At 36.6% G+C, this 576716-nt stretch overlaps 7 protein-coding genes and 1 long non-coding RNA gene across 10 annotated transcripts; 6 read left to right on the top strand and 2 right to left on the bottom strand.

The window, feature by feature from the left end:
• Positions 1–79885: 79885 nt before the first annotated feature.
• On the top strand, positions 79886–95757 carry KATNBL1 (katanin regulatory subunit B1 like 1). The gene is made up of 10 exons (XM_056346490.1): positions 79886–80042; positions 87972–88099; positions 89605–89645; positions 90025–90307; positions 91676–91794; positions 91970–92020; positions 92104–92193; positions 92748–92837; positions 93242–93335; positions 94849–95757. The coding sequence occupies exons 2-10, from the start codon at positions 87986–87988 to the stop codon at positions 94879–94881; spliced, it is 915 nt and encodes a 304-aa protein (XP_056202465.1). The 5' UTR covers positions 79886–80042; positions 87972–87985; the 3' UTR covers positions 94882–95757.
• Positions 95758–111940: 16183 nt separating this feature from the next.
• Positions 111941–121671, top strand: EMC7 (ER membrane protein complex subunit 7). Its single transcript, XM_056346204.1, has 5 exons — positions 111941–112261; positions 115206–115325; positions 116844–116982; positions 117584–117664; positions 119722–121671. The coding sequence occupies exons 1-5, from the start codon at positions 112026–112028 to the stop codon at positions 119872–119874; spliced, it is 729 nt and encodes a 242-aa protein (XP_056202179.1). The 5' UTR covers positions 111941–112025; the 3' UTR covers positions 119875–121671.
• A 10256-nt stretch (positions 121672–131927) lies between these two features.
• LOC130152522 (fibrinogen-like protein 1-like protein) lies at positions 131928–145673 on the top strand. The gene is made up of 3 exons (XM_056346203.1): positions 131928–131981; positions 140014–140206; positions 143723–145673. Exons 2-3 carry the CDS (start codon positions 140059–140061, stop codon positions 144421–144423), a joined length of 849 nt encoding a protein of 282 aa, XP_056202178.1. The 5' UTR covers positions 131928–131981; positions 140014–140058; the 3' UTR covers positions 144424–145673.
• An 8070-nt stretch (positions 145674–153743) lies between these two features.
• CHRM5 (cholinergic receptor muscarinic 5) lies at positions 153744–201003 on the bottom strand. Its single transcript, XM_056346518.1, has 2 exons — positions 200436–201003; positions 153744–155648 (listed from the first exon to the last, which is right to left on the bottom strand). Exon 2 carries the CDS (start codon positions 155563–155565, stop codon positions 153982–153984), a length of 1584 nt encoding a protein of 527 aa, XP_056202493.1. The 5' UTR covers positions 155566–155648; positions 200436–201003; the 3' UTR covers positions 153744–153981.
• AVEN (apoptosis and caspase activation inhibitor) lies at positions 161482–256234 on the top strand. 3 transcript variants are annotated; one of them, XM_056346519.1, is made up of 6 exons: positions 161482–161798; positions 183876–184056; positions 251618–251688; positions 252231–252326; positions 253851–254211; positions 255406–256234. In XM_056346519.1, the coding sequence occupies exons 1-6, from the start codon at positions 161547–161549 to the stop codon at positions 255522–255524; spliced, it is 1080 nt and encodes a 359-aa protein (XP_056202494.1). In that variant the 5' UTR covers positions 161482–161546; the 3' UTR covers positions 255525–256234. The 3 variants fall into 3 exon arrangements, with proteins under 3 accessions (XP_056202494.1, XP_056202496.1, XP_056202495.1); XM_056346521.1 differs by lacking the exon at positions 161482–161798 and adding an exon at positions 168783–168825; XM_056346520.1 differs by lacking the exon at positions 161482–161798 and adding an exon at positions 181158–181236.
• Positions 256235–256720: 486 nt separating this feature from the next.
• On the bottom strand, positions 256721–489864 carry RYR3 (ryanodine receptor 3). Its single transcript, XM_056346522.1, has 104 exons — positions 489719–489864; positions 440824–440943; positions 433297–433404; positions 430090–430101; positions 429710–429784; positions 428624–428702; positions 427246–427358; positions 426728–426827; positions 423685–423778; positions 423245–423319; positions 422337–422493; positions 416127–416300; positions 412301–412422; positions 408613–408781; positions 407425–407560; positions 405692–405787; positions 404875–404993; positions 402272–402405; positions 401379–401620; positions 397374–397566; positions 394209–394425; positions 393909–394013; positions 392289–392392; positions 391756–391839; positions 389856–390015; positions 389290–389437; positions 388146–388351; positions 387248–387422; positions 385370–385578; positions 383945–384129; positions 383178–383214; positions 382668–382828; positions 381995–382160; positions 378386–378472; positions 377782–378008; positions 375930–376731; positions 375213–375413; positions 374538–374640; positions 370517–370654; positions 360583–360856; positions 358587–358701; positions 354099–354231; positions 352973–353076; positions 349818–349953; positions 345168–345348; positions 344600–344711; positions 343286–343406; positions 340002–340171; positions 339093–339313; positions 337795–337885; positions 336183–336323; positions 333658–333839; positions 332608–332686; positions 328602–328691; positions 327062–327211; positions 324379–324441; positions 323865–323940; positions 323573–323696; positions 320897–321012; positions 320543–320610; positions 319593–319714; positions 317316–317365; positions 316560–316620; positions 315296–315534; positions 314282–314363; positions 310034–310164; positions 309462–309782; positions 307854–308094; positions 306216–306303; positions 306012–306104; positions 298387–298557; positions 297861–297920; positions 296610–296741; positions 295602–295714; positions 292773–292872; positions 289938–290047; positions 289050–289101; positions 288321–288374; positions 286703–286802; positions 286371–286450; positions 286070–286146; positions 284392–284465; positions 284132–284149; positions 283556–283636; positions 283063–283151; positions 282541–282669; positions 282061–282165; positions 280893–280974; positions 279234–280555; positions 276467–276525; positions 273699–273867; positions 272983–273069; positions 270473–270670; positions 269745–269875; positions 266773–266815; positions 266056–266183; positions 265086–265146; positions 263863–264009; positions 261796–261930; positions 260566–260722; positions 259405–259469; positions 259207–259307; positions 257633–257684; positions 256721–256856 (listed from the first exon to the last, which is right to left on the bottom strand). Exons 1-104 carry the CDS (start codon positions 489767–489769, stop codon positions 256761–256763), a joined length of 14637 nt encoding a protein of 4878 aa, XP_056202497.1. The 5' UTR covers positions 489770–489864; the 3' UTR covers positions 256721–256760.
• LOC130152633 (uncharacterized) lies at positions 259465–262880 on the top strand. Its single transcript, XR_008823050.1, has 3 exons — positions 259465–260337; positions 261854–261956; positions 262681–262880. It is a non-coding gene; the product is annotated as an uncharacterized LOC130152633 (long non-coding RNA).
• A 30327-nt stretch (positions 489865–520191) lies between the features above and the next one.
• Positions 520192–536621, top strand: LOC130152696 (formin-1-like). Its single transcript, XM_056346674.1, has 3 exons — positions 520192–520509; positions 534680–535460; positions 536410–536621. Exons 2-3 carry the CDS (start codon positions 534782–534784, stop codon positions 536514–536516), a joined length of 786 nt encoding a protein of 261 aa, XP_056202649.1. The 5' UTR covers positions 520192–520509; positions 534680–534781; the 3' UTR covers positions 536517–536621.
• Positions 536622–576716: the final 40095 nt, after the last annotated feature.

The following is a 576716-nucleotide window of genomic DNA, read 5'->3' as shown; positions in this document are numbered from 1 at the left end:
ATATCCTCATCCAGAAAAGCACTTAAGAACATGTTTAAATGCATGCACATTAGTCTTCTCAATCACAGTCTAAATGAGGCTGCCATCATTTCTCTCTGATGGAGTCTTTCCCCTGCAGTAAGGTAATGTAAAACTATTTTGAAAAGAGACAAAGTACATGTATTGCCGCAATTTAATGTAGGCATTGTTGGGAACCAGTAGCGGAGCAGCTTGAACAGATATCCATCATGTTACAGGAATGGTTCCCCTTATGTCCTGGATAACCAGAGATAAAACATGAAAATAGAGACCATCCAGAAAAAGTCAGTAGTGCTGAATGCATCAAAAGAAGCACACAGGTCACTCAGGATGGGCTATACCACCATCCTTCTACACCCAGTTTCACCAGCGACTACAAATACTGGGGTTTCATGCAGGGGAAGCTGGTTATGCCTTTTACTGTAACTAATCTCATCCATGTCTTGGCTTTCTTAATGGAACATTCTTCTGATCAATATATTGACTGAAATAAGGCATTAAGTTCATATTCATAATTGTGGTATTTTATTCCTCAATTGAAAGCCACCATCAGTAGAATCAAACTGAATTTCTGCCTGTTCTTTTTATTCCTTTTTCCTGCCTGGTCATCTCTTTTATCTTCTCACCCTCCCTTGACTTCCTTCACCTAATATATTACTTTACAGATAATCAGTTGTTTTTCAATATTTGTCAATATGTCAAAGTAGAAGTTTTCCTTTTTCCTTCCCTCCCTCCCTTCCTTCTTGCCTTCCTTGCTTACCCCTTCCTTTCTTCTTTTTCACTTCCTCTTTGCCTTTTGTCTTTTTCTTTTTCCTTTTCTTTTTTCTCTTTCTCTTTCTTTTCTACTTTGATTTGATCATCCACTTCTCATTTTCTTTTTTTCCCTCTCTTCTATGCCATGAACCTTTTCCTCTTTACTATTAAAAAATAATATGTAAGAACATACATACATGTATGAATTAAAAATTCAAAAATGTTATTAACTGAGATCATTTATGAAGGTTTCATCCTTTTATAATTTTTTCTTTTAGCAAATTACAGTTGTCACTCCACAATGATTTAAGAAAGCTGAGTAGAACTAGAAAGATTGTATTAGAAAATATATAGACATGAAGGCTCAAGTTAGCATACAAACACACATACACACTAAATAAAATCCTAGTCTACATCGCTGCAAGTTCAATGTAAATATTTGTACACTCTTCCTGGAGAATAAATAAAATGATAGTTTATGTTCAGCATTGCTGAATCTCTATGTTTCTTTAAATTTGGGCCTTGAAGATATTTATGTTTTGTAAGAAACTTATAAGATTTTCTTTATGTCTTGCACATGTTAACAAGTATCACAGAGAAACTCTGAAGTCAGTTGCTTGAGTATACAAGGCAAAGATGAAAGCTTGGCTACTGAAAAAATACTTCAAAATTGCTATGGTTTAACCCCAGCTGGCAACTAAGTACAGCTCAGTCACTCGCTCACTCCACCACCACCACCCCTTTCCCCTGAGGAATAGGGAGGAGATTCAGGAAAAAAGTAAAACTTGTGGGCTGAGATAAGAACAACTTTATAATTAAAATAAAATATAACAATAATTTCTAATAATAACAACAAAAACACTCATCATGAGACGGAGAGAGAAAGGAATAAAATCCCAAAGGGAAAAAAACAAAACCAAGTGATCCACAATACAACTGCTCACCACCTGCTGACTAATGCCCAGTCAGTCCCTGAGCAGCCATCGGCAGGCTCCAGCCAGCTCCCCCCAGTTTATATACTCAGTGTGGCAGTATGGTATGGAATATCCTCTTAGCTAGTTCAGGTCACCTATCCTGTCTGTGTCCCCTCCCAATTTCTTGTGCCCCTCCAGCCTTCTTGCTGGCATAGCCTAAGAAACTGAAAAGTCCTTGATTTAGTATAAATATTACTTAGCAACAACTAAAACCATCACTGTGTTATCAACATTGTTCTCATACTAAATCTGAAACACAGCATTGTACTAGCTACTGAGATGAAAATTAACTCTATCCCAGCTCAAACCAGGACAAGAACTTATGGTTTTGATACAGGAAAACAACAGAGAAGAAATAAAGTAAAACCCCTTGTAATACATTTTTAGCAAGTGTATAAACTAATCCTCATGCAGAATTGACTTAAAACAGTCTCAGGACACCTGATGCTCATACTGGCAAATTAGACAACACAGTGGCGCACTAGATTTTGCCAGTCCCCAGTCATATTTATTTTAGTTTGAGAGACAATTTGCATACAAACAGTCCTCTGGGTTCTCAGTCCATCTTAAAGAGAAAACATCACATGGTTGTATTTTTAAGCAAACAAGGCATTTTGGTTTCTTTGTATGGCTGAAAATTCTGAAACTTGAGGAGAAAGTAAACCAGCAGTTAGTTATGGTGTGACAGAGTCACTGTTATTTAGATGCTTAAATAGCATCCTGTGGTGGTGCTGGTCAGCAGCAGCCTGTGCTGAACCAAGGTGCCCTCCGAAAAGGGAAGCGTTGTAAGGAGGCACCACCTGTAAAGAGCAAATGTTAGATGAAGACATAAAATTCAGCTCTATTTTCCAAGGAAAAAGTGTTATGTCTGTACTGGAGCACTGCTCATTTGTAAACTTCTATGGCTGCTCAGGAGTGTACAGTCACATTCAACTCAGTGCCATAAGAAATGCAGGAGCAAGCTGACTTAGCTACTCAGTTAAAATAAAAATAATGTAACATCTAATGTGAAATTGAGACATTGCATGAGATGGTTTCATATTGCAGGACTCATTAAAGTGTATTATACATGTTGCTACTGTTCAGTATAACCCATCTGTCACTTTTCTCAAGCATTTTCTCCACAAACTGGATATTTAAAATTAACAAAACCAAAATCCCATCCATTAGCTAGATAATAACCTAAGAACACAAAACTCTTTTACTTAGCGACATGGAGGAGCTAATAACTGCTCTCTCCCATCTGCTGCTCAGACAGAAACTGCAGGATGTGTGCTACAGCTACATTTCTCCTTTAGGACTCCAGTCCTAAATCACTGCAATTTTGTGTTACACTGGCATATTCAGTGACTTCATACAATACTTGCCAGAAGCAAAAGACCAAAATATCAAAAACTGGGGTAGGGGGGAATAGACATCCTTTAATTCATAAATAACAGGAATGCAGTCATGTAAAAGCTATTGCTATCAAACACTATTTCAGTATAGGATCATTCCTTATATCCCTTTGGGGAAAATAATGCTGCTAAAATTTAGAAATTGTCATGGGAATAAGTCCACTCTAAAAGAAACATCACACAAAACCTTCTGAACTTTGTGACTAAGCATTCAAAATGACCCAAGTGATTTTATCCATAACTATGGATATCTTTGCTTATGTTTTTGCAATGTGCAGGTTTACTGAAGTCTGAAGATGAGTCCTCTTACACCAACATATACTAAAAGGCTCAGGGGGAGATTATCAAGCCACCTCTCTGCTTCCTTTGTCCGAGACCAAACCTGTGTCTGGCTAATTTTTCAGTACAAATTTTAACATCCTGAAAGCAGCTCTAATTTGTACCGGTTGGCAGGGTTCCAAAGGAGTCATTTTTGTGGCTGTAGCTGACCATGTGCATCAAGAAAGCATCAGTCATGACTCCATGCTGACACTGGAACTGAGACAGAATACAGCTTTTTCTGGCTCTTTGCTAGAAGGCATCTCACCCACATTTTAGGAAAATATCAGGTATCAGAATGGTGCAAAGTATTCTTGGTGGCAATATTTCTGGAATTTGCTATTTTAATTTGTTTATAAACCTATACAAGTGATTACAGTCCACATTTACTGTGTATTAGATTAACATGGATATAGTTAAAACTACGGTTAAACGATGGCATCTCCTCATATTTCTTTGTTTTATGAAAGCAATGTTTATGTTTCATTAAATGGATCTTCCTTTTTCTATAGACATGTAAATATAAGATACAATTATAGGGCTGTGTCTGTTGAAAACAGTCATATTTTACACCTTTTTTCTTCCTGCCCACTAGGTAGTGATTTTCTTTCATAGCCACAGATTATTCTCTTTCAAATCCATCATTCCCAACCACTCATTTGGTGGAGCACAGCAAGCTTTTTCAATCACTCCTTTTTGCTGACCATGCATATGAGGTTGCAAACTCAGTCTTGTCCTCACAAGAGAATTGTTTTGGTGCAGTTTTGTTGTAAATTTGAAGTAATAGAGTTACAATCTTACATGAGGATGTTCTGATTCCAATACCACAAAACTTTTTAAAGTTTAATTGCATCACATGGAAAGAGTTTAAGCTAAAGCAAGCACTTTAATAAAAGTGTTCATGTAGGAGATTATATCCACGTCACAGTCCAAGTGATTTGTCTCTTGTCAAGACAAAGTCCTAGACACTGACTTGCTCCATGCAGACACATTAAACAACATCCAGATGATAGGTCTCTATGTGGGTTTTCTTCTATAATAGCATGTCTCTATTTTTTGTCAATTTTTAAAAGGCAAAATATACTTCCAGCTGAAATCTTAGTGTAAGTCATTAAGTTGCTAAGAACCCTTCACAAGCTTGTTATAATGGCCTGGGAAGCCCCAGCCTTTCATAAAATTTCTATAGCAAATAATTCCTTGTATTATATTTTCCATATGCATGGCATGCTCTTTGTATTTTCAGACATTTAAGGAACAATAACATCATATGACATGATAAGCAGATGAGGTGAAAGTCCAAGGAGCCACTCATTCATAGACTGCATTGATAGGTACTTGGAGAGGACTTACACATGGTAGAAAATTAAATAAAAGCATCCTAGGGGAAAAGCCAGGTTAGGAAAATAAGATTTTTGCCACCCAACAGGGAGAAAAACCCACTTGTCAGAGAAGGCTACAAATTAACTTTGTTATGTTAATGAATGAGTTTTAGTAATTCAGTGACAGAATTGCAATTCAGTGACAGATTCCTGTAAGTACTCCATGGATAGATTATTTTCATGTACATTGAGGGAATTCTGATTAAAAAAAACCTTTAATTAACGAAGTAGATCTGCAAATATTTGCACTATTTTTGTCTGGTTCATCAAATCCTTGTGTTTTGAACACTCCATTTTCTGCTTTCTATTTCAATGCATTAAACCTGAGGGTGAGCAGTGTTAGCTCATAATTTCAGAAATGCTCATGTTGTCTTTTCTGCAAGGTAGAGGAACATTTCAGATGATAAAGGTTAAAGAACTACTAGAAATGGAATCTTAAGTCCAGAAAAAGGTGGGTAGCTGCTGAATGCTAAGCAAGAAGATAATCATATTTTTTAAGAGTTTACATAAGAATAAAGGCAAACAGGTTTAAACATTAAACAACTTGTCAATTCATAATTTTTTGCTCATCAGACAATCACAAAAGCCTTCTCTTAAAGCTGCCTTTCTCTGAACTTGACCATTTCATGGTCAAATAGAAGTAGCAATTTCATTTTCAGTATGCCTGCAGATCTTCAGAAAGCCTTATTGCTTTTAAATCATACTGCCTCATATAACTGAGTATGTATCAATTAAAAGACTGTTTAGCCTCTTCCTTGTCATGCCTTTATTCTTGATCTATGGAGAACATAAATCCCTCGCTTCCTATGACAGTTCCTGAAAATAAATCTGCTTTCAATTGGATTTGAGCATACATTATACTTTCTATGGTTATTTTTTCCTACACAGGGACACTACAAGCATCTGTCAATTTATAGAAGCAGTTTATAAAAATAAGTGAGAGAGAGAGACAAAAATGAGTAGAGGTAAGGAAATCATTCACCAGGTGACCAGTGAACAGCACTATATCTATTGCACATGACAGCAAACACTGAGAAGGCTATAAACTTGTTTTCAGCAGTCCTAAACTTTTCTCCTGACAGAAGATTGCTAGATAAGGTCCTGGGTAAAGAGGTTTTGTTCTTTTTTTTTTTCTGGAACTACTATATGAGGAATTATTCAATTGACATCTTACTTAAAATACTAACTGGCTCTCTATGTCTGTTTATCTTGCATTCAGTAGACTTCAGTCTAGCTGATTTGCATAGATTCAGATTTCCCCTTCCAGCCAAATTACTTACCCAATCTTACAGTGTTTTTTATTTTTCAATTCTGATATTCAGAAGTCTTAAAGACTGGGTTACATAGTAATTCCTACTTCAGTTTACCCATATTGAGCTCTCATTCATGATGAGGGGACATTTTAGGGCACCGCAAATCTTTCATATTCAGTTAAATAATTTTGAAAGTGATTTGCATCAGCATACTTTCATCACCCCACAGAGGTTCCTCAAAAATCAAAACTTTTAATGCATATTTGTATTTTGCGACATTAAGTGTAAAAAATACAAGAAATACAATTTCTATAGACACAAGCTAATTATTAATGACATGCCATGGGAACAGGATGGAGCCGATGGGAATTGTGTATATTATTGTAATTCTAAACTATCACTTAGTATAGAGGACAGCCTTCAGGATCAAATCCCTTCATTCCACTTAAACAATGCTTTCTATGCTTCCAATGTATTTACCACCTACTACAGACCACTACTGTAACACCTTTCATTAAAGGAAGCATGGAAAACAAACCAGCCCATAGAAACAGCACGGGAGCGCATTGTTCTGACCCCAAAACCATTAATGTTTAATGCCTTGTTTAAACCAAAGTTTACAATCTCAATTTTATTTAAGAAGAGGGAAGAGTAAAAGTCCATGTCTCCTGAAATTCTACTGTAAGAGAACTTCACTAGTATGGAGGAGTTTGGTCCACAGAACTTACAGGATAACAAAGGAGGTTCCCATGTGCAGCTGGGAACAAGAATCAACATCCACAGTCTCAGCTATATCTACGTTCTCCATCTTCCAAGACATAGAATCATAGAATCATGGAATAATTTAGGTTAGAAAAGGCTTTTGAGATCATCAAGGCCAACCATTAACCCAGGACTGACAAGTTCACCACTAAACCTTGCCCCTAAGCACTGCATCTATGTGTTTTTTAAACACCTTCAGGGATGGTGATTCCACCACCTCCCTGGGCAGCCTGTTCCAATGCTTGACCACCCTTTCAATGAAGATTTTTTTCCTAACATCCAAACTAAACCTCCCCTGGCACAACTTGAGGCCTTTTCCTCTTGTCCTGTCACTTGTTACTTGAGAGCAGAGACTGACACCCAGCTGCCTACAGCCTCCTGTCAGGCAGCTGTAGAGAGCAGTAAGGTCTCCCCTGAGCCTCCTCCTCTCCAGGCTGAACAACCCCAGTTCCCTCAGCCACTCCCTCATAAGACTTGTGCTCCAGACCCTTCACCAGCTCCATTGCCCTTCTCTGGAGATACTCCAGCACCTCTACATCCCTCCTGAAGTGAGGGGCTCAAAACTGAACCCAGGATTTAAGGTGCGGCCTCACCAGTGACCGGTACTGGGGGACGATCACTGCCCTTGTCCTGCTGGCCACAATATTTCTGATACAAGCCAGGATGCAGCTGGCCTTCTGGGCCACCTGGGCACACTGCTGGCTCATGTTCAACCAGCTGTGGACCAACACCCCAGCTCCTTTTCCCCCAGGCACTTTCCAGCCGCTCTGCCCCCAGCCCGTAGCGCTGTGTGGGGCTGTTGTGACCCATGTGCAGGACCCGGCACTGAGCCTTGTTGAACCTGGTACAACCGGCCTCGGCCCATGGGTCCAGCCTGTCCAGGTCCCTATCCAGAGCCTGCCTGCCCTCCAGCAGGTCAACACTCCCCCCCATCTTGGTGTCATCTCCAAACTGACTGAGGGTGCACTCGATTCAGGTCATTGATAAAGATATTAAACAGAGCTGGCCCCAGTACTGGGCGCTGTGGAATGCCTGGAGGATGACACATCATTAGGAATTAATGGTACCAGCCCTTTTTCCAGATTTACCCAGAATAGCAGACCCATTTTTTTAAACAAAATGTATCTCTTTATTAATCCTCAAAAATAGCATTTTAATACTCCTTATTTCCGTATCACAGTTATCTTCCATTGAGTAATAAAGTCACTGTATGTTACATAAATGTCATTTTAATATTGGAACCAGATGCATGTATGTAGATGTTTTTCATTAGAAAAATGAGGGATGACAAAGACTTGAGAAAACCAAGAAGAAATTAATAACATGTAAGACAATTGCTTTTAATCTGCTTGTTTCCCCTAATTTATAGTTCCTTTACATCAGGAGAAAGACAAGATAGATATTTGGTGAGCTCAAATTGCATTATGAAGCCATATCTACCTAGAGGGGGAAAGTAATTCACCAAGATGTACACAGAGTCTCCTAGCAGAAGAGACTTCACACACACAGAACTGCTGATGGAATCACTTTAGTGTTTACAGCTAAACATAGCAAGCTGGATTTCATCTCTGCTATAGGGAAGGCTGCCTTTGCCCCATCTTCATGCAAACTGAGTCTGCTCTGACTATAATGCACTGGGAATAGAATAGTATTTATACAAACTGCTATGGTTGCTGAGAATTTTCACTGATACCTGGAATTTATTTCATGTTTAGGGTAAGTATCAAATGGTTTTGGCAGCATTGGCAAATGGATACCTAGATCCGCCAACATTTCTAACTAAGAAAACACTGTATTTCTACCTTTTCCCAAAAGAAGGAAGTGTGTGCTCCTGGAAATAGGTCAGATTTTTCAACATTGCACTTTCTGCTTCTCAAAACAATAAAGAAAAAGCCAGTCTCCTGTATTTGCATAAGCATAACATCTCTTTTAACAGCTGTTCTTTCCTTGTATAGGGTGCCTCTGAGCAAAAATGATCACATAAATAAACTGTACCTCTTTCCCTTCATTGGCCTCTTGCTCCTAAAATGTCTCATTTTTTTTACGTAATTGATCAGAGTTATTTGGATGAATGTGTTTGCACAGCTTTGGCAAGCAAATGTGTAGTTTTTCCTTCTCATGCTGGAAGGAACAGTTTATTTCAAAGAGTTAAACAGCCGCAGGGACCCTTGAGATGTTCTACATCCTCTAGCTGTGGTATGCACTCTGCTAAGCTTTGAACGATACACTATGCAGTAGCCCCTTTGAGGATATGGCTATGTAAACCATCTTACAGACTCTTTTCCTACCTATACTAAAGGCCTAGTGTCTCCAGGAAAAAAAACTAACGATTCCTGTAATTGGAAAAAATTACAGCTAGAAAGAATCAACAACAGGAAAGGACTGAAATGAATAGGTAATCCAAACACGTGCCTGAAATTCCATCATTAATAATATAATAGGCACAAATGCTCTCAACAGTGCTCCACTGTTAGTCACACATACTATTGTTTACATTGTTGTGATGCTTAGGTTAACAGAGATATAACCGTACCTTAAGTACATTTGTGCACATTTATGGCATGACATAAGTCAACCTCCTGTCACACATCCGTTTATTTTGCAGCCTTCTAAAACAGAAAAGAGAGTCAGCAACAAAGATGCAGATCCCATATGTGCTGAAGTCCCAGAGCCACATGGGTTTCTTTTGGAAACTGGGATCATTAAGTGAAAAAAGCTATGAAATAAGCCCTTTACACACAATAGGCAAATTCTTTTCTCAGTCACTAAGTGTAGCTCAGGAATTTTGACTCTTTTTTCAGCTGCCAAATGAAGCCACAGTAGGAGTGGAGACATGGTTGGTTTTATGAAAAAACAAACACATCAGTACTGGTGGAAGTCTTAAATTCACTGAAAGAACCACAAATTATTATTTAGCGAAATTCATTTTTCTCAGAGAACAGAAATTAATAATATGTCCTGTGTCACCATGTGTGATGTCTCTGTGTAACCTAATCTTGTGATCTCTCCCGTTCAGTATATATATATGCAGCCACCTAGCAACAGCAGGACACTTAGCTAAGTGTGTGCAGCAAAGATCTAATTTAGACAAGGTATATTAAACCCCACATTCCCATAATTTACACAGCATTTCACTTCTGAAAATGATGAGCTGTCAGGCCAATCACTCTGCTTCTTCATTTAAAGACAGACAATATTTCATAACCACATTTCACTAGCTACAACATATCAGGAACTTTGCACACACTTCTAAAAGGCTCCACGGGAAGTTATCACCTCTGTCTTGACAGACAAAGGGTATTTTTAAATCTCCCAGTCCAGACCCCTTTCTTAAGTCAGTTGATTCTCTGTTACTATAAATTCTTATAGCGTTTTTTGTTGGTTAGATATGTATTATATCACTGTAATAGAGGGGGACACAGAAAGAGTGTGTCAGGGGGGGAAAACCAATGAAGGATGAAGGTAAATAGCATGGGGAAAAAAAGATTCCTGAAAGGTTTTTCCCTAACAGGAAAGACAGGCATAGGTTGTATGAAGGATATTGAGGATCAAAGAATTGAGCAATCTATCTGCATTGACAGAAGAAAGGATTTCTGAGTATAGGACATTTGCTATTATTGGAAGATGAACAGAAGGGACAGAATACAGAACCTCTGTAAAATGAATAGACCCAAAGGAGACTGAAACAGCATTCCAAATAATTTAGGGAAAAACAACATTGATGGCAAACATTTCCTTTATATAATTTGGCAGGCCAGTGCTAAAAAATGAAATGTGTTTCTCTAGCACTTGGCAACAGCAGATGGCCAAAAAAGGTCCTGTGTGAATAATATGTAAAGCAATTTTGAGTTTTAATCCAGTGTATCACAAAAATTATTAAATGAGAGATTTTCTACTTTGCCAAATTTAAAACTATTTTTCCCATCTGGTTTTTTTTTTCCTTTTTTTGTTACTGAAGTCAAGTCCTTTTAACTTTAATAAATATTACAAATCAAGCACTAACAATTATTTTTCTATTACAAAATATTATTCCAGTGACATAGAATTGATAGCACAATTTGGAAAATGTTCCCAAATGTCTGTTATTAATTTTGTTAGAAGGAAATTTACTGATAGCGAGACAGCCCTGGAACAGCAAGACTTGGAGAAAGTAGTCTATCCATCCATTATTACCAATAAATATGCACATTCCTTGTCACACAGGCAAAGTTCATCCAAATGATATTACTTTTTATCAGTCCACTCAGGTTATCATGCACTTTTTTCCAGATCAAGAAATTTGCTCCGAATGCACTAGCTCACCACCAGCTTTGGAGATAATTCCCTACTAAAGAAAAAGATTCTTTATTTGTGCTGCTTTTCTATGAATTCAAGCTATGATCCTTTTTCCTAGAGAATACATCATTCTAAGGCCAAAACACTAAAGATTTTGAGCAGTGACACGACATTATTGCATGTACCCACGGGTTTTGCTCTAGCTTGAAATACCATGAAATAGAACATTAGATTAGAAATTGGTCTGCCTTAATGCCACTGCTAATAAGAGAAAACATTCTCAGGTTGATAGACAATCAGCAAAGCTACAACTGACTAAACACTGAATCAGATCAATAGAAACTGGGATAACTCACCTAATAAACAAAACCATGTCTGGAAATTGTGGGGAAGAATTCTAGGTAGAACAGATCAAATCCACGACACAGATCCTGTGTTTGACATTGCCTATCCTGAGACTAATCCTACCCTGGACCTTAGCAATGCTTAGCTTCCTAGCTTGTTGTGAGCGTCAGTAATGACTTAGACCTTCAAACAACTACTTAGTTTATTTACTCTTAGTGATGCCAATGCTTTACAAATGACTTGCAAGAACAAAGAACAAAGTCCTTTCAAACCAAGTTTTTCAGAAGAGAAGACAGTGTAGGTTCCCCCAATGCAGAGGGAATGGTCAAGCCTCAGCAGAGAATACGAACAGCTTCACGGTGGACCTGAGGCAGGAGAAGACTAGGTTTTGGGACACATAGATTACCTCTACCCTAAAACAAGAGTTACTTCTTCCCTTTTCAGGAATTTTCTAATCATTTTATGCTATAGAATCTAATTTTGATTTTAAAATATTGTAGTTCTTCTATTATAAATACAATTTCAAAGGCAGGGTAAATCAAAGCATTTTCTCTTTGAGCAGTGGGCAGAGCCTAGTACTAGAATATAATTGCACCATTTAGCCATATTTTATCTGAATGTTCTTTATTTTGCCTTTATAAATTATTATTTTGCCATTTCATCCTCTGTAATATGAACTAGATTTTACACAAAATCAATAAGCTTATGCTATACTGTGAACAGTCATGGCAAAGTTACGTTTTCTGCAGAAAGAGTATATCATGCTATTTTTTTCCTTCATTACATGAAGTTCATAATTTAATGTAAAAAAAACCAAAAAAACCCAACTTAGTAAAGGAAAAAGGTTAGTATTAATATAGAAACTTTAAAGCACGTTTTTAAGGAAATACATTAGTTTCCACCAAAAAGCAACTCAGTAATATGCAATCTCTTCTTTGTTTGGGCCTCTTCTAGTAAAAGAAAAGTCTGTAAAAGGTAAAAAAGATAATTATTTGAGAGATTAACAGAGAAGAAAATAACAAGTCCAAAAGCTTTCTCCATTAGTTGCTGAGCAAATCTCTACCTCCTTTTTTGCCACATTTATTTCTCCAAAATACGCATTTCAATTAGTTTTTAGTTTAGGCAAATAAGCTTTACAAGGCTTCTGATTTTTTTTATAATGAACAGATGTGGAAGAGGGATAGTTCAAAGACACTATTTCTGCCTCTGTTTATTCTGAATGGTCTTTTATTTAAAAGACTTATTTTCAGCTGCAAGAATTACTCAATTATGAAAGAAAAAAGCCCATGGATTTCAACAGAACAAGAAACTGACAGGTTGTATGATACGGGACATGAAGGCTCCTATCACTTTTCATTATAAGATCTAGAAATTTGTCAAGTCCTACCAGGCACAATTTCTTCACCATCCAAAGAAAAAACACTTGTTTAATTTCTTTGTCTTCCCCTTGCCATTTCATAGGCCCATATTATTGCCTTGAAGCTCTTACAATTTGTCAGCTACAGGTAGCAAATCCTGATAAAAGTTAACCCTACTTTGATAGGAAATGATGGCTTTTTCAACTCAAAGGGAAAAAACTCAAAGAACAGAGACTGGAAGGAACTGAAAGTGTGGCAAGTCACCAAAATAAGACCATTTTTAGGACCTATTGATCAGGAAATGATAAGCTTATTTCTGCAGCTTTGCATCAGTTGTGAGGAAAGCCTTGGAAATGCTTGTTAAAAAGCAAATGGAAGAACAGTCTGTAAACCACATCTTGAATCAAGGATAGCCAGCGTGGAAGGGAAGGGCATGCCTCACTTACTTGCTGGAATTGTTTAAGCCTTTGGCTGCCAACACAAACACAGGGAATGCTGTGGATACTGTGCACCTGGATTTTCAGAAAACACTTGCCAGAATTCCTAACTAAGATTACTGTCTAATGTGCAAAGCCATAGCCTAACTCCAAAAGGGCAAAGGGGCCCTCACAGAAATAAAAGGCTGCCCCTTGGGCAGGAAACAAGGCAAGTCCCTGTAAGTTGCAGGGAGGTTTCTGGTGTTAAGAGTTGGTCTTACTAATAAGCTTGTAAATGCTCTGTGAGATGGAATTGATATGTATTTACAGTTGGAGATAGTGAGTTATGATACGTCCAGAGGCACAAATAGAACACTGTGTTATTAAACATGAAGGCAAATTAATAATCAAATTGTAATTTTGCTGATTTTGTAAAAGTCAAGATTAAAGAATCTCAAGGCAAGGGTACAAGTAAAGAATCATTACAAGTACACCTGTAAGCTCACCAATCCCCTACAAAGCTTATTAGAAACATAGGCTTGAAACTCAGCAACACAGTTTTAAGCCTGAGTCTCTGAGAAAAGAGCTAGAGAAACTGTGAAGTTGTAAATAACTAAAATGCCAATATGGCTATGGAACTGAACAGAAACACCCAAACTTAGTTTGATCTGAAATGAAAGTTGAAAAATATTTTAAGGAGAAAAAATATTGAAGATTAGGAAACCAAACTGATTCAATCCTTCCAAAATGTATTTCCAAATACTAGTAAAAAAAGCAAGGCAAAAAAAGCTTTGAAAGAAGAAATAGGCAAAAATTCTTTTTTACCTATTGTGCATTTGAAGTACTCACTCAGAATTCATTAAACACATATCTTGTGCCATTTTCCTAGTCCCCAGGGGTCTGACTTTAACAAAGGCACTATAAATGTGTTTTTTTACTGTTGGATGTATTTGTTCTTATGCTGACACTGTTCTCCCTGAAAAAAGTATTTACATATTCATTTAGTTGGGGAGGTGGGGGAAGTACTTACTAATCAGTAGGGAAACAGTCTAGTCCCTGATTTATTTACTATTTTAGAAGTAAATTTAGTGAATTTGAGGCTGACACCTCCAGGTTGGACTAGACACCTCCCTTCCAACCAGAAAAATCTGAGGGTTCTGTGCAAACCTCCTCAACAGAGAGGATACTCTGTTGTCTGGTGAACATTAACCTTGGAAGCCCCCATCATTTTAAATATCATAAGCACTATTGGATTAAGACAGCTGTCCCCTTCAATCCCAGGCAAATTTGGTGAATCACTTCACAAATTTCATCTATCTGGTTATCACAAAAATCTACTCTCATTCTCCCAGAGCAGAGAATATGAAACACAATATGTAAATTATTAGTATTTTTACAAAGACAGGTCTATAGGTATGCATTTTAATAAGGAATCATAGAAGTCAGAGCTTGTGTTTAATTTCTGCAAAATCACCTAAAACTTTTGCTTTATCAATCCGTAAAAGGAAAAAAAAAAAAAAAGGCTAGTCATGCTAAATTGCCAGGCACGCTTGTAATGATAAATAAAGTCACTTTCATAATGTAAGACTTTTGGAGATCAGTAATGAGATAGTCTTGTACTCATTTTTGTAGGTTAAAATATGTCTGTGATGCATTAATGAAACAAAATTTTAGCTTCATTTTAGTGCTTTCTTAGAAAAAATAAATTGTAATGCCTCATCCTGTATAAATACATAGGAGTAACACAGGGGAAGGCACAGCCCTCACTGGTTTAGGAGGATTATGCTGCCGTCCATTATGACTTCTTTACAAGGGAGAAAGACCTTCACGCCAGATGTCACTACTAATAAGAGAAGAAAGTATCCACATTTCACCAAATCTGCTGCTTGATAGCAAAATACTGCAAAATATCAGTCACAGGAAGGAGCTCTGTGACGGCTGATTCAGAGTTTTGAGAGTGGCATTCCGTAGCAACTCAGTTCTTCCTATTTATACAATGGGACTAAAATAAACAGGAGTTTTATATCAGTGATTCATTTGCACCTCGAAGATTTCCTTGAAACTCTCATCTCTCCTGGTCACACCCAGCCTTTCTATTTCAATGACCATATAAAGAAATAAGGTTATTGCCACAAGAGTTTGTGGCTTACTTCTCAATGCATTTTGTAATAATTCAGTACCACCTTTATTATGCCAAACCCACAAAACTACGATTGGGGTAAATCAGCAGCAGGTATTTAGGAACCAAAAGCACACATCATGTATTTCATCTTCATACTACTACTTTTTTTTTTTTTTTTTTTTTTTTTTCCACATGCAGTCAAGCATCTGGGAATGAAACCTCATGTTAAAATAACTTTTTGCAACACCAGTTTTGTTTTTAGTTTGGGACTTCTGTGTCAAATTACAGTGAAGGGATTAAATGAATGAATGAAGTACAAGTTAATTTTCTATGCACTATAGAAAATGCCAGTAACAATGGAACGGTATTTTGCAGAACAGAGAAACGTACAGTTACACACACATACATCAAAGTGATACAGTGTTTACTATTTCTTCACTGAAAGCTTGTCATAAATCATGGATGAATGTAATTACAGTACTATACTTTAAAAAGGCATGGTACTGTGATAATTTAGAGATTACTTAAGTAGTAAAAACCATGGCAAGCTATATAATTCTAGAGCATCAGGTCAGCAAATGCAAAAATGGCAAAAGATGATTTTAAGAAAAGGTTTTAAAAACCTCAGCGGGACAGCTGTGAATCAAGATTTTATTTAATGCAAACCACTAAAGCCTGAGGAGAGGAGGAGCTCCTCAGGATGGCCCTGGTTTTGGCTCAGTGCTTGCCATTTGAATAACGCACAAGGAATATGTGTTTTCCTAAAACAAAAACTAAATTGGCAATCTTTTTTTTCCAAAAACAGGAGAGAAAAACATACCATATTCAGGGTTTATATCTCAATGGCTGTGATAATGGAATCAGATAAATGATCATTGTTTGAATCCAGTCTTTACAGCACACAGCAAATAGCAAGATACAGACAAATGGCAAGTTAGGGGCAAATCCCCAGGTGATGCCTCCGCTCAAGAGCATTTAGCCTAGCATATTGCATGGTTCTTCTCATTGCTGCATAGACACATACAGTGATAGCCTAGCCTATGTGTTAAGCATCATATATACATTACAGTCATGGGTATTATAATTTAAAGCATGAGGCTGTAATTTCATGAAACAGCTTGTGAAAATGCTACACTATCTCATATAAGATTTAAGATAAAGTTCATAATTAGCAAGCACTATGGCTCTTGCATTGTTTTTTTAGCCCTGTTAAATTGTCACACACAATGGCAGCAGGTATCCTCAAAGAAAAGGGTTATTGTTTAATTGTTTGTAATTAACCAAACACGCAACCTTTATGACCTTCACTAAACTGTAGCCAGTTTCTCATACTTAGTTCAGTATCTTCACAGGACTTTCAATTGCTTGCCCTGCATCTCTTGCCACCCATGAGAGCTCAGAACAACTGCATGCAAACAAATTCTGTTACAGCTCTCAGCCATGCCTTTGTGCAGTGCACGGGTAGTGCCTTGCAGAAGGAAGCCATCAGCACACCCCATGCGGTCACGACATAACCCCTGCTTCCTGCCAGAAGCACCAATATTACAGCCAATGGCATCAGTCAGCGGGTGGTGAGCAGTTGTACTGTGCATCACTTGTTTTTTTTCCTTTTCCCTTCCTTTGGATTTTACCCTTTTTCCCCACCTTTCCATCCTAATTGTTATTATTATTATTATTATTACTGTTGTTCTTATCTCTTCATTCTGTTTAAATTATTAAATTGTTCTTATCTCAACCCTCGAGTTTTACATTCCTTTCTGATTCCTCTACCCACCCCTTCAGATGGGGGGCAGTGAGCAAGTGGCTGCGTGGTATTTGGTTGCCCGTAGTGTTTAGTTGCCAGACAGGGTTAAACCACGATCAGATACTAAATGCAAGTTTCCTGAGAAGATGCAGTGCAGCACTTGCTCACAAATTCTGTTGCTGGAAGTTTATAAAAATTTATAATGAATTAATAATACCAATGCAGAGCATTTGATATGTATCTTGTAGTTTGACAGGATAGAAAAAGGACAAAAATTGGGAAACAAAAAAAAATAGTTTGAAGCACAGATCAACAGACTATAACAAGGCAGAAAACAGCTAGAAATCATCACAAGTACAGCTATTTTGACATGCTTCTTAAAGGCCAGATGCAGGGAGCCAGCAGCCAGCAACAAAACTGCTCTGAGAGGCCGATAGTCCCCAAATGACTCTTTCACCTCAGCACATCCACCAATCTGGCTATGGCCCATCCTTGTTTTCCATTTTATGCAGCAAATGTACCCAGGTCTTACTGTGTATATGGTAGGGAGCATACTACATCCCAAATTATCATCCAAATAGTCATCACCTCTTTGCAAAGAGAACCATTCAACTTCTGAGACAACTGAAACACCCTCAATTACCTTCTCTGCCCACCCCTGACTTCTATGTAAGAAGTAAGTTTGACAAAAAACCCCTCTGATGAACATTAATCCCCCGTTGACAGAACTGTCATATTCAGTCAAGTACATTCCATGTTGATAATTATTTAGGCTTTGTAAAATATCAGTGCTGATAGTTACAATTTTTAGCTGTCACATTATACTCCTCTACTAGCAACCTGTTTTCTACTAAAAATGCTAGCTGGTTCTCTGAATTGTAAGGGGAAAAAAGTGAAACAGGAAGATACCACAGACACAGCTGCAATACAGAGGGTTCTTGTAACAACAAGGTCTGGAGCCTTGCTCTTCTGGTTAATTATGATCCTATCATCCCTTCAATGCACAATGTTTATAGGGCTTTACTTCAGGGCCTATAATTTATTCTATATATTAACATCTATAACTATAACCATGGTGTAACCTAGTCATTGGGAAAGGCCACAAACCCTGCTATGGTAGGACTCAATGCCAGTGATGCAGCTTTGCTGCATCTGAGACAGAATCACAGAAAACCCATGGTTTTTAAAGCTGATCACCAAGGTAAGTCAGGAAAGCACTGCCAATTGGAGGTGCATTGAAGTAACTGACAGCTCTATACTTCTGGTGCTGTGTACTTTAAAGTGTCTGCAAAGGCTGTTAATTAATTAGCCTGTGTCACCTCCACAGCAGGCAAGTCCATCCTACTGGTGATATGTCTCAGTTAAAATATTAAAACGTATGGACTTAAGTTTAGAAGTTAGGTATTGGTTCCAAGCTATTTTTCCCATGTGGATAACCAGAAACAGATGTGGAGTATCTGTTTCTGATTTCTACTGCAGTGTGTAGATCAGGAGGAACTCCACTGAGTAAAGCCAGATTACATCTAAGTGAATTGCCTTGTAAATATTGCGGAGGATGTGGAATTAGAGCCCTGAAACTTGTTTCAGACCACAAGATCTCCCTCTCTCTCTAATGTCTCAATAACAAACCTCTCATATCTCTATTTCCAAAACGGAAGATGGTATTCCCAGTCAGAACTAACCCTGCCCAGATGGAAATAAATATTTTTAAAACTTAAAAAACAAGGTTTTTTCCTCCAAAGCCTCCCATGACTGCATATCAATTATCTGGCATATTGCTAAAGAAAACGGCATTTGAAAGGAAAAGTGTAGTACTGGAAAGCCAAGTTCTCGCATTTGACAGAATGTTTGCTAATAATGCCCCTGAGATTCTTTCACTTCACATCCAAGGTACTGGGAATGCCACATTGTGACTTGCTCTACATTAAAAGCTAGCGACACTTCTAAATAAAATAGTATTTAAAAACCTGCAGCGATAGAAAATATGTTGGAAAAGCTCTCAACACCGATAGAATGCTGTTCATTTACTGGGCATAAGTGAATACCATCATCAGTGGTCTGATGTACGCTTGAAATAAATACATGGATCCACGCAGAAACATTACTGCGCCTGGATCTTCCTGTCAGACTTAAGCACTCATCTTTTTTCTCCTACATTTTGAAATTTACACTTGAAAGATTTTAAAGCTATTGAGGTGGCAGATTCAGGTCAGAGTTTGAAGAGGCGACGTGCGAGCAGCAGCACCGCCTGAGGGAGGCGGGCGTGAGGGCTCTGCCCCCGGGAGCGCGGGCTGCCGGGCTCGGGCGGGGGGCGGGAGGCCCGGCTGGAGCGGAGGGCGGGCGGCCGGGCTCGGGCTTCCCGGGCTCGGGCGGAGCGCGCGCTACCGCCGCGGGCGCGCCGCCAGCAACCAGTTCCCTTCAGGTGTTCCCCGTTTGCTACTTGGGCGGCAAAGTGAAAGGAAAGGCGTCTCGAAACCCGCGTTATATAATTCGTCTTTGGCTTATGGACACTGTAAATTACCGCTGATGGGTTTTCACTGGCGGAATACCCGAGGACGGCTTCAGGCCGTTGTCCGACCGGAACCCACCGCCCGCGCAGCCCCTCAGCGGCCGAAGCTCGCCGGAGGGGCAGCGGGGGTCCCCGGGCTGGCGGGCCAGCCGTGTGCGGCGGCGGTGCGCGGGCGCCCTCTTCCGCCGTCGCAAAATTCCTCCGGCGGCGCGGGAGGAGGCGGGCCGGGGGCGGGAACACGCGGGCGGCGCGAGCCAGGGAGGGCACCCCTGCGGCGCCTCAGGGGAGCCGGGCGGGGGGCTGTGAACACGGGCTGCCAGAAGTTACCGGTGCGTTAAAAGATAAGAGTACGCAATTTTCGCTTCAAAGAAAGGATAACGCTGTGGAAGTGAGGGGTGAGAACGCCACCGCAGTATTAAAAGCATTCATGGGTGCACCGATGTGTGCTGCCTTCGTTCCGATACCTAGTCAGTACCATGGGAGCTGCACCTCAAACCACACAGCTGTACTGGCTTTGTAAGCACAGCGAAAACTGGCCAGTGAGGCGTTGCTCCCTGTTCAGCGACAGGGCCTCCACAGAAGCCGAAGCGGCCAGGCTGGCATCACACCAATGTGGAGCCAAGGGCAGGGTTTGGTCTCCGGTCTCTTACCTTGTAGGTAAGTGCATCAGCCACAAAAAATGAAATTCAAGTGGTAAAAATATTCAAGCAGCCACACGCTCTAGACCTTCTGCTTCTTCTACACCAGCAAATCTGCCTAACAGGATACAAGGTGGGCTATTTCATATTAATCAGAACAAACCCAATCCGATCTAGTAAAAACCGAAACTCTCACGCTCCAAAAACTGTCGGAAAGGTACTGTTTTTCCACTTTTTCATTGGTTTAGCAAAACATCCGGCACAACTGCCAGCACTCAAATTGGTGTATATTGTTGTTGTTGTCATCTTAATCTTGATAAAGGGACCATGCAAACAGAATGATTATGGGAAATGTATTCCTGTTTGTAACATTAGCCAGTTCTGTAAGGCGGAGATAGTGGACAGGCATCCAACACTAAATGAGTATGGAATGAAAATAAACAGACAGTATCAGCCCACGGTGCTTAATCCAGTCTTATGAATAAGTCTTAAAGCAAATTTTTAAAAGGATTTATGACATTAAGCAAAATAAACCAACAGGTCACTTTAGGAAGGCTAAATATCTGGATAGCGAAAATACTGGAACCTTAGAAAAAGACCCAAATTCTTTCATTCGCATCAATTGTCTTAAATAAACAGTGCACTGAGATGAGGCTTCATATTAAATATCATAATTTTAATGGTTTTCAACAGAAGGAAATGGAAAACATTGGTGAAATTAACCTGACAGATGAGGTAGCAGAGCTGCCATTTTAAAGTAATATCCTTCCACAAGATCCAAGAAAAACGAAATAGTCTTGTGTTTTTCTGTAGGCTCCTTATTTTATTTTCTGTTGCTTTGACTGGCAAGCCCGAATATTTTAGCATGAATTTTATTACTGAGGAAAAAAACATGATTATTTCATGAAGATTGCATTGGAGATGCATCTCTTACCTCTAATAGCATATTATTAACTTCAGAAAAAATGTTTGTCCAGCTGTTCCTCTTACTAACAACTCAGTAGATCAACATGACAAGTATAGCTTTGCTTTTCTCCAGTGTTTTTTGAAATTAACATTCACAGAAATTAGCATTTCTGCAAAATATTTTACCTTTGCTAAATCTACAATTTCTGATAAAGATTCCAGTGAAAAATGCAGAGTGGATATCAGTCAGAAAGGTATTCTACTTCTACTATATCTATGTGACTATTTTATCATTTTCCGCATTGATGGTTACTGTGACCTGAAATGTGCTTGGACTCCATGAACTGAACACTGAAGAGAAAAGGAAATTATGGAAATGTGTTTCTGGTTTACTTGGGTTTTTGAAAATATCTTCTTCAATAATTTACTGTATGAATTCACACACTTGTTATTTTACACTCCAAGTGTTACATTTCTTTCTACCAGAAGGAGTGAATTGCAAATTTAGTCAAAACCTTTCAATGACCCTTTTTAAGATACTAATCAGATCTAACCAGTGGCACAGACTTGCCTGAAGGTTGCCATCAAAGATAGCAAATCTCTTGACAAGCCTGTAAGACAAAGTAAGTACTATTTAAGATCCTTCTGATTTGCGTAAAGTTAATGATCATTAGAGCAGTTTCAGGGATAGTTATTCGAGAGGGAAGAGTGAACATTAAAATGATCCTCCTTGCCCCCTGATAGCATTGCCTGGAGTTACGTAAACACCAGAGCGTGGTTGTATCAATAACTTGATTGTCATGGACAAAGTTTTTTTCTTTCCTATATATTTATAACATGGAAAGGACCTTAAACTGATGTGGTCCTTTACACCTACTAAAACTAGCATTACAAATGTTTGCTATGATAGGAAACATGTTACAGGGATTTATTCTAGACAATAGCTGTCCACTTCTAAATGGGCTGAAATAAATTTATTGCAATCCATGTAGACAGCCTTTAATGTTATTCGATATTCTAGTTATAAGGCTGGCTAGTACAGAATTTGATCTGTTAACTAGAAGAGTTAAATGTAACTAGCAGTGCTTTCCCAAGGATAATCAGTAAGGATTTATGCTGAAAAATAAAAGGGGTAGGTGTTGTCTGGCTGGGAAACACAACTGAAAGAAGGTAAGAGGAAATACCTGAACTACAGGTCCCATGTGACAAAAGAGCAACATCACAGGATGTTTTTCTTGGCCCTCACTAAACAGATGCTTTTTTCCAAAAGGTGTTCCCTAATCAGAAGAATTAAATGTAAAATACCAGTATTCCCTTGATTAACAAACCAACCAACCAATTTTCATAATTAATACGGTGCAGACTATCTGTTTTCAGGTTTGAATTCTCTACCTCATGCATGTAGACAATAGGATCCTCTTAATGGGTATTGTAAAGCTCCTTAGCACAGGAGAGTATGGCATCAAATAGCAACTTCAGTAACCTTACAGGCTTTTTGGTCCAAGATTCTGACTGAGGCTGAAGTTTTTTAGTGAAGATTAAAACTTTGTGGACTTTGCACAAAGAGAACAGACATTTTGCATCCCACACACAGGGATTAATGCAAAAATACATAAGGTTATTTTAGACTTCAAAAGGTACAAATACTTCCAGTCTGAGCGTTGGAAAACAGAATGAAATACTTGTGCTCACACTTAAGTTTATCCTTTCAACAGGAAAAGAAGAAATAATCAGTTTACAGGAGGGTCTCTCTGCACCTGCAGTTCAGTTGCTGCAGTCCATCTCCATTACCTTTGGAAGCAGAACATTTAAAAAATGTTAAGCCACACTTATAAAGAACTCTGAATGCTTCCTGTGCCGTCTCCTTGCCTCAGTCTCAACCAGGCTGGAATCTAATAACTCGGAACCAGTGATTTCCTGGCAGAATATTGTATTTCTGCTTGCAGTCATTCTTTCTGGGAATTGAGGCAGTGCTGTGGAGAGCACTGAATCCGTAATTGTGCAGGCTGGATTAGATTTACACTAATCCAATGTTTAAAACCAATATTTACCTTGCTTTAGTGGAATTTTAGCCATTTCCTTTATTACTTTGATAATACTTCAGAGATAGTTCTAAACACAGACAGGAAGAAAGAAAAAAACATTCCAGGGAAAATTACAGAAGTCTATATAAACATGACTTTTCCAACATTCTGATATACGCATACATATATTCATACATAGTTTACATGTGTATATAACACAAAATCTATTATGAAGAAATGGTTTACTACAAATACTTAAATAAAACATGGTTGAGCCAGGGATTGCGTTCTATTTGGCATATATTGTTCTCATTATCAAACTAATATTGGCACTTTTCTATTATACTATAGATACAAAGGCAACCGTAAAGTTGATCTTCCAGGTTTCTAACACTCCAAGTCTCCTTCACAAGAGACAACAGAAAATGCATTCAAATTTTTATATTTTTATAATAGATCTGTGTAGATCTAGCAAGCAACAACTTATTTTAACCAGTACTGAAATTATTTGGCTGGTATCAACCCAGATGCAACTTGGAGATTTATAAATACCACTGTAAGGATCAAAGTTCGTTGTCACCATGTCTGGCTAACACAGGCAATTAAAATGGAGAAAACTATTTGTGCCAGAACTTGGACCTCTTAATAATTCAGAGCTCTATGTTTAGAACAGAACAAGGAGTTACAACACACAGTATTTTGGAGGCTTTATTTCCACTCACTTCATTCCATTCAGGATTTCAAATAGAAATCCTAAGCTGCCACAGGTTTTGGTTTTGTGTGCACAGTTCTTCCACAAACAGGGCAGAAATTACTTTCAGACAGGAGTCATTATTTAAATAACACGATTCCACCCAGTTACAAATACACTGGCTGAGCAAGAAAATTAAATTAGCGGGGAAAAGACTTGGCACATTTTACCAGTTTAAAGGATTATGAAATGCAGAAAAAGTTTTAGAGGATCTGCAAATCCAAAACACCATGAAGGTCTCTTATCCATAGCTATTTATGCTGCTATGTTTAATAACAAGTTTTGTAAGCAAACCATTTGGTAAAGGTTTCGTCATGAAGAAATGAAAATAACAACCATAAAACTTAGTAGTTTATGTAAAGTCATATATGTTTGAAGAAACATATATAAACATTGTGATGGGCTTTTTTCTTAAAAAAATCCTTCTAATTGATACCAAGTGGGAATGAGAGACTACTCAAAGGACTAGGGGTGATTCACGTTCTCACCTTTCTCCAGGGGTAACAAAAAGTTCACATTCACAGTCATTCCTTGAAATCCAGAGGATTATAGAATGAATCTTAGGTCTCTGTCCAATCTGGGATTCATTTGTTCTTGGCCTCTTGTCTTTGGGATGATCACTTCTCTTCTGCAGAAACAGGGAAAATTAGATCCACTTCCATCCCTGTAATGCTTGCTGGCCTGAATCCCCACCTCGTCCCTTTGATCTCACATGTAAAGCCTCTTTGAAGCAGTTCCCAGCCTGTCCATGTATTTCTGTGGGCAGTATTCTTTCATAGCACCTGTTTTTAGCAATCGCCTTGAGTAAAGCTAGGGACATAATTAGGTCTTCCATGGACCCTGATTTGTAGATTTACATACCCTTTCACCAGGATGGAAAAGTAATCCCAAAATTAAAGTATCTGTAGGATTTTGTAAAATGTGGACTTTCCCTAAATTTTCTGTTTGGCCACCATCTTCACAAGAAATTAAATAGCAGTGGGTCCATTAAAAGTGTTTTTATATCTTTTGTATAAAGAGCTGAAGACCTTCAGAAGACCTTTGAAGTGAAAGTAGGAAGACTTATCAAACTTCTTTCCAGTTAGTTAGGAAGTTTATTTCTTATACAGACTTTAGCATTACCAATACTAGAGAGCTCCAGAAGATACAAAAATTAAGGAACACCATCGAGGAGCTAAAGCCATATTTCTCAGCTCTTGCTGATTTGTAATAAATCTTAACAATAGTAAAGCTTCTGGGAAATTATATTTCATTTTCTTTTGTTCACTAGCCTTTTCTTTAAGATTTCATGGAAGGCTATGTGAGACTCATTCTGCCTTTTGGAGACCCAGTCTATCATAAATCCATAAACAGGCACACTGGTCTATTTAATGTACTCCACTACTTTCATTTTTCTTGTGCTTCTGCATTTCCTGATACTGTCTGATACCACAGGTGGAGTGTTGAAATAAAGCAAGAACTTTTACTGATGAGATGGCCAGACAGATATGGTTAAAGACATGTGCCAGCTGCCCATTTCCTAGCTTTGAAGTTCCATTGTTCCAATACCCATCACTGGGGGTTCCATCCAGTTTAACTCATTTTGGCACTTACATTTCATGCTGATTATTTTCCTCACCTCCGTATATTGTGACCTGGGGAAATTTTTAAGAGACAAAAATCCTTTTTTTGAGTACTCAGTAATATTCTATAAAGAAAGAAAAAAAGACCCCAAAGAATTTGAGAAACAAGTTCTAAATTGTTTCGCAATACCTCACCAACATTCCTTTTCCTTTAACTTTTTGGACATCGAGCACTGTCTATTTTAAATTAACTCCATTTAACTAAGCAGCTAACAGTAATAGTAGCCACTTTGTGATCTTCTGTGGTAATTCCCCATAAAAGTGTGGAACAACAGGGTGAAGGAATAGGTCATCTAGCCTTCTTTGATCAAAAGATCATTCCAAGTATTAAAACCCCAGTCCTGAGTCATTTCCTGAAAGACAAAGGAACTTACCACACTTCTGGCGATTGTTAAGATATCCTTAGGGATAGTTGAAGCATTTCTTCCGTTCTTCAGACATTCATGCACATAACAGTGAATGAGGAGGAGGAGTATATATATAGACACTATATACACAAATAATCTTGATTTCACCTTATCTCAGAAAAACCTGCCCAGTTTCACCTCTCGGTAGATGAAGAGTCTGTTCCTTGACTTTACCCTTCTTTCTCGCAGTTCCCATTGCTTCTGTCTTTTCCTAAGTCATAAGGAAAATGAATTGGCTGTGATATTGCAATGTCATTAGTTCCTGGAAATATTCCTTTCTGTTGTGACTGCTGGTGAAGAATTTACCCCAGGAAAGGCATTTAAGAGCTGATCATTTTTTTTGACTAAACTGAATTGGCAGTCAAAGCAGCAAAAGTCCAACCTTATAGCTGGCAATAGTTAAGAGTCTTTCTCAAAACTGAGACTATTGCAGGCAAAATATTATGGATTCAAGGGCAACAACCCACAATTGCAGTGAAAAGGCTGTATTCCTCATGGCAAACAGGGAGGCCTGTTCACGAGACAGGGAGGGGGCAATACCCTGACATACATGTTTTGCAGCTTTGCTTAATTGTGAAAGAACTGCTTCTGCTATGCCACATCTCATCTATGCCAGAATCTATATTCAGAACTGTTCATAGACTGACACAGGAGGTTCATTGGTCCATTTCAGAATGTTTTCCTTCTGGGCAGCCTAAAAATATGGAAATTAAATCTGCACAGCTGCCACAAAGTCCCACCTATGGATGGTTACTTGGTTACCTATGTTATGATGATGGAGAGGAAAGGCTTCTGATATTTTAGGATACTTTATTCACCTGGAAAAAAATAATAAAATAAAAATATCAGATTTCCTAGCACAACTCCTTCATAACAATATCACCAGCTACAGAAAATCTTACCATATGCTTTTTCTTGCTCCACAAGCAAATGCATCTTCTGAAGATGAACGAGGTAAATAAAAGCAGGGCCTAAATTGGAATCTATCACAGCAATTCAAAAAGGACCAAATGAGTTAACAGTTGTACACCCACAGAACATAGTCACCAAGACCTGCATGAGGGCACCAGATTTAAGTGTCACTTTTGACAGGGGAGGCACAGGAGCACCCCAGAATAAAATTTCTAAATTAATATATGCCAGGATGTTTACTCTGAAAGTTCAGGAAAAGAAAACTAACAGGTTAGAAGAGACTTCACAGATTGTCATAAAGTTAAATTTTAATATCTAAAATACAATCTATATTTTTTTCTGTCTCAGGTTTTTCTCTCCTAGTTCCAGTACAAATATGTCTTCCAAATTATGTGGAAGGCTGAGGAACAGCTGACAGTTTTCTTCTGTGCATATATACAATAATTAAGAAAAACTAATTTAGCCTGTTTTCTTTCTTCATGCAAAGCAAAGGTAGATAACCAGCCTTCAAGTATAATTTTGATCACAGAAAAATTCCAGCTGTGTTAGTTTGAAGGTCATCTTTTGAAAGCTATGTGTATTATGTGTCTTGTATGCTTCTATACACAATTATTACTTTCCCTGGATTTGTTAGCATGTCCTAACGATCAACCACAACTCCTGTTTTGTTTGGCAAGCCTCCCAACAGTCAGCAGATGTTTTCACCCTCTTATCTTTTCAGTGAGCAAATGACTTCCAAATTATATACATCTCTCCTTGAACACAGGGTGACTTCTTTTGTCCTGGGGTTCTTTTCTAAGCCCTAGTGTTTAGAAACCTGGTAGATGGAAAGGACCACTTTTCAGAGACTGTGCACACTCTGACTTTTTGTTTACAAAGTTATACTACAGACCACCAAGGCTAATAGACAGTATAGCCAACCAGGCTCACCTCTAAAGTGTTGGAAGACAAGTGCCTTAGATACAAAAATCTGTAATTCAAAATGGGTTTGCACAGCATGCTTCTCTGCCCAATAAAACTGATTCAGTTTACCTGCTTGAAAGCTTTAGATTTGGTGATTTGGTGCTTGCCACATACTGTCTGATGATTGCCAATATGAACTGCTAAGATTCAAAGAAAATGCATAGATCATCTGATGCTACTTCCCTTTGTGCTTTCATAACTGGAGGCAACATAGGGGATGGAAGAAAAATCATGACCTCTCAAACTTGTGCTGAGTTGAAATATTACAGTTAAATTATCTAGCTTTCTCATTCTAAAGGTCTAAAAATAAACCAGACATTTTTCAGAGTTAACATTCTAGACCAGACACAAAAATCCCCAGAAGTATAATCAAGAGAGTATTTTTCAGTTAGTACTTATTAAAGTTAAGGATCCTAGACATCTTTTAAGACTCAGCTGAGCTCTCTTCATTCACCTGGAAATCTCAATTAGTCAAAAATATAACTGTGCAATCTCTGTTTTTGAAATCTGTGTTCAATAAAGTACAGTAGGTATACTTTCAGAAAAAGATATATTTCTCAGCACTTGAAAAGCATAAATTTCAATGTGTATTTAAAAGATAAACTTCTATCAAGTATTTCTCTCTCTCCAAGCAATTTGCAATTCTGAAAATATGATCTGCAAAACTAGCACACACATGAGGAAGGAATTTGTGAAGAAAGAATAATTCTGTGTATCTTACTCTCCTGGTTTTCAGCACAGTTATGACTGTTCAAACCAGAATACTCCATTCTCTAATATAGCCACTTACTTTTCCAGGCATCCTGGTGTTAGCAGGACTTCTTATAACCCTCTCAAAATGGGTCTACCAGTGTGTTACCCTCAGACCCTAATAACTGCACTGTTAGGCACAGACACATAGCCCAAAATGTGGTGTAGGAGGAGCACAGAACGCTTGCTGGTCCCAGCTGAATATTGACCATTTGCCTTAGAGATGCCTTCTGTGTCAACCCAATGGCTGTCCATGGCCTTCCCCATAAAACATGCATCTTCTGGCCTGGAGGTCAATATAAATAATATAAATTTCAATATAAAGCTTTGTAGACCTTAGACCTTGGTGAGAAGTCCTCCTTCAAGGATTCTCTGTTGCCTGACATTTTTTATGATGGTTCCAATACTGCCATTTCAGCTGAGCTGGTGGACTTTTCCTGTCTCAAAAGAGCTGCTGTTTGGTGAATAATCTAGTAAAAATGGTATTATGAGAGAAGAAAGAGATAATCACCCATGAACATAAACAGTGCCATCCAGCACAAAATACAAACCAAGTCTCTTTATGGTACACTCTGTGACACTAAAATTTAGCGATTATATCAGGTTTTGTTTTTAAAACCCTTTACAAACATTGGCAAATCGTAGCCACAGTCTTGTCTGTGATTGACATATTATGAAACCAGAAAAAGGTGCAGAAAAATTCAAAAATTGCTTATCCAGACCACAGAGACAGTGTTTCAAGCTTAAAATAAGAAGCACAAATTCCTGGATCTCAACTGCATAATCAACCACAGATTCTCTTTGCACACATACAACCAGAATACACAGGCAAATATAAACTTTACAAAATGTGCATTATTATTAATGTATCCAATGCATTGGGCATCTGTAAGTTTCAGTTTTTCACAGGGTGATTTTCGGTGTTGGTAAAAATTCAGATCACTGTTCATGCAGATGAAATCCTGTATCTGCAGGAGCAAGTATAAGAATATATGTTACCTGTCAGAGAATCTGCTCTTTGATCATTTTTGGCCTGCATAAACTTATTCATTTCTGAAAACAGGTAAAATTCTGACATATAGGTATGTTCAAGAAGAATCTGATACGAAAGTAAGCTTACTACAGGAAATACTGTGTAATCAGCCAGTGGAGACCTCAGAAGCTGTTAAAGAAATAATGCAGATTTCATCCACTTGATAACTGACTGTATCAGGTCAATACAGGCTTGCTGTAGGCTCAGGCAAAGCAGAAGGTTTTCTAAGGCAGCAGATTATGGAGTGTTAGCGATAACCTTGTCCTGGTTGCTTCCTTTGCCCACACCTGAGGTCTGGAAAACCAGTTTGGCTGCTTCTGAACAGGCATGGGTTTGGCATAGGCTCATTCTGTGGTGTGGACAGGTCCTTTCAAACAGCAGTTGTCAGATCATCCTTCCCATGGCAGTGAGAGCACTAATCCCTGCTCTACAACGTCCTTCTCTATACCTGGCTTCCTGGATGTCTGTCCCCACATTTCCCTGTGGTAGGACCCTCCCCTGAGGCAGCAAAATTAATGTTTTCCTACATTGCTGAGAAGCATGGGGCAAGCTCTGGTTCAGTATCACAGTTTTTAATGACCAGTAAGTGCTTAGTTAAAAAATAATTACTCTTACAAAAGGCCTATGTTTTCAATCCTAAAGATGGACTGGCACCAACACAAGGAAAACTACCAGCTTCCAAGGCTCAGTAGCTAAGAAACTAATCTCCTTCACTGCCTTCCTCCACCTTCCACAAAGTCAGCTGCAATCTTAGACCCTGGCTTTACTGCTATTCAGGGATCTCTGACACATCTTTGAGACCTACGTCAAAAGAGACAATTTATGAACCTGGACCACCCGCACAGAGTTAAACCATTTGAAAATTCTGTACTTCTTCTAAGATGCTGTAGTAAAATCCTTACTGTTAGTATGGTTTAGCTTCTTCCAGATTGGAAATTCTCAATTTTACTTTGCATGTAAAACTTGGAATCAGGGAAGCCATTTTTCACTCTAAGCAATATTTCTTCCATTTTATGTACACCAGGAATCCTCACTTGAGCAAGTTTTTCCCCCATCATTACTTTTTTTCTCCTAACAGAGTTGCTGGATTTGAAACAAAAGTGTGGTTCTCTAACCACAAAAAATCCAACAAGGAGCACAAAGCAACAGAATCCCTAAAAGGCTCCTGGTTTTGGTTTTGATTTTAAAGACTATTAGTAAAGCACTTTTAAAATCAGATATGGCAGAAATCTACATGCAGAGCATCTAATGTAAACTGAACGCAGCCTGAAATTACAAGCCTTCATATGCAGCTACGTTAAAAGTATCATTTTGAACATCAGAAATACAGGGATGAGGAAAAAAGTTGTGCTATGTCCCCATTCCATTTCATCTCCTCTCTGCAAAAAGTGCTAGTGTAACTCTTCAAAGCTTTGGTGTATTCTGAAAAATTTATTACCTTCATATCCATTAAACGAGCTGTGAATTTTACTACAGTTTTGAGCTAATACCTTTAATAAAATATTTGATTTCAATAAAATAAAATTAATATCCTTCTAAGTATATATTATACATTTTATTGAAATTTATGCAGAATTAAAATATAAAACCGCTACACAGTAGTTTTTAAATATGTGTTTAGAGCTCATGTGGTGCTTCCTCAGCTGTTTATTTTGGATATGAACTGCCACGTTTTTCTAATAATGAAGTCACATTTAAATTGCCCTTGTGCTTGATTATGTTCATGTGGCATATGTTTCATTACATTATACTTTAGAAGAAAATACACTATAAAGAAAGACACAATGTTTTCTATAAATGTGTTTGCTGAATGCTTATCGGCAAACCAAATTAAAATCCCATGAGTTTTGATAACATTTTTTCATTCCATGACATTCAAAGATTGTTTTCTAATAATATGACACATTTCAAAAAAAGTGCACAGTCACACAAGTTCATATTTCTGAGTTCACTGACTTTAACAGAACTACACAAAAGAAAACTTTGGCCTATTTTTGCTAATAAAATGCTAGCAGAGAAAAGGAGGTGTCATATAAAGACAAAAAAATCACTGATTCAAACTGTACCCCACAGTCAGAGCTTGTCTTCTGTATTTGTGTGGATTTCCTGAGCAACTGGGCCAATGAATAATGTATGGAATAGTGAAAGACCTGTGGGACAATCATGACTACATCTCAAAAGCCCCATCCCTTCAGAAAATGCATCTCAGTAATATATGAGATCCATGAAGATATCTAGATGTAGAATTTTATATATATAACAAGCACAAATTGTTCTGACAGGGAGTCTTGATAATTGTGATAAAAAAAATTAAATGTATCATTGCTGTTGTGCCAGATACACGCCCCATTTAGTTTTTTCTTAAGCAGAGGTTTTCTCAGTTGCAAGATTTCATTGCCCAGATAACGGCTTTATTTCTTCCAATTTCTGCCTCTCATAGGCTATCTAAAATGCAGAGCAATGGCACTCTGCCATGTGTCTCAGGATATCACTTCCCCATCTGTCCAAATCAAGTATCTCTCCAGACTGACATTAAGCTTTTCTCTGTTGCACTTCTAGATTAAATTCTGAAGGAAGGCCAGGGCTGTGAATGATGGGATGTGCACCTGCATCTGACCCCAACACAGATTCAAAATGCTGCTTGGGCACGCGTCCATGACCAGCTTAATGTGTGGCAGGAAGTCCCAGATCTCTTTCATAGCACCTCTGTAACTGCTGTCTCTTATGGATGCCTCTTACAGAGGTCAGCCAGATCATGTCAGATCCTGTGCTGGAGACCATTTGTCACCTTCCTCTAAAATCTCATAATACAAATTCTATTACCATTCATGGTGCCATTAATGGTTCTGTTTCTTATCAAAACCAAGCATTGAGCTTTCTCTCTGATAGTTAGTCTTGGCCATTGAACAGAGTTCAAGAGTAAATCAGTTCTGAATCATCTTCTACCATGTTCTCACTGCAGACAAATGCTATTCCATGTCTGATTAAGATGCCTAAATTGGACTTTGCTGACTTGACTAGAATTTTTGCAGTGTTTAATATCTTCTATCAGAAATGAATTTGTCATCCTGTTTCTGGATCTAGAATATTTAAGCTTCCAAAGTATTAATAGCTTCCATAATTTAGTTATTAATTATCTGAAAAAACATTTTGGCTTGCTCACAAATGTACTGACAATTTCATTCTGTGCCCCATAGCTCCCAGATTCTGAGATACATAGTAAAAAAATAGTCTGCAGTTAAGAATATAGTACAACCAAACAGCAGCACTCCTGGAATGTCCTAGCTTTTTTTTTTTATTATTAGAAATTTATTTGTTTGTCAATGACATTTGGAACTCACTTGCCTGTACAGTCTGCGCTTGAATCTTGTATTGCTCACATACAGGCTTTGAAATCTCACAAAATGCATCATTTTGTTCTTGATGCCATACCTGACTTTTTTCATAAATAATTCCTCATTTAATGTCATCATCACCAATTTTGCTGGAGAAGCAATTAAGTAAAGTTAGAAGACATTTAAGCAAACAGACCAACATGCACTTTAACTAGCCATTCTACCCCAGGTAAGGAAACAAACGTAGACAATTGCACCTATTCATCTTAGCAACACCAAGAACACCAAAGGACATAAATTGCAGAGTCAGACTTAGGCACAACTTCCTGTGTCTACTCCTGTGCTCAGTCCACATCCATGAGCACCTCCAGGACAGAACTTCAGTGTCTCCAGAAACAATTGCAGATTTGAAAATACCCAATGATATTCTTTACAGCAAAATCACATGGGTAAAGTTCAGGACCAAATGGCTCAGTGTATGAGTCTTATCCAGTCCAAAATGAAATTCGCCTCTATGGCTTAATAATAAATTTACCATAAAGATACTTTTATTTAAGTGAATTTGGCCTCTTTGACACAAATACACACCTATACAGCTGTTCAGGTTATTATCTACCCTCTTTACCCTTCTGCATTTTACAGTTCTAGAACACATTTGAAATTTTGGCAAGCATCTCACTGAATCTGTATATTGTAAACACACTTGAAGAAAATGTAAGGCTTAATTTTATTAGTGCTAGTCAATAGAAAACGTTCAATGTTTAGAACTGGTGCCTAAACTCATGGAATGAAAGTGTAAGAAATTTTCCAGGTGGACCAAAATACCCTACTACTTGCTTAGAGTCTCACAACACAAACACTTCAGGTTGAACCACTGTCAGGATGTGTGTGTTTGTGTATGTGGTGCATGCTCTGTGTGTATCGCCCTCTATGTCTTGCTTTCTCTTTTCCTATTTTCAAGGAGTCTGCTCTCTGGCTTTGCTTTTTTACAGCAGTTTTTGCCAATACAAAATATGTAGACACTAAGTTAAACCACTCATTTTGTTTATGTGGCAACAAGTTCAGACTTCTTGCTGAAAAAATGTTCTTGGCTTTGGACGAAGTAGGCTTTGAGATGCTTCCATCTGTTTTAAATACACCACAAATCATAGTATGGAAACCATTGCCCTCAAGTGGTAGCCAATTTGCCAAATAATCCTATATTAAAAAAAAATAAGAATGATTCAACTGCAGACTATTTTCATATTTTTGTATCATTTAATTTCAAAGGAATTCAGTCCTTTTATGGAAGAACTTTAAATACTTGTGAATTTTTATTACTGGGTACAGAGTCAAGTAAGTATATTAACAAAAACCAGTTCTTTCAAATTCATGATTTGCTATTATCAATGTGCGAAAAAGGTCTAGGCCTCTTATATTCTTATATAGTACCTTTTGTAATGGGACCTAAGCACTATTGTAAAGGTAATCTTTCAATCTTTCAGCAGTTTTACTTCTTTTTAGGTTTTACTACTGCTTGAAAGGAGGCATTTGAATTTGTGAGTCAACACTATATAGAGCCTTGGAAAAAGCAAAATATTCTCTGCTTTGTCTTTGATCTGTTGTGGGAATCTTTTTACTCTTCCTCTTTTCTCACTTCCTTTTTAACTTCCACTGCTAGTTTTGGAAAGGGAGAAGGGTTTCTGTAACAATATGTAGGGGCAGCACCAGCAATAGGAACTCCCAAACAGCGACATCTGTCTTGATGGAAGGGAGAGCTCATGAGAAGTGCTGCATAGCAAGGAGGAGGTTATCCATTTTCTTTCAATTCTTCCTGCTTAAATATTTGGCTTTGGGGACCTGCAGTGGCAGAAACAGCAACTCGGTACTGCCTACCAGCACAGCTGCAGTGAAAACTCTTGAGGGGGCAAGGAGGAACACAGAAGAAACCACAGTCCTGATAGACTTTTTTCCTTACAGTCTCATGCAGACCTTCTCTGAACACAGAGCTGACTCTGAATCTGCTGAGGTCTGGTATTATCTCTGCTTCCTTCATCTTCTCTTTACAAGAATAGTATGACTTGTTGCAGTTCCTGGTCTCCCCACTGATTTGCTCCCTATTTTCTTAATACAATCTAGTCACTTTAATTCATCACTTACACTCCCCAAGCACACTCCACGCTCCTCCCACCCACTCAAGACTCTTCCATGGTGTATCACCATGCCAGAAAATTTTCAGTACCTGCCAGGGAAGCCAGCAAGATATACTACACTTTGCCAAAGAGCAGTGCACCTTCAACTTTTAAGTCTATTTGAATATATAAATATATTGCTTCTCCCAAGGCAAACAAACACTCTTCACAATCTGGACCTTGGAATTATTTTCAAACATAGCTCCTTTGGACTCCAGAAAATTAGAATCATAGAATATCTTAGGTCGGAAGGGGCCCATAAGGATCACCAGCTTCAACTCCCTACTCCTCACAGGGAGTTACATCTTTCAAGATAGTGAATACAACGTGTTATGTACATACTTGTGTATGATTTTACATGAGAATTATAAGACTTACTCAAAAGATCATAGCAGATACTGGAGTAAAAACTTGAGCAACCTGTTCAAATATATCTTGCAGCCCATAGCACAGATATCCACATTATGTTTCTAAAATCAATCATAGTTGGAATGTAGGAATTAGAACATACTATAATTTATCCTACATTATGCAAAAGCAAGTCTTTCTGATACACACTTCTGTCTTGTGTTCCCTTGCAGGCATGGTCTGTTTTCAGATTTGTGACTTTGTGACTTTTGTGGTAAATTGCCTGTGATCAAATCTAATGGCTCATGGCTGAGTTCCAAACTTACTGCAGAAGAACCTGGCTTAGGAGAGCCAATTGTGGCAGAAGGCACCTCATACTGCAGCATCCAGCGGTATTTCTTAGATCTAAACCAAGGTGGATATCATATAAATAATTTAGCTGAGCTTAAGAATGACCTGAAGTGTGACCCTATCAATAGAGGCACAGTCTCACTGCATTGTTGAAAAAATCAAGCCAAAAGCAAAGGCTGATGTGTAAAAGTATATATATATATATATATATATTTAATAAGTACAAATCTTTGCTTTCTGTATGCAAAATATACCAGGAGAAACTCACTGGAGCAATGAACTTAACTGGAGGCTGGCAGTCAGTATCTCAGCTCTGTCAGACTTTATGCCATAATACATTCTTTTACACATAGCCAAACTATGTAATAATTATATCAGGGCTGCATGACTTCAATAATCAGAAAAAAAAATAATCCTGTTCCTTCATTTGAAAACAATTCTTACGTGTCTCAGCTCACATAGATCACTGTTATTCTATGTACTTGTTACAGTTGCAGATGTTGTAGAGTATAACCTACAGATAATATAGAAGTAGTATCTGAAGGTGTGCAAAACCAAATTGAAACGATGATGTGCTAATGTTAACAATTGACCTGTGATGCTAGTTTCCTGTATTATGTTTCTACTTCATCAGGTCTCCTAGTGCTGCCTCAACAAAAGGGATGAGAAGCAAGAGGCAGCTTTGCTCTGCGCCTCAGCTAGAGGTGCTCCTTTCCACAGCAGAGTGCAAGGCAGGACAATGCTGCTGCATGCATGGAACTAGCAGCAATCTGTGTGTACTGTGAGGAGCACAAGATACATGGGGGTCGCATACCCTAAGGTTATAAAGCAGAAAAAAATCTCATTTTGTCTACCATATGGGGGCCAAGATACCCCTGAAAGAACAGACCCATGAAAGGTTAGAGTAAGAATATCAATCCCATTCACAAGCCCCTATCACATCTCTAACCCTTGGCCAAGATATTTGTCAGTATCGCACTAACCTGAACAACACATACATAAACTTTATACAGTTTTAAGCATAGCTCAAATCCTGTTGCCTCTCTTAGGAATGGTACAAAATGACCTTCCATGAGTAACTTCTCAGCATAGTAAAAGCTCTCATGCTATAAGAGCTTTCAAATGACTTCTATGATGCAATTTTCACTTCATCACCTCTGACTACTCAGCAGATATCACTGCTTAAATATTCAGTTAGATATATCAAAGAAGGCATCTTTCCGCTGTATTCCTAACTTCTTATTAGCTTGATGAAATCCTTGGAATGTGTAACTTTACTGAGTCATTGCTCCAGTTTGGCAGAGTCAGATGGATCTAGTACTCTGATCTGGGAGCAGGCTGAAGCTCTGGTGCTTACAATTATGTCCTTATAAGGCATCTTGGTTCACTTTAAATCATTGCTTTTACTATACAGCTTTCATGTTGCAGTGAATTATTTATGCTCAGCAAACTGAGACCTCTCATTGCTGATAGTATCACAATGTTGTTAGGTAAGAAATAATAGCTGGCATCCTGACTTCTATATATCTCCACAAAGTGAGAAATGAAGAAGCTCTCTGTGCTTCCCCATTCGCACATGGCTGGAACCCTAATGACACTATAAACTGAGCACAATTCACAAGGAAACTGTACTGAGCTTTCAGCAGGTTGTCAGCTTGTGCTCACTCTCACCGCACTCCTCCACAGACCTATTTGACACCACATATCCTTCACCCAAACCTGCCAAACATCAGAAGGCAACAGTTTTTCTCTTCTGAAGTTCTGAACTATTATCTAAGTAAGGGAGGGGAAAAACTTGAAAGAAAAAGCCCAGATTAAAAGAGGGGCTGTCCTCCCACCATTAGCACCAGCTGGAGCAGAGCATGCTTTCGCACCAGGTGACACTTGGCACTACCATGGCTGTGCCTTCTCTCCCTTCCCTGTCCAACCAAACCTGCTTCCACAACAGCCTCCTAGCAATCCCTCTAGCCACTTGCTTTTAGATCCCAAATTTAATAAACATGCTTATTTTTATCCCATGCTGTGCTGCTTCTCAGGCACTGCAGCGTTTATCTCAGTACCTCAGTATCTAGGGCAGAGGCTTACAAAATAGGCATCACTTTTTGCTGCACATACCGTATATTTACACAATATATACTGAGTTTCCTCTGACCAGGGTCTGGACCCACTCCAACACAGATGAATAAATATCAGCATATCGGAAAGCTATCTCTAGCTACTAAGTGAACGTGACAAATAGGTACCTAAAGGGACTTTCTGAGCTTTGCCAGCAGTATTCCCTATCTAGACACAAGAGTAAGCAGCACACAATAAATATTTAATATAAACACTATTCTTTGTTCTGATCTGCCTACATCATCAGGTTGCAATTCGTGACAGTTCAGCAGGAGAAGTCGTATATGTCTGTGATTCAGTTGTCATGCAGAGTATCAATGTAAATTTTAGTGAGAGGAGGAAGATTTCATTCTTGCTAGTAATTTTATAATCAGACAAAAAAATGAGAATGCAAAATTTTCTAATTATTTTTAACAAGCAGTTAATCAGAACTAACTGGGAAAGGTCATAATATCAGATCTAAATCACAAAAAGTGCAATCAGTCCTTTTTTAAGTGGTTCTAAGTAAAGCATGCTGGCTGCCCTTTTGCTTCACTAGTGTGCTGGTCCTGTGAATTCAGTTTACTTTGTGTGCTTTGTTCTCTTTTCCTACAGCAACCCCTACTGTTAAAAATAAAACTGGAATTGTCAATTACCAGTCCACAAGGTTATTTTTAAGTAGCCACTAACTAACAGCTCATACTTTCAAAGCAAACCTAATCCTGTTATATAAGGTGTTTTGTTTCCCCAACAACATTTTTAGGGAGCGATCTCCTATCTAAACTGGTCTCTGGGTGCAAAAGACATGAATTAGAGATTTTAAGACTCTCTGTACCTAACTAGGGGAACCTGACTGAAATATCTGAACTGACGTTCCATCCTGTATGGGGTCAGTGGCAAAACTCAGAAGTGGACTAAGATTTTTTTAAATTCAGCACTCAACCTTACTTCTGACTTCAAATAAAAATACCGAAATAAAAAGCAGATTTTCAAAGCAAGACTAATTTATGGAAAAAGAAAGCCATCTTATAAAACTGATTCTGGTTTTACTTTAAGATTTCAGTTTCAGGGGAGTACGATCCCAGGTTTTGGATTCAATTCTACCCTTAATTTTACCTAAGCTTAGATTTATAATTTAGTGTTCATGCTTTGAAGAAAAGTGATACGACACAGAAAATGAAGGGTTACAGAAAGTCCAAGTACTGTGTCAAGTTTGGTAGGCTAAGAAGTTAAGTGAATATTTAGAATGGAATAATAAAAAAACATGCACTTGTGGCTTATTAGGAGATTGTCTTGACAGAAGGCTGGTTCACAGTTTCTGTTCCCAGATTTATAGAAACTGACAGCAAAAGCTACCACTATTTCTTGTTTTGAAAAAAATTATTCTATGTTTTTCTGTGACTAAGGTTACTGTGTGTCATCATGTTCCCTAGAGCATGCTGCAGGCAAAGTTCAGCCTCAAGTAGCCCGTTAGCAGACTGTTTTTCTGAAGTCATGTTCTATGTCTGTCTTTTGTACCTACAAGGATTTAGAACAATTTTATAGACAGAAACACTCTCTATGTTATACTTTGCCTGAATTTGGATTACTTATATATTCAAAAGATAAGCTGTTAAAATGAAACATCCTTTGACTTGAGCTAACTGAAAAAGGATACAATTTCTTATTTTCAAAAGTTCTCACAACAGAATTTTGCTAACCCTTAAAGATGAAAAAAGTCTTCTAAAATCTCACAGATTCTTAGGAAAAGAGAAGCATTTTCCATTGCCCTCCTCAGTCTTCCAAGATCCAGTCCTTTGGATATGAACCTACATTTCTTTATGCATGGCCCTGATATATCACTTGGTACATGCTTGGAGATGAGAATTTCCTGTGGGGACACACAGTGATAAAGCTTGCATAACAGGGTCACTGAATAAATGGTAGCCCAGTACCACCACTAACTGCTTGGGCAGCCAACAGCTCTCACCACTTTTTATTGACTTCACCTGAAGTCTGCACTGCCACAGATTCATTGATCTTAGTATCCAAGCAATCTCTGTTTACCCATTTAGTCATCACAGGGGATATGTATTATGTACACTGGAACAGGTTGCCCAGCGAAGTTGTGGATTCCCCATCCCTGGAAGTATTCAAGGCCAGGTTCAATGGAGCTTTGAGTAACTTGGTCTAACGAAAGATGTTCCTGCCTATGGTAGGGGGATCAGACTGGATAATCTTTAAAGGTCTTTTTCAACCCAAACCATTATATGATTCCATGATTCGTTGACTTACAATGTCAGTCCTCTGCAATCCCATCTAATAATAAAGAACTCACTACTGGAAACTTGGCTTTTGTCATCTTCATGCAGTAAAATACTCATGGCTCAAACTGAAAAAACCCCAGCCTTCCAGGATCACTACAGAGAAATGCAAGAAATATTTGTCACAGGAACCCAACACAAGACTGTTCAGAGACGGCTCTTCATTATCAGCTGAAGTAATTTCCTTGTTCAAATTGCCATCCCAAACCAGACTCCAAAAAAATACAGAGGAGACATAGAAGCTGAACTGCAGGCCATACCGTAACCATTTACATTGCCTACCCTTGTATAGCAGAGCTCCAAAAAATACATCTTTGTGAAAGAAATTGCCACAGGCCCGGTTAATAATCCATATGTCCTTTGAAGCCAAATCAAACCATCCTTTCTAAGGAGGACAATTGGTGCATATTAAGAGGACCCTTCATCTCTATGGAATATTTTAAATATGCATAGTCTTATTTTACTGTGAATGCAGTCATAAGATTTTATCAACAGAAAATGTACAATATTCACCCTGGTTTTACTGCAGCATGATAATGGATAGCCATGTCACAAGGCTGAGTCTAGCACAGCTCACAAACTGCTACAAGCTTATAGGTTAGGGACTTCTTTAATTTAACTGGTAAAGGTGGAGCTAGAACATTGTTCAAAAGTAAGTCTGTTCCAGTCCCTGTGAAAATTGCCAGTGACTTCAATATGCTTTAGTTCAAGATTTTTCAGCTGAGACTCTCCAGTGGAGTTGAACTGATGAAAGCAGCATTTGTATGCCGATGTGATTTGCTATGTAAACATATGATGGGATATGCTTTCTATGGATTCTTTGGCTGGCAACAATGAATCTGGTAAACATTCAGCCCCTTCAGACTGCAGTTTCAGCAACTGGAAGTTTTGTTTTTCTGAGAACTGTGTGAACAGAAGCTAAATTTCATAATAGCTCTCTAAACACTGCTGTCTGGTTTCTGTTAACATTTCCATTGCCACAGCTTCTCAGATGGATTCACAACAATGGTGAATTCTCAAGGAGGCAGTAAGGAAATAAATGGTTTCCCAGTGGGTGCTTTTTACTACACAGCTAAAGTGTCATGGTGGAGATCGATTTTTACAGACTCACCTAGGGAGAGCAGAATCACCTAGGTACCCAAGTCTGGCCAATAAAGCATGCAATAAACTTTCAAGCAGAATGAAAGCTGAATGCATATCTATTGTGGGCAAGAAATGGTCTAGAAAAGATTGTGCATGGCTTATCAGAGAAGAAGTGTTACAAGAACTGGTTTTGGATTTGTGTGCTTGAATTTGCGCAGATGCACACAGATAAGTCTATGTATCTTGTGTTATTGTACCTTGGTAGACACAAGTAAACTGTATAGTGGGACCAAGAAGCTTGATTTTTTTAAATTTTATACACATAAAATATTTTAAAATGCTTCTAATTAGAAAATTATCTGTCATTATTTTCAGACAGTCACTTCAGCAAAGTCTTACAGTTCGTGTATTCTGTAAAAGAATTTCTCTTGCATTTTAGCCAAGATCATCTGGTAAATCTTATTTGCACTCAGTGAAGACATAACACAAGGGCCTGGGGTAGCGTTAAGCTTTCTCTCAAGGATGACTTGGACCTGACCTATCTTTTCTCTGTTGCAAGCAGCCATAGTAGAGGGACATGTATAACAGTAGTTCCACTGATTTTGTGGATGCACTGCCCTTGTACAAGTGAAATGACTTGGAGAAAACTTACCCAATTCATAAATCAGGCTACAAGATGCAACCTGGAAAAGGTTAAAGAATACCTCTTTCATACACACCTAGATAAAGCCAACAAAACAGAGAAAGCTGCCTACAGGGAATGAGTCTGTCCCCTGGCTGATGGACGCGGAGAAAAGCTTCTGATTTAAGCTTTCAGCTTAAATTACTTTCTGTGAATAGAATAGCTATAGGTGAAAATTATATTATTTCACAATAACTGTTCTCCTTCACTGGCACTGACAAGTTCTTCAGTTGGGGCAAAATTTTCCTTTCAGGGACAACAGTAGATAGCAGTTCCAACATCTTGCCTCCCCATTATGCACAGAATTGATCTCAACATCTGACAGAAGCACTATCATCTCTGAAGGAATTAAAAAGCAGAATCTTGAAAGTAAATCTACATGAACCACAGATAATAAATAATGTTGTCCCAAATAAAGAAGAACCTCCAAGATCTTCCACAGACGTATCTGCTCCACAAACATAGTATTGCCAAATGATTTGCATTGCAGTAAGATGTGAAGTGCATATGCCTTCATATGCTGGTTAAGAAATATATGTTATGTGACAGTTTTCCAAGTATAACCTTGTGGTGTTCTCAAAACTGTCTGCTCTGCCTTACTCTACTTCTCTAAACATTGTTAAACATTTTAGTTGTTAAACATGTTAGTGAGGCAGCAATTTCAGCAGACAAGGAGAGGATCTATAATTTGTAATGCATTTTGAGATTTACCATAAGGAGAGATAGTAAATATATTTGCATTATTTATACAAAGATAAAAATACACGTTTGCACACACCCACATACACAAGCACACGTGTATATAAAAACATACACTATATATAAAGCTATCAAAGATTATAACAAATTATCCAGATTAGTAATGACTGAATAATTTGAATATGAGACTAACATACTATTTAAAAATTAAGGCAGCAATATAAGTGCTCTACAGTGATTTGTTTTCATCAACAACTGCGATAAGTTACACTCTTTCCAGAAATTCACAAATGGCCAGTCCATGTCCTTAGGTGACCACGTGGCAAACTGACAAGTACACAAAGATTAGGAAAAGGATATAAATATTTTTTTCATATAGTCTGTCAGAGGAAATATTTTCACTTACTTGAAACACTTCCTATACAGTTGAGTATTTAATATTAGTCAAAACTGCATAAATTAATCCTTATTCTTTCACTGCTGGGGACACTTGAAGGAAGCTTTGAGAACAGTTTCAGACTCTAGGAAGTGAAAAATTCTGCTGCCCAGAACAGGCATAAAAATGCCAGTTTCACAAAATAAACTCTGCTAAAGTGATCAGACTGCAGACTGAAAAATCTAGTTCAGAAGTCAAAAATGTAATACCAAACCAGGCAGTACAGACTAGATATAACATTTTCAGCACTAGACAAAGAGGACAATTGGCTCAGCAGCTGTTGAAGGAAATTCTTGACTGCTCTGTAGTATCTCTGAGCAAAAGGACAAATGCTGGAAAGTGACAAGAGCTTCAGCTGCCTTCCAAAAGGTGTGTTCAGAAGGCCTTATGCCCTGCAAAATCCGCACAAGGAGTGCTGCCAGGGCTATTCTTAGTTTTGCCTTCTTTTGTGTCTTGCTACTTTAGTGGTTCAAATCTCTTTGCTTTTTATTTCTTCCGAATCTTCATCTAAGTTCTCCTCCAGTCTAGGATATTCCTAAAGTTCAGTTTTAAAATACTATGGTTTAAAAACATCAATATTTAAGAAATATAATGAAGATACAAATTTCCTGTCATTTGTTCTAGCATAAGCACAATTTCTCACATATTTCCTTTAAAACATTCTTTGCCAAAATAGTGACCTTGAGGGCCTGAGTCTCATCTATTCATGGAAATGTTTTCTTAACAGAAAACAAGGGTTCTGTGGTTTCATCCTGTATTACAACCTTCCAGCCTAAGACCATCTAAGACAAAACAGAAGGAACAGAAAGTCTTGTTTATCTAAGGCAGCAACTGCTTGTAGGTGAAAAATGAAGGTGAGATCTCCACCCCAATTCGATGGCATGGCTCGTTACAAATTTGACATAGTGAAATATAAACAAATCAATGCACAATTCCTTTTTTTTTGTAGAGACAAGCAAAAAAATATCAGAAACGTAGTATCCTCATCTGGCATTAGTCATAGACTGGCTGGCAGCCTCTGCAGAGAAAACAAGGAATACTAAAATACATTCAAAGGTTCTATTTCCAAGTCATTTACAGATGTGCTGGCCAGGCAATGTGGGAAATGGTCCTTCCACTTGTCTGTGACACCTCTATCAGATTTAGAAGATAAAGTAAAAAGACTAGTGGAATTTCTTCTAAAATGTTTGTTTGTATTAGCACAATTTTTCTCTTACAATCAAGACCTACAGGCTCATTTCCAAAGCTCAAAACGAAGCCTTGCACCATTTTGGATTGTCCTGCAGTGCTAAGCTAGATGTTTCTGCTCTGTCAGACAAGGGTAACAGCAGAAAATAGATACCATCTTCTGCAGCAGTTACAGGAAAGGATACACTGCTCTAAAGCTAAGGCATTTTACTTCATCTAATTCTATACCATGTTTGCAATCCTGTTTCTGCCATTGCTAGTCCCAGTAGAACTGCACTGTAGACATCAAAAGCTTTGAATTTTGTCAGTCTTGAGGGTAGAATAGAAGCTATGGTCTTGCAATTTATCTTTAATGAGTTGTTTACATGGAAATCAAACAGTCATGGAATTTCTTGAAAATAGCTGAGACTCGTTCCTAGCTCCTGTCCAGCACTCTCTCTCTTAAAAACAACTTATGTGGCCATACATCAGCTATCATTGAATGAGATTAAAGGCTGTAGTAAAGCCGTTTACTATTGCACTCTGAACATGGTTTTCTTATTCATGTGCCCTAGCCCATAACTGCTAAAATATATATTATCTGTCATTGCTGTGGCCTGGAATTTATCGTATGCAATAATTTACAAGGAACTTCTCTCGCTTTTATTCCTCTCTCAGGAATAGGCTGGGAATCTCAACACACAGCTTTCTGAACTTGAATCATTTTCAGATAAAAATATTATTTATGCTCTAAAGTTCCTAGGAGCTTCCTAGACAGAGTCCTACATAGTAAAGGTCTGCTTATTTTCACATGTGAGGAAACCAGACAAGATTCATAATAGAGAATTCCAAGCCAGATCTGCATTTAGGTGAACCTGGACCATGCATATGAGCACATAACGTTCAGTTCAGTTAGATGCTTGGGAGGTCATTGGACCTTCAGCATGAGCACTTCAGAAAATGCTGAATGTTCTCGTTGGTTTTGCTGAATCAGTTTATTCCTGTGTTCTAGTTTGTTCCTTTTTCAAACACCTCTTCTTAGTCTATCTGTGCTTTTTCCAAAATTGTGTACTGTTGGTTTGTATTTTGGACATCAAGAATTTTAGCTCAGTTATAAGATACACTGCTCCAAGTTAGCATACTTTGACACTGGATACAATCCATGATGAAATGTATAAAACCTGGGGAGTCACATCAAAGGATACTAAGTAAATTCAGTCCTTTAACCTTATGGCTTTCAGCATTTTTAATTATACTTTATGCATCAGGTTCTTTGTACACTCAGTCTGTAAAGGGATGCTGTATTTGATGTAAGAGCTAATCCTAGTCCTTTAACAGCACTCACACTCTGCTATCAAAGCTCACAGTAGCAGCTGCTAAATTCAAGAGCTTGCTCTGTGTATTCACTCAACTTTGTTAAGGTCTCTAGGATGAAAGGCACTGCAGAAATGCAAAATCCTATCACTATTTATTTAATACCAAGCCAGAAAGCCTAGTAAGACTTATACAGAGTTTAAATTTGACAATGATACCATTTTCTCCTGGTTTGTTTTGAGCTAACATGTGACTGCATAACTCGAGAAGTTATCTTTAACTTGCCAGTCTATGTGTAAAAAGATCTAAGTAGGTTAAATAAAAATTTCTGGTTTATTTTGCTCATAAGAGAAAGCAGAGATATGCAACTGGAACAAGACCCAATGGTATTAAATTACAGTCATACTATATAGTAATATAGTTATAATTATCTAATAATGGCCTATCAGTCAACAATATATTTTCAATGTTTTTAACTGAAAGTTTATTTAGAATAACCTATAGGCTTATAAGCAATGTGAATAAACCTGAAGCCTCTATCACAGACAGACTGGCATTTTACTGGCACTTAAAATGCAAGGCTTCTGTGGCAATAAAAAAGAGATAATTTTGGAACGTAGCTTGTAAGCAGCTGGGTAACAGCAAGAGCCCGATATAGAAGTTAGGTGGAATATTTGTTCAGGCAGACAGGTAGCTCTGGAAGCTTAGCTTCAATTATGTATAAGTGTGATCTTGTTGCATAATCCCATTATGGTTTTATTTTTAAAAAAAATTATTTGAAAAATATGGTTTACTTTGAAAAACTTTAATGTTTAGGTGAGAGACACAAAGCGATACCTACTAATTGTTCACCACTGAAATGCAACTATCATGGAAGAAAACAGGCCATTCTATGCCCCTGGTGATAGGCAATTTTAATGAAAGTCAGTGGTCAGGGTAACATTTTTAGATACAGAGTTCCCAAATTAAAATGAAAGCTTTTTCTAGGATAATGGACAGATCCATATCAAGTAAGCATTGCATAGTAGAAAATAAATGATCTAATATTTGCTAGGCAATTGGACAGAATTTTTGATTTGAAATATCATATAGCTAAATGAAGTCATTTCACTCTGACAGATAAACAAGTCAGAGAATGAAGAGGCAGAAGCCAGTCAGACCTTTTTTCTGGGAAAACTAACAGAAGACAACAAAGCTGTTACGAGTTACTCTGTTTACTTTCAGTAGTAGGAACCAACAAGACTCACAGCTACAAAGCAAAAAAGGATGGGTCTGATTCATGAATCAGAAGGTTCCTTTGAAATATTTTCTATTTTTCTAAAGAAAAGGTTGTCAAAACATGTTTTTAATTACTTTTAGAGATATTTTTCGTGTTTCCCTTAAATGTCTACAGCTGTCCTTGCTCAATCATTTCAAAAAACAGATGAACTCTCCTAAAAAACATTCTGCTCAGAAGCAGGTTTTATATATCACGTATTCCCTGTATTTTTATTCCTTGACAGTTTTAGTCTGTTGAACTTTGGAATGAAAATAGGATGCCTGCTTCATAAAAAAGTTATTTGTTTCTGCCACCTATTTTCCCATCTGCACAATAATTCCTTGGATTTAGAAACATGATTAGGTTTAAGATATTCATAAAAAGTTCTTACTAAAGCAATAACATGATAAAAATATACAACACTGTCAACTGCAAGTGTTCATTCCCCAAAAGAGGCAGCATGGGATAGACTGAACCAGAGGAAGAGCTGTGTTCTGATCTTTGCGTACAGAAATGTATCAACATGTCATCACAGAAGGCAGAATATAAAACTTTGGACTTTCTAACAGCTTGTAACAGGAGCTTGAAGAATCAGTGTAAAGGAAAGGATTCAGGACAAAATTTTCATGAGTATTTTGTATCTCATACTCTTTTCAAAATTCGCTGTGTGCATCCGTCAAGAATCATGTCAGAGAACATACTAGGGGCAATAGAGCTAAAAGCACTCCAGAAGCCATACTGCTCCACAGCTGCTGTAAGCAGAGCCATCTGTACTTCAGTATATATGCAGAGCCATCAGTACCTCATAGCATGTAATGGGAACCAAGCTATTAATATTTGCACCATCTTTGTTGAAGTCTTTAGCTGAAGTACTTCCTGGCTTCTGATTGTAAGTTGAAAATGGGTATCAGGAATATACATTGACATTATTAGGACTTCTACTTCTAAGTATGTGTTTGCATAAGAGCTGGAAGAGTGAAAAAGAGCGGAAGATATGTAGTTTTCAAATACTACTTTCAACTGCCAGAAGCCTCAGTTTCTGTTATTCACATTAACAGAATCCAGTGCAACCTCAACATGAATCAAGCCCACACTAGGCAAGGCCTTGAAAAATAAATAAATAAATGACAACTCTTTAAAAAGCATATAACAAAGAATTCAGTGGTGTTTAAGAGGTATTGGAGTACAATATTATAGATGCATGGACTATCCATGTGTACAGTTTTCTACAGTGATACCTAGAGATTTCTGCTGCTTAATTAAGCTCTAAGAGGTATGGAAATGCCAGGTCTGTAAGAGGCCCACACAGCATTCAATGACAAGCCTCTCTCTTCCTCACTTCTGCAGACGTTACACCAGGCCACAGTTCTCTATCTCTAGCCATGTCACCCACTTTTAGAGGGAGCTCTGTGTGGTCAGTAAACAGGAGCAGCATTGTATGGAGGATGAACAGAGCCTTTGCTTGTTCCTCGCCTCAGTGCATAGACAACCAGAGTTATACCAGAAATCATAGTCTGTAAGAGATAGGGCCATTACAATTCTGAAGGAAGCCAAAAGAAAAGTCACAGCCCTGTGGCTGGCTGGTCCTAGAGAAAATGTGTTTGGGAAGTTGAAAATAATATAGTAATAGCTGACCAGCTCCCTATCTCCCTATGTCAAAATTATAATGCACTAGTCACCTATTTTAAAAATTATATTATTTAGTTACACAACATTTCTAATTTATGGGGTAGATATTCTAGAGGTACAGTTGCAAATCAGATTGTGGCAGTCTTATATGCTTCTTAGAAACTGTCCTGTAAGAGTACTAACAACATGGCGAGTATTTATTGAGAATTTTAGCCAAGAAAAGAATATTGTGTCTAACTGTCAAAAAGTTTGTTTTCTTTGTAATAATTCTCAGGAGGCTGCTCGCTGATCTCTAGGCTGTCTGGCCCATTACTATGCAGGCTAGCATAAAAATGAGCTTTTAAACTATCGATCCTAATGATAGAGACAACAATAGCATTTTACAAGACAGACATTGTTTCTGTCACACTTTTATACAATTTGTGCCTCAAATTCAACTATGGCCCACATTCTGCAGGAGCCTTATTCATCCTTGGAGCACATTCAGCATCACAGAAGTGAGTTGCTGAGGAAAAAAATACTTGCCACTGAAATGGGAGATCAGTAGCAGAAAAGAACCAGAACACTGCACATAAGTTTCTAATTAGGGGCCTAATTCTGCAATAGTCTGAGTATTTCCTGAATGGTTTGGTGCTGAGTACCCTTAACTCACCAAGTGATGTCATCGGTTTACTTTATTCAATAACACATCACTGCAGTAAGAAGAATGAACAGAAGATTGTTTAATAGATGTGTTTCAATTGCTATTCAAAGGCAAAAAATCAAGTGCAGAGAACTGGAACATTTTGGTTGGGAATGCATGCATCCTGTGCCAACCAAGGCGTTAGAGCTCCTCACCTGATGCAGAGGAAAGGCCACTTCATGAATTAAATGGCTGGACAGATGCCCAGCAGCTATGCATACAGAGTGAAAGCCGCAGACTTGCTTTCACACTCAAAGCACCCTCACAGCCCTGAAATAAGTTGTTGCCCAAGCCACAGAGCCTCTCTTCTTGATACTGAGGATAATGTGCCGCTATGTTGGTTGAGCTTGATAACTGTCCAGATTGGCTCCGAGTTTGTTTTGGTTCAACTGCCTAACATGAGAAGAATTCTTCCCTCATAAATCCATATCTTTGAGCATGCTGCTTTATCAAGCATTACGTATTTACCCATGAGGATGAATAAGAGTGTGCTATGTCCTAGAAAGTCCAGATCAACAAGGTTCTATGAACATTGTAACAAACTTGTATGATCATCTAGTTGTATATTAAGGAGGAAAGGAACTAAGAAATCGTAGTGTACAAATTACATCTGTTGAGACGTAAGTTCAGCTTTCAGGAGTTAGACTTTTTCCTCACTGATTTAAATAGGACTAGTAGGGAAAAAAAATGTTATACTTTTAAACTAGGCCTGTGAGTTCTATTAAGGAATTTCCAAACTTTCACACCATTTCCTTGTGTCATGATGGGATTTTTTGATTCAGTGCATCTTTGCTAGAAAGTACTGAAATATAAGTGAGCAAATGGCTCTTTATTTGGGAAAAGTCCATTTAAAAATTTAACAACAAGGAAGGACACAATTTAGTTTTGAAGTCTCACAAGTCTGGAATATCAAGCTTATTTTACAGAATTTAATTATTATAGGAAATAAACTCATAGTATTAGAAGTTAATCATATTCCCACAATGACAAATACAGAGTAGTAAACAAATAATGTTTATCTATTCCCCAATCCTCTATTCATTTTAAAACCTTGAAATCCAGAAACTTGCATTGCAAGCTTGCAACTCTGTTGCCTCTTAAAATCTAATATCAAAGAGTGATTTTATACTTACAACCATTATTGCTCAAAACATCATCTTAACCTAGTATTTCACTTTCCTTTGCTGAAGTGGAATGGCTGGCAATCGCATACAGTTCACCAAACCCTGAGGTCTTTTGAGTCCAAGTGAACCTCCAGATTTTGTACAAGCTGTGAAAACTACAGGATTACCTAACAACAATTTCCATCTACAAAAGGCAATTTTTAGACATGCAAGTGAGTTCACATTTTAAAATGGTGTCAAACCTTCAAAAGGATCTCAGATTTTTACAGCTAGTCAGAGTGAAGAGGACTTACTCACCTGTTCCTCAGAAACATTTTTTTATTTCTTCCTGTCTCAACTGAGTGAGGACTATGCAAATCTACTACACATTCATAAATACTTTATTACATACATTCTGAATTTTAGTTCTCTTGCTGGGTTTCTTCAATTTCAAGGTTTACTTCAAATTACTGTTCATATGAGTTGATATTAAAATAACAATAGATTTACACTGCTAAAAGAAATCAAGTGTTTTATATAAAGAAAATTACAAAATGTAGTATGTCTCCATTATTTTTCAACCATCATTTAAGTTTGGAATGAATAGTGGGGTTGACATTATGCCTCTTTCCTGAGGTTGCCTACTTGGTGTATTTTCTAAGTGACTACAGATAATACCCACAGCCAAGGTAACAACTACCTGTCTAGCCTGGATTATCAACACTCCTCCTTACTAGCCTGAGAATACTGGAAATCACTTTTTTGAGGGTGCAATGAAGAGGTCAGACATTGAATTCTCTCTTCCTCTCCAAAAATCCACATAGTCTCATATGAATCTCACTTCAGTTATTTAATTCTGAAGTTTTTATTACTCTGTGTTGTTAGCAGATGATAGGGAATAGTGGTGAAGTACTGTTGATTTCCTTAAGAATGACATGGCCCCCTATATTATTAAGAAGAAAAGATTGTATTTGTCTTTACTCTCAGTTTCGTATTGTCTATGAAGGCTTTTATAGTCATACTATATAAAATATTTATAAATTATGAGGAAGCATAATGTTTTATATAGTTGAGGAATGGGATATATATATAATGCAATATTCCACTATCCTAAGAATAAATCTGCAATTTTCAGGACAAATCAAACATAGAGATTTGACCAAACCAGAAATACAGGTGTATATACAAGAAGTTCACAACTTACCTAACACTCAAGAAATGTTGTAACAGCTGGCCCTGGAAGTTTGCACTTTCCTAAGACAAACTGCACAATTAAAAAAAAATAAAGGTGTTATTTTTAATTTTTTAGTTCAGAAAGATATTTCCCACTCTGAAATATACTTTCCTTACACATGCCAGGACAAATAACAGCAATTCCAATATTGGTTGATGTACACTGACAAGACCTATGAATTTTAGTTCAAGCTACTTAGAGTATTGAAAATAAGATGAAAATGGCCACGTCTAACTTTGTTAACATTGTCTACATGTATGTGACCAAGTGTAAATATTTATGAATGCACACTAAGCCTTATTAAACAACGTGTAAAACTGGGATACAATCTCTTAATGTGCTTTTCTACCCAGTGCACTGACTTCAAGTAATGGAAGCTGCAGGTTCAGAGTCTATCCTTTGTGTACTTTGTACCCTTGAAAGGTTCCATAAGCAAATGCTCCAGAAGACCTTGATTTCCTTGTGGTCAACTACATAGAAAAGCTATTTGCAAAAGGAAAGTACAGAATTGCCTCACTAATATCTATTTCAAGTGGCCCTGAACACTTAGAACATGAAACATACATGATTATTGATTGGACAAGTGTTTGCTTAAAAGAATACTATGGGAATGCATTGTTATGTGCCTTGCTTAAAAGACTGTCATAGAAATTCACTGTTACGGACCTAAATCAAATAGACCAATATTTCAAGTAGGAGTTGAATCTGTTTGTTTGTTAGGACTTGATTCACATTATTGCAGCCATTACGGTACCTAATGTAAGCTACCAGTTATCACAGGTTTGCTCACCATTCGATCCATACCACTTAAGAATAATCCAGCTTGCTGAAATGTTTTCAAATTGCAATAAACAGAAGTTTTGTTTTCTTTCTCAGATCTGCTCTACTTAAGGTTACACCTTTGCAAGCTTAGAATTGAATACGTAAATAAATTTTAAAGACCATCTGAAAACATCTTGTAACACAATTTCTTAAGCTATGTAGACAATTCAGTACGATGCATATATATATCGATATGTGAAATGGCACATGGTATTAGACAAACAATACACAAAGCAGTGACTTCTCTCTAATAATACCTAGGAAGTTACAAACCCCTACAATTTCTAATAAATTGAATTAAATATTATAATAAAATAAAAATCAAATATTTAGAATCACCAAAAAGGAAATTCCTTCCAGATCTCAGCATTCAATAGCTTTATAACATCAGTACATTTTTCCTTGTATTTTTCCATACTTTCTGTTAAACTCCATGTTCTTGTTAGTTTTGTAACCATCCTATTAATCTCTCAGTGTTGATAACAAACTCTGGCAGTAAGTTTCCGATGCTACATATGTATTTACTTTGTCATTTTCTAATCAGCTAAATTCTAGTGGATTTGTTCTGTTTTTAAAAAATTGTAGTAAGAAGAGGTCAATGGGTTTACCGCATAGTTCTAATTTCAGATTTGTACAACACTCCTTATTCATCTGTTTTTAAACACTAATCCTTTACATATCTCTCTATGTAAAAATCTTTGCATGTCATGGGTCATTTTCTTTTGGCCTTTTTCTGCACAAGTTAAAATCTATGCTCTGAAAACATTTGGTCACTTTTCACTACCTGCTTCCTCACCAAATCCTACTTGTACCCTGTGAAAAGCTTACACTGCACTTGGAGCCACCCCATGCTTGTATGCGCTTCTGCATTTATTAGCAAGTTGGATGAGATGTTTGATTTGTATAAGGGTGAGATGAGGAAGAGCAAAAGGAGCCATACGCTGAACTACAATGAGGTCTGTAAAATCAGGAATGTATTAGACAAGGTGCAAGTCTATTTGATTTGCTCAGATTTCCAAGACCTTCCATTTGACCTAAAGTTAAATTCTATTTAGTCTCCATCAATCACAGCTATGTTAGTTGACATAAACAGATAAGTTACTGCACTTTCAGGGAAACCAAGTTACAAAGTCAACAATTAGAAGAAAAGAATTGCCAGAAGAAGCAATTAGGGAAGAAACAAAACATACTGTGTTCAGCTTATGTCTGTGATCCAGCCTGGTTTATTCCTACATAGCTGGTACCTGGGTACATGCAAATGAATCTGCAGACAGTAAATAGGAAATTAATAGCTTTTTCTCAGTCACATATACTACATTCAAGAGAGAAACAAAAAGATGGTGAAGGTGTTCAGCCATAATTTTTTTCCATAATTTTCAATTAAGTGGCTGTAGTGGAAAACTGTATCTTTCTGTAAATTGCTACAGTAATAGCCTTATACAGAGCAAAATATGTTGTTCTTAGTGCATCCAAAGTAATTCTTGCTCAAATGTTCCTGATATTTTCCACTGTCTAAGATTTGTACACAGAAAAGGGCAAAATGTTTTCATAAGTTTAACTATCATCAGGGGGATCAGAATTTGGCAAGTATCACAGTAGGAAGAAAACACAACAGTAAGACACCTCACATATCTTTCTTTTGAAATCGAGCCCTGTTCTGTGATAATAACATTTCTTTAAGTAACCAGATGTCTGGGAACACTAACTGTGGTATTGGTCGAGATCCCTCAGTGGAGGAAGACCATGTGACATAATAAGAAAAAGATAGCTGACAAGAGAAAAGTCTAAGCTAGAAAGCTCTTTGTTGGGCTATGATTGATGATGTTTTAATAGGTATGTTCCTTACAAGAAAGCAGCAAAACCCCAAGAAACGATCAGCAGAAAATATTTTGCTGGAGTGGAAGAGTTAGAAGTGATAATTTTGTTAAGTCTTCTGCAAAAAACAAGCAGAATTTGTGTAAATAATTCACCAGGAGTTAAAACAGATGTGAGGAGAAGTCTATATTCTTATGGTCTCAGCATTCACTGGCTGTTTCTTGAAAAGGACTTCTATTATTGCTTACTGCTTTTATGCAGCAGATAATGTAAATAGTAAATAATACAATAGTAAATGGTTTGTGACTGTTTTTCAAAATGTTAGTGCAAGTGGCATCTATATCAGTTTCTTTCAAGTTCTGCAAATTAATTAAATATATACGGCCTATACCTATCTCCATAGAGAAGCAGGGAAGTTCTCTAACTAGAAATGCAATTCAAGTGATTAATCAACTCTAAATTTGTCTAAAATTGCCACATAGCACGTCAGTCATTGCTTCTAGAAATGAAACTCAGCTGCATGATATTGAAAGGATAAAAATCACTAGTTTGAATTCCTGCATGAACTGTTTCCCTTCACATTAATGGAGGCAAACAGATATTGAAAAGTTTATTATCCAGACATACATGGACTTAATTTCAGGAAGAGCTAACTTTTGAATGTGGGTAGTTTGACACCACACACACCCCTCACTCCTCACACACCAATCTAAAGGAAAACACAGCCTATTCAGAGACTGAACTTCAGCTGACTTTTTTTTTTTTTCCTGTCATCATCCTCCAAGTGCTTTGATGTTACTAGAGATTACATTGAGGTATGATTAGAAGGGATGCTGGAATTGTGCCCACCTCTCCTCCCAGGATTTTTAAGAGAGATGTGAGTAGAATTTTCAGGCTTTGGCTGAAGATGAAAGACTCTAAAAACATGAAGTGTGGAAATGTGAAGGGCTCACTACACTCTCTGTATCAAGTAGAGCTCTCACAATTTTCTTCAGTGCGGTATCTCACATGAGGATCTCCTCAAAGGAAACAATAGTTTAAAAATACACATTTAGTATCAGGTGTCTAGATCTATTTTGCGAAGAAACCTGACAGTGAAAGTTTTTGCCCACTTCCTCAATTGGGGTTAAAAAAAAAAAAAAAAAGGGAGAACATGTTATTCTAAGGGAGAAATACCTTGAAAAGATAATTTGGGTAAACATTCTAATTTGAAAAGATAATTTGGGTAAACATTCTAATAGAAGAACAGACCTTCCTGGTAAAGATTACTAGGATGCATATATTCGTAAAGGAAAGGGACTACTTGCATTTTTCTCAGTCTCCACTGGTTCATATGTGAGAGAAGTTTGTTTTGGGATGGCTTTTAACAGCCTCCAGCTGGACACCCTACATGTTCCACCAAACTAAGTACACGTTCACTTACACAAGCAGACTGATTTCCTCTTCCTACTCAACCAAAGACTACCTGCATTATCACTGTAACACCAACTAACAAAAATTAATTCCGCTAATTTTTTTAAAGCTATTCAAAACTCAACTCTTCACCAGCTCCTCTCTTTTAGCACACATCCTTTGAAATAAACATAGAGAAAGCAAAATCCCTTTATGGAAGGAACTAGATAGCCAAAAGAAGTAAAGCCTCCAATTCAAACACAGCTACATTTAAGTAGATGGTTACTATACTGTGAAGACTTAAGCACCTCACATAGCAAAGCAAATGGCCTTGAAAGTAGAAACAGCAAAGTAGCCCAGGAACAAGCGTAAGGTACCAGGAAACAGGATGGAAAGATTTTTGTGGCTCAGGGTTGTTAAAAAGGTTATACAGTTTTGGACAACTTTTATTCATTATGTCTTCCCTTTATCTATTTCTTTCTGAGTGAGGGAAATAAAAATTCTTACTGTATTTCAACCTTCTTTTAACAGTATAGACTGCATCATTAGTTGCTCCTCCCAACAAGAATAGCATCATACAGCTTTTCAGCCATTACTGGGATGCCATTCACATCAAAAGGAGGCAGCAATCAAAAGCTGCAATGCCATCTTCTTTTATCCTGAATCCTGCTACTATGTATTAAACAGTAAGGTGAGGAACACATTCAATCCAACCTTTGCCTGCATGGAGCTTGTATTGTCATCCCTGTTTATAAACACTAAAGTTTTGTCCTGCATAAACATTATGTAAAAATAGTAATTTGTACCTTAGAATCTTAGCTTTGCTTTTGCTATCAAATGTCCTCTCACAAAAAAAGCCAGTAAGGACAGCACTTGAAATACAGTACCCTGCAGTATGACAGTATGCATTATTCCTGAGGAGTATGCAGCCTACACTGGATGCCACCTCCTCCAGTACCATTCAGGAGCTGGAACAGAACCTTGTAAGCTGCAGGTCCCACAACCCTATGAAAAGTCTTTCCAGAAAGCTGCTGCTCCCTTAATCTGTACCTGCACCTCATCTCTCATATTCCGCAGTTAACAGAAAAAAAACCCCAAAACATCTGAATGTCCTTTCTTTCAGAGGTGCTTTGTGACCAAACATTGCAACTAGCAATGTAGTTGCTGAACTAAAAATTAGCTAACAAACTGTTAAGTGCAGCAGTTAGGAAGTTATTTTTATATATATATAATGAAAGTGTTAAACGTGAACTTTCCTCAGTCTATCAGAAAATTATGTTTTATCCAATTACTACATGATAAAACTAATTCTAAGGCCTGTTGAGTGAGCAGTGTTAATCCTCCATTTTGATCATCTGCCAATGTAAAAATGTGCTCAGATTAACATTTATTAATACTGTGGGGCCTGTGTGGGGAACAAAATTCAAAACCAGTATCTAATCATGATCATCTATTTTTTCTTCATTTTTTCCAGAACATCAACAATGATAATATGACAACAGAAAATATCTCTTCTTCATGTTTTATGAATGTTACGGGTACGTACAGAGCTGAATATGCTGCCGCATATGGTGCTGCGCTATGATGTGTCAATTATTTCCATGACACACAGTTTTTCCTGTTTGATGCCTCAGCATAAGTCTTAGGCTCATTTCCATACGGATCTTCTCAAATAAGAATCTCAAAGCACTCTGGAGAGAGTAGGGTTTGAGCAAAGGGTTGAGTCAGCTTTCTGAATTTTATATGCAGCTCAACTGGTTAATTTCTGCATGGCTTTGGTCAAGATCACAGGTATACACTCACTAGAGCTTCAAAGGACCATCGAAACTAGAGAAGCAAAGACTAATTAAAGAACAAATGTGCTCTTCTTATTGCCAAGCCAGTGGTATCCTAACTGTGGCTCACAAGTAGCACTTTGGACACAAGAACTGTCACCACTTGTCATACCACAAGCAATAAGAGAGGTAAAGCTGGGGACCCTAGAGAGGTTTTGAGCAGGAGACTGGGTTAGATGACCTCCAGAAGTCTTTCCCAACTCACATAATACTACAAAAAATAGTATATAAAAAAAAATGTTCCAACAGAGTGGTAACTGTTTAGTATTGCTGCTTGTAATTCAGAAGTAATTATAACAATAATTTAAAAAACCAATACAACTACTTCAAACTTCACATTTAGTAAGATTTGGCTTATTCTTCCTTATTAAAATGAGTAGTGTTTTCAAAATTCATGACTTTTTCAAATAGTGAGATTTAGTCTATATTCCTTGAGAAAAAAAAATTACTATCAAATATCTAATATATATGTAGTGCTTCTCAAACTCGTAACTGTTTTCTTTGAATAGTACACAACTCACAGACACTGTAAAGCAAAATACTTGCAAAGAACTAAGTTTGCACATTTCATTATTAGAGTGGGAAATGCTGAAACAAAAGTATTTTGAAGAAGGAACTAAAACAGCTTCCTCACACATCTTAACAGGGGCATTTTAATATGAATTTGGGTACTTTCAGCTGTAAATTAAATAACCTAACTTATATTCCAGAAGCACATAGGAAGCTATGGAAAATCAGTCAGTTACATAAACTGACTTCTGTTCTTGAATGAATGAGAATGAAACAAATACCCCAAGGTTAAGAACACCTCATGAAAAAAGAGTATACCCAAAACCAGCTGCTCCTGAAATGACTGATCACTTGTCTTGACTTTTGGGTGGGCAGATACTGGAATACATGTTACTGTAATAGGTCCTGACTAAATCAGCTGCAGTGAAAACTAGGCTTACAGCAAGAAATGTGTATATTAAATTATTTAGCATTTTCCAGGCACTGTCATCAGTTCCAGGCAATGGGTATCTTATTTTTTACTTCAAGTGAAGAATGACTAAGTTCTGAACTTGACTTACGTAAAGTATGAAAACAACCTTGGGTTTATCACAGATCCAAGGCTGCGCTAACATTTCATTGTTATTCTCACTACAACACTTGGTCTTACTTACTAAGTAACTATAGCTATAGTCACAAGCTCAAACTTTGTTCTTAATAACAGCAGTGAAAATCCAGCCTTTCCTGAAGCCAGGGAACAGAAGCAGATATGCACCTGTGAAATTTCCAGGAAGAGCTTCTAGCAAGAAACATCCATAGATCATCTAAAAGAGACTGTCCCCTCCATCACACTGCATCTGAGCAGAGACTGAATCATCGCAACAGCTCTGGCTCCTGACAGCAAGCACTGACTTTGAAGCAGGACTTTTTCTTGGGCAATGCTTCTCTAAAAATTCTCAGAATGAGGTTTTCCAAGAAAGACAATGTCAATTGGAACCATGATATATTTTTGAGAGATTCTTTAGAAGGCAGTAAGAAAAAATATGCCTTCACACTCCATTTGTCTTTGTCCTACTACAGCTCTGCCTCTTCTGCACCACAGAAAAAATTACAGCCTAATGCACTGAATCCAGTCAAGCATAAGCAAAGATTGCTGTTACCCTGAATTTCTGGAGGAACTCTGCCTTACCACTTTATTCTGAATTTTTGTAGAAAAAATAGTGACATTTGTGTTCCTTCAAAGTGGCAATGTGTTGTGTGACTAGTGCTGGGTGGCCAAATTGCAGTAAGTAGCTCTTTGTGTTACTCTCAGTCTTGTCTGGTTTTGTATTCTCTTTCAGGATACAACAGAAAGCATGCTTTGAATCAGGAATTCTGCAATCACCCATCTCTCAGCTGAGTGGCTCTGAATAATCTCAGCTCATTTTTTGCACAGCTTCTTTAGGAAAGGCAGTGAGTGTCAGGCAGAAATCAGGCCTACTGATCAGGAAATTCTGTTGGATATGGGTGTGAATACCTTCCAGAAAAGTTGAGAATTCAATTCAGAATATGCCCTAGCTAGCACTCTATTCACAGAAGAAAGAATAAGTCTAACTTGCACTTTAGGAAAAAAAAGACATCAGCAACTACCTCCACGAGGTAATTTAGTGCTGCAGATCCTGTGTAAGTGGGTGTATCCCTGTAGACTGAAGGAAATAGCCTGAGAATTGGGATTCCCGGTTGCCCCTCATCTCACTTTAGCTATTGGCCTAGATTTCTTCTTAGCAAATTCCTTCTTTTCTATCACTTCAGACCACTGTTGAGGGACGGTAATAATAAAAACTGGGTTTTGAAGTTTAATCCAGGGGTAAAGTGCCTGAAAACCTAAGTGTTAACTTTACTGAATCTAGTCTTGGATTTCTTTTTTTTTCTCATTACCAAATAAAAACATCAAAGGCAAATTATTGAGATATTGGAAGCAGAGAAATCCAGCTTTATTAATTATTACTTAAATCAGCTGGTGTAGACTCAGATACACTTTCCTTCCTAAGGTGTGCCTTGATTTCTTTAAATAAAAGAAAGAAAATGACCAAAATATTTGGAACAAAAAATATTTAGATAATATTTTTGGAAAAAATGTTTATCTCATAGGTGTAAATTTTGGATTAAAATCAGGTAAAATAAGATAGAAGTCCAAGCATTGAAAAGATTTCACAGTGAAAATTCTGTGGCTGCTCTACCCTGTCCTACATAAATGTTAAAATGAACAGTAGCAGGAAGGCATCTGTGCTCTTAGAACAATTTCTTCTTGTTTACAATTGCAGTAGGCTAAAATGACTCATCATTCTGCACAAAATGAGAACTGTGTGCTCACAAAAAATGTTTTGGTACTATCTTAAAAGTTTCAATAAATTAGAATGTCAAAATGATATATGCAGTTTCTTTGAATATAAATTCGAAAATCATGGTGCCTAGAAGAATGTGAAAAGATACACAGTTTCTTAGAATTCTGTTTCAGGCTGATAAGCCGGGGACAACATCTGTTTTGCTTCTTAACTGTTCAAAGGGCAGGTGTTATAAAACTAAATTAAGACCATTGCAATACTTGTCCCTCTGGAATTTCTAAAATAGAACCATTTCCAGAGTTATAAAAATTATATGTAGCATTTTGGAAAATGTTAAGAACTCTTTACATCACGAGTTTTTCCTTATACACTTAATAAATATAGACGGCTCCTATATTAAAATATAAACTCTAAAGATATAGTTTTCAAAAGTTTCCTATACTGACCATGTCTATGACAGTTTTAGTGATAATTTCAAAGGCAGTAGAATAAGACAAGCACTTTGTGATTGAAAATTAATCCAAAAATTAATTTTAAAGTGTAATTCTGCTCAAATTACAGCTATTTTGGTGACTATTAGAATGTCTATATAAAGAATACATCTATTCTAAGTCTGATAAAAAAGTTTTGCTTTTCTCTTCCCTTTAAAAACTACCATGTATTTCAATAAGTTATCAAATCAATTGGAGAATAATGTATCCAATACACAAACACAAATTCCAATATGAATTACAAAAGATGTACATACACCATGAAGGATTTAATCTATTCTTCAGCCTCAGTGCCAAAACACAAGCTGACTTCACTTGAAAAAAATGAGGTTAAGGGGTCTTAGACAAAGAATGAACCACTCTGGTAGTCTGAAAATGCAGTGAAGTAGATAAAGAGGCTACAATCTTTGTTTCAGGAATGAAAATCAAATGGAAAGAAGACACTTTCCTTCCTGTAAGTATTCTCCATAAAGTGAGCTATTAGAAAGGAAAGATGTCAAGCCCTCTTGGCTACTTAGAAGGAAATGTTCCAGGAAAGAATATTTATGTTTTGTGGTAGAGGAGAATACCAGCATAGGAGAAGAGGGCTTTTGACTTTCTTTGAACATCACAAAGGGACAGAGCAACAAGGATTTTTAAAGAACAATATTCCTCCACATCAAAACCAAGTATCAAAGCACACCACAAAATACACAGGCAAAAGCATTCACAGAAATTTTACCAGTGGTTTCTGTATTGACCCTAAATTTCCACATAAATGAAGACCTAACTAAACGATCATACCAGGCCCACCGTGAAAGCCATTTAGTATGAATGAAAATCTAACCTAGATCTGTGTGAAAGCCCTCTGAAGGTTTTAAAGGTGCTCTCATTTTGCTATGTTTCACACAACAAGAGGAAAAGACATAGGGAAGGAGAACAGTCCTTACCTTTCTAAAAATCAAAATTCAATGTACCCAGGAGCTTTAAAATGGTACTTCCATTCCTCACTGTATAAATATATATAGGGACCTACATAAAGGTACAAATCAGGAAAATGAAAATTAGAGTGGAAAGTTTGAATGGACAGTCATCACAGTCTCCTATTTTCATTAAGAATTATTTAATGAGTAGCAATACATGTATCCCCATAAACTTGTGTAGAATATCATTTTTAAGAAACTGAATGGGGTCAGAAGTGTTGGCTCTTTCCCTTTGTTTGCTGTCTTTTCTCTATGGGTTTGACAGAGAAGTTCATTAAGTTCATAATAGAAATGTTTGCTACTTCACAACACACCTCATTATGAAAGAGATTTATAAAACCCATGCTGATTATAGCCATGGGGGCTTTCTCACAGAAAAAGCAGTAGCTGGACAGGTAAGATTCCTAGAATTTCAGGCAGAGTGTAAATGAGAGCAGAATGGGAAAAGACTCGTTAACTTTTCTGAAGAAAGTACCCTTTTGTCACTTTGACCTGTCACTGCTTGAAAAATGACTTACATCAAAGACTATTTCAGGGGCTTTGCTACAAATTTAGCCTTAAATGAGGTGTTTAAAAATTGAGGCAAGTCACTAGAGTTTATTCAAACTACAAAACATCACTGAAAATAGCCAACTACTTGATACACACAACAAACTTATAATCAAATTGAATTGTTACGAAAACAAAATTGTTTTGGCCACATGGAATCCAAATGAAATCCCATGTGAATTAATGTGTTAAAATAGCCAAGTTTAACAACAGTGTTTATGATTTCATTTCCAAAGGAAATGTCATCAAAACAAACTTTATCATTGCTTTGATTTCTGTGTGAAACAGAAAAGCTCCTTAAGGATTTTGCAGACTTAAAGATGAGAAAAAGTACAAAGTTTAAACAAATTTTAAAATGTTGTGTGCACTTCATTGTATCATAGATATGCATTCTACTTTGCAGAAACATCATAACAAGTTATAAGGGGAGGCGTCAAAGTGCAATTGCTTGGCCGAACACCCCAATAACCCACCTTAAAACATCTGTTAATTTAAAAGGCAAGTTAGAACAAGTCAGCACAAAAGAAACAATAGAGAAGTAAAGCAGATGGAAGACAGAAAGGGAAAAACTAGAAATCTCTAAATTAGATATTAAATTCTTCTCTCATAAAGTGGATTGGATGCATATAACATAACATCCTCCTCAAATAGATGCGTTCCTAACTAAGCATTCAAAAAATCAATGGATCGGTGGTATCTTAATCTCAATATTTATTTATAAAAGGAAAATGGTAATTAAAGCTTTATTCCAAAGAGCTAGCCATGTAAGACAAGTTACGCTGAGAGGTTGTGCAGGCTGAAACTGCAGTATATTCTTTGTAAACTCAAACCCATTTCACAACACCAAAAATATTAAAGATTACGTAAAAAACCTTCATCTCTCTATTCTGTAAACCATACTGTTTCTTGAGAATGTGTGTGTATATGCATTGGGAAATAGGGAAGAAAGGGCGGACTTAAGTACGCAGAAAGACTGTGTAAATATTACTTCTCTGACCACTATATGAAAAGCTCTGTGCTGATTCTTAAATTTTTCCAGAGCACATGTGGTTATGTCCACTTCAGCTTTGTGTTAAGCTGTATGAAGAACTATTGGGAAGAAAAGATGAATGAGTTTACTTGCACATTGTTATAAATCAATATAATATACTTTATATTTTTTTAAGTTTCAGTTGACTTCCCACAATACAGTGTTACACAGTTATCTATTGTAATTCAAAGGCGTACGTGTCATATGGGTTGGACAGGTAATATATAAAACAAAAATTATAAGGAAACGCCCAACTGACCACAAGTATTTCAGGAGTCCTGGGAATTTTCCAACCAATGAATCAAAAAGAAAAGAACAAGCAGCAGACCTAAAAGACTATAGCCTTGTGATGTTTTATATTGTTTGAACAATCTTTCATCTCTACTAATCATTAGGAATGCTTATTCCTCCTGTCGCTCAAAAGAGAGATCTTCCCCAGTACGTTCTGCTTACTTAAAGCCAGCAGAAAGCTAAACTACTGGGGGACGGAGGTAGTGTAAATGCAATGATCAGTCTCATGTTTCTATTACTATCGGACATGCCACAAAACATTTTCCTTTAAGTCGTCGATTTATGCTGGTGTTCTGAGAAAATGGCATTCATAGTCAACCAGATACATCATTACAGAGGAAATACAATATGTAAGGTTTGCAACAATTACAGATGTAGAAATGCTAGTTAGTGGGTTGGTAAAGATGAGATTAGTATGTATAAAATTCAATCAGTAAAAAAAAAATAGGATTAGCAAATGTGATTGCATAGATGAAGGAATTGTTAAAAGTAACAACTTCTTATATCCAGCAATTGTTTGGATTTATTTTTATTATCTGGCAGACATACTTCATTCTGATATGCATGTGGGACACACGGCAAGCCAAGAAGAGTTTCTGCTTTACCATTATCTCTCCTTCATCATAACTATACATCTCTCCATTATCATAACTACAGTAGCACTGTATCCCAAACTAGATACTAAAATTTTTTGTTTATTTTTACCTGATTTTTCTGAATGGTATTCAAACTTCTTAATACAGTGTAAATTCACCAGACTGCTGTGCAATTCATAATACCAAATAGACAGTCTTAGCCTCCTTTTGCTGGCAAAACTGGAAGCCTTGAAGAGCGATTGGCTTAAACCACTAGTTGTTATCTTGAATTGAGGTTGCAGTAGATAGTGTGAACACAGTTCTTTAAATATTTGTTTCCCTTTTGTTAAATAAGGCAAATAATGTCTCTGTCTTTTGCAGAGTTGTGGTGAAAATGAGTATTTTCTGTACACTTCTGAGATATTACTGATGGATGAAATAAAAAGGTGGATGATGGAATTAATCACTTTTTCTGAAAAGCAGAATTTGAATAATGTGAAATATATGTAGTGCTGGACTGTTTTATTCTCACTGAATGAGAATTACTGTTTTTTATCAGGGATTGTAATGAAGTGGGCACTATTTCATGCTATGCTTTACAAGAACTTGTCTTATGTGAAAATTCTCTTAAAAACTGGCCACATTTGCAATTTACTAAAATATATATTGACCACTACAGTAATTAAACTCTTACCCATCACTCATCTACTTACTTACTCATTTTACAGAATTTGGGATTAGCTTCTCTTTTTTTCTGATCTTGCTAAAGTGGAGCTTTTTAAGAATAACTTGTTTGAGAGGCTGAGGTCCTGCAATGGTTGTTCTTTGAGAACCTGCAAACCTGTTTTAGCTTAAACATAATGGCTATTTTAATGTAAACTTAATGTTTAACTTAAACATAATGGTGTCACACAGTGGCACGTATTAATGGCTCATAGCCTTTACACCTTATTGCTATAATACCAAGGCTGACCTCAGAATTCTTAAAACCACAAAGGAAAAGGGAATCTCATCCTCAAATCTTCTTCCATTTAAATCCTCATGATTTAATTTCATATAGATCCTCATGAACTTGATGCAGTTGTTTATGAGTCTGTTTATGTGATAAAGTGATGAGAAGAAACAACGATAAATTACCAAACAAGATTTTAATAGGACTTTACATTGACATAGAATATCTAAATTTATGAAACAAGAGCAATGAAAGATGTCTGTACATAGACTTTTGCACTTTGCAGCAGCTGGTGACCAAACTTCAAAAACATAATATGAAAGACACCAAGTATGAAATCCTAACCTACTATTGAACAATAACAGTGAAAGATTTGTCATTTATTTCACTGTGTAGTGTTTATTCAAGCTCCCAGTGGGATGTAATAACTTGATGGACAAAATTACTATTTAATTTGCTGTGAGTTTATCCTACAAGTACCTGGAAAGAAGGAAGCATGGGGAAGGATCTTGCATGACTGTAGATTTCTTTCCTAAAGAAATGGAACACTTTCATTGTAAGCAGCAAGAGCTAGCTTTGCATCCTGACAAAGACCTTGAGAGAGAACTCTCTCCCTCCTTGAATGTTGCTGTCTTGCATGTAAGTTAGTTTGTGCTTTATTATAATAAAACTATTTACATGCTTGATATGAATATTTACAACCTTTGACTCAGAGTTTTGTCTTTTCTGTTAGACACTACCATGTCCTCCCTTCCAGCTGGAGCTATGGCATGATTCCATGCAGGAAGGAATGTAAGGCTTTCAGGGTAGGAAAACTATCAGGAAAGTGGGAGTTCATCTTGAAGGGGGGGGGGCATTCTATTCTTTGCTCCCATAATCTTTTGATTTGCATTTTAAATGTTAATGCATGCTTACTAGAAATAGCAGAAACATTGATGTAAACAGGGAGTGACACCTTGCAAGTGTCAGAATACTCCCTAAATAATCGTATTTCCTTCTGGGCTTTCTTATTCTATAACAAAGCCTGGAATTTCTTTTTTTTCTTTACAGTCAGATAGTTTCAAAAGAGCAAGAAAGTGCCCTCCAACCAGCGTAGCCAATAATTTGGTGACTAAGACATTTTCTGGGAAAGCAGTAAAGTGGGTTTCAACTGCGTTCAGTTGAGAAGTGCACCAAATCTGCCACTTTCTGGGTGAAAAAAATGCTCTGAACCAGCAGCTATTATAGGGACTTCTTTCAGAAGGGTTTTGAAATAAAATAGTGTAGGATGCTCTATTATTTTAAAATCTAGATGCAAGCAGGGCAAACACTGGGGAAATGCAGAGACAGCTAACAGAGCTTTAGCCCCTACCCAGCCTACCTGTCGGGACATACAGCCCTATCGCAGCAGGGAAGACTGCGTAGTATCAGCCCACTACCACTGTCGCCACTATGGTCACAGTACTCACTCACAGCAGCAGACACAAAACAGAGGTGTGTATGTATGAAGAACTTGCCTGCCACGTGAAGTGTTCTTGCTCCACTTGCTCCACTCTTGCCATCCAAGGCAGAGGATTTTAGGCACATTCATCTACTTACTGTTTCTGAGTCGGCTCCCTATTCAGAGTTAAAAATGTTCAAATTATCTTTTGATGGTTCTAGTGTTCCCGTGCACTGGAGAGGGACCAGGATATATAACACACAGTTCTGGATCTGGAATGCCAGCAACTGGCTACATATAAGGCATAGTGACACCTGCTTTTTGTGGCTTCCAAGTCTTTTAAATTGTCCTTGGCAATTTGCTGTAATGTAATTTCTTAAATGTATTCATTACATTCTTAAATGTATTCATTAACTTACAATTTTATGCTTTCTACTTCATGCTTCATAGATCTTTCTATACACCAAATGAAGGCCATGCAGGCATATCTCTTTATTTACTATTAATGAATACTAATTCAGGGAAACCTCTCATTTACATTCACCTTGATCTTTTGAAAATGCCTTTATACCCTAATTTTTGGGAACTTCCAGGCTTTCTCATACCGGTTCTCTAATATCAATGTACACAAAGAATTAAATATAGTAGCTGTCATGCTTTTAGCTACCTATTTTTTAAAACTCTTCTCTTTTTTTTGTTTCTATCCAAAATTTCCTCTTCTGGGGAAAAAAAACCAAACAAAAAAACCAAAAAAACAAAACAAAAAAAAGAACAGAAAAAAAAACCCAAAAATACAAAACTACCAAGTAATTTTTAGCTTGTATAATGGCTGATCCAGGTCTCCAGTCTCTTCTTATCTATGAAAATCATCATTTTGTTCTTGATAAAGAAAAACTAAAAGATCTCACTGCTTTATAAACAGAAAATATTTGAATTATAATATTAGGTGCAAAGACACAGCTTTCTCAGTAGAAGAGATGACCCATGCACTCTGACACTTCCTCCAGTACCAATGAAAACAGTGGCTACTCTGGCTTTCTAAAGTCTGAGAAGTGTCCGAGAAGCTCATTTCCATCCTACCACAGTCTCAGTAACTAAGACATTCACTGCACCTGATGCCATCACAAAATGGGAGGAGCCTGTGAAGGACTCTGCCTGACTGGATGACTTTTCATATATCATATTATTTTTATATGTCTTACCTCTTTCTGCATGTCTTTGTGTCTCTTTGTCTTTCTGTGTATCATATAGCACCATGTTTTGGGTCCTTACCACAATAATTCACCAGCACGCTAAAAGTAGTATTTGATTTTTCTCCCTAAAGACAGTTTATTTCAGACCTTTGGATTTACAAGTTAGGTTACAAGATGAACCATGCAATCACCGAAGAGTTCAAGTTGAAAGGTGACTCTTGAGATTATCTGGTCTAAACTTCTAGAAGCAGTGATTCAGATTAGGTTATCCAGGGCTCTGCCAAACCAAGTCTTGAGTAATTCCGGTAAGGAATTTCACCACTTCTCTGAGCAACCCACTCCAGGGTTTAGTTTTTCCATAGTGAAGAAAATCTTTCCTATATCCAGAGGGAATTTCCCCTGAAGCAACTTGTACCTTTTACCTCTTGTCTTGTCCTTGTGCATGCCTGACAAGAGACCACCTCCTTCTCCACCACAGCTACCCTTTCAGGTATTGGAAGACCACAACTGCATACCACCAAGCCTTCTCCTCTCCAGGCTGAACAAACTCCACTCGTCTGACCTTTCTTCTAGGGGAATTCTTCACCCACTGCCTTCCATGACCTTACTCAGGAAGCTCACCTACAGCAGCACATTGAACAGCACTGCTTCTGAATGTATTTGGAAAGTAAAGAAGAATGCCTTCAGTGCCTTCAAAAATAAAATCAGCTTCTCCTAACAGCCTTAATGCTCTAAAGCAATTTAAATTTATTCATTTACTAGGTCACTTTCCTTCAGAAAAAAATCTAGCCTTCAAAGTAAACAGCTTTAAATCCTGTAAAGTGCACAAGTGGGTCAGACACGTGATGTGTGTTAATACATATGTGCACAGCAGAGAAGGAAAGAAGAATGAAAGGCTGGATTCGAAGAGAATTGGCTTCCGAATAATTTTTAAGGATTTACAGTCCATGAAGACACCATGTGGAGTGATGCAGAATAACAGGCTTAGAAGTAAACTATGATAAAAACTAGAGTTATAACCAGCTTCTTTTTGACATATCTGTGATCGTTTGGCCCCAGAATTAAACTTTCTACACTTTGAAGGAAGAGAGAAACAAACAGTACCTCACAGGAGAACAGAGTTGGGAGATTGTCAGGGTACAGTACTGCAGATAAAATGACATTTGCTCACCTCGTTCTTTCTTTGCGGGCCTGGATACACATTTGTAGCCTAACAGCTGCATGCTATTTTTTCTCACTGTTGGATGGGGACTGTCTCAACCACAGAATTTTAGGCTGTATTTCACATTTTAATTCCACTGCAGCTTAAATACAGCTTATGTAATCTATTTGCATCTGATTTTGAGAACAGCTGTTTTACTTAAGTTATGACAAATTGTCTCCTATGGAGCCCAGGGCATCAAGTAGATAACCCTGAATGGAGACAAGCCTGGTATCTTTACCAAAGATTGGCAGAAACTATCTGCTTCGGTTCCTTCTGTTTTTAAATAAAGCAGCAAATAACAGAAATAGAAGTCTCCACAAAACTTCTATTCAATCAATTGCCACAGAATTTATGTTTAAAAAACTCTCTAAGAATGACAGCATTGCAAAATGCTATCAAAAATAAAAATGGAGGTATCATCTCAGATCCAGTAATGTGACAGTGTAAGAGTGCTATTGCCATTAAATACACCATAAGACACAATATTAAAATGTGAATGAGGAGGAGTCAACTCTCCGTAATGAGTGCAGAAAGATGCGAAGAATCCCACAGCAACAGACCAAAATAGATGGGTACTACAAGATGCAGACAACATCTGGAAGCTGGCACACAGCTCCTTCACAGCTCTCCCTCCCCTTTTTGCGGGGACAATCTGGGTGGCAGATACATAAGAGCAAGTACAGAGGGGGGAAAAAAAAAAAGATAACAAAAGAGACAGGAAGAAGAATAATTTTCTTCATGGATGTTCCAAATCTATAAATCATGGAAGTGAACCATATAAAGAAAGAATATGTAGCTTACAATGTGAAAATACTAAATCAGATTGCTTGAAGACTTATTGCCCTTACTTAAAGAAAAAAGCTAAGCCTGCAAGTTATCTATACAATTTTTTTGAAACCCAAATTGGAAAATTGCAAAATACAGATACAGAACAGTAAACAGCCACAGAAAGGATAAAAATAGAGTCATATATAAAAGGATAAAAATAGAACTTAGTATCTCCTTACCATTTAGAAAAGTGGCAACATGTTCATCATGTCATAGCCAACACTTGCAGAAACAAGTAAAAGTTTCAAAACTGGACAAATCAAAACTCCCTGCAGAAATACCATTTGTTTTTGTCTTGACAGGCTTCAAAAAAGATAATAAGAAGATGGTAACTAACCAACAAGAAAGAGCTATGAAGACAGGGCTAGGATCTGTACAAGATTAAGCTGTAGAATAAACACAAAGGATTTTGCATGTTAAGGTTACTGTAGCTAACATTTAGTGAAAAGAGGAAAATATCCCAGAACTTGTTGCACACTTAACGAGTTACTCCTGATTAACAGCAAGAAGCAGGCCTAAAATGAAGAAACTAGGACAATGCTTTGTTGGTCTAATTATGGTAGACTTCTGATAGTCATTGTGCTTAATGCCTATTATGATTGTTACTAAAAAGGCTGCAGGGATTCAATAATGCGTACTGTGAACAAGTGTGGCTGGTCCTTAAATTGATTTAATTCACTTAGAGCTTCTCTTCATAGCTGTAATCATGCAAGCAATGGCAAGCTCAAAAATATTGCAGTCTCTGTGAGTTCTCTTACACAGTCAAGCAATGCACTCATCTGGGGTATTTTCAGTAAATCTAGAGTATTTTTATCAACGGTTACAAATGTTAAAGGAAAGAGGAAAATAATGGGTCTGGCAGCAGTATTAAAATGATGCCACTTTTTTCATGTTCCCACCAATTATAATCTTATCCCTTAAATTATCAGTATTTGTAACGTTTTAACTTTAGTCTAACTGAAATCCTGTTCTCATTTATATTATATCACAATTGTATTGTGCTGTATGTCTAAGCAACATCCTGCAGAGTTGAACTCAACTGCTTAGTTTTCTGTGCTGATATAGACATTTGTTTGCTTTGTTCACGTGCACAAAAGTTGTGTGTGTCCCAAAAGCTCTCCATTTTTCCAACAGTATTATTTTGGTCTAAAAAAATATATTATCTCTACCTACACATTTTGGCACAGCATCTGCTTTTTAATTGCTTCTTCATAGTTTCTTTGATCTTCTCACCGTATTTAGGAATACAAGAAATGTATGCTGGGTACTGTGACTTTCTCAATACTCTTCATTAATTAGTAAGCTTTTTCATGGGACAGCTCTGCTCTCATTGTCTTCACTGGGAGGAAATGTGAGCTCACACATCTTCGCAAATTGTATGGTGCGGGTCTTTTTAATGCCTCTTCCCTGGAAATGCCTTTTCTCCCACATCCTGTCTTTTACCCTGTTTGCTCCCCCTTCTGGTACCTACAGTTGGGTCCTTTTTGGGATGGGATGGGATGGGTAAGAGAATTTAGGAGTCTGGTTATTCTAAATACAACAAAAAGTAAAGAGAAAGAGAGAACAGCTGCTTTACAAACCTTTCATTTTCAGTACCTTAGGCTTGGTTACCCAAGCACAGAAAAAATATTATCCCAAGAAATCGTATTGAGAAAATAGTTCCAGGCATTCTGTTGTTTCCAGCTGGGCTTTTTGTGCCTTATAAGGAGAACTCATATTTTCTTAGGCAGAACCTCTCTCAAAGACATGTTGGAAAAGGTAAGGCCATAAATCTGTGTCAGGTCCAGATGTGCAAGACTCTGGTGCCTAAAAGTCAGTTTATTTTTATAAATGCTTCCATGGTTTGTTTAGGCAGTTTAAAGTGATGGATATACATTAGAAGAAAATCACTCAACATGTATCTGGTAAATATGTGATGTATTAACTGTACATAAAAGGCACCGAGTTGAGGACCAGAAGCTGTGGCTCAAACATTTGTTAGAGAATTTTGCTCACAGGTCGTAAAAACAGTAACAAGCACAGTCTCCTGCTATTTGAGCTTATAGGATTCAAGCTGTCTATGTACATCTCTGTATAACCATGTGTACATACCCTCAATGACAGCAGCTGAACACTGAATACAGTGCAGATTTCATGCGTTTTTTATTTATCATTACCCCCCAAAAGAAATATCTCTTTCTCACTACGCAAGATATTCAGAACGGTTTCAAATTTTTCCCTAACATAGATGATTAAAGTTGAAAATCAGATTATTTTTTCTTCAGTTAGAATCATGAAATTTATTACAGCATTTTCAACTACATACAAAATGTATAAACACACATATATACTTCCTTTATTCCTTCAGGCCAATTTGTTTCTGTTACATTCCAGGCATTTGTTTTCCTGTACTTTCACACGCTTAATTTGATACCCCTCTTCTTCGTATCTCTCTGATATCTTTCCAGTCTCCTGCTGTTTCTATATTCTTTTCTCCTCTGTACTTTTTAGACCCTACTATTACCTAACCCCTTAAGATATTAACATCTGCTTTCACCATTGTCAATAAGTCATTTTCTTCCAGTACCATGTCATTAAAATTTTAACTTTTTTCTAAAATTCTGGCCATATCTTTAGTTCCTTTTTCCCCTTAAATAAAATTGTTCTTGATCATATTTTGAAATATCACTTCTATTAACAACATCACTGATTAATTTTAGTCGGAGCCTGGCCTACTCATTATTCTTTTAAAGAAAAAAAAATGTAAAACTTTGACTGCTTCTTTCTAAATATACCTTACATGAAAAAATGTAAGTACCATAAACCAGTGTCCTCACCCTAGTGTTCAGAATTTCCAAGGGAAATTAATACAATGTGTTTATGAAGTGTTTAGAAAAACATTCAGGCAACCCAACATAGTATCATAAAGTGCTGTCATCCTTAAATGCCTGAATTAAACTGGTTGTATGCCTTGCACAGTATTTAAAAAAATACTTGTTGAAGAGACACAGAGAACTTGGGAATCATTACTTGAAATAAAAATCTAGGCTTTGGACTTCTGTTATTCGGGATTACGTCAAGGTCAGCTATAAATTCTGACTAAAGGAAGCAATTGTTCTAATAGTAGAAAGCAGTCACTACAATTTTTACAATGCTCATAGTAATACTGTGACATTGAGCCCTCCTATAAACAGGAGCTATGTGGCATGAAATTTTCCATGAGTATCCTAGGAAAGAAAACGCAGCAGTAAACATCATTAGTCAAGCGAGACCTACACGTCATGAGCAATAGGCAAGAGTCCAGGAAGGCCACAAGGTTAAAATGCTTTGTTTGAGTAATTATAGGATTTGAAGGATTAGGCTGCACCAAGAGATTTAAGGACATGGAAGGATTAAAGGGAGAAATAAATAAATACAATTGAAAAGAATGAAGGTATAGAAGGCAGCACAAAAAGGTATATTACATCCAGTAAGGTTTTTGAAACAAGATTGTTAAATAGTTGCAATTGAAGGCAACATGATTTTGCTGTATTTGTTTGCTCTTCAGTAACTGAATCTGCAGAGACAGGTATTTTCTAAAAAACATCTGTATGTTTCTGAGATGAAAGACCTAACAAAACAAGCACCTATTTGAGGTGAAACATCTTAGCCAACTTCTCTGTATCCCAGAACGCAAATTTAGTACATACTCTGTAACGGCTATGAAAGTGAAAACCCAGCACACAAACCCTGGGTGAGGTGACACCCACCACAGCCTATCCCAGAAACCTGAAGGTTCTTGCCATACACATCCAAAGAGAATTCCAGCCTTCACCTTACACCACCCTGAGTTACACCATTTTACAAAGCTCACCCAGCTTATTTGTTTTAAAAGCCTACTGCCCTTGTAAGCTATTAATAGTGAGAATTAACTCCCTACATTTGTTCTAAAGAAAACCTACAGGCTTTGTTTCTTGAATATGGTGGATGAGAAAAAATTATTCAGGGGATATGATCCCTGGGTGATCCATAGCTCATGGGGTAGGAAGTCGCTGAAGCTAAAACAAGCACAAGATAACCATAGGTATACAACATTAAACATAAATGAATACAGGTGATTATTATTTTATTTTAATGAAACAGTCACAATTGCAAAAGAAATTTCAGCATATCTGTGCAAAGAGAATAAGGTTTGAAAAATAGATACTAGGTTTTATTTGGAGTTACTTCAGCATATCTTAATGACATCTCTTTTCTTCTTTTTTTTTTTTTTATCATCTTTTAAAATAAACAGCATCTGGGCATCTCAGTAAGGATATCTGAGAGAAGTTCAAAAGACTGAGAAAAAGGCTGAAATGATACAGGGGAGCAGGCAGAAGAAAGAATCAGTTACTAAGAAAGAATGAAACGAAAGAAGAGGAAAGTATGTAGATACATGGAGAAACCAGACAAAGGATTCCAAGCACAAAGCTAAGACGAGAGAACAAATGCACAAAATACATATTTTCTGAACGTATGTTTCTCGCTAGTCAAGACTTACACAACCTCAATTAAAACAACCTCTGCGCTGGACAGAACCGTACTGCTTGGCCTAACGCAAGCCTGCTGAACCGCACACCACGGTCCGGTGCGTGATGAGCTGAGCCGGGCTGCGGCTGGGGAGACCGGCTGCGGGGGGACCCGGTTGCGGGGGGACCCGGTTGCGGGGGGACCCCGCTGCGTGCCGACCCCCAGCCGCGCCCGCCGCGCCGGGCCGGGCGGGCCGGTGCGGGGGCGGACGGTGCGCTGGCGCCACCTCCTGGCCAGCGGCTGGAAAGCTGGAAAAACTGCCGGTGGAAACGAACTCTTAACCCACTTGCACCGGGCACGGCACGCAGCAGCATCACGTTTAGGCGAAGACGAATGCATACTGTATTACTATCTCATCCTATTATTAATTACGGCTCTGAAACTATGATAACTGTGATTCAGATGCCTGACTTCAAACAAAAACACATAGTGTTAGCAACCTGGAAAACCAGATCCAAAATTCTTCATACATTTTCTTACATCTCTTTATTAAGGCCTAGGTGTTTAGCTTCTCTTAAAATTATCACCCTAAAAGCAGAGTTTTGCTTCAGGAACATTGAATAAATCCCTGAAGTGGTTAGTATTGGTTTCTGATTTCCACATTAAAATCAAATATTATAGTTACAAATAATAGGTTTTGACGTAACTTTTTTTGGATATTCAGTAGGGTTGGGTTTTGGTTTGGTTTTTTTTCTTTCTTAAGTGGCTATTTAACTGGGGTTTTTTGTTCAGATAGCAAATTTCTTCAGAAGATTATGGAAATTCAGATACCAGCCCAATTCAGAGATTCTGTAATTACATCTGACATTATTTCTAAAACAGGAAATGGATGCAGTGTTCAGAAGTGCTATGTATGCTAAGTACAAAAAATTCCAACTTGGCATACTGATTCATAACTTACTATTCATTGTCAGCCTGAGCTAACCTGTCTCAGTTTGCAATAAGGCAAAAACTTTATACGTTTGAATAGAGCATCTTTTTCAGCTGAGACATTTGAGTATTGCCATCATATACAAACCAGAAATATTATTGATGGATATTTGCATTTTGAAGACCGGTAGGATTCTGGAGGATGTTGACATCTGCTTTTCTGTATCACAGAAAAATCAAGTCACTTTTCTTACAAAGTCTTTCTGCTGTCATTTTCAGCCAAGAATTATCAGTTGTTTGTTTTTAAAAAAACTAGCTTTCTATAAATTGAATATTCCCACTGAAACAACACCTCCCGACAGCCCACACTGACAAATTCTCCTATGCTCCCTTCAGCATGCTGAAGCCTGACCATTATGTGTTTAATGGGGTATTCAGCCCTCATGTTCATTTGCAGCTGTTTGTGGTGCAATCGTTCTCACAGTGGGTTTGTTGGGTATTTTTAATTGTAAAGCTGTTCACCAGTAGCAGGGATGGCTACTGATTTCTCTCATATGGGTCACTGACCAGACACCAGATGGTGGAAATATTCTGTTCCTACTAATCTGGCCCGGAGTTGGCAATTCAGAGGTGAAAAGCTTTATCCCATTACCAGCTGCTTGAGCCATCCTGTCTCCAACCCGCAGGCTAAAGATTAAAACAGTTAATAGCCTTGAAGCAACTACCACCCCCTCAAATACCCCATCTACTACACATCCCAGACATCTACTGGGTATATCTAGGAGGAGATCCATAAATGTGGGTACAATTAATTGAATTTAAATTCTACCTGAAGAGGAATAAAAAAAGAATCCAGGCTGGTAAAATAGCATCATCATTTGGGATAGTACTACAACAGCTGGAGGGAAAAGTTTACTGCAGTTGAAATATCAGAAAAAATAGAAGTAAGCTGCTTGTGAGAAGTGCAATCTGGAAAAAAGAGAGGAAGCATCACAATGAGGAAACACAAACACAAAAAAAAGGCAGAAAATATTGATGCAACTTCTTTTTGCAGGTTTCAGGAAAAAAGTCACAGTATCAATATAACACTACACAGTCATAACATCTCAATCAGTTCCGAACAGTAGAATTAGAAAATTTTTTTAGTAAACTCATCCATCCTATCCTTACAAGTCTCTTTTCTTCTGCACAAGTAATTTGCTTTGCTGCACTTTCAAGCTTTTAATTTTTATACATTAGAATTCTGTGTTGCATACAAAATCACTACCAAAATTTCTCTTTTCCACCATAAATTGCTGGAGGAACTACCGTTACATTTGTAAAGATGGCACCAAACACATAATTTGAAGTTCAAGATAACTGTGAAGGAAACAATTCAAAGAATTCCTGAGCTTCTCTATATCCAGACTCAATCAGTGAAATTCTTTAAAAATCCAAATATGTTTAATATCAATACAAATTTTGAAAATATAAGAGGAAGGAGCTAGTAGGTTATTTTTTATATGTAGATATGTTTAAATTTCTGTACGTTACATCTGCATATATTTGGATCTATGTCTTTTTATTCCTGCAGAAAAACATGATTCAGATTACATATCATGATCTTATAAAATCCTATTATAGTGTAATTATCTTATCTAATTAAACTTTTTTTACCCATCTGGAAGATACGACTGTTCAAACACGCCAAGCAGTGCACAAAGAACTCATTTAAAAGGGAACCATGAAAGGTACTGTAAAAACTCTGCCCTTGACAGAGGGGAAAAGGTAAGCGTAACTTCTTGGTGCTGTCTTAGATGCCTTTGTGTTCATTCCTCACTGCACGTTTCGTACAGCTTCACTTATGGCAGGTACAGAAAGTCGTGCAGTGTATATAAGTGCTTCTTCAGTTTTATTTATGATAACCCGTTCAGTTCGTTTACAACTATGATGTTTCTAAGGACTGAAAATAGCCCATCTTTTGTCCATAAAGCCCTCCTATCATGTCACACTATGTGTCAAAGTAATAGTAGTAAAAAACATTGTTTTAAGGTAGATTACATACACTGGAATCTCTCACACATAATTCTTGTCCTTGAAAATACATAATTAGGTCTTGCCAAAAATGTTAACATATTAAAAATTCCTCAAGTATACACTTTCCTGTATTAGAACGGTAGCTAAAATTATTTGAGGTTTGAGTTTATGGCAAATAATTATTTAAAAAGCATGACATCTTTCCTCAGCTTCCATAATAAGATTAATGTAGCTCTACTGCTCAAATCCCCTGTTCATACCAGTGTAGCAAATTTGGCTCAAGAGGATTAAAATAAGCAATGTTAGAGAACGACCATTTTCTCAATGCAAACTTTAAACATGTTAAAAGTATCCTGTAAGTGTGGTACACTGGCACTCCTCTATTAGCACTGTGCAGAAGCAGCAACATTAGATCTTTCCTTTACCAGTCAAATTTACACAAATTAAAAAACCATGAAAAGGAATGTGGAATTGGAAAGGAAAGTTTCAAAAAAGAATAAGAATTTGCAGTACCTTGGAGTTAATAAAAGAAACTCTGGGGTTTTATTTAATTTAGCGAAGACAGCAGCAAAAAGCAAGTTGAAAGAAAATAGGCTGAGGAAGATATTTAGAAAAGCATATTTATAAGTATGCTTAGCTAAGAGGACTTTTTCAAGGCCCAGATAGCAATGTAAAGCAGCTGGCAGTATGCATCTCAAAAACAGAATCAGAGGAAGATACATAAAAGAAGTGGGAGATCCTACTGGAAATGACTGCAGCTGAGCCCCAGCATGGTTAACCTCTTAATATCAGCAGCTAGATGGGCCGTGGTATTTGCTAAGTAGCCAGGGTACAGCTTGTGTGCTACTGAAAACAGAACTGGGCCCTTGACAGAAATGATATTACTATTACAAAATTTGACCCTTATGTGGACTTACAGAACAGCTTCTTTTCAGAAGAGGTATTTAATAACCAGGCCCAGTAAAAAAAATATTATTCTGTTTGGCAGCCTTGACTGAACAAACCAGTTGTTCTCCCCTTTAAAAGCTCAACATCAGCTCACATCATATAAGAAGCAATTCTGCCATTTCTGCCACTGTCTAGTGTCGACGTTCAGCTTAGCCACATTTAGCTGGCAAAACCATTTGACAACTCTGTGCTCCTGACAGACTTCACAAGAAAGGTCTGTTTCGGAAAGCCCAAGCATTTTTAAGTGTCCACCATCTGATATTTGTCACATTCTCTAAAATAACATATCATCTGTTTCCTTTGATATAATTTTTGTCACCACACGCAGCTCAAAAAAAAATTTTTTAAAAAACACTTATTGACCATATGCACCTTGATATCCATGGCTGAAGTGCTCATATGAGTAAGAGAACCATGTATACCTTAAACACTACGCACACAGGACAGCTTGAACTGAAACTGCAACAGCTGCAAGAATGAAGCTAAAAGTGACATTGGCAAGATTAAACAAACAGAAACGCTGTCCTGCAATAAGAGGCTAAGAGTGTTAGGCTAGCAAAAAGAAATTGATGAGAGAATAAAATGATTCTCTTATGGCAAACAGAAGTGATGGAAGATGAGACCTGTTTACACTATAGGGTAATATTGGTGCTAGAAGAATAAACAGGACATGAATAAATTTAGACTGGAAATCAGAATGAATTCCATAGCATCAGGGCATTTTGGGTCAAAAGGAGAACAACTCCAATGACTTTTAAGATCAATACGGTTATGAAGCTTTTGAGATGGAACATTGCCTGATCTAAGGACTTGATTATATATTTGCAGCTCGTTTTTAATGCTATCAAATGCCTTCTTTGTATAGCAGGTTTGTGTCGTAAGCTGTTATCTTACGGACCACCTTGTTTTAAAGTCGGATGATACTGTAAAATGGAAAGCAGGTCACAAAAAGTAGTAACGGAGCCTCTGATTAAATCCAGTTAGTCTTGGAATTGTTCAGACACTGAGGAAATGCTTTAATAACCAAGTTACAATTTAAATTGCCATGTACAGTTAACTTACTGGAGAAAGGCTGCGATTTGTCAAAGGCTGCCCTCTTGCCCCCCAAAACCAAACATTTCAGCCAAGCCAAAACTTACACACCTATAACGGGGACAGATGAAGTCTCTGTTTTACAGGGATGCTGTGAAGTTGCATAACAAAAAGCACACTTTGGGTCAGAATTTGCAATGGGAAGGAGCAGCAGGGTGAGGCGAGACATGGAATAGGTCTCGCCTTTCCCTCCGTTTATCACTAAAACAAGCCGCTTTTCTCACCGACTGTAGGTACGTTCTGAGATTGTTACACCCGATCAAAAAGAGAATGTTAGTAACGCCCAAGCCTCAGGAATACTAAAGGGTTTTAGGCTCCGCTGCAGCCCGGCGCTGGGATGGATTTCTCGGGCAGTTCGAACACCGCATGTCCGCACCCGCGTGTCAGCAGCAGCAGCCGGCGCACACGACTCCGCGCGGGCTGCGAGGCTCCCGGTAAATGCAAAGACTCGAGGATAACTGCCCATCAGCAAGGCTTCCTTACGCCGAGCAACACCGCGCTGACCCGCAGCTCCGCACGCACAGCACCGGCGTACCGGCAGAGGCTCCCGCAGCTGACGGCCGCGGGCCCGCCGGGCGGGGTGCACCGGGGCAGCCCGGAGGCCGGCGGGGCGGGGCGGGGCGGGGCCGGGCGGGGCCGGGCCGGGCCGGGCGGGGCGAGAAGCAGCCGCCGCCGTGGCGGACACGCCCCCGGCCGCCGGGAGGTGGCAGCGCGGCCGTCAGAGGGCGCCGCGTGCCTGCGCCGCGCGGCGCGGCCGGTGGGGCGTGGCGCGGCGCGGCCCAGCATGCAGCGCGGCGCCGTTTGAATGGCGCAGGCTCCGGGCGCTGGGCCCCGGCGGTAGGTGCCCGTGGCTCCTCCTCCCCCCTCGGCGTGGCCCTGCCCGGTACCATGAGCAGCGGGTGAGTGAGCGGGGATGAAGGCTCCCGGGGCCGTGGCCGAGGAGCTGGCGCTTCGAGCCGGCGGCGGGCGGGGTTCCTAGCGGCCGGGGTGGGAGCTTTCCTGGCCCAGGACTCGTCTCCGGCCGCTGAGGAACCGGGGCCGCGGGAGCCCTCGGCGGGGCCTACCCCCACCCCGCTCGCCGCCCGCTCTGGAGGAGCGCGGTGCGTGGCGCGCCCCGGGCCGTGCTTTGGCTCGCCGGGGCCGGGTGCGGCTCCGAGGCGCCCCTCTCGGCGGGCGGGCGGTGGGGGAGCGGGGCTGCCGCCTCCCCGCTCCCGCGGTGGCCCCCGCCAGGCCTCCCCCGGCCGGCGCCCCTGCGCGTGGGGCGCGCCAATGCGGGGCAGCCCCGCCGGCCTGCGGCACGGCTGCCCGCGGTGCTGGCGGCCCGTAGCGGGCGAGCTCTGGCGGTTGCGCTGTTGGGGGAGCGGCGGTACCAGCCGCGGCTCGCAGCGAGCGTGTGCGCTGGCAGGTAAGTGGAGGGAGGGCAGGGGAGGCTTCGGTGCTGCCGAGAGGGAGGATAACCAGCCGGGTGTGAGGCCTGCTGACGGGATTTATTCGCTGGGTGTGACAGATTCCAGTGGGGAAAAAAAGGACGGGGGTGTGAGGCAGATCTTCAGAAGCCTGAAGATCAGATTCTGCATTAATTACTTTGTTAACCTTCAAAGTTTTTTTTGTCCGCTGTTATGCTGGAGTAGTTTGGCATGTTGTTGAACATAGATACAAAATAAAGATATTCTGAATAGTGACATCTATTGATGAGAGAGACTGGGAGGAAGTTTTAGAAACCTTTGTTGCTCTTTTTGTGTAATATGATGTGCTATAGGGCAAGGTTAAGTCAGTTTGCTTAAAAGCAGCTTTATTCTTTCTCTTCTTGGAATATGTATTCTGCTTTTTCCACTCCCCTGGTTTTTTGTTCCGGTAGTCAGGGAAGGGGGGGGGGGGGGGGGGGGAGATAAGTTACCCAAGTTTACTAGAACTAAAGCATAACAGAAGACAGGTTAGTGCCTCTGGCCTTGCTGATTAGAAATAAATTGTCCTAGTCAAAAGCTGTCAGTTTCATATTATCAGTGCATGTAATTTTGATTAAAATTTATGTACTATGATTTTACTGAACTCAAGTTACCATTGGCTTGAATTCCTAAACTTTATAACTCAGAATTTCATTATAACGTCTTAGGAATTATATCATTAAAGTATTTCATATGTATATATTTTGTAAAAATGTGAGTATAGTGATATGTGTGTGGTGTTATATTAGTGTATATGTATTCTGTCTCTCACCCAGTTTCGAAACGCTTCTTTTCAATATATTTCTATTGGAATCATTTTAATAAGCTTTTTTTTAATTTATTGTAACAGTGTTGTATGTTGGTCTCGGGGTAAGGAGCTTAAGTATGAATTAAGAAGGCTTTTTAAGTACTATAAACAGACCACAGTCAATAATGGAAGTGTATTCGAGGGTAACATAAGTCATGTGATCCCAAGCTATGCGAAGTGTAGTCAGACTGTGTTCAGCTAAGTAGGGATGAGATGTGTACTGATGCTTCCACCAAGTTTGGAGATTGAGGAGTTTTCCAGTAAGTCTTTCTCTAGGTTTGACTTTAAAGTTCTTGTTGCAGTTTTTTTGAAGCTTTTGGGGTTCAGCAATGAGTAGAAAAATACACTGTATTTCATTTTGAGTAGTTTCTTAAATCTTGTGTAAAATATTAATGTAGGAGTGTCGGTGTATTGGAACTTGATTTCCTATGTAGAACTCTCAGATAATGTCACTGACAGCACTTTTCCAACCTTACTCTTCTTAGGGTGTTCATAAGTGAAAATGAACCGGTAAAAGCATCTCTGCATTAGTGAAGGATGATTTTAGAAAGGTCTGAAACACTGACAATACTATGTTATGGCAGCTTAACATATCTGTAAATGGTATCCCCAGATGCAGAAAACTGGGTATTTGTTTGACTTTTTTCTAGAAAATATTTTTTCCAGAATGTGAATAAGGTTCAGTTATTAGACTCTTAAGCTAGCTCCACAAGGAGAGGTAACTCACACCTGGCTTCATCCTCAATAAACTTAACCAAATGCTGACTTGTGGTCATTTTTGGAGGTTAATTATGACTGCTTGTGCCAGTGGGCCATATACAAATTCCATATGTAAGAGTAATAGGAAAATGAGCTTAAACTGTAGGAATAAGCTAACTTACCATAACTAGTTACTCAAATATATTTGCCTTTACTGCAAACTTAATGAAATTCCTGTTACTTCTGTCCACGCATGAAACTTTATATTGAAACAAATGGCCTGACAGGTATAGCACATTTGCAAAAATGTGTCCTGCTGGCATATTAAAAAACTTTCTATAGAGTTGCAGAAAAATTTTGCATTAACATACTTCTTGGAATCTTGAGCTCCACTTTTTTTTTTAAAAGAGAATTCAGTATTTAACACTGTCAGGGCATAAACTACTAAAAGGAGTGGTTTTTTTTTTTAATAAAAACCCCACTCCGTTTCATATTCTAAGCATGTGGAAGCCATCTAAAACTGAGAGACAGATGGATTCTGTAACATTTGTCAGAGTTAAAATGGAAGGAAATTATGCCAAGCTTACAGAATCACTTCTACATCACAAGATAGTGCTGATTTATTTTTGTAGATGGATTACTCTTGCGGAAGTTAACTTGGAATAACCATTTTTGGAAGTTTCTCAGGATCATTTTAAATCTGATAATGACTACAGAAATTGACTGTTACTGGTTCCCTGATGCATACCTATTTTGAATGCTTTCACAGTATGAACTCCCCTCCTTGGGGAGTAACAATTAACCCTTTCATCTGAGTTTAATATTGCCATCCTTGAACTTGCACTTGATTTAATATGGGGCGGGGGAGAGTCACAGAAACGTCTGCAATTGCTAGGGTACATGGAATGCTACAGGAAAAAATAGCTGTTAAGAATTTGGGCACAGAGTAGGACAGGAAGAATGTTTGTTTTAAAGGGTATTGCTGATGACTTAAGGTATCGAGCTATTTTACATTGGCTTTGCTGTCACGCGAAGTACTCCAGTCTGTGTTCTGCAAGAAATTAATGTTATGTTAATACATGTGTAGATTACATAACATGCGAAGAAAAGTTTGTCCCTCTCTGGGGGCTGTGCCCAGAACATAGAACGATGGGAGGGAGTGGCAGAGCTGTTGATACTTGCCTTTGATAGATGTGCACTTGAAAGCCTTTTCGTGCTGTCTTTCGTTGCTTTGATACTGGTATGACTTGAAGAGTTGAAGGGAGAGATCAGAGTTAGAAAATAGCAGTAAGGCCATCAAGAAAACTTTGCATGGATACTGTCTATTGACTGCAGGGTCAAATGTGCTTGCTTATCAGGATGTAGGGCTGCTGTTACTCTGGTCTTGTTTCCTGAAAATTTAGGAGACTAAAAGGAGGAGAAAGGAAGGGTTGGCATCTTCTGTGAGAAGCCATGCATGGGATGGGGGAAACTGGTGGAATGTGAGCCTATCATCTGAATGAAATCTCTGTTCAGATTTGCAGTCTATTTTGTTACAGTTGTAAAACAGTTTAGGCTTGTGTGGTGAAGGGTTAAGGTAGAGATGAAGAGACTTCCATTCTAACCTTAGTTTATTTTTTAAGTTTTGTAAAGCAAAATAGTTGCATTGGACTTAATGAGATGGTATAACAGACTGTTCTGAACAAATACCACTAGCTGTGCCCCTCACAAGGGGATAGTCAAAAATTCAAGACGTAAAGGTGTCTGTTTGATCCTGTACAAATTGGTATCTAATGCCAGTTTTAAAATCCCCTGTATATATTCCAAAATAAGTGTGTGGTAGTATCTAATTAGCTATCCCTACATGATGGTATCTGATAGCAGATAAAATGAAAGTTGTAAAGAGCCCTATGAAGTGTTTTTATCCTCTAGCATTCATCTTTTTAATTACTGGCCAGCTAGCATTTTATCATGTGTTACTAAGCCTTTAGAAGCAGGTTTCTTGATGTGGACTAAGTTTATTATAGCAGTATTGGGTTTGGATGTACCAGATTCTTCTGCTTGTGTTCTGCTTTCTCTGGACTTAATCACTTCAAATGTATTTATTTTTTTATGAATTTACATATGAAGTCTGCACTGGAACCCATGTAAACATTTGGGTCACAGCATCCTGTGACAAGTTCAGCTTGATTATAATTTGCACAAAGAGCCACCCCCTTTCGTTAGTTTTGAACCTACCTTCAGCTAGTGCTTTTTGACCATTCTTATATTAGGCAAGACAGTGAATAATCTCAGTGTAACTTCTCCAAGCCATTCATTTTGTAGGCCTCTGTTTTATTTCCCCTCTCTCGTATAAGTGGCTGCCTCCTCAAACTGAAAAGGGCTCATCTGTTCAGTTACTGATTGTGTGGAAGGTATTCTGGTTTTTTAACTTGTCTGACCTTTTTTTACTTAGGAGTCTTCTGAGTTTTTTGAGGGGAAGAGTCCAAACCTGGGCTCAATATTTGAAACAGTCACTATAGACTGCCACAACAGTGTTCTGTTTATTTTCCTGTTTATTGATCCATATGGAACGCTGAGCAATCGGAATGATCTAAAGTAAACCGTCATATATGCAGATCATGTTGTGGGTGGCAATTAGTAATGCGGAGCCTGTGATTCTATATGGGAGCCCAGAATTTCCTCATGCCTGCAGACACACAGGCTTTGCTTTTTATTAACCTATAGTCATTGCTTCTGTTTATTTTACTTGACGGTCCTTCTCTAATTCATCAGTTAGCCCTCCTCTTCAGTGTCTGGTTTAACTTTGTGTTGTCAATGGTCTTTGTCATTTAATTATTCATCCCCTTTGTGAGGTAATCCATGAATGTATCAAACAGCATAAACAAATGCAGATTTTTATGCAGGATTCCTGTGGTGGCTGCCTTCAGTGAGGGAACCACTTGAACAGTTTAGGACTTAGCTGTTTCTCCATGCAAAAACTTTCACTCTTATCGCTTGGTTGCTTAATTTCCTCAAGAAGTTAAAGTGAGGGACTTCTGGAAACTTTTTGGAATATTCGGCTAGAATCTTGTCATTTAGCTGTCCTTTATCCATGTTGTACTACTTCATAGTCTCAAAGAATTCCATTAATGTGCAGGGCAGGACTTGCCTTCACAAGAACCAGGTTGGATCTTTCACAGTATATTATTGTTTGTGTCCAGTAATTCTGTTCTTGATTACATTATTTACTGATTTGCACAACAGAGGTGTCAGTCTGGATCTTTCTTGAGGCTATCTTTAAATACTGACTGTGTTTTCCACACATGATTTCTTTAGGTGCTTTGTCAGCTCTAAGGGAGAGGTTCTGCACGGTGGTTAACAATGCAGCTATTCCATTACTGTGTGTATGTTCGCTGCTGCTTCTGCATCCTCAGAGACCCTCACAAACCAGGTTAAACTATGGAAACCTTTCTAAACTGTAGGACAGTGAACACTCAATTTTACTTCATTTCATCAGATGTTCCTTTATGTCTGATCATCTGTTAGCCTTTTGGGTTTCTGTTCCCAGTCTTTAAAGAAAGAATTGGCAGTTTTGTCTTTTCTTGTTTCAGCTGTGAGGCTAGAGGGGCATTATGTTCTTGCATCAAATTGCTAGTGTGTGTAATTCTTTTTGTTTTGGACACATTCAGTCTTTTTTTGGGGGGAACTTCCTTCCCTCCAGGATAACCTCTTTCTAGTTAGGTATTTAGAGACGTTATCTTAGACTCTGATGCACTAACTGACTTCACTTGGCAAGACATTTCTTTCTAGCCTTCTAGTTTAACGGTGCTGCTGTCTTGGGTATTGAAGATCAGATTCTTGCTTAGCACGTAGCATGAAAGAGGAGGATGCTTTGGGATCGCTTACTAAACAAGCAAGTAAGGACAGGTAGCTCTTCTGCATGAAGAATTGTAAGCTGTCAGTGTGTCACGGCAGTAGTTGCAATAAATGATTCTTCAGAAACGGAATTTATGGATATTTTTTTTTAGCATTTGACAGGATGATTCTATGGGGTCTAGCTCTGGTGGCTGCAGGTTGTCCTTCATTACTGCTGCCCCCTCAGGAACATTCTCAAACAGGGGATGCAAAAAAAAAAAAAAAAAAATCCTCCTAGCTTTCTGCCTTCATCATTAGCCTCAACAGAAGGTTGGATTTGTTGGGATTTCAGGGTTGTTGGGTTAGACTATTTGTCAAAAGTTCTGTTGTTTGCTTTTGTGTTGTGCTCCAAGTTCAAATTTTAATGTACAGCCCATTTGAGGCCAAACAATGACTTGAACCAGTCTGGTGTGCAGCAAAGTTGCTTCTTCTAAACTTCAGAGGAAAAAATATTTTTTACTACTTATAAGCCTGGTGGATGGAAGCCTTGAAAGTGTGGAGAACTTGTAGGGTGACAACTATTCTATCAGCATTCCATAGTATGCAGGAAAAGTTAACTTAATGAACCAGTTTTAAGCCAGTCTTGTATGTGGAAAAGTATGGGCCACCAACTGTTAAAAGATCTTGCCGTAAATAATGCTGCCATTTGCAGTGCTTGCTGAAGTCATTGGTCTGAGAGCTCTATATTCCCATCTAGGAGTAAGGGTTTCTATCAGTAAAACTTCCTTTTTCTGAGAGAGAGTTCTCCAATCTGATTCTTTAGTACTGATCCTGTTCTAAAGAAAACTGAAGCACTCGAATTTTTTTTGCTTCCGCTGTATCCTAAAATATTGAATGTAATATGCATTATGTGAAGAGTACACCTTATCCTTGGTTTTGAGCCTGCCACCTGTTTGTTTTATTTGATGGCCTTTAGCTACTGCATTGGAAAATCTTCTGTGGCTAACAAGCTGTTTCCCCATCTGGCTTTTTCAGTGCTCAGTGTCTTAGTGTTTTAAATACTGAAGTTCTTAATGTGAGATAAATTTGCTGCATGGAGGAAAAGGGATAGGACTGTTGGTACTGAAAGTGGAGGGGAGAGATTAGGACACTCATGCTGGGACCAGAGTTTTACTGTTTAGAGGAAAACGAATAAAATTAAAGCAAATAGTTGGTTTTTAAAAGGTGGGATGTCTTGCTGAAACATCTTAAGAATAGTGCACCATGGTGATGTAATTCTTGAATCCAGTCTCAAGCAATGAATTTTCTGAATCACTCAGAAAAAATGCAAAACCATGTGTACAACTGTCTCAATCTTGGTTTTGATTCTTTGCATACTTCAAGACAAAGTACTTCAGGCATTTTCTTGCTGGTTAACTGGTATAAATATTTTTTTTAATATGAAGAATAGCCAAATTTATATTCTGAGAAAAATGGGTGGGAGGTGGATTTGCCAGTGATCTAAGGGTGGTCTTTGACTTCCATTTTTTTAACCTTTGCTGTTCGATGAAATTTGCCTCCTTCCTGAAAAACAGGGATTATTTTTATTTTCCTGCTTTTCCTCACTTGAAAATGGTTGTGGGACCAATTATTTTTTTTTCTAGGTGGCAGATGAAATTCCTAGTGTGAGAGGTGGAAAGTCTCATAAATTGCTGCCACCTTTACTTGAATTCTTGTCTGTATGGCACCTTTCAGTGCAGGTGTACTAAGCTGGTCTGAAAACAAGATCTCTGCTTCTGTTTCTTGCAGAGGGGGTGGAGGGGGGTGTCTTGGTTTTATTTTTTTTTTTTTTAAATAAATAGGAATTTTTAAGTGCTCATCAGCATGCTACTAATGATAGGGTCTCCAGCTAACATTTGCTGCTGAAGGATGTCTTGGATTATTTATATGATGGAAGATCTTGTGTATAGTTTAACTCTTTTTAACTGGTTTTGCTGGCTGCATTTGAAGAAAGTTAACTGTTATAGAAAAGATACTTGGTTATTCTTATTTTATATTAAATATATTTCCCTTGAAAACAGGGATTTGAGAGATTATGGCATCTGAAGCCCACAATGTTAGAAAACAGAAAGTATTGCATATTGAAGGTCATCCCATTGATCTCCCTAGAAAAAGAATCTCTTCTTCCACTAAAAAGATCATGAAGGAGGTAAGCTGTGGGGTTTTGGGTTTTTTTTTATTCTTTGATGAAGCTGAAGCAAACATTCAAACAAGTTCATAGTTCTAAGCAGTCTAAAACTGGAGTGCCCTATTGGGCATTTCATGTTTAGATGTGCAAGAACTTTAGCTATTACACAATTATATTATGAAAACTCTGCATTATTATAGACATAAGCAGTGACTGCACAGATACATGTATCATATCATCCACATGAGCAGTAGTTAACGATGGCTTTACTTATGCCTGCTTTGCTGCAGTACAGCCAAGAACTGTTTCAGTAGAGAAATTGTATCATCAAAAAATTCTCTCTTGCCAAGAGAGCTACATGGCACAATTGAGAGGTGGGGTAGGTGAAATACTTGCATTGAAAAGGACCTGTCATCTTAATATCATGCAGGTTGATCTACCCCATTTAGTAACATGTACTTTCACTAGATTCTTGCTAGTCAGAAACATTTTCTCATAACCTCTTACATGTGTTACTGGTAGAAGAGGAAGGCGGTGGAGTATGGAGGTAAACTTCCTGTAAGATCACTTCAAACAGCAGTCAAGATGCCAATATGCTCTATGTCTGTTTGCTTATTGAAACTTACGTATTAAAACCTACATGATTTTATGACTTGGTGTTAACAAAAAACAGTCATAACATTGTTTTGCTGATGTATGCAATGTAAATGTTAATAGTAGTATAAATTTTCAAGTTCAGATGCCTGCAGTATATGGGTATAGTACCTGTTTGTATGAAAATGTATTTCTAACTTTAGCATCTTAGTTCTTTTTTATTATTAATCTGTTTACTAATGAAAAAAGTAGACTAGTATGTCACAATTCAACTCATCTTCATTACATGAAGCTCTAAAACATTGAAGACTACTGTATAAAAAATCATTTAGAAATTAATCTTCAGGTTCTGCTGCTTAATTTTCAAAGGTTTTGCTAATCTGTTTGGCACAACCTTGAATGAATTTTGTGATTCCTTTTGGATATCACTCTTCTATGCAGCCTAATGGTGCAAAAGGGTGCTAATCTATTTCATATGAATGAATTCAAGATAATCAAGCTGGTGTTGTCTACAGTGGTCTTGATTTATTTTTTTTTAAATGCATGTGTGAGACAAGCAATGCAGTTTTGCCATCAGATTCCAGTAGCCTTTTTATGTTCGTCACAGTTGCTAGTAAGTAAAAACTCTCTCCCTGTGATGTCACAGTCCTGCCTCTGGCCAAAGATACCCCAAGCCTACAGCTGACTGTGGTGCTCCAAGGATAGCGATGACAGAGCTAGTCCATCTATAGGTCACCATAAAATACCTGAAGATTATAGGAAGGTTAACATAGCTGTGCTTTAGCTACAGAATAGGAAGAGTGGGTGGAAAGGAGGGAATCCATGTTAAGCTTAGGCAGTGGTAAAGCAGAACTTCCTTTTGACAAACTGTGGGAGTGTTTGAGCCTTTTTAGTAAAAAAACTTGTTTTCTTCTCTGTTCCCTTTCTCCCAGGGTAAGAAATCTCCAAAACAGCTGGCTTCATACACAAACAGGTACGAGGGCTGTGCAGACGCTTGAGTTTGAAGTGAGAGGGAGGCAGGGAGGAAGAAGCTGTTTAAATCTTTTTACAACACTCAAGCAGACACAAATGGAAGATAGCTCTTGATTACTTAATTCTTTACTGACAATACTTGGTTCTTGTGTCCACTTCCATAATAATGAGTCTGCGTTTATAAAAGCAGGAGAAAAATATTGGTGGTAGCTCTTACTTCTGATAACCCAAATGTTGTGAAGATATATTTTGGGGATAAAGTGTCTTTGCTAACCTGCAAGTTGACTGCTGAATTCATAATGATGTATTTTCGCTTACTAACATGAAGAATTGCTTAGATTTAGAGCAACTTTCACTAAAATACTGCTTTATTATTGCAGAATAACAGTTGGAAAAACGGTGACCAGTCCCCTCTCTCTTTTCAAAGTAGTATATTGTAAAAGAAAAGTTCGTTGTTATACTCCAAAGCCTTGCTATAGAAAGAAACAGTTCCCTAAATCTAGGGGCTGTGACATGGCAAATAAAGAAAATGAACTGGCTTGTGCAGGGAATCTGCCAGCAAAACTACACAACGACAGTCGTACGCACTTGTTGAATTCTAGTGACTCTGGCTCATCTCAAACAGAAGGCCCATCATCCAAATATAGTGGATTTTTTTCAGAGGTAAGTAGAGTTTAAAGAAACTTTAGTTTAAAATAGGAGTATTCCTGATAGTTTCTTTGTGTAGTTAGCTGTGAAAGTTTTCAGAGATTCATTTTCTTAACATACAGATTGGCTCCAGTCTTGTGATTTACAATCTCTATCTGTCAGTTTACCGGGGATACAGTTGCCAACAATAGTAGTTCTGCCAGTTTTCCACATGTTTGTCAGCACAGAAGCTCAGATCTGCCAGGCTACTCTGGGTTAAAATTGTACCAACACTAAAGGAAAATGTTTTGACCTGGTTGAGTTTCATGATCTGGCATGATGTATAGCCACATGCGTGCTTATGTGTGAAAGTAAGCTGGTGAGGTAGGACAGGACCATTTTCAATAGCAGTATCAGCTTCATGTGTATGAAATGAACTTAAGTGTTTGTGTAAGACTGTTTCTTGTTAAGATTGCTTGATGAAACACAGTGAATGGCTGTAGGGCTTCCAAAACTGGACAAAGGTCAGATATTTAAATGAAATGGGTTTTATGACGGTGAAGGCCATTTAAGTCCCTTAATGTTGAAGTTTCCATTTCTGTCACCATAGATGTTTGTTACCCTTTGAGGCCTGCAGTTGTTTTAAGTGAGGCATAGCAGGGAAGATAAGATTGAAGATTCTTACCGTGCTGTCTTTTTATGGTACTGGTCTTGTGAAGACAGAGCCCTGAGAGTCCAGTGGGCTGGAGGTACAAGTCTGTGGCACTCTTGCACTCCATTGAGTTTGATCGTTTCAAGGAAGGAGCAGCAGAATAGCTAGAATAAAGATGCTGTGGGAAGAAGAGTAAAGAAATGAAGAGTGGGGGAGGATTCATCCTGTGAGAAACTGAAGACTAGATCACTTGCCACAGATGCCTGTTTAACTGTTTTGAGAGATGTGGGTGGCTCTGCAGTGTTCACCAATGCAAGGTCTATTTTTATTAAAATACCTAAACTTCATTCCAAGAACAAGCTATTTTCAGAAATTAATCTTTTCTGTCAAAGTTCAGAATAATACATGTAATTACTTGGGTCTAAATTGTGTCAAAATTAATAAGCATCTAAGTAAAAAATTCTCAAGAGTTGGTTGAATTACAGGTTTCTCATGAATGCTGTATTTAACTTTTAGATACGTCTTTAGGTGTCTACAGACCTTATTCTTGTAGCTCTTGGGTAAAGTAGTCTTAATCTATTTGTGCCCCCTTCTAAGGGAAATTTGTGGTTTTAAGGCTACTGTGAGCTAAATTTCTGAAACTCGTCAGCATACAGGTAGGATTGTACGTTAACAAATTGCTATATTAGAGCAGCTTATTGTGTTGTTGCTGGCTACTTGTGGTAAATTTCTATATTTTCAAAAATACACAGGTTTCTCAGGACCATGAAACTATGGCTCAAGTTCTTTTCAGCAGGAATCTGAGGCTGAATGTAGCTTTAACCTTTTGGAGAAGGAGAAGTATAAGTGAACTGGTAGCCTACTTAGTGAGGTAAACCTGAGTGTCTCTTTTATATTCTTAAAGTGGTAGCAAATTCAAATATGCTGCAGCATTTTTAGGGGTTCCCTAAATGTTGTAACTTCGTTACGCTTATTCTTTAAGTCATGGTGGAAGCACATACTTCAACCTATGCTCTACTATCTGATTTTATTCTTAATGTTTCTAGGATACAAGATCTTGGAGTAGTAGTAGACTGCCTTCCTGTGCTTACAAACAGGTACAAACAAAAAAGTGGAGGGATAAGAATCTGCTATAGCCCTGATGAAGTTCAAACACTTCTGAAACATCTTGTTTTTTAAGTTTACAGGAAGAAAAACCACATATTTCAGTTGGCTGCTGCGTAGATCTTTTGCCTTTAGTGAAATCATTGCTTAAAAGCAAATACGAAGAGTAAGTATGAGTTTAGGATGTTTTCAAAACGTTATTACTTCCTGGCTATGCAGTGCCCTAGAAGTTAATGGTGTTTAGTCCTCTGACTGTTGTTCCCTCTGCCCCTTCACCCAATGCTGAATTTGAGGGAACGCCAACCTGAAGAGGAGCTTCCCTCTGGACGTTTCTCCTCTAGCAAATCAGTGGCTCAACAACTCGTTTCTGCAAGGTTAAGGACTGGTGGGGACTGGCTTTACTGCTTATGCAGATTTATTTATCCTGAACAGTAAAACAGAATAGCACTGAGGTTTTAGTATGCTTTACGTGAAATCAGGGCAGTTTTCAGGCAAAATACCTGAAGAATTTCTAGTTTTTCAATAAAAGCTTCAGTTAACCACTTTGAAATTGAAAACATAGGCAAGTATTTAAACTTCCCAATTTGTCTAGATTTTTAATTACAGAATAGAAAACATGTTGCTCTAAATTGCTTACCAATTTGTCTTGACACTTTAGCTGACCTGTAGATATTGGAGTGGGGTGAAAAAAAGCATTATGTGTAAAATATGTTGTTGCAGATACGTGATAGTTGGTTTAAACTGGCTTCAGGCTGTCATTAAAAGATGGTGGTCAGAACTGTCTGCACATTCAGAAAAGGCAGAGGATGGGTGAGTATAGTGTTGGGGAAATACTTAAATATATTTATGTAGCTTATTCCATCTCAGTCTGTTTTAACTTTGATCACTAGGAGCATACGTTATCTACAAAATAAAAAGTTATAATTTGAAAGTACTTAAAAGAAGTTGTTCTGTTAATACACAGGTGGTGTTTTGAAACAGACCTAAGGATTGTCATGTCTTTGTTTTCGTGTTTTTGTGGTTTTTTACTGGAGTTTTAATACATGTAGAACATAATATCAGAGGTTATACAAATATTGAGGAAGTTGGATCAATTTTTTCCAATAGTGACAATAACATGTAAACTAAGTCTATATATAGTATTAATAATGTTTCAGTCAGTCTCCTGAAGTGTGGTATATGTATGTTATAAAGTGTTGCTCATTCTTTTTCAGAAATATTCATATTTTAAAACGACAATTAAGTGGTTTGTGGGAACAGGAGAATCATCTTACTCTGGTTCCAGGATATACTGGTAATATAGCTAAGGTAATACAGTTCCAGTTGTGTTTAGTAGTGAATATAATTGTATCACTTGCAGTATTCCTCTCATTTGTGTTTTTTTTATGCAAAACTATTGATGGATAGGAACACTTTTATTTTCCACTGATGCTCAAGTATATCGCACAACTTACACAGAAGTTTGGAGTCCCTATGATAATAGTAATGTGATTTAGAATGCTAACAATGAATTTTTTTATCCTTTTTTCACAGAGAAAGCATCTCCTTAATAGTGAAATGGCTAATAGTAATAAGCCTTAAAATTGATGTAAAAAAGGGCCCAGATGAGTAGGTAGACTGTAAAAGGATAGATGTTTTCTCTAAAATCTGCTGTACCCATTACTGTAAGCATAATGCAGCATGGAGAATCTTAGCCCGGCAATGTTGTTGGCATTTGCACATCAGGTGACTGGGGCAAGTGACAACATGTTAAATTCTAAAGCTTATAGCTGGCTTAATGCTTGGAAAGTTACGAGTTTGTGGAGAGCAGAAAAGTGTCTCCATCTGAAGCAAATCCCGGTTTGCCTTTCTCGGTACGTTGTGGTATCAGTAATACAATGAGGGTGTCTGGTAAATGCATGAGTTGCTGCTCATGACACTCGTCTGTGTAAACAGGGCTTTCTTGAGGTGTGGCACAAAGAGTTACATTGAGTGAGAAACCTCTCCACATGGAGGGACCTGATGAAGGTAGACAGTAAGAGAGGACTTAAAGCAGATACTTGGTTATGTGCAGAATTCAAGCGAACTTCAAAAGAACTTGGAGATTGCATGCTTTACTAGCATCTGAAAGAGCTTTGTGGAATCTATTAATTTGATGGCTGCAGAATTTGTCACTTTGTATCAAATAAGTTTTCTTGTTCTTCTGGGATTGCTGTGCACTTGCGACTTATTTTTTTTTATTTCTACAAGAATATTACAAACTTCTTGCAGAGTTTCAGTCAGTAGGGGTGTAGAACAGTGTTCTAAACTCCCAACTCGTAGAGCAATGGAAGCTTGCAATACAGGCTACCTATTTCTTTTGGTGTGCCAACATAGCAGTTACAGCTAGTGTCAGCTTGTTTCTCTAGGATTCGGGTTCTCTTTCTGTTCATGTGGCTAATTCTTAATGTATATCAGGATAGATTGTGACCAAGGCCACCTGAACAAGTCAGGAGCAAAAAGTGTAGTACAAGAATGTTGGAGGGATGGGCTGAAGGAATGTCACTCTTAATAAACATGTTTCAAATACATGATCTCATGATGATGATTTTGTTTCCTGTGCATGCAGGGAACAGAGGAAAAATAGACTAAATTGATGACTTGGGAAGCTAGTCCCACTGTTCTTGCAGGCTTTCTAGTACATAAAGTAATGCCATTGAAAGTATCTTGAAGATAGCTTGTTCTGAAATTTGGCCTAAACATAATGATTCTTGTATTATGGTCCTGATTGATTACCCTGCCTTAGACATACAGTTGATGTTACAGCCATAAGTAATGTGACACTTTTGTTTCTCCTTTCTAGGATGTAAATGCTTATTTATTACAGCTACACTGACATGATTGGGAAACTATGTATGCTTATGTGGTGAAAGAACCCCGCAAAGTACCCCTGAAATACATACTGTTTCTGAAAGCCTTTTGAGAAATACTGGCAGAAGAGAACTGAACTGTCAAGCTGTTTAACAAAACCACTAATAAAATCCTAACAATCTACTTCACATTGAAGTGGAAAAACATCTAGTAGGAGCAACTTTTACTTCAATGAGGTGAAAGTGCACTATGAAAACTGTATGCCTTTGCTGCATTTGGGATTCACTGAGTTACTAGGTATTCATTTAAATGCTACTGTATTTTACCACAACATCGCATAAAAGAAGATGAATTACTGTCATGAAGACAAAGACAGCAGAACCAGTTAAAAGGAGCCAACAAAAGCAATCGGCATTTAGAGCTTTTAAATGTTTCTTTCACAAGAGAACTCCAGAATGCACCGATATCTTCCAATTGCATTTAAAAAAAAACCACAACAACTTTGGAATATTGAATTCTATGTTTTAATCAAATTATTAAAGACAATTTTTGTTTGCACTATTGAGAAACTGTACATTAAAGTTGCCTTAATTACTAGTGTTTCAAAAAGCCAATGTGTTAAGATGCAAATAGCTATTATGTTCAGATTGTAATGAGAAGCTACAAAAATCAGGGTTTCACATTGTGTAGTTAATGAAACATTGCACATATACAAAGATTCATGTATGAAAAATATTATAAATACCTGAAGTTAAGCTTGGATAAACAGTTATTGCAAATGTCAGCAGAATGGTGAATTTATGTCTAACAAATGTTTTTATATTGTATGTGGATTTCTAACACAGTAATCTTGTTCTGTATCATTTAAACTACATGCAAATAAGTAAATATATAAAATGTATCTACTGTTTTTCTTTTCAAGTTCATAAAATATTTCTAGAGTAATCTCTTCCATGGTACTTTTTATCATAGATATTTATGTCTATTGTTTGAAATGTTTACAGCCAGATGAGGCCATGTTAATCAAATCACACTCTTTTTATACTACCTCTGTTAAACTGACAAAGAGCTTTTGCAAAATTAGTAGGGTTCTAGCCTGATCAGTGATGGCAAATTCATACCAACAATAGTATTGAACATACAGCTAAAACTCTTTTACTGTCCTATTGCTATCCTGAACTATTTTAATTTAAAAGCTATAGCTTAATAGCTCTGAGTCTTGCTTTTAGGATTACAATTGCCTTTTTTATTTTGTGATTAGAAAGCATGTGTTTCCAGGTAAAACTTAAGAAGTGCCAGCTGTTCACTTAAAACAAATATACATGCACAGCATGTATTACCAAATATTCTACTTCCTTAAACTAAGTACTTACAAGGGTTGTTTTCATACTTACCTAGCATTAAGCATATGCACTTCTATTGATGTGCAGGAGAAAACTTTGATAGCCCCAAGTGGTTTTTGCTTTACAGGTGAGGTTAAACGAATTTTGAATTCTGGTAGTGGTCAACAGCTTTAGGCCTCCTGTTGCTTCATTTTAAATTCAATTTACATATTATTGCTGACTTCTGAAGGCCAACTAGAAATCTGTTACCAGAACTTGGTGCTTTTCATTATTTTGAGTATTCTATAAACCACCAAAGGTTTCACACTTTCCAGGGCAAACAGCTACAGGGAAGGGTTTCTGGGACATCCCAAAACTGAGCACTCTGTCGGATAATCTAGAGACAGGCACATAGCCAGATTGTTTTTGCTAGAATTGTTAGGTACCGTTACAGGTATTTCACACTCAAAAGAGTTTGTGATAGAACTTACTGCTTTCCAGATGTTTTTGCTGTCAATTAAAAATTGAAAGGAACTTCAGTATGATAATGTTCTTGTATTACTTCCCTGTTCTGTTCAGCACTTAAATGTAAAAGTGATATAAAGACTAGCTTCATCATTTGGGTAGCAGTTGCTGAAACTCTTAGGCTATTCCTCAAGGAGAATACTGTAAAGGCGATTAGAAACCAGGAATTTTTTTTCCTCTTTTTTTTTTTATGGACAAAATGAAGTAACTCATGGCCATTTATTTCTGATAATACCAGAAGTAATTATTCTAACTGGAGAAAGTTAAATACTCTAGTAGTTAAAAATCTAGCTTGACTGTAGATGTAAATACATTGGTTTATAATGAATTCTGCATATGGCCATAGATTTAGAAAATTAACTGTGGATGGTGCTTTTGTTCTAGTGGCAAGGTAAGATTGACTTGAGGATTGTTACTGAGAAATATCTAATAAAATAATGCATTATTTTTAACAGCCAAAAGTTGTATTTTGACAGCATTGATAATATGGTATTAAACATTAAGCCATTAGTATCTGTGCCTTATTTTCAATAAGTTTTTGTACTGTTTTCAGGCAGCTACTAGACTGTCAGAACAGGATTTTAGTCTCCATTATGAAAAGATTTTTCTGTCATGATCTTAAAGAACTCACTTAAACTGTTCATGCTGACATTGAGGCTCAGCTTGTTGTATGCTCTTTAGTTCTCAAATGATTAGGAATCAGTTTTGCTGTAGTAGAATGTATGTGTATGGTATTTGCTCAGAGGTGACATGAGTAAAATGTCTCAATAGCTGTGTAACTCCATGAAATCCATGTAGCTGTCTCATTGAATCTAAGAATTAAGCTTATGCACAAATGCTAATCCTTGTGATAATTCCTGAAAATGCTGTTTCTAGGATGTCAGAAAATCCAGGCCTAATTAATGCTTTGTCCTGTATGTTCTTGTGATGCAGAAGCATGTATGTACTTGAGGATGAAGGATGCCTCAGCAAAGCTGCTGTTCATGTTATACCACTTGATACAAAATTAATGTATTTAAAAAACAGTACGTCTTTTGCCTCAATGTTCCCTGAGAATACTTGAGGCTGTTTTGCTGAAAGGGTTTTTATTTGAAGTGTGAACAAGAACTTACCCATCCCCTAAACTGAAATTAGAGAAGCCTTCTGGCAAACTGCTTCTTTCCATAGAGCTAAAAGAACCCCAGTATTCTCTTAACATAAGAACTGAAGTTTAGGTATTGCTGATAGCTCGCTAAAGGGTGGAGGCAGGAAAAGCTACTCTGTTAATTAGCTGGGTACAAAGAAGCTAGCATGTCATAATGATTTTCTCTGTAGCTCCATTTTTGAAGGAGTTGCACCTGTTTATTACGAAGAGTACTCTGCAGTGAAACATCTTTGTATCACACAGATACTATAGTTCCAGGCTACTTAATAGTGCTTACAAATTGTTACTGGTTTTTTAAAAAATAAAGTAGCATCAGCCCTCCAGGAGCTTATCTCCTGCAGTGAGATATAATTGGAATGATCTTTGCCTTCCTGTAGGTTGCCTTATTGTTATCAGAGGCTGCAGGTTTAACACTTGGCGTGTAGGAGGGATGGGAGAATAGGAAGGGACAAAAAATGCCCTATGTTGAGTGACATCAGCCCCACTGTATTATACCATATGTATCATAAAAGCAGGCTGTAATTTCATTTTCTCCTATCTGAATAGGCAAGTTTGGAGTTACAGGTCCTCTGCATTTTGCACTGAAGAGATAAAAGTGGGAGACAGATGCTACAGTGCTGATTTGTGGTATGTTCATGTGTGTTTTTTCTTTTCCAAAAGGGTGAACACTTTTGTGTGTAGACACTTGAAAGGATCTTGTGCAAAGCTCACCTTTTGAAACTAGCAATTTCTTTTGCTAGTTCATCTTGCCAGATCTTCCAGTTTTGCAGAAGACTGAATGTCTGTCTCAGTGTGGAGATTTGCCGCTATGTTTTGTGCCCAGTTCTCTGGTACAAGGGGAAACAGGTCGTTCGTAGTCAACTATTTCTGAATACAAAACCATGCAAATCATGTGACTGGTGTGAAGTTATTCCAACTTCTGTACAATGCAAATTCTTTATAAAGCAGTTGGTTCTTTTGTGAGGAACTTTATATTGAACTGATGCTGCATTAGAGGAGGAAAAAAAGATGAAGCAGTTCTTAATAGCCTTGGTGAAAGCCAGACAGCATAGTTTTAATTTTTGTTTTCAGTCTGCCTTCCTACACACAGTAATCCTTGTAGGCTACAGATAAAGATTCACTGAGAGAATAATTGAGCGTGCTTGTATACTTCAAACAATTCATGTTTATTCCATAGTAGTTAAACAGCTTGGTTTATATCTTAAATAAGACTGAATGCAGGTATTCCCCACACACACATTCATTCTTCAACACTTAATAATGATATTTCTTCCTCTTCTGGTCCATATATACTGTGAGTATCTATTGTAAGTGGGGAAGGGAGGATGGAAAGTCTAGATAAGACCCAGGGCTAGCTATTCAACACTATTCATTTTGAAGCAATTGTGAAAATTTTCTGTCTTAAAACTTCACAAAAATATTGTTGATACCTACTAATTAAAGTGGGCACTTAAACTGCAAATTTAAGTTTGAACTTGGTTGGAAAAAATAAAGTGTTTTCACTCTAAATAACCATAGCTTCAGTATTTTACTTCCCCCCCCCCCCCCACACACACACACCCCCCTGAGTGCTGAGCTGGACTCTGATGCTGACCTGCTGCTGTATGGGAGGCAGGAGGTACAGTAGCACTGTCCCTTAACGGGATAGAATAGAAATAATCACACAGACTTCAACTGTTGCAGACCTAGAATATTTTTGTTCTCATACTGATGAGTTTTGTAGTATACTCTTTATGTAGATTGTAGCTGCTGATTATATTACTATACAATAATATCTGCTACTTCCAGGTTGAATGTGGTAGATAGTTTCTGATTCCTACAGATCACTGCTTCAATTCAGTCACTCATTGCTTGGAGCACTAAGAACTAACTATTAGTGTCTCAAACGTGTGCTTTGCTGTAACAAAATACAAGGATGTCATGTTCGCCTTTTCCACCACCACTACCCCGCTCCCCCCACCCCCTCCTTAATTTCAGTACTTAAAGGCATTTGAATTCCCTTTGGGAAGTGATAGCTGCTAAAATGTGATAAAAATGCTTTTATAAATATGTTTGTGACTTGCTTTAATACAGTTCTGTGAGTAGTGTTCTGTGTATTTGGGAAGGAGGATGTTTTCTGTATAGGCTTGAAAGAACTGGTGGATTTAACTGAGATTGCAACTATTTTCTTGATTTATTTTTTTACGGTAAGCACTCTATGTATTGTGAAACAACTAAAACAAATCTAAATATCAAGATAATGTTGCATTCCAAGACTGCCTGCTCTTGTGGGTGTAAGTGTAGGAATACGTACACACCCTAGCATCATCCTTTAAAGGGACCTGCAGACAATTTCAAATAGTTCTAGTAGTTTAGGTTGATGACTCTTTTTCAAGTGATATTTAATCTACTGATCTTCGCTTTCAAAAAGTGTGAATTATGTTTGGATCTTGCAGTTGCCACTCGCTTGTTTCAGGTATTCCCTGGACTGACAGACTTGGTGAGATAGCACAATAAGTATTCCAGCTTCAGAAAAATAGCCAGTCTTTTTTTGTCTTCTGTAACAACAGGCTTTCATTAAATCTCCTCTTCTGCATGAAACAAACTTGTTTTCTGCAAGAGTTAATTTTAGACACACTGCAAGAGGAGGGAGGATTGCCACATCTAGGAAGCTTGTGCCATCTTTAGTTCTAAATGGAGGAGAAGCTGCACAAATACAGTCAGTTGTTAAAAGAATGCGTATTTCATGCTGATGAAACTGCTACAAGGAAGACAGAAAGGAACTATTTGGGGTGTGTTTGTTTTGGAGAGCAGAAATCTCTTAATACTTTGTGTCTGCTAGTACTGCTTTGTCTTGAAGCTAAAAGGTGTTGACTGTTTGCTTAAAATAACAGAGTTCCTGACTGAAAAGGAAAAAAAAAAAACCTTGCTGCATTAGTTAATTTTGGGATGACTGTGCCACCCTGTGTTCCAGCTGGAGAAAAATAAATAAAATTATAAATATGTGAAAAAACATAATTAACAATTATTTCTGACAGCGTGAGGTTCTGGCTATTACTGGTGAAGCAGTCCAGCAAACAGAACCTGCCAGTTATCCTTCAGTTCTGCTTCTCAGTCTTGGGTTCTGGTAAGTTAGCGTGACTTTTTTGATCAACCACAATGAGTGACGAATGACAGAAGCAGTAATTCTGGAGTAATTCCATGCCAACAGCCAGCACTAGTACAAGAAGAATAAGATGGATAGGTGGTTGTGAAGTGAACCCTGCCCACCAGACAGCTGTCTTCTGAAATAAATTTTCTTAGGAAGAGATTTTTGGTACTTCAAGTTAAACTGAATTGGCTTTTTTTTTTTTTTTTTTGAAAGATGCTACAGTTAGGGTGCTTTCTGCTAGGGAGGGAATTGGGAAGATTAAGATTCCTAGATCTGCTCTTTGGATGATGGGGTAGCGCTGCAAGAGGTCCTTCAGAAAACACATACTGGTGCTATCAATAATCTTTAAGGGGGTTGAATCTTCAACACAGGCAAACTCTCATCAGCACTGTGGCTGATGTGCGCCCCTCTGGCTGGCTGTTGATGTAGGAAACTGATTTGTATAAAATGAAAGCTAGGGAAGGGGAAGCATGTGTTTTAGATACACTACAAAAATTCCCATCACCTAAGAAGGGTGCCTGCAGTAGCTGGAGATTCAGGTTTGATCATACAGGAAGTCTTTCCAGTCCCACGTGTCTGATTCCACAACAGTGAGGCACTTCGCAAAAGAAGGCTGGAGATTTGGTGCTTGCAGAACAGTCACGTTTCCTCCCAGTTGCTGCTTTCCCACCCCTCTGACACGTTGGAGCACATCTGCTTGGCTGAGTTCCCAGCTCCACATCAACCTTCTTGCTTACCCAAGTGAGAATAAAATGCCTTAATATTTGGCACACCTGGTTTCCCAAGTGATGTCTTGCACCTCAAGTCTTCCAGGTTCTCACTACAGACCAAGTGATCAGCTTAGTGCTGTTGAACTGTGAAAACTTGGAAGCTTATACCTCTAAAGAGTAACATATGGCAACTATGGATGCTCCCACTTAGTGCACCTCTTAACAATGAAGAAGCAGAATGCTGCATGCCAATGCAGTGGCTATTTCAGTCACCAGGTTTAAGATGAAGTTGTATTAGGATTGTGTGTATGTATATAAATGGGTTTTAAACATAAATATTTTACCCAGTATTTAAAATGCCCACAGTTCTGAGCATTTACAAATGGTGGGCTTGTGATAGTTAGGGAGAAATCCTGCTGCTTAGAGGTGAGTAGTTTTGATTTGGTTTTGTTTTCCCTATTCTTTACCCATCTTGCCTGCCCCTCTGAGTACAAGGGTCTTAAACTTGTTGGTGCCTTCTTGAATTGTCATTATTGCAAGCTTATGCCTTTTAGGGTTTTCTGACCCCACAGAAAACTATCAGGGAGTTGAGCCAAGTGTGGATGTCTTGTTAGCACAATACTGTGTAAACGTGTACACACTCACTGCTGTGCATAAGTATAATTTTTATGCTTCCTTCTGCACTCCAGTGCATTTACACTTACGTTGGTGGCATGTCTCTTAACGTCTGTGAAGGGATTCATTCCATCTCATAATTCTTGATTCAAAAAGCAAATTTGCTTTCTAGCTGAACAAAGAAGCTTGCTACTAAAGCTAAAAAAAGGAAAAAAAAGCCCAACCCCTCCAAAAATGAAAACAAATTAAAAATCCTCAAAAAATAAAATCAACAAACCAACAAAGCCCCCCCCCCCCCCCGCCAAAAAACAAACAAACAAACCCACAACAAATCCACCCAAACAAGCAAAAAAACCTAGAATTTGCTTGTGTCCAGCATGAAGAAGTATTGTGGCCAGATGACAACAAACAGTGCCACCTATTTTTCACTAAAAAAGGGACATAAGAATGCCTTTCTGAGCTATGAGTCTCTGACATTACAGTCTTATTTATTTATTTATTTAGGATTAGTGCATTTTGAATTAGTTTACTTTCTAGATTGTCTGAATATCTGGTACGTGACCTCAGCCACCTGATTGTGAAGGGCTGTAAATAGTGAACGCCCTTGGAGCTGTCTTCACCCCTGACAGCTTGCTAATAGCAGCCTTTGCCTTGGGGACTAGCGAGGCATATTTCAGCGTTTCTGTATGCATGATTTGGTGTACATATTTCTGATATTTGCTTCCTCATTTAATAGTTTTGTGTGAGCTCTGGAAAATGTGAATTTAGTCTCTGGTGGCTCACTCAAGTCTGGTTTGGATGAAAGTTCTTATAGCAGGAATTCTGCTTATGCAAAAGGAACTGCAAGACCTTCTCTCTTCCTCCATAAACTCACCAAATCTAAACCCTGATCATAACAGGCTTCTGTATTGCAAAATCGGTTTATCTACAGTTCTTGGTATCCTTAACACTTTTTTTTCTGACAAAATGGACTGGTCTGTGGTTCCTTTGTAGTATTTGATTATCATTAACCTTATACTATTTTTCTTACCTTATAAAGCTGGTTTTATCTGTTAGCTCTGAGATATATCTCCCAGACACTGCTGCCCACGTTTCCTGGTGTTCAGCATAATAGTTGGATTTTTCAGGTAGTTACTTAAAGTTGTCTTTCAGCCAGGAAACTTATTCAGAGCTTGAACTGATTGTAATGGTCTGGAATAGTATCTTCACAGGTGTGTAGGAGCATTGCATTGTTTGATGAAAGCATCGTTTGTGGTGGCTTTGTGGCATAATTCAACTTGACCGTCTCAACAATGAGATTTGAGTGAGAGGAAGAACAAATTTGAGTCAGATGGCTAAAGCAAGCCCTAAGTTTTTCTCCCATATCCAGAAGTGAGATAAAAGGAAGATAAGAAGTAATTACTCCTTTAGGGAGTATTTGAACCCTACTCCACCCACAGCTACTCCCATATATATTACTTTTTTCCTTATGGCACCAGTCATGCAGAGTTGTGGCATGTGTGGAGCAGCGGCAGCACTGCTCCCTGATCTGCTGCTCTGGGTGAGCTTCAGACACAGCATCACCTCTGCTAAGAAAGTAAGAGATCCTTGCTGAACCCACAGTAGGGTTATCTCCTAGCAGAACCTCCCTTAAGAGATGTTTCAAACTTATATCTAGTTGTGTCCATGATTGTTATAAAAGTACCTGTTTTCCTTTCCTGCTTGTGCCTTTTCTGGTCAAAATGCCAATGCATGCTTTGTGTGCCAGGAGAATCTTCCCATTTTAAATGTACAAGCTCAGGCTTGTTAACTTCCCCGTGTTCTGTCTGCCACAGAGACTGTCCAGCCAGATAACCAGCTGTGTAAAAGCCTGCAGTGGGACTTGCTGGTGGTCCATGTGAGCTTGGGCGCTCTGTGGCCTTGCTGAAGAATCTCTGTTCCATTAATAGGTCCAGTTGCTTTTTCCTGGAGCATCACAGTATTTTATGGAGAAAGAGATACTGTATATAACAGATTATCAGTTTCAGAGAGAAGCAGGTTGGTGGGTTTTATTTAGTTTGTTGTGTGGTTTGGTTTGTTGTTGTGTTTTTTCTTCTTTCCTAAGCAGGTATTACCTGGATGCTCTGTTCATTAAACTCTTTACAAAAATATACATTATGTACTTTATTTCTTCCCCCAACTCTTGCATGAATACAAAGTAGCCCTGACAGTTGTTTAATCTTGCTTCCCCTTTCCAATACTTCTTATTTTGACATGTCAATATTTAAAAGCGTATCTTTACCTTTGCAAAAAATAATTCTAGACACTAGAGTCCCTGTCGCCTAGAGTGAAAACCACTTTTAAGATGCCTTGCTGAATTCTTTAGGCTTGCAGGAGACAGTAAAAGCTTATAAATTAAATCCTGCCGTAATTTTCCTGTGGATCATTGTTTTATTTACCTAAAATAAAAGTTCTAAAAGCAGAATACAAAATTAAATCCAGGACTCCTGCTATGTGTGTCAAGGCTGCTGCTTCCAGTGGGCACTTGATTTCACCAGACATTATACAGGGATTCCTAGAGGAGCCTGCTGTCAAATACATTTATAAATAATGAAAGCAAGTAGCTGGAGGAAGAGGCATTTGAAGGTGACTTATGCTACTATTTTTTCAAAAAATTGATATGAGAAATAAGTTCTGCCCATTCCTACTTAGACCAAAAAATTAAGGAGGAAAAGAAATGTGGGCCAAACCCATGAATTAAATGACAAGTACAAGATTTCATGCTGCAACTGGACAGACTTTACATGATAAAGCTTGTATTATGAATCTGAAAATTGCTTAATTTAACCCTACAGTGTTGATCTGAGAAATGGCAGGTCCTGATTCAGGCTAAACTATTAAAGTTAAAAAAATAAAAAAGACAAATGTAATATTGAAATAATCGCTGTATGAAAGAATCCCATAGGATTCTTTCTCACCTCTAGTCTAAGGTTGACATAGATATATTTTGAGTCAAACAGGAAATACTACTACTTATTGCAAAGCTGCTAATCATGTTGCTTTAATGAAGCTGTTTAACACACTGAATAGCAATGTAACAACGCATAGAAAATTAGCTTGTTTGCCATTGATTAATGACAATGTGTGCAGTTTGCCACAGTGGTTCATTTCAGCAGTTCTCAGTGATGTACTAACTCAGGCTCATCAAGGCATGTCTTTACTTGCACAGTCTGATTCAGCAGAAAAGTCCACATAAATAGGAATGCACTTTAAACTTAAAAACAGGATTCACATTTAACTTTCTTACAGCATAATAGAGGTGTAATGCACCTCGAGATCATTTCATTCAGATAAACAAGGCGAAGATTTAAGGGTAGAAGAACAGAACTTGTTTATTTCAATAATAGCTTGAAAAATAGTTACAGAAGAATCTCAGGCCAATGCAGTGAAACAAGCCAATATGAAAAAGCTATCAGCAGTTTTTCTTCAAAGTGTTAAATTTCAAAGAAGCATCAGCTGGTAAACTCCTTCAGGTATCAGCTGTGCACATGCAAGGTTATATATATCAAATGCCAGTCTTGTACAAGAAAGGTATGTACAGAGGAACTTAACAGTTCTCAGTTTCTCAAGAACAGCCAGAATGTGTTTTAAATTTTTTTTTCTACAGCTACTGCTGAGGATGACAAGCAGTAGGAGTAGCTAAACCTTCAGGGAAAAAAAAAAAGCACTGCAGAAACATTCCTTCATTTCTGAGATAAAGAAATAGCCAACTGAATTCAGAGCCACTGTCATTTTCTATAAATGAGTGAATGAGTTGAAGGTGCAGCTTTGTTTCTTTTGCTTTGTCAAATAATACAAGTGCACAGGTCTTACTATTCTGTATTTAGTTGGAATCCAGATTTGCTAAAAGTACGTGCTGTAATGTTTTTTTGTAAAAACATATTCAATACGCCAAAGAGGATGTTTAATCATCCTCTTTGTGATGTGAAGGATGTGAAGAAAATGCTGCTCCAATTACAATCGCATTGTTATACTTTAAGTCTCACTATAGATTGTGTAAAATAAAGACACACCCCAAAAAGTAAGTAAAGGTGGGCTTTGAAATGGTTCAAATCAATCTTTGGTACCCTTTGGTCACTCACCCCCTTGATAACCAGCATAAAGTTTCATGACAGGGCAGAAATGCCAGAAGGAGGCTCTGTGCAGCTTTTGGCCTTACTTTCTGAAGTTTTTCCTAGTAGAGAAGCAACTGTAGCGTAATTTAAGCAACTGCTTAAGGCAAAGGGCTGCTGGATTTTAGACAGCATGTTGGACAGGGGAATTAGTGGTCTCTGCAGGGCAGACAACTTGCGGACCTGCTCTGACTCTGTGTCACTTGCTTCTTGAACAGAATTCTCTGGGTAGAAAGTCCTACCGAAGCGCCTGCAGCTGCTTTGTGTTGCTCTGACCTCCCATCTGTTGTTAACCAATTCTACACAGCATGTGAACTTACTCTTGAGCTTGAAATACAAAGAAAGGAACCTCATTTTGTGGTGGTCTGTTACCACTTTACTTGCAGTACGGCAAACGATACTCTCACGTGTCATTCTGTAAAGGATGCAATAATGGTGTATTATGTGGAGGCTACCTTGTGGCATTATGAAAGCAGGATCGCGATGTGAAGAAACACAGGATTTAGAATGTGTGCCAACAAATGAGGATTTTAAAACAGCTTCTATTTTTGGAAACCAAATGTCACAGTGATGTGTCATTCTAGCCTGACGTGAATGATTACAGGTGGTGTCCTTACAGGTAACAACACAGGAACCTGAGGTCGTGTGTAGCACCACCTATGTGTCACTGCTTCTTACACAGTCAGTTTAATGGATGCTGTAGTTCTTAAACATGCTGCTTGCATGGTTTATGCACAATTGCTGTTTAACACAGATGTAGGGACAAAATTTACAGTGGGCAGGAGCAGATGAGGACTGCACTCAAAGTACTGTAAAACCAACTTCCAGGTTACCATCATGTTACACCCATTTTTGTTCTGCTTGCAAGGGAGGGAAATCATTACAGCAGGGAAGTTACACTCCTTTTCCATGCACCTAAACTAATAATTAAAATGTCTTCCACCAAAGAATGAAATTTGAGTTTAGTAAAGATCAGTTCAGTCAATTGCAACCAGACAATCTGACAATCTCAATGTCAGCATTTGCTGACTCCTGTAAAGAGTGTACTAAAGCAGTATCCTGTTTATGTTTGTGAGCATATATTGTGAGAAAGGTGGAAACAATTCATCTGGTGGGGGAAAGGGGGGGAGGAAGTCCTGAAGTTGGAGGTGGAAAATGGAGGTAAGGTAAGGTAAGCCTGAAAGAGAAGTTTCAAGTATGATTGCTGTTGGAAAAGGAAGGCAGGATAGCCCTGAACACTAGACCTTCCAGTGCCCGCCCACCCACCCACCAACATCTTCAAGGAAAAGGCAAAGAGGTTAATTCATAAAGCTGTACAGCATAGGAACTGGTAATGCAGAGTGTCAGGGTACAAGAAACCTGTTGCATGACTTAGCTTTTGTTAGATGCTCTTCAACATACTGCAAAACCTTAGGGAAGGCATCTGAATCTCTATGATTTCTAATGAAGTTTATCCAGTCAACTTGAGGTGAAAGCAAACATGGGGGTAGGTGGGGGTTAGCTCTCCGAGACAGAAGAGCCTTCAATTGTACATGCTGACTCCACACTGTGGGGATGGATGTGTTGGAGATGCAGAGATTATTCTGACAGCTACTGAGTTTACAGGGGATTAGGGAATTTTCTGCCCCAACAGTCTGTCAGAGATGGGAGTGTAGGATAATATCCAGAGCACTGATGGGCAATCTTTTTGAAGCAGACTGGAATTCTGGAGCAAGTCAAGATGGCAGCCTGCGGATCCTTCTGCCCCAAGTCAGAAGTAGAGCACTCTCAGAGCATCTTATATTCAGGACAGCACAAAGACTGTCACTGAATCCAGGGTGTGATCCTGATTTGTTCTGTACATGTTTTTATGTTAAACCAAGTGAACATGTCTAGTGTAGCACTGTAAATTACCAGTAGATGGCATAATGATTCCACGCTACAATAAATTTATTAAAAAAAAAAAACAAAACACCTGCAAAATTGTTGTCATTCTGTTTAATTACAGTAAAGCTGCTTGTGAAGGAGGGAGCTCAGTAAAGGAGTTACTTGGCTATGGCCTTTCACAGTACCTTTATGCTGAAGTCTTCCATCTACCTTCAGTTTATGTATTCTCATAGATCTGCTTGCTTGGGTGGGCATTTTGATTTCTTCTTGTCTCTAATTAATTTATCTTTTTTTTAAAAAAAAAAAAGGATGTAGGTATGAGTATTCTGATGCACATCTAATTCTTTTTATTCTTTGTATCAGCCAGGTCTGTGTCTTTGCTTCCACTGAACATTGTGAACCACCGTTGCTCATCTGGTGCCCTGTTACCTATAGTGGGGACTGACTCAGAGACTACAGTAAGATCAGAGGCAGATGGCTGAAGCTGCTCCCTGCGAGTCTGCTGAAAATCAACAGCTCTGCATATTGCTGTCTGAATCACACACAAAACAGATTGTGGGCTGCTGCTGTCTGTGGTCCAGTGTACTAAAGTAAACCAGTATCTACAAAGGGATCATGTCCATTTTCAAAAGCAAATATTTAAATACTAGCCAAGGTGATATCAGATTTATAGAACGAGAAGTTTTCAGAGCAATTGCACTGAAATATTCAAAGGTGAATTAAATGTTTTGCTAGTTGTGAACTTATAAGCAAAAAATGTATATAGCAAGTTTTGCTAACATTTCAACTGTGAAAAGGATTCAGCACAAAAATAAGTTCTGCCGCATTTTCTGTAACCTCCTTTTACCCCCAGGGGACAAAAAAACTCTCTTGCTACTTAAGAGCATCCACCAGTATCCCAGACCACACAATTCTCTGTAAACTGCTATGATGCTCATGGATTTAGATGTTGCATTTGAAGAGCTCACAAGGGTTTAATGGGTCTCCTCTGCTTTTTCGGTTTGTACGTGAAACTACAAGTGACAAGAATCTGGAGATACTGATTTCAGTGTTATCAGTGATGGCATTACATTAGTCTAGACCTCCTCTTTGTTCAACCCATTAGGGACTGTCAGCTGTTATCCATCTGGCTGACAGTTCTGTAGCATTAGTGACAGCTGATGAAGTTAACTCAAAAATGAGAATTTGCCTGTGAGCAGGGTAGGACTTTTAAGAAACTTGGCAGTTTCTACGTAGCTGTTACTCAGGGAGTGAATCCATCAGTGAAAAGACAGCTATAAAACATGGAGATCATCCTTGATTGCACTTTCAGGAGGTTGATGGAATTGTTTGGTGGTTTCAATTGAACTGAAACTGTTGCTTGGCAGTTTTATGTGTCTTCTGATCAGGTATTCACTTGACATCAAGCTGCAGTCACAACTTTGCTAATAGTAAAATTCCTCCCAGAAAAAAACAGGTAGCATCTCCCAGATGATGTACTAAGAAAATGAGTAGTTGGTTATATTTTGATAAATTTATACCTGGACATTTTTATTTCTTTGTTTCCATTTGTACAACTTTTGTTCAGGGACTTGTTCTTTTTACCTAGAAGGCAAACACCCACAGCATGATACCAAAACACACAAATAGCATTGTGCAATCCACTCGAATGAGATGCTGTTACAGTTAGTCTTAATCAAAGAAGGCAAAGGCAGTAATGAGCCAAATTAATTATTTTCTCAGATGTGTACACTTAAAAATATGGTAACCAATGTGTCTGTACGCAATAGAACTATTACTATGTAAAGAAGTTACACAGTGAGAGGAAAAGCGACTGTTTACAAAGGTTGCATGCCAAAACAGTTAATAGAAACTTTGCATCTCTCTCTCTCTCTTTCTTTCTCTCTCTCTTTTTCTCTCTCTTTCTCTTTTTCTCTCTCTTTCTCTTTCTCTCTCTCTTTTTCTCTCTCAGTATATGCTTCTGCAATGAAAGCTGCACCCACCGTCAGGATTTCTACACGATGGGATTCTCGCCAAGAGGCTATTTAAGTAACTTCCCAGTTTGATAGAGGATGATACAGAGAGAGAAGCTTCTTGGTTTAAAGTAAAAGAACAAATGGGGGTTTCTTCTCTTTGGGTTCATGAGGATTTAAACCAAATAACTGTATTGCCTAGGTTATAAATTCTTTCTTTGAGGAAATCCTTAGAACTGGGAAGCATGACCATTCTATGTGGTCTGACAGCACCCTAATACAGTTCCTTGAGGATATTTAAAAAATAGGAGCATTTTTACACTAACTGTATATAAAAACTAGTAACATGGTGTGTCACTATGAAGATGATGTCCTTCTGTAGCGTGGTACGGGAAACAGTACTGTGTCTCTGGCTTTTAATATAAATCCTACTGCTTGGTGATTCTGTTGGTAAGTACTCGCTTCTTCAACAAAACCTGAAAAAAGCAGTGCTCAAAGTTACTCAGTTCGGAGAAGCTACCTTCTATCACTATGCAGTTCTAGCATTCTTAGGTTTCCACCCCCAAAATCTGCTGGAGTTTCTTGCTTTTATGAGGTTATGTGACAGAAGAACCTCATCAATCATGTCTCCCTGGCTGTCTCCAGAGATGGCTCAAAAATACTGCCAGACGCGTAATTCACAGTACCCCACTCACGGCATGGCACATGCTTTCAAAATCGTGCCTAGTACGATATAATGTTTTCATTATCAGCTGATGACCGGGTTCATCACCTCTAATAGAATCGTGCTTAATAATTAATGCTTTCAACGTGTTCCGTAATTAACTCTGACATAAGTTAGGGAGGCAACAAGGAAGCAGGTGTAGCCACAATGTGCCAAGGGACACGTGCGAGGTGACAGGGCGTGCTGCACACAGGGGAAGGAGGGACAGGGCGGGGGGGCACAACGGGCCGCTCGGCTCGCCCCGTGCCCCCGCGGGGGGGCAGCTTCCCGCGCCCGGTGCTGCCAGCGCGAACCACCGGCACGAAGGTGACACTGTAGGCCTCGATCTAACGACCAGTTCTTTTCCTTCTGTAAGCTTTTCTTGTCACTTTTTCCTAGGAAAAGCTCGGCTGTTCTTCGTGTGGTAACTATGGAGGTTTCACCCACAATGTCCCAACTACAAACGGATCCACCCGCCGCCGAGGCAGACGCAGCGGCTCCTAACGCGTTCCCTGCCCCGCCGGTCCGCGTTGGCGCAGCAACCGCCTCCCGCGTTACCCGCGCTCACAGGCCGAGCAGCGCAGCCGGCTCCCGCGCGTCCCTCGTCTGGGGATGCGGCAGCTCGTGCGCGGGGACAGACGCTCCCGCTGGCGCCCGCACAGCGCTCCCCGCCGCCGCGCTGCCTCGGGGGCCACGAGCGCCCGCTGCAGGGCCGGCACGCGCCCCCGGCCGCCAGCCCAGCGCCGCAGCGCGCACACCGGGCCCGGCCGCCGCCCGAGGCGACGCTCTCCGCTGCGCGAGCGGGGGCCCCCCGCCTCCCCACGCCCCCCGCCCCCCGCCTCCGGGCGCTGCCTCCCGCCGGGGCAGCGGCCCCAGCACCCCCGCCCCGCCCGGCCCCGCCCGCGGCGCGGTAGGACACCTGACGGAGCTGCGCGTGCGCCCGGCGCCCGCGCCCCCTCCGCCCGCCCGGCGCGCACGCGCGGCAGGCCCGTGGCCCCGCTCTCCGCGCGCGCCGCCGCCACCCGGCGCGCGCTCGACGCGTGCGCGGAGGCGTTGGCGGCGGCGGGTCGCGATGGCGGCGCGGCGCGGGGCTGCCCCCCTGGCGCTGCTGTGGCTGTTCGCCGCGCCGCTGCTCGGTGGCGCCCGCGGCTCGGAGGCGGCCGGGGCAGCCGACTCGCCGGGCGGCGCGGGCGCCGGGGAGCGGTTTAAGATCGAGGGCCGGGCCGTAGTGCCCGGGGTGAAGCCGCAGGACTGGATCGCGGGGGCCCGGGTGCTGGTGGACGGGGAGGAGCACGTCGGTTTCCTGAAGTGAGCGGCGGGCGGGGCGGGGGGCTCGGTCCCGGCGGGGCAGGGGCCGCTGTCGCCCTGTGCCGCGGGTGCCGCTCGGGGACCCCGCCGCCTCCGCGCCGCTGCCGCGCTTGGCGGCCCTCGGCGGCTGTAAGATGGCGGCCGGCAGCGGCCGAGCGGAGCTGCCGCCGGCGGGATGGCGGCCCTGCCCCAGCCGGCGCCGCGCCCTGGTGGAGCCGGGCACCTCACGGGCGGCTCCGGCTTTACGGGTGCCCCGGCATCCCGCCTTGTAGGGCCGGGCCCGGCATGGGGCTGCGGTGCGGTAGGCACCGCCGTGCCCAGCCGCCTGCTGCCGTAACCGTAGTGAGGAATAAGGCGGCTGGCTTTTTAGCAATCAAAAAATCGGAGCTGAGTATTAATTATAGAAGTCAGGCAGGTTTGCCGTAAATTCTGGAGGATGGTGTTTGTTCTCAGCGTTTGTGGGCGCAAATTCTGTCACTTCTTTAAGACCCTCTTCTTAGCAAGGAGTTTACGTGTTCTGGAGGGGTGTTTGTGTGTGGCAGAAAGCTGCAGCTCTCTATTGCAGTACCTGTGAAAAACTCCACTCTACCAGTGCAAGCCATTTCAGGGGTATGGCCTTACTGCATCACACAAGATCGTGCATCTGCATCCTGCAGCTGTAGAGAATCACTTCAGCTTGTTCGGTCTCCGGGGGTGGTGGGTGCATTCCAATCAGCGAAGGATCTAGCCATGTTAAGACATAAAAAATGTGCTTAGAATCAAGAATTGAACTAATCTCATAGTTTCAGGAGTAGAAGCCAATTCTAAAATGCTCTCAATACAGCATTTTTAAAAGCATTGCTTTTAAAATCATGGAGTAAAATGAGAAAGTTTATATAGAATTAAGATAATCCATCTCGTGAGTACCAATCATTTTTAATTATTCCCTCTGCAGTAAAAGTTGAACTGAACTTTGGCTCTGGGAACTGTCAATAGGTTAACACAATAGGTTTTACTCTGCAGAATCTTGTTAGTGTAGCACCTGATAAACCAGTATAACCAAGTTGTGGGAGCCTGACTTTACATTTAGGAGCTGATTTAATAAATACCATGAAATTGATAAGTTTCCAAATGCTTGCTTGGAATTCAGGTTGTCTGACATAAGAGCAAATAGTCTTAGCTAAGAGCATACTGTATTTATGACAGTATAACCTAGATATCAGGCTCTGTTGATTACATAATTTGATACATCTATTTATAGTTTGATAAACTTATTTGTAGATGTTGCGCTACTATAAGCATGGTATATATTAGCAAAAATACTTTCATGTTGGTTGGGAATTTTGGGGGGGGTCATTTGTAATGAGCATTGTACTGGATGGCAGTATATTTTTGGTAATAACTATTAAAAAAAAAACAGCTTTCTTAAATTAATAGTGGGATTTCAGGCTCAGTAGAAAGATCCTTTCAGTGTCAGATTTAAGTGTATCTGGTATATCAGAAGAAATATTTGTCACCCATCTCTCAGGCAGGGTTTGATTATATATTACATGGATATCATTCCAGTTATCAAAAAGAGAATAGTTACTTGACATAGCAAAGTTGCTTTTTGAGTATCTCAAGTGTCATTCTCTTGTACAAGAATTTTTATAAACTATTATTTTCCCCACTGTAATAAAAATGGAACTCTTTTTTTTCTTCTAAAAAGGCAGTATTGGATACCGGTATATGAAGTGAGGATGTGCTTTGTCATATAAAAAATTCCTTAGAAAAAATTTATAATTGTATTTATCAAAATAATACTGTAAAGAATGAAAAATTAAAAGGAAATTCCTAGGGAAACATCTTTATAGGAGTTCTGACATAAGACAGTGTAAGCATTCTTCTGGGTGCAAATCATCACATAAAGTATTGGTGAAACCCCCTATGCAGCGCTGCTTATATGCTTCTGTCCTCATGATAGAAAGGTCCTTAAGTGATCTATGTCTCTGAGAGAGAGAGAGAACTTGTGTAGAGGGCATAAGGACAAAATCTGGTTTGAGGATTTACTTTTAAGAGGGTTCATTTATTTGTTTTCCTGATTCAAGTTTCTGATACATCAGGTTTAGTAATTCCCCTCCCCCTGCTTTGAACACCTTTTTTGTTTTAACTTTTGAGTCTTATTTTTAGGAGAGATTATCTTCTGTATTAATTTTGAAAGAGTAGAGAACACTGAAGTTTTTCTTCTTGGAAACTTCTGGAAGCTTATAGGAGGAAAACTACAAGCTGCTTCTGTACTGTAATTTAGTGGCAAATGGACCTGAATCTTTCAAGTACCCTTTTACAAATATCTTCATCGAATATTGAAGTTTCATATTTTAAAATACAGGCAATCTCTCTAAAATCCCTTCAGCATATGTGTTTAGAGCTTTGGTTTCCTTATTGTTGTGATAGAGCTTTGCAGCCTGGGCTAGTCCTCAGTGGAGCACATAAAAGTAAAAATCTCTTGTTTACAATGAAGGCGCAAACCACAATTTTTGCGCATTGCAAGTTGTCTCCAGTATCTGCCCACACTATGCAAGGTGCTCATTTTGGGTTTCTTCACTTCCAGTGGAAGTACTGAAGCAAACTTCATTGTATGTATTTTGGAAGGGAGAAGGACGGTGTATGTTGATACTGTCGTCGTTCAAATCCATGAAATCTAATAATTTCAAGTCTTTCTTAGGCTGTTAAATTATTCCTCCAGCAAGACAATAGCTTGAAGGCATGCGAAAATCTTTAATGTAACTGGTAGTTTTTGCTACTGTGGTGGCACACGTTGATGGCCTTAAGGGGCTTGATACTATGAGTGCTTTTGATCATTGTTGTTATATTAAGATTTATAATAGAAAATGATACCATTACAGTTTCTAATTTTAAAAAATATGCCGCTCCCTCTTGTGTTGTGGAGCATATTGAAATATAGTGGAACTTTCTGTTTTTTCAGGACCGATGGAAGTTTTGTGGTTCATGATGTACCTTCAGGATCTTATGTAGTGGAAGTTATATCTCCTGCTCATAAATTTGAGCCTGTGCGAGTTGACATAACTTCAAAAGGCAAAATGAGGTGAGCCTTTCCTGATTTGCTTCTGTATTGATCAATTAAGTATGTCTGGCAGCACAGTATAAGAAGCATTTGAACGGAAATGTAGAGCTGAAGTTCTATTTCAGACCATGTTTGAGCTTCTTTTAACACCACTTCTAGGTGCGTGTTCCTGCAAATCCAAAGTCTGATACCTTCTTTTCATATTTATGATGTTAAAGAAGAACAAATGGATAAAAAGAGTCCTTCTATTGGTTTATTTTGTTGTTTTCTTATGTAGCTATCCTGAGTTAAAATTAGACATAAATAAATAGGTTAACTGCTCTTTTACCAGTACTTCCTCCCCCACCTCCTTTTTATTTTCTTTCTTGGTAAATGTTCTGTCAAGACGTGGTACAATGAAACTCTAATTCATGCTGATTCTAAATTCTAAAGTGTTTCTGTTACACCTCCATAAGATACTCCTTACAATTACTGGCAAACACTACTAGTTGCCAGCCTGCAGTATTTCTGTAGCATTGTTAGCTTGGTATCTGAGGACTAGAGATAACGAATTTGACTTTAGGTAACTTGCTGGGATATGTCTACCGAGCAAAGTACTATTAGGCTGGATATTTCTGCCAGTCAAATGGGTAGAAGCTATGAGGAATACAGCTGGGAGATGCATGAGTGTGTGTGTGTGTGTGTGATACACAGGGAAAATTTCAACTGGGCTTTTCTAAGGGATGTTCTGCCTTAAAAAAACCACTGTAATTCTTGAGGAAACAGCATGTTGATAACAGATGCATTTGGTAAGATCTACTTATCTCAAGGTTTGAAGAAAATAGGTAATCATAGGAGAGAGAGACATTTTCTGAATGAATATTCAGTGAAAAATTCTGAAGTATTAAGTGTTTTCTCTTGTAATGGCTGGAAGTTGTCCCTGGCATTGCACAAGGTATTCATAAATAATGAAAAAGTGAGTGACGAAGTTAGATGATAGTACCAATTCACTATCTAAATACTAGGTCCAAGTGAGGAATACTAGTGAAGAACTATGAAGAGACCTTATAAAGTGATAAAGACCGAGATTGAGCATTGGTACATGCAAAGTAATGCACTTAGTGAAAAGGTAGTAGTAACTTCAGATATATAAGTAAATGCTGCCCTGAGCAAAGTGTTTAAGCTACACTACGCTATTTAAAGCTGTACCTTTTTAAACATTGTAGCTTGCTTGTTATCAAGATGGGAAAAAATGTCTTGCAGAAGTCCCATTTGAACAAATAGTTATGATATTTCTGATCTGCAGGTCTGTTCTTCGTACCAAGTTTTTCAACCTGCTTAATAGTTAGCTTGGAAAAAAGGTGAAGTATCATCTAATTCCAGAAAGTATGCTGCTGAGAGAAATAAGCTTTTGATAAGTGAAGCCAGGCTGACACTGCCCAGCAGATAGTTTTGTTGGTAGTCTATTATTGAAACTTTGTGTGGAATATTATTAAATAATCTTTATTTTTTGTTAAAGATTGTATTTGTATTTTTCATTACTTATATATTGCTCATTAGAGCAAGATACGTGAATTACATCAAACCCTCTGAAGTTGTCAGGCTGCCATACCCACTCCAGATGAAGTCTTCTGGACCTCCTTCATACTTTATAAAGAGAGAATCTTGGGGGTGGACAGATTTCCTCATGAACCCTATGGTACGTACAGGCAACGCACAAAGGTTAAAAGTATGCTAAGGATTGAAATGTAGCTATTCTTCAGAATACCAAGAATTAAATAATTGAGAACGGATGTGCACACACTGCTTATTCTGAGAGGATTGTTTTATTTCTTTGTTTTTCACTGTGTTTTCCTATGATCTCTGCTGTGCCCTCTGGAGATAACCCATAGTCTGCTTCCTTTGACAACATGATGTTGTTCTAGTAGTATAGAGATCAACGTGTTGCAAGATTGTAATTATAATATAAATATAATACATAATTGTAATTATAATAGTGAAAGAGATAACAAGCATTATCTTTAATGGTCCGACTTTGAAATCTGTTATTTAAAACATAGTACTTCCTTATCACATTTCTTTCCTGTCAAGTGGATTACTGTTACTGGGTTACTGACTCAGAATGCAGGAGTTGTAGAATTTGGCTGTTTGGCTAAAAGCTCTATGTCAGTATGTCTAAAAATGTCTGTACTAACAAATAAGAACTGTTAAGTTTTTATTTATATATTAATTATATATATATATAATTATATATGTAAAATTATAAGTAACTGAAGAAGTATTTGCTGTTTTCTGTGTAGGTGATGATGATGGTTCTTCCATTACTGATATTTGTGCTTTTGCCTAAAGTTGTCAACACCAGTGATCCTGATATGAGACGGGTAAGTACATTCAATTGATACAGACAGAGAGAGCAAAGATGATGAGATTTTAAGGTATAAAAAAGGAGTAAAAAAAAAGCTGGACTTCTAAAAGAAGTCTTAATGGGCATCATTTATTCAGTTAATAGAGCGTTGCTATTCTAACAATGAATTCTAAGATTCTCGAGTCATGAATTTGCTATTAAACAGCACAACACAGAATGAATTTCTTTGTCACAGCTTTGAAAGTAATACAGCATGAGTAGTGTTTTCCAGAATTTCTTTAGAGCGATAAATACAATTTCTGGTTTTTCTATAGATTTCCAGTGTATTTCTGTACTGTGTTTAAAACTTACGGTTTGTTTTTAGATGTCATTTTATATGTCAATTGTGTTGTGTGATGTGGGGTTCTCTTGCCCATCAACCTAAACCACGTACTTTGCAAGACTGTTAAATCCAGATATCACGATAGTGTATATGATACTGAGTCTTAATGTAGTCATTAAATTATCTGATTTATTGTCCTTCCATCATGCAAAATGCCGAATAACAGAAGGCTAGGACAAAATGGAGACTCAAGGTGTTTGCTAAATCTTTTCTTATTTTTAGAAGCATTCCTTGTCTTGTCATGGGTGGCTGCTTTTTGAGGGTTTTGTTAACTTAAGCTCCTTTTCCTCTAAATGACCACTGTCTTCAGTAGTACTTTATAGGTGTCTGAGTATTTTTAATTTTTTTTTTACGAAAAGCATATCAGAGCTCTGTAATGCTCTTTTGGCTCTAATTTTCATTAAAACTGAATACGGAGATGTGCTAGATATCCATGGTGTGTTCTTCAAACCGAGCTGAACTTTGAAAGTTGAATTTTTAAAAAATCCTTGCTTTTTTCACTGATCTGACTGTGCTTACAGACAGGCTGTTCTGGTGATTTAGTTCTTATTGGCTGACTGATACAACTTTTTAAGGAGGAATTCTAAGCTGAAAGAATCTTGCTTGTAATTTAAATTAAAGAGTAGGGGAAAGTAGTTTTTAAGAACTCTATTGCAATGGTGTTCTCTAGCTGGCCACGTATTAAATTCTTAAGTGTATATCCAGCTGCAGTTTGCCTGTGGAGGTTATGTAGCTTGTGCTACATTTTTCAAGTTAGCTTGTTTTTTCTTTACAGAATCAGCACAGTACAGGTTTGTATAAAAGTTAATGTGCTTGATGTAGAAGCATTAAGTACAGATGTTGTATAGATTCAGTAGTAACAAAGGCTACCGTAACAGCTGTTGCTTCATTTGTACCTTGAAAACAGGTAAAGCTGTATCATTCTGAATGGTTACTGGAAGAACAAGCTGACAATCCCACATTAAATTGGCAATTGCTATAAGTATTAACACATTGTGGATGTGCAGTTCAGCTGTTTGCATTAAAAGTACTTCAGGGTTGGTTTGTTTTTAAACCATACCACTTCATCTCATAGAGCCATTACACTAAACTCTGAAGTTACATGAAGCTTAGCTGGATATATGCTGTCATTAAAATCCTTCCTTTCATGAAACAAAGAAAACTTAGCTGTTGTACGCTAATAGCTTGATGTTACAAAGTAGGTCAATAAAAATGTCTAATCCCTTCAAAAAACTTCAAAAATTTGAGCGGTTTAACATAAAAATAATTTGAAAATACAAAGTATGTGAAATCTATGAGAACACAGATCTGAAAACCTAAACAAAAGCTTAAGTTTTAAAATGGAGGAAAGAATGCTGAAAATAAGTAATGTTTTTTTGGGATATTTTTTTGGAAATTATTATATTCTTTTTTTATCAGGTGGTTGCCCTGTAAGACTGCTTAAGACATGGTTACCTTTTTCCATATGCCAATGCTTTTAGTTCTGGGGTTTTATGTTTCTGTGTGTAGCTGGGCATTTGGCTGTGGTTGCATAAAAGTATGTAGCAATATGTACGTACCTTGGAGGACTACAAATAGTAAAACAATATTTGGGAAAATTTGACATCTTTCTGATATGATCTTTTAACTGATGCCATAGAAGCAGCCAGAATTTTTATGACCTATTAAGGTTATCTAATCTTTGCATGCAGGAAATGGAGCAGTCAATGAACATGCTGAACTCCAACCATGAGCTGCCAGATGTCTCTGAATTCATGACAAGACTTTTCTCTTCAAAATCTTCCAGCAAGTCTGGTAGTAGCAGCAGTAAAGCAGGGAAAAGTAGTTCTGGAAAAAGGAGGTAGTTAAGTCTTCCTCCTAAGCCTGGGTTTGCACAACTGTTTGTTATGTGGTAGCATGTTTCTTTGTCTTGAAAGATCAAAAAGCCACTACTGTAAACTTCAATCAGGCACAAAATACAGTATGCTACAACTGTGGTGTGTAGCTTTTTTTAGTCTGTATAAGCTGTTTTGTACTTGACGGTAAGCAAAAGGTGACATGTCTTCGATACTCTACCTGTATAAAGTTACTGATGATATGGAATTGACTATATTGTTCTGTAGAGAATTATTATAAATTATATGATGTGCTAAACAGTAATGAACGTCTTAATCATAAGACAATGTGTAAAAAAAAATTTCAAAGATAATAGAAGTGGAATTCAGTCTTAAGATGGCTATATGTTTTATACTTGCTGTTGAGTTCTGAAGTGAACAAATCGTCCTTTCGAAACTGAGTTGTGGTTTTACTAAGTAATTTACTGTATCAGCTTGTCATGTGTTACATATAATTTTATTTTACATTTTTTTGCTGCCTATACACTTTAGTTCAAGGACTTTGCACTTTTTATTGCCGAGTTCTATTCTGATCTACTTTTGGGGGTACAGGGGGAAAGCAAAGTATCCTGCATCAGAAAGTCTTTTAAGCTCTTTAAAGTTAATTTTGAATCCAAAGTATTTATGTAACATGATGTTTATCTTGGATCTCACACTTTTGGTTCTTACTGTTATCTCTCTGCTGTGTGTTCATCTTACCAGTGGTTTGATTTGAAGTAAATACAGAAAGAAATTTTTAAAATGAAAGAAAAAAACCTGAATGTATAGGAGGAGGGTAAATCCCACTGTACTTCTAAAGTATGTCTCGAAGGATATGGCTGTCTCTAGGTATGCTAAGTCACGGGCAAAACATTGTTATTTGAGTGTGCCTGTGTCTGTATTTCAGTATCTTTTCAAGCTACCCAGTAACTTTAGAGAAAAGTTGAGAAAATCAATGGTTTTCCACTAGATGAACATTTGCAAATAAAACTTAAAGCAGTACCTGCCAAACCCCATTAGCAACTGCCTGTAAATTAATATTTGATTATGTTTTTTGTAGCGTAAATGCTGTTCTTTCCCGTTTCTACAATTCCTGAATTCTTAGGTAACAGTATCCATGCAGTATGGGTAATGTATATCTCATTCCAAAAATGGTACTTAACATTCAGCTAAAGTGGATCTGAAGCAAAATAAATTCTAATGCATTTATTTGTTCTGCCAAATACTTAGGAGGGCTATAAATTGTCTTAGAATACATACTTAGAAGTATGCTGTGAAACATAAAAGCTGCAGAAGAGAAAATATTCATTCATACGATTAAGTCAACTTGTAAGATGTTGGAGGAGAAATAAACTAATTTTTTTTTTTTGGACAGTGAAAGATTTCAGTCTTTGCAAAGTAAGCTGCACATTTTTGGTCTGGTTTTTGTTTTGTATACTAAGTAAAATATATCCAATAGAGACAAGAGCCTATTTGGATGGTCTTGCTGGAAGTATTTACTGAAATGGGTGTCATGTTGCCTTTGTAAAAAAGAAAGAAAACCAACCAAACCCAGAAAAAACCAAACACCCAAAAAACTCCTCAAAAAACATAACAAAAAATCAAACAACCCCCCCCTTCTTTTTCAGTAGTGTCTTCCTGAAAAAATAATGGAAAAAAACAGGGAGCAGTTCTTTGAAGATGAAACAGTTAGCTATGTTACTATGCTCTCCTGGAACATACAATCCAATGTACACTTTTATTTAACAGTGATTGCAATGGCAATTAAATTGGATTAATTTGTTCTAATCACAATTTGTTTGGTAATAAATCATGCTGATGCATTTTTCCTTGTTACAAAGGTAACAGCAGCAATATTTCTGCCTTCTTTCATTGTCTCTGTTCACAGTCTTGATCCGTCTTCAAGAAAGAGTGGAGAATTCAGGCCATGAAAAGATGAAAGGCTTTGTTAAGTGTTCAAAGTAAAAAAATTGACAGAAATTGTAAGGATCTTAACAAAACTTTGGAAGGAGCATATGGAATATTCTCTTTTTCTTAGAACTGATACAACTTTTTAAAGTCACTTGGTCACTTAGAAGTTTTAACATGGTCTTGGGCTATCATAAACACCATTGTACAAAGCTTACTTGATAGCTACTATGTATAGGTGTAACGCAAGGTCGTCTTTCTGCAGGAAGTAAATGTTTGCTGTACTTCAGTTTTAATTCCTTATTTACAGATTTTTAGTAATCTGTCTTCTATGTTAGGTCTGATATGTTTGTTTTCCCAAAAAAACATAGCTGCCTTTTAGTGAGGCTGCTTGAGATAACAAGGCAGATGGTACATTGAAGCAGCTGATAACTCAGAACGGAAATTGAAGATGTACAGAATGTGCTTGGACTGTAGACAAGCCAATTTCCTCATTGCCAAAAGGAGGGAAACTTGCTCCTTCAGCTTGGCCTAGGTAATCCTGCTGCCTTCTGCCTACAAGTTCTGGTACTTCTTGGGCTTTGCCGTCTGCTGACTTAAGAGAAATTTGTCCATCTTTCTGCTGAATTTCTGTTACGTTCTAGAGAGTTAAATTAACTTGCAGAAGGGTCAAAGAAAACCAGAGCCAGCAGAAAGTAAGCACCAGAGGCATGCAGTCAGAAGCAAGAGCTCTTCTCTGTTTCTGGCAGTGAGTGTGAGTAATACAAACAGCTCACTGTATCTTAAGGATTTGTAGCCTGAGAGCTCATTTAGCCACGTTTTGAATGAATGGGCACCTCTCAGTTTATGACAGGCTGTGTAGAAGGGAGGGAAGACGTTTTGCTGAAGCCTGTTTCAACTATTAGTTCTTTAAGATGGCCTGGAAGCTGTTTAGAACAGTTTGAAATAATTTCATCAATTACTTCATCAAAGATGCTTCCATTCTTCACATGTAAGGAAGAATTCTAGTGCATAGATGCCTCACCTCACTGTTTTGAACAAAGTATTTGTTGGTGCGTATCTTTTTGATGAAGTAGGGATGATAATGGCTCTGTAAATGAGGTGTGTATTGCTTCAAAGAGAAAGGCTGGCTTGTGGTTAACGATTTTGTATTTGTAAACTCTATAGACAAGTGCCTTGGGTTCTGATGCAACTGTCAGGCTTCATGTAAATTGTTCATGGTTTCTGTTTCAATTTCTTGTGTATGAAGTACGAGAAGCTTGTCTCAGAAGTATTTGGAAGCATAAATTTAGTAATGAATATTGGGTACTCAAATAGTGTTGTGGAAAGAGTGATGCACTTCACTCCTAAGAGAAGTGGCATGTTTACTGACATAAAAGAGCGATGTAAAGAAGTTGATAGCAAATGCAACAGTTTAACAAGATTTGATGGCAAGGTATGCTTAATTATTTACTGCATAAAGGACAGGGTCAGACAAAACTGTCAGGGAGGCCATCCTGTTGTGTCATGAGGTTCAGAAAAGAGCCCCTTGCTTTCTGAACCCCTCAGAGGGTGTGGCTGGATCCAGACTTGGTCAGTTGTTTGTATCTCTAGGATTATATGTGTGCAATCATTGCTTTGTATCACTTGGTTAACATGTTGAAGTTTAGGATGCTATTAATTGCTTACCAGACATCTATTGCAGCAAGGAGTCTCCCAGCCTTGAGTAGTAACCTGGAGAGGCGTCCCTGCTCAAGGGGGGATCCTGGTGTGCAGCCTGCTGCCATACAGGAGAGCTCAACAGGCCCTGGGCTGTCCACTATTTCTGGAATAATGTGATTGACTTATAGTCACATATGCATACTGGCTGTATTTTAGTTGTCGCATGCTCAACTAGCCCTCAGTTGCTGAGCAAGATCTGTGCCCTTTATGTATTGTGTTATTTGTTTCCCAAATTCCAAGTTGAGCCAGATGCAGCCATCGTGACCACCACTTGTGGCTATGGCTTAAGCAGAAAAGAGGGGCAGCGGGTGGGAGGGCACACTGCCACATCCAGTATGGGTATGAGCTTACTGAAGAAAATCTAGTAAGTAATCTTAAAGAGCATGTGTATTAAGCATTTATATGTAGTTCTTTATACATATATATTAAAGCAACCTTTTTAAGTAACCACATTTCAAGATTTCCAAAGCAGTCAGGCAATTTAAATGCATATTCTTTTCCAATTTAATGAAAAGTGTATCAGATCACTAAGATCCATTTAAACATCTCCACATGGGTGTTAATGGACCTTTCATTGCATAAAGGTGGTGTGTGATAAGTAGCTTAGAGGGCAAAGTTTGTTTTATATTTTGATAAAAGGGCCCTGTTTTTACAGGGTAACAGTGATAGCGGTACCTTAAGGTACTAAAAGGATTTCACTTCCATTTTTAAGACATCATGACCTTAATCCTGCTGCTATTGATAGTAGACAGTGATTTTGTATTCCTATGATTTCTTTCATTTGAAAATTACTGCTTTTAGGAAATGACAGTCATTGCAACTACAGAGTCATTGTGGGATAGCTTGCACGGCTGGAGTGCTGTCATGGATGGCTCTGTACTTGTTAGGGAAGACAAGCCAGCAAGGAGAGGTGGTGGAGTTGCTCTTTGTGTGAGGGAGCAATGAGAATGTATCGAGCTGTCCCTTGGGGTGGATGCAGAATGAGTCGAGAGCTTATGGGTAAAGATTAAGGGGCAAGCCAAGACGGGTGACGCTTGTGGGTGTTTGCTACAGGCCACCTGACCAGGCAGAGGGAGCCAATGAGGCCTGCACAGACAGCTGGAGGTAGCCACACAATCACAGGCCCTGGTTCTCATGGACTTCACCCTGGTATCTGCTGGAAAGACAACACAGCTAGGCACACACAGTCCAGGAGGTTCCTGCAGAGCACTGATGATAACTTTTTGATGCAGGTGGTGGAGGAGCCAATGACACGGGGTGTGCTGCTGGACCTTGTGCTAACAAACAAAGAAGGGGTGGTTGGGGATGTGAAGGTTGGGGGCAGCCTTGGCTGCAGTGACCATGAGATGGTGGAGTTCAGGATCCTGCATGGAGGAGGCAGGGCAGTAAGTAGGATTGCAACCCTGGACTTCAGGAGAGCTACCTTTGGCCTCTTCAAGGACCTGCTTGGAGGAATCCCATGTGTTAGAGCTCTGGGAGGTAGGGGGTCCAAGAGGCTGGTATTCAGGCATTGCTTCCTCCAAGCTCATCAAAGATAGATGCATCCCTATGAGTAAGAAATCAAGCAAAGCAGGCAGGAGGCCTGCACGCATGAGAAAGGAGCTTCTGTCAAAACTCAGAAGAAGGAAGTTACAGAATGTGGAAAAAGGGACAGGCTACTTGGGAGGAACATAGCAACATTGTCAGAACATGCAGGGAGGCAATGAGGAAGGCTAAGGTCTGGCTGTAATTAAATCTAGCAAAGAATGTCAAGGACAACAAGATGACCTTCAAGTACATCACTAACAAAAGGATGACTATGGAAAACATGGGCCTGCTGCTGAACAGGGTGGGTGCCCTGGTGACAGAGGATGCAGAGAAGGCAGAGTTACTGATGCTGCCTTTGTCAAGAGGATGGGGCCAGGCTCTTTTCAGTGCTCCTTGGCAATAGGACAAGGGGCAACAGGCACAAACTGCAACACAGGAACTTCTACCTGAATGTGAGGAAAGACTTCTTTACTCTGAGGGTGAAAGAGCCCTGGGACAGGCTGCCAGAGAGGCTGTGGGGTCTTATTCTCTGGGGACATTCAAAACCCACCTGGATGCGACTGTGCAACCTGCAGGTAAGCCTGCTTTAGCAAGGGGTTGGTCCTGATGATTTTCAGAGGTCACTTCCAACACTGACCAGTCCGATTCTGAAAATAACCAATTATGAAATATAAATAATAGTAAATCCTTAGTGGCAATGCATGTTTTTCATTCTGATGTCTCAGAATGAAATATGGATATGTATGGCTATATATTATGCTTATTTAATGAACTGTAGAAGTGTTTACATCCAATGTTGATGGGCTATAAGGAATACAGAATTTAAAATTCTGGACTTCAAATCAGTGGAAAAGCAGGTTTACTAAAGAAAGTATGTTGAAGGGTTAAAAAACTACATACGCACATTTTGTACATTCTTGGGCAGGAAAAGCACAAGATCCATCTGTGGTGCAAGGGGCATTGGGAAGATCCTATTGAATAGGCTTAACTGTGATACGTATCTCCTAGGGCTAGTTACTGAACAGGTAACTGGCACTGAGGCCAGCTTGCCTGGAACAACAACTGTGCATGCTGTGTGCCGAAACAGCGCACATGGATGCTGTATCTCGGGAGTTGTTTCTTGCCCATGCTAACTTCCCTACCATATCCAGGAATTATTGGGAGTAGAGGGAGAGTGTCGTTATTTGGCATGTCCAAAAGTGTGCTGACAACTGTAGCACAAGCTTAATACTGTGAATTGGCAGATTCCCATGTCCGAGGAAGTTCCCTGGCAGTGTTTCATTTATTAAGATTCTTGAAGCTATACATGATTGAAAGGAGAAAAACTTGGATAAAGAACCCCAAGGTAACTTAAAGATTGCTGTCGTGGCAGATTTGACCCAAGTATTAAGATTTACAAAAAATAACTTTAAAAAATTTGTAGACTAAAGATGTTTTCGTGATGTTCTATAGATGTTCTTTTCTAGGTGATTGTAACATTGGCAGTAGTGCTAGCATATGTGGGCAAATGATTATAAGGGAGCAAATGAAGATGTCTGGCCATTTCATGATGCGTATATGTGTGTGTGTGTCATAACTGCAGTCACAGCTTTTAGAAGAGTACGGATTTCTTTATTTGTCTGTTAACCCATTTGAGTGAAGAAAAAGAAGCGACCCCGTGTTTCTTTCCAGCTGGGTAAGATTGCTATACCATTCAAGAAATTGATCTCATCAGTCTTTTCCTTGGTCACTACGTAAAAACCGGACACCCATTTAAGGCTCCTCACTAAATGGTATACTCTAGCCACCCAACCCAGTTTTCCCCCACTATTGGTGTAGGCTTCATTCTCCGTGGCAGTCTGCCAGTGGACTGACTAAACACAAAACACATTATTGCACTTCAAGTGCCAAAAAGCAAGCAGTATCTATCAATTGTTAAAAAAAATAGAATTTCAAGTCTTACTGCTTTCATTTTTTTTAACAGCAAGACCTTTAGATCTTAATGACTATTTTGAACTTGATACTGTTTGTAAAATCTGGTGATTCAGACCATAAAATAGTACAACATTCAGGGAGCTTTTAGACACAAAATTTCTTGTAGGAGTAATACTGAGTTTTGATCTATTTTCAGGTTAAGCTAGTGAAAGCTTCTTGAGGTCACAAATAGATTTGGGTTTTTTTCTTAATTTTATTTCTGTTTCAAAATCCATAAAGAATTATGAACCCTCTGTTATAATAAATATTGATTCTTCAGTAAATCCTACTTTTGAAGTTACAAGGTTATTCCTTCAAATTATGCTGGCAGTGACCCTTGGCTAATACTTTGTTTCCGATAAGGTTATGAAGATTTAATGGCAATGTAATTTTCTGTGCAAGTGGAGCTTAGTTAGTTAGGTCTTCTATTGACGATGCACAAAAACAGATTACAGTTGAGCTCATTTTTATTATGTATTTGGTTCTGCATGGCTGACAGGAATAAAAATTAATTAATGACTGTCATTCAGTCAAGGGCAAATGGTAGTGAATATACGCCAGAAAGAAAATCTTTCATGGCATTTTGTGACCAGCACTGGGTTTTTAACTGATTCTTTATAGCTGAATACAAACATCAAAAAGTAATATTACACATGGTGAAACTCATTTAAAAACAGAGCAAGTAGAAAAGTAAAAAGGTTTTCAAAGGAATATTTTCTGTTTGAAATAGTAGAATGTTCTCCTCAGAAGCTCTCTGGATTCTTTTAAGGATCTTCTTGCTGTCTGGTGCACACAGGTGTACCATTTCCCTTTGTTTCAGAATGGAGAATAAGACACCTGAGCTCATGGTCCGGTGTGCAGGGCACTGGGCTGCTGTTTACCATGCAGATGTGAGAAGAATCCAGTTAAATACTTGAATAATAGTTCCCGTTCCTGGGATCAGAACAGAATAAGACTTTGAACTAATCTTTGGGAGGGGAGAAGAGTGTTTCTTTTCCTACCAGTTCATCTTCTCCATAGATGTGATCCAGATTGCTTGAACTTGGCAGATGGGAAATGTATAAGCTGTATTAGTAATGATTTAATTTCTTGACTGTGGTAGTAGAACACCCTGAAGGAAAAGTGTACCTAAAGAAACTGGAGATCAAGATTAAGCCTTCTGATGAGGCTGTAATTTTGCAGTGCTAAACATTCTCTTAAAAAGAGGAGGCGCTCAGATGAGAGGTGGAGTAGTTACTGAAAGACAAGCTTATAGTGGAGTAAGTCCAGCATCCATCATCATATTTACCAAAAGTGATGAGAATTGTGTTGTTACCAGGTATGTGATTAAAGGATCCAGATGGTCCTTTCATAAAAATAGTTGCTTTGTAAGGGTCCCCTGCATGTTAGGCATGTGACTCTATAGACAGTTGGTAGAGATTCCTTGAGATTGTTTTTGTAATCCTTTCATTTCTGCATTTGAACTGTAGTGTTACGCTTCCTCTTCTGTTTTGGTTTGTTTTCCTGCTAGTTCTATTCACATGATATTTACACAGAGCATTTTTCACTCTGCCCTTCGTTTTTATGAAGACTACAAGGCTCTTGTTGAAATTGCTGCAGCAAAATCTATTCAGCTGGCAGAAATAATTGTATACATCACTTATGCTTTCAGGTGTTTCAGTGGTAGCAACCAATTATTTCTATCACCAGGTAGCTAGCTAATGGTGGAGATGTCATTTGTCCTGGAAAGATCTAATTAAACTCTGTGCTTTCTTTGGAATATGTTTGAGGCCTATTGTATTGTAGATTTCTTTTCAAACCCTTTAAGTACTGTACCCTGAGAAGAATATAGAAAGATTGTACAGAGTCAGCCAGAGTTCACTGGAAATAAAAGTGTTTAACAAAATGCACTGTTTACAGTTTTTTCATGGAGGAAGGAGGTGTGGGTGGAGAATTGAAGAAAATGTCCAGAGGGCTTGGGTAGCTCCTTGTGAAAAATGTCAACTTAAATCCCAGTACCTAACAGTGGAAGACACCTGCTGCTTTCAGCCCACTTCATTAGTATCACATAGGAAAGAAGCACCCTTGAATTCTGCCTCTTTCAATCTTAGTCCATATAACAAAAAACCTGCATGCTCTCCTTCATACATTGTAGCTGTTTATGGACTTTTTATATATGAATGGACTAAACTTGCCCTCTGAAGCTTATTAAGTGCCTTCATAGCTTTGCAGTACCTCGTTAGCCTTTTTATAATATTTTGTACATGGTTCAAATTTGATAGTCTCTTTTTAACTAGAAAAACTTGCACTTTCTCAAATGTGCTTCTTTGTAAGAAGTGATTAGGGCTATAACGACTTAAATTTCTAACTTGATTTAAGCACTGTTGGTTTTTTTTTCTCTTTAAACAGTGCTCATATTGCCTACTGTTCATGTATTTTTAATACTTTACATATAGTTTGTTTTTATGTACTTTTACTGCCTAAAAATTCTTTTGGATTGCAAGTTAGGAATTTGAATAAGGTATTTCTGCAATAACATGTTACTGAGAATATTAATACACTTCATCAACGGAAGTCCAAACCACGAAATGAAACTTGCTTCAGTTAGCTCTTTTATGAACAAATATGGACCAAAATTACCAGTGCAGCCAGGTTATATGAATACCTGTGGAAAAATATGTAAATGCATCTAAAGATCTTGATCTGCTATACACTGTTACTTCTAAAGGGAAGTTTAATATTCTTTCTCCAGCCAATGCAAGGGGTATTTGTCTCAGCTGTTGAACACAGCATTATGGTTATTCCACATATGGCTGCAGTAGTAGATGATGAAAAAGCCCTAGCCTACACTGTAGGAATGTACTTTTTGCGTGTTTATGTACTGCTGTAGCACTTCCAGATAGTCTCTTCTGAGTGACCATGTGTGCCCAAGTATGCCATAACCAGGAGTGCTTAAAATGCAGTAGGTGAGAAAGGTTATTGAGCTAACCAAACTGAAGCAAGCGTAAATAAATGAGAGTTTAAACCATAACCTGTGCATGAACCTCCTCTAATTTCTAAATTCTATAGGTTAAGTTTCAGAATCAGTGTGTTAAAGAGGTATTACAGGTTTTCTAGTCTGTATAGGTTCTTAGCCTATAAGTTCTTAACAACCACAGTTCCTTAAAACAAACACCTTTCAGTAGTCATTGAGCAATGTGATTAATTCTTATGATGTGATCTCAGCCTCTCTCCCGGGGAGAACTATGGGCAGTGAAATGTCTTGTTTGGTAGGTATTTTTCTGCTCCCACCCTATTCAACCCCTGTGTATTATTCACGTTGCTGTCCATTTTCCTTAAACATCAGCAGGATCAAGAAACTAAGTCATGTAGTTAGTGTGAGATGGTGAGATCTGTGATGTGATAACCATCGTTTCCTGGAGGGATTGATTCCACAGCCAGCTGCACGGACACACATAGTGTGGTGAGATATGTGTGTTTTGGGTTGGGTTTTTTGGTTTGTTTTTTCCCTAGGCTCATCAGCAAATTGAGAATTTAATTTGCTTATTTAAAGCCTGCTTTATGTTCTGAAGCATTCTCTGTGATCCTTCCAAGCATTTCTTGTGATGCAATATTGCTCTACATGAAAAGCCCCTCTTTTTTTCTTGGTGTTTTTCTGTGGTTTGGTTTTTTGTTTGTTTAGCACTGCTACTTCAGCTGTGAGGTTGCTAGAGAGCAACAGAAATCACAGAATCTCTCTTTGGAAATGAGATGGTTGCCATGACAATGCTCCCAGCTGCTTCTTGTCCCAGATGATAAAATCATTTTTAGACTCCTATATTATAAGCTTAGGCTACAATTTTTAAACTAAAAAGTACAGCTGATTGATTCAAATCAAAGATCAACATATTGCATGTTAAAAATCTTTGGGCTGATAATCAGCTAAAATTGTTGAATCAAATATTTATGCAGGTACTATCAAATATTTTTATTTGTTTTTGATCAAATACTTGAGGTAGAACTGGTGCATGGAGATGGAAAATATTTTCATCTTACTGATTTTACTAAATGTCTTTTTTTGTAGTAGAAATTCTCCTGAAAGCTGACTGATATTTAGATAAGTAGTGTTTAAAATGTGACTCTGAATCATGTTTTGCAATATGCCAAATCTGGATCAAACCTGAAGTGCTAGATACTTTTAAGTTTCATTATCTCTGAAGTCCAGACAGTTGATTATGGAAGTGTTGGTTGTTTTGGTGGTCTCTTGTCAACTTCACATGGAGCAGGGTTATCACCAACACTAGATCAGTTTAGTTATGCTGTGTCTGGCCAGTGTTAAAAACCTCCAAGCATGGAGGTTTCACAACCCGTCTGGGAAAGCTGTTCCAGTGCTTCACTACTCTCAGTGAACAAGCTTTCCCAAATGTCCAATCTGAACCTCCCAAGTCACAGGTTGTGGTCATTGCACCATGTTATTGTTAGACTATGTGATTAATCATGGTGAAATCAAAAGCCTGGTGAGGTTCAGATGAATATTGACAGATAGAGGAACCCTAGCAAACCTAGTCAATGAAAACTGGAAGACACAGACTTGACAGCTCCTAAGACTACCAAAGGAGACAGATTAGACCATTTTTGCAGGTGTGAAACCCAAAGAAACTCTCCCGGAAGTCATTGCAGAATGAGGTATTGCCTGCAGGGGACTCACTATGGGATGCGGGGGAAGGGCACTTTGGAATTGCTTAAAGGTTATTATTCGATGCTTTTAGCAGGACTGTGGGAACGTGTGAAGCTTTATGGAATGGTTAGAGGAAGGACCAAAGGATGGGGAAAGGTGGGATCTGTGTAGCAGGGAGGAACAAGCCTGATCTGATTTCTTTGTTGACCTGTCTATGCTGGCTGCTTTTCATCACCTTATCAACCCCTGGGTTTTTTCAGTTCTCATTTTCTGAGTTTTTAAATGTAGCTCACTGTTCTTTATTTCTCTTTTTAAAAGACTGGCCTTTACTATGCCCACTGAAGTCCTCTGGGACCTCCATGACTTCTAAAAGGTAAGTGGTTCAGAGAGAACTCCTGCTAGTTCACAAGGTGCCTGTCGGATTTAATCTGTCTTTGCCATTTGAAAATATCTAACTTCTTCAGTGTCTTTGAGATGTTTTTCACCTAATCTGGCCTCTAATCCTACTCATTAAAATCAATTTCATTAAGTATCTGATCGCTGTTTATGAAGTCTGCAACAAAAAAAGACATTGAATCTGTGGCATTTGCCCTCCTTCCTCATTAAATAATAGATTTTTAGTTTTGACTGCTTTTTATTTCCAATTAATTTACAAAACATTTCTCTAATTTTTATGCCCCTTCCTAACGGCAATCTTTTTAATCTTAACCTCTAATTTTTTCCTAGTCTTTTGTTGTGTTATTCTCATATAGTCACTCTTAGGAATTTGTTGTTTTATTCCACCATTTGTTTGCACATCTCCATTTTGACTTTCAAATTTTTACAGAACTCTTGAACCAGAACTTTTAAGCTGTTAATATGGTTCCTGTTTTTCTTCATGAGAAATAGTTTGTCATTTCTCCTTTATTATAGTACCTTTTATTAACTGCCACCCTCCTTGAAGAGACTTTTTCTCTGAGAATCTTAGCAAGAGGGGTTAGAAAACGGTTGCCTAAGTTTCTTGGTCTGCTTTTTCTTTTTCTTTTCTTTTTTTTTTTTAATTAAAATATATTGTCCTTACAATACTGCATATTTCTTTCCTCAGAATCACAAATTCTACCATATTAAGTTATGTGTCACCTAAATTGCATTCCACACAAATACTCTCCAACAGTTTTCACCTGCAATAATTGTATCTGGCAATTTCGGCCACCTTTAAAATAAAAAGTAACTTACAAGACGTGTCCTATCATACTCTTTTCCAAAGCTACCAGAGTAATTTCAGTTTTTCATTGCCACTAGTCCTATCAGCTTAAATTATTTTTCCAGTGTGTCCTATGATGATGGATTTGGATACATTTTTCAAATTAGGTCCTGCTTCAGTGTGTTTTTTGAAAGTGTGCTCTTTTCAATTTAGTTAAGTTTCTATCCCTTTAGAATTTGGTCTATGCTTCAAGAGGAAGACATAATAAATGTGGGTTTAGTGTTTACTTCAGACCTTGGAATATATTTATTAAAAAATCGGAAAGAAAAAAAGTTCTGAACATCTGAAAAGTCAGGTATTTCCAAGAGGGAAGCATTTATTCTGTTTTACTTTCAGTCCAAAATATATGCCTTGGTTCATTTCCTAAATAATGGTTCATCTCACAAATAATGAATGTGTGAAAGGAGATTTAAAAACTGTATTGAAAACAGTCTTATGTGCAATGTGTTTCAGCAGTTAATAACTGCTTTCTGCATTGTCAGACAAAACACACACTTCATGTGCCATTGCCAGCTCAGAAGTTCAAGAACAAGTGAAAACTGTTACAAACATTTTTTTGTTACTGATCCTATACAAAGATACTAAAGTGCATTTAGCCAAGGTTGCAAAGCAATTCAAAGTCACCCAAAGTTGCAGAAATATTTCTATGGCCTGGTTTTGTTGTTTGGTGGTTTGGTTTTTCTCGGGTTTTTTTCCCCAAAGCAATGACTTGTGCTGTGCACTCATAAAACCTTTTTCAGGAAAGATACTCAGTGAGCCGTTTTCTATGTTTTATGTGTTTTGCCTGGCTGGAACTTTGTTGCTTGAGTTCCTTTGTATGCTGAACAAGATTATTGAATGAAATGCAGCATTTTACATGTTTCTGGCAACAACACAGAGCCATAAATCACCCATGTCAAGCCTTTTGAAGACCCTGGGTATGCAAGTTGCTAGCTTGTGTCAAAGCCTTTCCCATAATGATGGAGGACATTTTGGGCACAGAGAGCACAAGATGATAGAGTTTTTAACTCTTGGAGAAGTAAGGAGGGGGGTTAGAAGAACTGCCACCTTTGACTTCTGGAGAGCAGACTTTGGCCTGTTTAGGAGACTGGTTGACAGAGTCCCTAGGCAGGCAGTCCTGAAGGGCCAGGGAGTCCAGGAAGGCTGGGCATTCCTCAAGAAGGAAATCCTAAAGGCACAAGAGCAGGCCATCCCCATGTGCCAAAAGACAAGCTGGCAAAAGAGACCACCAGCCTGGCTGAACAAAGAGCTTTGGCTGGAACTTGGAAGAAAAGACATCTTACAATCTTTGGAAGAAGGGGCAGGCAACTCAGGAGGGCTACAAGTATGGCATGAGGTTTTGCAGGAAGAAAATTAGAAGGACTGAAGCCCAACTAGAACTTAATACGGCTACTGCCATAAAAGACCATAAACCATGTTTCTGTAAATATATTAGCAACAAAAGGAGAGCTACAGAGAATCTCCATCCTTTATTGGACACAGGGGGAAGGAAACATACTGGCAAAGGCTGAAGTACTTAATGCCTTCTTTGCCTCAGTCTTTAATAGTAAGTCCATTTTTTCTCTGGGTACCCAGCCCCCTGAGCTGGAAGACATGGACAGGGAGCAGAATGAATCCAAGGGGGAACGGTTAGTGACCTGCTACACCACTTAGACACACGCAAGTCCATGAGGCCAGATGGAATCCACGCAAGGGTACTGAGGGAGCTGGCAGAAGTGCTCACCAAGCCACTTTCCATCATTTATCAGCAGTCCTGGCTAACAGGGAAGTCCCAGTTGAGTGGGAGTTAGCAAATGTGATGCCCATCTACAAGAATGGCCAGAAGGAGGATATGGGGAGCTGCAGGCCTGTCAGCCTGACCTCTGTGCTGGGGAAGGTTATGGAGCAGATCAGCCTGAGCGCCATCACACAGCACATGCAGGACAGCCATGGGATCAGGCCCAGCCAGCGTGGGTTTATGACAGACAGGTCCTGCTCAACAAACCTGATCTCCCTCTACAACAAGGTGACCCACCTAGTGGGTTAGGGAAAGGCTGTGCATGTTGTGTACCTGGACATCAGTAAAGTCTTTGACACATTCCCACAGCATTCTCTGGGGAAACTGGCTGCTCACGGCTTGGATGGGTGCACTCTGTGCTGGGTAAAAAGCTGCTGGATGGCCGGGCCCAAAGAGTGGTGGTGGATGGAGTTAAAAGCCAGTTGGCAGCTAGTCACAAGTGGTGTTCCCCAGGGCTCAGTGCTGGGGCCAGCTCTGTTTAACATCTTTATCAATGACCTGGACGAGGGGACTGGGTGCACCCTCAGTAAGTCTGAAGACAACACTAAGTTGTGGGGGCGTGTTGACCGGCTGGAGGGCAGGCAGGCTCTGCAGGGGGATCTGGACAGGCTGGACCCGTGGGCCAAGGCCAGTTGTACCAGGTTCAACAAGGCTCAGTGCCGGGTCCTGCGCTTGGGTCACACCAGCCCCACACAGCGCTACGGGCTGGGGGCAGAGCGGCTGGAAAGTGCCTGGGGGAAAAGGGCCTGGGGGTGCTGGCTGACAGCTGGATGAACATGGGCCAGCAGCGTGCCCAGGTGGTCCAGAAGGCCAACAGCATCCTGGCTTGTATCTGAAACAGTGTGTCCCCCTGTACTCGGCACTGGTGAGGCTGCACTTTGAACACTATGTTCAGTTTTGGGCCCCTCACTGCAGGAGGGACATTGAGGTGCTGGAGCATGTCCAGAGATGGAAAATGGAGCCGGTGAAGGGTCTGGAGCATAAGTCTTATGAGGAGCATCTGAGGGAACTGGGCTTGCTTAGCCTGGTGAAGAGGAGGCTCAGGGAAGACATCACTCTACAGCTACCTGACAGGAGGCTGTAGCGAGGGAGGTGCCAGTGTCTGCTCCCAGGTAACAAGTGATAGGACAAGAGAAAACAGTCTCAAGTTACACCAGGGGAGGTTTAGATTGGACATGAGGAAAAATTTCTTCACCAAAAGGGTTGTCAAGCACTAGAACAGGCTGCTCAGGGAAGTGGTTGAGTCACCATCCTTGTTGATATTTAAAAGATGTGTAGATGTGGCACTTTAGGGATATGGTTTAGTGGTGGACTTGGCAGTGCTAGGTTAACGGTTGGATTCAATCTTAAAGGTCTTTTCCAACCTAAATGATTCTATGATTCTATAATATTTACCAGCACTTATTGACATCATTATCCAGACTACTAAGGTTAAATTAACACAACTTTGATCTTGCTAGAACTGATGGCTTCATTATATGGGTTTATCTATGGGCATTTTTCATATCCCTTACACAGAAAGTCTGGTTAGTTGCAATGTAGTAGCCAGGTTGCCATCGCAACTAACTTCAGAGCTTGATGAAATAGTAAGTTAATCAATATCAGTCAAATTCTTCCTTTGCAAGGGTGTCTTAACAAGACCATGACTTGTTAAAATACAGAAAACTTGTGAAGAAACTTTCCACATAGGACAGGCTGCACTGGAAAAATCCAAATGAATGCTTGCCAGTTAAAGCTGAGCAGCGTCAAAGGGATAAGTAAAACCAGCATATCGTGGGGAAGGAATATGTGGTCATTAGGCTGAGAAACTTGAGTAACTTCATTAACATGGCTAACAATGTCATTATAGTGATGCATTATTTTGAAATCTGTAAATTACCAAACCATACCAGTATAAAGTAGTTCTACCTTAAGATCATTATATGATTTATAGGGCTGAAAAATTATTCTCAAAATACTTGATCAAGAACAGAGAGAGAGAGATGTAATGATTTTCATTGTTTTTCAAAGTGTTCACCTACAGAAAGAGACACCTTTCAGAGCACAAGTGAATGAATGCTGTTGCCCTTTCTTCTCTCTTCTAATTTAACACTTCCGACTTCACTTCTGCTCTGCCAGCTCAGATTGAAGTTCGGAATTCAACAAAGAGAAGCAAAAAGCAAGAAAGTAAAGAAAAATTGAAAGGTAGGGGAAGAGATAAACGGTGATGGAAAACGTAGGAATCAAAGGCACAAAACAAAGATATACCCCAATTTATATCAGGGTAACATGAGACCTATCAATAACTAACACTAAAGTCAGTGGTGTTTTCTAGAGCATATCAATATGGACAGAGTGGAAAGGTACCTTCTGCCCTTTCTCAGCATACTATTTCAACAAGATTCCTATCTGTCCAAAGCACTTGTAGTATTTCATAAACTACAATACAGTATTTTCATGCTTTAGCCAAGGTTTATAAAGCTTGGTACCAGCCAGAAATTAGGTATGTCAGACATACAGATATCAGAAATTTCCTGAGCTACATAACACTACAAGCAAAGAGAATGTGTTCTTAAACTTTTCCCTGTAGCTCTGCTACTGGCCAGTGTCAGGGAAAAGATAACTTTCTGACTCCCTGTGGCCATTATAATAGAGTGTTGCTTGTACTTTGAAAATGAAGATAAATATCACCGAGTTTTAAATTTTACAAGCAAATCTTCCTTAAAACATTCATTATGTGTATTTATTTAATTATGCATGAATACAAATCCTCAAATTGTGCTTTTACTGAGGATGAATTACTGAAGCATGGTATAAATCTTCAAGTAGAGCTTGCACAGGTCTTAAATGCTCCATTAGTTTTAATTGTGGCTTGTTTCAGGGATAGAATCTGATTGTAGGGTTGTAGGCTGGATCAAGGAGCACAAAAACTTAAGTGTTCGCTCCTCTTGAAAAGTGTAAATGCTAGATTAGACATCCTATAAAGGCCGTGCAGATAGGCAGTACAGTCTTCAGATATATAGCAACAATTAATTAATTCATTACAGTTTTGACCTGACTTAATGTTAATTGTTAATCTGAATAAATTGAAACAGAAACTTTTTGACCAGCCTGTTCTACTTTTGGTTTTTCCCATTTTTATATCTCAGAAACACCGTTTCTGATTCGTTCACATTAAACCATGAAGTAACAACAAGGTTTATTGTTGGTTTGTTCCCAGTACCTATGAATCAAGTTGTCTCTAGGCAGTTTTAAATGTGACTAGCAGTATAGCAGCTAGTTAATTTACCTATGCAAAATGACACAGTCAGTTTGAGCATCCCCCTGTATATTTAAGCAACGTAAGTAATTTTCTGAACTAAAACCTCTTCGTGGGTCTCCATCACTGTGCTTATTTATTAATCAAGGAAATTTAATTTAGTTACTACATTGTTTTAATCCTTATGGAAGAACTTTGTACTTTACAATTCATACATACTTACTTGCAAGTGTAGTAAGTGAGAGCAAAGTCCACTAGAGTAAGTACACGCTGTGAAATAATGAAGATGCAATTTTGCTTCATCTGAGATAGTGTGTGTTGGAGCTGATTTATTCACTTGGACTTAAGAAGCAGGCAAAGTACAACTGTAAGGAACAAGCTCATTCATTTGTGAGTGGTTTTCTTTGCCAGGCTTCACTTGAAAGAGGTAAGGTGCCTGTCTAGTGTTGTTTTCCAAAGCTGCTTTCTTAATAATTTATAATTCCAACTTCTGAAATTCTAGAATTAAATGGATCTGTAAATCATTTCAATGTGTAATATAAGGGAAGAAAAAAGCCTTATTCACTCAAAAATGCTAAAGAAAAACAAAACAGCCTTTAAAATAACTCCAGATCCAAGTACAGATTTCCTGAAGTTTAGTGATGCTTGTGGATTATATTTTGATTTTAAGTAATTTATAATATAATAATTAATAATAGCAACAATAATGGAAGCTTTCAGGAAACAGGAAAACTTTCATCAAGTCCAACCAGTAATTTTCCGGTTTATTATGATCCCAATGTCAAATGATCAACTTTGCATAAAATAGCAAATTGTGTGTTAATAGCAAATCAGAACTATTACTGAATGGTTTTAGGTAGAATAGAAAACTCTTTTGCTGGTTTTCTTTATGGTGGGTGTAAAAATTAATTCTCAAATCTGAACTTTATTACAGTGATTTATCTTGGACATTTTAAAAAACATGTGCTGAATATTTTTCCACTCTGGAAAACTGTTTGCTGAATCTGCTGCTATGGCATTAGATTTATAAGGAATGTGGCTTTGTTCCAGCATAAACCACTGTGGAGAAGGATATGGATCTCTCTAGACTCTGTGCTGACGCTGGCAGGAAATAATCTCTGACCGAATTGCTGCTTGCTAGATCTATTTTCTGCCTTTGTCAAAGACACTGTGGGGAGCTCAGTCGTTAAAAAAAACCCAAAAAAATAAAAAGAGTTTGGCTAGAGTCTACGTAAATGTGTCCTTTGAGAGTATAGGAAGCATTTGTTATCCTGATTCAGTCTATGCTATCATTGATACAGAAATGCCTCTTCAGTCAACCTAGGATTTGCCTAAGTGAGGACCCCAGGATTTAGTTCAGTAATAATAGTATTATTCATTAATTAAAAACAGTAATAGTTGTAAGGCTTCTTGCCATGTTGGATGGAGGCTTACTAGATTTGTAACCCCCAAAGGAGGACAAAATGGGGCTCAAAACTGTTTTGATTCAACATATTGAACCCTTGTGCGTTTTGAAGAGGCTGAAGAAAAGTTCTTTTTGCTGTGTTTATTGAGCTTTTTTTTTAAAAAAATCTGATTTCAACCTGTGACCTATTACTTAAAGCTGTAGATGGAAGTTCAGAAAAGGCATAGTCCAGATGTGCTGAAGTGAGTTCTCCAGTACACGGAAATATTCCCAGCACTTGGAAAGCCTTGTCTTTCAGTATTGTTGAATTACAGACAGTTAGCAAAGATAGTGTTACTGTTTCTACCAGTCTGACTGTTGGTGCCTCTATTTTACTACAGTTTGGACTCAGGGAATAACTGAAATTCAATTCCGATAAATATAAGGTGTGCTTTTTCTTTTGTCATTACATCACTTTCTATGGCTTTTTGTCACATATAAAATTACATTATGTTTCATTGCCTGGCATGGTAAAAGGTGACAGAAGCATGAGACATTCTAAGTGTTGCAGCACAGTGCTCAGTGTCAGAGGAATGACTAATCAGAAATAGGGAGTGAGACATCAGGGAAAGGAGAGGCCCTTGAAAAATGGGAGAAGCCAGTTTTGGCAGAGGCTCATTATATTGAAGCTAAGTATTTCAATACCTTTCTCCTTCAGAACTTTCATACTAAAGGTCATAAGTCTTTCCATTTTCAATTTCAGTCTGTGTTACAGTTCCGTATTGCTGCAGGAGGACTGAACCAGAAGATGCTGTTGACAAGTTCAGCGGGTTTTATTCTGTTCTTGCTGTCTCACTGCATTGTGTCAGTGAGCACCAAAAAGGCAGTGGTCTTGGCTAATGTCCACCTTCTCCCCCAAAGAGGCTATGAGAGGCTGGGTAACACCAATGAAAAAGGTACTCATGAAGAGAGTGAGTGATTTGGATGCATGCTGTGTTTTACTTTATTGCTTTGCTGTAACATTTTCAGCCAATGTATTTGACAGTTAGCCCTGCAAAAATATTTTGCAATATGAACATGTCCTGCCCTAAAGTCCAGAATCTTTGAAACCCTTGCTCAGCTGCCATCTAATTCAAGAGAAATTAACAGGTTTTTTGAAAAAAAAAAGTTTTGTGGCATTTGAAGACTTATTCTTAGGACAGTCATATCTAGATTACACCTGACACCTCAGTACCTAAATCCCATTGGTACCTATAACTGAGGCATCCCTGAGCCTTTCTGGTTTGCAAGGTCCAGCTTGGTATGTTTTCCAATACATTTACCAGAGCAGATCCCACATAAAATGTACACATAAAGAATAGTGGGATTGATTAATTTTCCTCCTCTGACTGATGGCACTTGAGGGTTTATAAAATTTACTTTCCAAATGAATCCTGTAACAATTAGCCTAAATTATGTTCTCATTAGCTGTCTATAGAAGTTCTATTTTGCATGAATAATATTCACTGAGAAGGGCAAATACAAGTGTCAGTGTATATATTGCTGGCTTGGACATTACTGTATAAATCACTTAATCATTCTATAAAATCATGGGATCACATCTGGAGTCAAGCTGTGTCTGCCAGGTGAATGTTCTAACTGTGGTACAGAGTTGTGTACACAGTTTTGCTCTTTCAGGATATTTAATAATGTCATGCAGATAGTATTGAGATTTAAAGTATTCTAATATTGGCTGTGGATTCTATTAGCCAATGACAGGAATAAAAGTAAGAGCTTCAAAAACCTATATACTCCTGTAAATCTGTCCAGAGTTTCTTAAAAATAACAGTAAACTTCTGAATACCAAATATAAAAGACTATATTTAACACAATGCTGATACTATGAATAATACTATTTAACATGTTTAGTCTATCTGGATATCTAAAAAAAGCCTATGATAAAATACTTAATACAATTTTAAATCAGAGAAGGTTGGGTTACTTTATAATTTCAGTAGAGATTGAGAAGAAAATGGCAATGACTGAAGTAGAAAAGTAAACCATAAAGTCAAGGGGAGAATAGAAGTATTTGCTTACAAATGATCTTTTCAGTATTCTTATTAAGTACAAAATAGGAAAAAAACCCACCTTATTAAGTGCAAAAATAGGAATATGCTGATAAAATTTAATGCTGACATGAAGTAAACAAATGCCAATACAAAAGTCAGAATATTATACAGAAAAAAAATCGTATGTTCTTAAGTAATATGTTTGGGATGAAAAATAAAGTACAAAGTTCTAGGTTTTATTGCAAGGTGAGGACTTTACTAGTTAGAATGATCCAAAGACTAACCTGTAGTTTAAAGGAAACTAAGCAATACAAATGCAATCCTAGAATATATCAACAGGTATGTTTTTAATAAGACTTGGGAAGGATCAGTGGCACTATATAAGGCCATCTGCAATACTGTGTGCAAATTTTACCCATGTTCTAGGAAATTGATTTGCAGTGAAGAGGTTCAGAAAAGCTACTAAGATAATTAAGGAACAAGAGATTTATCTAACACTAAATAATTAAAGAACTTACGTATCCTACAGAATTTACCATAACAAAACAAAGGCTGACTAAAAATATAGCTGTCCTCATGGTACACTGGGGCTTATTACCCAGGAAGAAGCACTATTTAACTAAAGGACAACATGACACAAGAAAGGAAAAGATGGGCAGTGGATATTAATAAAATTAGACTGAGAATCAGATGAGTATTTCTAACAGAGTAGTGACAGTTATTGGTCTACAATGCTTTCCAGTTGGAAGAGAAGGAATTTAATGAATCTGTAAAGAAGACTGGATGATCTAATTCCTTACAGGATCACTAATAGCTAAAACAGTCACTCATGGTCCCTTCCTCTTTCCAGAAAGTTGAGGGGCTTTTTTTGTTTGTTTTTACACTAACCAAACTATTCAGTGTACTTTTGATCTGTTGGTCACGAGACCATACAATGAGAGTGACTCTTTTCAGATTCTGTTCTTCTGTTCAGAAAAAGAAAACCAATGTGTTCAGTAAAAAGGATCAGTAGGGTCTCTCTGGTCAGTGATTTGGGCAGTGAAGAGCTTTTTTTATGAGCTTTTGCTTTCAACTTTTATCTTTGGAAATATTTTTCCTTGTTTTTTGACCTTTTTTTTCTTTAAAAAATTAGGACATCTAGCCATACTTTTCCTGAATTATCCCTTTTTCCCAGAAGAAAAAATTAAGTTCTAAATACAGTATCTAAATTCCTGTCAGTCATTGTCAGGAAAGAACATCAGATTTCTTAGGTCTGAAGAACTGTCATTTTACATCACAGGTGGTTGAATTTTCTGTAGGAATTGTCCTCATAGAGATATTAAAATTGTCAAGTTTTTATTAAATATAAATGACAAATATTCCATAGTACAATGACATAATGACAAGTCTTTCAACTCTGTTGAGAAGTTATTTCAATTCATAAACATATTTTTGAGTAACAGAACATTGAATAACATCCTTCTCTACAAAAGGAATTATCTATATATGAATTCATACATACATAACTGTATATTTAAATAAATTATATTCTTGCTCTTGGAAGCCTCACAATCAATTGTAAAAACCAGAGCATTGTGCCTTAGTCTGAGAGATGCTTGAAACTATACTATAGCAAGAAATTACCTTATAAGCAAGTTAAATTTAAAAACCACAGTGTGTATATATATATATATTTCAGCCCAATATAGAGGGCCATCCCAAGCCTTATATGCTATTTTTATCAACCTCTGAGTCTACTGGATAAGCAATAAAGTGGAAAAGCACTTTCACCTATTTTTCTGATATTGGCAGCACAGCACTGTAGTTCTACCTGCAAATCAGTGGTAAGATTTAGCCTGGAGTTTGAGTGACAAGAACTGTTCCTAAAAAAGTCTAGATGTTTTTAAGTTTTGTATTAGCAAGAAATGTTCTTTAATATCTCCCTTTGATCAATGATCACATGACATACTTATCAGAATTTAATGCAAGGATGTTGCAGATGCCTGAAGTATAAATTGGTTAAAGAGAAATTAGATTTATTTGTTGAGGATAAGGCTAGCTCTAGTAATTAAACGCAATCCTCCAAGACATGGCACCGAGAACTGCAAAGTTGCTGACTACTTAAACTGGAAGAACACAGGAGGAAAAGGAATGGTCTGTACATAACTTTCAGCTTTTCAACCATACTTCTGTCATAAAGGCATAATCACACTCTGTTGGATGGTAGAGTAACAAAACCTTTTTTGAATTTCTGAACATTTCCTGCATGTTCTGCCCTGAAATCTTCCTTCCTCCTGTAACTAAGTAGGCACCCATTACCTGGGGTAAGTCAGTCAGCTTCCAGTCACAAGGCAATCATTCACTTATTCTAAAGGACAGAGTTCATTATCTAAAATTACGATTTGAACAGAAAGTTACTTTAAAACTTCTTTTTTTCCTACTCAGACTATCCAAGGGATTGTTTTGAGATTTTTCAGCGCTCCAAAGGAAATTGCAGAGATGGTCTTTACATCATCCAACCAAAGGAGGAGCCAATTGTTGTCTCTTGTAACATGCAGGATGGTGGCTGGACAGTAATCCAGCACATTACAGCCAATACTACTGTTGACTTTGATAGGACCTGGCAGGATTACAAATATGGATTTGGCTCTGTTCATGACAGCCACTGGTTAGGAAATGAATATATGCATCAGTTAACTAGCAGCTCCGTGCAATATATACTTGGAGTTAAACTTGTAAACCTAAATGCTGAAATCAAATGGGGACAGTACGAACCATTCCTTATTGAAGATGAAGAGTCTCAATACCGAATCAGGGTTGGTCTATACAAAGGCAACGCCACTGATGCTCTGACCCTGGACACAGAAGCTTATCTCCATGACAACCAGAAGTTCACCACCAAGGACAGAGACAATGACAATTACTTTCAGAATTGTGCTAAACTGGAACACAATGGTGTTCCTGGGGGAGGCTGGTGGTATGATGCGTGTGCTGGAGCAAATTTAAATCGTAGGAACATGATATACTGGCAAAAGGACTGCAACAAGCAACGTGTGTGCAAGTTTGCGTGGATGATGATCAAACCTATTGATCACAGGCTGCCATACCCAACCAAGTCCTGTCCATGCCAGAAAGTTGAACTGTAGGTAGGTTATGCATACTTTGAAAGGAGCATGGATTCTTTGTCCAGTGACTGAAGTGAACTCACACTGACTGGATAATCATACTAAGTAATCATGATTGAAAATTTAATTTGGGCCTCTGCAAGGGCTTTATCGTAGCATATTGTCCAGCTACCAACTACACGAGTGAGAAGTCACTGTCAGAAACTGAGGCGTCTATCAGAAAATTAATTTTACAGTATTTTAGCCATAAGAGGAGTCAGGATATGATGTCTTGTCTGTCTTATATGAGATATACATGCATATACGTGGATTTCAGAAGGTCTTGCTCTACTATGAATGTTCACAGTTGATCTCCTGTAATTGCATATCTTCATATATCATGCAGGAAGAAAATTTCCAGTGAAGTACCTACATTTATAAAATGCATATTGGAGAGTGTTGCGTACCATAGGGCAGCATCAGGCCTTTCCTTTTTACCTTTAGTGAAAAATATTTTAATACATAAAATTGGAATTAACCTCATCGCCCATGGCTTCTTTTCCCTTTCATTGACTCTTCTTTTTATCTCTACTTTTTAATGATCCTATACACAATGAAGTATTCAGTATAGTTTTCTTCTTTCTTTCTAGAGTGCCCAGAGCTAATGGGCTCATCAGCCCATTTAAAGCTACTAATCCGAACCTTACAAGTCCTCTGAATTTTTCCCCAAGGAACTCAGTGAACACATTTTTTAAAAGATCAAATCAATTTTGCAATTGTTTACTTATTGCTTCATGTCTTTTCTGAATATTACTCTACTTTGTTTACCATGTTTTGACTGTTGCTTCTCCCTGTTCCATGATATGTTCTCTTTTTTTAATGCCACTGTGAGAAAAGAAGAGCACGTTGGCTTTATTTCACATTTGCTGCCTTCAATTGTTTTGGCACTCAACCCTGACACTATTTAAACAGTGCCTTTTTTCTGATTATAAAATAAAAGGAGAAGCTTTAAATTTCATGACAAATTCATCTGTTTTAAAATAATAAAAGGATTTCTGTTTTGATAACCTTGAAGACCTTGTTTTCTTTACAGCTGTTTGAGTTACTTCACACATTTCTGTATCATTGGAACAGCTGAATGACAACTGAAGAGTTTTTATTGTTGCATTATACAAAATGTCATGATAATAATTAGAATATAGTGTATGTTTTCTTAGATATTTCAGTTACAGAAACTCAACGAACAGATACTGGCAAAATCCTGCTTTTTAATTTAAAAATAGAATCTCATAATTTCCATGAAAAATACTTCACAGAAAATAAATTGTATTAATTTTCAGAAGAGCAAACCTGCCAGGATTACTTAAGAAGAGAAATTAATTGGGAAGTGGAAAAGCCAGGAAAATAATTTTTATCTTTTACAATGCAGTGCAGCATTTTCAGAAAGAGATACAGATATGTTATGTGGGTGAGGCCAATATACCATACATATCTATCTAGCACAATCTGCTCTTTTTTTCTCCCTGAAATTGTATTCAAAGACTGAAGTGTGGTAGGGGAAGAAATGGATAGTAGCTGAATTGAATTTGTCATTGAGTCAATTTAATGTGGTTTCTGCTGTAATTCTCAGGATGCCTCCAAAGTTGTAATGAGGATACAAGAAAATCACCTGAGTGCTGCCAGTCTCCCATAGCTTTTATTCAAATTCTTGGCCATATGGCCAGGTTCTCACACACCTTCCAAAAATGTGTTTTGAATAATCTTGACATGGAAGCCAGCAGGCTCCATCTGATCCTCAAAGGCAAGTAACCTGCTCTGCAGCCCACTCTTGGACTGCTTTGGAGGAAAAGACTGTGCAAATAAGGTGTATGAATAACTGAGGCACCAGCAAGCCCAAACCCAACGGCCCAGTTTTGGAGGCATTCTCTAGTATTAACTTAGAACCCTGCAAATCTATGCTGATACTGAATTCCAGGATGGGAATTAGATTAAAATGTAATAATAGCTCATAACAACTGTCACAGCACTAGCAAAACCAGCCGGCTGCAACAAGGCTTTTATCAGCAAATTCCAGGTTAAATTCAATAAGTAGTTCCCGCACCTTGCCCTAGCACAGCCACCAATCTCCCACAAGGTTTCAACAGTTCATCTACTGTCCGTGCTCTTTCTTCATCCTCTTCAGGCCAGTCCACCCTGCTTCTTGCCTCTGCTGCATCCAGAGCCTTCCTTCTCTGGGCTCCTCTCCCAGCCAGCCTCTCCTCATCCGAGCCCCCTTCTTCTCCCAGGGCCTCTCCTTGTCTCTCCTACATCTGGGGCACGCTCTCTCCTCCCCCTGCTTCTTCCAAGTCTCTCTTCATCCAGTGTTCCTCTTCCGTACCCCTTAGAGTTATTTAACAACTTAGAGCTCCACATTATCCACATCAGCCAACCCACCGCCCCTGAAGCCAGCCCACAGCTGTGTATTATCAATGTTAATTAACCTGCCTTCATTCCTCTACAATTCCTCTACAAACAACAAGTCTTCAAGGAAAAACAAGATGGAAAAATTAATCCAGTTCAAAGAAAGACATTTAAAGGAAGTCAGGGACTGAGGTAGGTTCCACACTTCTAACCAAAGTATGGATAGAAATGGCTACTGGAGCAGGATTTGGGATGAAGTAGTAGATGAAAATAAGAATATTCCAGTACACCCACCAGCACTTCTTTCTAGAGCTCTTAAAGAGAAGGACATGGAGCCTTGAAAAGTGCACTAAATTCTTCCTTAGCAAAGGACTGCCTTGACAGAACAGATTTTTTTTCTGCATCGCTGAACCTCAATCATCAGACACCTAGAACTGAGAGCAGCTGGTCATCAACACTGAATCAGAAAATCACAGTCTGAAACACGGGGTTTTCTATTCTGTCTTGTGCTTTCTTTTCCCTCTCACATTTCTCCTATCCTCTCTCTCTCTCTTAGCCTTTCCTGATTATACTGCCTCCTGCACAGACTTGAAGAAAGGAGGTGGGTCCTTTCGTGGTCTAACCTCAGCCAGCAACTAAGTACCTCACAGCTGCTTGCTCGCTCCCCTGCCCCCCCTCCCCCTGGTGGGATGGGGAGGAGAATCGGAAAAAGGGGAAAACATGTGGGTTGAGATACACGTGGTTTAATGATTGTAATAAATTAGTAGTAGCAATAATAATAACAACAACAATAATTATAATGAAGATAAGAGGGTGAGAGAGGAATAAAATTCAAAGGGGAAAAACAAACAAAAGAAAGCAAGAGATGTGCCATACAACTGCTCGCCACCCGCTGACCGATGCCCAGCCAGTCCCCGAGCAGCAATTGGTGGCTCCCAGCCAACTCCTCCCAGTTTATATACTGAGCATGATGTCAACTGTCAACTGTCCTGGCTCTACTCCCTCTTGGCTTCCTGTGCACCTGCTCACTGGCAGGGCATGGGAGACTGAAAAGTCCTTGATTTAGGGTAAGCACTACTTTGCAACAACTAAATCATCAGTATGTTATTAACATTGTTCTTATAAAAAACCCAAAACACAGCACTACCAGCTACTAGGAATAAAATTAACCCCATCCCAGCCAAAGCCAGGACAACAGGTTTCTTCACCTCTTCACTGCTTTGCATTTCTCCCCGTATTGTTTTCTGAGCTGCAGGAAAGGTAAGCGTATTCTCACATACAGTATCACATTAATCAACTCAGAATTTAGCAGAAGGAAAATTTCTTCCTAAAAAAGTATCAACTGACAAAATAAGAGAGCCTGATGACCTCTTTCTAGCAAAAATGCTCATTTATTATTTGTCTTTCAAAACCATTCAGCTTTCATATGAGAAAGTGCATGCTTTTGTTTCTGATTTTCATATGTGTAACCTAAACAATAAATTCCTAGACTTCCACATAACCTTTTTTTTTTACATGTTAACCATAGAGTTAAAAGTATGACAAATGTTTTTAGGACCAAGCATTGAATATTGTGCATCAATAAATAAACATTACCTGCCTGGGCTCATTTTTTCTTCTATTATCAAAACAGTCCTTTAGTCACTCTCATGTTTTCTGCACTTCAGAAGGCATCAGGACCCAGGCAGAGTGGTGAGGTGCAGAGCTGGATCCAGTCACATTTTGCAGCTGGTATTCTCCACCATACCCTCTCTCCACTCTTCCTTTACTGCTACCTGATGAATTGCACATCTAAGGAGGCCTTATGTATGACATACAGTAAAAGCAACTGTCTGACCTCCACTATGTCTAGATGGCTGCTTCATGTAAGTTGTAAAAGATATTCCAGTTTATATCTTGACATTGTAATCCAGGAATTCAGCAAAAATCCCCACATTTCACAGGTCTATTGAAACAGGAGCCACCAGCAACCAGGGTTTGAAGTATTTGTTGAGAAGAAAATTTTTGAAAGATTTAAAATGTCAAATTATTGGAGGAAGACTGACTTGTTTGATACATCAGCAGATACACGGAGAAACTAATGGCATTTAGTAGCTAATAGCACATGTATTGAGTAAAAGGCAGCAGTTCTACTGAGTGCAATGAAAACTATTATCTGTGAGCTATTAATAAGGATCATAGGCTAACAGAGCCCAGAAGTGCCTATTAAACCTGAAGAAATACAGTTATCAAGATGGAAAAACAACTGCAACACCATCACTTTCCAAAACCACTATTAGTCATCGATTATCTCTATAGTTGTACAACACAATGCTATCATTTTTTTTTAACTAGATATAGATATGGGGTAACTGTGAATAAAATCATAAACAAGTTTATTTGAATGATCAAAATTTAAGGTTTTATGATACCCAGCTGTCAACTGTATGTGGAGGAAAACTTCTCAGTGGGCACAAAAGGCAGAAATGGAGATTTAGGATGACCACATAAGAAAAAAATGGCCTCTTTCTCGTTTGTTAGAAGGAAAGCCAAGTATTTAAGTGAAAAGACAGAGTATCCGTTTTTGGAGTTCATGTTCGGAAGGTTGTTTAAAAATGGAGAACCACTGACTGCCCAGCAGCTGCGGAAGCATTTCAGGAGCTGATGGAGCCCTTGGAGTCCCCAGGGTAAATGCTGTGGGCGAGCCTTTCATAGCGAAGTTCTGACCTGTGATGGTCTGTAGCTCATAAAAGTAATGAATGTGGGCTGTTGGTTTGATTGTTGTTTTTTTAAAAAAAGAAAAACCCTTCTGTAATATCAAAAAGGAGTAAGCAGCATGGATTTTTTTGAGCAGAGTCCTTTCCAACAGAGGGGCACCTAGATGTACAGGTCACAGTAAATGGTAACTCCATCTTGATTGTTATGTACAACTGAGGAAACAGATAATTGTTTCTCACTATGCCCCAGCCATTCCTTCATATTATTTCTATCTCTATAGAAGGGAAAGAAAATGTATCCATTTGTTTGTTTATTTTCCTAGAGCAAGGAATCCAGATAAGACAGAGGTACATATGTCCAATAAGAATTTTAGAGTAACTTTAAAAAAGAAGCACCTAAAAATTCTCCCTCAGTATGAATATTTTGGGAATCCCAAACTATGAAGGGGTGATTTCAAACTGGGTTTCCTACCACAACTAAATAAGCATCTTAAAAAATCCTTTGCAAAATCCAGAATCTGAAAAAAGTCCATAGATATTCGATTCAGTTGCAATCTGGGTATCCAGTTTCATAACAACTGCATTCTATGAGAAAATGGCATCTTCCACATTGATATGGGATTCTTTAATTGTTGTATTGACTTCTCATTTAAATTGTACATACTTACCACATCCCAGTGACATTTTTATTCCTTCAGATATGTGACTATCCTTAGCTACGTTTGCATTAAGATTTATCAGTTAAATTAGTTTGACATGTTCAGGTCAACTATCAAATAGGATGGCAATGTCACAGATTTCTGAGAAAAGCCTTATGGGGGAGATAAAATGATCAGAATAATTAAATTAGAGATGGGGAATTTTCATGAGGCTCAGCTCTAAAACTGGAATAATATATAAAGGATCATAAAGAAGGATAATTAAGGAATTTGCCTTGAAGTGCATCACTGTCTCTGGATCTAGACTCCTCAACTCTATATATCCCAGTTCAAGTCTCATTATGGGTGCAATAGAGATAAGGAACAAAAATCCACATATAAAAATAACTTTCAGCAGTTAATAGCAGTTACTAATTGGCATGCATAGTTGAGTAGGATAAGCATGATTAGCAATCAAATTATATAATTAATTGCAAAGTATGTTCTATCATATTTTACAGATTCTTACAGTATTTTCTCTGTAACCCTCTGATTTCATCCTTCCTCAGTGCAAGAGGATTTTTTCTATAAAGGCATTTCTGTTCTGTCTTGACTTTCTGTCCTTTGCAAAGCTCTTGGCTCTGTGCTAAGTAGTCACAGAAAGTGCACAACTGTAACTAGGTATTCTATACCCATTTAAAAATTCTGGGAACTCTTCCAAGTATTTATCTACAAACATGAACGATATTTACAGCAAATGAATGTTACTTGATAACTTATGGGGATATGGAAGATATAGGGAGGCCAGTATACTTGAAAAGGGAGAGACAAAAATGATACCCCTAGTTTGTGGTAAAATTCAGTATTCAAAGATATTAAAGGTGCAGGGTCTCTGAAAAGTTTAGTTAAGGATATATATTTACGCACCTATATTGGATATACTAAATCCAAAACACAGAACTGTACCAGCTATTAGGAAGAAAATTAACTCTATCCCAGCCCCAAACCAATACATACATACGTATCTCTATATATGTATATGTATGTAATTATGTATAAATAAAGTGTAATTTTACAAAAAAAGATCTTTTCACCAGTCCATGACCATGACAATAATTGATTATAGGATCAGTAAAAAGTTCATTGAAAGGACAGAAATACAGATAACAAGATTGTTCTACATTGTAAAAGTCCCACAACACTTTTTAAAGGTACAAAATATAATTATGTACTAACAGATACTCTGATAAAAATCATTTTTTTCTTTTTGTGATTTTGATTTTTTTAAAGAATAAACATCCCACATAACAATAAAATAACACACACCTCTCTATATAATTCTAGGTATTTACAATGTACCCATGTTTGGCCATGTAATGTCTCACATGGTGAAGCACTAGCAGCATAATTTGAGCACATATTTCACAATTACATTGAACCAACATTGCTGAATCCATCACCATGTATTCTAATACATTTACTGAGCACAGAGTCCATAAACATTTACAGAATACTCTTGTTCAACAGAAGCCAAAACCAACAAAAAAGTCCCATTTAATTTCAGTAGAAGCCAATGCTTTACTTGAGTAACAACACTGCAGCTAGCAGGAACTATTACTACCTCATAAATTTTGCCTTTAACTACAGCTTGTGCCACAGAGGGACACATTCATTCACTATAAATCAAACACAGTTTATTGAATTTCTGATCCAATGTTATATAAAATAAACTCACCATAATAACCAACTTTTACATAGTTACTGTACACAGGAAAAGCTCTGGGTAGTGACAGAGGAAAGCTGATGAAAGGCTCTTTATAAAGACCCATACTTTCCTTTAATAGGCAATCATATGCTAACGCACAAAAAATAATAGGCACAATATGGTGTGTTGCAAAATTGATCATGAGTTTAGAGAATATTTTTACATTACTACACTGCTAATCTTTCACTGACACAATTTTCCCTTCTGGAGATTTGGGATAAAAAATATTAACTACTTGTACTGTGGTTTTTGACATGGAGGAATTATTTACCTGTAGGGAAACATTTTGATGGTATGATAATTGAATAAATTAGAAGAACAACCTCACTGAGAGCAATGGTACGTTCAGGATGACTAACACAATCCTTATAACGTGCAACTGGGTCATGTCACCCCTGCAATGTCCCACTAAAGCACATAGTAGATATAATACAAAGATTGGCCCAAACTAATATTCCAGAGCATCTCACCCTGAATTTTGATAGAAAGGCTAGAACTGAATCTGAACTTTGTGTACATAGAGATCTTTCTCATTTATTCATAAACATTTGTTTATTTTAGGCCTTCATTCCTTATGACCACTTTTGCCATTAACTTTGTTTTCTCATGGCCTTTTCTGAGGCTTCATGTTTGTTCCCACCACAAACAGCCAGGTCACCAGCTGCATTCCAGTGTCCTTCTGCTGAAGGCAGCCCCTCACTCACGCACTCATTTGGCCAGTGCTGCAGGACTCCTGCTAAGCCAACACAGACATCAGACAGGCACATGCAGTTCAACTCTGCCACAGAAGTGTCCTCAGCAGAAACCCAAAGCCCCGGCAAACCTCACCTGGTGGCCAGAGTCTCAGCTCAGTGTAACTGGGCCAGTGCAGCTTAGTCCCAGAAGCCACAGCTGTCAAAGGTGTTGACTCCAGCCCCCAGTACTGCAGCAGATATGGTTCTGCTGGACCAAAAGACAGTGACTGGAGATAACATGTTTCTGAACACCCGATGTCGACTAGTTTGTAAAGCTATTTAAAGGTAAAAAGTGGTATGAAAGTGTAAAGTGTCCTTCATAATTTTATAGAAATATTCAAAAATTACTTATAAAAATATTTTTTTCAGAGGTGCCATTTCTGTCACTGTTTATAATAATTTCATAATATATAGGTAAATGCATAGGGCATGAATACGTATTTTTTCTCTTGTTTTGTATCATTCCATCAGTCATGGAAACTTTTGGGGCAAGGGAAAGCACAAAAAAGAAGATTAAAAATATACTTTAGTGGTGTTGTAAAGTATATAGTCCATGTCCATTATGCTTTACAGTGAGTTCTGATTTGTACCACTGTCACTATTGCATAAAATTTTGAAATTTCCTGCAGAGGCATTGGGAAATGGAAAAATTTGGAGGTACCTGCTAACCATGAAAGTGACTTGCATGATAGAACTGAGACTGGGACTGGCATTTTCCTATATAAAATACATTATCTGTTTCCTTCACTGTAAGCCTTTCCCATGTCTCCATGAAAGTCATCTTTAAAGTGGAATTTTTATCACTATTACATTTTCTTATAACATGTGTGTTCATCCCTAACCATTTAGTATTGGGAATGACAGCATTTCCCCCTTTCCACAGTTCTTGTTTCATTCCAACAGCAGGTGGAAAAGCCTCAAAATAGAAGTAGTATGAGCTCCATTGCTTGGCACACTGAAAACTAAATAGACAATACACTAGAAAGGAAGTATAGGAAGAAACAGTTCTGCACTACCAGGAGATAGATTGGATGACCTGACCTGATAACTGGATGACCATCTCACTCTAATTTCCAGTACTTTGTAATTTACTCTACATATTCTCAAGATGAAAGAAAAGACAGAAGACCCCAAACATAATAACTTTAATGCAGATCTACTGCATAATCAAAAATTCCCTGTGTTCCTCACAGAAACCACTGACTTCTTTATCCCAAGCACACTACCTTCATGCAAAATTTTACTTTTCTGCAGAATATTTTAACCCCTAGACATATAAAGCAACAGCTTTGAAAAGACAGAATTACAGTCAATTTACTAGGTTACATAAATATCTGTTTTCCCCCTTTTCCCTTATACAAGAGTAATTATGGCAGTTTGGTATTGCCCTGCCAGTATAGTTTCTCTTCCACTTTTTTCTTTTTCCACTGGCAGAAAAGCAGCATCTTAAAAGTTTTTCTGAAAGTTTTGTTACAGAGAGCATAACAAATGGGGTTAACAGTGCTGTTCACATAGCATAGCCAATATCCAAGGTGCCACAGTGTCAAGGGAATGCAGTCAGAGCAGAATGTGGAGATCAAAACCATGATATTGTAGGGAGTCCATGTGATGATAAAAGCCAAAAGAATGGCACTTAAAGTTTGTGCTGCTTTGCGTTCCTTTATAAGAACCATCCGTTTCCTTTTGGTGATTTGGTTATTTACATTTGGATCCATGCTTTTGATGGAAGGATCCTTTGACAGAGCAGCAGAACAAGGAGTTATTTTTACTTTACGGCAACCATTGTTGGCTTGCTGGGTGCCATCAGCCTTAACCACCAACCGGAATTTATAGGCCACACATTTTTTATTTTTTTGTATGTGGCCTTTGGCAGGTGACAAAAAGTATTTCTGGTTCTCAAAATCACTTTCTTCAGGTTGGTCTTTTACAACATCTGTACTTTCATGAAACTCTTCTGTCTTACCTTTAGATGGACTTTTGTAAGTTACTTGGAAAACTGAATCAGTGGCAAGTTTATCCTCCTCTTCTGAAGATGCATAGCTGCTGCAGGTGGTTAACTGGTCAGCCTTAGCCCAGTCGTTACAAGTACTTGCTGCCTGAGAGGCTTTCACCGTAGCTGATGTACTTCGACTAGATGAAGACCAGGAAGCCTGACACCTCTCTCTTTTGACTAAGTTTTGTTGCTTGCAACTGAAGCAAGACTTCAGGAGAGCTTTCTGGGGCTTCATCATCTCAAACTCTGCCACAGATTCTGAACCTTGCAGTTCAGCAAGGTCCTTGGTACGTTTCTCTGTCTCTTTATAGATTCGGCAATACAGAATGGTCATCATGGACACTGGAATGTAAAAAGCAGCAATTGCAGTTCCAAAGGTGATAATGGGCTCATATAAAAACTGGATCTGGCACTCATCAGGTGGTACTGTTCGTTCACCCACAAAATACTGCCAGCACAAGATTACAGGGGCCCACAACACGAAGGAAATTAGCCAAGCCAGACCAATCATGATGCCAGCTCTTTTGGGTGTGCGTTTTGCCCTGTAAGTTAAAGGCCTTGTGATGGAAAAATATCTGTCAAAACTGATGACTAGGAGGTTCATCACTGAGGCGTTGCTAGCTACATAGTCCAGTGCTAGCCACAGGTCACAGGCAAGGCTTCCAAGAGACCAATGGCCTATGAGTATATAGGACGTATAAAGGTTCATAGAAAATATTCCAATGATGAGATCTGCACAGGCAAGGCTCAGCAAGTAATAATTGTTGACAGTTTTGAGCTGACTGTTAACCTTGAAGGATATCATTACAAGAATATTTCCCACTATGGTTATCAAGCTTACAATTGCAGTCACAGTGGCAATAGTAATGACTTCCCAGAGGCTATGCCCTTCTAACTGCTTATGGTTGATGGATGAACTGTTTACAAAAGTAGAATTGCTGAATAAATTTACTTCCATTCTTGTTCTTGGTGTATAGTCATCAGGATCTTAGCACTGTTGCATATTGCTTTCTGTACTCAAAAATATTCTTTTGGAGACAACTGTAAAGATCAAGGGGAAAAGAAAGAAAATGAAAGTAGCTCATTAAATAGCACAGACTTCCATTAGAGTTACCATGAAACACTTGTAAAACTATCAAATTATTTGTGCTCTCTTTTTGCATTTTGATTATTGTTTCCACCATTGAACATAACTAAAACACACAAATGTACTATTTAGGACAAGGTATTCTGGCATCTTATGACCTTTCTAAATGTAATCAAAACAGGTATTGTTTCTTAAGACAGTCATGCCAGCTCATGTATTTTGAATACCTGAGGAGACACCTCACATATTCTTAAAGACAGATATTCAAAGTTTTGCAGTGCAATAAGACAGCGAGTCACTGTGTTGTTTCCTACAGTACTATGTAGAAGACGTGTCAGGATTTCAGAAATTATCTTTGGAGAATTTGGAGAAGTCATCAACAGCAGAAAGAAAGTAAGAGGAAACTGAGGATGCATAGGGAGTTAGGAACCAAGGTGGTATGGTGGCAGCAGGAAACAATTAGGTGTTAGAAGTGCTTGAGGCAATAGAAGGGGAGTCTGAGTTAAGGAAGCAGGCAAGGCCAAGAAGATGCTTTTGAAAAAATAAGTTAGGCAGGAAAGACTTTTCCCTATTAGGAGTCTCAGGACAAAGAAGACTGAGTGAGGCATGGAAGTGCAGTTTGGGTAGTTTAGGTGAGTGAATGGTAGGGCTGAGGATTGAAAAGAGTAAACTGAAGAAGCAGCAGCAATGGATGACCACAGTGACAATGCAACAAACAATTTAATACTCGCATAAGCAGTGAAAGGTGGAAATGTCACTGCTGTCACTCTATTAATTCATGCATGCCTCTGATGTCCATCTTTTCCTACATTCTTCACTGCTGTTTTCTTGTCCCAATGAATGCATGCCTGAATTAGGCAATTTGGTTCTTTCACAGATATCCACTGTTGGGTTTTTTTGAGTTATTCCATCACATCAGATGATGCTAATCAGTTGTTTGATGCTTAATCTTGCTAGACTGTGTAATTTTGGATAGTAGTTAGTTTTTAAAGTCAGAAATGAAAGACAAATTATTAACAGTTTGTTTACTGGGCATCTAGCCAGTATAAAACCGGTAAGACAATCCCCTTTTTTTTCAAAGCAGACACAGGTTCAGCTAAAATTATCACATAAATCACCTATTAAAATCCAACTCTTAAGGCTTTAGGATTTTCTCTGCATCAAATCTCTATTATACGGTCCTCCCTATCCATCCACGCCACTTCTCTGTGTTTTCGTCTTCCATCCTAACTCTCAGAACATTATTTTCTTTGGGCTTGGCAAGTGTCTTCTATTAACCGCAAGCTTTCACAGCTTATCCTTTTCCCACATGCCAACATCTATCTTTTGTGTGAAGTAGTTGGGTCCTGTCTTTCAGCTGAATACATCAATATTTTATAGCCACTAGCTGAATTTTCAGAAAAGCATCTTATTTGCTTTCATTGTTCCCTCCCCTTTTGTCCCAGGTCTCCTAAACATCCACAGAAGTATATCATCTTTCTTCTTCAAGCCCTCCCTAATGATTACCTCTTGTGATGAAATTCAATAATGGTGCATCTCCTGGCGTACTGAGACCACTGCCTATCATACTACCTAAAATGGTTCTCCTCCATCTGTGTGTGTCTGTCATCTTCCATCTTATATTTAGATGTTTGTGCATCTGTATTCTGCTTATACACAGCATACACTGAGCCTAACAACAGGATTCTAGTTCAGCTATAGGCCTTGCAGCCTAGCAATAATCGTAATATATGCATACTGACCATCTGTATGCTTGGCGCCCTACAGCCTCCAGAGCCAGTCTAGCAGCCAAGAATAGCTAAAGTGCCACAGCGTTCTAATGAGCCCCATGCAAGGAAAGACATTTCATCCTGCATTCTGCAAAGACTTCTGCCAAGTCAGAGCTGTCCTGATGGCTGGGCGTGCTGCCTTTACAAATCTTTACACAACCTTGAAGAGCAAGAATTCTTTTAATGTGAAACAAAGGTGTGGAGCAGCTGCATGGCCATGATAGGTAGCTGAGCCATAAGAGATGAATTTGTGTGTCTCTGCTACCTCACGTGGCTTATGCTTTTTTTTTTTTTTCCTGCAGACAGTCAGTGCAGTTGTTCTGCATGCCAACAGCTCCATGTGATTAAATTTTTAAGCATAGCAGTGTGGTAATGGGTTTAGTGTGGCAATGTCAGGGGGCAGTGAGGGCTGGCTGCTCTGCAAGGGAAGGTGAGTCATGGGTGGATCATGATACTAAGGCAGGTGGGAGCAGAGACCCCACCAAGAAGCAGGATGTGGAGCAGCACATTTGATTCATGATCAGGGCCAGAGACAGTGGTCAGGGTCATGCAGAGTCCAGCAATTGCACAGCATGTCCATAGTGATGAGGCAGGTCTGAGACCAAGCCAGAGAGTCCAGTCAGAAGGTCCGAGTCAGGATCTTGTTATAGTTGAAATTGAAATAGCTAGAGTCCGAAATAAATTCACTAAGTATTTATTAAGGCAGGAAAGCAAAAACAGCGCTGGGCAGACGGGGAGTCGCAGCTCCATCCAGGCTCGCAAATTCAGACAAGTAACGCAGCCCTTTTATTCTCAACTTCAAGGCCGGTTTAAACAGTTATGCTCTCAGTCCTGTAGCAAGAAGCCGTACATTACAAACTAAACTATTTTTACACTAAAGTCTAGACGAAGACAAAGTTGTCATAGTAACATGAGATTATGGTTTAACATTGGCCTTGAGGAGGTACATCTCCAACCTCATGGTTAACAGTTAACTCTTTTCTCACCAGACAAAACATTCTCAAATCTGTTACAGCAAGATCATTCCTTTTGTTAAAAACCCCTTTGATCAGCAAATTACCCTTAGTTACTTATTACAATCTGAGTCAGGATTGAGGTGGTAGGAGACCAGGTGTAGACGTAGCCACTGCCCAGCTGGGATGTAGCACAGATGAGGGCCAGCAGCACAGTCTCAGCTTAAAAGCAGTTGCAAGGGAAAGGAGAGGGAGTCCCTTGCTTCTAGCATTCTTCGCAACAGGCCTGATCAGCAGAGCAGCTGATGTTGGGCTTAGCCAGGTAAACTAACAGCCAACAGTGCTCCTAGAAGGGGCTTGTGCTCTGGGCCTTGACAGCTAATGTATCTGAAACAGTGCCAAGGTTCACAGCCTTTTTGCAAGTTGCAAGATTTCAGCAAAGGCTAGAGATGGTCTTAAAAAGGCACCAGCTATGAATGTTGGGCACATGGATAAACCTCTACTAACTTCCACATTTGCCTGACACCTGGGGCTGAGCAGCTGCTTAGGATGATTATAGGAGATTGTCTGGACTTTCTGCCTTTTTTTGCCAGAAGATGACACTTTTTCTCAGAAGAAAGGACTAGAGGTTGCCCAGACACTGTGGCTTGTGATGCTTTGTCTTTTGGTCACTTACCTTCCCTAACATTATGGTTTAGGAGGAAAGACTGCTGAAGCTACCCCATGTGGTCTGCAGACTTCAGAGCAAGAGCAGAAGGAGAAACTGTTGTCCTGACAGAATTGTTCTTGGTTTGAACTAACGGGCACGAGGAATGCTGGTAATAAGGTATAGAAACTATTATTAGTTTCTAAATAAAAAGCACTTTCATTCTCATCGTGCAAAGCCTTCCCTCCCTCATGGACTAATTTACTGTGATGCCTATAAAAACTGTGATAGTAGCTAAGCTGCTAGTGTGCAAAGATCTCTTCTTGGCATGTTGACCATTGTCATCATCTCTTCATACTCTATCATCTTTTGTCTCACAGGTCTGTGTTAACACTTCACAGTGTTACGTTTTGTTCTCTATTTGTGTAGCATTCAGAGCAATAGTGCCTGCGAGTAGGACTTCCATGTGCTATGGTAACATAGTTTATGTTAATTGTCTATCATAAGAGATGATAATAATAGGAAGATCAAAATTAAATTACAAAATCAGAATGCACATGTACAGTATCATGACTTTGCTATCTGTCTCATAATTATTGATGCATGAACTTCACGCCTGTGAGCTGTAATGATATTTGCTATTTGTTGCCACATATTAGTGATATTTTTTCAATCTATCAGTAAGTATTAATTAATGTGACTTGTTAAATTTGTACATATAGTCAGCTTACAGTTATCTGCAGGCAGATTGTTCATGTCACAGATTAATTGCACCACAGATGCAGGCACAGCTTGGGTTCACCAGATTTTATTAGCTCTCGCTCAGCACTGAGTCTGCCAGACCTGTGCTGGCTGCACAAGGAATCGTTTAGATGCCTTTGCAATGTGCTTGCCAGTGCTGCTCCCTGCCACTTGATTTATTTGCTTGTGCTGCACTGGAGTCATGCTAAGCTAATTTACTGATTCGCTGCACGCTATGCCCCAGAGCTAAGCAGCCTTCACCACAGGTAGTAGTGCAGAGACACTACGGCCCATGATTTCACAGGACAGGAGTTTTGGTCATGTTTTGCTTTAAGGACTACTAGGTTTAAAAACCAGACTGATATTTTAACACATGTTGTCAAATGACAGCCTGCATGCTCCAGAGAAATTGGGCAAGCTGCTCTGAGGAAACTGGTGAACTTCCCTGAGGACAGCATGGATGCCCACCTAGTTCACGCAGAGCAGGACAAACCAGCCTAGCTGTATGGCACAGGGCTGTTCCCGTGGCTTTGAGTCCTCAGAGCAGGGTGCTCCTCAAGAGGCTGCAGAGTCACTTCATGCACTTTACATGGTGCAACACCCTATCAGCCGGGGCTGGGTTGCTTTTTCCCTCATTTGCTACAGAAAGCTAACTTTGGGTCCTGCACTTGGGCCACAACAGCCCCATGCAGCGCTACAGGCTTGGGGAAGAGCAGCTGGAAAGCTGCCTGGGGAGAAAGGACCTGGGGGTGCTGGTCGGCTGAACATGAGCCAGCAGTGTGCCCAGGTAGCCCAGGCCAACAGCATCCTAACTTGTATCCAAAACTGTGGCCAGCAGGACCAGGGCAGTGATTGTCCCCCTGTACTGGGCACTGGTGAGGCCGCACCTCAAATCCTGTGTTCAGTTTTGGGCCTCTCACTTCAGGAGGGACATTGAGGGGCTGGAACGTGTCCAGAGATGAAAAATGGAGCTGGTGAAGGGTCTGGAGCACAAGTCTTATGAGGACCGTCTGAGGGAGCTGGGGTTGTTTAGTCCAGAGAAAAGGAGTCTCCGGGGAAACCTTATTGTTCCCTAGAACTACCTGACAGGAGGCTGTAGCAAGGGGGGTATCAGTGTCTGCTCCCAGGTAATGAGTGCTAGGACAAGAGAAAACGGTCTCAAGTTGCTGCAGGGGAGGTTTAGATTGGATATTAGGAAAAATTTCTTCACTGAAAGGGTTTGTCAAGCATTGCAACAGGCTGACCAGCAAGGTGGCTGTGTCACCATCCCTGGAGGTGTTTAAAGACTCATAGATGTGGTGCTTAGGGACATGGTTTAGTGGTGGACTCAGCAGTGCTGAGCTAACAGTTGGACTCGATCTCACAGGTCTTTTCCAACCCAAATGATTCTGTGATCTATATGGCTGTAGCTAAGAGCGCTGTTTTCTAACCATTAAACGCATTTCGGTTTGCTTTGAGTACATGTGGAAACCTGTTTGTTACGCCCCCTTGCCCGCTGAGATCTGCGGAGCGCACAGGGCCGGCGCCGCCGCGGCCCCGCCGGGAGGAGCCGGGCAGAGCACGGGCCGCCGCCGCCGGGGAGGCCGGGCCCGCTGCCGAGACCCGCCGCCGCGCTCTGCCGCCGGCGCCGCAGGTAGGGGGAGCTGCTGAGGGCGCGGGCGCCGCCATTTCCCTCAGTCGCCCTCCGCGGGCGGCCTCTTTCCGGGAGTAGGCGGGGACCGGTGGGCACGGGCCGGCCCGGCCATGCAGTGTGAGCGGGGTGGCAGCCGGCCCCGCAGGGAAGGCGGCCGGCACGGCCGGCGGCGGCCAGGCGGCGCGGAGAGGGCGGCCGAAGCGGCGACTGAAGGAAGCGGCAGGGACGGCCACGGGCGCGGAGGAGGCGGGGGCCGGGGAAGAGGCGGCGCTCACGGGCAGCGAAGAGGCGGGGGCCGGGGCAGGCGAGAGCCTCGAGGTCGCGGGGCAGCGCCGCCGCCCGCCGCCCACCAGCACCGGCGGGTAAGCGGGAGGAGCGCCCGCCCTGCGCGGCGGCGGGGGGAGGCGGGGCGCCGTGCGGCCGCCGCGGTGGGGGCGCAGCTCTTCCCTTTCCCCTGCTCCTCCCCTCCGAGGCTGGGCCGGGCCGGCAGCTGCGCCCCGCGGCCGGGAGCTGGAGGTGGCGGGGTGCAGGCGGCGAGGCCGCGGGGTGCAGCGAGGGGGTGGTGGGCCCGGGCCTGCCAGCGTGACCTCCCCGAGCCGCCTCGGCACCTGCACCAGCCCTCTGCCCCTCGCTTCCACCCCGAAACAGCAGCAGCCGGCACCTGCGTGCTCTAGTGGAGAAACAGATGGGGATTTTCTGGCCGAAATACATTTTTATAATTCTGTGCTGAAAACTAGAAGTCTCGTTTGAAAAACGCATCTGAAAAATACATCTCTCTGTGCCAACGGAAATGAAGAATTGCTGAATATTTTTTGGCACAGCTGATGAGAAGTGGAGATTAGCTTGTGTCTTGTCTAGCCTGTGGTGTTAGCAGTGAAGCATTGGTATCTGATTCACTGGAACGCGTATTTGTCATTCATGCAACTTGATGGTTGTGCTTCGACCAATTATAAAGTGTTTTAGCAGATTAAAAGTAGCACAGACATGCCTAAGAGTACCACAACTACACCTTCAGTTTCCTGTGGAGATGTTAAAATGCTTTCTGCAACACACTGTGGTGTGAGATCAATACTGTGCCTTTAAAAACAGTTTCCATTTATAAATGCTTTGACAGGCCTACATTCAGACTGTCTTGCTTTCGTTAGGGTTGTTGCAACATGGAAACCATGGTTGTCCCTGGACTGGCAAAAGATCACAACCCAGTGCTGATTGGTGTTGGCAGCACTGGGAGTCCTAATGGAGATGAACCAGCTGCTCCCCTGTTTTCGGCATCATGTTGATTAGATTCACTTTGACTTTTATGATGCCATGGCTTTGATTTGACCCAGCCAGTGTTTTATCTATATTAGAACTCCCATGGTTGCTGATGGATTTAAAAAATGTAAAATATTCATCCCTCTTGTCATTGTATTTAGATACATTTTTGCACTCCTGGTTTGGGAGATAGAAGATGCAGCTGGATTGGTACTGTTACCTAGAGCACTGGTCAGTAATTTCATTTGTAAGGGATATAAATTGCCAGTTCATACTGATGTGTACAGACAGGTTTGGATTCTGTATGTGAAACAATGGAGGCGGGGGGGGGGGGGGGGGCGGGGAATTCAGCAGGGTTTTCAGAAGGAAACTTATATCCCAAACTGTTTTTTTGTTTTGTTTTTTTGTTTTGTTTTGTTTTTTTTTTGTTTGTTTGTTTTCCCAAGTCATTCAACCACTTCCTACTAAGTTGAAATACATTTATATCTGTGTTCTCTCTGGTACTTTTGACCCAGCAGGACCCACTTCATAATTTAGCAGGTGTACTCAGGAAGGGAATCACGTTGCATGCATATTTTGTCCGGATTGTTGTTTGAAGTATTTCAGGAAGCAGTTGAAAAAATATCTTCTGGGACAATTAACAGTATGTTTTGCCTGATCGCTGTGTTATTGACTGATATGCTCTTCATCGTAGTCTACCACAGTGACTTTATTTTTGGCCAAGGCTAATACGAGTTGGGTCTTTAAATGAGAAGTAATAGCTAAGATTTTCCCAGAATGCCACTAAAGAGTGTTTAAGACTAATGCTTTTCCTGTACTGGAGGCTTCTGGTATTAAGTACCTCATGGTCTCTTAGCACACCTGCCACAAATCTTGTGTTTAGCAGCTTGGACAGGACTGGCTTCCAGCAATCCATCCACATAGCATCAACAGCTGTGCCAGCCTGCAGCTGCTGCTGTCTAGTGTTAAATCTGAGCCAATCTCACAATCTACCCCTTCTGAAACAGGGAGGATCTCCTTTTGCCTCTCCTTTCTTCCATCTGCATGGTCAGGCATGGTTTCCTGTACTGTCTGATGTGTGCTAGACCATATTTTCTGAACAGATTCAGGTCTTACCTGGCAAGAAATTGCCCACTTTTATTCTCATTTCCTTGGTGTTCACTCTGTTCAGCCAAGTGACTTGTTTAACACAAGTGCACCCACTCAGTGAGAGGGTGTTTGGCTCAGAGTAAGTGGTTTGGGTGAGAGGAGACCCTGCTGTCTTTCAGCAACAGAGGTCAGATCTTCTCAAGTGGTGATGTGTGAATTGCAGACCTGGCGAATCATGAAATAATACAGGGAATGTGGGTGGCCTTTCTACATCACTTTCCATATCGTGTGCTGAGAAGCTAGAGTCTTCTCTGAAAATATCTGGTGAGGGTTTTTTTTTGGTTTTGTTGGGTTTTTTTCCCTGTCTTTCTGAAATGAGCCTTAAAGTTCTGTGAAGGGAGGCTAAGGACACTGTTATATTGTTTTGCAATATATAGGATTTCCAAGGGTGATTCTAGCTCTTTTGCTTTCTAGGGTAAAAATTGTGGAGGATTATACTCTGTGTTTCTACGCTGCTGGTGTAAACTTGGCATTTTGGAGGGATTTTCCTACTAGATTTGGATCATTCTAGCATTGTATAATCAGGATGTAGATGACCTGGTATTCTTTCTTGAAAATTATTTTAAGTCTAGGTTCTTCTATAGTTTTAAAGCTATGCTAAATTTATAGTTTTATTTGTTTATACCCCATTTGTTTATAAAACTGTTGCTGCTAAGCTTGATATTTAGGTAATTATTTCTGGAGCTTTTGTTGTTGCTTGAGAAGTTTCTTCTTTATTGTGTCTTCAACTATGAAAAGCTTTATGACAAAATCTACATCAAATTGTATTAAAGTAACCGAGTTTGCATTTGTTGAGCCTGTTATGGACAGAGCAGTAAAATGCAAGTAAAATTATAGGCGAATAGATTCAGTACAGTGTAATAAGGTTGTAAATAAAACCAAACTTCATTAAAACCTCTTGGGAATGCCTAACATTTTTTTACAGTGAAGTAGCAGTTGGCATTAAATTGCATAATATTTCAGAGTATTTCTTAGTCAATTGCATTCATTTAAAACGGCTATTCATCTTCAGTATTTGTGTTTTGGATGTTTTAATTTAGTGGTTCCTAAGCTTGTGTTTGAAGCTACAGGAGGACATTATTTCTGACCTGTACAACAGGGAAAAGTGTAGTGGTGGCATGTTTGCTTCTTGGTCTTTTGTGGTCCAGTGAAGGCTGGACACCACTTTGTGTTTTACACTACTGTAAGTGCACTGTAATCCTTTGTTTTTGGTAATAGGTGATCAGCTGTGCTGCTTGCAAAGCCTGTCAAGACTTAGACTTAGTACTTGCTGAGTCAGTTCTCCCCTCCTCTACTGGGTGCTAATGTAGAAGGAGATCAGGGTGCTATTTCTTAAAAAATAATTATAAATTACTTAAGTCATACCCTGCATGGTAGATCCAGCTGTGGATCAGTCTTAAAGATGAGATTTCATGATTTCTTTTGAGGAAATAGCTCTCTAAGGAACTCCCCAACTCTGCTCTTGAAAGAAGATGCAGGCTGTTTCAAACATGGAATTGTTTTAGAAACTGTGGGAAAAGTGTTCTTATTCCTTGTTCAGAGGAAAAAGGATCTTGCACTCGTTACGTCTTTTTTGTAACTAGTGTGCATGTTGATTTCACTGCCTTGTTTACTGAAGGTTTTGGTCCTCCCTTCAGAAATGAATCTGTGTCTAATTATGACCAGCTGGTTTACCAAATGGCAGATTTCTTTGTAGATCTGTCATCTTGAATAATTTTCTGTTGTTTCTGTCTGCTTTAAGTCATCTATTCTATGCTAAATAGAACACATTTGCAATTATTAATTTTTAGTAATGTGGAATTACAATGCTTAAAGGTCCGATTGACCTTGGCCCAATGCTATCTCCTGCTTTTATTCTAACGCCTCTAACTTACTCAGAATTTTATATACTGTCAGAGTTTTAAAATTGATCCAGTTTATCATTGGGCATGATACTGGGTTTTATTTTCATTGTTCTTGTCCACATCCTTTTATGAGTAGTTTAAGGAAACTTTCTTTTGTCTTTTCTGTTTATTACAGTTGAAATTTACAAAGTATCCTTTTAACTTCCTTTTCAGTGATACACTGAGTGTACATGTGATGCTGCTGTTACTTCAGTGCAGCTGGAATTAGGAAGTCAGTTTCAATGGTCCTTTCCTGGCTTTGCGCACTGGTTGCAGTAAACACTTTACTGTTAATGAATGGAGGTTAATAGGCTGTTTCTAGTGCAGTCTTTCATACTTCTGGTTAGTTTCATGGTGACATCACACTTATTTAGTGTTTATTATATCTTCATTCTTGTGGTCCCTGATCTAAGAGACCATCTAATGCTGTTAGCATCAGATAAAATTTTCCTATTCAGTGTGAGTTAAAGCTTTACAGTCTAAACAACTGTAAAAAGCAACCTGTTCACAGGCATGGTAACAAAAGCTTGGATTTTTCAGACACAGATACATTTGATTTCGTTTAGAACACTAACAGAGCTTGTGCAGATAGAGGAATAGATTTCTGGATCTTGAACACAATAAACCCTTTGATGTTTTATGTTAATGTTCTCAAAAGGAATTAGGAAAAAACTTATTAAATTATTGTACATCAATTTATGAACTGCACTTAATTACTAGTGAGGAGTGAAGAGCTTCCTTTCTCAGGAGTTTCTCTACTGTCATAAGGTGTGAAGAGGCACAAACTGATTGTGAATGAAGTGTGGATTATTTTATTTTGAGTGTATTGATTTAGATTAAGCATCTTGAAAAGTATGTGAACAAGTGTGAACAACAACTTCTTTAGGGTTGGTTCAGTGTCAAACTGGTGTTTGTTAAATGGGATTCTGCAAGGTTTCATTCTGTATGTGCCTATGTTAAGTGTTTCTATTAATAATTCTGATGAAGGACTGAAATATACAGTGTTAAAATTTGCAGACAGTGCTAAACTGGAAGGGTGGGCAGGAGGGTGGAGCACAGAACAGTCTCAACAAATGGGAGAAAAAGCCTGCAGTAAGGTGTAATTCAAGGTCAAATATAACACTACTACGTTTATGTGGGAAAAATGCAGAGGTGTGTGACTGGTTAAGCTGCAATTTTATAGAAGGGAGCTGGCAGTTTAGTGGATGAGGAGGTATCAATTAGCAATGCAGTCACACTGAAGAACTGGTTCTGCTTCTTCAAGGTTTGGACCAGCTGGGGAAAGTTCAGAGGGAGGGAATGAAGAAAGATGTGAAGTCTAGAAGATGTGACCTAGGAAGAGAAGTTGAAGGACCTGGTTCTCTTTTCTCTCTCTCTTCCTGTCCCCCCTGCCCCTTTTCTTTTTTTGTCTGGTGAAGGGGACACTGGTACAGCCTGGATAGCAATGTTTCGTTAAGCAGAAAGGCAAACATGCGTTTTAGGCAGGACAAGAAGAAAAACATTCAGAAGGAGGAGGCTTAATTTGGGCATTAAGGATAAAACTTGAGACTGAAATGGTGGATGGATTGTGTAATGCATTGTGTAGGAAGTACATGGAGATCAGTACAGAAAAATGATGTTAAAGGTTTTAAGAACATGGTGAAGGTTACTGAGCCTACTCAGTAGAGCTGCTGTATAACCACTTGTCACAGCCCTATTTTTTTCTTCTGTTTTTTCAAGGCTGTCTTAGCAATGGAAAATAATAAATGTTTTTTATCCAGCCAAAGTGAATTTATTCTTTTAAGTTTCTAGACATTAGAGAAATCCACTTTTCACAGCTCTGGGGACTGCAATGTTTCATAATAATCCCTGACTCTTTAGCGTGGAATGATTTAGTGATATTTATTATTATTCGTTTATCATATTTTACCAACTTCCCTGCTAATTCAACTTGAAACACTTTTAGTGAAAGCATTCCATTACACAGGTGAACGTGCAGCATCATTGCTGCATAACAGCTTCATGTCTGACTTTGGGTGGGTTTTTTTGGTACCTTCTTTGGAAAGAGCACTTAAATGCTTTTGTTCCTCTATTTTTCCCCCTCTGGTCTCTGGGGCAGTAATTTGGTAACTTTCAAACAGCTTTTTTTATCAGCTCTGTATTTTGTTAATTGTATGAAATCACATCTTTCAATTGTTACCTTATTTAGATATAATTATCCCATAAAATGGAGTGGATTTTGGCCAGAGGAAATGTAAACTGTGTAATACCTTGAATATTGGGGAGGCTTTCCCAAGGACTTCCCATCTTATTTAACTGAACATGTTAGAATTTAGGGAAGAAGTAAAACCTACGGTTTTAAGAAGCCGTCCATCCATCTTAAAATGCGTTTTGGCCACGGTGCAGTGCTGGTGGTGACCAGCAGGTGGCGCAGGTGGCCCGTCGGCCCGCGCCGGCGGCTCCCGGGCTGCTCCGGCACGGCCGGCCGCCCTCGGGCGAGGGGGAGCCCGCGTTGGGGGATGGAGGGTCGGGGTGCCTGCACGTCGTGGCAAGGGAATGTTTTTCTCGTCTGTTTTCTGAACGTATAGCGGAACGTTGGAAAATCACACATCTGTGATTCGCACACACATATATAATTCATTAGGACTCGCTCCTGGATATTTGTGCCAAACACAGTTCTAACGGGCAGTTATTTGTAGGAAGTTAGTAATCCTCAGCTAAAAGAATCATGTTGTGCTACAGGGATGTGTGGCTGGGCCCAGAGAACATCGTATAGGGTTTTATATGGGTACATCAAGTGAGAGATAGTAGGTATTTATGTTGAAGGACAAAATTTGTAGAAGTGATGAAATTTGATCAAAAAATTATTCCACACAGTACTGCTTCTGGTTTCCTCACAAAAGAAACTGGGTAGTTTCGGGAGCCCTGTTATGGATTTCCAGCCAGTCTAATGGTGCTGCACAGCCTTTGTAGCTATCAGGTTTCACTGTATTTTAAAGAAACGAAAAAAATTGCTGATTATTGATTCAGTGGTGATTTAGGGCCTTATAATAAGTAAGAGGAATATTTCTTACAGGTTTGCATAATCAAAGGATTTCAAGCCTGTGTGATTCAGTGTTCTATGGTAAGACATAGCAGGGGGTCCATTTCCCACTGTTCTCTTTCAGGTATGTGATTTCTCTGGTTTTTTATGTGCATGTGAGTTTTCTTTTTCTTTCTTTCTTTCTTTTTCTTTTTTTTTTTTCTTCTTTTTTTTTTTTAATAAGGCTTTAACTTTTCTGCACGTAGACTTACTAATACATCCTGCTGGTAAGACCTGTACATCTACTGGAGTATGTGAGAATCTTGCCTCAAGGTCCTGTTTCTATTCCTGCTTCACTTTTCCCAGAGGATAACCGTACAATTATAGGCTTTACAGACTTTCTCTTTAACCCTGGAATAGCCAGCATCTTTGTCTTGTAGAGAATAGTGATGATTCTGGGCCAGAGCTCTTCCTAGGCTACTGCTCTGTCACTGGCATGTTGTGAGGCCTTCAGCTTTTTCTGATTGCTTGACAAACTATGGGTTTGGGTTTTGGTCGTTAACTTTCTTAATTTTTATTTTTTTACTTTCTGTATTCTGTTTCAGGCTGTACTACTCAGGTAATGCTGCTTTGCTAAGGTCACTGGCTTACTATGTTCCTGTTACTTTACTTCGTAACAGCAACAGAAGCTCAGGTGATCCCATGCTCCTTATTTCTTTTCCTTCCACTTCCCCGTAATTCTTAGCAAGGGTGTTGAAAGATTATTGTCTCAGAGTAAAATTTATTTATAGAGATAACTTAAAAAATGAATTGTGCCAATGAGAGAAGTTAGTTCCTTGAGTATTTTTGGCATGGCTCTTAGTTTGAGTTCCTGTCAAGAATGGGGATTTTGGTGCAAATGTGCTTTGTGGGATACACTTGAGTGTAATATTGGTGGACTCAAAGTGGTTTCCCTCCTGATGGAACCAGAGTTGAAGTTGTCCGCCTGTTGTCCAGACAGTTGAGCATTGTCTGGAGCTCACCGCTGAAAAATGGGTGCAAAGTTCTCCTGCAGTTAGTGTTCTGTATGCACCTAGAGCTGGCAACCAGTACAGACTGTTGCAAGTAAAGATGTGATGTGCACATGAAATCCTGGGATCACAGAGCATCCCAACAACTACAACCCACCCCTCCTTTACGTTGTTGGTAATTTGGATGTGTTTGCACTTCCAGCAAGTTCTAAATGGTTCTTAGAGCTTGTTCACAGTAGTTAACTGTAGGATCAGTCCATCATTGTGCGGTAGCTTTTACTTTTTAGAATTATACTCTAGACCAATGGCAAAATAAAATGACGTTTTAACATCTTGGGTTTTTTAAGTATGGCATTAGGGTGTCGAGGATCTCAGACAATGATTCTTCACTACTTTATGTTGTTGTTGGGTTTAGGGAAGCCCATCCTTTAAGACTATTTAGGAAAGTATCTTTCAGAGGATTCCCCTGCTACCTCCCTCCAAAAGAAAGTTGGTGATGAATGAGGAGGGGGTGTCTGAGGTTTGAGTGCTGATCTCTAAAATGTCTGCACTTGATAGGTTTACATCTGTTTGTGTAGAATTATTTGAGCCTTGTTTAATGACAGACTTTACAGATGTTCTGTCTAGATAGGAGTCATGTTTTTTTCTTCATATCTAAGTAAGTTTGAACATAAGAACTTGTCAGGATCTAGACTACTTCTGTTATTTCAGGTTAGGTTTCTGCAACTGCAATGATGCTTTTGAGGGAGGAAACTTTGGTTAGATTCTTTATCTACAAGTCACATATTGTAGAGGACTATAGTTCACACCAGGTCATAGTCACATACTAATGTTTGAATTACCCATAAAACATTTCAAAAATCAATGGTGAGAAATATCATTTGCTATTGAGGTTAGTATGACATCTTCTAGAACTGTACTTTGCAAGCATTGGAAAAGTAACAGTTTTATGTAAAAACTTCAAGCACAAGTCTCTTTCTAGCTGCATGAGCTGTTTTTCGCTTTGACTGGAGCATCATTCCTGTTATGCACAGGTTTCAGAATAGGATGTCTCTCTTGGCTAATTCTATCTTTAGCTAACCCAAAGTGATGAGTTCCAGTATCCAACATTTATGAAGCAGTCTTAGGATTTCATCCCTCTTTCAAAAATTCTCATCCTGTACGATAAAGACTAAAAGCTTTTTTCTTCATGCTACCTGTTCTCTCAGCTGCCCTCTCTGCTAATTAAGCATCTCTTTAGCTTTGGTAGATCTCTCTAAAGGTCATCAATAGAGCAAACTAGTGAAGAGGATTACAGGGATATTTTTTCTCTTTTCATGAAAGAACCTCTCTTGAGGCTTTTCCTCCCTTATTCTAAAGGGTGGTGGTGGGAAAAAGCACATTAGCCTTTTCCTTTTTGCCTCAAGTTGAGAAAAACCTGTTTATAATAGAAACTTGAACTTGTACTGGAAAAGTTGTGATGTCTAGGTGAGTGATAAGGAAGTAAATTGTTTCTGTTAATGACAAGGAATGCTTAAAAATCATTGGAGGGTCACTACAAATTAATAGGTAAATACGCTAATATCATAGAATCATAGAATGGTTTGAGTTGGAAGGGACTTTGAAGATCATCTAGTTCCAACCCCTGCTGCTACAGGCAGGGACACCTTCCACTAGATTGGTTTGCTGAAAGCTCCATCCAACCTAGCCTTGAATGCTTGCAAAGGTGGGGAATCCACAGCTTCGCTGGGCAGCCTGTTCGAGTGCCTTGCCACTCTTAGTGAAGAATTTCTTCCTAGTATCTAATCAAAATCTGCCCTCTTTCAGCATAAAGCCATTGTCCCTCATCCATTATGGGAAGACTGTGAACATAGAAACATGTGTATGACCTCATCCCTATTAATACTTTTGAAGAAATAATTTAAAACTTACCCTGTAATGGGTGTAACTGTAATGATGGAACAGATTTAGCATTGACAATACTATTTACTCATTAGTACTGTTGAAAAATCATGCAGTGCAGTGCACATAATATTAAATATCTTTTTTTTTTTTTTTTTTTTTTTTTTTTTGTCTTTGCATTTTATTAGGAGTAGTCTGGAAAAAAACCCAAAGCATTAAAGCAAAAGGATTTTCAAATACCTGTACTGACTTGTTGAATCTGGCTGCCAAGAACTGTGATTAAGTGACTTTTACAAATGCTTGTTTTCTGTTGAATAATTGGAAGGGGAAAAAATCTTATCTAAATTATGTGAAACCCTGAAGGAGGATATATAATTAAAAGTGGTTTAATTATTTTCAGTGAGACAGGAAAGCAGATTGATGCGCTTATCCGTAATAATTGTTTATTTTCATGCCTTATTGTATCCTTTGTTAGCCACTGAAAAATGCTGCTTATGATGCAGAAAAAAATGTCTCTTAATGAAGTAATGTATTATTTTTGGATTTCTCAAAATATATAGCAAAATCATCCTTGTGTCTGCCAGTTTACATTAGAATCAGCTTGTGCATAAACTTACAGAGCCATTAGCACTGATGCTGCTTTGTAAAAAGGCAGTCAGTGGACACAGAGCCTGTTTTAGATACAGAGGGTGCATAATGAAAAGGTTTCAGTCTGCAATGGGTAGTGAAGGATCTGGAGAATGTGGAGAAAAGAAACAAGTTCAAACTGTGGTCTGTTTTCTTCCCAATTTCAAATACGAAGTGCAGTCAAGTTTTTTTCACTTCTCAGATAAGTGACCTGCCATCAGACTTTAAATACTTTTTGAACTGAATTTCCCTCCATTCCTTGTTTTCAGTCCCTTTTGTATTTTATGTAAAAACATGATATTGTCATAAAGGTAGAGCAGGGAATGAAAGAAAGAATCATGTGAAGTGTTATGCATTTTTTTCTTTGGTTTTTTTTTTTTTCTTGTGTGTTTGTGGGTGGTGGTTGGGCATCTGCATGGTGCATAGGCCACCAGCTTCTTGAGTTCTGCTGTTAGGAGTGTCCATTTGCTGTACAAAGTAGAATAGGTCTGGCTGAGAAAACAGGCTAGATAACCCATTTCAGAGCATGTAGAGTCACTGTATTCTTGAGGGATGTAGGAGATGCCACTAGAAATGCCTTTGTGCAGAGAAGGGAACTGAATTTATTTACACTTTCTGGATAAAATACTGTAGTTCTGCAGTAGCTGAATAAACATAATTGTATGTATTTACATTCTCTTTGAAATGTTTTGCGGCTTCCCCCTCTCTTATGCCCCAGTCTCCATCTATTCTCAGGTCATTTCAGGTGAAACAGAACTATTTTTGCTGGAGGTTTTATGTTTCTGTCAAAAGTGTACAGCGGTAATGTAGTTGTTAGAGGTTTTTGATAAATTCTTGTATTTCGGTTGCCTGGAGCAGGCAACAGCTTTGAGACCAAGTGCATGCCACACACTGGTTGTATAAAATTCTGCTTCTGACTTACCTGAGTCAGGACAGTGTGATGCCTCTACACCTTTTTTTATCCTTGTTATGTTGATATTTTGATATATACATAGACTCCCCAAACACATTAATCATTAATTCTTGAACTAAAGTATAGCAGTTGGAGGATACAGTGCTCTGACAGCTATTACTATCTTTGAGCTATACTACTAAAAGAGCTTGAAAATGGGGTGTGTGGTGTGTTGCTGGCTTGTCTTTTGGAGGAGCATGGCAGAGACATATTATCCATCGTACAGCTACATTTTGAATTACAGTGCATGTGGATTCAACACAAGCCTACCTCTCTTGGAGACAAACCTACCACAAATCAGATGTTTGGCAGTAACGTGCTGCGTTATGGGACAGCACATTGCATGGTGCCTGAGGGAACTCCAGCTGATTAGTTGCTCTCTCGATGAATTTGTGCTAGGAAGGGGGCTACTGACTTGCATGAGGAAAGCTGGTAATGCAGGGTATGAGTGGCTGCTTTTTTTGCACCAGTTGGGTATACTGTCAGGGAAATCCTGCCTTGATTATGAGGCAGGACTGCAATCTCTAAACTTGGAAGCGTATCATTGGTGAATTACTTTTTTTGCTCATTTCCCCTTTCCTTGTATCACTATGTTGACCGTGTGTTTTACAGCCATCTGTGGAAATGGAAAGGAGAAAAATTTGGCTTCCTCGCTGACCAGGCCATACATTTCTCATGACATTGAAAAAACAAGGAAGAAGAAGGATTTTGGTGTTTGTTTATCAAGTGGGCAGTTAGTACTCTCTTGTACCTCTTCTGTTTTTCCACTGTCTAAAGAAAGAAATTAATTTTAGTATTGGTCTCAGAAATGCTGTTTAAACCCCTGGGAGTTGAGAATAGTATCTTTTTGATGTAGCGTTGCTTTCGTATGTGGTTTTGTCTAGTGTGACTCGACTCTTCTTTTAATCAGTGTCATTCAATATATATTATATATCCTGCTTGCTTGTTCCTTGATATATGGTTTTGCATTCAGCTTTATAGTTGTGTATTTTGTTTGCATGTTAGGCAGTCTGCTTTTTATCCATGGTATCTTTTATATAATTTATTTTTATTGGTTTACTATATGGCTGTGTATTAGTCCTAAAAATTGTCCCTTTTTGACCCCCCTTTCTGAAAATATCATTGAATGAGGCTTTTTGTAACTGAAGTCTTGCTGCTTTGTTGTGCCATACCATAAATATAATAATGCAACTTAATTTCAAAAATGCTCGATAGCTGGATATGCCAGTTTGTTGATAGAAGAGTAGTAGACGTGAGGTTTTTCAGTAGCATGTGAAATTATAATTAGGAAATGGCAGTATATTAGTAATGTAAGATTAAAAATTTAGGGACTATGCTACTGACAGTGTTGCAGATGTAGTGAAAGAAGGGAGGAAAGCAGAATGCTGTCCTCTTGAATTTCTTACGTACAGTACCATTTTAAGGTTTCAAATTAGTAGAGTGTCTCCTTTTACAGCTTTAATTTTTATTATGTGAATATTTCTGTGTTTGCAGTGTGCTGTTACTATGTGATAGTTGATCTGAAAAAGTGACAGATGTTGCGTGTTTTCATTTAAATTCAAGGTGGAATTTCCCACTGTAAGCAAAACATCAATACTTGTATACTGACTAAAACCAGTCTCAAATAAAGCTCATGTTTAAAGTTTGACCAATCGATATATTTGTAGCACAGTATCTTTTTTTTAAATTTTTATTTAAGAAATATGTGAATTTGACCAAGGACACCTGTGTGTCCATGTGTTTTATATGGAACAGGAACACTAATGGAGAATCTGAAAGTCTTTAATGAAAGAGAAAACAAAATTGGCTTTAGAAAAGCAAGCTTAACATTGCAGGAAGTTAAAGCCAAGGATATGGCTTACCAGTACACTTAGCCAATGTAGCGGATAACTGCTGCCAGATAATGAAGGAAGGACCTGCTTCCCAGATCCCATGTTTATGGCACGCTTCCAGCCTATCTAACCATTATTTGTGCTTATCTGATTCTGCTGTGAACTGATGCAAGGAACTTAAGCTGGCAGAACGTTAACAGTAGGAAAGAGAGGAAAACTATTGATTATTTTTCTGCCAGTTTAGGTGTACAATTTCAAAGAATCCTGTTCTGTTTGGTGTCTTTCAGAATGTTTTCTTCTTTAATGCTGTGCCGACTGAAAATGTTAGTGTGGGTGAATATCACTCGTTATTTTCATGTTGTGAAATCCATAGAAAAAAGTCTTACTCTTGCGTGCTTTCTTTTTTACAAAATTAGATGCATTCAAAAAACCCTAAACTTTTAACTTGGTACTAAATGTTATCAAATATTTTTGAATTTAAAGCTAAGAAATAGTTATGTTGTTATTCATATGGAACATAAGTTTTGGAGAACATTCTTATAGCACAGCTGAAATCTTCCAGAAAGTTGGGGGTTTTTGGTGGTGTTTTTCCTTTTTTGTGGCAAAAAAAAATTGCTCTATGGAGAAACTTTGTCACATGTTTTTTCTTGCATGAGAAACCCTGAAGCTTCTTCAGCATGTTAGTTTTGATCTTGGTAGAGAGTTGCTGGTTTTGTTCTAAAACTGTGTGCATGTAGGGGTGTTAAATAAACATTAACTTGTCTGTATAACTGAGATTTTCTCTAAACTTTACTCTTTTGAGCAGACTTTATTAAGGTTATGAAATAACCTTTGTGGGTTAGGATCAAGAGTCAAATTTTTCTGTTCTGCAGACAGATGCTGCTTTGAGTGAGCTTTTTGCATAATTTGTCATACTTTTACTTCATCATTGGTATGGTTGCAGAAGTACAGAGCTTTTCAACACATACAAATTTATAACTGATAGGTTTATTGAAAGAGGCTGTCTTACCCACTGACTCATTAAGACTAGCAAAATAGCAATATTCTTTGAAAAGTCTGTTATTAAACTGTTGAGGCGAATATATACCCTCAATAAACTTTGACTCCGTGATGTTACGGAACTCCTCGTGCGTGTTCTTGACAGATGGTTGTTGAAGTCATTAATACAATTGCTTTTGCAGTTTTAGGAGTGCTAGAATAAAACAACAAAATGAAACACTAAGAATTAGGTATGCTATTGGAAGTTTTCAAACCCTGAGTGGACAAAGCCGAAACCTGCTTGGTCTTGTTTCAGTTTTGACCTTCTTTTGAGTAGGTGGTTGAACAAGATGACCTCTTGCAATCCCTTTTAGCTTGGATTAGTCTATAATACTGTGACATTAAAACAAGAATTGAATCTGTTTCTGAATACAGTCAATCTATAATGCAGGTCAAGATACTTCTATTTAGGAATGGCAGATTTGGTAAGAAGAAATATCTTTCTGTAGAAATTTTCCTTAACCTAACCAGAATAAGTATAATTTGGGTTTAGTATATGACCTACAACATTCACATATGTGGATCCATACGTATGCAATATATAAACCCCCTGACTTTGCTACACATAGCAAATACATAGGAAGGAATGCCACAAACAAACATTGTGGCAATACACTTACTTTGCAAGGTTTTCTTGAAACTTGTTATTTCCGTCAAGACAGAGGCCTCTCTTTTATTTTTAAACTCATATTTTTGACTGAATGTTTGTAAGAAAAACATTCAGCTTTCTTAAGTTACTGTCAATTTGAAGGTAATAGAGCCTGCCAGGTTTTGTTCAGGTCCACGTGACAATTTTGTATAAATTGCTTGATGAGTTTGTGAAGTTGCCAGTAACTTTCATGTCATCATTTCCACTGAATTAAAGAAAAAATACTGTTTTTCTGTTGGTGGAAATGTATTGGCTCAACAAGTTTAAAAAATCAGAAGTCTCTTTATCTATAGCCAGCAGCTGGACAAGCTTTTTACAGGCTCTTTGCTCGCAGCATGGCTCAGCCTTGGGGAAGGGAGGTAAAGGACTGCTTCTACGCAGCTTGTTGATTCTGTACTGTGCTACCCAATTAGTGCACAGTGAGTGCTGAATTTTTAATGGTACCATTCTAACAACATACCCCATCAAACATCCTTCAGTTTGGAGTTTTAATCTAAATGAGTAGGGCTAAATTTTAGATGGTGGTTTTGTAGTTTGGAAAATCCTGTATCTATTGAGTGAAGTCTTGAAATAGGTAGTTTCCAAAATAAATACTTCCTTGACAGGCTTTACCAACTTTCCAACTTTCCTTCTAATGTTAGAGAATAGAGCTTTTGAGACTTTCTTCCTGTGAACATACATTGCATGGCTATTAAGTTTATTTTATCTATGAGTCAACGGTTTTAAAACTGGGTCTGTAGAAGTGCATAGTGGTGGTTCATTCATTTTGCCCCTGTAAGCCACCCATTTGAAGGACCTGCAGCTAATCATGTGCCAGCAGGTTACAGGGGTGTTTCTGAGAGAGTAGTGGAAAACATACATCAGAATTTATGGATTCGTTGAAAGGGAAGATAGTCTGCCATTTAAATCAGTAGTTACAAACGAAAGAACCAAGTTGTTTGCCTGTGGGGCTTCCTCCCCCTCCCCGGCTCAGTGAGTCTAAAGGAGAGGTTTAGCTCCTAACAGAAGCTGTTCCAATTCAGTGAGGTGTAAGATTCGTGCAAAATATGGCTATAGCTTGTGGAAATATTAATAATGATCTGTGAGAAAGATAAATATGGCTTATAGCCTCCTGGCACTTGATCATGTTAGAACTTTACTGAGTGCAAAGAATATTTTGAGGTGGTCTTTTTTTTCAGTTAAACAGTAATGAGAAAATAGTCTCTTTCATTCAAAGTTTTAATCAGTTCCAATTATTTGCATTGCATAGATGAAACAAGCAGGAACTTTGAAGCAAAGTAATTTGGTGGACAAGGTGGTGGTATTTACTTTTTCACTGTTACTGTGGTCAGACTTGTGAATAATGGTGTCTATTGAAAACAATTCAGTATAGGTAAGCTAAAAGCTCAGTTTTTGGCAGGTGTTGCTGAGTATTATGACCAAATATTCTTTTCTGTCTCTGAAAGAGGCTATGGTATCTTATTGTATCACTGCATTAAGAAAATCTTATTTATTAGGGAAATTCACAAGTCTTATCTTTCATTTACTTTTCTAAAATCTGGATTAAGAGCGCTAAATAAGAATAGTTTGTGGGATTGTATTCCACTCTTACTTCATACTGACCTTTTTATATTGTTCAAACTTGCGCTTTTTTTCTCTGTACAGAAATTTATCATTAATATTCCTAGGTAGATAGAACAAAGTGTTTGCATGCTTCATGGGATTTTCCTAGATAGTGGAGTATGTATATAATATACTGACAGACATGTTTACCTTGTTAATTCACTATTGGTATTTTTATTTTGTTTTTATTTTTAAAACTCAATTCCTGTTTGTCTATATCATTGTGAATTGCATTTCAAATTCTCTCATTGGATTTCAGCCATCTGTCTAAGTAAGTTCATGAAGATAATGTTCTGTATTTTTTGTTGTAGGTAAGGACATTTTGATTCTAAACACATACAAACTTGAATGAGTATCAATAAAATTGCAGTTGTACTTTGTCTTTTGTTAAAAATCAAATTAATCTAAGAAATGTGTTTAAATATGTAGGTCTGCTTTTGTTTGCCATAATTCTGAATATATATTCTGATTTTCTTAATATACTTTACAGTTCATATTTTAAAAAGCCCATTACACTTCCACCACAATAAATCAGAAAATGTATTCCTTTGCCAACTTCAGATTTAATGTTAATAAAAGTCTACTTACGAGACAGAGGGACATATATCTAGGGGTTGTAATTAGGTAAATGTGGAAAAATCAGAACAACTTAACTTTTTTGAAGATTGTTATACTATATATAACTATGATAAGGTATAAGCCTATCAATCATTGTGATTGAGAAAATTAAGCTGTCAGGGGATTCTTCTGTATCTTTCTGGATATAAGGTGAAAAAAAGTGCATTTAATGAGCACTGCAACAAAAAACTGAAATCTTTTTGAGATTGTGTTGTATTCATATTGTGCTAAGATAATTCCTGGTGTGATCTCATTGCTCCTGTTTGGCTACACCAGTGATAATTTTGAACCATGAAATTAAAAGCAGGTATGTCTTTCTAAGAGTAATTTAAGTCATTGAAGTGTAACTGTAAGTCTTTCACATTTCCACTTACATCTGCCTAGAGGAACCCCTCAGTAGTTAATATCAGCCAAGCGACCTTACTTCTTGTCACTCATACAAGCCCCTGTGTACAGACTTCTATTCTGCAAAACATTTAAAGTGTAGAGGTTGTGAACTGCTTTGTTGCTTCATTAGATGTTTTTTTGACCCTATGACTTAGAGTTCCGCCTGTGAGAATTTGACTGTAACAACAGATGCTCCTGAAATTGGGATGAAGAGGAGAGGAGAAGTTGTCTGTGCGTAGACACCTTACTATCTTAAACACAAATGAGGAAAAGATATATGCCCTTTCATGATGCAGCTGATAGTCAAGGTCAGGTTCAACCCACAGGATATTTTCATTTTCATTGCTAGCCTGTTCCCCTGATGAGAAGAGAAATTGGGATTGAGACAGATAAGCCTGAATGTCATTGCACTTGGCCACAGCCTTACAGCAGTTTCCAAGAAGGGAAGATGGAATAGTCAAGGAATTAGTATGTGCTGTTGGGAGAGCAGGAAATGTAGGGAGCAGACAGTGATTATCACTGTCCATGAACATGCAAGTATCCGTGCATGACAGTGGCTGTTTATTGTGGACTCCTGTGTGGATATTTAAGATGTCTGAGGTATTGTAGGTAAACGTCCCTAATAAAGAATGGGGAAGATTAAGGAAATGTGTGTATTTTTGAGAGGTGTGACATTCAAAACAGTAATACAGAAGTTACAATAACAAAGGGCAAAAGTAGTGCTTGATCTATATAATTGTAAAGAGTTTTTGAAGATAAAATGGAAAGGTTATTGTATAAATTTGGGAAGACTGCGAAGGAGAGAAATAGCTATGCTTTTTCTAACAGATCAACAAAGAAGCTCAAACTATGTTTTCCTACATTCTGTAAAGTAACATCCTCAGGAAGAGAACTGGGAGAAGTACTACAAAATAAGTAAGAATGGAAGTCTAATAATGCGTGATATCTACATAACAGGGAAGGGCAGGCAGCCCAAAGAAAGGTAAACAACCTATGTTGTTTCTATAGTCCTCCCAGTAACTGTAGAATATTCTAAGTGCTGACCAAGATTAAATGTTTTAGACTTTTCTTACAGTTAATAGAACTCGACAGAAAGAGGGCTATAAGCTTTAACTGCTGTGGCTTCCTAAGGGTAATGAATACAGTTTTAGAAAGTCTTAATGGAAGCTCTGACTTTAATGCACTTTTCGGGGTTTTTTCTTTTTAAGGGCTGTGAGTTCAACAGTTCTTGTTGAGTGTTTGCACACGTGTGCTTGACATGCTAGGACTGACTGCACTTACAGTGAAGAGCAGTTGAGTAATTGAAGCAGGATGTAAGAGGTCACTTGCGTTTTCTCCATTGTGTACTTAGCCTTGGTTTGATCCAAACCACTGGGTTCCAGGGAAGTGCAGAAGGATGACCCCAGGGGAAATGGCCTATTCAGAACAATGTTTACGTCATTTTGACACCTTCATTCCAGTACTGTGTGCATCAACATGTTCTTGTGTAGAAGTCAAACAGAAAGCCTGCTTTCCTATTTTTTTCTCAATACCATCCATCCCCAACCCTGTATGCAAAATTACTGTATAAAGGAGGATGTACTAAAATATCCTTCTGCTGTGGTAGAGACTGTAGATTGGGGTCACATATGCTATGCATTTTGCTTTCCTTCAGAAGGAAAGTGGAATCATCAGCTCTGCTAGAGGATGAAAATACATTCCTTGGTGGAAGACCCCAAATTGTGCAAGCTCCTCTGCAGAGGGGCTTGGCTCTTTCACAGTGGTTTGGACTTTGATGAACTTAGTGTTTAGGCAGAACACTGTGTAAATTTTTTTGCTCTTCTGATATGCAAAACAGTCTGAAAGTTTCCTGGGTTTATTCAGTTGGGCTTTTGCATGCTTTCCCCACTTCCAAAATTTCAATGAAATGTGCAGATGGTAATGGATGTAATACTATCTGAAACAGAGGCACAGCAGATAAAGATTATACCTCCTGTGGTATTGTGGTGCATTATAGCACTGAGTGAGAATGTGTAGATGTAGTTCAGTGCTGTTTAAAAGCTTAAGTTTTTCTCCTTACCTAAGTAATACTGTTTTAAAGGTTATATTTGAGTTGGCTTCTAGAATTTGTTTCAGCTTGTATCATTTGTTATTTGAGGATGGGGCAGGGGGGAAGTTATTTTATTGCACTACACATGGGAGTGACGTTTGTTCTGTACTCATTGAGATTTGTTTTCAGTAAGTTATGATGGCACTGGTAGCAGTATATAGTCTAGCTGAATAGTTAGCTAAGAGGAAAGTAATGAAAATTTATGCTTATGTATTTCTGTTGTTACTTTAGGTGGTAGCTGTCTCGTGAGATGATAGAAGCAAACTATTTTCTGAAGCTTCACTGATCAATTTTTTTTAAATGTATGTGATGATTTTAGTGGTGAAGATGCATCTTTAAGTTGTTTGAATGTTGACTATTCAAATGGGAGTATTCATAGTTTTATCTTGTAGCATAGCAGTGCATCATGCAAAATTTTCTATTAAATATTTATTGGAAATGTAAGCAGGTTTGTATTTGAAGTTTACTTATTGCAAAAGTAAACCTCAGGACAGTACTTGGGGAACCAGACTGCACAACTCCTATTAACACTGGAGGATTTGTGGTTTGTTTATTAAAGTTCAAGTTAACAATTTTACTTCTAAGACATTAAATTTCCTTGAGGTGTGCTGTATAACATAGCTAATAACAGAATGTGAAAAATAATTTAGGTCAGTTTAAGAGAAAATATTTAAATCTGTATTAGTTTATTGGAAGCTTGTTAAAATAAGAAGGTGATACTCCTGTTTTACTTATTTATAATGTAATAGTTGCCTAAGGTGATTCTGATGTTTTCTTAAAAACAAAACCAAAGTACAACACAGATCTATCTCTTTGTAGCACTATACTTGCTTTGACTTATGAATTGTATGAACTCCAAGTTATTTTGCCTTTTGGCCTTTTGCTCTGTTGAAACTATAGCTCTAGATCAGACCCTGGTAATAGTGTGTTGTGACTTCATCCCCTTGCTCGTGCAAATAATCGTTTGTCCACAACAACCATTTTAGTGTATTTATCTGATTAATAGAAAGACAAACGAATTTAACTAAAAATTGCACAGAACCAGTAAGAATGCACAGAATATTTTCCTTTTTGTCAGCTGTTTGCCAGCTGGGAGTGTATTTGTATAATTTTTACAGGTTTGAATCTGGTTTTATGCTCTGATGAATTTACCGTTCCTTCATGCTGTTCCTAGCCAGATCTCTCGGACAATGCTGAAAGAAGCTTGTTTATGAAGATTGGTGGATTATTTTTCTTGGGAGGTCGTTATTCTAGTTCTGATTTTGCTACTTGTATGATATGCTGGGCAGTCATTTTTAAGACATCAAACATGGGAGAATCTAAACTTTCACAGTTGTGTTTGAGGATGCTTTCAGTGGGCATCTGTGTAAAAGCCATGTAACAGGCTTCACTGCTACTTTTGGTCATCTTTATTATATTTTCAGAACTAAGGTGTAGTAATACTCCACTGTCCACAAACTACTGCTTCCTATTTTTTCGTTTGTGTCAGTCTTCTTTTTATGATGATGTACTTGTATATAAATATGGTATTTGGTGTGCAACAGGGACTTATTTGGCATTGATAGAGGTTTTTCTATTGCATAACTGGACACTAAAGGAACGTGAAAATCTCAAACAGTTCGTATTTGTCTAGCTGAGCCAAAATGTAACTACAAATTTTTCTACAGGGTAGTTAAGCCTGCTTCATAATAGAAATCAATCTGGAATATGTGCTGCATTGCTCTATGTCCTTTCTTGATCTATGAAAGTAACTCATCAATTATAAAACAGGTTAATGAAGTGGTGGTGGTTTGTGCCTGATAGTTGCCTTGCGCAGTTGTTCTTTACCAGGTTGTCCAATGTTGTACCAGCACGTACATGTATGTGCTTAAAGAAACCTTAATGTAGTTTCAGAAACACAGTAACATTTCTGTCAAATGGCTTTAATGAAGGAAATTAATTTGGTTAATTATTCCATGTTACTTGAGTCAACACCCTGTAGCTGGTTATAATGGAAATTCTTACATAGATCACCCTTTCCATATGTTTTTCTCCAGTATTCTTTATGTTGTCATTTTCCTCTTGTGCTCTACAAACATCGGTTCTTTCTGCAGTATCACTGCAACACTTGGACAGAGGTACTGTGATTAAATTCTTAGTTCTGCTCCCTGCATGTTGTGCTTAGTTTCAGGAAGGGAGCTGTTCATTATGGGCTTTCAGAACAGAAGGGAAACCCGTGGAACTTGCGTCAGTGTCACCGCGTGACCCCTGTAAGAACTGAAGCTTCACTAGGTGCTTTTAATTAGACAATTGATGAGTTACATACAGTTCAGGAAGATGGTAGCACCTAAAATTGACAGGGGATCCAGGCTGATTTATCATTCTGGGTTTTGATTCCCTGGTTGGAGGGTTGTATGAATGACTGTCTAAATACAGAACAAAATACTGTTGAATTGCAATGGCTTAACTGTCTATTTAAATATCACAGGTAGAGGATGATGATGATACTGAATCACAAGAGGAAGAAGAGAAGGAAAAACTGAAAAGCTATTCAAGAAGAAAGATTTTTTCCAACTGGAGCCGCTATGAGGATACAGAAAAAGAGGGACAGAGTGAACGTGGAGAGTCACAGAGAGGAACAGACTTCCATGTATTGCTTAGCTCAGCAGGTAAGCATTTCTACTTTACAGATAGGGGTTTTGTGTGTGTGTGGGGGGGTTCTTTGTTTTGTTTCGTTGTGGGTTTTTTTTATTTATTTTTAGTTTTGCATTTTTAAATGTTGCTACTTTTCTGACTGTTGTCCTTGATGGTGAAACAGGACACTAGAATATCATTCCTATCTGCCTCAGTAAGTCTGCCATTGATGTATTTGGGAGTGTTCGAAGTCTCCATGGGAGCAGTCTTATCAGCATATAAGCTGCACCGAGCCAAGGTGGCTGGGGAGTAAAAGAGGGCTGCTGCATTTACAGCCTTCTTGTGAAACTCCACGGGTCTGAGTGTGTGCAGTTACTTTGAGCCTATTCTTGCTGTCAATTTCTTACCAATCTTGGTCATTGAGTTGCTTTCCAGAAAAGAAACAAAGTTGCTAGTGTGACTAAACAGCAAAGCAGTTAAGCAGCTGCTTGCTGTTGTTTGTTTTGACAGATTTGTAATCAGCACTGTAGGGATGTGTGCATGAATAGCATTACTCTCCTTGAGAGTAAAGATCAGTTGTTTTCCAGTCTTCAAAGGAGATAATAGAATGAGAAGGTGGAGAGACAGGCTGTACTAGATCCTGTTTTTTTTTTTAACCTATATTATGGGCAGTTGCACAAAAAACAGTTGCCTGAAATTGTTTTAGAAACTCTTGGTGCTATTGTGTTGGCATGTTTCAGTAAAAAGTTGCAAACTATGTATTATGGGGCTTTTTTGAGCAACCTGGAAGTTCTGAAATCTCTTGAATCTAAATAATTGGATTTTTCAGCCACAGCTTGGAGGGGTAAGTTAGCCATTATCTGTGATAAAGAAAAAAGAACCAGAGCTTGCTTTCTCTGTGCCAGAATGAATTTCTGAAGCTGTTCTGCATGACCATTGCAGAATTGGGCTTAAATTGCCAGTTTTAATCATAGGATCATGAGGTGTGTGATGGCTTCTCTGAATGGTGTGTTGCATGGTAGACAGTGTTGGAGTCAAGATGGGCTGGTATGTACCTCAGAGCTGGATAGGCAACATAGCTTGAGGAGCAAAGTAGATATCACAATTTAAAACTTTTGATTTTTTTATTTTATGTTTTGAAATAGCTTCTGAAGATACATACTTTTTTAACCTTTTTGCCTATACTTCCAACTTGTCCCTGCCTCAAGCCAATCTCCAGTTCAGCACTGATTTGTCTTTTCAAGCAAATATTTGGGCTTGACTAGTCCCAGCCTGTCTCTGACTGCATCTTGTCTTTCTACTGTCAGCCTTTGCCTGCCTACTAATTCTTCTCACTGTCCCTTGCTTCAGTTAATTTTTCTTGTCTAGGTTTCTGATTTCTGGTGATGGGTCTCTTCTCAGTTGTTTGTTATAAGCCAGCTCCCTTCCACATATATTCACTAAAATCCAGCTCCGTCAGATACATTCTGTCCCTCGCTCTGTCCAGTCCTGGTCGTTTCCAGTTCTGAGTTGTTCTGCCTGGGATTGCTCATTTGGCTTACTTTTTCTGTCATCCACTACCACATCTTTTTACATTCCTCTTTGTTTCTTTCCTTGACTAGTCAATCCCAGTTTATTCTTTTCTTTTAACCTTCCAGTTCTAGGCTCCACTACAGTTTTCTCAATCTTCCCTTTACATGCTTTTGTCAGTATACCCTAAATCCTACTCAGTTACCCAACAACATGATGTGACGGGTTACTGTTTTCAGCTATGGCAGGGATATTGCATAGTGAGGTTGTGGAAATATGCAAGATGACACTTTTTATTAAGTGTTGTACCTAATGCCTGTTAAATGCAGAGTTCTCTTACAGTGAAAATCTGGCTCTTCACTCCTAACCAGAGGTTAGAGGAAACTTAAGTCAGTTGCCTTGGATGTTGAAGTGACATATGGAAGGTCACTGAGAATGGACTGTTTGGTGATTGTTTGTTAAGTGGCAGCAAATCTTGCAAAAAATATGTGTATAAACTTTGATTTCTAGAAGCTCGGAGCTTGGCTAAATCAGGCCAGACTTTTCACAAAATGAGCAGAATGTACCTCTCTCATACAACAACATTGTCCAGCCTGATTTCAAGTTACTGATTCAGGGCAAGGAAGTACTTACAGTTTTTCAAAGGAAGAGCTTACAAGGGCTTTTTTCCTAGATCCTTTCATGGTAGAAAAATGTTCCAGCCATTCTCTGACTTTTAAAAAAAGGTGGTGGTGAGGAAAAACTACCTGAAGCAGTCAATTGACATGGAAAATTTCAGACTGAATAGTTAAAAAAGCAGCTGAAAATAGTCTTAAGAAAGAACTGCCAGGTGGCTTTGATAACAGCTGATGTCACTAGCCTGACAGAGCTTCTTTGTCAAGGCTTATTATATTTGTGTGTAAAGCAGGGTGAAAACTTTAGTTCTTAAGTCTGTTTCTTTCCTCTTTTTTTTTAGGATTTTATTTTTTTTTATAATTAACCTTGAATATAGCAAAGCAAACTTTTCTGTATTGCTTTTGATGTTTAGCTGATGTAAACTACAAGTCCATTGTGAACCCTTCAGGGAATACATCTTGAATCAATTTAGTAAAAATGCTGTTGAAGCGTAAAGATCAAGAGAAGTGGAAGTGATAGGATAACCTTACTCTGCTAGAAGAATCTTGTGAGGTTTGAAGAACTGTCCTCATTTTTTGGCAGGTGAAGGTTAATTGTTTCAAAATAGATTTAAGTCCTATATTAGGTTTTTGGTTGTGAATAGATCTTTAGGTTTAAAAGTATGCTTTTAAAATGTCATTACGGAGCTGATCAAAATGTATCCAGGGACCTGATCAATTTCCTTTAAATGTGGTAGGCATTACCAGTACAGCAGCCAAAAGCTGCCAGCATGCACACCTAAATGACTGTGCTGTCATGTTGCAGGATGTGATGATTATCAAGATGAAAAAACATATTTTTGGATATAAGTTTTTCCTCTTTTGTTTTTTTGGCAATGGCTGAATAATTCTGATGGCCTTAAAGGGTAAGAGAGTAATGCTGTGTAGTTCAAACAAAACTGTCTCAATGGTTTTGATATTGTAAGAATACATATACATTCTGTAGATATCTAACACTTAAATACAATAGGAAATGTGGAATAAAAGTCAAAAGAACAGTCACTGGAGCATAATAGTAATGAACAGTAAGTACAGGAATTGTGAGGTAGCAGTTACTTTCTGTTTCCTAATAAACTGTTGTTTTGGGTTTTATAACCTCCTGCTTTTGGACTTCTCTGTTTAATTATGATGTGTCTATTGCAATATATTGCTGCATTTTTGTGGCCAGTACATACATGAGAATTAGCAACACAGAGAAACTATTGGCTGTCTTCAAAATACTGAATAGATAAACTTGTGGAGCAAGGCTTATGTTAAAGATAGGTTTTCCTTCAACTTTTCTGTCTTAAGTATATACTGACAGAGATTTGGGGAAGAAAAAAAAAAGGCAGAGTGAGTGAAGAATAAATGAGTTTTCTTCTTTTCAGTGCTAATTCTGCTCAAAGAAAAAGAATGGCAATGGCAGGGCGTGGTTCAGATGCTAAAAAAGAATACTTTGAGTTTTAAAATTCTAGAGAATAGCTGAAAATCAGGTTTCTTTACAGAACTGCCTATCATTTTTACTTGGATTATTGTATACATCAGGGGTATTTGATTGCCGACTTCTACTACTTATGGTTTATGTTTGTTCTGTGAAATTATTTGTCTCCATATGTCTCCACAGAACTCTTGTTTCTGCATCTCTGTTTCTTATACCATTGAGAGATCTAGACTAGTGAAGAACTGGTTTTTATCAGCTCTGAAAGCTCTGCAAAAAGTAGTGGAAAGTATTTTTAAATTCTTCTTTGCGTGTCTTTATAACTGCATGATGAACAGATGTTTTCAACTAGTACAACTTATTCAACAGATGCAAAACTTCATGTCCTTGCTGTTCACGAGGTGGCGTGAGCTCTGTTAGAACATAGAGGTATTGGTTACTCCTTATTACACACCAGCAGCTTTAAGATACTAGTACCAAGTTACCGGTCTTGAAAGAATATTACAATGTTGCAACTAAGGATTGGTAATAGGACACCTCAATATTCCTAGTATATGCGCTCCTGAAATAAACAGGTAAGGGTATGTGCTCCTCCTGCTTCTTTCCTTGCTACCTGATTCCATGAATGTTCTCTGAGCCTCCCTGATGTGCTGTATTCTCCTGCTTCTGCTTGTAGCCTCATTCCAGCACATCAGAAATTTCCTTTCCTTTTTGATGGTGATGTGGCAGATAACATTTCACAGCTGTGGAGGCTCTTTACCAAGTGGTTTCATTTCCACATGCAAAGGTTTTAGTTGTGAGTTACACCCTGGGCAATCTGCAACTTTGGACTTGTTGACAGACCACGAGAGATGATGCTGTTTTATATACCTGTTGATATCTGAAATCAATGGAAGTTCAGCCTCTCCCTCTTTCCTCCCTAGCCAAAGTAACTTTCTCAAACAAACAGAAAAAACCTTCCACAATAAAGATTTGCAGTAAAATCACAGGACTTGGCATCTGTGGAAGCTGGCTCTCCATCTGCTCTGTGCTTCCTCCTGAACTGTTCCTAATGTTACAGAAATTCATCTTTTTTTGTTCTAATCAAATGAGCTGTCCCTTTTTTTTTTTTTTGTGAACTAAAAATAGGAAGTGCCAGATTTTAAATATTAATTACACTTTCTCAATAAATTAATTTTCTTGTAATAGGTAATTCGTGCTCATTATATATGCTTTCATATCTGTTCCCTTCCCCCCCCCCCCAAGTTTTATCTAAAATGTAACCAAAACTGTGTGATTGAAGTATAGAAGTATAATGTGATTCAATGACTTGAATGCATATCAATAACATTTCTTATTTTCATTTTAACATTCTGATATCTTAAAACTATGTGACCATATATCACATGTGACAATATGTGTCAGTGATAGTACTGCAAAACTAATGGTAATGAAAGAAAAATCTGAAAGGTTTCAGTTTTTCAGAGAGATTTGTATGCTTTGTGATTTAGAATCGGATAGAATAAGATTTGTATACTAAAGAGGTTAAATTTTGTTCTCATTAGAATCAGTGTGGTAAGCTTTGTCCCATTCTTTTAATTTTTCACACCTTGTTGTCATGCATTTATTTGTTAAGTTCCAGATTTCTAAATCTAAAGTTTTCTGACCGACATCCTTCTCTAATATTGGGCCTTAATCTTTTGCTGCTACTGTATATTATTGATGGTATCTTTACTGTATATTTATACCATATATTTAGGTATCTTTTGGTTATGAAATCACAAATCTGTAAGTTTAAATATGGAACAATTTGTCCTTATTCCTGTCTTGCTTCTTTCATGTCCACTACTTGAATTTGTGGGTTTGAGAGCTAGCTAAAAATATCTACTCACCTGATTCACTGTTTCTTGTGTTTAGTCATGTCTTTTTTTTTTTTTTTTTTTTTTTTTTAAATGATACCTCTAAACCAGGGATCCTCAAACTTTTTAAACAGGGGCCCGTGCGCGAATGAAGTGGCAGGCAGCCATCTGCGGCTGCTTGGTTTCCGCCCCCCCCCCCCCCCCCCCCCAACCCCTGGCGGGGGGGGTCTGTAAATACCGGGGACCGGATTGAGGACCCTGGGGGGCCGTATCCAGCCCACGGGCCATAGTTTGAGGACCCCTGATCTAAACCCAGTTCTGTCTGACTAGGCCTCCTGTTGGTTATCATTGTTTCTGCCACATCATTGTCTTGGACTTTTCCGCCAGTGAAATCCTCTAAACAAAAATGAATTACTTTGACTCTTGCACTCAAGACATAAATTTAGTCTTCCAGTCTTCATTTTCAAAATTCGGTATCTTATTGCTACTATGCTCCTGTTCCCTTTCTCCTATTTTTACTTTTTTACTTATTTTCTGCCTTTCCTCCTTCCTTTGCATTTTCCTTTTACTCTATGAACTGCGATTTTCCTTGTTGCCATATATTACTTTTGATTGATTTTAGCCTTTTTGTTTGGATTCCTTTTTACACTTGTGATTCTGAACCACTGTTAAATCACCTGAATTAGACTGTAAGCTTTTTAGAGCAGGGACTTTCTTTGCTTGCCTGTAAAGTATTGGTTCTTTTTCAATAATGATGTTAGTAGATATTACTTCTATGGTAATATTAGATGATGTTGATTGATTTGGAGGAGCTGTGTTTGTTTTAATTGTAATATTTTTGTTCCATCTCTCAGCAGCCTACATTAGAGAAAGAAATCAAAAATAGAAATAGAAATTTTGTAAAATTCTATAAAACCAGAATTTTTTGTTTATGGTAAGGATGATAAGAGTATCAGATCGGTTTAATTGCAGAAGCCAGATTTCATTTACTGTTCTGTTTCTCATAAGGATAGATTGATTCCTAATATCAGTTTACAAACAAAATAACTGTGATAGGAATGTTTCCTTGTTCATTGACGGATGCTCCAAAGCAGTGTTGTGATCAGACTACATGTGAACCACCATCAGAAGAGGCTGACAGAACTATACTTCTAGCAGGATTCTCAGAAACTTGTTTGCAGGGAGTATACTGCTGTTGCTAAACGTTGGTTTTGGAGTGAAAGAAGGTCTGTGGAGCAGGCAGTGCTCTAAAAGACACAGAGTGCCTATGTCTTCCTTAAGCTCAGTTGTGGCTCCTCTTTTCTTTTTACCCCATTTTGGTCCTGAAATTCCTCCTCATGTCTGCTGCTGATCGCTTGGGCTCTCCTAGTCCTTCTCTTCCCCTTTTAATACTTTCAGAGTCATACCTATTGATTTTGCCATTGTTCTTTCCCTGATCTCATCCTGTTGCTCAAGAGTTCCCAGTTCCTACATCCAACTTCTAGTTTGCACTTTCTCTTGATCCTTCCCCTGCTCCATGTTTTTATACCTGTCCAAATCACACGTTGGCTTCTCATCTGTTCTGTGTTCTCTTGCCTGTTGTTTACTCCTGGCTCTCCTGGGAGTGGCATCTTTGGCATTTCTAGCTGTTGTATAGGAAGATGGCTCTTCTGAGCACTTAAAAGATTTGTTGTTTTTTTACCCAAAGGGCTTAATTTTTTGTCTAGGTGGGGGTAATTTTCTTGGAAGAATGTCAAAGGTTTATTGAGCCTTGTCAGAGTCTTTGTTTCAAAACCAGAGTTCTGTTAACTGTCTGTTCCACCCTCGAGGGAACTCTTGTTGTCCTTTCATGCAAAGTAAACCCTCTGCGTGTGTAAAATTGTGAACTAGAAACTCTTTTAATGAAAAGCACATTTCAGGGACAGAATAGGGTGCGAGTGGGGAGGAATTATGTTTTCATTGGCTCTGACTCATTTTCAACCTTTACTGGAATGTGAATCAGATGACCTTCCTTTGACAGTACACACTCATCATCTCGGTTTATAAAGCGTGGTATTTCTGAATCTGCTGCAGATAATTTGGATTGTGAAACTGATCATACTCTCTCTATTTCTTTTTAAGCTCTTGATTGAAACCGGCCGGTGATAACGTGGTATTTTCTTGAGTATGTGTGTGTGCTTCAACATGCAGAAAATGTCACTGAGAAGTATGTATCAGTTAGCTACAAAATGTAAGGGGGCAATGTGGAAGAACTAATTCAAGATGGGAGTGCTTTAATAGGATGATATCGTTCCACTGATTTTTGTGTCATAATTTTTTTTGTGTCATAAAGGCTAGAGGCTGTAATTGCAGATATTTATAGCAAAGAAATTTTTATTTGAGAGACTTGGTTAACTTTCTGCTGGGAAAATGCTGGCAGAATGGAGTTATTGGAAAACTATGTATTTAAAATTGATAAAAGACCCTCCAACACCCCCCACCCCACCACCCAACAAGCCCTGCTCTCTGTCACCTTATTTTGTATGCAGGGAGTAAGTTGTAGGTGCTGGTTACTTATTCTAGAAGTCTTTCTTCAGGCCTGGAGCATTCATTCTCTCTCTCTCTTTCCCTTCACCTCTGCCCCACCTCAGGACATGGTTAATTTTTGCACACTTTCCTTTTACTTTCTTATCTTGAAATACTTTTTCTTTTAAGAAAAACAGCAATACATTTGCTATACCTTTTAGGCGCCCTGTTCAGGGCTACTTTACCCCTAGGACAAAAGCTGACAAGGCATTATATCCAGCACTTACCAGTGGTTTTGTTTAACCTGTGTTTGAAAGGGACATGATGTCACTGGCACAACAGTGAGAATGTAAGGTGTGTGCATGTTCCTTTTCATCTTAAGGTGTTATCTGTCACTTCGGATGGGGCTTGGTGCAAAAAATAACTTCTGTATAAGTGGAGAAACTGACTTTTACCCCAAGTAACAAAATACTTTAATGTGCCCAAAAATGGGCTGGCTAACACTGCTTATTCCATCTGGAAAGAGTGGACTCTTATGGGCTTCCCCTGCTCCTGCACATTAAAAGCAGAGAAGAAAGTCTGTAGCTGTTACCAGTTATATTTGTGAATTGGCTTCATTTTATGACTTTTTGGTGTTGAAGTATTTCTATATGTAATTATTAATTGCTTTAGTCATCATGTCAGTCACTACTAAAACATGAATTCTAATGAAAGTGGCTATAATTTATTTTGGATTTTTTCTTCCTTTTGTACATTCTCAGAAGGAACCTAGTGGATATCGGTGTTCTGTTTCTCATATGCCTCTTCTCTTGCTTTTAAGGAGTGCTTGGTTTCGTTGTTTTGTTTGTTCTGCAGCTGTGCAGCTCTTATCAGTAAAAATGTAATGAATTTGAAGTTGCTTTATCTTTTGCTTCTGCTCTTGACAATAAATTAAAATCACCTCCCTTGTTCTGAAGAAATGAGTTTTAAAATCACTTCAGTGATATTATGGATTTGGCCCATCACCAGATATGGATCTAGTTGCCCAATTTGACTGCCTGGATGGTGCAAAAGAGTTGGCAGGAACATGTCATGCAACAGCTGGTGAGCAGTGAAGGATCTTGGGGAATCGGGGAAATACCAGAATTGGTATTGGTAGGGAAGAAGCAAGAGCTTCTTTTTCAGTGGTAGGGTGCATATGTATTGGTTTAAATCCAGATGCCTACTTCTGATTTATCTTGATATACATTTTCAGTACGAATATTGACAGCAAGTAAATTTTTTGATGCATATAAGAGATTATGATCTTTCTGGCTTTAAATTTTTTATTCTGTAACTCCACATGATTCTGTCTGCCCCTTCTTTTACCTTTTTTCTGTTGTTCAATTCACAATGCCTTATTAAGTGTTCGCTTACTCTTATTTTTATACATCCTCTTTCTATCCCACAGACACCTTTATTTCTCGGAATTGTATTTGAATATGAAAAAAGAGGAGGAGGGAGAGAAAGAAGGAGTAGAAATCTCTGAGAACAATCTAGTCACTTAGAGGAAAATTGCCTACAAGTGTGAGATGACTAAATTAACTTGTAGAAATGTAATCTGAATGCATCAGATCTTGTACCTGTAACTTACAAGCACATTTTAGCTTGTCAAAGAAAATTGATCTTTATAAATATCCATCTGTAAAGTAATACTCAAATAGAGACAATGCATTTTAAAGTCTCCAAAGTGTTTGATTTGGTCATGTTATCTTTGTGTTAAAATAAAACCCCAACAACAAAAAATTCCTAGTGATTATTTTAGTGCTTGTACTTCAAAATAGTTTATCTGTGTCTGTTCATCTGAACACTAACAATTTTCTTTTGGCTATTCATTTATTAATAGTAGAGTCCTATAATAGTTCTTGGGAGTTTTCCTTTTGCAAACCTTTCTATTTTAAAGTATTTTAACATGCTACCATTTTCTACTGCTGCATTGATTATAGGAAACTGAGGAAGTGAACAGTGGAACCCCTTTGGAAAGGAAAATTGGAGTATGAATTAAAGACCTGTGTTTGCAAACTTACTTGGTGGAGGGAAAGAGTATGGTCTAAATTTTTACATTAAAAAATTTCATGCTAAAAAGTTGCAGGGAGATAAAATAATTCTTACCTCACAGTTGCAAATGCTTCATGGTTGACAGATGCTATAGACAATGTTTTTTTCCTAGGTCTCCAGAATAAAATATATTGAGCTACATTCCTGAAATCTGTCAATCTCCCAGACTGGTTGTAAATTGAAATTATTTCATTCAAAAAGGACTAGTGAAATAAGTTTGTTCTGTTACAAAAATAGCTCACTGAGCAAGCTATGCTATATGGTAAAAAGCTGCTGTAATGCATTTTTGAAAACCGAAGTAATGAACAGCTACACTGACAGTGTAATTTCATGTGACTAGAATTCATTTAATCGTGAAAGGAAAGCACAGTAGGTTAATCCAGGGAGTATGTAACATGGACAAGGTATATTTTGTTGACAGTGATAACATACACCTACAATATCAGTCAGTAAGAGATGACGTCCACATAATGGCATTAGGGGTGATTTATCTAATTTACATTACAATGGGTAAAAGAATTCTTGAACAGCCTATTAAGGAAAGTATGTATAGGTGTTTAAGAAAATTACTTTTTCTAGACTGTTTTTCTGTGTCTGAATTCTGACAGCTTGGAACTGTTAAACTTAGAAATGGTGCTATTTCATCCTCTCCTTGCAACTTTTTAAAATGTATATAGTTAGGTGGCACAATATTTGCCGTCGTTTGCTTCTAGATGTTAGAGGTAAAACGCTACCAACAAACATCTTTGAATTACAGTTCCTTCATTTTTTAACTTGCAAAATATGTGAATTAGCAAACGTAATTAAAAAAATCAGTTTCAGTAAGGTTTGGGGCAAATTTGAGGAAGTGACACTTGCTGTTGTTTCTTTCCCTAACTCAAATCCCCTGCTGACTTGAGAAGCGGTGGACCAGGTTCTTTCTAGTAAGTGCATGGAAGTCTAACTCCAACATAGCCAGTAAAATTCACAGATTACAAAGCCAAGGAAGTCATTTATGACTGGGTGAACGTCTGTGGGTAACATGAGCAGTCACAACAGAGAAAGTTATGAACTAGTTATTGGTTGAATTAGGGCATGTCTTTTAGTATAGCAACTGTCAAAAACTATTGTCAGTCTTGACTTGAACAATTTCAGTGACAGAACCCCCCAGAGCTCTTGGAAGGTTGTCCCCGCTGGGCTTTTGGATTGATCTGATGTGCTTTTACCTTCACTGTTAAAGGTATGCATCTTAATTCCCCTCTAATTCTGTATAGCCTGAGGACTTCAGAGAGTTGCAGAAAAAAACCACACAAATGACGGATTAAACTCAGTGCAGATGAAGATTGTGACATATATGGTGTGTGTGTGTGGAAACAGTCCTCCGTCACATTTAAAGACATCTGAAGTGATTGTTACAACTCAATAGTTGAAAGCAAATGAACCCTAGAAATTAGAAAACAAACGAGAACAAATCAGAAAACACATGATGGTGTCACTATATAAACCATTGACAGAAGTATATTGTGTAACTCCTTCAGATTCAGGTCCCTGAGGCTTCACGAGGAAACAGTAGTGCTGAAAAGGTACAGCAAAGGGCTGCAGGATGACTCACACTATGGAAGAATTTACACGTGAGGCATGGCTGAGGAAGGTACCAGTAGAGTAGAACCAGAGGTCTTCAGCCTCAAAAAAAGATGACTGAGAACAGTGTGGTGTAGCTGTCCGTAAAATCATGGAAAGATGGATATTGTGAATAAGAAATTATTCTTGTCTCTTCTAGTGCAAGAAGTAGGGAATATTGAATGAAGCGGGCTGGCAGCAAAATCAGAACAAAGAAAGAAGGATTTTTTTGATCTAACTCATAATTAAATATGGAAGATTGTCACAGGATCTTGTGGAAGCTTAGATTTTGTGCAGCTTTAAAAAACAACAGGAAAAGTAACTTCGAAGGTTATCTTATAAATAAGACATCATCTCTGGCTCAAGAAATCCCTGAACTACAAATAGCTAGAGGCTGGCAGAATATTTCTGAGGAAGTGTCCCTGTGTGTGTGCTCAGTTCTCAGGTTTCCGTAGACTTAGGCTGTTGGGCACTGCTGTGCAGGATTTGGGGCTATATGGAGCCTCTTGATTCAGTCTGGTGTGACCTTTCTCTTTCTTCCCTGTTCTTAATGTGCAGAATCAATAAATTAATAATTGAAGTTTGAGGTGGTGTCAGTTAAAGACTGTTGGAAGGTATTGAGGTCCTGTAAAGGATTCATTTTTCTCTAATTTTAATATTTTCAGTGAGCTTGCTGACTTCACCACTGTTTGATAGGGAGGTAACAAGTTGAATTCCTGATAAAGCATCAATACCACTTAATGGGGCAGACTATACACGTGGGTATTTAAATATCTCATAATTGCAGCAATATTGAAGAAGACCAAAGAATGTCTGTCTTGAGTACTGAAAAAATGTTATCAAATGGAATGAGTTAGGTATGTGTGGGCCCGCATGCTTGACATCAGTCCTGGAAAAAAAGAATGGAAAAGCTGGTTAATTAAGATTCAAAGTGTGGAGGTAGGCCTTGCTGGACCTAAAAGCTGATCAAGGACCAGCAACGTCACAAGCAAGAGGGGGATGAGCTCAACAGGTGTAAGTCAAGGCTGTAGGGCTGCAGGTTTTGTGTACTAGGAGCACACAGTTGTACCTGCTGTAACAAAGCTTCCCGATGCAGATGCTGCTTTGCCATGCCAGGCCCCTTGACAAAGCAGTTCCTATCTGCCATAAATACATATAAGCCCTGGTGCTCTCGCTTTAAGTCAGAGTTGTATTGATAGAGGGCTAAACTTCTGTCACTGTGTGTTCTCTCTTGTAGCTGTAAACTGTTTTTACCTGACCCAGTTCTGCCCGTTTGTTCCATGACAAAACGGTATGAATTTAACTAATACTGATCAATTTGGCTTTCTGGAAGATGTCTCTTTACATGTGGTTGGAAATACTGCATGGTATTACCTGCATGTATTTACAGTGTAAATGGTCCTAAAGTGTTGTAGTGCCTTTTTTCTCATTGCAGTAACTGTTGGAGATGAGAGCTTATTTAATGAAGGGACTTGAGAGAGGTGCAAATGGACATGGTGAATTTTTTTGTTGATTCATAATTCAAGGTGAAATGGCTATATTTAACCACTGACTTAGCTATAGGAGCATAAGTTTTGTATTTCAGTCCTTGCTTTCTATTAGGTTATATAAGTTATATCTCTTGACAAAAATATGGACGTGTAAAAGTATCTCATGTTTTACCTGTGACATAATAGTCTTGAGTAGATATGGAAGTGAATGCAGAAGATAGGCCAACAGTTTAGGAATGCATATACCTACAAGTCTACTGCTGCTTGTTGATTTCTTTTAGCTGATAACTACCCAGAAGGGGCAGTTTAGACCTTAGGTCTGTGTCTCATTCACGTAATTTCTAAAAGGCTCCTTAAACCATGCTAGGCCACTTCAGTGTTTGTTATCTGCTAAATCAGTTGGGAAGGGGGTCCCATTTGTATGTATGATGCGTGCTGTTTTGCTGAGCAGATGTACTCTCTTTAGGCAATTGACTGTAGTTATTTTGTGATGTGGTTTACTCATTTCATGTAGACAAGCAACTTAATGCAGAGAGGAAATGAAAAAGATACCCTTGTCAGATGCTTAGTGATCCTTGAACAACTGATTATGATAAAGGTGGAAGATAAATATCAAGTCACTGCTTTCAGGTGAGGTGATTTTACATAATTACACATTTTGGAAAACATTCTGTGATGTATTTATTTCTGGTTGCATAGAGATTTAGGTTATGGAACTTGATTAACTGTTCACTTATATTAATGCATCTGAATTCTTTGAAGATAAGTGTGAGGGATAAGGCACTTAAAATTAAAAATAACATTTGATGACTTAAAAATAGTTAATGAATACATGTAAAAAAATAAAGATCTACCTTTTATTTTAAAAAATTACATAGTTATATACAGTCTTTTAAAAAATACTAGTTTTGACAATTTTCCTTCCTACAAGCAAGCTTTCCACTTGTTCTTAGCCACCTTATATTTTCAACAGGGAGCTTAAAAAGTCTTAACTGCAACTCCAAGTTTAGAAGTTTCTGAAACAGTAAGTTTTGAATAAGCTTTCTGGGAGCTTCATTGAAAAATAAACTGATTTTTCTTAAATAATCATGCTGGCTAGCAGTTATGGGTGAGATAAACAATTCCTTTTAAAAAAGAGGCAAAAACTCACACACAACATCCAAGGTAAGAAGACTTTTCCAGTGCGAGAGCGGTAACTGGAGAATCAAAACTTGAATTACAATTCTCATTTTTCTCTCTCTTTTAATTCTGACTCTGAACCAGATTCAACAGATAGCTGTCTTCTGAGAACAGCTGACAGAAGCTTTATTACATCAGCTGCTGGTTGCAAGTGTTACTGAATTGTAGTAGGCTTTGATGGTTCAAGTTACGGAAATCTTGAACTGGTGCCATTGAAACTTATAGCTATATTGTTTTGGTTTGTATTGTACAGAACCTACTGCTTAGTTGATGATTTTTTTCCTGGTATATTAGAGACAAAAGTATCGGTGCGTGTTGTATAGGAGCAGTGATGAGGCAGGAAGAATTCTTACTGAATTGATGTAATATGTGAAGTGAGGCGTAGGAAAAAAAGATTGAGCTATGTTTGATGGAGCAGTTGTGAAGAGAGCAGTTGGAGCTACTTACAAAAGGAGAGAAATTGGGGATGTTGTAGAGAAGCTGGAACCTGTTGGCAACAAAATGGCTGAATAATAGGTGCAAAAATTCCCGTCAAGTTCTTGTCAAATACAGCAAGTCGGAAAGTGGAAGAGGGTTAGAATAATGGAAACTTTTTTGCCTATATTAAGCAGAAGACTTAGAGAATAGAAAGTGTTCCCCCCGCCCCCCCCCCCCCCCCCCCCCCGACAATCAAGGGTGGGATCTTGTAGGAGGAATTTCAAATAGTCTACAGGAATAAACATGAGATGATGACCCCTCTCCTGCAGAAATTGTTTCACATATCTCTCCTGGTAGGATTTCCATTATTTTGGGAGTATGTTGTTGACTCTTGATATGAGTCAAGGCTCAGCATAGTATGAACTTAAGTTTTTTAATTTCATATTCTATCTTTGGTAAGTCAGTTTAGTCTCCTAGCACTTGGTAGAATTCATAAACCCTTTGTGCATAAGCAAAGGATTCAAAGAGGTGTTTGTGAATGGCAAATTAGTCTGCCTTCAGCAAGCATCAGGCGAGAGAGAGATTGTTTTAGTAAGTTAGAAAAACATGAAAAAAAAAAAAGGAAAAGAGTTGATGGATTAAGAATTAAGGTTTAAATAAGAAAGACGTGTTAAATAGAAATGAGGGAAGTGATACAGAGAGAAGCAAAGGAAAGATATTTTAAACAATGCTGGAAAAAGAAATATTACATCTTTAGTAAATAGAAAGAATGGTGTGAAACCAGTAAAAGACAGTAGAAACAAAGATACAGGTTCTCAAAGCTAGTATTATGTACAAAATTGACAAATGTGATACTATAAAGTGGAGTGTTGAATGGTATGTGACTATGCTTTTTCGCTTTCAAGGGGTGTGGGGTTTTTTTGTGTATGAGCAGTTTTACCTTTGTCCATGACTTGTAAGTGTAGTTTTTTGACTAACAGATGCTGTGTTAATTTTTCAAGACCTATTAGATGTTAGAATCTCTTTCTAAAATGTTTTGCATATTATTTCCATGTGGAATTCATGTCTGTGGCTTATGTAGTGGATGCTGCAAGTAAGTGAAATAACTGGCGACCTGCACCTTCTTTTTTTATAGTTTTACGGGGGCACTGATTTCCAATCTGCTTATTGAAACTCTGTACACAGTACCTTGGGGTGTATTAACATAGTGCTGTTTCCTTACTGTGCTGTAGTTTACCTTTCATAAATAACTAACCAACAGTTCTAGCTTCTTTTAATATCCTTTTATATAAAAAAAGATTAATCCTATAATAAAAGATACCCTTTTAAATTTATTGCTGTGGTGCAAGATGTTTGCTTTGCTAGATGAAACAGATAATGAAGTACAGTACATGTTTTTTGGTGATATTAACAGAAGCGTGGCTTTTTATTAATTTCTTTTTTTCTTAAACAGCCATGCATGGAAATATGTATTAAAATATTTTGCAGGATTTAAATCTTAGGAAATATTTCAGTCTAGTATAAGTCAAGAGAGAAAGCATTTAATAGTTTTCCTTTGAATAACCTTAATATCAAAAGACAGCTGATGTTTGACCAGTATAGGAAATCTAAGAGCATCAGCTGTTTGTCATAGAAGAATTCGAACTTAAGTATCAGTATAAAATATTTCAAATTCATTGAGTTATTGTCCATACATTAAAGTATATATTGATGTGATAAAGAATTAAAGCAGTATATAAAATAAAAACTTACCTAGGAGATACTTGATTGAAGCTTTATCTGTGCTCTTGTCAGAACATACTGAGACTCACTCAGCAGATAGGAAGCTTTTTCTGTTTGAAATGCATTGTGCACTCTCGTCTTGTGATTTCTTTTTCCAGAGCATCTTGTTGTTCATTGCTGCTTCGTCTTGTGGTATTGGTTATTTCCAGTTTATCTCCAGGTATCTCCAATATCAGATTTCTTCCACATTCAGCATTTTTGTTTATTCTGCCCTGATCTTGTAACGGAAAAGAACCTGTGAACTTTGCATCTTCCCCCCCACCCCCAAAAAAGGCACATGCACTGACCCCAGTTAACTGAAATATTCACCCATTTAAAAAAACATTTAAAGATTTAGTATCTAGTAATTTCCATCTGTTTTCTGCAGCTATTCCAACACTGAAAAGTTATTTCCCTACACATTTTGGTAGCCTTCATGTTTTAGATTTTTGCAGGAAATAGGCAGGATCAGCAGACATCAGGTCTTAACTTTTAACCCATGCGACATTATTCTGTGAAGGATGATGGTCTGCGCCTCTCAGCTCCTTATGCTTCTGTCAGACACAGATGTGAAATGCTGCTTTAGAACAGAGGGTGAAAAAAAATCCCAAAGGGGGTAGTGTTTTGTCATCTCTCAGGACAGTGAGCACGCGTGGCATCAATGAGTAGCAGATATGAGCTATTCAATCCAGTCACTGAACTGACAGGATGACGCTTTCATACATAATAGACCCATTAATTATTTCTTCTGATGGACAGCAGTGTCTACTAGGAAAATAAGCAGCAGATGATAATATTAGGTTTGATAGGTGCTCTGTGTTTGAACAGCTTGCCATCAAGAAATGAATCCAGGAAAAAACTGCTATTTTGGAATATAATCAAGTAAAATGAACCAGAGTTGTTTTGACATGGTAGATGTCATGCATAGGGTTAAAAACTCCATTCGGGTTAAGGTGTATTCATAGCTAGCTTTTCATCAAAAAGATATTCTAAAAGATTTGCTTTAAAAATCGTGGTTTGTGTTCTGCTTCATGTAGCCTTTCAATTGGGGAACCTGGCTGTAGTCTTGTGGTTTTTCATTTATAACTTAATGTGCAGATTAAGTCTACACATTGATGAGGGTTTTGTCTTCTCTTTTTTGTTTGCTTTCTTTTTTTCCACTGCAAAAAGAAACCTGAATGTTTTTAAAAAAATGTTTTTCATTTACGAAGGTGATGTTCAAACTTGTTACACACTTTGTATTAAACAAAGACTTTCTGACTCAAATCCATTTCTAATTAATTTAGGAATTTAAATTCTCTCATTTAATGTTAAATAACTACTCTCTTGAGGCTAATATGTAGGAAATAATATATATTGGAAAATGCACTTTAATGTGGCATAAGCCCTTTATAAATCTGTTCTAAAATACAATTGGTGAAATCTTCATTCACTGTACTTATGTTGTTAGGGGCAACGTATGCTGATTGTGGGGAAAATAATGCAACATTTGGAATTTTTCCTTAGAATATGGTTTCATTTTTTTCTCCCCTTGGAACATTATTTACTGTAACTTTTCTTTTTAGTTTCTTGACAAGAAAATGTTTACAATCAGTTTGTTTCTTTTTTTGCCTTCTGTACGTTGAAGGTGAAGAAGAGATAAAATGATAAAATAAGAGAAAGAAAATAGGCTATTTACTTTATAATCAAGGTGAAACATGAAGCATACCAAAAAGATGGTGGGAGAAGGCACTACTTCTATGGGTTTGTACTTGTTGATTATGAGTATGAAGAACCTCTCATAGTTTGCCCTAGTCTTGTTCCATTGAAACAGCAAAATTATCTTCATCTTCCTTGCAATGAATTGATGGAGAGCATCTGGTTAAAGCTTTTTTGGTGTATCCAGTCAGTAATGATGAGCACAGTTATGCCCTTATATCACATCAAGTAACTTTTGGAATACCTTTGGTCTCTAACTTGTATCCTATCTAGCTCCAGATGTAGTAGCAAGGTCCAAGCCCAGTAGCATACAATGGCTGTAACTTTAAATGTAAGCTGTCAATCTTATCTCTTTAGATAAGGAGTTGAGTTGCCAAGGATACAATGGGTACATGATGTAAAGTCCATGCTGAAAGTACTGGAATGAGGCATACTTCCTGAAATAATATTAACACTTTCTGTCTCATGATTTCTGTCTTCAAAAATGAACATCTGGAGTTTGTAGCCTAACCTGAACTGGAAGTGTCCTAAATTTATTAGGGTATTTCCAAAGGTGCTGATTCTCGTGAAACCCTTCCAAGTAGCTGGAATCTGACAAGGCACAATCTTCGTGTGTGTGACAATAATACAACATTTTACAGTTTGTATTCTCAGATAATCTTTCAGGAGACAAAGAACAAACACTAGTCCCGCTTGCAAATCCTAAAACAGAGCACTCGAGTATCTGCTCTGTGATTATCCCCAAAAGAAGTCCTGAAGTGCAAAATAATAGTCTTTTTTTAATACATATATGTGCGTGAGTGCACACATGCATATATATGTATAAAACCCACTCCCTCCCCCCCCTGCCTTCAAAACTACATAAGATGAGCTATTTGTATATTAATATCAAAAGTATTCTGCTGTCTCTAGCCTGGAGTTGAGGATAAGCTTGGACAAAGTGGCATGTTAAAGTTTAGGGGATGACAGTGATCTGACATTGTGATGTGCAATCTGAGTCTAAGATAAGGAGATGATTGGTGTTGAGAATTTTAATGCTGAAGACAAAGCTGGTTAAAATTTTCAGCCTTGAATATATTACAAAGAAGAGAAAAAATTCTGTTTTTAGCATAGTGTTCTGAAAATCTTTTCTGTTTGGTCAGGCTACAACAGGAATAAGCTATATTTATATAACATGCATAAATAAAGGAGGTAAATAATGTATCCAGTGGAGAGGGTTGCTGGTGAGTGAAGTAGCAAAAGCTTAAAGCATGCCCAACTATAAACTCCAAAGGCTCCATATAGTCATTCTTATGTCTGGATGTCTACTTTGTCACAGTTAGTGCTATAGTATGTGATTAATTCTTGCAGGATGTGGTTATCTTGCACTCACAAAGTGGCATGATGAGAGATTCCATGTCCATAAATAACATCAGTTGACATGAGTTTCTCATACCTCTAAACCAATAGCAAGGAATCACAGGGGACTGGCTACACCCCTCTGCTTCATTTCATTTGGTTCACAAGCATGTTGTTTTCTGCATTGCAACTGCAAAAAGTTGATTTATAGTGAGGAAAAAGTCCTGTATTTCTTGGACAGATTTCTGTTCAGTTCCCTTTGGTTTTTGTGAGTGGTGTTATGTCTGTACATGTTAGATCCAAACCCCTCAAAATAACTACTGTGTAGTTTTGGTTAACAATGTATTGCAGCTCTGCACCTGAAAATCAGATCTAGGGGGAATAATGCACTTACCTGTTTTAAGAAGATTGCTTTTTAGAAGTTGCATAAGAAGTAAGCACAGAAGTCAGTTTTCTTTTAGAATGTTCTACATTTTAAGTGTGTGAGTATTTGAGGTGAAAGCTCGCTGAAATTTTATTGCAATCTCAGTGAGATTTGATATTTACAGTATCAAAACTGATAGCTTTGTAAATAATATTAAACCATGTACTACTGTCTGTGTTAGTCCATTTATGATTAATAATTATAGATTCTTCAAGTCTAAAAGGCCAAGTGTTACCACTACTCTGTGGAAGTAATTTGTCAAATAGATTAGGGAAAACATTTTTCTAATAAAGCTGAGTGATCAGTAAAGCCATACCTCAATGAAAAGTTTTTACAAATTATAAATTTGTGTGGTAACCACTAATGTTAGTACTGCAAATAAATTTGAAAAAAAAATAAGATACTGTGTTAGAGAACACTTCTAAGCATTTTCCTTTTTGAGAATTTTATCAAGTATTTATCATTTATCTAACAAACAGCTATGCATATGGAAATCCCATTTTTACCTTTTTTCCTGAATGTTGTCATTCACCTTTTATAGATCTGTATGATTACCTTTTTCAAGCGACTTGATAACTGTAGTGGTCGCTTTTCAGAGAAAAGTGGTGTGTTTATCAGAATTTGTAAATTGCTGAAGAGCTAATGTTCTGAAGAAAATGTCATCGTTATTGCTGCTTCTTTTGTTGCCTGGAAGTAGTTCTTGCTTTTGTGAACAAAATTACTCTCCTACTTATTCTTCAACCTTATTTGTTATTAACTTTTTCTTTGGGGGGTGGCGTGGGGTGTTGTGGCCTATATGAATAATATGAATAATTATTTCTTATTGCAGACTAAATAATTATGTTCTGTCAGTGGAATATGTGATTACCTTCCAGCTAAATTAAATTAATCTGCAAAACTGTAGTTGTCAGTGATCAATATAGAATACATTGTGTGGTTCTTAAAAAAAATAATATCAATAAATGCCTGTATAAATGAAAACAGTCTTTAAAGCTTTAAAATTTTGCAATCAGATAATTAACACTGAGTAATGTTTGACTTAAACTTAAAAATATGACAACCTGAATCTTAAAATTATTTTGAATTTAATAGGCATATCTGGTAGCTCTCAGTGAAAATTCTTTCTCATTACTTAAAATGAGACTGTTCTTTATAAAATCAGACTTACTCATAAAATGTTTTTTCCCTTTAGTCTGAAAACTGGTGTAGAACAGCAAACTCAAAAGAGAAATGGATTGAGATAGCTTAGAAGAAAAGGAGGTTTTGTTACCTAGGAAATAAGTGAGTGTAAGTACTTAGCACAACTCTTATCATGTCAGACATCGAAGGGCTTTTGTGTTTCCTAGATTTTAGTTATGGAAGTCAAGTTTAGATGAGACAAAGTGACTTTAATACGAAATCCTTTGAGAAGAAAGACAAATAATTTGTTTTCCGCTTTTCTAGTGGAACTGTTGCGAGTAGATGTATTTTTGACAGAGTGCTTTAATAAAAATGTATGATAATGATTTAACATTATTTGTAGGACTGTTAGTTGCTACTAACATTTTGTTGGAAATTTTATTCAGTGATACTTTACTGGAGTAATACTTGCAATTAAACTGTAGAATGTTTTTTTGGGAAAGGTAACCAACTTGCTGGTAGAGATTTTAATTAAACTGTTTTATAAATTATACTTTGTGCATTTTTGTGTATTAGAACATGACTGCCTTGCTGTGGTTTTTTCCCATTATTTTAATATTGGAAACACCCAAAGATTTCTGCTTTTGTCTAACACATTATTAGGATGGATAAGTAATGACTGTTTCACAAATATATGAGCTTCAGTTATATTTGCAATCACATTTTAATTAACAGATCAGTATTTGTGAACGTGCTGTCTAATTTAGTCAAATGACAGCAGGGTGCTGTTACTAAACTATTCAGATTGGTTACAAATTATGAAACTATCAAAGATCGAACAGTTTTGCATAACTGTGATTTGTTAACTTGTGATATCTGAATATGTGCTCAGCAGATGCTGTCCAGATATCTTTCAATTGACATTATTTTTGAAGACTATTAATACGTGCATGCTCCAGGTGGATTATGACCTTGAGATTAACTTGTTTTAGATACTAAACTAATATGGAACCTCTTCCCCCCCCCCCCCCCCCCCATCTGTGTTAATGGGAAGTTTTGCAGTTCAGTTTTTTGTTGTAAAGGTAAGGAGTGATAACGCTGTGACCACAATTTTAGAAAAGTTTGTGGGGGGTGCTGTCAAAGATTTTGAAGTTTTGCTTATGCACACTCTTCCTGTTTCTCTCCCAACTTGATCATTCTAGTTGCCATAACAACTTCATAATAGCAGTGCATTTGCTGCTCTAGTTAAGGTTGTGTTAGCACTTCCATTATAAGCTACTGTTTTCAGGAATTTGTAATTTATTCACAGGCTTAAAAATGTCATTCAGTAAACCTATGTAATTGGCTTTTATGTACGGTACCAACTTTTTGAAAGCTGCTGTTGTCTGATCTCTGATGGCATGTATAAAATAGCATGTTCTTTCCAGTGTGTGGTGTGTGGATTTTTTTTTTTACCAAGAAGTAGCAAAATATTTTTAGTCTAAAACTAATTTTGACTGGTTCCCATCTGCCAGAGGTATGAGAATCAACATGTTCTTTTGCTCTACCACAATGCTCCGTCACGCCTGTATCCAGTTATACCCATCTGTTCCTGTTAGTTAAAAGGTTACTGTGAACATGATGCTTTTCTGGGAAGTAAAAAAACTATAACCTTTTCAATAAGAGAATTTCATATCCCTTTAAGAAATAAGAGTTTGACATCTTCAATAGATTTATAATTAATTTTATGTTAAATTACAGCTAGCTATATTATATGGTGGGTGATTTTTGAAATGCAAGAATAGAGGGGGAGTCTATGAACAAAAGCTAGTATTGAAAAAAGTTATTCATTATAGATACAGTTCCTGTTGTATAGTTTTACCAAGGAATTGTGCATAACTTCAATGCAGCTTTCTGAAATCTGGAGATTGTTTAAACTGGAAGACCCATCTAAGCAGTTACATAATTTGCTGATTTAGATCTGCTCTGTGCTCTCAAACAAGTGATTCCACTAGGAGTGTGATAAACGAGTTGTTCAAGGACTTCCCTTCACCCAAATGGATTATGGTTTGTCGTTGTGTTTTGGTTTTGTTTTTTGTTTAAACATAATAGTTTCAGGCAAATTTACAAGGCACAACACCAACTTGCTGCTCTGAATGTTTATGGATTGGATACTTATGAGGATTTGTGGGGGGTTCCCCGCGCCCCCCCCCCCCCCCCCCCCTTTAAAAAAATCCTATATTGCCAAATGTACTGCAAGACACTTGCCCCTAAAATAAAACTATGCCTTTTTGATGTATGACATCATGACATAATGTCATAGTTATACACTATGACAGTATGTTACACAATTTTAGAAACTGCTATGTAGTATCATTACTCATAAATTTCAAGGGAACAAACTTTCTTCTGTTCTTAATCCCTTATTGTTTTTATTTTACTTCAAATTAAAGTCGTCATTTGCATAAAAGCACTTAAACGTGAAGCAAGTGTGTTCTTTTTTTAGTTCATCTATGTCACTTCTTCACTGTAATAACATCTAATTGCAGGTATTTAAACATTTGTTTGTATCACTTCAGTTGACTGATGTTTAAAAAAAAATCAGCAACATGTAACTTTAAAAGAAAGACTCATTTGTTTTGATTTTAATAGTCCGTAGTAAGTGTAGCTATTAGTTTCAAAGGTCAGTATCTTTGCTTTTATTTTTAAAAGAATATCTAGTTTAAACTTTGAATATACTAAATCTAATTAAATTGTCCTACTTAGAAGGTATTTGTTGAAGTGTATCCTACCTGAAGAAAGATTGTGCGTACTTCTCAACTGAAAAATACAGCTTTTTAAAAGCTCGTTGATGCCTTTGGCACAGACTTTCTGTTTGAATCTAGACAGGTGAAATATTCTGCTTGGATTTCTGATGTCCAGATGTTTTACCATTCTTTTATTGCTTTGCTTTTTAATATAATTTCCCCTTTCCCTCCAGGATCTGGTTAATATTTAGCCATTTTCTATTATATTTTGGAAATCATATTCACAAAATTGATTTTGGAGAGTTTCAGAGGTAAAACCTATAAATGTCCCAAGAAAAAACACTTAACTGCTGAATAAAGAAAGTACTTTTAAAAAGATACATCATAATGGTAGTTGCAAATTGCATCTCTTCTCCTAGGTTTTACAGAAGTTTGTGGTGGTTCTCCTATCATGTTCTGTTAGTTTCTACTTTTATTCCCTCCCCACGCCACCTCCTGAATTTACGGAACTTTGGATTTCAGAGAGTCCTTGTTCCTGGAGGATTAATTTAAAACCTTAGCATGAGTAGTTTATTCACCGTAGTTGTTTTATAGGTTCTGTGTTCTGGTTTGATTTTCATTTTAGAAGATTTTGGCCTCTCTCTGGTAAGTAACATGGAAACATCTGCGTCTTTTGCAGATTTCATAGCTATCAGAAATAATAGCATCTCATCTCTGCCACTTCCTTATTTTGTGTAAATATCTGAAGAGAATCCTAGCTTAATATTAGCTTGGTACTGTTCTTCATAGTACACTTCAGGTGAGAGGGAATCTTGAAAGGAATAGTTTAATGTTGCAAGCTGTGGATAGACTATAGTCTGTCTGCATTTATTTGGAAATTTGTTATGCAACTGTGTGGAGCTATTACATTAGTTATAAGGGGTTGCTAGAAATTCTGTGTACCAAAGATCTTTCTCTTCTGTCAATGAAAAATGGGGTAAAAGATGAGGTTTGATGTCAATTGCATTTTGGAACAGCGGTATAGAACTAACAGAACTAATAAAGTCTGCGTTATTGGGCGAAGTTGTTCTAAAAGATCTTACATTTTTTTGAGGGTACATGCTGTGTTGGTCTCTAATGTAGTAGAGATTAGTCAGTGGAAGTATCATATATTTATGAAGGGAAGAATTAAATGGAATTACAGAAATCAGTTTATTTGTGTTTTTTTTAAAGCCCATGCTTCACAAATCATAAACCCAATTATTCATAAATACCTTAGTACAGCTTGTTTCTAGAAAGCAATCAGCTATTAGATTCCTTCTCTTCTTACTTCATGTTTTACCTAATTTTGAAAACGATTCCCTTTAATATTACATCATTGTATGTAGTACATACATTTTATGCCTTTGATTTCTAATAGATAAACATTCATTTCACTGAAATTATATTGTTCAGCTTAGGTTCAAACTTTATGTTTCAGCCTTATTGGAAAGGTTTTCTGTTTTTTTTTTTTTTCCTAGTATCATGAATGTTCTGTGTGAGCCATGTGTGTAGGTCTGATGCAGCAGATACACATCTGAAAACACATACCCATAACTCAGGTGGTTTTATAGTGGTGTTGTGTGGTCCTCATTCTCTGTCTTTGTGATGCAACAAATTCTGCAAATGAGCTGGGTTATCCTGCAAAGGACACAAATAAAATTTGCCAGTTTCCCAGTGAATGATGAATGATTTCTTGAAGTTTTCCATGAGAGGCAGAAAAACAGGTCTTATTCAAGAACCTCTATAATCTTCCTGTTGTATGTCTGTTTTCATATGAGTATTGTGTGGGAAAATGAATCCTTTCTTTCTGCTTTCAGACTCTGTGCAGAATTTTCTAAAGACTCATTTTATAAGCTTGGCAATCTTACAGTGAAATCAGTACACAAAAAAGACAGTTTGGGCTGCCTGATAATTAGGACAGAAACAATTAAAGGACTACTGTATAGTTTAGAATCTAGCTCATTATGCAATTCATAAAATAGTATTAAAATACTGAAATTTTAATTCTTGCTAATTATTTATGTTACTGTACAGTCTGTTAAGTAACTTTTTCTGGTTTATAAATTTTAATCCTATAATTTTGCCAGTTTAAAAACATCTGCTGGAGCCTTTGCAAGAAGTAAGAAGAAAAAGTGAAGTAATGAACTTGCTTTCACAGGCTTTTTAAAAAACAGTGCTAACAACAGATGATAAAAATCTAAACGAGAAAGGAATCCAGTATTGCTGTCATTTGGAAGGGGAATATCAATGAATAAGGGACCATTGAGAGTGCATAATGAAAGACCACAAAATTGGAAAAGATGAGAAACTGTCATATGTCCCTACATCATGATGTACGTTGGCTTGCAGTTTTATATGGGTGAAGAGGTGTTCTTTGTTGATAGCTTGGTTCTATCGCATTTTAGTCAACACTTTAGTATTTGATCAAGGGATCCTGGGAGTTGATCTTTATCATCTTTGCCCTCTTGTGGAGGAGGGACCAGGATTCTTTCGCAGGAGAAGAAAAGGAAAATCACAGAGAAGAGATGCCTATTCTAAGGTAATCCATGAAAATAGGGGTTTGGGTTTATTTTTCTTTTCTCCCCCCCCCCCCCCCCCCCCCACTCCCTCTGTCCTGGAGATTTATTGTTGCAGAGTTGGGAACTGGAGAAAAAACTCACTAGAACTCCTTTATAACCAGTTATGACAGATTCCACATTGTAACTCTCAATTTATGAACTGTTCTAAAATTACTTTAGAATTTTGAGAAAGATTGTATTTCGGTACCACATGTATCTTTATGATTTTAAGGATGCTGTGTTTGTGGGAACTAAGGGAAGGAGGGAAAACCAGATTATAACGGATATTGTTTGCAACATAGTCCATCAAGTAACTGTCTATGCTTCAACATTTGAGTAATCAAAAGGAGGACAAACTAGCTTATATATAATGCATTACTTACCTGCTTACATGCTGGGTATTTTAATTATGCTCAGTTACAATTTTTTGAAGTGTATTTTAAAAAGCTTGTCAGTAAGGTTGTCCTAGGAGAGAAATAGTCTCTTGGTAAGTGATGTTGGTGTAATGCAAATAGCATCCTCAAACACCTATTTGGGCATGCAAGTCTGGTTTTGTCACTGTAACTACAGGTCAAAAAGTGTTCCTTGTACCCTTAACTGTTGATTAGTGGCCAGTGCTCCTTTCTACATCTGGTCTGAGAATGCACAGTAGGAAAGACCAAATAACTTTTAATAATTATCTAGTTATTTAAATGGTACTTGAGTGTAATTCTCTTCCATTTCCGTTCAACTGGGGAATTATGAAAATATTAGACTGTCTTTTTCATTATGTGCTGTTTTGATTGACTCAATGTATGAATGCATTTGTCAGTTGGATTATGCCTTATCGTGCTTTATGCCTTATCTCAGCCTTATTTTTAAGGAATCTTTGTATTTTCTTTCATCTACGCAAGTGTCAAGTATCAGAGGGGAGTGCAAGACTCATGCTTCTTTTATTCATTGCATGATCTCTTTGCATCCTGCATACTGGCAGCAAAAGACCACTATTTCAGTACCCTTCTGTTAGCCCATGTGTGAAGTGTACTTGGGTAGAAAATTAAAGATTTGCAGACTACAGGGGCATGGGCATCACGAGCTGGGTGACAGGCAATAGGGCTGTGCAGAAACACAGAGAAAGCCTCAGGCCACATTTTGTGGTACCTATAGGACAAGGGACATGCCTCTTAAACGAGCTGATAGAGATGTATGCCTGCATTATCACTGGACTGGATTGTCCAGTTCCATTGTTTTGCCTGATGCATGCACTTTCTACGTTTTATTCTAGTGTGCTTCAGAGAACTGCTTTTTGGGAAAGCCTGTTGTCTAGGTTGCCACTTGAAAATAGAGCCGAACACTGAAATTCCAACACTTGCAAAATAATACATCTAATCAGTTAAAATGTGTCTGATGGAGACATGACCGATTGTGTGATGAGAAAAAGCAGGAAGTTAAGCCGTGATTCTTTTCGTCCTGATCCTTCAAGTACCTGCAGGGTTGTCAGGCTTTGCTTCCTGCTGGGTGTTTGAATGGAGAAGGGTTCCATGATGATCTACTCTACCCTTTGATGGAATTGGCTGTGTATGTGGGTGGCCATTTTGTTCTGTCCTTTACCTCTCTAGGAGGTTTCTTTGACCTGCCTTTTCAGGATGGTACGTCCAGTCCCAGTCCCATGTTTTTTACAACTTAAATTAATTTTTTTGGCGTAGCCAAGAGGCTCCCCCCTGCCTCCAACCCTGGGGGGGGGGGGGGGGGGGGGCAGGGCTGGGAGGACTATTACAGTATTGTGAAGCCCAGTTTAAAAGAGACATAAAAATAAGAAATTAAATCTTAGAATATAGAAGTTAACTGTTATATGTGTACTTCAGCTTTTATTGGCTGGCCCAGGAAATGTAAAAGAACCACCTTCTAGAAGCAAATGGGACCTATGAAACAGCTCCATGCTTTTGCAGTACCTTTAGGGGCAGATCAAGGGAATGAGAGCAATTTCATACACTTTTATCAGTTGGTGAGATCCTAAGAATATTTTGAGACTAGTTTGTGTATTAGTTGAGACAATTAACAGACATTTGAGTCGTCGTCTTTTTTTCTTTTTTTTTCTTTTGTTAATATCATTCATTGGATCTATGGAGAGATATTCATGCTTCAGAGATCTCCCTCTCCATCATCCACCTTCCTGTTACCTCAGTAACAAAACCTGCAAAAATAACTTAAGTATATTAATAATATCTTAAGTATTTTATGGCTGACGGTATTTTCTGCCTAGGAGAAAAGAAGTGCTGTTTGCTGAACTAATTAAAGATGACATTTACCTCCAACAGCCTAAGAGATTTTGCTATCTGTAGAAACACCTTGGTGAACAATCTCAGCTTTGAAGGTAGTCCAAATGAGGATGGCTGAGTATAAAACATACCTTCTGTTATAAAGCAAGGTTTCTTTTGATCAGGAGATGATGAATGTACTGTTGGTATAACAGAATATAGTTGTATAATTGGAATGAGAGTCACTGAAAATGTATGTTGAGCATGTTATTTAGACATTTGATTTTCTATGTGTGTGTCAAATCACTGTCATCTTCTCTGTAGACCATGCTGATGGGACAACTTCAATATTTATTGTAGTATTTTGAGATAATCCATAGGACATACATTCAAAAATGTTAAATCAAACCTCAGTTAAAGAGTGGAAACAACATATGGCCATTTAGGAGCCCTTTATTTGATGTTCTGGGAGTAAACAGGCACCTTCACCTGAGAATGATGTTCAGAAAAATGACACTGGAGTAATCAAACATAGAAGGCTTGTCTCAAGTGAGCCTTAATTTTATATTACTTATAGTAACTTTGAAATATTTTTTCATCTGAAACAGGAGTTTCTCATAAATTTTATAATTTATACTTGTATAAGAACTATAACCTTGTAGGGATGCGATGGCTGCTTCTTTAGTGAATAATGATGAGTGATGCCATGTTTTCAATGGAATATAAAGAAGAAATGTCTTGAAAGTTGAAAGTAAATTCTAGCATTTAGCTCTTGTCTTGAAGCTGCGGGTTGGTTTTTTTTTTAAAACTTAAGATTTTAAATAAGTTGGTGTTTTGGGTTTTTTTGCTTTTTTTTTTTTTTTTTTTTTTGTGGCATTCAGTAAGAAAAGCTTTAGATAGAGGCAGAGGTTCAGGAAGGTTGCTGGTGAGAATTCTGTGAATGTGACTGTTAACCAGACAGTGATTATTTATTTCTTTTTATGCTCATATTCTTAAATAGAAAAAATATAGTGATGCCACTAGTGGAATCTTCTAAGGAAATTAGTTTTTTTAAGATAAAGTTAATTTATACTTTTTGTTAATAAAAAAAAGGAATTAAATAATAGGATGCTGCAATATTGAAATTTTCTTGTGTAACTATGACAGGCCTAATTCTTTTCTGGTGTAATTGGTTGCATTTTAACAGCAGTAATTCCCATCTGCTTCTCAGGGTTTCTTGGCAACTTCAGTGCACTAAAAGTTATAAGTGCTTCAAATGATATGGCAAGTTGTATAATTTCAGTTTACTGAAGCCTATATTGGAACACACTGTTCTAACAAACTGTAACTAGGTATAATATGTATTTATTCTTTTTTTGTGAATTTGGTGCTGAGATTTCTCAACATTTATGATTAAATAATAAATATATTGGAAACTTTAGCACTCAACACAAAAGTGGGCTTTTGTAGAATGTATGTATTAGAATGTAAAACATTATTTCACTGTGGTTGTGCCTTTAAAAAGTGGGATGTATTAATTTATTATCCAGGTAGGCACTTATAATTTTATTTATCATGATGAAAAAATCAGATGATGGTTTTGACATAATTATGTTGAGCTTCCCATTTTTGCACTACTGATCTATAACTGTCACTTCAGTGGAAAATCCGGGAAAATAATTTGAGAGAGTGAAAAGTGGAGAAAAATAGAAAATGAAAATGAATACTTTAAAGACCAAAAAAACAAACTTCAGAAACTCTGAATTTGGCTTGGTAAAATGCGATTATGCAGCAGTTTGTAAACGATGTACATAGGGGTTTGATACTTTTGATAGGGGTAGAAGAGAGGAGGTTATGCTGGTGTCATCAAGGAACAGAGCAAGTGTCTGCTGTGGCAAAAAAGTAGAGTGGAAGCATGCAAAGGCTCTAGCATAAGAGTAATTAAAGATTACATTCTTTTCTAATTATGTCTGCTACTAGTTGTGCGGTAGGTTTTTGAACAAATATGAGCAAAGAAAATACAGAAGGAACTGTCCAGCTGCTGAGCAGAGAGGAAAGTTGTCAACAGGTGAAAGCAGGAAAGTCAAAACTCTGAATGTCTTTTTTTTTTTTTTTTTTTAACAAATCCACACTAAGTAGATCCCCTCTGACTGCATAAATAACATCTGTGACAGCACTTGGAAGCCCAGTCAAGTAGAGAATTCTGGTAATGTTGTCATGTTCAGAAGTCCACTTAGTTGAAGTATTAGGGAGGAGTGAGTGTCCTTGTTCTGTTTTTCACTTTGCTCTTGGCAAGTACTTGTGACCATTCGTGGTGGTGAGATACTGTGTGATGGACCATCAGTCTGAGTAAGTACAGTCGTTCTTATTTCGTCAAGGAAAGGAAGATGAATTGGGGGATTTAGTCTTTGTATGTTTGATGGTAGAAGCTGTATGGATGTTATAGGATCATCTTATAATTCAGGTTGGCAGAGTCCTCAGGAGGTCACTAGTCCAGCCTCTTACACAAAGCAAGGTCAGCTGTGGTCAGGTGCGGTTGCCCAGGGCTTTATCCAGTAGGAAACTCAAAGATTGGCAATGGCACAACCTGTTCCACTGCTTGACTCATGATGAAAAGGTTTTCTCTTATACCTAGTTTCAATTTTTATCCCTGTTTTTTCTTGTCCTTCTCCCATGCCCACTGGAAAGGTTGACTCCATCATCCTGATAACCTCCCTGTCGGTACCGGCAGGCTGCTCTCAGGTCCCCCCCAAAGCCATCTCTTGTGCAGGCTGAACAAGCCTTGTTCCCTCAGCCTCTCCTCATAGGGCAAGTGCTACCCCCGAGCCATCTTGGTGGCTCTCTGCCTGAACTCGCTGCAGTTTATTGGTGGCTGTACTGGGGTCCTAAAGCGGAGTGCAGTACTCCCAGCGTGATCTGACAAGCTCTGGGGGAGCACTGCTGGCTCCTGAGCAGCTTGCTGTCTGGCGAGGTCCCAGTTGTCTGGTGAGGTTCCAATTGCAGCCAGTCAGTTGCAGCCTGGACACATCTTCGTGGTGTAGACCAAAAGTAACATAGCAGGTACATTACAGTGAGATAGGTTTTAGGTTAAACATGGGGGAAAAAAACAATTCTTATGTGAGAACAGCAAAACATTTTGAGTAAACTCCCTAAAGACACTGGGGAGTATTTGTCACTGAAGGTTGTCTTCATCTTCTAGAAAAACATCTTCTAGGAATGACATAGGAATAGGTGAGACTGCTTGGGAAGGAGAAAGGTCTAGATGATCACGTGAAGCCTGTTAAAGTCCGGTGAGTTCACAATAGGCTGAACAGGAACACACACCCCCCCCACCCACCCATTTTCTTTCTAAATATTAGTAGCTGTTTAAGTTAACATTGAAATAATTATATTTATATGAGCGAACATAGCCCTATATACCATAAGCTGTAGAAATGAAACCAGAGGAGAATACAGGAAAATGTGTCACCATTTCTCTTCTGCATTCCATTTCAATGTGTACCTTAAACTGGTAAGTTCAGTTCTCATGCAAGGCACGTTTAGCAGTACCCTTTTGTATTTGTCACAGTTAGTGATATTGTTTCTGTCTTTTCTTTGATTATTGTTACATTGTTCTTATATATTCTTTGATTATGGTATATAAAGCGTTACCATATCACTGACAGTTGAAAGAAACAGCTGGTGCCACTGGCAGTCCAGAAATTACCACTTCTTCCCTGTTTCTCTTCATGGTCTGCCTTTTAAAGATTTATTTCAGAATCAGATTGCTTATATTGTCATCTTATTAAATCTTCTTTGAGTTAATAACCTGTAATCCAGTGAGCGTGATTTAAATTGTACGCATGTTTATAATAAAGAGTACTAGTATCATGGTGATCAAATAAAATTAAATTATATACTGGGCTTCTAGATGACGTAATTACTGTGGTTTTTAATTTTGATTACAAAGCAATAACTTTTTTTAGAAATATTTATTAGAAATTAGGAGCAATCCCTCTTGTCATTTGTGTCCATTGAATTGTTAGACTTCAGATTATTTAGCACCAATATTTGTATTAAAAATAGAAATTATGTATGCTATTTAGGAATAATACTTCAACATGGTGTTTGTCTCTGAGGAAGCAGAAATCTGCCCTGGAAAGGCTTTTCTTCCCCCACGTAGCCCCAAGCAAAACCCAACTCTTAAGAGCATCGTCCCATGTGTGTATGTGTTCTGGTGTGTTTGCTAAGGATGTGTTCTGAGTAGTGAGGACCAGGCTTGCTACTGCTTTCAGTGCTTGGTCAACATACATGCATTAGTTTTTGTGTTTTGGTAAATATTAGACAGCAATATCAAAATAATAAAAATGGAACATAATAATAAAAATGTATTTAACACTTCATTCCTTCCTATGCTCCTCAAATAAATAAATCAAGTTAATCAATACAAGATATCAACATCTTGAGAATCTTCTAGTTTGAAGAAACATTGATAGACATTGCTTTTGCTATACCTTGGTTCTTAGAAATGCTTCAGCATGAATATATCTGAATCTTCCTATTTTTCATTTGTATATTTAACAGGGACAAATAAGTTAAAAATGTCATTTCTGCTTTTGGGAATTTAATAAACTTTTGTACTTCACACTGAATCTTAAAAACTTAAATGCTAAAGGTATAACTTTGTAAGTATGCTATGTATTTGAATAATTGTCTTTGCATGAATAATCTTGCTGAATATATATACTACGTATTTATGATTTTTAGTATTATATATGTGTTTACGTGAGTGTTCTTGCATTCATGTTACAGAAAAAGTGATTAATTCACATCCAATACTAATACAGAATCTTATTAAAATACAAAACCAAACCAGTAGGAAGTAAGTTCAGGATGCATTTTGTATTTGTGCATCCATTGATGCAGAATTTAGGCATATTACTTATCTTATTAGGGTAAAATGTGGAATTAAGGCAGCTATTGTGGTGTGGTATTAATCCAATAAAAGCCAGAGAATATTTGTAGTAAAGCAAAATGAAGAGAGGAAAAAAAAAAAAAAAAAAAAGGATGCAATGACTGCTTTCTGCTGCTTTCTGATCCTCTCCTCCGGTATCTATAGCGATGTATAAATGAGAGACACCTAGGACTGTAAATATGCTTTTTCCCTGACATGTTTCCTGCTGGTTGCTTGGTTACCAGTACTTTGCCATGCATACATGCAAGGTACTAGCTTATTCTTCTGTCTTCACATGTTGAGCTTTAATGAGAAGATACATAATCCAAGTTCATGATTTTATTTCTCACGTCTACCTATTAAGGGTTAAATGGCTTATTGTCCTAGAAGATTCAAAACTAAATATGCATAATTTGTTGACTTCATATGAAAGAATAGGATGTTCCATCATATATGTATGAGTCTTTCGGGAGTGGTTGGGGATTTTTGGTTTTGGTTTTTTTTTTTTTTTTTTTTTTTTTTTTAATATAAAAAAAATTTGGAGAAAATCTTAGAGGTGAGGGCTTTTGCATACTATCGCTTCTAGCATTTGTGTTTTTCAGTGGTTCATAAAAATAATAAAATACACTGGGGATGATGAAAGAGTGAAACTAGAAAAAGTCTTAAAACTACTAATATTTATTTTTCCCCACACTTGGACAGTCAAAAGAGAATTCTGTTCTTTCTGATTTTAATCTCACACAGAGTGTGTGTCTTTGTTCTGCATGTGGTTAAATAGCTGAAGGAAATTGGCCCTATCTTCTGAAATATGAATGGTTTATTCATGTTTCTTGTGTGCTTGTTTGAAAAGATATTTCCAGGTTCAGTTGTATCCGTACAAGATGGCTAGACCCTGAGTTACTTTCCCAGTTAGGAATTTTTGTTGGTGTGACAGGTCATTCCCAGAGGGTGTGCATCTGTATTGGACTAATTTCTCATGTGCTAGAGACTTCAAAAACTATCTTGAGCTACATTGAAATTTTGTGCTTTTGGGAATTCTATTGTTTGTAAAGTGTTAACTTTGTTTCTTGTAACTCCTTATGCAGCCTATGCACCCATCTACTTTTTTTTCACCTATAGCCATTCCTTAAAAGTTACAATGAAAGAACCGAATGACTTTACAGTAAACTGTCACTATTACCTTCCCCAGGGATGGTGTGGCCTTTGCCATTTCTCTTCTGATTTATACACAGTATATGTGTCAGGATCACTACAGAATGACATATAGTAATTTAGGGATTTCTGTCATAACTGTCACCATGGTACCTAGTACCTTTCTAGCTTTCAACTAAGTTGAGTAAGAGTTAAGGAATGCAGGTTAATATGTGGTGTTATATTTATTTAACTGCCTGTTTTAATTCCTTCCCCTGTATTTTCCATGGATAGCAGTGGAAGTATGAAATGAAGACAAGCATAGTCATGTCCTCCCATCTTGTCTCCCTCCCATCCTGCCTACCTGCTCCCCCCCCCCCCCCCCAATGAAAAGGATTAACATTTGATTTGTAAATAGTGTTTCTGAGTGAAAGTATAAACAAATTGAGAAAATCCTTTGATGTCATTTGAAGGCATATTGATAGAATGATTGTAACTTGAGAAGTCCAGACTTCTTAAATCAGTCTTCAATGCATTAATCCATTGAATTGTGCTTTGTTAAAATATTTTTTCTGTACATTTTAATATTGGTAGCCATTTTATAATTTCATGACTGTTAACTGATACATGTTACAAATATGCCATTTTCCTGTAATTGTTGTAGTGAGTATGGCTTGGGGTATCAGATGTTGGAAGAGAAATACCCTAGTGATGTTTTCTGAAGTAGATGTTTACTAACAAAAGTTACAGTCAGATAAGATCGCATATTTAACTCCTCATAGTACAGACTTCTTAAAGTCATTTAAAAAAGGCAATGTCAATGTGTATTTTCGTATAAAGGAAAAAGCAGAAGACCTTAATATACCAACCTGTTTTTGACAAGTAATACAAGAGTATTAGTACATCTCTTGTAAAAGTGTATAGAAATCTGTAAATATTTTATCTGCCTTATATGGTTAAATTATATACATGCACATAGTCATATATATAGAAAAAAGTTAAACAACATTTTACTTGCCAAGTTATTAGGCTTGTGATTTTTTTCCAAATTATAAACTTTGAGCTCACTTATTTCATAGCTATCTTCTTTTCAAGGTTTTAATGCAGATGTGTTTATGACATTGCTTTCAAAAATTAGTCACATCTTGAGACTTTCAAAAAAGCCAGTAATTTACTGTTCTTTTCCAAATCTCATTTTCAAAGGTGTGCTCCCCCTCATCTTTCATCCCCTAAATACTTATATACTGAATTAATGGCAGTAGAAAAGTGAATGCAGGAAAAACAACTTTTCAGACTCAAAATATCTTCTTAAAAGGTACACCTCTTGCTAAATCTGCCAGGTGCTTTAATATCTACTACATAGTAAAAAACTCTGCATTTGTAAAGTGCTTTAAAAAAAATGCATGCAAAAGGTCACTAACAGTCTTAGGAGAAACAGGATATGATAAATTCTATTAAGTGCATTTTCTTCACTTTTCCTTCATTTTCATCTTCTTTCTCTCTTAAAAAAAATGTTTCTTCAACAGCTAAAACAATTTGAACTTTTCTTAGCCTAAACTTTATACTGTTACTGTTTTACTTAAAGTTACATGCATTAGCCTAGAACCATAAAAAAGAATCCCTGCTTAGGCCTTCCATAGTGGAAGACAGTTTACCACAAGTATGAAGAAATACTTGCACAGTGGACAAACTTACTTTCTGGGGTTTTCTAGTTAACATTCAGTGAAAAATGGTGTGCTTTTAAGAACCCAAAGCTTTGCAGAAAGCACAACTGGATTAGAATTACAAAGTTTCATTGCTGTAAAGGTTTCATCGCAACATAACAGGTTACCTTTTCTTCTTAAAGTTGATCAGGAAAGTTAGGAAATTCTCTAAAATAAAATAATGCTTGAACTCGCTTCTAGGTTCTTTCCATGATAATGTAGGGTGGTTTTTGGAGAAAAGGAAAGATGGCTCTGTATAAGTGTGGAAAATAGTAATCATACTGTGAATTCCTACTACATTGTTTTAAAAGTTTAAATTGAATAAAAATACTCTTCCCATTACTTATGAGGTAGCAATAATATTCATTGTATTACTACCTCTTCAGCATTTTTAGATGGAGATAATATTTTCAGAAAAAGAGAGTAAATGTAGTAAGTGAGTTTACATACTCAGTGCAGGTCAAGTCTGATTCTGGTTCCTTCTGTATTTTTTCCCCCATTTTTTTAGGCATCCGCTTTAAAGTTACCACTGAAAATGTTAGCACTGAAAAATCTAATGTAGATAAACTTACAGGTTAAAGTTTGAAATGCTTCTTTGTGAGGTAGTTAATTATTTTGTAAAGTGACTTATTTTCCTTTCTAGAACATTATGTGTGTAATAGATGAACTGTGTGTAATCTGGTAACTTCTTTAGGAGCTGCCAGCATCATTCTGATTTTTGGACTATTGCAATTAACTGCCTTAAGGGAGAAAAAAAATTCCTAAATTGAACTACATAATTATTTACTTTATAAATGACATTATGTCTGTGTTTCAGTAAATCCAGTTTAAACTCTCCATTGTGAAGATAACAGAAGTAGTAAAACGCTGAAATGACTTAATTCACATAGTAAGCTTCTTGTATATCATGCAAACTAAACTATATACTGTAAACAAACTGTATACACGTGGAGTGTGTCTACTTACTGTTTCTTAAGAAGCTGTCCATAGTGTCAAATACTGTGAGTTGTTTTCTGATGTGTGAAAATGAAGGGCTCAGAAAAAATGCTGCTGCATTCTTTTTCTAACATGTAAAAACAAAGATGACTGTCCAGTGGGAGAAAATGATTTGCAATAAAATGAAATATTAAATGAAGTGTATTGAAAATTGTGAGGGTATATAAGAGTACTGTTTGTTAGGTTATTCAGCCTCTTCCTAACACTGTTCAGTTTGGGTAAGCGTCTTTGCTCAGGATCTGGCAGTTAAGACTATGGCAGCTGCTGCTTGGTGGTCTGTATGTTGGAGTTATTTGTCTTTTTGTGGATTGCACCAAGACCCTTTGACTTTTTTAAGTATGTGTTCTCATACAAATTAGATGGTGACAGTTGCAAAGTATCTGGTCTTGCATATAGAGTCATAAAAAAAATCTGGAGGGGAAACCCTCACTTTCAAGTTTTAATCCTCTCATCTGCTGGGTCTCTCCACACCAGAGGGTTCCGGCATCCTTACTAGCTTCTGGTGGTTTCTCTAGTAGTCTAAATAAGAAGTTTCCAAACCATGACATGTGTTTGTACACATGTTAAGTGACACAGCAACAGCTTTAAGATGATGTTTAAAAAATAAAAAAATTCAAACTTGCATGTATTTTGCAGTTGGAATGGAAGCTGCGTGGAAGCAGTTCAGGTAGTATGTGCCCTGTCCCATTCTGTGCAGGGCTGAAGAGAAGCCCCGGGCTGCCACTGCAGGTCACCCCAGCAGGAGAAGCAGCAGTGGGGAAGCATCTTCTTTCCCCAGGAGCATGGGCTACTTAAAAATTGTACCCAAAAAGCTATGTAACTTTTAATCTTAAAACATGAATAATCTTTCATTATTCTTTTAAAATCCTTTCCTTCAAGTATTCTCGTACTAAAAAGTCAAATAGTCAAAATGTTCTACAAAAATTGCAAATGTTTCTTCTTACGTCACTTTCAGTAGCCATTAGGGAATGGAAATATGTCTTCACTAATAGACCTGGAGGCAGGTATTGATTTGGAGCTTTATGGCTATCTATATGCGTACGGACATCTGCTGTTCTTTAATTGCTGCTGTTTATTCAATTACAAACAAAATGATTGCTTATGACTAATCGTATCCCAATATACCATTGGTATCCTATTGAATTTTGAGGGGAATTTGCTCAAGAAAATGGTGGCGATTTTCCAAATGAACTAAGCCTATTCAATAAGAGCAATAAGCTAAAAACCCCTCAGAATTAGTAGCTTGAGAATGAATTAAGCTTTTATTTAGTTCCTTACTTTGCAGTTCTAAAAGGTCTCAAAATGCTGTCTCCAGTGGTTTTCAACAGTGAAAGGCAGAATTTTGCTTTAAAAAATGCCAGCTCAGCAGGGTGAAGAGCAGTTAGCCTGAAGGCAGGGGAGAGGCTGAAGTGAATACGAAGTTTCAGTATTGTCATCTGTGTTCAGGTTAACAGTTGACTGAAATTCTGATCTTAATGACATTGGAGAAACAAGAAATTCACATTGAGGTTCTGGTATGAAGTTTTAACGGTAGCTTTATCTTGAAGTTTTTGAACATGTTTGCATGGCTTGTCATGCTTATGAGTGACTGTATCCTAAAGATACACATAAAACAAGCCTTGCCTATGCTGCTCTGTTATTTTAAAAATGTTTCCTGCTCAGTCTGTTTGTATTACCCACACTTGATGTTTTGTACATGTCTAACTGGGTATTAATGAAATTCCCCTGGTATAGGTTTATTTTTCTTTTTCTAAGATGGATTATATATTAGAGGCTCATTTTAAAGACTGAAGTAGGGAGTTTTAAAATTAAATGCTCCCTTCTGCAGTCCTGAATTTCAATGTTAATGATGGTAATAGAGGAAATAATCAGTGTAATTTCCTCTGTCCCCTTTATAAGCTTAAGAAAAATCTATGTCACTAATTTGTTTATAGTTTGCAAAATGCATTATAATTTACTAGATGCAGTAGCAAAAATAATAATTTAGATTAATTTAAATAATAATATAGATTAAAGGACAGATTTTGCCACTTTTATTCATATTAAGTTATGCCCTATATTGCAAGCAATGCTTTTGATTTTAATAGGACCACCATAAGGGCAGAATTCCTCCGAAGTAGAACCTGTTTGTTTCTCTTGGGATTTAGTTATATAGTTTTAAATTAATTGTACCATTTTATGTTCTCTCATATAAGTAGCTTTGTATAATTAATCAATCTGTGAGTTTCTTAGAAAATATAATCATCTCATGTTCTGAGATTGCCTTTCAGCTTGCTTCCGTTGTCTTTCTCCCCAGTAGATACTCTGTTTCTTCATTTACATGTAGAGGAGTAGAATATGTGTGTCAAAAAGCCTTGACAGTAAAATAATCTGAAAGAGGTAAAAGAGGGTTATTAAACAGTCAGGTATGAACCATAAATCAGTCAAGTAAGGCAATAATAGCACATTTTCTAGCCCTCCTCCACATATTTTATTCATTATTTGTTTTATAACAACATCTATATGCTTCACAGTAAGATTCACTGGAAGATAAATTCCTTTCCCGAAGACCTTATAAACTAGGTATTCAGAAATGTAGCATCTTAAAGTTCCTACCAAACTCAGCTTCTCAGTAACCAGGAAACACAATGTATAACAGTTACATTAGAAGGTAAATGGGCATTAAAGTATCAGAAATACTCAATTGGTTTTCTGTGATTTAAAATTTTTGTGAAGGTTATAGCCTTCCGTCTGTCATATATTAATTATTTCATTTTGGAAAGTCATTAACATGAATCAGAGTAAGTGGAAGACTCTGTAGTCAACCCAAGATTTGAGTGTGACAAGGAAATTTTTTAATAAAGTCATGAGATAATACCCTGATAAGAAAAAGGGTCTTCTCTGAAAGCTCTTCTTAAAAATCAGGTTTTCCCATGGGCAAGAGAACTAGTTTATTTTCTTTATAGTTTGTTTGTACATGCTCTTTTCTGTGTTCCTAGTTTATTTTTTTTTCCAGACAATTGTCAGTCCATGCTGTTACTGGTTAGACTTACATATCTGCTGGTTGCCCTGCTGGTTCCTGCCTTTTCTTTTTGAATGAGTAAGAGGATGAGTTTTAAATGTCATTCCTTTGATAAACATATCCAAGGGCTCTTTTTTACCTGATGAGTGTTGATCACAAAACTTGGACCTTCATATATTCCGAAGCTTCACCTGCTGTTACATTTAATTGAAGTTTGCCAAACAGATCAAAAATTACGGGTAGGCAGACAAACGGTATAGGTCATAAACTGTGATTCCTTAAGAATTATTCTGCTAAGTAAGTAAATATGTCCCAAAATATAAATATGCTGGGGTTTCTGTTGTTACTTTTTTGTTTTAAACATGTTGCACGCACATTTTTAATGTGTTTGTCATTTTCCTTTAAAACAATTTCTTGCTGAAAGATCAACATCCTCTGAAAAAAAGACTTTGTACAAATTGGTTACTGCTTATTGAAAGCAGTGTAAATACTTTAAGTAACTAAAACCGTTCCAAAGGTTGTAAGGAAGGAAATGCTCACAAGTATTTTGGGAATAGTAAGAGAGTATGGTCCTAATAATATAATTTCTACAGCAAGATTTTCCTACCCATGGATGCAGTTAATTAGAGCAAAAGATACTTTCATTTTATCTGGGGTTGGTAGAAAGTACTCCCCCTTTCTTTCACATTTTATTTCAGTCCTGTCATAATTTCAACTCTTCTGTTTCTTTTTAAATTCCAAATTGTTTTTGTTCTTTTGTATGAGGATAAACTTAGGAGAATGTCAGTCATATTTATGGACATGTATTTTTCACACTCTTTAGCTAATGTTATCCTAAAAATCATACAGAGTCTTGTGAGTCTGAGAGAAAAGAACCCACCTGTTGTCATTTCTCTGCAAAGATGTAGATACTGAGAACTCCATGTTACGTGAGGCAGCTGCATGCCATAGTCTTGTTCTGTCCAAATGTAGTACTAACATCAAGAAAATGTTATTAAATATATTGTGTAGTTAGTTTGTCCTCCAAGTGCTTAGTTAGATTATTTTTTTTCATTCATTTTTGACTGATCTTGATTCACCCAATGAAGACGTGGGGCTTAGGGGCAGGAAGGGAAGAAAACAAAATATTTTAAAAGACCCCAAAATAATGGTTGTGTTGGAATTTTTCTGTCTGAATTAAAATGCCATTTTGAAGGGTCATCTTTTTATGGTGTAATAGAATAGCATTTATAAATTGCTGAAAGCTTTTGTTTTGTTACTGGAGAAGGGTGAGTATACAGCACTGAGGTATGCTATAATTATTTTCTTTGATAGCACCAGCAACTGAAAATGCTAGATTCTTACCAGCTTTGAATAAACGACTTAATAGGACTTGAGTTTTGGTAGAGGATAGGCATGATACAATAAGCTGGTGGAATATGAAAAAGGGATTGCTCAGTATATTTCTATTTAAAAATACAAACATTTTTTCCAGCTCTAATCCTGTATTTCTGTAAAATAACTGAAAAAAATATTGTTATATATTAATAAATACTGAAATAGTTAATTCTAGATTTTTAATACTCTGTTTTGAGGCTCTTGTAAGTACAACTGAAATGAAAGAGTAAAAAGGTTTGTTTTCCCTACGTTTTCCTCTGCCATTGGATAATAAACTAGATCATTGGTACCTAGTATAAAGATACAGAATGCTGGTATCTAATAAGGCTAGCACAATAGTGCAAATGAAAATGTAAGTATCATGATCCTGATTTGTTTTCAATATAGAGCAATGTTCTTGTCATGTTCAGTTATAATTCGCTTGTTAACTGTCCTTCCAAGTCAGTCATTATATCATTTACAAAAACAGAAGCACTTAGTTACTTTCACTAATTGCTGACCTCGTTTTTGATAGAGTTCTGTTGAGCTTGATTTCTGATTAGCCGTGCAAGAAATAGCAAGGCTGAGGGCTCTTCGGTTCAAATGCAGAAATGATCATGTTTGCCACTATATAGTAAAAACCCCAAAGGCTTGCTTTGTTTTGGTTTGGTTTTTTGTAAGGCATAGAATTTTAATCCTTTTCTCCTACTTAGATTTTGTAGGGTTTTTTTTAAAAAGTATATTTATAGATACACTGATGCATTGACTCTTAGACAGTGGGTGTTTGGGGTTTTTTAAGTAGACTTATATTGGAGAGGAGCATAGACTGCTATCTGCCTTTCAAATTAAGTTGATATTAGACTTTGTGTCCAGTTGTTATGTATTGACAAATAGACACACACATACTTCATTTCTTTGGGAGGCCAGGCTAGCACCTACATCAGTGCAGAGGAAAACACAAAATTATTTCCGTGGTTGAAAATGAAGAAAGCTATTCCAGGGTGAGCACAGTGTTGACAATTGGTGTTTGAGAATGCAATTATAGTGGTAAGGGAACTGCAGAAGAAATCCATGTTACTGTAGCAAAAGTGAGATGTGCTATCTAGGAGTTTAAAAGAGAGCGAAATCTAAAAAGCTGAATTAACAGGTTTATTTAGAAATGGACCGCACATTTTTCACTTTTTTTTTTTTTTTTTAGTGATCAAACAGGAATGTTTGTGATATCTAACCCTCACTGGAGGAAACAAGCTTTAAATCCTTGTTTTGCATTTTTTTGATGAATTTGACTTCAGAGATGATTACTCACCTCCAACCTTTGTTTTGTATGGATTAGAACTCAAAATTAATCCAGTGCTGTGTTGCCAGTTATGACTGATTCCCTTGCTACTGCAGTTGAATAGAGATACTAAATCTCTCCAGAGGTTTTGTTTTGGATGTCAGTCAGTGAACACCTGTTTAATTAATGAAATAATGTCTCAGATTTTCTGACTATGGTCAATGAGGCAACAGGACCTTTAGACATGGAACAAGCTAGAAAAAGGATACAAATCCATATAACTGTCTTTAAATTGTATATGTATATGCACATCACGTGTATTTTGAGAAGAATTACATTCAGGGTAAAATTCAGGGTAAAAGTTAATTTTAAGGGAGAGTCCTGCCACAGGTACAGAAACTCTGCTGTTCTTAGCAAGTATTTTATAGAGCTTCTGGAATTTTGAGAGTTGGTAGGCCTTTTAATAGGCTTCGTAAGTATTAGGGCAAGACTACTGTGTGACAGCAAAAGCATTTTACGGTACTTCCAGTTATAGTTTTATCCGTGCATAGGCTTGTAACTTCTGCAGCACCATAGCTGATATTATGCAATTTAATTTACCTACTAAAGAATGTAATATTTTATAAGGCCTTTGATTTTCCAGGTGTGGAGTATTTGTACTATGGAAGTGGAAAACTTCGGGGTAAAGTGTTGTTAGAATGTGCTTTTCTTTTAGAACAAGTATCTGTGCCAGCCTACACACAGATACTTAGAGCTGTTTAATAATTGCTTTCTCCCATGAGGCTCCTTGGCACTGAAATAAGAACCAGCATGGTTAACCCTCATTAAAACAAAATAGATTAATTTCTTACTAAAATGAAAGACCTCTTTTTAGTCGTTCAGCTTCATGCTATTTAGAAAAATGTTCAATTATTAAAAGGCTGCTGTAATTTAATGGACTAGAAAGACTGGTTTTCATTAAATTGTATGAAATGCCATGTTTTTTTTCTTGATACAAAAATGATTCACCTTATTTCTCAAACTATCTAAGCTTTCATCTTATTGTTGGATGTCAGTTTAAATCTTAAATTTGACCCATAAGCTTTGAAAATGAAAATACTTTCTCTGTAAAGGACTCAAAAATAATGGTTAGTACTTTCATTAGTCTGTCTTGTACCTTCATGAGCAGTGCTTCTTGTGAAATAGAAGTGCAGTCTACTTCATTATTTATGCAAAGTAGGAAACATGTAAACTGTAGGCATCTCAGTAAAACAAGAAGAAAAGCCAGTGTTGGAGATGTTTACTTCTGTGCATGTAGTTGCCCATGGACAGGCTCCAAGTGGTTCAGGTATGAACCAGCTTGCACTCCAGAAGCCATGTGACCAAATGAAATATGTTGACCCCGTGTTCAGTCTAAGTGTCATTATTGCTTTGTTGTCAAGTTTTTTGTCAGTTGACTGCTTCATCTGAATTTTTATTTTAAATAACACTGAATCTAATTGATTCTTTATTTTAATCTGAGGCTTAAATCAGAGGAGTGAGAAATAAAAAATACTAACAGTAAACTAAATGAAACAAATGTTTAGTGATGAGTTTTACTTATTGTCGTTTCAATTTACAGGATAAACCTGCTTTTTGATTCTATGGACAGGATTCATATGATCGCACTATCTTACTGCAGATATGTATAGAAAAAGATGTCTGAGCTGTCTTATTTGCATGCTCTGGATGCATCTATGCTGGTATTTTACTCTGAGTAAAGAAACACAGTTTTTAAGTGACTCTCACAGTCATCCCACCTTACTGTGGTTTGGTTCATACCACACATGATCATTTGGTTAATACAGATTTTATTTACCCTTTAGAAATACTCCCCTACTCACAGAGAGCCCTTCACTGTAGACTTCTGAAGAAAACCTAGTAAAGTTGTTTTGAAAGTTATCAAGCTTTTATTTCCAGTGTGCTTAGCTTAACGGATAAAACTTATTTTGTGAGGAAAATTGGTGTAGGCCAGCTGTTCCCAAATCTGATCTACTTGCTTTTATGTTTCAGGATGTACTAATTTCAACAGTTTTACTGTATTTGTCTACATATCTCAAGAAGTTTGTCCTTTGTTTTGGTTTTATATGAAACTTACTTATAGTTATGTGACTTTTGTTAGTTACCTAGTTGTGTCTTATGCAGAGATATGTTTACTTTCTACAGCTGCCTCATTTTTAAACCAAAGCTGCTTGCCTCTTCCACATGTAGACAATCTGCTAAAATCTATTATTTTTCTAAGAGTGGACTTTCACCTTAGTTGACATCTCAAGCTGTCTTTTTAAAAAAGATTCTCTTTAAAAGACTCTCCTGACTATAATAGGACATCTGCTTGTATAATTTTATTTAATTTCAGGGTGACTGATTGGTAGTTCATTGGTGTATTTTATGCTGGAAAATTCTTATAAATAAAATGAAACAAAAATTAAACAGTTTGGCATCACAGAAATGTATGAGGCATCATAAAGTAATTGCAAGAATACAGACTGATTGATGGAGGATATTTGAAATTATTTACTTGCTATCATAAATTTTCAAGCTTCTTAATAAATGGTGGGTTTAGGTGGTTGTTTTCTCTTTCATTTTAATTCTAAACTGTGTATTAGTGATGTTGCTAACTTTCTGTGCAGGTTCTCCCCATTTTGATATGATGATATTTACTGTGTTTTGAAATGAAAAGATAAGGAATACTGCAGCAATGTTCATTTTTAATACGATAATGATAATAATAAAGTGAGGGTGTTTTAGGTTAATTTAGAAAAAGTATGAGAGAATTGGTTTTTTAATAATTCATTGTTTTGGTTGAGCCACGGAGCTTCTGAAGTTCATTGTCGGGGCAGAAAGCTGTTGAGAAACAAGTTTAATTGAAAAAGGAAAACAGTTTTTGCAGAATGGAGGATTAACAAGCAAAACAAGTTAGATAGCATTCCAGACATTAACTCCATTTACATAAAAGTTCTGTATGTGCTGAAATCAAAAGTTTTATGTGCATTTATCCAAAATTTTCCAGGATAGCAATTTGGTGCAAAGCAAATTTTGCACAGATTAAAGTTTTTTGGTTTTTTTTTTTTTTATCCTTTAAGTTGAAAATTAGCATTAGTGAGACCAAGATAGAGATTTTGTTATTGTTGTTATCTTTCTGTGGGATAAATCTTTCCAGTAGCAAACTGATACCACAGATATGTACATATATCTTTTTGAATATTGTGACTATATACAATCCTAGTTTGCAAAGAAATTAAATGGCTCTACCCAGGGCGACATTTCCTGAGAGTTCTGTTAGTAAAGACATGCTACGTTTTCATGCTATAAAATGCTTGAGTGTCCTTTAAACAAACCAAATGTGTCATCTGAAGACTTTGCATTGTTTAACTTTTCTGTAACTAAAATCTGGTAAGTTGTTTTTGTTAAAATTACTGGGCTGGATTTTTCATTTAATTGCCTTTAATATCTTTAAAACTAATGTGACCTATCTGATATTTTTGTTCTGATTATAGAAGAAAAAAATACCAATATTTATAGTTTGTAGTAAAATATGGTTTGTATAATGCTTTGCTGATGAAAATGGTGCATTTTCTTTAAGCTCAGTAGCTATTCTTGGTAAAACTTTCTGTAACAGTTACTGTGCTCTCCTTGCAGTGTGTTTTGTTTCCTTCTTCCTCCCTTTCATCCCTGAACATATATCAAGGAGTTTTATTTAATGACACAAATTCCAGTTCATGGCTACTCTGCCCCAATTTTGTCAGAATGATATGTTCTGAAATATTTATATCTCTCACTGAGGATTCACAAATGAATGCTCTTCTCTAAGGCTGAGGAGAAAGTGTTTAGTAAGAGAGGAGTGATTGCCAATAGTTCTGCTGACTTCATCACGTGCAGAATATGTGCAAACCCATTTCTTACTTGTACTTTTATATTACATCTTCAACTTTGTAAACATTGTACCTACTTGGAAAAATATTTTCATTCTGAATAATATGCTCAGTTTCAAAGTGAATGGTTTTCTTAATATTAACCATTAATGTTATTTTCAGACATTCATTTCTAAGTAATTGAGCTTGTTGCAGTTTTATTTCTTCAATTTTAGACACATAATTGTAGGGACACATGTAATGCTCTGATCTTGAATGGAGCAAGAGTCCTGCTTTACCCTTGTTTATCATTTCTCTCCGCTGCTCCTGACAGCATGGATCCATTTTTTCTGTTGTGCCAGCTCTGATGCCTCTTGCAGTCTGCTTGCTAAAATGACAAAAGTTTAATTGACAAACAAAAAAGCATTGCTTTTATGATGGTTTAGCAAGGTGAGTCAGCTCAGTAAGGATTCAGCACGAGAGAGGTTGTGCAGCTACACAGCTAGGATCCGAGCAAGAGCAGGTGTGAGTGGAAGAGCCCCCACAGCCAGGGGAAGGGAGAAGGTATATGATTATATAGCTAGGGTGTGGGTGGAAGAAGGGGTGAGTAGGGCAGTCATCTTCCTGACATGACCGAGTGATAGGTTCTGTGCCAGAAGCCCAGTGCTTACAAGTACTACCTGTATGTTAGCCACTGCTCTGCTGAACACTGTAATTTATATACTTAAGTTGTTAAGAGTGACAGCATTGATTAGCATAAAAAGCCCTCTGCCACAAACTTCACACAGTAAATATTTGTGATATGGGAAGTTACCTGGTATTTTTTTTAGAATGGAGAAGTAGGATCATAGGTATGACTTTGTACTTCCTAGAATGAAGTCTGATTTTTTGCTCGTAGCTTGAAGTAAAAAATTGCCTAAATATTTTGTGTTGTCAGATTTCTTCCTTTATATTTTGCTAAACCAAATGTTATTTCCAGTATATCTGCCTAAGAGTGTTATCTAAAGATAATGGAGCTGAGGTGTGCAGGTTGGTCAGAGTACACTTACTGGGGATTTGTTTAGTTGTGGAAATGAAATTTCTGGACTGATGGAACACACTTTCAGTGGAAGTAGAACCTCGTGCATACTTGTGCACTTCTAAATTCACCTGTCTTGCAGAAACATCTCACTAATTTAAAATTAAGATTTGGAAATTGTTTTATACTGTTCCTTAATTGCAATTTCTGAAACAGTCAGTTTTCACTTTTAACTAGTGTGTTAATTTGGAGTGTTACTCTTTTAATTCCAGCTTTTCTTTTGTGTTTCTTTTCACATATGTTTGCCCATCTGGTTTTGTTTGTATTTTAACCTTTTTTAAACTTCCATTGTGTTTCTGCAGCTAAGTGGGTGTTTCAAAAAAATGCAAAAACCTTTTACTAATAAGTTGTCATTTTTATATTAACTTGAGCCAAGTATTGCAAAATATGCAGCTGAGAACAGAGGGGAGGAATGACAAATTCTGGCCCATATTTGACAGTTTTGCTCCCGTCCTTAAGTTCTGGCTACAGAAAATATTTTTGCTTTGTCAGTACTTCATAGGTCTACGGTTATAACTGAATCTTGTTTTAAAGGAACTTCTTATCTAAGGTTCCTTTAAAGCTAAAGCTTAAACCCTGTAATTTTTTCATACGTGTACTATATTACGACCGTTACTTTCCTTTTCTCTGAAAACTTGCAAGGGAAAGTACGTACTTCTTCTGAGAGTAAACATCAGATCACAACAGCTTCTGTTTTGTAAATATCAGAGCACAACAGCTTCTGTTTCAGGATCTTTGGGTTTTTCATTAAGACTAGTTAATGTAATCTTTCATCAGACTATTTACAAAAGGACACTTTTTTTTTAATGCTATTTTCTGAGGAGTGTTGTAGGTTACAGCAGAAAAATGCAAAGAAGAAACATATTGCCAAGTAGTGTAATGTGTACTTATTGATGGTAGATTTGGGTATAAGGGGTTTTAAAATGAGAATGCAGTATACAGCCATTTTTTTTTTGTCAGGCTTTAAAAAAATTGTATTTGCGTTTTGTCTTATGATATTCTAGGTCTTTCTTACAAGATTTTTGAAAATAACCTATGATGTTCTCCATACACAAAAAAACCTTTAGAGCTGCTTAGAGGGTCTGGCCTTAGGAGTTAAGAACTGCTGGCCCACAGTGAGAAGAAATCAAGTGTCACAATAACGTTTTTTGTCATGTTCTCATACTGTGAAGTTCAGATTTCTATTCTGAAAATTAACTTCTCTTTGGCTGTCACTTCAGTGACAACAACATATGAACTAAATTCTCTGATCCCTCATTCATTTTTCATGTTCCTCTCTGAGGACATAGTACCCTGAGATCAAAACCGCCATTTTACCAGGTACACGTTCTCTATGTTATGTCTAGATTTTAGATAAAAAATTACCAATACTTAGGTGCCATGTGCTTCAGAAATAAAAATAGATGCTGTTAAAACTTTGATTCCACTAGGATCTATTTAACAACCAGAAATATTTTTTTTCAGTAAAACAGAGTCTCTACTATTGTTTTTTCAGTAAAGAAGAAGCCACAAATATTACAAGCACTGACTAATTGAATGAAAAATGCTTTGAGAATTTTTACGTAACCCATTGCTCTTTCTCTTTCTGGGTAGCTATCACATCTGTACATTTAGCAGTCTTATTTGGGCTGCTGATGGAATAGAATATTGGCTACTTTTATTAAAGTCTTAAACATAAAATTTGTAGGAAATTTTATAAAACTGCGGTATTTCTTGCTCTTGCATAAATTTATCAGTATCTGTCTAGATAAGCAAATTTAAAATTTATCAGTATAAAATTATCTGATGAACTTTTACTACATGGATATTCATTATCAGATTTTTGGAACTGGGTTCCGTCAGTGTTCAAAACCTACAGAGAAACCCGTGAAGATGACAGCAGATCAATTGACACTGTTTAGTAAGTAAGTACACTTTCTGACTGCATGTTTGATCTTGACCGTATCTGTTCTTCATAATCCTTTAGTCATAAGAAAAGTGCCTCTATTAATTTTTCTTGTAGAGGGCACCAATGTAGATCAAAGAGGTAAACAGTCCATGAAATGCACATGCTCTCTGTTTCCAGCTGTCCTTTTTCTACCCTCAGGAAAGTGTCTCATTGAAAAACTATTCAAAGAGACAGTAATCTCTTATCATCACTGGAGGTGTGGGATTTGTACCTTCTTATCTCAGAGGAGGAGGCTTTATTACTTCCTGCTTCCAAAGAAGAAAGGAGGTGAAGGCAGTTGAGGGTGTTGAATGATTTCAGCTGCTGTGTTGTATTCACATTGATCACTTTTTTATTTCCATTTATTTACCAGATTAAAAGCAATAGCAAAAATTCCTACATCATAAGTATACATGCATCCAGTATAAAGCTTCAGAGAGCCCCACTTGGAATATATTATATTCTTGTACTAAGCACATGTACAGGGTGCTGCTTTGACCTTTCAGTAGTAGGCTGCCAGGCTGGGCGGTTGTTCGTATATGAAGATGTCTGGCTCATGAAAGACGTTTTCATTGAACAAATTCAAGGACTACCAAATGCAGCCATCGGTCTGGTAGATGAATATAAAATGTATCAGAGGAAGCCTGCAAATGGTATGTAGCTAAAGAAGACGGCTTCTTTTTTTCTTTTGAGTAGATTCTTATGAAAGGTACCCCTGAAAAAGTAGACAGTAGACCTTTTTACTGTGTCTGCCCTGTAAAATATATGGCCACAGTTCTGGGCTCACAGAAGCATGAGTAAATGCACGTTTAATGGATGCTGGGCTGCACTGTGAAATCAAGTTTGCAATTTCCAGTATGAACTTGGTCACCTTTTAGGTCATGTGACATCTTAAAGACATGTAGCACCTTGTGCAGTAGCTTTTTTCGTTATTTATTTATAGACATGGAAGCAGCGACATGAATCTACAGTCCAGATAAGTGCATTGTAGAGAAACTGCATAGAGGGTTTTTTTGAGAGAGCAAAAACTTCGTGGAGTTTCAGAAGATAAGCTCAGTATGGGGTCATGGTTTTTATGATTGAATCAGCTTACACATGCTTTTTTACCTTGAGCTGTTACTGTCAAGTAACCTAGAATTACTTTATAACTCAAAGTAGGCCCAACAGTTTTGTCTTTCCAGATTATCTGAAACATGTACAATCTGTATGCTTGACTCGCAGGACACACCTGATGACAAAAACTGGAGGAAGTAATTTACTATACCCAACAATATGTTAATTAGAAAGATTTTATTATACCTTTTAAACTCATCTTCTGTAATTATAGAAAGGAATCATACAAGACATGTTTTCAAATGAAAAGATTTCAATGATAGTGTAATCAGTGTCGCATTTCTCTCTGTACTTAGCATAATCCAATGTATTTGATAATGTTTTCTCCTTGTTGTCAGTGAACCTTTTCCACAGTTTGTCTGCATCTAGCATGTATCTACAGTACTCTCTGGTTGGCAGTCTCTAGACATTTTCATGTTCTCTTACAGCAGCACTGTACAGAGGTTATTACATTTCTCATTATACCAAGTGATATGAGTGATGAATCTGGCTCCTCTCTAATGACATCTCATTCATCTGGAAGCCATGTTCACTTCTACACCTTTTCATGAAAGATACTTTCCTTATAGCCATGAGCAAAAGAGTTTTTCTCAACCACAGTGAACTCACCTATGGAAAGAAATTGGTGTTAATGGAATTATTGGGCTATAGCATTAGATTTTTTCCATACATTCTGTGATGATTACAAAGACATTTTTTTGATAAGGGCCATTATAAGCAGCCACCGCCTCCAGTAGCTCCTGAGGATTCCTTCTGCTCAGCCCAAAGACCCTGAGGTCTTCAGCTCAGGCTGATGGATTTGGCTGCTACTTTCCCATTTGCAGGTTCAACCAATAGTGAGGGTAAGTCTGGATGACTTCTGCATTCTTCTTATTACCCTGCTTGGAAAGTCTCATCGTGAAATGCAGACATGATAAACAGAAAGATTGCTCATGAATTCTGTAGGTGGCATTTTCCAAAATTTCCTGGTGTGTGCATTTTGACAATCATAGAAGGAGCTTGTTTCTAAGATTATCAACTGCCAAACTGTTTTTTATTCTTCTGAACTTAATAAATTCAATTTAGGCTGCAGTGTTTTTCGTAAGTATACTTAAACATCAATCATTTTCTGCTGTTGTGTCTTCATTTTTGTAGAACCAGAGATGCATGGCTTTTTGGTGTTAATGTTTGCATTTATTTACCTTGGGTTTAGGTGAGGTACTGATAAATTACTGATCTTAGATGTTGTCCTACTGTACAATGTAATAAAAAACCATTTCTAAAAGCACAGCTATCTATTTTTTGATCACTAACAACTGATTCTACCTTATTTCCTCCTGACATTAATCCAGGGGTCCTGTGATGAGTTCCCTACCATGACCTTTGAGGGTATAGAGATAGATAAGTTTTAGTTTGAAATGTGTATTTGACTAGAAATAGGTGATCTTCCCGAATTCTCCTTGGTTTTGTTTTTCCCTCCAATGGTTTCTAATTTCTAGTTCTGAGTCATCTGTCAAAACTGGTCTTGCAGTATGTTTCGCTTCTGCAGTGACTCATTATGGATTTGATGTAGGTAAGGAGACTGCAGCTGGCAGGTTAGAGCAGTTCTTTTCTCAAAACTATATGAATAAAGTGCAAGTGAGCTTTGACAGTTAAATTATGTTTTTAATTTGACTTTCAGAGATCCGTAGATGCCCCCATGTGTAATATAAAATGGAATTATTGCAGTAGTTAAACTGACCTGAATAAACTTTACTTTTTTTCTTGCAGACCATTAGTGGGGTTTTTTTTGGTTTTGTGGGGTTTTTTTGGTTGGTTTTTTTTTGGGTTTTTTTTTTTTTTTTTTTTCCCCAGTTGGATCTGCAATCCTTGTGGTGGAAATATCACAGTCTCATGTTCCTTTGGTCACTTTTTATAGGTATCCTGAGTGGTAGTCCATAGGACCTATGATTGAAAACCACTGATACAGTGTTCTCTGAGTAGAGGAATTCAAAATGGCTACTAACATACTTAGTTGAATTGAAACACGACCTTGAAATTTCATTTTTGTTTTCTTAAGCTTAAATCTTATTTTTTATGTATATATATACACTTTGATTGACATGTCATTCTAACCTTTGTTTTGTCAATTTTTGTTAATGAATTGAACTTATGCTGTATTCCAAGTATTTTCTAGTGAGTGTGATGAAGTACTCGCTCCTGAGAAGTTTTCCTGTGTGCGCTGTTTTGTATTCTCAAACTAAAGTATCTGTAGAAGAGTTTGTATGGGAAGTACTTATTTCGCTATCACTTTTGTGACTTTGAAAATACATGCTAAAAAAAGTATTGTGGAAGCAAAATACACGTCAGGGGACTGCTTAGCCTGTAAACCTCTGCATGGTATTACTGGTTGTGTTGAATCTACGAATACTTTGAAGCCTGTCCCTTGAAACTGAAAGGTACTCAATGGGTATGTAATGCTCTGGAAGAATTTCTGTTTTGTCATTCGTTTGAGGATATGATCAATCTCTTAATTCACTTCTGAAAGAGTTAAAAGCCTAGCTTTGCTGTTCAGGCTCAGTTTTGGAAAAATTAGGAACTGTTAGTAGAATGCCTGCATTGTGTATTTGTACTTAAAAAAAGCAAGCTGCGTGATGTGAGAAACACTAGTACAACTGGCTTCCATAGAGAGCTGTGGATTGTAGTAAAGCAGAGATGTTTTTAAAGTTGAGCTCAGTTGCCTGATTTGTTAGAATTTGGGTAGTTCATTAACCTGACTGTCATTCATCTGAGCATTTTATCTCCTTTTTACTTCTGTGGTAGCCGTAATCTTTATTTTTAAAGTGATTTTGAAATTATTACTGAAGTATCAGGCTTCAGCAGGAAGATGCTCTTTTGGTGGCAGTAGACTGGCAACAAATACCGGTGTTAGATCTTGGCATTGTGTGGAGATCTTACAGTGCTTTACAAAGAAGGGTTTCAGTCTGGAAATGGGCTGTATTTTCCAAGTCTGAGAACTGGCACTGTAGTACCATGTATTGTTTTCTTGGTAACCGTGGAAAGAGGTTTTTTTCCCTTGCATCCTCTCCCAGTACATTCCTTCCCAGTTGAGAAGGTTGCTTCCATTTTTGGGTTGACCTTCAGATGTGCTAACTGGAGCCTGTGGAAAAAATTCTCTGGCCCAGAAATAGAGATGATATCTCTGAGGTTGTATATTAGACTGTCAGTGGAATCATGAGTGACCACCTTGTCATCCTAAAACTCTTCGTAGACTCTGATCCTTGTCTAGTCTCTGATGCTTAAAACCAAAATGAAGAAAGGTACTTTTACAAATGTTAATTAAAAAAAAAAAAAAGTGCTGACCAAAACCAGAAAAAGTATGAAAAAAAACCAAATTTGTTTAGAGAAAAAAGGTCATTCATTTTTCATCTGTGGGGAAATGCGCGAGAGCAACATCTTGGTGAAAGCTTTTTTTTCTTATGCTATGAAGACTGTTATTTTTTGCTTTTTACATATATATGGTTAAGATTTATAACTGTTAACTCAAGCATCTTTTATTTGTTCTAAGCAAATTTTCATTGTCTGCTAATTCTTGTTTTTGGATTACTGAATGAGCTTTGATTCTGTGTTATTGTAGGTTTGTGTTGATTCAGTGGGAAAGATGTGTTGTGAAACCTTTCCTGATGTGATTGCTGAAGGAAAGTGAGTCAGCTGATTATTTTGTAGAAGAAAGTCATGATAATCCAAACACTTGCTACAAATCTGTGTCCCTGATACTGCTTTTTAAAATAAATTTTGATTAGATTAAGAATCAGACAATTTAAGCTGCTCAGGAAAATTCTGCCCAAATTACTTTTTCCAATGAAGAATTCATGTTCTGAAAAATTGAAGTTTTTCACGGAGTACTGTGCCTTCATATCTTAAATGCTAAACCGTATTCAAGTTCTGTACTGACTTGTTATATATTACACAGGGACTTCTCCGCTGACATGCTAAACGAGAATCAAAATTAATATGCCCAATAAGGCAAGGCTGACTGAAAGCATTTCCTTAAGATTATAAAATAAAATAACAATATTTCTACTTGATAGTAAAAATACATGTTCAGTACTAGTCTTTTTCTAAGATAAAGAGAAACATTTTGAGATTTCTGTGTAGAAGGGAAAAAAGTCATAACTTTTAGGTTTGAAATACTGTTGTTTTCTCGCCGCATTCAGAATGAAAGCAAGCAATGAGAATAATGTTTGATAGTTGCCTTGCTTATTTCTCTGCACAGTGAAATGTTTACCACAAAGCAATGCAATTTGAAAAGGCAGAGCAGGGAGAGTACTTTGTACTTTCTACATGATTCACAGGTCATGTCCTGCTAAAGTAAAGAATTCATTGATCAGCACCTACCTTACTACAATCCAGGTAGGCTAGAGAGACTTAAAGTACCATAATCCTGGTCATAAATGTGGAAGAATTTATTTAAACAAGGTGAAAAGCTAAAAGAAACCTAATAAACAGGGCTAGAAAAGCAGGGTGATGGATGCATGAATAGGTGGGCAAAGCTTTAGCACACCATTAAAATGCATCATGAAGTAATGTCCTTGCAGGGCAAAGTTGTGCGAGCTACATTTTTTTTTTTTTTTGGACTGTATAGAACTAATCATAGAAAAATGTACAAGTAGACAAGAGAAAGTAACTGTCTAGTCAATAGCTATGATACAGATGATTTTTCATTTTAGCCTTATACTTATTACCAGATATGTCACCGTCTTCAATATTTTACCATGTAGTTTAGTCTGTTTTAGCATTGCAGCTGTTTTTCTTATGTATTCTGTTTTAGCTTTGCAACTATATTGTTTGTTTCAGTGTAGTCACTATCGAGAGATTGCTAACCCCCACCCTGCTTATATAGGAGTCATTTAAACCTTAAGATCGCTGAGGAGACTGTTGTATAGACCTAAGTAATGAAACAAACTTGGTTCAGTGACTGGTTGGCTATCGTTTGAGACCCCTTAGAAGACTCAGAGGTACCTGTAAGGAGTGTGCACAGTGCTTGATTAACATAATACTGCCTCTTGAATGAATATGTATGATTTTTTCCTGGGAAATTTAATGTGTAATCGTAAGTGTGGACTATATAATTTTGTTTGAAGAAAACATATGGCATGCATGAGTGACACTGTGCATCCAGCACTGCAATAAGGGAACGCCTGCTTTTTAATGCTACATTGGTGTTAAGGAGTTTTCTTATTCCCAGTTTTGGTGACAAATATCTTAAGACCTGGATTTTGATATTGCTATGGTGCTATTTACTGGTGTGCCAGTACTGTGATGGAAAATAAGTTCTCCAAATAAATATTTAAAACTGAGCACTAGAGTGCACATTTCAGTTCTGTGCTGTTGGAGTACAGAAGATAATTAAATAAAAATCAATACTTTTGCTTTGTTCAGACCTGCAAAACCCTGTGTATCAACAGTAAATACGTAGCCCAGATGGTGTTTGTCATCCAGAAAACTATAACTCTGCATTCTGTATCATCTCTTCACATTTTTTAGTTTGTGGGAGAGCCGTAGTTCTTAGCATACAAGGAGAACTTGCGTAAGAAGGCTGCAGGATGTGTTGCTAAAGGTATTGTAAGCTATAGAACGTGGAATGCTGAAGTGTGTTCAGCACAAAGGAGCAAGCACAGGGGTCAGCACAGGGGATACTGGTGTTTTCACTTAAGCTAACCCAAGCTTTACTAACTTATGATAAATGTACTAGAAAAGCCCTCAAGTTACCTGATACAAAAGATGAGAAGCTTGCATGTGGTTACGACTTGCTTTTTAATATGATCCAAAGAATTGTAGATAGTAAGTAATTATTTTTCTTCTTTTGACTTCACAGAAGAACTCTTGATTTCTGTTAATACAAGTTTTGAAACTTTGCATTGGCCGGTTCATCTGTAGCAATGGGAAAACTCCACTGCAGATCACAATATTTTAATTTCCTGAAAAATAAAGATGAGCTTCTAGCTCATGGATTATATTTCTTACAAATGTAAATTGGACCAAGAATGTAGTGGCTTTCTAAACCTCTGGTAAGACAAATCCAGTATGCTGCTTTCTTGTGTTTTTGATCTAAAGCAAATACTTACCAATCAACTGCTAATTTTAAGTTGATGTTCAGAACTCTCTGATAAGCCATTACACTACTGTCTTTGGAGAGTTATGAGTAACTTGCATATGCAAAGATATGCTTATCAAGCTTTTGCATGCTTATAGAACTGGAGTTTTATTAGACTTACTCTTTGCTAGTTGTAATCCTTGTCATTAACATATCAGAAGAAAATCCTCCTGTCTTGCTTTCTGAAGCTACTTCTCTTTTCCTATTTCATTCAATTAAACAAAAAAAATTCTTCAAGCTTGTGTCCATACTATGACTTGTTGTATCTTCCAGAAACCTTCTTAAATGCAAGAAAACCAAGCCTCGTACTTACTATATCAAACCACTTGAGTATTTTTAGGTCTGCACCATTAAGTGTTGTTTGTGAATACTTTTGAAAGATAGTCCCATTAACACAGCACCATTTGCATGAATAGTGAATTCTGCTTTAGGGAAGAATGGTACTAATTTGGATGTGACGATACTAAAATTATCCAGCACAGTAGCATAAATAATATTTACTGATTATATAATTGTATTCTTTGCTACAAGTGTTCTATCAAATATAGAGTAAGGAATGAAACTTGCAATAAGAAAAATTTAGAATAGTTTTTTTGGGTTATGAAATTCTAATAATGCAAGGGCTGTCAAATAATGTGTGTGTCATCATAAAAAATTAAGACTGGCTTTAAATGCTTAAAATGGAAGCTTGAATAGTCAACTGTCAAAACTATTGTAAACTTTCATTACTTGTCTCCTATAAAAATTGGGGGGAAGGGGGAGTGAAAAAGGGAAGTTTTCTAGTGTTTGTGTGGCATGTAAGAACTACAGATAGTAGAGCTTCTTCTCTAATTGTGTTAAGTTAGTGGCTGTTATTGGATTAAAAATAGCAAGCTGCTTAAACTATTTCTTAAGTTTGTTCATTTGTTTGCTCTAATATTACTGTCTTTATGGGTTTTTTTTAAGTGGAGATCTTTTGGGTGGAGGTGCAATTGGAATGAAGGAGGCTTATTTTGTATACTCTTGCTGTTCAAGCACAAGTAAGATATTTTATGAATTTTGAAGTTTTCAGACAAAATATTCTGACTCCCTGGTTGGCTGGCTTACAGCAAACAGTGGTTATCCTAGTAAAAATTCATGTAGTGCAACTGCTTGGTTAAGCATGCCAGTTAGATAAAAAGTTTTCTTGGAATGGTGCAAGAATAAACCTGATCTCAGAGGCGAGAATGTCACACAATTCCTTAGATACAATACAGCCATATATTTGCATGCACTGTTTACACAGGAGGTAGAATGAAAAATAATCCCGATGAAGAATAATTAGGAGCAACTTTGCTTAAATAGGACAAGGAAAAGAGCACAGGCCAGTCCGTGCTGTTCTGTGACTTACCTAAATCTACTAACATACCATTTCTGATGTTCTTTCTTGCCGCTAGCATGACATGAAGTATCTAAATGACAGTGGAAGTTTTATTGCATTTTTGAAATACGTATGTTTTACTTAAACTTTAATTGGGAAGAACATTCAGGTTCCTAACAAAATTGAGAAAGAGCCATCTACAAAAAAGCAGTACTTTACTGGTAGAGCACTCTGCCAAGTTTAGACCAGGAACTGAGCTCTGAATCTGAGCTTTCTAACGAGTAATCTAGCTAGCATTTGGCAAAGTTTGAAATCTCATTTAGTTTCTTACAGTAGGATGTTCGTTATATTTGGATTTGGAAACATTGTAGAAGTTGGTCTTTGTGTAATTTGGAAAAAAGGAAAAATTCCTGAATAAAGTGCAGAAGTTCTGTCATCCGTTATGGAATATTTTTTAAACTTCTCACAAAATCAGAGCTCAGAAGTGTCGGATGTTGAATTACTCACAAGCTGTACTGTCTAAGGTATGAATGAAGGGTGCCGTTTCAGCTTTAACCTCAGAGATATTTGTCTCTTTTCTGTTTAAAACTAAACTGTCCATCAAAGCTTCCATTTCTTCTTCAAAGTAGCTGTGTAAACTTAGAGGTACCATCTGCCCCGAGGTCTCAAGGCAGTTTTTTTGCTTAATGCAGTCCACAGGGATGCTTCCTTCTCCCCTCTCCCTCATCCTCTGATGCCCATTCACTGTGGCTGTTGCCCAGCGGATCCTGTCAATAGGCAAGGCAAATCGGGGATCTTTTTGGATGACTGGCTTCCGTTCTGCTTGAACCTCATTCCTCTTGTTTTGGATTCTCTTCTTTTCATTCTGTCTCTTCCTTCCTCACTTACAAGCTACAATCTGACAGGAGTGCCTTGTGCCAGCACATACAAACAGATCACTCTTTTGAGTCCTGCAGTTTGGCGTTATGCAAATCTTCCAGTCTTCCTTTGCGGGTGGGAACCTTGCCATTTCTTCTTAATTTCTTCCAGTGCTGAATTTCAGCTGTGTTTTCTGCTGTGGACACGTGCTATCCTGATATTAACTGCTTACATAGTTTTGGAGAAAATGGAGTTCACGGAGGGCCAGGTCACTGGGTTCCTTAGCCTGTTGGTCTGCAGGGACCAAAGCCTACTGTTAAGCTACTTTTTCCTCTGTTGCATCCAGGCTTCTGAAAATACATGAGTCCTCCCACTTTCACCCAAAGGAGAGTAATCTTCTGCTGTCCTTAGGAAGAATCACAAATTTCATGTCCTGCTATGTCATACTGGTGCTACCAAAAAAAAAAAAAAAAAAAAAGTATTTGGTTTTGAGTATTTATGGATTGAATTATGTTGATTTTGCCTTTTTTTTCCCCCCCAGCCTTCTCTTTATGGCTCAAACCCCAGTATGCTCTATGGATTTTTATACTTTGTCTAATCTAGCAAGGTGGTTGCAGTGACATTTAAAAATCACTAAGTATGTTATAAATTAGTGACCTGAAAAAAATGACACTGGAAAATGTCATAAAGCATCAGGAAAAAAGTAAATATTTAAGGTGACTAGCTTAAACTTAATGAAAGGTTTGAGCTTAACCTATGGGGAATTCGGTAACTTCACACTTAAATATCATTCTATTGTTTATTCAGTAAAAAAGTGAATAATGGAAATGTGGGATAGATACAAATAACCATGTCAGGCTACTGTATTTGGGTGAAATGTTAAATATGCTTCTTTGTTCAATACATTTTTAAAATGTTTTGCATTTTTGCTGCATTTTAAGACATAATAATTAAACATTTAATAAAAACTACATATGGAAAAATAGTGAGACATTTAATAAAATGTGGAAAAATTAATTAGAAAGCGGAGGGAGTCTGCTTGATGCTGTTTATACAAGTTCCCGTATGGTAGTGTTGTCTGCTGCCTCTTTATACACCCTGTAGATGTAAAATGTATGTTGCCTTGAAAGAACTCTTAACTACAGATTAAAAATAAATTTGTGGATCAGCTACTTTTCCTTTCTCTTTTTTCTGCAGAAAGATAGTTAATTAAGGGAAAGGCAGAGCTCTACAGGTAAAAAACCCCAAGCATTTGCCTTAATTTAAGGTTGATTCTGTTGAATTATACATGTCGATGCACTGCTTGGGGATATAATTTAGAGGTGGACTTGGCAGTCCTGGGTTAACAGTTGGACTTGATGATCTTAAAGGTCTTTTCCAACCTGAATGATAGTAAGAATCTATGAATTAGACCCAAGGTCCATCTGGAGACTGCTTTCTTAACCTGCAACAATTTATGTCCCAGGGACTTCCTAAGGCAGATGTGAAATCTTTTTATTTAAAAATAGTTACCTTCTATCCCTCCTTGTATCTGTGGAAACCTGTGACATCTGTGTTATCTGATGGCATGGAGTCCCTGACCTAGCTTCAACTTACAAAGATTTGCCACTTTTTGTTTGTTTTGAGTGCATTCCCTGCTGGCTTCATTTGATGCCTGTAGGTCTTCTGTGAGAAGAGACAATGAGTGGTGAGTCCCTGTCTGCCCTATTTTTGCGTTTCATGGTTTTTAGATCTCTTCTTATGTTCTCTTGGTTCCCATCCTTGGCTTAAGTTACTAAATTGTTTCTCATACAGGAATGGTTCCATGCCTTTTCTAATGCTATTACATTTATTGGGAAAACCAAGACACTGCACAGTATTCAAGATACGTGATACATGATAGGTGTGTAATGATATTCTGGTTTTCACTTTTTGCATTTTTAATAATTCAGAGGGTTTGTTTCTTTGAGCACTGCAGAGCACTGAGATTGTTATTCCAAATGATGTTGGTCAGCTGTGAACTTTGTGTGTGAAGTTAGAATTGCAGCATTTTGCATTACTGGTATTGTGTTTAATCTCCCATTTAAAAATCTACTTTCTCAATCTTGTGAAGTATTTACGTCATTCTCCACACCCTGCCCTGACCCGCACTACCATGAGAAGGGTAGTATCATCAGCAGACTTTGCTACTTAATTTTTCTCCCCTTTTTTTCTCTTCTGAGTTAAGAGGTTAAACAGGTATGACCCCAGAGAACTGTACTGGCGGTTTCTATGTAATGTGAAAATTGACAGTTTAATATTTTTCTTCCTACTTGCAGGAAATTATTTATTCATACAAGCCTCCTCTTTTTACTGCTTTGAAGTCTTGGGTGGGAAAGGGAGTGGGACGTCAGTGAAAGCTTTTGGAAACACATCTAAATTATATGAACTAGATCCTGCTTATGTGCATGATTTTTACTACTTTGAGGAAATTGTCTTAGACTGAGCAGCAGAATTTTCCTTTTTGAATGCCGTGTTGGCTCTTCCCTCAAATATTATGTTTATCCACATATCCATTAAATTTCTTGTAGTTTCTACTAATTTGTCCATCAAACACATGGAGCTGCTATTGCACTGTTCTCCTTAGTCTTCCTTTCACTGCTCCCAGTATTCCCATGTTGTCATTTAGCTTTTTGAAGCTTTGAAGGCTTGAAGGCATTCCAATTTCTTCTTATTTCTTAGTCACCTGGTGTTCATGCAGAAGCATGTGTACTACTGGCTTTTTTTCTTAACTCTTTGAATATAATTTCATTTGTTCTGTTTTCCTGTTTTGACTTTTGTTAACCTCTACTTTAAATAGTAAAAGCGAATTACTTTTTTTAACCATTGTGTTCTTTCGCATTTGTTGGCTTAACCCTGCTCCTCATTTGAAAAACTGGCATCTGACCTTGATTTCAGTAGGCTGCAGTTCCTCTGTGTATTAAATTAGTTTTGTTCTTCCTGAGCAGACACTCTTTGTTCCAGAAGCAGCACTTGTTTCTGAAGATACTTCCTTCTTATTCCTTTGTATGTGACACATTTTAAATTCTGAGGACATCATTTAGCCTTGGTCAGATGATCCTGCTGTTTGATCAAATTCACATATTATTTTTTAAATTGTGACTAGTAGTACTGTGTAGTTGTGCCAGGGAATTAATTTAGTACGTTGTTCTTTTTTAACCTGGTTATAAATATGCGTTATAGTTTGTAGTGCTGGCTACAAATATCCTTGATGTCAATATGTTTGCACAGAGCTCAAGAACTTCTACTGGTAACAGTAGAAGAATGATATTTAAAATATTTTCTTTGAGATATGTGTTCTGCCGGTAGTTAGAATTTTTACACTAAGCTGTTGCATAAGCCTTCTGGAGTCTGTAATACACAGCTGTGCAACCTACTGGTGAGCCACAGAACCAGGGAAAAATGTAGGTTGTGCTGAAGTATTTGTGGTGAAGGCATGTTGTTTGGAAATACCTGTCGTGTTCTGGATAACAGGTAGGCTTGGCAGTGACTTCCAATATTGCTGGTCTTAACAGTATCTGAAGGAGACTAATAGATGTCAAGTTCTTACAGGGTCTTTACCTGTTGTATTATATTCTCACATACTGAAAATTGCTATTGCTCCATCTATGCTCCTGGCAAATTGCATTACTAGCACATTGCAGCCTTAGCCATAGTGAAAGATATTAGTTACAGTGTGTACTCTACCAAAGCAGAGAAATTAAAAAAGCAGAAATAGAAATTAGTGATGGTTTTAAAACTACCATGAAGAATCTGGAAGCTCTGTGTCTTCCAGAAGTCTGTTTCTCGGTATTATATGCTACCTCATTGTGGGAAAATTATTGTATCTGGATGATTAACTGTCTATGGTATCTATAAAATTATTCATATAACACCTTTGCAGAATATACGTTTCGTAGTGTTGGAAGAATATTTATTATGGATTTGTCTATATGTTATTCTCCTTTTGTAGGGGGAAAAAAAGAAAACTATTAGCTGTCCTATAAAAAGAAATCTTCAGTAGTTTTTATCCAAAGAGATTTTTATATAAAATGAGCATTGATTATAGATAGGCAATTAATATATGTAATATATTAAAAATTAGCTATATTTCTATATCATATATATAATATAAAATATCTATCTATCTATATCTAAAATATATCTCTATTTCATATATCTATATAAATATATATATATAGCAGTATGTGGAAAAACTGTGTAACGAGAAGAGACACCTTTTAATTCCAGTGATGTTCCAAAGCACTCGGCATGTGGTTCTTGCTCTTTCCATACCATTTTCAAAATCTTCTGGTTAGAGCACACTGTGGCAGGGATGGATGGGAGTTGTTCCTCATACTATTTCTTCCAGTTTGAGAAAGATTCACTCACACCTAGTTTATCCCAAAAGACTGGTAAGCTTTAGTTTTCTGTTCGTGTTTCTAAGTGTAAGTTAGCTCAAAATTCGTGACTTGGTAGTTGCCCACCTTTTATTTGACCTATAGATTTCTGCCTTCTCTGGGACCTTCTACATTAAGTCTTGCACTATTAAAAGGGAAATGATATGTTGCTTATCTTCCCCCTGACTCCTCAAGAGAGTTGATCAGTCTTATATGAACCGTTGATGCTGGAAAAGATTTCAAGCATCATTTATGCCTAAAGTCTGCAATTCAGATTGTTAGATTGGAGGATCTGGTTCCTTTTTTCACCTTAAAGTTACCATCTGTTCCCTCCTGCATTATTGCAACCGATGAAGAAGACTGGTGGAACAGGACAGTAGCTTGTTTTAATGTTATATCATTCATAGTGATGAACCAGGGATCAATAGAGAGAGAAAGGGATCTCTTACAAGTTAAACTTGTAAAATTGCCTAAAATCTAATCTGAAGATGGGTTTTCTTTGGAGAAAATATTCTCAATTTGGTAACTAAGGAAAAACTTTGACTAGTGTAGTAGATAGAGGCTGCTTTTCCAGATACTTTAAGTCTCATTGTTAATTTCCCAAATGTAGCTAAGTTGTAGTTTTCTGTTGTGGTTTATGTGGTTCAGCTGCATACTGCCATCATAAATTTATCGCATGTTATTTAGCTCACTAAGCAGACTTGTAGACAGAGGCTTGACTTCCCAAAAAAAACCAAATGGGAGATGAACCCAGGTTGGAAAACCCCAAATAGGGTTCTCAAAATCATTGGTGCTTGTTTAGAAGGTAAATTCTGATTTTAAAAAAATGGGTTTAGAGTCTTATATTTGCCTTTGCAGTGCTTCTTTACAGTCATGGCAGTCTTAGAAGGATCCTGTTACTTAGTTTGCTCCCTCCCTCCACTCTGAAACTCTCTAATACTATAGAATATTTTTCTTCTGTCTTCAATAATGTTTTGTGTCTTTTGTTTTGAATGAATTCGTTAAAATGAGCAAAATCATTCCACTGATGTGTCAGTTTCTCTACTGAAAACTGGTTTTCTTCCATTTTTTCAATTTTTAGACTCATAATTTCACAGATTGGAAAATATTTATTACAGACTACAAGTAGGATTTGTTTGATTCTGTTATTCAGTGAATATTTGTATGAAGAGATAATTGGGCTAAAGAGACTATGAAACGTGTTCTATTTAAATCAATTGATTTAGCTTTAAAATATATTAAAATGGTAGGAAAGCACAGTGGTTTAGATCTGCTATTCTTTCATAATAAAATTTAGACAATAAAAAATACTAGAGGCTTATTATGAACATTACCAAAGACAGTGTATGAGGTTTACTTGAATGCATTATTTTTAGCTACTCTGTATTGGAAGGCCAAGTCATATTTGTAAGTAACATAAAAACTATTCACATGAAGAAAAGTGGTGGGGTTTTTTTGTGTTGGAAGGAACTCAGAGTCATTGCAAGACATTTGATTAGTATTCATGGCATAAAAGGAAGTTATTTTCAGGGTAAAGGAATTTGTGAAAAGATAATTGGTTAGACCAACATTCTCATTAACCTAATTTGCATTAAATGTGCTACTGTGAATTGTAGTTATTGCTTTTCCATTTGAAAGGCATGCTTTGTTAACTTATTTAAAGAGCCTAGTTAAACTAGAGTTTAAGTCATACCCTTTAATTCAGCAACACAATATCAAACTGAGAATTTATTATTACCAGCTTTGTGAGTGTGGAGAATCATAAACCAGTCCTTATCCCAGTGGATTTTTCTGATGAAGTAGGTTTGTTTAGCTGCTTTACATCTGGCCATTCCCAGATACTGAAAGCATTCGACTAATCACTTAGTTTAATCAATGGAGAGGAAGGCACCTTTGTCAGCAGTGAGTCAACTGTGAGTGCTCAAGTTAAGTATTAGTATCTGCACGTAGTTACATAAAGACAGGATCTTATTTTTCCATACTGCTGAGCACACGTAGCTGTCATGGAACCTGGTGTTTGTGAATTATATGAACTAAACATGTGTAAAATTAACCGTCGTCTTAGATATCTAAATGTTAATTTCAATGCTTAATTTTAATTATTTGCGCCTGTACCGGTGTCACATTGGTTTTTAAAACAGTAATATCTGGAGGTACTGAATGTAAACCGGAGCCGAGCTGATCAGGCAGGGTTGTGTGTCAGCCCGGTAATGCTGAATGATGTTGGATAAACCCAATGAAAACAGGGAGATGCAGAATCAAGCTGGACATGGCAATGGTCATAAATATCTATGTAAATACTCAGCTGAGAAGGTGACTTTCTTGCTGGCATGGTTTTCAAGATGATGATGAAGGACATGCCGGGTACACAGCGTGATTGGTCTATGAGTATACACTAATGAGTACACATGTGAGCATACTTGAAATGTAACGAATTAGAAATACAATTTAGATACTTTTTTTTTTTTAGGAGGGAAAAAAAAAGCCACAGGCAATAAATTTTACATTCCATCTGGGAGATGGTTAGGTTTCCCTTTTTTTTTATTGTTTGGCAAAGAAATATGCCAATTACTATGCCATTTTGTTGTCTATTCATTCTGTTTGCAAAACAGAAGCTGGCTGATGGTTGCACTATTGAGTAAAATTGCTGAAAGGCTGAACTCCCCTATGGTTTGGGACAGGCAGATAGCAGAAAAGAAGCCAGTTTTGGGGTCAGTACATTATATGTTTGGATTTTGTATACAGGATTAAGGTCTTGGTTTGGGAATTGTCAGAGGTATGAATGGCAGTTAGGATATTGAGAGCCAAATGCAAATTAGATGCTCCGTTGTTTGTAATGCCATTGAAAACTTCCTGTAGCGCATTCATTCGCTATTAGAGGTTGGGAAAGAATAAGCCGCTGCTTCTCAACTAAGTGCTGGACTAAATACTAGTGACTTAAAGGTTATCTGCAATTCTCAGGATCAAATTTCATCTCCTTCACTCAATAATTCAACAGGTTTGGGTTTTTTCCAATAGAGCTCCTGAAACAGCTATTTGTTGTCACACTGCATGGTCTAAGAAGGTCCCACGCTCTGCATTAGCAGCATCTTTGCTTTCCGTTACTATAGACCTTTGGCCATCGTCTTGCAGCCCTAATCTTTCACGTCTCCTCTGTCACAGACCTTATAGATTTTTCTGAGTTCCTGGAATTCTTGTGGGTTTTTTGCAGTGAATAAATTTATAGGACTGTCTTTTCAGAATGCAGCATGGCACTGCAATAGAAATATTGCATCTAAACCAAAATAATAACCCAAGCCCCCTGTAATAAGAGGAAGCTCCTACTGTCTTGGAGGAGTGTGGTAGAGGGTTAGAAGATCCTATATCTAAGGTTACGTATATAGCTTAATTAGCCCTATTTAAGGTTGGTTTTTTTTTTTTAAATTCAGGCCCTTATGCATATGAATTAAAGTCTGGGGTTCAGTGCCTTTTTTTGATGGCATACTAAAGTAGGGACTAGTTCAAAAGAGACGGTTTGGAGGATTTAGCTACCAGACAAGAAGTCATCTTTACTTGGCCTGTACAAACTGATTTTTAAGACATTTATAATCCATGTTAAGAGAGACTCACGTGTTGATAAAAGAAGGTCTCTCAACAGCACTTTCAAAGCTGTTCATTAAAAAAATGCACTCAGTGAATACTGTACATATTCCTAGTATGTTGTCCAAATCAGACTTTTCAACGAAAATCTTGCTTGTTGATATGGCACCTAGCACCTCCTTATTCGGTTTTGATTTTGTTGTGTCTTGAGATTAAAAAAATCTTTCTATAGAACTTTGTCTTTAAAAATTTGATGTTGTGAATGCAAGCAGGATTAAAATAAAATGCAAATTTGTCGAAGATGTGATGTTTATTGATTGAATTTACTCTGTAGGGTTGGGAACTTTGGAGAGAGCTTGTTATTTTTCTAAAAATGTATTTTTTTTTCTTTCTTTTCTGTAGGAGATTCCTTTTCACAGTTCCGACTTGCTGATGAGAAAGAATGGGATAGAGAAAGCATATGCCATGAGCAGGTAACAGAATTACCATTTGAATGAGCTTGTGTGGATTATTGCCTGGCACAGAATGCCTTGGCAGTTGTGCTTTCAGCAACAAATTGTTTAAGACAATAATAACACTCTTTATTCTGTATATTTTTATTAATTTGTCCCTGGTGCTGGAGGCTTTTTCCTCCCCCCTCCCCCCAGTTAGACTAATCAAAGCAGCAGGCTAGGTTTTTAAGGAACTTTGGAAGAAAAGAACAAGGAAATCCATCCATTGAAGGCCAAATATGGGACTGTCACTTTGCTTTACTGACTTATCAAGTCAGCCTTTCTTTTTCAGCTGCATTCAAGTATTCAAGAGAAAATAGTTTGGCTAGTTTTGTTATAGTCCTTTTACTAAACTGCTTTGTAGGTTTGTAAATTAAAACTGTGAATTCCTGTATTGTGTTAGATTGTTCTTTATGTTCCTTGAATGTGTGGAACAGGGGACTGTAATAGACTAAAGTCATTAATAGTTTACATTTTTTTTTTTTTTTTAATACAAGTGTACTGTGTGTTGAATTATATTTCAGCTATCTGTGTTTTCTGTTGACTGCCAGTCTCTGGCCCAGGCCCTTCAGGAATTGCCTCTACATCTGAGGCTGAATGTAGCTGCTGAACTGGTGCAGGTAATGCTGAGAGTTTTCACAAGAAAATGCATATATCGTAAGTGAAACAATTATGCCAGAATGATTGCTGTAAACTTGGTCTTCAAACGTAAGTAAAATGTATTTTATAAGTAAATACATTTCTTGAGCCTGGCATGTCAAATGGCGTGTAATGCAGGATACCCCTCTATCAGACTTCTTATGCTTTATTGACTTAAAACAAAATGCTTTGATGTGCAGCACAGTAGATTTGAAGCAGGTATCGGAATGTTTGACATGGAATGCTTGCACTCGTTTTGTACTTGCTTCTCTTGTTAGCAGCTGTTAAAAGCTTGCACCAAATTTTTGAAAGTGCTTTCACATTATTTTCTGTGAATTATTTTAATTGTGATTTGCTCTTCTACATAGCTATTATCAACATGCGTGCTTATTCCATGAATCAAACTTAATCTGTGTTAGAACAAGTAGAACTGTCAGTCAAACAGGTGAAGAAAATGTCATGCTCTGGTGGAAAAAAAAAGCAACAATAATAGGAAAAAATGTTTCTTCAGACTGTGAAAAATAAAATATTCATGTAAGGGCAAAAGAATGAATGAGATAAATATAAAACCAAAATTCTTATCAAAAAATCCATCTGCTCAAGCAAGGAAAAAAAAATGACCCTTCAGAAAAAATTTTACTTCTGTTTGGAGATGCGTGAAGTGCTTCTGTGACAGACAGAAATGTGCTCTTTCTTAAGGGAGCTCAAATACGTCTGCAGATGTGGTGTCTAAGGAAATCTGCACATAAATGTTACTTTCAAATACAATTTTCTTTTTAAGAGTTCTAGTCACAATCTTTAATTTTTATCAGGGTTATAAAGCGTGTGTTAAGACATTTAATCTTTGCCTTTCCATTCTGACCAGTGATGCGGCCATCAGATACACTGCAGTGTTATTAATGCCAGGGCTTCCTGGTAAAAACAGAATCTGTGTTTCATGATTATATAATGAATTGTCATTTCTTGCTCCACTATTTGATAATGTTTTGTAATTTGATTTAATTTTTCAAAATACACAGCTATATACTATGACTTTTGCTAAATGATTTTCAGCAACCTGTTAGTATGGTTTGTTTTTAGGACTGGAATTTTGAAGGGGAGGCCTAACATGGGATAACGTTTCTAGCCAAATTCAGTCATGCCAAAATTCAGAGTATTGATGGGATTTAATTACAGAAGAATTAAAGAAAAATAACTCTCCAGGAATTATTTGTGAAACAATGGATTGTTGGAAACATTGAAACAATGGAAACTTGCTGATTTAGCATACAATCTCATACTCTGGAATAAGGGATAAAAGGAGTTTGTATTTTGTAGCTGCTTCTCTAAAGGTATCACCAAGATAACTTCAGTACACTTTTACTTCTGAATTAAATTCTACTGAAATTCACTGTCCCTTCTTAAGTGATCAAATGTAGGAAGCTTGAATTACAGTCCAAATTAGATGGAATAGCAAAAGTTGAGTTAATCGTCAGAAAGACTCAGGTTCTGTTTTGTACTCTTAGGCATCAACACCTGCAGAGCTCCCACAGATGAGATCTAAAATTATTGAAGACAGCAAGAGGAGAGAGCTGCTGTTCCGACAGTCTCCGGCTCAGAGTGAGAGAGTGCTGGTCTCCCATCCCACTGGTGGTTCTGTTGCTCCATCAGAGTCTGGAAGTAGAAATGGTCCTAGGGCAAGTGCGGCAGAACCATTTCAGAGAGCCCATCCACTGTCAAAGCAAGTGACTGACCATTTGGATGAAGAACTAGATTTTCTCCTAAATCTAGATGCTCCCGTTGGTACAGAAAACAGACCTGCGTCTGGGGCGTTATCCTACAGCATATCGACTGAGAAAGACTTGAAAATGGATTGTAAGGAAAAAGGTAAGATTTCTTTTCTCCCCAGCATGCCCTTATTTAATTTCCTTTTACTCTGTTTTGGTGATGCTTTTGAGTTCTCTTTTAGCCAGTCAACAGTACTGCTGTCATCGTCTCTGTCATACTGCATTTTGTTTATCTGGGGCTGTGTTATGACCCATTTTTTTCCTTTTCAGTTTTAACTCCACACTGAACTACAGTTTCACCATTGTTAGTTCATTTTAAGAATTAAGAGAAATTCTTCTGTGGAACAGAATTTGTCTTGCAATACAGCAAAATTTTAAACAAAATATTAATGTACTGCTAGAGAATTTTAGTGAGAAGAAGGTAAAACAAACTTTTCATGTAGCGTTATCAGCCCTTCGATCAATGTGCTAACAGTGTACAGAAGAACTGTCAGCTCATTCTGGTGACTTGTTATTTTCGAACTTCACTAGCATTGATTTTAAAAAATTAAATTTAGTATGGAAACAAAACATTTCATTCAAAATTTTTTGTATTTTAGAAAAATTGGCAAACCTTTCATTTTGTTTGCATTCCTGGAAGTTATACTGCTGGCTGTTAGTTTTGATGGAGATTGTTTGCTACTCCTTCCCAGTCCACAGTGCTGTAAAAGTTTTTAACATCTCTGATTTTTTTGTGTATGATTTTCTTGCTATCATATGTTCAACCATCTTGGACTTAATTTTTATAAGACGTTACCACAAGTGATACGGTAAGCCTTGTTACTGAAGGCAATCCTGAAATGCTCTTTCATTTCGTGGTATGTCATGCTTTTCACTCCAAAGAACAGTGTAAATCCCTTAAGAAAACAGTGCCATCAGAACATGGAATCTTAACGTGTTGTAATAATTGTGCAGGGTGATCTGCTGTTGTGGCCTCCTGCTCCTCCTACATTAAAGCAAACTCTGCAGCAGACAGGATTGCAGGAGGGAGTTCACTTACTGTTGGATCAGGCCCTGGCCTCCTTGAATCAGGAGGAAGCCATGCTGCCCTAGTTGAGTTTATTAAGCAGCCTCTTTTGTTGTTTTTTCCCCCCCTCCAAATGTTGCTACTATTTTTGGAATACGACTTGCTATTCTTTAAGAAAGAAAGATTTTGGTTAAATAGTCATTTGTGCATTAAAAAGCAAAATGATCAACAAAGAGCTGGTACGGAATTGTTTCCAGATTTTCAAATCTGTTCTTTTCACTTTTCTAGACCCTTTAAAACTAGATATGCCTGAAGAGAAGAGTACAGCATCACAGCAAATTCAAAGTACTTCTAAAACTCTGACTGAGGAAGAGCTGGAAGAATGGCTGGACAGCATGATTTCCTGAAGCTCACATTTACTTAATGTTTGCTATATTCACTTATTCACATAAGTAGCAAGTTGAATCTTAACCTTTACCTGTTTCACTTTGCTCAGTATGCCAAATGCCTGGTTTCCTTTGCTGGCACCTAAAATTCTGTGCAACCAAAATTCATTTAGATGTGATTGAAAATTGTCTAAGAGTAATATTCTTAAAAAGGTCTAAAATTTGTGATGAAATTAGGATTTTCTTTGCTAAAGATACAGGCTACAGCACACTAAGACAACAGTTATTTCAGCTTGTACTTGCTCTGTGTAGTCTTAAAATAAAGCTGTGGATGACCAATGAATACATGTGGTTTTAGTCCCTCTTTTGTCATGCTACATCTCCATATTGTAGAAAGACGACGGCAAAGGTAATATTGGTTTGTAACACTTTATTGCAGTGGGGTACTTTTTATTACAAGAAGGAAAAAAAAAAAGCATAGTCCTAGCAGTTTCTAATTGCAGGTGACCATAGAGCATTTTTATATTTTGGCCTAAGATTTAAATTGTATTCATTTTGATACAGTGTATGTCTTTGAACAGCAGTGTCTAATGAGCTGTTACTGAAGGTAGTATATAAACCAATTTCAAGTGCCATTTCATACAGAAAGACAGAAAAGCAATACAGTTAATGGATCTGTTCATCTAGAACACTAACATAAATAAAAAGTTTGCATAGCTATGTCTACAGAGGTTTTAAGGCACTTAATGTTTCAAGGTTGACGAAGTGTTCGAAAATGTTTTCTTTTTAACTGCTTAAAGCTTTTCAAGCTGTATTGTAATACATTCACTAGCAAATACTGGGGGTGGGGAATCGGACAGCAGTTAAAAGTATTTTTTCTGAGGCTTGGCCTCTGATGTTCAAGTTCTTAAATGTCAAATGCTGTGCAATTAAGACACCTTTTAGCCCTTTCAACTGTACTGCCAAACACTAGGTTAATGATGTAGTTAAGAAGTTGTTATAATCTCAGACCATATTTGAACTGGAAGGCTTAAATTAATCTGTCGTAGTTTTTTCTAATAAAAATTCCAACAAAAGACCTCTTTCATATGTGGTAGGTACAAAAAGCCTATGAAATAGTGTCAAATATTATGTATGTCTTGGAGTTTAAAGACATATAGAGCAAATATAAGCTGTGAAATTACATCGTGGAAAAAAAAAAGGTTTTTTGTATACTGGATTTTAACAGTTCATGAATAATTAATTTCTTTTGAGATATCAGCCAAGTTGATCCTCATACTGTTTCCGGAAGCAGTCCCCTGCAGGGAAAAAATCCCAGCATCTTTCTTGGTACATCTTCCACACAAACGATTCCTGAAAATGAGAAAGAGCATTTATTTTAACAGACACCTTGCAGTTAGTTCTCTATATAAACTTTTAACAATAGCCAGGCACTGGGCCTATTACCATGGAGTAGAACTGTGAAGACCTTGAAACTCAACAAGAACATCTGTAAAAGTATCGTTCTGCACTTTTCTTGATTCAGTACTACCGGAATTTAAGCCGTATTATAAAAAAAAAAGTGTAAGTGTAAATTGATCAGTCTAGCTGATCAGAGCAAACCTGTGTATATATAATGTGTTTTAGTTTGCATGGAAAGCACGGAAGTGTAAGGTACTTTTGTAGTGTTTGCATAACAGCTGCTTGAGATATTATTAAATCCTATTTATTTTCTAATCTATTTACATTTAGGGCCTAACCACACTAAACATATATATATATATATATATATATATATATATATATATATATATGGGTTTGGACTATAAATATAGTAGCTTAACTGTTTAATCTTCTGGGAATAAACTACAGCTCGTCTATTTCAGGGTTTAATTTCAGAGATAAGATGACTAGTAACTGACTTCTGATAGCATTCCGTGCTGGGTAGGGTAGCACACTGCTGCAGCCCACCTCCTCCCTTTTTTCTAACCCTTCCTTTCACTTGCAGAAGACTCTCAGGGAGGGTGGCATCATATCTTCTCCTTGGTGGTACATCAGTTCCACCTGGTGGTACACAGCTACAAGGCTGGAGAAGATGAAAACATTGAAAAATTATCTTAAGAAAAAAAAAACTTTTATTTTCTACTCACCTGGCCAGTATGCTCAGTTTCATCCTTGTTAATGAGATACATTAAAAAGAACCTGAAAAAAGCACATGAAGCAGGTATTAATGCAGAAAACTTAACATGTCTGCCTAACCTTTCCTAGGCTGGGACATGTGAGGGAGATTATGCCAGCCAGCAAAGTAATGACATTGCTAGGCATCTAAAGTGCTTATGTTAAAGGAGAAAATTCTGCCCTCCAGCACATCTCTCACGGAAGTGCTAACATATAAAATCTGTAAAGGTGGAGAAATGTGCTTTAGCATTTTCTTCATTTCAGTGCTAGGAGCAATACCCAAATTAGGTATGTGTCACCTCCTATACACGTATGCTCCAGCGTCTCACCTTGGTAGAAGTTACCATGGCTATGATACAAGAAGTTAAAAGCGTGGCCTTCCAAACACTCATGCCATACAGCTCCTAGGCTGAGCCTATCTATCTCAGAGAGGTGTGCTCACTCAAATGTAAAGAGCTTGAACTAATTAGGAAGGCTGTAGAGTACTAACAACTGTCTGTATGTCACACAGCTCTTGGTTAGCCACTTCTGATGCAGTGCATTTGGAATTAAACTTGGTATGTGCTCTCACGGTAAAGAAAGTAATATCTACTGACTTTGGTTAGATTGTTCACTATATGTTCTAATATTAAGGAAAGGGCCATTTTCAATTTACTGTGAATGACAGGTCCCCATATACCAGGTAAGCAGTTCAATATAGTAAGAAAATCTTGGATGTTAATGGAAATTTGCCTCACAAAGAAACGTGCATTGATTTTTGCAGTGTCACTTGCTATGCAAGGAATAATGCAGCCTCTGTTCCAGGAGGCACTACTCTTTAAATTTAAAAAAAAAAAAAGTCCAGATGCAGTATTCCAAAGCCAGACCTCTGTAATATACCACCAGTTTGGCTCCTTTGGTTCTGTTGGCACAATGCTTATATAATTATCATTGTTATATGAGTAACTAATGCCACCAAATTAACTTTTTAAATATTCTCTTTGATCACTGCCTTGGGAGTCTGAACAATAGTCTAAACACATACAACTCCCAATTGCTTTGAGGTTTCAGAAAGATGCGCTATCACTAAAGAACTATAGGATCAGACTTGTACATTATTCATTGTAGCTTATCTTTCAGGAATCTTCCAGAAATGCCTTGTTGGCTGGTTGGAGTTTTTTTGTTTTGGGTTTTCTTTTTTCAAATTGAGGGTAATTTTCCATGGTCTCATCAATGTTAACAAGCTCCCAGAAGTCATAATCAAAACTTCCAAACTAAACCAACTTATTAAACTGTTGTTCCCTGTCATTCCACATATGTGAGTTTTCTTCCAGAGGAATAAGGAGTCAGTGTGCCTCCAGGTCTCATTCCACTAAGGCAGCTCATGTGTAAGGTAAGTACTTTAAAAATAACCAGCAGTGTGGACTAGAGGAGGGGAGACCAGAAAGGAAATTAAATATTATAATCCTAAGATAGAATTCTGTAGAACTATCAGCAATGTGTGCACCTAAATTACTCTAGTGCTGAAAGTCTCTCTATTGTAGTTCCAGTAGTAAAATATACTTACAGATAGTTTGCCAAGTTGTGTTCTTGCAAAGTATGTGTTTCAAAGCCATGTGGGGTTGTGTCAAAATAGTCATTGCCAATTCCACAAATAAAACATTTGGTCTGGAAACACAAGTTACAAACAAGCTCAAAGACACTATTGTAACTGGTAACAATCTAGATGAATAAGTAATGAAAAATGTAGTGTGCTTACTCATACCTCCATATCTTCTCTCACTTGTTCTTGCTGGTCTCTTAATTCACCAAAAGCATCAATAATCAGACCTATTCCAAACGGAAAAGCAGCAACACTTTAGTACTAAGCAGTAAGTAATGTCTGTCAGACATCCTCCACTGTCTTTGGAGTTTAGCGTACTTGGGTCTAGGTTGAACAATTCAAGTTACAATCTGTCTATTTCCAGACATCTAACATTTGTTTACACTGCACTCCTAGCAATAAGAATTTCTCTTACACAGAAGTACAATCTTGAGAGCGGGGAAAGGGTTTTCCATACTTATGGTCAAGTCAAGCTTCAATAATCTCATTTCTTTTATTCCCGGGAAAGAATTTAATTTTCATTTTTCATCTGGTGGAATTCTGGTATCCCAGCTTTTGCTCAACAAGATGATGCTGCTCCCACAGCCCCTCAGACAGTTTGTGATGCTGCTTCACATTTGAAGCATTATTCCTTCACTTCCAACATACTGAAATAGAGTTGGATCATTTGGGAACTGTGACATTCATAACTTTTTCCTCAGTATTAGATTTTTTGCTTTGCTACCAGACTGCTTTAAAAAGGTGTTTTTTCCTAACAGCCTCAGGTCAGTTCATATCATGTGTCGAATACTGACAGTCCTTGAAGAGGGGTCTCCTTCTTTGTAATCACAACTGCAAACTAATTAAAACTGCAAATCCTCTTCTAAAGAAAGGAGGAAATGGGTGTCTGGCCACGGCGACATTCTCTGTTTCCCCTTTCCAAGGGGAAGAGTCTCCATTCCCCAGCCAGCTGTGGTGGTTCCAGACTAAATGTGTAAAGAGCGTCTACAGCAAGGCTTTCCATGTTTAAATGTTCATTATAGGAAGAACAGTGATCCTGCACAAGCTGCATCATTGCTGGACAATTGTCAAAGTCTTATGAACACTGCAACCTAGGTAAGTTATGTTTCCTGTGCTTTGTCTTTGCGTAGTACTTGAGACAATACATTGTTTATGAATTAAGTATAAAATTATTACTTTCAGAATTGATTATTTTATCAGCTCAGAAGGAAGTCTTTACAGCAATACTGCTAAATTCACCTCAAACACAAGTATGGTTTAAATACATTGCAGAACATAGGTAAACTAAATTCTAGAAGTCTCTACTAAGGTAAGTGATGGTACCTTGAATAATGGCCAGTAGGATAACAATGACAAAGAAGAAAAATGTGATGTCAAAGACAATTCTGTACATTTCATAAGGGTCTCCAGCAGGATCCTCAATTTCATCTCCAATGCCACCACCAGCTCTTACACCCACATACATGTGGAACAGGTAACACTAAAAAAAAGAGGAAAAATTCAGATATATTTACCATGAATGATTCTGTCTTTATTTTGTTTTATGTGATTCTGCTCTGCTAATTCTCTTCACAAGTTATAGTGACACAGAGCACATAATGTCATTCCTCATATATCACACACACTGCACCAAAAATCTGCTATTGTCTTAAATAACATGATTACGTCTTCAAGTACACTTACAGATGGGGAGTCAGCATCAGCTGTTACCCTCCCCCCACTCCCTAGGTCTTGTAGACTAAGACCATTTGGGGGGCATTCTTATTGTATTTATTACTGTACAACTGTATTCTACCCCTTATATGAATTCCTAAGGTTCTAGCTTGCTCTTAGTAAGCAGAGGATGAAAATCCTTGTAAAACAGTTTAGATACATTGGCAAATATTGCCATAAAATAATTAGTGACATATTCACAGTGGGTAGATCTATCTGTGTTTAGGTGGTTTCTGGATAGTTTCATCTTGCACTACTAGATGTCTGGTTTAGTATACTGTAAATTATTTATGATCTGGGAAACAGCCTGCATTCAATGCATAAGAGATCACTTTACAAAAATGTTGCTGTGTGTCATAGTTTTTGAATGTACAAGTCTTCATGGAAAAATCTTCAAAAATCTGGATATTTAAGTTATGTAAGTATATTTGAAAGGAATCTTCTGCTGGAGCAATATACTACTGATGTTTCTGTATGAATCAGCTACAAAATTTGGTAAACCACCTTCAGGCACACAATGTGGGTTAAAAATAACAGAAATCTCTAAGCCGAGCCATTGTTTTAAAGTATTGCAGCAAATGATACACCACAGTATTTTGGAGAAAAATCCAGACTATATTCCTATACTGGCGTGTGTTGTCTATCTACTGTTGAGTTTAGACCACTGGAGAATGCAGAGGGAATTTCAAGACCATTCCCATTTTTAAAATGACATATAGCAACAAGACAACAGCCATGGATTTAACAAAAATCCATCCCTCCTTGCTTATCATTTTATCTCAAGTATTCATTTAAAAATTCAGGATGAAATTTGAAGCATGCTAATGATGTTTTATTTACCGTCATCATGTCATCACATTTCATGTCTGGTTCATCTTCATCTTCACTTTTGTTGTAGAATTTGCGGAAGAAGTTGAACGCCACAACAGTGTAAAGATAAACTACTACAGCAAGGAGTCCTACAGTAAGCACAAGCTGTGTATGGAGACAACAACATGAAAGTAGGTTTCAATTTCATTCTGTCAGAAGAGATACGCTGTAGCTCAATGCATAGCCTTAAGTGTTGAAAAATGTATCTTATTGTACATTTTCTAACAACGAAACTACAGGTAGCAGTTATGATAGCTTTGAAGTCTCCCTATTGCTCGGATCAGCATAGAGGTGTTACTTTATCCTGCTGTCATATGAAAATCAAGGGAAAAACAGTACAAAGAAAATGAAGTTGTTTCCATCCTTATGAGCTATGTGCATACAAACTATATATCACTGAAACGATGTTTCCACTATTTAATTTAAAATTTAAACTCTAGTAACTTGAAAAACTGGATATACAGTGAAAATTAAATGATAAAAATAAACACCTTTAGTTAATTTGATAAATAATTTCAGCTCACACTTACTATGACTTAGCATAGTCTGTTTTCTGTTATAAAGCTGGTTAGCAAAGCCATCGATAAAGTAAATAGAAAATTTTTTAGATAACCTAAGAGTAGGTTATTTCCAAGTCCTGCTTTTAAGGAAATAAAATCCTTAGGTGAAAAAGTTTAGCAGTTAATGAGACTAGATTATATTGTTTGTTGGAGTTGACATTAGAAGATGCAGCCCTGGAGAGGAGTTACTGAAGGCTACATATTTTTATAAGCGCAACAATTGGTATTACTCTTTTTAAAAGAAATGTAAGAGTATTGAACAATGAGCTGATTGTCAATTTATCACTTTCTGCAGATCTGTAAGGATGCTTGCAAGGTGAACGTTTCAACTGAAAAATCTGCAGCTGTTTTTCAGTGTTCCTGTCTACTAGCAAGAAAAGCAACAGGATTAGAAAAACTAATTTTCACTTTTTATGAATGTATGCTAAAAGCTGCAGTCTTGAGTTAAAACAGTCTTGTCAATTATGCTCAGTTTTAAGTATTAAATTTAGAAATGTATCAGTCATTACATTTAAATTAATATGAATTTGGTCATCCTGGAGGAAAATAAAGGGGGTGGAAAGAGAGATTTCATTTGTTTGTGCAATGATACTGAAAACATTGTCATATGTACTATTTTAGAAACTTCCTTTCCTGATAAGGGAAGAAACTTCCATTGGTGGATTTCTGCTGAAAGAAAGGATTAAGCAAACACAAAGGATCTTTCAGAGTTAAGCTAGGGGGATAATCTTATGCCTTTTCTGAAACGTGGTTTAAAGCGTGTAAGAGTGGGCTTAGAATGTGTGTTACTACATTTAAGAAGTAATGGAATGTGTATGTTTGAAATTAAAAGTTCACTTAGATTTCTTATATGTAAGTTAAAAAGCTTGCTAGTGAAAAGCTTGGTTTTCTTGGTATACTAGCTAGGAACACAGAGCCTTTATAGAGATCAGAGAATTATTCCCTGCATAAGTTTCAAAAATTAGTTTTGGAAGTAGATTTTATTAATCTGATCACTGTATGAAAAGATGACACATAAATATATTCCACAGTGCAGAATGCCCCCACCTGTAAGCATGTTCTTAATAAGCCCATTTTTACAAAGTAAGTATTGAAATCTCAGTGCCCAGATCATCATTACTGCTGTTGCTAAGGAAAGATTGTGAATTCTTATTAGTTATCACCAATCAGTTCATCATTGAGCATAGAGAAGGAGCTGGTTAGGTCATAATTCATACTTCTGTATTTTTCTAGAATTAAGTATTTTTCTGTTGTGTGCAAAATATTTAGCTATTGGCACTCTGTGCATATAGATTATTAGCATTTCATAGGATTTAACATGTCATAAATGTGCTTTAGAGTAACCAATGGGATCTATTCTTTAATCCAATCACGATCAAAACTGATTGCATTTCAATATGTTCTAGGCACCAAAAGATTTTTTCCCAGTACTGCTACAAAACACATTAATTTTCAAAGCTTTGCATGTAGCACTAACCTGTTTGCCGTTGTGAGTGACTGAAGACAAAATGGTTCTCAATGTCTTGAAACCCATAGCGATATCCAGCAGATGAGCAGCAAAGAAGAAGTTGTTGTAGTGCCCAAGGATAGACATAGTTGTGTACCAAGCTAAGTATAAAAATGACTGCAGAGAAAGTGAAAAGTGGCAGAATGTTAGCAGGTGTTAATGTGCATTATTGGATCCAGAATACAGCTTTGGTTTAGTCAGGTTATGAAATAAAATATCATGATCTGATTTGAATGACAATCTGAATGTAATACATGTATTTTACATGTTCAAAAGGACTATCTTACTCTGCCTCTTATTGTCACCACTGTTCATGTGTTTATTGCTTAGTTATGCTAATGAAACCTCTATCTATCTTTACATATTTAAATGCAGCCTTTAGCATATATATTATTAACATCAAAATCCCCTACCTTAAAATTGTTTTGGTTGGGGAGCTTGTTAGACAGTACTTTAAATTTTAATACTGATTCTGGAGGAGAGAAAATGCATTGCATTACTCTTGAGACACTTTACTCTGTTTAAGTCTCAGACAACACCAACCAGGACACCCAGAAAAGCTAAGGCACACAATACAGCTTATTCTTTTAACAAGCAGTGAACCTGAAGCCACTTTGACCTGAAAACCCTTACTGAAGAACAATTGCTCAGTGTGCTTTTAGTGCACAATGAATTTATACATCTTCACTTGATTCACCTTGGCCTTCTTGTTCATTTGGGAATGCATAAGAGGATGCAAAAAGAGAATTCACAAAAAAGGAATTTTAATACAAGCGTGGTCCCTTCAAAGGAGAAGGTAAAAAACAAAAGAATTAACCAACCATATCAAACAGATGATTTGAGAATAAAAAAGGATAACTTTCTGTAGACTGTACTTGATTTCAGAAAAGGCACCTTTGGTTGAGAGATTGATTTCTACAAAATTAAATGAAGGTACCATTAACTTCCAAAATGCTGACATTGTTTTGATGGTTAGGAGGTGCATATCACCCTTTAGAATCAAAAAGAAAATTCTAACATAAATTTAAGCAATTTGCTACAGTACAAGACAGAAAAAAACCTCCTATTTTAAAATGGCTTTTGTAATGCAGTATTATTTGTGTATACTTGTTTAAAATAAAAGCAGATGCTGGAAGACATACAATCATGCTTGGAATAAATCAAAACACATTCTTCTAGGCTAACATACTCACGTTATCAGTGAAAACTACTCCAAGCTTCCAAATGTGGTACTTTGTATCAATGGAACTTAACCTAGGAAATACAGAATTTTTGAAATGCATCAATGTCAAAATTAGGTATTGAATTCTGTAAGTCTAAACAACAAACTAGGTGTGGCACTTCACATTTGTTTGCTGAAGGTGGTGATATACATTAGCTGTTTATATTTTGAGTGATGGAGATGATTCATTTTTCAGAGAGTATTCATTAACTTTGAGGACCCATGCACAGTTTCTAAACCATTGAAACTGGTGGAACAATTTCAGTAGGAGTGATACTGATATATTCCAGACTTACAAAAATGAAAACGTGCATTTAAAAGTGATAAAATGTGGAACCCAAATTGTTTGAATTAAAGAAATAGATGTCCTGGCTGGTGTACAGTGTTGCCAAAATTACCACCAGAAAAGGTAATGCCTTCTGCAAGATTCTAAATTAGCCATTAGATGGCATGCAAATGGAAATCCTTATTCTTGTGTGCCTCAGGTATCAAGGAAACCACTCTTGTAGGAGCGTAGATCATTTGGGACTTTTCCTGTCATCGTCACTGATGGATTAAGTCAGGAAATCATCTCTGAATTTTTTATAGATACCTGGCACCTAGATATTTATTATGCTTTTTCAGTCTTTTGGTTTGTAAACTAGCTCTGTTGTCTCACCTAAAGAACTTCTAAATGCTGCATTGATTATTGTTTAAAATAAGATAGTGCCTAACTGTATCACTCGACATCAACTTGATTTTTTTCTTGCTTTTGTAACACAAGTATGTTTTAGAACAAACAAAAAGCTTTTTAATTTTACTTCCACACTAGGAAGACTTCTCCATTTGAATTTTCCATATAGAAGAAAACATTACTACAACTTCAATATAGAATCTGGTTTTGTCTTTGACAGTGAAGTTATGCCAAAACATAATTTGTCTGTGAAGTTCAGAAGTCATACCATGATACAAGAGATGCCTCTTCTGGTTCGCTCTCTTCCACTGGACTAAAATCGAGGGCACTTTTGTCCAAACCCAACAGTTCTGCTATGCGCTCTGCTCCATATAAGTCTCCATACTTGTTAATAACCTGAAAATGGAAGAAGCTTTTGTTCAGAGAAAGACCTCTGTGACATTCATTCTACTTTCAGCCAGTAGTTGTCAGAAATTTAAAAAACAACAAAACCCAACCCCCCCAAAAAAGTCTTTCACTATTAACACTACTAGAACAGTCAGAACGCCCAGGAAGCCAGGCAGGGGGAGCATAAAAAAGAAAATAGAAGCATTAAAGGCTATTATCTGAAAGCTTATGTATAATTTGCCATCATTTAAGTTGGCATGTTTTTCGTTTTTTAGGGGGATGAGGGGGCTTTGTATCCTAAAGATGACAATGACTGTAAATTAGACCTGCAGGGCTGATTGACAGCACAAAGTTATTTCGAATGCCTGAGTCTAGGAAGTAAACCACAGCCTTCTGTCTTCCTCCCTCCTCCCGCCTACACTGCAGCTGCCTGTTCACCGAGACACTTACCACAACAATGACTTCCATAAAAGAAGTTTCAATTCTGAACTGTTTGTATATTCTTGTGTACAGAAATATGTATTACACGTAGATACCCAAATTAACTGAAGAACAGATTATTGCTATGACTAACATAATAGAAATATAAAAAGCCTACCTTCCGTTTTACAAATTTGTCCCAGTAATTGTTAGGAAAGGACCTACATAGATAAGGCAAAGATATTTCAAGTTATTTAACTTGTTAGTAGAAAGAAAAAAAAAACACCCCCCAAAAAGAAAACACCATGTTCCTTGAGCACTGCAGATTCTGGTACAATTTTATTCACTCACACACTGAACTTTGAATTATGACAACAGTTTCTTTTCATGTTATTAATCATTTGCTGCAATATCATCTTTCCCCCCCCCCCTTTTCTTTTCACGTCCACAAACATGACTGGCTACAAAAGGACAGCAGGCTAGATATTATCACCTAATGACCCTAACAACTCAATAATAGCAGGGTAGTTACTGTAATATCATTCATCTCCTAAATATTGTATTGCTCCTAACTATAAAATCAATATGGACAATGAACTTCAGAGGAAAACAGGAGTCTTGTAGCATAAATAATTTCTAAGTTCACTGGATTACATTTCAAATAGAGACTGAACTCTTGGGAACGAGTGCACAGTTTGCCAAATATAATTTTTTAAAAAAAATACAATAATAATAAAATAAAATAATAATAATACCACCAGAAAATTGCAAAGATAATTCAACAAAAACAGAGGTTAGTGGTAGTCTTGTCCTCAGGTGTGTAATATTGTTGTTACTAGATCTGAAAGCCCAGAACAAGGTAAATAATTCTAAAGCTGCAAGACATTTCCACTAAAAAGCATTTTGCATCATCTGTCTCTGAGCAGTAGATCTTAAATATTGAAGAGGTCTCAGGGTATCTTTTATAGAAATTTCCCTGCTTTTCTTGAGAGTTGTGAGCAACCATGATATTTTATTAAGCAGCTGGTTTTATCCAGGGGAGATCTTAGAACAGACACTAGGAAATACATCAGCTTTGACCTGCAAGAAAAAAAAAAAAGTGTTCTCTCTTATCAGTGATGTTTCCCTGATCTTCAACTTGATCATAAGAAATATGGTTCTTGAACTGTCTTATAAACAGCAGTGCCCAGGAATTCCTGGTTCTGATGGTCTTACTGTATATTATATCAGTTTTGAAGAATGCCAATTAGCAGGAAACACTACAAAATTTAAGGTTTTTCTCTCCCCATTTCCTGGATGTAACATGGAGTTGAGCAAATACACAGGAAGGTAAAAAAGAAAAAGAACTGCTTGAACTACAGGACAGTATTGGTAAAATAAAGCAAATGTTAACATCAGAAGAATGAGATTCCAGAACACTGTTCTCCTGGAATATGAGGCAAACTTTCCAACTACTATTAAGTAAGTGCTTGACTTTTTTATTTTTCTGAATGAAATTACTCCAGATAAAAGCAAATAGTTCCAGTAACTCAGCTGGTACATACTGGTCCAATGCTGTGTATTATTTCTTTCCTGGATTTCTCAGACTTTTAAGCAAAGTATGTCTCTAATGTAGCCAGTTTGTGTCTATCTCTTTTACTACAAACATCTAATGGTGCTACATTTATCAGGGTACCTCTTTTGCCTTTTCAATTACTTCCCCCCACCCCTCCCCCCCACTTATAGAAAGCACTTCAGTATATAAACAGCGCTGGATATCCTCCAGCGGTGGTTATACTGATGGTACAATACCTGCACTAAACCTCAAAAGTCAGTTCACATCAGAGGGAAGGAGCAGTCTGCTTAAATTAGCTTTAATCTTTTATTCAACCTCAGTAGATAGTGCAACATGCTGAGAACAGGCTGTACAGCATGTCATATGGGAAAAGCTAACAATGTATCTCATTAATTCATGCTTGTTTTTGCTGACCATAAACTTACTTGATATCTAGATAGCTTACTATCTGCTACGAACAGTTAAAGAAACAGGTTGGAAATCAAACAAGGTCTCCAGTTTCCCAGTTACCCTCTCTTCTAACTTCAACAAGTTGCTAGTCTGTATTTCTTACTGAAATTAAGGAAAATCCTTAGATTTCAAGTGTAGGAAAAAAAGCATTCAAGAATTTCCAATATTTTAGACATTCTAGTTTCAATGAAAATTACTAAGGGTACTATTTATAACGTACAAAAATTGAGTATCACTGATAAGATAGAAATTTGAGTATTTTGCAGCATATTGTTACTCTGATGCATTTAGTTGATTACTTTTTCTGTCTTGTTTTTATCAAATACTTATTTACACCTGCATACTAGCCACAATTACTTTGTGGCTTTGTAATGATACCATTAGGGAAAGACAGGAATCTAAGCCTAGGCATACTAGTACCAAAACGTGATTCTAGTAGTTTTGAAAGAGTAAATTCTGAAAAATACCCTGTAGACAAACCATTTTTTTCAAGAGAGGAGAGTTGATTTGCTGTATTTCTTAGTGTCACTCTTACAGACTGCCACAGCCTACTGATGTTTTTTTCTGTTTCTTGCCTACACTTGTGTCATTCACTCACAGAACAGCAGGTGAGTCCCCTAGAATCAGTGTATGACTCCTGCAGTTTTTGCTAATGCATACGACCTGACAGCAATTCTTGTCAGATTTACTCAAATTCTGGGATTGCTATTTTACACTGGGTTTGCTTCTCTTGTCATACACAAATTTTGTTAGGAGTGGGATAGAAAAGCAGGAGAATACTGCTATACAATATGAATGTGAAACAGAGTCACTGAAAAGGATGGAAGTTATCTTTCTAAAACTTTCTCAATAGTGACTAATATGTGAAATGTCTTGGAGAGAGCTTGTGAGGTAACACGCACAATCCTTGCAAAGCCTAGAAAAACAAAAAGGAGGTGGAATATACATGTTACGATCATTTTTAGAAAATAGATTATACAGGATTTCACATTAGAATCTAATACTGTAGCATCCAACATAAGGTGAAAAATGCCTTTGTTTTAGACAAACTAGGTGGCAGGTGGGCAGGGAAGGCTCTAGATCAGTGGCTTAATGAACTATAATATTTATGAACAGTTTACATATAATAATTTGATTTTACATACGGAGTATTTATAACCAGGCGATCCCATTGTCCTTTAATATCATCTTCAGATGGCTGTTCAGTTATGTATAGTCCGTCAAATTCTAGCTTTCTAGCTACCTCCTTTTCTCTCTTGAATACAACCAGAGGGACCTATGAAAATGACCATGGACATCTTTGTGATAGTTTATATATTTTTAGAAACCATGATATCCACCTGCAGTGTTAAGTGCTCTTTATAATATATAAGACCAATCATCACACTAGCACCACCCCCAAGCAGATCAATGCCTAGCCAATGTCAGCAATGACCTCCCTGGAAGTCAAGCCCTGCCCCCTCCCTGCCCCAGTTTTTATTGCTGAGCATGACATTAAACGGTATGGAATATCCCTTTGGTCTGTTCAGGTCAGCTGTCATAGCCATGCCCCCTCCCAACGTACTCTCTGGGAGATGCAGAGTAGGCAGAGCAAAGAAAAAGCCTCCACACTTTGCAAGAACTGTTCAGCAATAACCAAAAGTGGGTGTATACCAATACCATTATAACCACAAATCCAAAACACACACAAAGAAGAATGTTAACTCCATCTCTGCAAGAGGAAACATGAGGAAAACATCTACATATTGAATAGTGAGAATTTGTAAGCAACTAGGTACAAATAGGTATTTCAGTATTGCCTCCAAAAATCACTCTGGGACATAGCTGATGTTCGTTAACAAGTAATAGATTAGTAATAAGATGCAGAACTTGCCTTTAGGCAATAGTATCCAATCACACAGACAAAGGAGATGATAGTATGAATAACTGCCAGTGCTCTGAGAGCAGGTGCCATGTAACCTGTGCCTTCTTCTAAAACAAAAAATACCATGCCCTCCTCCTCTTCCTCTTCATCAAAAGAGTTCCAGAGATTAGAGTCGTCTTCTGCTTCATCAAGTGGCTCTTCTGTCACCTAAGAAAATGCAAGCACACTGAAAACACACAATAAACTTAAAAGCTTTTTCTTTACTATAATGACAAATGACAAAGCCTGCTCATGGGAAGATGATACAGCATTAGCTTTGAACAGTAATGTCCTTTTTCACAGCAGAAGTCTCCACATCATCTCATGTCACTGAAGAGGGAATCTAGAAAAAGCAAGTGCACGCATATGACAATTTACAAGTATCTCCTTTAACAGTGCCATAACAAAACCAAAACAAACAATGAAGAAGTTATGCAGAAATGATTTCTTGGAAGATCCAAGCAATGACAGGGTTATCTAATAATATGCCTGAATTTAGGGTTTGTTTTGTAATCTATGTTGTTCCTGATTACTAGAGTCTAGAAAGAAACAATATTCTTAAGATACCAACTTGTACCTTGTCCATAAATTTTTTTTCATGACTTAGTTTACAGCTTACAAATTAATACAGTATTTAATCAGTATTTCAGAAATACCCCAAGCCATAAAGCTGACACACTACCCTAAATTCTTCCAGTGACTTTAAAATAAAAGCCATAAATGCCCTTCTTTTGACAACTTCATCTGAAAGGTGAAGTCCTGTTCAGTCTCCCTGAACAGTCTCCTGTTTGGCTCCCACTGACCTTTTCCTGTCTATGACAGATGGACTTGTACTGATAAACACAAACTTGGCTGATGCACAAGACTCAATGAAAAGCAGAAGAGAGAGGGGAGAAAAGGACTGGCATACACAAATACGTATTGCATATACCTTTGAAGTCCGTCTTCTCTAACCATATGGGATGGAAAGAAAGAGGCAAGAAGGGAGCCTTAAATAGTCCTGATGGTGTTTCTCCTGGAATGGTGCACATACATTCTACCCAGTTTTCAAGAGCCTTTTGTATCTTTACCTGCCCTGTCTCCAAGACTATAACTGTGTTGTAGGTGTTGCTTTTCAAGATACCTGAAATCAGGATTTAGTTACTTCTAGACTGAATGTTCAGCCAGCTGCTTTTGTCTTCTATGAAGTTTTTGTTTGCAAAAAACAAAACTAGAAAATGTACTACTGGAAAACACAAGATTCATCAGCTTATTGCAGCTTGCACCCTATATCTAGAAGGAGAAAATCAAAAGGGCTGGATTCCAGGATAAAGATAAATAAGGACTTTTCTTATGGACTTCAAATCTGTAAGGAAAGGAAAACAAATCAGGCTTGTATGGATGGGAGTTCTCATCAGTGAATTCTACCTTTCACGGATAGAGGTTGTGAAGATTCAGGAGTAAGATTAGTGAAGGCTGCTCAAGATGTTCTACTTTGTTATACACCAGAACCTGAAACAACTCATTAGATGCAGGTAAAATCTTAAGATTAAGTTTAAAGTATGGATGTATAACCTTGATACAAAAAAAAGAACTCTAGCCTACTATGAAAAGGCTTCTCTTGCTTGTTTTTCTTCTGCCTGCTCATATGAATCACTAAAAGTCCCAATCCCAGTATAGAAATACCTTCATCACAACAGCCACTAACAACCATATTGGCAATGACAACAAAGAAAATGGAGCAAAAAAGTATGAAAACTGAATTACACTCTTACATGAAAGCATAGAATGGGAAGAAATATGCATTTGATGTTCATTGGGGATTACTAAATTCATGAAAAGATACAAAAAAAAGAAATCAAATAAAGCAAGCACACATGCCCAAAATGCCAAACCCCAGACCTCAAGGGCATTAAAAAAACCCAACCAAACAACAAAATAAGTACAACTAAAACATACGAGCTCATCTAGTTAAATTGAGACATTAATCTAATTCTGAAATTATGTATAATTTTTTTCCCAGTCAAAATTGAATGTAGTTAGTAGGGTACTTTAGAAAAAGAAGAAATACAATAATTGAGAATAATCAGATGAACTTAAGTCTCTGAGTATCTTTAAAACAAACGAGAGACAAAAAAGCAACAGTTTTGACATTCGAGTTTAGTCAGAGATATTTGCCATGACGAGATTAACAATCCAAACAATAACAGAATAACCTGAGTAAATGAAAAAATGTCTGGAAACAAAAGCTGAACTATAAAGCATGAATGAAACAAATGTTTTTTCATTCAGCCTGAGTAAAATAAAAACCGAATAGGTTTAATATCCAAATTTTAGTAACAAATTCTAAAATACTATTTTAACTACTTCATATCTAAATGCTTTAATTCATGTTTGAAGGGCTTGTAATATACAGGCTTTATTAAACAACCCTTGCAACCATCATCAACTATTCCTCTGAAAATAACAAAAAATATTTAAAGAACAATGCATAATCTTACCTTGTAAAATAGAAGAATAAAGTTGATGGCAAATGCAACAAATAGAGCAAGAAACCTTAAGTTATAAAAATTTCTTGCCAAGTAATGCTGAAAGTAAAAAAAAATATAAGAAAAAGTTAGAGGTGGCTTGTAGCTAATATCAAGGTAAGAATAGTAGCCAGCAAATTTTCTAAGTAAATACATAATTGTGTTGCCTTCATATTTATAATAAGCATAGGCATTTCTTGGCATCCTATTCCCCCATTTCATGATAAGCGGGATTAGAAATGATGGGCTTAAAATTGCAACAGAATATTAAGAAAAACTTTCTAGAAGGAATTCTGGAAAAGAAATGCTCGAATAGTGGAATAAACTGCTTTGGAAATAAACTGTTTCCGAGAGTTCATAACTTGCTATTTTTAAGAACAAAGAAAAATATTACATACAATAGAATTGCAGGTTCTAGAATTTAGATTATGGAAGATAGGGAGCTCCTAACAAGGAATTCAAGTGGTTATTTTCTGTCCTCTTAGACCAAACCAGGAGAAATTACAAACACAAAACACTATTTATATGACTCTGAAGTATTATAAAAATCACAAAAGACTGAATACAGCTAGTCATTTGAAAACTCATGCCAGTATTCCTTTTATGATGACATTTCTCCCTTCAATATCAAGTGTTCTATATTACATAAATAAAAAATTAGTGACTAAAAGAATTTATGAAAAACTTACAAGCATTTTTGTTTGATAAATTTCCAAAGCTTTGAAGAAGTTAGCCATAACAGCCTCTGGTTTCTCAATTTTTTGTCCATGCCTTCGCTTCTTTTTCTTCATTTTTCCCTCTTCTAGCTGCTCAGATTGTACTTCCTTTGCTTTATCTTGTTTCTCACCATCTTCCATGCTAGAAGAAAGGTTATCTAAACAAAAATACCTACCCAAACTTCTGTATTGTAAATGCATTAATTTAAAAGGAATTCTAATTCAGAAAGTTTGGCTTTGAAAGTTAGTTTTGACACGGGGAGAAAAATAACTGTAAGTAGACTTGAGGTAAACAGTAAACCCAGAGTGAAAAAAGTGACCTTAGTTTCAAATGTTATGTGAGAATAGGGTTGTTGAAGGGACATCAAAAGGATAAAAAGCAAAAAAAAAACAGGCAGAAGTTACTGCACCAAGCGTGAAGTTGATAGTTTGCCAAAACCAGTGATGTACATATATACTCAATACAGGCAAAATAATTTTAAGAGTTTACATGTACTTACTTAAGCCTGGGGTTGAAGAAGAGAAATAAAGCTTTTGGGATTTGGTACACAGTACCATTCTTGAATAACAGTATGATAAAATGAATTCATTTTTGTCAAGGCAATCACTGTGGTTACAGGGATGAATAAGTGATAACAAGGAAGTTTGCTTCAGAGGGTCGCAACTTACAACGTATGTAGAAGGTGACAAATCATTCCTTCTGCACCCCTGAACTGCCATTATGAAAATTAAGTATCAAGACTGTATGTAGTAATAGGGGAATCTAGTTACTAAACTAAAAAAGAAAAGCTGAATTTGCATATATGTAAAAGAATGTTCAGGCACTGAGATGGCTGAAAGCTTTAGGTATGAGGATAAAGAAACGCAGTATGTGGTTCACTGTCACACTACTACTGCAGTAGGAATCATATGATGGGTGTCTAAGAATGTGTTTATCTTCTACATAAAAAATGTCCAAGTGTCAGCCTCAGAAACGTAAGCCATTTGAACTCAAATTTTTAAACTGAGGGCAGTTTGAATATGCTGCTAAAGTACCTGAGAGGAGAATTACGCGTGGTAGACAAAAGACAACAGGGAATAGGGAAAATAAGTCCAATAAAATAATATAGGTAGAAAGAGCTCATTTTCATGGAAAATAAAAGGTGAAAAATCCTAAAATAAAAAAAGACTGGCACGGGAGATTTTGGGCAAACTCCTGGGTATGTGTAAATTGCCTCTGAAGCACTGGTGATATGCTAACTAGTGTCAAAATCAGAGGACCAAAATCAGTCAACAAAATAAAAAGCCCAGCAGTGACAAGATTTAGCAAAATTTTTAAGAGGCCATTTGACTAATCACTATGTTAACCAACTAAATAGTAACATGTATATATAATGTATATAACATGTATATAATAATAAACACTGAAACATGGTCTAGATAGAACAACAATTTCTGAAACTGCTTATTTTGGAGTCACTGTCTTCATACTGAGTAACACTCATCAACAGGTTCTTTGGATACATGGTACCAATAAAACCCCCATATATTTTTAATTACCAGAAGTGCTCTAAACAATGAAAATAACATGCTTAACATCCCTGCAGGGATTGTAAAGAGAGAGAAATCATATTGAAACAATTCTGTGGCAATTAAATGCAAGAAGGGGACTTTTTAACTGAAGAAATATGTTAGATACAGCCTGTAAGGTAACAGATAGTAAAAGAAAATATATTGAACCATCATAGCGTTGATGGCATACTTTAATCAGGTAAGATACCCCAGCCCCCCCAAAAACCACATTTAAATGCACACATGTGTAAGCATATGTATGTGTACACATTCTTGTCCATGTAAGACATACATATATACATGTATGCACACATATACACATATAAACATATATATCTACAGATGGGGGAAAAAAGGATGCTTTTCAGACAAGCTATGGAAAGTGTATCTGATCCTAAAATATTGCCCTCAGTGGCACACTGAAAAAACATCAACTTTGGCAGATAAGAGGAGAAAGATTAATGAGGCTAAAGTAAACATTTTAAACATGAAGAAAAATAGAAAAGAAAGAGAAAAATGATGTATAGCTTTTGAATATGTAAGAATAGGTAGGAGATCTTTTGTGTATGTCTACAAATATTTTAAGAGCATTCATCAGGCTGCAAGCCTACAATGTGGCTGCAGGTCCAGAAAGACAGCATACCTCTTAAAAGCAGCATACTGTTAAAGCATGATAAGCATTTTAGAAGTTATTTATAAGGCAGTCGTATGTAGGATGAATGGACAAAGGAATATATCTTCTGTCACGTTCGCAACTTGAGAACAGATAAAACAGCAATAATAAAATTGCTGGGTTAGTCAAATCTTGTGTTTCGTTGATTGACTGTTGTTGCCTGAAAATTACAGTGGGTAGGTAGGGAAAGTGTAAATAGCAGTAACGACAAGTTGCAGAGTTTTTTTCAAAACTGATGCTCATTTGTAAAAGTAGTTATGGGAATTTGTAAAAAGATAATACCCACAGATTTATATATGCAGAATTGTCAAGGGCCACAAAAATCATATTGACATTACGTTGCCCACTGAGATTGTTTGCCACCTCCTAGGGACTGCATTGCTCTTCAAAATACCGATGAGACACAGCGTACATAAAGTGCTTTGCATACTGAGCATTGCTTGGATTCTTTCTGGCCAATTATCTAGCAATAGAAAGTAGCAAGGAATTAAACGGGAACCATGTAAAAATAACTTACTCTGCCTTCTCAGCTTCGGCTTTTCTTTCTGTTTCAGCTTCTTTTGCAATTTCAGATATCTGCAAAAAGGATTTTAACTCTCAAAATGGATCTATTCAAATAAAATTTTGGTAACATTACTTACTGCTTTCTGAGAAACAAATAACATAATTACCACAGTGTATTTTTTATACCACTTTGCACTTTTAAAGTGTTAGATTTTTTAAAATAGACAGCTCAGACTAGATTTCAGCAGTGAAAACTGCATAAATTCTTCTGCTAGCCTTTGTCAGTATAATGTTATCAACACATTAATTAGCCCAGCTACCTAAAAAAACTTAAGTAATTATACATCAGACAGATAATGTGACCAGTTGAGGATGAAGGTAACTACATCCAGTTCATACCCTAATACAAAAGTCACTCACAAAGACTCAGTGCAGTTACTGATTATGTGGAAAATGAGCATCAGTTTGCCTCATGCTAAATATGAAACGAGGAATAATATACCAATAATAGCATCAAAAATCTGAAAAAGTTCTATGTAATTATCAGATATTATAAAACCCAATTACTTTGTCAAGATCAACTGATGCAATTGAAAACAGGCAAATATTTAAATAACTTTTACTTATGCAAAGTTTTCTTCAAACTATTTATTGTAGGTGGGTTGATGGTTCATTAAACCTCCACTGGCATACCTCACAACCATCTAAGTATGTGTTTACAGCATTCCCTTGAGGTAAGGAAGAAAGAATATACAATTTTACAGATGGCTAACTGCAGCAAAAAAGCAAGCGCTGGGATTTCAAACACCTTTAGGCTCAGTGTTGCAAGACCAAATTAAATTCTTTTCAAATGCAGTTTCAGTATCTAAACTTCACTGGAAATCAGAGATGCAGGCTCTGAAGTCCTAGATTCACAAAGGAATCTATAGTGCATAAATTTGTTACCATTGACTTTTGCAAAATCCTGTGTTAGCTCTTTACCCTCTTCTGTATTCTCTCAAGTACTTCAGACCCAAATTGTCTGTCAATGTATTCTCCTACCTTTCTGGTGAATATTTACAGGTATCTAAATTTTCCCCTAATACTCACCTGGATGCCTCTCTCTCACGCATAAGTAGTGAAAGAATTTATGAAAGAATTTACTAAATTGATCTTGTCTTACTTATCTCACCTCTTATCTGTGGAACCTCATCTAGTACAGGTGATGGAAGGAGCTTCATCTAGTACACATGACGGAAGCTTGTGTAACTCTTCCACAAAAAGCTTCCCCTAAGAGCTCAAGCTGGTGGAGAGTAATTCAGAGATCATTTGTTCTCTGCCTAGTTCTTCTAAGGGGTAGGGTGGGGGAAGAAAGAGTAAATCCCCACCCTCTCCATCCCTCTATCATAAGTTTCAGTTGTGTCCTTTCCAGGCTGATGAGCCTTAACCTACTTAATTCCATATGCAAAATTTGTTCTATATTGAGTTTTGATAGTAACTTCCTGAAGGGAATTTTTGTTTCTTGCATTGTTATTTCTGCTTTGAGCTCTACTGAATAGTTATATCCAGTGCTCTAACTGGTTTACTTGAGCCATTCATATAAATAATGTGAATATTAATTTATGTAATATAGAATTAAGCACTATTTTAGCAAATTTCACTAGATATCATATTAAAGGTAAAAGATGGATAAATTGCATAGCTGACCTTACAGTAATGACTCAAAGTATCTGCATTCTTATCAATAGTTACAAATTTGAGAAATTTATAAATCAAAGTGAAGCAAGGAAAATTCTAAAATATTTACACATATCTGCTCAGATCCTTAAATTAAAATAGAACTTTTAAATGCCAACCATAATACATTTATGCTTATGCTAAATGAGACAGGATTTTAAAAGACTGTCATTTTAAAGTATGCACATAAAAATGAATTAATAAATAAAATAAATAAAAGGAAAAATATAATTTCATCTAGGCAATAAACAAATCTTGGAGAAAAACATTGAATGAAGAGGAAATAATGAATTAAGAAGATGTACAATGGAGGTTTATCTTGAAAGTATCTGGAAAACATACCATAAAGATGTGGATTAATGAGGAGAGGAAAGATGTATTTGAATAACAAGCAGAAACAGATCTGAAGTGTAGAGTGAAACGTAACGCCTTCCAAATATGACAAATACATTTGGGTTTTGACATTTAGTTCCATCAATTTTTAAACAGAATGATAAATCATATTTCACTGAGCTGAGTGGAACAATATATCATTCATAAAACAGTATAAAAGTAAAGAATGATTATATGATAACCTTTAAAGTACAAATAAATTCAGGCAAAATTATTTCAAACAATAGGAAAAAACTTATTTTATTGTATGTGATCAGTAAAGCATGTAGAATAAAGACTACAATGCTAAGGCTTTATTATGGAGAAGGTAGATTGTAAAAGTAATTGAAATACACTGTGAAAAAATGGGGTATGCAGAATAAACAGGACTGTAAACCATTTAAAGCAAGAACTGTGCCTAGAAAGCTGCTAGCAATTTTTGTTTTTAATTAAAGTCCAAATGAACAATAACAACAATTTACTGCAGAGAAATCTAAACACACTGGGCTGAATTTTTCTACCACATAAACTCTCCTGTTTGTTTTAAGAGATTAAAATGTATGTTCTCATCGAGAACATTTATTAATCAGGTAACTGGCAAATAAGTCAATTACTAATAGAAAATTCAATAATATATTTGTACTGTAATACTATTATTTTCTGCAAAGAAATACAAATTCTCTTTAACATACCTGTAATCCTTTTTTCTTACGAACTGTGTTTTCCAAAGATGACTGGATATCAGTGCCAAGGATTTCTGCAATATCTCCAAGTCCAGCATCATGACCATGCTTTGAGCCACCTTCTTTCTTTGTATGAATGCCAAAAATGTCTGAGATTATGTCAGTTTCTCCCTTTTCACCCTTCACAAACTGCACAAGTTCAGCTCTGATGCCATGCTCAGCACCTTCAGCTTTTTCTGCTTCCATAACATCATCATGGATTCCAAACTGCGTTGGGTCAGGCATGTCCCCTAATATTTTAGTAACTTTAATGTTTTTGGCTCCTTCAACCAGGCCACCCCCAAATACAGTACTCCAAAGAATCTGGAAAATTCCCCACACTATAGTAAAGAACAGCTGGAACATTCCTACAAATAGGAACCAGAAAAAGGAGAAAAACACTTTCACCATCTCTTTTACTGTCATCTTTCTAATTTTCCTGTATTGTTTCCTTAGGTTCTTCACAGTGACCATTTTAAAAAAGTTGGCAACATTCTTCTTCACTGCAACACAGGCCATTGCAAAAGCCGAAGCAGATTCCAGGGACTTTTCTTCTTCATCATCTCCAATATCCACTATGTAAGAAGGCTCTGCCTCTTCCTCTTCCTCAGGCCTCTCAGATGAATCTGTTTCAGAGATCTGAGATGCTAACTGCATTTCAAATATCGTGTCTTCACAGAAATTCACAAAGAGTTCCATTTTTTCTTGCTCTCCACCTTCATTTACAACATCAAATATGAACTGCCTTTTGGATTCCTTCACCTGTGGCTTCTCCCACTGCGTTCTACTGGATTCACTGATTTCAAAGTAAACTCTTTCTATTTTCTTGGCTCCACCCATTATTTCAATGCGGCCAAGGTATGGTTCAAAGTAATTAAGCACACTTTCTGCAGGTTCAAGTAAGCTCTGAAGGCGTGAATCATTAGGCATGTGCTCTGAAAGGTTTGTTAGCAATACTGCTACATTAAATCCAATGTCTTTGGCAGGTTCGTGGAATCTTTCCACAAAATCAACATAGTTAAACATATCGTTTTCATCAGCTTCTGCACAGGACAACAGGAATTCAATCTCTGACTGTATGTACTGTTTTTGAGCCTCCATTGATTTCTGAAATTCCTTCTTAGAAATGATGCCTTTACCATCTGGGTCATGCTCTTTGAAAGCATCTGAGTTAGTCAGATCTTTTAACTTGAGGAACATATCAAAGAACTTCAAAATCATTTCTACATTGCTAGATGATTCTACAAGCGTGTCTACCATTTGTTTTCCAATAGTTCCATTTACAATGTTACCTAGGTAGTGTGATAAAACAGGAAGTTATCTGGCATTGCCACATTATAAATAAATACATTACACATTTATGCTGAGAACAGAGCAAAAATGTTCTTAAAGCTTTGTAATTTTTCTTTCAACATGCTTTTCTATGAAAAAAATAAATTCTTTTCTGTTTTTCTCTTCTTCATGACTGTGTATATTCCAGAATAATTGTTAAATAAATATGAAATAGTTTTTTTCCTGGCATTAGATAAAGGCTATTAAAAACAATTTAGAAAGCTTAACATAATTATTGTACTTTACATTATCAAGCTGAGATAATCATATTTGACCATAAAGAAAAACAGGTCCAACCTTCAAGCAGTGACAAAAGCATCACTACCATATCCTTTAGCAGATCTAGCAGTTCTTTAAGCAATTCAATCTGAGCAGAGTCCTGAAAAAAAATGGAGTATAAGGTTGTTTTTAATTTGTATTTATCTGGAAAACTAAATAAATTGGGAAGAAAAACAGTATTCAGGGTGGTCATCTAAATGCAGCACATTTCATTGTCATTTTATTATGATTACTATCAGAAGTCTTCTATAATACGAGGGTAACTTGCTACAGCTGAATATTAATACCATAAAGTAAAGATAAGCTATAATGAAGTATTAAGAAGTATCAAAGTGCAAATAAGGGACAACAGTAACTCACAAAATTGGTTACTCCACAGATCTGGCAGTATTGATCTCAGAAAGAAACCATCCTTTCTCATCTCACAGGGAATATTTAATGGCATAATCCATTACAGCTCAAACAGAACTAGCTTAAACTGTTAGGTTTAACTACAGAACATAGTTAGTCTAACATGGATTTGTGACTAACATTAAGGACCTAAAACCTGTTAAGTATCCTCAAAATTTTTATATACTTCCATAAGGTGGGAAGAAATCTTATGAGTAAGTCAGAGAGTAGCAGAGATGCTGAATAAAAGTGAGGAAATGACTCTGCACTGTTGCATGCAGTGACTAGTAGCTTGAGTGTATGGTACATTAAGCAGAAGTTGCAAAGGAACATAGAAGCCTGAAACTGTGAAGAGGGGTAGGACTCCACAATGCCCTGCAAGTTGACCGACTGTCACATTCCTTCCCTCTTTAAATATTCCCCAACTTTTCTCTTGCCCTACTTAGCTGTAGCATGGGAACCATGCTTTTAATGGTGCTTGCACTCTGACAGATCATCAGGTTTTGGCAACAGGGAGGAAGGGACCAAATTGCCAGCTTCATTATCAGAAAGGTATAATTGAGTCGGAAGCAGTGATGTTGATATTAGAAAAGGTGAGTGTACAGTGATGACTAATGCTAAAAGGAGTGATATGAAGATGCTGGTCTTGAGATCCAGTCTTGGACTTCTACATTACAATAGGCCCATGCACAACCAAATTAATATCAGCACATTAACTGCTCTACAGCTTTCAATATTCACTTGACTGTAATTTAAAAACATATGCAAAGACGGATTACTTGACTACTGAACGTACCTGTGAAAGTTTCATCTGCATATTGGCAAAGACATGAAGAAAGCCAACAACTGCATCCCACAGCCTACTGTGAGCCAGACTCTGTTGATTACCTATGCAAGGGCCCTAAAAAATAAAGAAAACCACAGGTTTTATTTATATAAAATAAAATAAACCAAAATAAGTAAACCAGCTTGTTTTCCTAAGATTACTCTCTGAAAAAACAAATAAAAGAAACTTCAGGCTTCCATGAAGCTACCTGAGAAAGCTTCACAAGGTCCCTTTGGTATCTAGTGCATAAATACTAGATCATATCATGTTAAATATGCAGCCATCCACATATTTTAGTATTAACTTTACATAGAATCGCTGACCGAGTGTAACTTTACTAAAATAAAGAGAAATAAAGCCAAAGTATTTATAAATTTATTATAGAACATGATCAGGCCATGTAATCATAGAACTTCACTGTTAGTACCTTATGCAAAACATTTTATTTACCTGGATATATTCTGTAAGGGAATTGAATATTTGTTTGGTGACAGCCAAAGCTTTAGAAAAGTTACGTTGTCCTGATTCATCAATGACATCCTTTCCTGAATAGTACCAATAGAAGTCACTGATTGATTCCTAAGAAAAAAACAACATTATATTTTCTAATTTTGGATTCTGTATGCAGTTACTTACTGCTTCCATTTGTATCACCAAAAACTGAATCATCAGTGGATGAAATTTAGTATTTCTGTGTCAGTCTATTTCTCATGACAAGAACTTTTTGCATTTTTATCTAACTATGCTCCCTGCAGAAGCAAACAGTGAAATAAATTAACCACCATCTGGTTTCACACAGATTTCTGAAAGGTTGCCTATTTTAAAAGGAAAGGTGAAACAAATTATATCAGCATTTTTTGTTGTAGGTATCCCTGAAGAGAGGATTTTTACATTTGGTTGCAATAAACTGTGAATTTATAGAAATGAAGGAAAGGCAACTATGTTATACTCCATTTTCCTGTTTCTTCTCACCTGAAGACGCAAGAGATAGTCAACTGTACTAATGATAATATTCACTGTTGTGGTGTTGCCCATCTGAGTACGTAGGTAATTTTGAAAATCTGAAATAAGAAATGATTTGTACTTGGTTAGTGTATAAAGGAATAAAAAATACAAAGTTATTTTCATGGAGACATGGAGAATACATTCTTTTTAAGTACCTTGTTGAGTACAGATGCTTATTTGGTGGAAATTGAGCTACAATAGATTACAATGTAAATACAATTGAAGAGTTATTATCCACATGACTTGCAGTAGGCTTTACTATTAGTGATTGGCATAAAAAATGAAATTAAATTAAGACAAAAATTGAAATAGAATTCTGCAACTCAAATTGTTAGCATGCCAGTTTCCCCTCAGAAAACAAAATTAATTAGAGGGAAAAAAAATTATTAGAATTGGTTCTATTCAACTCTAAGAACAGACTGATCACACATTTTCCCCAAAGTTAAATCAGTTCACTTACCATTGTTATGCCCTTCGCAGAGCAGTTGTAAAAATCTAAATAGATCTCGAGTAAATTCATCATGTTGCAACACTTTTTCACCTTTAAAATATATAAATACAATGATTATGTGACAACCGTTATGAATAAATATGCTAAACACATAATCTTACAATAACCTTTAAAACTGGAATGCTAATAAAACCCAGTATTATAAAAGCATTAAAGCGATTTAAAGAAATAGACTAATAATGAAAAGAAAAACTGAGACAGAAAAAGCAATGCCAAAATATTTAGCACTCCAATGCATCCATGGTTAAAAAAGAAAAAAATAAGGGGGGGGAGAAAAAAAAAAGAAAGCAACAGGATATATATATCTACTAAGTAAATGGTTAGTCACAACTAAAATCATGCCTTAAATATGAATAACACTTCTTTAGTAAGCATCAAACTGTTTATCCAAACTAAACACACAACCTGCTGCAGACCAGAAAGCTAAACCTAAAGATATCTGGGAAGATGCAATGAAAGACTTCTCTCTGTATTTGCAACACATTTTTGCAACAATAGTATCAAAAACTGTAAACCCAAACATACCACGCTCACGAACGATGACTGTGAATCAAAGAAAAATAACAAGAATACAAGATAAGAATATTGGAAATTACAGTGTTTTTCTTAAAAATTATTGCTAAAGATTTTGCAAATATAAAGCATATTCAGAACTCAAAGGCTATAATTACTTGTAGTAAATTTATCAACAGAAACCCTAAGCCATAGTAAATAGTAGTTCTAGTTAAAGAAGGAAGCACATACAATGTTTTAAGTACTACTGGAATCAATTTAATTGTACTTACGAGTTCCTTCTTCAGTAACCATTCCCAGGCCTTCTGCTTTATTTTGTCTCTCAAACGCATTCAAGTCAAGAACACTTATATTGGGAGAAAAAAACCAAACACAAACAAACAAAAAAACACCAGGAAAAAATACTGTAGTACATCACGGAAAATTATTTTCTTCTAGGAAATCTCTGGAGGGCTTCAACAACCAGTTTTGACCCACTGTGACATGCACTGCCTCATATTTTGTTTAACATGAATGTTAAATAACAGAGTTTGGTATCAATAAGGGTCCAGTGCCCATTTCGGAGCAGAAATGAGTCTCAGATCAGGCCTCTTACCTAACTTAGCTAACTTTACTTCCAGTAACATCATTCATGGTTGCATGCATAAATGAAAATTGGAAAAGGAACCTGAAATACTGCTCTTTATATTGACTTAAACCTGCCTACCAAAAGGACATTACTGCAGTTATTTCTCAGTCACACTGTTTGCCACTGAATTATTACTATTATTTCTATTACATTGTACTGTATATATTATGCACTATAATGCTATTCAGAAGACTTACAGAATCTGTTTCCATATTCAGAAGACATACATGGTATTGATTCTTCTCTTCCAAGGTCAAAATATACTGATATCTGAATTTTCTTTTGCTAACTTGGCATAGCCCAGCACGTGGAATAGCATTCCAAATATAATTCTACAATTATCTGATTTTTTTTTTTTCAGTTAAACAGCAGCGCAGTCACATATTCTACTATCTAGTGACATCATTAAAACCAAAAGCAAATTTTAAAACATCATTTTCATTCTCTTTTCAGTGTTCAAGTCATTTTATCAAAAACTTTTTTAATGAAGTCCCGAATGATATGTATACACAACTGGTACTATCATCACTGCAGGTCCTGTTTGAGCAAGTCCTTCCTAAATTGTTTTACATAAATGGAAAAATTACAAGACAGATGTATTTTAATTAGGTTGAAACAACTCAGCCATAATTTCTGCAGTGCAGGCCTCCATTCCTTCCACATTTTCTCCTGCCTTTATATAGCTTCTCCATTTCTAATTCCAAGTCTACTCCTTCAGAACCCATCTGCTGCTTTATAAGGCTGAGAAATGGTGATTGTTTACTGGAGTAATCAGAAACACCAACAGTTTTCCATGATCTATATGGAAGTCTTTTACCTTAACTGATTTGAACTTCTGTTTTATCAGGTGAATGGACTACTGTAGTCTCACCAGCCGCATGCCATCTCTAAAAAACCTGATACATATCCATAGAATTCAGATGCAGAAACAGAGATTATGCAACTCATCAGAGATGTGCAGAAACTGCAAGCCTAGTAAAGCTCCACTGGCATGTCTCTTCTTCAGTGATGGCTCTTCTCCATCCTTAGAACACCCAGACAGAAAACTTGAGGAATCTGGGACTAGTAAAGAAGCTATTACATTTCACTTTTCTGCCTCTCCAAACTAAGCCTTCAAAGGCATACGTACTTTGCTTTTTTTCTCCTTGGGAAGAATACTCTAAAAGATTAACATACTATTCCTCTGATTCACAAAAATTTCCCACAAGAGTTCTACAGTCTGTGGCTCCTGTAATTTAAATCTAACAAACCCACCTGCACTGAGCAATAAGCCACCAATCTGAATAAAACTGGAACTGTAATAACATGATTTACGCTTTTACCTGCAGGACTGCATCAAGCCAGAGAGACTTTGAAAAAATCCAGCATCCTTTTTCTCCTTCAGGTAGTCTAGCATTTTCTAGAGGACATTTAAAAAAAAATAAATCTGTATTAAAATTATTTGAATTAACAACTTATTGAATTACCATTTGAAATGCAAATCACTGGCAAGCAATAATACTGTTATTGTACAAAAAATACCTTGCTATTTCTTCACTGTTTAGCTTAAAATTAAAAATAAAATAGAAACATGACAGAACACTAAATACTTAAAACTACTTGCCTCCTTTATAAAAGCATTACCTGTTGAACTATGGTATTCCCACCATTCAGAATAGCAATACCAAGTTTTAGTGTTTCAACAACCATGGGTCCTGGATGACCTGTCAAAACAAGAGTACAGTCATCAAAACTTGCAATTATGATCTATTCAATAAGAGAAGCAGTCTGGAAATTTTACTTAGTATCATTGTAACTGACATTTATTTCGCCTTGTTATATATCCTATATGAGTTGGATATGATATACATATCATAGGTGTAATGATATAATACGCTATATATGTGTATAGCTGTGTATAGCTTTATGTACGATATGTATATCATGTATACTTTTAATACTTCACAGAACATTACCTTTGCTTGCACTAATCATCTGAAGAACCATTTCAGCAGCTCCACGATCATGTAAGCGAGCTTGCTGATAGAGAGTTCTCTGTTTTTCCATTTCTTTCTCCTGGGAACAAAAACGAGAACAGAATACAGACTGGAACTGATTGAGGAAAAATAGGAAGATGAGAAATCTGAAGTTGTTGAAGGCCATCTGCCTCCATAATCCATGGGTTTTTTGATTCCAAAAGTTCAAAACACTTCATCTTTCTTTTAAATGAATAACCTAGTAAACTGGCTCAATACACACTTATTCTTGCATTTATTCTAGTACACTGTTAATCTTGCATTTATTCTAGTGGGCATATTTAAAATACTTGCACATTTGTGGTGGTGCATCTCACCCCACCCCCCCAGCCTGGTCTATGATGTCAGGAATTAGGCCTTTATACATTAGGCCTTAGCCTCTGTGTAGTGAGTTGGGTGGTTAGGCATCCTTTGACCATACTAGCAACTTGCACTGCTGAGGTGGGAAACTGCACTGGCTGTACCAGAAACATCCCTTATCTGAATGACAACACCTTGGAGCATTCCTTATCTGGACAGTAACATCCCTAACAAGTCTAGGAACACTCCTTATTATGACTCAGAGTGGTACAATACCACCATCGATGGAATTTTGAGAAAAATTCCATTAATTATTGACTCGTATTGTGGCCAGGATGGAAAATCAGTGGTGATTAAAGCCAATCATCTCTGAACCTATAAAAAGCAGTCCTAAGTGAGGCCCTCTGAACTCTCCTGGGCCACAGAGGGCTGTGAACAGCATCTCCCTCTGAGCAGGACACCTCTCAGAGCTTGTGAACTCACAAGTTTTTAATACTGGGGGACTGTCACCAAAAAATGATGGCAAGGCCTGGGCTGATTTTCCTGCTTCTTGAGGCTCAGCCCTTTGCCCGTTGAGAAATGCAAAGGTATTTGATGTAACTATTTCACTGAACTCAAGAGGAACTTTTAATAGCTAGACCTATTTGTACATAAGTGTCTATACTTCTATTCTTTGTGTCTGTGTGCATGCGTGGATGAATTGATTTAGTAACTTCATAATTAGTATAAATACTACTATTTTGATTCCATAGTTAAGCCACATTTTTAATTTAAGTATCTCCTGTTTGATTCACTTTGTAAATGATAAATTAGTTGATGAGTAGGTGCTGCTAAAATCCTATGATCAACCTTAAACTGTGAATATTCTTTATATCCTGTAAACATAAACCATTGACCAAGTCTGAGACTAGGATTTGATCTAGATGCACCTAAAATCTATTGAGAGTTTAGAAAGCAAGGGGCTTCATTCTGAACCTTGTGACTCAATGGGAGGGTCTCTCTTACCCTTTTATATTTTTAGTCTCTGTGTAAATAATTTTGGCTTAATTTTAGTCTGATTCTTCTTTGTGTGATTTATCTATGTGGTAAATAATAGAGTGAATCTTGCCATCAAACTTTGTGAAGTCACACTCCCAAAATTTCCTATTAAAACTATTTCACTTATACTTTTGATGGTGATTCTTTAAGCAACTTAACCTAAACCACTCGTTCATTACATCATTAGGTGATGAGAAATAAATGTTATCTAAATTCTCACCTCAAATGTCTTTTCCTTTTCTTCTTCTTCTTCTTCTTCTTCTTCTTGACAACTCTTCAATGTTAGAAAGAGAAATCACAAGATTTTGCTTATGAAACAATGCCTAATTTTATTATAGTGTTTCTACAAAAATGACCAAAGGATTTTTTTCAATCAGCTATTAAAGGCATTAAGAAGATTTTAAATCCCTGTAATTGTAAGTAGCTGTGCTCATCCACACTAAGAAGCTGCTATTCCTAATACTTCAGGGTATTCATCCAACTACATATACACCCTGTATGTAGCCTGTATACAGGCTATGTGTTCCTGTTTCATATGTCTATTTACATCCATAATAGTTATCTTCAGTCAAACTCTCCTCATGTCAGCTGTAATCAATATGTTGCAAAAACCGACAGTGAACTTATTTTTTACAAACTTCAAATATTAACTCCAAAATAATTACCCAAAGAACAAAGATAACTAACGTGTTAAGACTGCTCATTAGTTAATCCTGTACAAAAAAAAGTGCCCCAAGTGATATCAACAGAATTGCACCTACTGGAATTCTATAATATTATTTTAATGTAGGAAATGTCTCTGAAAAGCATTTGCTTCATTAAAAATACAGAAATTACAAGTATCAACCAGTCCACATAAGAAACAGAAGGAGAAGGTTTAAAAAGCATCTAATATTAATGGGAAGTACCTGAATAGAGTGAGGGACAGAGCTTGAAATGGTATATTTACCTTTGCCATCATGGCGGAATAGGCAATATATAAAGGATCATCTTCTAGTTTGCTATTAAAAGTAAAAAATATTTTAAATTATTTTATGATGTAGTAATTAAAAGATGTCATACTCCTGCTAAAATTTAATACCATTTTTATTAAAGAGTGTTTTATTAAAGTAGATACAAGTCTACTTGAAATGCTATTACAGTTGAAAACTGTATTATAAATGTATTTTCTTATCTCAAACCAAGTCTCTGTAACGTTTTAATTAAACAATTTAGAGGTATATTTGGACAACCAACTTAGTCATATTGGATAAATAAGGATCACTGATTGTTGCATGTGCAGAAAAGTATTATGGAGATATACATTAGAATAGTTGTAACTGCCAGATGGCAAGATTATGTTAGTCATACAGAAAAAGTCTATAAAGCACTGGAGTACTCTACTCATACAAAATACATATTCTAATAAATAGTCAGAATTCAAAACAGAAACTGGCACTAAAAGAGATTCATGCCAATCATCAACGAAACCTTTTCTGACATACTGAATAACAAGAACACACATCTATTAGCAGCAGAGACCAGGGGAGGGTACTCTGGATGAACCATCAGTTCCTGTATTTTATGTTTATGTATGTTTCTATGAGAATTCATGTTCCGTTATTTCTGTATTGAGTATTTATGAAGTTTTTAAAATGTCAAAAATAATCAGTATTTGTCTCAATATAAAGGTTATACCAAGTTTAAATACATGAAAATTCTAATGAAACGGAGGCAAAAAATATTCACCATGCGCGATACTGAACAGCAGCCATGTTAAATCAGTTCTGCAATGTCACTAGAAGTTCAGTTATGGTGTGCTTTTACTTAATATGCTTTTCAACACAGCTCCTTTTACCTTCTCTCTGTCAGAGCACTGCGACTGAAATAGAGGATAATCTGATGAAGTGGGTCAGGCTGTTTTTTCTCAGTCTCTTCCTCTTCCTCTTCATCTTTTTTTGGAGGTGTCTGTCTCAAGATTTATATCAGAATTTACAAATTAAGCTTCACGAGTAAGAAAAAAATTGAGTAATTAAGCTTAGAAAAGGATTTCAGTAATTTTATTCTGTCTAATTTGTATTAACTTCCAGTATTTATCTTATTCAGCAGCTTACAGCATAACCCGCAGCATTATGTGCCTGTATGACTCAGAAGGAGTTAGGAAGAATATCTGATGATTATTCTTATTTGATAGTAACATTATAAGTTTCTCTTCTGCAAGATACTGAGACAGTGAAAATCTTAGGGAAGTCTTATTCAGCAAAAATTATGTGTTTCCAGTGGACCAGAACTGAAAGAAAGTCCCAGCTCAGTTATTTAGCAGAACTATTGGCAAATGAAACTATTTTTAATAACATCATCAGATACACCCTGTTCAGACTACTGTTTGCTACAACACTTTCATGTATCATTCTAGGTAACCTTGATTCAGCAAATATAAGGACTACTTTTACTTCAAGTTCAAACATTTTCTGGTATTTTGAACTATATCATAGCCAGCACTGGCAGAAGAGCAGAGTATCACCTTTACCTTACTTGTGTTATCACTGCTTCGTAGGGTTTACAATTATTGTAGAATTACTGTAATTATAGTAATAATTGTAATTAAAGAAATTCAATTTACTTCTCTAATAAATCTGAAAGAATTGTAATCACTGTTTTGACTAATAGCCTCATTCCTTCCTTTAGAAAGAAGCAACAAAGTCAAAGACTGTGACCACATAATTGTCCAGAGTATGAGAAGAATATATTAGCTGCAATTTTGAAAAGCCATACAACCTCCTATACTAGCGGGTCTTTAAAAAGCACAATATGAGTGCTTTTGCTCACAATGAATCATCTCCCAATACATCTTCATGTGATCCATGAAGCTATATGTTCATTTTCATGGTGTTTAGATACTATGAAAATAGGCCCCTTGGAAGTATTTTAGACAAAATATGGAGAGGGAAGAGAAAGAGCAGTAGGCTTTCTGAATCTATATTCGGTTAATAAAATGCTGAGGTTTACCAATAACTTTTAACAAGTATACATCATGTAAACTAAATTTTTGTTGAATATGGCTGCATATATTTATTTCTTATGATGTATCAACAAGAAAACAGCAAAATTAATTTGTATCAAAGCTGAAAATGTTAAAATTAAATATTATGTATCAACAAAAATTTTTAAAGGGGAAAAGGATCAATTGTGTCAAGCTTTAAAAAACCATTAAATAAAATATAGGAACATAGGAATTACCATAGTGACAAAAATAGTCTGACAGTTCATCTAATCCATTTCTCTTCTCAGGAATGAGTATCACATGGTTTCTCTGAAGGCATAAACCACCCTAATGCCCTTCAGTGTGCATCACAGGATGAATGTCTTTTTGACCACAGCAGAAAATGACCTTATGCCCTGAAGCATAAGGATTAATATTTTATAAGTTTATGCATATGCATACAGTACACAAAAATTAAATCTAGGTTATAATAGATACATAAAATATACACTAAAGTGGGCACTGAAAAATATGCCCAATTATGTCAGTACTTACAGCCAAATCCTGAACTAGTTTCTCCTCAAATGAATATTCCTCTGTTTCTATCCAATAGTTCTGATAGCCATGGAGGAAGAGGTTAATAGAACGGTGCCTGGGGGGGTTGTGAAAGTGAGATCAAGAGGGGTAACGGAACATAGTATAACAGCTCAGGTGGTTAATGATTAGTAAGGATACATATTTGTACAATTCTGATCCTCTGATTGGTCAGTGAAACAAAATGCAAAGACAGCTAACATTCAGTGACGAATCTGCACGTGCTTTTGAATATTCTTACTGGTTTTTTTGATACGCATGTGTATATATTATTTTTTGTTTTGAAGGCTTTGGGAGTATTAACATACATTATATATGAAACTGCAGGACTGGAACCTTAATGCCGGCATGGAAAAAATACACACTTGAACAGACTGAGAATGAGCGGGTGGGATTTACACCTATGAGATGTAAATCTAGTTTACCAGATTTAGGACATTGAGACAGCAGAAGTTGGCTGTCAACATCAAAATAATTATCAAGTGCTTTCCAGCACATTATCTACAATCATTGCCTTCTTCCACATAGAAACGCCTAACCTCAGCTTCCTTTCTTTCCACTCCGAATCAGGGTAGTATTAATGTGTCCTCAAAGAGGCTGGATTAGAAATACACAAAACCTGGCTCTATAAAAACATCCACTTTTATAAAACTCTTAGGCATATTAATTACTATTATACAGTATTCATTAATTTAGGTTTCCACAGAAAATACAGCTCATGGCAATAAGACTACACATAATAATGGCCAAACCATTCCAAATTTACGTTACATTTGGGGGAAAATTTTGGTTTGAGGTGCACTTACATGAGTTTACAAAGACTGTTCCACAGAGCCTTTTCATTTACTTTAATGCTGCAACACTTAAAAAAGCTAAACAAATTGGCTGTGCATACTACAACTTGTTTAAATATACCGCACACATGATTATTTTATAGTAGAATAGTTATTGAGGCTCTCCTGCTGGCACTGGTGCCATTTTATTGCCAGATTTCAAAAACTGACCAATCAGAATCTCCTCTGAAAATTGTACAAATTCATGTTTTATGATAACATCAAATCATGGCTGGGAAGGAATAGTGCGCATAAGCAAGAGGCTCTCCACAAGTTACATTACCGTTAACTTGAGTATAAGCCTGTCATACTGAGTTTTTTCATGTACTTTTTCCAGCCAAACACGTTGAAAGGTGCTCAGGAAGAAATTGCTAATTTTGTGTCTGAAGAAAAGCATATAGGTTTTCATTGAAGAAAGGCACAAGTTAAATTCAATAGCAGTCAGAACGTATTCGTAAACTGTGTATGAAAAATTGCCATGTACAACTTCACTGTATCTATGTGCATATACAATGACAGACAATAAGACAAAGTTTTTTACAAATTAATTTCCTTAAAACAAATACACACATCTCAGAGAAAACATTTATCATGTAAGACACTTTTTCAAAGCCATGAACATTCATTAAACACAGAACATGAAGAATTAGTATTTCCTAACTTAACTGATGTTTCTTTCCTTGAAAAATAGAAATATTTAAAAATACAACTATTTCCTTTGTATCTCCAGGCACTTCTCACAAAAGGGAATATTTGTAATATTTACGGTAGAAGTTAAAGTAATTTTCCTATGAGTTAACAAAAGCTTGCACCTCAATAGACATTTCAATTTCTGAAATATCTTCTTGGAATTCCTAAAACCGGATACATATAAGAAAGTATTTTGAAGAAAATTAGATTAAAATGTAAGATTAACATTAGACTGCATTGAAAGCCACCTAAATCTCCAGACAATTTTCAAAAGAAAGAGCTCGTTATCCATGGAAGGTTTTAATCTTCTCTAGGATAAATTAAAGAGTTCCACCATCATGCCTGCATACTGCCCTCTAAACTAATTGATTTTAGTGTCAAATTTAGAACTAACACTCCCAATAGAAAGCTGCAACTAAAATGAGAAAATAGACAAGATAGGAAGAGTTGCATTTGAAACTATGGTTCAAAGGGACTTATATAACTCCCAGAATTAATCATACTCCACTTGAAATAATCTCCCTAGGGTTCAGAGTTGTCTTAACACCACCATCATTTTAAATGATGGAGATAGCACATAATAGTGTCATAGCCGTATTTTCCTGTCAGAATCCTATGACATATCTAAAAGAAATTGTGTCTATAAACTAGTGTATTTTAATACTCTGTTCTGCACTAATAAGCTGAGCAATATAGCTAGAAGCCCCTGCTCACTGCAGGGGGGTTGGACTGGATGACCTTTACAGGTGCCTTTCCAGCCCAAACCATTCTATCATTTTATGATTCCAAGTCCAAAGTGTTTTTTCACTCTTGCCTGTTTTCAAGAGCAGACACCACAATTAATTGGCTAAAATAGATTTATGACAGTTCACTTTTAGAATCTGCAAGACAAAATAATTGGACAGATTCACCTCACATTCATATTTAAATTAGGAGTAAACCACCACAAAATCTTCCATAAAGTTTAAGAAGAATCAACCTCAATCTTTTTAACACAAAAATGTTTTTAATGAAAATACAGGTAATGTAAACGTTCTGCTTCAATAAATATTACTCCATATTTTCTTGAAATGAAAATACAGATTCATAACCCATTTTGCCCCTTGGCAAGTGTTCCATCAACCTCAAAGATAAATAAAAGTGGAATTTCTTAAGGCAAAAATAAGATGAACCATTTCTATCATTTGAGTGCTCATATATATTCCAAATATTTTAAGAAGTACTAAATCCAGAATATGGTTGTAAAGAAAAAATGCTCACAAAAATGTTGTACTGAAATGGGTACTCTTCATGGCACTTCCTCTTGTTTTTCCAAACACAGTTCTTGAAGATGCAATGGTTGACGTTAGCTAGTTTGTTCTTATATTGTACTGAAACCTTTTCATTCCTCTGGTTCTTTAAAGATTGCCTTGTGGTTGTGTAACAACTTACAGAAGTTATTATAGTCTAGAATGACTAATTTTTATACAGGAAGGATGTGTGCTTTTTACAGTATAACTGGCTTTTTATTTGTCTTGTGCAAACCTAATATCCTTCCAATATGTTAGCAGCACAGCTACAGACATTTAGCTGACATGTAGATTAGCCAGTAGATTGGCTTTAATAAAAGCATTTAAAAATGTAATCCAACTCCTCTGTTAAATACATTGCAAACAATCTTTAACAAAAACATGAAAAAAGAAGGTGAGAAGCAAACCTAAAGATGTGCTTAGGCTGTATCTGAATAAAATGCAGATTTGTTGAGAAGGAACAGGGGAAAGGAAATTACTCAAATGCTGCATGATCTTAATACTCTGTTTAAAGCAGTGGATGGATCCAGGCACAGGATATACTTTATCTTGGACTTTGTGCTATCTACATTCAACTGGAGAAAGAAGCAGAACAACACAGAAGTCCAAAATATCATTCTGCACTGCTCTTCCCCAACAGCTGCTTTAATGTGCATAACATTCTGATGTAGTAGCTAAAGACGGCCACAGACAAGCTAAAAGGCATGAAGCATTCATGCAATAAGAGAGGAATAGCCATACAAAGTTAAAAAAAAAGAAAAAAAAGATAAAAGAATACAAACACAGGAGAATAAAGAGTAAAACCAGCAACCAATCAGAGGCAAAAAAGGGACAGAAACAGCAACATCAATTTTCACAGATAACTTGAGGAACTAACTATACAGAGTAACAGCTGACAATAATGAAGCATTTCGGTTTTGAAGTAGTGTAATTCCTATGGTCTTTTCCCCCTCTGGTTATTTGTCAGGAGACAAGTATTTTGCTTCTGTGAGGAATTAGCTGTTAACTAACAAACTCTTTTGTCTCTTAAAATTACATAGGCCTAACAATCAACTTATAGGTACACATAATCAATATATGCACTCAGAAATGGAAACAAAAGTTACAAAAAAATAAATCTTTAAGCCATTTACCGTGGCAGGTTGTATAATGGTGCCATTCTGAAACAAGCAACAACGGCCCTTTTGCGTTGTTTTGACAGGAGTTTGTGCCAAACAGCTTTCTTTGATCTCAGTGGTTGTTCAACCTAGGAGAAAATATCTTCTAATACAAACAATGGAAAATCTTCAACTTTTTAAAATAAAATTTCTTTTTAGCTAGTGGTTAATGTAGTTAGCAAATTAGAAAACGTTACAAATGCTCCCCATCATCTGAAAAAAATGTTCTTTGGGGTTTTTTTGGGTTTTTTTTGTTTGTTTTGGGTTTTTTTTGTTTTGTTTTAAGTAAGAAAAAATACTGGAGGGGGCTTACATGTAGTACTTCTCAGTTTATACAGAAAAGCTCAAGATACCAGAGTATCTCATGTGTAGGACTCCTTGGTAAAATTCCACAATAGTTATTTTATCTGTTTCTAACTATACATATTCAATTGTCCATGTGAACAAATTTCTGTGCTATATCACTTTGGAACGAAATGCATTCACTTTACGTGGAAAGACTACAAATGCCTTTTTGTACTTAAATTGTATCATTTCAATGAACAGGCAACCAACTCAAATGTTGTTACAGCATCCTCAGGTGCAGAAATAGGAGACAGGTTAAACCCAGTATATTAAAAATAAGTGTACATGCAAATACCTCTCCTTAAATTTATGGAATTTTCAGCTACTAAATGGTGATGATTTGTATACTACATTTCTTGCAACTGTTCACAAAGATTTGCAGAGGCAAATACAACCTGAATTTTCCCTGAAGCTAAATTGATGCTCTTCAATAGATTACATTAAAAACTTTGCATATATAGACATCTGTATGCACATGTGTGTGCACATGCATGCATGTGCAAAAGTAATTTTTATGTGAAAACTTTAATAATGACACTTATTGAAGTCAAAATAATCTGTACAGCAAAAAAAATCCCTTATACTACTCTAAAGCAAACACAGTGTGTTTTACACTTTACAAGACATTTAGCTTTTTACCTGTTCCAGATGATAGAGAGCAGCTGATATCCTCTGCACACGTTCCACATTTCTCTCAGGGTCAGTAGGTTCATCACTCTTCAAAATGTCTTTGTAGAGATTTAACTGCCATTTCACGGCTGGATCATCAGACTAAAAACCAACATATTTTGTATGTAAGATGCTGTATGAAGATACTGAATTTGACTACCATCACTATAATTTTCATAATAACATAAAGAATGTTCTAGATACTCCCACTTCATCTGTCATCTTTTTGTCAAAATCAACATCTGCCAGCTGCTCAGAAAAATGGCATTAGATTCTGTATATACTGTTGGGTAACTGAACTCAATTCTTAAGCAAGGTCTTGTACTTCTATTTTGTGAAACCAAATAAAGGCCATTGGGACTTTTGTATCCCATTTATCTGAATTAAAAATAAGGAAGGACATTTAGTACTGGGACTGAGATTAACTCCTTGCAGGACTTCTGTACTGATGGTGGAAAGCTTTTTTATGAAGTCTATAAAATCAGCTGGAATTTCAGTAGGTGAAGAGTTGCAGCCAAAGTTTTTTGGGGTTTTTTTGCAAGACAGACATAGAAAAAACACATTAGAATTACTTAGTGTGTCCAATCTAATTTTATGTAAGCACAAATTTATAGCAATCAGATAGTCATCTCCTGTGACAGATAAATGAATTTCTCCTATTAGGTTCAAAGACTGTAGGCAATGATCTAAATTATTTATTATTTAAAGGATGATGAGGACTTCATTTTGGTATCATTTTTGACAGTATATTCAGCGTATAAATAGTAGGAACATAAATGTGCTTGTAAAGGTCTTAAACATTAAGATGACACAAGTTTTTATTATTTTATCATAGCCACTTCAGAATGCATATATGCTTAGAAATACTATTTAATCATTAGTGCAAGTTAAGTTCAAGAAAAGAAGCTGAAATACTAGTTTGTTTTACTTTCATCTTGAATTGAGTTGATTTTAAGTAATTACAGCTTTAAAACTACCAATACCTCAATTCTTTACAACTGTCTCATTCTATAGGACTTCCTGAAATTTGAAAATACCAGCCAAAGCTACAAATAAACCAATTATTGTCAAGAAAAAATTATGAAGAAAAATGTTAAAAAGGCAATTTTTCTAATAGCTTTTCAGATTCTCTTTTGGTTTTTTTTTTACATGTGATAAAAAATTGTGACTTCTGTGTTTTAAAAGTGAACAGCAGCATTTTTAAGACAGTTTTTATATTACCTTTTCCTGCAAATGTAAGTTGTTACGTAAATGTTCTTTGACTTCATCATCAGTGTCCCTCTGTAGAAAGGTAGAAGTATATTTCAATTTAGATTGTGATTCATCTCATAAGAATATGTACAACATTGAACAGCTACTATTTTAATATTGAAACTTAACCTCTTTTGTTTTCAAAATATGTAAATTACCAGAAGGGCATGGGATAAAGGCTTTCTTTAATTTTGACCACAAAACAAGGATTACACTTTGAAGATAATTAAAGCTAACTGATGATATTTCAGTATTTGGTTCAAATTAATATGTATATGTAAAATTGTACATTGTATACAAATAGGAAATGACATGGAAATGATGGCAGCTGTCTATACACACACCACTTTTCCTTGTGAAAGCACAATTAGCAGTTACAATTGCTTACAGTACATTGATATATTTAATTATATTGATTCCTTAGATAACTTGTCTCAAAGTTCAGTTTATAAAGTTCTGCTTTTGCATTAAGAAATACTACAAAGTATACACTTACATGGCTGTATCTAGTCTTAGCCAAAGAGATGAGCTCTTGATCTCCAGGAGTACACATATTCAAACCAATAGGAAGCATCTTTTTAAGTGCAGCTACAATCAAGGACGTTTGTATGGAGTACAAATCACCTCTACGTTTTGATTTCTTTCTCTCTTGATCTTGTCCTCCAGACTATAATTAAAAAATAGAAAAGTAAATGACTGTAATTCTCTGATCACACACTTTTCCAACATGCTTTTCCCCTAATGGTCCAAGGAAACCATGTTCCTGATGTAGTACAATTAATTAAAAATGCTACATTAGAGGAAGGATGTACAGTCTTGAGCAGGAAATGTAAAAGAATATTTTAGATGTGCACCAATGCAGAAATTACAATAACAGTAATACTTCAGTAGCAGTAACATACTTTTATGTGCATTCGTACATACAAATCTAACTATATTTTGTGGATCTTACCTCTCAAATCAGAATCAAACTTAAAATTAAAAGCTGAGTCAGTCTCAGGGGATGCTATTAGTCCTCAATGTTACAGAGGCAAATTCAGGATGTTTACATTTTTGTTAGAAACATAAAAACAGTTATCCAGGATCTGAATGAAAGAATATTATCTGATTTGTCTCAACTGAAAAATACCAGTATCTAAAAGGCTTTAATTCAATGCAATAAAATGCTAATGAATTAGTGCCCCTGAGAAAAGCACTGCTCTGTGGCTTCGGCTAATATAAGTAATTCTGGGATGAAAAATTAAGTCTTTTGCATCTTTGGAGATCATGAGTAATAGGAAAAGGAAAACAAAAAAGAGAAGTAAACATCACAACAGAATAACATCTGCCCTATCTTACAACACACACTGTACAACAGTATTTCACACAAAAGTTTTCATTTATGAGACAATGAACCAAAATCTTTAGAACGGATCCATATATTTAATGAACATATGGTAAACAAGAACAACATAAAAAAAGCCCAGTTCTGAATTCTGTACCTAGATTAAACTCCTACTTCATTCAAGGGGAGTTTTGCCTAAGATAAGATTTCAGGACTAGGCCACCAGGCTTATACAACAATACAAAACAGCAAATGCTTGCATTTAACCCTCCACATCCTTTTCCCTCTGTCAGTTAAGTTTTCTTCATTACTTGTGCAGTTCCACATAAGGATACAGCAGAATCCATTGCAATTCATTATTAACCAATTATTACTACACTATTATCACAGTAATCACTGGAAGAAAAAAAGACAGCCATACACATTCTACTCAGTGGTAAATTTTGGCAAATTCTGTCTTCTGGATGGTGAATCTCTGTGTACGTAGCTGGTGTTGAGCATTTTGCAGGTCAGAGGGAACACACAATGGATGTGGCTTCCTTTCTTAAGGAACTAACAATTGCAAGAGAGTACTTTGCCTCAAAGCTTTGCTTTTGGAAGTGCCTTAGAAATAGCAGTGATGTAATGGCTATAATAATGACATTATTTGTACTCTACATTGACAACAGACAAACAAATTCCACAATGTATCACTGTATTCCAGTGGCGTCACTATGCAACTTAAATAAGGAATAACAAGATATAATATATATATACTAAAAAAAAAAGGTGGTGGTGGGGAAGAAGGAGGCATACTGGTTTACTTTTCTGCATCTTTATGCTTAAGGATGTTTTACACATCCAATTTTCTTTAATTTCATTTCAGATTAATAACTAGGTAGGAACAAGATAGGTGAACCTTAAAACCTGAACATTTTTAAAACATGAAAAGAAGACCCATTCTGCCTTTGCCTTCAAATTCTGTTGTCTGAATTCACAACTCCTGCTGATAAATGTGTAAGTAGAGTCACAGACACCAAAATGACAATAAAATTATGTCTCTTTCAGTGCTAATATGCACCTATATGAGTACATACAATAACTTCATTCCAATGTTTTGTCATTCAATGTAAGGAGCATTAAAATTGAATATATTTTGCCTAAATAATTAACTGTGCTAAAAGGACCTTAACAGGAAGAATGATATAATCTGGTTGCCTAACAGTATAATGACCTTACTTGTCTGAGGATTTAAACACACAAATGGACATTTCTTAAACAAACATACACAGAAAAAGAATTACAGATTCTCCAGTAGGTTTTGTAATAATGTACAATTGAAAAGACGAAAGAATTTATTTATACAAAAAAAAAAAAAAAAAAAATCAGCTAAAACTTGTTAAGGTGATGGAATTAATGTTTCTAGTATTTCCAGCCCTCTTAAAACCTTAAATTCTCTGAGATTACCATGACACCATTCATTAAATCCTACTCTATATACCTGGGGAAGTTTGACAATAGCAAAATGTGAAATCAGGTCTGCTAGTTTAATGCAACTGTTCACTTTTTAACTTATGCCTCCAATTTAATTGATTAAAACTCTTCACAGCATCATGTGTGCTTCTTAGCACACAGGGTGAGGGCAAAGATGAAAGCATTTTATGCTCCATTTTGCTATTCATTCTGCTTCACCAATGAAGAGCACACCATGTCTTGAAAAGTACTCATATATATGTTAGAAATCCATATTTAAAAAAAGATAATATGAATGATGCAAAGGAAGGTGAACTGTGGTTCACTGGAGACAAAGGAAGCTTTGAATGCATTACATAAAAGAAACACGGATTATTCAAAAGCTTTTTCACACCTCACAATTTTAGTAAAGATCATTTTAATTTTGGAAAAAAGTAGGATTTGAACTCTATATCTATTTAAACTTATTCGTTCTAATATAAGCTACTATTCATCTACAGACAATATATAGGTTACAGCACATTTCTCCCCTATATTTTTCTTGTATATCATAAGACAAATGTTTCTGATGACTCTACTTAGGCATTGCTTTCACAACATCTGCTTCAATATATTAACAAAAAAAAAATCAGAATACAGAAAGACAGCAGAGGCAGAATGTACATGTAAAGTAATTACAAAAGGTAACTTTACTACATTTTCACATTAAGCAACATGTGGGAGTGCCAAAGGGAATTTCAGCTGCTCTGGTCAAATACTGCCACTTTAGCTTGGAGAAAATTTATAGTAGGTGGAACCCAGGCCTTCACTTTGTGACGCCACTGCTATGATCAATGGAAAGAATGCTTGGAGCCTGATCATCTCTAAATCTAAAACAAAGACACATCATGCACTTTGACCTGTACCTTTACTTGCATGGCCTGTATGAAAGAAAAATAAAGGGAAAAAAACATAAGTAAAAGCGATGAAAAGATGACAATTTCACAAGTTAGTAATAAACTTACAGCTTTATCAGGACAATAAAAATATAAGTTTGTAGCTAAACCAACAGACTGTAAGTGTATAATCAAATAAGATCTTTGTAAAATTTTTATTCACTTTAATCCTTATTAAGTGATTGAACTTCAGAATTTATCTGTCACTATTCAGCACTACCATTTGTTGCTTCAGCACATAAGGAAGTACATCTAGTAGGCACACACATCAATATACTAATGACTGCACCTTTTCCCAATATTTTTGAAAGGAGGAAGTTGTCTGGAACCCTGGATAGTCCAATAATGAAAAATATTCACATATTTTTCCATATATGTGAAACCAAAACAGTTCTTTCTACCTCTTTTCTCCACCAAAATATGACTGAGAAAAATTATGTTTAAAAACAGAAATTAAACTATCACCGTGAAGATGCAGCATTTCATTTATAGATGTATTTTCTATACATCTATACAAAAGAGATGTATTTTCCCATTGCATAGCTCATTACTGTTTTGAAGACAGTCTGAGAGAACTTAAACTCATATCTCTCAGCAGTACCCATTTTGAGAACACTATTATAAACTCAACTATATCTCTCATACATACGGGTTTTTTCCTGTTTGTTATATTAATACCATAAAACACTTAAATAAACAGGTATTCCATAGTCAATACTATATTATCATTGTGTCAGGCAATCTTAAGAAGATAACAAAAAAACATGTAGTTATAGTAAAATGGCAAAGAAATTCAACTGTTACTCAGAAGAATCCTTGACCAGGCATGGGAAAATACTATAGAAAAAACATTGGTTAAAAATAAACAGAAAAATCATAAACAAAAACAATCTCCTCCTTCTGTGATAGCTCTAATAGCAACTTTGTTTTCTTGTGATACTTGAACTAGCCTCAAAATGTTGAAGCCAAGCTATTATTAAAATCTTTTATACCCTATTGTATTTATATCACATAGTGAAGAAAACCAGCTACAAGTCAAGAAAGACTGAAAGACTAACCATCATTAACCATCTTAGAGTCTTCAATACCTTAATGAGACAAATAGCAAATTTTAATTGAAATTTTCAATTGTGTGATATATGTAGAGGCTGCACAGACATGGCTCAGCAGATATATACTGAGGGTATGTAAAGACAAGATATTTCGTTTATTAAAGTTGACCATAAAAGTAATCCAGTAACGATTTACCATATTATATCTAAAAGAAACATATTCTCTGCAATTGAAATAGTTTGAAAGATGAGATTAAAAATGACTGCAGAAAATACTAACATGACATCCTCTAAGTAATGGTAAAAATGGAAATAATATGTATTACATATTACAAATGGGCACAAAACACAATGTTGTTTCATAATACAAACTCGGATTTTACGACTGCCTCAAACTTCCATAATAGTTCTATCCAAATGATTTTTAAAAACAGACACAAAAAATTAATAATGAGGACCAGTCAATGAAAACTGCAGTAAGATATGCAAGTGTTTACCACCTGAGGTCATATATTCAGCCACACATTCATTTAGGTTACAAAACTTACACAGAAAAATTGCCCGCATATGTATTACACATTTATTATGTACATGTGAATGTATACATTTAATTTATATCAATTAACTGTAAAACACAATAGGACATCATTGCATCTTAAAAAAACCACTATTTTATCAACAAACCTACGAAGGGTTCAAAAATAACAGATTAGTGGAGCTGAATGTGTTTAAATTCTCCATTTCAACGCTTCTATCACAAATCTGTTATTTCAATGCAATCTATGTTACCAGTCTCTCTCAGACTGAAAGTTCTCTAACTTACCATTCCCCTCCGAGCAATCTGCTGCCATTTTTTTAGAAAAGAAAAATTAAAAAACTTGCTCAGCTGTAAATACATTTATTTGAGAAAATATTAACAAAGTTAGTGTTGTATAATCAAAATACAATGGGTACCTAATCAATTTATTGATTGGAATGATGAATCATTTGTTACCATTGCTATTAGCTACTGATAAATAATGTAATCATAATCCTTCATCCTCTGCATATTTTTTTTTCTGCATATGGTATGTAAAGATAAAGAGGAAAGTGTTAATTATTCTGTTAGCATATTACTTTCTGAGCTGAATGTTAATATTAAAGCAAGAAATTATAAAAATAATGTTCCCTAATATCCTCTACTGATTATTCTCTGAGGATATAAATATATATCCAACCTGGTAAGAAACTCGGACATTCAGTTACTTAGAGAATTTCTTGTTTATTCTGAACTATGCATTCTTAAAAAAAATTATTCAGATTTAAATGTATGCTTTAATGAATGCATTAGTTTTATTTCACATTATATATTGTGAAATTGTATCAATTTCATGCTTAGAAACCATATATAGAAAACCAATACAATACTTCTAAAAGATGCCTCATGTATTGTGTCATGGTGTTTAAGTCATAATAAACCAAATTACTATCTACTCCTGCAGATATGAAAATATTAATAAAATATTCAGTAATGAACAATACAATCTTTTATTTCTTCCTATATTAGCAATAACCATGCACAGTGTCTTTTAAGATTTGATGTTAAAGTTTTTAAAAAATAATGTGCATATAAAATAATTTATAACATCCCTGTACTGCATACCCATATGAAGAAACATGCATTTGCATATGCATCTACATCTCTGTTACGTATAAATATATTTATAAAAGTATTTATACATCATGTATCTTTATATTCAAATATACACAACAGTCATTTGAAAATGTAATCTCAAAATGGAATTCTTTCACATTTGGGTCATATAGATTCTTGATTTTAAATTCTGGTGATTCTATCCAAATCAGAGCAGTATGAGGAAAACTATTCTGTATTTTGCAAAGATTTGTTTTGTCATTCCTGCCATGCCAGACTGACTTAAATATGACACTATCAGTTTACATCATATTATCCTATTACCAGTACTGCAGCCAGACACAATTTAGATTAAATATGAGTCACCTGATTCTAATCTATCATGTTTTTAAAAAAGTACATCTAATTCTTGGCTACTCAGGCCAATTCTAATGTATAAATGTTGAAGTATATGTATTAAATGTCTGTATAGTGATTGCCGTATGATGAAAGTACAGATCTATGTTAGACTGGTTTTGTGCAATTGATCATCAAATAGCTTGGACTATGTTCACTACTCATCTCACTAAGGAGGATAAAACAAATGGCTCAATTCTGTCATACAATCTTAAGGAGCTGCATCTTGAAAGCAAGAAAACATATAAAAAAAAATTCCTTTTCTCCAAATAGGAGAGGCTCTATATAGTTTGAATTGCTGCTTAGTGCCAGTTATGAACTCATGATGAGCAGAAAATGTGTTATTGTTGCTTGTAAACTTCCCAATATCAGGATTCGGCTTAAGCAGATCTCAGAGCTTAAAAAAAAAAAAAAGAATAAATAACAGAAAAGAAGCATTTTTTCTTAAAAGAGAATTAAGAAATGTAATGGCACATTTTATCTGATTCTCTATTGTCTAAAGTTGGACTTACAGCAGCTACGTTACAGAGTCAAAATGTAGTGAAATACAAAACAATAAACCCCACCACTTCTCTAGAACACTTTCAAAATAGGATTACTCCAAACACGTTACAAATATGAATAAAATAAAGGGTTCTTTGCTGCACTTAGCAATGCCTATTTGGTATTAGACTTCAACTATCCTGAAGGCAAGCTTCCTCAGCTAATGTCAAAGCGGCATTTTTTTACCTTGACAACATGCATTTTCTCTATTTACAGGTAACAAACGTACTTTCCAGCCACCATGTCGGTATCTTGTCATATTTGAAAATGAGCAAAGAAGAAATTAATGTGATCATTAATAAGAACCAAGCAAAACAGCGCACATGGCATGCTATATGTATGAATAAAGAGGTATACGCAAAGGCAGCGTTCCTCCATCAAAGTTGAGAGAACAATATTGATTGATGTTCACAAGAAAAAGATAAGGCAACCAAAGTTTCTTCACTTGCTTTTATAAAAGCCTACCTTTTTTACCTTTTTTTTTTCTTCTGAAAAAGCAACAACCCATATTGTATATTACAACCCATCTCTTGTACGTGTAACTTTTTCAAATCAAGACCTTTATTTTAATCTTGTGTCTTTGACTGTTTACCAGGTAACTCTCAGGTACGTAGCCTATATTTTGCATAGTAGTTGTCATGTCTATAATTAAGAAGCAAAACTGTATTTTCTTTCTTCTACCAGCACAGCAGTTGCAATCTGAGTAGATTTTTAGAGCCTTCTTACAATATACAAAACACATGCTGAAGATTTAACTGACTGATCCAGATATTTTTATTAACTTACTTTAGACATTTTGCTCTTGGTGTCTCCTGTTAAAAATGCCAAATTGTTGATTTCATTCTGAATCACAAAATTTTGTTCTTCTCTTTTGAAATTCTAAAAAGTGGGGGGGGAAAAAAATCACCAGAAGTTTACTTCACCTGCATGTACCACATTTATGTTTAAAGACAGAATGAAATGGAAGAAAAAGTATACTTCTTGTCTTACATGTGATTTACACCACAGGATAAAAACTTCAGCTACCATTCGAAAGAGTTCATCAGAATCTGCATCTGGTTTCTTCAGCCAATTTGCTCTAAATTCAAAATGAAGAGAAATTGAAGAGAAGACATTTAAAATAGGACAACCAAATATAAGAAGCTCTATTTAATAGATCAGGTTAAATTTGTATAGTTAATCATGGAATTTATTGAGAATCACTTCAATTTTACATGACCATGGTTAGAAAAACCATTGTAATGGCAATTTTACTCATCTCCAACAAAACTTTGAATTTTTGGCTACTCGTTTCTGCCTGCTCCTCCTCTGCACCATGCCAACACATGTTTTTTGTGCCTATTCTGTGAATGTGACTAGAAGACAGACCTGGTTGAAAGGGAAAACTCTGAGTATTTGTCTATTTCTTGCCCCCCCCCCCCCCCCCCCTTAAAACTCTGTTATCAAAGCTTTGTGTTGATCCAAAAGAGAATACTATAATGAGGAGCAGAGGAATAGTATAAGGAAAGGAATCAGTGGATAGAGCTGTAAGGACTGACTGACTGCTTCAATTGGTTTATTACTGCAGCCCAGGAACCAACACAACTTCAGTCTGGGTCTGTCTGCACAAGGGTGCTCAGAAAACTTGGGCAAATTAACTAATTAGATGCAGACCTCTTAAATGTCTCTAAAATGCATTAATATGACCATACATGAAGTGGACATCTGACAGCAGACATGGAAGGAATTATTACATTATAATTTATACTCATGAACTCTTCCTAGCTGGATTTCTCCATATCCCAGTTAAATCTGTGTTTTTTAAAAAATTGAAGCGTTTCCTTGCCAACAAGGTCTGAAATAGCAAAAACTTGAATTCATCTAGAAGAAGCAAATAATTCTTGATGTAAATTGGTTCACAGCATAAATGTTCATGTATCCATTGAAAATTATCCTAACTAGCCCAATATGTACTAACACCTAGAAATATAAGTGGACAATGATTATGTACAGAAGAACAATATTGTTAAGGATAGGATTAAGATACTATAGCTACTGAGGTACTATAGATACTTCAGATGCTCTTCTGAAGAGCGTCTTGGGGTCATGCTATGAGGCAAAGGAAAGGGGAAGTGTAGGCACAGAATAATCCTTCAATAAATGGTTGAGAAAAAACTGGTAATTCCAAAGGCAATACAATGTTGTGCAAACACTTTTTGTTTCCCTCTTGAAAAAACAACGCAAAAGATTAACATCTTTGTGGTATTATCTACAAATAGAATGATTCAATTGAGGCAAAACAGGTTTTCACTCCTTCATTAACGGTTAAGGGGTTTAGCCATTTTTTAATTTTTGAAAGGCATATCCATTTGTAACATCATTGGGCTGCAGTAGCATATATAACAAATTTGGTCAGTATATGGCTTCTCAATGATAATTAGTGCAGTTACAATACAACTAAATAAGTCAAATACCTGTGAGAAAAAGGTGTGAATTCAAGGTACATCATTCTATAAGTTAAGAATCTAAAATACTTAGGATCTGATGCTCAGCATAACATTAAATGCATTGTGTTCTTTCTGATTATGTGATCATGGACTCTAGTACATTAACTAATACATATGAATTTAATTATTAGTTTTTATTTACCTGTTGTTGTCTACATAACGTATCAACATTGGATAGAAGGCATAAAGATCTCTACAAAGAACAGCAAACTCATCAAGAATCAGTAGCTCAGCTTCCTGGGTGTCACTTTTACTATCTGCTTTCAGTTGTTCCTCCTCCATCACGATCTTTATAGCTTTCTTCTTCAGTTTCTCCAGTGTTGGAATAAAGTGAGTTTTCAGCAGATCAGGCCTGGCTTTGCTGATGATGGGTTGAGCATAAACTATACATAAAATACAAATAATCCTATGATTTAAGCACAATTGATGTTTTTCATGGTACTAATATGAGCTATGCAGTTCTAGAAAACATAAAGGTCATACTGCTTCACATATGTCTGGAGCATTGTGAATGTATTAATAAAACTATGAATATAGCTTTGTACAACTGTGTGTATTGAGAGATTAAAAGCTAGTTACTGGGAATTTAGATAAGTATTTCAGTCACGTCAATTAAACTACCGTGGTTTTGGCGAGTCGCGTGTCTCTGAGAACTTAAAGTAGGGATAGAGACACTAAAATCCTTACAAAAATGCTCTTGGGTTTTTTTTGTGTGTGAGGGTTTTTTTTTGTTTGTTTGGTTTTTTTTATATATATACAATTTCAGAAAATAATCAGAAGAATAGTTCTGGAAGAATTCCTTTACCTCTTTTTGCCTTGGGCAAGCTAAAATGCAGAGAATGAATGACTAGTTCAAGATCGTAGATCTATTTTGTACAAGCATTAGTAATAAAATGCAGAACACCTGAGTCAAAAATCCTTTGAAGAACCACACTAGTACATCATCTCCTTACTCAGATAAGCAATAACTACAAAACTGCAAGCAGTGGTCTCTACAATTAAGTAACAGAGTTCTTACTAATTTTAAATGCAATCCTTATTATTATTATTAAAGACTTTCCTGTATTTAAAATAACACTGAAAACCCAGTACCAAAGGGGGATTAAAATTTAGCAGGGAATTATTACCTTTACACATATTTTCTTGAATCACCTTATTGCATATTATACTCTTAATATGCAATATTAAAATCTTTATACGGTTTAAAAGGGATGGTAAAATTTCAAACCCGAGAATTTCAGATAGCTAGCTACTAAATATTACAGGACATTTTGAGAAATTTTCCTGCTCATTTAATAGCCGGTACAGTTACTCCAGCAAAGCGACTGATTCTGAATTTGGGTTACTCCTGGAATTATTTCACTATGTACACTTTTTTCCCTTTTGTCCCAATATTTCATAAACAGAATTCACAGCACTTACACCCTCTGCTATAATACACAGTTCTTAGGTGTTTTGAAAATCAACGGAATTCATCACTCCAAATTAAACACTAAGGCTCTTATACAGCACATGAAGACATTAAGATTTTTAAAATCCATTATGTTGTACAGAAAGCTCTCTGCTTAAGTGATGCTACAATGCATGTATAAAAATAATATATTTTTTTAAAATCTATTATTGTTACTTATCTACTCTTTATCATTCTTTCCTTTTGTTTTTTTTGTTACAATTTATTATTATATCACTGGGTAATATGGTGAAGTGTATCAAAGTAATTAAATATTATAAGGTACAATATTTACCGCACCTGCAATTCTTTTCATCCAAGATGCTTCATCTATTCCCAGATTGTTGTTAATGATTTTCAGAATGTTTCCAAGAATGATGCTCAGATGCTCAGATGTTATCATTGTACAACAAGGCCCAGCACTTTGAGGAACACTCTCAGACCCTCTTTCCCACCAGTAGGATAAATAGTTGCATAGCATGGGTAAGATAACCTCGATTACATGAGGCATTTCAGTGTATCGTGCTCCAGACTCTGCTAAATCATTAATTTCCTTTATTAGTCCATCCAGCTGGGGGATCTCTGGACACATCTCTTCTACTGTATCAGGCATACCTAAAACTGCAAGTGCAGAAAGCAAAAGATTTGTTAACGAAATAAAAGAGAATGTCCAGGTTCATCTATGTTAAAAGCCTAAATGCAAATAACACTGTCACTCAGGGTTTTTTTCTGTCACCATCTTGGGCAGACATAACTATAGTAAGGCTTTGGAGTATGCACAGGTATATATCTCATCTCATCTCATAAATTATATCTTTCTGATGATATGCATATGTTTGTGGGTTATTTTTTGCATGAGGAACAGTACTTACTTGCTCTTTCTCTTGCACTTTTTGTGTTGAAGACAGACAATGGGTTATAATGGTTGAGAGAAGGTTCAAGGAATGCTACTGGAATGGCTGCTGCAAGAGATGCTAAGCATTCACCAAGTGCAGGACGCTGCCTGTATATAAGACACACAAAAAGTTACCTGAGAGGAAAGGGCTTTCAATATCTAGCATGCATTATAAAGCAGCATTAACATTTATTAGTTTATCTTTTTAATACATTAGGAACGACTTGAAAATTAGAATATTACTCACATAAACAGAATTACTGGAAATAACAGTAGTATAAAGAAACAATTTTTTTTAAAAAAACAACCTCCACCAAGTATTGTGTATTAAAGGTAAAGTGCTCCACAGTGCAACTACAGACTATAGAACACATGCCTAGAATATGCACAAAGAATAATTCAGTAACTTATAATTCTTAATTAATCTATATAATTCTTATTATACCTTTGGTTTGCTTAAACAAGTAAATGTATATGATCAACAGGAAATTGTTTAGGCAGTCATACCTTTTTAAAGATTTCACTTATTTTCTGTTTATATATATATTTCTTTTGCTTCATACTTCTTCATACTTTTGCTTCATATTTACGTAGTAAAATTATGAGAAATACTACTGCTACTTATCAAAAATTGATTTAATGACTTTATGGCATTCTGTGTGGCATGTTCTGAAGGGCAAATTTGCATTCCTCCATACAACCTTCCCATGTTCCTATTTGTCTGTTCTGTGCTAGCACTAAAACTCAGATAGCATCTTGATAAGCTGGATGAAGGAACTGGTACAGCTGAAATCAAACTTCACCATAAAAACAAAACTAACCAAGCCAAATCAACAGCAACAAAACATGCTCATCATCTGGCTGCAGATATGCTATTTACCAGCAAAAAGAAATTCACATATTACTCTGTTTCAAGGGTGAATGTTCATTAGTTCTCTGTACAGAATTACGACAGTTTACAGCCATCCACAGAAATGGAAAATGCAGAAATCAATTATCACAAAATTAAAAAGAAACTATGTGTTCCACCTATAGTTCTATGTCATTTTCCTTACATTCTGACCATACATATAGTGTACATTTTGCAACAGAATACATGATACATTGATATCACAGGTAGCAACCACAGAACATCTAATTAAAAAAAAAAACCTGATAATGTTAGAATTCCTACTAAATTAGAGAACAGCAATGTTGTCTTCCAATTTAAATTGTAATTAAGATGCATCATTATATATATGGGAGATTTTATAAATTTTCATAAAAGGGAAACTTTATAACGTCTTTGCCATCTGTTGGATCAAGAGGGAAAAACTTGGTGTATATATATATAATCATATATACACAAACACATATTAAAAAGTAATTTGAAAAGACAACATCAAATGTACTGAGGCTACTCCCATGCATGAGAATGTCATAATGCATATCCATCTTTCTATATGAAAGGAGGATACCAAGGAGCCCAAAGAAGTGAAGATGAACAATTATACAACAAGGCTAAGGAAATTACTGTAACTATACAGATATTTTCTGTCATATGGAAGTCCTAAATATAAGAAACCAAGGGAAAGCCCAAGTTTTGTAATTAGAAAAGATAAAAAGACTATCAGAGCAGATAGTCACTGACATAAAAAGCAAGTAATATAAAATAAATCACTCGGATCCCTGAGTGATTCAATAGAATTAATGGAGTAAATGGCACTTAAAGAAAAGCCAGATTAACCCTTCAGACAATATATGTTAAGAAGACAACTAAATAAAAACATTCACTCCAAAAAATGAGTAACTGTCAGAGCTGATGTGCAAGTCTTGGAGGAAGTGGAAAACACTTGAAATATAATCAAATCAATCTATACTTTGAAAATTTTTTATAATGGACTTTCTTGCATCTTTGGCAGGCTTCATTTTGAGAACCCTCAAAGAGGTCAAATCGAAGTCTTTGAACATCTGGATATGTACCGTATGACAATACAGAAATTAATTTTGTCATATTTATGTATATACATAAAAAGTTCTATAATTTCTTAACATGCAGAAATCTGTATTTCATATTACTGATACAGATATTTCATAATTTGTGCTAAAAATCCTTTGGAAATGTGTTTCTACAAAAAAAAAAACAGGAAAAGACCAAGACACCATAAATGGACATACAACTTTTGGGTACCAGGTATGAAAGGGAGTTTTCAACTGCAAATTTAGGACCTAAATTTCTGATGCAGTTAATAAAAAAGGAATAGGTACCTTGGTATAGAATTCATAGTCAGAATGCCTATAGCAATAATACTGCAACAATACTACAAGTTTTTATATATATATACATACACACACATATATCTCTAATTCTATATATTTTAGAGATAGATATATATATATATATAGCTAGTAGAGCATGGTGGCTGGAAGTAGTCAAGGACTACTGTGTTTTGCATCCAGTCCTCAACATTTATAAACCACATAGGCATTTAGAAAAGAAAGGTCCACAGAGGAATCAGAAACATTTTCAACATACTAAACAAGCTAAATACTCTTTGTACAAAGATAAAACCTTTGACAATTGAAGTTTGTCACAACAAGGCAGCAGCAAGAATCCAGTTTAGCATTAGTCCTGAACCACAGCAGCCAGAAGTCTTGTAGAATCATCTGAACTATTTCAGCCATGAAAAGTGATATTCATCTATGAAAAGTGAACTGTGACTCATCCTGCAATGGAAGGTAAAAATGTCCCTGCCAAATTCACTAGGAAAAACCCTGCACTTTGACCCTAAATCTCAGGATTTTTAAATTTGAGTAACTGTTCAAGTCAACTCAATCATTCACTTCTAAGTTTTGCTGAAACATTGAGCAATTTGTTTGAAGCCCTACCTCTCACCTAGACACTGATGTCCGCCTACTCAGGCTCTTAGTGAGACTAGTGAAAACCAAACTAAATGAAATCCACAGTTGGAAACCTCTCACACAGCCTTAGGAGACTAATTAATTTCTTTGGCTATATCTGATCTGATCATGCTTTCCTTCAAGAAGACAACTGCATTAGGAAAAGGGAACGCTGCTAACGTCAGCGTTTAATGTAATTAACTGTCCAGTGCTTATAGCTTTTGCCAATCAAGCAAAGAGTGTGCTATGAGCTCTTCTCATTGAAAGGCAGCTCAAAAACAATCACATTTTATTTCCTGTGAAAAGATCCTGACTTCTAGTTAGAGTAGGGGCAAGGCTTTTCCTATCAATCTGTGTCAAAGAGTACTTAAAACTTTCAAACACAGAAAAAGAAGAAAGAAAGAGTATAGCTTTGTAATTTAGTGATGGACTAATGACTAAATGACTGAATGTGGACATACACAAGAACGAGCTTGTGCACACATGTACATGCATGTAAAGTGGGAGGAAAGACACTCTGTTCACCAGATTTTGCATGAATTCCTGAATAAACTCTGGAAGGAAGTGGAAACCAGTGTTCCTTATACTATGCAAACCCTCTTCTAACCAGACTAGAGAGCTCTATTTCCTCCAGTTTAGTCTCTCTATTAAGCCCTGTGGATCTTAAACTTTTCATTATAAGAAAAATCATGAAAAGTGCCTAACCTAAAGCCTTCAAAAGCATAAGGAAGGTTATGATTACCTCAGCTCCTGTCTTGTGATAGACCAACAATTAGGGTCCTCTTTTTGGAAGTAGCAGATAGGGATTTGAGTCTCTTTCAATGGAAGAGGATCTAAAAATCCAGGACTTGGAACATATCATAGCAACTAGATGCTGTAAGGAATCGTAGACCCTGCTCTTTTTTAAGTGTAAGTAACTGGTAAAGTGGTTTCCTTTGTAAAGGCTGTCAGAATGCTCTATGTATGCTCAGGACAACTATTTTGAGACCTCTTTACAGACTTAGGTGTGAGACAGACACAGCCTACTTGTGGTACTCCGCCTACTTACCACAGCAACAGTAGCCAAACTTCAGGAACCTTAATGGCAACCCATGGAAAAATTTAGTTTTCCCTATGAGAAAAATAAACTCCCTGCAGATACACTGCCATATCCAGGATGAGTAGTTTGGGTTTTTTTGTGTGTGGAATTGAACTCTCAGGTACAGGCAACCACATTCCAGCTATAGTGTATTTTATACATGTTCATGCTCTTTCAGATTCACCTTCCATTCAAGCTGCTATATTACCTAAACAACACACTTATAAAGAAGAGAAAATTTTACATGCTGAGTTTTTCACTCAATACCTTTCAACATAGATGTTCTTCCCAGTCCCAAGGGAATAAAGGCTACAAAGAATTCTGTAACATGAAACTTGTACATCACCCACTGGAGGAAAATAAGAAGTAGATGATCAGTATTTGTTCAACTAAAAACTACTTTCCAAATATTAAACATCTGTTTTATGCAATCTCAAAAAATGGTGCCTAAAACTTTTAGCATGTGTATCACTGAACATTCTAGGCTGTCAATACTCCACACATGTTATTTATCTTCTATTTCTCTGATACCCCATCTGTCATCTACATTTATTCCAAAACCTAACAGATCATGAGACATTTCAAGAGGTCAGCAGATACTTGCTAACAAGATATTGCAGTTTATCACACTTGCAGAGCACCATTTTAAGATAAACCAAATCAGTCTGTGTGTCTAACCTCTAGGAATATGGTATAAAGGCTCCCCAACTTTTCAAAGAAAGTATTTTTATGGCTATCAATCTTTTAATTATCTTCTGTTTTGCAAATGTGATCACCCAAATATATACACAATGTTTGAACAGCATATTGCTGAATCTCAAGGAGGCATTTCATGAATTTTAAACTAAATAATGCTAAAAATAAAGAAAAATTATATTAAAAGAAATACAGCGGTTTTCAAATGTGAGAAAAAAACACAAGTAATAATGAGTTGCCTTCTTTGATCTAATGAATTAAAAACATGTAACAAAAATAAGCATAATTTAATTTTCTATAGGAAATTAGTCTTACCCACACAGCTGGTAAGAGAGCACTTAAGGGGAAATTTTAATTTCCCTCTGTCAGTGTTTGCAGAAATATTGTACATAATAAACTTGAAACTTACTATTATTTTTAAACACACAATAGAAATAAGGTACTATGCGGCTCATTTCAGATTTCATGTTGGAAATGTGTGTTACTGAAAACAGAATTTCATTCTTTGAATTCATGCAATCATTACTAAAAAGCATTTGCATTATTATAACACAAGGAACTTCAAAAATAAAATAAAAGACTTACAAAGTAAATCAATTCCAAACTGATATTGTGAAATATGTTCAAAAATGGATGTCAGAATCGGTAACAATGCTACTGTAGTATAATTAATATTCTGTGAAACACCCTTGATTTGTGTTCGTGAATGGGTAAATTTTCCAAGTTTAAGATTTTCTGAAGTTTTTTCAAGGTCTTCAGCTGCGTTTTCAAAAAAGGCACGCAGTCCAGCTTTGACAAGCTCAGATCCTGATTTCATAACGGTTCTGAAAAATAATAAAGGAAAAAAAATAACTTTGTCCTGATCATTAGTAGTTGCATAGATATATATGTACATGCTAGTTACATTCTATCAGTCTTTGAATATACACACACATATTAGTGAACTTCACATTATGAATTGAAAGGACAGTTATATCTACTCAGTAGTATAAGTAACAATGAGCTTGGAGTATTTTATACAAAATAATAACAACAAAGAACTTGCATCCTTCAGTCTTGTCTTCCTAGTTTTTGTGATGTTCTTCCAAGTAACATAATGCCTTCTTAGCAAACATCATAGGTGGTAAGAAAGCTCCTCCATATAATATGCTCAAGAAAAATACCTATTAATCCCTAAATGTTTATGGGAGCCACAAGAACTAGGTATGCAAGTCAGGATACATGCTTACCTATTTTTCAAAGCACCCTAAATCTAGAAAATGTGACTGCAATACCAGCATCACAGTCCCATTCCTTAATTTTTTTTGCGCTCTTCTCCAACCCCTTAGTGAAGCTTTTCAGTGTCATTACTCACAACTGTCAGGCTGCTGTATAACATAATCAGGCCAGAAAACAGCTCAAATGAGAAAACGATCTTGGCCTGTTTCGAATTACATAAGCATTTAAATGGCAAAGAGCAAAAGTTAGTAAATGTAACTATGCCCATATATTAATACATTCTGCATACTTCTAATGACATTTTTTCTAATATGCACTAAAGTGTCTCTATAGGTATCAATACCTGCAGTTCCAAAGTTTGTGTCATTTATATCTCCCAATATCTTCAAATGCCCTTGGAAAGGGTGACAAGTTTTCAGTGTTTTAATGGCAGATATTGAACAGAAAAATGTAGATGAAACCCTTTAGATGAAATTTGCTAATATGGAGGTCAGGATCTGAATTATTAATACAACTAATATCATCAATTAGGAATAAAGAATAAAAAAACCCAGAAACAATCCAACTGCTCCTGAAAAGCTCTGTGAAACACATGTGGTTTGCAGCTCTGGTACAAATGTTGCAAACTTACCGTGTGTCAAGAGACTGAGCTAAGATGTGCAGGCAGTTCACCATTGTAGCAGAATCACTACCTGGTTAGAAAGAGATATCATGAGAGCACAATAGTATTGAAAATGTAGGATAATCTAATGATCTAAAACATCATTATTGGAGATGCACAGGTTAAACAAGTCATGATGTGTCTCCCACCTTAGGTCACTGGAGAGAGAGTTAGGTCTGGTTCTAGAATAACTTTCAATTTCTTGAGTCTATACAAGAACTAAAAAGAATAACTAGTGTCTGCTTACGGCTCATTGTCATCACTTGACCCTGCAACATTCTGAACTTTGTACCTTGTAGTACCTACATTTCTTTTATAATTTTCTTACCAATACCTTTTTCTCAGAGGTACGTTGTTTTTCCCTACATGGCCCTTACTTACTGAGAAATTAAACTACTGAAATCAACAGTTCGATGACAGAAATCAAAACAATTAGTGTAAGCTGACTTTTGAAAAGCTAAAAGTAACTGCAGAGGCATGAAATTTTTTTTAAAAGGAGTCTAAAGATCCTAGAAGCTGCTAATTGTCCTGCTTCAACACTTTACATATTCTATTAACTGTTCGCTTCAGAGCCATATTCAAGGCACTCACTAATTGTACTGGAAGTTTATGCATCATTTTATAGAATTTTGGCTATAGCTTGTGAAATGCTTCAGGTAAGACAGAAGCAATGGTTATACATTCTTTATATTTTTAACTTTACGAAGATCTTTCTTAACAACTTACCAAAAAGTGAGATCCTATGTCTAACAAGAGCAGCTAGTTTGCAGAACAGGCTAAAGTAGAAAAGAACAGAAAGAGCAAGACAAGACAAAGATTAAAGATTTATTTAGAATGAGGTAAAGAGTAGTAGGAATAGGAAAGACAAACCACAACATAGTTCCTGGAAAGTGTATTTTGAATCATACATGATGATAACAGTCAGTCAAGTAGCTGCATTAAGCAGAATAACTTTTTGAAGGTTTCGAAGTCTCTCATTTTCTGAGCTTCGCTACTTCAGAGATAACTTGAAATGGGAAACTTTTTTTTCATTACAGTGGTTTCCAACAATTGCATCTTATATGGTTGAGTCATTCTTTATGGCTATTATTTCTGAATAAGAACTTTTTTTGTAAGAACAAAACTGAGTAAAATTTTAGTGGTTTACTTGGCATTCTGCAGGAAATAAAAGTTACAAATTTTCAAACTATTTAAAACAATTTTCAAAGATACCCTTTGTAAATAAATAAATTTGTTTAGCCACTGCTAATAAGATGAATCTTGAAACATATTCAGACTACAAGAGCTTCTCGCAAGTATGTCAGAAACTTGTGTATCTAACCTATCTGTCAAAATAATAAGACAACTAAGAGAAAGGAAAAATTACCAACTCTGTAAAGATTAAAGGGACTACTTTTAACTTCTAAAACCAAAGACAGCTAGGCAGACTTGTTTATCATCTATACTATACTTTACAAATGGAATTTGGACATAACAAAATGAAGAAAATATACCTTAGGAAATGGTATGGTCTGTTACTAAGAACAGATTGTCATTGCTATCTTCACAGTAGTAGGGAAATAATATACCTCCTATAAGATGAAAATAACTGATAGCCATGTTTCTTAATGAAGAATGGGCAAAGAATTATAAGGTATTTCTGAATGTATGAAAGCAGATATGCAGGCTAGACATCTAACTTCCTTCATTTGCCTTTGTAAAGGCATTTTGTACAACCCTAGTAAGCATCTTTCTGGCTTTAATAAGTTGATCTGACTGACTTCAGGGAAGTAATAGGAGTATGCAGAGAGGAAGCATGAAATTGAAATGAAATGAAACTCCATCCTCCTTAACCTAAGCTGACTTCCTTCAGCTATTGGAGGACAACCTTACACATTTGTATATAATATATCTGAAAGCTCAGTAAAACAGAATCTTAGTGATTTAACACTCACTCTTAGAGGCAACCGCTATATAAGGACTACCACCCACCTAGAAGATGGAAAAAGGCAGCCAATAATAATTTAGAGAACTGCAAAAATCACTGGAAGATACACTGAAGAATGGAATCTAGGAAGTTCAGTGCTAGGCTTGATTTTATGTAACAATAAGTAACCTTTAATTTCAAATTTTGACTCTACTATTCTGTTGGAAAAAGTAATCAACTTTGGTTAACATCGTGAAGGAAAGCAAAAGGAATTTGAAAACCTGACAGTTAAAGTAAGAAAGCTTGAGAGTAAAATACAGTTTTGAAAGATTAGGATACAAAATTTCCCAAATAACTGGCAGCACACCTTTAAGGGGGAGAAAAAAGTGGCAACAAATATGATAGATGACAGTCATAGTTAAAGTATACTAAATATTAGTTTTAAAATTTTAATTGCAGAAAAATGAAATTCTTTTGTAAAGGCAACACATTATAAATTAAAAGGCAACTGTCTCTTTTTAATTGAGTTTTCTAGAATAACTTGAAGTCATATGGCTAATTCCAACCAAATCTGAAACAGTACAGACATCTAAGAACTATTAAATTCCAGCAATTTTTGTGCGGGGTAGAAGTAACTTTGTATAGAAGGGACAATCCATAATTACCCCTAAAAAGCTGCATCATGGTATTTTCACATTTTTGATACCTGAAAATTTAAATGTGAGACTATTTATATGACTGAACAGTGGGATAAACTCTAGGCAGAAACCGCCATCAACAAAGAAACACAAACTCATCAGAAACAATTATTAGTTCCATTCCTTGCAGAATCATTTATTAATGTTTCTGATGTTATCATCCAAAATTGTCTATTGTAATATATATATAATTAATATATGTACTTCATTCTTTAATTATATATTAAAGAGTACTAAAATGAGGAATTTATTCATTCACTGCCATTTTGATACAGAATACACTATTCACTTTCTATCTGAGGAAACTGATCTTTTGACCTATCTCTCTCTTTATGCTAAGAAAAGACCTTCAATTATCTATATAGTACCCTCCTGTGTATATCTTAATTTTCTACTTACCTTGCTACCATTTCCTTTTCCTTATTTGATGCATATCCACTGCTACTGAGTGATTTTGTTGGAGAAGACAGGAAGTAGAGGCAGTGATTTGTAAAGTACTGATCAACTAATGGTAAAAGAACCTAAGAAATACAGATACAAAATGTATTTTTCACAGAGCATAATGGTAAACGTAGCAACATCGCTCTGATTGGTCATAGTTCATTCAAAGAATTTTAGAAGTTCTGTAACTGTTGTATTTTCTCATTTAAGACACAAAGTCATATAAATTAAAAACTTAAATGTTACAATTTTACTTAAAAGTTACATAAATAATAAACAGTTACACAGATTATCTGTTTTGGATCTTATATTGCAGCCTTACTCTTCTCACATTCAACAGTGATAAATGTCACTGAACTAAGAGGACCCTTCCTCTCCACTATTTACATAACTGTTTGGTACAGATATAAAGGGAGAGGACTTTTGGGTTTTTTTAAGATCCTAAATTAAAACCTAAATGTTTCTTACTTCAAATCTGATTATTGACATTTTTCTTATTATACACAGATGTGTATGATATTACTATACATAGGAATACTTCCTCTTAATTAGATGATACTGTGCACTTCAGTGATATACTGAGGCAAAATTTTTCAGCAATAATTTATATGCTCATCAAGAGTATTTAATTTCACGTATAAATAAGCTGCCTTTTAATTTCTATGTTCCTTCTCATGTAGGAGCAGATACATTGAAATATTTTAAAATGTTTGAATCCATCACATATATTGAAATATTTTGGAAGATGTTTTCAAATATCTGTTAGCAACATTTAATTGATTACTTACCATGAAAAAAAATGGGAAAGATGTATTTCTTTTACCTGAAAAGCAGCCTACCATTACAAATTTCCATGTTCTGTATAAATGAATGCATATGTACATTACTTGAAATACTAAATCACTCACTTTGGCAAAGAATTTTATTTCTTGGTCATGTGGAGATTTTTCAGTTTTTCCACTGGTTACAATGGCTTCTGCAAGGATACAATCAAGGCAGACATGAATAAGAAGTCTTCTAATAATAAATAACACAACAGCTCTTTGATATAGCCTTGTAAACTTAGCCTCGCTGAAATGCAAATAAGCAGCAGAAACAGTTTAGCAAGTTACAGATGTCAAAGAATTCAACCTGCAAACTAAAACACAGAATTTGTTTCTTAAATGCAATAAAAATATTCATTGCTACAAATTTAAACATATCAGTCTGAATATTTAAATATAAACAATTTTAACTATTTTCAAAATTCAATCTGAGCTTACCCAAATGCGCAATGAACTCTTGAGCAGAATCAACATATTTTAAAATTTTCTTCAGAAACTTAAAGGCAAACCTCTTTTCCATGGATGAAGCATCCAACTCCATGTCATTCACACCCCTGTTTCAGAAAGCATTAAGATAAATAGCATTGATGATGAGAGTAATACAAAGGATGACAGTACTATGAAGTATTCCATTCCTTATTACCTTTTAATTATGGTAAATTCTCATAAAAAGGAGAAAATGACCTTCCATAGCAACTCTTACTTACCAACTACATCCAAGAAATGTTAAAATCAGTTCAAGTTTCTCTAAGGCACTGGATTAATGAAACCTACCTCACTGAAATTCTAAAACTCTTTAGGATCACAGGAAAATGTAGATTGCAAGGAACCTCCAAATGACATGTGATCCAAGACCCATCTCAAAGCAAAGCCAAATCCAAAGTTAGATCAGGTTGCTCAGAACCTCGCCCAATAATGTACTGAGTATCTTCAAGGACTGAAATTTCATAATGACTCTGGAGAGCCAACTATAATGATTGACCACCCTCTCTGTGAAAAAATAAGGGTGACATATTTTCATATATCTAACTGGGATTTCCTTTGTAACAGCTTGTTACATTTGAGGAGACAGTGTTTACCTCATCATCTCTATAATCTTGCATTAAGTAGCTGAAGACAGTGGTAAAATCCCATTGTAGCCTGCTGGTTTAATACTGAAAAAATCTAGCCTCTCCTCAGAGCCTGTCCTGGTACGACATGCAAGCCAATCCTTGAAGCATCTTGGTGGCCCTCCACTTGATTAACTCTTTAGTCAATGTCTTTCTTAACATTGGTGAACCAAAAACTGGACAACACCCTCCTGATAATTTGGTATGTATTAACAGCTATGTATGGTTGACAGACATCTCCTGCTGCCTCACCCTCATAGGGAAAATGCAACTATTTATCTCTATTTTAGTGAGATCATTGTAAATATTGTCTTTTTGTGTTTATAATAAGTCATAGTTGTAAGACATTAGTTACTTTTCTAAATATTCAAAGACATCGGTAGTTGTGTTAAATAACAAAGATGACATAAAAAAAATTTGTAGAGGTTTAAAGATGCTTAACAAAATACCATGTCGTTTCTAACATATACTTGAGTAAGGCCTGAGATTTATCTGTATGTCATGAAAACCCAAAACTTCTTCAAAAGTGTTCACAACAGAGAAAGAGGAGCAAAAATCAAAACAGAAGCAGATGGTATATGTAAAGTACACACACTGTGCCACCTGTACATTTCCAATTATAAAGAATTTCTGTGTTTTAGTGATCAGTGCAACATTTTTAAGAATTACATTCTGGAGATGTGATAATTGCAAGCAGTACTTCAAATGATTTTATACATATATACTTAAAATACACACATACTCATCTGAAGAAAACACTGAAAAGGGGTAATCTTGATTCACCCTGATACAGACGACTACTGCAAACCCTTTGCCCATACCCCATAAAGAGTTTGAACAGGCTTTTTCAAGTTGATTTGCCCCATCAGTTAACACTGAAAACATTGCCTTCACAACCTGAACAGATGCAGCTGCAAAGAGATATTAAAACTACTACTTGAGCAATTCCATTGGTGTTTCAAAGGACCATTCATTTGCAGGAACTAAACTTGCTTTCCTTATTCAACAGCTCTAACACAATTGTGGAGGATATAAAAATGTTTGGTGGCATACCTACATTTTGGTTTCAGGCTGAGAGCTTACATATGGGGCAGGGAGGAATTCTTCTCTGTAGTAATGCAGAAATGTATATTTAGAGCTGCCTTCTAATATCTCAAGAAATGTTATTAATTATTGAAGCCAAGGAAGTTACCTTTGGCAGATTCTAATAATTGATTTGTATAAATTTCTGAGTGTATATTTTCATCAGAGACACAGACATGAAAAGCAGAAATAAATGAAAATAAGTGAGATCTGATTCTATGCAGGTACACAAAAATTTTCCCATGAATACAGTTTAGTTTACAAAAATGCTTAATGCCAGCAAACCTGCAGTTTCCTATGTGCTCAGACATCTCACACACAAAAGAAGATGACAGTTATAGTATAGTAACTCACAATTCCATCATGTAAAGGCAAAAATACAGTATAATAAGTTATTTTAATTTCATTGACAGTTTAGGTCCCCACAGGCCAGCTAGTTCCAGACACAGCAATTCAAGTTAGGGTATACCCAATGAAGTGTGCGCTTCTGCTTGAGCAGAAGTTAAGGGTGAAATGCCTACAAAATTGCCACTTTGCCTTACTGCTTCACAGAACTCAAACTAACATTCTTCTAAAAAACTGGATTAAAAAGTACTTTTATATAGATGTGTTTCAGTATCAGATTTATTTTCCCATGAACCTTACTGGCACTGCTGGCTGCTATTTTAGAAGTTTTGAATCATGTTTGTTACACTATTGTTGCACTTTGTATTTACTATGATCACATACTTATTTAAAATGTTACCTGTCTACACTATTTCAGAAGGGACTTGAACAGAAAAAATTACAAGGATTCTGATTTACAGAAGAGACATCAAATGGTAATTATGTTAATAAATAACAGACTGCAGTGAGATAAGGAGAATCATCATGGTTTATGCACTGAATGTAAGCAAGTATCTCAAAAAAATGTGGAACTTACCGAGATATGACTATACCATTGACTTGAAGGAACTTAAACAGCTCTTGTGCCTTTTCACGGTCCCGTGATTTCTCCTTTGCTGTCAATGTGTCGTAAGGTACCAATAAAGGATGACTACCTCCACCTTTAGTAAATTGAAAGAACTGTAAGTTATTCTACTGTAAGATTTATTTTGCTTCAAGTACAAAAAGAAACTATTCAATTTTGATGGTCTTACACTGCCTTATTACAGCCTGTTCCTTCTCTCCCATTCTCCTTGTCTTTTTTGTGTGGTTAAAGGGTTCTGGCTTACCTTTGCTTTCCAACTCCATTTTCTTCTTTTTGGCCCATATATTATGGTAGTTCTCTGCCATTACCTCAACCATTCCCTACATTACCATCAGAAAAAACAAGACGCAAAATTAAAAGGTGACAAAAATTCTGTAAATCTGCATAATTTTACAGTCTTGAGTAAAGTCTACATTCTTGTGGTAAAGCAACATCACGGTTAAGTGTCATTTCTGCATTCAGCTGTTCTTCGAAGTCAGCACAGGCACAGGATACACAAGTATCGCATGCTGTTCACAGCCCCTTCCCTAGCTTCATGGTAAATTTTTCTAGGAACTCAGGAAGCAGCAGTGAAATAAACAAGAGAAACCTCTTATTTAAATATGTAAATAGTATGGCACGTACCTTTCTACAACAGCAGAACACAACCACAGTCACAAATACATTCAAAAAACCTGAAAAAACTCAACTCAGTAATAATAAAGCCCCAAATCTATTCATTCTTTTCAGCACAGTATATGCAAAACACAAATACAAACCTGAAGCTCCCTAGAAAGCACCACATTAGAGAGATCAAGTGGCGCTGGGCTATACCCATTTCCCTGTGGGGGAAAAAAAAAGAGAATTATTGTCAGATAAAAGAATCAAATATTCAACTACAACATCTCTGTTGTTGAGCAGAGTTACACCATAATCAAGTTGTTGATTAGAGTAACATTTTTAAATTTTCTTGGAGAAACTGTGTTCACATTTTGTTTTGCAATGCACTGAAGACACACCAGATGATTAACAGAATGCACCTGATGATGTGGAAATAAGAAGGCTGCTGCAGACACTTAGATCTCTCTATTCATAACAGATGGTGAACTGCTAAGAACTATGCTTTTCAGCCTACAAGAGGAGACCAATCATGAGGCATACAAGATGTGCCTTGAAAACATGACAGAATAATGTGGCAACAGCCTGAATGAACTATATACTAAAAACAAGACATCACAACAAAAGGTTAAACAGGTTATTGTCTTGAGGAACTTACAGACTAAGGAAAAGGAGGAGTACAATGTATTTATGCATGTATTTAAATGTTTAAAGTGTGAAAGCTCCAGTGCAACAAACATACTAGGCATATGTTGAACATGAACAGTGACATACAAATCAGTGATTTCAATCATGTACTGAAGTTAAACATGTATTGATGTCCTCTACTGAAATCATGTCTTTATTATGCATGTTCTTGGGCAGGAAGGCCCTGCTGCAGAACAGGTTCTACTGGCTGAAAGCAGAGATGCCAGACAGGACTCCCTGTAAGGGAGTGAAGTTTGCTGAAGAGGTAAGAAATGCTAAAGTACCATCTGGTAACAGAGTGCTCAGGGGCTACTTTTGGTAAGCAAAAGTGGTGCTGGGGAATGAACCCAACACAGGTTTAAGGTGCCTGATGTTCACAAGATCAGTACTGGTGCAATTTGTATGTAAGGAATCAGCTTGTGGCACATCTTTGGGCACTCCTTGCAGAACTGCTTATGGTGGTAGGACTCTGCCCAATGCATTGCTCATTAAAACTCACTATATTTAAGCACAATTTAATTCACCTCAAGGGGTACAATAAAAGTTCCCCAACACTTGCCATAGTTTTAAACAGCTTTTTCCGCTCCAAGACACAGAGATATTGAGCAGCAGACTCGATGTGTTATTACAAAAAACTAGAAATGAAAAAAATAGTCTATATCACATCAAAATGCTAGGTGCTATATAATTACCTGCAAATTTTGCCTGTAGATTTAACAAAAAGTATTAAATGCACAATCTTATTTGTCAGTCGTAATTATAATCTTGACAAAAGCTGATAGATCTCGACTCCCTTAACCGAACTAGCAGTAGTTTTGTAGAGGCACAATAGTCAGGCCAAGAACTCCTCCAGAAAATCCACAAAGGAGCGGAGTGACCCAGTAAGCCTCAATGCACCTGAGCTTGGAACAGGATCGTAAAATTAACACATGAATAGAAATTGATCTTTCCAAGACTTATTTATCAAGGAACAAAGAAAGGTGTGGCTACAAGGAGTCTCATGCATACCTTCCTATTGTGGGCAATTTGACTACAAGCCAACCTCATAAATATGACAGCTTAAGTGAGCCACCAAGTGGCTGAACGGTGGTGATCTCCCCCTGAGCTGGGACACCCCTTAAGGTTGCTCCTCAAGGCAGAAACATTTTACCAGCAACAGACCTTTGGATGAGTCCAATTCAAGCTTTCACTAAATTACAATTGGACACCACACCAGTGACTCTCCCTTTGAGTAGGGACATATCTCAAGGTTTGAGATTCCTTACCTGACACCAAGACACCCTTCCTTACCCAAGGTGGATTTGCAACAGCTCCTTGGTAAGTGACTGACAGCATGCTAAATTAATACTAACGAAATCCATGTAGTTAATTCCTTTAGACATAAACCATTGTCCACCTGAGACTAAGACTGGACCTAGCCACACCAAAGCTTGATCAGGAGTTTAGAAAGCACAAGGGTCTACTCTGAACCTCATGACTCAATGGAAGGATTTCCATACTCTTTATTTTTCTTCCATTAGACATAAACCGTTGTCCAAGTCTCAGGTTGGACCTAGCTGGATTTTAAAAAGCAAGGGGGTGTACTCTGAACCTTATGACTCAGCGGGAGGACGTCTCTTAGTCTTTGTGTCTCTGGTCTCTGTGTAAATCATTCTAGCTCTATTTATTTTATATGTTTCATCCACATAGCAAGTGATAGAGTGAATCTTGCCATTGAACTTTGTTAAGTCACACTTCTACTTTATATTCATATTAAAACTACTTTTGCTAATATCTTTAACAGTGATTCTTTGACCGACCCTAAATCACTCCTTTGGAACACCAAAAAAAAAATACTAGATTTATTTATTATAAAATAAAAGGCTATAAATGCTCTTCTATTTTGTCTTTGAATGACTGTATGTAAACTCTCTTCAAGTCTTCTGAGAAAATGAAGAGATACGGTCTATGACAGCCTTATTGTCTTAAAAGTTGTCTTTTTGCAGTCCTTTCTTTGGTGTTACTGCACAATTCTTATTAGTGACATGACTTCCAATCTCAAAACTGTAACATTGAAAGTTCATTAAAAGGAACCTAAATTAACATCATTTGCAATGATTTCTTAGTAAACTAACAAATAAGCCTGTTGCTTTCCAAATTCAAGCAATTGCACATTACCTGGCTAGACTGAGATATGCTGCGGAGCTTTTCATTTTCACGCTGATGTATTATTGCTTCTCCTCCTTCCTTGGTCCTTTCTAGGCTCCACCCCATGGCCAACATGGTTTTCAGTGATTCTCTGGCAGGCCAACGATAAATTTCCTTTTCCTTTGAAGAAAATAATGTAAAATTTATCTGTATTTAGCAAGTAGCAAAACTCAATAAAAATATCCTGTCCTTCCCTATGATTTGCCACATGCCACAGAAGTAAACAAAATTTGTACACTATATCTGAAGACACTTTATAGTTCTTTTAACATTTTTTTTCTTTTATTCTTAGTGGCATTTATTGCTAGGATATGTGTTACAAACTAACAACACTCAAGTGAGCTCTGGAGTAATAATGTAGTTTGTATCTGGAAACTTACTGATTCCTCCAGCCCAAAATAATACAAAATTGCTGGCACTACAAGTGCTATAAAATTAATTAGGCAAGTATATACATCGGAATGCATCAGCCCACATGGCTTTTTTTAGTCTTCCTATATTTTGATCCATTCATGGATACATAACATTACTGATCTATACATCTCTCCATATAAATACAGGTATCGATAAAAAATTAGGGAATGGCCTGCTTTCCAACACTTCTTTGAAAAGTAAAAGTGTTATAGAAAATCTTCAAAGTTGTGGCAAAGGAAATTCTGAGTAAGTCATATCAAGACTTCTCAAATCAGCCAAATAAAAGTATTTTAGTTCTTAACATAAATAAGAATTTTTATGACAGTTACTTCACAAGACAGTTGTTATGGAGAGATCTCATTTCCAGGTTCAAAAGTTCTAATCCGAAACAATTCAGAAAATTATCTTTGAACTACTTTAATAACAACTCAACCAACAATACTTCAGCTCCTCTCCAAAGATATCAAAGCAATTTACAAAGCTTGAGAAATTAAACTTTTTGAATCCCTCTTATTTTTTGTTATCTCCGTTTTCTGAGCAGGAAAAGTGTGGTAAAGGACGACAAATGTCATTGACTTATTTGAGTCACCCTATGAATCACTGCAAAAATATGTCACAGAATTCAAATTTTCACTATTCTGACAACTAGAAGACATTCATGCCTAGGCAAGAAATTAAAATAAAATATGTTTTTCCCCATTTTCAACTGAAGCAACTCCTACCCTTTCTTTAATTTTTTCTACCATCTTTCTTGAAGACAAAATTACCTTCAGATATGGTAAAATACACTCATCTAAAACCCGGGAGTTGCTGCCAGCCATTACTCATCCATGAAGGCCTGAAACCCCTGTGATTGTGTATTGATACTTTGAATACAAATTGGCCCAGGTCTATGAAGACTGCCTAATGGAAGCAAATTATACAGCACTGTGTAAGATTAAGTAAACCAACCACTTCAGCATTTAGATGTGCTATTCCTAACTGTAAGAATTCTAGTTTGTCTCTATTCCTTTTATAGCATATATTTGAAATGGATTTTTAAAAGTTCACAAATCAATCTACTTCGTATTAATGCAGCTGAAATCTCGTCTATTACCTTTTCAGTTAAAGTTTTGAAAGGTCTTATTAATGGATGAGTCTTCATATTTTCATCCAGTGAAACACCGTATTTCCACCCACTATTAGTCTGAAAAAAAAAACAAAAAACTGAGATGAGAACAACATAGATGAGTAACAGCAAATTGGCCAGTTTAGTTCATGTTGAACTGCTAATCTATCCCAACAGCTACTCAGTGCCACAGAAATTTCTGTTAAAAAGGCATGCACCCATCTGTGGATACAACAGAACAAAACATGGCCCAAACAGACTTACACACCATCTATGAGCAGTAAGTCTCACGCAACCAGTTCTGCGCCTCATATACATTGGCCCCTTTCAAATGGAGTCATGCATGAGCCACACTGGCTAATATAAAAAATGTGGCTCTGTTCTGTGGGAGGATAAAGTCTGCCACACAGAGAAGAGAGTGTAACAGATCAAGCACTAAAGAACATAACTTTAATTAATCCTTTGCCTTAAACGATATTAATTGAAACTGATGGTTTTAATGTGTGTATATTTACATATCCATACATACATATATATTTCTCTACAAATTTGCATGCATAGCCCCACACAACATAATTGTTATTTCTATATAAATGTTCTATAAAATTTCTAACAATTTTTTATTATTTTTAATAATAAATTACTTAACCCTAACTCTATCTTTTCCTTGAATGACAGGTTAAAAATTCATACTTGTGTTGAATGAGTTACAGCTAAACACTTCCAACACAGTTATAAAAAATTGCAACAACTCCATCAAACTTAACTCTAAAAGTTATGTTTATTAGCATTAAGATCTATCTGCAAAATGTAATGCTAAAAAGGCCTTTATTAAATGTTTCACTGTAACACTAAGAAGCTATTAAAAAAATCATAAAATCACAGAATAGTTGGAAGGGACCTTTAAAGACCATCTAGTTCCAATCCCCCTGCCACGGGCAGGGACACCTTCCACTAGACCAGGTTGCTCACAGCCCCATCCAGCCTGGCCTTGAACACTTCCAGGGAGGGGGCATCCACAGCTTCTCTGGGCAACCTGTTCCAGTGCCTCACCACCCTCATAGTGAAGAATTTCTTCCTTATATCTAATCTCAATCTACCCTCTTTCAGTTTAAAGCCATTCCCCCTTGTCTTATCACCACATGCCCTTTTTAAAAGTCCCTCTCCAGCTTTCTTGTAGGACCCTTTAGGTACTGAAAGGGTGCTCTAAGGTCTTCCCAGAGTCTTCTCTTCTTCAGGCCAAACAATCCCAACTCTTAGCCTTCCTCCATAGGAGAGGTGCTCCAGCCCTCTGATCATCTTCATGGCCCTCCTGTATACTTGCTCCAGCAGGTCCATGTCCTTCTTATGTTGGGAGCCCCAGAGATGAACGCAGTACTGCAGGTGGGGTCTCACGAGAGCAGAGGGGGAGAATCACCTCTCTCGACCTGCTGGCCATGCTTCTTTTGATGCAGCCCAGGATTCGGTTGGCCTTCTGGGCTGCAAGTGCACATTGCGGGGTCCTGTTGAGCTTCTCATCAACCAACACCCCCAACTCTTTCTCGTCAGGGCTGCTCTCAATCCATTCTCTGTCCAGCCTGTATTTGTGCTTGGAATTGCCTCAGCTCATGTGCAGGACTTTATACTTGACTTTGTTGAACTTTATGACATTTGCATGGGCCCACTTCTTAGGCCTGTCAAGGTCCCTCTGGATGGCATCCCTTCCCTCCAGTACATAGACCGCACCACACAGCTTGCTGTCATCAGCAAACCTACTTAGGGTGCACACACAATCCCACTGTCCATGCTGCCAACAAAGATGTTAAATAGTGCTGGTCCCAATACCAACCCCTGAGGAATGCCATTTATCACTGGTCTCCAAGTGGGACATTGAGCCACTGACCACAGCCATCCATTTGATTGTGACCATCCAGCCAATTCCTTATCCAACAAGTGGTCCACCCATCAAATCCATGTATCTCCTATTTAGAGACAAGTATGTCATGCGGAACAGATGACATCAGTTGCTCTTCCCTTATCCACCGATGCTGTAACCCTGTTGCAGAAGGCCACTGTATTTGTCAGGCATGATTTGCCCTTAGTGAAGCCATGTTGGCTGTCACCAATCACCTCCTTATTTTCCATGTGCCTTAACATAGTTTCCAGGAGGATCTGCTCCATGATCTTGCTGGGCACTGAGGTGAGACTGACCAGCCTGTAGTTTCCCAGGTCTTCCTTATTTCCCCTTTTAAAAATGGGGATTATGTTTCCCCTTTTCCAGGCTGTGGGAACTTCATCACCACCTCCAGGGCTCTGCAATCCTTCTTGAAGCTCCTCAGGCTGCTTCTGGCTGTATATTGGTGCCCACATGAAGCAACAGCAGTGGATAATAGTCAGTGGACTGTATGAGGCTAGGTAGTCTTTTGGTAACGTCTCTGATACGAGACCCCAGTAAGCAGTACACCACCCTAAAGAGCACATCAGGCTGGCTAACGAGGGCCTCTGTACCTCTCAGAAGACAGTTGCCTACCACTATCACCTGTTGTCTTTTCATAATTGTGCTAGTTGTTATATAACAGACGGATTGGGCTGCTTCACTCAGCTCCGGTATCTCTCCTGATGTGATGGGTCTCTCCTCCTCATCTGGCAGAGCAGCAAAGAGGTTCCGCAAGGGCACCTCAGGCTTTGGGGGAAGTCTCTTCCTCCTGCAGGTCCTTGCCATTATGGTCTTCCATTCTTCTGCATTATTGGTTCCCCTCTCTTTTGTGTGCACTGGTGAGGGAGTTTTTGGCTGCTTGCAGTGGGTCCACTACAGAATGTACTCAGAACCAGCTATCTAACACCTTCTCAGCCTCACTGATGTTATGCAGCCTTCTCACGGCCTCCTGCAGCTCAACTACCTGCTGCAGACTGTCTTCCACATGGGCACACCCTTTGCAGGCAGGTCTGCTGCCTGTCCCTGCCCCAGCAGAAAGGTCTAGGCACTGCCTGCAGCCTGAGGTCTGTACCACAGCCTCTCCCTTCAGCAGCTCTGCCAGGGTGGAGGCATCAGCCACCACTGGGGTAGATCATGCAGACCCTGCAGCTGCAGTCTTGGCTCTCAGGTGAGTGCCCACCATTCTGCCATGAGGGTCAGGTAGGATGAGCACCCTTGACCTGTGCAATAGACACAGAGTGGTGGTTGTTGGGTTCTGTAGACTTCAAGTCTGTGCTTGGCCAGTGGAACATCCCTTCTTCAAAGCGGTGCCCTGCCTGCACGCTCCCCCGTGTGAACTGCCGCACTGCACCCTGGCCACTGGTGCCCCCCAGGGCTGCACTTTGTGGAAGCGGGGCTTGTTGCCCTTACTCCTGGCCCTGCTCACACCACCTCAGTTGCTCTCTTGTGAGCTTCCAGCTTGCATGTCACAAGTGGGTCTCAATGCTCCCCTGGGGTCTCCCTGGTGCAGCAAAGTTAGTATATATTGTCATAGCCATTTTGAAGAAGTGAAACAGAAACACAACACAGTGACGGAACACTTGGAAAATTATAGAGGAAATCAATACATAACAGCCTTCTTAAAGCTAAAAAGAAAGAAAAGCTATAACTACATGTTCTGAAATAAGAAAAAAGGACATTAGACTTCCCAGGTACTCTCTTAGATCACAAAGCTGCTGCACTAAAATTGAATCTCTGACTCCCAGCCAAAAAACATCATTACCAGGAAAAATGAAGCTAAGATCTATATATTCTTACTTTATTAACGAAAAGAAAACCCAACCCAACCCAAATGCCCCTTTTGTATTCACCTCAAATCTTTTTACTAATAAATTCTGGCCACTTAGAAAAAGTGACAAAAGTTAATGCATTTTCTTGAGCAAAAGTTTCTTGCACATATACCTAAAGAAATATGCAGAAATTAATACACTCTGAACAAGGGCCTATCAGTGAAACCGTCCAATTTTTGTTTCAATATTCACCCCAGGTATTATTTTCTAGTTCTTTTCTGACAGTTGCCAGTCTTAAAATAATTCCTACCTTATCAAAGGCCCATTTGTCATGGGAGTGTTCAGCATACTTGCTGACAATATACTCCAACTTTTCAGGAAGTACAAGGCTGTAAACAAAGTGGAGTAAGGTCATTCAGTCATAAATTTCTGCAGTCTTATTTATGAAAAAAAATGTCAGTATAAAACAGCACTAATCAAAACACATCACCTCCAGATGAAGGCAAGACATTTGGCTTTGCATTTTCATTTTTGTTAGAAGAAATGCCTCAAAACAAAGCAGAGTTATTATGGCATTTACAGGGAATCTTCAGATACATAACAGTTGCACTTATTAGCCACTGAAATCACAAAAAACAAAACCTGCTTCACCATAACCTATGGGTTTTTCTTGGTAATTCTTAATATAGGATAATGTTACTATGGATGTTTCTCATTGCATAATAACGGAGGGGTAACACTTCAATAGCAAGAATCAACTAGTGATCCTTAAGTTTTGAATATAAAAGTATTAGAAATCTGTATTTTAAAAGCAGAAGATTACTGGGAAGACAAAATCTCTATTAAATGACCACACACGATCTGCTTATTTTGCCATATCAAGTTGCTACAGATCAATTCTCAAAACTAAGTGAATATTTTATAAAATCGGACAATAGACAAATTGAATATGAGATTTTTATGTTCTTGTACCATTTGTCCTAAGCAAAGTATAAATAATGACAGTATCAAACATATTACAGGTGTATATATTCCAAACATTTGAAGTATTAGGTGATAGGGTACATAATAAGTATAGAATTTACTATGCACTCTGCAGATACAACATGGAATTAATCTACTTCTGTGCATTGCTGAGAATATGAGAAGAATATGTTTTATATCTGGCAAACCGGATATGTTGCAGTGAAGGAAGAAAGCAGGTGGAAGCAAAAATCCCTACACTACTTCTGAAAGGAACTAATATCATTAACAAGTCAGTCAACAGCCAACTCTCCCTACAGAGCAGCAAAATAATGTTAATAAGAAACAGCATAAAAATATTTAAGGAAAGGAAATTAATATGATTTATATGACTCACTTTGCTGTGCTGACAGGTTTGGGATCAAAATTTCCTTCTGGATCCACTGAAGTCTGCTTTTCCAAAGTTGACCTACTACGTGTATCTAAATAATCAGGGGGTAAGGCACCAGCTATAGCACTTAGACAAGGCAAAGCCATTCGAAAGAGCTCTGGATCATACTTCTGCAGGAGAGATAGGAACTGGTTGGAAAATCCAACAGAAAAAAACATGCAAAATGTTAGTGAAAACCAAACAGCCATACATACAAATATTAGAAGATGCAAACAAACAGTAAAGCACATTTTAAAATTAGGTGTAGAGCAAAAAGTATTGCTACATGGCATCTATTTTTCTTGATATCAACTTGACACATTTTTAAGACTACTCAAATTAACATAAGAGTATGCTGACACTTGTATAAGTATATACAATACAAGTATGACTCTTAAGCTTTCTTCGGGTCATTAAGGACCACACAGGAAGCATCAGGGGTTGTTTGCCTAGTTACAAAGCAATAACATCTATAACATATAATAAAGTTCTAACTTAGTTATTAGCTCTAAAAAGACTAATTCCTATCTTAACTGCAGAAGCCATTGTAATTTCTTCCTCTTTTCCCCTTATCTATTTCAGTTTAAATCATTCTAGTTAATGGAAACCATGTTTTACTGTAGCAAAGTCAGTTCACTATTTTTCAAAATTTTCCTGCTAAGAGGTGAACTAGCACAGCTGCTCTTCTAAACAGTAACGTTAACTCGGGAAAGAACATTGGAGTATTTGATACATAAAAATATAAGGTGGAGTTACATTTGAGGAATCTAAGTAACTTGCCATGAAACATATTCAAGGTCAATTGTTACATACTGGATTATAAAAAACATGTGCTAGAGGAAGTAGCAGTAGACCACTGTAGGCCACAGTCCTTCTTTCAGCTCTGAAACAACATTCTTATTATGCTTAGGAAAAAAAAACAAACAAAAAACACTTCTCTATCTTTTAGATTCCCCATCTGTAAAATGGGCATAATAATAATGGCTTTTGAAGGCTTTAAGGTCTACTAATAAACACTACAGTGAAAGAGCTTGATGCTGTTATAATTATTTAATAGATTTCTTCTCAGATAGCACAGACCTTAATGTTACAACACAGGCACCAATCAAACATCTATAGAAAAAAAATATCTGCAAAAATATTTCTTTTGCTTGATAATTAGAAATAGAAAGACTGTATGCTTCTATAAATCTGAATGACAACTTTTTGTCAAGAAAATGCTGAATAACAATTTTAAGGTCCATTGAAAATACTTGCTGACAAAATTATATGTTTATATCACTGCAAGCAGAATGCTTACAATTTTGAGGATTTAACTTCCTCTAGTTTCATTTCAACATTCTTTAGTGTGTATGGCACAAACAAAAGAAGTGAGATCACAGGGTAATGCTTCCATTAAACAGCTGGAAACCATGGAAATAACAAACCTATAAATACCTCAGTACAAATGAACAATGGAGAATACTATAGCTCAGCAGATTTACAGAACTCTTCTTTCATTGGACTAACAAACTTTTACAGAAAAATGAAAATGTTATTATAGAGGGCCACCAATATTTGCAGAAACATATCATCTTCATTTGTCTTTAAAAAACTAAGATGCACTAATTGGAAATATTTCATTGTGTCAGGCACTCTTGACAATCTTTGCACTTGTGACAGCAGTAATGACAGAGGTAAATGTCACTAAAATCAAATACAAATAAGGCTTAAAAAGCCATTTTAAAATAATGCAGAGACCACATTCCTTTCCATACTATAAATCAGAATGCCTAGAGAAGCAATCATCTACATCTGTTGATTAGAACTGGAACATAAATTCAGTGAGATGCAATGAAAACATCTGTTATTGTCCCATAGTGAGAACCTGATTTTTGAGCCAAATCAAGTACAAAAAGTGTTTACTCAATAAGGCATTTCTCCTATCAGAAACGTAACATTTTCTTACTTGGAGAAAAAAAAAAAATGAGTAAGTGAAAAAATTCTATTACATTTGGAACAGGAAAATGCAAAAAATATTTATTTTTAAGAATAATCACTTTTTTCTTAAGCTGGGCAACAACCAGAAAACTAACAAATTACAAGTGTATGTTGGAAAATAGACAATGTAAATTTACTGTGCATACATAAACAATTTGACAAGCATATAGAGACATTTCTCACAATTGTTATGGCAGTAAAAAGTATTCTAAAAAGTTTAGTAGATCTAAGATACGAAAGGAGACAACGCTGCCTTGTTAGTGCAGCAAGCAATCTGCCTCATTACCATTGTAAGGCTATATAGGTATATCAGGACAAGGATTTGACATTTCATTAGTTTGGAGAAAATATTCCAAGATTCAGCATTCAATTATTCATTAGAAAGTTACTTCATTAGCAGCATATTAGGTAAAGAATTGTTAAAATAGAAACTTTCTGCATTTGGCTTGGCAAATTGTCATTGTAATCCTTTTATAGACATCCCATACTGTAATGTGAATTACAGTCATTACCTTATGAGACAAGGAATCAAATATTCCCCAGAAAAGTTTTTCAGTTAAATGTAATTCTTCTTCTGCTGCAATTCCATAGCTTCCCATTCCTGAAGGCAGACAATAATATTTCCAGCACTGCTCATAGTGATTTGTCAGAAGCTAGATTTTCAAGAAAATAAAAATGCATGTAAAACATTGGTATTTAACAAAACAACATACTGGTTAGTGAAGTCTGAATTGTCAGTATCTGTTTAAACAGTTACATGAGTATTACTGTTTATTTCTGTCTCTCCATTTCTAATGGCTCATAAAAATGCCTTTTTTTTCTTCTTCTTCTTTTTCTTTTTGGGAGAGCAGCAGAGTCCATGCTGTGAAAGTATAAAGCCTGTATTATCCCCAGTTGCTGTTGAGGGATTCTCAGTGATGACAGAGTAGTGAAATTACAAAATTTCATGATTGTCACCATTTGAGTACAGATTAGCTCACAGGACACAAACAGAGACAATGAAATGGGTATAAACCAGGACATGTCAGATTCTGGCGAAGTTTTACAAATTCAAATTGATTTTATGTCTGTCAGTTGCAGTTGATGGCCTCAGTATTATTTGAAACACTGCAAAAGATGCCTGCAGTACACCCTTTTAAACGTGTCTGCTCATCTCTGGAAAAACCTATGGAAAGAGCTATTTTACAGACAATCTGTAACATACCAGTTAAAGAGTTAGTGTATACAATTATTGGTGCACTTCCCACATATTTTCAAAATTCTACTCATTTTTTCTTCTTTAGAACTAAAAATTCCTATCCCATGGAAAATTCTAAAATTTCTTTTAGCATCAGACTAAAATCTTGACATTTTTATTTTTACTGCAATTTTGTTTAGGAAGGGGAAATAGTAATATAAAAAAAGAAAACACTCCTCTTAACCATGCTCTCACTCTATAATTTCCCAAAATTACTGATGTTCCAGAATATGTCTGTGAATCTGGCAGGTCTGCTTTAAAGTATGACAGAATTTCAATTCTGCCATAAGATGACCTGCAGACCTAAGATCAGACTCTTTCATCGCAATGGGAGCAGGAGGGAAACCTGACAGAAAAATTCAAAATAAAAGTTATCTCTCATCTCACAACTGTAATTCTCTACAGAACAAGCAGATGGCTGAGACTTCAGTTAAAGTTTGCTCAAAAATAAAAGGTGAATTCTGTTCTCTGTATCATATTCTCTGTAGACTTAGGATTTATTCCTGGACTATGCATCCTACCAAGAATTATTACAGTTCATGTAGCAGAGGAAGAAATATCAAGACAACACTAACATTTCATTTGATACTTTCAAATACTCTTTCACTGAAGCAGTGAAAAAGTCAACAATTCACCGAACAAAATCATGTAATCAACTTACTATATACTGTTTGCATTAGGCGAGATTTCACAAAGCCTTTAATCATTATATTAAATGCAAAAAACTTTATAAAAACAGTAACATTCTTTTCAATTCAGAAGTCATTTCACATTGCTTCACCCTGCCTCATGGTGGGGGGTCAAAAACATGTCAAACACATGACAGTGAGAGATTATGGTTAAGTGAGTTTGACACTGAATGCATGTATGGACAGTAAAGTATTTACCTTGAGAGGCATTTTACAGTATTCGTTGAGTAGGGGCACATCAAAAACTAGCCTTCTCAACAGTTGTTGTAGCATAGAGGGACGTAAATGGCTGTAAATTAAAAACAATATAAATTCCTAGTAAAATTCATAGAGTCCAGTGAAAATGAAATAAAAATTAAAATAAATTTGCATATTGGAATTCAAATCACTCATTAGAAGTATTTTGCAAAAACAATCGTAGGTGCTTAATGAATCTCACCATGCCTCATCTACATATGAAAGGACATATCACGGAAAGATGTGCTACTTCTGGACTCCTAAGTGAACAGACAATATGTATGGTTGTACCACATGAAAGCAGATGGAAGGGTGCTAGAAACAGAATATTATCCTAACAGAATGTTTCTGATATGACACTAAAAAGCAACAAAACAGTCCTAACTGAAACTGATCTTGGAAATATATTATGATTATTCTTATAAGAAATATATCTCAGTTGGAAGACTGAATAAGTCACCCATCATTTATTTCTTTTATAGCTATTTAATTTCAGTGATCTATGGACTCAAAATCAATGTAAAAATGCTCCTTTCATATCTCCCTCTCAGTCACCACTTTTTCAGGCTGAAGATTCCTGGTCTACTAAGCTGTTCCAAAGGAGAAAAATTATTTCTTATGTTGATCCCTCGTTAGGCTTTTCCAAAACTTTTCCGTTTCTACTATATCCTCTTTTGGGCAGGGGTCCAGTGCTATGCACAAACTGAAAATGCACACTGCATTAGTAATTTCACAGTCCACTGCACATACAAGTAGCACTACAGTTTATGACAAAGATCAAGAATTACGATTCAGTTGGAAAATCTACATTTCAATTCCCAGTATAACTCCAGTGCTCAGTTCAGTTTTAGGAGGAGTTTTAGGATTCAGAGAGTGGGGATTAGGTTTTCTTTTTTAAACATTGGCCAAGGTTCTTCAAACCACAATCAGAAATACAAACACGTAGATTCCTTAAATCCCCAACACACACACACCCCCCATCAGGCTTGCCAGGACATTTTTGCTAATTACTGAAGTTTCGTTTTTACAAATAATAATTTATCCTGTATCACCATAAAGCTCATATCAACATGACAGCTTGACATGCAGTACTCGTAACAGAAAGAATTAAATTTGGGGGTTTTGTCTAGGAAAAAAAAATCCTGTATTTCATGCAAGAATAAAAAAATCTTAGTTCTATATTATACACAAAGAAAGAAATTATCAAAATACATATACTGCACAAAAGAAATCAACTTGTACACAGGTATCATACATACTGGCAAATTGCAAGCAGGCATTCTTCAATAGTGTCTCTTTGTGCTTTTGTAAGGGAACGTCCCTTGGATAATCTATATATTGTGTGAAGCATGGAGTCAATCAGGGAGGCGTGATGCTCTGTTCCAGAAAAGAGGGGAGCACATCTTTTGAGCAATGGAAACACAGCTGAGCAAATATATCTATTTAGTGCGAGAGCTGCCTCTGTGGTACTTAGAGAAACCTGTATAGGGTAGTAAATGATTGTTAGTATCATGTGGAATAAAGGTTACTAAATATGAAGTCTATAAAGCATAATAATGAAATAGTCCTTAAGTCCCCCTAGCAGCTGGGTGGTAACATGGTATTCCAACATATACATGAGGGCAAAAGCTGTTAGATTTTTTTAAATTGAGAAAACCCAAGTCATCCACTTATCTCCTATCTCTTGCCCCACTACACTCTGACCAAACAGGAGCAAAAAACAATATGCAGCTTTTTTCTTTAAATAGGTTAGCAAAAACTACAGAGCATTAAGTAGCGCTTTTAATCTCAATTTCTTCATACTTACATATATATGAATTTTCAGTGTAATTCTTGGAAGCACATATGAAATAAAAGTAATCATTAGGCCTAATACAGTATATCTAATGTACTTACTGTATAATTAATGTAAGCCCGTATTAGAAGTTTTTAAACTGTATTACACTGTCGCTTCATAAGGTGGTACTGAATGCTTATGATCAGACTTAAGCACTATAAATTAATAGTAACTGAATTATTATGGTGTGTGTTTATAGCAAGCTTATATTACCACTTTGTTTTTGTTTTTTTTTTTTAAAAAGCTGTTTTGACTTGAAATTCTGTTTCTTTACACTTAGAGAGCCACTATATCCAGTCACTGTACCTAAACTCCATAGTGAAATACTTACTGTATCCAAAGAGGCACAGGCTCTTAAATCTGGTAAAAATCCAACTTCCAGTAGGTGAAGGAGGAAGCTTTGGTCGTTAATACCATAGACCCGGTCCAAGAAGAGTACCATAGGTGCTTTATGATCAGGACAGAAATTTGCAGACATGTCTGGCTCATTTACTGTGCCATCTGAACAAATGTATGATGCAATTTTTAATAGTAGATAACTGATAAAACAAAACCCACCAAGAGCATGAAAGATACTATCATTACATTTAATGTGTAATGTTCAATGAAAACTATATTCTTGTTCAGTTTTCTTGTATGCTGAAAAAGAATACTAAGTTTTTATTATTTCAACCCCCCTATTATTTTGCAATTTAGTAATCTTTCGCTCTTAAATGACATCTTAAGAATAAATGGTAAAGTATGTACTTTTTTCATTACTATTACAGAGAATGTTTATATGGTAAAATTAAAGATAAATAATAGAGCAAATATTAAAAAATACATAGTAACTTTCAAGTCAAAGTATTTTTTGTTTCACATAATCTAGACTAGAAAGAACATGGAATACAAGGGAAAGACAACAATAACACAGAAGCTAACTGTGTATCAGATAAACCACCTCTGACTGTAAAGGGGAAAAGATAATTTTTGTGAAACAGAAAGGACAACAGAAATAGGGGAAGGAGGATAAAGTTAATTTTACCCTAGAAGAAAACGACAGGCTGGTAGTTTATAGCCCATGGAAGATGGAGAAATTAATAGGAAACATGGAGATCATGTGCCATAAAAACCTCATCCTCTACTAAGCTTATGCTTTATAGAAAATTTCAGTTTGTATGACTATCTTGGAAGTTATTTTGTAGAAATAAATCCATGCTGGATAACCATGGTGAATGTTCTAGGAAAGAATCAACAGCAGCATAACAAGTGAGAACACCATCATCAATACACCTCTGCACTCTGAACTTGATTTTGAGTTATTTTTGAGTTCCAGAGTGAAGAGGCTGAAAGCTCAAGAGTCTTCACTGACTTCTCTTTAACAGGTAGTGCTAAGAAGGCTATTAGTTCCACTGACAAAAAAACCCTCAATTTCAACCTCAGTGACAGGTAGGGATCCAGGTACAGATAGGGAGCTATGCATTTCGATGCAGACACAGCAGCAGGTCCATGCCATGACCTGGGTTCAGATTGTTCATGTGTACACACCATACACAATATTTGGGTCTTCAGAGTAGTCTTATTCCTCAGAGGTCAGAATGGATGAATCAGAGTAGTAAAAGAAACAGATACATCCTACAGCAACACAGCAGCATAGCCTCAACTCCACAGGGGCAACCTCTGAGGTACTGAGAAGGAGATAAGTCTTGGGGAAGGAGTGTAACTACCTGGGAAAGCAGCATCTAATCTCTTGAGAGAAGAACTACTCCCCCACCCTATGTCAGTATGTCCCACTGCACACAGGATTCTCCAAGGATATGAATAAGCAGGCAGTGGAAGCGGGAGATCATTGTATTAGGCACTAAGCTGGGTGGCTTCATGCTGTGTAAGAGGATTCCATGACAACTTGTCTATGCCTTATGGGAGGCCCTTGTGGGAGCCAGGCAAAGATCTATAGTCTCAAAGGATAAGCAAAATAGTAGTGTAGAGAAATGTGATTTAGTTAGTTTGATTATAAAAGGGGGAATTCTTTTGGGACAAGATGAACAAGTACAGAAATAGACTGCACCTTCATAAAAAAGAAATAATCAGGCTTCTAGGATTGAACATTGGAAGTCAGAATGGAACATTATGCCTAAAAATTGGGGTAGAGGAGCATGTTCTTTCCCCAAGTGAATATGTCTGGTTTTCACTTCCTCTGAAAAGGCCAGGGAAGAAATAAACAGCACAGTTCCAAGAAATGGGAAAGACAATTAAAATACGATACGCCTGTTCAGCGTTTTAAGCAAGGACGAACAGGACTTTATACTGAGTCATTAGTGACCTGGAGAAGGAAGCAAATGAACCTAAAAGTCTATATACAACACCAAATTCTTCTGTATGGTTAAATCATTAACATAACTGAGTGGGCAAAGTAGAGACAGCTGCACTTCAATGCAGGCATCTCTAAGCTAATATATATGCAGAAAAATAACACATGTCTACATGATGCTGAGCTTGGATATGACACTACAAAATGATCCTGAGGTCATCACTGAAATTCTATGAAACCATCAGCTCAACATGTAGCAGCAACCAAATAAGTCAACACGACATTGGGCACCATAAGAAAGGGGCATTCAGAGTATGCAAGGGCATCATTTTGCTGCTATATAAAATAGAAAATTAACACATAAACCAAACCATTGTGTGCCCATGTTATTAGTACAGCCTGCTCATATCTTGTGTACATCACACAGATGTTTTCCATATCCCAGGACTACAGAACAGAGATAGTAAAGGTATACAGAAGGGCAACTAAAAGGGCAGCTAAAATGATCCAAGCGATGGAGCGGTTATGATGAGAAGGGCAACTAAAAGGGCAGCTAAAATGATCCAACCGATGGAGCGGTTATGATGAGAGACAGAAAAGTTGAGATTTTTCCATTTTGAAAAATGAGGAGTGGGAAAGGATATAACTGAATTTTAGAAAATTATTAATGTAGCTGACAAGGTGACTGAAGAGCTGCTATACACCAAATCCCAAAATACTACAATTCAAGAGTGTTAATTAAAATTGGTAGAGTATAAGGTGTTGTGTTTTTTTTTTTAAAAAAAAAAAGAGGAAAAAAAGAAAAGATATACTTAAAATACTTCTTTATGTAGCAAATAGTGAAAATCTGAAAATTAAGAAATTACTGCCACAGGAGTTTATGGGTACAGCCATTATTCCAAAGTGATTAGATACATTCTTGGACACCAAGTCCAGAAACAGCTTTTAATGAAGAGGGAGGTAACACACTAATTTTTCTAAACAATTGATGGGATGATGTGGAAGTACCAAGGGCCCAAGCCTAAGCTTACACTTACTACCTAAAGAGGTAGCATCTCTACAGCCACTGCTGGAGATGAAGTACGGGGATGGATGGCCGATTAGTGTGATCCTGTAAAGTATTTCTTAGTTCTTACATTCTCTGTTCCACAGGAGTAACTGTTCTACTGGAGCAGCTCTAACTGATGTATCTAATTAAAATCTGGAGATGAGTTCTCTCCTTGTATTCAACTCCGACAAAACAGCCCTGTTTAACACCTGAAGGTTTATGTGCCAAAAGATTTTTATAAAAAGATGAACTGGTATAGTAAAAGTACTGAAGTTACCTTTGTTAACTGTTGACAGCTTTAGTGGTATACTTATAATCCCAACCAAATCTTCAGTTGGCACTAAAGATCGAAGGATTGACCTGATTCGAATAGCTTCCCCTTTTCCACTTTGAATAAGCTGTTAGAAAAAGTTTATCAATTAAGAAATGTACTACTGAGAAACATAAAAAAAATAATTCCTCAAAATACTGATATTAATACGATTTTTTTCAAACACTGGGAAAAATGCACAGAAATTCAATTTATCCCAGCACTTTAATGGAGTTGCTGATTTTTAGCGGATACTACTTTTGAATCTGTCCTAATTTTGATATCATATCAATAATTTCACAGTATTATAAATTCCCAATAGCGCAAAAATTCTCCACATGAATAAGATTCCTAAACCAATTGGATAAAGTGATGAAACTGAAAATTTCTGAAAGACTCAGGTTACTTACAGAACCTACAGTGCCAGGTTTTGACCTTGCCTCTTTATACTATGAACAGATGCAAACCTGTCTGATATATCTACACATTTTTCTATTATTTCTGTGCAGTAAATATCTCAAAAGGCATTAACAATGAGGTGACCAATTCCTTTCAACTTCTAGCAGAAATTAAGTATTTACAACCTGTTTGTCTGAAAATCTCTTCCAGTGATTTTTGTAACATGAAACTACTATCTCTGGCAACAGACAGCTACATACAACTAATAAAGTTAATAGTTCTGGTGATAGTAAGTAGGGAGGCTACAAGCCAAATTTCTTGCCTCTTTTTATATTCAGATACATAATGCATCTTCAGCTGGATTTATGCTATAAAGAACTTTAAATACTGACAAGCAAATGTCAATCTAACTAAAACCAAGTCTTGCATGTGTCATGACAGTCAAAACAATTATTTTACATATTTTTCCACGTATTCAACGTGCTATAGATGCAATATTTCATCAATGCACACAAAAGTAGCTCTGTATCACTTTCTTATGAAAATGTTTTTTATGGCTTTCTAAAGAAGATTAAAGGGCCAGTTTCAGAAATTTCACTGACAATGTAAATGTGCAAACTAGTATTTGATCCTTGCTTTGATTCCATAGTCATGTAAAAATTCTCAAAATTTTAGATGAATAAAAAAGCATCAGGAATCAAAAGACCATGAATTTTATAAACATCTTGCAGGGAGCACATCTGCCTAGATACAGCAAGAAATGCAGTAAAGTCCACCTTCTGCAGGGAAGAAGGTTTTAAATAGAGAACAGTCTAGTTAGACATGTACAGTTCTGTTTATAAATATCCTACATTTTCTAAGCAAGTGACAAAATGAACTTACATGCATTTCTGGTGCACAGCGTCCAAGTAAATCTATGAGAGCTGAGTAAAATGACATGATTGCATTGCCCATGTGCACAATCTCCTCCTCCTCTTCCTCCTCCTCCTCTTCACTAAAAGGTAAACAATACCAGTGAGCATTTTTGCTAATGTAAGTTATAGCTTTATGGAGCTAGATCCATGATCCAGAGACTATTTATCAGGTATACTAACTTCCTCTGCCTCTGGATTACAGGATTTTTATCCCTAGAGTAAGCATGCAATTGAACAGTAATAACTGACTTCACATGAACCTTCTATCTTCCTCTTACTTCACCTTAGCTTCATTCCACAACAGCCTTCTCCTTTGCTTTGTTCTTCAGGCTTCTTCTCTTCTGTAACTCTTATTCCACTTTTATCTAGCTCACGCTTTATGAATTCAATATGACAACTGCTTGTGGGATGCTAATCTCTAATGCTCTATGTTTGTATAAAACCTTATACAACAGGACCTATCATCCACATTTGCAAGCATGATTAAACCAGTTATTAAATCATCATTTGCCACAGAAGCATTCACGTTTACTTACCCTTCTCTTTTATATGCCTGGGAGGGAAGGTCGCGAGTAGGATTCTCCGAGATCCTGATAGCTTCCTGCATAGCTGCCAGCAAACCATTTCCTCCTTCTCCCCTAAGGTCTGGTCCAAAGCATTCTGGCCGTCGAATAAGGAGCTTGACAACAACACTTGCATTTTCCTCAACACTTTCACCTGAGGACCAAAAAAACCTATACATACTTTCTCCTGAAAAGTATCCTTAAGTCAGAAGACAACCACATTTCCCCTGAATTTTACAAAATATAAACCAAATCCTCACTCTTATTTTTGAAAGCAAAAATATCTGAAATTGGCAGCATCGGATACACTTTATCAAAAATATACTGAGGTTTAAGTGTGAAAGTGTAGACTTGCCTTGCAAACATTTTACTACACTTGTCTAGAATTGTTCACTTTAGAAGGCTGATTTGCTTTTTAACACAAAGACTACTCTCTGTAGTATAAAGGCTAATAGTCCCAAGTGGCAAGAAGTTTGCTGTTGGGAAGTTTTGGTTCCAGTTAATCCCTCTTCAGCCTCTGGCTCTCTCCCCTGTCCTGCAGGACCAGGAGAAAATGGAAGGTGTGATGAATCACAGATTGAGATAACCACTGCCTAACAGAGAAAGCAAAAGCTATGCATGCAAGCAAAGCAAAAACATTAATTCACTGCTTCCCAGGCAGGTGTTTAGCCAGTTCCAGAAAGCAGGGCCTCAGCACACATAATGTTTGTTTGGGAAGACAAGCGCCATAACCACGGGTGTCCTCTTCTTCCTCCTCCTTTCCCTGGGATTTTATTGCTGAGTGCAATGTCATGGTACGGAAAATGCCTTTGGTCAGTCTGGGTCAGCCGTTCCAGCTGTGTCCCCTCCAACCTCCTGCCCACCCTGAACCTATTCACTACAGCTGGGAAGGGGCAAAGTGGGGAAAAAAAGTAAGAAAGCCTTCATGCTGCACAATGACTGCTCAGCGACATTAAGAACACTGATATGTTATCAACACTGTTTTAGCCATAAATAAAAAGCACAGCACTATACAGGTTGCTATGAAGAAAGTTAAACTCATCCCAGCCAGACCTCGTACCAGTCATAGGAGTTACTCGATTTTTAATGGGCCACCTGAAGCAAGGAATGTTGCTTAACATTATGTCCTTAGTACTTCATCAGTGGAAAACTCATCTAGGAGTTCACGGTTCTCAATATAGATAAAAATAACAAAACTGTACGTAGGTTAAATATAACTAGACTAACATCTGATTCTTTCTATTGCATGTTTGAATATCCGTTAAAACTTCTGCTTGCTCTTTAGAGCCTGAAATTGAATACTTCATCTTTTCTACATACAAAAATCACGTTAAAATCAGTTTTAAAGGTCATGGCTTGCCTGAAACAGCATCATTTATAACAGCTTTGTGTGGAAAAATGATTGTATATTTGAAAAGGCAAAGGAGTGAGTTTAACTATTGTATAAATTCAGTACAGGCAGACAGGTTGTGATCTAGATGTTTGCTGGATAAAAGTCCTTAGGAAAATGAACCTTCACATAAATGAACTCTTTGTATGTAACTGCTTCATGGACTGCAGTTAGTGGCATGTGGAAGCACAATAGGAATAATAATTGGGTCAAAAGCTCATCTTATGGCTATATGCAAGTGTTTAGAAATTCACAGTGGCTAGCTTGTAAGAATACTGATAATCTGTAGGAAGATATGAAATTAGTGGGACATGTAGGAAGAAAAAAATTACAGGAAAAGAAACGGTTCATAGTCACTGAACTTGTGATGCTAGTAGCTTGGATCATCAGTATCTATATTTTACATGCAAGCTACAATACTAAACCAGTACATAAACACAAGCAAGTTTATATTAAACTGAATGCTGCAGCTTCAGCAGCCACCAAAAAAGTAGGATTAGAAACTGTGACTTAGCTGAGAGCAGCAGCGGTGTTATCAGGAATTCAGAGTCAATGGAAGTTAACAGTAGGTGAGATAACTGGGACGGACTGACTCTAGAATGAGCAGCTAAACACTTTAAACACAACAGCCTTGCACTTTTCCCACTTAAAACACCAGTATGATCTTGATATGGAATGTAGGATGAAAGGAAATGGCCTCAAGTTGCACCAGGGGAGGTTTACATTGGATATTAGGAAACATTACTGAAGGGGTGGTTAGGCATTGGAACAGGCTGCCCAGGGAAGTGGCTGAGTCACCATTCCTGAAGGTATTTAAAAAGAGCTATCAATGTGGTGCTTAGGGACACAGTTTACTGATGGACTTGGCAGTGGTAGGTTTATGGTTGCACTAGATGACCTTAAGTGTCTTTTCTAACCTAAACAATTCTATGATTCTATACCTTAAGTACAGACTTTGCACGGATTTTATCTTTTTCTTGCTCCTTTTAATTCCCTTTCTTTTCATACTGCAAGGAAAAAGCAGGTTTTAAAATCCTAGTCAACAATTTTAGTATCACTTGGTTAAATCCTTCTAAGTGAAGATTTTTAATATAATGAATGAAGTAAAATCTAATCTCAAAAAGAATCAGTTCATACCTCTCTACAGAGAGACAAAGAATCATCAAAACACACACTGTTCAGCTACAGTCAGGTACTCCTGAATCCTTGCATGTTTCATGTATCTTTCAAGGAGGCAAATACAAAACCCCCTTAAAAACTCTAAGGGGTTGTTTGAATCCATGTTGCAAATCGGATAGTAAATACAAATACAATTATAAAATGTAATTAATTTTTAGTTTAATAAAATCACTACCAACATTGTTTTGAGTGGCTCATTTCCAATAGTTTAGATCTACATGTTAAAAATTCATCTTAATTAGGGCAGGTTTTGACACACCAGTGATACGCTTTGCAAGGAATGCAATTTGGAGTAAATGGAAGCACATGTCAGCAAAAGAACCTTGCAAGTAATTTTAATCTAGAACTTGCAGGAAAGAAACTTACTTTAAGAACAGAGGTCAAATTAATCTTTATCATTGCTCTACTAAAAATAATAAAATTTTTAGATTAATTAGTCTATAGTTCCAATTTACAATTTCTTGTATACTGCATTTACTAGTATAATCTTATTCTCACCTTCTCTGTGTATATATATCTATAGATATAGATACATATTTTCCATATATCTTCTGATAGGATACCAAACTGCTGAAAGTAGATTTAATATCTTGTAGCCTGCTCTAATATATCTCACAGGTCAAGTTAATGAAGAATTTTGTTTGAAGAAAAAAGTTTTGATTGTTCCAAGGATTCACTGGTCAGAATCCAAATTCATTCATGCGTTTGCAAGTATGTGTTTGTTGCTTTAATCTCAACAACCCAAATATTTTACTAATTTATATTTCTAATTGTCCTCTCAAGCAGAGGGCAAAGATAAAGAGTGTTATCTCAAAACTGTTATAATGAGAAGGTTCAAAACCCCAATTACAACTATTTTTCAGAAAAAAAAGCAGCCGAGACACTTGAAACTAAAACTTAATTCTACTAACTAGCAACCCATCCAGCAAAGTTTACTCTTCATAATAATCTTAGATAAGATCAAATGTATCTTCATCTAATTATACAGAGTACTGTTAACATTTATTTATAAAATAAATACTGAAAACCACACACTTCATTAACTCAACAACTACCTCTTCTACATTTCTTCTGTCATAGCAGTTTGTCAAGTTAGTTTAGCAGCTCAGTCAATAGCTACAGGCTTATCAACTAATGAACATACTTTGGGTATGTTTATTGAACTGAATAGTTAATATGTTTATTGTTTCTCTTTCAGGTATTATGTGCTAATTTCAGACCAATAGTATGTGAATAGAACAGTCAAAATCTAAAATTTAGACTATTTAAAATTATTTCCCTTCTGGCTGTCCCTAGCTGTCCTTTAAAACACTTTCCATATTGGCAGATCAGATAGCGGGTGAACAGACAGATCTTTTGATCTCATCTAATCTCTGATATAGATTACTAGCTTGATGAAAAAAATCCACATGAACTGGAGGATCCTTTTTGTTTAGTGGCATTCAGATAATCTAAATTTAATTTTAGCATATTTTTGTCATGAATTTCCAAAGGAAATTGCCCACAGAAGCAAGTATAAGATGGTTATCAAAGGAGAAGATTTTTTTTTTAAGAATCAGATTTAAGGTACACAGGGTGTTTTACAAACACTGATTCTATGTGAACTATGTCTATTGGAACTATGTGAACACATGTCTATTGGAAATCTGCTTTTTGTAATGCAAAATGGCTTAATTAAAAACCTCTAAATCTCCCAGTGGTATAGTGGCCGAGAAAGGTCTAAAACCAGTGCTCCCAAGTTATATTTATAAACCAGCTTATGTGGTGTATATATAAATACCACAGCTTGCTTACTGAAAGAATTACTAACATCCCTTGCTATCTTAACAAGTTGCTCTATTAAATCATGCAAGTTGCAAAACCAGTAAGGAAATAATGCATCTAACTACGAAGATTTTAAAAATTACGATAAGCAATGCATACCGATAACCTTGTGTTTATAATGAGAACAGTATGTGTTAATCTCTCTTCATGCCTTAGTACGTTTTTATTGTTAGAAAAGTAATTTTAAGGAAACCCTTTATGGAATTTGGATGTCAAGAAATTGTGCTTACTGTTAACAAAAACTGCAAATCTTAAGAATGACAGGTAACGTTCACCCTCGATTGGATTCCACCCAATGTCTGGATATCCTTTAGCCAGCAATACTGGACAGCTCTGCAGGCCACAACCTGCCAGGTAGGTAACAACCTGCAATATAGAAGCAATCAATTATTAATGTGTCTAGGAATAATTTCTAAAAATTAGTATATGAACATAGTCTCTTTTTTTAATAAGAAGGTTTTTCTATACTAGGCGTTTCACCTGAGAAACTACCAATTGCTAATTATTACATCAGTCTTAGTTTCTAGTTCTTGCTTTTGATGATAAAAAAGTCAAGCACTTTATTTCTGAAGTTACCTAATTATATGATGACACAACAATGCAACAACATGAAAAATGTGGAATGTGAAAAGTAAAATAAAATATTGTGGAACTCATATATTTTTTTTACAGTATGCAAAGAAAAGTTTAAATACTATATAACAACTTTAAAAATCACATCAATAACCATGTATGGCTAATTTGCTACAATAGAAAAATAAATAATGCATCAAAAGTTTATTTACTGTAATTCCAATTTTAATAGATATGTGGACAACTACATTTGCCGGAAGACTGATAAATATCACTATACAGTTTTAAGAAACTGAAACCAGAAAGATTACAATATTTGGTAATATGCAAATTCCTAACACAGCATTTCTTATCGAGAGAAATATCATTAACTAAGAGACATTGTTGAGAAATTATGACAGTTTTTATTAATTATAACAAACTGAATTACTGAGAGACATACAGAATGATTCTCAATCATTTAAAAGGAAATTCGCAGATAACTGCACAAACATGATTTTTGTTTTTATTTAAAATACACAAAGGACAATATATGAACATGATTATAGTACTTAAATATATTTTGAAATAGGTAATAAACTTCAAGAACCTTTCATGAACCTGTAAAAAAGATATACAAATTAACATTTCTTGGAATGGAAGGCAGCCAAAAACAGGTGGCAAAAGGGAGATAAGTTTTTCTATTTGGAAAAGGGAGGTATGTTATTCTGCTTAAGCACCCTATAGAAATTCTACCATCCATGAGATCATACTTAGTCATTATCTAATGCCGTAAGAGAGACAGTAGTTATGAATTCAGGAAGAGGAATTATACCTATGCTGATACAGTAAACAAGTTGCCTCCAAAAGGTGGTAACAGAGGAAAAATGGGCTGATATGAAAAATTTGCTTATTATTGTATGCAGTAACGAATTTACTCGGTGCACTCAGTGGAAAAAAATATGCAATTCCTAACAGGACACGATAGCTTCCATTCAGAAGATATAAGTGAATACACACTTGTAGAAGTCTAGAGATGCAGTTCATATAGAATAGGAGAAAACCAGTAGAATAAACATCTTCTCTGTCTCTTCAGATTTTATAATGCTACCACCAAATCCCATAATTTTAATCTATTCAGTTTACTACAGTGTATCATCAGGCCATGGGATGCTTTTGTTGTGCAGTCCTTTACCTGCCACACATTCACACATTTGCAGTAAAAAGATATCAAATCTGCAATGACAAAAGTTCAGAAGTTGTCTGTGTAATTTATCTGTTTTGAACACAGGCTTTATGGTACAAACTTCAGTCACACAGAACAGTGTATCAATCTGATAACTATACAGTATTTTTTTTTCTTTTTATTAAGTATATAGATTTATTTATTGAATAACATCTATATACTGCTCTAGATAAAGTTATTGACTCACCAAAATTAATATAGTACAGCCAGTACATTACCATTCTTACAGCTAAAATGACTGATGATTTTGGGAAGCCCAATCTGAGACACACACAGCCTGATTTTTCAGCATAGAATACTGTGCATGTTACAGCTGATATCTGTTACTTTTTGAACGTGCAGCAGTTGTACAGTGCCTAGTATTTGAAGGTAAGCAATCAGTAAATGAGGAAAACACAGTTAATGATCTACAGTGAAACTCAGTTTAAGTGACATGCCCTGCAGTACTTTCCATGAAAATAGAAGACAGTCACTGGTGGCATTCCAGATGCTAGTGGTGTATCCCAAAGGTCGATATTGAGGCCAATACTGTGTCATAACTTTCTTAATGACAGGACAGATTGCACTCTCAGCAATTTTGCAGGTGATACAAAATTGATAATTGTTCTTAACACTACATTTATATAATTAGTATATTTTTATGCTCTATCACACCTTTCCCATTCATGTTCTTGTCTCTGTCTTCTCCTAGCTATCCCCATGATACGTCCATTTAGTTCCATTTCCCAGCTTTTCCTCTCCCACAATATCTGCTGCTCACAAACACCCCCACAATCAGTTCTGGTGTCATCACAGCATTCTCCCACATTGCACAGAGGCTTTCCCTGTACTAAGCTATCACTTAGGTGCTTAACTGTTTTCCTCCACTTATATTAAACACTGCCTTCTGTTTTCTGTTCCACAATGCTGTGCTAGCACATATCACCCCTTTTGTTGCTTTCCTCCTTTTCTGATTGTGCACCAACTTCCATCTCTTAATCTGTTTTCCTTCCAGAACATACAAAGAACTTTCACACATTTTTGCATCCTTTTACCCACCATTTCTAATTCACCATGCCTCTCCTCACATTCTTCTTTATTTCTAACCATTGCCAATGACCTGAGTGCTGGATTTAGTTTCCTACTGCAACTACCCTTAAAATCCTGTTCCAGTTTCCCTTCTTCAAATACTTGCCCTTTTATTCTTAGCTTTTATGTGCATCCCCATCAATCTCTATGATTTAAGTCAAAAGACCTGCTTCCTTTCTTCACATTTTCCTCTTCATTCTCAGATTTCCTCCTCCCCAAACAATGTTTCTTGATATGTCTTTCTCCTGTTTCATACCCTTTTTCTTCTCATCCTTTCTACCTGATAACAATAGTGAAAGGATGCAGAAGATAGAAACAAAGCTCTTTCGTTGTGATTCCCACTTAAGCATAAAGAAAAATCAGGAAAAATACTGCTCAGTCAATCTTACCTTGAGACAGCACATAGCTAGAGCAAGTATTTCTGAGGACATCATACCCCAAAATTACGATGATCATCTTCCCTTGTAGCACAAGTATACGATTTAATATATAGGTAAACAGGTCAGAATGATCACTTACCTTATCGAGATCTGGCTCCTCCAATGCTAGTGCAAGCTCATTGTTGTCCATTACAGAAGCTGCTGCAACATCTAGTGGTGTCGAACCTCTCATTGAAGGAAATGCTGCAGAAGGTTAACATACAGTAATTAAATGCAATTTGCAGTAACCACAGTCATGCAGCAGAGGGCAGCAATCACACTGGAATCTAGAACATAAGAATTAACGGTACCTTGTATGGCTGTTCCTCAATTAAGAACATGGTTAATGTTTTTCAATAACATTAAAATAAATGCTGATATTTTTTTTTCTAACTTGACATCCGTATCTACAAACATACTCAACCGCACTGGTTTTAATTGCAGACAAAAAAATCTGTATTAACAGCAGCAAATCAGAGGAATGTTATACTATTTCTTCAGCAGAGCAATGTGTTATCTACATAATTCTGTATAACCTTATCAATTCAAGATTTAAAAATATGCCTATATTCAACTAAAAGAGACATTTTCAAGATTCAGTGTTACCTGTTTTCTTTCTTTTACTCTTATCCCATTTTCTGTGTTTAATACAGGCAAACTCAGGCATTGAAATGGTCACCATGAACAGCTAAAGCACTGTGAAATCACATGCTATCTTGTCTTACTATATCTTATTAATAAAGCCATCTATCTAGCCAAGAAAATTTTCCTTGTGTTACAAAATCTAATACACACACATTAAAAAACATACATTCAGTGTTCCAAAGAAAAAAATATGAAATTCACATCAGTGGCCTCAACCTCAGAGGGAAGGGAAATGAAACCAGAGGAAATAGGCAAGCACCATAAAGGGCTAACTTAATCTTACAATTTCCAATCACAACTATTTTGAATGGAAAAAAATTCAAACTGTATGGATTTAATCCTAAATTTTTCAAGGTATTTAAAAACGCAGATTTAATCTATTCTGTTTCTAATATTCACAGACACATAAGGATGAAAGAAAAATGGGAAAAAATAGGAGTTAAATATGAAACCACAAAGTGGTTTAAGCTTCAGAGAGGCTTATTTACATGCTTCAACTTGCTATAGAAATTAGATACTAGTCTTGCAATATCACAGTTCCTCCTGATCTTGCTTTTAGCTGTTACAGCTACATGACATACCCAGTCCAACACTGCTGTTTTCCAGCAAGTAACTAAGATGCTCAAACATGGCCTTTTGGTTTTGACGACTGATTCGACAGAAGTAGCACAGGAATCGACAACAGCTTGCCACCATCTTAGGAAAAATGATCTGCTGAAGAAGAAATTTGACAAAGCAGCGAAATATGTTAATTACCAATCTGTTCCAATTCTTCCTGCACTCCTAACAAGGAAAGTATAGTGAAGTTACGAGGCTGATAAGCAGCTGACAGTTCTTTTGCTTCTAGGTCTAAGAAAGGACCCATGTTTCCTTTTAACTTTTGTATTCATTAGGCCATTAGCTTTAAAATATTGAAAAAAACATTTTGCAGAGGACTATGGGGGACGTATCAGAGGAAAAAATGGAGATATAATTCTCATCAAAGCAATTTGCAGGCTAGCAAATGCAGTTATACAAAACCTCTGTCTTAGCAGCATTACAGTAATAAGCTCAACCACCAGTATTAAGTCACAGCAGAATAAAGAATATTCAAGAACCTTAGTTTGTTCTCCCATATTACAATAAGAACATACCGTTTTCATATAAAACATTTCTACAATATTCCTATGTTTTTCAATGCATAGGCCTGATAAAATAAAACATTAAATTCCATTAACTATCTAATGCTTTTAAAACCAAAACCAAACAAAACTCCCCCAACACTACTTGAAGAACATTATGTGCAAGAATTTCTCTGAAAATAATTTCATCTGTAGTACTCCTGAAAGAATGTTTCACAACTAGTCATAACATCTTCTGAGATTCATAAGTTATGCCATTTTCACATTTTACTGAAAGGAGATGAAAGAACAAGATCAAAAATCATTGGATGATTTCTGATGCTTGTTTAAAAGTTTTTACTAGATTTATCATTATATAGCACTTTTTTATAAGTGTTAAGTTCAGTTGCAGAGCTATGTCCTAAGGATACTCACAAAATTAATGAGAAAATTAATTACCATCAAGGAGTCATCTTTTTTATATAATCTGACTAGCACCCCTTAGGCATAAGCAGGATTATATTCTATACATTACATATATATATTCCATAATATCCAAGGTGATATCTGAGCATTTTAATCACAATATCATGGACTTTTTTTCTTCCTATGACATCCTGCCTCCTTCACTTCATACTTTTCAATTCTAAATAATATTGCTTATACTTTATTATAACAAATTATAACTTTATTATAAAAAGCGTATAAAACAAAAAAATATATATTTAAGAAGTGTAACCTTTTCACTTAATGAGACAACAATCTTGCAAAAGGTAATTATGTAACTAAAAGCTATATATGTATGTATTATCGTTTCAAGACGTCAGGTGCACTTCCTAACTTCCAAAGACTTGCTTAACTGTAGTTTTTTTGATAATATATGTGGCTCATTTGTCTATTTCAGTCGTGAAGGAACTATTATGTACAAGCAGCATTACATATGATTTCTGCTCTTAAATGCAGGAAATGAATGAAAAACATTCATTCATTCATTCATGAAAACATTCAACAAAGTTTCCACTCCCCATATTTACAGGGATTTTAACAGAATGCATGACATAACTTTGTTTAAAGAATTACAGTAACAGCAATACTGTTAAAAGTTGTCATTTTTAGAAATTCCTCATTGTTGACAGGAATACATAAGAATATGGAATTTTAAAATTTTAAATCAGTAAGAAATAATTTTGAAGTAAAATGATTCACTTCTGATAGCCAAAAAGGGTGTTGCTCAGGATTCTCTGAAGATGAATGAACAGCCAACAATAGAAATCAACATGACATTATGATTCCAAAACTATAAGACCTGAAGACACAGTTTTTAAAGTAACTATTTTTGGCATTAAGATACACACTAAAACCTAACTGTGATGGAAATGCCGAAAGCTTGCCCAACTACTTTCTGGGATATACATTTCGGCAATGAAGTATCTTTCCAGTGTTTTGTTAGTCAGTACCAGCAAAGTACTTCTAAGGTACAGAGTTACATTCAGTCACACCATATTCCACAAATCTCATCTCTTTCTGACTCATTTATTAATAGCACAGCTGGAAAGAAGCCTGACATATATTTTCTTCAGTTTGAACTGACAATTTTTTACCTTCTCACCATTCCTTCAGAGAGGTGTGAGCTGTAACACTCAGTACATATCTCAGTACAGCCTCATGATAAAATGACTTAACCAAGAATCTGGAGATCTAGGTTAAACCATCTGCTGCCACAACCAGGGAAAATGCCCAATCCCTAAACCAAAACCAGAGACTACATTGCATGGTTGCTCATTCCATCTCTTCAAGCTACAACACCGAACAGAAAATGTCCATGAAGCTGGAAAGGGAAAACAAAAGGGAACATACTAATAATCTAGCTGTGAGGAACTTCCCTGAAAGCAGGAAAAGCAGTGTTCTGGTGCCTGATGCCACCACAATACTTGAACTGTGTACCAGGAACTCACTGGACAAACCCACAGAGAATTTCAAAAGAGTGTACAAACCCATAGCTGGCCAAATCATGCTCACCATTTCTGGCCCTAGTCTTCATTCAAAAGAATACCTTACCTGGCAGAGTGAAAGATCCACAGCATGCACAAACATATACCTTTACCAGATTACAGACCAGTGGTTCCACCTAGGGTCAACAGCCTTTCAAGGAGATTTCTCTGCCAGATTAGAAGTTAAGCACACTAGCAGAAGATCAACAGACAGCAGATAACAATAGTTTTAATAGCAGTATTTTCTCTCCCTGCAAGACTGCCGTTCTTATGAAGGAAACCTTAAGGCTTGGAACTCAGAAGCAACACTTCTCTGCCTGTACAGCTCCCTGCCAAATGCTTTGTTCTGTGAAATCTCCCCACTGCAACATCTAAAGTTTGTGCTAACGGTGTGCAAAACTCTTTGTTAATAAGCCTTGCTGTGTTATTTCATAACACGACTGTAGCCCTGTGACTCCATAAGAAAATTATGGGTTCTGAATCATGACTATCTGGAAGTTTCCACACCAGGTGAAATGAAGCAGTGGTATGGAATAGATCAAATCCCAAACACACCCTATTTCTTGTCCATATTTCCTCATAAGATTTCTATTCCTACGCCAGTTCCAGTCCAATAGGTGAAGTTTTGGATTCCTTCTGAGAACTTTAACTCTCCCCAGGCATTTCATAAAGAAAGAGACATAAAATAGACATTTTGGGTGGCCAGACACATTAAATGCTGCAACATCAGGTTACCAAGTAATTTTCTAGGTCGGCATTCCCTTTGAAGAGTACCATGGTAAGTCTGTAAATTATTTTTGTAGATCTGTGTTAGTAAAATTTTCTATGAAAACTTTTTCATTAGAATTAGAAGGCATTGTGGGGTTGTTTTGGGTTTGGATTTGGTTTTTTGGTTGTTTGTTGGGTGGGTTTTTTGTCACCTTTGACTATATGTACACATTGTAGTAAAAACAGAGGGTTGTGACACCTATACATTATTAAAGTATTAATCCTCTTATAAATAATTTAGACTTGCCTTGAACTCAAATGTGAGCATATTAAAACAGAATAACTAAAAGCAGTATGTGAATACTTATAACAGTGTGACAGTATAGCCAAACATGATGGATAAGTGTTTTATAGAAGTATATAGCTATGTGACCAAAGAAGCAAAGAAAGGGGGGTGTAGCTGCACATAGAAGGCATTCAAGTTATGAAAAGCTGCCAGACAGAGACAAGGGTAAGCACTGGGTGGTAAAATGGGCTGAAAGTTGTTCCCAATATGTAAGAATGAGTGGCCAGGCAAAACAAAACAAGATAAGCAGTACTGGGATCGGAGAAGACCCTTATTTTTGGGAGGGAGTCAACAAGATAAAAATATCAGGCATAAACAAAGCGAGGAATGAAGACAAGCCCACTTCACTTCTGACTTTTTTCAGCAGCCTAAATACAGTAGCCTGAAGTTAGGCTTTTCAAAATGTGCACCACTCTGCTTTTCAACTAATACATATATATTCAAGCATAACACTAAGAAATTGGAAAATACAACGCTGCAAGAAAATTATCAAGTATTTAAATTTGAGCATTCAAAATTAAAGTAGATTTAGTCTCTTATTATAGTTTATTGCTAATAACATTTCATCTAAGATGAAAAGCTATATTTTCCTAGCAGAGCTATGCCTTCCATAAATGCACTAATGTATATATTTAATTTAAAATAAGAACAAAACCTTTTTAAGTCCTATTAAAAGACAAGTGATACACATATAACCTCCCAGTCACTTTTTAAAAATCAAGTTCTAGAATGCTGGGCTTCTCCCTCTAGTAATGTAAAAGCTGTTCTATTTTTAACAGTAATCGATATTTCAATTCGGACAAGCAAAATTTGTCTTAAATGAGGGGGATTTAATTTTCTTCACATACTTCCTCTTAAACACCCTAGCATACTTTTGGAAACGTTCAAAATGCAAAACACTCAATAAAATTATGGTGAAATTACCTGAGATTTATCTCCTCCAAGCACATTCACCATCACATCCATAACAGTCTCATGCATGCCCAAGACTCTCATTAAGTTAGGATGCTGATAAAACACCTTGTTGTTCATTATATCCCTAAAATGGAAAAAAAGGGAATAATGTGTTTTTAAGAAACACCATTTTAATTTAAAGCAATGACACATTATTATAGATTTCAGAAATAAGCATTCACTATAACATAATATTAAATTCTTAGATTTCAGAATAATACAAAACCACCTGACAACTAAATGCTTTATATTTCAATATGCTGTCATTCCTCTCATTTTCATGAATTCTATATAATAAAAATCCAAACTTTTAAATTATTTCAAAATCACATTTCTTCATCTTTCAATTGCTCTTACCATCTGTTCTGTTTAAAGAAAAAATATATTCCGTGGTGATCTAAGTGAGAAAGGATATATTCTGTTATGTTTTAAGTAGAGAACGGTGATCAAATCTAAATCTAATATTGCCCCTGCAGTAACGCCTCTTAATTAATTTTCTCAGTTCACAAAGTAGAAGACAGTAAATAGACTTAATATTCTAGGTTAGCTGTTAAATGTGTTTCATCAATATTTCCAAAATCAAGACCATCTGTCAGAAGATGTAAAATGGCATGCAATCCCCTTAAACATGAATATTTTAACATTTTCACTCTGCCCACCATCCTCTCAACATGTTCTAGAATTTCCTGTATTGGTTTCATAATCCAGAACACAATTTATGTGTTTCAACTTGAATCCAAGGATTTCTAACGTTTTAGGTCAGCCTGTTAAAAACAAATGGCAAATAATAGACATCATGCATGCTTTAAAGAAATAAAGAAAACTGGGAATGGAATGACTCATAATACAGCACCTCTGGGAAGGGCCTACACGCATGCCAAGTTTAGACAAAACTTACTCTTTATCCCTCCTAGAATTCTCAGCAACTTTACAAACAGCATCAGGGACAAAGGTAATACCGTTGCATACTAATGAATTGTTACATGACTTGCTCAGTTCAACCAAAGAGATTAGTCTTTGCAATTTTTACAAAAGCAATACAATTTTTAAAAAGAAATAGAGTAATGGAAGTTCCTTGCAACTATTGTAGAAGAGAGAAACTGTTCAATGTTCTTGACGAAGGACAAATAAATACAGTTTTTAGGTAATCATACTATCATTTTCTCTCTTTTTAAATACATGATTTTAATTGAAGTAATTAATTTTCTGTGATTTTTTTTTCCCTTCCAACATTAAATAGCCTAATCCAGCAATTATTCACCCAGGAGGTGCAACAGACATGCAGGCATGTACCATAATACTGCTGCTTAACAGTGGTAATTTCATAGCAAAGACAGAAAAAAATATTCTCACATCAGTAGGCATTACATGAAGACGATTTCTTATAATTCTAATGTAATTAAGGATAAAATAATCAGTCTTCCATGTTCAAATACTTTAAGCTGGCACTGATGATGACATAATAATTACTAACCAATCTGAAAATTTTCAGAGCACAACACTTTGCTGGTTCTTAGCTTAACTGCAATCTTAACTGCTTGCACAAACTTTCCAATTGAAAAGACACCAGCAAGTTTATTTACTCATGCATGAAATATAATGTGAGCTTTGAGTTTGGGAAAGATGTGGTATTGACACCAATAAAGATTTAATTTACTTGTTTTCTCCAGAGCTGCCAAAACATGTACTTTGATGAAGCTTTAAGCATTAGGCTTAACTATAGCAAAAGGAGTCAATTTTCTTTAGATAAGAAAATACTTTAGTTCCCAGAAACTTTGACACATTTGATACTGCTAGAGATGAATTGGAGCCATCTGGGAAATATCTAGGCAAATCAAAATTTCTAAAACATATCTGCATTTTAGTACAGTAGTAATTTTCATTGAGGATCTAAAATGAAAAGATTTAATAATATAACAAAAAAGCTCTATACAAACTTAAAAATAAAATTATGTGAATTACATACCCTAATCCATTAATCATTAGCAATTCCTCCTCTTTTCCCATCCTGACACTAAGAAGTGAGCGAATCTGGCCCAGTGCTGCAAGCAGATTAATGGTGTCTTTGACAGAGGCAGCACTAATAGTGTATGCTTTCCTCAGGGCTTGCAGTAGCTCACCAATGCTGTCATATTGCCTACGAAGGAGGGTGTACATAATCCGAACTAATTCTGGATCTTGAATCTGATCTTCCTGGGACCAGCGCACCATAGTCTGGGATATAAGTTCTTTCAGTGTAGCTAAAAGATAAAATACAGAAGAAGTTACTAGCTATTACAACAAAAAAAAAATATGTCAAAAATATGTATAAAAGTAGAATATTAGATAACAGTGGACAATGAGGCAAAAGAACACAAGCAGAGTTAAAAAGATTTTTCAACTGGAAAAATAATTTTTAGGTCTTTCAAGATAAGAAACACCTACTTAGTGTTCAAGTCAATATCAGCAATGAAAACTTAGTTGATCATGACTTTTAAGTTAGATGTTATATTTAAACTTTTGATTTATCCGTAATTTCTAGATCAAGATTATAAAATAGCACTAAGTGCAGCAAAAACACCTTTTCATTAGGAATGACTGAAATCTAATTTTATAATGCCAAAGAAACATCATATTTTGATGATCATCAGCCTAGGTTTTGAATGCAGAAATTGGTAATTAAAATTTCAGTAAACAGTTTATTGACTGGCAAGTATGAGTTCAAATTACAGCAGAAATATTCATGAATGTGTGCTCAGCTTGCCAATCAATTTTGTTGTGGGGGGCACAAGGATGAAGTATGTTCTAAACTTACAAAACTGCCAGAAAGGGGGATGAGATAGCCACCTTTTTAAATCAAATACCCAATTCAGGACCTACCCAGGATGGCTTGAGCCACTTTTGCTGCTTATTCACTTGAAGAATATTTAGCTATATTGTTGTTCAGATAAAGGACCTACACTGTCTTCAAAGTGATGATCTACTTAGAAACATCTCAGAAACATATGATGATGAAAACTCACTAAGGAGTAGGATATGCAAACTGAGTTAGAATAGAATTTACTCTGTATTTCCCATCTGTTTGGGGAAAGTCATTGTCACTTGGAAATACATTTTCTAAAAAAATAATACTGTTTGGAACTACACAGTGCATATTGCTTGAAGCAGTTCTGTTGTACACGTTTCACATTCAATGACCCTGAAAACAATTTTTCTGAGCTCAGAGTTTAGGAAATTCACCTGAAAACTAAACACATATTCCAGTCGTTGTTCCAACAAACGTTGTTGGTTGATAACAAGTAGAACATGAATAATCACCTTCTGTCTTAAAACAATACTACAAGTTTCTTTTCTCTATTTCCAGCAATGTCACCTCCTGACTTTCCCAAAGTTCTTCCAATTTTAAGAACTGCCCCCTCCCAATTTCCAGAACAAAAGTGTTTATAGCTAGTGTGTATCTATTTATTTTTGTGTCTACACTATCCTTTCACTTGCTAACTCTCCTCCCTTACAGTTTACTTGATGTATTTAAAGAAAACCATCATTAATACTCAGATTTTGTTCAATAAACAGGTTCTTTTCTGTGGGGCAGATTCTGTATTTCATTAAGACAGCCCTATTCTTAGAGGCATGTTATAACTGAAAACATAAATAAGCTTAGTTCCAAAACACCATATCACTTTTTACAATTTCTTCTTTCAGTGCAACAAGGCACTCTCCTTTTCTTTGATTCTTGCACTAAACTCTTCTTTCCTAGAATAACTAATAATTTCCTATAACCTTCCAACTCATCAAGTGTCACTGATTTCTGGTTCCAAAAATATAACACACTTCTTACGTCAGAAACTCAATTATCATATTAAAGAACACAATTACTTACTCTGGCTTTCTGATAGGGGTGAAAGGGATAAACATAGGCTAAAGAGCAACCTGAAGTGGTAAACTCCAGAAGGAGTTAAGGTTTCCTCCTGTGAAATGACATTAGGTCTTTGATATCTCAAGTGATGGCTGCCCTTACAAATCTAAAGGACAGACTGTGACAAATTTTTGTCTTTTTGCTCTACAAATCTAGTTCCTCATTTCCTTAGCACTGCCAGAAATAAATATTTTTTGTTGGATTGAAAGGACTATTACTTTCAAAATAATGTCATATTTTTGAATTATTTTTTTTGGTTCAATGAGGGAAAATACCATATGATTCACTCCAAATAGTATTTTCCATGTTGGCTACAAAATATTATTTGAACTTACTAAATTATGAGGGCAATTTTATACATTTAACTGTCAGATATTTATACATGGAACTGAAAACGTATTACAAGTTTTAGTACAAACATAATATTGCACAAGAAACACATTCTCATAAAATAAAGAAGTGAAAACCAAATATTTTCCCTGATATTGAATTGCCTGTGCAGAGTTTTCTATGTGTAAGTGCATCAAAATGGTCTTGTGTATTTTAGAGCTTCTCTCTGGAGTTTTGAAAATGTTTCTCCATAAAAAGTGTTAGTGTTTCTTAGGTTTTAATACCTTTGAAGGTTTTGATTTTTTTTCTTCTGATAAACTTTTAAGTATCATATTGCTATATGTAATTACTTTTAGGTAGTATGGCAAATAGCCTTGGGAAATCAATTAGCCATGTTCTTGCATGAATGAATTTTTGGTCAGAAGATAAGAAATGGAGGGCAGAACTAAATGGTAGTGGTCACAAAGAGGGAGAAACAGAGGTGAAGTTCTGCATATATCCATGCTGTGTTCTGTGATGTTAAGAATCTTCCTTCCCTAAAAGACCTGAAAAGGGGATAAACAGGTGCAAACAAGTTTGATGATAGAAAGTTATGAATGGGTGTAACTGAAAAAAACCCAAAAATAATTAGAACTTAAATGGACAGAACTGGGTAATAAAATGGTGATGAAATTCATGTTAAAAAAAGTAACTATAAATAAAATAGGGTAGGAAAATACAGTCTTCATTTATAAATATAACAATGAGATGTTAACAAAGATAAGATCTGGCAGATAGATCCAAGAAAATCACAGAATCACAGAATAGTTGAGTTTAGAAGGGACCTCTGGAGGTCATATGGTCCAATGCCCATGGTCAAGCAGGGCCACCTTCAGCCAGTTGTCTAGGACTGTGTTCTAGATGGTTTTTGAATATCTCTAAGAGGGAGAGGTCCCTTATCTTATAAAACTAGCTCAATTATCAGTATCAACTAAAATCCACTGACAGTCAAAAAGATCAAATCAAAAGCCATGATATTAAGAAAGCAATGTTTAAAGCAGAATACATTATGCCATTATGTTAATCCACAGTTCAGTCACACCTTTTCATCCCACACAAGACGAGGCCTTCAAATGAAGCACATTCACAAGGCAGGAGCTAAGCCAAAAAGAAAGGTGTGTCTTCATGTAATGGATGACAGAATCCTGAAACTCCCTGCCAAAAATGTAGCAGACGCTAAAAGTTCACATTTGCTCAAATGGAGACTACACAAGTATCTGCCAGAAAGGTACAATGGGGATAGACAAAGATAAACCTCTTCAGAGTCAGGAAATCTCCAGAGCTGAAGATAAATGGAGACTGGGACAGTATTAAAGTGGTAAGTATCATATCTGATTGTTTCATTCTTACTTGTCCCTAGATAACCATTTGTGGTCACTGTTTGAAACAAGGTATTGGGATGGATGGATCTGAATCATTACACCTGTCTTACCCATAATATTCCAAAACTTTAGGGGCTGCTTAGTGTTTCTACCTCCGAGCATATAAAGCTTATGCTCAGTATTAATTTCTTATCTGAATTTTTTTTTTAAATACAGAACTTTGCAGTCTGGTTTCTACTACTTAACGCTAAAGGCTTCTCAAGTTGCCACTCTCAGCCGCTTACACATACTCGCCTACATCTAAGCACAGCAGTACACTCTGAGGACTTCTAACTGAACTCCTGCAAAGAGGAAAGCCAAAAACACTTGCGAAATTTGACAACCACTTTATTAATAAACTTTAAGAGGCATTAGAGTTCAAAAAATTAGGAAATAAGAGAATAATTCCTTCTAGGCTGCTCTTACACCTGTACGTCTTAATTTAGGTTTAGCAGTCTGCTTAGAGTCTCTTTTTGTATTCAGATATCTTGTCACAGGGATCTGCTGTTTCCTTCCCTCTAATCCTTTCTACCTCTTTTGCCCTGTACTGAAACTGAGAAGCTCCTGTGTTTGTTTCACCTGAGAAAAAAAAGATCTCCTTGCAACTCACCCAAAAGATAACAGATGAGAAACAATCAAATGTGATGACTCCAGCATGATCTCAACAATAGACAGAAAAATCTGCTATTCTTTTTGACTGCTAATAAGTAACAAATGTACTGTACTGCAACCAAACATTCTGTAACCAAAATTAAAAAAACAAGCAACAAAAGAAATGGAGCCCACAGCCAGCGTGAAGTCTATTGTAAGTAACAACTACTAAGTTACATTCTGTGGTTTCAGTATAAGTAGCACTCTAAGGAACAAAGTCTCAAAGGACACAAGCAAAGATTTTTCAACTTAACTTTACAATCACATCTTTTTTTTTTTTTTTTTTTCCCCTTGAACATGTAGTGGTTATTATCCAACAGAGACTTAACCTTTTCACATAAACATTCTCATATATACACACTAAGTTCACTTTGAAAGACCCATGGTTTATTGTTTAAACATGGGAACTGAATTAGGGTATTTGTTCAAGCCAGTAAATTCTACTTCCTGATTTCTGTTCTAGGACCAACAATCAAGTATATACCTTCCAAATATATGGTTCTACATGAAAGATTTATATTATAATAGCAGATATCTCCCCTAAGTCAGAAGCACCTGAAAAGCCCTAGTTAAGTGAGCCTGACAGACATAGTTTCTATTCCCAAAATGCATGCACAAAATCATTGATCTCCTTTCATTTCTACCTGCAGAAAAACTAAAGAGTATACATATCACTCACTAGCTTAAATAAAAAGTCTTTCTTTGCCATTTCTTGCGTGTAAGGGTACTACTACTTTTATCACACCACAAGCCTCTGGCATGTGGAGAGAGGTGATGGGCAGGCCAGTACATTTAACCTGTAACAGAAGCTGGAAGCAACGTGAATATTGGGCATGGTGACATTGATAACCAGCTAAAATAGTTGCTAATGTTTTTCCAATTTTTAAGTTTTAACAAGAAATTGCAGTGCCTTAACAATCTTTCAAGACTGTATGATGACTACCCCATATATATGCCTTATATAAATTATGACTTGACAGTTAAAAAAGTCACATTATCATAACTAACATTAATTTATTGCCTCAATGTGTTTATTCTCTGAGTTATAGCTTGTTTTAAAAACAAATTTTACTAATTCATTATTAACACTAGTTTAAATTTCTGGCATTCCTCTCCTAACATAAAAGTCCATTTGTGAGTAGATATGAATGCATGCTTAGAGGAAAGGAAGACTTTTTTATAGACACTAGTTCCTTCCTATGAATATTCAAACGCTGAGTATGTATAACCAGATGCTCAAGGCCAGAGACTTTTAGCCTTGGCAACATGTACACACCATGCTAACCACAACCCATCTTCATGCATACAAGAGGATGGGGGTACCTCAGGCACCCATTTGTTTCACTCTCTGAATTCCAAATTTCCTGGGGCGTACAAGAGAATTGCACATATGGACTACATACCTCACAGTCTCCAGCTACATTCAAGAATATAATATAATAAATATAATTTAATATAATGTAAATATTATATATTTTTTCATTGTCATTTGAATGAGTTCATATACATATTAGTACTATGCATCACTCCAAGGGGAAGCCCAAACCTGAAGAGATTATCTGAAATTTCTAGAATCACTTGTCCAACCTGCATTTCTTGTGACCAAAAACTCCAGTACATGAAATAAATAACCTGCTCTGTTCCAAGGGCCAGATACCATGTGCCCTGAGGCTTTAGGAGTGAATGCTTCCTGATTCATGACAACAGAATTCACATGAAGCCTGAAGAAGAAATGATACTTCCCAGATATTGAGATTTCTCTTTAGAAAGCAGATGCTGACAGATGAGTCACTGGAGAATAAAGCCCAGTCAGCAGACCTATCTTTGTGCAGCACATTAAATTATTATAAGATTTAATGTATTTACAACCTAGTATCAAGCTTAACAGATCCAAAGATGCTTTTAGGACAGGATAAACCCTCTCTGGTGTTTTACAGAACAGGCAGATCATGTAAGAGGTGTCCTGAGTTATAAAATAGCATTGCTGTCTAATGTCACACAAATCCTGATGAAATTATTAAGTCGGAAATGAAATTAACTATTCTAGGTCTGCACAAGGACTGATTGCCAAACTGAGCAAACGGGAATTAGAAGAGGAGGATTTACTACCATTGTTGGTTGGAAGACCAACTTCAGGTCACTTGTACAATTTTGCAAGTGGTATTTGTATGGTGTTATAGAAACTCAGAGCTGGCAAAAGCCAATCTTGATTCACAAAGGCAACAAGAAACCTCAGCAAAACTTTATCTTCTAAAGGAACACCTGGAGGAAATAAGACTTTTTTCCTGCCTTATTCCTCACCATCCACAGTCACTACTAAGGACTGAAAGCTCATAAACAAATGACAGCAAAGACAAAATTTCCGAGATTCACACTATAGATTAATCTCACTGGGGATAATACACGGCAGTGAAAGGCAGGTTTGCTGCTCAGAGGCTCAACAAAATAGTCATGCAGATGGCAGAGGAACTGCAAGCACAGAACCCATCTTGCCTATTTAGAATAAGATCACTCCTCCTGTGTTGGGGTATAGGGTAAGAGAATCTACATGTACAGGAATACTGCTCAGAATAAAACATCTATGATTTCAAGTGTTTTGGGGTGTTTGCATGCATGTATGTACATTTGTGTGTACACATACCCTAAGAAAAGGTAGTATTAAAAAGGAATGTGAACACTTTGGCTACTAGTCTTTCCCTGCTGGTAACAGAAACAGCTACAATAATTTATTAGAGGAATTAGAACCAAAAGAACAATATACCTGCAAAACGCAACATGAAATATTGCAGAGATGAAATAATAATGACAAATTGCTACTCGACTGAAGCAGCCAGAACTTGAGATAACTTCAGGATATGTGTAGGCTTTCCGTCTTCCATTTACAAATAAGCTCAATTTTGCTCTCAAGTAGCAAAGACATTGAACTAACCTCTGTAACAAATGCCACAGGGAGGTATCTGTAACATTTGTTATTTCAGTCCTTCCTTTAATTATAAGTAGTGTATCTTTGAGACACCAATAATACATGCAATAGTCTATTTTCAGCTTTCCATTGCTAAAATGACTCTGTGCAATTATCAATTACTTAATGCATGTGCATTTTTTTCTTAAATTCATTAACTAACTAAATAATATTCTTCAAAGCATTATAAGAAATGACAAGCGGCTATACATAGCATCTCTGTAGCTATGAACATGCTTGCTTTCTCTGAAAATCCAGCGTTTCAAAGAACCAAAAATGGTTCACATACAGTATAGCACTTATTCATAAGTTCTGGCAGTAATCACAAGTTAAAATTGATTGTATGCAGTAAAAAAAAACCTAACCAACAAAAAAACCCCCACTCTTATTTCTCTGTATAAAGGTATATAACAAAACATATACGCTGTAAGTATTCAAATACTTGCTAGATAATGCTTCTGAATCTGGTTGTTAGAATGTGAAGAAAACTTGCTGAAACAAATTCTTAGTCTCCTTTTCTTCCTGATTTATGACATTAGGCGTGGTAACAAGATGACAGATATGAAATACAGCAAGTATATGGCATTTGCGTATAAATAACAATAAATGTTATTTTAATTCACTCTTCTACAGAAAAGACAAACTTCCCATCTTTTTGTATTACAAAAACTATGAATTACAGTGCTGTGTTTATCCATCATTCCTCTACGTGGAAAAACCTTGATTCAACTACATTTATGTTTCTTACAAGAACTAACTGTAATTTAGGTAAAATTTCCATTGATTAACATCTGTCAAGCTTTGCACAGCTTTCTCTAAATGCAATATACAACATGGCTATATATGTTGTCAGCTGATACATATATCCTATGAATCAAGCCCAACAAACCTCCACAGTGCTTTGCAACATGTAATATCAGGCCTTTTTAAGAAAGCTCATCAGCCTACCTGCTCAGCATTAGCCAAGAAAGAGCCTGGACTGTTTGGCTGAGTGAAGAGAAGGCTCAGGGGCACCTTGCCAATGTATATAAATACCTGAGGGAAGGATGTAAAGGAAACAGAGGCTCTTTTCAGAGCCCAGTGATGGGACAAGAGGCAATGGGCACACACTGAAACACAGGAGGGTCCATCTGAGCAGAAGGAGAAACTTTTACTTTGAGAGTGACTGAGCACTGGCACACATTGACCAAGGAGGTTGTGGAGCCTTCATATTTGGAGATATTCACAAGCCATCTCGACGTGGTCCTGGGCAACCTTTTCTAAGTTGCTTTGCTTGAGCAGCAGGGTTGGACCACATGACCTCCAAAGGTCCCTTCCAGCCTCAGCCATACTGTGGTTCTATGAATCACTTGCCACAGGGCATTACAGATCTGAAAACAGTGGCTTACTCTTAAATACCATTACGCTAATTAACATTAAGTAAATTATTGTATTGTTTCAACAGTTACTCTCAGTTCTCTGTGTGCTTATTCAGCTGTTCTAGGCGGAAGGACTGTTTTCAGTGATGTAATATATATTCTCCCATACATATTGTTTCTAGGTCTGTGGCTTAAATTGTCTCTCCTACCTTATTAGTTTCAAAACATATATGCAGACTTTTCAAGTGTTTTGAGTCAAATATTTATATTTTTACGAAATGTTAATAGCTTACTATTACTCAGCAAACACACAGGGATATCCCAGTCTTCTTTCAATATAATATTCTCCTATGGTGTCTGCTCTTTTCATGTATGTTTAAGCAACATCAAATCTCACTGTAAAGGGCAATGAGATTTATAAATATAGAGAAAACTTTCCAGGCAAACTCATGATATCTAGGCGGAATTATTCTCTGCCCTATGGTTTTAGAGACAATTAAAGATCTATAGAAGCAAAGAGCAGGATAAAAACCAGCAATATTAAATTCTGGAAAGTTCTGTTAACTTAAGCATTTATAAATGCAGCATTTGCACTTGTAATTAAGATAATAAAGATGTTTCTTCTGTTTAATTAGTCAAATATGTTGAATTCAGAAATTCTTAAATTCAGAAAGGGTATGGTAAGAGTGAGTATGGTGTGGATATGTGTATGATACGTGAAAATATGTATGAAATGTGCCTGTATGTGATACTTGAGATAAATCAGAACAAGTTATTAGTTTTTAACGAATGTATATATTCACCATCATCAAGTGAAAGAAGTGAAAGCCATCCCTTCTTATACAAAAAAGAACTGTAAAACCATTTTGTCACATATATCTTAGTACTGAGATGCATACAGCTTCTCATGCAGCCAACAAAAATGAAGCTAATCTGTAAAGACATTTTTGCATTTTAAAAAACATCAAGCCATATACATGGAAACTTCTCAAGTTTGGAATTCTTGAGTCTAGATTATGGTGCCATAATTAACTTTTTACATTTCTTTGTAAATATTATGCAAATTTTCAACCTCAAAATTAATGATCTGGATTCAAAACTTCCACCCATTTTAACTTCTTGTTTAACAATGCATGTAAGTTGTTTAGTATGTAGGATAACTGTTCTAAGAGGCAGAAGGAACTTAAACAGGTAGCCTCCTCCTTAAGTCCACTATAAAGTTTTATTAGAAAATATACTCTTGTTGACTGCATACACTTTTAGCACTTGCATCACAGAAGTATTTATGTGGAAAGAAAACTTACTAGGAGATTTCTCTTCTTCCTCCTTAGGTTCTACTTTTGCAGTTTTTGGTGGACCTTTGATTTTGTACATTAATGAACGGAGTTTTCCAGTCAAGGAGGAATCTTCCTCTTCCTCTTCCTCCTCTTCTAGTGGAATACCTTAGCAAATAATAAAACTGGTTAGAAACAAAACTCAACTTTTGAAAATTAACTCTTTCAGTATTTAAACAATACCAAAATACCTACAGGACTTTTTTTTAAACCATCAAATTTCATACAGGAAAAGCAAGGTAGTAAGGCCAGTAGCGTTAATAAGTTAGCTACAGTAACACCCATCAAATTAAGTTTATTTCAGTACACATACTCCTTATATCCATATTTATAGTAACATTTTTCAGTATTATGACCAAAGAGGTGGTATTCTTGGAAGATTCTACTATGGCAATTAATTTTGACTCAGCGTCATATCCGTTTAAATATGTGAGCCTTTATTTCATATTGCAGAATGTAAGCTAAAGAAGGAAACATATGGCTGTATGTCACAGTATAACACAATTTTTCAGTCAAGGTATATAGCACTCATAAACAAATATATTAACTGAATTTAAATCTGTAATAAGGCAGATGTCCAGAGATTACACCAGTAATAGATGTTTTTCAAGAAAATGTGTACGATGAGATGGGATGTCATTTTACAAGATAGTTTAATACAGTTCAGTTCACTGCATTGCTTCACAACCATTCAAAGCATTTAAAAATCTATCACACCTCTTAGTGATGATCACATACCACATGTGTTATGTGCAGAAGCACAGAACATCTAAGCAGGTTCCCTTCAGACCAGAGCTAATTGTGCTGAACTGAAATGTAAGCTTTTGCTGTTTGGCTGCTGGTCAAAGTGAAATTGGGAAAAGGAAAAGATTTCCAGATAGAATACTGAAGAGATACAAGCTGCAGCAGAGGAAATAGGATAATCTGCAGAGGTTAAAACTGGTATTAAAAAAAGAAACTAAAGAAAGGAACGGAAATCTGAAACGTGGTATTAGGTTGGAGAAACTTTGCCACTGCCAGCTACCAAGGGCAAGGAGTTAAAGTTATGACTAGGAGTGACTAAGAAGGACATTCAGAGGTGGCGGGAAAGACTGAAAGAACTAGAAATTGAAATTGGAGACTATGTATGGAATTTAAGGATAGGGTAAATGAGACTGGCAGGGCAAATTAAAAAAAAAGCAAAATGAATGAAGGAAGGCTACAGTCAGTCTGGAAACAGTAAGAACAGGAAGCACAGCCAATAAGGAGAGGAAAGAGAGAGTAGACAAGGCTGATAAAGAATGCAAGAAACTCTGGCGTTGAAAAAAAAGCTAAGCCCTGGAAGCAAGAGACACTGGGAGAACTCTTGGAAGTAGAAATGGGCAGACAAGAAGAAATGCACTGGAATAATGAGGCAAGACTGTTGGACCGGAGGAGATGGAGTCTGTGACTGCTCCAGATGGGGTCTCACTCACTGCTCCATATAATTCTTCATTCATTTTGCATCCTCTTAGAACTGCAATCTATTTGGAAGCCGACCATCTCGTGCTACTGGCTAACCACTTAATTCAAGTGGCAGAGGTCTGTGCACTGGAACAGATGGTTCCAACCCAGATAAGCGTCAATTTGATATTATGCAATAAAATCTGTTGTAAATTTGTTTGTTTTGTTTATAACCAAGAAATTACACACAAAAATTATGATAGAGGACTATTATTTTGCTGAAAAAATTAACCACTCAGAGTTAGGACATGCTAGGATTAAGACTGCCTGAGTAACTTTAATTCAGACTATTTGTGTATATTCATTATGAAGCAGCCTTTAATTACTTGATTGCATACATATTTTTCCACTTAGACTGAAAAGTATACTTAGTATTAAAAAGCTGATTAAATATTCCAAGCACAATTCCTATTCATTTTATCAGCAGCTGTGATTGCTTAGTACTGATCTTCAGGACTAAGTCAGGACACAGATAATGAGAACCATGAGAACCACAGCGACCACCTATGATGATAAATCTGTAAAAGGCAATTAATATGGTTTTGTTTAGAATCCAGAGGATCATTAAACTATTTTAATCATGAGACTGTGCTTTCTTTGTCTTCAGTCTCTCTTTCATTCAACATACACATGTATATTGCAGTAAACAATAATAAAAGTGTACCCCTATAAAGAAAAAAAACACCCCACAATCACTAGGGTTTCACCTCATGAAAAGATGTAGAGTGATCAAGAAATAAGCTAAGTGAATACCAGCAACAAGATGTCAGGGTAAAATAAATATATTGCAGAGTTAAGATATTTCTAAGTTGGGAGTCTTCCATAATCTTCATCCTGGAGTCTCAGAGAACTGTCTAATGCCAAATAGGCATTATCTTTGAAAACCAGAGGTCAAATAAAGCACTAAGTGACTGAATAATGGAGATGACAGTATCTACCTTAATAAAGATGGGGAGAAAGAGTAGCAGCTACAAGGGTATTAAGTACTCGCTTTAACCCCTAAAGAAAAATGCTGGAATGAAAGAAATAGGTTTTGGTAAGCACTTAGAAGCAAGGATGAATAACGATCAACACAGGGTTGTCAAAACCTAATTAGGTTAAACCAAGTAAATTTCCACCTATGATATAGGTAACCTTACAGATACAAATCTTGATTTTAAGAACTAAAACCATCTTATACAATATCCTCAGCAATAAGCTGATGAAACACAACCTAGGTACCCGCTTACTCATCTTTGGCTGAGGCTAACGCTGAGGTACTTGAAAAATGGTAATTGGCTTATCACAAAATCACAGCTTGATGGTTGCTGGAAATTCTAATAGGATACTCAGAAACAGCAGCACAAGATGATAGCAGAAGCCCTAACGATATCTGCACAGAATGGTATGGGAGGCATCACAGCTATCAACAGAAATCACAAACTGTTAATTACAGGTCACTAAAAGAATCCAATTGCATGAACTGGGTAAAACTGGGTTTAGGGATAATCAGTGAAGAAAGAACTAGCAGGCTGTATTAGTTAATATTTAAAAGTGACCTCAAGCAAACAGAAGGAGGCAGAAACTATTAAGATTACCATGCTCTTCCTGGGGATGAACTCGAGGTCTGCCAATTCACTGTAATGACTCAGTCTCCTTCATCTTGGACAAGATGGATGCCATCAACCATAGGACCAAGAAATGCACTGGAAGAGTAACTACCAGTATATCTACCAAGTAGGTAGATAAGAAAATGCTTTGTATACTAGTTTTAACTGCATAGTTATTAAGAATGAGCAGTAATAACTAGATGACTCAGCCTATAAATGTAAGTATCATTATAAATGGACTAAAAATTCCATTTTTCTCTTGATTAGATTAATATCTTAATAGTCTAACAAAAGAATTTTGGCATCATACATAAAATGTGATTTCTTAGCCCACACAAATTGCACAGGCTATCTGACATAGCTCACCCTTGAGGATACCCTAAGGAAATTAAAATTCAATGACTGGGGCAATTCAAGCTGTAATCTGCAGTGTAATAGTGTTTTATAATGATTGACCATCACAGCTGTGTATACACCAGGAAACTAAGCTAAAGCAGTAGTAGCAGCAGCCCTCATACAGTGTTTTTTATTAAATTTTCTCGTTCTCAACTTCACAGCAATAATGCTCTTTCAATATCTTTTATCTTCTTGTACACATACACATGTCTATATAAATCTTTTAAGGTAATTCAGCCTGCTTGTCTGGATAATTTTTATTTTCCCCATTAATTCTAAAATTGCTATACAAATAGAATACTACCCGGTATTAATTTAGTAGATATATAACAATGAAAAACTAAAACCATGCACAGGTTTCCCATATGTTTGTAAATGCATCAGTTTGTCAGAAAAGTCACCACGTAAACAGTAATACATCTAACAAAAAAAACTCATCCTATTTTTTTTTAACTCATTTGTTCTTTTTTCACTTAAAGTGTCAAAAAGACAAGCAAAAAACGTAACAAAACCTTGCCACTCACCACAGTGAATTAGAAGATCATCATGAAATTCATATAACTCATCCCGAATCTCCTCTGGACAGGGACAATCCTCTCCAAGTTGAAAATTCAGCAACATATTAATCTTTAAAGGGAATAAAACAGAGTTAAAAAGCTCAGATAGCCAAATACATATTCTAATATATAGCCATACTTTACCTCTTTATAATCAAATTGACATAAAACATAGATTTCTAATACAGCTTAAAGGAAATAACAAAGCGGTGGTACTTTGTAACCTTTACAATTAACATCAAAATACAGTTACACGCAACAAAGCTGTTACCTGGAGGTATAAAAGACTATTTCCACCATATAGATTTCAGCACAACAATAACTTCATGCTAACTGCTGGCAAGTAAAATTGTCAAATTATCATCATCTTGCAGTACTGGATGAATCTCGGCTCCTCAGTATTGGGCAGTAATGTTCAATTTTTCTACACTGTTGAGAAGCCCTAAGTCAACTGGTTTAGAGCTTGAATTCTGGAGTAAAGGTATAAGGATTCTGACATTCAATATTTTGTGGCATCTTAATAAATTTTATTTCAAATTCAACTTTGCTTCTCTAGCAGTTCCAATGGTAGTTTAGAAGTCAGAACTCTATCATCACAAAGACTTTTTTTACCTTTAGATTCAACTATTTGTTTAATATTACCTGTTCTTGAGGAGGAGACCGAAATTCTTTTGTCTTCTTGGCAGTCAAAGCAGCAGACATGTTCAAGGCTTGCATGAGTTCATTGTACCTATATTTCTGATTATATTGTAATTTTGATACATAACGGTCCGCAAATGATACAATTGCTTCCACTCTATGTTGTAGCTCACAGTCACAGAAGTAATTGAGTAAATGACACATCTAGGATAGAAAAACAGACAAGTTCAACAGTTTAACAGACTGACCGGGGAAGAACTGCAGTGGACACTATAGACTGAAACAGACTGTAAAAATGAGAGGCTTTTTTTCCCCCCCCATATTTTCTTTTAACACTGTAAAGTTGACAAATCTATAAATTTTATTATCTGATTGATAATATTATATTGCATTCACAGTCTTTCACTCCATGAACTCAAAACATGTAGAAATCACAGAATCATAGAACAGTTTGGATTAGAAGGGTCCTTTAAAGATCACCTGGTCCAACCTTCCCTCCTATGAAATAGGTAGGTATTTGCATATCTATTTTGAGCGTCAATAAACATGTAGAAAGAATTGCATCATCATCAGATTTGGTTATTAATGTGAGGTTATAGGGTGAATTGGAATAAAGGTCTTCAGCATTTCAAATTTTACAAACTACGGAACAGACAAAAAGCACTACCTTCCTTTCATCAATAGCAGAACATATGTAATACATTCATATTAAATGGTCACCTGAAGTTTAACAGATTCTGGTAATCTTGTCTGCAATAAGCCCTTTGCAGGTGCTTTTGTTTCTTTTATTGCTTTCTCCCCAGCTTCTACAGCTTTTTCTTCAACTTGTGTAACTTCTTCCTTCTCTGTCCTCTCTTCTGTTTCTTCCTTGTGATCTCCAAACACACTAGGATCAATGAGGAGTAACACCTGCTTCACATCATCATCATCAAAAACCCCCATTATGAGTAATGTTGCTATCAGTTTAAGAACAGGAACAAACTGGAATGCAACCTGTCCTCCAACAGGATCTCGTATATGACTACCACTACACTGTACTGCCTCTGTTAGCATACTTATGGCCTTGGATTTAAGTGTATCAAGGGGTATCTCTGGGCTGGATGTCTGACGTTCTTCACTGGTCGCAATAAAGCATGGAGTAGAAAAATTAAAGCCTGGTTTCAGACAAGTGCTAAGCCCTACTCCAGGTAAACCGTGCTTCTTTGTTTCATCAGGATATAATTTAATAGTTCGAGTTTCATCTGTAACTGGAATGATAAATTCATTGTTCATCATGAGTTTGGCTTGCTTGGCATGCTCCAAATGAATACTAATGAGCAAGTCATAGAATCCAGAACGCAGGAGTCCAGGTAAGTATTGATTATCTATAGTAAAAAATAGCTGAGATATGTCCACATGGCTACAAAGCGCATAGGCAACTCTAGTGTTACCTAGAGCACTAACTGAGCTATAGAGTTTTAAAGTGTGGTAGTGAAACTTCATCAAATCTTCTTGTTCACATAGTTCCAAAATATCAACGCATCTGTCATGAAATAAAGAAACAGAACACCAGTCAATTTCATTAATAATTATTTTGTAAAAGAAAAGTTTTATAATCTCTGCAGATTTTGGTCAGCTCCATTTTAAACCATTAATATTAAGATTGGTACTGACTAATCTTAACATGTGCATCATTAAACCACAGTAAACGGTGGCAATAATTTGATGAGATTATTTACAAGTACTCCTCCATAGGGGAAAAAAAAAAGAAAAAAAAAAAAAAAAGGAAAATTGTAATATAGAGAAGGTTCTTTGCAAGCTATAGTAAAGTAGAGCTTGTTTTTAAAAGAAATATATTTGGAATGCTGAAACTCTGCAGTAATACTGTCACTGAACAGTGCCTTTATAGTTGAGGATCTCCATTTCATTTTTTCCACAAAAGACAGTATTTTTTACTCTTTTCTTGAATTCAGCTTTATTAACAAGAAATAAAAATGCTTACTGAATTATTAAAAGAAGCTGCAAAATAACTGATAAAAGTACAGCAGTTAATTTATCTTTCTGCTATGCTTTTGCTTACAGTTTGCTTTGTCACTGGTTACATTATTTTGTATTTAGATACATCTTTATTATCCTCATTCTGAAGATAAAACCCAAAGAAAATCTAAGAAAGTCAATAAGAACATAAAAACTTAATTCATGTAAATTCAGAGCAGATGAAATAGGAACTGATTACATGTTTTTATTACAGAAAAAAAATCAGCAAAATAGTACTTGCATGTTCTTTATATTGGTTTTCTGGAAGCTGAAAAATCTCTATGTTTAAAGATCTAGAGATTTAAGAGATATTATTTTGTAATTTAAATAAAATAATTTTTTCTCTATGTATGGAAATGTCATCACATGGCATTAAAATTATTCAGCCTCTTGCACCTACTTAAATTTAATGAATATGATATAGCAGATAAGATCAGAGATTCTAAACAACTCTAGTGCAAATATTCTCCAAGGCAGGTTTATCCAATACCCAGATAGCAGCTTTCCAATAGACATTTTGTCCACACCAAGTCACTGTAGTTCCTCCCAAATGTACCTATTTTCTTCTGGGATATGAAGTGCCATCATCTGCAAAGGTTCCAAACACTGCACAATCCAGCCATGACGTTCACTGACACGCTCAGTTTCTACTTTTAGAAAGCTGTTTGGCATCCTGCTCCATAACACAGGTGTAATTGTTTGCACATCAAGGCGAGGGGGACACTGAGGAACAGGATTTCTTTCTTCACTTTTAAAAATTGCTGCTGATAAAGGCATGGTATTCTGAAACAAATAGGCATAGTCAAATTATTTTTCTAACATCTAATTATGAATAAACTTATAATACCAAAAGGAAGTATAACTAACTGATAGCAAAGAACTCACAGAAATATATGTTATTGCAATAAACAAAATCCATTAAAACTCCCCCAACTTTAAAGGTGTTCTCCCCAAATAACTTTAGTTTGTTTTGACAAATGCAGTTCAGATTTGTTGAACAATTAACTTCATTTAATATTTACATTTACAGAAATGTATGTAGAAATCAAATAAGAAGTCATGCCATTAATTCAGTCTTCCTAAACGAATTCAACTGAGCAGGAATTTCCATGGAAATAAACAGATTTAAAAGAGCACCATTGTAGAAAATTGTATTGTACCTTTAATTTACCAAGTTCAAACTGAACCAAGTTAGTGCTCGTAGGCTGTACAAAAGTTGCTGGAAAAAGCTTTGTGTTTGGTTCAACCTAGAAGAGAAATAAGATTAAAAAAATTAAAAATTAACAAAGCAACAAGGATCTCCTGCCAGAACATGACATGATATAAAATAAATACTATATACCTTACACTTCATATACACATCAAATGGCTGCAGTCATTGTATTAAAGTGTTGACTACCTGTAGTTTACCTCTAACACAGTAAATCATTTGCTGAGTTATCTTTATAGGTCAACCTAACTTTCAGGCAGGTATGTCTGCTGCCTTATGTGCTCTCAACACCCATAACAAGAATTTTGGTAACACTATGTGCTGATCCTTCTTACACATATCCAAACCCAACACCTCATTCTAGAGCAGCTCCTTAAAAATCCAGCCACTTTGCAGCTACATAAGTATGCTCTTGTTCTAGGAAAAGCATCTACAACACAGACCAAAGGTAGAATACAGCTTTTTAGACCACCACAAATCTTTTAGAGTTTTTTCACACTTTATGCTGGGCAAAATAATTCACTACCAAAAAAGCTCAAAAAATATTTCTAAGAAAGAGGTAACCAGAGGGGATAATAAGAGGGTGAAAGTGCATTTGATCTGGATAGGGCAAATCTTTATTTCCTATTAAGGTAAATTTCTGTATTGAGTAAATTTCTGATTCATATTCCAAGAAGAATGTATTTTTTTAAAGATCTCAAAGATCTCTTTATTTCCAGGCTCAGCATTTGTCTCCAGTCTTACAAAATTACAGTGAATCACTAAATGACAGTGCTGCAATTTTAAAGTGTCTGGTTGGGTTTGGGATTTCTTCGACAGCTACATTATCCTTATTTCCCCATTATAGCTGCACTCAAAGTACACGTCAGGTAACACTAGTTTATTCTGAAGAATTCTCTACAAGATCACTCGCCCCTACTGCCATGAAAAAAAAAAAAAAAGTTAAAACATACTTATAGGACAGTATATTATTTGAAGGATTTCAGTGCTCCAGGGTAGCTGACAAAAGGTACAGTCTATGCAATCAATTCAAGGTTTTAGGAGTTCAATTAAATATTTTAATCACATTATTATGTACTTTGTGTATTATGCCTATATATTATACACACTAAGTACAATTACAATGTTTATGCTGTTGTGGAGTATAACTCCTAACTTTGAGGATAGCATATTATCAAAAATTGCAAAACAATGAACAGTCACAAAAAAGAAATTAAAAATTTATATTCTTTTAGATGAGAAAACAGCTCCAAAACACAACATAACTTAAACAAAATGTAAAATAATACCATATACAAAAAAATCTGTATACAAAATAAAGTTTTTTCAGAACTATAACTATTGGGATAGACAAAATAATGCAGGGCCAGGAGTGTACATTTTAATCTTTTTTATAAGAAAAAAAAAAACACAACCCCAAATCCAGAAACAAAAGGTATCCTGGACTGAAAGACACTACCCATAAAATGTGTCTTTTATTTCATTAAATCCTGGAAGTAACTGACCAAGACAATATAACTCTTAGTCTCCAACCAAAGATAGACATTTCCTAGTAAAAGTAACTGAATTTGTAAATTCTAATCTTGCTTGAAGGTCAGAAAACCATTACTAACTCAGAATAAAATAAAACACTTTGTAAACCAATATTTAAGATTGGCCTGAAAATTAATGGCATAATCTCAAATATATATGTATACACTATCTTTTGTTTATGTTGCTAATATAGAAAGTGGTTTTTTTCTAAATATCACCATTACATTCAATAGTTAGATTAAGAACTACAGCAAAATTCATTTCTTCTCTTTGATATGTTGACCTGTAGGCCATTTAGAATGAAAACAGCATACAAATATTGTCCCTCTACTTCAGTTAAGAAAACTGAAAAGTGAAAATAGTTACAAGATTAGAGTAATTATCCTGTAGCCTCTAGACCGGACAAATATCAATCATTTGCTGCACTTTGGGTAAGAGGTCTAAGATGTATTATAATATTTTAAAGACTTTATTTTATGGTAAAAATATTCAAGAAATGAAAATGAAAACTACATAAAACTATTTGCACTACTTTAAAAAATAGAGAAAAGAAATTACTTGAAATAAACAAAAGTTGAGAAATATTTCACCCTCACATATAACACTCCTGTTGGAATATACCACTGTATCTTACAGCAAGCACTGGGTGTTCTCATTTTTCAACAGACCAGGTTCTAACAGGTTTACTGAAAAACAATTCCAAAAGCAAATCCAGGTATTTTTTCCGTCGAAAAGACAAGCAACAGAAGAGAAATAATTGTATTTTCTGAGATTATTTTAAATTTTAAATTTACTACAAAGGATGCAGTTACATTAATTGCAAGTCATAAGAGGAAAAACCTGAAAGTGTGTTTTACACTAAAAGCAATAACAGGCATCTTCTACATCTATATTTTCCTAGATTTCTTTGCAAAATTAGAAAAACAGATAAAGGTTGTTCTGTGGAAAAAAAACCAACCCAACAAGCTTCCATGGTTTTGTTCAGAAGCTGTCATATTAATTTGTATCTAGCTAAAAAACAGCAAAGCATGGGGCTTAAGCACTTTCATCTCCTGTGTTCTTTCCCCAGGTGGTTGACATTTAATAACCTCTCAGCATAATACGGAAGTCTGACCACTCATAAAATATACCAAAATCACACCTGCCAGATCATCTCCCACCCCCATTTCACAGGCTGCGTGCAACTCTGCTGCATTCATTTCCAATGGAGTCAGTACACAAAGTTTCATGAAATTTAGTTGAATAACATCTAAGTTTTATCTGTATTACAAATCTGCGGGTTTTTTTTTGACACAAAATAAAGTGATGTATGGTTCCTAACAATGGAGAATCTCTTCCACAGTGGATGCTCTCCCATGGACAACTGATCTAACTAAGAGCAAATGTCATCAATCTGGTGCTGAAAACTTCTGTCAACTACTGATCCATTTGTGTAATGACTCCAGGTTCTGAGAACATTAATTGCATTTAGGAGCCACACCATTTATTTTGGTTTACATATTAACGCATATTTGAATTTTGGGGTTTGAAACTTATCAAATCACAAGATCTCCAAATCATAGCTACCTGCAGAAGGCATAAACCCTGGTAATAATATACTAGATTTATTTTCTCAATCCATTCCAAAAATCACTATATCTGAAGTCTAATTTTGACTTCATTCTAATTTAAATAATTATTTTCCCGGTATCATATATCAGAATTAGTTGACAAAAAATATTTAAAAGAATAATGTTATAAATCAAGATTCTGAACCATGAGAATTAGGAGGTAAAAAAATATTTTTTCTGAACATATCTACCAATAGTCCTTCCTCAACATTTGAAAAAAAAACTAAGAGTTTGGGAAAACGTAGCCTTACATAAGAGAAAGAGAGGGAAAGAAGGATAAAACAGAATAATATGGGGAAACATGTTATTGTCACATGAATAGTGTTCACTTAGATTTCTGAACCAGAAAAAACAATTTTAAAATTTTCATCAAAATGACCAGCTTACTATAAAGCTTCCTGAAAATCTGATAATACCTGATAACAAGTGCCAAGCTCTTTTCCATTGGCTGTGAATGACAACATTCCAGTAGCCAGGTCAACAAAGCATCCAATTTCTAAATCAACATTACTGCGACCTGATCTCTGGGAATTAGCAATTACATCTCCTCCCCAAACCATATAGCAGTTGCTGCGCTTCACACTGAAAGAACAGCAAGAACAAAACAAAACAGGTCACACTGAAGTTGTCTAAGTATTCAGTGAAGATATACTTTTAAATGCAGTAATAGTTAGAGATCCACAAAGGTGCTCGTGCTGCTATTAGTTTTGTTTTCTATTAACAACACTCCTTTTTTAAAATAATGTAAACATCATGAGTAAGGGATCAAACTAAGTGTACCTTTATCTTTTCCCCTTTTTTTCTAATTATGAAAGAAATTCACATGCTCCCATGTGCTTATGTAAGACATATTAAAACAAATAAGATTCACCCACAGTGACCAAATAAGGATGTTAAAAAAAAGAAGCATCAAAAACATTCTTTCAAACAGAACATTAATGATAAATATACTCACTTTAACAAGTCTATGTGAAATACATTCATACATAAATAAGCACAGAACACACAGTATCATCTAGCTTGCAAATAATTCACTTTTGAAAATGGCATTAAAATATAATCTTTAATAAGTGATAAATAAATCCATACCTTTCATGAACCCTGCCTCTCTCATCACCTAAAGTAACTGTCACTGTACAGTTTTTATTTAGGTCAAAATTCTCACTGTAAAAATGATAGTCTGGTGTTACCCAGCCAACCCAGACAGAGGATGGGTCCTGGCCAGCAAATATCCGTAATGAATAAAAATACTGAAAAGAGGAAAAGAACATATTAGTAATAGAAATCTAAATTATTTTATTAAATAATACTCAAATGGTGTTTAAAAAGCCTCCTATATATCAAACTTTAATAATATTAATTCATATTCTATTAGTAAGTAATCTAAAATGCTTAGAAATAAAAAAAAACACCACAGACAAGTGGTTTAAGAGAGTGAGGTTTATATCTCAAGTCATACAACTGTGGGCATTGTTATTTATACAGTGTTATAGCAAATGATTAAAAAGACTTCTTTCAACAGATCAGTTTCTAATAAACATGTTACCACAACTCAATCTACTTAAAGTAAGAACTAAACATCTCAACATATTTACTTACTGTAGTAGAAGGAGCAGCAATTTCTTGACTGTGCTTTCTAAAGACAAAGAAACACCAATAAATCAGGTTTGTTTGTTTTTTTTTAAAAAAGATGTAAAAGCGTACTCATTATTAAATTAAGTGTACTTACAAGCTAATTCATATTTGCTGGTTACTGAGTATGCATGAGTAAACTAAGTATGCAAAGACTGTACAGGATACAAATATACACTCAAAAGTTATTGCAGTTAAGGTGGAGGGGGAGGAAGTGATAAATATACAGCAGTTAACTAAAGATTAAGGCAATGCTGGAAGGTGCTGAACTTAGTAGTACATAGTACCTTTAAAAAAATCTGTCCCACAATCTTTTTCCTTTGAACGGATTAGTCACTTTTCCAATAACAATGAGATACTGAACATGTAGATGAACATTAAACCAGTGGACAAAAGATTCTGAGCTGGTTTTCCAGCTTGGCTGAAGAGCTCTGCAAATTCCAGTGATTTTGAAAGGGTGGCAGCTGCTTAGGAACGAATAACTATAAACCATGTGATGCACCTCTTCAGAAGCAGCTCTCTTGTTTGGATATAGCATTCTGCACCAAAGTTGTGTTATAAATTTATTGAAACCATCAAGAACAAAAAAATCTCAGTAACATGCATCCCATGCTAGTGTGTGTTTAGTGCAAAAAAAGTATGAAAACTTGAGTGTACAATAATAATAAATAATAATAGAACATATTACATTTACATTGAGAGCATGAAATATGACAACTGAAACCAAGCCTAACCGTTTTTGGAAAACATCAGATGAAGCATTTTCCACAACCATGCTGAAGTTGAATGATGAGCGGAACTCAATGGGCATACTCAAACGGCAATATATCATGTCTGAGTTGCTGTTTTGTGTGCCAAATGTTTTGTGAGTAACTTTTAACCGAGGTGGACTCTCAATGGTTCCATCAATTCTCCATATCTAAAACCAACAGAAATAATTTTAAATTAGTACAAGAAAAACACTGCAAACTGTCATTAAACAACTAGAAGATGAAATAAATGAAACAGTAAACTTAAATTTTTCAAGATTAATTCATTTCAAATCTATGCAGCTTTCTTCTTTGACAAGGAATCAAGCCTGAAGAGCAAGAGAAGCAACAGATTCAGTATGTCCTGATTACAGTACATATTTTCAAATTGTTCCACATAGCGTTTTCAAAAAAAAAAAAAAAGTATAATTTTCTTAAATTAATTCACTTTGAGTGCACAAGTCATCAAAATATTGCTTCATAAGCTTTCTACCACAATGAGAAATCTTCAGATTATTGTTACAAAGTCTGAGTCTGATATTATTATTTTCCCTTGTACTGAAAAAGTGTGTATGCTTTTAAACTCAGTGTTAGGAACATTTCAAAAAATTTTAAAGACAGGAATTCAATTCAAATGATCCTGATAAACTGAAAAAAATGCTTAGATCATTTAGTTGGAATGCACTGAAGTCCATTTTGTTTAAGAAGGAAATATTCAAAGACAAGTACTAGGGAATAATTGACTAAAGACCTAAATTAAAGTAAATGGCCTAGGGTTTATAGCAAAAAAGCTGATCAAGAATTCAAACATATATTTGTGGAATATATTAATACGGAATAATTTATAAAAACCACAGGATATATTATTCTGCTTTCAAGTAGATTAGTTAGGTAGTTGTGGAATTCCTATCGCTGGTGCACTGTAAAAATGAATAAAACAGATACCACTCAGTGCCAACACATTTACACTTAAACGTCCCTCAGATTAGCAAAGTAGACTAAGTCAATCTCTTTAGCTCACACTTGTGTTATAAGTGATGCTGAATTCAGCTGAACAATTTTTATATATTTAAGAAAAATGCATAGTAGAGGTCTAAAAAATGCAAGCTCACGTAAGATAGAATATTAAAATGGTTTTAAGAAATCACTATTGACATGTTTTAAGAAGCTAACCACAACAACATAAATTTGTAGGACATATAATAGAACAGATAGGTATATCCATACGAATGGTAATACTACCATAAATGAAGCTGGAGATAGACAAGATCATCTGGCATTATCTAAGTGTGACTTAATAGATTTATATGACAAATTATCTGATGACAGTAAGTATTAGTAAGGGTTTAATGTCTCAGCTTGCTAAACAAACAGTTGATAAACAGGTGTCTCCCTAACATGTAATGTTACCTCAATGTGAGGATGATTTTTTGGCACATTGACAAATGTTGGTAAGCGTTTACTAAACCACATAGCAACCTCTCGGTTCATGTTGACAGCAAAAGGTTCAAAACCTTCTTGAAGGCCGCACATTGTATAATACTTGAATGTACTGGCATCCATTCCAAGGTTCATACGACCAATCTGAGATAGACCCAGTGCACAAATGGGAACAAAACCTAAGAAAATGATACAACAATGACAAGAAAAGAAAAAAAAACCACCAACAGTAATTTATTTGGAGAACACAAGCATTCTATTTTGGATCCATCTAATGAGAACTAAACTTTAGCTCCTACAAGTAATGCACATAAAGTGACAACAGTAGCAAAGTTTTAAAGCCATCTTAAATACTAATGTCTAAGTTCAATATAAATGCTACTAAAGCCCCTCAGGACTTAGGCAATGAATGGACATAAATATTTAAATGAATGGGATACTGTGTATAAACAAATTTAACAATTGTTATTAGTAAGTATTAGTAGATTTGTGTGAAAAACAAAACAAAGTCAAGTCAAGAGGTAGTTTGTGGACTAATTTGAAAAAACCAAGATTTGCTCAAGTCAGTAATTCATTTACTAGAAGAATCAGTTATCTTCATCATTTTTAGACTAATAAACATGCCTTTATAAAATGAGTTGGACACTGAAAGACAATCTTGGCTAGACTAAGTTATTTACAAATGGAAACTATGCCCTCTGAGGGCACTGAAGGTTCAAAAGGACTTTGAGATGAGATTCCAGTATCTCAGTACATCTGTTTAAAATTTAGTAGCTGTAGCCATCAGTAGCTGTAAATTTGTTGCCAACTTTCATCCCTCCATCATTCGTGATGGAAAAATACACACTTCTTTAATGCTGGCAATTTTTATGATCTTTTGGTCATAAATTTTTTTGGTCTCCATATACCCGTATCAGCCAATAGACAGGGATGAAAGGCTGTTGAATTATTATTTCTCCATCCCTCAATAAACAGAACTTGCAGTACCTTCAGGGAAAAGCCAACAGTTCAACCTCTAAAGGAGAAATTTTCTCTCCTACACTTCAACTTTAAGCCTTCAGAAAAGCTTTCTTAAGGCAGTCCAGAGTTCTCTACCATTAGAAAAACTGTATCAATGGTCAGACCAAAAAGGGACAGTGAGCAATTGCGAAGTCTTCTGGCAATTACTAACAGGTATGAAGCTACTACTGATTGCAGGAGATATGCTTCCAAAGAAAATGTCAACTAAAAAATAAAACAAAACAGTTTGAAAATATTCCCTGCCTCCTTCAATATAGTCATGTAGATACTACTGCTCAAAAAAACCAAAGGCCAGAAGCAGAAGAGGAAAAATAGCTCAGGGATAAGTGAAATGCAGATTAGCTATGAATAGGATGGAGGAAAAAAAATTACAAATCAGACTCAATTTATGTTGCAAAGATTTGTTCTTTTGGTGCAGCCTCTTACCACATAGTACTCACTATAACCCTTACAGACAAGAACATAATACGCGTGTGCTCCAGTGAGATAATCAGAGACTACATTATCAGCTTTCAGGAATTTTTCAAGGTGCTTATTATTACCACTTCTTAACGCTGAAGTTAAGCTGTGAGTAAGTAAGCTTGAAAAAAAATTACTCATTCTGATTGTTGAAATCCCATTGATAACTATTTGTGGTTAAAGGAAAAAAAAATTAATCTGTGCCATATAAGCACTCTTAAAATAAATTTTTATGATGGTAGCGTATAGCACATCTGAAGGCTCACATCACTGAAATATGAATTCTCAGCTTACTAAACCATTATGACAGACTAGTTTTTTTCTGGGTTTTGTCTTCTTAAAACCATATAACTATAAAAAGAAAATTACCACTTTCTATTCCAAAGTCAGCAAACGCAAGTTCTGAACCTTTACTGGTTATAAGCAACTCTCCATTCAAAGTAAAGATAATGGATTTGTCATCCAAGTTTATCATACAGCCAACCACGTCTCCTGGTTGCCAGCTTCGTCCAAAGAATCCACTGCCTTGATGCCAACGCTGGCCCTAAACAAAAAAAAAACATGTAAACAAAACCCCACTGTGCTAAAATTAAAAAATTAAACACAAAATAAACAAACCAAACAAATTATTTCATCTTCCAGGATCTCAAAGTAATTTGCAAACAGTACTGATCATGGCTTTCATATAATTAATGTAACTATTATCTTAGTTATTTCATTTAGAGAAAATAAGGCATCCTAACTTCAGTAACATACAAACAGCAATTCAGAACCTGGATGATACTGTTCACTGGATTCCAGTTTTCACATGTTGTGTCATTATCATCCTTCCTGTCCTTTAGGAGTCAAGTATGGGAACAAAGAATGTGCAGAAAGCAGAAAAGAGAAAAGGGAAAACAAAACTGTGGTTCTCTCTTCCAGTCATTGAAGAAAGTTTTTTATTTTTGTATAACACCACTTGTAAAAAAAAATAAATAAATAAATAAAAAAAAAGTGAATGCTCTATTTCGTTTGTGCTTATGACAGACAACTTTACTCATTTGGGTATATCCTAGGAAGATTGATTTCAACTAACACGCCTTTGTTAGCATAATTTCCATGACCAGAATCAAAATGCAGATACTATCCAGCATGAAACAGAGCTCAGAGATATCTTTATATGAACCAAAAATATTCCAGTAGTGGATCTGGAGTATACAGAAGAAATATATACTGTAGCTCTCTGCCTAGCCCATTCATAGGTCAAGAAAGATAAAGATGTACTGACTTTGCTTCCTTCAAATACAAATGCTTGGTCATCAGCTCCCAACTCTACGTCAGGTCGACAGCCTGGCCTAGCCCAGCCAACACGCATATCTCCACCTGTCACAGCCTCAAATTCAAAGTACCACTTTCCAGACTTCACTGCATAAGACCGTTCTGCTCTGAAAAACCGTATCTTGTCAATGCTGACTTTTTCCACTGTTTGGTCAGCTGTAAAAATAGAGAAAAAAATCCACCTTTTATAATTAGATGAAACTATTAATGCCACTGTTTAGCTTTTCATCTGTCCCCAGTATTTTCTATCTCTGGAAATAGCCATTATCTACCATTGCATGTTTAAGAACCTTCATGTAAATGTTAAAAAAGGAGGAACAGTAATCAGCCTACAGAGGCTAACACATTCTAATTCTATACAGGATGAGTGATTATCTGCTATTGAGAATCAGAATATCTCAAAGTATCGCTCAGTGCAGAGCCCCAAATACAAAACTGACTCAAGGAAGTCTCAGGAATGTAAGATTACTACATGTAATGCAATCCAATGCAGTAACGCAGTATTACAATACAACAAAATACTTTCCTACACAAGTCAACACATTTAGAACATTTTAAAGCTGTTATCAAATAAGTTCTATTTTGGTTTGGGTTTTATCAAAAAAAATTACAGTGGTATAGCAAATATGAAGGAAAACTTTTAGAGTTTATGCTTTTGATTTTAATTTAAAAAAATCTGAACTTGGTGCACTTCTTGTACTGCCTTTTAAGAACAGAGTTTGACTTGAAGCAGTCAAACCTAATCTACATACCATGTAAAAAATTCTTTTAAATTAATCCCATATTATTTTCTTTCTTTCATTTCCAAATGAAAACCATGTCCACTCACAATCCAGATTTTCTCCAATCTAAAATCATGGAGATTAGAATTATCATATCATTAACTAAAACCAATCTTTTAAAAAAAATATATATATCTGAGTAATACATAAATAATTTACAAAGTATATTTGTACCTTTCATTAAAGTTCACTGCAAAAATATACTACTACTTAATTCATATTTTATGTTTTCCCTATCTGTTTCAGTATTTTATGTTTTTTTCCCAGCACTGAGGGGAAAAAAAGGCCATGACTCTCATTGAAAGTACATACCTATCTCTTGGTCAGGTGGCTCGATACTATAACCATAGCCCGCAAATGTTCTAACAGCTTCACGGAGGCTATCTCTGTTTGATTTTTTAGTACGTTCATCTAATAATGCATATGGCACTAGCCGAGGATTACGTTTGTTCTTAAGATCCTAAAAAGGGGTTATAAAAAACAAACAAGAAAACTGTTATAACATCACAAAGATTTTATATAACGAGACAGTGTATTCTGAAATAATGTTAACTTTACAGAAGAGAAAAAATATTGAGGAAGAACAGTTCTACAAATGCAAGGCCAAATGTTAATAATATTAAAAACCTAAAGACAAGAATGAAAAAAGAAGTATGAAAATATGTTCTCATACATCCTGCAGCTATAACCATACAGTTCTGACAATCTATTCAGACTTGCATGGGCAAGGCTTCTTTTCCTACTCCCCACCCCCTCTAACTTTTCCAGACATGACATGACATTCAAGAGTTATCCTTTTATTTAATATTCCCAACTGATGTTCTAGAAAACAAAATGTCATGTTCCTTACTTATTCCAAATGCATCTGAAGTCCTTACCTGCTGAATGCCATAGGTCCATCCTTGCTTTATTCTGTCTTTTGCCCAGACATTATGTGCATTTTCTGCTAGCTTGTCAACTAGAAATTCTTGAGAAGGTAATAATTTCACTTCAGAAAGATCAAGAGGAGCAGGTTTATAACCATTTGACATCATATAACTGTAAGCCAGCAAAGGAAAACAGAGAGTCAAGATAACTCACTAATGGTATTTAAAGTTTTCTATGTGGCATTCTTCACTTTCTCTCTCCACTTTTCAATCTCCTACTCTTCCATTTCTTTGCAAAATCCCTGCATTACATTTTGTCATTGACTAGGATATAAATTGTATTCTAGTAGTCTCATTTTCCAGCTACTTACACCCTATGTAAAATTAAATGTGACCCAGATCCATATGTTCATCCATCTAAATAGTTTCTATGAAAAAAACAAATTGTTATTAAATGAGTACTCCTTCTATTTTTTTATATTTGTTATTCAAATCTTTCAAGTACTTCCTATTTTAAAGATCTCCATGATGACTCCTTATGAAATTATATTTTATTCATTATTAAGTATGGTATTTTTTGTATACTAGTCTGTAAAGATTGCATTACCATTTTTCCAACAGAAGAAAACATATTTTAACTATCGTTCTTCCCAATTTTTCATTGAATAAGTAGTTCAGTAGTTTTTTAGTAGCAGATATTACCCTCTCCAAACCTTCCACATAGTATAAAGACTGTTGTTTTAGACACATGCAGACAATGTCTTGCTCAAATGAGAGAGTTTCCATTTGCTAGGATGATTTATGTAGGCAATAGATATTTTAAGAAGAGCCAGAAACTAAGAGTTATTTGTTCTGTTATTGAAGACAATAGTATCAAAACAGAACTATGATATACTGTCTGCAGTGTGAATCTTGGGAAAAGTTGGGTTTTTTTTAATTAATGTCATCAACTGGATCAAGATTACCATCTCTCATATAATAAAACTATTCATTTTACTGCTCTTTTTAAAAAACCTCACTGCTTCTCATGGATAAAGTTGTTTCAGGAAAAAAGACATCTGTGGGTTGATAAACTGATGCAAAATGGCAACTATCCAAATCACTGTTTCTGTCTTCAAGTTTTGTTACAAGACAGAGCTTTAATCTATTCCAGGAGGACTACAGAATTCCCACAGACAATGCTAAAACACAGATGTAATGCCTGATTAATCTTTGCCACCTTTGGGGTGATTACTACTGATGATTTAAAGATGTCTAAATACAAATGATCATTCAACTGTTTTATCTCTGACTATTACAGTTTAGCTACCAAATAAAAAATAAAGCAAAAACCTGACAGTATTTTATGCAATAATCTACATATTTACATTTCCTAGAAATGTGCAACATTGTGAAAACAGCAATTTTCGCTTTTTTCCTCTTCTTTAAAGAAATGCATTAAAAATGTCTCTGGAAATGTCTGCACATTGAACAAACCTTTGTTTGGAGGGGAGGGAAGGAGAGGGTGTAAATCGAAACAGGAGTTATGGGAAAATAGTAAACCCCCTTTCAAGTAGATCAATTTACCATCATATACATATCTTATTCTTTGCTAAGTGGTAGAAAAGCACCGAGATGTTGCTTTTAACTTTGGAGTATCTATTCTAAGATCATGTAATGCAGATATAACTGTATGTGGTTTAAGTATGTGACCATTCGTGTCTCTGTGAATCACTCCACAAGATGATTTAATGCAGCAGTATTCAGTCAAGCATCATCACAGGCAAGGTAAAGGACCAACCATGTGCTCTGTAAGTCTGTATCAGGTATCGGGTTCGTATCAAGAATTTTTTAAAATGACCTTATGATGGTTTTGTGTAATTAATACCCTGTCGTTACTAGTAATATATAATAGCTATCATAAGGTACATACTTTTTAGGAAGTTTGACTTTTGTAAGATCTTCCTCAGCTGCTGGATGAGCATGAACAATGTGACATCCAAGGGCCAAAAGCGTTCTGTCAATATAAAAAAAAGGCAGTAGTGAAACCTTATAGTGCCCACCCATTTTATAAATTTATTTTGGTTTTAGAATAAATACACAGAACTAATAATATTTAAAAACAAAGGAGAAATTCAAAGCAATGGAATTTCAAAACTCAACTGTATAACTTATCAGAAATAACAAATAAAACCTTCAAAGTCTAAAAAATTAAAACCTGTGGATTTAAAATTGTGCCACTTTATTAAAACCAACAGCACTTGGTGGCGTTTTTTTCTTCATATCTCTGTAGACACAAGATATTTCTAAATTGCTCTGAATGTGTTCCTGGAACTCCTAGCAAAGTTAGCAGAACACACTTCGAATGAGATAGTCTAATGTTTTTATATCTTACAGCAGTACAAAGTGCTTGAATAAAAATAATAAAAAAATCCCACTTTATTTTCTTTTAAATTTAAAGCTCACTTGAGGGTTTCAGTTGACATTTGTAGATTATAATTCTTCTCTGTCTCAGGTAATCTTGAGAATTCCACAAGACAAGGATGATGCCTTTTATTATCATCCCGTATCTGTAACAAAGCAACAGAAAAGAGTACTTCCCTGGTACCAGATTCAGGCCAGAATCAAGAGTAAAAAAGCAGTTAATTCTTTGCAATAATAAAGACATTGTAAACAATATCATTTATCTTCTCTCAATGACAGTTACACATCATTACATAAATGAACTTCTCCATGATTCATTTATAATAGACACTGTAAGTACTCCTCCATAACCAACAAAATCAGAAAAAAATACAGCGATTTCATGTGTTCTGCATAAATACATTAAACACAAGAAAGCAGGCCTGTAAACTCAATGAACATTTCTGCTGAATGCTTGAGTAATACATGCTCAATAGAGCACAATCTGATCTATTGTACATGTTCTGATACAAAAGTCTTAATGAATCATTTGGCAATGTTTTCCAAATTCCACTGGAATAACGAAGCAGAGCATTCTTTTTCTGATATTGACATAAGTCTGAATATTTATCTGACTCTTAAACAAGTTCTTTCACTCAAGCGCTTCTATCCTGATGGTAACTAAGCCATGACATTTCACATACAAAAACATTTTCCAATTGCCAAAGCTCAGAAACATTAAAAAGGCTAGTAAAGCTCAGAATTTTAATAGCAATAACATTTTAGCAGATAGTATGATAGAGTTATTGAAGAAAAAGGTAAATCAGATCTGTAAGTAAAACCAGCAGAAGATAAGACAAGGAAAAAGATTCTTCTAAGATAGGATACAGTTGTGATGGGCACATACAGGACTATTCCAGTAAAACTGAATTTGAAAGGAAGCAAGATGAAATAATCTAAATTTAAGACAGAACGGTCTTTAGAATTTTTTATTATTAGGGGAAGGCACCGATTTTAATATAATTGTTTAATTTAATACAATATTCTGAATACAATATTTTTGGCCTACACTTTTAACTGTTTTTCATTTGGTGACATCCGTTGGACAGGGAATGCCTTGTCATACACATTTAAATAATATTGACCAGATGGTCTTACACTCTTCAAGCTGTTGGGTTGTACCACATTATATGGGATCATTATAATGGTAAGTTTTAACTGTAAATAATTAAATAAAACCCCTGAACTCTGAGGAATTTGAACTTTTACAAAAATCACCAAAAGCCTTTCTCCATTATCAACAGAAGCTAATTTCTACACTGGACTTTTTCCTTGTTATCTCTTTGATCCCTAATGTTAGAGTAACCATAGTTGAGGGCACGTATTGGCACGATTTTCAGAGGAATTCCATCTTGGTATAGCTAGTACGTTTCTCAATTAAGGTATTTTTTCAAATAGTTAACTACTTACAGTGCTAAAATATATATACCTTATTTATATTCCAAATTTGCCTTCTAACCCCTGGTTAATATCACTGTCTCCTGCCAGCTTACGTTACCAGCAATAAACGAACAGGTACAGACAACCGTTAAACACTCTGTTCAGCTTCTAAATCCAGGTTTTCTGGTAGAAGACTTAACCTACTGTAGGTGACTGTACCCAGACAGCTCATTCAAAACATACCTTGCCATATGTCCAGCCCAGTTCTATTTTGTTCATTCCCCACAGCTCATGAATATTTTCAGCTAGTTTGTCCCTGATCTTTTCAAGATGAAAAGGAAGAGCAATCTAAGAAAAGAAAATAAGAAAGGGTTCCAGTTACCACACCTTGTAGAATCAAGATCATGTAGTTCAGTTAAATACACCCCAACACACAAATGACGAATTGCTAAGAAAGGGGGCAAGCTATCTTAGATTTTATATTGTGAATTTAAATTGTGTTAAGACACCTTTTATAATCCCGCCATTGCACACTTAACATACCTGACTGGTGTCTATTGGACAAGGGATAAAGGAAGCTTGGGAGAGGAATTGTGTTGTACCCAACAAATCCCTCACTCCATCTGAATCTCTCTTATATTCTTTCACTGGCTCCAGTTTCATCTTCTCTTTTGGAAGTAATGCTTCATAACAGGGAGCATAGCCAGCAGGAGGCAGAAATTTAAACTCTCCATGACGTCCACCCAATAAAAAACGAACTCTGTGCAATTTTCAATGAAGAAATTATACTCTCAAATAGTCAGCATATATTAATAGTATAAATAAATCATTTAGAAACTCAAGCATTTATTCGAATAGCATTTACAAAAATGCAGGTGTATTTATTTCATGCTTTGACAAATACCAGAGTAACCAAGCATACATACTATCGATAACACTATCGCCTACCAACTATTTTTTGAAAACTTTTGGTCAAAGCAAAACTAAATATTCAATACAGTAGCATACTTTCCAAAAAATAAAAGTTTTTTACTTTAAATCAAGTGGTGTAAATTGTGAATTTTTTAATGCATTTGAATGATCTGCAAACACAAATCTAATTTAAACTGGACTGTTACTCTAAAAAAATCCCATAAGGACTATTTATATACCACTTAAAAGGTTTAAATGAACTTCTCAGTGCATTCATGCAGGCAGTTGGCACATGAGGAAAAAAAACCAGAGGATATGGTGAAAAAAGTCCACTATAATCATATCATGTAAATCAAGCATACAAAAATATACCAAATACTACAACTGGGAATGAGTTGCGGAAGTGTACCTAAAATTCCTATTAAACTCCTATAGCTTTCTGTTTCTCCTCAGACATGTAATTTTCATATAAATGTAAAAGATACAAAAGACAGCCAGAAATAATTAAACAGATTGATTTAGTTTAATGACTACTCCTTTTCCTTCATTTTGGAGTTGGGCTGTACATCGGAAACTGTGACTGCCATTCTAGCAATTTGCTAGTAGCTATACTTTGTTTTTGTAGCCTGAATGACAAGACTATGCTAAATAGTCTTTTGCTTACTACGAAGGCTGTCTGTGAAAGACAAGATCCCCATGATAACCGTATTTAATGCACCTTGTTTAATTACTAAAAGCAGCTGGCATTTGCTTTTAAGATGTTGACTTTTCATGTCAACTAATCCAGACCTCCAGCTTCCCTAAAAACATGTTGGAGGGCTCATTTAAAGTTAATCTTGTGTTTCATTTCTTTACCTCTGCATTTACGTACTTTTTGAGAAGACGTTAAATAAATCTGAATAAAAGAAAAGAAAAATAGAAGAAAATAAAATGAATTCTCAATACAGAGCTGCTGTTTAAATTCCTTGTTTATTTGAATGGCTGTATTGTGGTACTATAAGCAGAGTTTATAGCACCATTGGTAGAAGGAGGAAAAAAAGGACAGATAGGGAGAAAATGCCTACAGTAAAACACAGAAAAAGAGATTGTAGGAAAGCAGGTGCTGACCAGGATTTAGAGAGGAAAAAATGATGATAGAATGATAAAGCATACCCAGAACCAGAGACTGAGAAAGACACAGAAAGCAGAGGAAAAGCAGGTAAGCCAAAACAGAAGCAGAAACATAGGAGTTTGTGCCTGGTGCAGAACACTCTTCTCCACTTATGAACTCAGGATTCCCATCTAATAATCTGATATTAACAAACACAGATTACATATAATCTGTTACTGCCATCAACTACTATTAACTACAAGGGAAAATTCTCTCACAAAATACACAAACAGCATCAAATAAGAATGAAGAAAATTGATTACACCAGTTTAGGCAGATTTCTTACAGAAAAATTAATGAACAGTTTCAAAAGCTCTTGTACTAGTGCAGCTACATAGTAGGGTCACTCCCTGAGAACAAATGAAAGTTGATTTATTAAACCCTTCCCAGCCCTGCTTTATTCTGTTTGGTCTCTGTTAGTATTCTTACCTAAGAGGTTCTCTCAAACATGAGATGCTCAAAGTATTTATCTATTGATCACAGAAGGAAAAGCCCATAGAGAACTACTTATCTGATTTACTTCACAGAAACAAAGATTTCTTTTTCCTTAAATTGCTAAATGTATGAACTGTTTATAATCTGAGCCTTCTTTTACTTATGAAAGCTATATACTTCCTATTCTGGCCAAACTGAACCTTCAGTTCTCAAAAATTACCATGTATAAGAGACACCCTCCTTCAAATAACAGCCAGCCCTTTGCATCTTTTCACTCCTCCACCACAATCTCTTTCTCCATTCCTGATTATCTCTTCTAAATTCAGCAGTTTCTGGCAGCTATTGACATCTAGACTGTTAGTATTGTTTTCATAGTGAAAAATGTTCATAACTTATCTATATTTTATGCATAAATCATGCTTGGCCTACAACAGACAGAAAAATCCTAACCTTTCTTATTGAAGAATTCTCCTTAATTGTCTTTTTGTCTTTCCTTCCTAAAATTGTTGCCCGTCAATACCAGCAAAAAAAATGCTCTAAAATGATCTGAACAGAAATTAGTCATGTTATGACAGCAGTGCAAGAGTTAGTCTTTTGTGGTTGCATTGGCTTTGTAATGTTAACACAAGGTTTTTGGCCACTTACGTAGACTGACATTTGCAGGTTTTATGAATAATTTAAAGGTAAGATAACACAAGAAGCCTGAAAATGTCCAAATCTCAGTATTTTAGCTACAAAACAGGTAAGAAATAGGCAATATTAGTAATGAGATTCTAAAACTGCTTCTCATCAGTTCTTTGTATTTCCTACTGTGAATATAGTATCAGTTTTCATGCTGATTTAGGTTTTTTACTTCCTGCTGAGAAAGCCAGTGAGAATTTTAATTAGTGCCAAATGTGTTGCTGTGTTTCTAATGTGCTTTTTTTCACTGATAATTGGAATGAGACAAAATTAATTTCCTCTAAGACACCAAATATCCATAAAATAACAATTTTCAGGCACTGTGACTTGGTTAAATTGTTAACAGGCTCAAATTTCACCCTCAAGTGAAATCATCACTAAACTAAATCAGTACTTTCCTGCCCCCCTACCTCCCAGCTGCTGGTTGGACAGAACTGAAACAACAAAACAGAACAAATCATACATGAATTTGTACAAAATTTTGTGTGACATGACAGCAAAGATGACAATTAAAATTAAGTTTTACTTACTTTACACCTGCTGATAAGCTTACAACAGGGAAGAAAAACCCTTCTGTACTGAAGTTCTCAAACATTCCTTGCACAGGCTGTCCATTAATGCGGAATGAAATGCTGGGTACACCTAGATCCAAGCAGCAGCTAACCACATCATCAGATGCTAATAAATGCTGATTGACAGAGGCTACAGCTCTGGGTACTCGACCTAGGATAAAAGTATTCAGAAGTAATGAGAAGCTTTAAGGAGATTTTCACAGGTTCGACAATGAAATTATTTCCTCAAAAACACCATCAAGTTTTTTGTTCATAGTCATGAAGACATGATCTTGCCTTCATCATTTTTATGAATGGTTCTGCTTTTAGAGAAAGACACTGAGTCAACACTATTCAAACTGACATGTGGCAGAAAAGCACACAAACTGAGCAAATGACTTGAGACCTCTGACGCTGTGTGCAAGACAGAACATGTTCAGCTGAAATCACCCAAGTTCACACTGTAGCCTGATGCAGGAGTGCTGAAGCACAGTAAATGATATCCTTTTTATAAAGCTAACATTGATATATCAATTTTTTTTTCTTTAGTTATTTGCAAAATACTAGATTCACATATCTGTGAATATTCAGTGGTGAGACACTGGAAGTTTCCCCAGCGAAGCTGTGGATGCCCCATCATTGGAACTGTTCGAGGCCAGGCTGCATGGGGCTTTGTGCATCCTGGTCTCGTGGAAGGTGTCCCTGTCCATGGCAGGGGGTTGGACAAGATGATCTTTAAAGGTCGCTTCCAACCCAAACCATCCTATGATTCTATAATTCTACTGTATCTGTGATTATGACCAATATCCAGGTTTACAGTATCAAGAGGCAGAATGGTATACCGAGTTATCAAAAAATGGACCAAGAATTTAACACGCCAGGTTTACTTTATCAACTACAAACATACAGTAAACAGTGGGAGCTTAGTTTTCCCTATCCAGGAAGGTGGAACCTTACGGCCATGCACATGGCTCAGCAATTATAATAACAGTTAACTAGAAATAATATATATGAAGTAATCTAACTACACATATTTACAGATAACTGCAGTTTTTCAATCACACTTGAATATTTTGAGTACATTTTCAGCCAAGGAATCTCTCTTCAGAATTCCTTTCAAAACAATTCCCTTGAAAACATTTTATTTGAACTGTAAAGCAAAACTAATTAAGCAGCTAAGCGCTATTCCAAATTTTTGTGTTTGGAATTTCTTAAGAACAAGTCAAGTCAACTGTTCAGGGCAGCTTAAGTACCCTGAATTTTCCCTTACTGCAGGAGAAGAGATTTAAGAGATTTTCCAGCACTGTATTTCTAAGGTTCTATTAGTGTTTGCTTTAGTATTAATGACTTATTCAGCCATTTCTAATGGAGTATGTTACAGATGTGCCTAGCCTACTCAAAAGAATAACTATTCGTCATTTGAAAATTGTTCAGTAGTGCTGAAAAAAAATATTGAATTATGTGCGAGCACACACAAACAGATATTTTATATACAAAATCCTATGCCAGAACAATGCTAATATAATTGAAAAGTCAAATATACCCATATTAGGAAATGTTAGAATTAAGGCTGTAAAATCAAATTCAGTATATTTATGTACATTGTATTTGCAACACATCTTTTAATTGCATGGCCCCACAGTATCTTTTTCTGAGCAGTTAGAAAACTTAGCTGTATATGGCATTTCAAGGCACTAAGAATTACGGGGAAGTTAATGAATTTGCCTACATGCCTTCAACAGTGTACAGTAAATAAAGCACAAGGCACAAACTGAACAAAATAGAAAATATCCATTGTTTACTATGTATGCAAGGAGATCTGGAAGGAAAAATAACATGCTACTTCATAATTAAAGACTGTACACACAAGGACTGAAATAGTGTCCGTTTTTTTCCTCAAACTTCTGAATGATCATGGACAGCTACATACTCAAGAAACAAAACAGTTAAATTAAGAAAGATCTATAGAGTGTGTTGATAATGATTTTTTTTCTAAGTCTTTTGAACAAATGTAAAAGCTAAATTCCTGGTGAGACATATTGTTACACAATATCCTTTACAACAAAATGTTACATTCGCAACTCAAGGTTTGAGCACTTCAGAGAAAAGGTGGCAGGAATCGTCTAACATTGGAAAAATATGTCCACATGTGATTCCAGAAAAGAAACTCAGTTTTCAATTCAATTCTACCTTGAAGCCTAGTCAATTCTATCTTGAGACCTAGTCAATAACATTCGCTCTCAAATAGTTTATGATTAACAAAGGTATAAGGCAGAGAAAATACAATGTTGGACCATATTAAAATGACATTAATAAAAGGTGATCTTCCAGTTTCATCTGTATTCTTAACAAAATCTTCTATATGGATGAAAGACCTTTACCAATTAAGATAGACTGATACACATTTTAGGTAGAAAACCTAATTGCCAGAGCTCTGTGTTAAATATTTACGTAAACAGAATACATATGTAAAAATCTTCTAGAAATTTTAGCAACTGTTTTGCTTCCTACTGTTTTTCTTTCTCCTTCCATTACTTATTGATAATTTGATTAACGACGTTACAAAGATAGCAGATGATGTAATTAAGGACATACAACTAATTCCTTAAGTAATTTCTTATTTTATAGCCTTATGCATTACTTCCTCTCTGAAACATTCCTTATTTAAAGAGCATGCAGAAACTTCAAGAAAGCAAAAAACAGCCATCAGGATTTCCTGTGTTGCCATTTGAATCTTACAAATAGGCAGCAGCACTTTGCTGGTTGTTTCTATAGGAACTTAAACTGACATGGTCAAAAAGTACTCTGCTATGACAAACCTGTTGGTTTACATAAAGTTTATCCTAGTTCACTTTCCCTGGATATATTGGGGAAGGGATAATCACACAAAAACCCAGGAGCCTTGCTCATAGCTCCAACACCACTTTCCAGCTAACTACATGCCCCAGAGGGCTCTCACTAATCCCTCCAAAGCATCCTAATCAGATTCTTCTGTTGTCTCCTTTTTCCTCAGGGGGTTATTTACAACACACTCATTATTAGAAAAATTATTTGAACTGCAACATTTCAGCTGAGTCCTCCTGTGAACTCCTTTTACTCTTCTAGAGCTCTTACTCAAATCTTCCCAACTGCATAGGCAGTGACTTCCACTTCCACTCAGCCCACTAATATCTTCAATTCTCTTGAACAAAGAATGGCTAATAAACCCACAACTTTACCATCACTGATCCTTAAGTTACCACAAAATACGCATTTGCTGGCATCCATTAACTCCCATTCACATACACATGCAGTATCACTTCACTGCAGTACTGAGTCTCCTAAATTGCTACACACTTAAGTGGCACTCCTAGAAAAACTATTTTTTTCCACTAAGTCTACTTTAAATACTAATATGAAAACTATTTTTTCAAACAGCATAGCAACTACAGGTTTTCAGTTTGAGATTCCAGCACAGACATTTGTGTTTAAAAATAACCAAAGTTGGTAGAAGTGTAGCAATTCTTATTTCTAATTGCCAAAATTACCTTTCATGAAAGTATTTATCAAAATTTAAATTCAATTTATTAAATCTATCAATAGATGTGAGAATAATAATGTCATTTTGCTTCAACTGTAGATACAAAGTGAAAGAATAATGCAAATGTAGATCCATGTACAATTAATTTGTCTGAGATCAATACATCCATTGATTTTGAACCAACAGACAAGTCACTATTGGTCTAGATCTGGAAAATGCCATTTTTTGATCAAAAACATGAAAATAGACGCTATCTGCTAAAAAGCCTAACTGGTATAATTCAATATTGACTAAAATCTCAGACAAGAAGTCTGACCTGAAATTCCAAACAACTTCATGGTATCCTGGAGTTCTGAATGTAGCTTATTATAAAATAGCATGCTATATACACACAGTTACTCAAAGTAAAGGCAGGTAACTCCTAAAGGTAGGTAAGAAAAAGTGAAAGTAAACAAAGTACTTACCAGACCACAGATGAAGGCCATCAAAACCATAAGAGTACAGGTCATCACCAACACCATTGCCTCCCCATCCTTCTCCACCTCCAGGATAGGGGGCATAACCTGAAGTAGAGGCCCATCCAACTCGTAAATGGGTGGGTTCTGCCGTCAAGAATGGATCAACCTGATCAATTATTAACTCAAAGTACCACTTCTTGTATTGTGCAGAACCCTCAGCAACACCTAGGAATATGTTTGGCCTTATGCTAAGAAAGAAAATGTAAGCCAGTTAGTATAAATATAAAATGCGACATATGAATTATATTGCTCTACAATAATCAAATTTTCTTTGCAAGTATGGTAAGAGTGTAGATGTCCACATTTCATTTATAATATTTAAAATAGCAACCCATTTTATGACTTTATAAAGCTGCTGTAGAATCATCTTCCATGGTATAGGTTCCACACTTTGAAAAACTTAATAGTCAAAAGAGGAATAACAACATCATTTCTTAAAATAAAAAAAAACCAAACAAACAGGAGTGAGGCTTCCAGGAAGTCAAATCCCTCTTAAAACACACAAGTACTTCCCAGTATGTTTTACATACTCCATAATAATTATTAGGGAAAGCCATGCTCTGTTTTGAATGAGGAACAAGCAACTTCCACCTTTTCATTTCAGAACAGATCTTACTATTAATTAGTAATTTCTGTTTCTGCACAGTTTCTATTACAAATGCTGTATTGTTAACAAAAATGGGTTTTCCCGAATTTAGCACAGAAACACTTCCTAAAGTGTGTGTTTCAATATTGAAAGCTGTGGAACATCTCTTAGGTTACAGTACTCTCACCAATCAATTATTAAAGACATGCAAGTTCCATTTCTTCTAATATATCAATAACACATGTCACTATACCTTGTCACATCATTAATCAAACGTGTTTGCAAGAGTAAGTCTCTTCTAGGCAGTAGATTGTCACAGATCAAATTTTGATTGGCACGAACTGCAACTCCGTTACAGACACAGAGAGAGCAAAGCACATCGAGTACCTTAAAAAAGAAAAAAAAAAAATCAGAAGAAATTTGGGTAAAGGCAGCTGCATATACTATTATTCAGTTGTTAGCTTAAATTACATTCAGAATAGACCTAAAGGAAGGAATGTAATACACATTATGATTACTGTTTTCTAAATACTTTTCACATATATGGACCACGTGTAGTCTGTACTACTGATAGAGGGTATCAAACATGGAACACAAGTTCAGAACACTGGGTTTGCAAAATGCATCCAAAAAATCTTCCTTTGAGATCTTATTCTCATTTTGATTAGAAAAAAGCAAAGCTACAACAGCTATATGGCAACTCTTTAAATTTTTTTACATTAAATCTTAATAAAAATCTGAAATGTAAAATAAAATTATTTGAGAAATTACTGCAGCTCAAATACCATTCTGAACAAAATTAGTGGACAATTCTCAGCTGTAATTCTCAGACTGCTTATGAATCTGTTCTGAAAGCATGTTTTCAATATAAGAAGTAATCCATTTATTTTTTAAATGAAAAACAAGAACTCATTATAAAGTGAAAGAGAGTTTCAGGAAGATTTTATTCTAAAATTTCAGCTTGCCTTTTTTTTTTTTTTTTTTTTTTGTAACGGTCTGAAAAGTGAAAGAGATTGACATAATTCTCCCATGGATTACCGGAGCAAAAGATTTTGGAAGAGAGACCACAGTAACATAGTGTTGTTTAATGCTGAGGGACAAAGCTGCACACTTTTGCAAAAAAACATAAAAGCTTAAAGATGCACTGGAGCTTTGACAAGCAATCATTGAGCAATGAGCCCAAATGGCGTAGACTCTTACACACCATGTCCAAAACAAAGAACCATCTTCACAGTTGATTAACATTTTAGAAACTGTTGTACAATGCAAGGAGCAGCAGAACGGAACATCTATTTTAGCCACCAAGTTCTCTGCCTAATGGATTAGCACAAACCCACCCTCAACAGCAGTTTAATATACTGTGAACTTTGCTGTGTTCCACCCCATGCATTTTCCTTTCCACCACCTCTGTTACTGGGCAGAAAACACAGCAGAAGAATAGAGGTAGTAACTTAAATAACCACAGAAACTCTGACCAGTACTCAGCTGTAAAGTGTCTTAATAACATTAATGATTAACGATTAACAGTAACTCAGAATTTACATATAAACTGTTTACATAATCTCTGTGTACTCACTGACCATATTTCTGACACAATGTTTTTCATTTTTTAAAAAAAATCATTCAAATCATAATTTCCAGGACAATTTTCATTAATAATATTACTGTTTCTCATTTCCTAAACCACAACAGAATTTTTAATTTAGTGGGAGAACAAGGCATACTGTTTCCAGAGCATCAAATAAATTCATTACTTCACATTATTTCATTAATTACTGATATTTAGTCAAAAACATTACAAATGGAAATCCATAAAGCTGTTACACAGTCTAATTCTTCTCCTGTATACAATAAATACTTTCCTTTACTGCTTTAAATTCTCACTATGAGGTGAGATTAAGATGCCCTGGCTGAAAATCTCTCTTTGCAGGTAACCACCACAATAATCTTGCTAGCAGCTAAAAATAGTAAACTAAACTTACAACTGTCATTTCAACTTTTTTCTTATGCCTGCTTTTATCAGCTCATACTCCTTAACCATGCTTAAAAATACTTCTTTCCTTCTCCATAACTGCAGTTGTTTAGGTTGTCCAAATTACCTTCTGTAAATCAGTAATTTCAGCTTATTAAAACTTTCTTTGATCTTCCTCCAGGTTATCAGTCTTTCAAATAAAATTTTAATTGAGTAAGGAAACTCACATCAGAAAATCACACATAAAACTATATTCTCCTCTGTGTTGTGATGTCATCCTGATCGCAGCCAGAAACTGTTTTCACCTTCTTCTGTCATAATAAATTGCACATTGATGTCTAAATTAATTTCCACCATTACTTCTTCTGGTATAACTCAGGGGTTTTTTCTTTCTTCTGAACACCTGTGTTTTCAGATATTTGGATTATTTTTCTGACTTCTCATTTTACTTTGCTCTTTTCTGCTACTGATAATAATAATAACTCAAGTTAGGAATAACTTTGAAGAATTTAATTCTTTCTTTCTGCGGATACAACAATGGTAGTTCACTGCTTCTGCAGAGCCCTGCATCACAAGCAAGCTACTCTGTCCATGTGCTTACTATCATCAGAATGCTTCATTTTCTCAACAAAACCAAAGTTCTGACTGGTTATCAATATTTTTAAACTATTTGCTTTTCATACATATTTTCTGTATTTGAAACTGAAAAGCAACTATATGTCACACTTCTTTTATCTCAACAAAGCAATTTTGCAGATGTACTTCAAGGTTATTTTATTCATTAAAAGGCACTAGAATCCCATATTTCCATGTAGGCATTTCTCCGTTTTTCTTTCAAAATTACTGTAAGATTATCAATATATCCTTAGATTTCCAAAACATACCTTGTAATTGCGTCCATGTTTATCCAACAATGAAATAATGGATTTGATATGCTCCTCAGCTATTAAATTTAAAGCTTCTGGGCTTTCAATCAAGATGCAGTGCAACACTTCCAAAATACCTGTATGAAGGCCACAGAAATAATGCTGTCATTAAATCACCTGCACAACTGAACACAATCTAAAAGCTCAGTAAATAACAAAATATTTTAGAGATGCAATCTTTTTTCCAGTATAAAAAGAGAATGAGAACACTTTTAATTGATACGACTATGATTTGAACTACACTATACATAAATGCATTACTAAGCTGTTAATTTCTATTTGCTTTTGAAAATGGCCACAATTTTAAAACCATTTGAGAAAAATGCAAGTTTAGCTCCTTTTCAGGGAGAGAGATATAAAGGTTTTGGCAGGGAGTGTTGAACATACCATAATGAAAAAAAAGTATATATATACACACACATGTTATTTGTACTTGTGCCCACAAATAACTCTGGTGTTACTCAACAGCAATCGGACAGCAGTCTTGATACTGTTTGACCAAATCCATTAATTCACTGAAGTCACATTCAACATTCATCGGACCTGGTATTGCACATACCAAGTGTATGGAAACAAAAAATGCCAAAAAAATGTTTGTTTAAATGTAATACTTTGCTCAATTAAAAAAAAAAAAAAACCACACAAAAAACCCAAACAGTGTATTTGTTTTCTAATTCATGCTGTTTTCAAGGAAAACTGCTCTGACATTTATAATTTGAGACAGCTGTGTGTAGTGTATTGATAGCTAACCTACATTTATGAAAGTGAGTCTCACCTGAGGAAGATTCTAATCTGTCCAATTTACTTATTAGCCAATCAAGGTTACTGGAAAACTGGGTACAATTATTTCTGTTGCCACGAATGAGAGCAGCTGGAAAAAAACCCAGAAGGTATAATTTTGTATTAGAAGATTTCTGTTTTAAGTCACCAATGTTAATCATACATATTTTAATACAGTTTTTATAACAACTTCCCAACATAATAAATAAACAAATCCTAAATACATATATGTTACAGTAATAAAGAATTAAGATTTTCATTAATTTGAGTATCAGCAACGGACAATTTCTAAAGGGCATGTAGTTTTTGAAGTTGACAGGGGTCTAATGGATAATCAAGAATTTCAGCAGAAAATAGGTTTTATTTATGTTGTTTTTATTGTTAAATTTAATTAGAAATTATCTATCACTTGTTTGATGCAAATGTCAAGCACTGCCATGATCAAGAGGCTATAATGCCTCTTTTTCTATCTGATCCTACCAATGAGTGGGAGGATCATATGCAGAAGTTTAAGCTCAAGTGCAGGCTGGGTGTACTGCTCTTTATTAATCTTTACTTATGTGCTTTTTCTTGATCTCTGATTAAAACATGTTATAGATTGGATAGTTTTTAGTCTTCAGCAGTGCAGAACACAATGTTATTTGACCACACTTTGAAATTTAATCAGCATTCAAGCATTTCAAGCCATACTGCTTTTTTTCCTTCTTGAAGTTATTACTGACCATAGAAAAACAAACAAGCAGCCTTTTTTATACAATTGTCAAGGATTTTTTATTATGAAGTATTAACTTAATATTTATTATATCACAATAATTGCATTCAAGATATACCTGCAGAAGAAAATCATGACAAAATCTGAGAAAGTCTACATAGCACTGAAGAAGTTTCTTTCATCCTACTTTTGTTTAAACTCATAAGATTGTGGTAAAATACAGGCAACGGTATCTCATTACTTTTTAAAGGAATGAGAAGGCTTCACTGGAAATACCTGCCTGTCTTTGATATGTGAATAACATCATGCTTCAAAGCACTCCCCCTCATTGGTTTTATACTTGTCCTAACTCATGACTTGCGTATTTTACTATGGTTTGGGACTAACTTTCTTTGTTATGGAAGTAGAATGTATTTTAACTCCACCAGAAGACGAGGTTCTCCTATAAAAGGAATTACAGAACTCAGGCAACATATTAGTGACTTAAAGGAATACACATATACATATTTTGGCCTTACAATGCAGAAGCAGTTTGATCTAGAAAGCATTGCACTGAAATTGAAAAAAAAAAATAATTTCTGTTTTATATATTATTTTTATTAACATTTAACTCTAAGTCTCAAATTACAAACATGGATTCAGTAGACCTACAAGTTCTGACTATTGCTTTTGGGCTTCTCTTCAACTTCATATATAAAGACTGTTTTCTAGTTTTTTAATTTTTAAAATAATAATTCACACCTATTTGCATACCACAGGTACATTTAAATAATAATAAAAAATGCATTTGGCATGCTGCACCAGTCTTTTTCCTAGCTGAGATTTCTTTTTCTGCTGCTTCGTTGCTCCGTACACTATCCTCTATAATAAATATCAGTAAGTATATTGAAGAAATCATGTAATTTACATGATAGAATGAATAACACACAAAGTATTCTTTGGTGGTGAAGCAGCAAGCAGAATATAAAGAATACACATCCTGTATTTTTACATAAGTAGATCATTGAAGAACTTACCTAATAATTTATAAAGGAGATTCAAAATTTCTTTCCACGCTGAGCCAAGTTCTTCTCTTGCAATTCCTGCAAAATGAGCTGCACTGTTGTAGTCATTCAAGCGATCAATGCAATTCAAAACTAGTGCCAGCATTCCCTAAATGCATAAGACAGAGAGGAAAGCAAACTCTACATGAAAAAGCATTTGTTGTTTTCCTTTTAAAAGATTATTTCTTGTACACATTCAAAAGTTGCAACATCTTTGAATAAAAAAAACCCAAACTATTATGCTTACTAGATTTGAATGTGTATTTTTCTGTATCAGAAGCATCCATTTAAGAGAACGATTCTCCACTGTTTCTTACTCATTAAGTACATAAAACATAAGGAATAAACAAAGCTGACAATAAAGGCATTTATAATTTTTGTTAATACTCTTTTTTTACATAAAATCTTCCTTGCATAGAAAAAAGCCCCACACTTTAAATTTATATACAAATGAGCTTCTGTTGAATAAAAAAAGGTGGAAATTTTACTATCAAATAATATCTGTAAAACAAACAAGTTCAAAGACCGGAATAGATGCTTATCTTCAGTTTGATTGGAGACTAAAATGCTATTGAAAACCTGTAAGCAGTCCAAACTTGTCTAAAAACATAGTGAAATATATTTCCTATTTATACAGAAGTGTAATAATTCCATTTTCAGAAAAGAACAATTCTACAGTCATGTAATACATATCCTTCTCTAAAACTAGCATTCTTCCAGTATTTCTAGAGATAAAAAGGTGCTGTTTCACACCCTGGTGACAGGAAAGATGTCAGAAATAACATTAACATTGATCCCAAGTTTTATTATTCATTTGGGGTATCCAGAATGTATAACTTCATAGAGAGAAAACAGATTTGTTTCTTTAAAAAAAGAATAATTTCTTTTAAAAAATGACGTCTGTTTAAAGATGCTGAGAAGTATTAGGACTGAATTTTGTAAGAAAGAGCTTGTGGCCTGTGATTAAGTGTGGAAGTGAAAAATACCTAAGAGCAATTTATCATGTGGCATTACAGCCTATATCTATATCCATATATATCAGGTACAGAACTTTACATTATAAATCATATGCATGCATCTATATGCCAATATTTATGTTCTCAATGTTTGTGACACAATACACCTAAAATTTAAGTAGTGCAACAATTCCTCTCTCTGTACCTCCTCTTTGAATAGATTTTGTCTGTTTTTGAGTGACCGAAGCTTGCTTTGCTTATCTTCATGTTCCAAGTCTTCTTCAGGAAGCTGGAAGTAAATAATAAGGTCTTGCAGAGTCTGAGCCATCTCCTCAATAGGCAGGGCAGTGGGTGACAGTGTTCTGTTGTTTCCACTACAGAAAACAACAAGAAAGTCTGGCAGCATTATTCATTTTCTCCGCTGAAATTTACAGTATTACGTAGCAGCCTATTTTCTGTTGGTATCTAAATCAAGTTGTGCTATACATATGATATATGTATATGAGCAACAGCTAATGTGAATTGTAAATCATTCAAACATATTGTTTGGAAGTCCAGATGTCAGGGCTTCCTGAAGTGGAATCATGTTCCCCTTTCTGTGCTGATGTAAAGAGGGAGAGTGATTAAAAACACTTAAAAAATGATCAGAAGAAACAGTATAAGTCAGCAAAAAGTTGAAACTGAGATGAAAGATGTACCAAAGTCCTTTCTTACAGTAAATGATTTTGTTTAGATACTTTAAATCCTGTTAATGATATAGCCATAATGTGCAGATGGACTAAAACAGTAGTAATTATTGAGGCTGTACACCCTCAGACTTCAAGGCAAAGGCCACAAAAATATCAGGAATCCTAACCATTAATTAGGTCTTCTGTATCAACTTTATATAGGAAATAAAGAAGGGTGGGATTTAAAAATACAAAATATTTCAAGGAATCTCAGTTGTCAGTAAAATAGTGTCTCTTTCCTGTTCCAGCATTTGCTCAATCTTGGGTGACAACCTAATTTTTCCAGGTCTGACTCACTTTTATAAACATAGTATAATCTATGAGTAGCCGACTGCTGGCAGAGGTGGCTCTGTTTTTTCTATCCTCAGCACAAGAAATACAAGGGGTTGTTCAGCCTGGAGAAGAGAAGGCTCTGGTGAGACCTTAGAGCAGCCTTCCAGCACCTAAAAAGGCCTACAAGAAAGCTGGAGAGGGACGTTTTAAAAGGGCATGTAGCGATGGGACAAGGGGGAATGGCTTTAAACTGCGGGTAGCTTTACATTAGATGTAAGAAAGAAATTCTTCACTGTGAGGGTGGTGAGGCACTGGCACAAGTTGCCCAGAGAAGCTGTAGATGTCCCATCCCTGAACTGTTCAAAGCCAGGCTGGATGGAGCCTTGAGCAACCTTGGAACTGGATGATCTTTAAGGCCCCTTCCAATCCAAACCATTCTATGATTCCCTTGTGATATTGAAGAAGTAATGTTTTAAACACAGTCTCATATGGTGGTTTCTGTGGAAATAAATTAATTCTAAACTCATTTTTCTTCATTTTTTCATCTATTAGGCATTAATATGAGGATGACCACTTTATCATCATAATTAAAACTTCTGCCAAGCACTATGAAAAATAGTTTCTTCAGTACTACATTCATTCTTACCAATCTAATTGTGTACTTACACATTGATCTCAGCAATTATAAATGAATATGCATTGACCCAGGATTATATTTTACCCTAAAAACCTTCAGACAAAAACATATTGTATGGAAGAGCTATAGTGAAGGAAACATGGAACTTTCACTGAACTGAAGATCTTTGTCTTGCTGCTTGTTAAAGAGCTATTAACATGTAAGTTTAATAATGCAAGATAACTGTCATGAACAATTTACTCTAAAGAATGAGGGAAAGGGAACAAAAGTAACAAAAGAAATAGTATAATAAAATTATACTTTAAAATATTTTAGTTAAGGTATTATCCAAAAAGTCAAGTACAACCACATATGTAAGACAGTTTTCATACTTTTCTTCACTATCTGAATACTAAAGCCCTCATCAGAACAATCCGTTTCCAACTATTTCTGTGTAGTCTCAAACTTATTAGTAACTAAGGTCTGTCAAAATTAAGCTACACCAGTAAGTGACAGAAAACATTCTGAACAGTTTTGTACAAATTGACAAGCCAGATGATAATGCAGTAAATTAAGCCTTTTTAAGCACAACATATACTTCAAGATGACAGGAAAAATTTAAGCTGGAGTGAGTGCACTAATATGATGAAAGCAAGCCAATTTTTAATTCAGAAAATCTATTCCATAAAACACTGTTTACATACAGGCATGATTCCACAAAAGAAAACTAGGGATGAAATGTGATAATTATGGTATCTTTTCATGCTCATTTTGTCAATGGTTCATTAAGATTCAACATGTCCTGAGGATGCAAAGGCTCTTCAGTCATCAACACACAAATTCAGATAAACCGCTTTAAATTATATTCATGTCCAACACATTTGTTCTGCTATTGCCCTAGACTATTTTTCCATTAAAAGAAAGGTATTGTGTTGACACGTGTAGCAAGGATATTAGGCAAGTACTTAACAAGTACAGCTCTCTAGATAACTGTCTCCATAAATCAAGATTATGACAGAGCAAATCTGGTGTCATATTAAATTGTTTAAATTCCCTGAGTTTTTCTACTAGCTGTTGTAGTACTGACTCCATGCTAAGGGTACTCATATATTGGATGCTTCACAATGCCCAGGTGTCCAAGGGCTTTGGTGTCTGGATCTGTGGATATAGCCATCACTGTTTCCACATCAGTTTTTGAGTTCTATTATACAGTTAGTGGATAATTCTTACAGAGATATAATTGCTAACTGTGTTGCCCTCTAGTACAACAAAGATTCGGAAGATAAATACTACTCAGAAGGTAATTCTATTTATTCTATTCTAAAATCTTAGAATCACAACTTGAGTTATTACTTAAAATCAGACATAGTCACTGTGTCTCTGCTGATATGATGTTACTGAATACCCATAAACCCATTCCACTGCAAATAAACATGTTGGTTTAAACAGGAGATTTAGGAATCTCACATAAAATTTAACCGAGAGAGAGGTTAAGAAGTTATTCCTTTTGCCTTCTCAGCTGACAGTTAGCCTTCTACAATAATTGTGACTGCATATAATCTGTTACACAGCACACAGTTCACCAGAAAAATCTGCCTCTCCTCTGATCTTTAAATCTTCCAGATATGATCAGAGGGGTAAGACAGAAGTAGGAGGATCAACAGGATGGGTGATTAAAAGGTACAGGCAAAATGTTTCAGCCCAGATTTTGAAGGCAATAAATTTCTATTCTCCTCCCAGACATCTTTTTACTTCCTTCTACTGTTTATTTGCATGGACGGGGCTACTATGGTTTCCCATCGTAGCTTTGATCTGAACAGTCTTAGGCATCATTATTCCTTTCAGTCAGTCTGAAACTTGAATAGAGTTAGGTATAATATTTGGTCTACCAAGAAAAATAGAAAAATAAGAATCCTTTTATGAATATAATGAAGTTCTAGCTACTGTAGAATAGTTACTAATGGAGTTACACTAAGATCATTTAGCATATTTTCTTCAACCTGGATTATAATCCAATTTGCTTCTGGCTTCAAGGTACTAGATTTCACATAAATAATCTTTTTATTTCATCTATTTATAGCATTACTTCATCTTTTAATAGCATTACTTACCAAAATTACAAAATGAAGTCAGTAAAAATATATTGCTAATAGCTTCTAAATACAAATACTAGAAAGCAGGGAATAAGGATTCTGTTAGAGAAATTCTTCTCATTTCAGAACAGTTCAAAAATCAAGCAAACAAAAAATGATTGTATGTAAGATGGTAACAACTACCTTATAAACTGGCTGAATAAGCTTGTAGTATTGCGAATGATCCGAGCAGCCTGGGATTCCTCATGCTGACATCTTTGTATGGTCAGACCATCATCCATATGGCCTTCTTGGTGTAATATAACCTATTGAAAGTCAGTAATGTAAATATCACAATGATTACTTTAAAAGCCTTTGTGCTTTTCAATATTTTGTAACTTGTTTCATTATTGCATTGAAAACAGTAATTGCATATACTGAGCTACTATTTGTTAATCACTATCTGAACACCTGTTTACTAATTAATTACAAATTTTTCAGTCTCACACAAAAGTTATTTAAAGAAGACATTTTAATGTACCTTTATTCTCCTGCAGTTCATGAAACATATACACTTATCAAATATTTTCCAACTGAAACAAAAAATGTCATTCTTTCTGTATTCTGGCTGTCAGGGAAGGAGGATATTCACTTTCTTAAGTATCATTTACTACACACTCACACGTGAAAAGTCTACTGACAAGTATCAGGATGAGTTACAAAACAAAAAAATGACAATGCAGCTACAGGGGTAACAACGTTTGTGAGTAAATTCTGACTCATTTAACTATTTTTTACACATTATGTTGGATTATTAACAGAAACAGATGTGAACATCATATGAACTTCAAGCAATAACAGAGATCCCTTGGTAGATTTTTAATTTTCCCCTTTAAGTAAATACCCAATTTCTCAAAAAGCAAGCATAATTTTTGGGTACAACAAAAACAAGTCTTGATCAGTTTGAGATAGTAAAATCCTCCAGCACTTGTATAAGAATTAAATGCCAGTTATCCTGCTTCTTTGCTCAAGAGTAACTTACCAAATGCTCCACTGAAAAATGTAATTTTTTAGCTCTGAGATAGTAAAAATTTGCTCCCTAACTTTCCAGTTAGCTGGGTAACTATTCAGTGCCTTCAGAATTAACAAAGAAACTAATAATGTTATACAAGGGGTTACTGCCACAAATGGGAAGGTTATTTACTAACACCTTTTTGTACATAACTGGTATATAGTTACACCGGAAAGTGATGGGTTTTTATATTTGGCAGGCTCCAAAGTACACATGCACTCTGTTCCAGAGTGCTGAGGAAGTGTTTTTAGAAAAGTCAAACATCACCTTATGAGTTTATCTAGACCCCAGAATCCATGGAAAGGTGTTGAAGAAAACTAGAAAGACATTTTTGAATGAGAATATTGATAATATTATCTTAAAGCAGACTGGTTTAGATATTGGTCATTCCTCTTTGTTCAAGTACTTCTTTATGTAGAGTCACACTGTGGGTGACTGTTAGCTTAAATATCACTGCTTCCATAAAGAAGAGTCCTGGGGTCTCTTAACCAAACAATAACTAAAGAACTGTTCTTCCCGTCACAAAACTAGTAAGAAAACATTTGACGATCAGATAATATTTCCTCAGGTCACTGCGTGTAGCTCCAGATTTTGGAGCTACAGGAATGCTACAGGAAATAAAAAAATTTGATAAATAGGATATTAATGCTGCCATTCCTTGCAACGTAATTGCACCTTCACCTCTGTGAGGTAGATATGCACTCTTCTCCCTAAGTATGGAAAAGATGAGGGAAGAGAGAAGTCTTTTAGAAGGATCTAATCTTCCCTGTTTTCTCTGACCAAAAAACCCTCACCTAAAATCATCCAAAACCACTCAACAACAGGAAAGTGCTATTTAGAACTCCACTAAGCAGATCATGGCCAGAAGCATCCAGCACTGCCTACTCCAGCTCCTCAGATAAACCACTTCCCTGTGTATAAAGGGGAATTTGGCACTGCCTTGCATGTTGAGGTACAGCAGAGCGTTGGTTTTGATGAACACCCTGAGCAATGGTTCCCAGAACGTGAATCCACATGTAGCATACGTTTCACTGAGCTCTAGCATTCTGGAACTCTGCAGTTCATAGCTGGCATAGCTGGCAAAGAAGCAAGCTCTCAAACTGAAAAGACAGGCATCCATCATTCATGTGGGATGGTGCAGGGATGCTGAATAGAATTTTGATGTAAACACCATCACTACCTGGCAAAGTCTTGAACTCTTGCTTACCAAGATATCAGAGAGAGATACAACAGATAAAAATTCTGGCAGAAATCATGCAACAGAAGCCTCATAAATTATGCCTTTTTGTGTTTTGTGTCTTGCAAAGACAGCATGATAACTAGATACTAGAAACTACACCACAGCCAAACAATGGAAATTTTTACTTGGCATTTAGAATTTTTTAACGGAACTAATTCCATAGCTGTCTCCTCCTTTCTACAGGTTTGCAGCAACTATCAGTGATAAAAGCTAGGTGATGTGAAAAAAACACCCTTTGCCTCTTGCAAACATAAGCTATTTCTCAATCCTCCTAGAGCTACTGAAGCATGTTACAAAAAGTGCTCAAGAAGGATTACAGTGACTAAAAGGGAAAAGTCTCCTGAGAAAATGATGGTGGAGGATGCATATAAAGCTATAAATTCACTTTCACTTTACAAAATAAATTTGATATGAAATTTAAAGGGATGTATATATCTAAACTTGCTTACAAAACTATAGTCTAATACTGCATTTTGCAGAGGACGTGTTTCTTGCCTCCACAGGAATATCAATTACAGGAAGTGAGAATGTTTGGGTTTGTTTGAAGGCACTTAACAGGAGAGAATTCCCCAGGTTAAGGGGGCAACAACAGATCTGGACTCTTTGAACATGAATGATACAGTTTGAAAGGAGAATAAATCCGACAGGCAGTCATGGAAGTTCCTTTAGTCCCTTGCAGCTGAACAAAAGACTCGGAAAAAAAACAACCTACTTTTCACAGGAAGCTATTGCAAAATTCTTCATTGAATACAGAGGAAGAATCTGCATATTGACTCTTCAAGAAGTAAAACTGGACCCTCTGAGTAAACAGAGTCCCATAGCCAATGCTGGCATGGGAAAGGAAGAGGCCATCATTGTGTGATTAAAACCCTTATCAAGAAAACACTGAATGACTAGCATACAAAGAAGAATTCCTCTGACCAGCCAGGTTGCTGAGAAGTGAAGGGGTTGGGTACACATTTTTTCCTTTTTTTTTGTTCTAATGATAGATTCAAGCTGTAAAAAATCTATAAATACAAAATCAAAGAATTATTTGGTAATGATGCAGTTATGCGAATCTAGTGCTAAACCCCTTAATTCTGAATGAAATATAAACATAATTTGAAAAGATAACAGGTCATATGCCCCTAATGAAGAATATACTCGTACCCTATAATCAAAAGGCCGAAAGATCTTCATGCCGCACCACAATTACATCTAACATTTTGACCGGAATTTTTTTGTTAATAGCCCTTATGAAACTTGAGAAGTTCTTAGGGCCTTCTTAAGTAACAAATTTAATTGCCATTTCATACAATACACTCAATTACAAAAATCTAAAACACCAGTGATGTAAGATAACTTACAAGTTTATACCCTTAAACATTTAAATTTAGATTTTTAAAAAAGTGATTTGACCATTCAGATCAGGTATTTCCATATTTTACTGAAGTGCCAAAAATAAAAACTGAGCCCAAATTATTATTTTCTTCAGGCAAGAAAAACAGCTAAATACATTTTGTAGTGGCAAAATTTTTCTTCAGTTAAATAGTTATGTTAATATCCACAGTTGTTACCATTTTTAGAATGAATCATTCACATAATTTTCAATGAAACAGCACAAACCAATTGAACTCACAATTGCCACATTGCTAGAATGGTAAAAAACAGGACAGACAAAAACTGTTATGCAACTAACATTCATTTTACAAGTATTTAAAAAAACCCTCAAACATTACCTTTCTTTTCAAGGGACCTAAACGTGCTGATTTAGCATCTTGTGCCTTGTAAGTCAGCCATAAGGCACTGGCCACATGTTGGACAAAACAGATTGAATCACCATACTTTATTTCTGGGACTCCCATTCCGTCAATGTCACGTTTAAGACTGGAATCCTGCTTTTCTTTTAGCTCCTAAGAAGATAAAATAAAAGCTGTCATTTAACCTCTGTACTAGATCAGGATAAACCATTGCATTCTGTATTGAAACACATTCTAACACTGAACAATGTTTATGCTACTTATGTTGTTAAGATGCAGCTAAATTTCATTTCACATAATTTCTGTTCTATCCAATTAATTAGTCAGATTCTGATTAAAAATAATTTTAAATGTGAAGCATGATTTCAGAAAAAACAAGCAAAATGCATTACCACGTAAAGATATACAACAAAAAAAGTCTTAAATATTCAACCTAACCTAATCAGTAGTTGAGTCACTGATGTAATTGAAGGTTCAGTTTATTAAAGTATGGAGAACTCAAAATTACTAAAATTTTCAAATTTTATCTTAAGTACAAAAAAGAAAACAGAAACATATTTTGAAGTTTACTTAAAATACTTTCATGCTAGAGAATTTTTTGCTTATAAATAGTATATACAGTTCAAAACTTTACTTGGAATAATGCTTCTGTATTGCAACAACCAGCAAAGAAGAAAATACTAATTTTTAAAACAAGTACAATTTGGCTTTTACATTTATTTTACTTTTACATTTCTAAGGGGTTTTTTACATTAATTTTAATTTTCTATTTATCCTCTTTGTAAGAGGAATTGGATCCTTTCAAATTTATTTTAAAGGCATTGCTCGATGCTTGGCTCGAACACCCAGTACAATTTTTAAGCCCAACCTTTTTCTCCTTTAGCCTTCATTCATAACCAGAGGATTTTAAGTCTCCAGCACAAAAGCCAGTATTTTTTTCTTTAAAATAAAATAGTTTCCCTTTCAAAATTGAATTCAGGAATAAGAACATAATTATGCAATGAATTCTGTAATAGCAAATTATGGATGCATGTGCATGTGTGTGATTACACTAATTCAATTATATCATTTTTGTATGATTTCAAGTGTTGATGGACTTCAGCGTAGATATTTGTTCATTTGTTGCTAAGTAAAAAAAATACATTAAACATTGATACGCAGTTTAAATCATTATATGCATATCAGGTTTTCTTATTTCATTTCAGTTTACTGAATGTTCAACATCTGTGGAGTAAAGAGGAGATCTGTTTTAACTATGCTAATCTATTTTCATTTATATGGAATTTAGCTGTCACATTTCAACAATAATTTTAGTTGAAACAGATAGCATTATAATGTCAAGATGAAGCAGAATGAAATTACAAGGCATTCCTTGGGGATAACATTACAATATCAAGACTAGGGAAATCATGTCACATCATATTGATGTGGACTGCACTATCCTGTACAGATAAAGATGAACTCTTTCAATACACATTTACAGTGAGGCTATTAAATGAAAAATACAGTAAAACAGCACCATTGCATTAACTGTCAGCAATTATTTTGTTTTACAGAGGAACCTGAAGAATAAAAAATTTTTCTCAGTTATTATGTCTGCATCAAGAATCAAGCATCAATGAATATTTCAATGAAAGAAATCATAATGTGTTAACAAGTTATACAAATTAGGTTACTATTTTTGAGAAAAAAAAAAGTGTGAAACATCCTTTTTAACAACACTAAATGTAAAGAAAAACCAAGAATTTTCAAGTCGCAGAAATAAAGCCTTAGAATGATTTTGGGGGACTGAAGGCTGTTCTCACTTTAAGCAATACAGCATAAATTCCTCTTCGTGAAGTTTTGCACTTTGTGCTCTGTCCAGTTTCTCTAGGATTTCAGCCAAGTCATTTGATAGCAGTGTGCAAAGAGAGGGTGTACTTTCTAACAGCTGAAAAGTATAGTCAGATAAAGATTATCAGGGCAAGGGGGGGGCAGACATCTCTTATCTAGATATTCGTACATATGTTAGCAGCAAAATATCCAAACACTTTCTCCTTCAAAATCCTCTGTTCACAACCTATTCTTAGTTTAACACCCTCAGGTCATGAATGAATCAAGTCAAAGAAAACAAATCACATCATGAGTCTGGAAGATGGCAAAGAAAAAAAAAATAACAGTAACAAAAAATAATTTAAAAAAAAGGAATGAACAAAGGAACTTGGGGCAAATCTGTCAAAAAAACCAATTTTCACAAGATATTTAATGTAATAGAAGGGCAAGATTTAGAAAATGAGAGAATTCAGAGTCATAGATTCCTACGTGATAGAGGGAAGGTAAGGAATGGCAATGTGAACAGGACAAATAAACCCAACTGTCTTTACAATGATTTTTCATCTTGACAAGTCATCTTGAAAAAGCATAGTAGAGAAAAAACCTCTTAGGGGTATGTAAAGCTCTTAAGATATCTAAGAATGGTAAGACAACTTAATTGCTGTACTCTTATTAAATCTAACCTATGTGAGGTAATTAAAATTGTATCTTTTGGTGTTGCACACTATTAATGCATTAAAAGTACTGCCGTAGCTACCCTAATTTAACAAAAGAAAAAGATAAAAGGTCTACAAATATAAGACCAGAGGACTGATACATTGAGCTTACCTATCTTGCTAGTGGGCTTACTGTACTCTGTACACTTTGCTGTATACATTTCTGCACCCCAGCAGGCAAGGAAAAAAAAAAAGGAGTTATTTTAATTCTACCTTCTACTTTCTCCTGCCATGTAAAATAAGTAGAAAATATTGCTTAATACTGTATTTGAAATGCAGTGCCTACTGGGAAACAATAATTGTAAAATATGAACTTACAAATAAATACTTGAACTTTTAGAGATAATTGTAGGTAAAGGACTTTGTAATACCTATCATCTTATTTCAAAAAAGAATTAAACTGTATGATTACTACTAAACTATTACGACATCCTAATGCCACGTTGAGCCCCTAAGATAGCTACATGCTGGCAGTAGTATTAAAACTATATCAAATCCCTCTGCATGAGTCATCTGTGACTTTTGAATGTGTCAGAATGTTACCTATTCAGACTACACCAACAACTTCTTCATTGTCAATTGTATATATCATTATGAAAACAAAATCTCATATACTAATTCTGGGCTACAACAATTTTTAAATAAACAAATATTTTTAAATATGCTCTTGCTCTCCACTTTGTTTATTCTCCAAGAAATTCATAAGCAGATTCAAGGTTCTGCTCAGCAGAGTATACTGAGCCAAGTACTGTGCTGGAATGAGAACATCCCATTTCAAAACAGGATTCCATCTGCTGTAGGGAAACTGCGGTCTCTGTGGTCACAAGGCATTACAGAACTGTTGCCTTAAAATATAAAGGATGACATTTTAAAACTTTGTTAAAAGTAAGCCTCATATTAAGCTCAACAAAAGGCACAACTTTGGGGGTTTTCCACCTATTTTTGATGCTTATAAGCTTAGTTTGCAGTATTTTGCAGTAAATACATATTATTGCTTATGCTGTTTTCATTGATATCAGTACCATAATGTTCTTTAGCATTTTTGTTCACTTTTTCAAAAGCTCCCTTCTATTCTTATTTATGTAAGGACATATTAAGGAAAACTCTAATTTGAATTTTATATTTTTAAATATCTGTTTTGATTTCCAGTGTCACCTAGGAAAAGACACCAGAACAGTGAAAGTAAATACATTATGAATGCAATCACAGGTTCTGGAAAGGAAGGAACATACAAGACTGCTGAGGTGGTATGTAACAATACTGAGGATGAAGGTGTGCTTTCCCAACAAGAGGGTCTCTGTAACAACTATTGGAAAAATAAGACTTGAAGTCATGTGTTACAGGCTTCTGGGAAGCCTCGGGGATTTGGTATACTCCACATAGCTCTGTTTACTGGCAAAGATAATCTCTTGTTTCCACAAAATCCCTTTTGCTGGCTTCAAACTGGAAAGAATACCTCAATGGAGAAATGTTTTATTTCCTTTTGGATACTCCACAGCAATGTAAAGGCTGGACTGGACTTCCCAAGGTCCTTTCCAATCAGAATTATTCTATGATTCTAAAGGAATGGAGGCCATAAACAGCCAGGTATTCCAGCACCCTATTTTTAAGGATCTGTACACAGCTGGATAGGAAGGTATCAGACTGTTTCCTTGAAATTTCCCTTAATTCATGCCACACTAATGTCCAGGCAAATGAAAATATTTCTTCATTGAGAAAATGAACAAGAGAAAAAAAAGGTTTACAAATACATATATGTGCAGAAATTAAGATAATCACACTTGCATATATCTAATATGTCTATTAGTTCTACAGTTCTTTTCCCCCTCAATCTGTACGCGATCAGCACTTGGCTTTAAGAGTCCTTTCCTTATTACAGTCCAGATCAATCTCTGGGGTTTATTCACTTCCAAAAACCTCACCTTTCTTTCTTCATGAAGAGTTATCACTGCTTGTTCCCCTCACCTTTGGAAACACTAATGTCTCTACCCATGGGCCAGTGCAGCTCTCACCTGCCCAGACAATAAACAACTATTCTTAATCTTGGCACAGGCAAAAGCAAATTTATAACCTATTGTGAGATAAAAATATTCTTTTCTATATAGGACAGTACAAATCCTAGGATGATGAGACACTGAACTTGTCATATAAAAATATACATTAACAACCACAGTATGTACAAACGCAAAAGAAGGGATAAATGCATTACACAGCCATTATTGACTTTTGCATAATTATTTACTACTGTACTTCACCTTAATCATTTGGGGGATTGTAACAAATTTCAGTAATGTGCCATTGAGGCACACCTCAACAAAAAGAGTAAGACAATAGGGTACGTTTATTCAATGTAACAAAATATTTATGAGTATGCAAACATAAACATAAAATTTATATACTAAAAATTTATACATTTCTATTCATAGATTAAAATATCAAGAAATTACAGGACAGTTGATGTCCAATTAGGCAGTGAGTACATTATAGGAACTGGATCACAATTTTAAACCAGTAACTGCGGCATTCCTGGCATACTTACCATCCTTACCAGTGTGCCACGGTTTACCAAAACCAGGAAAAAATTACAGCTGTAATAAATGCCCCTGCACAATATCATACATACGATCTACACTGCATAGCCTTTACACTGAAGAAAGAACCAGAAACTATTTGGTGAGCATCTAGCAATCTAAGAATATTTCCTTATAGTTTTTTAATTATTTTGGTTGGTTAAAATAAAAATTCTCAGCATACTGTATACAGTCACACTAATAAAATAAACATTGCTACTTTAAACATGCTGAAATTTGCTTTATTATACTAACAGAAGTCTGGCATCTGTCAAGACCCTATATCTAGTTTTAAAGATTCATTTTCACTGCCCTTCAGGGACCATACAGAGTTCAGAATTACATGGAACATGTAACTTCTCATACTTAAAAAAACCTGTATTTTACCAGCTATGACAACTATCTATAAGTAATATCATGAAAGCACATAAAAACTTTTCATCATCTTTGGTGTGAAAACCTTTCACTTTTCCAGAAAAAATCGTTGATTTTGCCTGTCTCCATAATCTTTCCTCATTCTCTGTCACTGGTACTTTTTTTTCTCAGCTGGAAATTATGAAAAGGCTAGTAACATGCCATTAGCATCTCACTAAAGAGCACAGCTTGAAAACTTATGGTTTAGAAATTGCTGACTACAGTTTCCTTGCAGTTCACCTATGAACACACTGCACAAAGAATAGGAAGGGCAAAATTTTGCTCAACTGAACTGAACTCAATTGAATTCAATTGTAACAAACAGAGCTGGAACAAATAAAATCCTAATGAGATTCTGTCCAACTAAAATGTTTCTATAATGATTAAAGCATTCATGGTAAAGCAGTGTATCTCACATAGTATTAGTTTTCAATCTTGTTTTTTTAACCTGTTAACAGTTTAGTCTACCCTAAAATTTGTTCATAAAATCTGTATTTTTCCTCAAAGAAACCTTTGTTACTCTTGACACAGGTTATTTACCTTTGTATTTAAAAGCATAATCCCTATCAATTGCTTCAGTTTAGAAATCACAAATAGCTTATGAAGTCATTGAACCAACTCAGATCTAGTATTTGAGTGCTTCACATTTAAGACAAATTTGTACTGATGTTATTTACCTTTGATGCTCTAAAACAAAAGGCAGTAGATGTTGTGTCCGACTTTTCTCTTTCCAACATTGCAAGTCCTTCATCTTCATTCAGAGCCAAGTACTTTCCTGTTGTAATATGTCGAAGACGGAAAGGTTGTCCCCATCTGATGTGACTTCCACTCCAGCTGAACACATGAGACATCAAAAAATAATTTAGGAAGTAAGCAAATATTTCTATTTCGGGATTTAAGGATGTTCAGAAAATATAATGTGCTACATGTAATCCTTTTTGCTTTTGATTTCAGTTTTATTACGGTGTTACATACAGCATCCATAAAAAAATCCTACACGTTTCTATAAAATACTAAAGTGTAAATTGACTGCTTAAACAAAAGAATTAAAACTAAGCGAGGACTCAACGTTCCAAAGAACTACATCTCTGATAGTTATGAGAGCATTTCATTTGTAATCACAAACACATCAAGAGTAAAACAAACATACTGTTCAGAAGGCCATCAAAGTTAAAACGTATACACCTTTACAGCATGTATTGAAATTTCACTTGCCACAAATTAAGATATCTAAACACCTAGTTAATCACCACAAAATCATGAAGGATAGTACTGTTCTGATTTCCACTCATGCTTCTAAAATTCATAGTGAAAGCTAGGAAAGCATTTTACTTTTGGACAGAAGCAATGTCTCAAGCAGACATATCTCATAGAACACTGCTTTTGATATGGAACATAGACCAAAAAAAGTCTTAAAATACTGTCATCCCCCATATGATTATACTATGGTAGATTATATTTTTGATAATTAACTTATTAACGTACATCATATAGCAGGACAAATATATTACCCATGGTCTGCAACAATGGAATTGATTTTAACATAACAAGAGTTCTAACAAAAAGGTTCAAAAAATATCAGTACCTTATTCGAAGGGGTTCTACTCTCCACAAAGACCTTGCTCGAACACCAGCTCCTCCAGTTTCATAAAGTACTTTCCTACAGAAAAGATTCAGAAGGTCATTCTCTTATGTTTATTTGTGCTACATATTATTTATCACTCACTCCTCTTTAAACTGTGTAGGACTCACTTCTCCCCAGCTACATAGATGGAATTGAATGGACAGAAGTTTCCTGCTTATTAGTGAGAGCACTATACACAATCCAAGCATCCCTGGTAAGTTAGGCTATTTCCATTAAGCTATTCTCTCTAAGGACTTGATAAAAATACTTTGCCTTCAAAGTAGCTGAGAAACTTTTGCAGTCATATAAATATGTAATCCATACAATTCTCAAGAGATCAATCTAAATTACTAATGGTCTTAAGTATAAACAAAAATATATAAAAATGCACCACAACTTACTTATGCTGTGAATCACTCTGATCTGTAGATGGAATTGTTAAGCACTCATCATGGCCATGGAAAAAACGTACTACATGCCCACCAAGAAGATATCCTGTAGAATAGCACACCTACTCATTAGCTTAAACATAAACAATATGAAATGACACTCTCAAAAATAATATTAAAAATTCAAAAGACCTAGGTGAAATCTACTTTCCAAAATTTTCACTAACTGAAATTAAACAAGAAGAACAAATTTAGTATGACAACATATTATTTTTTAGGGTCTTTTTCAGTTAAGAATATTTTTTTTCTGAAAATGAAGACAAAAAGAAACCAATCTCTTAACATTTAAAAACCAAACTAGGATTCTGGGGCAGAAAAGGAAAACAAAAACTTCTGCAACAATTACTGTTTTGAAAACTGAATGTTTTAGGTAAAAGCCAAATCAAATATATAATACCAGAGTTTCCTCCCTCTTAATGCAATTGAAATGTTCTCAATACAAAATGATTTGGTGAATTCATCAGTTTGTTCTGACATTTATAATTTGTGTCAAAATCAAAACTACACAGCAACAGCAGGAGACAGAGGACAGAAAAACACTTAGCGGTTCTGCAGATTAAGTTTAATGGAAGCTAACTTTCCAACCCATTTAACACAAAGACTACAGGTCAAAACCAGGCACTTTGCCTCACAGGAAAAAAAAAAAAGACAAGGAAAAATGGTGTAGGAGTAGAATGATTCATCATACCCTCAGTCCAAACTGTTCTGACCTTGTAAGTGAACTTAATTCCTTTTAAAAGAACACACACACATAGGGGAGGAAAGGTAGAAGGAAACTTTCATACTGTGCAGCCAATTAAATATAAATTTGTAAATAAGGAAAACAGTAACTGGCAATTATCCTGTTGCCATGTAACACAAAGGTCAAAGGAAAGAAGGAATGCAAAAAAAAAAAATACTTTTCTGGTATTTATGTTCTGTCAAAAACACTTCATACGTCACAAAAAGAATGTTGTCTGACTTCCAGACTAATTTTAGACTTGGGAAATCCCACTTTCTCAGCTTGTCCATTCAACTTGTGCTAGGCTTTTAAGTCCTTTGACATATGATCATCCCTCATATAAACCATTCTGAAAAGCATATATACAGATAAACCTAAGCCTAAGTAGCTGGGAAAAAACTGACACACATAAAACCTACTTCTCTGCTTGCCCCACTTTATACTTTTCTTTTTACTTTTATTTTTTTCTTTTAATTACAGAATTTTGGATTATGTGTCCAATTCTGAGCTACACAGTACTAGGGTTCCAACTACAGCAAAGGGTTACTAAGATGATTAAGAGACTGGTGCATCTTACATGAGGAAAAGCTGAGAGAACTGGGACTGCTTGACCTAGAGAAGAGAAGGCTCTGGCAGAATCTTATCAGTGTTAAAGAGTATGAAGTAAGGGTCCCCTTAGTGGTGCCCAGTGTCAGGACCAGAGGCAATGGGCACAAACTGACATACAGGATGGTCTGTCTGAATATCAGGAAACACTTTTTCACAGTGAGGGTGCCTGAGCACTGGCACAGGTTGCCCAGAGAAGCTGTGGAGTCTCCATCCTTGGAGATATTAAAAATCTGTCTTGACATAGGCCTTGGCAACCTGTTCTAGGTGGCCCTGCTTGAGCAGGTGATTGGACCAGGTCCCTTCCAACATCATCCACTCTGTGATTCTGGAAGTATTTAGGAAATTTAGCTGTCAAATCCCTGCTGTTACAGAAATCTAAAATATACTACTGACCTTCCATGATGTCTCTGCATAGCTCATTATGTTTGTCATCTGTTACAAGGTTTTAATTTTACTATAGGATGGCTTTTGTGCTTGCTTCTTGCAGAAGCAATAAGTATAACAAGGAAAATCCATATTCCGTATGCTCTTAAAATGAAAACCTACACACACTCAGATAAGCTTCTTATGGGCCAGTGCACAGAAACACTGTGGGATGCTGATCTAAATCACTTGGGATTAGGAGGACCCAAACGTAGTTCAGATAAGTCTAGTGACTACTAGTCTCTAGCGTCAGGGTAGTCTACTTCTATCAAGACTCAGCATAGCTGATCCCAGGGAAATTCAATATCTCTTTCAGGTCCCTTAGAGTTCCATTTTTTTTCCTATGATCCTGTATATTATTACATCATAAGTGATTAGTTTTAGGGGCAAGTGGTACAAAATGATCCTGATTTAAAGAAAATTTATCATTCATGAATGTGGAGGGCTGATACTTTGAATAGAGAACAGCAAAGGTGAAGTACAATGTCTGTGATGACAGTGTTAATGACAGAGTATGGCGCTGAAATAAGGAGCAATATTGAGTGGATGAGCCTTTCATTACAGAACAAGATATTTCTCAAATGGAATAAGGTGACGTTTCTCAAACATGGTTGCAAAGTGCAGTCAAGTACCTAGAAAGAAATCCTAACCCTGTGGTGTGAGATTTAGGATGATTAAGAGGATGCATTTAGAGAGCTCATTTTCATGGACTATTACAGAGACACAGTAAGGGAGCATGGCTGTGAGATCCAGAAAGGATATTGGGCACATAGCCTTAAAGAAAACAACTAAGAGACTGAAATAGGAACTATGAGAAACTTGCTTTCCATTTTGCATGTACCTTTGTCTCTCTTCTGTTATTTCTGTTACAGGGTGATTGAAAATCCTATGCAAAATTTGTTTACTGGCTTTATTCTGCAGCTCCTACTCCCCAAAATTAAACTGAAGACAACAAACTTATTTGTTGCTCTATCAGTTTTCATTTCTCATGAAGTTTTTTATGATTTGCTACTCTAAAGTTACAGCACTTAGCTTTCTCTCAGTTAAACCAGTTGATATATCTGCATTTCCCTGTTTTCCCTTCCATTATTATTCTCTCCTGTGCTCATTTTCTTTATTTTCATTCAGCTATTTTGTTTCATGCTTTAAGGGTGAGGTTTTTTTTTTCATTTTCACTCTTTATGAAAAACAATACAAAGTAATCTAAAGTATATACATTTCCAAATAAATAAAATTACAAACCTTCTGTAATATTGCTTCCTGAGCATGTAGGATGTACGTTCCAGAGTGTCTGCATAAAGGAGGCATCCACCTGAATACTTCCATTTGACATTGAGAGATGCTGAAATATGATGACAGTAAGAGGAAACAGTGAAATTTATGCACTGAAAAATATTTAGTATATTAATTACTCAAAAAACCACAAGTATACAAATATTCTTTAAAAATTAGTAGTCACTAGCTTTTACAATGTACTTTTTTTCTAGATCTAATCAGCAGACTCCAGCTGCAGCTTAGAAATCTTCCACAGTTACATAAATAAAAACTTCCCAAGATGAAGAATGCTGAAGTACACCTCAGGATAAAGGCATGGAAACAGTCTGGTTCTAGGTGGCAGGAGCCTTTCACTGAGGGGAAAAAAGTGCATTATTTCCCAGATTAGGAAAGATTGAATTCATATGAATCCCAACCGTTTTCCCTCACTCCCCATAGTACTTTGTATTTTCCCACCATGTGTCCACTTACTAAAACAAACCTACCAGGTATCTTTCAGAGGACACACTGACCAGGATAAGATCATCACCTATTCGAACTTTTTCTCCTTCTGACCTTTGTTTAGAAGCAGGGTGTATTGTCCACCAGCATGCCTCACCTAAAGGACAGAGACACTTATCAAAGGTATACAAAACAGGCAATTCCCAAGAAATTTAAGGATATCTTTATACAACATTTAAATATCATAATAAAGAATTGTGTCTTATAAGACATTCATCTTCTAAAACAATGTCATTCCTCTTTTTAATCTTTTAATTTGAATCTTTTCCCTCAAAACTTTTGTCAACCAGTCTTTGCCAAAACTGAAGCTGTTTTTTCTCTGGGTTTTTCTAAGGCAACTAGCCACTTACAAAACACTGCTCAGAACTGCTCTCCCTTCAATGCTCCCACTGCCAGCAAATAGCTGACAGCTACCTCAGTCTTACTTATCAACTTTTGTGTTTTCTTTTGTTTAATGTTCATATTTAATTCACAATATTCTGTATCATTTCCACTCTAAGCTACATTTATGTTGTAGAATGGAGAATTTTGAAACAAATACTCCATAAATTTACACTCCATAAATTTGCTACACTAAAATATCAGTTCCGGCAGCAGTTCCATTAGCACTACATATGAATACAGGATAGCTAAACCTAAGCGTGATAACCACAGAACATTTACTACACATCAAATATAAAATACCAGATTACTTTGCACACACACAGAGAGCCCAATTCTGGGAAGATTACCTAATTCATTCCAAAATTTCACACCCTTCAGGGTTTACTTCAGACCCTGAAGAAAAGTTAAATGCAGCTTTCTCACTGGGCAATGCAAAGGGGGAGAAAATGAAACAAAGACAAAATTGGTAGTATAACAAAACACAAAGATTCTGTTATTGTTTTGCTTCATTTCATACTTTTGTTTTTCTTCAGTTCTTTTATCAATGGGCTCATCACATTTTTTCTGTTTTCCTGCATTAGAAGTTACATACCTCTTTTGTGTCATTGTTACAATGTACATTGTGAATGCACCGATATATGGCTTTTCCATAATGTAATTCTACTGAAAGTGCCAAATCACACGAATAGAAAACAAACACATCAAATTTGTTTTATTCAATAGCATTTTTTTACTTTTTCCATTATCACCAACGTTACTGCAGTTGTGGTAACTGATCATTTGCAAGGCACTCTCACACTCTTACACAAAGTCTGTTAATTTACTGAAAGTCATCAGTATTGACAATCATAGTTTACTTTCTGTCATCTTATTTATAATGAACATATAAGCATGACATTAATGGCCTACAGTGCCATTAATCTTAATGCCTCTTATAAAAGGTGTGATACATTTTCCATCAAAAATAACTTGCCATACCTGCTGCATTTTCTCGTAGTCCCACATCAAATGCAAGTTTATCTGTCTGGGATCTTGAGGATGTTAAACATGTCAAATACTGCAAAACAGTGAAGTTATCGAAAACAAAAACCCAACAGTATCCCTTAATACACATGCCAAATTAATACATTCACATTACTCCATCTTCAAATCAACCTGTGCTTAATTGTTTTAAATTAGTTAAGCATGGTGCTATTTTTATACAAGCTCTTCCTGACTTTAAAAAAATCAAAATCCTTTTCCACTATAGTACATATTTCCCTGCAATTTAGCTCCTACCTTCCAAAGTTTCAAATAGTTCATCAGATAGAAACAGGCAAACATCTTATTACTGCATTACCGTAATAAACTTGCTTCATGAAAGCATAGCAAACACATCAAAAGGCAGTAATCATACTTGCAACTCTGGTATATCAAGGCAACTGCAATTAGTATGGTTCATAAACATAAGTAACAAGAGTTTAAAGACTAATGTAGAATCTTCTAGTACAGGAAAAAGGAGGGAAGATGTTTTCTTGACTTCTCATTTCATCGGCCTTCTATTAGGTATGCTTACATGGTCCCTAATAAGTCAAAGATCCAGAAGAATTAAAATTTTACAGTTGCACAATGTAGTTAAACAAAATTTATACAAGGTAGCCTGAAGATAGCATGTTTGTGGGTATAGTCTCTGGGAACTATGGGATGCTAAAAGGAAAACCTTATCTTTAAAATATGATGGGAAAAACAACGTGTATCACAACAAATGCATTTACAATAGCAGCAACTTGCTAATGGAATTACCATTAAAACGTCTTCCTTAATATCACAGAAATCATCTATGGCTAAGGGAGCTTATCGGCTACATTTCTGAGTGAAATGGATTGAAAAATCTTAGTTTAAAATGTAAGGGCCACTTCCATTGTGTTGAGACACCATAAATTATTCAATTTTAATTTTTTTTTTTAATCTAGTGCAGGAGAGAACTTAGAACATTCTTCCAAACATCTATTTTTTTTATTTTGATAAAAAGATGATTATTTGAGTTTTGTTTTACTCAATCTCTGCAAACACTCTTTCACTTACCATTTCACTGAATGAATGTCGAAGTAGTATAGCATGGCCGTACAGCAGGGTTCTGTGACCACCCCCTTGCGCTGCCTACAGAACATGACAGAGAAAGTCAGAACTCTACTGCACTATGTGGACTATGACCACAATTATATACCAACATGAAGAGCTACTACAGTTCAAGTAATAAGTGCAAATATTCAAGCAAATTACGAAATGTATATGCTGGGCAAAAATCATAATAATGAAGTAGCTACAGCAATAGCCAAATATCTGTCAAGGGAACAAATGTTGGTCTTGGACAGAGACTCTTATTGTGACCTAATTTTTATTACAATTAAGTAAAACCACAGCATTTTCAAATAATGTTTTAAATTAAGTAAGATACTGCTTACCTTTCTTATAAACTTCTCAGAGGCATTAAAAAAGTAATAACAAAATAATACATTATTATATAAACATAATTATGTAAATATGTAATATTATGTGTTATAATATAACAATACATTATAACAATTTATATACACTAAGAGAAATCTGAAAGAGGAAAAGCACACCTATTGCCCAGAATAGTTTAAGCATGTACTAAGGATATCTACTTTCTAGGATTAACATTATCTTAAGCATTTACCAGATTCATTAAAGCAACTGCATTCAAATTTCAACATAGCAGCTAGTAATTTTGAATATGAAAATTTATGACAAGACCAGGGAGAAGCAAAACTGGATTTTCCATATTTTTCCTTTAAAGAATGTAACGCACATCTTTTGAGCTCCTTTTGGTGACCAGAAAAAAAATAAATTCCAAGGGGAGAATCTTAACAAGAAAGTTACCTATGGAATAACAGACAATAAGCTTTATAGTTTCCAGGTCTGCCTCTCTCTCTGGTCAGCCTTTTTCTGCATGTACCATATTATTTCCTAGTTATTTATAGATAACAGGTTATTACCTAGAGCATACAGTCTATTAAAGTTTCAGTAAGCAATCATTGCACAGCCAGTCACAGATAGAGTTACACGTAGATTTCCTGAAAAAAACCAGATTCACTGTTGGGTAACAAATGCTTAAGTAATGCTTTGATGCATCTGATTTACAAATAGATAAAATTGAAAAACCTTTCAATATGGTGAATTGTTGCTCAATAATGAAAAGACTGCAGAATGAATAGCAATTTATAGTTCAAGAGAAAAATATTTAAAAATTATACTATAGCCATTACTATCTTTAGAGAAATTCTGATTTTAAAGGTATTACTTCTGCATAGATGGATATGACATCCAAAAAAAATATTCTCAAGCAAATAAAACACCCTTTTGATTCTCCTTTCTAGGATATTTTCTTAAATCATAAAATTCCCCTCCTCCCACATATTATTCTATTTAATTTTCTAGGATTGTACTAAAAAAGGAAGAAAACACTTAAATGCATGCACAGTATATGAATCCCAGAAAGAAATTAAAAGATATCTCATAATGAAAAAAATCCAGCATAAATTTATATTTGTCCAAAAAAATAAATTATAGTGAAACATTATCTTTAAGTAAATTTCTTTATATAATACTGAGATTACTTGCATTTTTATATTTGGTTTCTTCCTCATTTTTCCTTTTACTTAATGTGACAGTCTTAACTCTGTGTGTAAGTACAATAAAAGAAAAATTACAGCTCTAGACATGAGTTTTCCATTTCTACAAAAAATAATAATGAAAAGTGACAGAATACCTAGCTCTGCAGATTATTTGCATCATAATTAGTTGCCATTTAGTCTTATGAAATAAGCAAAGCCATAGAGTTCTACCATGTTCTGTTTGTAAGAGAGTAAAAGTTCAATTCAATTCAATTCACCTGCAATTGGAGATTTAGACTCAAAGGAAACAAATTAAGCCCACCCAGGCTTTTGGACTATGCTGGGAAATCAATTAAAGCACAGCATCATAAAAGATAATAGTGAGATGATCTGATCAGGCAGCAAAAATCTCAGAGGTATGGTAAGCATCAATTCACTAAGGTTGCATGCCACAAATTCAAGAGTTTAGTCAGCTTTAGGAGACATACATGTGACTACTGCCAAATTTAACTCTAAGTGAGAGTGCAATGCAGAAGATTTTTATTTACAAAGTTTTGTCTTAATATTAATTTGTTAATAATACTTCACCCCATACATTAAAAAGTAATTTCCATTTTATTTTTCCAGATATCAGTTGTTCACTGAATAAAGGAAAACATTGATGGTGACGTCACATTTTATTTTAAAATTCCTAAAACTTATACACATGAAGATAACAGAGCAGTGGCCAACTGAATGGAGACCATAGGTCAATTTCATTTACAACACAAACTCTGCCTAAGTATATAGAACTAGACAGCTTATCTAAATTACTTACAAATGATTCACAGATGCAACAGCAAGTGTAACTTCTAAAACTTGCAGAAGTGTTAGTGTGTAGACGAGAGGTAGATCTGCCCCATCTCAACAACTAGCAATAAGGTTCAGCTTATCATTGAAAAGTGATCATTGTTTATAAGATCATTGAAAATACAGGCAAATCTGTCTCTAGGGTTTGGATTGGGCTTAATTTTTACTTATAACACCATCACCTTTACCAAACAAATAGCTTAGAAGTTGTCTGAAAAATACAGTTCTTTGTCAATGATGAATACTGTATAACAAAGTGCACAGGGTTTTTTTGGTGTCCTGATTGCTCCAGTGTAGAAGTCCTCTTTCAGTCATTCTTAGTGTATCTTAGATTTGAAGTGATAATTCAATTGAAACTATAGTTATGTGAAATGCAAGCATAATTTCAACATGTCACTTTACTGCAAAATCACTTTATACTGTAAGCATTCCAGTAAGTAAGCTTTCTCTAATATAGTCAAAAACCAAGAATCCAAAGAAGAGAATTTTGAAATTATTACTATCCAACAGTTCTTGCTCATTACCAGAGATTAAATAACTTTAAATTATACCTAAACAGTTTAGTTACAAAACTACAAAGCAATATATTTTATTTTTCTATCTGAAATAAAACAGATTTAAATTTTTCACTTTTTTCATTGATAGGACTTAATTTCTAGCTGTTAATTTCATGTGAGGATATATCAAATTAAATCTGAATACCCGAAATACCTTCTTTGCTCAGTTAGAAGGAGATAAAATATTTACATGATGAGAAAACGATTTTGCTTTCCCCATTAGCAAATATCACTATAATACAGTAATGGTTTTATGGCAATGATTTACATTTCAGACAAAACCTATTTCATACACTCTTCTCAGGTTCATAAAAGTCAGACTCAGTTGGAGGGTTCTCTTGCTCCTTTTTCAGTATCCACTTCTGGATTAACAGTAAAAAATGATCTCTGAAGCTGATGTTCCGGGTTTTGTAAATATTTCAAAAGACTAACTACTACAAAGGTGCTCCACAATGCTAAAGAGAAACGAGTATGATTACAGTAGTGGAGCAATAACGTCCCAAGAAAACAGCAAAACTGAAGAATCTGCAATGACATGAGGCCTCCCCTAGAAAATCCTGAAGCAAGGAGAGAAATGAGAACAATCCATATTCAGAAATTTAATATTCTTTGATGTCAATTTACTTACCCCTTCACTAGCATTATCCCCTGTGTTGGCCAGCATTTCTTGAAGGGCTCTGACAGATAAGGACTGTTCAAGGACGAAATTGCAGATGCAAAGGTCTGGAGGAACATACTATAAAAATAAATTAAATGGTGTAAGAACAGATCAGAGCAGGTGAAACAGGATGAAAAGCGTGTTTGAACACACATGTATTTTAATTTTAAAATCCATTCTTAATGTTTACTCATTTGTTTTTCAGATATATGCTACTTCCCTGTATGAAAATAATATAAATCTATTCTTCATAACTTGCCAGTGCAGTAACTTTACTTTTCCTAGAACTCTATTCCTCACAGTAAAAGAAAACATAGGTTCAAAAGCAAAAAGGTTTTATCTACGTATTATTGCTTTCCTATCTTTTAGAATTACACTGTGAACATTGTATTTGTTCTCTAATGTAACTGGCAAAACAGATGAGAAGGTGTATAATCTTACTTGACATATAAGGTTGATGGTCTGAACACATTTATAGCTGTCATCAAATGGCAAAGATTCTGAATCTTACAATATAAAAATATTAACTATTTTAGAATATCTTCTCAATTGTTTTATCAATATGTCTGCTAGTTTTGAAACATGAAACTTAACATTCAATTCAAGAACAGCAGACTGCTTTTTCAGTTTATGGGCATTGATGAGTCCAAAGAAAGATGCGTCCAAGAAAAAAGTCTCAAGGGGAATCATCAATGTATAGAAGTATGTGACTGGAAAGTATGAAGACAGAGCCTCCATGCAATGGCACCCAGTGAAAGGACAAGAGGAAACTGATACAACTTGTAATACAGGAAAGTCTATTTAAACATGAAGAAAAAAACCCTTTTTTACTCTCAAGCATGATAAACACTGGAACAGCTTCCCCAGAGAGGTTGTGGAGTCTCCATCCTTGGAGATATTCAAACCCTGACTGGACAGCATCCTGAGCAATCTGCTCTGGCTGAACCTGCTCTGAGCAGAGGGGTTGGACTTGGTCTCCATAGGCCCTTTCCAACCTCAGCGAGTCTGTGATTTACAATACAGATTGTGGCTATGTATGAGCTTTGAAGTGGATATACCCTTTTTTTGCTTTTTTAAAGCAGTGTTAAAGGAGGGAATAAAATTATTGATACTGATGAGTTTTAAGGTGGTGAAAAGGGAAACGATACAATTAAAGAGATTTCTAAACTTGCTCTGAAGTCTTTATAGCAAGCTAATCAAGTAGTCTTGGAAATCCCACTCTGTACTACAGACTAAGTATTTTTTGTGTGTGTGTTTTTAAACACATTTTGGAAAAGACTTTTAGGCCAAAGACTTGACATGGAAATAGCACACATTAGAGATGTATGTTACATATATTATTGAGGTAAAGTGAATTTTTGCATCTTTCTTACATGACTAATTGTAATAATAATTATAAATAGTATTTTACTGTATATTGCTACTATATTGTACATTACTATAAAATAATTATAAATAATAATTGTAAATAGTATGCAGTTCATAATTTCATTAACTGCAACAGAAATAAACTAAAACTTGTCATCACTCATCTTCACAAAGGGATACTATTTTTTTTTTAGCATTCATCAACTGCATCTGCGTACACACACAGAAAACTGTTATAAACTCATACCATACATATGTATGTTTGTGTGTGCATGTATGTAGGTAGCATTCATATACATGCACGCAGATTGTAACTGGAAGTTTAGTCTTTTAATTGGTTACATCCAAGGCTTCTCATATAATCAGACACAGAAAATATAATTTCTCAGTGAAATGAATTACAGATGAAACTACATTAGAATTTGTTTCTCATATTTGTTAGTAAAGTCTAGAAAGACTTATTTAGAATATTTTATTGCTATGAACATAAAAATCTATATAATGTTAAGTAGTCTCTACTTCCCAATGGACCAGACAGGTAAACAAAACCTCTGAGTAATACTTCATCCATTACTTTACTGCCTTTAATTGCACCTAGCAGTGGCAAAAAAGCCACATCATTATTGAAAAAAACACCAAAATTCAAACAAAGAAAAAAACCCAGATATTTTTTTGTTGTCATCCTGTGGCACTTTCAGATTATGCAGCATGCATTTTATTAAGACATTTTAAGTATGCATTAAACCAGGCTGTTCTTGAAGTACATTTGAATTCATAAAAGAACACAAAACAGAAACAATCTTTATAACATCTTTCTGCTTTCAATATGGAATACAGAAATTAAACTGGAATTTTATCTGGGAAAACATAACACAGCTAGCGATACAGTTTTAACCAGCACCAGACTACTGGCACTTAATCCCACTCCAAACTGAATATGGTATAATCATAAAATAAAAAGTGTGATCCAACACCTATAAACTGAACAAAAGAACTCCCATCTGTTTCACTGATCACTGGTCTTGTGCCACACAGGCTGCAATTTTAGTTGAAATTTGCTGCAGCCCTTACTTTGGTGCTGTATTAATGAAAGACACACCCTAAACCAATGTAGTCCTAGTCACAGTTTTTATAAAACATACATCTGAGGTTAACACAAGTAATTTTTCACTTCTTATTCTTGTTCATAGCCTAGGGAGCATTCAGCTTCATTTAAGAACACTGACACTGAGAATTAGGAAATGAATGATTTTTCCACCCCTGATTTAGAGCAGCTAAGTCCTCTTTCAAACTTTCAGTGTTACACAATAAGCTAACATATGCATGCTATCACATACCTCATTTCTGCGGTTGGATGGCAGCAACTTATTTTTTAAATTCCACTGACCTGACAAAGGTAATTTATGTGGAGGGTACATGACCAAAGTAGCAACTGACCTCCTTAATTGATCTAGATTTTTTTTTTAAAAAAAAAAAAAAAGGAAGCAAAGTTTAAAAATTAACTTTTGAGTCTTCTGTCAAACCTCATTTGTTTTCTGGTCTTTTTGCAAATGATACTGTGTGTGACAGACTATTTTACACTTTTAATAATTACACAGATAAAAAAGGTTTAATAAAACCTTGACCATCTGCTAATATATGTGTTTTCCCCCCCAGCTCTAAGCAATGATGTATTTTAATGGAATCCCACCAAAAAAAGTGCCAGTAAGGGATGTTCAGTAAAACAAGAATACTGTGAGGTGAAAGCTACAGGTAGAGGATGGGGAAATATTCATGTCAGGAATCTTTATGCTGAAATGAAAACCAAAATGTGTTTAGGCACATAAGACAAGGATTTAGATACCTGCTGTAAAGTAACAATATGCATAGGTATTTATCCCCCTTCTGGCTATGAGAAGTTGAAATAAACATGCATAAGTAAGACATCATCAATTTCAAGAATCATCAATAAAGGAAAAAAATTCAAATATTTCATTTTAATGAAAAAAAGTATTTCATTTTATAGGCATTTAAAGATATGCCAAACAAACATTACTGTAAGTGAATTTGTGTAGCTAAGTAGACTGATAAAATATATCATAAAATAAAGCAGGAATTTAGAATAAATAGCTCTTCCAAGTCAGTGAGAGCTTTTGGGAGTTCTCCCAGCACATCTCTGCAGAGCTTTGTCCATGCATACAGAAAGTTAAACTAAAAGACAAATTTGATATGGGAAACCTACACAAATTTGCAAAGTAAATCCAAAGAAACAATTGACAGTTCCACCCTGACAGCTGCTCTTTTTATAAGAAAAAAAATAAATCTTTATTTCTGAGATTATTTCCAAGCAGGTCTTTCACACAGTTATCAGTTTTCCATCAGCACGCTCATCACACTTAATATACCTAATTTCTCTAAATCCAGTCTTCTGGATTCCTCCAAGCACTATCATAACATTAAATTCTTGCAGGCGATATGCTTATTGACCAGAGCTTTGCCCACAGCTTCTGGTCTGCACTGTAAAACCCACTGGCACAGGTCACTGATCTACAAGGTTTACTTTTACCGGACCTGTAAGCTATTACATTCTGTCATTAGGACAGAAAGCGTACCTTAATTAGTTACAGTTTCCTTCAGGCATTTAAGTTTACTCGACAATTTTGCTACTGGAAGAGATGCTAGTATATTGCAATTACTTTTGAGGTGTGTTTTTCGGTGGCAGTGTGCGCGGCGCGCTGCTGGGGCTGAGGGGCTGCAGGGCGCTGGTGCGGCGCGAGGCACCGCGAGCTCTCTGGGAACCGCCAACACGCGGCGGCGCGCGCTGCGGGCGGGAAGGCGGGAGCGGCCCCGCCCCGGGCGGCCGCGCTGGTGCGGCGCTGCGCTGCCCGCGGTGCAGGCGGGCGCGCCCCCACACGTACAAAAGCAGACCCCGGCGAGAACCCCGCAGGGCGCCAGGAGGCGGATGCAGCCCCCCTCAGGGCTCGAGGAGGCGGGCTGCAGCTGCGGCCACTATTCCCCCAGAGGAAACCGAGCCACGGTTCCCACTCTGCCAAACGCCAGTGCCAGACGGCCTGTGGCAGCCTTGAAAGAGCTCCCCTTAAACAGCAGCTGTCCAGGTCACAGCCGCCGGGGGCCTGAGCCGGTCCTGGCTACCGGAGGGTGGCAGAGAGAGCACCTGTGTGAGGAGTGACCAGGGACGATCTGCTGAGAGCTGCAAGGGGAAGCAGAAAGGTTAAGGAGTGTCAGGGAGTGTGAGAGGGACCCAGGCTGCTGGAGCCGCTCTCTGCCACCACTGAGGCAAACACACCACGCAGACACATCATAAAACTTGCCTGTCTGGTACGGCCCTCTGAGTGCTGCCCGATACTGGTCTTCAGAGTGGGCAATGATGAAGCCCAAACGACAAGTCATCTGAGGGAAATCAAGAGAGACCTCAGAGCCTTGGGGAGGCTGGTTGAGGGATCAGGAACACAAGTGGTCTGTCCTGCTGGTTGAGGGAATGATGGGGCATGCATTCAGAAGATCACACAGATCAATACCGGGCTCTGGGCCTGGTGTCAACAGCTGAATTTAATTTTTTTTGATCAGGGGTCAGTTTACACAGCAGCAGGCCTGCTTACAGCAGATGGGATTCACCTGTCTCAAAGGGGGGAAGGATCTTAGGTCAGGAGTTCACAGTGCTCATCGAGAGAGCTTTGAACTAGATTAAAAGGGGGAAGGGAATAAAACCAATTTCGTTAGAGATGAGGATGGGGGTGGCATGCCGAGCTTGGAGGTGAGATTGATAGCACAGCTGAAGTGCATTTGTGCCAGTGCCCAAAGCATGGGCAACAAGCAGGAGGAGCTGGAAGCCAGCATGCAGCAGGAAGACTATGACATAGTCACCATCCCAGAAACACAGCGGGATAACTCGCATGACTGGAGCGCTGCAATGGATGGCCACAAACTCCTCAGAAGGGATAGGCAAGGAGGGAGAGGCAGTGGCATCGCCCTGTATGTCGGTGGGTGTTCTGACTGCCTAGAGCTGAATGATGGTGACAGCAGGGTTGAGTGCTCATGGGTGAGAACCAGGGGAAGGGCCAACAAGGCCGATGTCCTGGTGGGAGTCTGTTACAGACCACCCAACCAGGATGAAGAGGCAGATGAAACATTCTAAAGCAGCTGGGAGAAGCGTCAAGATCACTAGCCCTTGTTCTCATGGGGGACTTCAGCCTACTGGATGTCTGCTGGAAATACAACACAGTGGAGAGGAAACTGTCCAGGAGGTTCCTGGAGCGTGTGGAAGATAATGTTCTGACCCAGCTGGTCAGTGAGCCAGCCAGGGGAGATGCCCCGCTGGAGCTGTTTACACACAGGGAAGGACTGGTGGGCAATGTGGTAGTTGGAGGGCATTTGGGGCATGGCAATCATGAGATGTCAGAGTTTTTGTTTCTCAGAGAAGCAAGGAAGGAGGTCAACAGAACCCTGGACTTCCAGAGGGCCGACTGTTTAAGAGCCTGGTTGACAGAGTCTCTTGGGAGATGGTTCTGAAGGGCCAAGGGGTCCAGGAAGGCTGGACATTCTACAAGAACGAAGTCTTGAAGGCGCAGGAGCAAGCTGGCTCCATGTGCTGAAAGGTGAGCCACTGGGGAGAAGATGAGCCTGGATGAACAGAGAGTTTTGGCTGGAACGCGGCAGGGAAAAAGTAGAGTTTACAACCTCTGGAAGAAGGGGCAGGCAACGCTGGAGGACTATGAGGATGTCATGAGGTTAAGCAGGGAGAAGACTAGAGAAGCAAAAGCCCAGCTGGAACTGGGGCTGGCCACTACCGTAAAAGACCACAAAAAATGTTTTTACAAATCCAATAGAAAGAAAAGGAGGGCCAAGGATAATCTTCATGCTTCATTGGATGCGGCAGGGAATGTTGCCACAAAGGATGAGGAAAAGGCTGAGGTACTTAATGCTTTCTTTGCCTCAGCCTTTAATAGCAAGACCGGTCCCTCTGGGTGCTCAGACCCTGAACTGGCAGGCAGGGATGAGGAGGAGCAGAATGAAGTCCCCACAGCCAGGAGGAAACAGTTGGGGACCTGCTGCTCCACTTAGACACACGCAGGTCTCTGGGGCCAGGTGGGATCCACTGAAGGTACTGAGGGAGCTGGCGGATGAGCTTGCCAAGCCACTCTATCATTTATCAACAGTCCTGGCAAACTGGGGAGGTCCCAGCAGACTGGAGGTCACCCAGTGTAACACCCATCTACAAGAAGGGCGGAAAGGAGGATCTGGGGAGCTACAGGCCTGTCAGCCTGACCTCAGTGCTGGGGAAGGTTATGGAACAGACCAGCCTGAGCGCCATCACACAGCACATGCAGGACAACCATGGGATCAGGCCCAGCCAGCGTGGGTTTATGACAGACAGGTCCTGCTCAACAAACCTGATCTCCCTCTACAACAAGGTGACCCACCTAGTGGGTTAGGGAAAGGCTGTGCATGTTGTGTACCTGGACATCAGTAAAGTCTTTGACACATTCCCACAGCATTCTCCTGGAGACACTGGCTGCTCATGGCCTGGATGGGTGCACTCTGCGCTGGGTTAAGAGCTGGCTGAACAGCTGAGCCCAAAGAGTGGTACTAAATGGAGGTACATCCAGCTGGCACCTACTCACAGGTGGTATTCCCCAGGGCTCAGTATTGGGGCCAGCTCTGTTTAACATCTTTATCAATGACCTGGACGAGGGGATTGAATGAACCCCCGCTCTCAACTTTCTGATTAATCAACACAGTTAGAAGCAACACTTAATGCTAGTAACTAACAGGTGACATTCCTTCTAAAATTGTCAAGTATATCAAGGTATTTGAGTCTACAGCAGTATTAGGAATAAGTTTTTCAGTGAACTTAAACCTTAATAACAGTCTAGAGACCTGAAGATACAAAGTATTTCAGTTACAGGAATTATTTTAGATAGTTAAAGAATAGTGGGTTTTTACTGTTATCAGGTATGCCTCAAAGTATATTTAGAATCTGTAAGAAACCTCATGTTCCAGTCACAGAAAGAAGAGCATACAGAAGTGCATTTAGCATCACATAAAAGAAACTGTAATTAAATGTATTTGTGGATAAGTGGGTTAACATTCATTGATCAGCCAGGCCAGTTGAGAGTATCGACTTCTTACTTTAGCTTCTGATGTTGGTTCCAAAAAGCACAGGCGATTCCCAAGTCCCTCAGCTGCCAAGCAAAACTTCCTTTGTTCTTTGTGAATACTGGCAACACACTGAAGTACTACTTCATCATCCTGTCACAAAACAAAGTACGAGAAAAAAAGTAAATATTTGGAAGTTGCCTACAGATTATAACGCTAAGAAATCCTGAAACATGGAATGTTTAAAATGAACAGGTTCTATGCCTATAACTGATATCATGTACATACACACAGATTCTTTTGATGTGTACATGAACAGATGTTTATGTAGATTTACATTCAAGACTATAACAAAGTGGCAATGACTACATACTGTCTCCAGGGCTTTCACAAATATTGTGTCCTGTTGCTTTAGCAGTGGATTGCTATGGTGCCATTAAAACCTCTAAGTACGCTGTAGCTTGGTTTTACTCAGACACGTCTGATGTTTACAATGAAAACCTGTTAGTGTGATTTTGTTAACAACAGTGACCTAAATTTAAACAAATTTATTTTTTTAGCACAGTAAGCCCTCAAGACAAGTCCTCTTAATGCGCTATCTTAACTTTTAAGCTCTTGTTTAATTTAGAAACCTCTGAGCACAACCAAAGATCCAAGAGGCATTTTTCAAGTGACAGTTCAAATAAGTCACAAGCACTTGCACCTCAAAAGACATATTACAAGAATAAGAACACTCTGGAAAATTACATGAAACAGCCCTAGTTTATTTACTCTCATTATTCTAAAAGCTCTTTTAAAATTTGTTACATACTGCAATGCCAAAGACACACTTACTTATGAAGTGCCGAGCCATTATTCACCTCTTAACATGTGCTACTAAAGCTGATATCAGCAAGCCAAAACAGATTATTTTTAGTGTTTCACTGTGAAAAAGCTATAAACAGAACTAAATATGATTTTATTTTCCACAACTTATCCACTAACCAAGAAAAACACAACTTGCAGACTAGCACATTGAAGAACTTCTTTTTATGCAGGCGTGTAACTGTTCACCAAAAGACACTGCCTTAGAAGTTTTTAGGGGGGTGGAAGCTGATTAAACAAGAGCGATATGATATGTCAGTGTCCCATCCAGCTATGAAATTATACTGGTGTCAATTATTATTGTCAAAGCAGATACACAACAGCCGCCTGTACTGAACTCAGAGATCACTTGAACAATTATGTTCTAAAAGCAGCACTGCTTTTTCCAATCCCCTTATGCAACTGCAATACTATGAGAGTAGCACAGCTACTGGCACTTGAAGCTGGGAGTGACAAAGTGATTTTCACCAAAGGAATTAAGTGACACACACTTTAAAATGGGAATTCTAAAGCAGATTTTTCACTTTTGTGATTTTGCAAGTGTGTGCAAGTTATATGGCTTTCTTTTAGGTTATACTTCACTGCCTACTTACTACTACTAAAATGGACAACTATTGTATTTCAGACTAGTCATCAGTTACAGACAATGTTTTCTTTATCTAGCATTTTTAACAGTACCGAATGGGAATCCAAGAAATTTTTATAAACAATTCTAGGAAGTATAGTCAAGTAGAAGATAGACAAAATTAGCTAAATAATGCTGCAAAAACCCCAACTTTTTTACCCCAGCTGCCTCCGCTTCCATTTCTGTAAAATGTGCTCTGAAATTCTTAGCTTGCAAACTCAGTAGTAAGAACATTTCTGCTTTTTAAACTTCAATTCAATAAGTTACAAAATATAACCAACAAAATTAAGCACTCATTACTATGTCACTCTGTTCATGAATTCTTAAAAATTGGCATCAGAAGCTTATCTATTTGGGGGGATGGGAAATCAGAACATGTATAAGATAAACATAAGATATTTAAAACATTTTTCATCATCCAGTTCCTGTATCAGTCTTTGAACAGATATATCAGAGATTTAAAAAGAATAAAATAGTAAAACATGGATTTATAAATATCAAGATTTAGAACAAAATTGAAATTTGCCACTTAGTTTACACTTATCAATGGATTACATTAAATTACTTCTACATAGCTGAAACTATATTTATTCTCCCTACTACATTAAAGTATTCATCATTCCACAGAAGCATATCCATAGTATCTATTGTAATTTGTCATTTTCTAGGTAATAAAATTATGCCTTCGGACAACATACATAAAACCTCACTTAAAATGAGAATTACTCTAATAAATGCACTATTCTCTGTTTAAATACATATGCATAAAAGGGTGAGTTTCTAGCATAATGAAATTAATATTTTTCTAGAATTCAAAAAATAAGCATTTCTTTTTAGAATTTACACTGATGTCACGAAGTATGAATCATTAAACAGTGCAACAAAACATGAATACTGATGTCTTAAGTAAGGACTGTATGCAGCATCCAACATCGATATTTTACATTATTCCTTTAGATTTTCAATGTATCCTTTCATTTGTGCTACACCATTTAACAAACCATGTATTTGCTACATAGAATGAACAACACAGAGTGTCTAAAAAGTGGCAATAATAGTGCATTTCAGAATGTTTTGGAGCAGAGTTTTAAAGAGTTCAGGTGCAGGTGGCCTGAGCATAAGGAATTAGTGGAATCTATATAATCTGCAAATAAGACAATGACTTGCTGTTAAAATGACTCAGTATTATAGCATACACTGAAGTAACATCATTCCAGCTCAGGTCTGAAATTGCTTTTCTGGCCTGAAGACACTAATAGAAATGAGTTTTATGGCGTTGTTATCCTATTATAATACCAGGATCTGACTTATCATGTCTGAGCCAATAATTTTAAACGTAAAGCTGGATTGCTATTTTTTTCCCTCATGTCTGTAATTTCACATTTAGCCTGAATTTCATCTACCATTTTACTGCAGTTAATTTCAGAAGGTCCTTCTAAAGTGCTTCACAGCTTGCTTACATCCTTGCTACCCGTAATAACTTCCTACCCTTAATAACTTCCTACCATGAGTGCTCTACCTACTTACTCCTTTTCCTACGTCCTCTCCCTCTCTCTTCCTCACCCCCCACCCTTGCCCCACAAGCAGCATCAAACACATTGATTTGTTGTGGAGTATTCATCTTTGGAGACCTCAAAACCCAACTTGACAATGTCATAAGTAACCTGTTCCAGAGATCCCTTCCAACATTAGTGACTCTCTAAATAACTTAAACCCCACAACTAATTAGGGCCATAATAAACACTGTTTAAAACTACATAAGAGGCTGCTCCAAAATGGAAGATAATATTATGTTTCCCATGAGTAACAGACAGAACTAGTAATATAAAACTTAAATTGCAGCAAGATTCAGACTGGGTATCAGAATAAAAATTCCTTCTTTCCAATTGATAAGGATAACAAGGCACCAAAATCGGTTAGGTTGCAGAACCTGTATCAACTGTCTTTTAAAAACAGTTCATGTTAACATCTGTGGGTATGCTGTTGCATGGGTATAGTCAGTCTTTTCTTTGGCAAGGGAATATATGTGCCATGTGATCTCTTAAAGCTCTGTTTTTTCAAGAGCCCATAATTGACACATAATCTTTCATAGCTGCTGTATGCTAGAACGTAATTTATGATATAGAGTATCCACAGCTTAACTCTGCAACAGACCCTCATGCTGGGTTGATCCTGACTCATGTGGACCCCCCTTTCTACATATGTATTTTATTTACATATCTCCATTTTTATCTTGTCTCGTGAGAAAGACTGCAGAACCTGAAGGAAGCCATTAGAATAGGAAATATACTTTATTATTCTCTCTTCTCCCTAGCTTATTTGGAATATGTTTTATTTATGATTTTATTCCCACAATACTTGAGCACACAAGAAATGAGGCACTAAATTTCCTGCTTTATTTCCTGATTGGTGCTCATGTTCTCTATCCACCAACATTTGACAACTGTATTATAAATCAAATTACAATAAATATTCTCAAAAAGATTACCACTACATCTCACAGTTAGCTTCTCTACCAAATGTACTGCCAGTCAGGATGCTAACAAAGCAGAAATGACCCTGATTTCACACTGCTGAATTCTGGAGAACATACATCCTGATTTTATTTACTTTATCATAAAACATGCATACAGAACTAAAGTTTTGACTTTGAAACTTTGTGCATGCTGATGTTTGAATAATCTGGATAACAGAAGCCCTTTTTTAGTCTTTATTTATTACTCATAGTGTAGTTCTCCCAGCAAAACAGCCCTAATCTGATAGCGACTTTTCTTTGAAAAGAAAAAACGAGACAAAGACTGGGAAAATAAATCAAGACAAGCATTCATTTCAACAAGGGAATGAGATGCAACACCACAATTAAAGTAAAATCAATATACATTGAAGAACAATGGGTGTTTATAGAGAGATTCCGTGACAAAACATTTGCTGATCCACGTGCAAATATTTCGTACTTGCTCTTTTGCAATTCCATTTCTGATTATAGATTTCAAGATCTGTCAGGCAAAATATATACTTTTTGCCCAGCACATTTCACCTATACTAAAAGGCTATCTAACAAGGTATAACTATGACTAAAAATAACATATACTTCCAAAAAGGTTTAGTGTGACCCTAAAAAGTTGGGAAAACAGAAATTGAGTCTAATTCTATTCTCATGTATGGTACTGTAAACTATGTAAAACTCTTAAATCAGTAGAGCAAGAAACGCTAAAATTCATGTAAGCGATCAGATTTTTTCTTCTAGAACCCATATGGCAAATTCACTTGAATATTGGAAATAATTGTTAAAAAATATATGAACAATGCCCTTATAATTATATAAAAGGAAGATCATATAGCTTATCAGATACAGTCAGTATATATCATCATCATGGATAATACACCAGCTTTAATAAAAATTGTAGGTTAGACCTCGAACTTCGAAAAAGTGTTTCACAGGGAGCAACTCTTAAATGACCAGACAACAGTGAAAAGCATAGAATTAAATTGAGTAGTCAAAGTACTTTCACTTTGCCATAGTTGAATTTCGCATGTTCTGAAGTAAGGCTAACAACGTCTATGAAACTCTGTGACACACATCCTGGGGTTGCTACTTTAAAGAAGAAAAATGAAGAAAGATGACTCAAGTTAGCAAGTTGATGAAGCATATACCAAGACTTCCTAAATAATAGTATATAAAAAAAAAGTAGTTACTTATGTGTTTCTGTTGAATAAATGATCCATTTTTTAAAATTAAAAAGTCCATAATTTACATAGCTTCCAACTTCTTAATGAATAGTCAATCATTCCACTCATTCTAAAACAGAAGATTCATACAATGGTACTTGAAAAATTTGCACTACTTCCACATTTGAAAAGAACAAAACTTTTCAAACCTAGAATCTCATACATTTCTATTAGAATTTCTTACTTCAGTAATTATTATTGCAACACTTGATAAACCCAGATTTGTATACTTTCTCTCTTGTACATTGTGAAAAATTAATTTCCATAAAACTGGTACAGAAAACAGTTCTGGTATGGCTTTTTACTTTTCTGCTTCAGATGAAGGATCTAGAAAATTCCGGCTGTTGAATTTATTATTTACCAAGACAACACAGTCCTAACTGTTTAGGATTCCTAATTAATTAATTCATAAAAGTGAAAGGCTTCTTTGATCAAATTTTACCTTCATTGTTTTGGTTTTGAGGCTACAATCCAGAAAAATAACAATGTATTTGCTTGCCATCCAGCAAAAGCAGTTCAGTTTGTTTAGGTTCCTGTACGAAGAAAACTGTGTAATTTTCCTGTAATTAATAACAATACCTTGGCAATTATGTACCCCATGTCCATGCAGAAGTTATATTCAAAGAAAAGTATATATCTGTATCAGAAATCTTACTGCAAGGTCACATCACTTTTCCTTTGCCAAATCTGCCTGAGGTGTGACTCTCAACAAAAAATTCCTTGGAGGAAATATACAAAATCTCTGCTGTGTTTATTTATCTATATATTTATTTATTATGCAAAGGGAAATTCCATTCTTAATAAACAAAAACACTGTGCATTGTAACATTATGAATGATACGCAGTATACAGTCAACTAATTGAAGTTTTAGATATTGTTTCTGCTGAAAGAGCAGATTACTTGAAAAACAATTGTGTATTATAGTTACAAAACTAATGTACGATACAATTTTTTTGCTTTGCCTAGTTTTTATCAACTTAAAATAATCTTTTTTTTTTTTTGAGTAATCATAAAAAAAACAGGAAACCAAGTCAAACCTCAAAAAAGGTTTTTAAGCCTCAAAACCCAAACCCAAAACAGACACACAAAACAAACAATAAAATAACCACACCCTACTAGCTAAGCTTACAGACTTAGCCATAGTTACTGTAAATGTAACATATTGGTGAAGTACAGCATTTCCTTACCAATGACTCCACATTGATCAGCAGTCTCCAAAAAAGACTACAGATGCCCCTGGTATCCTGAGATTCACTGAATGGTGATTAGCTACTAAAAGAAGCTTTCCTTTACCAAGCACATGGGAAAAAGGTACGCTACTGAATCAGTTATGTTAAGGAGCAGGTCTGCCCACTTGGAAATGGAGTAGGTGATCTGAACCTTCTCCTTGGAAATAATCTAAGAATGTACATAGGGAAAGAAAGTTCATTATATCTTCCAGGACAGATTCTTTTGTATATTCTTCTATTCTCTTTCCTTCTTCAGGTTAAAATGAAGATAAGTCCTCTGGTTCATTGACAAGTCAAGTCTCTTCTTTTTTTCTCTTGCCTCTTTCCTCCTCAGAGAGGAATACTAAACTTTCAAACTCCAATGTGATTTACAGATACATTGTCAAGTAATGGAAGACCAAGTTTACTCTAAATTTGTATTCTTGTGTGTGTGTACTTGGGGGTGGGTTGTTTGTGTTTTGAAGTGATAATATCACTTGACCTGATACCTAGCTTTTAAATCAGGGTTGCCACTTTTTTGTGCCTTAATACAGCTTATATAGGCCGAATTTAAACTGAATAGAAACATTTACAAGTTCAAGAGAGTACAGTAAAAAAAGATGGGGAGAAAGAGATTTTGTATGAACTCTGTTTCCTATGAAAATTAAGAGACAAACTACATAAAGGAATCTCAGTTCAATTAATATTAAAACACTAAGTAACTCCTCAGGAAAACAGAACATGAAATAAGACAAATAATGAAGAAGATGAATGTAAAGTGTCCTCCTTGTCTCAGTCAGTCACTAGCTGACCCTTCCCTGCCTCATTCATATTGCTAAAACAAAACACTATTTTAAGTAAATCAATTCAAGTAACATGAACTTTAATCCCTTACTTATTCATAAAAATAGAAAGAAACAGAACAAGGAAACAATATGTAATACATATGATCCTTACTGAAGCTGTGTGAACATTTAAAAAGTTCTGAAATTTGAATAACTGTTTTTTAACCTTATGTTTGGACATACTTAATTGTCCTAATTTAAGTGTTCTTACAGGTAATTTTGTATTTCTATTCAACTTCAAAGGCTTTATAACAGGTACTCATACTGCCATATTTTATTCAGTATTTCCGTGTGTAAGAGTTTTAGTCATATTGCCAGGCAGTAGGGGCAAAAATCCAAACTGCTTATCAAAAAATACATAATCGATAATAACAATAACGGAAAAAAATCAAAACCACCTCTAAACTGCAAAGAAAGATAATCAAATTATCAAGATATATTAAATTGATTACCAATTTAAACAAAAAAATTATACATTGCAAAACATGAAACATTTATATTGGGTTTTGTACATGCCAGTAAAGCAGATGTTTCCTGTTTACAAAACTCCCAATTTTGTCTCACAGAAGTTGCATTCTGCCATTCTGCAAAAAGGACATGACTCTGCTGTACATCTCGAGAGCACTTTTTTCCCCACACAAACCTCTTACAATATTGAAGATCCAATTTGTCAAGAAAATCTAATTTACTGACTGCATAAATTAATATTAGGATATTGTTTACTAAAGCATGCATCCAAGCACCAAAGTTTGATATCAGAGTAAGCTTATGAACCAAGAAATGTTCGTAACTGATTCAAGTTATGTTTTTCATTCCTGTAATTAAAAAAGTTTGTACAGCTCTTCTGCAATATGATAAAGTTTATTTTATGACTTCCACATATGAGTGCATACTACACAAATATTTTGGTCCCAAAATACAGACATCAGTCACGTAATTGAATTAGGAGGAAGTCACATGAATATATCATCTTAGGCTTTCCTTTGCTTTCAATGTCTATAAATAAATCTTCTGGCAAGGAGTATGTGTTAATTTCTAAAACAAAAGTGCACTTAGACACAACTGTCATGTTATAAATCATCACAAAAACCACGAACAAATGAAGGAAGCCAATATCCAGAGAAGATCTTAAATCAGTGGTGGTGGAGAGGAGGTAGATTCTCAGCTCATTTACTTTACTTCCATGAAATGTTATCAGTTGTTTTTAACATCTTTTTAAAAATTAAAAGCCTTTATTTGTTCAGTAGTAACATACCAAGGCCTTTCTTCCCTCAGTAAGTATATGGATTTCTCCCAATGAACACAGCCAGTTCACTGCAAAATGGATCCTTACGATGACAGCAGAGTTATTTGATGGATATTCACACACCACCATCTGACAGTTCTCAGAAGATTTTAAAAATAGAGTTGGGGTTTCCGTTGTCAGTCTACTCCTTCAGCAGTGGTTGGATCAAAGCCTAATCTCATCTCTGGAACATACTCCCATATCTTATAACAGGTCATCAGCAACACAGAATAAGCATATCATTAGACAGCAATAAAATGTAGTCAGTCCTTTCCACAAAAATTAATATTTCCAAATGAAGAATTGCTTCAGAAAGTAAAGCATTTTGCTGCTTTTTTCAGTACAACTTCCAGGTTTTAGACTTGCTTTGAAACATTTACATGGTTTGCTGTCTTTTGTATCACAGCTTTCCCTACCTCTCCCCTCACCGGTTCTTCATGGAAATGAGATAGCACAAGGCAGTGACTACAAACGAACAATCGCACCAAACACTAAGATCAAATGTAACATCAAAAATATTTATTTACTATCTGTCATAAAAGCTGAGTACTAAATACTCTTTAAAATCACTCCTGTGATTTCAAACTGTAAGGCAGGATAAATAGAAGCCTTCTTAACAGAGTTGGGGTGAATTAGCCATGCAGACCAGCTTGATGCAAATTAGTGGCAAGATAAGTATGTCCTCTCCTATCAGGCTGAGTCCTGTGTTGTTTTAAGAAATGAAGTGACTTTAAGTACACACATTAATTCTCAGAATGGCAGATTGACTAAAAGCATCAAAATATATTCTGTGCTGATCAAGGAAGTGGAATCAGCTAAGAAAAGTGTATCGTGCATTGCCTACTGAGTGGACCTGGTAGAGTGGGTCCCAAGGATGGCCATGGAAATGGTCAGGAAGGCTGGAACACCTCTCCTGTCAAGAAAGGCTGAGAGTTTGGGGTTATCAGCCTGGAGAAGAGAAGGTTCCTAAGAGACCTTATTGGGGCCTTTCAATACTTAAAGAGGGCTTATAAGAAAGATGGAGAGAGACGTTTTATCAGGGTCTGACAGGATAAGAGGTAACAGTTTTAAATTGAAAGAGGGTAGATTTAGATTGGACACCAGGAAGTATTTTCTTAAGATAAGGTTGGTAAGACACTGGAACATGTCCAGAGAAGTTGTGGATGCCCCCATCATTGGGACTGTTCAAAGTCAGGTTGGGCGGGGCTCTGAGCAACTTGATCCAGTGAAACATGTCCCTGCCTGTGTCATGGGGTTGGACTGTGATCTTTAAACGTCCCTTCTGACCTAAACTATTCTATGATTCAATGAATTGTGGTGTCAGTACTGGCATGCTTTGCACCTCTGACATTTGTGACTTCTGGCATAATATTATATAAGCAATTGAAATGACAAGATTTATTAGGAAAGGAGGGTATTGTAGTTCACTTTAAAGGCACATCCTTTTGGAGAGAGAAATGATGCAAGAAACATTATTGTATATGCACATACTTAAAATCATAGAATGGTTTGGGTTGGAAGGGACTCTTTTAAAGATTATCTGGTTCCAGCCCCCCTGCCACAGGCAAGGACACCTTTCACCAGACCAGGTTGCTCACAGCCCCATCCAACGTGGCCTTGAGCACTTCAGGGATGGGGCATCCACAGCTTTTCTGGGCAACCTGTGCCTCACCAACCTCTTTACAATAGTAAAGAACTTCTTCCTAACAGCTAATCTAAATCTATGTACCTTCAGTTTAAAGCCATTACCCCTTGTCCTATCACTACACACCCTTGTAAAAAGTCCCTCTCCGGCTTTCACATAGACCACCCTTTAGGTACGGGAAGGCTGCTCTAAAGTCTGCCCAGAGCCTTCTCTTCTCCAGGCTGAACAATCCCAACTCTTAGCCTGTCTTCATAGGAGAGGTGTTCTCGCCCTCCAGCCTCAAATATATTTGCATATATTTTGTTTTCCCCATTTCTTTTACACACAGTGTAAGTGATATACTGGCAGACCAACCAGTTAGCAACAGAAGGACAGGACACAGGACATCCACAACAACAAATTTATTTTCATTTCAGCAGTTCACTGGTAACTGAGTTTGAAAATATGAGGGGAAAAATCACATAATATAACTCAGCCTGCAGGGTTTAACTTTTAAAATTTTACTGTTTAACAGATGATCAGAAATATTAATGGAATAGCCAGTGTCTTGTCTCTATTACAGATGAACCAATTAAAAAAACCTGGCACCTAAAAGCAAGAAGGAATCCAAATAGAAGCTGTCAGCCTTTAGGAATCTTAGTGTGACCACTACCAGATTAGTAAAGATACCAATAGCAGCAGACATTTAGGTCATATCTATTTCAAATGAGAATGGGCATGCACAGTATTTAGCATATTCTTTAAATCATGTCTTCTGTACATAAGATCACTGTTATCTCTAAACTATCAACTATAAATATCTCAGATGTTTATTTAATATCACAGTTTGTAAAAGAATGTAAGATTTCCCTTTTTGGACTAACAGTTTTTGCTAGGAAACTTAAATACTGACTTTGAGGCAAAAATCCTATGGATCTTTTTAAAGCACCAAATACTAGTCAAGGTTTTATGCATTGTCTATACCAGCTGTTGGTAAGAGGGATACTTAGGGTACAGCTTTGAAAATTATGGACCTATAATGGGACAAACTTGTACCTGTCTTAAATTTTAGGATCTCAAAACAAATTAGAAACGGTTCTACAAAAAGATGAAACAGCAGACATCTGTGCAGTCACTATATGAAGTTATAGGCTAGCTGCTTTCTACATGCAGATAGGGGAAACCTTTTTAAATGTTGGGGTTTTTTTAATAGTATTCTGAGAGGAGACTTTACAGTGTCACAGTTACCTGAATTTAAGTCCTGTCCTTGTCAAGTGTAGGCAGCAGAACAAAAGAAAAATGGGTAGTAGGATTTAAACCCATACAGAGTGTTTGTAAGGCTCAGGTCTTTGTACCAGGTCTCAGAACCAAAGCGAGCTGTGAATAGCTAATAAATAGTTAAATACTACTTATCTAGTTTTTAGGAGCAAGAAAAAACCCAAGACATATGAGATGGAATGTCAGTGTGAATAACCAATAAATAGTTAAATACTACTTATCCAGGTTTTAGGAGCCAGAAAAAACCCCAAGACATATGAAATGGAATGTCACTGTATAAAAAGCTTTTGCCAAGGACCCAAAGATGGAATGACATCAATGAAGCAACATAAGCCTGAAACAGAAACACAGTGGATCATAGCCTCTAGAATTACTTGATGGTTGCCTTGCTAGCTGTAACTATTTCATACCTAGGGGAAAACAATGAGATATTTTAAAGAGTTTTCAATCATGAAAGCAGATATTTAAACTAAATCCCACGCTTCTTCCCCAGACTTTTTATAGGCAAGACTAAAATATGGCTGTGAATATATAGCAAATGAGCTGCCAGGTTTGCATGGGTTAGTAAGAACAGAATAGGTATGAATCAGCTTCAAACGTTTACGTGTACACAGGGAAGATCCTAAATTATACAGAGGAACAATTCTAAAGGAACTACAATACCTATGGTTATTCTATACTAGTGAATATACAGATGTATTAAGGTACAGGCATACATGAGTATATTCATTTAATGTAAGGATATATTAATGGATGTAGAGAACATTACAGACCTTTTACACACAGTGCTCCAAACAGTTAATTAAACTTCACTGATAATATCCTTATTGAGTGAATGTCAGAATGATACTACCATATATATAGTGTCATTATGTACATGTTACCTACCCCCAAAAAATTAAATTCCGGGCAAAGCTTTTAAAATTTACTAGGAAATTAATACATTTCAATGGCACATTCCATTCAGTGGACCTAGAGGTAATATACGCGTGATTCATTGTCAACCGTAATAACTTCCTCAATGTTACAATGTTAAACTGCATAGTTAAAAGAATCTTTTTAAAGTGAACTATAGCACCTACAATTATTTTAAAATAGGCTTAATATGAAGGGTATAATGCCTTTGAAATCCAGCCACATCTTCCATTTCTTAGTCCATACTCCAGTATGCTGATACTACACTACATATATGCACATCCTTGTTAGTTTACCATGTTTTCTATCAGTAAAACTTTTCAAACAAATCTGCTAAGATGAATTACACTCCTATTTCAATAAAAAAATCTGAAAACCATTAATTACTATCATATATATTTAAACTTTAAACTGCTACAATCCTGAATTATGACTTGCTTAAAATTTATTTCAGAAGTGAGCTCTCTGATACAGTTGGCAATTCTTTAAAACAAAAACCTCAGTATACTCAGTAATCACCCACATCTGTCACTCTTTAAAAGAGAAAAGGCATCAGATGCATGGAAAATTCACACAGAAATCTATCAAACAGTATTTGAAAAACACAGCAGATATTTTAACAGCCTTCATACAAAATATATGAAAAAGGACAGAATAAAGTAGAAGAGATTGCACAGACATAAAATGCAAAAACTGAAGAACATTCAAGCTGCTGTCCATCCCTTGTCAAGTATTTACACATATTGCTCAAGCTAGACTATATAAAGTTAAGTACTCAAGGTTTAGATGAGAACTGGCAGGGACAGGATATTGAAAGAGCATAAATGAATCATATCCATCATATATATCCTTAAAAATAAAAAATTCAAACCACCAAACAGCTGCATGGCAGTTTCCCCTGCATAGTGATTTTACAGATGTCTTAAGTTATTGCTACTGCAGTAGGAGATACCTACAAATCTGCAAGCAGTAGCAGTGTTCAGAAAAAGTGGCAAATCAATCAGTACCCTCAAGCAAATTGAGTGGAAATATGTGAGCTAACTACACATTCAGCCGCAGATGTCTTACATCAACCATGCTCTCATCAGATTGGCTCTACAAATGAAAACAACTACAATTCATGGAAACAGAATGATTTGCCATAAAATTAAGAGAAATATTTATCAGTGTCTACCTAGTTGGTGTTACAAAGCACAATAAAGATATGTTAACTTGCTCTGGGTTATTTCATAAATTAAATGGTGAACCCTGCCAAAGGAAAGTGCACTTAAATTTGCAGTTAAGTTGATTTCTATAGAAAGGTCACTATCACTGTGTTTCCCACTGCCTCTATCCTAGATAAGATGTTAATACTTGCTTACTTGCAAATTGCTGCATAGGGTTCACTTACGAAATCTGTAGTATCTGTTATACCAAAAATCAGTCATCACATTCACTAGCAAATTAAAGAGCCAAACCTTGATAAGTTTTCAGCAGAGTTCACAAAATTGTAGTACTATTTAACAATCACTTACATCCTTTGCACTTTACAAATTTTAACCACACAGAAATACATCAAATGATGTTGAATTGGGAGTGACCTTTAGAGAATGTCTAGTTCTACCCCTGTGCTCTAAGTTGAGTCAACAGCAGCAAGCCCACATCCAGTCATTTTGTTTTGAACATCTCCTGAGATAAAGACTCCACAATCTTTCTGGACAACCCACTCCAGAGTCTGACCATCCCCACCATAAAATAAATCATTTTATTTTCAGGACCAGGACTGAATTTTGTTGGTGAAACTCTGGACTCACAGACACACAAAAAATTGCAGTTCCCTCAACTACAAGCACAGGCCCTGTGTCTGTCTCATACAGCCTCATACTTTCCAGCTAGTCCAGTTAGGAGTTTGCTAAGCAAATTACATGCGTGCCCGTGCACCCCAGGTTAGGGGAAAATATAAACTTGAGTCCCCGACAGACAACGGTACTTAGGCTCATAAGGTCCTATGAGCCACAGTTCCCACTCCTGCTGCTCGTGCCAGGACCCCCAATTCATTTCAGTCACCCCAGACCTCCGCAGCTGGTGACTAAGACACAAAGGACCCATGACCCGTGGTCCCACACCAGCAGCTGACACTGAAACCCTTGCTTGCTCCAGTTGCTGGTACAGACACAAGTGTCCCTTCACCAAAGTCTGATTCCAGCTGCTGGCTTAAATTAACCCACCCCAGTCCATTCAGTAGCTCTCAGTCCTCCTAAGATCCATGGCCCCTCTAGCTACTGATGGAGATACTCTTACTTGCTCCAATTGCGAGCACCACAGACACAGGGGCCACTTCACCTGAGGTCTGATTCCAGATACTGGCCCCAAATTCACTCTCTCTAGTCTCCCCATTTGCTAGCACTCATTCTTTACAGCACTCATGCACAGGGTAGAGAGCAACAATACGTGAAAGATAGTTAAGCAAGTATTTAATAGGAAGATAAACAGTGATCAGGCACAGGGCTGTCAGGCAAGCATACTGGCTGGACATGGTTTACACACAACCTGTCCCCTCCTGTCTATTCCTTTGCATCACATTGCTCTTCCCCAATTCCCTTCCCCTAAACATCTCTTCCCAAGTTTTGCAGAGTCCTACAGACCCCCTTAAATATTCACAATCTTTGTTTGCCGCCTTGGCAGTTACAAAGTCTAGATTGGCCCTCTCCACAGTGCTGGCTATAGTTTCTCAACAGACCATCAATTAATCGCTGAAGAGCTTTGGTCTTTTTCTCCATTGTCTCAATTTTCCAATATCCACTAGGTTTGTATCTCTCTGTGGTTTTGTTTCTCTACCAGTCCCCTCCTTCAGCCCTTCTTCTCCACTTAGACCTTGTTTTAAGAATGAAAGAAAAGTTTCAGTAAAGATTTTAATGCTACTTGGGGAAGGAAATGGTTAGGAAAGACCTCACAGAATGCTCAAAACCTGCCCTTTCAAAACCGGCTACAACAGGTGCACTCCTTGATAGCACAGCAGAAAAGGCTAAAGCCTTCACAGCATGTGAGGTGAAATCTTTGCATATGATCAAAATACATGACCCAAGGTGTGTAGAACACTAGTGGGGTTTTAGTGCTACACCACCATAAACACCATTACTTCAGATGGTTACTGATGCAGATATAATGCAGTACACAGTTGTCAGTAATAAAACAGAAGAAAGTTTTACTTTTGATATCCTATTTCAAATATAGACACTCTTTAATTTCAGAAAGTTACAAATTTTTTTCCTCAAGTTTACGAGTTAATATGTGCCTGAATTTTGAAAATTCACAATCCTACTCCCTTGCTTCCATGAAGGCTTAGTTATCACTAGAGAGCTAAATTAGATTTTCTTATCAGGAATACTGAGGCTGATTTTATTGTTACATGTGCTAAGTTCGATTCATATCTTCCTTGACATATGAAGAAAAAGGAAATTTCAAAATCTTTCACCACTTCAAGATGTCTTGCAGGGGAACTGTTATATTCCCACTGTGGGTTTCTGCCACAGAAATTACTACGTTGACATCCATGATTTCAAAATGTTAACATATACAAAACTCATCTGGGGTAAGAAAATTACTTAGTTATGAATCTCCAAGTATTCCATGACTATTTTTGTTTCAAATCTAGATCCACGTTTTGTATACAGATTCGTATGGAATCTGTAACTCCATCTAAAGCTCTTGTTCTATTTTTATTACAACTGGATAGATAGTGAATGAAGTTACTTTAACAGTTCCACTCACACTTCAAACAGAAGTAGCAGTGAGATAACCAGACATTTGCAGTTTATCTGCTAGACCTTTTCTTTACAGTGACTTTCACAAGAAAAACAGAGGCTTTAAACATCTAGATAAAGGTTTATATATTTATTATTATAGTCATATTTAGACATATGTAAAATTTCAGATTGTAATAGAAATAATTTTAATAGAATAATTTTAAATTGTAAAAAACGTGTGGACCCCACAAAATAAAAAGGATGTTAAGGTACTTGAACGCATCCAGGCAAGAGCAACAAAACTGATGAAAGGGCTGGAAGGCATGTCCCGTGAGGAGCAGCTAAGGACTCTGGGTTTGTCTACTTTGGAGGGAGCCAAAGGGGCAACCTCATTGCTCTCTACAGTTTCCTCTGTGGGGAGAGGGAGATACTGGTCTCTTCTCTCTGGCATCCAGTGATAGGACATGTGAGAATGGTTCAAAGCTGCACCAGGGGAGGTTCAGACTTGACGTAGGAAACATGGCTTTACTGAGAGGGTGGTCAAACACTGGAACAGGCTTCCTACAGAGGCGGCTGATGCCCCATGCCTGTCAGAGTTTAAGAAGCATTTGGACAATGCCTTTAATCGTTGTAGGCCGCTTCCAACTGAATTATTCTATTCTATTTTATTCTAAATAGAAAGAAATAAAGTTAGTAGCAATACCCAACAATATAAACAGAGGAGTACAAACAACTTTTTCCTGCCCATTTTGCCCCTGCGTACAGATCCTTGCTTCAAAGTTTGCGTTTACAAAGGTCAATTACTTTTTGACTGATTGCAAACCTAAGCACTCAAAAGTTCTTTCTGTCTTCACTGGGGCGTCAATGGATGCACCAGGTTCCTTTCAGAAGCTGCTACCTGAGCTGTAGTCTCCCACTTGCATGTTATTTCCAAGTTATTGCTACACCAGAGTAGAATCTTCCCACCCCTCACTGCTCCCAGCTTCAGTAGAAGGAAAGGAGGCATCCCTCCCTTCCCAGTCTGTCCAGTCCAGTCCCGTCCCAACTCAGCCATTCCTAAGAGAAAATAACTGCGAACATATATTGCCTATCAAAGATGGTTTTCAGGAAATAACTATATGTTCTAAGAAGCTAGGCTAGTTTTGGTACTAGTTTTGGTACTAGTCTTGTTTAAGACTCACGTCAGGGGAAGCTAGTGAAGAAACATGCAGCAGAACATTTATTATGATCATTTTGCTCAGATCAGATTGAAAATTAATTCAGTTACACATCAAGTGTCTGAAGTTAGAGAATGGATGAAAACCAGCTTCTGTATAGTTGAGTCCAGACAGGACCAGAAGCTTGGAAATAAACTACTAGAACAACTAATGTCACTCTTGTGAGCTCTCTGTCATTTGTGACTCGTCTTTGTAACACTGAGTTGTTACTAAATCTAGGATCAGAAATCTGCAAAAATCACAGCCACTATAGCCTCAGTGTTTCTATACATACTCAGATAATATATTTTTCTATTTCTATGCCTTCTATTTCATGTAGAGACTAGCGTGCTATAAAATATCAGTCACAGAGGTTATTCAAGGGGAGTGAACTGAGGGCAAAAACTTGAGTACAAACAAATAATTTATTTGTTGAGAAGTTATATGGAAATAACAAAACAGTGATTTCCTAAACTCAAGTTAGTAGGAATTCAAGCCACTGGCTTAAACAATGAATACAAAGTTATACAACAGTAGTACAGAGAAAAATATTTTCGAACTATCACACCTGGCACCACCGTCTCCCTCCTGTAAAATTTGGAACTCTCTTCCTTTCCTACCTTACCCTGGATTAATAAATACTCTGGCTCTGCTACAACATTCTTATTTCCATACAAACATCATCTCAAATTACCACTTTGGACCAATAAACAACCCAGGATGTTGAAGGTGATCACAAATAGTATCTCAGAACATAGCTGAAAAGAATAATTTAATTCCACTAAAAGTCCAGTAATCATTAGAATGAAGTACAAAGCATAGATCTTTAAAATTAGGTGATCAGGTATTTTTTAAAAAAAAAAAACGATCTGCATGTCTACCTTCTGTTATCACTTCTACTGACTCAGTGCTGGCCTGCACTTCACCATCAACAAATTTTTGGAACCATAAAATTTTCTAAGGTTTTCTTAGATTCTCATTCATGATTCAATAAACAATATAGTGTGGTGTCTGAAATAGATACATGAATAAACTGGTCTATCTTAAAACCAAATTAGTATACAACTTTTTTCTTTGGTGCTAAGACACAAAAACTCAACTGCTTAAGTAATACAGAGATATTTCAACAGTTTTTACTGACATGTTCACTGACATTGTTACCTACAATGATACCTATTCTCTAAAAAGCACAGATAGATAGTTTGACCTAGAAGCCACAATAAAATTCCAGAAAACTCTCACTCATTGAACAGTCATAATCATCTTCCAAAAATTTGGATATTGTACAGACAAACATCTTACTGGATTTCATTTCATTCATTCAAGTCTCAAAACTTGCAGCAGGAAGACTATGACATAGTCACCATCCCAGAAACACAGCGGGATAACTCGCATGACTGGAGCGCTGCAATGGATGGCCACAAACTCCTCAGAAGGGATAGGCAAGGAGGGAGAGGCAGTGGCATCGCCCTGTATGTCGGTGGGTGTTCTGACTGCCTAGAGCTGAATGATGGTGACAGCAGGGTTGAGTGCTCATGGGTGAGAACCAGGGGAAGGGCCAACAAGGCCGATGTCCTGGTGGGAGTCTGTTACAGACCACCCAACCAGGATGAAGAGGCAGATGAAACATTCTAAAGCAGCTGGGAGAAGCGTCAAGATCACTAGCCCTTGTTCTCATGGGGGACTTCAGCCTACTGGATGTCTGCTGGAAATACAACACAGTGGAGAGGAAACTGTGCCCGGTGGCTAAGGCGGCCAACAGCACCCTGGCTTGTGTCCAAAACAGTGTGGCCAGCAGGACAAGGGCAGTGATCATCCCCCTGTACCGGGCACTGGTGAGGCCGCCCCTTCAACACCATGTTCAGTTCTGGGCCCCTCACTTCAGGAGGGACATTGAGGTGCTGGAGTGTGTCCAGAGAAAAGCAGCAAAGCTGCTGAAGGGTCTGGAGCACAAGTGTTATGAGGAGCAGCTAAGGGAACTGGGGTTGTTTAGCCTGGAGAAGAGGGTCAGGGGGGACTTTACTGCTCTCTGCAACTGCCTGACAGGAGGCCGTAGGCAGCTGGGTGTCAGTCTCCTCTCCCAGATAACAAGCAACAGGACAAGAGGAAATGACCTCAAGTTGTGCCAGGGGAGGTTTCATTTGGCTACTAGGGAAAGTTTCTTCACTGAAAAGGTGATCAAGCATTGGAACAGGCTGCCCAGGGAGATGGTGGAATCACCATCCCTGGAGATATTTTAAAAACCATGTAGATGTGGTGCTTAGGGACATGGTTTAGTGGTGGAAATGGCAGTCCTGCATCAACAATTGGACCTGATGATCTGACAGGTCTTTTTCAACCTTAATGATTCCATATAAAATACATCATAGTTTGCATCTTCAAGCCCATGTCAGATACAAATATTAGGAAGCAAAGACAGATTCTTGCCTGAACTCTCTTTCTTAGGTCCACTCTGACTTCTATCCCGGAGATAAAGATCCTGAAAATCTGAATCTGGATCTAAATTTCCCACCTCTGGCCCACTTGCAGGGAAAACGGAGCCATTATACCTTATAGTATTATTATTTGAGGGCGGGTGGGAAATATTCTGAACAGAAAACACTTGGAGATGTATATAAATTTTTGTTCACTTAGTGAAATCTGTAAAGTGCTTTTTAAACTAAAAATGAGCTTAGTTGAATATTTATCTTCAATATAATCTGTGGCCCCAGGGACTTCTGAGTTGATATTGAACCAGATTCAGAATTTCATGTTAGTTGGTTAACATTGATATTTCAATCGAATATGAATACAAAGTAAAAGATGAAATACCAATTTAAACTACCGTAGAGAATCCAAATATTTTCAGAATGTTATTTCTTGACTTTCAGTCAGGTGGCCTGCAGTAAGAAATATGAATCATCATTTCTGACTGTCCCCTGGAGCAAATGCAAAGGGAGACTCCTGTAATTACCAAAATCACTACAGGTAAAACAAATTATGCAATATCATATCCCATGGAAAACAAAAGGTAAACATCTACTGCACCTAACACAAGCACTTCAGAGAACTGCTCTGTATAAATTCTTTCTCATGGTGAAAGTTTTGGCTGATACCCAAAAAGCTAGTCAGAGTGAAGTCGCTAAATATCAACAGTACCTTCAGAAAAGCACAGCTCATTCATATTTGACAAGATTTGCATTAGATTATTCTAATATTACTTGCAATGCAGAGGACATTACAAAAGATTTACAGTATCACCAGCAACAGGCAGAAAATATTTGGCAATTGGCAATATCCCTGTCATTCTTGGCAGTTCAAATTATAACCATGACTCAACAATGGCTGGGTATTTAAAATGGAAAAAAGAAAAAAAAAACCAAACCCAAAACCACATAAAACAAACAAACCCCCCCCCCCAAACCCCAGAAAACCACGCACACCACAAAATTATGTTAGAGCATACTTTGCCTACAGTCACAGAAGATATTAGAGTGACATGAGTAAGGTAGGAATTATTTGACATAATGCCAGCAAGCTACATTACCCTTACGTTATTCTTCCATCTACTGTGGTCAATGATGCACTCTGCTGTACAAAATACTTTTTCAATATCCACCATAAAATGTTTTAAAGGCACAATAAAAGGACACAATTGAACCTATTTCTCTTCATGTAAATTTAGGTAAGTTTTATATGTGGATGCGTATACATGGTGGTGAAAACTGGCTGTACATTGGTGATCTTTCAGAATACCTCTTTCTCCTCAGAAAAGATTTTTAAGCAGAAATAGAGAACATTGGGATAACTGGACACATAAAAGCCTGCAACCTTGTTTGACTGTTTAGTGATAAAATGAACATGTGAGAGATGTTTTCTTTAAATGACTGCACCAAGATAGTTTCAGGCACCAAGCTGTTCTGATCCCACATATGCACCTTTCATTAAGTAAGTACACGGTGCCTAAGCACGTTCAGATTCAGCATACAGTAACAAGAAGTCTTTTCACTCTGCAGTTATTTACTAAATGCTGACTGTTCGTGCTGCCAGCTGGTAGATTTCAGATAGAAAAAACTGCCAATAAAACTGAAGTTTCAGATCACCATAGTAGGCTTCATAGCCCCTTCAGCAGCATGAAATCCTTTGAGTGTGCTTGTTACGAATAAACTCTAAGGATAAGCTTGAGTTAATTGCTATGAATATTTCCTTCACAGGAAGAAGCCAAATAATTGAATCATAAACACAGAAGACAAATGCGTAGTAAGTATATAAGACTGAATTTTAAAATCATGAAAACCCAAATTAGAAGACACTTTTGACAATTAACTGAAGGAAACGAATTAGCCTTTCTGCATTTTCCTTCATGAAAAAGATTACAGACATACTAACCAGCCATAACAATTACATCTCTGCAGTTTTATAGAACTCAAAAAAAGAAGAGACTTTAAGTAAAGCTGCATCTGATAAAAAAATAATTTATCTTTTTTTCAAAAGTATTCCAAGTGCTTACATATAAAATCAGATTTCACCACAAGGCAGTTTTCAAATCTACTGCAAGATTTAATGAGACATGACTGGAATCACTCACGTCTCCTGCTAACAGTTCTAAGCAAGACAGGAATGACAAGATTTCATTCCTTATACTTCATGGGCATCTACAGTTTATTAATGCAGTCAAATAATGTATTATTTGTAGACATACTGTAAACAAATTATATACACTTATACTGCAGGAAAAGCAACTGCATTGCAAAGACACCACTCACTATCTATTTTTAAAATGTTCAGAGGAGACTGCTGACATTTTAATTATAGTAAGAGAGAAAAAGCTATTTCAAATAAGACTGTACCACATCCTTATTGAATCTTCATTGTCCCCTACAAATGTGATATAATAAAGTATGAAAAGAGTTATATACTTGCAGAAAGACACGTATGAAAATAACAATGTTCACTATCAAGTGTTTTATACTGCAGAGTGGAAAAGGGCTGTCTGCCACGTTTGAGTTTTCTTACACTCTCTCCTCCACTGTCAACAGAGCAGAGTTTTATAAGTTCAGAGTAAAATTGCCTAGGATAATAGAAAATTTATGACCCACTACACTCAAACTTAGCAAAATCTTCAGTTCTATATTCTTGCTTCTGTATCTATTCATTAGTACAGGGCCTAAAGATGTCTTAAGCTCCAGTACAATTATTTTGTTCTTGTATTTTCAACCATGTCCTTTGAAGTAAAATATGCTTATGTGAACAATAAAACTCCTGAAGTATCCTTCTGTTTCTAGATGAAGTTTTCTGCATCACTACTACCTTCAGCCATTCATTCTCTTTCAGAAGGTTGCATCACTAGTTACAAAGTTCATGGAACACCAACTTAAGGCCTATACTAATCATTTTTTCATAGTCTTTGTTTTAATGGGAACTCAAAAGGTGCCTCCAAAGATTTGTGGCAGCCTACCTGACACTAGATTATCATAAATTACACTCTACAGAGAATCAGCATCTTAATTTAGATGTGTTTTTAACAGTTGCTCTTCTAGAAGATCCTAAAAGAAAGCTTTTAAAAAGTTGAACCTACCTAGCCTAGCTATAACTTCCTCTCTTTCAGTTTTACACATCTCTCCTGTCCGTTCCTTGCATCGTTTCTCACCTCAGTCTTTGTCATATATTGATTTTCTTCACTCTTCATTTACCACATCAATCTTATAACTGCTTCTCTCTGTTTCTGTATTCTGTCTGCCTTTTCCACCCCACACCTTATGTTTCTACTTCAGTTAAAGGAGGGTTCTGGCTCCTTCTGACATGCTTGGCCATAAGAACTGCCCAGCTACTGTTTTTAAAGCCTAAAGTGTCTTTCACAATGCAAATAGGCACATCTTGTGAAATAATTTTATTCCCAGCTACAAAAAAAAAATGTGAACATGTTACTTTAAAGTATTGTCTCAGCTTGTCTACAAGAGTCTGGGAGCATCTGTTTAAGAGGCAAACACCAATCAAAAGACCTCCATGTCGTACAAACATATCCAAACACAAACAAACAGCCTGTGTATTCTCATGATCAGCAGTGACAAAGAAGGTCAAGGACAGTGGCTTTTACTACCTCTTCCATGCCTCCTCCTCCAGCCCAAATGCTAAGAGTAACAAAATGTCCCACTTTTCTCTACTTCTCTGTCACTGTGCTTCCTTCTGCCTTATTATATAGTCCCTTACTGCTTAGCAGGATCTTTATTTCTACCCATTTTATCTCCCCGGTTCTGCATGGTAAGCACAAATGGGTGAATATGATCTATTTGCAAGAGAGCAGCACCCTTCACTTTTGTATCTCAAAAGCTACGTATCTCCCTCCTCATCAAGTCACTTCTCGCCTGCTACTGTTTCTCCTTCTTTACCAAGATATTAGCTTCTGCCTCAATACACTCTGTAATTCTATTTTCTTCCATCTAAAGAAAATTTAAGAAAAAGATTAGAGCTCTGGCTCAGTTTATCAGAAATAAAAAAGAAATAGAAAACCAGATAACAGAACCTGACATGCAGCAAAGCACAATGTCATCAAACAAAAGTAAGCATGAATAAGTTTTTTACTGCAGAAAATAAGCATTGTTAACACAAAATTGCTGCTAAAACTTTTCAGCCCACTACAATTCAAAATGCAGGATACCAAGTTAATTAAATGAACTATTCTTTATACACAGAAAAATATGAAAAATGTTGCACGGTCAACAGGGCAATAAGAATATGTAAACACTTCTGTAAAGTCCATTATTGCTGGACATGGATTAACAAGTAAAATCAGCATAAACAAATGCATCTGTGAATATTGGAAAGATCTAGACTAATCTTCTAACACAGGTCTGAGAACAGCCTCTGACAGAGACTTGCTGAACTTTCCAATTGCACGTCATGGTAGCTGGGACATCAGATTGCTTTTCACATGACTGGCTTGTCACTTGTTTAACATCAAGAGTAAAAAACTCGTTGATGGTTCTACTGCATGCTAGAAGAGTTGTGAGAGAACATTTTCTGAATAAATTCAGAATTATTTAATAACTCCAAACAAAACTAATTTTGAAATAAAGGAGTAACTCTCTTAATTGATAAAAGACAAAAATATTTAAGTAACTACAGTCATCTGTTCCAGCTAGCAATATAATTTCATGGTGATTGTATGTCATTTATATAAACAACTGACTCAAATTTCTAAAATAGGTTTTATTTTTAAATATACTGCATTACCTAGAGATGGTTTAGGACTGTAATGAAAACCTGTCATTTAGGTTTGCCAAACCTGAAATTGCTTAAGAGATCGTACTAAATTTTTATTTAAACACCTGGAATAATGTAGCATGCTTTTGGGAGATTACACCATTAGTAAAAGTACAATCTACAGTCCAAGTGTTCGATATGTATCTCTCTTGAAAATTATATGATTAGAAAGATAAACATTCACAGCTGATTTGTTCACATAAGCTTATTCTAAACCCCGCATCTGGGAAAAACATGTATCCATAAATCTTAACACATTCAGATCAATCAGTTCTTCATGACTTCAGCAGCCTTCATGGGATAACCTTCATGTTAATCTATCCTCATTTTTAAAAATGTATAAAACACTTTGTCCCAAGACAGATTTCAGCCTGCACTGGATAACATATGCTGAGAAATTAAAATAAAACCCACCTCCCAAATAAAGTGCTTCCCCTCAGAATTTTGTTTAAACATCTCAACCTCAGCATCTCAGAACTGAGCTGGCTGTTCTTAACATGACCAACAAACTTGGCAATAACAGCAGCTTGTACCAGTTTGCATTTGAAGAGCCTCCTGCTTCCCTTGTTCCTACAAGCCTCTGTTTATCTTCTTCCTTGCAGGCAAACCTCCCAATACATCTTACTTAAATTTCTTTTATTTGTCTGAGAGTACAAATTCAGTGACTCAATTGGCACTTTTCTGCTTTTTGTACAGAAAGTATATACTTTTGTGTGCCTCCACAGTTTAAGTGCTTATCTCATGTTTTAGTTCCAATGCTTTTACTTGAGTAACAATTTTATTTTATTCAATGCTTTTTATTATTAAAGCTCTTTTTTATATTGGAACTGGTCAAGCATGCTAATGTTCTACTCTTTTCTGCTTCCTACCGTCCAAGTAACATATTTCCTAGACCTCAGTTTTCTCTTGGCTGATAACAAATATTCAAGACAATCAATTTCATGACCAAAATAATAATGGTACTTGCATTATATTAAATCTTATCATGTGATGTTTGATTGAAGTTACAAGAGCTGTTTACCAGACAGATGTGAAAGATTATTGACTTTTTGAGTTAAGACCACTTTTGTGGTCTGAGATTCTAGCACACCAAACATAATTAAATGTTGGTCCAAGGCTATAAGTCTTTGATATTATTACATGGAATAACAAAAATTAAAAAAAATAAGCAGCTGACAAAATACATATGGAGAAATGAATTTTCTGTTCTGCATTAGGAAATTGGTGAATTAAGGTTGAGACAGGGAGTGATATTGTTATCCCAAATCTGGGTGTGCAAGAGCCGATCCACACACATAATTGAGATACTTGTGTATTGCATGTCTGAGCAGAGATGGGTGCTAGGTGCTAATCCACAAAGCCCTTCTTAACACATAGTCAAATTTTATATACACTTTGAACAATTGCTTACAATTACTTTTAGTCACACTTAACATTAACTGGTTTTTACAAGCCTTGTCTCCATTTAAAGGTACAATCCTCTTTTATTTTCATGGAGCATGTTCTGTGGGGAAGAGGCTTTCTAAGTAGGGGGCTCTCTTCATTCCAGGCTGGATTTTTTAGTATGCCAGTTAGGATAGTTCACATAGTTCCAGTAATTTTCTGTTTAGTCTCATTAACTATTTGGTTCTCTGAATTTATCTTGTGTCCCAGCTTGATGTATTTATGGCTTCTATTCCCTCTCCCCAGTCCATGTTTTGTTAACTGTAAGGATTTAAGTAACATAATCTGTTTTTCAAATTCTTCCCTATTTTTCAAGATACATATTTACATGTGTGTCCCCCTCTTTTTTTTTTTATTAAAAAATTCTTATACCGATATGACTTGCAAATCTATTGTGGATTATGGTCATCTGAGATAGAAGAAGAAACCAACTAATTCTACCCCTTTCTACAGAAAGATATATGTGTCTAGATGGAATATTTACTTAGTGCTTCAATTATTGTAAAAGAAAAAAAATGAGAAAAGCTGTCTTATTTAAGCAGAATCTCTTAAAGGCATGTTGTTTGTTTATTTTAAAGAGAATTCAAAAATTATTATTCAGAGGACTTAATATTCCTCTTTTATTCCCTCCTCTTCTTTGGGCCTCTAGTAATCTTCATTTTAAGTAAACTTCTTTGTTCACCAAAATTAAGAAAATACTGCAATAAATCAGACGCTCATTTATCGTTTATTGTACTATGCTAGCATAACAGATACCCAATTAGGGGATACAAAGAACAAGTCAACTTGTTCGTACGCCAAAAAACAGAGGTAATAAACCTACTGGTCTCAATTTTCTCCCTGTATGCCTGAAAATATTTACAAAAGATAATTTGTCTTACTGAACAGTTGTAGTTATGTGTTGCGACACACATTAAGATATGAAGAACTCATCACACTCAATTAAAAGACTGAATAAAGACTAATCACAGTGGCACAGAAGCAATTTCTGAATATATTCATTTTTTAACTAATGAGCTCTGCTTAGCAAAAGTTCACATCAAAAATATAAAGGAAATAAAAAAATAATATTCAAACTAGTACATATAATCAGTAGAAATAACAGTAAGGGTGGCTAAAGGGAAATATTTATCATTTGATTTTCCATGTCACACTGAAATTTTAATCCAGAGAACAAGTTTTTTAAAAGATCTGAAAGGATGGCTTGGAAAAAAAAAAAAGTTTTGCATACCAAAAAATATGAAGAACATAGCTATGAAACTGTCATTTGTATATTGGTTTGAAAAGCAAAGAGCATTTATCATATAACTGTGTATTAAAAATTAGAAAACACTCTCTTGGATCACCTGATGACAGACAGACCCTTTCCAGTTGCTACCAGGCTTTAGAACTGTGCTTTTTCCTGTTTTAGAGAGAAGAGGATACTCTGAGTATTTACATTAACTAAAATATTTTTTTGCTAATGTGGCATGACTTTGAAACGCAAGATCCTAAAAGATTTTTTAAAAAAAATAGAACTATAGCTTTATTCTGTGAAGTTAACCTGCACATTTTTGGTCAGTGATGTCCACAGAGAGTGTAAATTAAATTGAATTTACATGTCAAATGTTACATACATGGTCCTGGGGCTGTAACAACTTCCTTCAGATGTGTTATTCCTGGCAAAAAGAAGTGAGAGGAGACTCCTATCCTGCTCATCAGTTAATGCAGGTTGTCTGGTAGAACTTGAAATAGATTTGACTTCACCAAAACAATGGTTGGTGCTACCATTCTAGAAGACATTTAATCTTTTTTTCCTAGACTAGAGTTTCAGCTAGGAAGAAGGTCCATACTCTCTGACAGTATTTTGTAAGCAATGTGGCACAAAACAATAATTCAAGTAAGTTATGTTTTTGTTTTAGTAAAATTCAGGTCCAAAGAAGTGGGACATTCTTTAAAAATGCTCTGTCCGCACTACTACATGTAGTACCATTAAAGCCTCTGGTGATACAAGCACACAACAAAATAATTTCAGCTATAATAAAATGCATATAGTTTTCAAGCTGTGCTAAATTTTTATAGCTATGTCTTCTACCAAGTAGAAAAAGCAGTAATTTAGAATAACAATTAAAAAAAGTAAACAATACCATCTATTCTGATAGGACTCACAATAGTAACATACAGATTCATTTCAACACAGCGTGATGTGATGGTCTCAGGCAAATCATCAGTATTTCTGTACAGCCTCATTATAATGGCTAAGCAATAGTGCAACGACAGTACAATGGAAGTGTAGGCAGAAAGCTAACATCAGTTGAATTTAATGCCCTTGTAGATTCCCAACATGGCACCTGGTTAAGAGAGAACAGGTAGGTAGAAGGCAGGGGAAATCTATATTCAGTATGCACCAGGCATCAGGCTTCAACATGAGACAGACAGCTGACTGAAAACAACTAAAATCTACAAAAATATATTTCATTAGGTTTTGGCTCAATTTCAGAAGCAGTCAAATCAGTGGTCTAGCTATGGACATGTCATTGTGGTTTATAGCGAACACTGTTGTTTTGAGGAAAGTAGAAAATATTCACCACCAACCTTCTCCTTTCTTGTACACTCCACAAATTACCATGCAAATCTGAAAGCGTCAGTTATAACATTTTCTGGAAACTTCCTCCTAAATTTTCAAATGTACAGATGTTACCTGATTTCTCATGTAGTAGGATGCAGAACTCCTTGCAAAACCCTTGTACATTTCTTATTATAAAACCTACATCCATCCTCTAGTGTGTTTAATTCTTTGTGAAGATGAGACTTTTACTTCAATATGGTTCTTTAGAAAGGAATTTTTCACCTTTCACCTTCAAAATTTACCTTAGGCCATGAAACAGAATGAAAGGCATTCCTATGTAACTTATAGATTAGGTCTGTCACAGCACTGTTTCTTTTCTAAAGGTCACAATTATTTCAGCATCATTTCACACAAGCATATTTCCATACTCATCATACTTTGTTTCCCATGCCCTGAACTTCAAAGGTGGCAATGATACTGTTCCTGCAAATTGTGAGACTACAGTCTGACTCATCATCTTACCTTTCCTTTGTCCTTACCCTGTTTTTCTGTGCTTGTTCAAGAGGAAAACATGAAGAATTATTCTGAAGTGATGACATCCTAAACCAAAGGATCAATTGCATTCACACTTGACAAAACCTTGCTTAGGGGAAGAGGTAGGAAGGAAAGGCAGACTGTTAAAAGGAGACCAGAGTAGATTTAATCATTAGATAAAAGGGTTTCTCTACAGTGACAAGATTCCTTAAGAGTTAAACTGGATATGGTTTCCATGGAGCTCACTCCCACAGAAAAAAAAATTACAGCATTTTGAAACATTTGTTGGAAGCACACAGGCAGCCAAATAAATGGCAATGCACCACTTTGAGGCTTTATTAGGTCACTTAAATCCTACCTGCAAGTGGAAGCTCAGGGGAGGGATTTTTACAGGGCTTTACAGAATATTTCAGCCATAGTTTTCTATTTTAGAAATCTTTGCCAGAGAACTGCAGAGAAGTTTTTTGTGCAATGCAAGACTTCATCATATTAATATAATTACTTATTAGCAACAATGGTTCCAAGTAAACTGAGGGGCATGGCTTAACTGTGAATGTAAAAAAAAAAAAAAAAAAAAAAAGAATGCTGACTTAAATCTTTCCTTGTCTTTGTTAGGAACTGCATTTCTACTGTTGAATTTGATAATATCATAGGTGTCCCATGCTTAAAAGAATCACAGCTATAAAAATTCCCTCTTGCTAGCTGAGCAAGAAACTGTCTTTTCTGCGATATGTTTGCCTTTTACCTCAGACCTAATTAATGCATGCTCCAAGAAAAGGATTTTCCAGCTCTAAAGCCATAGTGATAAGGGCACAGTCAAGTTTTCTGGGAAATTTTTAGCATAAACTATTTTATAATCTGCAGAAATAAACTGTATCGTGCAGTGATGGAGAAGGATAGTACAGCAGTTAGCTTTAGTTCTGCCCTAATGGCCACTGATCGCCTTGGATTCAAGTGTTCACCATGTGCATCATAAGCACAAGGTATTTAACCTTAGGGCTGCCCTTGATATCCATTATACATGAGCAAAAACATTTCACTACCTCAGATACCAAGGATAAGCACATGAAAAGACTGACATCCCTCTAAGTCAGCAACTTGCTTACATTTTCTTACAACACCAAATTCTTCATAAACCCTCAATGGTCAGGAATGCCCTTCCTGCTGCTTAAGGATGGTTCTCTCAGTGACAGAAATCCAGCTAAGACTGTAAAACTGATCAGGAGAGTTCTGGCCTATGGACAAGCTACAGCGCTACTCCTAAATTCTTCCTTCTAATTTGGCACTAAAACCTTTTTTGCTGGCTGATTCTGCCTCAGAGAGTATACTTCCTGAAAAGTCCCGTGCCTTGTGACAATAGTAAAAAGATGGGTGAGTAAACACTGTTAGAAGAACTACATCAGTAAGTGGCACCAGATAACCTGTTAACAGACTGCTCCATTCATCCATTCAAGTTCATTCACCTTTGCCTCATGTTATTCATCTCATCTGTTACCAACAAAATGGAAAGGCAAATGGTAAGATGCTATACTGAAAATGTGAGATTTTAGAATAATCTATATTTCATACTGAAATACATATCAGAGTTCCAAAGAATTTGCCAAAGCCAGAGCTGTCATATTTATCTTAAGTAAAACCCCTTACACCTCCAGTATCAGGAACCAGGATTGGTTCTATAAAGAATTAGAAAAATGTCAACGATGAAACAAAAACTTTCTCAAACTAAGGAGAAATTACAAACATTTTAAACTTTCTACCTGTTGTAATAGGTTTTCATAAGAAAAGTCTCTGAACAGGGTGTATTAAAGACAGCCAGAAGCAGCAGAGCATACCTCACCTCAAAGTATTTCAGAATCTGAAGGTCTGCAGTGCTATCCAGATAAAAAAAAATAATAAGCAAAAATCATTCATAACTGATGGAGAAAAATGGCTACACATTTCAATAATGTGATTTCAGATATTTCTCAACAGAATTACAGAAGTGATTATCCTAACATGAATTCCTATAAAACAGCCTAAGAAACATCAGAGATTTTAATCCACAGAAATCTTCTGGCAAGGTGACCTGCTTAGTGAATGAGGGAAAGGCTGTGGATGTTGTTTACCTGGACTTCAGTAAAGCCTTTGGCACCATCTCCCACAGCATTCTCCTGGAGACACTGGCTGCTCATGGCCTGGATGGGTGCACTCTGCGCTGGGTTAAGAGCTGGCTGAACAGCTGAGCCCAAAGAGTGGCGGTGGACGGAGTTAAGGTTAGCTGGTGCCTGGTCACAAGTGGTGTTCGCCAGGGCTCGGTACTGGGGCCAGCTAAGTTTAATATCTATATTAACGATCTGGACAAGGGGATTGAGTGCACCCTCAGTCAGTTTGCAGACGACACCATGTTGGGTGGGGGAGTGCTGATCTTCTGGAGGGCAGGCAGGCTTTGCAGGGGGATCTGGACAGGCTGGACCCATGGGCTGAGGCATCGACTGATGGGGCAGAGCAGCTGGGAAGCTGCCTAGCAGAAAAGGACCTGGAGGTGCTGGCTGATGGCCGGGTGAACATGAGCCAGCAGCGTGCCCAGGTGGCCAAGAAGGCCAACAGCATCCTGGCCTGTATCTGAAACTGTGGCCAGCAGGACAAGGGCAGTGATTGTCCCCCTGTACTCGGCACTGATGAGGCCGCACCTCAAGTACTATGTTCAGTTTTTAGGCCCTTCACTTCAGGAGGGCTGTAGAGGTGCTGGAGCGTGTCCAGTGAAGGGCAACAGAGCTAGTGAAGGGTCTGGAGCATAAGTCTTATGAGGACCAGTAGAGGGAACTGGGGTTGTTTTAGTCTGGAAATGAGGAGGCTGAGGGGAGACCTTATTGCTCTCTACAACTACCTGAAAGGAGGCTATAGCAAGGCACTTGTTGGTCTCCTCTCCCAGATAACAAGCAACAGGACAAGAGAAAACTGCCTTAAATTGTGCCAGGAGAGGTTTCATTTGGCTAATGGGAAAAATTTCTTTACTGGAAGCTTGGTCAAGCACTGGAACAGGCTGCCCAGAGAGGTGTTGAGTCACCATCCCTGGAAGTATTTAAAAGAGGTTAGATGTGGCACTTAGGGACATGGTTGAGTAGTCCCTAAGGACTTGACAGTGTTAGGTTTACAGTTGGACTAGATGATCTGAAAGGTTTTTTCCAACCTAAATGATTTTATGGTTCTTCCCTATGATGTGTAAAAAGAAAGGATATTCCCAGAATTACTTCTTTCTGAATTAAAATTCCTTCAAAACTAAAATGTGACACTGAACAGAAATGTAACTATCAGAAAAGAATACCCTTTAGAGCATCAAAAGCAGTATGAAGCTCCTCTTTAACCAACAGCAGTGTATAGACTAATGACCACTGGAGTACCTGACATCCACTACTTTCTTGAAAACAGTACAGTGACTGTACTGACAGAAGACCACACATTTAACTCTGCAGGAACCTTGGAAGTGTGTTGCATCGTACCTACCAGAGCCTTGCCAGAAAATACCTTAGCATAACTTGGGGTACCAAATAGGCCAGGGATTGTTCCCAATAAGCAGTACAGTTACAGTCACCCTGGGGAATTAGTTTTGCTGTATGCATGTAAGTCGCTCACTTCCACTTCACCTCAAGACTAGAGAATTGACTGAGGCTATTTCTATTTGCTAGCATAGTCAGAGACTTTGCAGCCTTCAGAAAAGAGTTAAAAGTATAGCTTGTCTCCTCTTAGGTTGGTCTCTGGGTTGAATTTATATTCTTTAAAATATGTCAATATGGCCTTGTTATGAAGGGTGAGCAAGTTCTTGTCAAGTAAATAGGAAAGTATTATGTCACTGTCCAAGAAATGGTTGTCACCTATGTTTAAGAGGGACTCAGCAGGCAGGAGTATAAACAGAATTGTGAAGAAACCAAAGATCCAGTTATATGGAAGTAAGCTAAACAAACTCAGGTTACTTATTCCAGAAAAGTCAAACTAGAGAGGGAATAGAATTCTTCTTTATAAATATATTGACAGATGACACCGTCACATGAAAAAGATCTAGAATTATATAAATACATTTAAGTTGAAAAACTGAAGGAAGATTACTGTATCGATGGATTGGTACCTTGACAAAAGCAGCAGGGGAAGAGATATAATTAGCTTAAAAATTGTACTTCAGTTCAAAATGGATTCAGTGACTCAAAAAGTTCTTTCCATTCCTATGTTCCTGTGACACGCAAATAAATATTTCCACATGAATGAAAGCAAATGCCAGACTACGCAAAGATACTTCAGATGGATGCTGTGTAGTAAAAATAAGGCAGAGACAGTAAACAGAAAGACTGGAAAGTCTCAATGACTTTTCAAGTCTGAAAAAGAACCTACGAAGATGAACTTTGACAAGTAATGACATAAAGATACTTTGCTGAGAACAAAGTTCTGATCTGTTGCATTCCTTCTGTGTTCAAGAATATGGGGCCTTGCTCATTTTTTGAATGTAGACTCCACTTTGAATTTTTTTCTTTTCCACAAAAAATACCTACTTTTTTGTCATTTTTCCCATCCAGAGCAAGCAAATTCCTTTTAAGATTCCCTATTTTGGCAAGCCATGCATGTCAAAATGAATAAAAAGCCTGCCATTTCTTATAATTTATTGAATTTGTTACGACCTCAAGCAACAAGAGACTTTAGGACAGTTGTTCTCACACTGGCTTTTACAGCCTCAGGTAGAGCTAAAGGGGAAATGTGTATGAGATAGTGTCTCAGCCTCTTTTTCCAATCTCTCCTTGTGAATATTTGCTGTTAATGTATACTTCATAATGAATACAAAGATTCTTGGTCTCCTTACCCAAGTTTACCCCCATACTTTTTTTTTTTTTTAATCATCATTATGGTATTACTATCTTTCTTGTCACACCATATTCCATCTCTGTGGGATAATTGCACCTTAGCCTTTTCCCTTCTCCTTCCTATCGCATTAAATAAATCTTTTACAACTTATCCCTTCTTTAGCTGCCATCCCTTCAATCAAGCAAAATCCCATTTCTGATAAATTTGTGGTACTAATCACAAATGTCCATCTACAAAATATTCAAGTTTGGGTTTGTTTTTTTTGTTTTGGTTTGGGGACATTACCACCTCCCACAGTTGAAAGTTCCCTGCAGACATAACACACAACCTATTTCCTCTTTTCTGTTTTTTGGGGGTTTAGTTTATTTTAACACCTTCATCTTGCAGTGTAACATTTCAATTGCGTTATGATTTACTCCTTTTCATACTGACAAAAGTCTCATTTTCCTTGTGTGCTCATCTACAGCCTGTCCAACCACAGATTAAAGTAAATTCTTTTTATCAGAGAATGTGCCGTTTTCTTCTGTTTATAAAGCACCTAAGTAGACACTAGCCTTCAACTGGATGCAACGGTATTACCAGTTTTTAAGTCAAAACCACTCAAATATTTTTTACAAAAAATTCTTTTCAAGATAGTCTATATATTAAAACCATATCATTACACTTTTAAACTAAAAGAGGGTAGGTTTAAATTAGATTTTAGGAAGAAATTCTTCACTATGAGAGTGGTGAGGCACTGGAACAGGTTGTCCAGAGAAGCTGTGGATGCCCCATCCCTGGAAGTGTTCAAGGCAAGGTTGGTTGGGAGTTTGAGCAGCCTGGTCTAGTGGAAGGTGTCCCTGCCCATGGCACGGGGGCTGGAACTAGATGGTCCTTAGGGTCCCTTCTAACCCAAACCCTTCTATGATTCATATTCCATCATAGGTACTAGACATTATTTTGTTTACTTACATTAACACCATAACTTAAAGAAGACCAGCTGCAAATATTAATAGTCCTTCAGAGCATATTAATTAAGCTAAACCTCAGATTTTAATCATGGTTCACTTGAGATAGTTTAAGGTAATTCTGTCAAGTTTGACCACTGTTAGATCACTGGACTGAAATTACCTTTGCTCAATGTAATACAAGAAGTAGTTGGTCTTCTTGTTTAAAGTTGAATCATTTTTTCACCAGCAAATCTTTATATAAACATAGAAATTAAGTTTCTGATTAGTTTTGGCTGTTCAACTATGCATTAGATCTCCCTTTTTGAATCTGCAAGCTTTCACGTGAAGCACATTTGCCTTCCAACAAATTACTATTTAGCAACAGTACAGTTTCATCACTTGTAACTACTAAGGACTGATCCTTACACATAGCTCTAACATTGTATGGAGTTCTACATATGAACATTACACTAACTTGCAAATAACTGAAGCCAAGGCCTGCAACGAGAGATCCAAGCACAACCAGCAGTCAAGAACCATGCAAACTATGCATGTACTAGACAGAAAGAAGCCAGAGTGAACAGCAATTGCTATACATATATAATATTGTAACAGGAGAAGTAGTACTTGGGAAGAAGCAGGTGTTGCCATTGCTTCAGACCACTATTTTAGGACAGCAGCACATTGCCCAATATTGTCTAAGGCAGTATTTCTGCAAACATTGTAACTCTGCTTTGTGTGTCACCCCAGAAGTGCTCACCTGATCAATGTGCAGTTATCCTACAATCAAACCACTAACCTTGTATCTGACCAGTATGAAAAAGGTACAGAACTGACAACCATTTAAAGAAACCAAGCAAAGGTCATATATGCCAAGAACCCTGACTACGTAAATCTCCGCTTGAACAAAAGGAGATAGAAGTTACCCTGGAGATGCTACCTCAACTACCAAAGAAAGCAACACCTGGACAGTGACATGATCTGATGTGGGCTAACTCTCAGCACTGCGAAAAGCTCACTACTTTTGCCAGGTTTATACAGTGTACCTGCTTTTCAGTAAATAATAACCATGTCTTTGCCTCTGTCCTCTGCAGCTGCACTTGAAAGGAATAGCTCAGCAACTTCTATTGTAACTGCAAGCTCCAGTTTACTTACTGTGAAAACACCTGTCTCAAGAAATGATAGGAAGAAAAAACAGAGTACACAGAAGTTGATGTCTGAATCTGGTGTTCTGAGATAGCTAAATTACACAGACATCTGATAGAGTGTTTCCCTACAGCAATGGGTGCTGGAGATTTAAGAGATGCACAAAAATAAAGAGGTTGGATATAGTTAACTGATGTTGCCTGGAAGTAGCCTGAGGTCAGGATAATCTTCCATCATCTCCCATGTTATTACTGACTTCTGTTATTACTGCTGCTTTCTGTTTTTATAGATAAACAAAGAAAAGAAACACAGATGTGAAAAATAAAAGTAGTAAATTGATTAGGATAAAGTTAGATTGCATGAATACAGGATAGAGCTGTGCAATTATGTGTTTAATTTTCTAAACAGCTCTAGAAACATTCTGCTGATGTCACAGATTACCTATAACAGAATATCACAACTATCACCTTTTGGCCATCATTATTTTTTCCTTGAAGATTTTGTCCCCCCATTTTCTATGTTGTGGTGAATGCATTTCACCCTTTAGAATGTTGTGGTTTATGATTCTAAATGGTCTTCATATTGGCAAGGATAAGAAAGGTCAATTTGCCAGTTAGAGTGGTAACATAAGCCTTATATACAGACCCTTATTTAGTCAATGTTGGTTTTTAAGCCTAAAGTCAAGCTTGAGAGAAGCTGATGTAGAAAGATCCCTGGAAAATAAAAATTAATAAGTCTTACTAACAAAAATAAACCTCTGTCATGAAATGGAAGTTACATGCTCAGAGTGAATCTAGAATCTTCCATACCATCAAGGTTCCTGAATTTCAGCTTAATCATGGAGGGACTGTACTTCCTGACTCAGCTTCCCTCAAAGTTTGTGGTTTTTTCAATAACAAGGCAGGAGTGGATACAGTTTTATAGCTTATTGTTTGTGCAATGGTGTGACAAGAAGTAGGAACTATACTCTGGTTAGCAGTAAAAGGTCATTAATGACAGCTTCTGTAAATTATCTGCACTTGGGCTAGCTAGGGCTTTCACAATGAGTCATCAAACAGTGTCATTTCAAAGCAAGAACGTTCAAAAGTCTGTGAGAAACATTTTCTCTTCTGATAAAATGCCCTTCCCTAATAAAGTAAATTATTTAACATTATCAATATACTTTGAGAAGTGGAAGTTTTAAATGCAGGTGATAACCTACTTTTTTCCTCCTTGAGGAGACTCATTATTGCGTAACAACCTAGAGATTAGAATGTATTCTGTATTAGAAGAACAAACTAGCTGTTTAAACAACATTTACAATGAATGATGTATCATACCAGGTTCTTCTTTTAAACCTCACCATTTGTTTACATCTGGCTGGTTTAGTAGCTGCTATATGCTGCTTTAACATTCGCAATCATACAAGCATACCATACAGCATAGTTAATTTTGTGCATAAAGAAGATCAGGTGCAAAATGTGTAACAAAATTCTGAAACTCAGGTGGATTAGCATGAGTAAAGCAAAACAGTTCTTTGTCAAGCCAAGTTTGAAATACCCTTACCATTTCACACATTAAACTGAAGTAACAATGGGAGAATGTTCACATCACTGGTGAAGAATAAAATCCCACATCCTATACCCTTCAGGAACACCATTATATTCACTTCTATAAAACAAGCTTTGTCCCTTAAGTTTATCTTTTCAGTGCTGCATAAAATCATTGCCTTAAAACTACAAAGGTGCAAAAAAGTCCTATAATATCTCCTCAATTTTCCTTCTCTTTTAAAACACCAATTTATATTAATACACTTCTATTATTGAAGTTTTTTTCCTAAGTGCTATCATAGTTGATTTTATTAGTTGCATATAAAGCAACCATTTTTTTCTATCTTTATAAATATCTGATATCAAAAACAGTTTTAAACACTCCAAGAAATACATCAAGATCATTATTATACAAAAAAGATACATCAACATCTGTACAAAGATAAACATAAGAAAAAAATTTATGGGTCTGATTAGATACAAATTTGAAGATAATCCTATAATCCAAATATGCTACATTGCATCTTATATTGGACCAGGTAATATCAATGTCACTTAATTGTACAGGCAGAAAGTTTTTGGATCTGTACAAGATCAAAAATTTTACCACATATATATATATGCAGAAGAAATTTTTAAAAGGTCATGGATATCTTGAGCAAAACCACAATACACACAATAAATAAATCATGTAAAACCAAACACCAATAATTGACATTCCCAGTGACTAATGGAAGAGATTTACATTGATTAATAGAATTTCTTTAAGGGTTGTAACAGCAGAAGGGTCACTAAAACTGCTAAATTTCAGTTTCATGAGACTCAGTTGGAACTTTAATAATCATCCATCAATGATCACTGATTCCAGTGAGATTACCTATCTATGAGAATCAAGGTTCTGTTTAAGTATTAGTATTGAGGTACTATGTATTCAAGCACACAACTACTTTTCCCACTCACAGCATAGAGTTACATTTAAGATGGGGCCAATTTAATCTTACCCAAGACAGTCACCTAAGATCCAGTCTAGCAAGTAGAAAAAACTCTTGATATTTTGAAAGCTTTGCACTCACATGTTAGTTACATTGTGCTAAAAAAAATAGTTGAAAACAATGCTTCTAACATACCGATTGAAACACCTGGGTGATTCAGCCATCAAAAGTGCTAGTCAGCATCAGCCACTCCCTGCAACTTCACCTATACCAGATTACCTACAACTATTTCCAGGCATGGTAACGAAGTAACTGAAATAAATGAAGACAATGAAGGCCAAATCCCACATTATTCAGGCAGGACTATTTCCAAAAGTTCTGCATAATCTTACTAAGAAAGCAAGTAAGGAGTCTTAAATTCACTCTACAGCAACTCACAACTCTTACAGAAAAAGTTTAGGGTCTGCAAATTAAAAAGCTAATATTGTTCCATACATTTTAAAAACCTCACTCCTTATTAATTCTAATGTGTGTAAACAGCACATAAAGGAAAATATGCAGTCTTAGATGAAGGTTTGGCGCACATTATTAACACAATCACTATTTAAGTCCCACAGATAGTGACTGATCAGGAAATCAAATCTTATTTATCCGTTATTAGCACTTTTTCCTGTGATTGTCAACATGTATGCAGCAAGGAATCTTTTGTCCTGTCAATGTTCTTCATGACAAGTTTACCTGGTAACAACAAAGGCAGGCATGGCATACAAGCTCAGACTGAGGTCTTCAAAATTCTGAAGTCTACCTTTCCCAGCTTTGGCAACATAGGAACTATAAACTCTGTTGATTCTGATCTTTTGGGAAGTGCAACAGAGATAGATATGCATTTTAGAAGGTTACATTAGTAACTTGGAATATAATACTGACAGTTTGGGGGGGGGGGGGGGCGGGGTGTTAGTATTTTTTATTTTTCTTTAACCAAAATGTTAACTGACTGTATCAACGTTGCTATACATTATCAAAGAGCTTCTGAGTTCGACAAACTACTGACATTGTGTCTTTAATATGTACTAGGTCCTCTGGGCATTTTCCATATACGGAAAAGTTGAGACAGTGTAGTCAATGAACTTCAGAGGGAGCCTTGGGAGATGGAAGTCATTTGGCTTTAAACAATTTAGTGAATCATCCGAGGCACTTTATTATATATTCTAAGCTTGATGATCCTTGTACTCCTGATTGTACATAGTATTGCTGATGCAGTTTGAAAGCGTGTTAAAACTTCAGTGTTTTAAATTAGTTCTGCATCTTCTGCTAAGCAGCTGTTTCAAGTTTCTGAGTTGAAATTCTATTGTTCATACAATTAATTTGTAAAGGATTTTATTTAAGTTGCAGTTCTTTTGTACCATATTGTTATTGAAGAGAATTCAAGTTGTTGCAATTGGGTCAAGGGAAATTGGATTTCTGATACAAGGCGTTGGAGAACCTGGTTGAGTGCTGAAGTAGCCGAAATGCTCAAGATTGACAGACATGTTTGTTGTGGGCTAAAAATAGCAGAGACATGTGCTGACTACTCGTCTTACTGAGGAACTAGCACTTGCTTATTTGGATAAAAGCCCAGTAGAAGGAGCAAACCTGATGTTAGTATTGAATCTTTCACCTTATGTTGCTGTTGCCTCTGCCATTGCTTCTACTGATTGAAGCTGCCACTTCTCACTAGAGACATGACATGCCAAAAGAGGGAACAGGAAAAGAGAGGTTACCTGATCAACAGACTGGCCAGCAGCTCCTATTTACAGCTTATCCACATCTGTTAAGACCAAGAGTTGACTGACAGCAGGTGTGCAATGGCTGACCAACACATGTATGTATACATCATACTGCACGTGAGACACTACCAGAAGCAGATCAGGGTAGGGGGGCAGAACTCTCCTGTAGATTTTTATAATCCCTATGCATATCCTGATCTTGAACTACTTTAGACACACTCCGAGGATGTCACTTATTTGCCGGTTGTGCTTCAGAACATTACTGTAACTTTCCAAAAAATAAGATTCCAAAAGTTAACCAAGTATGTTTTTAGGAGCAAAACATCTTCTGCAATTAGAACAACATACATACTTTTAAAGTAGTGCCTGGTACACAATTTTAAATCTTTCAGCACCAAAATCACTACATATGGAATGGTCTGGTGACTTCTAATGATATTAAACAGAACGTTAAAGTTTCTAAATTGAGCAAATAAAACATGAGGCATAAATGTATGCATCAATGAATATTTCAGTTTATTTCAGAATCTTTTAAAGTGTGTTTACGTTAGCTATTGTTTTCTTAAATGGAGATGAAAATTTTACTGTCTAAGTCTGTGCTTATTATGTATCTGCACTGTTATTATGTGCCATTTGGGAAAATATGTGTTTCATGAACGAAGTCAAGAAATACATGACTTTAAAATAGTGTCCTGTGATTGACCTCAATATATTCTAAATAACTGTGTGCCAAATTTATTTTTCTTCTCCTCCCTGCCCACAACCCTGTTGTAATTTTTGGAATCTGTATCTAATGCACCTGGCAGCATTTAGATGTGTGGTCACAGCACTGCCATGGGAACTGAGAAAGAAGCAATATGCACAGCTGGATTTCAATATGAATCACATCCAGTTAGCATGGCAGGGGATTAGTAAAGAGGCACACAGATCAGGCAATCCACTTGCTGCATTCTATAAAAATGTGGGAACATCACTAGCAAACTCACTGTTTATTACCAAAGATATTAATCCCCCTTCAGACACCAAACAGCAGAGCTTGAGCACAAGACAAATCCCCCAACAGCCACTGGTGGGGCTAGGGGGAAATAAGGAAATGTATGCTTGGAGCATTTGTTTAGGATTATTGCATGGTCACAAATCCTATCAAAAAGGCTTTTAATTCACTAACATTCTAAGATGAGATTGAGGAGTTTTGTTTGATTGTAAAAAAAAAAAAAAAAAAAAAAAAAAAGAAAAGAAAAACTGACAAGGAGTTAGTTCTATCCTAGGAGTTAAATCTATCACGACTGTATTCAATCTTACAAGCATTTTGTAACAACACATTGTATTTATAATATATTTTAATACATAAACTGATTACTTTTTGAAATAGCAATTTTTTTAATTTAAGCTGTAGAAACAAACAGTTGCAAAGCACACTGCTGAGTTCATGTAGTGCAACGTTGCTTTGTTTTTAACTGGTGTAGACTGGGCCAATATGAATCAGCTGGCAGAAGTACAACTCATTACATAAATCCCATACTTATTTGTGGGATATATACATATATCATGTGACATATGTATACATACATGTATCATACATGCATGTACTATAATTACATATAATACAACATGCAGTGTACAATACATCTCTGAACATTATTGCTCTACATCCTTGTTGGAAAATCTAGGTTTACAGGCTGTTCTATAGATTCAGGGAAACAGATCAAGCAATGTACCATCTCCAACAGCAGCCTGTAACATCAGGACCTTTAGAAGTGTGTCCCTAACTCAACTATACCTCTGAGTAATCAAGATGCAAGTCTTCATTGTCCACCTGTTGTATCTTCAAAAATTCTATTTACCTTTTTTCCTTTCTGCCTCCCTTTACTGGATAGTCTTTCAATACACTATCACCTAGAAAATGCATTTTTCCAGAATATTTATTAAAGCAAGTGGTTTTTTCCTCATGACACCATTCAATCTACGTTATAATTGTTTCTGTAACTAGAACAGAAAAATTACTACCTAACATGTTGGATATCATTTCACTGCCTTCTCATATTCCCTTTTTGCTTTCCTCTATTATCTTTCCTGTTATTTTAATTGCAAGCTTTTGGCAGCATAAACATTCAATTCATTCTGTATATGTACCACAAACTGGGAACAGACCTCAAGATCTTAACTCAGAGATAAGACTCAAGTATATCAAGAAAAATTATGTTAAGTTCTATGAAATTTTAATGCATTTGTGGCTCTATCAGGCTTATAGGAGGCTTTCCCCTCTTCTCCACAGCAGCTATACAATTCCAACCAATAAATAAACTTCAAACTACTTTCATTGTATTAAACATACCAAACCACTTAAGTGTTTCCCCTTTTCACCTAAGCATAGTGCAATTTTCCTAAAGAACTCTTCCTTACCAGGAGCCTGAAATACCCACTTAAATGAGATTATTTCACTCCAAAAGAGAAATTGCTACAAATTAATTGAATGACTCTGATATAGAGATCAAACCACTACACCAGTGTGTCCATAGCTAAAAAACAGACACACTATACAGTCTGAAGGCATGGCTGTCGTGTTTATAGGACAGTAGAGCATTTACTTAAAATTCTGCCTTGAAAAGAAGTTGCAATTAATTGCAGAAGATCTTATCTTTATTTCATCAAAAAAACCCACAGCATACTACAGCATATGACGCACTAGAAAATTTGTCATATTGTAAATCTTATAATATTACCTAGATCTTCAGCAAGGAATAGTCCTAGGCAAAGAACAAACTTATAGTTTTGCATATAGTGACAAACAGGGCAAACCTATTCATAAAGTTGAAAACACATGCAGGGAGTAAAAGCAGCAGTTCAATAGGTGAAAACAAAGAGAGCAACATTACTGACGAAGAAAGACATTACAAGCTCCAAGAAACTTAACCCAGGATAAATTCATAAAGTTAAGTATGATTTCCATGGTAGAAACAAGGAAAAGAAGTCAAGAAAAGTGATTGCAAGTAGCTATACTGGTGATAGCCTGAGTTTTAAAAAGAAAAAAAAAAAAATCTATTTGAAAGACCTTTTTTTTTTTTTTTTTTTAAATGGAGTGGAAGACGCAGAGCATTTGGTTTAGTTTGTTGTGCAGTTTTTGTTCTTCTTCTTAGAGGACTTAAAAGTACAGACTGCTATACAATTGTTAAAAATTGTGCCAATAGGATCAGAAGGGGGAGATTTAATGCACAGAGATAAATAGATACACAGATACATAACAATTTAATTCAAAAATCACTGAAGCTCCTCGTACACACCAGATCTCAGAAGCAATTAAAGTTTTATGTAACATTATTCTTTCTTTCTTTATGCTGAAAGGAATTGACTGACTAGTGGACAGCTGTTGTATCATGAGTTGCAGTACATTTCAGCGACAACAGACAAAATGTCCTAATTAATTTGAAAACAATACCATGGAACACACTCAGCTATTCAAGAAGCATGCAGAAGCTGTGCCAGCTGCCTTAAAAGGGGCTTCAGGAAAATTCCACCGATTTGATCTTAAGGTTTTCCTTGGGTTTTACTTGACTTTTACTACATAAAATTTTCTATATTGCAGGTATTTATCCAGTGAGCATTATATAGCAGATATTTGTACTTTATGGAATCAAGCCACACAGATGTGTGCTACAGAATATCAGCATGCAGTTAGTAGCGTAACTATTAGATATTAAGTTGGATTAAGGATTAATTATTTTAATGTTCCCACTTCACACATTCTTTGTTATCACTAGGCTTACACCACTAGGGACACAGATTTGATAAAACACCATTTATTAAGAGCATCTAAAGAAGAACTGGTTTTATTCCATGCTAATCCTGGGGAGTACAACTCCTAAAATAATTTTGAAAGGCATGATATAATTACTTTTTATATTTGGCAACAGATTGCTAATGATTGGAAAGAAAGAAAATCTAACTCATGCTATATCCAACAGTTCATATTGTAAAACTGAGATAACTTCCCATCTCATCTGTAACATCTGGATAGTAGAAAAGCTATTTTTCAAGCAATATAGATAGGAAAGTGTACCCACATATACACATGTATGAGCCACCCAACTGTCTTGCCTCTGAGCAGCAATTTAACACACAAACGATCAAAACCATACCTGAAAAAGTATCTGTGCACTCATTGTATAAAACTATGTACATGGACTAGATCTTGAAAAAATTAAATCCAAATATTCTAATCTAGGACTTCGTAACAACAGTACTTTGCTATTTAAGTGTAACAGATAACTACACTCGGTCTGTGACAGAAAACAATTTCCCACTCCTATGTGTAAATTTTTAGATAGCGATTAAAGGGGTTTATCAGAATACTTAAAATTAGGTCACTGAGAAGCTGTTAAAGCAGCAAAAGTCAAAGAAGAATCAATTGCTAATCGATTGTCACTCAGAGAAATTAATTTGTAAGCAGTCGGGGAAAGAAGCACGCATACACAGACACATGCACAAAGGCATACACACACTAATACCCATACACACAAACACACACTCTGTTCAGATCCATAGAAAACAAGGCCAAACTTTCTTGACTAATGTGTTATGAGCTGTCTCAAAAAAAAAAATAATTTATTTGTATTAAAATAAGTGGAAACAGTTTCCATTAATATGATGAATTTCAGGAAAAGTAACAAAGCAATATTCCTATTAAGTAATGTTACCACCATAATTTGGACTCTAAAACAGTAAACAACTTTTATATGCTTGATTACAAGTACATTTAAACTGCTCCCTTGTTTTGGGCAGGGTTGCGACTTCCCCCAGCACATACACCTCTCCCCAGTCATATGCTCTGTTAGCTTTTGTTTCCTTCCATCAGAAATACCTATGTAGTCACTTGCTATCTGCTCTAGGGCATCACCTCCTATTTGATTAATTCAGCAGCAGTGGGAATGACAGAGAACATGGGAATAATTTCCAGAGAGGAAAGGACTTTGTCAGTTTGTCACAGTACTAAAGTCCCAGTAGCTAGGAAAGGCTCGAATAACAATGCTTTACACTCATCCTCATTGCCAAGGGCAACAGGGTTCCCTGGATATCCCTCAGCATGTCACCTCAAAACAGCACAGGTTAACTTACGTGTTCTCACCTAATGCTGCATAAATGTTACTTTCATTAATTTCTCATATAATCATACCTTGGGCAGGCATAACAAACAAACAATAGGGGAGAAGTCATCTAAAGAACAAATATTACCAGAACAGGAAACAAAGAGATAGCAGTATTGCATATTACACGTGACAAGCGCTTTCCTTCTCCCTTCCATGCACGTCATGCAAGTAAGCACACATACGCTGAATATCCAAGTCAAATGCGGATGAAGGCCACTAACAAGAAAACTAAAGAAACAATTCCAAGCATTATTACAGAAACAAAATATCAAAGATTTCATAACAAAGACACAGCAGCAAGGTAGCAGTTTGAGAAAAAAAAAAGTGTATTTATATATTTATTTATATTCATACTGAACTTACAAGTCAGGGAAAAAATAAGAAATTAAATTACAGTTTTGCTGATTGACTGGATACCAAGCAAAAATTAATTCCAAACCAAATATAAGAATAAATGCAGTTTAATATATTACAATTTAATAAAGGAAAATAGCATGCAATATGATAAAATGAAACAGTACTAGTTATTATGCACAATATAATAAAAGAGCAATAGGAGCAAAGCATCAAATCATTACTGCAAAGCATTACAGAGACTAAGAAAAGGATACATGACCAATTACCACCTTAACATCATCCAGGCCCACACTTCAGCTGGGAAGCCCATTGCAGCTGGCACCAGGAGTCTCTTGGTAATTGGGAAAATTCCTACTCAATGTATTAACCCATAGGTGAGGCTTCTGGCCCAGTCCCAGGAGCTCGCCCGCCTTTATACTCAGTGCAAAACAAGAATAGTTTACATACCAAGCAGCCTAAACTTAAAAGTTTACATATAAGTGCAGGCATGCACTATCTCATTATTTGTAAGGTTCGCACACACCAGAGATGTTGGCCAGACACCTGAGTGTGGTAGAGTTACTGTAATGCTACAGCTGTGCACAATACATTGTCTGGATGGTCCTGCTCATATCTTGCTTGTTCTGGGGGCTCAGGACAAACACCACCTGCTCATTAAAGCTGTCCTTGAGCTCCCCATCCAAGTTAAACAATTCCTAATTAAAGACAAAGACTTTTATTAAATTGATTACTGCTTATGAAAATTTTCACAACTGTATAAGTAACATCTTCCTTTAAATGCTATCATTGCACATAAAAACTTCACACAGGAACTGGGACTTACTTGAAACAAGTACTTAAGACCTACTACTACTACAGCAATGATGACAATGAAAGTGTTACTGTCCTCTCCTCTCTGAAATTTGTTCTTAAGGCTTTTGTCATTCCCACTGATGCCAAATCAATCAAGTATGAGGATTGTCTTTTAACAGAAAGCGATAGTGAAAAGCTTTCCATGAAAGTTCATAAATATGTCCACAAGTCTGCTGCTCCCTAGAAAGAAATACAGGTATCATTTTTATGTGTTAATGAATTATGCACAAAACTATACAAAAACTTAGATCCAGGAAAAAAAATCATCACGACCAACAAAAAATGAGGGACAAAGGGAAGTTTTCTCTTTAAGGAAGCAAAACCTAATTTTACAATACTTTTAAGCGTTAATTCACTTGCTCTTTCAAAAAATACTGTAGCATACTTTTGGACCAAAAGAGGTCTAATCTTAATTTATACATTAAGAAATTTATCTCCGAGAGCCTAAAATATCCTAGAGCACTTCTGTCTAGAGCCTCAAAAATAAGAATATGGAGATCAACAATTTCAAAGGAAGATTCAGCTACACAAACCTGGGAAACATTCACTAGCAATCCAAATTCCCAGAAAACATTTTAATCTCGAGAAGATCCTGATTGATCAACAATTTCACTGGAAGAGTTCTAAAGGGCTACTGTACTTCGTGGTTCTATGTACAAACAGCGTTTAGGCAGCAATAAAAGCTGTAAGTAATTAGTACTGAAGGCTTACGTCACCATAGCACTTGGTACCTAATAAATGGTTCCTTTCTCATTATATTGAGATATTGACAACAATTGATCCATCCCTTCTCCACAAAGGTGAAGGAAGTTATAATGGAGCAGAGACAACAGTAACTGATAGCCACGACAAATCTAGTCCATTTCTTCACTGTATAAGATTTCCTAACGCCAAGTACAAGGAATGCTTCTGCATAGTTTCACTTTTGCTGTTTCCATTTTTGGCCCCCATCTCTATTTAGCACTTTATTTTACCCGTTGGAAAGAAGTGCAGTGGAGTTCTTCTAGCATGAGAATGGGTCACAGCAAGCAGAAATTGCCATCTCATGTAGCACACACAGACTATCCATGAATAGGCAAAGCTTCTCACTTCATCACTGAGAAAGACTGTTCAATCAAGGTAAAAGGATGAAGGACATTCGTTTAAAGCCCCAGTCTTGAATAAAAACACCTTCTCCTAAAGGCGGAGTAATATAAAACTATGTATTAGAGATACCTCAAAAAAGTGGAAGGGATTTTGGAAAGGATACTTCACTGTAATTAGCCATTTCCCTACCCCTGTGAAATTCTTCCAAGCTTGAAAATGCTCATGACACTTCATCACACCTAAACAATTTACATAAGCAGCAGCAGCCATCACCACTCTCCAACCTTTAATTCCCAGAAATAAATATTCCCAGCATCCCAGAAATCAGACTTGTAATTTCCTGCTTTGGGCACTTAACATGTTTTATTTTAGAGACATCCTTTTAAAGTTGTATCAGCTCTAGAGGAGACAGTTTCTGGAACATTATTTGTGATAAAGGTGAAGTAAAGATAGTATGGAAAGAGGAGGCAATACACACATCAACAGCAGTTTTTTCATGCTAGTTACACAACAACACACTCTTAGTCATGTAAAGTAAAAATAATGAGATACACAAGATGACACATGAAAAGGATCTTACCCTCTTCCCAAAAATTAATGCATGAACACTAATTGCTTAAAAGTCTAAATTGATTGTCATACTAGGTTTGTGTAAAGCCTTAGGAAAGAATGGTGTGAGGGCTTTTTATAGGAAATTATACCAAGTGAAGGCTATCTCACTAATTAACACCCCTTCCCAAAGAAATCCTTATCTCCTTCTAAAATAAACTTCTTTTAAGCAGATAAAGAACCCAAACACTTGCAGAGCCCCGACTTCAACATCTGTTGGTATTCCCTACACACAAGTGTGCGTCTGCATACATGTTTATCTGAAGAGGTCATCAAGGGCTTGCTTGGTTTATTCATCATTTTAAGGCTCTCCTATTTGCAAAGCTTCTGTTAATGTCAGTGAAATCTAACCTAGACAGAAGTTTCAGAGGGCAGATATTTGGCATGCTACATTTAGAAACCCAAGTACAAAGTTGATGAGGACACTTCAAACACAGGGGATTACAGCGGAAATAGGTCTCCTTATACCAAACTGGCTATTGAGCAGATTCAAGGAAGAACACACTGAGACTGCCTGATGCTATTAAAGCTCATATTCTTGCTTTATTTTTTTTCCACTGACAAAATCAATTCTCCCACTTGGCAAAGCGCAGCACAGAAATAACACTTTATTTTTAATACAACAGAAAAGGAATAGAAATGAGACATAAAACCATGTACTGCATGACCTATAAAAAGCAGATACTTACAGTTCGTAGGAATTGTATTTCATCTTCCCCTCCTTCACCCCCTTCAGCCATGGCTCTTGAGGAGTCAGCTCTGCTGAGACTCTCTGATCGCCTCCACCGTCAGCTCACTGCGCTCAGCCCCGTAGAGCTCCTCTTCTCCTATCAGTATTAGCATATAGCTAATCCACAGCCATATAGGGAGCTCAGCTAACTCCACTGCACTGCAGACTGTCAGTCAACCCCCTCACTGCCAGAGCCAACTGCGCTGCTTTTCCAGCTCATAGCAAGCAATTCTCTTCCTTTTCTCTCTACCCTAGAGGCAAAAAAACCCTACTGGTAAGGTATTGCAGAAAGCATTAGGTGCATCACTAGGTGTTGATTATTTTTCCACCACATATTGTCTAATCAAAAGAGCAGTAATGATGAAGCGTTAATGAAAGCAGAGCTTGCCCTTCCATTTTCACAGATCAGGGTACCCAATTTTGCATTGAAATGTATCAAATTCAGCAACTCTGAACCTACTGTTTTGTGCAGCAGAAGGATGTAAATCAGACGATCACAGGACAAGCTGATTTTGACAGCAGATATTTTCAGCTTGCTTACAATAACTTCCGTTTCTTGCTTCTCTGCATAAGCAGCTGCAAATCTGATTTCCAAGATGACTTAATGATCTCAACCTACTATATGTAGTTTTTTGTGCTATCCTTATAAATGGTATTTATACATATATCCTAAGGACTGCAAGGTTTTTATTTGTACGTTTTCAGAACTGCCCCTGAATATGCTTAGGGGATGGTAGAAATTTACTTCAAAACCTATAAATCACAGTTATGTTAAAGTAAAACTTAAAATAACTCCATATTCTAGTTAAATAATGAATAAAAATTAATTAGTGAAAATTGCTAGTTATTATTTTAATATAGCAAACAAGCAAGGATACAAATAGATAACTGCAGAACAAAATTTACTTAAGCAAAGGGAAGAAAAGAGAAAGGACACAAGGAAACAGAGAGCACTGAGGAGGCTCTAGCCAGCCAAGTCACTGTACAATCCTGCATGTTGTGGTAAGGTTGCAACCACAGCCTACCCATACATTTCACCCCTGAAAAGCATTACGCAAACTTTATGCTGTCCATACATACATGGATACAAACCCTCACAGACTACCATATGTATAGTCTTTTTCTCAATAAAAACATGGTTTTCTTTTACAAATGAGAAACGTCGGCACAAGGGTAAGGGAAGAATAGCTTTCTTGGGGTGACAAGGACAAGTGCAACAGTGAAAACTGAAACCAGATTCTCTATGTCCACAAACTAACATGTTAATAGACAGCTGTCCTCTGGACACGGAACTCAGTGCCCCCACCCACCCCCAAATAATACTACTCTGATTTTTCACTACTTAAAGTAAACATAGACACAAGCCAAACAATGAGATGCCCAACAGTTTCTCTCCTTGAAGGGAAAACTGCTTCAAAAACTGTTTTATTTCACTCCCTTTTACTACCCAGAGAAACTCTGTCCAAAAAATAATGACAATCCAGTTACTCAGCAACAGGCAATTTTAAGCCAAAAGCAACTCAGAAGCCTTTAAGCTGACAGTCACACAAGCTGGCCCTGCCAGTCCATCCACTCCCCTTCCCGTCCTGTAGATTTTGTTGGTTGCTGTAAGCTAAGAAAAGATAGCTTTGTGCAAGACAAAGTCAAGGTGACAGAAAAATATTTCTCTGAAGTGCCAGAAAACTGATTTGGTTGGTGTTCTGAACATTCAGTTAGGTGTTTGGGTTTTGCAGTGTTTTTTACTCTCATCTTTGAATGCATGTTTCATCTCTTTCCTTACCAATACAGGGAACAAAAATTTACAGATCTTATTCCAGGGGAGGAAAAAGAAAAAAAAATAATCAGAGGAGTGGGGAAAACTTGCCTACAGTCAAAGCATGTCACACAAGGTTTTTTCCTGAAAAACAGACCAGGTAGAGGGGCCTACTGATGATAAATGCTTATTCATACCTTTATATTTGGAATAGATTTAATCTATGTATTGCATGGCAAGATCTATACATGTAGGGATAGCTTTTTTGTGATGTCTTCTAAGAAACAACCTTTCAGGAATACTACTTTACTTTGAATGATTATAAACAATACATATCTAAAAACCTGAGAAAATAAGTGCAAATCAGAAGACATAAAAAGTACAAGTGCTTCCTTCACAAATAGCGATCAGTGTCATGCAGTACATCTGCTGGTCAAGTTTTATTTCAGTTACTGCAGGAAGATTTCCAAACAGCAAGTTCTGAACATGCAGAGCTGAGATTAATCCATCTGAATCAAACGGAAAGGGGGGGAAAAAATGTAACTTTTCAACTGTCCCTTGTGTATTGGTGTGTTCCATCAAAATACTTCCTATGAAACTTTGAGGTACTTCTTGACTAAAATGTTATATTTACATCAGTTAATATAGATTTAGATACCTATGCCTGCAACTTCTGATAAGATAGCTGCAGAGGTTAGCACTTTTTTTTTTTTTTTTTTAAATGGATGTCAACATGCCAGGATCTCACTTTGCATTTTTAAACAAAAGACCAGTATTCCTTTTTCAGTATGCTTTGTAATAATACCTCTGGCATTGTAACAGAGATCACAAGACATCTAAAATTCTGACTCATGTCACATTTCACCAGGAGCTTTGTTTTTCTCTTTGCAAGTCCCTCTATTTTTCTTTGTTTGATACTCAGCTTTACAAAGTAGCCTGTGCATTGTTTTGGAAAACAATTTCCTGCCCCAATAAGCAAAATATTCTGGTTAGATTTCATCTTTTTAAAAGTGTCAAGTGAACTGCAAAACCATTTCATAACACTTCTATTCCTTAGTTTTGTTCTGCTTGGTATTATGCCTGTATGTTTAATGAGAAAAATATTCAGCTGCTACAGCATAATGAAATACACATCTCTTCAAGACATAGCTATTTTTCCCCCAGAAATTCCCCATTGCTCTGACACTGAGATCTGGCTGTTTATGGAACTGCACTTAATCAGAAGTCTCATTTACACAAATGCCTTACAAAAAAAAAAGTATAATGCCTTACATTTCTGATTTCTTAACATTACCTTGTCTCAAAAAACCTTTTTCATCCTCACCCCCACCCCCCCCTTTTTTTTTTAAATGTACTGTAGCTATGCTTGAAAGAAAATGACATCAGGCCACTGCAGTACATCAAGCCAGAATGATCGCATATCACACATAGTGTGTATATATATATACAGTGAATCTGCTTTACTGGAGATGATTGCAAGGTGCAGCATTCCACTTCAAAAGCCACACAGATCAAATGATCTAAATTGGGACGACTGTATTTTATGATATCCTATTCATGCCAATCAATTTAAAAACTAAGATTTTGTGCTTTTGCTGCTGAATACATTCTGGACAGACTCTCTGGTATTTCAAAGCTATCAAAAAAACTTGTCTACAAAAATTTAAGGAAACCTTCCTTTCCATTTTCAGCACAAACACACTACCTGCTTATTCTCTGATGTAAGCATTTCCTTCTTACTCTAAGGGATTCAGGCTGTCTGACTCTTTGTGTGAGTTCTTGATTCTAGGTTAGCTTTCTGTCAGGCTTCACTGCTGCTGCCACCAAACAGTAACTCAGAATTTTTGTAGTGGCAGTAGCCTGGTAATAAAGTAGTAACGTGAATTTTACAAAAGGAAGTAAACAACCATCCTGCTATAACAAAATAATATCCGAATCTAAACCACTTTTTATTGGGTTTGTTCTTCCCTTCTGAAGATTAACTTACACCACCAATAAAGATGAATCAAATATCTAGCAGAAGGTATTTACAAAATGGTAGGTACCTGCATGGGTAATATCAGTTACCTAATTGTCTGTTGGGTGAGGAGTGAAAATGGTATTCTCCATCGATAATTACAGGTCTAAGTGTTAAAATTGAGATGCTACTTAAAAGACTAACATGTGTCTGTATTCTTTATGCTCCACTTAAGTATAAAAAATATGTATAAATGTAGTTTAAAAAAAGTCTTTAAAAGAAACCCATTTTTTTGCTTTACAAAAACTACACAAAAATATGCAAATTCCTTGTTTGCTATTTGCAGCCCATTCATTAAAGTAGTCAACTATTTGCCCAGTTCACAAACACTAGGAACTTAATAGAAGTTAACATTCCATTCACAGAAGGCAAAAATAATCCTGTGAATCTGCACGTAACAAGTTTTAGTCTGTTTAGGTTTTCTTTAATTTATTCTAGAGGAATTACATTATAATTTACAGTAGAAAGTGTAGGATCTTTGTCAAATCAAGGAAAGCCTTCATCAGAAGATTACTAGTTTGAGCAATTTAAAGAAAGAATGGTTTTATTAATTTACACATTTCCAAACTTCATCAACATTTTTTCCTGTCCTAAAAATGACTTTTGTTGGGGCTCTACGCATATCCTGTGTCAATGCTTTGTTATACAGCCCAAAGTTTCATTTTGTTTTTAAAAGTTGAGGTGACCTTGATGCAATTCTTTAGGAATACATAAAGAATAAAATGTATTCTAGTGTTACAGAATCCATAGTGTAGTATCGGTACTGCTTGTAAGGCCCAATCCAGTGACTTTCCAAGCAACTTCAACACTACTGAAACAAAAATGAGGAAAGGACAGTAACTGAGAACAGAGGCTCAAAACTCATTCGTTCACCAGCGATCAAAAGTTTATGTTAGATTGCCATCTTGTGGTATAAGTTAAAAAACAGGAGTCTGTGACAAGTTGGTAAGCATAACTATTCACAGTATTTTAACCTAAGACATTGGGATTCTTATTTCCAATTGTATTATAGTAAAAAACGAGTTGCATAATCTATAGTCTATGATGCATTGCATCTTCTTCATTTTAGTTCAAAAGAAGGAAAAAATTAGAAAAAAATACACTCACAAGTTTCTTCCTAAACATAAAAGGCTAATAAATGAGTAGGAATTTCTCTTTGTTTCCAAAACCACAGTTACTCTAATCCCAGGTGATTTTAGTGTTCCAAAACAAAGATTTTCTACATCTCTCCAAAATCTCCAGTTCTAGATGGCCCAAGCAGAGCTCAAACACACCAGCATATTTCACTGTTTGGCCATAATTTCCACCTCAGTTCCCCATTCACAATACAACAATGATATCTTCTTGTATAGAAGGCACTATTCCCATACCAAATAGCAAGACTTTAAAATACTCATTCAGCACAGTGTAGTCCCCCTTGAAACTAGGGCTCAAGGAGCGAACAGGAAAATTCATTTCTGTTGAGCATCAGAGACGGATTTAATTCAGACTAGGTCCTTAAAGTCAACAGTTGGAATAGCAAATAAATTAGATCTTACATGGTGTAAAACATTAGGATTGTGAATTTAGTCTAAACAGAATAAGAATTTAATTCATTACAGTAAGTATGAATGCTGCTTTTTTCCCTTATACCTCATATAAAGTTACAAGATATGATGAGATTTTCTGTGGGAAAACAAAAAGCGTTTCTGATCTCAAAATGACACCAATACCAAATTTCATGTTTCTGCTCCAAACTAACAAGTCTCTTGCATATATAATATGGACAAACCTGTAGTTCTAAGCTCACTTCAGTCTTGACATGTCTATATTTTCCTGTCATATATTCCCAAAATCTTATGCATCTGGCATAGGTCAAGCTTGACAGTTTCAGTATTAATCTTCTGTAAGCATATGAATATAAACTGTTTTAATGATCAATTAGGAAATTTTAATGAGGGATTTTCAATGTTTTGAACAGAGTTCACTGAAGCTAAATTATGATTTTAAAGAAGTACCTGTGACAATATATTATGAACAACTTGGAGTTTACGTAAAAAAAATTCAGTCCATCAGCCAACAGATAAGTGCACTAATTCAGTTTAGTTGCAATAAAAGCACAATTAAAAATTTCCAAAGAACTGAGACAGAAAAAAGTTCCGAGGTAACAATGTTGAATAGCTGACTGTCTTAAAGTACTGACATAAGTCAAATGATAAATTACATCAAAATATAACATGACTGAATTAAGGGTTAGCATACAGTTTCTCTTGCATCTACCATGTAGTTAAAGAATTACCACCATAAAACGCCAAGACCATATCTGCTATTTACAGAGCTGCAACTATAAAAATAACTTTAATTTCTCTACAAATCTCAGTGCTTTGTAGCTCCTAACTACCTGCAAGACCACTGCAATTGCTGTCAATACATTTACTATAATTCTTCTGATATGAACAGTTAAATGTTAACAGTGCTTTGTATTCAGCTGTGTTGTTCAGTTGTGCCTGGTAAAAGAAGTCTCCCAATACTGTTTGTGGACCTCCTCCAAGAAAATTGTGCAAGCATTCTCTATTGGATTCACTGTGTTTTCTGATTTACCTTCCTTCTCTCAGAGCTTTTCTACATAATTACTGTATATAAAATGATTATATAAAAATTAATGCACATTATTAAACTCCCTGGAATATTTTCATATTCACTCCTCCTCTAAAAAGAATTAACAGTGTGTTAATACACACTCTGATTTAGAGAAAATGACTTATGGTCGTTTATTGAAAATATTGAACATCTTTAATAGTTTCATATTTTCCACTGAAATGACTCCACATAAAGCCAGTTCAGCTTGAGATCTCACAGTAGTGTAGAAAGAATCAAAGAAATGCATAGTTTCTATTGCAAGTAAATTTTAGTGTATCAAGAATTAATCCTAGTCAAATACCACTTCCAGAAAAACGCCCAGAAGAAAGGACAACTGTGACTAGGAAAAGAACCAAGAGAAACTTACAATGCAAGTTAACAATATTCTACTTCCCAACACTAATGATTAACTGTAGTGTTTTGTTTTGTGGCCTGAGTTCTAACCCCTTATACTTCTGAGGCTCCTGCTGCCTATTGTATACATTTCTGTTTTGCTTTTCCAAGGAGCCTCAGAGAACTTGTTTTAAGTTCCACTTACAAATACTGCAACTTAATATCTTTTAACAATCCTGAAGTATTTCAATTATTAATTAAGAACCAAGCAGCACTACACCCAGCACTACGCTAGGTTAGTTGCTCCTAATAACTAAAATTACACACCAATCACATCCTTACTATATAAACCTTACCAGTATGATCAAATGATGCAAACATACTTCTGCTGCCCAGGCAACTTGCTTCAGATCCAACCCTTGTTAGGTTTGTTGGCTTGCCTAGTTTCAAGTTTCTCTGAACACCTTCTCACCAAAAGCCAACCATGAGTTTTATATGTCATAGTAGATAACATGACATTATGGTGTACAATTTGACAAGCTGTGACTACCGAGATGGCTGTGAATAATTCATGAAAGCAGATAGATCGCTACTATTATTTCTACCATCTCTCAATTGTCATTTTTACTATTCTATTGTATAACACTGAAAATGTCAGATTACAAAAGTTTACAAACTAAGTGGGGGAATTTGCATGCTTGGGAACATGCTTAGCACAGGAGATGCCAATAATGAAATAGATCTGTTAGACTTTAAAGAAATATATTTATATTTTGATATATTATTCTCTGTTCACAAAAAAGTGCATATGACTTTAATCTCTGAAACTAGGTGGAAAAGAGAAACTTCATGCATAAGTGTGGTTACAGATTGTAATTTCCACGTGCACAAGTAGATTTGGGGGTTTTAGCTGACTCCAATATGCAGCTGAGTTTCCAACCTCTTGCAGAAACATTTACTTTTGGTATGCCTCCTCCTGCATTTGTTTCTATGAACATTCTCAGGTTTGCACCCAGGTGCGTAGAGAAGTGCAATGCCTTAAGTAAAGCCACTGTTTTCAAACTAGTGTAGCTGAAAACTCAGTTACAAACCCACTCCAGCTGCAGGAATGCCTGTCTCCAGATGCAGCAGGTCTGGATGCACAGATCCAGTAGTATCTACAGGAGCTATGTTCAAATTCTCCAGGTACTTGCAGACCCACTTACAGTCCGCGTATTCTGAGTGGGAAGTATGTGCAAAGGTTACAGAATAACTCCTAGAATGTTTGTTTGAAAAGATGTTACATTTAGAAACAATGGGCATTTTTACATATACCTTTGTGTTCTTTATAAAGCTTTGCAGAAACATCTAGCTTAGTTATTTTTACAAGTTAGAGACTGATTTCCATGAAAGAAATTACACCCTGCTGGCCTTGCTTATCAGATAAAGTGTCCATAATAAATTCTGAAAGTATAGTCACGGAGTAGAAGACTGTTTGCAACCATCAGTTGTCATGATCATTCAACAGAATTGTTTCCTTCTCCAAGTCATTTTCAAACACTGCGAATGCACGCTGTGTATTTGTGAGGGAGTAGCGGAGACTGGAAAGGGAGTTAAAAATATCAAGCATTCTGCACAACACTCCTTCCACCTCTGTTAAACAGCAAAATTGTTTTTATTTGCAACTTAACCACAAAGATCTTAATTGAAGTATCTAAATGAGGTCACCTTTCAGGTATAAGGATGAAGATGACTGTGTGTGAATTAATCTTAACAAACTATCGTTCAGCAGTCCTAGTAACTTCAATGTTTCTAAAGGTAATATTTCATTAAATTTTCACAATAAATTTAGTTATTCCACACATAAGTTTTGAATCATTGCCTGCTCTTTCCATGTTTCTGCTAAAGGGTTGTTTTCCTCATAGAAAAATTTGTGTAGCAATATTCAGTTCAAGTTGTTACTTAGCGTTATTTATTTACAGAAAATTCTGAAGTTTCTTTTACAAACTCATATTTATTCTCTCATAGATTTCATCCATACACGTACAAGCTCCAACAGAAGGGTGCCCCAGCAGCCTGTCCAGAATCATTTGTGCATTGCTGAGTACAAGGGATGCCAGCTATGAAGTCTTGTCACATCCCTGAAGTTCTTTATCAGCAACAATGCAGCAGGCTATGAACAGACCTTTTAGGCAAGATTGCTAATCATTGTGTGTTTTCTTCTGTTTGCCTGAAGAGTAAGTTTGAATGTCTATTTTCCTGGTAGGCAAAGGACAAGGAACAGCATGTGTCATATTCTGCAACCTTCTTACTGTGCTGCTGCAACAAGGCTTTACCTTTGATCAGATTCTACTGTCTGTGCTGCATCTCCTTCCTCCAGAGGTCAGACCACACCACTCCTCCCCCACCTGACCCCCTCTCCCACAATCCTCAGGGCTATTTAACCACTTAGCGGGAATGAGCTACAGCTGCACATCATCCATGTCAATCAACCCACAGCCTCTGAGGAAAGGCCACAGCTGCATGTTATCAATGCTAATCAACCCACTGCCTTCATTCCTCTACACTGTGCCCCTCTTGTTAGACTGCAGTCTGCTGACAAGTGCCATCCTCTTATGTAAGAGCAGGCTTTCTGGTCTTGATATAAAATTTTATTCTGAAATCAGTGGACCACTGGGAACAGTATTCCTTATTATTATTCAGGCCATTCTTTTAACTGTTATTTTTCCATTTTTTTCTGGTGCCTCCACTAACATTTTCATTTATTTCTGTTATAAATCTCCACATACTGATCAAATTGCCAGCTGTTCGTGTAACAAACTACTTGACCTGGCATTTGAGAAAAAAAGAATTGCAAATAATATGATACTGGCACAGAAATTTAAGGCAATTCATATTTGGGTCTCAGAAGTCTCCTAGGCATGTTGTCGATTCCATGTTTCAACTTGTTCTGGGCTTCCAGTATCAGAAATCTTAACAGCCTTATTTCAAGAGAGCAACAAAAATGGAGTAAGCTTAATGGTTGTCCAAGGAATACTAATGGGAGCTCACATTTACAGCTGTATTTTGAAATGAGACATATTTAGGGCTTGTAAAATATACAGCTTCTTCTGCATTGCTGTTTTTCATGTCCTACTTTTCCAGTGCTACAAACCTGTTATTCAGTATTTTTCCTCCACCAGAGGTCTCCTCCTCTCCCCGTCTTTAATTGTGTTTCCATAATTACATATCAAAGGATCTGTCTGCTGGCAACATTTGTTCAACAAGTGTGTGCAAGTCTTGAACTGTCTCTGCAGTTGTCTTCTTCCTTCAGTTGTATAAAAAAAAACAGCCCAGTTACACTATTTGATCTGCGCAAGTTGCATAGATTCTGCTCAGTAAATACAAAACATGGAAATATGTGGTAGGGAAACAATTTGCTAATGAATGCAAAAATATTGTGAGAAAATGCCTAAGAAGTTTTTGCTTGACTAAGAATTGCTAATGGCCCTTTTTTTCTTCAGTATATTCATCATATGAATATACTGAGTTAGATTTCTACCAACTGGTAGTTTCTCAACAATTGATCTAAGCCAGGGGTCCTCAAACTTTTTAAACAGGAGGCCAGCACGTGGATGAAGTGGCAGGCATTCATCTGCAGCTGCTTAGTTCCCCCCTCCCTCCTCCCCAGGGGTTGGTTGGGAGGGGGGGTTCTGTAAATACCTGGGGCCGGATTGAGGACCCTGGGGGGCTGTATCCAGCCTGCGGGCCATAGTTTGAGGACCCCTGATCTAAGCTATTAAACTCCCTCTAATGAACCATTAGAAGTCCAGATCAAATTAATCCTTCTCTCTACTTTCTCCCATTCCTTATTCTTAAAAATTAACAATCACCGTAATAGAATTCCCTATTTTCATCCAAAATTGCTGTGCTTCTTTCATACTTTCTTTTGATTCAATTGTAAATGTTATATTACCTGCAAAGAGTTCATAATAGTGCTCCCTCACTTCTTAATGATTAAAACCCATGAAACCTAAAACATTTTTCCCACAGAGAAAGTGACACGTGCTGTACCAGGTGCTTTTTGGTGCAGCACAAGCTTATGGATAAGTAATTGATGTGTACTTTATAAAGAAGTAGTCCTTCTCAAGTCTCCTTTATGCATATTCCAATTTATGTCACCTCTTTTGTTTACCTGCTTTTACTTTCAAGTTTTGCTGTTAATTTTCTACAGCTTTAAATAAGTTATTTAATAGCCCAATATAAGGTTTTGTCATAAGTTGTTAATCAGTGGTTTTTCTCAACTGTAGTTTAGACATTTAAAATTTATTAATCTTACTTGTATTGCAGCAAATGAAAATGTGATGGAGATCCTTTAATTAACTTTTGTAACAAGATTCTGAAAGTATTAGATATGACCTCTTGGGAAAATGTAGAAACCAATTATGCAATTAACTCTTCCAAATATTCCCAAGATACAGGAGTCAAAAATGTAAAAAAAAAAAAAAATTAAAAAAAATTCTACTTTCATCTACTACTTTGGATTAATTTAGGCTCAGGAGCTCTTTTAGAAATGTGTAATTCAACAATTTGCATTCATATATTAGATATGAGAAAAGGAATATGTTAACTTTAATCAGTTAAAGAGACCTTGCCCTCTAGATAAAGCAGTGTCTAGCTAAAGCCAGAGTTTAGTTAAGAACAGGTATTCGCCCAGGTATAGAAGACTGCTATCACTCAGATTATTAGATTCTGTCTATCTCCAACAAAGAAAATTGTTCAAAATTTATGTTATAGCATCCAGTAAAGACACAAAAGAAAAAAAAAATAGTACAAGGAAATGTGACCTGTTTCAATTAGTTTGGTATTCTACCTCGTCAAGTTAATCCCTTAGGTTCAGTGTATCTCAACTTGATCACAGAATGTTTTGAGATCCATTATACTGGACAACAGTTAAAAATAATGTCAAATTAATAAGTTATAAAATAAAGTCAGATATATATTTTTTCTTTTCTAACAGATTAAACAACATACAGGCAAAGTAAAGCGAGAGATCTCCAAATTCCTTTATTACTTAACAGCTAGAACCAAATTAGTCTATTTTCTCAGAGGGACACCTATCATCATCATCAACCCTGGCAAAATCTGCAGTCAGGTCTGCGTTTTTTAATTTTAAAACAGGGTGTTCTAATACTCTTGTTTTAGGTCACACTCCCATTACAATCCAGTCTGGTATAGGATTCTACAAAATTCCAGAAGTCCATGTTACCTCAAACATTCAAAACGTTCGAAGTGTTTTCAAAGTTTATTCCTATTTCTTAATCTTAGTTTAAGTTGATACACCTCAAAATTGTTTTTAAGTTTTATAGTTATTTAGAAGTGAGAGCTTCCTATCTAACTTTACAATATTATTAGCTAAATCTAGTGACACAGAGGGGGAAAAAAAAAAATAAAAAGGAAAAACCTCCAACAACCAAGAAGCTATTTTTTAAATAGTACAGGCAAAATTTGTTTGCTTTCCCCCCCAACTTTTACTCAGAGGAAAAAAAACCCAACAAACAAACAAACAAAAAACAACAACCAAGAAGCTATTTTTTAAATAGTACAGGCAAACTTTGCTTCCACCCCCACCTTTTACTTACTACATTGCTGGTGACCAAGCTCTGCTCAAGACTGCAGCTGCTGTTTTAGGACTGCACATACCTTTTCCCTGCTACATTTTCTAGTCTATTTGTCTTTCTCTTCATAAAACCACATAGTGCTCTCACATGACCCTTGAGCAAGCCTGTTTGAAGTCATTAAAAAGTGCAGGCCCCACCTTTCCCAAAAGCTACCTACCCCTCAGCTGTCCCAGCTTCAACAGCTGAACCTTGTTCTGCTTTTCTAAGGTCCCCTCAGCTTCAGCAGATGCTGTGATGAGTTACACGCAGATGTAACTCACTGGTTTAGCAGCAGCAGTGCAGATGGAACCCAGGTCCTCCCCTGATCTGAAGAGAGTAACGAGACTTGGGGCACCGGTGAAAGAAACAGCCCTTTTCCCCCTCTCGTCCCCATCTTTCCAGGAAAGCGGAATCACTTCAGTTCCTAGAACAAGCATATAATCTCACCCCACACCCTCAAACAGAAAGGGTTTTGAGGGAAGGACTCGGGAGCTTCCCCAGGGCAGGGACTGAGTGGGGGGCACTGAGGACACCGCTGTGTGGCTCTCCCGACCCCACCACCGGCAGGGAAATGGCGGCTGCAGCCCGCAGGGCACCCTGACCCGCCTGGAGGGGGTTCTGGAGGCACAGCGGCGCCTCGGCCTACCTGCCACAGGGCAAGGCTGCAAGGGTCTACAGGCAGGTCTGAACGGGTACCTGAAGAAACGCTTTAGCAGCATATGCTTTGTTAGATTTACTTCAGTTTGTGAAGTCTCTGTGCTATTAGGCAGCGTTGGTCTTGGCAACTTGGTCCTACTTGCACCAAGAGACCTTGCTCTTATGTTCGAAATCATGGTGTTCCAGGCTGACGGAGGTCCCGCAGTGGTGCCGGGGCAGCTGTTCTGTGGGTGAACTCCCAGCCATGCACCCAAGCAGCCCCTGATTTGCTGAGGCAAAGACCACCAGGCCAGGATGATCCAGGCACTGTGGCTTCACTGGTGGTAACTTGACTTGCCATCTACAAGTGTTTAATAATAAATTAAACTCTTGGTTACTTGACTTTTATGAGCATAGTTAAATGCCACCTTCCCTGGCAAGCTGCCTAAGGGAACCGAGGGAACAAATCTGGGGCAGCTGATGCCGTGCTGCCTCAGTGGACAGGAGACCTGCTGTACATGGAGTGATGCACTTCACTTGTAAGAGAGAAGTAGCAACATGTTTATTGGTATAAAACAGCGATTTAACAAAATTTGATGCTAACTACTGAAGTTAGTTTCTTTCAAACTTGGCTTGGGTTGGACCTTAATCAGCACTGTTAGGTGGGTGTATTGTTCAGCTTCTTGGCTATGGTGTTATTTGTCTCCCCTGAATCCACTCTGAGTGTGATACAGCCAAGGCGACCAGATGCATACATTTTGACTGCCCCAGGTGATTATCACTTGAGCATTGTCATGAAAACAAAGGTCATGACTGGCGGGGGAGAGCACACCACCACAGACTTCTCAGATTTGGTTTGGTCTCCATCTGAACCCTCAGTAGTATGGTCCCAAACCACTGCAAGCTGAAATAAGAGAGGTTGTTGGGAAATAAGAGAGAGTATTCCAAATGTCACAGACTTTGGCCCAGACTCTCATCAATCAGCTCTGCAGCCAAACAAAGGTTATGGCTTTTGCAGATGAAATAAAGATGACTGCTGTTACCTGTGAAAGATGGTAAAGGTGAAGCTGACCATGTGCTACGGGTGCAGGACTTGTCTTTATCTCCCCTTGGCAATGAACCATATGTATTCTTTTTCTGTTAACACACTGGGTATAACAATGAAGAGTTAAAATACCTTAATTCATAATTATTACCAGGGCAGTAGCTTCCTGGAGGGATCCTCCAGTCCGAGGCTCAGAGGCCTTAGATATCTTCTCACAGAAAGTTTAGTGTTGGCAAGTGTTTAAAATAATGTCTCCAAGTTAAAGTGCTATTCAAAACTAAAATGTAAACAATTCTCAGTAAATATGGAGTTCTTGAAACTGGATTTTTTAATTAAAAAAAAAAGTGTGATTCAGCAATTGTTAAAAAATGTGTGAATTTCTAAATATTTGATGTGAATTTATTTCTCTCTGGTACTTGGAGGATTAGTCTCTGCTAGTAATTTCTGTCTCAGTCTTCCAGATAATTCAATGGAGATCTCAAAATAAAATGGAATTCTTATTAGTATAATGGTCATATGACTTAAAGGAGGCAGCCATTCAAAGATTCATACGGTGGGATCACCCACAGTAAATAAACATATAAATGTTTACAGGGCAGGAAGTATACATTATACAATCCATCAAGAGGATTTCTTTATTTAAAATAATGCCTAGGATAATTGTGCCTCTGTAAAATACTTCCATTAGCTAGTATAATAAGAGGAGAAATAGAAAAACTTATTGCAAAAGAGAAGCTGATTATAAATATTACCAATATTAAGGTCCCAATCCAGCCAGTTTAAACCGAGAGGCAGTATACATTATTGCTGGTTGCCTCAGAAACATTTATAATAAGTTGGAGATCTTGGAAAACATGTTATTGATCATTGTCAACGATTATAATTCTGATTTATTTTCTTTTTATCATGCAGGAGCTTTTTATGTTTTGTGGGCTGGTTTGGCTTTTTTTCCCAAAAAATGAATGTTGGTTGTTTGTTTTTTTTTTAAATAGCCCTTTTCATTTGCCAAATTGCCCTTTGCTTTGTCTACGATCAAAACAAATTCTCAGCCAGCTGGGTTTGAAACCTTCTATTTAATAAGTAATTGTATATGAACTGTTTTTAAAAGGGTCTTCCTACCTAATTGTTTTCATTCAGAATTGCCCTGCCAAGAACCTGTTATAAAACATGCTGCTACTGAGAAATACATAATAATTTTCTCTGTGAATATATCATAGGAAATAAATACATATTTCTGTTGTGAAGTCCTTAATTATGTGTAGAAGGCATCCAGTCACTGTGAAACCTGAACATACTTGTACTCTGCACTAGCAAAAATACTGTTTCCTTCTGCTGGCAAAAAACCTTCATGTCCACTATTCATATAGACCTTCATGTCCAGAAAGTCGTGACTGTAAGGTGTCACTATAGGAATTAAACCTTAGTACAGAGAGAGTCTTCTTGCTAGGAAAGTGAAAAAATCCCAGACCCAAAGATTACAAGTTCTTGCTGACCTGTCTTGGATATTCAACGTTCCACTAAACACTGATAATAAATATTTATATATATATATATATATAAATGAAAATAAAACAGGAGGACGATGGAGGCACAGGAATGCATTTGCCATTCCTAAATAACCCATTTAGAGAGGAGGACCTCAAGAAGAAAGAGCAAATTAAAGGTAAATATTACTTTTGAGAAAACCTCTGTGAAGTTGTGAGTATCAGTAAGGCTATTGGTATGTCTTCAAAGCAGAATCTTTGTAAAAGATACACATAGCAGATAACAGCAGTCATTAACAAATACATTTTGTAACTTCATTTGCTGAAAATGTGGTAATGCTTACCCCAGTTTGAGGGATAAAAATATGATTCTAAATTTTGATTTAACTTGGTTTGCATTTTTTAAAGTTATTATGGACTGCTCTCCTTCATACATAAAATAAGGAAAGTATTTGAGTGATTGAATGACTTGGATTGAGGAATTAATTTTACAGCTCTTTGTTTACCTTTATAGCTCCTCAGTACCTTAACTAGCAGGTACTGAAGTTCCATGGAGATCTGAAAATTGATACTGAGTTAATTTTGTGGGTTTTCATGAATTGTATGTGACTCATGATGCTGTATAATGTGGGTAGAACATTATAACAAATTTATTTTCTTCTCTAGACAGTGTTTCCAACAAACTTCTAATAAAAATATCAAAAAAGTATCCTGAGGGTAAACAAAGTATGGCTTCATAAGGGAAGGGAGTTACAATGAAATTCATGAAACATTTGATTAATGTTATCAGTGCTTTTTGAAAAAATCTATTGTTTCCAGCTGTCATTGCAAGTTCTAAAAAAAAAAAAAAAAATAATAATTAATTACAACTGCGATTCAGTTCCAAATCAATTAGCACTTTAATGCTTCATGAAGCAGTAACAAACAAGAATCCTGTTTTCTGGTCAAAGGGAAGTTAACAACAAAGAACAAACAAATAGGAAACTGATGGTTGTCAATTGATAGCATGCATAGTTAGATCTATTTTAAAAAAATTACTTATTTTATAAATATTAGGAAAAGATTTTCTAGTATTACTGCCTTTACCCACACACACCTAATTATAAATGAAGAAGAAAGATGTCAGTCCAATCAGATTGGATATTTTTTGTGATACCATATGGTGAGTGTTTAAAAACATGCTGTGAAAGAAGAGTAAAAGTTGAGAAAGGACAATCAGTAGCAGATTTGTTCATGAGTGTAAAAAAATTGTAAAGAAGGGTAATGTCTCACCTAGACATGAAACACTAATCGCATTCTTGAGTTTAATAAAGCCATGGCCAAATACTGTAAACTGTCATGTTGAATCTACTTAAGTCATCAGTCAAAGAAAGAGCCACACGTTGTTGGTCCTAATGTTTTTAATTATTCCTTTTTCAATAATATATGTTCAAGAGACTTGAATTTGCAAATATATGGACATAATCTTTTTGCTTCTTGACCTGAATATGCATATCTCTTTAAATTTACAAACCAGCTGGGAACTTTTGGTGTGTTTTCATAGTTACATATGCAAGGTTATGTGCACTTAACCCTGTGAATTTGGACATTAAGGTCTCTACAACATTTATATTTCTATTTTGTCTTTGTCTAATATATCTTAATGTTGATATTTGCTGTTTTTCTTGATTCCACTGATGCTAGATTTAAACCTATTTCAGTTTTAGCATTATCTCGTGTTTTTTATTCAAGGGGCTGAGATTGATTTGCTTTCACTTCCCAATTTCTAGATTGTTATCCCTGTTTCTAGATTCATATTGTATGAGAGTATCAAATTTATTTACAGAAGGCTGACATTTTTCGCACTTTTTACATCAAAAATGTTCTTTCCACCAATTTAAAAACAACTGAAAAAATCTGCTGTGGCCCCATCAAATAACCTTTTTAAACTGCAATACTTTTTTAATATTATAAATTACTTGAAAATTCTCAGGGTTAACATCCTGTGTTTCTCAAGGATATGTGAACAAGTGTTATTTGAAAATGTTTCAATCCCAATTACAATTTTGTCTTTTAGATTTTTGTTACAGTCCATCTTTACTTGAAGGATTTATATCTCAGTAGCCACTTGCACTGAAACATTTATAGGTTAGAGGAACATGAAGACTTACTGAGTGATTATTTTAACAGATTAATATTATTATTTTAACATATCTGCATGCCACAGTTAACTATTAAGAAATTCCATACTACATTAACATCTTGGGAAAATGTAGTTAGATGCATGAGCTACTACGTATGAATCTGTCATGGTTGTTTCTCTATTTCTCTCTTTTGCTTTCTCTCATATTCTACACCACCTCATGTTCTGGCATTTGTTGACTTTGACCCTAGAATGCCGATTTATAGTGGTAATTCGCAAAATATTATTAGAGTAGAATTGCTTCTCTTTAAGTTCCAGAGAATGCAGGAGATAACGTGAGAAGCTGACCATTTGTAATTTTCTTTTCAGACAGTGATAACACCACCTGACTAGTATTGCTTTTGTCACATGTTTAAGTTCTTCCAAGGTCATGAATCATCAGAAATATTTAAATGAATAGGATACCTCACTCCTACCTACACATACAATTTATTAACAAATCTGTCCCACAAAAAATGAAAGGCTTAAATAATATTTATCTCTCTGTAGATCTGGTTCCTTTACATATACCCTTCAGTAGATCATTTGAGTAAGAGATTCTGCACTAGAATGCCCGCTTTCTAACAGGTTTATAGCCTGAGTAGTACACCATCTGCACTTGTTTCCTGCTTTGGTAATTGTTGAGCTTATGCAGTTAGTTTTAATCCATAAAATCCTAAATGACTGAAGACCTAGATATTTGTGATGGGTCTTGTTCAATAGTATTAACAGTGCTACTAGAATTAGATCCATCATATTTTATATAATAGAAGGCTACTGGAAGGTTCTTAAACATTCTGTACTTTCCCTGTTTAACTTTTAATATATGGGACAATGCTATAAAATGTCTAACATCCAGATTTGCATGTCATATGAAAAATAATAATTACCTAATATCTCAAACTGAAATAAATGACATTATCTTCCCAGTATTATTCAATGTCCATCAATAAGATCTATTCATAGTGTGCTATATGAAATGCACTGTAATCCTCTCTTTGCCATTTTTACTAATTGCTGATAATGCCTAAAATTCAGAACAAGCTGTACACACAATGAGGAACACCATTTTTGCTACACAGATTACAAATAACAACCTGTACATTATACAAAGGTAGAGAAATGGAAACACCAAGAGATTTAAAGGGTCAACGATGTGAAGGAAAAAGGAACAGGTAAGTAGGTGAAAAGCCCAGCAGGCATAGACACTGAGACTTACAAGAGTGAGCAGGTAGATAGCGTATCTTAGAAGCCCAACAGAGCAGCTGAAAGCATTTTTATCTTCCTCTAATTAATGTAAAGGAGTACTCAGCTTGTGTTATCATATTGCATAAAATTAAGTCCCCACATATTCTGCTACATTAAAAAATATTAAAAGAAAATATCAGATGAAGTTATACTTCTAATATATGAGTAACAAAATGAAATTATGTGCAAGTTTGAATGAACATATACAAATTTTAAATTACATAAAGTTGTATATACTCTTACAGCCATTTAGACAGCATTTTTGGATGTCTTATGTTACCTTAATTTGTACTAATTTATATTTATTCCATAAATAATTTGATGGCTTCAAACTGTATTGTCATAAAATACAGCTGCTTCACACAGACCACCCCCGCCTGCTCCCCAGCACTTTGTTTTCTGGATGCATTTCTCTGTCTTAACACATACAAGTATTATTAAAACTGTATTTAAATTATCCTGCCAATGTTTTTCTGGATGAAATGTCACATTAAAAACACTTATTTCCCCTTCACCATAACCCCAGAAATCTTTATATACATTATGGATCTTTAAAAGAGCTGTCATTTAAAAGGGTTTGGTAAAATATGAGGTAGACTGGAAGTGGTTTCTACTAGGAAAGCATGAAAACTGGTGTTGCACATTTGTTTAACTTTATTAATTCTGGAATTGAGATTAAATTTCATATTAATATTCACAAATCATACCAAATTAGGATGAATATGAAGGAAAAAGACTGTCAGAAAGAGGGTCAGTGTAGCATTTGATTTTGGAAGAGTGTAAACACATTCTTTGTGGTTTGAATAGAAAAGTGACTTGGGAATTTATAATGTTAAAACTTAATAGTAATTTGTAGCTCAGTGTGGTTACAAAACAGCTTGATCAGAAGCTTCATGACCATGACCCACATCATGGAATTATTTAAGAAGTTCTAAGTGTATTTTTCTTATTTCTTAGCTGTATTTGCTTACCATTGGTAAGTGTTGCTTCCAGAGCCTTGTGTCAATTGACCCTTGAAATGTGCTTCCTTAAGCCACAATTCAAGTTCAAATATTCAATCACACCTTCTGCTCCAAAATTTTTGGTCCTGAATACCTGTCAGTTTTGCACACATCTCTTCGCAGAAGATGAATTTTTGTTTCGGTAATCCAGCTACTTGTTGAGAACTGATTCTTGGAGCATGAGAAGTTTAGGATTAAATTCTTCCACTTAGATTGTCTCAGCTGTACTTCTGATGAATTACACCACACAAGTTTGAATTACCCTACTCTTTTCTGAAAGTGTATAGGGAGCCTGGCTTTTCCAGCTCTTTATTTTTAATACGTTGCTGATTCTTTTACAATGTAATTTTAGATTTTGAAGTTTTATCTATTCTGCTTCGTTACAGGTATTGGTACTCCAACGTAACAGAGGCAACAAGGTGAAGAGATACTTCAGATGCATTTGCAGCTTTCAAGAATAAAATCTTAGTCTTGAACTTCCATTTCAAATGGGCAAAATCGTAATTATATGCATTTTTAAACTACCCTCTCTTATGTTGTGATTTGCACTCCTTTACAACAGTGGCTATGCAGCTATACATTGAGACTCACTGATGCTTCTTGCTCTGTACTCAGATGGCATATTTAGAAATTTAAGTGTTTGGATGCTCTTTCTCTTTCATGATACACAGTTATTTTACCTGTTACGCAAACAGGAGAGAAATTTGTAAGTCTTTAAATTAATAGCTGGGGCAGGGGGCGGGGAGCTTACTTTCCACTTGTCTATTAAATATTTTTTAAGACTGTTTTTTTAAAAAAAAAAAGAATTGTACTTTTGGCTATGACTTTTGACTTCTCATATTCTAAAAGTGGAATCATTTAATTTGAATCATTTAACTCAGAGGCCTGCTATAAGACTGCTGTAATTAGTGTTATTAGGAACTTAATATGTGACACAAACACTTCTGAGGTCAGTTATAGATATTGTCTTCTATATGCGATATATAAGAATAGGAATACTGTCAGCTTGACATTGAAGAGTCCAGAGTACTTTGCAGAGAAGTAATGGAAGAAGCCTGTGATCAAAATCAAATTTAAATTTCATGTTTGTCACACATCAGCTGAAATTTTACCAAAGTTAGCTTGTTTCACTTACATTGTAGTACAAGTGTGTGTGTGGGGGGGTGTTTGCCTTTTTTTTTTTTTTTTTTTTTTTTAAGTAGGACAGAGAAAGAGGAAGAGAGGAGACAGAGAAGGGAGGAACACAGTGTGTAATCTCTAGAAACCAAGCAGATGCAGTTTGTTACCAGCTACTTAAAAGAGCTACAGAGAGTATGCTGAACCTTGGAACTAGCTCTGGAGTAGTTTGTGAAATGTGCTTGTAAGTGTCTGTTACCTCCAGTGTCCCATATACACTAAAAAGCATGTAGAGTTTCCGGTACCTTGGATAGAGCTCTCCCATATGGTTATTTGGGGCGGGAAGAAGCATTTGTAAACTGGCATTATATATTTATTACTATAAACAGTAAAACAAAGCTTATTTGTTACTACTTAAAGTGATTAATAGTGACTGGATGTTGGATCATTTCTATTTTCCACTCAATTACATCATTTATTCACTCCTAGTTGGAATGTAAACAACAGAATCAACAGCAATCAAGCAACAGAAGCAGCAGGTGAATTCTATAAATCTGATTATGATACATAGTTCAGATCCTAACTCCTTATAATGATAAAACATCAAAGCATAGCATCTTGTATGGTATTAACAGAAATATACTAACATTACACTGAATTTCAAATTTTAAATTATTTTCCCTGAGGAAACCATAGGAACTCCTATGGCTGTGTTTAAGATGGGAAAACCAATTTATTTACACAAAGAGAATTCTGAAATAGCTATTTCAGCTGAAATAATAACAGCAGATGCAGCTTAGTAGTTGCAGATACCAAGTGAGATTTAAAATGGAGTAAGAAATAGCACAAGCTGCTAAGAAAAACATCAAAGAGACATTGAAAGGAATAATTAAGACTATGGAAAATAATAAAGGGGAAAAGTTTTCCAGGATTGTCCAGCATGAAAGAGTGCAGGGAGTGTGAGATAATCCACTTTGTTAGCTTCCATTGAGGAATAGAAAGCTTTTCAGTGAGTGGAGAGGCTAGACCACTTTCTCTCTGTAGAACTTTCTTTCACAGCATAATGATAATATTTTGAAAGTAGTGTTCCAAACACAAGTCAATGGAGACTTCTCTTGCTGCATCTGCATACAAGTACCTCACATGGCTGGAGAGGGCAGACTAAGATTTTGATATTAAATTCTCATGGGTTTGACCCTAAAGAGCTGGTGACACTGTTTGAAAAGTCAGTCTACTTTGGTAAAATCTGAAGATGTTCTGGAAGAAGAATATTAATAATTTAGACAATTTGTTTTGTACATCCAGTCTTTTAACCTTCATGCAGTTAGTGTGTTATTGTTAGCCAATGATCCAGTTCTGCTGTTTTTCTAAACTGAAAAGTCCAACACATACAAAGAACGTGCTAAAAGAAACTACTAGTCTTTTCTTGATCAATTTATTTGACAGTGAAATAATGAAATAATAACTGTGAAGATATATGCTTGCTGTCTTTTTTCAGTTTATAAAACATCTAGGAAAGATGCACTAGACCTGTATATTACTCAGATTTAAACATGTTGGATACTTCCATGTAGTAATCAGGAAAGTACTAATATCATTAAATTCAGATTTCATTAGAAATGTTCATTTGCATCGGAATGCTCTGCTGTTGGCATCCATCTTGACATACAAATGAAGGAATTGCAGACATATCTGATCTAATGTAAGTTAGACTCTAGTTAAGAGTTTGTATTTTGGAAAGAATTTCCTTGGCTTTAAAAAAATCCCAGTTTTTCCACTTCTTTATAATAAGAGTAATTTATACAAAGCTGAAAAGGAAGAAAACACTATAGCAAAGTATGAACTGTAATGAATATTTACATTGAAATTTTGCAGCTTATTGAGATGCTATATTCTTCTTTCTTTCTTGTAAAGTGATTAATTCAGACTTAGGTTTCCTGTCCAGTGAAAAATTTAGGTAACTTTTAAGTTAATGTTATTGGAAAACATCCAACATCTTTTAGGTATCTGGATAAAAGTCTGGAACATTTGCTGATTCAGAATCAGCTGCTTTGCAGTCTCTCAGAAAATTGAGTATATTTAGCACTTCACAAAATCAGCATGTTTTGAAACCAGGAGCAATCCTGTTCCTATAGAAGTGACTATAAAGTATCACATTTCTTCTTGAAAATAGAAATGAAGCTATCTCTTCTTGGGATGTGTAAATTTTTGCGTGCACTCCAGAACAAAGTGATATGACATAGTCAAGAATAATTAGACCCTTAACGTCAGTGATGGTCTTGAATAGCTTCCCTTGAGGGAAACTAAAAATGAGCTAGGTTTAAAATAGAGCTAGATTTACAATGGTTAAATGGTAAAAATCAAGCTAGGTTTACCATGATCAGTAGAAAAGCAATCATATGGTGTCAGCCCATATGACAGCAAAATGGCTGTAGTAAAAAATGGTGTCTCTTAGTTCTATATGTTATATATATTTTTATATATATATACATAATATGTATAAGTTTGAAGTTTTCAGTGCTGATGAATAGGCAGTGAACTGTGAATTCAGAGCAGTACAAAGATTTTTCTTTTAAAAACTCAGTAAGCGTAAACAGATGAAGAGTTATGCGTGACATGACCAATGCATCTGCAGTGAAAGCTTTATATATTGTTGCTTTACTTCAGTTTAATGGAAGAACTCCTGATGGGAATTTTTAAGTGCAGCTTCTTATCTCTGCACCTTTAAAATGCTGAGTTTATTCATATTTCTCCTTTTGGACATTACTTCTCTTCAGCAGTGAGAAATCAGATTCTAAGGCCACTCATCTTACTGCTGTATGTATGGTTTTTTCCCCAGCACAGAAACAATTTTTTTTTTGTTATTAATAAGTGTTTTGATGTCACTTGCTTTAGTTTCATTTCCTGTTCTTCTTCCCTGCCTTCTTTTTCCCATTTTTTCTTCCTTGATGCTAACAATTTCATGAAGCAAAGGAATAAACTTATCTTCTGCTTTTGTTTATGCTAGAAATCTAGCAGTAAGTGTTGGTGCAAATGTGAATGTTATTTCACTGGTGAAACCATAACAAACTTCCTCCAATATAGTCTTTTCAGAAATGTAAAATAAAATTCTCTCTCACCACCAAGTGAGAATTACAGCAGTTATTTGATTAAGAAGAAAAGCATCAATTAATCTCTGTATATCTAAAAGGAAATGTACAGTTGGTGATTTTACTATTTACAGAGGTCTGGGGCTCACCATATCTCATAGAAGTACTAGCAAGCAAAATCAGTCAGTTATGATTGAATGTTATTTTCTGTATTCATTCATATTTTTCATATGCAAACCCAAAATAATCAACAAGCTGAAGTTAACTTTAGATTTTTAACAAAGTCAGTCTGACGACTGATCAGCTGATTATCCTACATTGTGACCACTGGGTCCAAATCTGTTAGGATCAATGTTAGTATTGCAAAGCTTCCAACTGCTTAGAATCTGAGGGTAAAATAAGTAGTATTTCTGATTCTAGTACTACTGCTACATTTCAGTCCTGTTCCTGGAATAACTGGGAGTATTAGCTGCTTTCTTCTCTTGTTGCCTTAGACTTGGCATGCTCTGCTTTTTTGTAGACAGTGTGCATGCCAAGTCTGGCCAGCATCAGACAGTTCAAGGAGCCCAAATTAGATAGAGACAGATTTTTAAGAGAGTTGTTAAATGCCTGAAGCATTTGAACTGGGATTTTGTTTTGGTGAGGCTACATTAATGTTTGTTGTAAATAAAATATTCCTTAGTAACTTTCAGTAAATAAAACTACTTTTCTTCTAAGCTAAATGTACTTATGGGAAATATGTCAAACTCACATGACCAATTTATGAAGCAGCTCATGTGATTAAATCATGCAAGGAGCAAGGTTTTCTCCTTCCAAATATTTATAGTTTGCAGAGCAGCGGAATGTGTGGTTTGTTTTTTTTAATCTGACTAAATTGAGACAAAAAAACAAAACAGAGACATAAGAAGAAATTTGTTTGGAATAACGATTTTTCATAAAGAATATAATTTCTAGACTTAGTAGTTAATTGTGGTCTGGAAGTATTATATTGTGATCTACTCCTGTCACTGTTTGGACTAACTTTTTTTTTTTTCTGCATCATGTAGGAAGAAGTAACAGTCCATTTTTGCAAAATATGCATAGAATTGCACGTTTTTCATCTCAGCCTCTTACTTGTGATGATGGTGGAGAAGTGTGTAATTCTGAAGTACGAAACAGATTCTCACAAGGTAATAATTTAATTAAAAATTTTGTAAAGCAACTTCAGATTACCAAAAATAGTTTGAATTAAGTTGTTATTTTCAGAGAGGTTGTAAGAGCCATTATATGGTTCTGAATTTATTTCCCAATTATTTGCATACAGCTCTGCATTTTAGAAATTTTAGTATATTTCTAAAATACACATTTTAGAAAAGGTGCTACTCTTTTTTGTTTGTTCATATATTACTTTTCTTCTTCTCCCTCACTTTTTCTTTCAGACTACTAGTCCTGAGAAGTTCTAATTTTGCATCTAATTACTTCTACTTAATTGTTACTGTTGCTAAACTGCATTTGGTTAAAATATGTTTAAAGTCTTTGATATAGGTAGAAAGAATATGGCTTGTTTTCCCATATTTTTATTTATTATGCAGAACCAGCTTTATTTTTTTTTTAATTAAAAACATTGGTTCTTTGAGTTTGGGGTTTTTTCTTAAGTAAGCATTTGTAAGAGATACTGTATCTGTTGAGGAAGCTTTTGTTATTATTTTAGTCTCTTTATTTTCTCTCCTGGGATTTTAAATATTAATATTAAACTTTAGCATAACCAAGTACAAAAATGCTATAGTGGCATACTGAAGACAGACGTCTGACCTGCTTTATAGCTGCTTTTGTTGGTATATAGTGTGCCAAGAGTGACATGGAAACCAGACGCTCTCCATCAGTGCTCAGCACTGTTTTTCATTTAGCTTTTATTTTGAATGTAACCTTTCAGTATACATTAATTGGGCTTTATAGTTATATCTTTTTTTTTAACATCTCTATGCAACTTGAATCCATTTCTGCTTCTAGAAATGTACCTGTAATGTTATGTTTGATTCTTGATTTAGTAGTGGCTGTAAAAAAACATATGTATATGGAACAGAGAAGGAGAAAGGGACAGAGGTAGGAGTAGTCATGAGTTTCTGCTGTCCTAAGACTTTTTTTCATTAAGACCATTTCTGAGGCCGGTTTGTCTCCAGTCTTTCAGCTAATATAACCAATATGCGTATCATGTTGTTATGTACTACCTTCTTTCTCTTTCATTTTTCAGCACAGCACTCCACTACTAGCCTCACTTAAATAAATAGCTGTATGTACAGCTGCTGTTAGTCTTTCCCAGAAAATATTTCATACCACACACACACACACTTTTCTCACAATCTGAGTGTTTAGTTTGCATGAGAGTTAGTTATACTGATTTAATGATTTCATAAGGATTTGATGGTTTAATAGCTTCACGTAAATCTGGTAGTATGTAGTATATGCCAAACCGTAAACTCTTCCTTTTTAAAATATAATAACAGACAAATAGTCTGTATTCATAATATTAGAGAATGTTTGATATTTCCACGCATGTGTTTTCAGACTACAGTATGTAAACCAAGTGATATTTCTTGATATTATCCCTTTATTTTCAATTTTTAATTGCCATAGTGTCTTTAATTTCCTTCTTGTACTCAAGTCAGGCAGAGAGTACCTCAGTATCAATGTGCTAATGAAACTTGTCCTATGAACACCCCTACCATTAGCAATGTTTTAGTCACTTAAACACATGTTCATTTCCACAGAGATCTTCTGCATTAAGTTTTCTGTAACATCTTGTCTGCTTTCTGTAGCAGTCCTGACCATGTTCCTTTCTCCTAAAGATAAGCAATTTTTCAGAAACTTGCAAACATACACTTGATTTTGTTGTAAAATGGGTTTCCCTCCTGTCCAAAATCAGGTGATGTAACAGCAAGAGTTGGCAGCACTGCCAAATCTTACACGTTCAGAATTTTGAAAATTACAGATTCTCCTCTGCTGTCTTTAGAATTTCTGTATTTATTAATCAGACAGAAAGCCATTTTGGCCAGTTACTCCATCACTTGGGTGAATTGAAAAATTAGATTTGATATCAATTGAAATGGGCAAATCTGTATTTCTCATTAGGATAAAATCTTTGGTATTGATGAATGACAAATGGATTGCTAATGTAAACTAATATTTCTTTATTAGCTGGTTTTGGGTCAAGAATTTATGAATAATCCAAAGTAACACAGTGCAGTATAATATATGTTGCAGATACAAAAAAACCCACTCTGCTCAAAAAAAAAATCCTTCCAATCGTTTATATAAATTATTCCAGTATATTTGTATTTATGTTGTTCATATAAACAGTGCTATTGCCTTTTTTATTCTGTATGAAGATACAGAGTAATCTAGGTCCTAAAAGCCAAATTTTATTTATTTTAATAATTTTTAAGAAAGCAGATGGTATCTTACACTTAGATGATTTATTTATTTTTTTTTTTTTGTCAATCGGTTATGCCAGAAATGTTATTGATCCTGTTAAGGACTCCATAAAATTTCACGATTTGTTCTCAGTATTATTGAGCAGAATCTCTACTGAGTTTTAGACATGAAAAGAAAACTGGCAGGGGGGAGAGAAAAGAGATCATAATCTAGAGCAGTTGTTAGTGGAATGGGATCCCTGGAATGATGAAGCAAATGAGCACAGCTCATACTGCTGTTCCAAGGCACAGGATGGTGTGGATTAAAGAATATGGAATGATGACACAAGGGAGATGTAAGGAGCTGCAGGAGGAGGAACTGAAGAATACAGGGTTCTGGGCATATATACTATGCCATGAACACATTCAATTAATGTATCTAAGCAAGTTAGGAAAAAAATAAATCATTTTGGGTTCAAAACTGGCCATGTGAGTAGACAATGCAATGTTGAATTATGGATGTGAATTTATTGAGAATTCAAAGTATTAATTTTAAGTTGAAAATATGAAATCTTATATCCCTGTTATGCTGAAGTGTCAGCTCTGATATGCAATATTAAGACAAGAAAATAAACATATTAAAAGAAGGAAACATCTGTTCAGGGATGAGATTTTGCTGCAGGCATGAAAAAAAGGGAAAATGGAGCTGGCTTATACGGAATGGCTTTTTGCTTTTTAGATCTTCAGGTTCAGACTAGTAACAAGTGCTTTGGCAGAAAGCTGCAAGAAGTTTCCTACTCTCCTTTTTGCATCATACAGTTCATGTTTTCCTCAGGTACTTCTAGGAGATTACCCATAAATCTTTATGAACATTTTTCTGACGATAGTATAGAAAAATATTCATCCTTTGAGACAAGAGCACAAAGAATCATAAACATTCAGTTGGCCAGCCTGTATCCTTATTGTTAGCCATTAAAGCTTAGTTTTTACCTTGTTTTCCAAGCAACAAAGTCCGTCAGTACCTTTCCAATTCAGACATTGCTTCTGAGTACATTTTTGTTAAAGTGTTTCAAATAAAGGAGCTGTCTGAACAGGAGGTTGTTACTCATTCCTTTGTTTCATGAAGGTCTTCACTTGTATGAGCCTTCCACACTCAACTGAACTGAGATTAAAACAAGTGATAATCATACTAGTTCCACTTAACAGCCTGAGTTATTCACTGGAATTAAACAGTTTATAAAAGCTCCTGAAAGTTTTAAGCAACAACTATCGTTGTTTACCATCCACAAAGTCACAGATTAAGAAATTAAATGGTAGCTGAAAGTAAGGATTGTTTCATCTAAAGCAGGGTCAGTTTGCATACTAGATAGAGTGAATTGCTTTCAACACTAATTAGTGTATCAATTTAGCAAATATATGACTTCGAACCTTTAATGTTCCCTTAAAAACTGAATGGTTTCAAGTTCCTTTCTGAATACATTCCTACATGAGCTCTTACCACTTGCTTCATACAAATCTATACTACTGTTCTATATAGGGTAAATGAAGCAGAAGGCAGGTTGCATTTATCCTATGACAAGATGAAAAGCTGATTACGCAGATGAGTGCAGATGAAGTGGAAACCTCTTGGAGATTAGGTTTTACTCTCTGTGTGCCCTACATTGCAGCCTGACATAATCATTTCATGTTGGTTGCTTTCTGAGAACTCCATATAAACCGTGGGCTTGCAAAAAGGGAAGTTACTAACAAAGTAATTGTTAATCTTTGAAAATACCAAACATCAGAAGAGAAAGCCTTACTTTCAGCCAGGGTTTTTTCCATTCCCTAGTCTGCACACATTGTTTTAATATGCAGAGTATGAGCTAGTATTTATGTATAGGAGTTGATGGGTTGATGGTCATAAAATTTCAGGTAAAAAGGAGAAAACTCAGTTTGTTAAGAATTCAAAAGGAAACGATGCTGTGAGTGGCCTAAAGTGATGGGAATTTGACAGTCCCTAGTGTTTCAAACAGAGGTGGATGTTTTCTGTTTAAGATCACATTTGTTTATGAAAAATCTGCAGAGTGAGCTAATATTTAATAAATGTACCACATATTAATGAAGCTCAGCAGAACCAAATGTGACATTTCAGAAGGCTGTATGTTACAGCGAGTAAAAGTGTTTCATTGCAATGTTTCAATATTGAGAAGGGTCTTAAAAACCGGTGGGATTCAGAAGACTATTTCTTTCTCCCAATTGTGCCTGTACCTAGAAATATTTTAACCTTAACTGTTACTTCGGAATTGTCTCTATTCTTTTCACCTAAGTACGTAGTTCCAAAGGCCTTTTCCTTCCCTTATGGTGGTGCCTTGCAGAATGGAGTACTTTCAGTGCAGAGTAGCAGGAAGATTACTTGCAGAACGAAGTTCAGACCGAAAAATCAGGTCCTTTTCTTGTTCCACCTAATTTCCATCCCTTGAAGTAGCTAGGTATTTTATGAGGCAGCTTAGGAACCAGCTTGTGTTGTGATTTACCTCTTCACGCAGCGTTAGGAGCAAAGGGTGGGATTCCTTGTCCTCTAAGGTTGCAGTTTGGAGCTGCTCAAGGGCCGTACTGCAATTACTGCGGTAAGCGGTAGCTACACGATTGGCAGCGATGCCCTCCCAGGAGGAGAAGGGATGTGATGGATTATGCAAAGACAGTTTATGACAAAAAGCAGCGGGCTGACGCCTCGATGCGTTAGCTCCCCGGGATCCCCCACTCGCTGGAGAATCGGCTTCCCGATACGCCGGCCGGCAGGAACAAACGGCGCAGCGACAGCTCTTCCAGAGAGCCCGAAAGCACTCGGGCGCCCTTCCGGCGAGCGACGGGGACAGCCCCCGGCACGCCCGCAGCCCGCCGCGGCCGCAGACCCCGCCGCCCGCTCCCCCGCGCCCCCCCGCAGCCTGCCTGGATGCCGGGCGGCCGCGCGCCCGCCTCCGCGCGGAAGCCGCGCTGCCCGCGGATTGGTCACTTGCCCTGTCCGTCCGCTCGTGTCGCCTCCCCCGCCGGGAGGGCCCGGTGAGGCGCGCGCGGCCGGGGGCTCCCACGCCGGGCACGGTCCGTGAGGCGAGGGCGGGCGGCGGGGAGGCGGCACCGGCGGTCACCCGGGGGCGGCGGCGGCCGGGAATAGCGCGGGGCAGCCGCAGCCGCCGAGCAGCGCGTCCTCCTGCACTTGGAGCGGCAGCGGGAGCAGCTGAACGCAGGGTCCGCGTCTCGCAAGGTAATAACCAGCCTCCGCTCGCTCGCCCACCGCGCTGCCCGTCCGCTCCGCTCCGCTCCCTGCCCCGGCTCCGGGCGCCATCGAGTGGATTAAAAAACCAAAACCACGAAGTCAGGGCTGCAGAGAAGAGGTCTGTTTAGTCCGCCTTAACATCTTGTCTGCTCTTCGCCGTCTATTTATAAACAGCTTCTGCGGGGTCACAGAAGCCGGGATCTCTTGGTTTCGCTCGCAGTCCGAAGCCAGCCCGTAGCTTCCCTCCTTCCCCCCTTCGTGTCAGCGCTGCTGGTGTGAGCTGTGCCTGCTTTGCCGCCCCCCGCCCCAGAGTTACCCTTAAACTGTATGCGCTTTTTGCGATGCATGGGCATGGTCCGGTGAAGCGGGGAATGCAGGTTGCTAGCGTTCCGTCGCGTCTGATGGATGCAGGTATCGTCATGCACGCAGGAGGGCTGATGAGCGGAAAACACGTGATTAGTATTTACAGCGTGCAGACAATCTGTTTCTCTATATTGTAAAGCTTATGGGAAAACACGATTAATATTTACAGCGTTCAGACAGTCTGTTTCTCTTATATTGTACAGCTTACGGCTGTCACCATTGCAGATTAGGCTACTGGACTGTTACCCTGAATTAGAACGTATTTGTATGATGACATTTGTCAGTACCTTCTACGTGTAGGAAAAGGACGCATACTAACATTCTGAAGAAAGCCTTCTTGCATAGTTTCCTTTCTTCAGCTGCAGTATTAAATCACATGATGATGCAACTGACAGAGAGTTGGTCTGCGAACGAGTGTATGCTTAGTCCTTCCAGCTGTCCCACTGTCTTGTCTTGTGATATTTGTTTTCCCAGCGATGTCACAGGAATCATGATGGGTCCTTGCTTTCTTCGGGCTTTACAGAAAATTAATACTAAAAAATTGCTGATGTATTATAGAGAAGCTTTGATTACATTCCCAGTTTTAGTTATTTTATTTCCATCCATCCTTTGAATTGTTCATGATGGTATAATGATCATTTTACTTGTAGAAATGTCTAGTGCTAGTGTTATTATTAAACCATTATGTACACATTTGTAAAGATAGTTATACCGCTATATCAGTAGTAATCCTGGAAGTTCATGAAAATTACTTACACATAATGTTCTGAAACTTTCACCTTTCAGGTAGCTTGGCCTGTGCTTGCAGGTGAATTGGCTTGTTTCGGTAAGCTTCAGCAGAAACAATTCAGCCACTTTGGATTAAATGGAGAGTGGACAAGAGAAAGAAGAAATGCTTTTTGTGTTACTAAAAAAAGAAACTGTCAACTCATAACGTCATTAGCTTAATTTGAAGGACTGTTGACAGAATGTCTAGGGATAGAGAGATGGAGTTTGGTATGAAATCAAACCATCTTGTGAAGTGTCTTTTTAACAATGGAAATTAGTTTTGACTTGAGTGCAACCTGTCTCATTAAAAGTCAAGTGCCATGAGCATGCATGTTCACTTGGGGTTTTTCACAGATGTATGTGTAAGGTGTAGAACTACATGGGCATAGGTGACTTAATCATATAGCAAGTAGTGAACAAGAGGTGAATGTTTCCCAAATATTTCCCAGCTCGTTAGCATAAGACTGAAGTAGAGGCATGGGTAAAAGTATATTATTTCTGTAGAGGATTTCTTACATAGACAGGTATTTCCAAAATATTTGCAATTTTTTCTTTCACTTTCTGTTTTCAGCTTTTCATATCTGTAGAGTGTACAGTTCCATCTATCAATCCTTGTTCACTTAAAATAAACTTTAATACTTTTCAAAGAAGAAAATAATGTGTTACTATAAAATGATGACAAATTGGATAAAATCTCACTCTGAGAAAGCTTAGCAACTAGAAACCAAAGACCTTTTCCTTTTGTGGAAGCTAGGCCAGTATCAAATAGAAAATTGAGAAATGGCTGTTCTTCAAAATAAATGCCAGGGTAATGAATATCAACTTTATATTGACGTTAGTCAGGATATAAAAATACGGTGAAGAGCCAGTTCTCTCTGGGATACAAAGAACTGCTGGGGGGTTTGTGTGTTTTTTTGTTTGGTTGTTTTTTTAGCTAGGAAAAGACTAATATCCCACCTTGGCAGAAAAAAAGAGATATTTTTTCTGCTTTGTTTAAGAAAAACTCTTGACACTTTGTCTGTGTAAAGAAGCATGTAATCTTAGCCCTTTACAATATCAATTAGCAAGGTGACGCTTTATGAAGGTTTGATGCCGCTTTAACTTGCGCACATAGGATGTTTGAAAGTGGAACCAAAAGTCAAAAGAAGCCTTTGTAAATGACCCAAAATGATTCTTCCAGAGAGTGGTCAAGAGTAGGAAAATGAAAGCAAGAGCAGTCATAGAGGTCTTCATTAAGGCTGTAGGGTGGAACAGCTTTCTGCTCTTTACTATAATATTTAAAAACCAGATGAGAAAAAAATTTCCATGTGCCTCTGTCTTGCTGTTTTCAAAAATTAGTTTGCATCCCTTTCTCCACCCAGTCTTCCTGGCATCTGAGAACATTTGTCAGCTTTTAATTTTGCTTTAGCTATTTTGGCAGGAAATAAATTCTTCACCTATCTTTGATCTCATATGACTTTTAAAATATGTAATCTGAATGTATATTCCATTAGATTTCAGGTATCCTTAAGAGCACCAAAAAGGCAGGAATCATGTCCATCATGGAGTGATCAAATAGATAGAACTCAGTGGAATCTGAACCTTAACTGAGTATAAATTGTTTCTACTGTTTTGGCATGTTTTATATATTGATACATTATTCCTTTACACCCAACCCCTCCTTTTATTATTTATAATTATATCTCACTGCTGCCATTGGTAGTTGTGACCATCCAGGTTTATTTGCAGATACTTGGAGGTAGTAGGAGTGTAGACTGCATTAGTATTTCAATGACCAAGCACAGCAACTTGGTGCTTGTGATTTTTGGTTTTTTTCGATCTGATTGTGTGCCTAATGATCTGTTTAATTCAACCTTCCTCTGTGACAGTAGAGCCTGTACAGCCTAGACCTGCCTGCAACAGGCAATCTGAGGGAGGTATTTTTCTTTTTGCCATGATCATTTAAAGCCTTATGCAATTTCATAACATCTTTCAAGATTAATGTTTGTGATTGTGCTTCCCTATAAGTGCTGCCAGAGTAGAGATACAGTATGTATAGGAAGTCTTGGCACTTCTGCCTGAGAACAGGGAAAAAAAGCACACAAAATGTGCTGCATGAATTCTTATCCAAGTCATGCAGTTACTGCTGTTTCTTCCCTTTCCATGGAAGGTTGAACCTCACTAACGTAATCATTAGTTTGGACATTCGGTTTGATTTCAAATGCAGTTCTATGTGGTGATAATGGAGGGCTTAGTCTCTTCAAAAGAGCATATATATTTTGTTGAGTTGGGCCCTTAGAAAATTACATAAGACCTGTAAATTCTTAATAACGAGTTGCTTCTGTGTCCATTTAAAGAGCCATTAAATCTTATAAATTATTTTAAATGGTATTTCTGAAATCTTGAAGTAAAATCAGTATTTATCATGTCAAGATTTAAGTTGACTTTTTTTCTCAAAACCGTTCTTTTTATTCTGCAGTACTTTAAGCTTAATACACTAAAATACTGTGTCTTCATGTTTTAATCTTCTTGCTTTTTTTACTCTGAGGGTTGTCTGGTTGCTAAAAAGTTAAAATCCCCTTGGAGGATCTATGCAACCTGTTTAATCTTAAAACAATTTGAGTTTTATAAATATTTTTAAATACTATTATTGGTAGAAGTGTATCTGCCTGTTGGCAGACTTGCTCAATTTCATAAAAATTCCATGTATGATCTTCCACGATAGGGCACAGACCAAGAAAATCACAGTAACATATAAGCAATTAACCATTTTCAAGGCTTTTTTTAATGTTAACTGATTTGCACTTAGGACAGATAAAACAAACTAAATGATGTGTATATAAAAGCTGATACTTAATATACTTATTCGTTTAACAGGCCTTTGGAAAACCTGTAATCTCTCCTCTCAGATGGATAGCAATTGGGTTTATAAATTGTAGTCGTATGTCAAAACCATTTAGCGATGCATTAAATGCTGCTAGCGAGAAAGTTGCACTGAAGAAAACAAATGCAACCATAGTTCTCTGCTTTAACACTTACTTCTTTGAAGTGTTAACGTGATCATCACAAGTCATTAAATCCCATTTCATCCAGTACAACCAAGGTTTTCAAAACTTGGATGATACATACAATTTTTGAAGCAACCCAAAATTCCTTAAGGGTAAAGTAATTCCAAGTTCACTGAAGTTTGGGAAGGGGAGGAAGTTAAAAAACTTTCTGAGTTTATTCTCAAAGTTTGCTTAATTTTTTAAAATATTTTAAAATATGTTTGTTTGCTAACTTGTCAAATACATTATTTCAGAAATTGTTCTTGATTCCTAAGAACTTAATAAGGGACAGCTTCTTTGACCTTTCATTGCAGAAGGATATACGCAAAGCTTGCTGAATTTTATGGAGGGGTTCTTCTAAAGTTATAAAATGTTGTTATAGGAAGGTTTTTTAGTTGCTCCTCATTATTTTTTTTAAATTTCATTTCTGTTCTGTCTTCACTACTGAAGCTTCCTTAGCATTTACGCTTCCATTTGCAGTTGTTCCAAACTTTTTGCTCTTGGAATTACTTTCCTTGTTCATGAAGTAGCTGAAAGATTTGCTGTAACATGGCCTTTTAGTTTTCTTCTCCTTTGCTTTCCTTAAACACTGTATTGGGTTTAAAGTTTAGAATACATGGGTATGCCAGATGTGTCTCTGACAGTGATGTTTGGTGAAAGACCATTGATCTGAAAGGCTGTGTACTAAATGCTTCATTTAAATATCATCATGAGACTATGGACGTGCAATAATTAAATAAATAAAATCTGATGTCTTACTTTAATGAAACTAAAGATGCTAAACTATACAAAATAGAATAAGAGGCAGCTCTTGCCTGAAGAGTTTGCTGTCCAGATAAGCGAAATTAAATCTTCTAGACAAAGATTAACAAGAAGACAATTCTTTTATTTAAAATATATTTAATTCACATTGGTTTTCTTTATCCTGTACTTGCTGACAGAAGTAGAAACAAGCTACTGTGTATCCTGTAAAACTTACCTGTTGATAAAGTATTAAATAAAAATGTTCTATGAGGGATTACTTATCTAGGTTAAATCTGGGAAAAAGTCATGTGTGCAGTTTATGACCCAAGTCTAACATATACAGGTATGATATTGAAAGTTTATATTATTTTGTTCATTATCAATGCAATCTTTTTTTGTTTTACTTTTCCTGATGATATAGTATGTTTCTGTAGAAATATGTAAAGATTACATTTTAGACATCTGAATAGAGGTCTGTACAAGCTGTTTTGGTCTAATGTAGCGCTTTTTTTTTTGTTTACTACTTGAAAAATCAGCTGATTATTTAGTAGTACAGCTTTTCATTAAGACCCCTTTATCCTGCGGCAAAAGATCTTTCTTCTTGCCTGTAATTAATTTTTACATCACTATGAGTTCAGCTGAGCATTAGCCACATGCCCCTGTACATATATCCAGGAACAATTTTCAATTTTAAGATTTAATTGTGAGTATTCATCTTAGGTATAGAAAGTTTTAGGGGAGGGTTATTTGTTTGAATAAGATATATATTACATTAATGCATAATTAATAAAGCACAGAATACAGTGTAATGCTGTTGTTGAGGAGTAAACCCTGTCTTTATTTTTAAGATAGATGAAATCATTCTAACATTCATTTTAATTTCCAGATTTGGCAAAATACTCTTTTCTTACCAGCAAGGAGAGTTGGAGGTGTTGTTTGCGTGTTTGTATATATCTTTTAAATCCCTTTGAACCATAACAGTTTGTGTGTGTATCCTCTAGATACTGTGAAAGCGTAAGTCGAGTTGCTACCTTAGCCCTTCAGAATTTTGGATAGACATACTCAACGGATTTTCACTTTCCTTATGTGTTAAGAAGTGAAGAAAATGTGTTCTGGAGTATGGTGAAGATGTCTTTGGTCTTCGTTGAGGAAGGCAGAAATAAACTGCTGTTGCTGGGTTGTACTGGCAGACCTGGGCCAGGAGGGCAGTGTCATTCTCTGAGGTACTGTAATATCTATTAGCTCCGAGGGTTTCCTTTAGGAGAAATCTGAGGGTCAGTGTCGGTGCTTGAAACAAAGTCTGGCTGGTGTTTCATTTATCATAGAAAATGGAACTTCTTGTTTCATCTGTCATAGAAAATAAACTTGTTTTTCTGATACTCAATTTAAAAAATCATCAAGATGATTACTACCATCTATACTGAAGTTGTTCAGCCATTTTTCATTATAAGAATCCCTTTTCAGTTATATTTTGTGATGCTCATTATCTCAGCTGCAGTTCCTCATGCCAAATATTGCCTCCTGAAATGTTTTTCCTTAGGAAAATCTCAGTAAAACACTAAGGCAGTTGTTTCTCACAAGAAATGACAAATATGATTCTGATCATGTTATAATCTGTTAAACCCATTTAATATCTTTAAATTCTATGAGTTGCTGTTGCCATCACTTAGAAAAAACTCCCTTATTTATAAGGCTATAAATCTTGTGAATGACATTTTGCTTCAAATCCTATATGCTGATTATATTTTTAACTGGAGTGCAATGGTTTTAGTGATACTTTCCTTGCAGTTTGCCTCTTCCGCAGACAGAAAACTCTGTTCCAGTCCAAAAAAATTGGAAGCAAGATGATGGACTCATCTGTTCTCTTGGTTTTTTCCCCTGCTGAGTGCCCAGGAGCAAGATGGAGATGTAAATACCTGGCTGAAGTGCAGAGGGATTTTGTTTGTTTATTTAAATGCTTACTTTTTGAAATATTCTTTTTCAAACAGACTGTTACTGTGTTAAGAATGGCTTCTTCAGGATGTGTATACAGATTGCCTTAGGTCTTCCTCTCATTTAATGTCTGCTACTTTACTAGTTATTGCATTAAAGACTTTTTATGGTTATAATATCCATTACAAAATTTTTTATTAGCAGACTCTTGGAACAGTAAAATGGAAAAGTTTGTGTTGGAAATTCCATTTAGTAACTTGTTCCTAATTAGTCACCTTTCTCAAACAGATTTTGGACAAATATGTCCTGTGGTGTGGTTGAACTCTGCCAACAGATTCAGTAGTAATAAGGATCTGTTGTGTGTCATCTTTTTTCTGTTTTTAACTTGCTAACCTTAGAAAAAACAACATATTGCTTTGCTAAATTGAAGTAGGCTACAAAAGGATGAGAACTTTCATGTCAGTTTCTTTTGAGGGGGAGAAAAAAAATCCACTTGTACAAAATAATTTGTGTATTTCCAAATTATGGCAGATTACATTCAGAAAATACTGGAGGTAGAAGAAACGAACACATTACTTGCTATCTGTTTCCATTAGCATCTGCCTGTGCTTACAGTGCACTCTCTTTTAATTTTGCTTAGTCATAATACTGTTTCCTTCTCCAAGAATCAACTCATACGCTAAGCTCTTTAAAAGCAGAATTATTTGTCTTCCTTGAATCACTAGTAGTTCCATGCAGCTATTTCCTTTTTTTTGTACTCCAGGTTCAAAACTAGATCTGACAGGAAATTATTTTCTTTTGAAAGTTATGAAAGAAATGATACATTAGATTTCTTGCTCAACCTGAAGTATAATGATAAAACTCTTACCTGGATATTTTAAAATAGAAGTTTTAATTGTTACATGCTCTTTCTTTCCCCTTCTGTTTTTACTGTAAAAGACAGGAGTGTAATACAGGATTTTTATTTTTTATTTCTTTAGTTACTTATTTTCCATCTTTTCCATCTGTATAATTCTTTTCTAGTGTTGAAAAATCCGGTGGCAAAAACATAATTCAGTGAAATTCTGTAAAACTTTTAAGTTGGGATTCTTTGGAACAATTAGAATGTAGAAACAGCTTGGAGAACTTTTTATCTATATTTAAGGAGTATATTTTAAATATTGGTTTTTAATTTATAGCAGATAGTTGATTTTAGATAAAGATTGCAATACAAAATATCAGGAGAAACATTTTTACAGGAAGCATAGTGCTGGAAACATCTTTTTCTTATTTAGGATCATGTATCTGCTATAAAGTGGAAGCAACTAACACGGGGGCATGTCAGCATTTTTATTGACGGAATACTATGGACAGCTGAGCTGTTGCATAAGCCATCATTATTAAGAAATGCACTGAAGAGAAACAATCAGTTTCAAGGTTATCATTGACATTATATACATCTGTTCTGAAGTCTTTGATAATACAGGTCTCTAAAGATACCCTTAGAATGTTCATTAACCTTTAAGTTATCTTTTTAACATTTTTTCTGCTTTTATAATAGCAATTTTAAAAAAATCCCTGTTCCTTGGTTGAAAGGCTTATATAGGTTCTCCTCACCATGTGGCTTTTGGAAAAGGATCACTGATGATTTAGTGCAGGTGGGTGGAACTAGTTGGAACTAGAACTACATGGTTGTAATAGGCAAAAACGTAATTTAGGTCTGGTATTTACTTAGATAAATTGTATTGGAGGTCACTTGGCTCAAATTGTAGGAGCAAAAATCTGAATAAAGGGACTTTCTTGGTAAAAATGAAAATATTTGTCAGGAATTGTGATGTTTTATAATGAAGAAGGTCACTGTTGTAAAAATATTTGTATCCTTTCAGAAACTAAACTATTATGAAGTCAGTAATTTCCATATAATTCTTGTTTTGCAATCTAGGGGGTTTTTAACAATTTTTGAAACCAAGTGGTGTGAGCAATATACGGGGTTTGTGTTTCCCAACCTGACTAGTTAAATGTAATATAAATTTTAAGTATAAATGGTAAGCATTAGTTCTGAACTCCAAAGTATCATCATTGCTTTTTCCCATTTTTTGTGCACTGTAAAGGTAATACACTTCCTTACAACTATTTCAAATAGGACAGTGGTCTAGAAAGGACCAGGAACAAGTACGGGGCGGTTTGGCTTCTGAGAATGTATTTGTTTCTAGTGAGGCATCATCATATTTTTCAGTCTATCCAGAAACTCTTAAGAACAATTTTGATTAACTTTATATGCCATGGGTAGATTACCTTTTTGTTAAAGTTATGGTTTTGGATTTCCAGTCATTTAGATTTCCTTATCTTCAGATGACCAAGATAGTGTATTCTGAGAGCTGGGTTTCAGATTACTTTGTTTCATGGGCTCAGTTCTGTGTTGGATTAATTTGAAGAGAATGACATAGTCAAAGACTGTAAAAGATCCAAGGCATTTTAACATGCTTTCCTAGTTTATTTCCATTTTATTTATCTGTTTGTTTGTATAGTTAACTACATTTTGCATTTGTGCTTTAAAATTGTTCTTGGTTTACAAAGCTCTTTGTTGTGGATTAACTTAATGACTTTCAACCTTATGTTCTGTGTTATCCCTTTGTTGGCAAGACTCTTAACATGCTTTAATACTTCCCTTGTGTCATTGCATGAGATCTGAAATTTAATAAAGCAGTTCTCTGTCTGGCATAGGCTTTGTTTCTTATTCCTTGACAACTCTTTGCTAGTGGAGTTCAGTACTCGTGAAGTTGAGAAGAGTGGTCTTTTAAACTACCATCGGTAGCTATATGCAGTATTGTTCAAGTTATTACACAAATAATTAAATATCCTAATTTTTATTTTTTTTGGTCACAATCCAGTAAAAACAATGGAGACTTATACTTGGAAAGTTCTTATTACAAAATCATTTATATCTAAGTTGCTGCAAGGAGCTGTAATATTTTGTCTTCATAAAGAAGTAATAACTTTTTATCTATCTAGTGATAACATTTGTGTCAGTGAAATGATAGTTTGAAAGAACCTTGGAGGAATGTGAGAGTTTAATCAAGAGAAGAAAATGAGGGAGTTTGTCTCTATCAAACAAGTTGTGCTCCATAAAGAAATATTAATGCAGTTTGTTCTAACTTGTGATGTGGAACCCTCCTCTGTCCACCTTTTTACTACATTTCCTCTACTATGCTTTTTCTGTTTGATGTGTTAATTAGATACATAACACAGCACAAAAAGTTAGCCATAGCTACTCAGGAACAGATTGCCACCTAGTAACAATCAGATATTGGAGAGAGCTGGGAAAGTAAGGAGTTCCAATTCTTTCTTACTCAAAGATCAGGGAAAGGAGGAAGACCATCTGTCATGCTGAGCAGTGAATTATGTGTCCTGCTAAAGAGAAGGAACTGCAGCAACGGAGATGTGGCTTTCTAAGAGTGTATTTTGAAAGGCAAAGTGGATGAATGCGTTCACCCTAGAACTCAAGGGGCACTAAATCTGTGACATTTCTTGTTGTTAAACACAGCAGAGCAAGTTTGCTTCTCAGCTGCCTATTTAACGATCTCAGTTGTTCTTTCCAGTTCTTAGCTGGTTATCTCTGAGTAGCTGTTTTTCTCCTTAAAGTACTATTTCTCACAACATGAATCCCAGTGATCTGCTACTATGCATTTGAAAGCTGCATGGGAGAAACAGCAGTGATGCTGAAGATGGCTTTCATTGCTCCACACTATACATTATGTAGTTAAAATTTTCAGTTGTCTTGGATTAATGTGCATTTTGCTTAAGCTGTAAACTTTGCCTGAGTGTGGCTTTAATTTACAAAAAAATTCACTTCTTGTGGTAAACTTTGCAAATGGAAGTAGGATTATAAACCGATTGCAAAGTGAACAGAAAAGTTGGGGAGCTAGCGTTGTAATTAAGTTTGAAAGTCCTTAATCAGTTTTCTTCCTTAACATGATTCTCCTGATAGTTTCTTGTAATATTTCTGCTTATGGAGCAGGGAGTTCAAGTCTTTGTTTTCTGATGGAAGATTATAAAATAAAGGCTGAATAAGATACTGAAGGCACTGAAGAGAAAAATATTTTCTTAGTAGAGAATGTATCTATTAATAGAAAAAAGCTTCAAAATACCACTAAACATTGCAGCAGTGCATTGGTATCACATTATATTTTAAATCAATGAAAACTTTGACACAGACTATTTTATTGGCCTAATAGTAACAAAGTGTCCTTTCTGCTATTGCTGTTATTATTATTACTGATTTTCTCTAAAACTCACTTTTAATATGATTTAATTTTGAGGTATGTGTAAATTTTTTCATCATAAGGAATGGGGTTCATTCTTTTTACGGTGATTATACATTTTAACGTGTCAATATGTGTGCACCAAACCCAGTGTTTAGTTTGGTGTAACTAAGAAGAGATCTACTAGGACGTAGCCTTTAAAACAGGCCTAAGTTGGCATAACAAAGTGTTGTCAAAGATGGTAGGTTAAAAAAAAATAGTATCTTCAGTAGATTTATTTGTTTCTAACTCAAAAAGACCTTTTAGTTGCGATATGATTTAAGATAGAGCTGTAGATCTCGTTCCAGTAATGTAATGCTTCAGATTAGATGAGGGAAGCTGCTTGTATTTGGGAGGGGCATATAGTTCAGCAAATGTGTGGCAGAGCCAAGGGCTCGCTCACTAGTTCTCTCCTTTACACATATATTTGTTTGTCAAAAAAACCAGTATATATGCGTGTTTCCATGTACTCTTCAGAACTGAGCTGTTGCACCTGATGATACCATAGATGTCATCTGAGGATATTAAATTTGATCATTTTGTCTGGGTCTATAACTACTGGGTTTATAGTTTCCGTGATGCTATTTCCTTGTAGTCACTTGATCATATTTCCATGAGAAAATGCCATGCCAGTTGAGGTGAAACAGAGGAAAACGTGAAATAATTTGGACTAATTTAACACTGTGGGTTTTTTCCTAGGTAAGACCATGAAATACACATAATACAGATTGTCTTATTCTGTGTATTAAAAAACAATTCCCTTTCTTCCTATTGCTCCTTTCCTTTTATTATTTTCTAAATCACATGGATTGACAAATACTTTGATGTGATGCATCCTCTTCCTTAAGTCAATACTAAGCACAGATTTGGTCTCCTTGGGATATCCACTCTCATTTAGCTAGGTTTTTCCCTGTTAGATATTCTTTCTTCTTCCTAGTTTAACAGCTGTATGTTGCCAGTGGACTAAAACATAGACTGTGCCATTCATTTGAGTGCCTAGTAACTCCCATGAAATTCTGCTCCTCAGTGATGTTTTCCTGTAAGTAAAAACTGACTCAGCATGCATTAGCTGGGACTGCTGAGTATTTGTTTATGGAAATGTCCACAAGTTAACTAGCTCATATTGGATGGAGCTAACAACAGTAGGTTACTTGAGGGTCAATTTGGTGCTATGGGTAAGCAAATTGCTACCGTAACTGGTGTTCCTCATTACTTGGGTGAAGAGTGACAAGATTTAAGACTGCTCCTGTGATGAAAAAGTGTTCTTTGATGGTTATTACTTTGTATGGAGAACCACTGTTGGTTGCATCTGCCAGTGACACACCCTGTGGCCGGGCAATCACTCAGTTCTACACTAGAAAAGCAGCAGGCGTGCACAGCTGGAGACAAGGAAGTCTAGAAGTGAGGCTGCTCTTTTTGGCAGTCCTCAGCCTTGTCCGTATTTCCAACTCCAGACTCAGACAATGAGTTAAAATAAGAATACAGGAAGAAACAGTATGGCATAATTTTCTGAGAAACTCTTATAGGTCTGTGAAACGACACGTCTTCAATGCTGACTAAAGGTTTTGCATGTTTCCTACCCCTTCCTATACTTGTATGGGATTCTGAATGATGGCACATAACTATTGACAGCTGATGAGCAGAATTAACAAGCTGATCTGGCTCTGATGGAAGACAGTTTTTACCATTAGTCACTCTCCTTGGGAATCTCTCCTCTGTCTTCGAGGTTTATGTGTGCATATAAAGTTTTGCTGGCATGAAAAGTGATACAGCTTAAAGTAAATGGAAAGTTTGAAACTATTTAAAGAACATTACAGGCATATGCAATGCTTTAACAAAATGCGCATCAAAATCACTGCAAAAAGCCTACTTGCTGTTATGATAGGATGTTTGGGGTAAATGCTGCTTGCTTCTTAGAGTTAGGATTGCCTAATTACTTATGATAAGTTATTGGCATCATTTTATATCTGACTCCCTGTATAATAAAACCTGATACAGTACTTGTGTATTGAAAAAATATGTAAAACTGAAATGTGTAACATAGTAATGTGACAGCTTCCTTTTAATTGTAGTTGACTGAGGCTAAGTTTGACTATTTTGGAATAATGGAAAGTTCTACTGTATTTATGCTTTGAAAGTTGAAAACAGAAATTTTTGCTTTTTTTAAGAAAGAGAAGCTTTGGAGCAGGTGCTTTCCTGCTTTGCTTGCTGCTGAGCAAAATTAGGTCTTTCCCTGATGCTTATGCATTTCCTAGTGACTGCAGACTTCAAATGTGGAGTTCCTTTTGGATAAAAAGCCAATTTAGTGCTCAAATGAAGTATGCTAACTTTTATCATGATGTATCAAAAGAATGTAAATATATCCAATCTGTAGCAGGAAAATAAAATGTGACGCAAAGAAAAGGAAATAACAAAGGTCAATAAACCTGTCTGTAGTAGTATGATTACACTATTGCATGTTGAATAAAAATAGATCTATACACTGTCTATATGCTAGCCAAGTAAACAGAACCTTTTTTTTTTTTTTCCTTGCAAGTTTTCTTGATGTCATGGTGGTTTCAGAAATAAATATGAGAAGAAAATGCTCAGCCTTTTTTATTTTTTAAATGTTTTCTTAGTAAAAAAAGCAGCGAGAGCTAATTACATTGTGATGGTGTTAAGTTGCTGGTTGTGCTGAGTAAAAAGGCGTCATACATGCTCGAATGGTTCTTTTGACTAAATGTTCAACATTAAGTTAACTTTTAACAGAGAGATGGCAACAAGTTTCAGCATTAAAAAGTAAATTCTGTTTGAAATGGCTGTTTTAGTGAACATTTTGTGACCTTATGGAACAGCATTGATTGAGGTCCCTGGAGACAGAGGGATGATGTATGAGAGAAGGATTATGTCTTCAACTATGTCATCTTTTTGTGTCAGATTTTTCAAGGTAAAAGATTTGTATCAGAAAATACTGAGGGAAGATTGAGCTTCAGCAGGCTTGTTATTTGTCATATTAAATTTGCCATAATCAAGTTTGACAGGCTTCTCTCTGTTCTTTTCCAACAGACAATATTATTGTTGAAGATTAGTCAGATGCCTTCCGTCCATTCTCTGCCTCACATGCTATGTCATGCAAGCTTTGAAACACTTAGCACATAATTTAAATGAATGACTAATTTGGCAAGCATAATGGAAGGCACGCATACTGTCCTTCAATTGCACAAACCCATAATGGAGCTTTGTTACATCAGCTTCTATCATCCAGAGGGAAAAGTCAGAGGATTTACATACAAGGGCTGTGTAACTCTGGATAGAACCAGTAAACGTTTCTGTAGCTGCTACCAAGTAAGGGAGAGAATGGAGATGGAGCTGAGAGAACAGCCATATGAAAACTTTGGAGATATTATTTTCAAGCAAACTACCACAAAAGACATTCTCATTGAACTGTACAAACTAACTGCTGAAAAGGAAAAACTGTTATCCAGTTTTCTGAGGTCACATCATATTCTGGGCCTTAACACAGGACATCAGGAAGGAAAGCGACAGGATGTTTCTGGAGTCTTGAAAATTAAAGGTGATGATTACTCCAGTTTTACACATCAGCAGGAGTTCTTTCAGGATTCCCCGAAGAGAGACAATTTGAATCATAAAAAAATGAGGAAATACAGAAGGAAAGAGAGCTTTGAGGAGTTTAGACACCGGAAAGGGGGAAAAAAGATACATGAACATCTTTCTTTACTGAGTGTGCAAGATAAGCAACTGGAAAATAAGATGCTGCTCCCCACAAGATTTCCTACCAGGAGTTTTCCCAGCTCTTTTTCTGTCTCCAGTTGGCTAACAGTAAAAGGTAAGAATGATTTACCAGTAGACAATAGTGTACGACCAGAAAGGTGGATAGAAGAGGGGTATTTTCTTGAGAGCAACAAAGCTGTGAAACTGGATGCTGACTTAAAAAGTGGTAGCTCAAAAGACAATGACATGATCACAGTTGAACTAGTAGATAGTGGTGAATGCCTTTCTGAAGTTACAAAGGTACAACAGAGTATCACTTCGGTAAAGTCATCTCAGGACAGTCTATCTAACAAACCTGAGACATTAAGTAAGTCTGCAGCTGCTAAAAACTTGAAAAATGGCAAGTATACTGGGCCGGTATGCAAGGAGAAACCAGGAGTCACAGTTGTTCCTGAGGTACAGGATTCAGAAGCTTGTATTAAAAAAGTTGCCACCCCCCCTGCAGAGTATTTACCTGATTTTCACAGAGATAAAGAAACCGTTTCTCCTGTTCTTACAACAATACATAATGAATTTATTTCAAGAACTGATGTACGCTCTGTAGATGAAGCTGCTGCAGACTCTAAAACCACTGTGCTGCAGGAAAAGGAGCAAGACGGCTCTGATTTGCAGTACAAAGCAGAGAGAGTGCACATTACTGATGAGTCATGCAACCTTGTGGGAGCAGTCAATAAAGCTCTTCTGAAAGTTATACAGAGTGACAGTTTAGATGAAGCTGCAGAATGGAAGAGACTGCAACAAATTGCAAGAGTAGACAGAAACCTGCCAGGCTCAGTACATGAGAAAAGAACCACGGTATCCCGAGGAAGCAGCAAGCATTTATTTTTGAACCTGCCTGTAAATGAAAGTCCTGATATTTCTCAGACAAATAATAATCCTAAACTGGAAGAGAAAAGGCTGCATTCACCCTCGTTAGTAGCAGTGAGTAATGTTTTTAGTAATTCATATCCGCTATCTAATACACACAAACAAATGTCACCTATTCCTTCTCCGTTATCTTCAAGACTGCCAAGCCCACAGCTGCATCATCGGATTCTCCCATTACCAACACAGAACACCGCGGACGAATCTATGTTCAGTGACTACGGCCGTGGAAGACATGGTGCTATAAACCTCTCTTTCAGTGATTTGGACCCGCAGTTTTATCTGAAGTTTTCCGAACCTGGAGAAATGGGATTTGCCACCAGACAACCAGGCCTACATCAGAATGCAACTGGAGGGCATTTTGAAAAGCGTGCTGTGCAAGAAAAATTAACTACTCAGACACAGCAGAATTTCTGTCCAGGTCAGTCTTATTTCATACATCTTTAAACTAACAGAATTAACCAAACATGAGAGTATTGGAGTGGTTTTTTAATACTAGCCTTTAATAATAAATAGTATGTTTGCTATGAAGGTATTTTTCACTTCTTAAGGACTGAGTAAAAAGTTGTTGAATTTTTTAAACAAAAGTTTATAATAAGGTTTCCTTTCAGATGCATTTTTTAATGTTAGCTTATATTCAGTTCTGTTGTTACTGAATGACCTCTTAACCAAAGTTAATTTTTATATAAAATGTAAAAAAGTGTACATGCTTATTTTCCGGCTTTTCCTGTGCTGTGTTCTAGTCTGTCAAAATGTTATGGTAACATTTATTATCTAAAAAGTTCTTTTTAGTTTGTTTGGCTTCATTTATAGAATATTGTCTGGGCAAGCTAATTTACATTGGTTTAAGTGTAGGACTGGTGCTTTGACCGTTTAGCTGCAAGAGGTTGATGTAAATTCTGTAACAACAAAAGGCTTGCTTTTACAAGGATTGCATGCAGGAGTCACGTTACAATGTATTTGAATATAGTGCGTGGGTTACATTTATAAATATATACTGTGAATATAAAAATGCATAAATATATGGCATACTGAATGCTGTCACTGTTAGCTAGAACAACATCATCTATACCTTTCATTTTTTCCTCTATGGAATGGGAAGGCTCAAGGACCTAATTCTACAGTGGTCCAGGTGTGGCTTAGACTGGCCCCTGTGTGTTGTAGGGAGAGCTGACAGTGCAAAGTGACACGATTTCACTATAAAAGGAAAGAGATACTAAATTTCCAGCCTTATCACTTTTCGTGGAAAATAGGATAATGTTCTATAGTCTCAAATTAAAAGGGAAACTAGAAAAAAATATGGAAAAAACATGCTGATGTTTGTATTTCTTAGTATTCACCTAGTCTTGAACATCTTGTGTGATAAATCTTCCCACTTCTACCCCTGCTTCCCTTGAAAATGTGTTTGGGTCCTTCGCCTTACCTTTGGCTGATTTAGCTCACTAAAGTGGAACAAAAAAATATATTTTTTTTTCTCTCTCTCTGTTTTTTTTGGAGCGAGGGTGGATGGGAGGGGTGGCAAAATTGCCTCACAAGGTGGCACAATGAGTAGCTGCCAAACTTGGTACAAGATGAGGTACAAGATTCTGTAATCTAAACCAGGGAGGAAGAGAGGGGCATTAGGAAAGAGGGTTTCCAAAAGGGAAGGTGTGTAGGAGTGTGAAGCCATTACCTTAGAAGGGTGTTGAATATTGTCTACGAGGCTTGCATTTATGCCTGCTACTCCTAGAAGCTGCTTTAGTTCCACTCAAGAATAAATCAGATTTAGACTGTTGTTTGATGAATTGACCAAGATGATGCAAATTCTCATTAGCAGCAAAAAAGATGGGTGCTATGCTCTTGTTCCTTCATTCCTTTCTTGGTTCCTGTTACGCCGTGTTGTCCTACCCCTCTTATTACTTCTTGTACTCATCATACTTTTTGGTGAGCTCGTTTAGCTCACAAAACCAGCAGAAAATTTCACCCCCTTATAAGACTAAAGTGGCACCACCAATCTTTTTCTCCCCACTTAGCATTAGTATTTTTTTAATTGGTTTATCATCTAGGATCATTGGATGTGGAACTATACCTATTGTGCTGCACTCTTGGACTGGTTTTGCCTTTTATAGAGTTAATTTTCTTCTTAGTAGCTTCTATGGTGCTATTCACGATGCAAGCGGTGTTAACACACTGGTGCTCTAGCTTGTGCTGAGCAGTGTTTGTACAGCATCAGCCCCTTCTCGTCTTTCTTACTCTCCCCCCCAGTGAATAGACTAGGGGGCGTGCAAAAAATGCCCAAACTAAGTAAAGAGACATTCTCTGCTATAACAAAGCATGCTTTGCAATAAAAGCAGAAAGATGGGGTTTCAGGGGGCTTAGTCATCTTTTGCTTGGGAAATGGCAGGTCTACCCACCAGAGGCAGAGAGTGATTGCTTTTGCATCACTTGTTTTGTTTTTTTCTTTCCTCTTCTGAATATGCTTCGCTTATTAAACAAATTTTATTTGTTCATTTGTTTGTTTCATCTTGACCCCCAGGTTTTTTTTCATTTTTATCTTTTGTCTCCCCCCTGCCTGCCCCACTTTGGGTGTGTGTGTGTGTGCAGGGGTGTGTGTGAGTGAGCGAGCAACTGTGTGGTGCTTATCTGCCCACTGGGGTTAATCCACAACAGCTCTGTAAGAGAAAAAACAAAACACATACACACAAATAGCATTGGTTGGCTGAAAATCCTGGCAATTAAGCAGAAACACCTTTGTGCAGAGAACAAAGTACAGACAAAACAAGACCTTAGTTCTTGTTTACAGCTACCTTACAACATTAATACAGATAGAAAATATCACTACAGCTTTCTGAAAAATGTAATATTCTCTGGGGTTTTGTTGTTTGGTTGTTTGTTGGTTTTTTTCATTTTCATGTATGATTGCATGCCAGCATTATTACTGGTGTGTCAGAAAATTTGTAACTTCAAGGAAAATTTTCTTATTCTAGCAGCATATATAACACCAAAGGTATGTCTCTGAATCTGGGATAAGATGACTTTCAATTTTGCTCTGAATCAGGGTGGAATCATTCTTAATGACAGAGCACTGGGAGTACCACTCTTCTGTAAACTGACATGAGTAATAACTGACTGACTGTACTGCAGAGGGACAAATGAGCTATCTCCAAATTTAGGCAACATAAGTGACGTTAAGATTTACTGCTGTAAATCTTCAGTCCTGGTTTGATCCTTGTCAGATTACTCCCATGACCAAAGAGCAAAGTTCAAGACTATTGTTCAGATTTGTCTTTAATGGGGTGCTATTGTGAAATAATTTCTTTCAAATCTAGTCTGTTATTAAATCGTGTAAATATCTGCAAGGAATCCAAGAATTATGGAGACTTTTGATTGACTATTTACCAGTCAGGTTGGTTGAAGGATTTATTTCATGTCAAAAATGAAGGTTTTATGAATGGCTTTTCAAAGTTACATTACTGTCACAGTTCACACTATATACTGCAAAATATCTGGAGCCTTTTATTACCTGTGTAACTTTTTATTTGGAAAATTTCGTTAATGAGTTAAACACTTTCTTAGTTTAAATAATGAATTGGACTTATCGTACAGGTCTACACATAATTTTAATTCTCTTTTCTGATTGTTTTATATTATGAATCTTCACTCTCTTTCTGGATAACTGGAGAATATTCCTTCAGTCAAAACTGAAACATTTAGCTAAGGCAGAGTACCTTTATTTCTGCATTTCCACTTTTTCTGCAAGTTCAGTTTCTTTACAGCAAGGATTTATGGCACAAATCTCATAGTTTCATTACACAAAGTTCTATCTAATTCACCTGAAATAAAAGAAAGTTTTCTGAATCTTCCTGTTGAAGTACAACTGCTGGCCATGGGAACAGGCCACAGCTTTTATCTGTGCAAGTTAATAGTTAACTGGGAAGAATTTATAGTTCAGCGATAATTACTTAGCAATTTTCTCTGTAAGTGGGACTGGGAATTAACATTCCTATATTTGCATGTAATAGTTCCATCTGAATTATCAAGATTCTAAGTAAAAGCTTTAGAATAAATTAAGGCTTTCAAGAAATAAACTGTTCAGCTTCAAGCAGCAAGAACAAAAGTACAAACTAAAATGTCTCATAAAAAGACATTTATAAAATCCTCAGAAACATACTTCCTGCATTTCTGTAGGAAGTTGTTTCTACTCTAACATAAAATACAATATTCTTTTATAGCCCTGGAGAAACCAAACTTGCTTTTGTAACCATCCTTGATATATCCGATTATCTGTCTCAGGGTAAGATTTTAATATGACCTTTTGGTTCATGACTCTGCTGCTTTCTGAAGTTGTTCACAGTGGTAAGAAAAAAAAAAAAAAGGAGGGAGAAAATTTTCAAAGCTGTTTTAATTAATTAGTATGGAATGACACCAATATGCTGTTTTACTAAGTATTATCTGAAAGAGGAGGAAGATTAGTGATATTCTTAGCAGTTATTGAAGTGAATTTGATTCAGAGCAGGAAACAAACCTAAAAATCTCTGGTTATGCTGTAGCCTCTATGACTTAGGTCAAGTCAGCCAAGACATCACATTATTCCAGGACAGTGCCTGGTGACTGTGCTTTGAGTCAGGATGAGACTGAGATGGGTCATTCACCATGATCTGTAACACCTTCTGGTTTATATGTTAGTGCTGATGTGGAGAAAGAATAAAGCGCTGGCAAGGGGGAATGGCGAAAGCAAGAAACAGAACAAATGAGATGAACGGTGTTACCCTCCCTCCACCCCCCCAGCCCCCCACTCCTCAATGAATATTGCTCCTTTTTTGATGTTTAGTAGTTATGAAATAAGAGTATATGCAACAAACACAGGAATCCAAAGTTAGTAGGACTAGGGAAAATGAAACTAACGCGGGATAAAACTGAATGATGAAGGTTTGTGCCAGGTGAAGTGGCTGAGCCTATAGCACTGAAATGGACAGGTCCATTCTCTCATTATCTTCCCCGCTCCCAGCAAAGGCCTCCTCTCTCACCATCCCTCTCCTTCTTTGGAACATCTTTGGTGTTTTTCTTGCTTTTTGGTAATTTGTGTCAGATCACTAAGCAAGTTGAAAACTGAGCCAGCAAGGAGAGAAGCTTTTGCTGGTTTAGTGAGCTGAGCTGTTCACTAGTGGTCTGATGAAAACCAAAGCTAGGGTGAGGGAGGACATGAAAGTGTACTGCTGGGGGGCAGGAAGGACAAGTGAGCAAGAACACCCCTGCTACCAGCAGGGATTCATTAGATCTCCAAAACCTCAGTTGCATCCCAAAACTGGAAGCCAGGAGGCTGGCTGAGACTGGCTAAACCAGAAGGTGTTGGGAGTGGGAGATAAGAGGTGAATGAAGTTGGATGGAGATGCAGAGACTGTGATCTTTTAATAATGGGTGATAATAATAGTGAAGCAGGAAGAACAGTGGTTAATCGAGCAAGGGGAACGTCAGTGGACAGGGTAGTGAGTGTGGCCATGGCTAGGATGGAGAATAGGAATGGAGTATCACAAAACAAATGGAGCATGGCAGATAGAGATGAGGAAGTTGATATTTATTTTTTTTTGTGGAAAAATGTGCAAAAGAATCTGTAACCATTAGAATGTACATCATGAATGTAAACCTAACAGTCTTGATGGTGATCCATGAAGTCAGTGTACAGTATCATATGAAATTTTGGAGATGGAGGGAAGAGAAAGGAGGAAGAAAAAGAAAAATGTGGTAAAGGATTTTGGTTTTAAAGTCTTAGAAGTGGTAATGCATATTGTGGTGTAGAGCAGGCATCTTAACTGCTGAAATAAGTTGGCGAGTACAGTTTTTCAGATTATTTCTCAAATAATTTTGTTTAATTGACTAGAAAGATATATACCCAAGAGTTTCTTGTAATATATTCTGTATGTAATTGTAGCTGCACCTATCCCTGCTGATTATTAAATGGAGAATGTTGTGTTTGCTTGTTACTGCCAGTGAGAATTTTACAGCAGTAGTTCACTTGCCATTAGAAAGAATTGAAAACAAGCATTCTGGCAATTTTGTGTGGTTGTCAAAAAATTATGCACTGCTGTTTGAAAACATGCCAGCTGATAATGGCTTTCTCTGGGAGATCCATTTTACAGTCTTGAAATATAATAAAAGTACTTTAACCTATAAAGGACTGTTTACTGTAATATGGATAAATACTTGAACAAGTAGTATTCTTAAATTGGTCTAAGATCGTGAATACTCATACTTTAGTGCTCAAAGGTTTTGAAGGCAATGAAAAGCACAAAATTATATTTTTATTTTGGTACTTCACTTGCTGGTGGCTGGAGGAAGTTTTTGTAACTGTGCTCTGAGGGCTGCCCTACTCCTTAGGGCTTTTAACTGGGTTTTCCCAGTTTTCCTGGGTTCCTTTGTGTTTGCAGTGTAAACATAGCTTACTTCTACATGGACAAGAATACTCTGATGCTAAAAATTTAGCAGTTGTGTAGTCTTAGTTCTACACGTGTGTTTAAATTTCCAGCATTAAACTATCAGGTTAAAGTATTCATGTGAGTAAGCCTTAGTTTTGAATTTTTTGGGGTGTATTATCATTAAACACAAAAAAACCTAATCTATTGCAGTGCCAGTGCTAGAAAACTTGTAACTGAAAAACAGGATACAGGCAATGTTTTATCCTAGATATTTCATGAAAGTAGCCAAAATACCAATATAAAGTTACTATCTGAATTTTATTTTGTCTTTTCCTAACTTAACTCTTTAAGCTCAAAAGGGACAAATAAGTCAATTAACAGAAATTCAATACCAAGACCTTATGGTATGTTCCTGAGCCATGGTTTTGGAAAATGAAGTTTCATGTAAACAAAACTCTGTTTGAAGGCTCTTGTAACAGGAGACAGATGATATTATGCAGTTTTTGATGTTCCTTTTATAAGGAAGGGAAAGGTTTATAAATACCTTCTCTAATTGAAGTGGTTCAGGGAATTGCTAATTAGCATTTTAAAAGCACTATAGCGTTGTCCATAACAAGTATGCACTTCTTGAGGTAAGCTTGCATATAGATCACATGGAAACATGATGCATAGTTTCTCACAGGTAATTCACATGAAAGTAGCATACGTGAGTGTGTTGCTTCACTAAAAACAGCTTATTCAGAGTGCATGTTCTTTGAAGATGCTATAAAGGAGCTAAGAATTAAGAGATGGGTAAGAACAGAATTACGTAAAAAAAGAAAACAGAATTAATTGTAAAATCTCAGGGTCATTTAGGTTGGAAGGGACCTCTTGAGATCATCTAGTCCAGCCTTCTGCTCAAGTTGTTACCTACAGCAGGTTGCCTGGGCCCATGTCTGGTAGGGTTCTGAATTTCTCCAAAGATGGTGACTGAGCAACCTCTATAGGCAGCCTGTGCCAGTGCTTGGTCACTCTTACAGTAAAAGAATGTTTTCTTACGTTCAGGTGGAGTTACATACATTTTAATTTATGCCCATGATACTGTTGGCCTTTTTTTTTTTTTGCTGCAAGGGTACCTTGCTGGTTTATGTTCAACTTGCTGTCCAGCAGGACCCCAAGGTCCCTTTCTGTGAAGCTACTTGCCAGCTGATTGGCCTCCAGCTTGTACTGATGTCTGGGGTTACTCCTCTGGAGGTGCAGGAATTTGCTCTTCCCTTTGCTGAATTTGCTGAGGTTCCTGTAAGCCCATTTCTCCAGCCTGTAAAGGTCCCTCTGGATGGGAGGACAACCCTCTGCTGTATCAGCCACTTCTCCCAGTTTTGTCTCATCAGCAGACCTGCTAAGGATGCACTTTGTCCCATTGCCTGAGTAGATAATGAAGATGCTGAACAGTATTGGCTGCAGCATTGAGTGCGGGGATACAGCACTGGTTTGTTGTAGTTTCAACCACTAGTTTCTTCAGGAATTAGTGCCACTGATCACAGCCCTCTGGGCCTGGTTGGTTAGCCAGTTTTTAATCCATCTCAGTGTCCACTTGTCTCACCTATACTTTGTCAGTTTATTTACGATGTTATAGGAAAGACTGTCAAAGGCTTGACTAAAGTAAAGGTAAACATACACTATTCTCACCACGCTCACCAAGTTAATTGTCTCATTGTAGAAGGAAATAAGGTTGATCAAGGATGATTTTCCCTTTGTAACCCCATACTGACTGCTCCCAATCACCTTCTTGTCCTTCATGTGTTTGAAAATGCTTCCCAGGAGGATTTTCTCCATTATCTTCCCAGGGCCTGAGGTGAGAATGACTGGCCTGTAGTTCCTTGGATCAGCCTTCTTGAAGAGCGATATTTACTTTCTTCCAGTCTTCAGGAATCTCTGCCAATTGCCATGATCATTCAAAGAGCATAGAGTAGCCTCATAAAGACAAGGGCCTGCTTCCACGGCACTTGTGGGTGCAGCCTGTTTGCCTCCATGGATTTGTGTACGTCCAGTTTGTTCAAATGCCCCCTAACATAGTCCTACCCCGCTGAGGGCAAATCTTCCTTGTTTCAGAGATCACTCTGATCTCAGGAGCCTGGGATTCCTGAATGCAGGTTTTACTGGTAAAGACCAAAGTGAAGAAGGCATTGAGTACTTCAGTCTTCTCCATGTTGTTTGTCACTAGTTCCCCTCCTCCATTTATTTATTTGATAATTTTTAATGGTTTTCCAAACTTGAACAGTCCTATCACCGTTTTTCTAAACAAAGAGCGAGCTCATAAACACATCAGGTTTATGAGATAAATTATGATAGTGATGTTCAGAAGTTTGGAATAAAAAATTGGATCATATAAATCCTGTCAATCAGTTTTGCTTGTTTAAAGTTATTGTCTTCCTTTTCTGACTATGAAATGATGACTGGATCAACAGTAATTTCATGTTAAATCTATTAGTGTCTTAATAGAACCAATATAATTCAGTACTATACACACTTCTGGGGTAGCAGTCATGAGTTCTATTTTCCCTTACTGTTTTTCCTGTGGATTATCAACTCTGCAAAATTAAATTACCATCTCAGTGTTGTCAGTATCTTCTGGTCCAAACTTGTTTCTTTTTGCCCAATCTAAAACCTTGATCTGTCTCTAATATCTTATGGGGAACTGTGTTACCTAAAGATTCAGTGTGGCTAAAATGTAGGTGATTATTTCTGAGATCTTTCCAGATACTAGCTTTCTGAATCACAGTGAGTAACACAACCATCCTGACTGCCACTTGGGTCTGTAAGATATTTATTCTCTTTGATATGGATTTCTGTTGCTCCTTCTGCAGGCATTTGCAGGCTGTATCAAAAATTTTCTAGTTAAGTCTGTATGTCCTTTCCAGACATGTAATCTTGGGAAGTTCACTAGTAGTATGTTCGACTAAAATCACAGTCAATATATAGCTCTCTAATGGATCTTTGTTTTCCTGTGATACTCAGTGCAGTTGCTCGTCGTACTGTCTATTATGATTTCCTTCAAGGACATCATTGTGTGTTCTCTGTTGAGTCTTATGACACATGGTAATGATAAAAGATCATTAATACCTCTTCTTTGTGAAGCTAAAATCTTTTTATAGTGGTGTAAACAGTGTAAGGCAATGCTGCATTGAAACTGTGGATTTATGGCAGTTTGAAATGCATGTAGACAGGACTGGAAGTTCAAGACAAAGTCTCTGAGTTAAAAAGACCCTCTGAAGACTGACGTTGATAGATGCTGTGAACAAATAGCTCCTGTTTTAGTTGAATGACTTCCCAGCATGGCACACTTAAACAAGTTATATTTTCATCTCTGTAACATGTGACTTTTCAGTCAAAGGCAATCAGTGAGGGGAAACCAAGTGAATTAAATTGGAATGAAAAAACAGAGACAGCTTAATGTTTTATGCTGGTCATAGATTAACATTTTTGTGTTTAATGTGAGGGAGAAAAGGCCAAAACATTCACACTGCTTTACAGTTTGTGCACTCAGTTTAAGAGACTTACCATAATGAAATGGACTTCTTTCTTCATCAGTATAGAAAGAATTTCTTGAAGTAAAATACTGGCATAATGTGGAAGCTGTCATTTATTAAATCTGTATGTATTCTGTTGGCCATTTAAAGCAAGTCGATAGAAATGGTGCAGCTGACATTTTTCTTGGTGGATCAGGATGATATATAAACCAAGAGCAAACTCAAGTACTTACCTCTGTAAGTATAAATTAATAATGTATATAGGCATTTTTAAAAGCTATAGTACCTACTTTTCGGCATTTTGTCTCTGAAAAAGTGACATTGCACCAAATCCAACTTGTAAAAGTGGTGTAAAAATTCTGTGTATTCCCTGCAAAAAATGTACTTTAAAATATATGCAATTAAAATGAATAAAGATGCAATTTACGTGTTTGTGGTATATCTCAAATCAGTAAATAATTTTGGATAGTCTTTAATGATTTAGATAAGACATTAAATCTGTAATAATAAATTTAAATAATACTTACAAGTAGTTAATATTATTTAGGAGTCATAGCATTAAAATACAGCACCTCGTGGTTTAATGATGTCTTTAATTGTTTGTGTCAGAGGAGTTTGGGGTTAGATTATGACTACCCTTACATTTAGGTTATGGCAGCCTCTCATTCCCTCTCAAGTGTTTCGGATTTTCCAGAACATAGTGAAAGATCTCTTCAGGGCTGTGTGTTATATTGCTGGGATCAGTGAGGTAAAAATAGGACAGAAAAAAGTCAAGAAGTGTGGAATGTGTTTTACTGGAGGAATTTTAAAGACTTTATCAGAACAAGGGATGAGTAAGTAAGGAAATATAAATAATTCACAGTCCCTCACCTGAGTGACGTTCTCTGTATACTGCCACTTGCAGCATCCTGTGTGATAAAGATTTTGCTGCTTTGTAATATTCTACCTTTTTTTTTTTACATTTATGTTTTGGAAGTGTTAAAATGAAAAGTGCTGGTTTTTTCATAAGGTTTGCTATTACAGTGAAGGAACATATGGGATACTTTTGTATTCTGGATACAGTGAGGTTCTTTGAAATGTCCTAGGCGACCACTTAGCATTTCTTTGCTATCAGTACACAATTTAATGGTGTTGGCTTGGATTTTTCGAAACTACAAAGATTAAGAGTATAACTGATGAATGGTTTAGCTAATGTGTGACCATGTTTACTCTCACATCTCTTTAGTATGTTGGAAAATTAAGCTGGAAAAACTTCAAGTGTACTAAAAAGACTGACTTAATGGCAAAAGGTGTTCTGAGTTTCTATTCTGTAACTTCTTCAGTGATCTCTTTATTTGTATGTGTGCCTAATGAGTAGCAAATATTTCCTGATTGTCATCCCCTGTAAACTGGAACCACTTACCTCACCAAACCCACTAAATGTTTATTGAATAGAAGAGAAAATAATTTTTATTATGTGTATGAACTGAAGTAGTTTGGTTCTTGTTCTCTGACCTTCCCTGTTTCTGTTACAGAAATTTCAATGTAAAAATAACAAAACTGTAGTACAGGGGAGTCTAGCCAATAACAAGTTTTTACTTCTATGTATATATGAACTTATTAAATATTTTTGAGGGAGAAGTTGCAGAAAGGCTATAAGTGGTGGTTTCCATTCCTTTTACCTCTGAACGCTTCACATTTTTTGGCAGCTCTCCTAGCAGCACGGACAGCCGCGGGAGGCCCTGCGAGCTGGAGGGCACACCCTAGGTTCCCAGCCTGCTCCCCAACAGCTTCAGCTGTTATTATCTGCAAAAATACTAGGTGCTTCTGTGTGACCTAAGATGTTAAACATGCTTACCCCATATACATAATTGGTATGTGGGATATGGTTCATATTATTAGTGTATTTATAACAAATAGCTTGATTTCCATGTCCAGAGAAACTGAACAGTAGAGCCACAAAGGCAGACTTACTTAAAAGCTGCAGAATTTTCTTGAGCATATTATGGTAAATTAGGAGTATTAGTCAGCAGGAGTCATTCCAAGTTCTTTGGGACAATTACCAAAAAATGGCTTCTTTTATTTTATGCAGCACTGAAGCCAGTGTTTGTGACGCCTCTAGACTAACATTTTATTAATAGATACTTTACTCTGATAGTTAATGTTGTTTTAAAAGTTAAATCTAAAGCTTTGGAGAGGGTAAAAGTTTTGGGCTTTTTTCTTTCATGTGTTAATTTTATGTAATTTAAGACACGTATATAACCTGTAAAGCTGCTGCCATTGAGCCATTTCCTCCCATTTCCTCTCATAGTAATTAAAATCCAGAGGTTATCTCTGAGTTTCTTCTAGAGTATATATTCCTGTCAGTAATGTAGTTGTCAATATGTTGTAAACTTGAGCAAATATTCACTAATTTCTTATTCTTCAAAATGAGATATGTTTTGTCTTAAGAAATTAAAGTAACAAAAATGTATTGAAAACATGTTCTTAAAATAAAAGCTGTTCAATTTTGGAGAGTATATATTTTTAAATAAATTATATTAAAATAAAGTTACAGTTATGTATACATTTTAAATAGCCATTACAGTTTAAACTTGAGCATATATTTGATAGCTATACTTTCTCATGCCAGTCAAGATTTTACTACTTTTTGTAAAATCCCTGTTTTGGTTTTTTTGGGTTTTTTTAATTACTCAGAGACAGCAGCCTTGTGAAATTTATTTTCTAGGTGAATAATAAAGCCCGGCTAATATATCAAGAACAAAAGGCCAGCTTTGGCTGGTAATACATCTTTTTGCATAAACGGAATAGTCTTGTATAAGACCTAAGCAGCCCATTTATAAATCTATTTATAGTGGTTTTATTCCTAATTTCCTCTCATATGCTTCTTTCATGGGACATGGACCTAATAATTTTTGTACTAGTTTACTGTAACAGATTATTCTTAAATCTGACACGCAGTGAAGCTACAGTTTTACATATTATGAATAAGAGAAATACCACCACATAAATTCCCAGGAACAGTTTGCACCTTTCTTTCTTGTGATTAATTTGTATTCTACTTTTATACTTATTTATGCAAGTTATAATTAATTGTGCAAAAATGAAATATGTTTGTAATCCAAAACTGGGAACAAAAATGTTAGCACATACTTCAGTTTTTCACAACTCTCTTACTTTCTAGCCTTCAGTCATCTATCTTGTAATCAATTTGTAATCTTACAGGCAGTGTTCAATCACAATATATTTCTTATATTTTTCCAAGTCATGGAAAAAAAATATATTCCTAGTATTGCTGCATAGTTTGACAGTCTTAATCCATCCTGAGGGTTCTTTCTCCAGTCTGGATTAGCAAAAGAGGTCAAATCTATATAGCCCAAAGAGCCATATTTTTCACCTCATCAGGTATTGAATGTTTGTCCAGTCCTTTTCATCAAGGTGTTTGGATAACATGTAAACTATTTCACCTTGAAACCTAGACAAAAGATTTGTTTCCATTCTATTCAGATTTTGTCGTTGGATTTACTGGTAGCCAGTAAGAACCTCAGGTTTAAAGGCTTTATTCAAAGGTTGGCAGAAAATGGGCTACGGTTTGAAGCTATTTCAGATTTCCAGGATGACATGAACGTAGCGAGAGGTATCTCTTTTGTTAAAGAGCTACCTTTGTGATAGTTAAATCCAGTGAGATTACTTTCTTCTGTAACAGCTCCAAAATGAAGTTTTATATCCAAAACAGGCCACAGTCTGTTTTTTTTAAATTAAATTAAATAGCGTTTCTTTCCTGTCTTCCATGGTGTTTCTGACTGTACTAATTTACTTTCAAGTCCTTCTTACTTCCCCTCTGTGTAATCGTATTTCAGTTAGAGTAATGTAGATGCTTTGTATGAGAGCAGTCACGTGGGGTATGTTTGCATTTCACGTCTGGTCCACGTTAGCAACCCACTGCTTTCCCAGTTTGGTGTATGAGGCTCGCTGGATGGATACTCATGCAGTTCAAAGAGTATCTTTAGCTTGAACAATTCTTGCATAGTTACAGTTGCTATGGTATGTCTGCACAGATCTCATGCATCTATCAAAATCTTCAAGGCAAGGCTGGCATTACACGCCTTCTCCCACCCCAGCGAGTTACAGTCATTCCACTCTTGTGGCGCAGAGCAAGGACCTTTCTTCATGTGGGTTAGGTGTGACTATAGGCTCAAAGGGGATTTCAGGCTACAAACAAGGCTGTGACATAGCCTGGGCTTGAGGCATTAATAATGTGGATGGTCAATGAGACAGAGCATAAAAGCAGGTTCAATTAACTTTGTAAAGTAAGTTGCAGCTCTGTCATCAGAGGGTTGAGTTCTCTTATGTGTAACTCTCATTGAAATTGATGTTAAATGTGCAAACTGGGGTGACAGCTGGGTGTTCCAGCGGAACAAATGAAAGGTTTCTTGGAATTCAGGTCTGCTTTAGCAGCTTTGGCTGCTAAAACCAACATCTAATTATACTAATATTTAAACAGTCGTGGCTTTGAATAGTCATGGAAATATTTCCACCCATCGTCTTGGTGATGTGTTCATGAGCCCGCTGTATAGAGTATGCTCCTCTTTCTTACCCAGCAATCATCCTTACTACACTCCTACAGCCCCTTCATCACTTCTGCTTTATTCCTATTACTTTTCTCCTTCATATGACTTATGCTTTCCTACCTGTACCTCTTGAAAGTAGAAAGCTCATACTTTGCTTGTTCACAAGAAAGATCTCTGCCACCCATTTCAATACCCTGGGCAATTACCTGTAAGATCATTTCACAAATGAAAGAAAGGAATTCTGAATTACTATTACTTTCTTACTCTACAAGATCTTTGAAATGGATGTAAAATTGCAGAACAGAAAAAGCACAGTTTTAGGTGCGCTAGAGTATCTGAGGCACAGGCACAGAGCTGGTAAATCTGACTGGGGATATCTACACTTATGTGGACTGGGGTAAATTAATTTTAGTATCTAACATTACTTAGGCAACTGAATCCCAATAACTGTATTGTAAATGATGTGACAGCTTTTTATTGCATCAATGTTGTTGACTTCCATCAATCAAAATTAATCAAAATTGGATTTATTCCTTTAAAAAAAAAAGAATCTGAATTTTAGTCTAAATGTTTTCATTGTTCTAAAAAATGAACTCTATTTAATTCTGCATGCTTTCTTCTGGGAACTACTGGTATTTCCGTATTACATTTCTAGTTAAGTATAATTTTGTCATTGTTTCAGTGTCAGTGTAGTGAGGCACATAATTTGACTTTTTACCATAAAACTTGACTATGTTGGATTTTCTGGAAAATTATTTTATGGTCCTCAGCCTACTGAAATGGCATCCTTTTTTTTTAATCCCAGTAGGGAATTTGATGAAGCAAAACTAATTGTACTTCTTGGTGACACAAGTGTAGGGCTCAAGAGGTCAAACCTTAGAGGTCTTTGGCCAATGTGCAGAATTTGCATAACAGGCTTACTGTTAGAACTGTGAGCAACAGAAATAAAAGGAAGTTGTGCGTCTCCTTTGGTTCCTTTGGCATCTGCATATTGAAGATGAAAGAATTTTAAAATACAAAGTATACCTTTTGCATGAATCAGAAATATGACCAATAGCGTTTCACTGTCACATTCGTATAGTGCTGTGCTTTAGCATGGCGTATGTTATCGCCAGACCTTGAAAGAGAAAACAACCCTTTTCAAGAACATTACTGAGTGCTTGCTTAACTTAAAGCAAGACTGAGAGCAAGTATGTGCTTATGATCAATTTAACTAGGAATGCTTCCCCAAACAAAATTATATGCTAGATGGCCACCAATTGCCGAGTTATAATTTTATTTTTAAAGTAAATGTAATATTGGCAGCCTTGAGGTTGCTGGATTGCAGTAATGACTGGTATTTATATCAGATTCATTAGCATGCCAGTGAAAAATTTTATGTGACAAAAATCCATTTGGCTAACGAACCACCTTTTAATTAGATCTTGAATTTTCAAAAGAATACAGCTTGGTTTTTTTCCTCAGTAATGTAATATAACTGCATGGAACAGTTGCAAAAGTGAATTGAATGACAAAAATATTTTCAAGTGAATTAAGCAGACTACTTGTTAGGTGCTTAGATGTCTAAGGCTTTGTTTTACTCTGCCAGACTGGACTGAAGCCAATAAAAAGGGCCAGGTTACATAATGAAGGGTGTTTTCTTCTGTTTCATAATAGAAACTTTGGGTTCGAGAAAGCCTTGATAAAGCCAAGATACTTATGGCTTCTTCTGGTGGTTTACACAGTTATTTTGACATGCAAGTGTTAATGAGCATGCATGTAGTATCTTGCAGATGTTATACAATCAGCCATACACTAAGCCTGAAAAGAAGCACTTTAAAAAAAAAAAAAAAATGTCCCCAAACTTGACTGGTTTAACGTGTAGATGTGTCAGAACTGAGACTGTAAAATGTAGCTTGTCATTTCGGCAGATACTTGTTAAAACATGAATAAATACAGACTGTCTTAGAAAGAAATTTAGGCAGTAACTGTAGCTGTAGATATCTAGCTCTTTTTTGCATTGTTTCTGATCAGTAGTATTAAGATTGCTGTAATTAGCCAGTTCTTTATTTAATCTTCCTGTAAAACAAAAGAAATGAGTGGTGTTGAGAGGTAGCTATTTGAGAGAAGCACATTCTGTCATGACTTCTGAAACCTCCTCCCTTGTACTGTTCTTTCATTCTACTCTTTTTCACTATCCCAACAGTTCCTCCAGTCCTGGTCAGTCTTCATCACTAACTATAAAATCAGTGTTGCTGTGCCTGAGAATGCATGTCCTGATACCTGACCTGAGCTTTCCGAGGGGCAGGAATACAGCTCTAGCCAACGCGTATCGTATCATACTGTCTGGGGAGAAGTGCCATGAACAACTGGGGAAAGCACTCACTGAGCAGTAAAAAGGCAGGTGAAATTCAAGGAAATAAATATGCACACACACACACACACACACACAATTTCACTTCATATGTAAAATGAAGCAGACCATTACCTTTCAGGAATGAAGTCTTCAAGTCATGACAGAAAGTTTCATGTGAATATTTGTTGAAAAATCAATAGCTTTCAAAAAAGCAAATTGAATGCTAGGAATTTTTAGAAAAGAAATAACCCCCCAAAACATTATGCCACTTTACAAGATCTAGTGCTTCCAAGCTTCAAATATCTTGTAGTTCTCACTTCTTCATCTCAAAAACTATATGGTAAAATTGGACCATGTTCAGGAAAGGACAACGGGATGTTTCAAAGCACACAAAAAATTGTCATGTAAGGAATAAGAAAAAAACCTCTTCAGCCTGGGGAAAAAAAAAAAGGAAGACTGACAAGATGTATGATAGAGACTTTAGAACTGTGAGTGGCTGGAGAGGTTGTATAGGGCTGGATTTTTCACTCTCTCCAACTGAACACCAACAGTGTTCAGTACACTAACTGAAGTGCACCAAAGCATGTTTGTAGGAGCCAATTCAGAAGAAACAAAAGGATGTACTCCTTCATGCAGCGTGTAGCTGAGCTGTGGAACACTTTGTCAAAGGATGCTGCAGAGCCTAACATTTACATCAGCACAGGGGACACTAGGAGTAGAAGTCTGCTGTGAATTACTTAGCAGCTTGTGCAAAACTGAGGCATCCGAATTGTACATGGTGGGAGGACAGAAGAGTACATGGAGGCAGTATCATATGTGCTTAGATGTTCTTACACACTTCCTTAGGCATAGGGCTCTGTTAGATGTAGGATACTGAGCTAGTCAGGCATTTGACTCTTATATTCTTTATCTCTTCCCCCCGCCCCATATTGTATTCCCAGTTAATAACACTGCCTACACTGATGTTATCCACTGTCTTGTTGCAGTGATCTAGTACTGTTTAGGAATGTTTTGCAGTCTGCCGTTAATCTGAAAAGAATTCTGTTTCTCAGAAAGGCAGTCAATTCCCAGAAGTGCTGTTAGGGATAAAATAAATATTGCTAGATAAATTATTTTGGGGAAATACTTAATTCCATGAAGTTACATCATTTCATGGTTTTACGATTGATCCTGGAGAGAAAGGGAAAAGCTGAGACTGTAGTTTACCCTGCTGAACTTTTTACTCACTTCAAGTTGTTTTATGTTGGACAGTTCCAGTATCAGTCAATATATAGAACCAAAAATTTTCACTTGCTGAGATACAACACTTATTTTTAAGGAACTATGTATATGTTTCTTATCATATAGATCAGAAGTAGTTTATAACTGCTTTCTAAAGTTTTTCTTCATACTAATGAGAAGATGTTCTCTTTTTTTTAATGCCTGGCTAGCTGATCATGTTTCAGCTACAAGGGGCTTGAGATTTGAGTGTAGAAAAGGTCTGATATACAAGCATGTAAGAATTTCAATCCTACGGCAGATCCTAGATCAGGTAGAAGTAAAGGAAGGAACCATTGGCTTTCCTACATTGTGCTTTGGACTGGAATAACCATATTTTACATAATTTTGTTAATTTTTTTTCAGCTGTGATATGTGATATCCTATTACACCCACCTACTTCCTGAGTTCTGTAAAAATATTATGTAGTTTGCAGGAGGAAAATATAATTAACAGTATTTTCTGAATATTTAATGTAGAACTTCACCACTCCTCCAGTTCTAACAGGAAATTGTGAAGAATGGGACTACAAAGGCATATGTTAAACCGGGATTAAAACTCTTGAAAGGTTGTAGTAAAATGTATGTTTACTTTGGCTAAATATATATGACTGCTGTATCCTGGCACTGAATCAACCTGATAGGTCACTCATATGCATCAAAATGTTGACGGTAGAATGAATGTGGTAACTGCACAGCATCTTGTCTGAATGCAGTAGTTTCAGTTGGCAACCATTTTTAACAGTTGAGGAGAAGCCACTCATGGATGCCACTATAAATTAATCTTTAGGTCACAGATGTTATTCATGTAGCATATATGTCATTACACGTTATTAAAAAAAAACCCCAGGATGCCAGGAGAAGCTTAAATGTAAAGGAAATAGTTTGAATCTTTACTCAAAAAAAGCTAAAAGATTTTAGCAATCTATTATCACTTCCACACACCCGCATTTTCACAAAGGAAGGTATCTAAATACGCAGCATAATTTATTTTCAGAAGTACTGTTCACCTCTAGCTTCTTGAGAAATCTATGAAAGCAGGGGGAATATTCAACAGCTATGAAAATGGGAAAAAGTGTCCAGTGGTTGTATGTAATGATTAAGTCAGAAATTGTACCAAAGAAAAGAAATAAAATAAATTATTTTTCAGGAAATTAATAGAGAAAGAAGACAGCCTACAGACTGTTTTTTAACTGCTTCATTGTCCCATGTTTAATACAGCCAGCTCATGATTAGCTGAGGCAAGTGGGGCTTTGGATCACCTTAGATGAAATAGAAGCATGGATAATAATAAAATACTGTAAAATAGGCCATTCAGTATTACCATTTAAGTTTAGCGGAAGAAAGAATGCAAGGCAGTGTCGGTGACACAGCTCAGATTCTCATACAAGTGCTGACAGGAACTGAGAAAAACACATCTCAGTGCTCTGTAAATATGGCAATACTGCTTTGCTGACATTTTTGATAAATAAAAGCCCATTTGTGAATCATCATGTGCCAAAGTAAAGGTAATCCATGTGTTTAATTGAGACTTGACTGCAAGCATATCTAAAAATTGTATCCTTTGGAGAATCTTTTTCATTGGTGGTGGGACTTGAACATATGTGAAAACTTAGTTCAGAGGATTTGCAGGATTGGTGATCAATTCCCTTTGCCTAGTTATCCAATTTTCCTAAGACTGCAAAAGTCAATGTAGGTCTGTCTGTGCCTCTAAGTTTATATGGTAGTGTTTCAAAGATCACAATGATAACGTTTAACATTTAATTGATAAAAGCATAACATGGCTTTGGAGTTTCTCTAGGCTCATGATGCACTGAACAGTCATTCATAGATACCTGCATTAAAAAAAAAGTCAGCTGCATCTTTTGAAAGGTTGTGTGATGCAGAGCAACTTAGGTTCCTCATGACTCAGTAGTGACACTGAGTGTACTGATGCCAGTCTTAGAAGAGTGTGAACCAAAGTAATCTCTTTCTACTAGCTGCAGCCCTCATGCTGAGATGTCACTACTGAATATCTGACCATTGCAGAGAGGTGTTCAGTGCTTGCTTTCTGTTCCTGCCTTGGTTAAGCAGAAAAAGTATCAGTTGTCACTGGATATGTGACATAGCATAGCTGTAGGTCTTTAGGAGGTGAAGTAAATAAAGGTGTCAGACTGGCCTGTTTGCTTCTGTTATAATTAGATGTAAATATTAATGTGGCTGGTTTTGCAGGAGAGGGTGGAGATTCCTTAATGACTCTGAACTGAGTGATCCTACAGCTACAGGAATGCATTTTTACTAGTTTTGAGCATGATTTTTTACTTACTAATTTAGAATCATAGAATCATGGAAAAGACCTTTAAGATCAATGAATCCAACCATTCACCTAACACTGCCAATTCCACCACTAAACCATGTCCCTAAGTACCACATCTGTGTGTCTTTTAAATACCTCCAGGGATGGTGACTCAGTCACTTCTCTGGGAAGCCTGTTCCAATGCTTGACCACTCTTTCAGTGAAGAAATTTTTCCTAATATCCTATCTAAACCTCCCCTGGTGTAACTTGAGGGCATTTCCTCTTGTCTTATTGCTTGTTACCTGGGAGAAGAGAACAAAACCCTCCTCCCCTCAGCCTCCTTTCAGGCAGTTGCAGAGAGCAATAAGGTCTTCCCTCCTCCTTTTTACCAGGCTAAACAACGCTGCCCTTGTAACAGTGGTTACAGTATACTAAAATCTTAATTGGAATCCTTTCACGGTCTGTTTCTTGCAAATCTCCATCACCTTTCTCTCACTGTCTTTTGTCTTGTAGCTCTCCCTCTCTTTCTTCCTCTCATCTTAATCCTTGACCCTGGGCAACTTTCAGCCAACTCTTCCATTTATTACTTCCTCTGCTTTGTCTCTCTCTTTGGCATTTTGACTGGCTCAAACACTGTCACTGCCCCATTTTTTCTGCCTTCTGTTCACTAAAATCTCTCACTCTTATACCTCAGATATTTTGAGAAATTCCAGTATTTGTTTGAAGACAAATAATGTAGGTCCTTTTCCATTAAAAATAGATTATTGTTCTCCATCTCTTTCAGTCAATAGCTGAACCTACCCTGTGTTACGTTGTTTGAAATATGTTGCCTTTCTTTTTTTAAGCTGTCAAATATCGTGTCCTGTGATATTTTGTTTGTTTAGCATTAAGTGCAGAGTTAAGCATAAAATTGTACTTGATACTATACGTTAAGTCCTTCCAGCTGTAAGAGTCTGGCACAGCTGTATGTGCTAAGTTAGAGAATTACAACACAGAATCATAGGATCATTTAGGTTGCAAAAGACCTTTGGGATCATCAAGTCCAATTGTTAACCCAGGACTGCCAAGCCCACCGCTAAACCATGCCCCTAAGCACCACATCAACACGTTCTTTAAACACCTCCAGGGATGGTGATTCCACCACCTCCCTGGGAAGCCTGTTCCAGTATTTGCCACCCTTTAGGTGAAGAAATTTTTCCTAACATCCAATCTAAACCTCCCCTGGTGCAACATGAGATCATTCCCTCTTGTCCTCTTGCTATTATCTGGGAGAAGAGACCAACAGCCTCCTCGCTACAGCCTCCTTTCAGGTAGTTGTAGAGAGCAGTAAGGTCCCCGCTGAGTCTCCCTGTTTCCAGACAACGCCACCCCAGTTCCCTCAGCTGCTCCACATAAGACTTGCTCTATAGACCCTTCACCAGCCTCACTGCCCTTCTCTGGACACGCTTCAGCATGAACTGAGGGGCCCAAAACCGAATACAGTATTTGAGGTGTGGCCTCACCAGTGCCCAGTACAGGGGGACGATCACTGCCCTTGCCCTGCTGGCCACACTGTTTTGGACACAAGCCAGGATGCTGTTGGCTTTCCTGGGCACCTGGGCACGCTGCTGGCCCATGTTCAGCTGGCCATCAACCAGCACCCCCAGGGCCTTTCCCACCAGACACTTTCCAGCCGCTCTGCCCCCAGCCTGTAGCGTCACGTGAGGCTGTTGTGACCCAGGTGCAGGGCCCGGCACTTCTCCTTGCTGAACCTCATAGAGTTGCCCTTGTCCCATCAGTACAGCCTGTCCAGATCCCTCTGTAGACACTTACTACCCTCCAGCAGATCAAAACTCTGCCCCCCCAACTTGGTGTTGCCTGCAAACTGACTGAGGGTGCACTCAATCCCCTCGTCCAGATCGTCGATAAAGATACTAAACAGGACTGGCCCCAGTACTGAGCCCTGGGGAACACCACTTGTGACTGGGTGCCAGTTGCGTGTATCTCCATTTAGTGCCACTCTTTGGGCTCAGCTGTTCAGCCAGCTCTTAACCCAGCGCAGAGTGCACCCATCCAGGCCATGAGCAGCCAGTGTCTCCAGGAGAATGCTGTGGGAGGTGGTGCCAAAGGCTTTACTAAGGTCTGGGTAGACACCATCCACAGCCTTTCCCTAATCCACTCGGTGGGTCATATTGTGGTAGAAGGAGATCAGGTTATCAGGCAGGACCTGCCTTTCCTAACCCCACGCTGGCTGGGCCTGATCCCCTGGTTGTCTTGCACATGCCGTGTGATGGTGCTCAGGCTGGTCTGCTCCATAACCTTCCCCAGCACTGAGGTCAGGCTGACAGGCCTGTAGCTCCCCAGATCCTCCTTCCTGCCCTTCATGTAGATGGGCATCACATTGGGTGACCTCCAGTCTGCTGAGACCTCCCCAGTTTGCCAGGACTGTTGATAAATGATGGATGTATAAAATAAAACCCCACAGAAAAACAACAATGCTTAAATCCTGCAAAAATATTGAACAGAAACATTTAATTATTTTAATTAATTCTATATCTTTCTTCATTGGACAGTATCTGTAACCACTTTCCAGGAAAATATCAAGCTAAAATGCGTTTTCATTTCTTCTAGATTATTATATATTAATCATTGCTTATGGGTATATGTACCAAGGGCTGCATCTGTAACTTAATAGATAGCATTCCTGCATATAGGAATTTAGGACTGTCTGTAGTAGGGATAGGACAGATTTCATATTGGGGTGAAGGCATGTAAGACGGTATTTTGTTATTTAATAGGTGTTAGTGTATTGTTATGAATTACAGTTGGAGCTGTTACTGCTGCCTGTCACTTGTGCTTTCAGTTCATATGAATTCATCAAACTTCAATAATTTCTGATAAAATTATACGTCTTGTGTGCTTAGCTTAAATTGAGGTTTTTAAAATGTCAGCTGAAATTACTTACCTGCTTGTGAAAAACAGGCTGGAGAAAAATTTTGTTTTGCAACAAAAAGAACCTTATATTAAAATATTTGAAGGGAGCTATTAAATTTTTCTGGAGGATATTTTTTGTCAGGAATATATTTTTATCTTTCTGTCAAAGTGGCTAAGTAACACAACCTCAAAAAAGAAAAATCCTTTGCACATGTCATTGAGTCTTATTCTTAGCATTTTTTGAAAAATATTACATCTGCAGGGGCCATGCTCCATCCAGCCTGTGCTGTTTCTTCCCACTACCAGAGCCCTAGGCAGTGTACAAGAAGTTGTGACCTTTCTTTAAATGAAAGACAAGAGCTGGAATAGAAGGAAGGAAAGGCAACCAAGAAAAGGAGCCAGTGCTTAAGGTCATTCTTGAATAACAGCTTGGCGGTTAACTCCCACAGGATAGATTGACACCATGTTACTGCAGAAATATCTAGCTGATGTGGAGTTCAACTGGCATGTCTGCATGACGTAGTTCAGAATCAGGAAGAGATACTAATTTATGTCTGAAACTCTTATAGTTTCAGACATATATATATATTCATATATGTACTCTATAGCTATGTACAATAGCAGAGCTCTGCAGGGCTCATTAAAAAGAATGTAGGGCTGTACTAGTAGTACTATTAGCTATTAGGTTAGTATTTTTGATGCCACTGCTTCAGACGTCCTTCCAGTTGGATGTAGAAAATTAGTGTAACAAAGCTTTTTGTGGGACCTTACAGAAGAAAATGATCTGGCAGATCTCTATGTTAAGTGGATTCTCAAGTTGATTTTGCTCATTCACAGCATGTTGTAGTCACTCTCACTCAAGATTATGCGTATGTTAGAGGAATCTGGCCAGCATTGCTAACAAGGTTATAGAGAACAAGAGACACCAGCTGTCAAAACCTTACTGCATCTCTTGGGTTCTTCTAGACTGGTGCCAAAACAGGTTTTTTACCCTGTAAGGATAGAAAAGATATCCTAAACATAAAAAAAAAAGTTTTTCTTTTACCCCTAAGAATCAACAGTTAGTATGGTATGATCCTTTTTCCACAGAATCTTGTGTATTTTGTCTGTCATGGATATTAAGCCATGTTGCTGCCCATTGTTTCCTGTTTTTCAGTGTCTTTCAGACAGTCATGTTTCTTCCTGTTGGGTAACAGGCAAAAGAATGTCACATCCAATGCAGTGTTATTCCAGAATGAGGAGGAGGAACAGCACAGGCCATGTGGTGTAACTCTCTTGCCATCCTCCAACTGATATCAGAATGCAGTTTTTCACTGATGAATCATATGCACCATGGTCTAGATATAAATAACACAGTGTTAATCAGTTTTGTTGCTGTCAGTAGTGTCCCTGGTTATCTATACAGGCAATTCTTTCTGTTGTTGCTTCTGGTGCTTTTGCACATTTCTGCCTGTACTTCATTGATACAAATCTTAATACTTGTACTAAAAATTTTAATATAATAACATTTGTGCAATGTAGTGGTGACCTAAGTGACCTTTGCAAATAGGTTCAGCAGTGTTAGAGCTTATTCTAGCAGTTTTCAACATTTTTAAGTGTATTGTAAAAGATGTAGACCATTTACAATCGATCTTATTACGTATGTCATGTTTTTTCACTTACATAATGCCCAAACTAAGTCTTGCTGGTGGTGACTTTGACTTTCTGGTAGTCAACAGAAGAGTGAGAGCCAGCAAGTAAGGAGAAATAGTCTAAAAAGCACATGACAAAAGTAATGTAAACATTTTAATTCATTAAATAGCTTATGAAATTTACTTAACCTGCTGACATTATGGTCAAGGACTCTTGTAGCCTCCATTCCTAGCTTGCTGCCTAAAAACTGTTAGCTTCCAAATGTATAGCTTTCTGTTTGGATTTTCTATATACCTCTTTATTCTCCTCATTGCACTAGGCACAGCTTTGTAATCTTGAATTTCAGACTACTGCTTGCAAGGTCAAATCTTTCTAAACAAAATAAGGCGTAAAGAATTTAAACATCAGTCTCCACCTCCACATTATTTTGTCTCACTGGCTGAGGCCCCAAATCAGAAAACCAATTGTAAAAAAACACAGTGAAACACTCCCCAAGTAGTAGACAGTAATGATGGTATTACGAATGCTTCAAGTTTTGGTAGTTGCTTTGAGTGTAGTCTATAACAAATATGGTATGTACTATGATTGTATAGAAGTGACTTCAAGTAATGAAACAAGCAGTTGTAAACTGGGTTTGTGAAATTATCATTATCTGTTTTAGAATACCACAAGACATTTAATATATGCTTAATGCCAAAAGCATATGTGAATTGTCAGATATTTCAAAACCTTGTATGGAATTTTTGTATGTCTATAAACTGCTAACTTGGGAAATATTGTATAATTAATGTATGTTGATTGGATATTTAACTAGATCAATTTGGGTATTATTCAAATCTGGAAGCTACTGTGAGCACTGAAATTCTTTGGCGTTAAAAATGAGCCTTTTACTAAAAGTTCCTGGCATTGCAGCTCAGAAACTTGGCCTGAACACTGATTGTGGGATTTGGCCGAGTACACATGAAACACCTTTGGGAATAGTAAGAGATTCAGAATTTGCACCAAAGTGCCAACTGTTTCCTGTGTTATGTCATCTTTGGGTTTTTTGTATTTTTGTTACTTTGCTTAAAATGCCAGTTGTGAACACTTGGAGAGCATCCCCGCCTGCATCTGAAAACAAGATTTGGCTGGAAAGTGGCAAGGCAGGTCCTGCTTATTATTTGCTCAGTGTAACTAAATTTGTTAAATTTGAGTACATGATAAAGCACTGTACTGAATGGGGTCAAACAGTAACTTGCAGGACTGTATCCTAATTCCGCAAATACATTCTGTTCTTGTAACTAGAGTTTCTGTTCCTCAGGATTCTTGAGCACTTGTTGGATGGTTTACACAGCATTGAAACTTCAGTATGGTTCTTTCATCTTTCTGCTCATGATCTTTCTTTTTCTTTTTCTTTTTCTTTTTCTTTTTCTTTTTCTTTTTCTTTTTCTTTTTCTTTTTCTTTTTCTTTTTCTTTTTCTTTTTCTTTTTCTTTTTCTTTTTCTTTTTCTTTTTCTTTTTCTTTTTCTTTTTCTCTTTTTCTTTTTCTTTTTCTTTTTCTTTTTCTTTTTCTTTTTCTTTTTCTTTTTCTTTTTCTTTTTCTTTCTTTTTCTTTTTCTTTTTCTTCTTCTTTTTCTTTTTCTTTTTCTTGTTCTTGTTCTTGTTCTTTTTCCTCATCCAGATTGTACTAGTTCTTTTATTCTCATAGCTGTTAGGGTTTGCTCTATTAGAGGTAGGGTTTTTTTTGTCTAGTATAGATTGAGGTGGAAGAAAAAAGCAGTATAAAGTATATAAATTACTGTAAATGTAAACCCTTAATACAAAAATATAAATCAAATTAAATGTCAACAGTCTAAATGGAAAGTTATTTTAATACAAACCCATGAAATTTATACAAGGATTTGATAGGATTTGATAGGATTTGATAGATGTTGCTAGGTTTGTGACCATTCCAAAGAATTTTTTTAAAAGCTTTGAGTTGTATCACATACTCTTGCAGTTGATACATTCTGCATTGAGAAGTTGCACAAGTGTCTTTCACAAGAAAATACTTTGGATTTCCTCCACATTCTTGTGTTTAGTAGTTGCACACTCCAATTTTCTAGGCCAGAGAGCTTTATCTTCATTGTTCTTTGTTGTTCTTGTTTTAATGTTAGAGGTTCATGTCAAGGCTATGTACAATTTATCTCCTCCTGTGGGTGGATTGCCTACTTTGAGTTTGCACTTCAGAACACATTCATCTTTATTTGCTAGCTGGAGAGGGAGGTTTAACTTTATTTTACTTGCTAATAGATTTCTCTGTTAACAATTGGATGGATTTGAAGCCACTTAAACATTTTCTCCATTATTTGCAGTTTTAAATTGTATTAACTGCTGGGAGAAAAAGAACACAAAAGGCAGTAAATTGATGATTGTTTTGGATATTGATACTTCAGGAGCTTCTAGCTTCTAGCTTTATTACGGGGACACCAATCCTCAACTACCACTGCAGGGTGTTGCTGCTCCAGGGCTTTGTTCCTACACTCACTGCATTCAGGGGTTTGATTTAAAAATTGTACTCAGTACTGTGCCATGCAGGCTCCTTTGTTAGAGCAGTCTAGCAAGCAGCAGGCCTAACATTTGCTTTTCATAGTCATCATGCAAGAATGGTTCCTTAAATGTACTGTGGAAACACAGGCAATCTTCAGCAAGGATTTTGCTAAACTGCTTATAGTACAAAACACCTCATCCTCCACTACAGATTAAATGGAAATACAGGAAATAGGGAGAAAGATGACAAAAAGTCATATATGTCTTCATTCCCAAAGACAGCATTTAGCTTCTTTTCCCAGTTTCTCTAGTCTTGTACTTAACCACAGATTTTCTTAATTTATTAGTCTACCTAGTGCGCAATGTTCACTTTTCCGCATAGAAAGGTACATACTGCTATATATTCTATCAAATACAATACAAAGAACTCTATTGATACTAAGAATTCTTTTCAGTTTATTCTCAAGTCTCTAGCACAGCAAACAGCTTCCTACTATGTGCTTCCTTCCTATAAAGGAAATCTGGAAAATTAAAAGGAAAGGAGAGCTCCATCTGGATTTTTTAATTCCCTTTTAGCTTTTCTTATTTTTCTCCCTAGTTATTCATATTTCTCTAACTTCAAAGCAGTGTTTAGCTCCAGAAGAGGAAATCTTCTTGACCTCTGTGTCAGCTACATACCTGGGAACATTTGGTGCAGAATTTATATGTTTATACTGAATTTCTGTTTTTATGTACTAACAGATCTGAGATACCACAGATGGCCTGTGCATGGAACTGTGCAGTATCACCTACCTACAGAATCTGAAACTGCTGAGACTACTTCCAATGAATTTTTAAATTGAGATTTATTAAATTGGTGTCTGTAGCAACAAAGAGAAGAGAGAAATTTTAAACAGGAAAAATCAGGAACCATTTACTGCCTGATTTAGAAAGAACAAGGTCAGGCAAGAGGGATGGATCATGACGTTTGAGGTGCACAAAGCAAAAAAAATAGTTTTGGTAGGACCTGCATATTTTAGATTGCCATATTTTTAAAAAATATGTTGACTTTTCAGCTAAGGTTACCCTGACATTCCACCAATGATCTCAATAACATTGGTCAAGCTTAATCTATTTAAGTAAGGAAATACACCAAAGATTGTTTAACGTGTTGTGACTTGCTGATGTGAGATCTTGCAACAGCTAAATCCCTACAGTAGTATCATTGTCGTCAGTTAGTAATACCTAAGTGCTCTAATTGTAGTTCTCAGGTTCAGTGTTCAGCTCTGCTGTCAAAATAAGCAACTGCCTTTAAATAAGCAACTTTGCCACTTAGACTATTTCATTTTGTGGTCCATTTGCTGAATAAATCTACTTGGTGATTTTTTTTATTTTTTCCAAAATTTAAGACCCCCAAAACCTAAAAGGTCCACAGAACTTGGCATTCTAAGACCCATTCTCAAATGATGTGCAAAACCTTAAATTTTATTTTATTTACCTTCTTTTCACTTCTTCCAAGAGGCAAGCAGTGAATGCAAGTATCTAATTAACACAAGAGCATTTTATTCATGCTTCACAAATAAGAGTGTTTATAACATTTACTCACATAAGCAGTAGAATTGTACATTACATAGGAATCACTATACAAAAAGAGTAACCATATTTTTATCATGTGTGATATAATGCAATCTAGAAAGAATAAAGTGCGATTAAGTGAGTAATACATAGGATGAACAATGATCAGGAAACAAAAGCTAAAAAGACAGTGTAAACATTAGTCTCAGACCTAAATGTGTCGTGGTTAAGCAAACCATGTTTCCACAGGGAATGGATATTATGACTCATCCTAATTCCTTGGACAAACAAAAAAAATAATGTTTGAGAAGCTGATTTTTTTTCCACAAGTTCTTTATCCAAGATAGTTGAGAAAGTACACACAGGCTGTCTATAGAGAGAGACTTCCCAGAGAAAACAGTGTCCTGTGAAAACTGTAGAACTCTGGATTCTACAATGGTAACTTAATAGAAATGTATTATTACATGGTATCTAATACGTCTGTTTGTTAATGTAAGAGATTGTGTTTAAAAGACTTTGTATGACAAAAATGTGTCATCTGTACAGAAAAAGACAGGTATGATTACCTTATAATTAGGTAGGTTCAGCATAGAACTAGAGAATTTAGGAGATATAAACAGGGACAAGGAGCACAATGAAGTCCCCACAGCCAGGAAGAAACAGTTGGGGACCTGCTGTTCCACTTAGACACACGCAGGTCTCTGGGGCCAGGTGGGATCCACTGAAGGTACTGATGGAGCTGGCGGATGAACTTGCCAAGCCACTCTCCATCATTTATCAACAGTCCTGGCAAACTGGGGAGGTCTCAGCAGACTGGAGGTCACCCAATGTGATGCCCATCTACAAGAAGGGCAGGAAGGAGGATCTGGGGAGCTACAGGCCTGTCAGCCTGACCTCAGTGCTGGGGAAGGTTATGGAGCAGACCAGCCTGAGCACCATCACATGGCATGTGCAAGACAACCAGGGGATCAGGCCCAGCCAGCGTGGGGTTAGGAAAGGCAGGTCCTGCCTGATAACCTGATCTCCTTCTACCACAATATGACCCACCGAGTGGATTAGGGAAAGGCTGTGGATGGTGTCTACCCAGACCTTAGTAAAGCCTTTGGCACCACCTCCCACAGCATTCTCCTGGAGACACTGGCTGCTCATGGCCTGGATGGGTGCACTCTGCGCTGGGTTAAGAGCTGGCTGAACAGCTGAGCCCAAAGAGTGGCACTAAATGGAGATACACGCAACTGGCACCCAGTCACAAGTGGTGTTCCCCAGGGCTCAGTATTGGGGCCAGTCCTGTTTAGTATCTTTATCGACGATCTGGACGAGGGGATTGAGTGCACCCTCAGTCAGTTTGCAGGCAACACCAAGTTGGGGGGGCAGAGTTTTGATCTGCTGGAGGGTAGTAAGTGTCTACAGAGGGATCTGGACAGGCTGTACTGATGGGACAAGGGCAACTCTATGAGGTTCAGCAAGGAGAAGTGCCGGGCCCTGCACCTGGGTCACAACAGCCTCACGTGACGCTACAGGCTGGGGGCAGAGCGGCTGGAAAGTGTCTGGTGGGAAAGGCCCTGGGGGTGCTGGTTGATGGCCAGCTGAACATGGGCCAGCAGCGTGCCCAGGTGCCCAGGAAAGCCAACAGCATCCTGGCTTGTGTCCAAAACAGTGTGGCCAGCAGGGCAAGGGCAGTGATCGTCCCCCTGTACTGGGCACTGGTGAGGCCACACCTCAAATACTGTATTCGGTTTTGGGCCCCTCAGTTCATGCTGAAGCGTGTCCAGAGAAGGGCAGTGAGGCTGGTGAAGGGTCTATAGAGCAAGTCTTATGTGGAGCAGCTGAGGGAACTGGGGTGGCGTTGTCTGGAAACAGGGAGACTCAGCGGGGACCTTACTGCTCTCTACAACTACCTGAAAGGAGGCTGTAGCGAGGAGGCTGTTGGTCTCTTCTCCCAGATAATAGCAAGAGGACAAGAGGGAATGATCTCATGTTGCACCAGGGGAGGTTTAGATTGGATGTTAGGAAAAATTTCTTCACCTAAAGGGTGGCAAATACTGGAACAGGCTTCCCAGGGAGGTGGTGGAATCACCATCCCTGGAGGTGTTTAAAGAACGTGTTGATGTGGTGCTTAGGGACATGGTTTAGCGGTGGGCTTGGCAGTCCTGGGTTGATAGTTGGAGTTGGTGTTCTTAAAGGTTATTTCCAGCCTAAATGATTTTATGAATCTGTAATTTTGGATATACTATTTATTTTCAGTCTGATGATATGACCATGTCCGTATCCCTGAGGTTTCAGTGCCTCATTTGTCTTACCTGTAAATTTGACAAGGTAAAGAAGTTCTTTACTAAACTCACAAAGGCTGTGTGGTAAAAGTTGCCAAGGAAGCATTAATTACTCAGCTTTCCTTCATTTACTTTGCTCTGTCTTCCATTCCCTTGGGACAATAGATGGCAGCAAATCTCTGTTTGGGCAGTCTTCCTTCTACCTTCAGTGTTCATAGGAGGCAGTAACTAACTGGTATAACTGTAAAACCTGGAAGACAGTTGGAGTAGCAGTTGGACTGCCTTGGAAGCCTTTTTTTCAGAAGCAAAAAAATATAATAGATGTTTTCAAATCAGTTAATTTGGCTAAAGTATAAACATATGCATTTTAAAACTTCCTAAATTTAGCCTATGATTGAATATATATATACATGTGTTTGTATATACAGGCATAAAATATGTGACTTTTTTTTAAACACACACTCAGATATTTTAAAACATTCTTAACAAATTTATGTATCAAATAAACCTAATTCAACCACAGTCTCAAATTATAGAAACAATCTACATTTCCTCTTTGTGGATTAGAGTGGGTTGCCGATTCAATAAAGAAATAATTGTTTCCTGGATAATGGTATGTAGAAGTAAAATCCATCTGTTGGAGCTGACAGAATGATGAACCTGAGGGAGAAATATGGCCAAGTATTTAAGAATTAGCTTAAAACAGAATAGTTAGGGAGATGGTTAAAGTTCTCCTTTCATATTCCACTCTCTGCTGAGGTGGATGGGTCTCAGCACAGAAGTGGTTGTATGCTAATGGTGTGTACAGGTGAGAACTGTTGCAGGGAAGAATGGGGTCATCAGCCAGCAGGGTAAACCCATAGATAACAGAACATTAAGTAATTATTGGAATAAAGGGTGGAGAATAGAGGCTTGGTAACAGACTTGGGAGCTGTCTGTCAACAGCAAAAATACCATAAATCAATATGGTGTTGCATAAAATTAAATTTGGACAAAACTGAATCTCTGTAGCTGAGGGAGGTACTAATTTTTCTGGTAACCAAAAAAACATTTGCCAGGCTGAGTATTCTTAGCTATGCCATAGTTAATTATGGGAAATACCAGCTGCTACAAGAAGGAATTCCAAATGTGGCCTCTTGCTACAGCTCTGTATTGCTTATGAATCAATGAAAACTATTAGACTAATACATTATGGGTAAAATTCACTGCCACATAGGAATTTTCTCTTCAGCAGTAGCTGACCTAGAATAGACATCTCGAAACAGAGGGCAACATAGATAAAAATAATCAATTCAAATGGACTGAAAATGCAACTGTAGTAAGGCTTTGAAGTATTGGTAGTAATGCTGAACGGGGTGAGCAACCAGTGAATAGGTAATTACAACACCAAAATGAATTCACAAAGAGCTCTGAATGAAAAATGATACTATTTACTGGGCTTTAATATGTATATTTGCATTTTAATGCTGTTTTGATATTACACTTTATGTAGTATCATATAAAGTAGATACATACTTTATGAAGCAGGTGTGGTTTTTATAGGTTATATGACAAGATTCCAGGTTTTTTGCAATGTAAAGTCAGTAAATACCCACAAAAACTGTAGCACTGGTATGTCACCAAAATTGGGATAAATGCTAAAAGCGGGCATGATAGATTTGCTGGCATTGTACGCATATGTCCAATTACTTTAAAAATGGTGATTTGTACTTTTTATTCTCCAGTCACCTGGAGCTTTCTCTATATTTTCCACATGTTTTAATCATGTAAGTAGAGTGACCAGAGGCAACTGGGCTAATTGTATAGAACAATAAAGATGAGGTCAAAGTTCAACTCATAAATTGTATTCAGCTTATTATACTACAAAGCATAATGTTTGTATCCCTGAACTTAAAGTTTTCTAAATATCAGAATGACTTATATAATGATGTAAGGGCCAACAAGAAAAAGTCTAGCAAATGTGTAAAAATACACGGAAAAGCAGTGATTCAGAAAGTCAGAAAGCAATTCTTTCATTAGATACCTGATCTTAAATATGTCACATCTGGACTTGAATGTGTCCTAATATATGCTGTCTTGTGTTTGAATACCTTGATATAGTTCTATATCATGTGCAGTGTGTGATTTCAAAAAGTGTAAGGATGTGTAATACTCTTTGCGCAGGAATGCTGTGTCTTGATAGGATCTCTTTTTGAGATTTCATGTGAAGAAGAAGAAAGACAAGTTTACTCATACTCAGTTATAAAACATCAGTTTAATAACTGATTCGTACTTTGGATTTTTGGCCATTTTACCAAGTATTTCACTTTACTATGCTTATTGATAGAGTGTATTAGCCTGTATTTAAGTGAACAGGCTTACAGGTTCTGATCCTAATGCCTCTTTTTTAATATGGTCTTTTAAAATCAGGGAAAATGCAAAAAGTAAAAAAATAATTACAAAATTGTAAGTGTGGTTGCTTGTATAATGCTAAGCTACGATATGTAGCAGCCAGGAATTGTGCTAGTATCTGAATTTTTCACTAGAATGTTCCAAGATGGATGTGTCTGTGTATATGAAAGAGGGTATATATCCTATGGAGCATAAACAGACGTGTATATATCCTATATCACATCAGACATTACACTTCAGAGAACACACTGACTTAGTGGAATTCATTGGTTTTCTCGTTGCTAAGTTAGAGGCTATCATTCAGAAAAAAGACATTACTCTTTTGGGGGACCAATAAACCAGCAATGCTGCAATCAGGAGGGAAAGTGCTGGGTGGTTGTCGTGCATAACAGAGGTGCGCACTTTTGGCTGTCAGGTTTTGCTCTTACTTCTCCCGGTAAATTCACACCCATTTGTTTATAACTAAACCGTTCCAAAACTAGGTTGATACTAGAGCAATGTGAAGTGTTAAGTATCACTTCTGATGGAAAAACTGCTTTTTATGCAGTCATTGTAAGGGACTAATGTGGATTGGCATAGTCCCCACTAAGGCTGTGTTTAGTCAGTGTCAAGAAGTCTGTTTTATCAGTCTGCTGAGCTTCCTTAGCTTAGCTTTATACTTCACAGCCACCTCTGAAATATTTGTGTAAGCAAGTAAGGGTGGGCAAATAAGAGTGCCTTGGCAAAGGAGGTGAAAACTCAAGCACCTTACATACAGTGTGTGTCTGTGTATGGGGGAAAGACAAGCAGCCCACTTTTTTTGCTAGATCTGTCCCACAAAATTTAAGTACAAAAACATTGTTTTTCTTAGTGAAGATGAAGTATGTACCCCATTTATGCCATCCTGTTTTGCTTTAAACAAACAGGAGGACTGTAAGCGTATGCGTTGGTAGCATGTATCAGAAGTTTAAAAAGATATAGAACTTGCTATACTCAGAGATTATCTGCAGTTGCATACAATTATTTTATTTCACTTCATTTCACTTCATTTCATTTCATTTCATTTTACTTCGGCATTTCAGCAGAGTCTGCTTTAAAGGATGACTTCACTGGACGGCTGACTAATTTGGATGTGGGAAACAAAGATGAAGATACCTGGGTTTTGGATTGCAGATTGGGGCACTCAGGCCCATTTGCTCATTCAAGTGACAAAGAGAAGATCAACAGAAATGTGTTGCATTTGAGCCTGGAACTGAATGTGAGTAGGACTCTATTCTGCTATTTTGGGTTTGGACAAGCATTTATTATATACAATTACGTTTCTGGTATGCATTTATTTCTGGTATGTCTAAAACCATGTTCCAAAATATCTGACAAGCTGCAAAGTATCAGACAGTATACAGTTTTCCAGATGGTCTGTGAGTCTATATGCCTATAGGTGGCTAAGCCTGAGAGCGATACATACAGAAAATATTTATAACTATTTAAATAGGTTAAGATACATGATGTGTCATTTCTAAAATCATGATGAGTGTTTCTTGGAAATGGATTACAAGAGCTAGCAACTAGGAGACAACAAGGACAAGAACAGTTACCAGGAGGATTCAAGTCAGCAAGCAGTGTATGTGCGCATGTGTGTGAGTGTGTGTGCCCATGCACATGTGTATGTGTGCATGCCCGCACGCATGTGCACAGCTCAAGACTGCTGGGAGCCATGCTGTGCTTCTCAGAGTTTTGGAGCAGCTGAACTGGCACTGGAGTCAGACTGGCCATGAATGTCACAGGAAGTTTTTAAACTTCCTAGGATACAAAACACTGAAGCTCCAGATGGCAACCTGAGTTAATCACAGTGTGAGACTCTTGCTCAACGTGGCCCAGCCTAATCTAGCTGGAAATACTCATATGCTCCTGGGATGAGCAGTAACCAGCCTACAGATAGACACATTTTAACAGTAGTTTTCAAATTGGAGGGAGAAGGGAACAGAATATAGTAGAAGAGAAAAGGGTGGAATGGTTGAAAAAAATGCTTTAAATAAAATGACTACTTAATACAGTCTGTGCAAAGAAACACTAACATGAATTTGTGTAACAGTGACATCTTTTGGTAGAAATACCAGGATTGACTTAGAAGTACATTTTATATGCTTTTAATGATACTTACACTCGCTGTTGCTATTCTCTTGAGCTTGTTATAAAATTGATTTCTTCTCCTAACCTCCTTTTCTTAAAATAATTCATTAGAAAGTTGTAGTACTGTGAAGGTGCAGGGCTATCCTTTTAATAAAATGTTGAGATTAAAACAAATAACTGGACTGAAAAGAACTATGATGTAATTCTTATAATTGCTACATACATATGCTACAACAGGAAGTATCCAGTCCATGAGGATATTTTGTCTGGATTTTCAAAGTCCTTGTACAGAGCAAGAGGAGTTCCAAATTAAAAAAAAAAAAGAAACATTTAAGAACAAAAATCTGAGTAAAAAAACCCCACATCTAAGATTAGTAAGCACTTTGTTTCCATTTTTCTTACTCTTTTTTTAAGCAGCATTTTCTGTCTAAAATCTAATTAATCACATTATGAAAAAAGGAATTATTTCAGTTTCTTGTAGTTAACAAGGAAGAATATTTATTCCACGATTTGTAAGAGATTCAGAACAAGTCTCAATTTCTATAAAAAAGGGGTGCTCAGCATGCGCTGATGGGCTGTTAGTGACCCACCAGGACACTGTATCCTGCAGCTCACTCCCTGTGACTCTTTCTTGAAAGTCTTTCAGAACAGAACTCTGGGCTGAATTACTTGCCGTGCCCTTGCATCTCAAAGGCCATTTTTCTGCTTCAAGGTGAGTCCATGTCCAGTTGTGTGATGAGGTTTTGGAGGAGGAGCTGCCAAAAGAATGGTAGTGAGAAGGCTACTGCTGGTGCTGCCATCAGAATCTGTTTGGACTGCAGCACTACTATAAGCAGCCTATAAGAAAGATAATGGCCAAAAATAGGCTGCATGAGTTATTTTGGTGACAACCACCTATTTCCAGATACAGGGTTCCTTCCCTGTGCACTCCAACTGGACAGCAAGACAACTCTGGTAAAAGTTTGTGCCTGTGTCTGAAGAGCAACTCCGAAACAAAGATGGTGTTTCCAGGAAATAGCAACTGAAGTGGACCAATTTACTTATAGTCACATTAGATCCCGTCATGCGATCTATGGCGCTTTCCTGCTGTTGGAAGAAAAAGTTGAGCCTAACTGATCAAAAAGTTAGGCACTAACGTTTTAAAATGCAGTTATATTCGTAATAGCAATTATGAAAAACAAAGCTTCTTACTGAATAGCTCTGCTTTCTGTAAATCCTTATGTAAATTATATTTCTATATGTGCATCTATAGATACACTAGTGTTTGCTTATGTTATTGAAAAGATGTTTCTATGTGTCTATTAGCTGGAATGAGGTAGATAAAGTAGATGAGGGAGAGTGAATGAATTCTGCTCTGACAGGAATTTCAAATGCACAATCTATATCAGAAGCCTGGAAAAAATCCTGTATTAGATTCTAAAACTTAGTTGAAGCATGCTGCATTCTTATTCACAATCCAGCATGGAGAAGATACAGAGATATGGAAGATAATGAAGCAAAATAGAAATGCAACTCCACCCTATTCTTTATATAGCATTTCATCTCATATAAAAAACCCCACATAAATAAGATGTGAAAATGCAGCAAAAATAACTATTAATAGCTAGTAAGATATTCTGGCAAACTGACGTGACTGCCTGAGTTTTATTTTATGAAGTGTTTTCTTAAATATTTAAACTGATATCATACTGTAGATGGGGTCAAAAGGCCTGTTGAAATTAAAAGAAGGTGAAAAGAGAGCAAGTAGAAAAAGAAAGCACAAAGGGAAAAAGATTAAAAATTCCTCTCCATTCTTTGTTACACTAAGTGCCAGCCTTTGTGCCTTAATGCACAAAGATCTTACTCAGTTTACTTACGCAGTGTACAGTGGTCTTCTGTATCCTGTCTTTGTAACTTGTATGTCTGCTTGTTTTAACCAGGAGATCAGCCGACACTTTTCTTCTACAAGTTCTGCCTCAGAATTACCATTGTTTTTTTTAATAGGTTGGGTTTTACAGGCAAACTGTTCCATACATTTATTGTTATAATAGGCACTCCTTCAAAATAGTAAACTGGCTGTCTTAATGTGCTTTCTGGTTTTATAACCAGTAACTATTATGACCTTTTGTCAAATTCGCTAAAATAGTTCATATCTCAGTGTCAAGCTGAATTTTGATGAAGACATTAAAACCACATTGCATTTCTACAGCCCCCTACGCCAAATGTATCTGGTGTCCATGTCCACTCATGCTGTTAACATCATGTAATGCTTCATTTTGATAAGAATTATCATGTCTATGTTTCTGTTGCTACATCTAAATTTAATTACTTACATTTAAAGGGATTATGTTGGTGATACCCAGATCCTCAAACCTCAGGAAAATTGCTCATGTAATGGTCCATAGTGAGGTAACAAGGCTGAGAATAATGATGAAAATCCAGGATTTACAGGTTTTCTTCCATCTTCTCTGCCTTTTCTATTTTAAAGCATTTAAAGAGTTAAAATACTAATTGTAAAATGAAATAAACAGCAGGAGAGAGAGACAGGAGGGCAGGAGAATGTTAAGATCATTATCAGTCAGTACAGTAAGTGCTGGGCTGGGGACAGAGCAGAGGGCAGGACTGTGTCAGCTGAGCTTCAGATCAGTTCAAACAGCCTGAGCCACAACTACAGCCCACTGCTTCACTGGCTCTTCTGAAGCCTGACACAATTTGTGCGTATTTGATTCTATGATTATTTTCAAGAATTTATGCAAAAAAATTCTTGGTTTGAGGCTCTTCATGTTGAAAAAACAGTAGAAAGTTTGTTTTCTATACAGTTTAGCCACTTGACTGTTTGGCAGAATGTGTCATCATGCACTGTTCATGTTTCTCTATTTTGCTGTTACAGTGATCTAAAAAGGCAATCTGAATAGATACAGGGCCAGGAAGCCTCAAGCCCAGTGGTATGATTGTGATAGAAATTAGATTACTTTATTCTGGCTTATTCTGCGTTTTCTTCAAAGCTAGTTTTAAAAGCTACTTCAGGGAAGCTCTTAGACACCTCAAGAATAGAACTAGAGTGAGTTGTAGGTGTGACTTCTGTCTGTGATGAAATGTAGGTCAGAAAGGGTGTGGATTATCCAATTGCTTTAAACTGTAAGGAATGATTGTGCTTTTGTATAATTAGTGCATTGACTGCCCTGAAAGTTGCTATGACAGGTTTTAGGGGCTTCTCTGAGTCACCAGAGAGCTGTCAGTTTTATTAAGTAAATAGACTTGTAACCTTATCGTAACTGATTTTTCTAGAGACTGTTTCTACAAGTTGTTTCTTCCCTCAGATGCAGTATTACAGCCTGTTCAGGGCGACTTTCCTTATGAGATAGATCCACCCAGCATTAAAACATCTCTGCCAACAAATTGCCTCCATGTCATTTGCGCATCACAACATGGTGATCTCCTTCTTGTGTAGAAATATTAAGAGCACATATTGATGTATGTATTTTACCCAGAAACTCTCTATTGAGTAGGTACCAATCATTATCAGTTATCCAGTCTCTCAACAGGGGACTGTGCACTGGGATGATTATCAGACTGTGAGAAACAAGTCCTTACAAAAGTGCTATATGAGGCTGAGGGTTTACAGACTGCATGGTGAATTTAAAAGACTGGCTGGCTTCCAGATTTTGGTCATTTCTGCAGAGGTAGATATAGAGACAAGTTCCTTTGTTCATCCTAGTGCTCAAAAAGCCTGAAAGTATCGTCTCGCTTCCTAGAGTTTGTTACTCTAGAGGTATATATAAGACAGCATCAGTTTCTGCAGGCTTGTGAGATTACCTCTGGTTTTAGAAGGTATATTTCTGCTTCTGGAGTTTAGAAGGTATATTTCAACTCTGGGTTTTCTAGCATCTCAATACATGGCATAACTATGGCCTGACACTCAAAAGTGCCATCCTTCTCACTACTAATTTCTTCATTGTCTCGTAAGTTTTTTGGGGGATGTTGTTTAGATGTAAAATACAGTTTTCCTGCTTTTAAGTCCACTTATAAACTAAACTTTTCCTACATACCAATAAAATCTGAACTAGATAGCGGCTATTTTCAGTAACCTGCCTATGTACAGTATTCATAGGACTGTTACAGCTTGGTGACCCTGGATTATTACAGAGAAGTTTTATTCCAAGAGTGGGTTGTCATTGATATAAACAGATAAATAAATATTTTTACGTAAGTGTGTTTAGTTTAAAAGGTACCATGAAGTTGTTCATATAGGTATATTTTTTGTTACTGACCAACAAAACTGTTCTTGAAAAGTACGATTTAATATTTATCCATCAGAAGTTAACTAAACCCCAGATAAATACGTGCATAAACAAATAAGAAAAGCATAACTGTATAAATTATAAGGACAATGAACAATTAGTCCTGTGGTCAAACATGAAAACAGTTGTAAATTTAAATATAGAAAACTGATTCAGTGTGGTCAATTCAGTGTGGTCACTTTGCCCCAGTTTTTTTGTCATAGAATGAAATTTAGAATTGCTGTAGGTTTGCCTTCAAGAAATCTTATCATAGTGGAAATCGCTAGTGCTAAGGTCGCTGCCTTCCACTTGGTTTATTAACACTGGGATTATAAGAGTGTGTTGGCCCAGGGAGTAATAAAGGCTCTGTATCGCTTTCCTTATTTAGAGCTTCCTTTTGTGATAATAATCTGTATTAAACCTAGAAAATCAGGGGACCTGTCAGTCGTTTCTGCCCTTAGCACCTGGTGATTAAGCATAGTGGACAAGCAAG

The sequence above is a fragment of the Falco biarmicus genome, chromosome 7 (genome assembly GCF_023638135.1).
Source record: "Falco biarmicus isolate bFalBia1 chromosome 7, bFalBia1.pri, whole genome shotgun sequence".
In the NCBI taxonomy this organism is placed as follows: Eukaryota; Metazoa; Chordata; class Aves; order Falconiformes; family Falconidae; genus Falco; species Falco biarmicus.
Note: the sequence above shows the minus strand (reverse complement) of the source record. Positions and strands in the feature narration are given on the sequence as shown.

What these genes read in the sequence shown, in the direction of transcription:
- LOC130152696 (XM_056346674.1), top strand. Translation starts at nt 534,782, where the DNA reads ATGACTAATTTGGCAAGCATAATGGAAGGCACGCATACTGTCCTTCAA. An exon ending in CAGTTGGCTAACAGTAAAAG is followed by an intron (nt 535,461 to 536,409) that starts GTAAGAATGATT and finishes GTTATCTTCAAG; the next exon opens with ACTGCCAAGCCCACAGCTGC.
- CHRM5 (XM_056346518.1), bottom strand. Translation starts at nt 155,565, where the DNA reads ATGGAAGTAAATTTATTCAGCAATTCTACTTTTGTAAACAGTTCATCC.
- RYR3 (XM_056346522.1), bottom strand. Translation starts at nt 489,769, where the DNA reads ATGGCTGAAGGGGGTGAAGGAGGGGAAGATGAAATACAATTCCTACGA. An exon ending in ACTGTAAAATGCCTCTCAAG is followed by an intron (nt 336,324 to 337,794) that starts GTAAATACTTTA and finishes TTGAAAATCTAG; the next exon opens with CTTCTGACAAATCACTATGA. An exon ending in CCCTTACAGAATATATCCAG is followed by an intron (nt 282,166 to 282,540) that starts GTAAATAAAATG and finishes TTTATTTTTTAG; the next exon opens with GGCCCTTGCATAGGTAATCA.
- AVEN (XM_056346519.1), top strand. Translation starts at nt 161,547, where the DNA reads ATGCAGTGTGAGCGGGGTGGCAGCCGGCCCCGCAGGGAAGGCGGCCGG. An exon ending in CCGCCCACCAGCACCGGCGG is followed by an intron (nt 161,799 to 183,875) that starts GTAAGCGGGAGG and finishes TAAATATCACAG; the next exon opens with GTAGAGGATGATGATGATAC. An exon ending in TAGCTGCTGAACTGGTGCAG is followed by an intron (nt 252,327 to 253,850) that starts GTAATGCTGAGA and finishes TTGTACTCTTAG; the next exon opens with GCATCAACACCTGCAGAGCT.
- LOC130152522 (XM_056346203.1), top strand. Translation starts at nt 140,059, where the DNA reads ATGCTGTTGACAAGTTCAGCGGGTTTTATTCTGTTCTTGCTGTCTCAC. An exon ending in GGGTAACACCAATGAAAAAG is followed by an intron (nt 140,207 to 143,722) that starts GTACTCATGAAG and finishes TTTCCTACTCAG; the next exon opens with ACTATCCAAGGGATTGTTTT.
- KATNBL1 (XM_056346490.1), top strand. Translation starts at nt 87,986, where the DNA reads ATGGCATCTGAAGCCCACAATGTTAGAAAACAGAAAGTATTGCATATT. An exon ending in CTGGCTTCATACACAAACAG is followed by an intron (nt 89,646 to 90,024) that starts GTACGAGGGCTG and finishes TTATTATTGCAG; the next exon opens with AATAACAGTTGGAAAAACGG. An exon ending in ATACTGGTAATATAGCTAAG is followed by an intron (nt 93,336 to 94,848) that starts GTAATACAGTTC and finishes TCTCCTTTCTAG; the next exon opens with GATGTAAATGCTTATTTATT.
- EMC7 (XM_056346204.1), top strand. Translation starts at nt 112,026, where the DNA reads ATGGCGGCGCGGCGCGGGGCTGCCCCCCTGGCGCTGCTGTGGCTGTTC. An exon ending in GAGCACGTCGGTTTCCTGAA is followed by an intron (nt 112,262 to 115,205) that starts GTGAGCGGCGGG and finishes CTGTTTTTTCAG; the next exon opens with GACCGATGGAAGTTTTGTGG. An exon ending in ACTTCAAAAGGCAAAATGAG is followed by an intron (nt 115,326 to 116,843) that starts GTGAGCCTTTCC and finishes ATTGCTCATTAG; the next exon opens with AGCAAGATACGTGAATTACA.